Source organism: Microcaecilia unicolor, chromosome 3 (genome assembly GCF_901765095.1).
Source record: "Microcaecilia unicolor chromosome 3, aMicUni1.1, whole genome shotgun sequence".
Taxonomy (NCBI): Eukaryota; Metazoa; Chordata; class Amphibia; order Gymnophiona; family Siphonopidae; genus Microcaecilia; species Microcaecilia unicolor.
In genome coordinates, this window is record NC_044033.1 from 45,390,524 (window position 1) to 45,912,374 (window position 521,851).

General features: G+C 44.2%; 5 protein-coding genes across 9 annotated transcripts in view; 2 read left to right on the plus strand and 3 right to left on the minus strand.

Moving 5' to 3' along the window:
• Positions 1–10,933: 10,933 nt before the first annotated feature.
• POLH (DNA polymerase eta) lies at positions 10,934–92,314 on the minus strand. Of its 3 annotated transcripts, none has more exons than XM_030195860.1 (11): positions 92,155–92,314; positions 82,589–82,734; positions 72,106–72,240; positions 52,050–52,267; positions 50,511–50,680; positions 41,155–41,258; positions 40,694–40,813; positions 40,390–40,513; positions 31,360–31,425; positions 27,679–27,851; positions 10,934–12,027 (listed from the first exon to the last, which is right to left on the minus strand). In XM_030195860.1, the coding sequence occupies exons 1-11, from the start codon at positions 92,281–92,283 to the stop codon at positions 11,037–11,039; spliced, it is 2,376 nt and encodes a 791-aa protein (XP_030051720.1). In that variant the 5' UTR covers positions 92,284–92,314; the 3' UTR covers positions 10,934–11,036. The 3 variants fall into 3 exon arrangements, with proteins under 3 accessions (XP_030051720.1, XP_030051722.1, XP_030051721.1); XM_030195862.1 differs by having other exon boundaries at positions 92,199–92,281; XM_030195861.1 differs by lacking the exon at positions 72,106–72,240.
• Positions 92,315–92,493: 179 nt separating this feature from the next.
• XPO5 (exportin 5) lies at positions 92,494–319,113 on the plus strand. Its single transcript, XM_030195864.1, is given in 34 exon segments — positions 92,494–92,682; positions 93,408–93,529; positions 129,550–129,622; positions 132,522–132,659; positions 133,035–133,143; positions 133,146–133,216; positions 135,277–135,303; positions 146,004–146,189; positions 146,412–146,488; positions 152,892–152,991; positions 153,166–153,249; positions 155,665–155,790; positions 171,466–171,556; positions 184,823–184,951; positions 185,876–185,991; positions 188,736–188,891; positions 191,619–191,660; positions 208,995–209,084; positions 223,144–223,343; positions 230,314–230,413; positions 249,045–249,226; positions 274,884–274,984; positions 276,414–276,510; positions 278,426–278,562; positions 287,327–287,424; positions 289,727–289,773; positions 289,871–289,965; positions 313,866–313,925; positions 314,115–314,197; positions 315,503–315,610; positions 315,829–315,966; positions 316,308–316,472; positions 317,134–317,212; positions 317,215–319,113. Coding segments are annotated over 34 exon segments (3,591 nt in total). The 5' UTR covers positions 92,494–92,577; the 3' UTR covers positions 317,274–319,113.
• A 16,243-nt stretch (positions 319,114–335,356) lies between these two features.
• POLR1C (RNA polymerase I and III subunit C) lies at positions 335,357–379,978 on the minus strand. 2 transcript variants are annotated; one of them, XM_030195866.1, is made up of 9 exons: positions 365,924–365,984; positions 355,918–355,989; positions 355,192–355,299; positions 347,185–347,317; positions 346,566–346,685; positions 345,210–345,362; positions 344,360–344,509; positions 338,010–338,126; positions 335,357–337,688 (listed from the first exon to the last, which is right to left on the minus strand). In XM_030195866.1, exons 1-9 carry the CDS (start codon positions 365,936–365,938, stop codon positions 337,570–337,572), a joined length of 987 nt encoding a protein of 328 aa, XP_030051726.1. In that variant the 5' UTR covers positions 365,939–365,984; the 3' UTR covers positions 335,357–337,569. The 2 variants fall into 2 exon arrangements, with proteins under 2 accessions (XP_030051726.1, XP_030051725.1); XM_030195865.1 differs by lacking the exon at positions 365,924–365,984 and adding an exon at positions 379,890–379,978 and having other exon boundaries at positions 335,358–337,688.
• A 109-nt stretch (positions 379,979–380,087) lies between these two features.
• Positions 380,088–417,205, plus strand: YIPF3 (Yip1 domain family member 3). 2 transcript variants are annotated; one of them, XM_030195868.1, is made up of 10 exons: positions 380,088–380,189; positions 387,060–387,159; positions 397,979–398,194; positions 399,457–399,563; positions 400,100–400,145; positions 406,746–406,838; positions 409,544–409,675; positions 414,277–414,390; positions 415,858–415,981; positions 416,568–417,205. In XM_030195868.1, the coding sequence occupies exons 2-10, from the start codon at positions 387,088–387,090 to the stop codon at positions 416,735–416,737; spliced, it is 1,074 nt and encodes a 357-aa protein (XP_030051728.1). In that variant the 5' UTR covers positions 380,088–380,189; positions 387,060–387,087; the 3' UTR covers positions 416,738–417,205. The 2 variants fall into 2 exon arrangements, with proteins under 2 accessions (XP_030051728.1, XP_030051729.1); XM_030195869.1 differs by having other exon boundaries at positions 380,118–380,140.
• Positions 417,206–445,033: 27,828 nt separating this feature from the next.
• Positions 445,034–521,851, minus strand: part of TJAP1 (tight junction associated protein 1) — a 111,037-nt gene continuing 34,219 nt past the window's right edge. The window contains 11 exon segments of the mRNA XM_030195870.1: positions 445,034–450,076; positions 450,079–450,183; positions 450,186–450,501; positions 450,503–450,670; positions 450,672–451,076; positions 454,648–454,731; positions 455,465–455,572; positions 471,032–471,098; positions 480,061–480,222; positions 492,184–492,212; positions 504,503–504,661. Coding sequence (XP_030051730.1) covers positions 449,841–450,076; positions 450,079–450,183; positions 450,186–450,501; positions 450,503–450,670; positions 450,672–451,076; positions 454,648–454,731; positions 455,465–455,572; positions 471,032–471,098; positions 480,061–480,222; positions 492,184–492,212; positions 504,503–504,631 — 1,809 coding nt within the window. The 5' untranslated portion in view covers positions 504,632–504,661 and the 3' untranslated portion in view covers positions 445,034–449,840.

Genomic DNA, 521,851 nt, shown 5'->3' on the forward strand with positions numbered 1-521,851 from the left:
ACCCCTTCTCTTCTCAATCTACACCTCTTCCCTGGGCTCCCTGATCTCATCTCATGGTTTCCAGTATCATCTCTATGCTGATGACACCCAACTGTATCTCTCCACACCAGACATCACCGCGGAGACCCAGGCACAGGTATCGGCCTGCTTATCCGACATTGCTGCCTGGATGTCCAACCGCCACCTGAAACTGAACATGTCCAAGACCGAGCTTATCGTCTTTCCACCAAAACCCACTTCTCCTCTTCCTCCACTTTCTATCGCAGTTGATAACACCCTCATCCTCCCCGTCTCATCTGCCCGCAACCTCGGAGTCATCTTTGACTCCTCTCTCTCCTTCTCTGCGCATATCCAGCAGATAGCCAAGACCTGTCGCTTCTTCCTCTTTAACATCAGCAAAATTCGCCCTTTCCTCTCTGAACACACCACCCGAACTCTCGTCCACGCTCTCATTACCTCTCGCCTGGACTACTGCAACTTACTCCTCACCGGCCTCCCACTTACCCATCTATCCCCCCTTCAATCTGTTCAGAACTCTGCTGCACGTCTCATATTCCGCCAGAACCGATATACTCATATCACCCCTCTCCTCAGGTCACTTCACTGGCTTCCGATCAGATACCGCATTCAATTCAAGCTTCTCCTCCTTACCTACAAATGCACTCAGTCTGCTGCCCCTCACTATCTTTCTACCCTCATCTCCCCTTACGTTCCCGCCCGTAACCTCCGTTCACAGGATAAATACCTCCTCTCAGTACCCTTCTCCACCACCGCCAACTCCAGGCTCTGCCTCACCCTATGCTTGGAACAACCTTCCTGAACCCTTACGCCAAGCCCCCTCCCTGCCCGTCTTCAAGTCTTTGCTTAAAGCCCACCTCTTCAATGCTGCGTTCGGCACCTAACCCTTACCGTTCAGTGAATCCAGACTGCCCCAATTTGACTGCCCCTATCGGACCGACCGTTCACTTGTCTATTAGATTGTAAGCTCTTTGAGCAGGGATTGTCTCTCTTTGTTAAATTGTACAGCGCTTCGTAACCCTAGTAGCGCTCTAGAAATGTTAAGTAGTAGTAGTATTAAATTCAATGGCTCTAAGTAATATTTTTTAAGAATTGGGACCTCCTCCACCTTATCTCCCAAAAGATTATCTCCTCTGCAATGCTTTGCCTGAAACATGCAGCCAACCGAGTCTGTGCATGGCAATACCTAAGGTGGAGACTCTGGAGGCAATATTGAAAGCATCATTGGTTGCCCATGCCATATGTTTTCAATGCTCCTTCTGCTTGGCTACTAGCTAGCGGAGCTCTGCAGCCTGCTCTGGAGTTAGACTGTCTGCAAATTCCACCATACTGCACACCCAGTACTTCAAGATGAGGCCTTCATGCAGAGCTGGTAGGACTGTATGCATAGGAGCCAATTTTTCAAAATTATTGGGGGAGGGGCTAAGCCCAGTGGAAATAACCCCTCACTGGACACATACAAGGAATTTTCTCAATATTGGGGGTGCTCAAGCACCCACAGAGTCAGCTCCTATGACTGTATGCGAGAAATGAGTATAGAGCTCTGAAAAATCTTCCTTCTAAAAGACTCCAGAATTTGAGCATCCTTTCAGAAGGTGCCGAGGCATGGGTCCCAGAAACTCTGTTTTTGAAGGAAGATTTGACCACAATGGAATGGTGAGGAAGTTGCTGCTTCTTAAATGCGGGAGCCTTCTGGGCTCTTTACATAGTCTGCCTTCTTATGTATGGGCTGCACAGAGAAGGGGGTCTCCCAATTCGTCTTCTACACTGCCTGAAGGATGTTGTACATGGGCACTGTTGCAGTTTCCTTGGAAGGGATATAATAGTCAAGGATCTCCAATATCTCAGTCCTAGGCCATCTCCCTCAAAAGGTGACAAAGGAGAACTCCTCTGAGAGAGACTTCCTCCTTTTCTCAGGTTGAGAGGGGTCTAAGGGTAGACGAAGGGATTTCTCCTCCTAGAGGTTCTTTGGTTCTACTTTAGACACCCAAGAGCGGTCCACGTCAGACTTAGTAAAATACTCCTCACGAGTAGACTCAGCCTACTCCTGGCTCGGGTCACTGGACTCATGGCTAGACTTCAAGAAGGAGCACTGCATGAAGGGCTCTTTCCTGGACTCCGAGGGGGCTTCCTTTCTCTGGTGGAACGGGTTAGCAGGAAGAAGAGCTCCTAATTCCTGATGCTAAGAATTTAATTTTGATGCTTTTGATGGGCAATTTGGAGATACTGTTTCCAATTGCAGTGTATAGCCTGTCTAGACTATTTTGAGAACCCACTGGTCTCAGGTTATAAGGGACCACTTTTCCTGGAAAAGATTCAGGCTTCCTCCTACCAGTAGGTCATCCAGGATAGCTATGTTTACTAAAGTTATGCTGTCTTGGAGCTAAAAGCCTGGCCCTTGCTTTGAATGGGGAACCAACTGGGACGTCTGAGCCACCTTCTGCCAAGGGCAGGAGTGAGAGCTCTGGGTGCTTTGGGATGAGCAAGAGGATGAAGAAAACCTAGGCCTTTGAGAGGCTGCTACCTTTTGCTGGATTTCTCCTAGAGGAAGGCAATGGGCCAAGACAGTAACTTGATGGTATCAATACATTGTTGATGAGGTAAGGTACCTCCTCCACCTTGTCATCAAAAAGATTATCACCCAAGCGTGCCACATTTGCCAGTTTCTCCTGAAGTGCTGGTTCTAGGTCTGAGGCACACAGCCAGGTAAGAGTGCATACCCAAATACTTATTGTGGAGGACTTCTGCTTGGCTACTAGCTGGCGGAGCTCTGCAGCCTTTACAGGTGGTAGAATGTCTGCAACCTCTGCCATATGGCGAACAATGTTCCCCAAGTGCATGCTCATGAGAAGCTCTAAGAATGTATGTAGGAGGCTAGAATAGCATTCTGAAAAATCCTTCCTCCCAAAAGACTCCAGAGTCCAAGTATACTTGAGCCTTGGAACTCTTGGCTCTTTTGAGCATGGATTTGATCACCATAGAATGGTGCAGAAAATTTTGAGCTTCTCAAATCCGGGAGCCTGCTGGACTCTGTACATAGAGTCACCCTTCTTATGAATAGGTTGTACAGACAGGGAGGAGGGTCATAAGTACAGCCATAGTGGGACAGCCCGAAGGTCCATCACGCCCAGCATCCTGTTTCCAACAGTGGCCAATCCAGGTCACAAGTACCTGCCAAGATCCCAAAAAAGTACAATACATTTTATGCTGCTTATCCTAGAAATAAGCAGTAGATTTCCCCCAAGTCCATTTTAATAATGGTCTATCGACTTTTCCTTTAGGAAGCCATCCAAACCTTTTTTTAAACTCTGCTAAGCTAACTGATTTTACTACATTCTCTGGCAATGAATTCCTGTTACACTCCTCCAGAGGTGCAGCCTGCTTGCGCAGGGTATGGGCATTTGAGAATGCGGCGGCCATCTTGGAGATGGGCAGCTTCAGGAAGGAAGCCCATATTTGGGTATAGAGCATCTCCACTGATGGGGGCAGCCATCTTGGAACAGCTGCACATGTTTGAGCCTAATTCCTACACTACTTAAAGCTTTGCCACCAGTCCTGCCATGCTTTGGCTTCTACTACTTAGAGGTCGTGGTCTACGTCTGTGTTCTACAGCCGGCTATCTTTGTTCCTGTGATTCCTGTGTACCAGACCCTGGATTGTTGCCTGACTACGTGCTGTGTTGCTGCCTGCCTAGACCTCGGACTGTTTCTCTGACTATTCACTGCTGATTCCTTTACTCCTGGATGGTGTCTGCTCTCCCTGCCTGTCGGGTCAGTGGCCGTGCAACCCCGCCGGTTCCAGAAGTCCTGGTGGCTGCCTGCACCTGGGGGCTCAACTCCAGGGTACAGCGGTCGCTTCCCAGGTGAAGTTAGGGGTTGTCTGGCTGCCTGACCGAGTGCGGTGTCACTCCATCTTCGCCGTGCTCGGTCGGGGCACAAGGGCTCACATTCCCAGACATAACAATTCCAGAGTTTAATTACACATTGAGTGAAGAAAACTTTCTCTGATTCATGTTAAATGTATTATTTTGTAGCTGCATTGCGTGTCCTCTGGTCCTAGTATTTTTGGAAAGAGTAAATCGATTCATGTCTACCTGTTCCACTCCACTCATTATTTTATAGACCTCTATCATATCTCCCCCTCAGCTGTCTTTTCTTAAGCTGAAGAGCCTGTAGGATAAATCACAGATAATAAATTACCTGTGTCCAGGTTCCCTTAAGCAGAACTATCTGCAAGCAAATAATCCTGAATTAGGTCTAGGGGTGGGAACCTTGGAACCTAGCCAAATACTTCCGTTAGAAAGAACTGTAGCTGAGTCTGTAGGCTGATACATATATATTAGATTTATTATAGTATGTCAGGTAAGAAAATAGAGCTAAGATATACAAAATAGAACTCTGCAAGCTTTGGCTGAATACAAAATCACTGGCTGATAAAAATTACACTCATACGTCACACCACTAATTCTTATGGTTACCAGATAAAATTACACCACTGATAAGTCACACTATGTTACGAGATAGTACAGTTATTAGCAGCTTCTCCTGATCACAAGTATAACGGCACCAGCCTTCTGCTCAGGTAAATACCACTAACTAGCCCCCGACTAGTAGGAAATGAATCACTGTGTTTCTCACCAGGCTGAGACCTCAGGGTCGTCTCTCTTGGGAGCTGGCACGGGACACCTCACAGACTCAAGCTGATATAGCAGCGAGTCTTAGTCAGAGCTGGAAGGGAACTCTGCAGCAGATAAGGAGGTCACAGGTCATGCAGGGCAGGTACAGCTGAACCACGATACTTTCCTCCAGATACACAGTTCATCAGTTGGTGGACCTTATTAGGTCTCACTGGTCTTATTTTCACCTCCACCTTCTTCCAAGGCTTCCGAATAACCCTTTCTTTGTTCCCGCTCTCCCCGTACCTCTTGGTCCGGTGGCTGCAGGAACCAATCTGGATCTTTCTCAGCTCACTGCCTGGCAAGAACAGTCCGTTGTTCTTGACCTTCAAGTTGTTACATTTTGGTATGCATTTTCTGTTTCTCACCCGCCTTGCTGGAGCCAGCCTCTCAGGGAGATAAGGGGGCCTGCTTTGCCCACAGCATGTCCTTGGTGTTGAGCTTCTGCTGTAATTTTCCAAAAGCTGCAAAGCTCTTTCTTGCTGACACAGAGATGTGCGGGTCAGAGTTTACAGTCTCCATTTTGCTATCATAGGATTATACAGGCCAAGGCCCGCAAGGTGAGACACACAGGGAAATACTCCTACAAGCTCTAGCCGCTTTAGCCTTTCATAGAGAAGTCGTCCCATTCCCTTTACCATTTCTGTTGCCCTTCTCTGTACCTTTTTAAAATTCCACTGCTTCATCTGTACAGACTGATGGATTCTGTGCAGCATGGCACTATCGCTGCTTCCTTAGAAGGGGAGTCAGAGTCAAGGATGTCCAACATCTTGGCCCTGGGCTCATCCTCGACATCCAACTAACTTATTACAGGACAGCTCCTCAGAGATAACAAGGGATCTCTCCACAGAGAGGACCTCTAGATCCTGATCAGACTCCTAGGAGCAGTCCGAATCAGATTCAAAGATGTCTTCTTATGGTGAAACTTGAATCTGTGTCCGACTTGGTCTACTGGCAAGGCTCTAGCCAGGAGCAATGAGGGACGGGACAATGATGCATTGATGTCAGTGCATGTCAAATAGGCAGTGCATAGGCCTCCAGGATAGGTTGGGTCTCCCTCGGGACAGATGTGGACGCCCTTGATGCTCTGGCATTGTATTGGGTGAGAAGGGTCTCCTGGAGTAGGACCTGGATCTGCCCTTTGAGGTCAGCCATCAGTAAATGATGGGGCCCAGTTGGGAACAGTCATATTCCTAGCAGTCATCGTGGTTGAATGGACAATCTGTTCCCGGCTCAATGGACACTGACATGTCTGCTCTGGCACCTTGGAGGGGGAGCTGTCCTCTTGGAACAGACACTTTTGGGTAACGGCAATGCCAATTACAGGGTGCTCCTGATGACATACTTTGATGGGGACTGATGCTAGTGCTTCTTGGCCTCCATTCAACAACGGTGTCCCATAATGTTGATGAGGATAATGTTGAATTGGAGCAGGATCGGACCATGCCCAATATCGATGGGTTCTATTGACACTCTACGATGAGGCAACTCTCCTTGATGCTGATGCATTCCTAGTATCTAATGCAGCTCCCGAAGCCGTAGGGATTGATGTCATCGATGCCGAAGTTGATGGACCAGACTTTTAGATGCCAAAACTATTTTTGTGATGCTGTTCAGGACTCTTAATACTTCTTGATGAAAACTGTGATGACAGTTTACAAGATGGATTATGGTCAGGTCCCAAACACTGCAGGCACCAGGAGTGAGTGTCTGTAAGGGACATGGTCCTATTGTATCTGGAACACTTTTTAAAATTACTAGTTTTAGAACTTAAGAATAGCAATACTGGGGCAGACCAATAATCAATCTAGCCCAGTATCCTGCTTCCAGCAGTGGCCAATCCTGGTCTCAAGTATCTGGCAGAATCCAAAATAGTAGCAAGATTCCATGCTACCAATTACAGAGACAGCAGTGGCTTTCCTTGTTTTTAATTTAATAGCAGACTATGGATTTTTGCTCCAAGAAACAGTCCAAGCCTTTTTTAAACACAGATACACTAACCACTGTTACCACATCCTCTTGTAATGAGTTCCAAAGCTTAAATATTTGTTGAGTGAAAATGAGTAGAGGAGTGGCCTAGTGGTTAGAGCACTGGTCTTGCAATCCAGAAGTGGCCGGTTCAAATCCCGCTGCTGCTGCTTGTGATCTTGGGCAAGACACTTAACCCTCCATTGCCTCAGGTACAAACTTAGATTGTGAGCCCTCCTGGGACAGAGAAATATCCAGTATACCTGAATGTAACTCACCTTGAGCTACTACTGAAAAAGGTGTGAGCAAATCTAAAATAAATAAATATCTCCTTCTATTTGGTTTTAAAAGTATTATCATGTAACTTCAATGCGTGCCTCCCTAGTCTTTGCACTTTTTGAAAGGATAAGCAATCTGGGCAAACAAACTGGGCAGCACAATAATAATGGGTGATTTCAATTACCCTGATATTGACTGGGTAAATGTAACATCAGGACACGCTAGGGAGGTAAAATTTCTCGATGAAATCAAGGACAGCTTTATGGAGCAGCTGGTACAGGAACCAACGAGAGAAGGAAAAATTCTAGACCTAGTCCTTAGTGGAGTGCATGATCTGGCGCGGGAGGTAATGGTGCTGGGGCCGCTTGATAACAGTGATCATAATATGATCGGATTTGATATTAGCTTTGAAGTAAGTATACATAGGAAATCAAATACGTTAGCGTTTAACTTTTAAAAAGGAGACTATGATAAAATGAGAAAAACGGTGAAAAGAAAACTTAGAGGAGTGACTGCAAGGGTCAAAAATTTACATCAGGCATGGATGCTGTTCAAAATCACCATCCTGGAAGCCCAGGCCAAATATATTCCGCGTATTAAAAAAGGAGGACAGAAAACCAAACGACAACCGGCGTGGTTAAATAGTGAGGTGAAGGAAGCTATTAGAGCTAAAAGAAAATCCTTCAGAAATGGAAGAAGGAACCGACTGAAAATAATAAGAAACGGCATAAGGAATGTCAAGTCAAATGCAAAGCACTGATAAGGAAAGCTAAGAGGGACTTCGAAAAAAAGATTGCATTGGAGGCAAAAACACATAGTAAAAATTTTTTTTAGGTATATTAAAAGCAGGAAGCCGGCAAAAGAATCAGTTGGACCGCTAGATGACCGAGGAGTAAAAGGGGCGACCAGGGAAGACAAAGCCGTAGTGGAGAGATTAAATGAATTCTTTGCTTCGGTCTTCACCGAGGAAGATTTGGGTGGGATACCGGTGCCGGAAATGGTATTCGAAGCTGACGAGTCGGAGAAATTTAATGAATTCTCTGTGAACTTGGAGGATGTAATGGGGCAGTTCTACAAACTGAAGAGTAGCAAATCTCCTGGACCGGATGGTATTCATCCCAGAGCACCGATAGAACTGAAAAATGAGCTTGCGGAGCTATTGTTAGAAAAATGTAATTTATCCTTAAAATCGAGCGTAGTACCGGAAGATTGGAGGGTGGCTGATGTAACCCCAATTTTTAAAAAAAGGTTCCAGAGGAGATCCAGGAAATTATAGACCGGTGAGTCTGACGTCAGTGCCGGGCAAAATGGTAGAGACTATTATTAAGAACAAAATTACAGAGCATATTCAAAAGCATGGATTAATGAGAAAAAGTCAACATGGATTTAGTGAAGGGAAATCTTGCCTCACCAATCTACTAGGGGTGAACAAACATGTGGATAAAGGGGAGCCGGTTGATATTGTGTATCTGGATTTTCAGAAGGCGTTTGACAAAGTACCTCATGAAAGACTCCAGAGGAAATTGGAGAGTCATGGGATAGGAGGTAGTGTTCTATTGTGGATTAAAAACTGGTTAAAAGATAGAAAACAGAGAGTAGGGTTAAATGGTCAGTATTCTCAATGGAGAAGGGTAGTTAGTGGGGTTCCCCAGGGCTCTGTGCTGGGACCGCTGCTTTTTAACATATTTATAAATGACCTAGAGATGGGAGTAACTAGTGAGGTAATTAAATTTGCTGATGACACAAAGTTATTCAAAGTTGTTAAATCGTGGGAGGATTGTGAAAAATTACAAGCAGACCTTACGAGACTTGGCGTCTAAATGGCAGATGACGTTTAATGTGAGCAAGTGCAAAGTGATGCATGTGGGAAAGAGGAACCCGAATTATAGCTATGTCATGCAAGGTTCCACATTAGGAGTCACGGACCAAGAAAGGGATCTAGGTGTCGTCGTTGATGATACGTTGAAACCTTCTGCTCAGTGTGCTGCTGTGGCTAAGAAAGCAAATAGAATGTTAGGTATTATTAGGAAAGGAATGGAAAACAAAAATGAGGATGTTATAATGTCTTTGTATCGCTCCATGGTGCAACCGCACCTTGAATATTGTGTTCAATTCTGGTCGCCGCATCTCAAAAAAGCTATAGTGGAATTGGAAAAGGTGCAGAGAAGGGCGACGAAAATGATAAAGGGGATGGAACGACTTCCCTATGAGGAAAGGCTAAAGCAGCTAGGGCTCTTCAGCATGGAGAAAAGGCAGCTGAGGGGAGATATGATAGAGGTCTATAAAATAACGTGTGGAGTTGAACGGGTAGTTGTGAAGCATCTGTTCACGCTTTCCAAAAATACTAGGACTAGGGGGCATGCAATGAAGCTACAATGTAGTAAATTTAAAACGAATCAGAGAAAATGTGTCTTCACTCAACGTGTAATTAAACTCTGGAATTCATTCCCAGAGAATGTGGTAAAGGCGGTTAGCTTAGCGGAGTTTAAAAAAGGTTTGGACTGCTTCCCAAAGGAAAAAGTCCATAGACAGTTATTAAATGAACTTGGGGAAAATCCACTATTTCTGGGATAAGCAGTATAAAATGTTTTGGGGATCTTGCCGGGTATCTGTGACCTGGATTGGCCACTGCTGGAAACAGGATGCTGGGCTTGATGGACCTTTGGTCTTTCCCAGTATGGCAATACTTATGTACTTATGATTCACATTTTCCTGTTCTGCATCACTCAGGATGTTGTAGACCTCTATCATATCTCCCCTCAGACATCCCTTTTCTGAGCTGAAGAGCCCTAACCTCTTAAGCCTTGCCTCATATCAGAGGAATGCCATCTCCTTAATCATTTTGGCCACCATTCTTTGAATCTTTTTAAATTCTGCTATATCTTGAGATATGGCGACCAGAATTGTATACAATACTCAAGATTAGGTCACACCACTGAGTGATACAGAGGCATTATAGTATTCTTTTTCTTATTTTCTATACCTTTCCTAATAATTCCTAGCATTATGTTTGTTTTTTTGGCTGCCACCGAATAATGAGTGGAAGATTTCAGCATATTGTCCACGATGACACCTAGATAATTTTCCTGGGCGCTGACTCCTAAGGTGTATCCTAGCATTAGGTAACTATGATTTGGATTATTTTCCCAATGTGCATCACTTTGCATTTGTCCATATTAAATTTCATCAGTCACTGATGAGAGTCCAGAGTGGTATACAATAAGAGATATCACTACAAATGAAGAAAAAAAAATACAGATTTAGCATATGATCAAATTTTTATACATTTCTCAGTCTCAAAGTACACTAAATAGGAAGTCTAGGAACATACCAACCCTGAAGTTGAAGACCTATATGTTTTGAAAGTTGACTTTTGGGACATCAGGACCAAATAGTGTCAAGTGATAGGAGAAGCTTCCCACTCCAAACCCATTTGACTCCAGCTGAAATTGTAGTACACAGGCTTGGAGCACCAAACACGTTTCAGCATCAACATACCAGGTGTTGTCGAAGAGGTGCTGAGAAGAGTACTTGATACATTAATCAACGTACCAGCTGTTGGAACCTCAATGCTTGGCATGCCAAGTTAGAGATTCGGCAAATTTCCACCATAACTACGTACTGAAGGCAACATCAAAGCTGGCCTTGTAGCTAAATGAATGGCCTCCATGGCTCTTTGGAGGTCAAAGACCAAAGTGTCTGAACTGGAGATCAGTATGAGAGCAGCTGAGCATGGGAGACAGAGCTCACTTTCAATGCTATGGGATCTCCTATAACTGCTTGCCCTCAGAGCCATGTGTGGAAAAGATACATTGATTCTCCAGAGCCTCTGTTCAACAATGGATCTTTCTGGCTCTGCATGCAAATGCTCAGAGACCAGAGGGAGTGAGATTTGTCTTAGCTCCAAGGCCAAACCTCTGAATGAAGAACTAGGATTCTAAATACAATTAATGATATATTTTTTCATTTATTGGAACAGAAAAAAATCACCTCCATTAACTGTTGAAAAGAATTAGCAAAAACAATAGATAAAATATATCTAAGTTTATAGACAGATATATATTACTTAATAAAAAGTACAATTCCAGAATTTCAGTTACAGGGGTGTTCTTTTAAAGAAGTAATCCAGAGTCTGGGATAGCTGTCGTTTCGGGCGTTTAGAACTAGAAGCGGCCTGACTTTTAGGCTTGTTCTTGCCCCTTAAATCAGAGGTTACAGAAGATGGCTTGGAGGAGTTTGGGAAAGCATGTGGCCTTGGCGAGTTGCATAAGGAAAAAGACTGCTGTAGTTCTAAGGCAAAGTGAAAGTCCATATGCTCGGGAAGCTCCCACACCACCACTTTCTGCCCACACTTCTCACACTGTACCAGATCCTCTAGGGGGAAGTTATCAGTATCCACTACTGAGTGATCTTCAAATGACTCCACCTCCACATGAGCATCTGAGTCTCTAACAGGAGAGGTGGTCTGTATACCTAAATTGCCTTGTGAAGAAGGGTTACATGGAGGTACAAAGGAGGCTGAGGCAGCAGCAGATTGTTGGATGGACTGTGCACTTCGTAACAAAACAGAACTATTTCCCAAGCTCGGTTTTATAAGTTGCTCCTGGGCCCGACTTTGAAAGAATGATATGGTCTCGTTTGATGTCTTATCCAATGTAATGGAGGGTCCTGCTTTAAGAGAACAAACCGACACAGAGGCAGAAGAAGCAGGGAGGGGTACTTCCAGTGAGTGTTGCAATTTCTCTGATAGGGGAAGCGGTGCTTCTGAGGTTATCAATGCCTCTGAGAAGGGACATAGAGACTCAGAGGTGGGAAACACTGCCTCTGAAACTTCAGCAACTTCTGTTCTCCTGGCTGCGGCTCTCTGGAAGAGAAGCTGAATGTCACTGCTCCCTCCTTTTTTATTGTCTGCCTTGGAGTTTGGGTTGGCCATGTTGGAAGTGGTGACTCCAGAGAAAGATGATGTTGTGGATGTCTTAGCAAAGTCTGTACTGCGACTCAGGAAACTGGCAATGCCTGCCTTAGAGAGGGTGCCCATGTCTGAAAACTTGCTGGCAGAAAGATGAAGCAGTGTGAGTGGAGGAGACCTGAGCGACAGAGAAACAGGAAGAACTTGTTAAGTTCATTATCATAAACAATGCCTGGGATTACAAGTTATCATGAGACATTAACAGTACACAAGAGATAAAGTGGCCCACAAACTGCACTGCAAGGTTCTCTGGCACCAGTGATGGCAGCTTTGAATATTATTCCACAAGGTTCTCCAGATCTAGTGAAGACCTGCTGACTGCACTTGACTGATCCTCCTTGTATCCCAGTTAGCAGAATGAAGAAAGCTATGAAGTTGAAATCATAACAGCTGATGTCCTATTTTGTGTCTGTTGGAAATTCTTCTGTTAATCTTCAAAAATGCTTCATACAGAGCAGTAAGCAAGCCTATCTTTCTAATGTTCTGATTCCCTATACTCCTTCTAGGGTCTTGCGCTCAAAGAATGACAACCTTTTATCAGCTTCCTCCCCACATTGCACATGGCTTGATGCCACATGAAAATTAGTACACTACATAGTTGTTCCACTAGTGAGTGCAGGAGTAGCCTAGGTGCTAGTGCAGCAGACTTTGATCCTGGGGAACTGGGTTCGATTCCCACTGCAGCTCCTTGTGACTCTGGGCAAGTCACTTAACCATCCATTGCCCCAGATACAAATAAGTACCTCTATATACTATGTAAACTACTTTGAATGTATTATCAAGTCCCATTTCCTTTCCCTTGCTATCTTCACATGGAGACATCTTGCACAAAATTCAGGGCAAGATTGGAAGCCTTGTTTTTCTTGTAAGCTTTTGGGGTATGTGTTTTTTTTCTCTATTTTGTTCTTAAACTCTACTTTTCCCCTCTTGTTCTCTGCCTTCTTTCTTAATGACCTTTATGTAGAATCATTGTTGTAAACCACTTTGCTGCACCTTGTGAATGGTGGTGTATAAAGTTTGGTAACAAACAAAACTTCAGTAAATGAGAAACTTCTAGCAATCTTTTGGACCCCAGAAAATGCATTAGTAAAGCAACTGTTCCTGGTGCCTTCAAACATGCAGTTATAACTCCACTCAATAATTTTCACTTGACCCTACTCAACCTGCCAACTATTGTCCCATCTCCATTACACTCCTTTCACTTCCAAGCTATCTGAATGTGCTGCTCCATGCTACTGTCTTGACTTTTCTTTGAACTCAAGCTATTCTTGATCCACTGCAAATCTGGTTTCACTCTCTACATTCTACACAAACGATCTTTGCCAAAGTGGCCAGTGACGTGTTCCAGGCCAGATCCAAGGGCCTTTACTCGACCTTCATCCTTACCTATCTGCTGCTTTTGACAATACTGATCACCACCTACTCCTTTGATAGACAGTCCTCACTTAGAATATGGGTCTCTGTTCTGTCTTGGTTTTTCTTATCTTTACTCATCATACTTACAGAAGGAAAGTTTATCAATGTGGGCTTTTGTTAAGTCAGGTTATTTTACCACATGTCTGGTTGTTTTAATAAAGTGTACCATTTTATACGATGAGATCCTGTGCTAAAATAACCAGACAACAGTAGCCCACATTGATAACTTCTCACCTTTGCGCATGACCTGCTGGATCCTCCTCAAGTGCTACTACTACTACTATTTAGCATTTCTATAGCGCTACAAGGCGTATGCAGCGCTGCACAAACATAGAAGAAAGACAGTCCCTGCTCAAAGAGCTTACAATCTAATAGAGAGCTTACAATCTAATAGTGCTATTCCACTATCAGTTTGTATACACTCAGGATTCTGTCTTGAGATCCTCTCTTCTCTCTCTATACTTGTTCCCTTAGATCTTTTTATTAAGCTGTGGTGGCCTTAGTGCATCCTTATGCAACTTTTTTGTATTTATGGCCATGCGCTAATCTTAACTCAAATGAAAAAAAGTGGAATTTATAAATATATTTGTTCTTCTCTTATAGCATTGGTTTACCCTACATATATCTCTTAGGAATTTGTTCATATAGTTTTCATTCATAAAACTTTTGTTCTATATATTTGGAGGAAAAAAGCCTCAGTCAAGACTGGAAATGCTCTCTATTTCTCAGACCTTTTCCCGTTGTGGGAAAAGGTCTGAGAAATATTGAGAAAGACAGAGGCACGAACTGACATCCCCTGACGAAGCAAGAGGTTCCTGTTGTTTGATCATGAAAAGATAAGCACCTTTTTTACCCGCAAACATTAATGATTGAGCTAAAGGAAGGTATAAACTCTGCATACTCTACACACTGATTGAGAATATATAATATAAATTGAAAATAGTATTGGACAATGGAAGATATAATATAAAATGACAATAGGCTTGGACAAATGAACAGGTGATTGGATTTGGATTGGAGGTTTTTTAAGCCAATGAAACAGACCAGCTCAAATAGAGAAAAGAAAGGACAGTTTTCTCTTGACCGAGGCTTTTTTTCCTCCAAATACATATAACAAAAGTTTTATGAATGAAAACTATATGAACAAAGTCCTAAGAATTATATGCAGGGTAAACCGATCCTATAAGAGATGAGTAAAAATATTTATAAATTCCACTTTTTTTTTCATTTGAGTAGAGTGGAACATACTCTTCAACAACAAACTGTATAGTTCATGCACTAATGTTGCCAATAGCATGTGGCCGTTTTGAAAAATTGCCACATGTGCACTTACCGACACTCTTGATTATTGTTTATAATTTTTAAATTTTATAGATCCCTGATGCAAGCCTGTTAGGCCAAAGCACGAGTTGTATCTGGTCTCCCTCAGTGTTTTAGAAGAACTTTTTAAATAAAGATATTTCTGAACACCATCTGCAAGAGTTTCCATTACTCTACTGTTTCTTGCGTGGCACCTTCCCTTCAGTGGAGCAATTTGCCTTCTGTTTGTGACTTACTGCCATCTGTAACTGAACATGGCCAAAACTGAACTGCTTTATCTTTCCCCCATTCTTTAATTCTGTGGATAATACTCTCATCCTTCCTGTCTCCTCAGCTTATAACTTTGGGGTCAGCTATGTTCCTCTCTGTCTTTCTCTGCGCATATCCAACAGCCATCATCAGAATTTGACCCTTCCTTTCTGACCTGCCTGCGTGTCATACCCTGGTAGTTAGCTCAATGAAAACAGCCATTTCAAACATTCAGGTGCTCATTTTCAAAGCACATAGACTTACAAAGTTACATAGCAACATATGTAACTTCGTAATATGTGCTTTGAAAATGAGCCTCTCAAACTGTTCCTACTAAAACTGCTTTTATAACAAATTTGCTAGTAGATTATGATTTGAAGATTCTTGGATTAGCTGAGACCTGGTTAACTCCAGCAGACATCTCTATATACAAAAGGCACCTCCAACGTTCTAATTGAAGCCTCCGGCTGGAAACTTGAGGTGGCATAGATATCCGGTTTAGCAAGTACACAAAGGAAAAGAAAGTTGTAAAACAAGCAGAGAGCTCCTTGCAAGTCAAGCAATTAACTCTGCCCTGAACTCTGCCCTGGGTGATTAATAAGGTCAGCTGGGGTGCACAGCTCCTTGCAACTAAAACAATTAACTCCTCCCAGAATCTTAGGAGCTTGCCTTTACTCACCCACGCTGCGCTGCCGTCATTGCCATACACTCTAAACCAAACAAACCTAGCAGCTGCTGCTCCACATTGTCGTTTTTAAATTGTTGCTCCATCAGAAACAAGTCTACAGCTGTTTCAACTGGAAGGGAAGGTGGCCCTGGAACTGGGATTTGGGGACTCTGAAACTCTGAGGGACGGAGGGTGGGGGGACCCTGAAACTCAGAAGTACCCTGGGACTGGGAGGGAGGGAGGGGGACCCTGCAACTGGCAGGGAGGAGGGAGTGATGGGCCCCTGGCACACACTCTGATTCTCATTCCCCCTCTCTCACACAGTCAATCTCACACACTCTCAAACATACACACTCCGAGGAAAACCTTGCTAGCGCCCGTTTCATTTGTCAGAAATGGGCCTTTTTTTTAATAGTTGTTCTAATAAATGAACCTTGTCTGTCTAGGTACTAGTTGTTTCAGACTATGAGAGTTGATGGAAGAGGGGAGAAGTTATGTATCCTCTGCTGAACGCTTTTGTTAAGAACTGTGGAATGTGCATGGTTTATATTTCACCACAGAATGTAAATGAAGAAGAACTGAATTTTAAACTATATTATGATGTATATAATTCTGCACCTGCTGTACTTAGTTTACCACTACGGTAGCTTCACGCTTTGATTAGCTCTTTGAGTTCTGAACACATACTAAGGGCCATATTATTGATCTGTTATTTTGTCTGAAAGATGGTTCCATTACCATTCCACATACAGAGATGTGTATTTCTTTTCCATGGATGGATCATTGTCTTACATTGTCCAAGTGGTTATCATCTGTTAGAATAGTAACTGAACCTCCTTTCTCTGCTTTATTATCACAACGGGTTCAGTTTGACTATGAAGCATTTGATAACTAATTGGAAGTATGACAGTAGTGAAAGGAGTATAGACATAGAATGTTTTGTGTAACTTGGGGGTCAGAAAGTTGCTAGTTATACAGAGAACAAAAAGAGTACTACTGTGCACCAACAATGGTCTTTATGAAGGGAACCATAAAAGCTATAAACTGGTCAATGAACTTTGTAGGAATCCTTACACAATACATTTCAGTTAAGAAGAGATTCTTAATGATATCTAAGACTCCTTTTATGGTATATTTGTATAAAGCGAGTTCATGTCTAACATTTTACTATTATCATTTAATATGAGTTGAGTCGCAAACATACAAGACGGATTTGCACAACCAAAAGTCTCAAGAAAACATTGATAGCAATCAACAAGGGTTTGAGAACTGATCCTAACGTATTTACTATTAGTCTACCCAGAGGGTACTGTAAAGATTCATGCGTCATTTATAGCATGCAAGTTGTTGGGACAACTGGACATTTAACTATTACATTTTTCCCCCTTTTGTGTAAGGAAATGGTTTCCACTTTTCACAGTATTTCTAATCTTGTCTTTTGGATCTGTATTCAGATCTTTTCAAAGGTGTACACAGTATTCTTTGTTCTCAAACTGTCTCCACACTTCACTAATGTAATCTGTTTTACTCATGATAACAATCGTTCCACCTTTATCTGCAGGTCCTGTCAGACTTTGCTCAGCAGTGCTATTTTTTACTGATTTAGAGAGTATCTAGCAGTGTGAACAGTATTGCTTCTGCCTATCACTTAGGCTCTAACAGGCACTTTAAAAATCCATGTTAGTGGTAAGAATAGATTGAAGATGTTGACTGAGTTTCTTTCAAACGGTTTTAATAATAAATGTTTTGGACTACTAACAAGTTTGAACACTCTTTGAGCATTGATGAGAGACTTCCTTCCTGGTATTTTAAGATGTGTACCATGTTTTTTAGGATTTTGAATGGGCAAGCGCTGGAATATTTATTTCCGGTAGTAGAGCTGCATTTAGGACATAAATGTCTGTGTTCAAATGATTTTCTGAGTCTTCATTTAAAGTGATAAAATTTAAAAGATATTATACTCCAAAGGAGAACAGTGCAGACCAGAGTGAAAGTACAAATACACCCTTTATTAAAATCAACTGCCTGACGTGACCATGTTTCGCCTCCCAGAGGCTGTGTCAGGGGCTTATCATTCCACTATACAAATGCACAAAAAAATAAATAATAAACATTAAATAATATCATCATAAATTATTAATCCAGTTAAGAGTAATCCAAATAAAAACTAGCCCCAAAACAAGTACAAACATATGTTAACAACATAAGCATAAAAATATTATTCATTCAGTATGTTAAGACACATTCAATTATTAACCTTCAAAAAACATACATACAAAGCATAGGCCCTGTTTACTAAGCCACGTTATAGGCACGTTAACATTTTTAACGCATGCTAACCATGTATGCTCGTTAACTGTGTATGCACCTACAATATCCCTATAGGTGCCTGTATGGTTAGCACATGCGCTAATTGTAGGTGCGTTAAAAATGCTAACGCGCCTTAGTAAACAGGGTCCATACTGTCATACATGTCTCTTAAAAAACAACTTAAAAGGGACAAGTACCTATCAGAGTCCCTAAAGGCAGATACACCTGATAGAAGCTGAAACAAACACTACAGCAGCAAATTGTAATTGCCTAAAAGGAAAACGCACATAAATTCTAAAAAGCCGTCATCTCTAGATAGAATGGTACACAAATTTCACAAAAGTCCCAAGTGCTCATGTTAGACGCATGTCATAATAGTTTCCCTATCAAAAACAGCAAATGCTGAAGCTCTTCAGTAACCTCCTCCTCTCACAGAAAAACAACCACCTTTGCTATTTGCAAGTTTAAATGCAGTGAGGCTTAGGTCAAAAGTCACTTCTCAAAAAGAAAAGAAAAACACCTTTTAAAAGAGCAGAACACTTGAAAAATATTTTTTTAATTGTATCAAAAATACTGTCAAGGCTTCAAAATATCATCAAAACACTGAAAAAAACAAAATAAATAAAATTTGAAAACTCTCAATCCTAATTAAAATTGATCTGTTTGAAATTTAAAACTACTAAAACCTATCACAAAATCTATTAATACAACAAGCCTGCCCAACCTGGAAATCATAATTTTCAATTCAAAACATTGTGAATTTGCTTTAAAATTAGAGAAAATAAAACAGAAATGTCTGCATTTCAGGAAGCCATGTTTTTGCGCTTCAATGAAGCAGATGACATTATCAAAATGAACAAATGTATTAAATCAAAGCAACGTACTGCTGCAGTCTCCAAAATCTAAAACAAAACATCTCAAGTTCATAAATAGAATAAAAAATATATACGCAATTTCATCTAAACTTGCAAATATAGCAAGTGTGGTTATTTAATGTTTTTTTATTATTTATTTTTTATGTGTATTTTTATAGTAGAATGATAAGCCCCTGACGCAGCTTCTGGGAGGCAAAACATGGCCAAGTCAGGCACTTGATTTTAATAAAGCGTGTATTTCAACTTGAACTCTGGTCTGCATTGTTCTCCTGTGGATTATCTGCATGTAGATCACAGTCTCTATTGTTCCATAAAGATATTATACTGTCACTTTTTCTTATCAGGCAACACAATGCTGGAAGAATCTTCTATTATCTATTAGAATGGTGTTTAACTATATGAAATTTAGGAAACTGCTGAAAGTGTTCTTTTTTCAAAAGTTTTTGATCTAATAAATGCAGGTTTTACTGTCAGTTCTTATGTATTCGCTAGAAATGGCTAGCTCTTTTATGATGTAATCTGCACTGACCTGTAGAGGTTTGCAGCGTAAGAGACATATTTTTTTGTATTTGATGGATATTTTTTAAGTTTAGCGCTTAATATCCCGCACATCATATACAACATCTGAGCGGCTTACAAATCTAATGGATTAGAAAGATTAAGAGAAATGAAGATAGTAAAGGGGAGGAGCAAATAATATAAATGGGGGGGGGGGGGGGGAGATAAAGGAACTACAATAAATGATTGAAAAGAAGGGGGTAGTTACAGTGGTAATCAGGTTCATATTGGGGGGGGGGGGGGGGGGGGGGTGCCCCAAGTACAGTGGAATTCACAATTTGTGGAAAAGGCATCATCGAAGAGAAAAGTTTAAAAAAAATTTTTTTTAGAGAAGTTTGTGATCTGAGCTGGAGGGGTAAAGCATTCCATAGGGTAGGGCCAACAACAGAAAAGATAGAGTTGTGGGTTGTATCATATCTGATATGTTGAAAGAGCCCATGACGGAGAATATGGAGTCAGAGGACATGCCAAGGAAAGGGGGGGGGGGGGGGGGGGGGGGGGGGGGGGGGGGAAAGAGACATAATAGTAGATGTTTTGAACACCAGAAGTAAAATCTTGTAGGTTATTCTGTGTTGAATTGGTAACCAGTGGGCAGCTTTTAGTACGGGTGTGACATGATTACATTTTTTTGCTCCAGTGATCAATTTAATGGAAGTGTTTTGGATGAGTTGCATACGAAGTATGTCCTCCTGTCGCAAGCCTTTGTATAGCGAGTTACAGTAATTTATTTGTAGCAATACAAGAGAATGTATTAGAATCTGAAGAGCAGCAGGGTGTAGAATCGATCGGATCACGCACAGCTTATAAAAGCAGCACCAAATCAAATCGGGTCAGGCGCAGCTTATAGAAGCAGCACCAAATCAAAGTCGAAATTTGAAAATGGAAATTTAGAGCATGGTCAATTAAGACACTGAGAAGCTTTGGGGGTGTGTATGTGTGCTTGTGAGCTTGACCAAATATTGCTGCTTAGAGCCTTTGCTCCACTAGACCCTTTATTCATCCTTCTGGACTATTTGTGAAGTATTATTTTGCCCAAAACATTGACAAAACAACAAAAATCAGAATCCATTTCCCAGCAACACCAGGCTGTAAAGCGAGTGAACCTAGAACCACCGGGGCTGAGCAAGTCAGATGCTGGCAAATAAAAAGAAATCTCTCTTGCGTCATTCATGCACGAAATTCTACAAATTAAAAACATTATAAAAGAAAATACAAACTCACATTCCAAACTCAAAAGCGAGATTCTGAATATGAAACATCAAATTTTATCTCTGTCCAACAAATCAGAGATAGCCAAAAATAGGCTAAACACACCCGATGTGCAACTGCAGGCCCTGCCTCGTGTTAACAGATCTCTTCTCCACCTGGAATGCGAGATACAAGATTTAAGCAACCGCTCAAGACACAATAATTTCAGAATCTTAGGCTTACCAGAACAAAGAAGGCTCAATCACTTTCATAGAAAAATGGATTCCACACATTCTTCATCTCCAATTAAACTCCTTTTGAGCTTGAACTAGCACATTGAACTCATTCCTTCATTCTAGCTAACTTGAAATATCCCCGCCCATTAGTGGCAAAGGCACTATGATATCAGCACACTTTGATGATTCTACAAGCTGCCAAATCAAAAGATCCCCTCAAATTTTATCATTGTGGCTGACCTGCACAAGCGTACTGTCCAGTGTCAGAAAGGGTTTATTATGCGGCCTATGCTGAAGAATGCTGGAAACAAGTATGGCCACAATGAAAATTACTTTAAATAATTTGACCAAATCTTTTGAGGACCCAGAATCACTCTGTGAATTCTTGAAGCAACAAGGAGCCAACACGATAGATAATTACCCTGACCAGCATCAAGCTACAGGTTGACACTATCGACCCTGCTTCATTTTCAATGATAATTCTAATATCTGGTTATAGCCAGTATTACACAGATTTACAAGTGGTTCATGATTCCAATTATCAATGCTGCTATTTATTTATTGCATTTGTATCCCACATTTTCCCACCTTATGTCAGGTTCAATGTTGCTTACATATTGCTAAAAAGGCGGTTACAAAATCTAGATTTGTAGAAGTCTAGTACATAATACAGAAGTACAATAAACGCTTAGGTTGATATATTAGCATATATCTTATGTTTACTATGTAACTGTCATTTCATACTCTGGTTATCACATGTTATTACTCCAATTATTAGTCTATTCTCATGATAATTACGATTAAAGAGTCATGAGTTGTGGTCATTTCTGCATGACTTCTGCTTTGTGATAACACATACAAATTTACTTAGTTTCTGTAGTTTACACTGATTTGTTATTTCAATTTTGCATGAGCAGCTCCTTAATAACAAGGCTTTATTTTATGTTAATGACCATTTCTGCATTCTTGCTGACCTCTTCACCGCTCGCTCCCATTACTGTTACATAATCAATGGCTCAAACTTGAAATATTATCTCCCTTCATATTAAAGGTTTAAATAACCCCATCCTATCAAGAAACAAAAATTCTGGTGTTATAAACAAGTACTACTTAGTCTTATTACGGAGCTCAACTTAACTGATGCATGAAGACTTTACCAAGCTAACACTCTTGATTATACTTTCTATTCCATCTCACACCACACTCAAGAATAGATTTTTTTCTTTATTTATAATACTCTCATCCAATCAATCTCCAAATCATCTATACTAGCTACTTCAAGCTCTCAGCATGCTCCCATCCATATTCAAATAAATGTAAAGGGAGATTTAAAACCAAGGCCACAACGGCATTTTAGTCCCAAATTCATTAACAAACTGAACTTCCAAGAAACAATTAAAAAGGATATTACCGACTATTTATACTTTATAAATTAATTAGAGGACACATCATTAGCAGCCAAATGAAATGCAATGAAAGCGTACTATAATTAGCTTCACTTCTTTGTGGCATAAAACCGACAAACCAAACAATTCTCTAGAAGCAGAGATTAGATCATTAGGGGCCTGATGATCAAAACTCTGGCGCTGTTCCAAAAAGCTTCGGAGAAATACTGCCCAATCAGCGTGTCTGAGCAGCTCCCTTATGCTCAATGATAATGGCATGCGAATTTAGGTGCATTGTTAGTACTGAGCATGAGGGACAACTGCGGGAGAATTGTGCCTGGGCATGTGCTCAAGAGCTGTGCGTTAGGAATGGGTGGGGGTGGGGAGAAAGAAGGAAGAGCTGCTGGCAAGTGCAGCTGAACAAGTGAACCTCTGCTTTTCTGTGCTTTTATTAGCTGTGATTTGAAGCCTGGCTGCATGTTTTGTGACTGCATTATCTGCTAAATGGAAAGGCTTAGATTGAGTTTCCAAAAAAGCTGAAGCCAGACAGGCACTAAAGCTCTTATGGTCTGGTGATCTGTTGAGAAGCAGTTTTTTTAATGCAGTGAAAAATCCCAAGATAGGTGAGTCCATGCGCGGGTCCATGGATTTTGCTTATTGTGGCTTCATCCAATGCAGTTCTCTTTCCTAGGACACCCTAACGCCAGCTCCGAGCTGGCATAGGGTTTTCCGTGGCAAGAACATCCTTGTTTGGCACGCTTGCCGCTAAGCATTATGGAGGAATAGGGAATTAACTCATCAACATGCATTTTCATGCTAGTTGTGCTATCCTTTGACATGCTAGTTATTCCCCATGGTGCACCAGCAAACATGAGTGCTAGTCCGCAGCTGTGACAGAACAGTGTATTTTAAGCCTGTAAAACTGCCTTAATTAATTCTTGAAGTATATTTCTCTAGTTTGACCAGCAGGTGGTGCATGTATATGCTTAAAGTTGTTACAGAGAACTGACCTTTCCTTCTTTTAGTTAACACAGAGAAAGGGGGAAGTGCCTGCAGTGATGTAACCAGCTATTTTCAAATGTTGTTCTGAGCTCTGATTGGCCCAGGAGCTCAATTTCTTCTAGATTGTATGGGCTTTTGCTCCTGTCTTAGCCAGGGAGAAAAGAGAGACAGATCTCTTTGCTGAGACCCTGTGATCAGTTATATTTGATAATCTGTGAGCAGCATATTTCCTGATCTTCCCAGGTTCATTTTAGAAAGTAAACAAATGTTTAGTTTTATAATTGATCCATATTTCAGTTACCTGTTATTGTTTGCTGATTGCACATTTTCTACCCACTGTTCAAGCTGTGATAATAAACCTGTTTAGTTTGTTGACTCTGCTATCTGGACTGATGCAGATCCAACACACAAACCACCAGGATTCTTTGAGTGCTTACTGGGAGCATGGCCTCCAGTAACCTAGAAATCATTGGGGATAATTTGAGAGCGGGAGACTCGCCCAGAGGCGGTTGAGACCCAGCAGAGTGCTAGTGTAGAGCACAAGTGGCAGGTGCAGTTGGACCTGAGCTGTGCTGGGCACAGACCCTCTAAGTGGCCAAAGGTAACCTCAGGTGGGTGGCTAGGCATTTCATGACAGGTGCTATTGGTCTGTTACATCCATGTTTGCTTCTGAGCATTGGGGCTTATAACTCTTGTATGCAAAAACAACTATGCACAATGCTTATAACTTAGTAAACTTTGCCACAAATATAATTTAATTTACAGTAAAATAGCTCAGCAGCAATTGGCTAGCTTAGGTGCTAGATATTATTCACAACAAAATTAAGCAGGGCATCTTTTAGCTAGTTATCTAAAAGGGAAAAAATTAAAAGTGAAAGTCATCTCACTTAATCCCAATTAAAATAAACCAATTACTAAGACACAGAAATCATAGAACAAGTTCAACAATTCTAAAAACAACTATACTCTATTGAATCTTCAGCATTTACTCAAGATATAAATAATTTTTTAGAACCACTAGTACATCCTAGAATTTTGACACTCAGACTAAGCAATTAGAAGTTCCTATCTCAATGTCTGAAATTCAAAGTACTACTACTACAATTCGATATGTCAAGTGCGTTTGATATGGTAATCCATAAAATACTACTAAACATTCTAGAATACTTTGGGATTGGTGGAAAGGTACTCAGTTGGATTAAGGGCTTCCTAACCACAAGAACATACCAAGTGACATCCAATTCGAATATCTCACCACCATGGAAATCAGAATGCAGAGTACCCCAAGGCTCACCACTATCGCCAACCCTCTTTAACCTAATGATGACCCCACTAGCCAAATCCCTGTCCAACCAAGGCCTCAACCCATACATCTACGCAGACGATGTTACGATTTACATCCCGTTTAAACACGATCCAACAGAAATCACAAACAAAATCAAACTCAGCCTTCAAATCATGAACTCATGGGCGGATGCATTTCAATTAAAACGCAACGCAGAAAAAACACACTGTCTCATACTCTCATTACAATACAGTACGAACAACCCAACTAGTATAAACACCCCAGACTATGCTCTTCCTGTCTCAGATAGCCTGAAAATACTCGGAGTCACCATTGACTGAAACCTAACACTAGAAAGCGAGACGAAAAATACAGCAAAGAAAATGTTCCACTCAATGTGGAAACTTAAACGAATAAAACCTTTGTTCCCAAGAGAAATATTCCGCAGATTGGTACAATCACTGGTGCTAAGTCACCTAGACTACTGCAACGCAATCTAAGCAGGATGCAAAGAACAAATTAAGAGGAAACTTCAAACTGCCCAAAACACTGCAGCCAGACTCGTATCTGGAAAAACGAAATATGAAAGCGCTAAACCCCTACGTGAAAAACTACACTGGCTCCCAATCAAAGAACGAATTGTATTCAAATTCTGCACCCTGGTCCATAAAATTATCCACGGCGAGACTCCGACCTACATGCCAGACCTAGTAGATCTACCAACCAGAAACTCAAAAAGTTCAGCACGCATATACCTAAACCTCCACTACCCAAGCTGCAAAGGACTAAAATACAAATCAACACACGGAACCAGCTTCTCCTATATAAGAACACAACTATGGAATGCATTGCCAAACGTCTTGAAATCAATGCATGACATAACAATCTTTCGGAAATCATTAAAGACCAATTTATTCAAGAAAACATACCATAACGATCCAACTTAAATAACCGAATCATGCAACACAACGTAACTTCTACCGAACTAGGACACTTAATTTCTCCTTTTAACCACTTAATTCATTCTGTAATGCATGTACTTTAAAATAACTACCACTCTGTATTTCTCATACCGGAATTGGCGCTCGCCATCACGGTACTATGTAAGCCACATTGAGCCTGCAAATAGGTGGGAAAATGTGGGATACAAATGCAACAAATAAATAAATAAATAAATATGATTATCTATGGCATGTGTTTTGGTCCAAAGGCCCTAGAGCCTCAATGTCTGCATCCATTACACAATCTTAAATTTTATCCAGCATCAATCCTGTGGGCTCCCAGGAAATCTAAAGCTAGTGGTCAATCTGCATCTGACCTCTTGGTCATGTCATAAAGAAATTGGAACACTCATACATATGTTATTTGAATGCTGTAATTTTCAACTCATCTGGAAAGCTGTATGGAATAAAATCTGTGACATCCTTAATTTTAATGACACTATTTCTCTTAAATACATCATATATAAATCCATAGCTCTCCTAGACTCTCTCACAGATGACAACAAATACCTCTTTGATTTTTTTTTTACTATTGCCATTAAATTCACTGTTAACCATTGGAAAGACAATTCACAACTCTCATTCCACCTGTGGTGGAACTGGGTTCTTCTTTATAAAAACTATGAAACTGTTTTAGATTCTCATTCCCAAAGGAAAAGCTGCCAATTCCTTAAATGGAAAGCCTTAGATAGATAGATATATCTCATAATGAAGTCGATATTTCAAGGTTTTGTTTCTTATTAAAGGTCAGCTGTCATAATCTCCTCAGTTTTTCTTTTTTTATTATTCTACTTTATCTACATTACTCATGCTTCTGTTGTTGCTACAGTTTAATGTTTTATTTATTTTAGTTACATTTGTACCCCGCACTTTCCCACTCATGGCAGGCTCAATGCGGCAGGCAATGGAGGGTTAAGTGACTTGCCCAGAGTCACAAGGAGCTGCCTGTGCCAGGAATCAAACTCAGTTCCTCAGGACCAAAGTCCACCACCCTAACCACTAGGCCACTCCACTCCATTAAACCTAATGCTTGATTCACTGGGCATTCAATACCTGAATTGTCCTTGTACTTTCTTTTTATATGAACAAATACCTAAAACAATATATTTTTAAAAATGTTTCAGAGAGGGAACCAGTGGAACTTGCACACTGTGAAATTGAAGTGGAGTTGCAAGAATAATAGTAGGTGGGTCTGTGAAGAAGAGGGCCTTGGATTTTTCTGGATTCAATTTTAGCTTATGATCCGTTAACCAGGAAGTGATCGTTGAGGGTTTATCATTGAGAGAATATATGTCCTGTGGGTTGGTGGAGTCTAGGGGTGTCAAAATTTGAATGTCATCAGCGTATATAAAGCCTTTGAGGCCAATAGACTGAATGAGGGGAAGTAGTGGGGCCATAAAGATATTGAACAGGATTGGCGCTGATACGGATCCCTGGAGAACAGGAATAAATTGGAACCAGGCTAGAGCTTGATCTGTGATACCAATGTTTTGAAGATGCTGAAGTAAAGTGACATGATCTACAAGATCAAATGTGGCCAAGAGGTCAAGGGAGAGGAGAAGAACCGAACTTGAGTGATCTAAGTGATAACAGATGAAAGTGGTTATAGCAGGGAAGTTCCTGTGCTGTAGTTTTGTCTGAAACCAGTCTGATTTGGGTGGAGTACATTGGTTTTCTCGATAAAGTCAGTTAATTGAGTAAGGACATTTTTGGTAAGTTTTGCCAGGAAAGGCAGACTGGATATACGGTGACAGAACAGGAGGAAGACTGCCCATGTGAGTCCTTCAGCTTGGGGCGTACAATAGCTGTTTTCCAGTTATTAGGGACAAAAGGCTAGTTGTCACCATCCACCATGGCAAACAATCTGTCAAGTTCAATTCAATTTTTCCATAAAAGGAAGCAAAATAGTTAAATAATTTATTTTTTTTATGAGGTTTGAGGCCTACCCATGTCAGTGCTGTCATCTTCCCATGTGGTGGATTCATCCTTTCAATGGATAAAACATATATACCACTACAACACTTATACATACAATGCTGAAGATGACACAGATCTGCCACCACAAAAGATGCATATGATGTTAGAGAACACATAGGTCCACAGCCACAGATTACACATGTACAACACTACAGAATACACCTCAGACAGATCATACTCAGGCTGATGGTATCCCTTTTACTGCTGGAGGGGTAGTCCTTCTATAATACTGACAATACTTAAGAATTCTGAAAAGCTCCTGCTGATCCACTGCTTGCAGAAGAGATAAAGAATACTCACCACGCAGACTGGTGGGCACCAGCACTATTGCAGTTTTTGATGAGAATGTAGGCATCACTGCTGATCTTCTGGGCCTCATATCGTGGCATTCCACAGCAGCGGGACATGCTGCTGCCTCTCTTATCCCCCTGCATGCGTAGGCTTACTGTCAGCTGTCTTGCCACTCTAAAGTTCTAGAGGAAAGAGAAGAGGAGGTTGGGGAGAAAATATGGTATGACTTGCACATGTGGACAATAGTCACTAAGGAGATAACCTAGACACCCTCTTATAAAACTGAGTGGGAAGGTGTCTATATTGATGCTATTTTATAAAGACACATAGGTACCTATGTGACTTTATAAAATATTTACGCAAATCCAGCAGTAACAGCCCCTAGATTGAAGACACTGATATCAAGCTTGCTCAAGAGCAGGTACAAATGTCAGTGTGCATTTTATGGATATAAATCATGACTCCGCCTATGCTCTGCTGTAACGTCTTTTAAGAAAGTTTGGGGTTGGGAAGGGCTTTTGTGCATGGCTGAATGCCTTACATGCTAGTCCCAGAGCAATATTAAAATAAATGGGGGATATACATCGAGATTTGATCTGGGGAGAGGAACTAGGCAGGGGTGCCCCCTCTCTCCGTTGCTATTCACTTTGGTAATGGAACCCTTTGCACAACGGATATGGGATGATCCTAATTATTAAGGGGGTTGTGACTGGCTCCGATACTCATAAAATCTCACTGTTTGCCAAGAATGTGATTTTATCTTTAATCCAACCTCGTCTATCTGTACAAGTCCTTCTCCAACAGATGAAAGCTTATGGATGGGTGTTGGGCTTTAAGGTGAATATTGATAAAACTAAGCTCTTAATATCTTGCCGAGTCCTTCGGAACTTGAGCAAACGAAAGCTAATTTCCTGTTTAAGTGGGTGTCCACGCATCTTCAATATTTGGGGGTTAAAGTTACTCCTGGACTAGAGTATTTATTTCAGTCTAATTACAGCCCTCTTCTGAAGCAAATTGAAACTGATCTCAAGAAATGGAATAGGGGTACCTGTTCTTGGGTGGGATGAATTTCTATTCTAAACATGAATATACTTCCTATATATTCTTCTTTTCAAGCTGCTTGGTGCATGGCAAAAATTATTTTCTCAATTTATTTGGAGGGGTAGGAGACCCTGGGTATCACAGGCTGTAATGTGTATGCATAAGGAGTTTGGTGGGGGGGGGGGGGGGGGGGGGGGGGGGGGGGGGGGGGGGGAGAGAATGGTGGTGCCTTGACCTTAAGGCTTACCATCTGGCAGCATATTGAAACCACATGTACAGATTGAGCAATCCCATTTGGGGCCTGTGGTGCCACTGGTGGGTGTGCCCAGGAGGTCATGGGCTGACTCGTGATTTAAAGGTGTATCCAATCTGATTCGTGGGCATATTCTCAAACTGTGGAGGTTGGTAACTCGTAATATGATGGGTATTCAATGGAGGTCTTGGCTAACTCTGTTGTCCCTCCTCTTTGGTGAAGATGTGCCTCAGTATGATGCAGCCTTGGCTTCCTGAGCAGTTAAAGGGTTGTTTTTACCCACACAGTTTTATGCCAATGGACATTTGAAATCTTTTGAGGTTTTAGGCACTGAGTTTTCATTGGGTAGGCCTGATTTCTATCTGTATTTGTGCATCAGGCACTGTCTATCCTCTGGGCTATACAAGGCCGCTATGGCTCATAAAAAGCATCTATTAGAAGAGTTATGGTCTCAGCCTGGGGTGACCAGAGGATTGATGTCTGAACTTTACAAAATTATCAGATTGTATGGACATGGGTGGCTGGAGGAGGGGCAGGGGAGAGAGGAGGGTTGCTGGACATGGGTGGCTGCAGGGGGCGCAGGGGAGAGAGGAGGTTCGCTGGACATGGGTGGCTGCAGTGGGCGCAGGGGGAGAGGAGGGTCGCTGGACATGGATGGCTGCAGGGGAGCCGAGGAAAACCTGTTTCATTTGTGTCAGAAACGGGCCTTTTTTACTAGTAGAGGGATAAAACTGGACCCAAATTGCTGGAGAAACTATGGAATTCCTGGCTCATTTTTGCATATGTGGCGGGACTGCCCAGTAGTTTAAAACTTTTAGAGTTATTTTCAGGGAGAAATGGTCAGCATACTTGGCATATCTGTATTTTTTTTTTTACTAAAGAATATGCTTACTGAATTGAAACCCACCTGAAATGGATTCTTCTGTTTGTTGGGTTCTGAAGTATGAGATATATGCTGCTTGTTTTCTTATAATAGCTGACTGGAAGTCCTGTAACCCACTCTCAACACTATGTTGGCGTTAGACTACACTTTGTTTCTCATGGAATAACTAACAGCTCGTAAAAGGAACCAAGTGGATAAACTGGGCCACCTGTAGACTTCTTGTGTTAATGGTTTGTTTTATTTCTCTTAATAAACATTAAGTAAAATAAATAAACAAACAAACAGACGTGATGAGCTAGAATTCAGGCAGAAGGAGGATATTATCCTCCAAAGGCAAACTCACAGAGATGACAGCCTATTATGTGGCCTGAGAAAAAGGGAGGTCTAAGCTCTGAGAGAATCGTGAGGTAACTCCTCTGTGTTCCTTGAAATATGCCAGTACCAGACTCTAACCTTTATTAGAAGTGCAGGCTATGACTACATCCAATCTCCTCTGGGGGATAATCCACAGAGGCTTCAAACTCCAACCTAGGTGTACTAAATAATCTTTAATGTGAAGGAGATCCATAAACATCAAAATGAGATGTCTCCCTATGAAGACTGAGCCTCATAATATTCATGACACATAATGGAGGGGATGGGGGGCAGTTTAAGGTAGAAAAACACTTTACCAAACTTCCTGATGGAAATAATAGTGATATCAGACCCTAAGAGGCATATTTTCAAAGCACTTAGCCTTCAAAAGTTCCATAGAAATCTATGGAACTTTGGAAGGCTAAGTGCTGGATTGTAAGCCTATTGTTACCGGAAATTTGCATTGAATATCTCCAATTTCTTTTGCGGCTTGTACTGTTAGGTTTTATAAGAGTATGGACTAAGATTGTTCCTTTGAGTCATGATGGGCTAAGAAATGCTCATCTGGGCCATTACACTAGGAATGAAGAGAGGAGGCAAAAGATAGAGAAGTAAGTGGTCCTGCTACACATGGCCATGAGCCAGCACTCCAACAACATATTTTTGTTTTCCTAGTGTGTAGAATCAAAATTCAATGCAAATGATAAAGGATCTGTCTGGTTTGTGACATCAAATAGCAGGGTGGCAAAACTTCATGTGCATGTGTTCTTAAAATGCACACAGTGCAGGGGTAAGACGGGTGGTCAGAGAAGCATAAAAGACATGAGTGTGAAAACAATGGGATTGTAGGGTGGCTATTCAGAATCAGTACTGTGGGTCCTTCTGTAAGGAATTCCTCTTTAAGTAAACAGACATCTGGCAAATATCTGCAGGGCACAACTCTCCAAAAACAGGTTATTCACCAGAAGAAAAACTGCCCTGCTCCAGATCTCCTGAGGTGTCAGTGTGTGATAGAGCCCCAGGAATTCCCCGCAAAGGGGCTCCTGATTACAGTGCCATTTGACCTTGAAGAAGCCCTTGATAAGGAGCTTTTCATGGAAGAAGAATACCCATTCTGCACAATCTGAAATTCTGAAAGGTAAAGAAGTCCCATACTTACAGTCTCTCTGTCCTTCATCAGTCTTTCCTGCAGTTCTAGTGCCAGTTGTAACAACCAGTACTGCACCTGTAACACAGAAGCAAATCCATTAAACACCAATGCCATCTGCAGCAGCCAGTATTGTACCTGTAATACAAAAATGGTCCATGCATGTTTAAAAAAAACTTCAAGACTTTTCAAGCGTATCGTCAATAAATGAAAGTCCCCAATATATCACAATCACTCCTTATTTTTCCTGTTCCTTGAGTATTGTTATTGTGAATCACATTGCAATTGGTGGTATATCAAATTATTGAAAAAAATAAATAGAAATAAACCAACCCATGGTATAAATATGTAGTAACAGTTAAACACATATTTCTTTGTGTGGACATCAATGGTCAATGGGGTGATCAAATTTGCAGATGACACAAAATTGTTCAAAATTAAAATAGCAGAGGAATATCAGAATTTACATAAGGGTTTTGTGAGAAGACTAGTATATGGCAGATGAAATGTAACATGGACAAGTCCAAAGTGATGCACATACAAAAAAATAATTCCAACTACAGGTACAAATTACTGGGTTCTGAATTAGGAGTCAGTGCCCCCCCCCCCCCCTCAAAAAAAAAAAAAAAAAAAAAAGATCTTGGAGACACTGTGGAGAACACATTGAAATAGCCAGCTCAGTGTACCATGGCTGCTAAACCGGGGCTCCGCCCGTGCAGCCACAGTCAAGCGGTAATGTTTGGAGAATGTATGAGCCGAAGCCCAAGTTGCCGCCTTGCATATCTCTTCCAAGGAGACGGATCCGGCCTCTGCCATCGAGGCCGCCTGAGCTCTAGTGGAGTGAGCCTTCAGCTGGATAGGCGGCACCTTCCCCGCGGCCACATAAGCCGCTGCAATGGCTTCCTTGACCCATCTTGCCACTGTAGGCTTAGCAGCCTGCAGACCCTTACGAGGACCTGCAAACAGGACAAACAGATGATCCGATTTCCGGAAATCATTGGTCACTTCCAAGTATCTGATGATGACTCGTCTCACATCCAGATATTTAAGAGCAGAGTACTCCTCTGGGTAGTCCTCCCTACGAAAGGAAGGGAGACAGAGCTGCTGATTCACATGGAAGCGAGAAACAATCTTGGGCAGGAAGGAAGGCACTGTGCGAATAGTCACTCCTGCCTCAGTGAACTGCAGAAAAGGCTCTCGACATGAGAGTGCCTGGAGCTCGGAAACTCTTCTGGCTGAAGTGATAGCCACCAAAAAGACTGCTTTCAACGTCAGGTCTTTCAGAGATGCCCTCGACAAGGGTTCAAAAGGCGGCTTCTGCAATGCTCTTAGCACCAGGTTGAGATTCCACGCAGGCACCACTGAGTGCAGAGGAGGGCGCAGGTGATTAATTCCCTTGAGAAAGCGCACCACATCTGGTAGGCGGCCCCTGAAGCAAGCCAGAGCCGCTACCTGGACTTTAAGGGAACTGAGCGACAGGCCTTTCTCCAGACCTTCTTGCAGGAACGCCAACACTGAAGAAATTGGAGCAGTGAAGGGAGAAAGTGAGCCCGCTTCACACCACGCTGCAAAGATACGCCAAACCCTGGCGTAAGCAGTAGAAGTAGAGCGCTTCCTCGCTCTCAGCATAGTGGCGATGACCTTGTCTGAGAAACCCTTCTTTCTCAGACGCTGCCGCTCAATAGCCAGGCCGTAAGACCAAAGGGGGAGGGATCCTCCATCACCACGGGACCCTGATGTAACAGGCCCTGCTCCACTGGCAGCCGCAGAGGATCGTCGACTGAGAGCCTGATCAAGTCCGCATACCAGGGACGTCTGGGCCAATCCGGACCTACCAGGATTACCCTGCGGGGATGCTTTGCCACCCGGTCTAGCACCCTGCCCAACATGGGCCAGGGCGGGAACACATAGAGAAGCTCTTGTGTCGGCCACTGTTGGAGAAGAGGATCTACTCCCAGGGATCGAGGGTCCCGTCCTCTGCTGAAAAAGCGCGGCACTTGGCAATTGGCCAATGACGCCAACAGATCTAGGCTCGGCTGGCCCCAGCGCTTCGTGATGTCCAAGAACGCCTGAGCAGATAGCTGCCACTCTCCAGGCTCCAAGGTATGGCGACTGAGAAAGTCCGCCTTGACATTCATGACTCCGGCAATGTGGGCCGCTGACAGCTGCTCCAGGTTCGCTTCCGCCCACTGGCAGAGATTCATAGCCTCCTTGGCTAGAGGGGCGCTCTTGGTACCTCCCTGGCGGTTGACATAGGCCACAGCCGTGGCATTGTCCGACAGGACCCGTACAGGCTTCAACACCAGTATCGGGATGAACTCCAAAAGCGCCAACCGAATGGCTCTGAGTTCCAGGAGGTTGATAGACCACTTTGCCTCTACAGGAGACCAGAGGCCCTGCGCTGTCCTTCCCAAGCAGTGGGCTCCCCAGCCCGACAAAGAGGCGTCCGTCGTGACGACAATCCACTCCGGGGTCACCAGAGGCATTCCCACAGACAACTTGTCTGTCTGCATCCACCAGCTCAGCGCCTTGCGCACTGCTGGGTCCAAGGGAAGGCGCACAGCATAATCCTCCGACATCGGAGTCCAGCGCTGCAGCAAAGAGTGTTGAAGTGGTCTCATATGAGCCCTGGCCCAGGGCACTACATCCATCGTGGCCGTCATAGAGCCCAACAGCTGCACATAGTCCCAAGCCCGAAGAGGAGAGGCTACTAGGAACTGGTCCACCTGAGCCTGAAGTTTGACAATCCGATTGTCTGGCAGGAACACTCTGCCCATTTGGGTGTCGAATCGAACTCCCAGGTACTCCAGGGACTGAGTCGGGCGCAGCTGGCTCTTCTCCCAGTTGTGATCCATCCCAGGGAGCTCAAAAGAGCAACTACCCGGTCCACAGTTTTGCCGCACTCTGCATAAGAGGGGGCTCGGATCAACCAGTCGTCCAGATAAGGATGGACTTGTACCCCTTCCTTTCGTAGGAAGGCCGCGATGACCACCATTACTTTGGAAAAGGTCCGCGGAGCAGTAGCCAACCCGAACGGGAGGGCTCTGAACTGGAAGTGTCGTCCCAGGACTGCAAAACGCAGAAAGCGTTGATGAGGAGGCCAGATGGGAATATGCAGGTACACTTCCTTGATGTCCAAGGAAGCCAAGAACTCTCCTGCCTTCACTGCCGCTATAACAGAGCGGAGAGTATCCATGCGAAAGTGCCGCACTTTCAAGGCCCGATTGACCCCTTTGAGGTCGAGGATAGGCCGGACAGAACCTCCTTCTTTGGTACCACAAAGTAAATGGAGTAACGCCCCTTGCCAAGCTGACTTTTTGGCACCGGAATGACCGCACCCAGGCGGATCAGATTGTCCAAGGTCTGCTGCACTGCCACAGCTTTGACCGGAGACTTGCAGGGACAGAGTACAAACCCGTCTCTTAAGGGTCGGCAGAACTCTAGCTTGTAGCCGTCTCTGATGACTTCCAGCACCCAAGCGTCTGAAGTTATTGTGGTCCACTCGCCCAGAAACGAGGACAGCCGTCCTCCAATCTGCACTGGGGCGTGGACCAAGGCCCCGTCATTGGGTACGAGACCCTGGGGGAGGACTGGAGGGGGCACCTCCGGGACGGCGGTCTCTGCGAAAGGAATGCTGCTTGGGGGAGAAATTCCTCTTAAAGGAAGAGGGGGCAGAGGAACTCGACCTGCCCGGGCGGTACCGACGGGCTTCCTGAAACCGTCCTCTGGAGGTACCGGGACGAGCACTAGCCCGAGCCCTGACCTCTGGTAACTTCTTGCCCTTAGACGTGCCGAGATCGGTCACGATTTTGTCCAGCTCGACCCCAAAGAGCAGCTTGCCTTTAAAAGGCAATCTAGCCAGGCGGGATTTAGAGGTGTGGTCAGCAGACCAATGTTTCAGCCAAAGCCACCGCCGCGCAGAGATTGTCTGAGCCATGCCTTTAGCTGAGGCTCTCAAGACATCATACAGCAAGTCTGCCAAATAGGCTAAGCCCGATTCCAGGGCCGGCCAATCAGCCCTCAAGGAATGATCCGAGGGGGAAGCCCGCTGCACCATAGTCAGGCATGCCCTGGCCACATAGGAGCCGCAAACTGAGGCCTGCAAACTTAAAGCAGCCGCCTCAAAGGACGACCTTAAGGCCGCCTCCAATCTTCTGTCTTGGGCGTCCTTTAGGGCCGTGCCACCTTCCACCGGCAACGCCGTTTTCTTAGTCACCGCAGTGATTAAAGAATCCACGGTAGGCCACAGATAGGCCTCACGTTCACTTTCAGGCAAAGGATAGAGGTGGGACATAGCCCTAGCCACTTTAAGGCTCGCTTTCGGGACATCCCATTGAGCCGAAATTAAGGTGTGCATGGCATCATGCACGTGGAAGGTTCTAGGCGGGCGCTTCGTCCCCAGCATAATGGCAGAGCCAACAGGGGCTGAGGGAGAGACGTCCTCCGGAGAGGAAATCTTCAAAGTGTCCATGGCCTGTAGCAACAGGTTGGGCAACTCCTCTGAGCTAAAAAGCCGCGCTGCAGAGGGGTCATCCGCTCCATCCGAGCGGGGATCCGTCTCCTCCAAGGAATCCGCAAAGGACCGTTGGGAGACCTCAGATACGCTGCCCTCATCTACATCGGAGGAGACAAAGTCCTCCAAGGCCTGGGAATCAACCCGAGGGCGTTTACCTCTGGGAACCTCAACCTCTTTACCAGACGAGGGAGCAGGGGCAGCGTTTTGCATAAGGAAGGCCTGATGCAGCAGCAAAACAAACTCGGGGGAGAAACCCCCCAGACTGTGCACTTCCGCAGCCTGGGCAACAGCCCTAGATGCACCCTCAACCGGCGCTCGCAAGAGCGGGAGAGAGACATGCTGCGCATCCAAAATGGCGTCCGGCGCGACACTCCGCGAAGGAGCCGCGCGGGAAGAACGGCGCTTAATTTTAGCCGCTTTGGTGCCGTCGCCCAAATTAAGGGCGTTCATGGCATTAATGTCTCCAACCTCAAGGGCGGCCCAAGAAGAAGCCGTCCGAGCCGCGTGGCCGGCCAAGATGGCGGAGGCGAGCAGCGGGAGATGGGCGTTTATGGCGGGAAAAACCGCCACGCCGGAGGAAGGACCGGGACATTCATCGGTCACAAAACTGTCACCCAACAAGGGCGAATCAGGCTTTAAGACCCCCGCATCCCCTCTAGAAGCGCCCAAGCGATCCGGGGAGCGACTCTTTACGCCCTCGCCCTCCGACGCCATATGCCACGTGGAGATAAATCGGGGAACCCCCTGCCCACTATAAAAAGGTAAAAATTACCTGCTTTCCGCTCCGAGCTGTAACGACCTGGTGTCCCAGTGAGTAGCTGCAATGAACGTTTAAATAAACGTCGAAATAAACGCCTTTAAGGACGTTCAAAATTTTTTTTTTTTTTTTTTTAACGGAGCCAGCGGGAGGGGGGAGAAAAGGAGGGACCTGGCACCACCAGGTTTGCACTTGCTCAAAAGAGCCCTCAACCCCAGGCACTCAACAAAACCTAAAAATTAGGCTTGGAGGTCTAGCCAGAGCTGCTGCTGTGTGTGACCACCACCTGCTGAGATAGAGAACATACTGAGGAGTTTCCGGCAGCACATGACCACATATAGGGAGGCAAAAGTTTGCTCTCTATCTCCACCTGCTGGTAGATGGACACAACCACCAGTCTATGGATTGATCAGCTTGATGATATGGAAATTGGTGTTACATTGAGAACACAGAAAGCATAATAAAATTAAACAGTTATGCAAACAAATCTTGGAAGAAATCAGTTCAGTATATAAGGTAAGTAGCGATATGTTACGATACGGTACCTTGCCACAGCCCACTATTAACGTACAACTTTTGGATTCAATATTGACTCTCGTCTCTTCATTTCGTTATCTTGGAATTATTTGGGATTCAGTTTTATCATTTTCTTCACAAATTAAGTCTGACAAAATCCTGTTTCTGTGCCGTTTGACAGCTACGCGTTATTCGACATCTGTTTAATCATGATGATTTTCATGCTCTGATTCACTCTTTGAAAAAGCTCCAAACAATTCAGAACACCGCCATCAGACCTCTTTGCTGCGCTTTTCGCTTCGATCACATAACTCAACTACTTAAAAGTCACCACTGGTTGCCCGTTGAACACAGGATTGTTTACAAAGTTGCTCTACTTACCTTTAAAGCCTACAAAACCTTACTGTCCTAACAGAGTTCTATGATCTCCTAATAACCATCGACCTGTTGTTCCAAAACCAAAATCCGCACACTATGAATCCACCCAACGTGCAGCTTTTTATTTTTTGGCACCTTTTACTTGGAACTTACCATTATCTTTATGTGTAAACTAATCAATTACAATTTTCAAGGCAGATCTTAAAACTTGGCTATTTAAAGAGGTGTTTGGTGTTCCTGAATAACTTTGGGACCATCCTGACACTGACCTTTTGAATTTTTTTTTCTTCTGGTCTATTCTTTGGTAGTGTGTTTCTTTCCTGTAATTTATGGAGTTCCTTTTCTGATGTATTTTAGATTTGTAAACCTCTTTATTCTGATTTCAGTTTAAGCAGTATAGTAAATCTTAATAAACTAAACTATCATTTTCATTGCCCTTCTCTCTATCTTTTCTAATTCTGTTATATCTTTTTTAAGAGGCGGTGACCAGAACTGCACACAGTATTTGAGATGTGGTTGTAAAATGGAGCAATACAAATGCATTATAATATTCTTAATTTTGTTTTCCATTCCTTTCCTAATAATTCCTAACATTCTATTTGCTTTCTTAGTTGCTGCTGCACACTGAGCAGAGGGTTTCAATGTATCAACGATGACACCTAGATATTTTTCTTGGGCAGTGACTCCTAATTTAGAACCTTGCATCACGAGGCTATAGTTTGGGTTCCTCTGTCCCACATACATCACTTTGCATTTGCTCACATTAAATGTCATCTGTCATTTGGATGCCCAATCTCGTAAGGTCCTGTTGCAATTTTTCACAATCGTCTTGCGATTTAACAACTTTGAATAACTTTGTGTCATCAGCAAATTTAATTATCTATTTATTTGCATCTCTACATCATTTATAAATATGATAAAAAGCAGCTGTCCCAACACACAGACCCCTGGGGAACCCCAGTATCTACTCCTCTCCACTGAGAATACTGACCATTTAACTCTACTCTCTGTTTTAATCTTTTAACCAGATTTTAATCCACAATAGGTCATGACCTCTTATCCCATGACTTTCTAATTTCCTCAGGAGTCTTTCACGAGGTACTTTGACAAATGTCTTTTGAAAATCCAGATACATATCAACCACTTCACCTTTATCAACATGTTTATTCACCCATTCAGAGAAATGTAGTAGATTGGTGAGGCAAGATCTCCCTTAACTAAATCCATGTTGGCTTTTGTTTCAATAATCTAAGCTTATGTATATGCTCTTTTATTTTGTTCTTCATAGCAATTTCTACCATTTTGGCATTCACATTTTGCAGGGCTCTCTCTGTGATGCACAGCAGAAGAGAAGTTGCTGACAGCAGATGAATACTTTCTCATTCAGACCTGCCAACCTCCCCCCCCCCCCCCCCCCCCCCCCAGAAGCCACATTTGAAGTGCCTCACCAGGGCTTCCAAGTAAAGTGTGCCCAGTCATTGTCTCAGGAATGCTGGCTACTAGAGAAATCTAGACCAGTGTTGCAACCTAATTGAGACAGCAGTCTCCCGCAGGGTTGACAAGCAGCCAGCTCTCTGAGCTCCCTTGGCGGAGGATGAGCACAGTGTAAACACTCCCCCAACAAAAACCAGAGGCTCCGGTTAATTCAAATAAGAGATCCACACTGTAATCCTACTGTGAGAAGGTCATATAAGTATTCTCAAACCTCTGTGAAAACACTGAAATTTCTGCTCAGCAAAAGATTAGAGAGAACAACAAAGGTAAACAGGAATGGGGGGACAGGAATATCAGATTCCTCTGTGATATCCCTTTCCCTCCACAGAGTAAAATATTCATTTTTTTTTTTTCTAAAATAATTAAGCAAAGCTTAAACAAATAAGTATTCCCTGCTCAACTGAGACTTGGACCTCTTATCAATTCAGGAGCTGAATTCCAACTTGTGTAGAAACTGCACATCTGCTGGAGTCAAAGAAATAATGGACTTATGACTGTCTGGTGCCCTTATAGGGTGGAGCTCACAAGTCTTTAGTCTCTGTCTCCATCTGCTGATCAACGGATATAACCCACAGGATCTGGACTGGTCTGGTAAGGACAGTAAAGCAATGTGACTAACAGTTCAAAGTTCATACATATAGAAAAACATTTCAACAGACCATAATTCACATGTGTCTAAAGACTACAATAATAGTTCACAGTATACACATATCTCAAAATATATCACATTTCTAACGAAAGTCCCCACTTTTCACCTGCTCTATTGTTTTGTGCTTTAGGAGAAAGTTTGAATCCACGGCAAACACCATTACAGCTTCATAACACAAGAGCAAATGCGAAATGGTGGCTTTCTTTGGGACTATGGAGTGAGATGGGTTTGAGATAAGTTTACCTTATGAAGTATTATAGACTTTAGATATGTGTGAAATATGGACTACTTATATTCTTCTGTATACATGCAAACTTTGGACTACTGAAATCATATTTACTTACTTATTATACTGCTGATAAGGATTTTTATTTTAGAGATGACCTATGATTATAGTACATAGACCTTAAAATCGCTATTAAGCAACTCAAAGCTATGCAAGTTCTGAGGTCTCTTTCTCCTTGCCAGTATAATGATGCCACATTTTAGGTGAACTGTTAAACTATTGGTGGTGACTGATTTCACTGACACTTGTTGGCTTGTTTTGGCACATAACATAAAAAAACATAACATTACAGAAATATTCCTCAGTATTAACAACACCTTAACGTTCTCTAACCTGTTGCTGTGTTTTGGATATAGGATGAAGGCTGTGCCCCGATCTGCATCCTCTCTTATTGATTTCATGTTCAGAATCAGAGGGCAACAAGTTTTAGGTGAATCCTATTTTACCTGCTCTCGAGTGGCTAAAGCTGTCTTTCCAGGGAAGTTCTTACTGCAGCCAATGGATTTGATTAATTGTCGGGGTTTCACTGGGTCATAGTCAGTTCCTCTACAGAGATCATAAAGCCACAACCTGAGAGAGAAAAGAGATCAGCACTTGCTGTAAATGAACGAAGTGTACTCACTTGCTGAGGGCTGCTTCCTTTTCACAGGCTGGAAGAATGTGGGAACAGATGAGACACTTTGCACAGTGCAAATAAATATATTCAACTCATGGAGTAAAAAGAAAGGTACCAAGAAACATGCTACTCACCCTGTCTTTTCCCCAAAATGATTTTGCAGCTGAGAGTTGCTGAACTGAGTCAGCTGACCCACATACTCCACACCCAAATTCTGACTGACAGAAGCACCCAGCTTTCCGCCCAGATGCCGGCTGTAGGAGAAAAGGAACAGAAACAATAATAGCCAGAACTGTGGAAAGAACCAGTGCTAGGAAAAGAGAGCTCCCAGGAACAGCTCAGAAACTCATTATGGGACTATTTCAGTATTACTTTAGAGACATACCTGAAGATGTATATGGGTCTATGAGCAATGTATAGCAAGCAAATAGTCTTTGTACTGATATCAGCTATAAATATCTATGTGAATACATGATGTACATCTGTAATTACACTGAATTAACAGAGAACATTGCCCTCAGACATCATTAAGGTAGCATATTCACGTAACAGAAAATAAGGGGGAAAAACATAATTCTTGGAAGGCAGGTCTTACATTTTACTGATAGGAAGCTGGCTGAAAAGTTCTGGCACTGATCCTTGAGGTATCACTGTCTGACGATTTGGTTTGTTTAACCCACAGGCTAATTTTGCCAGCATCTGAAATTGTAAACAGCAACAGAGAACAAAAAGCACAAACATATTAAAAGCTCTTAAGAGCCAAGACCCCTCAGACTATCCCATTCAGCTGGAAACAGAAAATACATACAATAAGACAATTATGTATTTATATTTACTATTCCTTCATTAATTTTGAAAGTCTATTAATATGTAAACCGCTGTGAATTTAGTTGGATTATAGCGGTGTAGAAGATAGAACAGACTAGAATAGAACTTCACCATTGACTGGGTAAATGTCTCATCAAGACATGCTAGAAAAGGTAAGGTTTCTAGATGCCATAAATTACTGTTTCAAGGAGTAATCAATCCAGGAACTGACCAGAAGGGAAAATACTTTAGATCTAGTCCTTATTAGTGCACACAGTCTGGTGAAAAGGGTAATGGTGGTAGAGTCACTGCAATAAAGACAACAAAATAATAAAATCTGTCATGCCTCATTGTCTTCTACCCGCTTGTCTGGATGATGTAGAAGTTCTGTGGAAACATCAGAGTTGCCTGGTGTTGACATCATCTTGGTGTATCTCCTGGCCATGCCAAGCCCCTTTGGAGCATTTGATGCTAAGGAGAGGCAACAAGACTGACTTGTGAGGTAGGGAGTTATATATTTGTTTGTGTTTGTTACAATGGGGAAGAAGACAGTCAAGACTAAGCAAAATCTGGGCTTGTGTAGTTCCACATGTGATTTCATCGTGCCCAGCCAAGGCAGGTTTTTCCTTGTAATGAGCTTTGATTAGATTGGCTGAGAGGACACCCAAACCCCCATCTCAGGGCTTACAATTGGTGTCAAGCTTTCCCAAGGATTCAGCCCCAGATACCTCAAATACTTTGACTACTAGATGCCTACGCAAAGCAGTATTTCAAATGGACTGTAAGAAACTAGTTGTGGTGAACTTGGAACATAAAGATGTTTATCTATGGGATATCTGGACTGGTAGTATCCAAAACCAAAAGTTTACTTCAGGGTACTGTGGGGTAACTATACTCCTTTTGACAAGCCCCAGGAAATATTCAGTCAATGGTGGTCGGTGTTTTAAACAAATGCTGACTGCCACAGACAAAATTAGCCACAGATATTCAATGTCAGGTCATGTCTGGGCACCAGCATCGAATATCCAGGGCTAATTAAACTTTGCTGACTGCTGGATTTTATGTGCATCCTGGCCGATAGTCAGCTGGAAGACGCATAAGGGATGTAGGTCAGTGCCCTCTGTTCCTCCAATTCTCCCCTCCCTCTCCTGTAATCCTGATCCTCCCTCCCATTCCCAAAGTGCAAAGAGTTGATCAAGTGGGCATTGCTCCTGCTCTTTAGACCCCCCTGGACCACCAAGTGTCTACGAGGTATGCCTGGGGTGGGGGGGTGGGGCTAAGGGGTGGGAGAGGTTGGGGTGGGGACTTCGAGGGTGGCAGGGAGGGAGGGATCATGATCAGATGGGAGGAAGGGGCACCAGGAAAGCTGATGCTGCAAGCAGACATTAACTGGGCACTGGTCAATATTCAGACCAGTGCCCAGTTAACTTTGAGGCTAAAGTTAGGACAGCCTTTTTACTATCCTAACTTTAGCTGCTTACATTTAGTGGTTTGAATATGGTCGTTAACTAGTCAAGCTCTGCCCATGAACCACCCCGGCACTAACTAGATAGTGCAGGGGTAATCTGTGGTGATATTCAACAGCACTGTCTGGTTAAGAGTCATTGAATACCACCACTTAAGCAGTCACGAGCAATTTAACTAAGCAGGAGCCTCTTCTGCCAGGCTAAATTGCTTTGAATATTGGGCAAACTGTTTCCAAGTTTGAGAACTTAGTCACTAAAATTTCTATGGCGGAGAAGAGATTCCAAGGTTTAGAACTACAGGCTCTCTCTAATCAACTGGTGTTTCGGATATTAAAGATAGCTTCTCAAACCATAATAAAGATTGAGAGTTACAGCAGGCTTGTCCTTGAGGATTGCAAACAGGCCAGGTTTTCAGAATATCCTTAATGAATATGCATGAGAAAGACTTGCATGCCTATTACATATAACATAGTAAATAGCAGATAAGAACGGTCCATCCAGTCTGCACAACTGTCACACTCATTATCAGTTCATGATTAAACCAACAATGAACATGGTATAAAATATGTATACTTGATCTGATCTCTCTTTGCCATTTTCAGGACACAGACTGTAGAAGTCTACCCAGCACTGTTCTTATCTCCTTTCCAGCCCATCCTGATCTGTTTTATCATATACAGAACTCAGACCGTAATGTCTCACCTTGTCCTTACATTCCAACTACTAGAGTTGCTGTCAAAGCCCTCTCCAGCACATTTTAATTTGTCTTACCATACACAGGACACAGACCTTAAGAAGTCTGACCTCAGTCCCTCTCATCCACTGTATGTAGATCTCTCATGCAAATTTATTATTACATAATAAAGGGCTGTCCTTTCATATATTAGTCTATAACAGTCCAGTTCTACCTATTCACAACATGACTATTAATCCACTTTTTAAGGCACTAACACTGCTCCATGTCAGAAAATCACCACTAATGCTTCATCTCCTTTGTCAGCAACCTTCCGATGACTCACTCTATTGGCGGTGTATTCTTAGCAATAAATCTTTTGGCCTCAACACAGGCCGTATTTCATAAGTACTTCATCAGGACACTGTACTAAAATTAAAAGTATATAACACATTGAGGCGTATTTTCAAAGCACTTAGACTTACAAAGTTACATAGCAACCTATGGAACTTTGTAAGTCTAAGAGCTTTGAAAATGAGCCCCATTGTATATCAACCTATTTACAAACATTTATACAAACTAATCACAGTGCAAAACTATTAATAAGATACCTTGCTTGCCCTCTTCATTCGGTTTTGATCTCAACCGGTGCTCACAACCGGCATCTAACTTATAGACGCCAACACATGCGCAGGACATTTATAGTCACCGCTTACCCTTCAAAATCCCAACAGCAGTGATTTTCTGACATGGAGCAGTGGAAATACCTTAAAAAGTAGACTAATTTTAGTGAATTACAGTAAAATCTTGTTGAACCAACGCAAAGGAGAAGACTACCGGAAGACAAACTATTACATCTAAGTTGGAAAGATTGGTAATATCTTTCTGAAGAGGGATTTTTTTTTTTTTTTTGATATATGGATTATAGGGAATAACGGCTTCACGTCTGGATTGAAAAAGCCGTGATCCTTTAGAAGTTTTTGAAAGGGGCAAAATACTCTAGAGTAGGATGTTAGTGTTTATGTATGGATGAGCTTTAAAAAATTTTTTTTAAGTGTATGAATAATGTAAGGTATTGACTAGTGGACGTTAATATATTTAGAGAATTACTCATGTTGTGAACATGCAAATTTATTAGGGATATCTTGAAAACCTTGTCTGCTTGCAGCCCTTGAGGACTGAACTTAATATAAGACATAACATAACGTAAGTACACAAACACAAGGTTGTACAGTGCGATACTGCACGCAAACACATCCCCCCTCTATCGCCCTACCCTCATGAGAAACAAACAAGTGATCAACTATAAAATCCAACATAATCCAACATTCAATACTTAAATACACCCTATCGGACAAACTCCCTCCCCTTCCCAAAAAAGGGGGTAATTTGATTTTATATATACATACACACACACACCCCATGGGTATCTCAGAGGAAAAAAGTAAGAGTTACCTCAGTCCACAACAAGAGACGAAAGGGTGTACTCTTATTCCTCCAGTCATATCATGAGGAACCTAAGAATAGTATGTACACAAAACAAAACAATCTCATGTTTCTGTTACTAACCCAAGGCGTGTGCAGTACAATGACCTCTCCCCAAAAAGGAGAGAAATGTAGATAGGAATACCCAATAAAACAAAGGAAGAATAATTTACAATATATTAAGAATCAAACTCCTGGCTCTATGAAGTAAGGATTAAATATAAACATTCCAAACTGCAAGAAACAACTTTTTCCCGTTTAGGCAAACATTTTGCTTGCCTCTGTTCCAGCAGCATCAGTTTCTCCAGGCCCAGAAATATGGAGCAGTATCATTGATCCACACGCCTAAAATAATTCACCTACCCAATACCCCTGTCTTTCGGAGAAGGAGAGTATGATAATGATTGGGAACATGAAAAGCCTCATATTTGTTCAAAAGCAGCCCTGTCGGGGAAAATGGAAGAGACTACTCCAAAAGTCTCTCAAGATAACGCAAAATTGCTCTCCAAAATAATTTCATCTTTGAGCAGCCCCAGAAGGCAAGGAAAAAAAAAAAAAAAAAAAAAAAAAAAGAGTTGTTATCCTGAGTACATTTCCTACAAATAGAGGTCTCCATCCCTCCAATCTTAAATGCTTGCTCATTTGTAAAACAGGCCCTATGCAACGTATGAAACTGACATTCCCACAATTCAGCACTAGTCGAAATCTCTGGTATATGCTTAATTAATTTGGTAAAGTCCAAAGAGTCGGTGGGCAAACCTAAATCATGACACCATTTGCTAATAAATTCCTCCCGATTCTGGGCAGCAAAACGTTAACTGCAATTCCTTATGAAGGGAAGAAATTGACACCTCCATCCCAAAATCTATCAAAAAAACTCCTGCAAACGGATACCCAAGGGCAAAGCCAACCTCTCAGAGTCCAACGATCAAATATAATGCTGTAATTAGCAATAAGTGAGAAAGTCCTGTTGTTCAGCTATTCTTTTGACTTGCAAAGCTGCCCAAGAAAGCAACTTTCCTCCATCTCCTAAAACATGTTGTAAAAATAGTACAACTTTGGCGGCCCATCGCCTAAAACAGGGTCCCTTCCCGGGGAAAATTGTAAATTACCCTGAATAGGTAGTTGATTTGATGTCCCTGGGTTCCCCCAAGAAGTATAACTAAATTTCATCAGGCCTCCCTTAAAGGACAGAGCAGGACACTTTGATTGAGATATAGAAGCAATAAACCTAACGGGCTCTGTAAAAAAGAATTACTATGCCACGGATAATAAAATGCTTCTTCATAGGCCCTAGGGGTATACACTTGTTCCCCAAGAATCCAATCCCCCAGATGTTGGAAGTAAACAGACCTGGTTATAGTGACATAGGTTTGGAAGTTCCATGACGCCATATTTCCAAGAACCTAGTAGGTGTTTAAAGGATGTTTTAGGTTTCCTGCCATGCCAACAAAATTTAGACAAGAATATCCGCAGGGAGTTAAAATCTCGCTTCAACAATCTAAGAGGTAAAAATTGTAATGTACACAGCCATTTGAGAAATAAAACCATATTAAAGAGATGAATCTGACCATGCACCAACAGGGGAAGGTGCATCCACATTGCCAAAAAATCCCTAGTGTGATCCATCAAAACAAATTGACATCACAAAGCAAAGAGGTTTTATAAGGCACGTGGAGTCCTAGATAATAAAAGGAGGTGGTCTCCCATTGCAGTAGAAAGGGCCTTCCTACTGTATTCGTACAGATCCTATAGTCGGCAACAACAAAGACTTTCCCAGATTCAGCTTAAGCCAGAAAAATCACCATATTCAGCAAAACTTTCCATTAATGCTGACAAAGGCGTCTGTGACTTCACAATATGCACTAACAGGTAATCTGCGATAGCAGCGAGCTTAAAGTCCTGTTGAGCAACTCTCACCCCTTGATGTCTGGACTGCCCAAAATCTCCCGGATCAAAGGATCTAAGTTTGGAACAAACAATAATGGAGTCAAAGGACAGCCCTTACGCATGCCTCTGTGTATATCAAAAAACTGAGCAAAAATCCCACTCGTCCAAATCACCGCCTTCGGGACATATAAAGAGTTTGTACAGAAGCTAAAAAACAAACAAAAAACCCCACCCTCAATACCATAATAAATAAATATTTAAAAAAAAATTGTTGTTTACTCGAACCAAGTCTTAAATGTCCAGGCAAATGATTCCATAAGTTTGCTCTTACCATAAAAAAAAAAACAACTCGATTTCGTGTATCCGCAAATGACTAAAAGAGATACACAATTGCTTAGCTACCTCAGAACGTAATGCCCGCTTTGGTTGGTAAACAGACAGAGCATTCATAAAATACTGTGGAACTTTAGCATACATCTGCTGATGAATCAAAACCAATACTTTAAATAATACTCGTAATTTTATCAGAAGCCAATGCAGCCTCTTCAAAATTGGCATAATATGATCTGACCTCTTTATAACAATAAGTAATCATGCTATTGCGTTTTGAACAAATTGCAGAGCCTGGATCCTGGCTTTTAACATACCCAGGTATAAAGAATTACAATAATCCAATCTTGTTAATTACCAGACTCTGCACGATTGTTCGAAAATCATGATCCAATATCATTCCCTTCAACTTGCTAAGGGCACGAAGTTGAAAAAAAAAGAAAAGGTTGTAATTACATGGCTTACTAGGATCATTAATTTGTTACTTGGTGCAAGAGCTTATACAGATGAGTTGATAGGTATTGAAGTTAAAACTATATCAAAGTCAACTAGATCTGATCTTACAATTGTGGATAACTTTAGGCCAATAGTTAGTATCCCTTGGATAGCCAAATTTTTGAAATTTGTGGTTAATGATCAATTAACTAATTTTATCTGGTACGGATGGGGAGAGGGATCTTGGGGTGATAGTATCTGAGGATCTGAAGGCGATGAAACAGTGTGACAAGGCGGTGGCCGTAGCTAGAAGGTTACTAGGCTGTACAGAGAGAGGTGTGACCAGCAGAAGAAAAGAGGTGTTGATGCTCCTGTACAAGTCGTTGGTGAGGCCCCACCTGGAGTACTGTGTTCAGTTTTGGAGGCCATATCTTGCTAAGGATGTAAAAAGAATTGAAGCGGTGCAAAGAAAAGCTACGAGGATGGTATGGGATTTGCGTTACAAGACGTATGAGGAGAGACTTGCAGACCTGAACAAGTATACCCTGGAGGAAAGGAGGAACAGGGGTGATATGATACAGACATTCAAATATTTGAAAGGTATTAATCCGCAAACGAACCTTTTCCGGAGATGGGAAGGCAGTAGAACGAGAGGGCATGAAATGAGATTGAAGGGGGGCAGACTCAAGAAGAATGTCAGGAAGTATTTTTTCATGGAGAGGGTGGTGGATGCTTGGAATGCCCTCCCGCGGGAGGTGGTACAGATGAAAATGGTAACGGAATTCAAACATGCGTGGCATAAACATAAAGGAATCCTGTGCAGAAGGAAGGGATCCTCAGGAGCTTAGCCTAGAATGGGTGGCAGAGCTGGTGGTTGGGCGGCGGGGATAGTGCTGGGAAGACTTATACAGTCTATGCCGGGGCTGGTGGTTGGGCGGCAGGGATAGTGCTGGGCAGACTTATACGGTCTGTGCCAGAGCCGGTGGTGGGAGGTGGGGCTGGTGGTTGGGAGGCGGGGATAGTGCTGGCCAGACATATACGGTCTGTGCCCTGAAGAGGACAGGTACAAATAAAAAGTAGCACATATGAATTTATCTTGTTGGGCAGACTGGATGGACCGTGCAGGTCTTTTTCTGCCGTCATCTACTATGTTACTATGTAATTGACAGTTTGCATTTTACTCAGCATGATTTTAGACTGTAGCATAGTAACTCATGAGACACTGCTGCTAACCTTCACACTTGAGGTTAGAAGTTATTTGGGCAAAGGGAAACAGGTTACCCTTCTTCAGTTTGATATTTTGGCAGCCGTTTGATGCTGTTGATCATCTAAAATTACTGTACATACTTAGTGAATTGGGAGCAGCTAGTATGATGCTAAAATGGTTCAAAGAATTTTTAACAAAGCATACATATTGTGTAAAGAAAAATTATGAAACATCTCTGCCCTGGCAATCACTTTGTGGGATGCCCCAGGGCTCACCACTCTCTCCATTACTGTTCAATATTTATTTTAATCCCTGGGTAAAGTACTGCCTGGTTTAGGAGTGTATGTTTTTTATGCTGACAATATATTTTTATTATGTCCTGAGTTGAGTTCTTTTGAGAACACGTTATATAATTTGAAACTAAACATTTCTTTAAATTAATATGTGGACTCATAGGAATTTTTTGAAGTTGAACAAGTTGAAAACCAAAATTCAATGTTTTGCCGATTTCAAATCATTACCAGTTACAGAATTAACTTAGGAGTCAGTGAAATTTTGAAATCTTAAAGAGAAGCAAGGGTATTGGGTGTCCTCTTAGACTCTGAATTAACTTATGAATCTCAGATAAATATTTTTTACCTACATTGTTTTTCAAATTACATCAATTAAGGGCTATTAAGTCATCTTTGCGCAAGCAAAGCTTTAGGGTTATAACCCAATCAATACTTCTTCCACAACTGGATTATTGTAACTTCCTTATATAATACAGTTTCTTTGAAACTGAAAAATACAATTTTTGCAGAATACTGCAGCTAGACTAATTTTTCATGTGGGCAAATTCGAAAGGGCTTCTCCTTTGTTGGAATCTTTACATTGGCTTCTGTTTAATTCTCGAATACTGTTTAAAATTGTGTGTTTGATCTTTAAATCTTTTCATGGCCTAAATTCTGAAACAGTCATTAAGATTTTGAATTTCTCAAATAATCAGTCCACATTGTATCAAAGAAAAGAAAAAATGAAACTTAACTTTCCTACAATGAAAAAAATAGTTAGAAATAAGAGGCAGATAGAATTGTCTTTTTCCCTTTCAAGGGTCCAGGATCTGGAATAATCTTCCAAGGCAGATTAGAGAACTATCTTCTTATTTTCTTTAAAAACATATTTGTTTTCAAAATTGGGTTCTTAATTTATAATGATATAATCGATTGAAGGATTATTATTGTATTTGTACTTCCCTTTACTGCTGAGGCTTCTAGCTGTAATTCACTTAGAATTTTTAAAGGAAGTAAGTGGAATATAAGATTATAGATAGTATAGTATATTGTGCATAACCCATCTGTCTGGACCGGTCCGGGGGTGGGGGGGGGCAAACGCTAAGGAATGGCAAGTTAGATGTAAAAAAAGTAATAAGATGAGCCAAGAGAGACTGTGAAAAGAAGTTTGCTGTAGAGGGAAGAATTTACACTAAAAACCTTTTCAAGCACATCAGCAGCAAAAAGCCCAATATCCTCTAAACTCCCTTACTAGCAGGGAATAGAAACGATATACAAGCCCTTAGTGCCACATTTCAAAAGGCTACAGAAGGAACATAAAAAAAAAAAAGATCTGTGTCACTTTCACACACCAGATCATACTTCAGCACACAGACATTTTCCTACCTTGTTGTGTGCAATCCCAGCTGAACACTGAAAGCTGGTTTCGGCTTCAATAGCTGCTCTCATCTCCTCAACAATGACTGCACCCACAGCAAGGTGCAGGTCTGGGCAACTGGTGTCCTCAAGTGGTAGGGAGGTCAGCCACTGATGTAACCCATGCTGACGCAGCTCCTCTACAAATAAAGCCACCAAGTAATCTTAGCACATATAATAGACACCTCTGTTGTGCAATAGCAATATCAAACTTGGGGATGTTTTATATTAATCTCCCATATGTTTAGCTGAAGTACTTTCCCAAGCTTCAAAACAAAACCGTCACTTTGCAACAGTATCACCACCTTACAAAAAAATCATCATCATTAGGTTAACTTCAGCCTCCACATGCATGGGTTTCCCTTAGAAAATTCTGTGGTGGCCCCATGTACTTTGCAGGTGCCAAGACCGAGGGGAAAAAAAGGGGGATAGAGAATGTACTTCAATTTCAAAATAAAAGCACAGCCCCTTTTCTGGCGGGCATGGGGGTGGTTAGAAAGAGGCAATTTTCCAAAAGAAGCCTTCTCTGTGGGTAAATACCCATTTCTGGAGGAGTAGCCTAGTGGTTAGTGCAATGGACTTTGATCCTGGGGAACTGAATTCAATTCCCACTGCAGCTCCTTGTGACTCTGGGCAAGTCACTTAACCCTCCATTACCCCTGGTACAAAATAAGTATCTGAATATATGTAAACTGCTTTGAATGTAATTGCAAAAACCTCAGAAAGGCAGTATATCAAGTACCATTTCCCTTTCCCTATTTTAAATTCTACATGGAATGTTGCTACTATTGGAGATTCTAGATGGAATGTTGCTACTATTGAGATTCTGTTGCTACTATTTGAGATTCTACATGGAATGTTGCTATTCCACTAGCAACATTCCATGTAGAAGCCTGCCCTTGCAGATCAGCAACGCGGCCGCGCAGGCTTCTGTTTCTGTGAGTCTGACGTCCTGCATGTATGTGCAGGACGTCAGACTCACAGAAAGAGAAGCCTGCACGGCTGCACTGGTGATCTGCAAGGGCAGGCTTCTACATGGAATGTTGCTAGTGGAGGAGTAGCCTGGTGGTTAGTGCAGCGGACTTTGATCCTGGGGAACTGAGTTCAATTCCCACTGCAGCTCCTTGTGACTCTGGGCAAGTCACTTAACCCTCCATTGCCCCTGGTACAAAATAAGTACCTGAATATATGTAAACCACTTTGAATGTAGTTGCAAAAACCTCAGAAAGGTGGTATATCAAGTCCCATTTCCCTTTCTCCAGTGTTCTGAACAGAATACAGTAAGAACACAGGCAATACTTTAAAACAGAAACAGCGCAGAAACAGAGTACATGTGACTTAATATCAAATAGAAGGCAAAATAACAAGAGAGGAGAGGGGATAAAGTAGAGCTGTCCACTCCCCTCCTACATAAAGAATGGTACACCTTTACAGGCAGCAGCAGCAGTGCCCTTGTTTTGCTATGCCCCTTACCCCCAACAGCAGCTTTATTTAGATTCAGACTGGTACCTTTAGAGCTCTGTTCTACACCCTTCCATGCTGAGCAGGGGAAGCCTTGGATGTAGGTGCTCGGTAACAAATCTGCAGAGAATGGACTTGCTTTCTCTTTCCTAAGTCTGTCCTGTATGGCACTTGTCAAATCAACGTAAGCCTCATCAATGCTTGCTCGCTCAATCATAGCAAATCGTGACATCACTTCAATTACTTCTACGCTGGCCTCACGGTACCTGCAGAAACATAAAACAAAGTTACTAGTGATGTAAGTAAGGATCTGCAAAGATGATCCTGTGTGATCTGTGATGCAGCCTCCATGCTCACAGACAGCACCTTGCTCTGAAGGCTATTGTGTCAAGCATGGAACCGCCCCCCCCCCCCCCCCCCCCAAGCAACAGGTCCTTTCTTGTTGGCTTTTTTTCTCCTCTCTATATCCCTCCATTTTTGATCTTCCCTTTGGACAGCATGCTTGGTGAGATGCAGGGCTGGAAAGGGTAGGGATGGATGTTGGATTTAGCTTTTTTAGTAGTAGCTCAAGGTGAGCTACATTTAGATACCGTAGGTCTTTTTTCTGTCCCTGGAGGGCTTACAATCTAAGAGACCCTTTTACTAAAGCTTAGCACGCGCTAACTAAATTATTGTATACTAAATGCTAAGAAGACCATAGAGCACATTAAGCTTTAGTAAAAGAGCCCCTAAGTTTGTACCAGAGACAATGGAGGATTAAGTGACTTGCTCAAGGCAATGAGGAGCATCTGTGAGATTTGAACCTTGTCTTCCCTGGTTTTCAACTTGATGCTGCAACCGAAAGGTTTAAAAAAAAAAACAAAAAAAAAAACAACCAAAGGTTTTGGTGCCAAAAGTCCCCCAAAGTGACACACACTCAAACCACGCAGGTGTGTTGCATCTCTCCTTTTCCTTCTATAAGTCAGATGTGCCTATGCTGCTCACCGAGGACTGTGAAAATGTCAGAAAGAGCTGCAAATTCCCCTCAAGGTAGCAGTGAGAAGCAAAAAGGAAGCATCTATCACTATTGGTAGCAAAGAAAGGTGTATCTGTGCAGCATCTAACCATATATGACAGAAAGATAACTTGTTGAAGTTTTACAGTGATGACCAGAAATTAATGAAAAATACGAAAACATCGCATAGGGCAAAAAAATGTGTGCGCTGAGTGGATTTGACAACGAAGAAATCAACGTATGCTGTGGCCATGAAGCAAGCAAGCTAGAAAATATTGAAGATCTTTCATTCCCGCCACACCACCAGAGCAATTTCCTGTCAATCTATCCCACAGCAGGTCCAGAACTGAATTGAAATTGCCTGCAAACACCAATGGGAGACGTGTATAACCCTGACAAGCCCGTAGCAGATGCCTGTAGAATGTGCTGTCTGTAGGGACAGGACTATATACCCCAATTAACACCAGTTCACGACTTTGTAGGTTTAAATGCACCCCTACAGTGTCCCTCTTCATCCTACAAAATCTGAAAGATAAAAGCAAACAATTTGAAGGTCATTCTCACCTTGATGGGAAGCCAGTGTAATTTGACTAATAGAGGGGAGACACGTTCAAAATGAGAGATTTGTATATAAACTTGGCTCCTGTGTTTTCAGCTGTTTGAAATGTCTTTAACAGGTACTCCTTACAGCCGGCGTATATGACATTGCAATAATCTAATCGGGATAAGATTAATGATTGTACCAATAGTTTGAATGTTTCTGATGAGAAATATGGTCTAATCCTTTTTAGATTTATTTATTTATTTATTTTTGTTACATTTGTACCCTGCGCTTTCCCACTCATGGCAGGCTCAGTGCGGCTTACATGGGGGCAATGGAGGGTTAAGTGATTTGCCAAGAGTCACAAGGAGCTGCCTGTGCCTGAAGTGGGAATCGAAATCAGTTCCTCAGGACCAAAGTCCACCACCCTAACCACTAGGCCACTCCTCCACTCCACAGAGACCTGAAAGATTTTTTGATTACTGATATTTATCTGTAATTACTCCTAGAATTTTCAGAGTATTGTCAATAGGGAATGAAGTATTATCTGTTATGAAGCTGTTGTAGTTGGTCTGGTAATAGATATTGGAGAGATGACCATGAATTTAGTTTTATCTTTATTTAGTTTGAATTCTGAGGCCCAGATTTCCATCAAATTTAAGCTGTTTTGCCTTTTCTAGGATATCTTGTATGTTCTTTTTAAAGGATATATAAAAGGTTGAAAAGTGAGGTGAAGGAAGCTATTAGGGCTAAAAGAAACGCCTTCAGAAAATGAAAGAAGGAACCGTCTGAAAATAACAAGAAACAGCATAAGGAGTGTCAAAGCAAATGCAAGGCGCAGATTAAGAAGGCCAAGAGGGAGTATGAAAAAAAGATAGCATTAGAGGCAAAAGAATCGGTTGGCCCGCTGGATGACCGAGGGGTAAAAGGGGCGATCAAGGAAGACAAAGACGTAGCGGAGAGACTGAATGAATTCTTTGCTTCGGTCTTCACCGAGGAAGATTTGGGTGGGATATCGGTGTCGGAAATGGTATTTCAAGCGGACGAGTCGGAGAAACTTACTGACTTCACGGTAAACCTGGAGGACGTAATGGGGCAGTTCGGCAAACTGAAGAGTAGCAAATCTCCTGGACCAGATGGTATTCATCCTAGAGTACTGATAGAACTGAAAAACGAGCTTGCAGAGCTACTGCTAGTGATATGCAACTTATCCTTAAAATCGAGCATGGTACCGGAAGACTGGAGGGTGGCCAATGTAACGCCCATTTTAAAAAAAGGCTCCAGGGGAGATCCGGGAAATTATAGACCGGTGAGTCTGACGTTGGTGCCGGGGAAAATGGTAGAGGCTATTATTAAAAACAAAATTACAGAGCACATCCGAGGACATGGATTACTGAGACTGAGTCAGCATGGCTTTTGTGTGGGGAAATCTTGCCTGACCAATTTACTTCAATTCTTTGAAGGAGTGAACAAACATGTGGACAAAGGGGAGTCGGTTGATATTGTGTATCTGGATTTTCAAAAGGCGTTTGACAAGGTACCTCATGAAAGGCTACAGAGGAAATTGGAGGGTCATGGGATACGAGGAAATGTCCTATTGTGGATTAAAAACTGGTTGAAGGATAGGAAACAGAGAATGGGGTTAAATGGGCAATATTCACAATGGAGAAGGGTAGTTAGTGGGGTTCCTCAGGGGTCCGTGCTAGGACCGCTGCTTTTTAATATATTTATAAATGATTTAGAGATGGGAGTAACTAGCGAGGTAATTAAATTTGCTGATGACACAAAGTTATTCAAAGTCGTTAAATTGCGACAGGATTGTGAAAAATTACAAGAGGACCTTACGAGACTGGGAGACTGGGTGGCTAAATGGCAGATGATGTTTAATGTGAGCAAGTGCAAGGTGATGCATGTGGGAAAAAAGAACCCGAATTATAGATAAGTCATGCAAGGTTCCACGTTAGGTGTTACGGACCAAGAAAGGGATCTGGGTGTCGTCGTCGATAACACACTGAAACCTTCTGCTCAGTGTGCTGCTGCGGCTAAGAAAGCGAATAGAATGTTGGGTATTATTAGGAAAGGTATGGAAAACAGGTGTGAGGATGTTATAATGCCGTTGTATCGCTCCATGGTGCGACCGCACCTTGAGTATTGTGTTCAATTCTGGTCGCCGCATCTCAAGAAAGATATAGTAGAATTGGAAAAGGTGCAGCGAAGGGCGACTAAAATGATAGCGGGGATGGGACGACTTCCCTATGAAGAAAGACTAAGGAGGCTAGGGCTATACAGCTTGGAGAAGAGACGGCTGAGGGGAGACATGATAAGAGGTATATAAAATAATGAGTGGAGTGGAACAGGTGGATGTGAAGCGTCTGTTCACGCTTTCCAAAAATACTAGGACTAGGGGGCATGCGATGAAACTACAGTGTAGTAAATTTAAAACAAATCAGAGAAACTTTCTTCACCCAACGTGTAATTAAACTCTGGAATTCGTTGCCGGAGAAAGTGGTGAAGGCGGTTAGCTTAGCAGAGTTTAAAAAGGGGTTGGACGGTTTCCTAAAGGACAAGTCCATAAACCACTACTAAACGGACTTGGAAAAATCCAAAATTCCAGGAATAACATGTATAGAATGTTTGTACGTTTGGGAAGCTTGCCAGGTGCCCTTGGCCTGGAATGGCCGCTATCGTGGACAGGATGCTGGGCTCGATGGACCCTTGGTCTTTTCCCAGTATGGCATTACTTATGTACTTATGTTATGTAACATATATTTATGTATTGAATCTTGTTAATTCTAATTTATTACCTAGTGCTGACATCATTACATTAAATAATATGGGTGATAATGGTGAGCCCTAAGAAACAGTGACCAAGGTGAGGATAAGGCTCCCCTCATTTTCACTTTGTATGATCTTAATTTCAGGAATCATTGAAACCATTTATGGACTGTGTCACATATACTAAAGTTGTCTAGCAGATTTAACAAGATATTATGATCTACGTCAAATGCGCTAGATATATCAAACTGCATTAATAACATCTTGGACCCGATGCTAATTTATTTCCAGACATTAGATATTAACGTGGTAAGGACTGCCTCTGTGCTACAGCATGGTCTAAAACCTGATTGGGAATTATGTGATAGAGAGAAATGTGAGAGGTACTCCATAATTTGTAATGCAACTATGCCTTCAATTACTTTTGTCATCAATGGAATGGAGACTACTGGTCTATAGTTTGTTACATCTGTTATGGTGAAAGAATTGTTTTTTTTGTTAGGAGTTAGGGTGATATAGCCTATTTGGGGAAAATGCCATGAAGTAATAGGAAGGAGATATGCTGCCGGGGTGTACTGGTGAATATACTAGGAGCTTCCTTCATGAAATGACTAGGACATGTGTTTAGAATGCAGTGTGAGGTTGAGTATTTTAGGAGGCAATGCTTTACTGTGTCATTAATTGGCAGTTTGAAGGAAGACCAGATTTTTGTTGGTGGCTATTCCTACGTGTGCGCCTGTGTCATAAGAATCTATTTAACAGCACCGTAGAATATCTTATTAACAGAAATATAATAAATGTCATACAAATGATACCATAATAGACAGCACGGAAGAGCATTCTAATAACATAGATGTAACACAATGTCAGTATAATGCCAATGAAACACCTGGATTTAATGCATGCTGTAAGAAATATAAAGTGGAAAGAGTTGAAAAGTTCACAGCAGCAGGAAGTGCTGACAGTGATTAATGCAACCTCCCCTATGTCTTCAGAGAGAAAGAATGTGCTGAAATATGAAGCAAAATGGGCAAGGTGCCTGTCTGTGAGAGAAGAAAATGGAGCAATAATGGGAAACAGATGTAGCATATGTTCTGCTTTAAATTAAGGATTTATGGTATGGTACAGCCTGCACGTGATGTTAGAAGATATAGCAGGGAAAAACAGTATATAAGCAGGATAGAAGAAACATGTAGTAAGCATTCTGACTCCTTTGCCTTAAGCATTCTGATTTCTTTGCTGTACATTGCTTTTTTTAATCATTCTGACTTGTATATTGCTTATACCAAAATGCTTCCTGAAATAGCCTATTGAGCTATTCAGTAAATTCTGAACTAAGAATAAACAACTTTTTATATTAAATAGGAAATTCGTCTGGCCTTTTCTACAAAAGTGGCGACCGCGGCAGGACAGAAGATTTATGCCGCACACGGAAAAGAGAAGGCGAGACGAATGACAAATTAAGTGTTTGTTGTTAATGAAGTTTTTTACAGGATTTTGAGAGCAAGCGTTGTTTAAGCCTGATTTCTGTGCCCCACGGAAGTGGGAGTGATCAACCTACTGAAGTGGACATACGGGCGACGACTCCTGGGCTTGCTAAAAAGAAACGAGAAGACACGTGAGTAAGCTTACATTGTGGACTTATTAGTGGTATATTTGTTTAGCTTTGTAGTTTTCTTTTTTGTATATTTTCTTTGTTTAAGTGCATTAGTATATTTTTGTAGGTTGTGGCTTTATAGGAGAAATTTTAATAGTCAGAATAAAATGGAAGGGAAAGGGGCAGATAAGAAAGAAAAGCCCCCTGTATATACTTTGTATTTAGATTTAGATAGTTCAAAAAAATGCACCCCTTTGCAGCATGTCATAGAATTATTCCCGTTAGAAAAAAAACAGATTGAAGAGACACATGAGAAATGGGTCAAATATGATGCAAAAGATTCTTTTTTGAGCTGGTCTCAGTATGGATCGTTTGATCGTCCAAAATTATTATCTCTCCTGAAATACATACAAGAAAATAAAAATAAGAAAAGTTTAGAGAAGCATCTTACAATTTGGAATTTATTTTCTGTAGCAGCAGATCTTTTTCATGCTGATGTAGATAGAATACAACAAGAGGCAGAAATGTACAAAAGAAATAATCCTCCTCCTTATGATTCTGGCTGCAGTACAAGGAGAGAGACTTTATGCCCTGTAAGGGATAAAGGATGGGAGAAGGAACAAAAGTGTCCCAAACCGTGGGAGGGCTTTTCTGCCCTTGATGATCCCCCCAGTGATTCAGAAAGTGAAAAGGGAGGGGATAATGAGGACAGCGATGTGGGGACTAGGGAACAGAAAAGAGAAGCAAAACGAGTAAGAAAAAAAGAAAAGGGGAAAGGTAGCACAGAGGAAGGCAAATATCCCGATTTGAAAACTCTGGCTACGTCTGAAATGTATGATTTGGCCACACGGTGTCATTGTTTGTCTATGTAGATGATATTCTACTGTCTGCTGAGACTGAAGCAGAATGCCTAGAATGGACTAGAAAATTATTTTTGTTGTTAGGAGACTTAGGATATAAATGTAACAAGGAGAAATGTGTTGTAGCTCAGTCTACTGTCACCTTTTTAGGACAAAATGTTTCAGCAGAACATAAGGTCATTATACCGGAAGTTATATCTATTTTAAATGAGACTCCGGTACCGCAAACAGTTACCCAGTTACGTGCTGTTTTGGGAATGTTAAATTACTGCAGACAATGGATACCAAATTATACACAAAAAGTAATGAGACTTTATAAACATTTGAAACTGCCCGCAGCTACACCAAAGAATACACTAATTGTGTTGGGAGAACAGGATAAGATAGTATTGGCTAAGATTGTGAGGGATTTGTTATCCCCAGGACCTTTAGCAGTAATAGATATCCAATCACCTGTGCATCTGTGGGTAAAAGACATGGGAAACAGTTGGGCAGCTATGATTAATCAAAATAATGAAGTAAATACACCAGTAGCTTTTTTGTCAGGCTCTTTTAATCATGTGGAAAAGGGAATGAAAGAAATACCAAAGTTATTGACAGCTATTGTGGCAGCAGTAGGCAAATGGAGAGCACAAATGCCTTTTGTGCCTATTGTAATACATACCAACCACACGATTAAAACGCTGTTGAGCCCTAGCCAGACGGCATTGACAGCCACTAGATTTGGAAAATATCAAGCAGTACTTTTAGGACAAGATATAAGAATAATACCATTAACTAAAGAACAGAGAAATAAGATAGATCTGCTTTTTCCTGTCGATCTAGAGGGTGAGATCGATACTATAAAAATCCCTACATTTCACTGTCTTACTTTTGAACCCTTATCTGATGGGTTGATATGGTTTACAGATGGAGCTTGTGAAAGGACTGTTGCAGGCTTTGCCTGCGTGCAGGTAGATGAGAATCTAAGAAAGATAATGCAAGTACAATATAAAACCCCTCCTGACCATACTGCACAGCATGCTGAACTTTTGGCCGTTATTACGGCCTTACAACAAACTGATATGACTCAAAATGTCACCATATATACTGATAGTGGTTACGTTGCAAGTTCACTACAGTATCATATATTAAAATGGCAACGTAGGGGGATGATAACCAGTGCAGGTAAAAATTTACAACATTACACATATTGGAAATTGCTGTTTGAAATTTTGGCAAGAAGGGAACGAGAAGGTAGGAAAACGGCAGTTGTGTGGACCCCGGCCCACACTGAAAGGCCAACCTTTGAGGCAGTAGGTAATGCAATGGCTGATGCAGCAGCAACGGAGGTGGTTAAGCAAAGTGAAAAGATTTTGTATAATACTAGACAGACACAGGAAGGGCAACTTACGAATGTAGATAAGATTGAAATGTGGCAGCCGGAGGAACAAGAAAGTGAAAAATGGTTGAAGAAGGGATGTATGCAATTGGGAAGTGAATGGTTTAATGAGGAAGAAGGATTACCTTGCATGCCAATGAGCCAGGCAATTAAGGTATTGACTGGGTGGCATGCAACCATGCATTGGAATAAAGAAACAATGAAACAACAATTTGAGCAAAGATTTTGGACTTTGAAAATTGATAACTTGATTCAACAGGTTGTGCAGAATTGCATGGTATGTAATATTAACATACCTAAAAGAGGTCCTAAAATATCGCCTGGGACACTTCCAATACAAGAAGGTCCAGCTAAAGAATGGTACATTGATTTCACTGATATGATTGTTCCAGTGCAGGGAAAAAGGTATTTGTTAGTTTGGGTGGATGCTTTCTCAAGGTGGATAGAAGCATTTCCATGTAAAAGGGAGACAGCACATGAGGTGGTACAATGCCTGGTAACTCACATTATGCCAAGCCATGGGTGTCCGTCTAGAATAATTTCTGATAACGGGACACATTTCAATAACAGTATTTTGAAAGAAATGGAAACGATTATGGGTTTAACACACAGGAAAGTATCAGTGTATCGCCCCACCTCCAATGGTTTGGTAGAGCGCTACAATGGTATTTTAAAAACAAAATTGAGAGTCTTATTAAAATCTCTCAATAAAGAAATGGTGGGAAAATTATATACATGGCTTGATGTATTGCCATTAGCATTAATGACAATACGGGCCCAACCCAATGGGCGTACTAAATTGTCCCCATTCCAAATTCAGACAGGACGTCATTTCTTCCCGATGCAGACAGCAAGTACTGATAGCACAGCTCAGTACTGGCAAAAGCTACAACCGATGTTGAACCTGACAAGTGATATGATCCGAACAAATGTAGCATCACAGGCAGGGACTACTAATGATGTTTGTGCCTTTAAAGTAGGTGATCTAGTACTACGAAAGAACTTTACACATAAAACGTGGAAGGATCCTGTGTATGTAGGGCCTTTTGCTATCACGGCCCTTACTCAGACCGCTGCCCGTCTGGAAGGTCATACTTCTTGGATACATTTATCAGATATTCGACGAACTAATAATATTGAAATGGACAAAGAATAAACAAACATCATGTCCCTAAACATGATGGTATTGGGATGTTGTTGTTTGTTAATGGACAATGAACACATATGAGAATAAACTTGTTACAGCGCCCAAGATGTTGAATTTGACTGATTGTATCATATGTGCCCACATCCTTGTCCTTGCCAGCTATGATATATGGGACTACAATGATAAAGTTGGGTGGGCACCGTTATCCCAATAATACCTGTGTAAGGGATGATGGAAACCTTCATTGGACAAATGAGACTATTTATAAGCAAGCCTTGCTTACGGACGACATCATTTTGGTGTCTGATTAATAGTATGACAACTGGAAACATCCCCCCGATAAAGTGCAATTACACGCACAATGTTGTAACAGGTAATTGGTCTATAGGAAAAAGTACAGTGATTGTAAATGTCACAGCCACCAAAGAAAAGTGTGGCAATAAAACAAGCTGCAATAAGACTTTAACTCAATGGTATGTAACAACTGATTCAATGAATGTTATGCTTTTAATTTGTGTAATTTTTAATGCCACATCAGCTAATGAAAAGTAAGAATGAATGACAGTGTATTCCCCTTTGATGAAGCTCACTGTCCTATAAATTATATACCTCAAGAGATATAAATTTTGTACCCTAGTACAATTGAATCTGTTTAATGCTGTGTAACATGTGTATTAGCATGTTTGCAAAGATGTGCCAGGATGCTTTTAAAATGACAATGGTAATTGAAATCAAGAATGAACAGAACTTTAATATGTCAGAAGAAAATATTGAAAGACGTATAATAAAGATGATGGAAAGACAGAGCTTGCAGACATAGCATACCACAAATAATGAGGGGGTGGATTAGAAGAGGTGTGTATATGAATGTCCTATTTTCTAATCTCGCAGACAAAAGGAAGCCAGTACCAGACCCAAAAGAATACTTGCACGCACATAAGAAAGTGTGAGACCTGACAGGTCAGATCTCAAGGGAGGATTGTAAGAAATATAAAGTGGAAAGAGTTGAAAAGTTCACAGCAGCAGGAAGTGCTGACAGTGATTAATGCAACCTCCCCTATGTCTTCAGAGAGAAAGAATGTGCTGAAATATGAAGCAAAATGGGCAAGGTGCCTGACTGTCTGTGAGAGAAGAAAATGGAGCAATAATGGGAAACAGATGTAGCATATGTTCTGCTTTAAATTAAGGATTTATGGTATGGTACAGCCTGCATACAGCCTGCACGTGATGTTAGAAGATATAGCAGGGAAAAACAGTATATAAGCAGGATAGAAGAAACATGTAGTAAGCATTCTGACTCCTTTGCCTTAAGCATTCTGATTTCTTTGCTGTACATTGCTTTTTTTAATCATTCTGACTTGTATATTGCTTATACCGAAATGCGTCCTGAAATAGCCCATTGAGCTATTCAGTAAATTCTGAACTAAGAATAAACAACTTTTTATATTAAATAGGAAATTCGTCTGGCCTTTTCTACAATGCTTAATGATAAGCATTCATTAAAACATTTGACGAACGTAGATATGATGCTAATGCTGCTCCTACATTACAGTGAAACATCATATCATGTAGTCAAGGGGCCAAGTACAGATATATAGACGGGGACAAGATGAGTAGTACAAAGTTCATTGGTTTAATTGGCTAAACTCAAGGCAAGTTATATGTATAGTTAAGCAAGTTATGAGGAACTGGTCTAAGTTAGTGTATTTGACAGGTTAAACTGTGAGTGTTTCTATGCTAGCCCTTCTGAAGCATTTACTGTAATGATTCATAAATCAGGTATCATTTCAAAATCCATGACATTTATATTCCAGTACATAGGTCAGACCACCATGAAATCTGATCTTTGCAACATCTTAAAGTTGCCAAGAAACAACGATTCAACTCAATGCAGAGTAGTAAGATTTAATTACTCACATTTTACCAAATCCAAGCTTGAATACGATAGAGTTGGTAGTCCCTGCCCACAGCATTTACAGTCTACATTGGACCTGAGGCAACAGAGCATGAAGTAATTTGCTCAAACTCACAAGAAGTGCCAGCGGGAAAGCTCGGATTTGAACCCTAGCTTCCATGGTTCTCAACCCTCTACTTTAAACATTCTCGTGCAGAGAGAGTGCTACAGTATTTTATATGCTTGAACAAGGTTCAGTAAACTGAAGTACTAAAATTTTGTTTTTTCTACGGCAAAGTTCAGTTTATACTTCAGGATTGACGTTTTGGTGGGTTCTGAGGTTAACATAGGTGGACAGTAGGCATTATGGATGTTGACACTGCATTCAGGTCTCAATAGCCTGCGCAACCGCTGCTGGGAGGGTTTGACTCTAAACTGGGTGGAGTGGAAGGGGGAGCTGTGGCCATGTCCCTGTAATGGGTATATACAGTAGCTAGCCATGAATAAAATATACCAGAGTGGATAGACGCCAATGTTCAGGATACAGTGCTGTTCAATGTGGGACAGAAGACTCCTGTTAGCCTCCTGTTTGAAGTAATGTCAGGGTTCACATTGTAAGCCACAGGATCCAATATGAGAAGAAATGCAGAGGAAAGGGAGTAGCGTGATCAACAGGACACTTCCAAACAAATCCAAGGAGATGAGAGATGGTAAAATATTCTTTAATAGTAGATAAGACTTGACATGGCACCATGTTTCGGCAATCACTGCCTACCTCAGGAGTCTGTATTCGGTAAACACCAGTTGATGGAGTTGAAGAAAGTGAACCAAATAAAGCTGAGAGAAGAGTCAAGTGCAAAAAATGCCAAATAGCAGTATCGCTATTGGGCATTTTTTGCACTCACCTCTTCTCTCAGCTTTTTTTTTTTTTTAATCAATCAACAGTCTTTTTAAAGGCTTTATTTGGTTCACTTTCTTCAACTCCATCAACTGGCATTTACTAAGACTCCTAAGGCAGGCGGTGTTCACCGAATCAGGGTTCACACTGTGCCATGAAATCAACATATCCAAGCCCTGGGAAGGAGAGAAGGTGGTTACAGCTACTGCGGAGACCTCTGCTGTGCCTAGAGAAATACTGAAGGCAAACTTTCAAGCAGAATTCCTCTAAGCAGACTTTCATCCAACTATTGCGGCCAGTGAGGTTGCATGTGTTGCTCAGGCCTGGCAATGTGGGGAAAATTATATGAAGAGGGATAAATTAGAAAAGGGCATAAATGTACCAGCTACCGTTAATAATTATTCAATCTAATCTGTAAAATGATTTGGGAAAAATATATTTAAATAAAACAAACCTAACACTTTGTTAATTTAAATTTTCCTACAACAATATTAGAATATTATATTCAAGAGCACTCAAAAATTGGAGGAGTTGAAACTAAGGATGAACTGGGATCAGAAGGCTTTGGAGGCTTGGACTGAAGAATCCGCCCATAGCGATGATGATGTACTTATCAACCATCCTGAAGTACTCCCAAAAAGATGAGAGCAAAATAAAAGTAAGCAGCAAGAGTCTACTATTAGTTCACCTGTCAATTTTATTCCTGTGTTATGCAGACAAAAAACAACTTTAAAATGAATAAGAAAATGCAAAGTTTCCACCAGCCAATGGTACTACTAACCCAAGGCTTTGGAAAGGGAATGTAAAAATAAGAGAGCACTGGAAGAGAAAATCGTTGCGGCACTAAGCATTCAGCCACAAAGACCATAAAAAGCATGTAAAGATTTTAGATAGGAGCCTTGCCAGTCTTTCTAAGCCATCTGCTTTAATAAATTCATACAAACTCCTTTTTTACCACCACCTATCTTAATCTCTTAACACAATGCTTTCAAAACTGTTCCAGTCAGCTGATGTTTTACTTCATATAAGGAAGAAATGTGCCAATGTAAATAATGGAAGGGTGGGCAACGTAGGAATACAACCCAACTTCCTCTCAGCTAAGTATTGGCCTGTTGTGGTACCTGTAGAGAAATGGCAAAAGACGTATTCCATTTGCAAAGGGAGTTTTCATGATTTCAGCATTGTTTCTATTTTGTTAATTGATACTGAGAGCACAATATTTTCTTTAACAAATTTCATAAGCTCTTAAAATTAAAGAGATGTGTGAATATTGCATGGTATACAAATTTGCATATGTTTATGACAGCATTCTTTAAACGATCACTATTTATGAAAGTCTCAAGTGAATTAGTCTGAAAATGGAATTGGCTGGTGACTACGAGCACAAACAATAATGAGGCAGCTTTCATAATGCTCTGTGACATCACGCTATATTCCGACTTTCCTGAGATTTCAGCTGAACTGATCTGAACAGACTAGGAGTCTAACTGTGGAGTGGGGGCTAGGCAAGACTAGCCCAATCACTAGACAAACTAGATATCCGCCTTCGGCAGCACAGTTTAGAAGGTAATGGTTGCGGTGGTCAATGTGTCTGTTCAGCATCTCCCCATTCTCCTTGCAGAGGTGTTCAGAAGCTTCCCACCACCCCCTCCCTTAGTTCAAGATTTCTGTCAGGAGATTCTGGAATTTTCAAGGAAATGTTACCTCAGAGGTGAAGATGGAGACAGTTTGGAACAGCTTTAACGTTTTGTTCAGAGGAGGTTTATTCAGTGGGCCAGCAGACTTAAAGAAGGCTGACCTTAGTTCACTTGACGCACAATATGCAAATACAGCATCTAAATCTACACTGCTGTCTACAACTCACTGTATGCAGCAATTAAAGGAGTTATGGGTGGGACAAGTAGCTTATGATAATATGCTGGCAAGTAGGGTTTATATTGAAAAGGGAAACAAAGCTAATAAGCTATTTGCTAGGCAATTAAAAGCTAGGCATGCGCAGGCCCATGTAGTGTCAATTAAAGATGATAATGATCAGTTGCAGACTACTTCAAATAAGATCAGGGAGTCTTTTCTTACTTTTTATCAATCACTCTATATGTCTGAGGCTACAGCCTCTTCCTCTGACTTACAGAAATATCTGCATGAGATTGATATATCTAGTCTAAATGATTTGAAGCAGAAGGCTCTTGACAGACATACAGATTGAGGTGGTCCAGGGTAAATCTCCTCGTCTGGATGGCCTGTCCTCTATATTGATTGCTGTGTTTAAATAGGGTTCTAGCTGGAGATCAATTACCACCATCTATGCTTGAAATGGGCATTATTGTTATTCCTAAGCCTGGTAAGGACCCCCAACTTTGTAGCGCCTATAAACCTCCTAAACTTGGATATAAAATTGTTAGTCAGTATTTTGGTATATATTGGAGAAATTATACATGAAGATCAGTGTGGGTTCATCCCTGGTCGCACAACAGGGGACAATGTCAGACAGATATTACAATTGATATGGTAGGCTAAGCACGGGTGCATTTCATTGGTACTTTTGGCTATAGATGCCAAGAAGGCATTTGATTGTGTGGAGGAGTAGCCTAATGGTTAGTGCTGCGGGCTTTGAGCCTGGCAACCTGGGTTCAATTCCCACTGCAGCTCCATGTGACCTTGGGCAAGTCACTTAACCCTCCTTTGCCCCACTTACAAAAACTTATATTGTGAGCCCTCTAGGGACAGAGAAAGTTTCTGCATATAATGTGTACAGCGCTGCGTACATCTAGTAGCGCTATAGTAATGATTAGTAGTAGTAGTGGTGGAGTGGCCGTTTATGGGAGCCTGAAGTTTAGCATGTGGATTGAATCACAATACTTGGGTCCCAGGGCGTGGATGAGGGTAAATGGAGAGTACTCCACCTCCTTCCCTCTTTCCTGGGGCACTCACCAGGAATGCCCCACCATCACTACTGTTTGCTTTAAAACTGGAGCCTCTGGTGTCTAAAATTCAAGGACCATCCGGGGTGTTCATGCAGGAGAGGAACAATTCAGGATCTTGCTATTTGCTGATGATATTTTAATGGCAGTGGTAGATCCTGAACACACACTCCCGCGCAATTAGCAGAATATGGGAAAAGGTCTGGATTTAAAATGAATGCTACAAAGTCAGAAATTTTAAATATAACACTAGACAAAAAGTCCAGGCTCTGCAAAAGGCTTTACCCTTCTGCTGCGCGAAAGATAGCTGAACCTGGTAAATACCAAGCTGTATAAATTAAACTCTGGAAAGCTTTTTAAGACTCTATCCTATGATTTAGATAAACGGCATGGTATGACCCACATTTGCCTGGGAAGGATTCCAGTAACTAAAACGATGCTTCTTCCTTGCTGTTTATATCTGTGTCAAACACTCCCCGTTGGCTATATGGGAAAATGCTTTAGTACAACTACAAAGAAAAATCTTTTCTTATGTGTGGAGAAAGAGGCCTCTGCCAGTCTCCAGGAAAGCTTTAATCAAATGAAGAGAGAAAGGAGGATTGGGAGTACCAGATTTTAAGCAATATTACAGGGTCACACAAATCAGATCTCTGACGGAATGAGGAGAAGCAGTTCCTAAGATCTGGGTCTTGAATGAACAAGTTATTTTAGGATCCACCTCTAGGTATGTAGCCCCTTGGGCTCCTGAGAGATGCAGGCAAAGAGGAGCTCCTTAACCTATATCTTAGACATTCTATTAAATTATGGAGCAGGGTTAAGGTGACCTTAGTTGACATAAAGGGATTATCTAAACTGGCACCTCTCATAACCCTATATAATTATGCTTTGGAGTGGGACCCTCAATTGTGGGAACACAGAGGTATTCAGAGTATTGGTCACATGTACAATAATGATACTCTCTGATCCTTTTAGAACCTGAAGGATAAATACAATATTCTCTGCACTGAGTTTTATTTCTATCTTCAGTTGCAACGTTTGCTTTTCAGTTTCCCCCTTAAGTCATAGTTAGCTGTTAAATTTCCACCTTTTGAAGAACTGATGCAAGGTAGGGCATGACAACGTAAATTGATTTCTAAATTGTATGATCTGCTAGAGGGGCAGGGAAACTCCAAATTGACCTTTGAATGAAATTAGGGATCTGACCTGAGTCAGGTGTTTACTGAGCAGGAGTGGCTTAATTATCACAAGAACTTTTAAATTTCTATCTCAGCTAATCTGATTGAATGTGAAATCTATAGATGGTACCTCCCCTCCCTCTAGACTTGATAAATTCATTCTCAGTATGATTAGCGGAGAGGTTGTGGTAATATTAGTAACCAATTTCACATTTGGTGAGAATAGCCAGTCTGTGTAGGTTCAGTGTGCGAATATGTTTTGTTTACCTCAATGCTTGGCTTACAGACAGATACAGATCCTGTCCTCTTTTTTTTTTTTTTTTTAATTTACTACCCGATTTACTTCCTCATCATGCTTTGGAAGACACTGCTTTGATGCAGTATCTGCAGCCCAGTGGTGTAGCCACAATAAACATCGACTTGTAATTGCCAACGACATCTGTTTAGCAGTTGCTCGAATAAGATCATACAAAGAGTCCGTCAGATAAGCCAAGCCCACCTCTATGCTAAGGAACTCAAAATCCGGCTGAGTACCAGAGTCTGCCAAGGAATCCACTGCCTGCAAAACCCAGTAAAGGCATGCCCTGGCTGTATAAAAACTGCAGATTGCAGCCTACAGAGAAAGTGTAGAGACTTCGAAAAAGAGTTTTAAGGATGACTATTTTCTATCCTGCACATCTCTCTATGCTATCCCACCTTCCACATGTAAGGTGAACTTTTTTGTAACTGTAGCCATTAAAGAATCGACCTTCGGCAATTTGAATTTCTCAAGTTCCTCCTGAGAAATGGGATAGAGTAAGACATGGCCCTGGCATCTGGAATGGTCCATTATCGATTCCTGCAAAGCTTTATGTACTGGGAAGGATTTAGGAGGTTTCTTGGTGCTTGCCACCTTAGGGTTAGAAGAGGGAGCCTGAGAATAGGAAGTAGAAATATTGAGAACTTCCAAGGACTTGGTAATAAAGGTAGACAGTTCTTCTTTATGGAATCATCAGCTTCGCTATTAAAAGAACTCTCCCTCCTCATCCCTACCAGGTACCTGAGCATCCAGTGAAGCAACTTTCATGTCACCTATAAATTGAGGAGGAGATGGTGGAAAAATAGCGTTCACCTCAGAAATAGCTTCTAAACGCTTCCATTTGGAAGAAGGGTCAATCTGCAAAGGATGAGAAACTTGTAGAGACCCAGGCAGCTCTACTTGCTGAGAAAGCAATGCAGCCCCAGACTCCAGAATGCTGATGTGTGCATTTAAGCAAATAGGCTTTGTGAACTAATAAAACAAATTCTAGGGAGAATAGTTCTCGAGTAGCTACAGGGGCTGCTAGCCCAGGCATGACAAAATTCACAATGGCGGAGGAAGAATTCAAAGAAATATCAGAAATCTGAACTGACAATGAAGTAATAGTAATTGCGGGAGCTGAATTGTGCTGCTGTAAGATGGTCGCAGGAGTTTCTGTAAAACCGTGTCCAAGGGAGAGAGCTTAGGAGAAAGCAGCCACGAATCTCCCGCACAGGACGATGACAATTTTCCAATAATAGAAACACTTTTGGTCGAATTTGAGCCTGTACAGCCCATTGCTCTGATGCTGCTCTACACTTCGCATAGTGAGAGCAGCATTTAACAGTCTCTGCTGCCATCGCAAGAAAAATGAAAGCAAAACCATGAGTTGACCTGAAGGAAAAGTAAAATTTAAAGTAACACTCACCCAAAAGCTATTAACGGAGCAGAAATCAGTTCTTTGAAAAGACCTGCCACAACCCCTTTCAAAATTAAACTGCCACAGCAGAATTAACTGCTAAAAGTGCCTTTTACATCTTGTTTGTTTTTTTTGTAGTCCAGTCAGGAAGGAAAAATGAAGGAAATGGCAGGAGGGGGTAGAGATAGGGTGTGGTAGGGACCTTGAACCACCAGATGTGACCCCTAAAGCTGGCACCACTCAGCCAATGCACCCCCTCCCCCCCCAGCTCTACTGAACCAGGGAACCCAGAACAAGGGCTTCAACCAAGATGAGACCAGGAACTCGTGAGAGACTGTCCACTGCCTGCTGGAGACAGAGATTTACTAACTAACCGAGGAACATATCATCCTATATGACTGAGTTCAGTTTCGTGCTATCTCCACAAAACCCACATTTTCTGGATTCATCTCCTGCTGATGACAAGGAAATATAACTTAGAAATTAGCTTTCAAGCAGAATACGTGTCTAGCTAACCACAAGCTTGATCATGCTATCTTTTAATGGGAGAAACTGTGTGCTTTCTGTAAAAACAAGAAATAACAACATCTGCTGTTAAACATAAGAAGTATTAGTGATGACCCAGAAGGTGGTATCAGAAAATTCCACTGAACCAGTCGGTACCAGCATGAGAGTCTAGACATCAATACCTTCTATGTTCCTGAGATAAGGTATTCAGCATCCTGGGATCATATTTATCCTTCTTTTTCACATAAATATCTGTATCACTATGACTTGACAGTTTTTGCCTATAAAAATACTAGCCGTTGAGCCCGTTAAAACGGGCTAGTATGGGGTTTTGGCAAGGCCCCCTCCCCTCTGCCCCTCCCCCCCCCCCAGAGTCGCCGCCACCACCCCTGCACCTGGCCCGGGCCCTCTCTTCGGTATTGAACTTACACTGGCGAAACGCAGGCAGCACGCAGATCAGCTGAGCTCCCGTCGGCCTTCCTTCTCTGCCTGTGTCCCGCCCTCGTGTGACGTAACGTCGGCGAGGGCGGGACACAGGCAGGGAAGAAAGGGCGACGGGAGCTCAGCTGTTCTGCGTTTTGTCGATGTAAATTCAATACCGAAGAGAGTGCTTGGGCCGGGTGGAGGCGGCGACCTCGGGGGGGGGGGGGGGGGGGGAGCAGTAGCGACGTCGGCGGCTTTATGCAGTTTCCCTCTCTGTCCCGCCCCCGTCATCACGTATTAACGCGGGGGCGGGACAGAGACGGAAGTCTCTACTGTGCATTTGCGAGTGAGTACGGTCACTCGCCATTTATATGTTTGATGCGCTTTGATGCCTGTAAAGCAGGAGAACATATGAATAGGCACTCTATGTTATGATCTTCTCCCACTGCTAGCAATTACTATTATACACTGTGGTGAATACAGTAATCTCTTACTGATACCTTTGTTAGATTGTATTCTTTTCTAGTCTGATTGTCAACTGTTTACCAGTAAAGGAACGTATCAAGTTCAAAGTACCGACATTATTTTTTAAGACACTGAGATTGGATTAGCCATGAACTTTACAAGAGGCTTCACTTTATTTGGATCAGGATATATTAAATATTGATATTGCAGACTTACCCTCCTGTTTACTAAACCGCGCAGCAATGGCATTAGGGTGTGACTTAGTAAACAGGGGGGTGTTACTTTGATGCCTAGTGGCATTTTTTTTTTAAATGCATGATCCTAGGTCTATTGCCAAAGCATCTTGGGTTAGAAAAACGAAGCATTTTAGAAATAGACTTAAAAATTTATTCCTACAGGTTTATGTGGCATAGAATTAAGTGAAGTAATTAGTTCTTGTATTTTAATAATTTTGTTGAACATTTTGCGTATGTGAATCCAATCATCATTGTTGGGATGTAAACCACAAAGAAAAATTTGATTAGTGATATAAAAGAACGCTAATAAATAAGAAAATAGGGAAAAAAACATCAAAATAAATTATATAGAGAAAGCTTAAAACAGTTCTACAGGGAACTAGGAAAGAGCTTTAGTATGGTAAAAAAACTACTAACTAAAACTGAAACAGAACTGTGTTGGAGTAATTTATGCAAAGGACCTCATAGATCACAACCGAGAAGCAGAATGGCTACCCAGCATAGGAGAGAATCTGAGCCCTAAACTTGAAATCATTGAGCCAAAAATTGGTCACTCTAACATCCCAACTAGTTTGGCTGTGGTTGACACTTACTTGGTGAGATCAGCTTTCCCATGAGCCTCACGGACCCGTGCAAACTGAAGATCTTTACACAACTTCTTTGCATCATTGGCCCACATGTTCCTGGTAACACCAAAGGCACGGGCCTCATAACTCACTGCTATAATACTGTGAGGGAGACATGAAAGAGGACAAAACAGAAATGAAAACAGGCCATACATCTGATTAGTAAGGATGGATTCCTTCTAGGCATATGCTCCAACAATATGTTCCTGACCAGTGCAACAAAATGAAGGAGATGAACTCAAGGTACGGAGGGTGAATGGCCATCTGCTGAGAAACACTGGGGAGACAAGGTGAATCCGAAGTCAGTTTTGACTAGGGAGAGGAAGGGAAGAAGCTGAATGACATGTGGCAGCTGGTTTCACCAGAGAAGAAAAATTTGTTTTGGTTTTGCATATTCCTGGGGCATCAATATAAAAGGTGGTGTAGCCAGGAATTCTCCCAATATGTTAATGCCAAAGCTAAGAATTATACTAGAGGACCCTCTATATCTGTGGAACCCATTATCCACTGGGGAACCCTCTGTTATCCCCAGAGCATTAAAGAAAACTAGGAAAGGAATGGAAAACAACAATGAGTATTATGTCTTTGTATTGCACCATGGTGTGACTGCACCTTGAATACTGTATGCAGTTCTGGTCAGCACATCTCAAAAAAGATATAGTGGAATTAGAAAATGTACAGAGAAGGGCGACAAAAATGATAAAGGGGATGGGACAACTTCCCTATGAGGAAAGGTTACAGCGGTTGGGCTCTTCAACTTGGAAAAGAGACAGATAAGGGGAGATATGATAAGAGGTCTATAAAATAATGAGGGGTAGACACGAATCGCTTGTTTACTCTTTCCAAAAATACTATGACTAGGGGGCACGTAATGAAGCTAAGTAGTAACAAATTTAAAACAAATCGGAGAAAAAAATTTCTTCACTTAACGAGTAATTAAACTCTGGAATTCATTGCCAGAGTATGTGGTAAAAGCCGTTAGCTTAGCAGGGTATATAAAAAAGGTTTAGATAATTTCCTAAGTCCATAAGCCACTATTAGGATGGACTTGAGAAAATCCACTGCTTAATCCTAGGATAAGAAGCATAAAATATGTTACTTGTGACCTGGATTGGCCACTGTTGACAGAATACTGCGCTTAATGTACCTTCGGTCTGTCTCAGTATGGCAACACTTATGTATGTATAAATAAACAAGAAATGGCAGCCCAGAGTTAAGAACTAGAAGGACTCTGGGTGGGTCCTGGACTGGTCTAGCAGGACTTGAAGAAATGAAATTATCAGGTAAGGATAAATTTCTTCTTTTGTCCCAGGAATGTGCAAAGCCAAAATAGATTTTACTTCTCTGGCGGAAACCAGCTGCCACATGTCATTCAGCTTCTTCCCCTCCCTAGTCAAAACTAACTTCAGATTCACCTGGTCTCCTCATTGTTTCCCAGTTGATGGTCTTTTACCCTTAAGTCGATCTTCCTTCATTTTGTTGTACTGATCATTTCTCCTTCCTTATCCAGCCCAGACTGAAGGGATGTACCAAAGCTTTATCATACTGAGCAGGGGAAACAGTTCTGCCAAAGGCATCATCTCCTCTAGCAAGAAATCCAGAGAGAAGAAAAGACCTGCTCAATTTAGTGAGCTCTTCTCTATAAAAAAGCTTTACAATTGGGGCATCCTCAACCACCTCCAGGGACAGCTCACTCTCCTCCATGTCAACTAACTTCCCCAAGAAACTTGGGGGTCCTCAAGGGGAATCCCCCCACGGACCTGGAGCAGAGCCTTGAAACAAATTGGTTAGGGCTTTTAACATAAATTGCTTTCCTCCCCAGAGGGGTCGGATGGGAAAGACGGAGACTTGCTACCCTTAGCCCCAAGGGACTCTGAGGGAAATTGCACTAGGCCCAATTCTGGAGGTTGGGTAACATGGCTGTCATTCCTGCCAAAATCAGCTCTTCAGAAGGAGCCATAGAAGCCTGCAGCTCGACCTCCACAAACAGTACTGCTGCATCTGGGAGGTCTGCAGGGGCACCCCTTGAAGAAATCTGCTCTCCCCTTCATAAACCAAGCAGTAGGAGTTGGCCACCTGATAGTCCTCATCTTGAGATTATTATCAACCAAGTTGTCTCTTGTATGAACCACTGGCCCTGCAATATCCGTGGGCTGCAGTGAGCCCCCAGACCCTGATGCTGGCAACTGTGGTCACCACAATCCAATTCAGAGGGTCCAAAGGAACCCCTCTCAACAGATGAGCTACACAGGTCCAACAGGTGAGGCTCCTTTGAACCAATGGAAGGGCAGCGTGGCCTCAAAATCCTGAGACCTTGGGGGCCAGCATGACAGCAGGGTCCCTTGAAGGGGCTGCATATACATGTGCACCCAAGGGACTACCTCCAGAGTTGTTGCCATCGTACTGAGGACCTGAAGTAGTCCCACACCCACAGGGTCTACACACACACAGGCTGTACAGCTGCAACTGAAGCTTGTGCACCTGCTCCTTAGTGAAGATCATTATCCTCCGGGCTGTATCCAATGCGACTTCCAAGTATTCTAACTGCTGAGGGAGAACCAAATGGTCTGGTTTGCCACTCATTCCAGATGTACCAGGAGCTGAGTCAACTGGGAGTTGGCTGCTCTGGATGCCTCTTCCAAATCAGCCCTCTTCAGCCAGTCGTCAAGATAGGGGTGTACCCCGATGCCTTGGGAGTGTAGCTGGGCTGCTGTCACCACTACCATCACCTTAAAAAAGGAGCAAGGGGACATCGCCAGATCAGATGGGAAGACACAGAATCGACAATGCTTCCCCGGGACACAGAAGTGCAAATAACACCTATGAACCACCCTGATGGGAATGTGGAGGTAGGCCTCCATCAGATCCAGGAAGGAAAGAAACTTGAATGGCCAAACAGAGGTAATGACTGAATGCAGTGTCTCCATATGAAACCATGATACCCAAAGCACCACACTGATGTCTTTGAGGTCCAAAATGGGTCTGAAGGAGCCCCTTTTCTTTTAGCACCATGAAACAGATGGAGTAGCGGCCTTTGCTCAGCTCCTTGGGAGGCACAGTCTTTAGCCAGAGCAGATGAAGCAGTGTGTTGACAATTTGCAGTTGAGCCACAAGGGGAGATCATGAAGGCAGCATGGATGGGTCACGCCAGATCTAAGGCATAACCTTATCTTACCACCTCCAACACTCACCGGTCAGAGGTGATGCATGCCCACTTGTGATAGAACCGGGACAGTCTGCTGCCCACCTGAACCAACAAGGGGACTGGTGCACCTTGTGTTCCTCTGGTAATGCCTATCACCCCAGAGGAAGCCTGATCACCAGGCTTCCCTGTCCCTTGAAAGAGACCCCCCTTGGACTGTCTCCCTGCCCCTGCTGGGGCTGCTGGAGTGCACTTATTCTGCCAAAAGTGGCTGCCCCTCTTAGGGAAGCACAGTGGCTGAGCTTCCCCCCCCCCCCCCCCCAAAATCCCTGACCAACTTCTCTAGGACAGTGTGCTCAATCGGGCCTTGGAAGACATATCTGCTGACCAGTAGCAGAGCCACAGCCACCTCCTGGCTACAATTACCAAGGAAACTGAATGAGAATACATACGGACCAAGTAGAGTAAAATATCTGTCAAGAAGGTCACCCCGGTCTCTAAATGTGCCACCTCTGGGGAATCAAGGGCCTGCTGAAGCCAAAGCAGTACAGCTTGGGCCATGCAGCCATCACAAATGGCAGACTGTACCCCTCCTGCTGGAGAGGACTGCTTGAAGAGGTGCTCCACCTTCCACTAGTGTATCTCCTTAAGTGCTGAGTCGAGACAGAAATGGAGACAAGCGATTACTGAATATTAAAAAATGATTGATAAAAAAAAGAAAGGCCTGGTACTCCAAATTAATTGGAACAGATGTCTTGGACATAAAACCTCTCTTTCACCTAGTATCTAAACTATCAGACACCTCAACCTTAACACAGCAAAACAATACGAAAACTCCATCAGCATCCAACCTGGCATCCTTCTTTCAAAACAAGACACTTGCAATCAGGTCTACCTTCACAACCTCAATGGAAGACTGTTCCAAAACTGTGGAGTCCAATCCAATGACTATAGCAGGAGACCGGATCCAAACTGGAAAGACTTCACCTTAATGTTTTACAGATACTCTAAATCCTACTGTATGCTTGACAGTTGCCCACCTTATCTGATGTGCTCCCCCAACAACCAAATTCCTGAGCAACTTGTTCCTATGGATCCAAGACCAACTTTCTATCGGTCGATTTGTATCAGCAATGGGTGGAATTATCATCACTCCACTAATCAAAGATATCAAAGGATCCAGTGAACTAACTTCCAACTATAGACTAGTGGCCTCAATTCCACTGTTCACAAAACTGACCGAGGGCCTAGTCAATTTTCAACTAAACCACTACCTTCTCCAACATAACATCCTACACGCCTCTCAATCTGGCTTCAAAACCCATCATAACACAGAAACATTACTCATATCCATTGTAGACAAAGTCAGAGCCATTCTAAACAACAAAGGCCAGGCACCATTACTACAGTTTGACCTGTCCTCAGCCTTCGACCTGGTGGACCATGACATCCTAATCTCGGAACTAAGCAGCATCAGAATTGGAAAGGTCCTGAACTGGTTTAAAGGCTCCCTAAAAGCAAGATCATATAGCGTAAAATGACATGGAACACTACCAGGATCATGGAGAAACCCCTGTGGAGTCCCCCAGGGATCCCCGCTTTCTCCATTATTCAACATTTTTCTGCGCACTCTAGGCCATGAACTCGATCAAAAAGGCTTCACACAGATGATATATCAGTTGTCATCCCATTAACCTTATCCTAGACAACAAAATTGATAGGTGAATGCCTACAGAACATCAGATCATGGACGGAGAGATTCAAACTAAAGCTGAACACAGAAAAAACAAAATTGCTACTAATGGACTATAACCCAGACCCATAATTAAAACAGATCACAATCGGAAATTTGATTTATCATCTGAAGCAAACAACTAAACTGCTGGGTGCACACCTGGATCACTCCTTATGATTCAATTTTCATCAAAACTGATAAGTAGTTCTTTCTACTTGATGAGAAACCCAAGACGAATAAGGGCATTTTTCCATAGGGTACAATTCAAACTGTCAGTACAATCACTATTACTGTCGAAACTAGACTACTGCAATCTCCTACTACTCGGAACCCCAAAAACCCAACTTTAAAAGATAGTATGCGTAATAAGGGCTCCATTGCAATTATGACAAGCAAGGGGGAGAGAATGCATCCCTGTCTTGTACCTCTTAGTATAGGAAATTCGCCCCCCCCCCCCAATACCATTTACCAATAAACTAGCAGTGGGTCGGGCGTACAATGCTTTGATAGCCTGCAAGAACCATCCAGTAAACCCCAAGTAGGACAAAGTGTGAAACATGTATTCTCAGCCCACCCTGTCAAAGGCTTTGTTTTCATCTAAACTGACAATGACAGACGGTATCTCTTTTACACCAGTGAGCCATTGTCAGCAATAACCTTCGCACATGATGCGCTGAATGTCGCTGACGTACAAACCCCACCTGATGAGAACTTATGAATCTGAAAAGACTGTGTCAACCTGTCAGCTAAGATCTTAGCAAGTAATTTGATATCCACATTCAATAGGGATATGGGCCAATATGAAGCTGCCGGGTGGCCTTCCTGGCTTTGGTATTAAAGTTATCAATGCGGAATTGGCATATTGTGGGAACTGTCCCTGTTCAATTACTGCATCATAATATGCCAAAAGAGTCCCCAAAACCTTTGGGGGCAAAGTTTTATAGTACTCTCCTGCAAAACCATCTGGGCCAGGAGCAGAAGACATCTTTAGGCCTTTAATCACCCCTTGTAACTCCGACAATAATAGTGGGGCATTTAAGGAATCAACCTCTTGCATAGTAAGTTTAGGTAGGCCCGAGTCTCGCAAATAATCAGTAAGTCCTTGAGCCCCAGGCTGAGGTCCTGCCTTGTATAGTGAGGTGAAATAGTTAGTAAATGACTGCTCAATATGCGCTAGGTTATTAGTAAGATCACCATTAGAGTCTCGCAAGGAAGTTACCACTCTGGGTCCCCCCCTCCCCCATGTCTTAATTAAATGGGCCATCATCCTCCCTGGATGATTTCCATAGAGATGCAGTTTATATTTATGATACAATAAAGAATGGGATTCTTTCTCATGCAGCATAGAGTTCAAAGCTCTTTGAATTGCCAGTAGACCCTCTAAAGTTGTTTGAGAAGGCCTAGAAGTATGAGCGCACTTGGCTTTGCGCAATCTAGATTTTAAGAGTAATATGCCTCTAGCCAAACGCTTTTTCCGAGCATGTACATATGAGATAATATCGCCCCTCAGTACTACCTTTGAGGTGGACCAAAACAAAGTGAGCTGCTCTATATACTCTTTATAATGAATAATATAACTGTCCCATTTTTCTTGTATATATTTCTGAAAATGGCAATCATCCTATATAATAATTCTCACCTCCAACATTCTGAGGCTACCTGGAACCATGGATCATGTTGGAGTAGATAATAGTGATGTCACACAACCCACACCAGATTGGCCAGTAGAAGGGAGAGGGGTGGAGCCACGATAAAGGGAGCAGCGAATCAGCACAACACGGGGAATGCACAGCAGCAGGAACAGAAGCCTCTCTCACACAGTCACTCTCTCAAACATACACACTCAGAGGAAAACCTTGCTAGCGCCCGTTTCCTTTCAAACAGAAATGGGCCTTTTTTACTAGTTATGTAAATAAGCAGCATACCTCCAGCCAACTCCAATCTGCCCTTCCGTTGGCAACTCAACATCAACCCAAACTGGAGCATATCTGAAATTTCCTCAGGACCTATTGTTGCTGTTAATATCAAGGAAAAGAATGGAGCGTCAACTAAGATATTATCTAAATGAGCCTGTGTTCCATGTGCTCAAGAGCGGTGTGTGTAGTCTCTTTCTCCAGGGTGCAAGGCCCGCCATGTGTCCACAAAGTTTAATGTATGTCTAAAATAGTTAAAAGTATGTGGCCGAGTCCTATTAGGACCAGACGCGCCCAAAATTAGAGCAGTCCACAGTGGGGTCTGATACTAAATTAAAATCTCCCAAAACCATCACTTTAAGTAAGTTAAATTGCAAACAATGCTGACGCACAGCATTAAATAATTGGGGGTCATGTTGGTTAGGACTATATATAACCACCAGCAATATCTCTGCTCCTTGCATCCACAGCTTTAGTATCGGATAATTCCCTGCAGTACCCCAAACTTACTTTACAGAGGAGCCCTTTACTGACCAATACTGCTACCCCTCTTCTTCTCCCTTGAGATGAGGCCACATGTACCTCTCCCACCCATGCCCTTCGCAGTTTAGTATGTTCCGAATCAGAGAGACGAGTCTCTTGTAAACAAGCTATGTCAACATTATGACGTTAAGCAGTTAATATTTTTGAGCATTTTATTGGCGATGTGATTCCTCCCACATTCCAGGTGACTACCCTAACAGGCATGAGGACTTGTATTTAGAAAAAGGAGTCATAGTTGGTATCATATTAGTTGGCGACCCTAGCACCCAGTCCTCCCCAGGTCATCCTCCCCCTGTATACATCAAAGCGGCTTCCAAAATGTATGTTAACTTGGTAATCTCGCTGTCTTTTTGTTGATCTGCCCTAAGAGTCAAACCACACATTACATAATTAAACAGGTTACCCTTAGCCCATCCCCATAAACCGCCCAACATCAAATATGCACTATTTATAACCAAACAATCCTACCAATTACCTTCACACCCCCCAAAGCCCTCCTAACCCAAACCCCCAATCAACCCCCATCCACATTCACCCAGGCAAAGTGCAGGGGGAATGTAGAGGGTCACCGTCAATACTAAGGGCCCCCCTCCTCCCATATTGACAAATATACTTAGGTGTATCCATGTATTTTACAGCTCGCCACTACCTGGCATCTTGTCAAGCAAGTACAGTCAAGTTCAGTGATCTGGCACCAGAATACCTTTTTCTATAAGTGCCGATTTTGAAGCAATCACAGTCTTAAAGGCTAACCACCGGCCATTCAGTAAGACCTTAAGCAGAGATGAGTATAAGAGCATAAACCGGATTCTTTTGTTACTGAGGGCCACACAGGTTGGATGAAACTTCCGATGTTGTTCTTGGACTGCAGGTGAAAATCCTGAATACGCGGTGTCCTTCAAATACTAAAATCTCTCTTTTCGAATGGAAGCCCTGAAGTATTTCCAATTTATGTCTATAATTGAGGATCTTTACCATCACAATTCTAGGCAGGTTCGGTCTTCTGCATTTCTGCCCATGCGGTGTGCACTCTAAATCTCCTGCTCGAGTGTTAAATCCATCTAGAAGGGTTTGGAACCTGTCCAATTTTTGCGAGATCGTTTCCCACCTTGGTTCCATTCAGTAGGTTGAGTCAGCTGCAGGTCCATGAATACCTTGGCAGAAGCACACGGGGCATCCGCCATCTTTGTCTCTACGAATCTGTTTTTCTCTTTCTTTGTCGTTTTCTGCGCCATCGCTGTTGGAGATCTAGCCAAGAACTTGTCCATATAATGGCCAACTGAAGTTCTATCAAATGCGATTAGATGTACACCATAACCTTCGTAAAAAAAATAAAAATAGATTCGGGAGGAGTCCCAGAGCTTCCTCCAAACTCAGCTGCCTAGCTCAGTGCATCACATGACCCCCCCTTTTTTTTCCCCCAAAGAGGAGGAGAACTATGTAGCAGAATTTGAGCATACTGCTAAAAAAGAGAGGCAGGGAAGGGCCAGGGGAGGGACCTGGAACCACCAGGTGTACCTCAAAGTGGCCAAGCCCAGCCAATAGCCCTAGCTCAACTAAACCTGAGGGAACAGGTTAGGAGCAAAGCTCAACCAGAGAGCAGCTGTTATGACTCTGCCCCGGTATCGTGCTCTCATTCATCTCGCCCCCTGGTGGTCAGACCTGGTGGCCGCAATGGACTGTCTGTTGATGGTTTTCCCGGTTCCAGAAGTCATGCCGGTCCGGTCCGGATTTTCTAGCCTGCCAGTTGGTCTCGAGACTTTTTGGAACTAAGCTGTTTCCGTACCTGGTGAACTCCGTGGCTGTTGGCCTTTATTAACCACCTGGAAGTGTTTCTAGTTTGCCTTGCAACAGAGGTCCTCAGAGGTGTGTCTTCTGTAGTTGTTTGTTGCTGTGCTTTTGCTACTTTCAGTTTCAGCCTTTGAACCTAGTGCCTGGACCTGGACTTTGCTTGCCGCCTGCCTTTGAACCTAGTGCCTGGACCTGGACTTTGCTTGCCGCCTGCCTTTGAACCTTTGCCTGGACCTGGACTTTGCTTGCCGCCTGCCTTTGAACCTAGTGCCTGGACCTGGACCTTGACTTTATTTACCTGGCCCCGGTTCTGCTGGGTTTGTGGACTATTTTCCTGTTCTCTGCTGTGGCTTCTGTTCCGGTAGGTGTTCCTCCTGCCACCGCTATCCTTGGCAGTAGCCCAAGGGCTCACTATCCAGTGTTTCGTGTGAAGCGTGACAGCAGCACAGGATATGTCCATCCACCTGCTGAGATAGGGAGAATACTGAGGTTAAGATGGATGCAAGGGTCCACATATAGTAAACCATTGAGGTTCTCTCCATTTCCACTTGCTGGTAGAGGGACATAACCCACTCATCTCTAGATTGATCGGTGGGATGATCTGGAACTACCATTACACATTTTGCCCATCCCACTGCTACAGTGCATGCAAAAAGTACTATACTGTAGCTAGCTCTGCTTACAAACGGGACACAACCCCACTTATTCAGACTTGTGTCTGGGATGATAAGGAAAGGCCTGTTCAGAAGAAGTCCTGCTGAACCAATCAGTTACACCATCAGCTGGAGGCCAGTGTAACTGGCACCACCTGTTACACTGATGACAGAAGAATCCTCACATCTCTGCCTCTATCTGCTGATAGGGGGACTTAACCTGTCAGTCTGGACTGGTCTAGTAGGACAATAAAGAGGGCTTTTTTCATTGCCTACCTAAAGGAGCTCTGCGTGTAGAGAATAATTTGAAACTAGCAAGGAGAAAATTACAATAAACCAGCCATGAGGTAAACATCACTGTAACCCACATAGACAAACAGATGGGGTGGAAGGGCCTGGACAACAACAATTTCTAGATTTGGAGATATATCCTGGAGTTCCAAAAGTTAATGAGCACACAATTTAAGGGGAGGAGGGGAAAAAAGCTGGAGAAGCAAGGAAAGCAAAGGAGTCAGAAGCCAGTAGAAGGAGCTAGAGAAGTACAGGAAAGATAAGAGAAAGCAGGAGGAAGGGGGGGATCACCATAACAGTGTAGGATGGAAGGGACTCATCTTTCTCCTTACAATGCACTGTGGTAGAAGTTTGTTTAAATAAAAAAAAAAGGTGGACTTACCCTCCTCCTTTCCACGTTTTATACTGCACTACAGCACAAGGTTTGTTCTTTAGTGTTGGGTTCAGTCTTTGCTCCACTTGGACATAGAAGCAGTCCATATCCACCAGGGCCACCACTCGTTCCATGCCAGACTGCATATCCCTGCCCTGTGCAACAAATGCAAGCATCGAAGACTCAAAATGAACCTTGTGGCAGACAGGAGCATTATTTTCACAAGGAGGTACTAAGTGCTCCCACGCTAACTGTGCGTTAGCACAGAGTAAGTATAATGCAGTAACTGGATAACATTTCCACACCCATTCCCAACCCATGCCATGCTCCCTTAGATGCAGGTAATCAGAAGCCCTGAGCTGTTCCAAACAGCGCTCTAAAATTAGCGCCAGAACAGCGCGGGGCATTAACGTCCCTATTATCAGAGCTAATAGCATGTAAATTTAGGCACACTTTTAGCTCTTATCATGTGGGTATTTCTGCGGGAGGACTGTACAGGGTGTGCATGTGGCACTCAGGTTGCAATAAAATCCTCTCTGTAGCATGGTCACGTAGCTTGGCTGACCCCTGCATTGCCATGCTCTAGAGAATCCCATCTGTGCGGGACCTGTTAGCCTCCTCATGGCTGCCCAGAAAACAACAGTATTGGTGCTTTCTCCAGTTTACCCTTTCCACATTATCTTGTAGGAGGGCTACAGATAAAATCTTTTGCCTCTCTATATGTGGTCATGTGCTACCAGGAAATCCTCAGTATAGTCGATATCAAAGCTCCATCCGCAGGAATCACCAAACAGAGAATTACACCCACAAAGGGACACTCCGCCACCCAACCACCGCCGAAGCAGGGGGGGGGGGCGGCACCCACACCCGCCGACGAAGGGGGAACTGGCATGTCCTGCTACCGCAACCGCGGGAGGAGCTGGCTTAACCCATCACCGCCAAAGCGAGAGGGAAACAAAGCTGCCCTACTACCACACGAAGCGGGAGGGAGCACTGGCATAATTTAGTTATGAATCCAACCACCGTTGAAACGGGGGGAAAGAAGCAGCAGCTCACTGCAACACAAAGTCGTCCCAACTCCAGGGAAATCCAAGTGGAAGAACTTGAACTCGAAGTCCTCCTGAACAGGAACTGAAGTCTAAACTTGAACCTGAAATATAACTTAACTAGAACAAACAGTACAGATATCTGGGAGGGACTATGGATTGATCTGCTATGATTAATGGAAAGAAAATTATCAGGTATGATACATAATTTTACCTTCCATATCATCAAGCAGATCAATCCATAGACTTGTGGGATGTACCCAAGCAGTACTCACCCAGGGCGGGACATGGAAATCCCAGAACGCAACACTGAAGCTCCAAACTGGTCCTCGGCCCATGCTGTCATGTCCAAGCGATAATGCCTTCAGTCTCGCTGCACCCTACGCCTGGAATAAACTTCCTGAGCCCCTACGTCTTGCCCCATCCTTGGCCACCTTTAAATCTAGACTGAAAGCCCACCTCTTTAACATTGCTTTTGACTCGTAACCACTTGTAACCACTCGCCTCCACCTACCCTCCTCTCCTCCTTCCTGTACACATTAATTGATTTGCTTACTTTATTTTTTGTCTATTAGATTGTAAGCTCTTTGAGCAGGGACTGTCTTTCTTCTATGTTTGTGCAGCGCTGCGTATGCCTTGTAGCGCTATAGAAATGCTAAATAGTAGTAGTAGTAGTAGTAGTAAGGTATGAGCCGACGCCCAAGTCGCCGATCTGCAAATCTCCAAGGAAACGGACCTGGACTCTGCCATCGAAGCCACCTGTGCTCTAGTAGAATGAGCCTTCAGCTGGATAGGCGGCACCTTCCCTGTGGCCCCATAAGCCGCCGCAATCGTTTCCTTGACCCAACGTGCCACGGTAGGTTTAGATGCATGCAGACCCCTACGGGAGCCCACAAACAGCACGAACAGGTGATCCGACTTCCGGAAATTGTTGGTCACTTCCAAATATCTGATGATAACTCGTCTAACATCCAGGCATCTGAGAGCACGATACTCCTCTGGATAATCCTCCCTACGGAAGAAGGGTAGACAAAGCTGCTGATTCACATGGAAGCGAGAAACAATCTTGGGCAGGAAGGAAGGCACTGGGCGAATAGACACTCCTGCCTCCGTGAACCGCAGGAACAGCTCTCTACACGAGAGCGCCTGGAGCTCGGAAACCCTCCTGGCTGAAGTAATTGCCACCAAAAAGACTGCTTTCAACGTCAGGTCCTTCAGAGACAGCCGCGATAATGGCTCAAAGGGCGGCTTCTGCAAGGCCCACAGCACCAGATTGAGATTCCACGTAGGCACTATCGAGTGCAGAGGAGGGGGTAGGTGATTAACACCTGTGAGAAAACGCACATCTGGCTGAGAAGCCAGGGAAGCACCCTTCAGGCGACTCCTGAAGCAAGCTAGAGCCGCTACCTGGACCTTAAGAGAGCTGAGCGACAGGCCTTTCTCCAGACCTTCTTGCAGGAACGCCAACACTGAAGCAGTCTGGACCCACCAGGTCCACCCGGTCTGGGTGTTTCACCACCCGGCCGAGAAATCTGCCCAGCATAGGCCAAGGTGGGAACAAGGTAGAGAAGCTCCTGTACCGGCCACTGCTGGAGAAGAGCATTGACCCTCAGAGATCGAGGGTCCCGTCCTCTGCTGAAGAACCGTAGCACTTGGCAATTGGCTGAGGTCGCCATCAGATCCAAGGTCGGCATGCCCCAGCGCTTCGTGATCTCCAAGAACACCCGAGCAGACAGTTGCCACTCTCCGGGATCCAAGGTATGGCGACTGAGAAAGTCCACCTCGACATTCAGGACTCCCGCAATGTGAGCCGCCAACAGCTGGTCCAGATTCGCCTCTGACCATTGGCATAACCATGGCCTCCCTGGCATCTCCCTGGCTGTGGCATTGTCTGACAGGATTCGAACTGGCCTCAGTATCAGTACCTGAAGAAACGCTTGAAGCACCAACCGAATGGCCCGAAGTTCCAAGAGGTTGATGGAACACTTCGCCTCCGCCGGCGACCATATCCCCTGCGCTGTCCTTCCCAGGCAGGGGGCTCCCCAGTCCGTCAAGCAGGCGTCCGTCGAAACGACAATCCACTCCGGGGACGTGAGAGGCATACCGGCTGCCAACTTGTCTGACATCAGCCACCAACTTAGCTTCCTTCTCACCGCCGAGTCCAGGGGAAGGTGAACTACGTAATCCTCCGAAACCGGAGTCCAGCACCACAGAAGAGAGTGCTGTAGTGGCCTCATATGGGCCCTGGCCACTACCTCCATTGTGGCCGTCATGGAGCCCAACAGTTGCACATAATCCCAAGCCCGAGGAGCTGAGGAGACAAGGAACTGGCCCACCTGGGCCTGAAGCTTGAGGCTCCGGTTGTCCGGCAGGAACACTCTGCCCACTTGGGTGTCGAACCGAACACCCAGATACTCCAGGGACTGACTTTTCTCCCGGTTGATGATCCATTCCAGGGAGCTCAGAAGAGCAATGACCCTGTCCGTCGCTCTCCCACACTCCGCAAAGGAGGGAGCTCGAATCAGCCAGTCGTCCAGGTAGGGATGGACTTGCACTCCTTCCTTGCGGAGATAAGCCGCAATGACCACCATCACTTTGGAGAAGGTCTGCGGAGCCGTAGCCAACCCGAACGGGGGGGCTCTGAACTGGAAGTGCCGGCCCAGCACTGCAAAGCGCAGAAAGCGCTGATGAGGCGGCCAGATGGGAATGTGCTGATAAGCTTCCTTGATGTCCAAGGATGCCAGGAATTCTCCTTCTTGTACCGCAGCAATCACGGAGCGGAGAGTCTCCATAGGGAAATGCCGTATTTGCAAGGCCCGATTGACTCCCTTGAGGTCGAGAATAGGCCGATAAGAGCCTCCTTTCTTTGGCACCACAAAGTAAATGGAGTAACATCCTGTGCCACACTACTCTACGGGCACTGGGACCACCGCCCCAAGGCGGAGCAAGTTGTCCAGAGTCTGCTGAACTGCTGCCACTTTGAGGGGAGACTTGCAGGGAGAGTTCACGAACTCGTCTCTCAGGGGCCGGCAGAACTCCAACTTGTAGCCGTCTCTGATGACTTCTAGAACCCAAGCGTCTGAAGTTATCCTGGTCCACTCGCCCAGAAAAGAGGACAGCCTTCCTCCTATCTGCTCTGGGCCATGGACCAGGGCCCCGTCATTGGGTACGAGACCCTGGGGGAGGACCGGAGGAAGAACCTCCTGAGCAGCGGTCTCTGCGAAAGGAATGCTGCTTCGGGGAGAACCTCTGCTTGAAGGAGGAGGAGGAGCCCGACTTGCCTGGGCAATACCGACGGGCTTCTTGAAAACGGCCCTTAGAGGAACCAGGGCGAGCACTGCTGGCCCTTGCCTTGACCTCCGGCAACCTCTTGCCTTTAGAACTGCTGAGATCCGTCACGATCTTGTCGAGCTCATCCCCGAAGAGCAGCTTGCCATTAAAAGGCAACTTGGCTAAGCGGGATTTGGAGGCATGGTCAGCTGACCAATGCTCAAGCCATAGCCATTGACGGGCAGAGACTGTCTGAGACATACCTTTAGCCGAGGCTCTCAAAACATCATACAGCAAGTCTGCCAAGTAAGCCAAGCCCAACTCCAGGACCGGCCAATCCGTCCTCAAGGAAGGATCTGAGGGGGAGGCCCGCTGCACCACTGCATCAGGCATGCCCTGGCCACAAAGAAGCCGCAAACCGAGGCCTGCAAACTCAAGGCGGCCACTTCAAAGGCTAACTTTAAGGCTGCTTCCAATTTCCTGTCCTGTAAATCCTTAAGGGCAGAGCCACCTTCCACCGGCAAAGCCGTCTTTTTTGTCACAGAAGTGATTAGAAAGTCCACTGCCGGCCAGCGCAAGGCCTCCTGTTCACCCTCTGGCAGAGGGTACAGACGAGTCATGGCCCTGGCTACCTTGAGGCTCGCCTCAGGAAAATCCCATTGAGCCGAAATTAGAGTTTTCATGGCTTCATGGATGTGGAAGGTCCTGGAAGGGCGCTTGGTTCCCAACATAATAGCGGAACCCGCTGAGGCTGAAGAAGGGCCTTCCTCTGGAGAGGAAATACTCAAGATGCTCATAGCCTGAACTAACAGGTTAGGCAATTCCTCTGAGCGAAAAAGCCGCGCTGCAGAGGGTTCATCTCCCCCATCAGGGCGAGGATCAGCCTCCTCCAAAGAATCCCCAAGGGACCTTTGGGAGAACTCAGAAACACTGCCCTCATCTACATCAGAGACAGAGTCCCCCAAGACCTGAAGATCCACCCGAGGGCGCTTGATCAGGGAAACCTCTTCCCCCATATCTGACAGGGGAGCAGGAGCAGCGTTTTGCAGTTGAAAGGCCTGATGCAGCAACAAAATAATCTTGGGAGCGAAACCCCCCCTATTTGTGCACCTCAGCCCTATAGGAACTCTCAACCTCCACTCCCTAGAGCGGGGGAGAGGCGCGCTGCGCATCACTCTGCGAAGGAGCCGTGCCGGAAGCATGGCGCTTAAACTTCGCCATCTTCTTACCGCCACCCAACTCAAAGGCGGCCATACCAGAGGCTGTCCGAGCTGCATGGGCGGCCGACGTCGGAAGGGCGGACATCGAGGGATGGGCGCCTAAGGCGGGAAAGGCCGCCGACGCCCCAGCGGAGGAAAAACCAGCTAAATCAGCAAAGTCCGGAAGGGCGCCCAAAAAGGGCTTCTCTGCCTCCTATCCCTGCGCCTCCCCAGTAGCTGCGCGATCGTGGTCCGGGGAGCTCTTTTTCGCCATGAGCCACGAGGGAAACGTTCGGGGAACCCCCTGCCCGCTAGGAAAAGGTAAAAGTACCTGCTTCTTGCTCCGAGCTGCAACAAATTGTGTCCCAGTGAGCAGCTGCAAGTAAAATTTTTTCTGCTTCAAGATTGTTAACTTTTTTTTTTTTTTTTTTTAACGGAGCCAGCGGGAGGGGGGAGAAAAGGAGGGACCTGGCACCACCAGGTTTGCACTTGCTCACGAAGAGCCCTCAACCCCAGGTACTCAACAAAGCCTAAGTAAATAGGCGTGGAGACCAAGCCAGAGCTGCTGCGTGTGACCACACACCTGTTAGATAGAATACTGAGGATTTCATAGTAGCCCATGACCATATGTAGAGAGGCAAAAGATTGCTGTCTATCTCCACCTGCTGGTAGATGGACACAACCCACCAGTCTATCGATTGATCTGCTTGATGATATGGAAGCAGCTGTTTTCTTTTTTTTCCATATAAATTTTTATTGATGATTCTGTACAACCAGCTTAACTACAAGATGTCATTTTCCAGCCATTGAACATACACATAACATATACATAAACATTTGACATTCAACACTCGCATCAAAGATTTTACATTTTTATAACCTCCCCACTCCCCCTTCCCACCTCCCCATCTTCCATGGCATTCACAACCCCTTCTCAAGTTGTATTACTAAGGATTTTGTTCAAGTGTGTCCATTCATCTGCTGCCGGGTTAAGCCTCCCCATGCTGCGGTCTGTCAATTTTTCCATTGATGTTACCACTCTGAGTTTCATTATCCAATTATGCATGGTTGGACCCATGGATGTTTTCGCCACTGCAAGCCCGATCCGCTTAATTCTACATTGCCATCTCTTCCCTTTTCTATTACCCCAACCCAATAAGCACCATTTAGGATCACAGGGGAACATTACGCCTAAGGCCTTGGTTAGTAAGTTTGTTACTTCCCCCCAGAACCTCTGCAGTATCGCACATTCCCACCACATATGGTAATACGTGCCTGTGGCCTTCTCACATCTCCAGCACTGGTCAGAGGCATCCGGATACATAGCTTTCAACCTGTCCAGAGTATAGTACCATCTACTTAAAATCTTATAAGCATTTTCTTTTATTAGCACACATACCGATGCCTTTTTAACTTCCATACACACTCTCTTCCATTCAGAGATGCTAATTTCCGTTCCTATATCTCGTTCCCATGCCAGCATGTATGGTAGCTTCATGAATTCCTGACCCCTAAAATGTCCATACAATCTGGTGATCCCCTTCCCCCCACAGTCTATCGCCCCCCACAGATCCTCAAATTTTTCCCCTTCCAGTGGATTGTCCTTTGTCCAGTTTTCCTTGATTATATAATGCTTAACCTGAAGATAAGCAAAACGGTCTGTCTCAGGGAGATCATATTCTGTCTGAAGCTCTTCAAAATTCTTAATAGCCCTCTCTCCCATTAATTCTCAAAAGCAAATTAACCCTTTATGAGCCCACGTCTTGAAGACCTTGTTCTCTCCCCCCGCTGGGAACCCAAGTTCTTGGGTGATCCAGGCATATGTTGATCTCTTCTGGGAGTTCCGTAATTTCCTTTTTAGGCCTCCCCAGAGTTCTAACAGATGTGAAACAAAGGGATTTAGTGTCATTCTCTTACAGCTACCCTCCGGGATGGAGGCCCACATTAGCCCATCCAAGTTTCCCTCTTGTACAAAAATCTGCTCTAATCTTGTCACTGGGGATAGGTCCACCTTGCTCCATACCCCAATCTGTTTTAGTTGTGTTGCCCAATAGTACCAAAGCATGTTGGGCATGCCCCTTCCCCCTTGCTCTACCGCCCTCCACATAGTTTTTCGAGATAATCTCGCCTGGCAACCCTCCCACATGAACCCCCCTAATTCTGACTGTATTTTAAGTAACTCCCCTTTAGGAACCTGTATTGGCAGGGTCTGAAATAGAAACAGCAACCTGGGCAAAATGTTCATTTTGATAGCCGCAATCCTCCCCCACCATGATAGCCATTCTTTCTTCCATCTACTCATACCCCCTCTTATAGCTTTAAAGAATGGCACATAATTCAATAGATATAAATTCTCTAACTCCAAAGGAATCCAAATCCCCAAATAATGAAATTTTGTTGTGGCATTCTTAAAAGCAACAGGTACACACAGTGGATCCAAAAAAAGAGTCCTCTCTCATGAGAGAGGACTCTTTTTTGGATCCACTGTGTGTACCTGGTGTTCTTCATTTCTCCTGTGGAGAGATCACCTTCTGTGGTTGTTTCGCTATTCTTAAAAGCAAACCTTTCCCCCATTTGCCGCATCTCCATCTCTGATGCCATCACCCCCATTAATTCTGATTTGCCTACGTTTATTTTAAACCCTGATAATTCCCCAAACCCACCAAGTTCTGTGATAATTACGGGTATTGTCATTAGGGGAGACGCAACATAAAACAAAATGTTGTCGGCGAATAGTGCTACTTTGTGCTCTTTTCCTCCCATCCTAACCCCTTTAATTTCATCTCGAGCTCAAATTCTCTGTGCTAATGGTTCTATTGAAATGGCAAAGAGTAATGGCGATAGTGGGCATCCCTGTCTTGTCCCTCTTTGAATGTTCAGTTGTGTTGACCAGCCCCTATTCACCTTAATCCTTGCCACCGGCGAACTAGAAGAAGCTCTTTTCACTATTTGACTGGATGCTTCGAAAGAGAGACAGGAGAAGGGAGATATGATGTGTAATTTATGTTACACACATTTAAACGTCTCAAGAGGCAAGTTTCAATTGAAAGGAAGTTCTGAAATGGCTGGGGTATAGGATGAGGGTGAAAGGGGACAGACTCAGGAGTAATCTAAGGCAGTGTTTCCCCAGTTGGTTCTCGAGTACCTCCTTGCCAGTCAGGCTTTCAGTATTTCCACAATGAATACGCATGAAAGAAATTTGCATATAATGAAGACAGTGTATGCAAATCAAGCTCAAACATATGCAGTGTGGGATATCCTGAAAGCCTGACTGGCAAGGGGGTACTCCAGGACCAACTTTGGAAACAAAGGAAATATTTGTTTATGGAAAGGGTGGTGAATGCACGGAATGTCCTCTAGGTGGAGGTAGTGGAAACAAAAACTATATCTGAATTCAAGATAGCATTGAAGAAAATCTAAAAAAATATTAAAAAAAAAAAAAGATCATGGGCAAGTACATGGGATCTCTAAGCGGGAGGAAGGGATAGTGGTCGGTATGGATAGGCAGATTTAATGGGCCAAATGGTCTTTATCTGTCATCATTTTCTCTGCTTCTTCATTTATAACTCAAAATCAACCATGAAGTAATTAAAGGAATGGAATGATGAAGGTAGACTAGCTCTCGCAGTCTCCCGACTTGTTTATTACAGAAAATCTGTGAAAGGATCTCAAACATGTACTGCATGCAAAGAGACGTGGAGACTCATTTTCAAACAATATAGACTTACAAAATTATATAATTACTATAGGCCTCATTTTCAAAGCACTTAGACATACAAAGTACCATAATCTATGGTACTTTGTGGCTAAATGCTTTGAAAATGAACCCCTTTGTAACTTTTTAAGTGTATGTGCTTTGAAAATGAGCACCTTCTTCTGAGCTAAAAGGTATTCCACATGGAGACGTTGGAAAAAAATTCCAAAACCAAGTCTAGGAAAACTCTTAACTGGCTACAACAAGAAGCATTTGGATACTGTTATTTCTGCCAAAAAAAAAAAAAAGCGATTAGTCAGCTACTCCAGAATCAACATTAAGCTTTATCCACTTTAACATGCACACCATCATCGCAGCACCTAACCCTGGTAACCGGGCCTTCCGTATACCTTCCGAAAAGTTCTCTGCAGAGGAAAACACTTTGATCCTATAAAGGCTCCAGTACTTGCCCCGCGTACCAATCTCCACGCACATCACCTCACCGCTAGCAGCAGGAAGGATAAAAATGCGCGGTCACACCACTGCGCAAGCGCACGGAGAGAACGTAGCGTTGACTCTACTACGCAGGCGCAGAGAGAGGCAAAGGGTAGGGCACACAGGCGCAGAGAGAAGCTGAAACGGAGTTCGGACTCGTGCGCAGGCGCAATCTAATTTTTTTTTTTTTTTTTTTTTTTACGCCGGAGTGGTTAATGTGTGGAGTCGCTGCCGTGGCTTCAGCTCCTTGTTCTGGTGTTTTGCAAGTGAGTGTTACCTCGAGGGCCGCACAGGATGGCGGAGGAGCAGGTGAGCTCTTTGTGCGAGCAGCTGGTGAAGGCAGTGACTGTAATGATGGACCCCAGCTCTTCTCAGCGCTACCGTTTGGAGGCTCTCAAGGTAAGAACGTGGCCGAGGCAGAGAGCCGGCATGTGGCTTCGGGGCATTAACAGTGGGCCAGGACTTAGAGCCATTGGTACTTGTAAAACTAGAGCGGAATAGACTGAGAGTAGGACCTCCGTTGCGGTGATTTTCAAGGTAACAAGACGAGACCCTTTGTATCCTGTGATGTATCTGGTAGCGTTATACAAATGCTAATAATAAATTGAGGAAGACAAGATCCTTCCTATCAGTATTGGAAGGAGGAGGAGGAGGAGGAGGAGGAGGGGGGGGGGGGGGGGAAGTAGGTAGGGTCAGCGCAGTGCAGGCTTAGAAGGCGGTATTGTGAGGAAGTGCTTTGCTCCGTGATGGCAATAGATAAGGTCACTGTAGTGCAGAAAGTGGGGTGGGAGTTCTGCACACTGATGGAAGGAGGCAGTGGACTAGCAGTGCTGCGTTAGAAGGTTTCGTGGGGGGGGGGGGGGGGGGGTTGGCTGTGATGGAGAGGAGAACCTAGTATTGCTGTCTTGATGGGAAGAGGTGGTTTCCACTTGTGATGTAGGTAGGGTCCCTGCAGTTCTTAGAAGGTAGAGGAGAGGCATCTGCACCCTGTTGGGGAAAGGAAAACCCAGCAACGTTAAGTTATTGAGGGGAGCTCTGCTCTCTGAACCTTGTGGATGGAGAGAGGTAAGGTTGCAGCAGTACTGAATTACTTTCTGTATGTCTATATTTTATGTTTCTTTCAGTTTTGTGAAGAGTTTAAGGAGAAGTGCCCAATCTGTGTTTCTTGTGGGCTGAAATTGGCAGAGAAAACTCAAACTGCTATTGTCAGACACTTTGGGCTTCAGATCCTGGAGCATGTTGTCAAGTGAGTGAAATTGTTTTGTATCTGTTTGCTATGATGGCTTTGCAGTTCTTCAGCAGGGTTGTTCACACTGCCTGCTACCATTTTCTTTTGACAGGACAGTTATTTTAGTAGTTACACCATTAGACTGGGCTTTCTAAGAAGACCCAAGACATGAGTTTGGGTCATTCCTCTGCTGCTCTGTGTGATCTTAAGAATGCTGCTTCCTTTTCAGATCTGGAGGTGAGGCTCATCTGCTTGGTGCTGGCACAAGGAAGGGTAGTTCAAGTGATGTTGGCACAGACTACTACCATCACATTGTTGGACAAGTGGAGGGGGGGGGGGGCAGCCAGGAGTGCATCTGGGTGGAGTTCAACCTAGTGGTGATTTTCAGCATCATATGTTGTGGGAGTAGAGAACATTCAGGCAGACTTTTTCTGGATCCAGGGGAATGGGAGTTCAGTTCCTCAGCCTTCTGGTGGATGGGTGGGGGCCTCCTCTCTTTGATTTGATGGCAATGCAGCGAAATGCAAAGTGCCCATTTTCAGCTACAGGAGAGGAATAGATTCTCATTACCCCATTATCTCTCCCTACATTCCTCCCTGTGAACTCCGCTCAATGGACAAATCTCTCTTGTCATCCCCCTTCTCCTCCACTGCTAACTCCAGGCTGTGCTCCTTTTCTCTCGCGGCACCTTATGCCTGGAATAGACTTCCTGGACCTATACGTCTAGCTCCATGTCTACCTGTTTTCAAATCTATGCTGAAAACCCACCTTTTCACTGCTGCTTTTTTTTAGCTCCCATTACTTCCCTCACCCGTAACTGTCTTGTCTGTCTGTATTATTTAGATTATAAGCTCTTTTGAGCAGGGACGTCTCTTTGTATCAGGTGTTCAGCGCTGCGTGCATCTGGTAGCGCTATACAAATGCTAATAATAATAATTCTACAAGCATCGGCTCATGTGGTGCAGCCCTGGCCAGAGCTGGAGTCCCTGTATATCTTTTCTCCATGGCCTCTGACTGGGAATGTTGAAATATTACGCATTGCTTGTTCTAATCATCCTGGTAGTTTCAGATTGACAATGGGGTTCATTTTCAAAGCACTTAGACTTACAAAGTTCCATAGGTTACAATGGAACTTTGTAAGTCTACGTGCTTTGAAAATACGCCTCCTTGTCAACCTTGGTACATGGGTGTGATCATGGACATAAAGTAGTTGAACAGAGCTTGAAAGGTCTACAGCTTTTCAATGGAGGCATTACAATTGTGACAGTGGTCAGGCATCAGAGTTTGTCATGTCTCTGTATTTTACAGAGTTTCTTGTACATCCTGATTTGTACACAGCATTGGAGATTCCTCTGGTTTGTAGTTTTGGGACAGTGTTATCAGTTCAAGCACTCCCATTTGAGTTGGCTGCAGCACCAAGGAAGTTACTAAAGGTAATGAATGGGTAGTGGTGGATGTTTTTAGGAAGATGGGGTTGCTGGTTCATCCTAATTTGAATGGTTGGTTAATTCAGATAAAGTCAAACAAGGAGCACTAGGTGATCCAGTTTTTTCGGGAGTTGGGGTGGGTGGTCAACTCCTTATCCAAACGCAAGCTGATCCTGTTATAGACCCCAGAGTATTTTGGGGGGGGGGGTGTTGTTTCAACACTCATGTGAGCAAAGTGTTTCTCCCTAAGGAGAGGCGGAAAAAGCTATAGGCACAAGTTGGGTATTGAGATCCATGGCAGCAACACTAGAGTTAGTTCATGGGCCAGGGCTCATGTGTGACCATTGCAAAGATCTCCTACTGGGTACCACAAATGCCCCTCACCTCCCTTCCTCTTGAAGAGGCAAGTGTAGTTTGGCCTGGTGTCTGTGCTCAACCAGTCTCACATGAAGGATGGATGCTTGTGGCTGCTGAGGGGCTTATTGTGGATGTGGTAGTTCAGGGGTGGTTAGCAATTGTAGCATTGTGGTCCATCAGCCATTTGGAGGCGAGAGCTATGTCTGACATTAAGGGCCTTGATTGCTGGCACAAGGAAAGGCAGTGTGTGATTGTCAGATAATGCTACAGCGGTGGTGTATGTAAGTTGTCAAGGCAGAACCAAAAGTGACAAAGAGGCAGAAAAGAGAAAGTTGCTCATGGGCAGAATGACACCTGAAGAATATATCAACAGCGCATGTGGCAGGAATGGACAATGTACAGGTTTATTTCCTAAGCAGAAAATCCTCAAAACCTAGAGAGAAGCCTTTCAAAGGCTATTTGATATTAGAGAAGGCCAGTCATGGACCTGATGGCAATGGCCAAAAAGGTCAAACCACCAAAGTTCTTCAGCTGCAGGAGAGAGGTCTGTTGTTTGGCATAGACACCCTGGTTTAGCTATGGCTCTGAGGCAGGCTGTTGTCCATATTTCCACTATGGCCTTTGATAGACACTTTTTTTTTTAAATTTAAGAGCAGGGCTACACTACTCGCCTACTATCTGCTGAGGAGGGTGAGAAATACTGGCTGACTCGGGGCTGCACAGCAGAGCACATCACCTCTTTAAGGTGAAGTCATTTAGTAGTGCTCAGTCTCCCCATCTGCTGGAAAGAGGGCATGTACCCCCTCTTCAGGAATGGTTGGGAGAGTTTCAAGGAGAGAAAATTAGTAGATAAGACCAATTTCTCTTTTATCAGGTAAGACCAGATCTTACCATCCCCCCCCCCCCCCCCCCATGTGTCTGCTACTTTATTAAAAACAGTGTGGGGCAAGTACAGTAACCTTGTATTAGAGCTGTGTACCAAAGCTGAGCACACAGTTTTATAATGCAAGCATGAAGAATAACTGTTGCTTCCCAATGCACTAACCAGATATGTAAATTTGCTTTCATGCTAGTGTACACAGGAACTATGTACATATGGGTCTATGCTAGTAAGTTACATTTCTATTTTGTGTGTATGGATACAGCGTTGCACGGATATATATATATACGCATATACAGGAAGGCTGCTTTGCACATAAATTCTGTCGGTACTGGGGAAGTTGTAGCTGTGCATAGATTATGCCAAAGGTTCTCAACACACCCAGCCGGTCATGTATGTTTTCAGGATGTCCATAATAGAAAATGACACGGGGATAAAATTTGTCCCCGCCCTGTCCCTACAGGTTCTACCCCCACCCCATCCCATCCCCATGGGTTCTGTTCTCACCTGCAAAAGTCTTGAACACTTATTTTATATTTAAATCTTTTTATTAAAGTAAAAAAAGGAAAAATATGCTGTGCAACTGTTTTGTATAAATTACAAATAGAAAATAACTATGAGCAGCTATAATAATCCACTCTGTTAAAATGTCCAGGATTACAAAAATACAACCTGTTCTCTATGCCCTAGAGTTGAGAAATATGCCCTATGAAGCACAGTTATGATTTTTTAATGTGTGGATTAATAAGAAGTCATCAACAGTCTCAGGGTTCAGTGTAACTCTCCTGTCTTCCACAGTCCCCCCTGCAATAGAAGATGGCTTCGTAGAAGATGTGCTGGTACATAAGTATTGCCATACTAGGACAGACCAAAAAAGTCCATCAAGCCCAGCATCCTGTTTCCAACAGTGGCCAATCCAGGTCACAAATACCTGGCAAGATCCCAAAAAAGTACAAAACATTTTATACTGCTTATCCCAGAAATAGTGGATTTTCCCCAAGCCCAAACCTTTATTAAACTCTGCTAAGCTAACCACCTTTACCACATTCTCCAGCAACAAATTCCAGAGTTTAATTACACGTTGAGTGAAAAAAAACTTTCTCCAATTTTGTTTTAAATTTACTATTTTGTAGCTTCATGGCATGCACCATAGTCCTAGTACTTTTGGAAAGCATAAACAGGTGCTTCACATCTATCCTTTCAACTCCACTCATTATTTTATAGACCTCTATCATATCTCCCCTCAGCCGCCTTTTCTCCAAGCTGAAGAGCCCTAGCCGCTTTAGCCTTTCCTCATAGGGAAGTCTTCCCTTCCCCTTTATCGTTTTGTCGGCTTTCTCTGCATCTTTTTTAATTTCACTTTATCTTTTTTTGAGATGAGGCGACCAGAATTGAACACAATATTCGAGGTGCGGTCGCACCATGGAGCGATACAAATGCATTATAATGTCCTCATTTTTGTTTTCCATTCCTAATAATACCTAACATTCTGTTTGCTTTATGAGCCGCAGCATTACACTGAGCAGAAGGTTTCAACGTTTCATCAATGACAACACCTAGATCCCTTTCTTGGTCTGTGACTCCTAACGTGGAACCTTGCATGAGGTAGCTATAATTCGAGTTCCTCTTTCCCACATGCATCACTTTGCATTTGCTCACATTAAACGTCATCTGCCATTTAGATGCCCAGTCTCGTAAGGTCATCTTGTAATTTTTCACAATCCTCCCGTGATTTAACGACTTTGAATAACTTTGTGTCATCAGCAAATTTAATTACCTCACTAGTTACTCCCATCTCTAGGTCATTTATAAATATGTAAAAAAGCAGCGGTCCCAGCACAGAGCCCTGGGGAACCCCACTAACTACCCTTCTCCATTGAGAATACTGACCGTTTAACCCTACTCTCCGTTTTCTATCTTTTAACCAAGATGTACAGGAACCCTCGTGCAGATTTTGCTAGCTGTGGCCAGCATGTTTGCTTGTTTTTTCCAAAAAATAAAAATAATTGTTGTCTGCATCAAACAAATAACATCAAGTTCATTAACAGGCTTCAAAGTAGAAAGTGACACGGGGACAAAGTTTGTCCCTGTCCTCACAGACTCTGTCCCCATCCCTGTGGTTACTGTGGGTCCCCGTGTCATTCTCTAGCCTACAATGAATATGCATGAAAGACTGAAAAGTTGGTGGCCAAGCAATTCGCCTATATTCAGTTAATGCTCTGCTTCAGAGGCAGACTGTGTTTCACACACACACAGCACTGAAACCACTCTCTTCTTGTGCTTTCAGATTACATCAGGTTGCATTTTTTGACAGATGAACTGATGTTCTCTTGTCCTTGGATCTCTCAGCGGCCTTTAATTTAATGAACCACTCTATACTCTGCCTGTATAATGTACGCATCTCAGGTTCAGCTTTAACATGGTTTCAATCCTATTTGTCAAATAGATCTTTTCAAGGTAGCTGGGCTAGTTTATTTATTTATTTGTTACATTTGTATCCCACATTTTCCCACCTATTTGCAGGCTCAACGTGGCTTATACAGTACCATAAAGGTGTTCGCCAATTCTGGTATAAACAGTTACACAGTGATGTGGTAGAATGAGGTCCATTTTCTGCTTCACTTCTGTTCCACTGTGGTGGTCTGCAAGGGTCTATTCTTGGTCCCGTTCTCTTTCATGTTTACTTTGCACCCTTGACACTCATTTAATCTTTAGATTTTTATTTTCATGATGTAGATGATATCCATCTAATTCTTAGAGTAATTTCTTACTCTGCAGTCTTCATGCTAGGTGTTGCTACATGTCTTGACAAAATTGTTGACAATGCACTGAAACTGAATCCTCTAAAATGTCAGCATATGATCTTTTCAGTGGACTGTGTCCTGCCCTTAGTACCTGCACCCTCTATCCATGGTACTCTGATTCCCTTGCGGGATTCTCTTAACGTTTTGGGAGCTACGTTGGCCAGGCGCTTGTCTTTTTTTCTCTGTATATATGAGATTGTGAGGAAATCCATTGTTCTGTTGAAACAGCTATTTGCCCATTAATTGGAAAGCATTGTGCCTTTTTACTTCATTCTTTGGTGGTGTTGCACATACAGTATTGCAGTTCTATTTTTTTTTTTTTATGTACTATTCCTGGCACAACTTCTAAGCTTCAGTTGTTTCAAAATGTTTGCTCAGCTACTCTATGGAGCAGAGAAATGTGTTTTTCTCCACTGCTATTCAAGAAGCATTGGCTACCAATTTTGTATTCTGTTCAAAATCCTCATACTAGCACATAGTGTCCTTGATTACTGGTCTTCCCCCATTTCTTTTCAACTCCCTGGTCCCATATGTTCCATGGTGATTTCTTTGCTCCTCCAAATGGCACTTAGTAGTTTAAACTTTCGTTGGGTTGCTGCTGTGTATCTGTTCAGAAACTTTTTTGCAAATGTAGAACACACTGAAAACCCTGTTTTTCCTCAAGCCTTTCTTAAGGCATGATACATCGGAGCAGGGGCCTATTTTGTGGCTTGCCTGCAGGTGGCTTTTCCCCTTTGTTACACTCCTGTTTTGCTGTTGGGTGGCTTTCTTCCTACTGTTTTCTTTCTTTTAAGATTAATGTAACCTAGTGGCATATTGAATAGACATTGTAACTTTTTTATCTTCTGTCTTTTCCTTTGTCATTGTATTTTGTTCTTTCTCATCATTTTAATACTTGATAAACTGCTTAGATATTCTTTGGATTTGCAGTATATCAAAGATGATGATGATGAAATAAATTTGCATGCATTACTTCCATTGTATGCAAATCTGTCATGTACATTCATTATGGGTATCCTAAAAATCTAAATGACCAGGAGTTGCAGGACTGAATTGAGAACTGCTGCATTATGCACATATGCTGGAATATTTTGCATATGAACATCAATATTCTGCACAGAAATATTATGTTAGCGGTCCAGCACAAATGTTTGTTTGTTTTTTTTGTTTCAGCACAACTCCCTCTTAGCTCCTTATCCTGTGCCAACTTTTTTGATCCACCCCTTTCAATGAAACCAGAAGTCAGTAAATAGAAGTATCGGGCATGAAATAATAATCACAGAAAAACTCACCAACTTTTCACTTCTCCTCAGACCTGGCCTTGGTCCCAGTCGTACAAAAAAATAAAAAAAATCCCTGCACTCAGCCTTTGCAACTGGTTTTAATAGCTAATGCCTTCATTACCATTCACTGAGGTCAACCAAATTCTGTTTTCAGTTACAGTGCCGAAACCAACTAAAAATCTGTTTCTGCCACATTTTGCTGAAAGGTTATTTTAATTGTTTGCTGTGTTTTTGGTTTCAGTTGAAAAATGACCATATATTTTTCAGTGGAAGTTGAAAATTTGTTCCATTTGTCACCCCCCCCCCCCCCCCAAAAAAAAAAAAAAAAACAACCTTAGGCTGCTCTGTGTGTAGCTTATAATCCTTGGTAGTCTAGGGGTGTAGTTGGGGCAAGAGTGATCCTCAGTTACTCCTGCCCATTTTGGCTGTCATCTCAAAATGGCTGCTGTGACTGGGGCATTGCTCCTGCCTTGACTAAGCCCCTAGACCACCAGGGAATGGGGGCCTACTCATTTTGTTTTCTCCCCGTATTGCGGTTGCAAGCGATGCAGATATGATCTTGCATTGTTTATATGGTAAATAGAGTGCTCCAAATGCTTTTGATACAGTTTTAGCAGAAATTTAAGTGTAAATTTGGGATGATAAGCTCCTTAGGAATTAACTTCTCTGTGGAGTTATGATGTCTGGCGCAGTCTGCCACTGTAAAAGCTCCATGGTTTTTAGTTTTGTTTTTATGTAAAGGGTCATGGATTTGACATACCACCTTTCTATGGTACATCCAAAGTAGTTTACATTTATTATATACAGGTTATTTTGCTTGGAAGTAAAATACAGTCTTTAAATTATTATATTCTGGCTTGGATACTGTGGGTTTAGCAGAGAGATGCAGACTACAAGCTCTGAAAATCCCCAGTGGCCATCGCTGGTTCACATGCACATAACCAAACTTGAGGTTTTGTTTTTAGCTGAATCCACATGGTGATTTTCAGCTGCAATTTTGGTTTCGGCCGAAAGCTGTCAAACAGTTTCAGTTGGCTTCTAGATGTCGGTTGTGATTTTTTGCACAAATAGCTTATGCACAAAACTCATTTTCCCTTGCATCCGTACCGGACCAGTCCAGACCATTGGGAATAGTTATGTCCATCAATCAGTGGATGGAGAATCTGTACTGCTCCTCTGAGGCAGTTTCTTTATGAAACTCATCCCATAAGTTTAGGGCTGTTCAGCTTGGGAAAAAGATGGATGAGGGGAGATATGACTGAACTCTACAAAATTCTGAGTGGTGTAGAATGAGTAGAAATGAATTGATTTTACTCGTTCCAAAAGTGCAGAAACTAAGGGACACTCAAGGAAGTTACATGGAAGAAAAGTCCATAGTTTGCTATTGAGACAGACATGGGAACGCCACTTCTTGTCCTGGGATTGGTAGCATGGAATCTTGCTACTATTTGAGATTGTGTAGTTACCTGCGCTATTCCAACCTATTGTTAGGGCGCTGTTTTAGAACAGCACGGGAAATTGATCATCGGGGCCCTAGTTTCCCAGTTGCAGAAGTTGGTTTATATGCAGCATTTGGAGTTCGTGGAAATGTCTAGAGTACTAAGTAGCAAACAATCGAGCTTTCAGAAAACATGCAACAGAAACTGTTTTGGTTTCACGTGTCAATGATTTTAGGTTTATTTTGGGTAAGGGAAATGTCTTTTACGTAACAGCAGCTTTTGATTCTTTAAACTGTCGTCTGTGCATGAGAAGATTATTTGAGTTGGGGCTGCAGGGGAATGTTCTGAACTGGATTGATTTGTTTCTCTCTCTGGAGATCCCACCCAACATTTCTGAAATGGGGAAAAACTCTGATATTGTATACTTTATTCTCTGAGGGCAAGCAGGCTGTAATTCTCACTTTTGGGTAATGCGATCCGACGTTGCCTGGTCCAGATCTTCTAGCAAGCTTTAACAGCTTTGTGGAGCGCAAGGCACGCTCCACCACACATGTATGAGTTCCTTCCGACCCGCCACAAGAGTGCAGTTATTGCAGTTTGGGGAGGGGGGTCTTACCGCGGTGAGGAGGGGTTGATTTTTGTAGCTGCTCTTCACATCCGGTCCAGGAAGAGGTGGTATGTGTGCGTGTTTGGGGTTTTTTTGTTTGGGAGGGGGTTGTACCTTTTGGTGTGTTTTTGGTTCCCATCTTCGAGTTTTCCCTTCTTCCCTTAGTGTTTTAGTATCTCTCCCCCCCCCCCCCCCCCCCCCCCCCACACACACCTTTTTATATATTTAAATCTGTTTATTAGAATTTTCCATATGCAACTTGGAAGAGTCAACAGCAGAACATAAGAAAGCATAATACATGAGACGTAGTACAGTTCAGAATAATATCGCAAAAGGGCCTTGTTTCTTATAGCTCATCTTCAAGAGACATGGCCTCTGTTAAAGACATATTTGTAGTATATCCTTGCATTGAAATCCTATCAAACCTTTACAATCAGCTGGCAAGAATATTGTAATGTTTTTGCCTGAAATTACTTGCTGACAAATATAAGTACCTACTGTCTTCATGGAATTACTTCTGTCTTTCAGCCGTTTCATTGGTGACTGTGCCAATTAACATATCAAACAGTATTAGAGTACATAAGTTTCAGTGTTCAACAATATGCGATAACACCAATAATATTGATAAACATCAGTCAATTAACATTCCCTCTTACCCCCCCTCCCCCCTTTTATTATCCCGTCCCCCTCCCGAACCCTCCCCTCTATTGAACTTTGTCTCTCTTCCCCCCCTCTCTCCCCCCTTCCCAGACCCCACCATAAGGGCTTAATTATATTGATTATAATGATGAGATCCTACTGTTGTCTCTATTGATTAATGACCCTTCCTACGCCAGCGGATCCCCCAATTGGTTAATAACAAAACTACGAGCTCGGGGTGCAAGTACCTGTATGTAGCTTTTCCAAGTCAAATAGAACTCTTTTTGTCTTTTAAATTTCTGGTAAACATCTCTTAGTTCCATTAACAGTAAGGCATGCAATCGATTACGCCATTGCCAATAGGTAGGAGCTTCGTGTTTGACCCAATTAACTAATATGCATTTTTTCCCGATTAACAGAGCTTTGTAAATTAACAAGTTGTGGTGAACAGCACCGGCCCCCAGCAGGACATCCATCCCCAATAAGATCTTTTCTGGCAGCAGCGATATACAACTATTTGATATACATCTCAGAAATCTAATTATTTTCTCCCAGAAGCTCTTTATCTTTGGACAATCCCACAGAGCGTGATAAAAAGTGCCCACACACACATTTTTTAAGTTTCCTTTGTTTTCTGCGTCATTAAGGCCACATTTAGGCCTTGACTTTGGGACATGTTTTTCCTATTCATTTTTCTCTGGTGCTTTGCCCCCTTTTCTGGCATCATCGCTTCGTCTGATTTGGGTGCGGACGTTTTTCCGCCCATGTCCACTCAAGTTCCGAGTGGCTTCAAGTGCTGTACCCGGTACAATTGGACCATCTCTGGCAAGGATACCCATTCTTAGTGCCTTCAGTGTTTAGGGCCTGAGCATAGTCCTGCTAACTGTGTCCTCTTGTCTTCGGATGAAGAAGCGGACCCAGATTGCCAGAGAGGCTCAGCACGAGAGGATTTTTGGAGCCAGGTCTGATTCCTCAACGTTGGCATTAGCATCAAGGTCAACATCGTTGAGTGCTGCATCGTCTGTACCAATGGCTGCTGCTAGACCCGTACACACTGGCAGCAGTGGCGCATCGAGTGGGTCTCCACCTGTCTTGATGCTGACTGCTGTGCAGGGCCCCCGGGACCATCCAACATCGAACCCGACCCCAAGGGGATGTGAGGATTGACTTTGTCCTCGTTGGTACCGTGGAGCTTCTATGTTGAGCTTTGGGCGAAGGCCAAGAAACATCAGCATCGATTGTCCTTGACGCACTGTGCCGGGAGCTCCAGAATGTTGAAGGATTCGACACCTGAGAAGCATCAACACCGGGAGAACCACTCCCCCCTCCATTCAGGAGGTGCCAATGCGTCAGTCTCCCAGCAGTCCAGACCCAGCTTCCTTCTCAACACTGCCAGTTCTGCAGCCTGTCTCTCAGCTGGCACCCCAGCCTTTTCCGGTGTCGGTCCTCGATGAGTGTATCTGGGCCTTTCTCCCTGAGCTGCTGGATGGCCTCTTGCAGTGGTGTGCGTCGGCTTCTTGCAATGGTGTGCCATCGGCATTGCACCTACCCTGTCTCCTGTTGTGGCTCTGCTTGGCCTTTCAGCCTGCAGTGCGGCCTTCAACACCAGTGTTGTTTGCAGCCCCGGTGTCGACTGCCACCCAAGCTGGCACTCCCTTGACAGTGGAGGAAGCTGAGTCGAGGTGGGAGTTGACTCCTTGACTCTTTTCTCAAGGACATGGTTCCAAGTCGAGGCAGGTTCGGTGTCAGTCCTCCCTTGAGGCGGTTTTGACTGACACTGATAAGGAGTGCTTATTGGAGTCTGAGGAGGATCCACGGTACTTCTCGGAGGATGAGTCCTGTGGCATCCTCTCTGAACCCTCCCCTCCACTTGGAGAAAATCTCCTCAGGGGAGCCTTTCTTTTGCCTCATTTTGTCAAGGAAATGGCTGTGGCCATTCCATTTCCTTTAGAGGTGAAGGACGAGCCCAGGGCCAAGATACTAGAGGTCCTGGACTATGAGTCTCCTCCTACAGAGGCTGTGACTGTCCCTCTCCAGGAAGTTCTTGTTTAGAATTGGTAATCCCCACTCCTGATCCTACCCAAGAAGATCGACACTGTGTACCAGATCTATCTGGTTTTGATAAGCCCCAGTTGCCGCCTCATTCCATGGTGGTGGAATCTGCTCTCAAAAGAGCCAGGAGTTCTAGAGACTGTGCTTCAGCACCCCCAGGCAGAGAAGCCAGAACAGTGGACTCTTTTAGGAGGAAGATGTTCCAGGCCTCTATGCTCGTGTCACACATTCATTCATACCATCTGTTCACAAGTATACACTTGTGGGACTCGGTGTGCAAGATACTGGACTTGGTGGACCTTCTCCCACTGGAGAAGACCGAGTCAGTATGCCAGAAGGTGTGTCATAAGTTCTTGGCTAGGGGCGCATACAACACTTTTGATGTGGCATCCAGGATCTCTGCTCAGAGTATAGCAATTCGCAGACTCTCATGGCTGCGTGTTTCTTACTTGGAACTGCAGTTTAGTAGAGATGGGCTGATGCCCCGTGCTGGGGCGAGAACATTTTTGAAGAGCAGGTTGAGAAGCTTGCTGATCAAATCAAGAAGCATACCGATACCATCTCCTCTCTCCCACCAGGCGCATTCTGATCTGCATCCTCATCTAGGAGGTCTTTTGGCAAGTCGAGGAGGAGTGCCTAGTACTCTGAGGCATAAGTACACTGCCTCCTTTTGACATTCTGCTTAGGCTCGGCCCCAGTGCGCTTGCTCCCATGAACAACGTACGCTTAAGACCCCTTCTGTCCAGTCATAGCAAGGGACAAATTTTTGACTGGTTCCAGCAGAGCATAGCCGCTGTCAGTGTCCGTCCCGGGCAACTTGCTGGCTGGGGGGAGGCTGAAGTTTTTCCACGAAGGTGGCCCCTTATAACCTCTGACCGGTGGGTTCTCCAAATAGTCTGTCTTGGATACGCCCTAAATTGGCGTCGGACACCTCCAAATATACCACTGAGAGCTCATTACTTCAGCTGTCAGCACGAGCAGGTACTTGTAGAGGAACTCTCAGCCCTTCTGAAGGCACATGCTGTCAAGCCCATTTCACCAGGGGTTTCTATTCCAGGTACTCTTCATGCAGAAAAGAGAGGGGGGATGCGACCCATCCTGGACCTAAGGGCCCTGAACAAATTCCTGGTAAAAGAAAAGCACCCTTCTACCCATGATTCAGAAAAATGATTTGGCTATGCTCTCTGGACTTAAAGGATGCATACACACACATCCCAATACTTCCATCCCATTGGAAGTATCTACGATTTCGGCTGGGAACACATCACTACCAGTAACTCGTGTTGCCCTTTGGCCTCACGTTGGCTCCTAAGGTGTTTACCAAATGTCTAGTGGTAGTCGCAGTGTCGCTATGCAGACTGGGAGTCCATGTGTTCCCTTATCTCGATGATTGGCTGGTGAAGAGCACATTGGAAGACAGTGCTCAGGAGTCCATGTAGAGGACTATTTGGGTGCTAGAGCTAATTAATTGGCGCCCTGCTCGATACACAGAAGACTCGAGCCTTTCTCCGGTTGCGAGAGCAGACCCCCCCCCCCCCCCCCCCAGTTGCACTGGCTTCTCAGGTTCCAGCCTCTCAACAGGCCACAGCTCAGCAGATGTTGAGTTTGTTGGGCCACATGGTGTTCACAGTTTATGTAACACCCATGACACGCCTTCACATGAGATCAGCCCAATGGACCCTGGCCTCTCAGTGGTGCCAAGCCACTGGAGGTCTGGAAGATGTCGTCCAGGTGTCCCCAGAGCTTGCTCACTCTCTTTTGCGGTGCACCGTTTGATCCAATTTGACCCTGGGACTTCCATTCCAAATTCTTTAGCCGCAGAAAGTTCTGACGACGGATGCATCTCTCCTGGGTTTGGGAGCTCATGGGAATGGGCTTCACACACAAGGTGCTTAGTCTGCCCAGGAAATTGATCTCCGGATCAATCTCCTGGAGCTTTGAGCGATCTGGAATGCTCTAAAGGATTTCAGAGATCAGCTGTCTTACCAAATTGTACTCGTTCAAAGGGACAATCAGGTTGCCATGTATTACACCAACAAGCAGGGGGGCACCGGATCACACCCCCTGTGTCAGGAGGCCGTCTGGATGTGGCAGGCTCGCCGGCATGGCATGTACCTTCGGGCCACTTATCTGGCGGGCAACATCAACAGCCTGGCCGACAGACTGAGCAGGGTTGATAAAGAACTGGGAATGGCCCCTCTCAGTGCAGCGTGTACTGAAGAAGGTGGATATTCAATATCCTATTCAAGAGGGCAAAACTGCCTTACCATTCTCTGGTGGTCAAATCTGCTGTCAAACTGGCCAGAAGCTCCAGAACTTTTATCTTAGTGCCCCCACCTACTAAGGCTTGGGCTCGGACTCTGGACTCAGTTGGGCGAAGACTTTATCAGGCCTTGATGCTTATTGCCCATGTCCAGACCTACCAGCTCTACACGAGCATCTATGTAAAGTCCCTGGCTCACAGTGTGTTTAGTCTGGTGGACTGTCTTCCTCAGGAGCAGGCCACAGAGCATTGTCGGCCAGAAAGCAGCTGGATTTTAGGATGTATCTGGCCAGAAGCACCTATGATACTTCTGACATTGCTTACAGACTCTCTGCCATGGGTGTGGAAATGTGTAGACTCATGGATACATGTTTCTGACCTAGAGCCAGCAGTTGGAGAGAGGTTAGCGGATGTTCCATGCCGAGGAGACAGTCTTTTGGGGACAAGGTGGACGACACCTTATTAAGAAGCATACCGATGTCATTCGGTCCCTTTCTTGGCAGCCTCTAGATGCAACCTCATGTACTAGGAGGTTCCTGAGCAGGTCAAAATGCAGATTTTACTACTCTCAAAGACGTAGGTATCTGCTGCCGTCCTCATCCTAGCAGTCCTAGCCCCAATGGTCAGCCTAGGACCCAGAAGTCTCAGCTGGCTCCCCCCTTCAAAGCAGGGGAAGAGCTTATGACTGGCTCCAGGAGAGCATAGTTGCAGTCCAAGTAACCCTCCCGGATGACCTTCCAGTGGGAGGGCAGCTGAATTTTTTCCATCAAAGGTGGCCCATTGTAATCTGGTGGGTTCTTCAAATAGTCTCTCAGTTACACTCTGCATTGGCAACAGAGACCACCAAGTTGCCCACCGAGAGCATCATTCATCAGCTCAGCACAAGCGGGTACTTGCAGAGGAAATCTCTGCCCTTATAGGTCAATGCGATTGAACCTGTGCCACCAGGCCCAGAAAGGAAGGGATTCTATTCCAGGTACTTCCTTGTGCCCAGAAAGCTGGGGGATATCGTCCTATCCTAGACCTAAGGGACCTAAACAAATTCCTGGTCAAAGAAACGTTCAGGGTGACTTCCCCTGGGTACCCTGCTCCCCATGATTCAGGACCAAGATTAGTTATGCTTTCTAGACTTAAAGGTTGTCTATATCCATATTTTGATGCTTCCCAGTCACAGGAAGTATCTTAGATTTTGAGTAGGGAAACACCACTACCCATACTGTGTTCCGCCTTTTGGCTTCGTGTCAGCTCCGAGTCTTTACCAAGTACTTTGCAGTAGTTGCAGTGTCATTTTGCAGACTGAGTCTGTGTTTCCCTACCTGGACGATTAGCTAGTCAAGAGCACATCATAGGGTGCAAGCATCTGTGCAAAGAACTATTCAGGTGCCAAAGCTACTTCTGTTTTGTTGTAAACTATCTTAAGTTCCACCTGCAACCTGTACAGAAATTAGAATTCATAGGAGCCCTGCTTGATACAGTACAAGCTTAGGTTTTCCTATCACAAGTGAGAGCGGTTGCCTTTCATGTTTGCAGTAGCAAACGGGTCACAGCTCGGCAGATGTTGAGATTGCTAGGCCACATGGCTTCTACAGTGCACATCACTCCATTGCTCATTTGAGAGGGGCCAATGGACTCTTAGCTTTCCAGCGATCTCATCAGAGTCCCTCCAGATCTTGTTGACTTGCCACACTGGTGGATAATTTGGACAAATTTTGACCTCAGGACTCCCATTCCAAACTCTTATCAAAAGATGTTGACAACGGGTGCATCCAACTTCAAATGGGAAGCTCATGTAGATGGCTTCACACGCAAGGGGCATGGTCTGCTCAGTAGACACTTTTTCACATGAACCTTCTGGAACTAAAGGCCATTTGGAACACTCTCTCTAAAGGTTTTCAGAGATTGGCTGCTGAACCAAAGTGTTCTCATTCAAACTGACAACTGGGTTGCGTTGTACTATATGAATAGGAGCTGTGAGATCCTACCCTTGTGTCAGGAAATAGTGTGGATATGGCACTGGGCCATCCTTCACAGGATGGTTCTGCAGGCCACCTACCTGGCTGGCAAGGAGGACAGCCTGGCTGGCAGACAGACAGACAGGTAATGCAACCTCACAAATGGTCTCTCAATATGGGCACATAGCTCACAAGATCATCTGAAAGTGGGGTACCCCCTTGGTAGATCTTTTTGCCACTCATCATAACACTGTCTGTTTTGTTCCAAGCTAAGGTCAGGCTAGAATCAGATGCTTTTCTCCTCTGTTTGGGGAAGGGGCTTCCGTATGCTTATCCTCCCATACCTCTTGTTCATCTGGAGTTGTCCTCTGAAGAACCTTGAAGTTTGGAGTGTTTTCCAACCCTCATCACATAGAACAAGGGTCCTTTCTGTACTCCATCCTCCAGTCCCTGGCCCGGATACTGAGAGCATAGAATTTCACTTCTTAAATCTGCCAGAGGGTGTCTCCAACATCTTGGTAGCTTCCAGGAAAGATTCCACTAACAGCTGTTAATCTTTCAAATGGAAGAGGTTTGCCCTCTGGTGTGAGCCCTAGATCCTCTTACTTGCCCTACACAAAAACTGCCTGAATACCTCCTGCACCTCTATGAGTCTAGTTTGAACACAAACTCTGTAAGGGTACACCTCAGTGCTTACCATCCTATGTATGGGGGTAAACCCATTTCTACAGTTTTTAGTTGTTCAATTCATGAGAGGGTTGTTGTTTTCAAAATCCCCAGTCAAACCTCCTACCATGTTGTGGGATCGCAACGGTGTTACCCAACTGCTGAAAGCTGCTTTTGAGCCACTGGATTCCTGTCAGCTGAAGGTTGTATTTTTGGTGGCAGTCACTTCAGCTCACAGAATCATTGAGCTTCAGGCCCTAGTAGCTGATCCACCTTACATTAAGTTTTATTACAACAGAGTAGTACTTTGCACCCACCCTAAGTTCCTTCCTAAGGTGGCGTCGGATTTCCATCTTCACCAGTCCAGTGTTCTGCCAACATTTTTCACAAAACCTCAAGTCCATCTTCGCGAAAGCGCATTGCATACCTTGGACAGCAAGTGAGCTTTAGCCTTTTATATGGAATGGACTAAAGCCCCTACAGTCCACCCAGCTTTTTGCTTTTGACCCAAACAGGATGGAGTAGCCATTGGCAATCACACTCTTTCCAACTGGCTAGCAGATTGTATCTCCTTCACTTATGTCCAAGCTGGGCTGACTCTTGAGGGTCTTGTTACAGCTTATAATGTTAGAGCTATGGCTGTGTTGGTAGTCCACTTGAGATCAGCTTCCATTGAGGAGATTTGCAAAGCAGTTATGTGGTCTTCAGTCCACACATTCAAGCAGAACACCCAATGTGACAGCTGATTCGATCATCCTGCAGAATTTGTTTGGGGCCTAGAATCCAATTCCACCGTATTAGGCCCGGGTTGCTCTGTTCCAAGGTTGCACCTTCACAAGCGTTTTTGAGCCCCTATTGTCATACTGTTTTCAGAGAGCTTAGTAGATAGGGATTCCCACATGTGAGAATACATTGGCCCTGCTTGTCTTGGAGCAGGTAAAGTTATACAATTGTAGCAGGTGTTCTCCAAGGGCAGCAACAAAAAGAAAAGAAGAAAGGGGGCAGACCAGTGTAGTTCCAAAGCAGGTGGTTTATGGGAGAACGTCAATAAAATGATTTGCATTCCTGCATTTTAATTAATTCAGCCACAGATGATAAAATGCAAATGTAGGGCAAACATCTCCAACAATACAGCATCCAAAGTGCTGACAAGCAAAGTGACAAAGCAAAAGAGCCGGCCAAATATTCTCACACACCCACCCTCCCTCCCTCTTCTTGGCCTCGTCTTTAGTTATTCCATCAGACTGAGGCACCTGTGCATGTGTGGTGGGACGCTACCCAAACTAAAAGCTATGCATGCTAGGCAGCATCCACACCAGGCTCTGTCGGATGACGCCCACATGTGAGAATACTGGGCCTACTGTCCTCAGTGAGTAACTTTGGTATTTTACCTGCAAGGGCTGATCAGCTGTGTTATCTTTCATACCCTCTAAATAGATTATATGAGCATGTTTGTTATAATTACTATTCAGAATGATGGCTTTGGGCTAGTGTGTGTGGTTTTTTTTTTTTATATAGAATTTTAAAGAAACATTTTAAATCTGATTTTAACTTTTTTTTTTGGCAAGAAAAATGCAAAGGAACTTACATAAAGAATCTCACCTATCACACACTTTTGTCTTCTCACATAGTTACATCTTATTTTTTTTTTTCTTATAGTCCCGATTCAAAGAGCTCCTAGCTCCTAGAGAATAGGTCCATTCTCTTGAGGCTAGAATAGCAGATTCGGAGGACCTGAGGGAGACCGAGAGGTACATAGAGGAGGCCTTCAGGGAGGTTGTAGAGAAGTCCCACCTCCAGGCTGGCAGACCCTGTGCTGCCTTGGAGGAGGGAGGTCTCCTAGAAGGAGAGCATCACCCTGGTGAAGTAGGAAGTACTTCTGTAGCCAGGACCTGCCCACCAGGGGATGCACTATCCTCTCGCACCAAGGATATGTAGAACTTCTGCCCTGGTGGTAAGGATTAGGACAGCTGTTGTAGTTGGTGATTTAATCATTAGGCATGTAGATAGCTGGGTGGTTGATATCTCACCTTGCATCCAAACCAGAGTTTCAGCGTGCTTGTCTGACATTGTTGTCTGGATGTCTCAACGCCACCTGAAATTAAACATGACCAAAACCGAGCTTCTCCTTTTTCCCCCCCAAAGCCACCTCCCCACTCCCCACGTTTTCTATTTCTGTTGATGGCTCTCTCATTCTCCCTGTCTCCTCAGCTCGAAACCTTGGGGTCATCTTTGACTCTTCTCTCTCCTTCTCTACTCATATCCAGCAGATCGCCAAGACCTGTCGTTTCTTTCTTTACAACATCCATAAAATCCGCCCCTTTCTTTCCAAGCACTCTACCAAAACCCTCATCCACACCCTTGTCACCTCTCGTTTAGACTACTGCAATCTGCTTCTTGCTGGCCTCCCACTTAGTCACCTCTCCAATTGGTTGAAAACTCTGCTGCCCGTCTCATCTTCCGCCAGGGTTGCTTTACTCATACTACCCCTCTCCTCAAGTTGCTTCACTGGCTCCCTATCCGTTTTCGCATCCTGTTCAAACTTCTTCTACTAACCTATAAATGTACTCACTCTGCTGCTCCCCAGTATCTCTCCACACTCGTCCTTCCCTACACCCCTTCCGGTGCACTCTGCTCCATGGATAAATTCTTATCTGTTCCCTTCTCCACTACTGCCAACTCCAGACTTCGCGCCTTCTGTCTCGCTGCACCCTACACCTTGAATAAACTTCCTGAGCCCCTACGTCTTGCCCCTCCTTGGCCACCTTTAAATCTAGACTGAAAGCCCACCTCTTTAACATTGCTTTTACTCGTAACCACTCACCTTCACCTACCCTCCTCTCCTCCTTCCTGTACATATTAATTGATTTGATTTGCTTACTTTATTTTTTGTCTGTTAGATTGTAAGCTCTTTGAGCAGGGACTGTCTTTCTTCTATGTTTGTGCAGCGCTGCGTATGCCTTGTAGTGCTATAGAAATGCTAAATAGTAGTAGTAGTTATGCAACTGCATGAGTGATCTTTCAACATAGGTGTTGCCTGAAAGATTTTCTGAGCATGGGACACTTCCTCGGTGGATCTTTTTTTGCCACTCACATGAATCGCAAAGTCCCTCGGTTCTGTTCCAGGCTTCAGGCCCAAGACAGGCTAGCGTTGGATGCCTCCCATTCCTCTCATGGGGAAGACTGCAGAAACTCTAGCAAGACTGCAGAACCATGATCCTCATCGTGCAGTACTGGCCTTGTCGGTTCTAGTTCTCTCTTCTGAAGTTATCCTCTGAAGAACCGTGGAGATTAGAGTGTTTTCCAACTTTCACCACACAGAATGAGGGATCTCTTCTGTATCCCAGCCTTCAGTCTCTGGCCCTCAGAGCCTGGATGTTGAGAGCATAGAATTTGCTTCCTTAGGTCTCTATTCTATCCTCATCCTTCTTGATCTACCTGCTGCTTTTGACATTGTTGATCACAACCTACTCCTTGATACTCTGTCCTCACTTGGATTTCAGGGCTCTGTTCTTTCCTGGTTTTCTTCTTCTCTCTCCCATCGTACTTTTAGTGTATACTCTAATGGATCCTCCTCTACTTCTATCCCACTGTCAGTTGGTGTACCTCAGGGATCTGTCCTTGGACTTCTTCTTTTCTCTATCTATACTTCTTCCATTGGTACTCTGATCTCATCCCATGGTTTTCAGTATCATCTTTATGCTGTTGACTCACAGATCTACCTCTCCACACCAGAAATCTCAGCTGAAATCCAGGCCAAAGTATCAGCCTGCCTGTCTGACATTGCTGCCTGGATGTCTCAGCCATCTGAAACTAAATGTGACCAAGACTGATCTTATTTCCCCCTAAACCAACCTCTCCTCCTCCCCCATTCTCTATTTCTGTGGATAACACTCTCATCCTTCCTGTCTCATCAGCTCGTAACCTTGGGGTCATCTTTGACTCCTCCCTTTCCTTCTCTGCACATATTCAGCAGACTGCTAAAACCTGTCGTTTCTTTCTCTATAATATCACCAAAATTCGCCCTTTCCTTTCTGAGCGCACTACCAGAACCCTCATCCACACTCTTATCACCTCTCGCTTAGACTATTGCAACTTGCTTCTCACAGGTTTCCCACTTAGCCATCTCTCTCCTCTTCAGTCTGTTCAAAATTCTGCTGCATAACTAATATTCTGCCAGTGTCGTTATGCTCATATTAGCCCTCTCCTCAAGTCACTTCACTGGCTTCCTATCCATTTCTGCATACAGTTCAAACTCCTCTTATTGACCTATAAGTGCATTCACTTTGCAGTTCCTCAGTACCTCTCCACTCTCATCTCTCCCTACATTCCTCCCCAAACCTCCGTTCACTGGGCAAATCTCGCTTATCTGCACCCTTCTCCTCCACTGCTGACTCCAGACTCTGTTCCTTTTATCTTGCTGCATCATATGCCTGGAATAGACTTCCTGAGCCGGTACGTCAAGCTCCATCTCTGGCCGTCTTCAAATCTAGGCTAAAAGCCCACCTTTTTGATGCTGCTTTTAACGTCTAACCCTTATTCACTTGTTCAGAACCCTTATTTTATCATGCTCACTTTAATATTCCCTTATCTCTTGTTTGTCCTAATTAGATTGTAAGCTCTGTCGAGCAGGGACTGTCTCTTCATGTTCAGGTGTACAGCGCTGCGTACGTCTAGTAGCACTATAGAAATGAGGAGTTGTAGGTCTGTTAGAGGGTATCTCCCGGGTCTTGCTGGCTTCCAGGAGAGTTTCCAACAAGAGATGTTTTTTGAATGGAGGTGGTTTGCCGTCTGGTGTGAGGGCAAGGCTCTAGATCCTATTTCCTGCCCTACACAGAACCTGCTTGAATACTTCTTACACCTGGTCTGGCCTCAAGATCATGTCCGTAAGGGTTCACCTCAGTGCTATTAGTACTAATCATCAACATGCAGAAGGTAAACCCAAATCTGGACAGCCTCTAGTTGTTCGCTTTATGAGAAGTTTGCTTTTGTGAAAGCCCCCTGTCAGACCTCTCCCTGGGTAATGGGAGCTCATCATCATTCTCACCCAGCTGATGAAGGCTCCTTTCGAGCTACTGGATTCCTGCCATCTGAAGTACTTGACCTGGAAGGTCATTTTTTTTTTTTGGTGACTATTACTTTAGCTTGTAGAGTCAGTGAGCTTCAGACCTTATTAGTGGATACACCTTTCTTCATCATAGAATAGTCTTCCGCACACACCCTAAGTTCCTGCCAAAGGTTGTGTCGGAGTTCCATCTGAACCAGTTGATGTCTTGCCAATGTTCTTTCCCTGATGTCATGCCCATCCTTGCACACTTTGGACTGCAAGTGAGCATCTGCCTATTACATGGAGCGGACTAGGCCCCACAGACTGCCAAGCATTTTGTTTCTTTTGACCCCAACAGGATGAAGGCTGCCATCGGGGAAACGCACAATCTCTAATTGGCTGGCAGATTGCATTTCCTTCACTTATGCCCAGGCTGGGCTGATCCTAGTGGGTTATGACAAGGCTCACAATGTCAAAGCCATGGCTGCTTCAGTAACCCACTTGCAGTCAGCCTCCTTTGAAGAAATTTGCAAGGTGGCAATGTAGTCTTCAGTCCACACATTCACATTTCATTACTGCCTTGAGCAGGATACCTGACATGACAGTCGGTTCAGGCAGACAGTGTTGCAGAATCTGTTTGGGATTGAGAATTCCCCCCCCCCCCCCCCCCCCCCCCCACACACACACAGGCTGCGCTGTCACTAAGTTTATACAGTTTCAGGTTAATCTGAGTACTGTCCTTGCCGTTGCGAGGTGTAATTGACCAATGTTTGTTGTTTTCGGTGAGCCTGGATGCTAGGGATACCCCAATTGTGCAAATTATGGCTCGTCCTCTGAAAAAGCAAAGATACTTACCTGTAGCAAGTATTCTCTGAGGACAGCAGACTTTATATTCTCACAGACTTTACCACCTCCCCTTGGAGTTGTCTTCTCTTCTTTCTTTTTATGCTATAATATTTAACTGCGGTAACCATACTCTCGTGGGCAGGAAGGCACTTGAGCATGCATGATAGAGCGTGCCTTTCACTCCACAAAGTTCTGTTAAAGCTCACTAGAAGCTCCGGGCTATCAACGCAGGATCATGTTATCTAATTATAAGGCCTGCTGTCCTTGAAGAATACCTGCTACTGGTATATTCTCTTTGTGAGTACCTTAGGGTTCAGCATTTTCTTCTGTACAATTTATATCTAAGCCCAGTAGTTTGTTATAGAGACTTGTATGCTATGGTTGCCATCTGTTTGTGATGGTGTATAATCATGGCAAGAATTTGAGAAAGATCAGAGTATTTGCTGTAAGGCAACTAGAAAAGTATTTGCATGAACTTTTTGAAGCCGTTTAAGATGAATGAATTTAAAACTTAATTTGGGAAAGACTCAATTTATGTGGTTCTTCAGATATTGGAGCCCTTTCTTTTGTACTTTTCTGTACATAGAGTGCCTTTAGTAGAGAAATTATTGGTGAAGAATTTTTGGATAGGGTTAAGAACAAGTAGGCATACTGGGTCTAAACTTCATATCAAAAGAAGATTTCTGGGGGGCGGAGCAAGATGGCGGCAGCAACATCATACCGCGAGTGAGCCTTTGGATAGCGCTGCGTTTAAACCTACACCTCTTGGTAGATTTTTCTTCTTTAAAGATTTATCTTACCTGTCTTTCCTCAACGATGCCGCATACCAAGAGGAAGGGGGTTTTGAGAACCGGAGCCCTGCTGGTACGAACTTCGACTCCAACACAGCTTTCTATCCAAGGATTCCTCGCGAGAACCCCTGTTACGATGCCGGGAAGCCCTGCTGAGCTCGATGCCCGAGGAGAGGCTGAGCTTCAGGGGCAGGACGTTTCATTGTCCCCCCCGGTGCGCCCACCACCACCGCAACCGGCTGAGGTCGATGATGGAGGAGTAGCCCCTAACCGTGGTGACGAGAGAGGAGAGCTACTACTGGGTCCCCACTTCGACGCTACAGCTGAGGCCTGTATAATAGCAAAGGCTGAGAGTCAGATGGCACAGAGACCAGGAAAATATTTAGTCTCCTCGCCGGCGGTGACTCTTGAGGCGATATGGGAGACTTTACAGACGGTGATGGAATCAACTAGCAAGATTGAACCGTTAATGGGTAATGTAAAGGAATTAACTGTTGCATTTTCCTCTATGAAAGAAGAGGTAACTGAAAAGATCCAAAATTTGTCAATTGAAACTTCTAAATTGAAGGAAACCTCAGTTAAATTAATACAAGACAATATGCTGATACATAAAAAGTTGGAACATTTTGAAAATTATAATAGGAGGCTAAATTTACGATTTTTGAATTTCCCACGGACTTCTATATATCCTCCATTAGAAATTTTTAAAAGGTATTTTGGTGGAAAATTTAAAATTTACCTTAGAAAATGTGTCTCCAGTGAATAAAATTTATTATCTCCCTACAAAGAAAGCAATACAAGTCTTGGAACAACCGGATTTAAATGTATCAGAACTACTAGAAACGTCGCTGGCTGATATAACTGAGCGGCAAACTCTGCTGGTTTCATTTATATTTCCTCAAGATTTAGAATTTGTCAGGAAGATGGCTTTGAAGAATTTGCAAACCCCATTTTATGGGGGGAAAATCTGGGTATTCCCAGATGTTACTAAACAAACTCAAAGTAGAAGGAAAGACTTCTTAGCACTTCGTGCGGATACTTTGTCTTTAGGAGCCTCATTCCACTTGAACTATCCTTGCAAATGCAATATAAAATATTTAGGGGTAAAATATGTTTTCTTTGAACCCGAACATTTAAAACAATTTATTTCTCAGAAAAAATTATTATAATGCTTCTTGAATCTAAACCGTTATGTTTCGCCTTAAGACTAGGATGTTCGGAGTGTAAATATATTTTTGGGGTTTGTAATAATCTGCTATTGCTTTATTTCAATCTTGAGATATGATGAAGTAAATTTCTTTCTCCTAAGTTAACGGCTTTTAGCCCCTGGAATTTGGTGGTCTAATATAAGTTTTGTAATATTTTCCTGATTTATTTTGTTTAATTATGTGGTAATTTCTTAACTGTATTACCTACTCAAGTAGTAAATGCTTGTAAAAATGTGAAAATGATAAATAAAAAAAAAAAAAAAAAAAAAAAAAAGATTTCTGGACTGCTCTTCATTTGCAAATTTGCCATTATTGCCCAGGTTATGACCATTTTTGGGATAGGAAAGATCTGACTGTCCCTACTCATGATATCTCTTGAATTGATTATTGTAATACTTTTTATTGTGGGCTCCCAAGATACTAAGAGGATTTTACAGCTGGTCCCAAATACAGCTGCCTGCTTATTTATGAATCAAAAAGGTAGATCATGTTACTTCTCTTCTAGCAGAGCTACATTGGTTACCAATTTGAATAGTGTGGTTTTTTTTTAAATGTTTAATTGAGATCTTTTGAAAATAAATATGAGCCTTCTAGACAACTTTGTTCTCAGTTTAGGATTGTTGATGGTCATGTTAAATTCCATGTCATCCCACAGATCAATCCAGAGATTTTTCCAATCCAGCAGGTTGGAAACAGAGAGTATGTTAGAGTTCTGCCGTAGCAGACTCCAGACTAGTATATCTTTATCTCCAGCAGGTGGCTGAACATCTCCTGTGCAGGTCTGGTTGATTTTGAGGAATCTTGCTCCTGGCCTTGTTTTTCTGGGCACAGTTGAGCTGGGGGGGGGGGGGGTTGCCTGTGGCTACTAGGCAGGAGGCATGGCTGCCATTAGGCAGAGAGTGCAGGATCCTACTCGTATATCATGGATCTCCAGAATGTTCAGGTGGACTTCCTCAACAGAAACCCTTTAGATCAAAATGAGTGCATCTATCCAGTGAGGCATTTTGCAGCATTGCAGAGAGATGGGGGCTTTTCTGTCCTTGGTCTGATAGCCACATTGCTCAGGTGTCCTGGTTCGTAAGCCTGAACAAGGAGAGCAGGGTGACTGAGTTGACCAAGATTGTGGTATGTAGGTCACTATCCGCTGTACTTCCTCAGCGCAGTGGGCTCTTGACTCTTGAGGGTGAAATGTGACCACGTCGGGTATCTGTTTTAATAAGCCACTTCTCATTTTTTTTTTCTGATCTGCTTTGTTTGTGGATAGATCTGAGGCAGATCTGTGCCTCTTTTACAGGCTACTTATACATGCTCATTTGGAGCATGATGACTGAAATTTGTGGAACAGATTACAAGTTTATCTTCATCAAATTCAGTGTTATAACAAAATTTTAAAAGTCCTTGAAGACATGACTTTATAAGGTCTATTTTTGTATTGTGTTACAGGGCTTGATATGTCACCATGGTGCCCAGAAATTTTCTTCTGGCGCCTGTGATTTCCATGGCCCTTAAAAATAGACAAAAATCCATCTCTTGGCAGCTATTGCTGCAATTGCTGGAGCAGGAGTCTCTTCCTTGCTGCACTATGTAGTTCTGCATGAGTCCAAGCTCTGTGATGCAGGAGCTATTGCGTTAGTCTCAGGTTCAAGAAAGCACAAAGGCAGACGGTCTGCAAACTCCAAGGTGGAAAGCAAAAAGAGCAGATCGTTTAAAAGTAAAATGTAATTTATTTTTAAACAGTATAGCAATACTTATATAAATACAAACAGCCCGACACAGGCCGTGTTTTGCCCAACTGGGCTGCTTCAGGGGCTATTAAAAAAACATATAAATTGTCTGTTATAGTATCAAGCTACATATATAGATAACATATATAATATATATACACATACATGTATATGCACACACAACAAATATATCATCTATATAATTGTACATACATAAATCTAAAATGATACATACCAAAACATGCTCTATATAAAACACTTGTTGTTTAGGAAATACATATATAGAAAACACCATCTAAAATTATTAATAAAACAAAAAATATTAATAAAACGAAAAACAAAAAGAACAGCTACATCCTATAATTATGGTAGTTCATATGCACATGTAGTAACAGGTATCTGAACTATAAGCAAACATAGGCTAAGGCACCCACCTATACAAGAGTCCTTTGCTACCAAATATGAGGCAAATGAAGAATGTCCTGTCAATAACTACAAGATGAAAAAAAGAATTTAAAAAAATATATTATTGGATAAACATCAAATGGTATCTGCTAGTAAAAAAGAAAAAATGAATAAGAAAAATTGAATTTAAAAACTTTTTCTAGACTCACATATACGGAGGATTGATTTGATCTGAAAAAAACAGCTTATCTTATCTATATATGTAGCTTGATACTATAACAGACAATTTATATGTTTTTTTATAGCCCCTGAAGCAGCCCAGTTGGGCGAAACACGGCCTGTGTCGGGCTGTTTGTATTTATATAAGTATTGCTATACTGTTTAAAAATAAATTACATTTTACTTTTAAACGTTAGTCTCAGGTTGTCAAGTCTTGCGAGACCAGTGCAGTGCAGCAAGAAGCTCATCAACAGTGATTTGGTCCAGTTGTGGCCACAGACATCCAGATGGGGAAAGGGAAGGCTGACTGGCTTGGTTGGGGGGGGAGGGGCTATGAAGACTGCAGTGGAGACACTGACTTTTGGGTTTTGTTGATGGTGGGGTTTTTTTTTCTTTTTTTTTTAAGGTAAATTCTGGTCCCGCTTCCTCCTCCTTCCCCCGCCCTCCATTTTACCATAGTGGCTATTTCCATATCATCATGCTGATCAATCCATAGACTGGTGGGTTGTGTCCATCTACCAGCAGGTGGAGATAGAGAGCAAACTTTTGCCTCCCTATATGTGGTCATGTGCTGCCGGAAACTCCTCAGTATGTTCTCTATCTCAGCAGGTGGTGGTCACACACAGCAGCAGCTCTGGCTAGGCCTCCAAGCCTAATTTTTAGGTTTTGTTGAGTGCCTGGGGTTGAGGGCTCTTTTGAGCAAGTGCAAACCTGGTGGTGCCAGGTCCCTCCTTTTCTCCCCCCTCCCGCTGGCTCCGTTAAAAAAAAAAAAAAAAAAAAAATTTTGAACGTCCTTAAAGGCGTTTATTTCGACGTTTATTTAAACGTTCATTGCAGCTACTCACTGGGACACCAGGTCGTTACAGCTCGGAGTGGAAAGCAGGTAATTTTTACCTTTTTATAGCGGGCAGGGGGTTCCCCGATTTATCTCCACGTGGCATATGGCGTCGGAGGGCGAGGGCGTAAAGAGTCGCTCCCCGGATCGCTTGGGCGCTTCTAGAGGGGATGCGGGGGTCTTAAAGTCTGATTCGCCCTTGTTGGGTGACAGTTTTTTGACCGATGAGTGTCCCGGTCCTTCCTCCGGTGTGGCGGTTTTTCCCGCCATAAACGCCCATCCCCCGCTCCTCGCCTCCGCCATCTTGGCCGGCCATGCGGCTCGGACGGCTTCTTCTTGGGCCACCCTTGAAGTAGGAGACATTAATGCCATGAACGCACTTAATTTGGGCGACGGCACAAAGGCGGCTAAATTAAGCGCCGTTTTTCCCGCGCGGCTCCTTCGCGGAGTGTCGCGCCTGACGCCATCTTGGATGCGCAGCATGTCTCTCCCCCGCTCTTGCGAGCGCTGGTTGAGGGTGCGTCTAGGGCTGTTGCCCAGGCTGCGGAAGTGCACAGTCGGGGGGGGGTTTCTCCCCCGAGTTTATTTTGCTGCTGCATCAGGCCTTCCTTATGCAGAACGCTGCCCCTGCTCCCTCGTCAGGTAAAGAGGTTGAGGCCCCCGGAGGTAAACGCCCTCGGGTTGATTCCCAGGCCTTGGAGGACTTTGTCTCCTCCGATGTAGATGAGGGCAGCGTATCTGAGTTATCCCAACGGTCCTTTGCGGATTCCTTGGAGGAGACGGATCCCCGCTCGGATGGAGCGGATGACCCCTCTGCAGCGCGACTCTTTGGCTCAGAGGATTTGCCCAACCTGTTTGTGCAGGCCATGGGCATTTTGAAGATTTCCTCTCCGGAGGACGTCTCTCCCTCAGCCCCTGTGGCTCTGCCATTATGCTGGGGACGAAACGCCCGCCTAGAACCTTCCACGTGCATGATGCCATGCACACCTTAATTTCGGCTCAATGGGATGTCCCGGAAGCGAGCCTTAAAGTGGCTAGGGCTATGTCCCGCCTCTATCCTTTGCCTGTAAGTGAACGTGAGGCCTTTCTGTGGCCTACCGTGGATTCTTTAATCACTGCGGTGACTAAGAAAACGGCGTTGCCGGTGGAAGGTGGCACGGCCCTAAAGGACGCCCAAGACAGAAGATTGGAGGCGGCCTTAAGGTCGTCCTTTGAGGCGGCTGCTTTAAGTTTGCAGGCCTCAGTTTGCGGCTCCTATGTGGCCAGGGCGTGCCTGACTATGGTGCAGCGGGCTTCCCCCTCGGATCATTCCTTGAGGGCTGATTGGCCGGCCCTGGAATCGGGCTTAGCCTATTTGGCAGACTTGCTGTATGACGTCTTGAGAGCCTCAGCTAAAGGCATGGCCCAGACAATCTCTGCGCGGCGGTGGCTTTGGCTGAAGCATTGGTCTGCTGACCACGCCTCTAAATCCCGCCTGGCTAGATTGCCTTTTAAAGGCAAGCTGCTCTTTGGGGTTGAGCTGGACAAAATCGTGACCGATCTCGGCACGTATAAGGGCAAGAAGTTACCAGAGGTCAGGGCTCGGGCTAGTACTCGCCCTGGTACCTCCAGAGGACGGTTTCAGAAAGCCCGTTGGTACCGCCCGGGCAGGTCGGGCTCCTCTGCCCCCTCTTCCTTCAAGAGGAACTTCTCCCCCAAACAGCATTCCTTTCGCAGAGACCGCCGTCCCGGAGGTGCTCCCTCCGGTTCTCCCCCAGGGTCTCGTACCCAATGACGGGGCCTTGGTCCACGCCCCAGTGCAGATTGGAGGACGGCTGTCCTCGTTTATGGGCGAGTGGACCACAATAACTTCAGACGCTTGGGTGCTGGAAGTCATCAGAGACGGCTACAAGCTAGAGTTCTGCCGACCCTTAAAAGACGGGTTTGTACTCTCTCCCTGCAAGTCTCCGGTCAAAGCTGTGGCAGTGCAGCAGACCTTGGACAATCTGATCCGCCTGGGGGCGGTCGTTCCGGTGCCAGAAATCAGCTTGGCAAGGGACGTTACTCCTTTTTCTTTGTGATGCCAAAGAAAGGAGGTTCTGTACGGCCTATCCTCGACCTCAAAGGGGTCAATTGGGCCTTGAAAGTTCGGTACTTTCGCATGGAGACCCTCCGCTCTTTTATAGCGGCAGTGAAGGCAGGAGAGTTCCTGGCATCCTTGGACATCAAGGAAGCGTACTTGCATATTCCCATCTGGCCTCCTCATCAACGCTTTCTGCGTTTTGCAGTACTGGGCCGACACTTCCAGTTCAGAGCCCTCCCGTTCGGGTTGGCTACTGCTCCGCGGACCTTCTCCAAAGTAATGGTGGTCATCGCGGCCTTCCTGAGGAAGGAAGGAGTTCAAGTCCATCCTTATCTGGACGACTGGTTGATCCAAGCCCCCTCTTATGCAGAGTGCGGCAAAGCTGTGAACCGGGTGGTTGCTCTTTTGAGCTCCCTGGGGTGGATCATCAACTGGGAGAAAAGCCAGCTGCGCCCGACTCAGTCCCTGGAGTTTCTGGGAGTTCGATTCGACACCTAAGTGGGCAGAGTGTCCTGCCAGACAATCGGATTGTCAAGCTTCAGGCTCAGGTGGACTAGTTCCTAGTAGCCTCTCCTGTTCGGGCTTAGGACTACGTGCAGCTGTTGGGCTCTATGACGGCCACGATGGAAGTAGTGCCCTGGGCCAGGGCTCATATGAGACCACTACAACAATCTCTGCTGCTGCGCTGGACTCCGATGTCGGAGGATTATGCTGTGCGCCTTCCCTTGGACCCAGCAGTGCGCAAGGCGCTGAGCTGGTGGACGCAGACAGACAAGTTGTCTGCAGGAATGCCTCTGGTGACCCCGGAGTGGATTGTCGTCTTTGATGGGCTGGGGAGCCCACTGCTTGGGAAGGACAGCGCAGGGGCTCTGGTCTCCTGCAGAGGCAAGTGGTCTATCAACCTCCTGGAACTCAGAGCCATTCGGTTGATGTTGTTGGAGTTCATCCCGGTACTGGCGTTGAAGCCAGTACGGGTCCTGTCGGACAATGCCACGGCTGTGGCCTATGTCAACCGCCAGGGAGGTACCAAGAGCGCCCCTCTAGCCAAGGAGGCCATGAATTTATGCCAGTGGGCGGAAGTGAACCTGGAACAGCTGTCAGCGGCTCTCTTTGCCGGAGTCATGAATGTCAAGGCGGACTTTCTCAGTCGCCATACCTTGGAGCCCGGAGAGTGGCAGCTATTTGCTCAGGCATTCTTGAGCATCACGAAGCGCTGGGGCTAGTCGAGCCTAGACCTGATGGCGTCATCGGCCAATTGCCAAGTGCCGCGCTCTTTCAGCAGAGGACGGGACCCTCGCTCCCTGGGAGTAGATGCTCTTCTCCAACAGTGGCCGGCACAAGAGCTTCTCTATGTGTTCCCGCCCTGGCCCATGTTGGGCAGGGTGATAGACCAGGTGGCAAAGCATCCAGGCCGGATAATCCTGGTGGGTCCAGTCTGGCCCAGACGTCCCTGGTATGCGGACTTGATCAGGCTCTCAGTGGACCATCCTCTGCGGCTGCCAGTGGAGCAGGGCCTGTTGCATAAGGGTCCCGTGGTGATGGAGGATCCCTCCCCCTTGGTCTTTCGGCCTGGCTATTGAGCGGCAGCGTCTGAGGAAGAAGGGCTTCTCAGACAAGGCAATCGCCACTATGCTGAGAGCGAGGAAGTGCTCTACTTTTACTGCTTACGCCAGGGTTTGGCGTACCTTTGCAGCGTGGTGAAGCAGGCTCATTTTCTTCATTCACTGCTCCAATTTCTTCAGTGTTGGCATTCCTGCAGAAGGTCTGGAGAAAGGCCTGTCGCTCAGTTCCCTTAAAGTCCAGGTAGCGGCCCTGGCTTGCTTCAGGGGCCGCCTGAAGGGTGCTTCCCTGGCTTCGCAGCCAGATGTGGTGCGTTTTCTCAAGGGAGTTAAGCACCTGCGCCCTCCTCTGCACTCAGTGGTGCCTGCGTGGAATCTCAACCTGGTGCTAAGAGCATTACAGAAGCCGCCTTTTGAACCCTTGTTGAGGGCATCTCTGAAAAACCTGACGTTGAAAGCAGTCTTTTGGTGGCTATCACTTCAGCCAGAAGAGTTTCCGAGCTCCAGGCACTCTCATGTCGAGAGTTTTTTCTGCAGTTCACTGAGGCAGGAGTGACTATTCGCACAGTGCCTTCTTTCCTGCCCAAGATTGTTTCTCGCTTCCATGTGAATCAGCAGCTCTGTCTCCCTTCCTTTCGTAGGGAGGTCTCCCCAGAGGAATACTCTGCTCTGAAATATCTGGATGTGAAACGAGTCATCATCAGATACTTGGAAGTGACCAATGTTTTCCGGAAATCGGATCATCTGTTTGTCCTGTTTGCAGGTCCTTGTAAGGGTCGGCAGGCTGCTAAGCCTACAGTGGCAAGATGGGTCAAGGAAGCCATTGCAGCGGCTTATGTGGCCGCGGGGCAACTTGGGCATCGGCCCATACATTCTCCAAGCATTACCGCTTGACTGTGGCTGCACGGGCGGAGGCCCGGTTTGGAGCTTCAGTGTTGAGTTCAGGGATTTCAATGTCCCGCCCTGGGTGAGTACTGCTTCGGTACATCCCACCAGTCTATGGATTGATCAGCATGATGATATGGAAGGTAAAATTATGTATCATACCTGATAATTTTTTTTCCATTAATCATAGCTGATCAATCCATAGCCCCTCCCAGATATCTGTGCTGTTTTTATTCTGGTTGCATTTCAGGTTCAAGTTTAGTCTTCAGTTACTTCAGAAAGACTTCATGTTCAAGTTTTTTCACTTGGATTCTTCAAGAGTTGAGACGAGTTTGTGTTACAGTGAGCTGCTGCATTCCTCTTCCCTCCGTTTTACGGGGCTGGATTGAGACTTAAAATTCTGCGGCACTCCCTCCCGCTTTGTGCGGCTGTAGGGCAGCTTTGTACCCCTCCCGCTTCGGCGGTGTTAGGGTCAGTCAGCTCCTCCCGCGGTTGCGGTTGCAGGATAAGCCAGATCCCCCCGCATCGGCGGGTGTGGTGTCCCTCCCCCGCTCCGCGGGGATGAGCGGGACGGATTCCCCTCCCCCACTTGTGTGGGGATGAGCTGGGTTAATTCCCCTCCCCCGTTCGGCGGTGGTGAGCTGGGCAGAGTGTCCCTTCGTGGGTGTAATTCTCTAAGTGCTGAGTCCTGCGGATGGAGCTTTGATACGACATACTGAGGAGTTTCCGGCAGCACATGACCACATATAGGGAGGCAAAAGTTTGCTCTCTATCTCCACCTGCTGGTAGATGGACACAACCCACCAGTCTATGGATTGATCAGCTATGATTACTGGAAAGAAAATTATCAGGTATGATACATAATTTTACCTTTCAAAAGCTGACTCTCAGCTATTTTCAGACCAAAACAGCCTTATTTTCTATTTACTTTTGTAACAAAGATTTCTTGCCCTAAAATAGCTCCTTTCAGTTTGTCCACTGCTCTTCTACTTCCCCCAGATGTTCACATCCCGCTAAGAACTTGAAGTATTCCCCCATTTTGACAGTTTTAAGTCTAGAATCTTCATTTTAGAATAAACCCTCTCCACATGTAATATCGAACCACACCATCCAGTGATCACTGAATGCAAAATGTTAATCACTACAACATCAGAAACCACCTCCTATTTGTAAACACCAAGTCTAGTATGGCCCCATCCTGCGTAGTTTCCATTGCCAGCTGCTAGAACAGTTCTGTCTGTAGAGAATCCAGGATCTCCCTACCTGTAGATGACTCCACAACAAGCATATCCCAGTCAACATCTGACATACTGAAATTTCCTATTAGCTATGAAAGAGGAAGTTCTACTATGTTATGAATATTTTCATCAGTAAAATCTTTGTCCACTTTTTTTCTTCTGCCTGTTTTTATATGTGTTCTTTTGTTTTGTGTGTGTGTGTGTGTGTGGGTGGGGGGGGGGTTAAGGTTTGGTCTTCAGCACTGTACACAGTACACCAAATAAGGTCTAAGTTACTTTATATAGAGAGGCACTATCGTGTTACTTTCATTACTACTGGCTAGCACTCTGTGAACCCTCACCTCTTTTGTGAAGCATGTCTAAAGATGTTATTCCAAAGGACAATAAACAAGAGAGGACATAAAAACAGAACACAATCTCGGGGGGGGGGGGGGGGGGGGGGGGGGGGGGGTGGGGGGGGGGGACAAATACCAGGTAATAATCGCACAGGCTTACACCAAACAGAATTGTCAGGTATTGAATAAAAGTGTAGAATGTGCTCACAAATACCAATGGACCATTACAAACAAGCATGTCAATTGTTAGTCCAAGCTTATGATTTAATTATTGCACATTCAAAAAAAGAACATAACCATGTTCCTATTGTGTTTGGTGTAAATTTGTGGGATTATTATCTGGTATTCCAAATGACAAAGCATTTTAATAGCACCTGGTTAATCAGGACTGAGCTAATTTCAAGAAGCAGTCAGAATAGAATGAGGCCCGAAATACAGTGCAATCCACTTACGTGCAAGGGTCTGGGACCAGAGAAATACATGCAGTTAACCGTTGTGACCCAAAAAAAGAAGCTTGACATCTGATAAACATATGTACAGTACTGTTTATTATAAGTACAGTATACAGTCTCCGTTAACTAACGTTAGGCTTACTTGAAGTAATCAGTCATAGTCCTCTGTACACTCTTGTCTGTGAGTTCCATAGACTACGTGCCAGACGGTAAAACCTGTCATAGTACTGACATCCAGTGGCCTCCAGATAGGCCTGCACTGTGTTGAGACTCTCCAACGCTCTTGCAAAAGTGACAGGAGGTTGTCGCTGCTCATTTCATCATCTGTTTCATCATCAGCCGTTGGCTGCTTGTAGGCACATATCTGGACGTCAGTGCTGTCGTCAGCTGTTTGTAGATCGTAATCAACAGCTACGTAGTGATGAAACTCATCTTCAGTAACACAGGCTGGGATGTCAATAGCCTGTTCATCTGACGCGTTTGCAACAGCTGCATCTGTTTCGTCCCTCTCCACATCCTTAACAAAGCTTGCCCGCTTATAGCAATTCACAATGGTTGCCTGTGTAACATGATTCCAGGCTTCTTTCTGCATATGTAGGGAATTCAACAGTGATAGATTATGAGCCAGTTCAACAGCACGTTTATCCTTGCCAGTCTGGTCATCCATAATGCTCATCAGACAACGTAGCACAAGAGCCCAATAATGTTGTTTGAAATTGACTATTATGCCCTGATCCATAGGTTGGATCAGAGAGGTAGTGTTTGGTGGCAGGAAGACCACCTTGACGTTAGACAGCCTGACATCATCACTGTGTTTAGCACAATTATCACAAAGCAACAAAATCTTGACGCTTTTGTGCCCGCATTCTAGTGTCTAACCTCTTTATCCACTGCTTCCAAATTTCCCCAGTCATCCACGAATTTGCGTTAGCCTCGTATGACACAGGAAGTCGCTTAACATTCTTGATGCAACGGGACTGTTTGCTCTTTCCAGTGACAAGTGGTTCTAACTTCTCACTCCCATCGATATTGCAGCAAAGGAGGATCATCAGTCGGTCCTTCGACATTTACCTCCTGTAGTTTTGGCTTGTTTGAATGCAAGTGTTCCATCAGGAATCGCTCGCCAGTAGAGACCATTTCGTCAGCATTGAAATGTCAGGAGGTGCAAACTCGTTCAAAATGGTAGGAAGAACTGAAACAACCCAATTTTCAGCACCAAAGTCATCAGCATCTTGTTTTTCCACCATGCTGTTTCTTGAATTTTATGTAGTTCCTTTTCTTCCATCTTTCCAACCATCCAACAGTGGCTTTGAATTCAGTTAGTCCAAGACTTTCAGCTAGCTGATTAGCTTTCTCCATAAGCAGTGGACCATTGACAGGAGACTGTCTGCTCCTGACTTGAGAAAACCACCGAAGAAGAGCATCTTCTACCTCCTCAGCTTTTCCCGCCCGTTTTCGTTTCCGTTTTGGATTTGTATTGTTTTGCCAGTCTTCCAGAAGATGGTCTTTCTGCTTCAAGATACGTGAAACTTGACTGGGATTGACACCATATTCTTTAGCAATAGATGCTTGACTTTGTTTTCTAATTTTTTAAAAATTTCTATTCATTCAGCCAGTGTTAAAGTCTTACAGTTGCGCAACGGCGACGACCGCAGTGTACACTCTAACAACATTCTTTTGCTTATTCTGCCTGTGGCAGTTAAAGGGGTGGTAAATTTGAAATCTCGTTGGTTGTCACGCACCAATCGGCTTCCATATTCAGTGCGCGCACTTATGCGGAGTCTTTCCTGCAGAGGAGCGGTCTTAAGTGCAAGATTCGCTGATATGAATGGTTTATCAGTGGTGCGCTAAACTGAAGTTTGTCCCCATAGAAATTGCTGATGCCAAAAATGGGACCGAAGTACTGCATACAGTTAAACAGAGCATGCGCTTATCCGACGTGCACTGTATTTCTTCTTGTCCTATGACCTGGCATCTCCTGGTTCTTTATTTCCACAGGGTTGTAAATACATTGTACTGTGAAGTTCAACAGTTGCTAATACACTTTGCTTTTCTTTTGGCAGATATCGCTGGAATAGCATGCCTCGCATGGAGAAGGTATACTTGAAGAGCAATGTCATCTGGCTGATCTCCAATGTAAGTCTCTAGCTCTCATGTCAGGTTTCTGGATAATTTGATTTTAAATTTAGCCAGATCCACAGCAATGTGGTTATCTATTATTATTTATTATTTATTGCATTTGTATCCCACATTTTCCCACCTATTTGCAGGCTCAATGTGGCTTACAGAGTATGGTTATGATATAATCATCTCGTGATAACAGGTACAATTCTTACTGTTTGAAGATTAGGTGAGGGAAGATAGTCGTAATCATTTCATGGTAACAGATACAATTATTAAAGTTAGAAGATTAGGTAGAGGAAGATAGATGGAAGGTGTTAGGTAGGATATAGGTGAACTGTAATAACTGTGTGGATTGTTGAGGTAGTTTCGTAGGTTATGTGTTTTCTTTGTAGGCCTTTTGGGAGAGATGTGTCTTCAGAGATTTGCGGAAGTTAGTTATTTCTTCAGTAGCTTTCAGATCTGTAGGTAGAACATTCCACAGCTGCGTGCTCAAGTAGGAGAAGGTGTTGGCGTGTATCAGTTTGTATTTTAGTCCTTTACAGCTGGGGAAGTGTAGATTGAGAAATTTGCAGGATGATCTTACAGCGTTTCTAGGAGGCAGGTCCACAAGATTTAGCATGTAGACTGGGGCATCTGCGTGAATGATTTTGTGTACAATCGTGCAGATCTTGAACACCACGCATTCTTTGAGTGGGAGCCAATGAAGTTTCTCTCTTAGGGGTTTTGCACTTTCATATTTAGTTTTTCCAAATATGAGTCTGGCGGTGGTATTCTGGGCTGTTTGGAGTTTTTGATAGTCTGTTCTTTGCAGCCGGCATATAGTGCATTGCAATAGTCCAGGTGACTATTACCATTGACTGTACCAGGGTGCGGAAGATATATCTCAGGAAGAAAGGTTTTACTCTTTTGAGTTTCCACATGGAGTAGAACATCTTCGTTGTATTCTTCACATGAGTATTGAGTGTGAGGTTTCGGTCGATGGTCACTCCAAGGATTTTTAGGTTTTGTGCAACAGGAAGAGAACAGTATGGTGTGGTTATTTTGGAGTAGTTGTTTTTGTTCAGTGTTGTGAGGTTAGTACCAGACATTGTGTTTTCTATGCGTTGAGTTTCAGTTTGAACGCATCCGCCCAGGAGTGCATGGTTTGGAGGCTTTGGTTGATCTCGTTGGTGATTTTGTTTAGATCATGTTTGAATGGGATGTAAATCGTGACGTCGTTAGCATATATATAGGATTGAGGTTTTGATTGGCTAGAAGTTTGGCTAGCGGTATCATCATTAGGTTGAAGAGAGTTGGTGATAGGGGGGATCCATGAGGAACTCCGCATTCAGGTGTCCATGGGAGTGATATGTCTGTATTGGTTGTAACTTGGTATGATCTTGTGGTCATCTTCCCAATGTAGTGTATATCATTCAGTGTAAAAAAATGTAACGAAGGATGCTATATTGGAGAAACAGGCCAGATGCTTAAGACAAGATTCAATTTACATAGACATCACATGAACAATACTGGTGCCAGCCCTGTTGGTCAGCATTTTACAGGACCAGGACACTGTACCAGTGACTTCACAGTGAGAATCCTGAAGGTAACTTTAAAAGCATACAAGAACGTAAGACCTTTGAAGTCAGAATGATTGAATATTTTAACACCCAACAGAAAGGACCTTAACAAGGATCTGGGGTTCCTAGCCCATTATAAACCATAAAGCTGTATTTCTCTCCACCCCTCACCTATCCACACCCATCCTGTTAGAATATCAATGATATGCTTTGATGTCCCCATGCATACCTCCTACCCACCCCCATCCTCCCACCCTGTCAGACTGTCATAGTAATGCTTGAATGTTTTCACTTATATACACTGTCAGCTAGCACATTTGCTTATTTCTGATCTGACGAAGAAGGGCAACCTTCGAAAACTAATCAAGAAATGTATTAAATTATGTCCAATAAAAAAGGTATCATCTTATTTTCTTTTCCATGTTTATTTTGTTTGATTTCTATTGGTATTATTAGGAAAGGAATGGAAAACAAAGATGAGGATGTTATAATGCCTTTTCTATCGCTCCATGGTGTGACCGCACCTTGAATGCTTTGTGCAATTCTGGTCACTTCATCTCAAAAAAGATGTAGTGGAATTAGAAAAGGTACAGAGAAGGGTGACAAAAATGGTAAAGGGTATGGGACGACTTCCCTATGAGGAAAGGCTAAAGCAGCTAGGTCTCTTCAACTTGGAGAAAAGAGACTGATGGGAGATACGATGGAGGTCTATAAATAATGAGTGGAGTGGAATGGGTAGATGTGAATAGCTTGTTTATGCTTTCAAAAATACTAGAACTAGGGGCACTCAATGAAGCTACAAAGTAGTAAATTTACATGTAATTAAACTCTGGAATTCGTTGCCAGAGAATGTAGTAAAAGCAGTTAGCGGGGTTTAAAAAGGTTTGGATAGCTTCCTAAAAGAAAGTCCATAATCCATTGTTAAGATGGACTGGGGAAAATCCACTTCTTATTCTAGGATAAGCAGCATAAAATGTATTGTACTGTTTTGGGATCTTGCCAGGTACTTGTAACCTGGATTGGCCACTGTGGAAACAGGATGCTGGGCTTGATGGACCTTCGGTTTTCCCAGTATGGCAACACTTATCTTCTTATGACCCTTTTCATGGACTTAATTTTTATATTCAGCCTTTTCTTCTTTCTGTGTTGTCTTCAACTGAGAATGGACTTTTCCTCTTTCCTACACATGGATATTCAGACGTCTTCTTCTGTTTCTCCCTTTACAACCTCAGATTCTTAGTTTATTGCACTCTTCTGTTGCTTTGTATGTGCATAGAGATAGAAATGTCTACACATTTTTACATACTTTATATCTATGTACCAGTATAAAACATAATTCTGTTTTCTCTCAGGGAATCCAGCCCATTTTGGAAGAGGAGAGTCACATCAAGGATGTCCTTGCTCGCATTGTAGTGGAGATGATTAAGAGGGAATGGCCACAGCATTGGCCTGACATGATGACAGAGTTGGAGACCCTCTCCAAGCAAGGGGTAAAGAGTGCCTTTGCAGCCTCAGATCACAAGACTCCTCCAGCACCAGCGTTAGCATGTTGGGGACTGCTGAATTTCATAAGAGTGATCTTATTTTATTTAATTAAAACCTGCCCCAATATAGCTGCTGTAATCTTTCCTAACTGGACAGTGCAATGTCATGAAAGTTAGACAGCTCCTTTCTATAACAGGGCAGTATGCTGGCCCCCACAGAGTTCTTTATTCTGCTCTTGTTTAGCAGAGCTCTGGTCCCTGAATAAATAATGGAAGATTTTATATATTTGGTTTACATGTTTCTATGGCCAGAACTGGAAAAGTGGATTGAATTGTTGGGTATGACACCTCATAATTTGCTCTTTGTATTTGGGTTCTCAGGAGACACAGACAGAGCTTGTGATGTTCATCCTGCTGAGGCTAGCAGAAGATGTGGTTACTTTCCAGACACTGCCCACACAGCGCAGGCGAGACATCCAGCAAACTCTGGCACAAATATGGACAAGATCGTCAACTTTATTCTTCTCATTCTTCAGCAGAGTGTGAACAAGTATAGGCGCCTGGTAAGATACATCTACTGGTGTGGTGCTCTGCCTTCTCCCCAGAACATCTTTCAGGCACAGGAGACACATGGAGTAATTATTCTGCTGCAGTGTGCCAGTATCTAACCAGTGACCTCTATAGTATGTTTTTTGTTTGTTTGTTTGTTTGTTTTTAAGTGGGCTTCAGTTAATTTCTTTTTAAATTTTTTTTAAATTTTATTGAGAAATAATTTGTGTAACACTGCAAACAACATATACTCTTTAGAGCGTTACATTGTAAGCACTAGCCATGACAATAACACAATTTCAAACGAGCTAATCAAGCAGCCTGCTTCTGTTAATTTCAGTGTGCAGACAATGGTGTTGACCAACAGTAACATGCAGTCTTTAACTCGCTGGTTGCATAACTGATCCCTGTTGTATCATTCTGGCATCTGTCCTCTCTTCAGCGTGAATTCCATTTACTGCCACAGTCTGTTTCTAATGTGGGCCCACCACACTCTACCAAGTTTTGGTGATTTTTGTGTCCAACAGCATTCAAATCCCTTTCACCCTATATGTGTTTTATGGGATTTGTTTGACATGTGTTCATGACCCTCAGTTTCTGAAGTATGCTGAATTCTACTCCACAAGCCTCTTTTTAGTAGTAATTTATATTTATTGGTAGCCAAATTTAGTCTAATTGGGTGTTGGTCAAGTTACCTCCCTACCACTCTGAATTTACTGAGCCTTTCAGTAACTAATTGAGGGATAAGGATTGTCGTTTGGGGCCAAATTGTTGGGTAGATAAGCTTTTATAAATTGCCCACCTCCTAGAATTTCTTAGTGGTTTAAGTTTGATGTCTTTGAAGGGACATCATATAGAAAGCGGAAAACATTATATGTATTTATACAGAATTAAAACTTAAGGTCTATTACATCTGTCCACTCTGTTTTTATTAATTACAGATGTGGAGAATGACCCCTCTCTTCCATTCGTTTGCACTTCTCACCCCCTCATTGTGCAAAGTTGTTCCTTTTCTTTATCTCATCTTATAGAGACAGGCTTCCCTGACTCAGTTCCCACTGAGGCTTTTGTGTTCCTGTTCTAGTCGTCACTTCCCCTTCTTTACTCCTTATGGGATCAAAAGGTTTGGTCTTTACAATCCCTCATCTCCTTATGAGGTCAGAGTTTTTCTCTGTCCATACCTCTTCCCTACCCCCCACCCCCCCCACCTCTCACACTTTCTTATCATGGAGTCAGAGACTTGTCTATCCCTATGCCTCCCTTTTTTCTTTATGAGGATATGGGCTGTCTGAATATGATGCCCCTTTGGAAACAGAAAGGGGAGGGGGTGGAATTTGATATAGAATACTGAAATGTTAGTACAGCCATGCTTAACTTGGGGATTGTGACCCAGAAGTCTGTTGTAAGTGGCTGAACAGATACAGAAGAGCACAGAAAGAGCAATGAAGCAATAGTATTCTGTGCTTATCTCCAGCTCTTGAGCTGTCTCTGAAGAAAAAGGAGAATTTTAGTTTTGTGATTAATAGGTCTCCAGTGGCACCCTGAAAACAGCTGTTGACTTGTAAATTCTGATTCAGTATACCCACTGTGATGAGTATATATTGCAGTTTTTATTGTGTACAGATAAGGCTTGTAAAAGCATAGAATGAAAAACTATACTGCACCACACAGATGAGGTCACTACACAGTCCTGCACCTCACAGCTGGGGGGCTCGTTACCTGCTAGCAGGTTAGTCCTACTCATGGCACCTACTCATTCCAAGGTGCAAATCCAGCTCCTGTCTGTTGTGTAATTGTGATCATTGATCTCCAGGCCTATTGAGTTGCTTCACCCCTCTCCTGTGTATGAGACATAGCTGAGAGTTTATCATGTGCCAAGTGGTGTTGAGGTCACCTCTACGGCAGAGCTGATCTTTCGCATACCTCTGATTATTTCATAGCAGTCTTCCATTCAAGCTAGTCATTAACTTTTACATTATAAAAGAGACTGTTCACCTTTTTTTCTCCACACAAAATATAAGGTTCCTTAATATCTTGATGATGAACTATAACTATATTTGTATTTCTTTTACAGAAAGCTGACCCTGCTCAAGAGTCCAAGGTGAGAATTGTTGCAGCAGGAAGAAGAGTGAGAAATCCTATCCCAATCTGTTAAGCCATATTTCATCCAAAGTCAGAGCTTGGTGGGCAGGAACCTATTGCTGACTTCTTTTTGGCTTCACTTCTTTGAAGATTCTTGGAAAGCCTAAGACAAAGGCAGAAGTAATTCAGGTCTTGCTAAAGCTTCTGAGCTTTAGGCATCCATTTCTTTGATAAAGTTTTCAAAAGATTTTGGTTTCCAAATAACTTCAGCGGTGAGAGAGGGGCAACCTTTTGAGAACCTCTCCAGTACTAGTGTCCAGCTCTCTGCAGTATTTATGAAGCCTGTACACCCCATCAGTACCTTATTGACCTGAGTCCCTCTTTTTCGCACCAGTTCTCCAAGTGCTTTGAGCCCTACAGAGATCTGTCCATCATTGATGTCCTGAGCCCCACAGAGGTTTTAAGTTGTAAACCACCTAGTGTGCTTTTTTTTTTTTTTTTTTTTTGCCGTTAAGATGGTATAGATGTTAACGCCAGAACTAATCTCTGTAAGCCACATTGAGCCTGCAGATAGGTGGGAAAATGTGGGGTACAAATGCAATAAATAAATAATACATTGTCCTTTGATCAGTTAAGAACAGATGGTTATTCTCCTTTCCAGCTTATGGAGGCAGAGAACAAAGGTTTGTGATCTCCTGCCCTATATAGGGCATAAGAATAGCCAAACTGAGTCAAACCAGAGATCCATCTAGCCCAGTATCCTGTTTCCAACAGTGGTCAATCTAGGTCACAGGTACATGACAGAAACCCAAATAGTAGCAACATTTCATGCTACCAGTCCCAGGGCAAACAGTGGCTTTCCTATGTCTGTCTTGATATAAGACTATGGACTTTTCCTCCAGGAATTTGTCTAAACCTTTTTTAAACCCAGGTACGCTAACTGTTGTTACTACATCCTCCAGCAAAGAGTTCCAGAGCTTAACTATTCGTTGAGTGAAAAAATATTTCCTATTTATTTTAAAAGTATTTCCATGTAACTTCACTGAGTGTCCCCTGGTCTTTGTACTTTTTGGAAGAATAAAAAATCGATTCACTTATTCTATACCACTCAGGATTTTGTAGACTCAATCATATCTCCCCTCAGCCATCTCTTTTCCAACTGAAGAGCCCTAACCTCTTTAGCCTTTCCTCATATGGGAACTACCCCTGTGAAGTCACCAGCACCCCAGTATTATCTGCCTCCAGCAGATTGAGGACAGCCATAATTGTGCAGCTTTTTCTAGAAATTGGTTAGTGATGACTTCTGGGCTTGGTTAGAAAACCGGGCTTGGTTAGAGAACCAGTCGATTATGGACAGGGGTACTCTCTGCCTAGTCCTTTGGAGAATACCTGAACAAATCCAAATTCAAATTGATTCTTGCATAATGCTAATATCCCCTTTCTGGGTTCAGTGCGGTTTACAATCTAGGTGAGACAAAAGCAGATAGTGTGAGGTATGAGAAAATTAGATATCACTGATGTATGAGATCAAAATATAAGAAAGGATAGTCCTTTCCCTATTTTTTTCTCTCTCTCCTCCCCCCCCCCCCCCCCCCCCCCCCCCGAGGTGAGGACTGTGGTAGTTAGCTCTGTGGGGGGTGGGGACAGAAGGACAGGCTGATCAGGCCGTGGGGCCTGCATGCATTTTATTGGTGGCAGTAGTAGAACCAAGAGCACTGCTGTGAGCAGTCCATTTTTCCTTTGTGGTTTGAGCACAGTACCAGAAGGGATGCAGGGAGCTTGATTGTGGCTTTGGCTGTGTGGCTTGTTTATAGAGGTGCAGACCAGGCATTCCTTGTGGTGCTCTTGCTGTAGGGGCCACCAAGGGAGCTTGGGACTATGTAGCTCCTGCTGCAGTAGGGCACACTGAGCATGTGAAAGTTTCAGTGGGAAGTTGGAGGCTGGCTGGGCAGGAATGCAACTGCAGTTGTGTAGCAAAGTACACAAGTGTGGAAGTCCAAAAAAACCAGTAGTGAAAACACAGTAGTAAGAGCACCAAAAACAGTTTATTGGGACCCTACACTTGTTTCGGCTACAAGTTGGAATACTGCAGTTGTGTGCCAGGGAGCCCTTGCTGCCTGCAGCAGCAAAAGAATGTTTGCAATTTTGCAGATTCCTTCTCCACCCCATGCTGGCTCCAGAGGGAGCAGGAGAGGAGGTGTTATTTATTTATTTATTTATTTATTTAACATCTTATCCATGCCTGTCACCCCTTCCTATTTGATCAGTCTTTTTAATAAGCTTTCAGGAACAGGAAGGTTTTAAGTTCCTTCTTAGACTCGCTGAATCCTTGAATCTCTCTCAGCTTTATGGACTTTGGACCTGCTGAATAAAAACTTATATTTCTATACTCTCTTAGCCTAATCATATGAAAAGCTGGTTCATTCAATAATACCTTATTTGCTGTTCTTCAAGATTGCCTTGGTTGGTAGATATGTAACTTAGTCATTAGAACAGTAGATACCTGAACAGTCAAATTTTAGAAAACAAAATTTAAAATCTTTTATCCTACACTCCACCGGAAGCCAGTGAAGTTCTTTCATTACAGGAGAGAGATGTTCGTAGCATACACTACCTGTTAAATCCCTAGCAACGGCATTCTGAGCCACTGCAATGCCCAAATTTGGTTCTTTCTTATCCCAAGTAGCAGGCAGTTACAATAATCAAAATATTGAATCACTTTCCTGAAGTTATCCTGCGATAATACATATTTTTATCTTCTAAGTAACCGCAATTTGAAAAATGCATCCTAGATTATCTTCTGAACCTGTCACTTCTTGGATAAGGAGGACTCTGTCATTACCCCTAAATTCCTGATTTTCATCAGGTATATTGGGGGATAATGACTAGTCAACAACAGAAATCTGAGTTTTTGAAACCATCATCATCAAATGATTAGCCTTCATCCATGACTGAATCACTTGTAAATATAATTTCAAATGATTAAATATATCTGTTATTGAATCATCAGTCGAGACCAGGAACTGAATATTATCTGCATATATAGTGGAGGAGTGGCCTAGTGGTTAGGGTGGTGGACTTTGGTCCTGGGGAACTGAGGAACTGAGTTCGATTCCCACTTCAGGCGCAGGCAGCTCCTTGTGACTCTGGGCAAGTCACTTAACCCTCCATTGCCCCATGTAAGCCGCATTGAGCCTGCCATGAGTGGGAAAGCGCGGGGTACAAATGTAACAAAAATAAATATATTCTAAATTGCAGTTGAATTATTATCTGAATGAACATATAATCCCGAAGTGTAGGTGGGGGGTGCTTGGCTGTCAGTAAGCGATTCTGGGATATAACAGAGTGTTTAGGCTTGTTTATGAGCGTGTATATGGGTGGGGGGGGGGGGATGTTCCAGTTTATTGAATGATTCATGTCGAGTCGTGCACAGTGTGTATCGGGTTCATCCCGTTCAATTGGTTTGTTGTAAGGTGTCTCTCACTGTGTTAAATACAGGAGGAAAAGAGTTTTTTAAATCATCCATTCCTTGTCATCAAGCAGATGAAGCCATTACGTATGGGTTATGTCCATCAACCAGCAGGGGAGATAGAGAGCACTCAAACTTTCTCAGTGCCCTCTTGGCCAGCTAGCTCCACTGCCTCTTCAGTATTCTCTATCTCCCCTAGCAGGGTGGCTGCAGCTTCTCGAGCTCCAGAAAAATCTGCCGGGAGGTGGTTCCTGGCTTGCCAGTTGTTAACCGGGGTGTTGGAGGCTAAAGCAGCTTCACTTTAAAGGCACATAGGTTAGCCCTTTCCCTGCCTTACCCATACCTCCGTGGATGTGGACATATTGCATTGCTTTCCCTGTCCTTACCCACCAACAGTGGATGCAGGCATATAGGTTCGCCCTTTCCCTGCCTTTCCCACTCATCTGAGCCTCCAGAGTCTTCAATACCTCTGCTTTCCTCACAGCGTTTAAAAAAAAAAAAAGTCGCGTCGCGTTTTTAAACGCAGAGAAGCTGGAACAGAGGTTTTTGACCTGATTTTCAGCAGCATCGTAGTTGTACGCTAGATCCTTTGAGGTAAGAGTGTTTTCCAACTCTTCCAGGGTGGGCCCGCGATTGGGGCGATTTTGGCGCGAAACCGCCATTTTGGATTTTACCGCCGTTTTTCGGCGATGGCTGAGGACAATGTTAAGCGCTGTTCCACGTGTCTTTGGCTGCTCACCCAGATGTGGCACGGTTTCTTAGAGGGGTGCTTCGGCTCCGACCTCCCGTGCGAGCACCCTGTCCAGCTTGGAACCTGGGGCTAGTTTTGAAAGCCCTGCAGGCATCTCCTTTTGAGCCACTTCGGCGAGTATCGGAGAAGGATTTGACACTGAAGGCCGTTTTTCTGGTGGCCATTACCTCGGCGAGACGGGTGTCAGAGCTCCAGGCGCTGTCCTGTAGAGACCCATTTCTGCAATTTTCAGAGTCCGGAGTCACGGTTCGGACCGTGCCTTCCTTTATGCCTAAGTGGTTTCAGCGTTTCACCTAAACCAGCCTATTTTCTTGCCCTCTTTTTCAGAGGAAGAGTTTCCAGAATCTTTTGGGCAGCTGCACCTTTTGGATGTGTGCAGGACTCTGCTGCAGTATATGCGAGTTACTAACTCTTTCAGGACTTCTGATCATCTGTTTGTTTTACTGTCAGGTTCTCGCAGAGGGTCTCCAGTGTCTAAGGCCATTATTGCCCGCTGGCTCAAAGAGACTATCTTTTCAGCTTTTCTGCTGGCCGGCCGGGTGCCGCCTGTAGCCTTTAAGGCGCATTCTACTAGAGCGATTTCTTCCTCTTGGGCTGAAACTGGAGCACTCTCTCTTCAAGAGATATGCAGTGCAGCAACATGGGCTTCTAAGCTCTCCTTTGCCAGACATTACAGGCTGGATGTGGCTGCCAGGAGGGATGCGCGTTTTGGAGCACAAGTGCTAGCGCGGGGTGTGGCTTGTTCCCACCCTATCTAGGGATTGCTTTGTTACATCCCATACGTAATGGCTTCATCTGCTTGATGACAAGGAAGGGAAAATTAGGTTCTTACCATGATAATTTTCTTTCCTTTAGTCATAGCAGATGAAGCCATGAGCCCTCCCTGTTGGATTGTCAGTATGCTGTAAATTGGGGTTTTTCAGGTTCTGTTCTAATTTCCTGAAGTTCCTTCCTTGGGAGAAAGTTGGAAAACAATCTTCAGGATTCATGTTCAGTTTAACTTTAGGAGGATGAGTTCATTCCCTCCAGTATGTTTTTTTGGAGGATGTGTTGATTCCCTCCAGGAGGCGCGTGTGTTCCCTTCCAGTTCTATAAATAGGAGGATGAGTTCATTCCCTCCAGTGTGTTGGGAGGATGTGTGATTCCCTCCAGGAGGTGCGTGTGTTCCCCTCCACTTCTACAATAAGGAGGATGAGTTTATTCTCTCCATGAGGATGTGCATTCCCTCCTTTATGAGTTCATGCCCTTGTGATGGGCCATCGTTCGCTGTGAGGAAAGCTCTTGTGATTCCCATTGCGGTTTGCCATACTGCTTTGGAAGCTTCAAATACTGAAGAGGCAGTGGAGCTAGCTGGCCAAGAGGGCACTGAGAAAGTTTGAGTGCTCTCTATCTCCCCTGCTGGTTGATGGACATAACCCATACGTAATGGCTTCATCTGCTATGACTAAAGGAAAGAAAATTATCATGGTAAGAACCTAATTTTCCCATTTTTCTCATTTATGATTTTTTGCGTATGATTCTTTTTTCTCCTCACTGGGACCAATGATATTACCTTACTCCTAATTTGATGTTATGTATTTTCCCTATCTGGAGCTTTATTTGTTTGTTGCATTTGTATCCCACATTTTCCCACCGCTTTGCAGGCTCAATGTGGCTTACAATACATCATGAATAGTGGAAACATATAAGAAAATATACATTTAGCATTACAGAAGGAACATGGGTCATATGATAGTGGTAAAACATATTAGTAGTTTAACAAGCAAATATTATAAGGCTTTGAGGTTCCCTGTTGGTTAATTTGATATTGCGGATTTCTTTAGAGGAATCTTTTTTTGCAACAAGGAGAGACACCCGCAAACTAATTTTTCAAACTTCCTTGAATACGTAGAATATACATTGAATAAGTTTGAAAATCCCTGTTTGATTATAGAGTTTCTCTATTATGCAATATAGTAATTCATTATAGAATGCTTTGGAAAATGTATTTATTGCCTGGCCCTCAGCCTGTGCTTTGGCCTCTGGTGCTGCGTGTAGTTCCGGTGAGACTGCCACCCAAGCTGGTACCCCTTTGAAATTGGTGGTGGAAGGTTCGCCGGAGTCAAGGTGAGAGCCAACTCCTCGACACCCCTCTCAGGCACATGATTTTTCCAAGTCGAGGCAGGCTTGGTCTCAGCCCTCCCAAGAGGAGTTTTTGATTGACACTGATGAGAAACGCTCCTGGGAGTCAGAGGAGGATCCATGGTGCTTTTCGGAGGATGAGTCCTGTGGCATCTCTCTGAACCCTCCTCTCAAATTGAAAGTCTCCGGAGGAGAGCCTTTCATTCCTTTCTTTTGTAAAGGAAATGGCTGAGGCTATTTTCCATTTCTTTTGGAAGTGGAGGCCGAGCCCAGGGCTAAGATGCTTGAGATACAGGACTACACGCGTCCTCCTAGGGAGGCTGTGACTGTCCCTCTCCACGAGGTACTCAAGGGAGTCCCCTCAGTCCCTGTCATGCCCAAGAAGATTGACACCCAAAACGGGATCCACAGAAAACCTGGTTTCGATAAGCCTCAGTTGCTTCACAATTCCGCAGTGGTGCAGTCTGCTCTCAGGAGAGCCAGGAGTTCTAGAGACTATGCCTCAGTGCCCCCAGGCAGAGAGGCTAGGACCTTGAACTCCGTTTGGAGGAAGGCGTTCCAGTCCTCAATGCTTGTATCCTATATACCATCATGAAAGCTCTGTAGGAGCGTCTACTTGCGGGACTCAGTGCACAAGTTGATGGGCTTGGCAGGCTCCCACCGGAACAGGTCAGGCCAGTGCGCCAGTTAGCTAAGTAGCAGAAGGTGTTTCAAAAATTCTTGGCCAGGAACGCCTATGACACTTTTGACGTGGCTTCTAGGATCTCTGCTCAAAGTATAGCAATGCACAGATTTACATGGCTGCTTGTTTCTGATTTGGAACAGTCGGTTCAGCAGAGGTTGTTGGAGAGAACCTTTTTTGGAGAAAAGGTTGAGGAAGTCGCTGACCAAATCAAAAAACATACTTATACCGTCTTTTCTCTCTCCCGCAGGGTGCCTTTTGCATCAGCCTCCTCAGCTAAGAGATCTTTTGGCAAGTCGAAAAAGGGTGCCTACTACTCGCAGAGACATAGATACGTCACTTCCTCTCACCAGCCTGCTCAAGCTGAACCTCAGTTCGCTTGTTCTCGTCAACAGCGTATGCCTAATACCCATGCTGCTCCCCAGCCTAAGCAAGGGACGAGCTTTTGACAGGCTCCAGCAGAGCATATAGCCGCTGTCAAAGTGTCCATACTGGATGACCTGCCAGACTGGAGGAGGCTGAAGTTTTTCCATGAACGGTGGCCCCTTATAACCTCATACCAGTGGGTTCTCCAAATAGTCCATCTCGATATGCACTAAATTGTCTTTGAAAACCTTCAAGTTGCCCACCGAGAGCTCATTACTTCAGCTCTCAGCACAAGCAGGTACTTGCAGAGGAATTATCTGCCCTTCTACTTGCCCATGCGGTCAAATTCGTTCCACGAGGAGAAGGGTTAGGGATTCTATCCAGGTACTTCCTCGTGCAAAAGAAAATGGGGGATGCATCCCATCCCAGGCCTAACGGCCCTGAACAAATTCCTGGTAAAAGAAAAGTTCAGGATGGTTTCCTTGGACACCCTTCGCTCCATGAGTCTGAAAAATGATTAGCTATGCTCCCTGGACTTAAAAGATGCATATACTTGCATCCCGATACTTCCAGCCCATCAGTAGTATCTTCGGTTTCAGCTGGGAACACATCACTACTGGTACTGTGTGTTGCCTTTTGGTCTCGTGTCAGCTCCCAGGATATTTATCAAATGTCTACCAGTAGTCATAGTGTCACTATGCAGACTGGGAGTCCATGTGTTCCCTTACCTTGGCGATTGGCTGGTAAAGAGCACGTTGGAGGACAGTGCTGTGGAGTCCATGCAAAGAACTATTTGGGTGCTAGAACTACTAGGGTTCGTTATAAACTACCCAAGGTCCTATCATCACTCTGCATAACAATAGGAATTCATTGGAGCGCTGCTCGATTATGCAGAAGGTTTCAAGCCTTCCTCCCAGGGACAAGGGTGGACACTCTAATTGCATTGGCCTTTCAGGTTCAAATCTCAGCGGGTCATGGCTTGGCAGATGTTGAGGTTGTTAGGCCACATGGCTTCCACAGTTTGACACCCATGACCCGCCTTCACATGACATCAGCCCAATGGACCCTAGCCTTTCAGTGGTACCAGGCTTTGGGAGACCTGGAAGATGTCATCCAAGTGTCTCCAGACCTTGTTCACTCTCTGCTGTGTGGAGTGTTTGATCCAGTTTGACCCTGGGACTTCCATTCAAAATTCCTCAGCCACAAAAAGTGCTGATGACTGACACATCTCTCCTAGGTTGGGAAGCTAATGTAGATGGGCTTCACAGTCGGGGAGTATGGTCCCTTCAGGAAAAAGGTCTTCAGATCAATCTTGTGGAGCTCCAGGCAATCTGGAATGCTCTAAAGGCTTTCAGACATTGACACAGTTCAGCATAGATGACATAAATAAACTGAGTGCCCTTGACATAGGTTCTAAAATGATGACAGGGTTAGGAACTAGTTGAGTGGAGAGTGACATTGGGAAGTGGTAAATAGAGTTTACGCTGAGGAAAAGGATATTACCAGGGGCGTGCTGCAAGGTTCAGTTCTTGGGGCCATTTCTTAACATTTTTGTAAGCAATATAGCTGAAGGGCTATCTGATAAGGTTTGCCTCTTTGCATATGATATAAAAATCTGCAATAGAGTAGACACCCTTGATATGGTTAACATGATGAGGGACCTATACTAAGTTACTATGACCTACTGAGGCTTTAAGAATGGACCAGTATTGGCAACTAATTTCGAAACTGCTCTCTAGCCTGCTTAAATGGTATTCCATAGCCAAAGCAGCCTCTTCAATCAGTGTGGTAATGATTCCCAGGATTTTGGTTTTATCAAGATTTACTTTAAAACTTGCTACTATACCATATTGCTTTAATTTCTGCATGATTATGGGCAAAGTAATTTGTGGGAGGATAATATGCAAAAGAATATTATCTGCAAACAAGGCCATCTTGTTTTCCTTTGTCCCAACCCAAATCCTCATAATATCGCTATTCATTTGTATATTTTTCTGCTAGGGGCTCTACAGAAAGCAAGAATGAAAGAGGGGGAGTGGGAAAACTTGCCTTCTACACCGTTTTATAACAAAGAAGTCAGAATAACTCCTGTTGGCCTGCAGTTGTGCTGTGGGACCTCATACAGTCTCATCACCCTGTGGCAAAAATTGCCTAACCCAGCCTTCTGAAGACCACTGACCATTTTAGTAGCTGATCTCTGCACTGACATATCTTTTTGAAGATGTGGTCTCCAGAATTATACACTGTACTCCAAATGAGGTTTCACCAGGGAATTCCTGTCCTTATGCATCCAAGCATTCTTCTAACCATCATCCCTCCCTGATGTAGGCTTCCTCTTTAGCATGTTTCTATTTGTTTAGTTTGCTCCAAGACCTTTTCTGTCCTTTTGAAAACATTTATTTTTGTTCTTTTTGGGGGTACCTTTTGCAGTGTTCTCCCAGGTGGGCATGTAGAGCGTCTGGAATAGCTCCACTGTACCTTGAACGTAATGTTGGGGGGGGGGGGGGTGTTGTCTGCATATGCTTTGTTTCAGATACAGCTGAGGTCTTGGAGGCTATATGGTGTACTGTATAGGGGAGAAGTTCAGAAGTCTTTGTTTTCTTTCTCTATCTGGTGGTAGATGGGCATGACCTATGTGTTTTGGACTGTTGTGATAGGACTCTTAGAAAGAGAATTAGCCAGTAGAACCACATTTTTTATTTGTCCCCTAACCACCCACTGTCTCCCTCACTGGTGCCTTGAAATCTCCAACAACTGTCTGCCTATTTGAGGGCCAGACCACCATGGTAACTAACTTTTGTGATGGAAAGTTAAGATATTTCTAACTTCAAGGCTGGTAAAACTTTACCAGACTTCCATAGATTAATAGCTGGATTGAGACAAGTGCCTCTAGCTGGTCATTTGGTGCAGGTTCTGCTATTCTCTCCTCCACAGTTACTATAGCTCTGTCCCAGCCCCCATCATCATTTCTTTTCTTTTCCTCCAATATGAAATTCTTATTCTCAGCATTTAATGACAAATCACATAAAAACATAGACCCAGAATAAAAACCTAATAGACATAACATTGCATCCGCTAAGTGTATGATTTGCTGGAACCACTGTCTGGCAGGTGTCAGCTGAAGAATAGTGGAGTACCTTCTCCTTTGACACACAAGTGAGAAATAGGAAGAGATTGAGTATTAATCTCTGTGCCACATATTATGGGGTAGGGAAGAATGGCACATCCTTGGGTCAAAGAATCATGATGCACCTGGTCACCTGTGCTGTAACCTGTAAAATAAAGGAGGGTGGAAATGGTTTACATTTGCTTTGTTGTCATTTCTCACAGGCCCAGGCTAACTGTCGTGTGGCAGTGGCAGTGTTGAACACCTTGGCTGGTTACATTGACTGGGTAGCTATGATCCATATCACCGCAGATCAGTGTAAGCTGCTGGAGATGTTGTGCCTTCTTCTTAATGAGGTGGAGCTGCAGGTGGAAGCTGCTGAGTGTCTACTGATTGCTGTTAGCAGGAAGGTGAGCATTATCACCAGGCTTTTTTTTTTTTTTTTTTAAATAGCATATTTCATCCTGTGGGCAGCTGCCTGGTTCGTATTTGGCTTATTTCACAAATCACTATATTTATAGCTTCTTTTCATTGAAAGCTAATAGGATTGTCTGTGTCCAGAAGTGTTGTAGGGTTTCATGGAATCTCAGTGAGGTTGTCATAGTGCAGGATTTTTCTTGTATTCAATCCAGGGAAAGCTAGAAGACAGGAAGCCGCTGATGGTCCTGTTTGAAGATGTGGCCATGCATTACATACTCTCTGCAGCACAGTGAGTACTCTTCAACTCTCTCATCCTATGTGGCTTAAGTCTTTATTCTGTCCCACTCCGTGTCCATGAGCTTTTCAACCTCCTGTATCACATTCCTGCTGCTGCTTCTGGCCTCTTTCATGCCCCTATTCAACTTCACATTTTATTTGGCCACCATACTTCTCCAACTCTGCTCCAGCTTTTTTTTGCTCTGCTGTTCTCAACATAATGTCACTTCCCAGCGAGAATCACCTAGTCTATTATGCATAAAACAAAATGGAATGAAATGAGATGAAGTCGCTGATACCTCATGGAATCAGAAAGACAGATTAAGAGGTCCCAAGAGGGTTCCTGCTATTCAGAAGACTTCTTCCAGAATGATTCTTGGGAGGAGTCATGCTACTCGGACCAATCGGAGTAATGCCCTCACCATACGAAGGCATTCCCTGTGTGCGCCAAAAATAGGTAGAGCTTAGGTCAGTCATCTTGGGCCTTCTAAAAAGCAGAGAAGTTCAAGGAAAAAAATGGCTGTATCCATACATAGTCTACAGCTGGACTTGCAGACTTGGCTTAACTGTTACCAGAGTCTTATGGGGCCAGTTGCAAAAAGCAGAACCAGACTTTCATTGGGTGTAGTTGTCCCATCAGCCTGTAATCATGTTTAAAACTTCTAAAAACTGCTCCAGTATCTTCCAATTGAGTTTATCTTGTTGGGCAGACTGGATGCCGACATTTACTATGAGGGGCATAATCAAACGGGGATGACCTTCTCTAAGGACGCCCATCTCTGAGGACGTTCCCGCGAATGGGTGGGGCATCCCGTATTATCGAAACAAGATGGGCGTCCATCTTTCGTTTTGATAATACAGTCGCGGACGCCCAAATCTCAGCATTTAGGTCGACCTTAGAGATGGTCGACCTAAATGTTGAGATGGTTGACCTTAGAGATGGGCGACCTCGATTTTCGCCGATAATGGAAACCGAGGACACCCATCTCAAAAACGACCAAATCCAAGCCATAGCCCTTAGGGATGAAGGGGGGCACCTACATGTGGGTACAGTGGGTTTCGGGTGGGTTTTGGGGGGATCACATTTACCATCACAAGTGTAACGGGGGGGGGGGGGGGGGGGGGGGGAGCTGGGTCCGCCTGCCTGAAGTGCACTGCAGTCACTAAATACTGCTCCAGGGACCTGCTGTCATGGAGCTGGGTATGACATTTGAGGCTGACATAGAGACTTGCAAAAAATGTTTTAAAATTATTTTTTTTTTTTGGGTGGGAGGGTGTTAGTGACCACTGGGTGAGTAAGGGGAGGTCATCCCCGATTCCCTCCGGTGGTCATCTGGTCAGCTCGGTCACCTTTTCGAGGCTTGGTTGTGAAAAAAAAGGGACCAAGGAAAGTCGGCCAAATGCTTGTCGAGGACGCCCATCTTAACTACGCCCCTGTCTCGCCTTCGCTACACTGCCGATACGCCCCCGTGAGCTTTGGTCGTCCCTGCAACGGAAAGTAGTTGAGGACGCCCAAAATCGGCTTTCGATTATGCCGATTTGGGCGTTCCTGAGAGAAGGACGCCCATCTCCCGGTTTGTGTCAAAATATGGGCGCCCTTCTCTTTTGATTATGCCCCTGTATGTTAGCATGGGATTTCTTGATCAGATAGATGAGCACTTGTTATATAGCTCCATCTTAATGCAAGAATAACAGGCCATCAATTATATTCTGAAGAGTGGAGGGGTGGCCTAGTGATTAGAGCACCAGCCTTGACATCCAGAGGTGCCTGTTTCAATATCCCACTGCTGCTCCTTGTGATCTTGGGCAAGTCATTTAACCCTCCACTGCCTGAAGTACAAAATTAGATTGTGAGCACTCCAGGGACAGGGAAATATTCAGTGTATCTGAATGTAACTCACCTTGAGCTACTACTGAAAAAGGTGTAAGAAAAATGTAAATAAATGAGAGGCATTGGAGCATATGCCTATAGAAGCCCCCCCCCCCCCCCCCCCCCGTGGAGGAGAAAAGCATCTCATGCTAGTATGGCATGGGATCAAAACAGATTGGAGGTACTTTCTTGTTGAAAAGAGTAGCAAAAATCTATTGGTGGAGGGGGGTACCCTAGTCTCAAAAAAATCTTTTGAGCTACGCCCTTGTCTGGCGACCACAAGGTTGCATGATTCAAGAGGTTTGTGGCTCATGTAGCATCCCCTAGAAGATGGCCCTCTTCCACATCCTGACTGCTTTGTGACACAGAGATATGAGCCTGTTCTTTCTTGCTTGTTGACGTAATACATTGTAACCTTTTGTCTGAAAGTTTTTAGTGTGTTCCATACTGCTGTGGGGGGGGGGGGGGGGGGTTCTGATTTCCTTACTAAGAGCTCATAAGAAAAATCCAAGCATGCTTATTAGAAGTAGAAAGGCTTGGGAAATACCTGGTACACTCCACATGCAGTGCTTTTGAAACTGCTTCAATCATCTGCAACCACTGTAGCAGCTTGGAGGCTTCCCTGATTACAATCTTCAGAAGTATGTAAGTGCTTCTTCGATAAGAGAGGGCCTTCCTCTGAGGACTAGCAGGCATAATATTCTCACACATGGGTGACGTCATCCATGGAGCCCGGTGTAGACACTGCCATAGTGCACGGTCTCTTTTAAAACTTTGAGACCGTGCCTCCACTGCACTTGCGTGGGTGCCTTCCTGCCCAGCGCTCAAGCATAGGACCAGCAGTCTGTCATTTTCCACGGAGCAGAGAGGTTGGTTTTCTAATCTCAATTCAGTGTGTCACTTTTAACTTTGGTGCCTTCCCTTTTTCAGGATAACTTTCCTTCATATTATTCTTTTTCTGTATATTAATTTTGTTCAATTTGTTTTCATTTTAAAAATTATTTTTCATTTTTCGGCCTTTGGAGCCTTTGAGCCTTTTTTTGCCCAGGAAACATCAACCATTTTCAGGTATGCGACAACTTGAGCTCCCCAGCCCATAGAGCCTTTTAACCTTTCATCAGCCATTTTTTTTCTTCCTTATCAACGAGGGTGCCTAGTGGCTTTAAGAAGTGTACTCGATGCATGCAGTAGGACCATCTTGGGCACAGACCCCTTAACTTGTGTGTTCAGTGCTTTCGTCCAGAGCACCGGGACATACATTGTAGCCTCTTGCTGCACATACAAGTGAGGACCATGAAAGCCTGCAGAGTCCATTGTGAAAAATGTTTTAGTTCTGCATCAACATCAGCATCCACATTGAGTATGGCAGGGGATTTGGCACTTGACACGAAACCCTCATCGGTGTCGACATTGGGGGCACAACATCATGACGGTCCAGTGTTGGACTCAGTACTGCAACCTCATCTTCTTCATCAGTGCTATGTGTATGGAGGGACTTGCAGCATAAAAACCTCGCTGTTGGATCTCCCTTTAGGCACTCTGCCAACACCTCCCCTGCATCGACATCCTCAATGCATGGGAATGGTCCATGCAGCAGTGACTGCTCTCCTTCTCTCCAACTAATTTCTCATCGTGAACCAAGGTCTTTGAGATCTGCTACTCCTGCACAGTCTATAACTCGGGCTGCGTCCACACCACTTTCTCAGTCGGTACAGACACCTACTCTACAAGATGTAATATGGGTTATGCTCAAGGAGGAGCTCTTAGGTCTACTGCATTCACAGTCCATACAGGCTTACAGGGTGCTTGCGCCATCCTCAGCCCAGCTCGTCAATACATTGGAGAGACAGTCGCGGGAAAGGTCCCACCCATCGGCTCAATGTCAGTCGGCAGGTGCTTCACGAACACAACTGACGCATTCATCAACATCAGCAGAGGAACTTTCTCCAATCTTGGAGACTCATCTACCTCAACACAGAACCAATGCTCTAGTTGACACTCTCTTCTATATACTTCTCTAGAGCAGTACTTTTGAAGAATCCAACTCGGACCTGAGCTGAGGAGTCTTGTGGCATCTCATCTGATCTTTTTTGTCATTCAAAAAACAATCAGAAAAGATGATTGTCCAAAACTTTTGCCAATATTTTCACGTCCATGGTAAGCACAGAAAGTGGGCAGTAGGAGGTTCATTCCGTCTAATCCTTATTTGGTTTTGGGATTACAGCTATCCAAGCCTCTAATATGGATAGAGGAAAAGCCTGATCAAATGGCATTTATTTATTTTATTTTATGCACTTGATATACCGCAAGTGATCCCTGAGGCAACTATTCAGTTTACAATTTCTATTACAAGTATGTTGCACTTTTTTGGGGGGTGGGGGTGGGGGTGGGATCTGTGATTACTTTTTCACTGTGTGCCTCAAAGTCATGAGAAGAAGAACTTTGTTTTTCTTGCCAAGTATGATGAGATCCCTTTCCTCCTTTAACTAGAGAGTGTTGTTGAGCCTTCACGTTGTGTTATTGAGTAGTTTCATAAGATCAGTGAAGCGGATCTAAGTGAGTTTGTACTTTGAGTGTTATAATTGACCCATATTTCAGTTACTTGTTATTATTTGCTGATTGCACATTTTTTATACACTCTTCAATTTTTAATACAATAAATAGTTTCAGTTTATTGAATGCTTTCTGGGAACTGTGGGACCACTGGGAGTGTTGCCCCCAGTAACCTGGGGATAATTTGAGAGCAGGAGTCTCGCCCAGAGGTGGTTGTGACCCAATCGGTGGGTGGATGTTGCTAGTGTAGAGCTCAAGCGGCAGGTGCAGGCAAATCTCAGTTGTGCTGGGGATAGACCCTCTTAAGTGCGCGCGGGCTAACCCCAGGTGGGTGGCTAGGCATTTCGTGACAATACCTGTTTAGCTTGCATTTGCATGCTATTTGCAGTTAGAGCCCATGAGCGCATTGTTTCACGTGCTTGGGGCTCTGATCATGGGGTAGTAGCAAGCATGGGCGCTAGCATGGTGCTAATAGCCTCTAGCGTCCACGTTTGCATTGATCATCGGCCCGCAAGTTAGGTTTAATATTTAATATTTTTGGCCACTCTTTCCACCTGCTTTTCCTACTGGAGTTGTGACTTGTACGGGTGGAGACCAACGTGGCTCCTATTGCCCAATTTCGCTTTTAGACATTGACTATAAAATTTTTACCAAGATTCTTGCCCATGATTTACAGCGCTACATGCCTCAATTGGTTCATGATCAGGCAGGCTTCATTCAAGTTGCCAAATATTTGATAATATTTGGAAGGTATTTCAACTCCTCTGGCAGGCGAATCATGGACTTGACTCGGCACTGATCATAGGTATCGATACAGAAATAATGTTTTATAGGGTATTTTGGCCATATTTGTTTGCAACCCTGGAAAAAGTAGACATAGAGGGGAGATGCCAGATAAAGAACAGCATAGCTCATACAGTCTTGCCCACTGAGGTCATTAAGGTTGTAATTGCCACTCCATGCAGGTTATCCCCACTTTTTTTTTTTTTTGTTACATTTGTACCCCGTGCTTTCCCACTCATGGCAGGCTCAGTGCGGCTTACTTTGAACTGCTTGATTTAAAATGTTGAGGAATTTCATTCTAAAATCAACCAAATAGATTTGAGACGGGTGCCAGATAGTTATAAACCTATTTTTTCTCTCCCATTTCTATATAAAGTGGTAGAGAAGCTGGTTTTGATTCAAATGCAAGGATTTGTTGATGACAGGTATCCTAGATCAAATTTCAATTTGGCTTTTTATATATGCACTAGTAAAAAAGCCCCGTTTCTGATGCAAATGAAACGGGGGCTAGCAATGTTTTCTTCTGTGTGCATGTGGGAGTGTGTGTGTCCCTGCCCTCTGGCCTCTCTCCCCTCCCCCCTCTGAGTCCTTCACTGTTACAGAGCCAGCGATTTGATTTCGTGCTCTGCTGTTTTCCTTCACTGACTGTGTTACAGAGAGGGCGGGGCAGACACTCATAGGGAAACCGGATATCTCGCCCCCTTCACACTTCCGGCTGGAGGCTTCATAGAACGTTGGTGTTGCTTTTTATAGAGAGAAATAATACCAAGACATCACTTATGTCTGTCCTTGATCTGATTCACTGTGATTTCAGTTGAGTCACTGATTTTTTTGATGATTAACTTAGATATTACAGCTGCATTTAAATCCTAGGTAGTCAACTTTTGTTTACTGAATCTTGTTTTCATTGTTCTGTATTGTGTTTTTACTTTCTTTTTCTATTGCAGTATACTATGTATTACAGTATAATAGTTCACTTTGTGTTCTGTATAATGTGATTTCACTTCATTGTAAAGCCACATTAAACTCTGGTTGCTGAGATAATGTGAGATATAAATGTCATAAATAAATATCAGCATCATGTTTGTCCGAAGCCTGGGAGGGTCAGGCATTCAGGTTTCTGTGTTCCAGTGATGTTTGTTTGAGTCCCCCCCCCCCCCCCCCCCAATCAGCTTGCTTGCAATCTGAAGTGCCCCTTTTCTTGTTACAGGATTGCAGATGGAGAGGGGCTTGTGGGAAAGCATTATGTGTTTTTGAAGAGACTCTGTCAGGTCCTCTGTGCTTTGGGCAGCCAGCTTTGTGCCTTGGTGGTAAGTTTCCATATCCCAGTCACATTCAGGTTTGAAGAGGAATGGGTTGTGAACAGTTGCTGGAGAAAGATCACTTTCTTAACACTCGGCAGTAGTTACTTTTTAGTGTAGCTACAGCACAGTCCTTTTACCTTTCTACTGCACTAAGGAGGGCTCTTCTCTTCTGTTTGGTAGGGCTTGGATTATGATGTGGACATTCCTGCCAACTTTGGGAAGTATCTTGATTCCTTTCTTGATTTCACAGTACATCCCAGCCAGGTGAGTGACATTGTCTACTTGCACATGGTTGTGTCTAGGGAGGAAAAAGAGGCTTTGTGTAGCTAAACAGAAAAGAAACTGTCACATTCCCGTTTACTGTTGGTTTTCAGAGACATTTTATTGACTTGCATTGTAATGGAGTGGAGGAGTGGCCACTAGGTTAGGGTGGTGGACTCTGGTCCTGGGGAACTGAGTTCGATTCCCACTTCAGGCACAGCTCCTTGTGACTCTGGGCAAGTCACTTAACCCTCTATTGCCCCAGGTACAGATAAGTACCTGTATATGTAAGCCGCATTGAGCCTGCCATGAGTAGGAAAGTGCGGGGTACAAATGTAACTAAAATAAAATATAAACAGTTTTTCAGCTTCCTCCCTCTGATTTCAGATGAGCAAGCATCTCTTCTCTGTAGCTGTAAACCTTTTGTTTTCCTTCTTTCCTTTCTCTTTGAATGATGGGAAAGAAGCCTTAGAAATATGACAACAGAAAAAGACAGATTATCATCTAATTTGCCTATAATGCAAGGATGTACCCAGCTGCCTGCTGTGGAGTTTGAACACCTGTAAGATACCACTCCATATCCAGGACGTTTTTCTTGTCATTTGCACTGTATCATCTGAGGCATATGAGTATGCTGATTCCCCCAACTCTTTTTCACTCCCACTTCTTCTTACTTCTCATATTTAACAGCATGGTTCTGTAATAATCTAAGTAGTACAAATAGTAGTACAAGCATTTCCACTCAGGGTTTAATATTTCCTATTTCTGTTCATTCTACTAGCCCCCCAAGGCTTATCAGTGAGTTTTCCAAATATGCACTTAAGAATGTGCCGTTAGATTGTGCTGCTTCTGTTCGCTTTTTATAGCCAAGGATGTTGTCTTAGAGGGGCATAATCGAACGGGGCGCCCAAGATTTCATGAGGGTGTCCTCGCAGGACAGCCCCGTGAAGGGGCGGGGAAACCCTTATTATCGAAACAAGATGGGCGTCTTTGTTTCGATAATACGATCGGGGACGCCCAAATCTCAACATTTAGGTCAACCTTAGAGATGGTTGACCTAAATGTTGAGATGGTCGACCTTAGAGATGGTCATCCCCGGTTTTCGGCCATAATGGAAACCGAGGACGCCTATCTCAAAAACGACCAAATCCAAGCCATTTGGTCATGGGAGAAGCCAGAATTTGTAGTGTACTGGTCCCCCTGACATACCAGGACACCAAACGGGCACCCTAGGGGGCACAGCAGTGGACTTCACAAATTGCTCTCAGGTGCCCAGCTCCCTTACCTTGGGTGCTGAGCCCCCAAAACCCACTCCCCACAACTGTACACCACTACCATGGCTCGAAGGGGGGGCACCTACATGTGGGTACAGTGGGTTTCGGGTGAGTTTTGAAGGTCTCACATTTACCACCACGTGTAACAGATAAGGGGGGATGGGCCTGGGTCCACCTGCCTGAAGTGCACTGCACCCACTAAAACTGCTCCAGGGACCTGCATACTGCTGTCATGGAGCTGGGTATGACATTTGAGGCTGGCATAGAGACTTGCAAAAAATGTTTTGGTTTTTTTTAATTATATTTTTATTAAAGGTTTTGTCATACAGAGAATACAAAAGTAAACACAAAATCAAACAACCCCCCCCCCCCCCCCCCGGAAAGTAACCCCCCTCCCCCCCCCAAAAAAATTATAAGCATAATCAAAGTCAAAGTTCCATGGCAAAACCTGGAGACAAATTGCAGGGTTACACAAGGTCAAGGAGTGCTATGTGGCTCCTGACAAAAAAGGTCTAAATGAGCCCAGGTCCTCAAAAAATGTTTTAAAATTATTTTTTTTTTGGGTGGGAAGGGGGTTAGTGACCACTGGGGGAGTAAGGGGAGGTCATCCCCGATTCCCTCCGGTGGTCATCTGGTCAGTTCGGGCACCTTTTCACTGCTTGGTCGCAAGACAAAATGGACCAAGTAAAGTCGGCCAAGTGTTTGTCAGGGATGCCCTTCTTTTTTCCATTATTGGCCGAGGGCGCCCATCTCTTAATCACACGTGAACTTTCGTCGTCCCCGTGACAGGAAGCAGTTGAGGACGCCCAAAATCGGCTTTCGATTATGCTGATTTGGGCAACCCTGAGAGAAGGACGCCCATCTCCCAATTTGTGTCAGAAGATGGGCGCCCTTCTCTTTCGAAAATAAGCCTGTTAATGTCCATGTCCCTATCACCATTTACCCTCAGAAGCATTTTTTTTTTTTTTTTGCTTTGTAGGTTTTCCTTTCTTCTTTAGCATACTCACCTGCCTCTGTTAAATTTGATCTCATTTTTTAGGGTAGTAACAAACTGGCCTCATGGCTGATCAAATACTGTGGGAGCTTAATCCCCACAACCTACTCCCTGCATACCTAATTACTCATTTCTTTGATTTCATTCCAGTTTTTGCGATCCTCCACTCAGATCACCTGGGGAGCTCTTTTTAGGCATGAAGTCCTATCCCAGGATCCTTTTTTGAGGGCCACGATTCCAAAGTATCTGCGTGCCTGTGTGACCAACCTGGTGAAGGTAGGCAGTGATTGAGCATACAGGGGTAAATTCAGTAAGGTTGCTAAAAGCTGGGTGCAAAAAAAAAACAAAAAACTGGGCACTAAGCTAGTATTCTATATCAGCAGAGTTGCATGCTAAATCTGTTATGGAATAGTAGTGTACAGTGGGGGAAATAAGTATTTGATCCCTTGCTGATTTTGTAAGTTTGCCCACTGACAAAGACATGAGCAGCCCATAATTGAAGGGTAGGTTATTGGTAACAGTGAGAGATAGCACATCACAAATTAAATCCGGAAAATCACATTGTGGAAAGTATATGAATTTATTTGCATTCTGCAGAGGGAAATAAGTATTTGATCCCCCACCAACCAGTAAGAGATCTGGCCCCTACAGACCAGGTAGATGCTCCAAATCAACTCGTTACCTGCATGACAGACAGCTGTCGGCAATGGTCACCTGTATGAAAGACACCTGTCCACAGACTCAGTGAATCAGTCAGACTCTAACCTCTACAAAATGGCCAAGAGCAAGGAGCTGTCTAAGGATGTCAGGGACAAGATCATACACCTGCACAAGGCTGGAATGGGCTACAAAACCATCAGTAAGACGCTGGGCGAGAAGGAGACAACTGTTGGTGCCATAGTAAGAAAATGGAAGAAGTACAAAATGACTGTCAATCGACAAAGATCTGGGGCTCCACGCAAAATCTCACCTCGTGGGGTATCCTTGATCATGAGGAAGGTTAGAAATCAGCCTACAACTACAAGGGGGGAACTTGTCAATGATCTCAAGGCAGCTGGGACCACTGTCACCACGAAAACCATTGGTAACACATTACAACATAACGGATTGCAATCCTGCAGTGCCCGCAAGGTCCCCCTGCTCCGGAAGGCACATGTGACAGCCCGTCTGAAGTTTGCCAGTGAACACCTGGATGATGCCGAGAGTGATTGGGAGAAGGTGCTGTGGTCAGATGAGACAAAAATTGAGCTCTTTGGCATGAACTCAACTCGCCGTGTTTGGAGGAAGAGAAATGCTGCCTATGACCCAAAGAACACCGTCCCCACTGTCAAGCATGGAGGTGGAAATGTTATGTTTTGGGGGTGTTTCTCTGCTAAGGGCACAGGACTACTTCACCGCATCAATGGGAGAATGGATGGGGCCATGTACCGTACAATTCTGAGTGACAACCTCCTTCCCTCCGCCAGGGCCTTAAAAATGGGTCGTGGCTGGGTCTTCCAGCACGACAATGACCCAAAACATACAGCCAAGGCAACAAAGGAGTGGCTCAGGAAGAAGCACATTAGGGTCATGGAGTGGCCTAGCCAGTCACCAGACCTTAATCCCATTGAAAACTTATGGAGGGAGCTGAAGATGCAAGTTGCCAAGTGACAGCCCAGAACTCTTAATGATTTAGAGATGATCTGCAAAGAGGAGTGGACCAAAATTCCTCCTGACATGTGTGCAAACCTCATCATCAACTACAGAAGACGTCTGACCGCTGTGCTTGCCAACAAGGGTTTTGCCACCAAGTATTAGGTCTTGTTTGCCAGAGGGATTAAATACTTATTTCCCTCTGCAGAATGCAAATAAATTCATATACTTTCCACAATGTGATTTTCCGGATTTAATTTGTGATGTGCTATCTCTCACTGTTACCAATAACCTACCCTTCAATTATGGGCTGCTCATGTCTTTGTCAGTGGGCAAACTTACAAAATCAGCAAGGGATCAAATACTTATTTCCCCCACTGTAAGTCAGCAGTTATGCACCAAAATTTAGGCACAACTTCTTGGCGTAAATGGGTGCGTAAATGCAGCAGTTGGGCACATAATTATGTGTACGCAAGAATATTTGCAAATCCCCAACACACTCATACCCTTCCCATATTAACACCCCTTTTGCATTAGCACATGAGAGGCTTTAGGCACACTGTTTATGGAATAGGGGCATAAGAATGTTACACGTGCAATGGCAAGATAATGCCAGTTATTGGTATTTATCACCAATTATTTGCCAATTTAGTGCCAGTTAATTGATGCATAATTGGCTTTATTCTGTAACTGTTTGCCTAACCTTTGACACCATTTATAGAATTTAAGCAGGAAAAGGCAAAGATTCATGGTACATCAAGAGCAACCAACAGCTCTTATGGCAACAGTATCTTATCCAGAAGCTAGTTACACTGTTTTTCTTGGAAGGAAAGAGCAGCTACTTTCCATAATTTCAGTTCTGTTACTGTCTAGGTCACAAAGGAGTGACGTGGAATTCTGTTGCTTTACACCATTGCAGATGTTCAGGCTTCCTGACTACTGAATACTTTTCCCAGAAACTGAAGGGAATTTTGTCTTGAAACATTGTTGTTGAACTTGAAAATGGTATGATCTCTGCCCAGCTATCTGGTGGTGATCTTTATCTAATTTTATTTTTCTTTATATATATTCCTCACTGATCATCATGAATAGGAATATTTCCTCTTGAGGAATGTTATAGATTAACACCAAGAGGTTATCCCAAATCTAGTGACTTCTAGGTACTGTCTTCCTCTTTCCTAGGTTATTTACAGTATTTTTGCTGGCCTCTCAGGCAGGGAAAGTCAATTGGATACTGCCACTGTTGAAAAATACTTTATAAAAGGAAAAATAAATTGTTCAAACACTTGTGAATGAGTTTTAAATGAGTTCTTAATGTACTTTCTTATCTAGGATTTTGGGACTGTGGTGCTTGACATAGATTGTCCATAAGAGCATCTTTTAAGTACCAGAAGCTAGAGAGGTCCTTACAATCTAAACAGTAACAAACCAGGACTGGATGGTGTACCTGTAGGCTGCTGAAAGATCTCAAAATTGAAACTATAGATCTACTATTAGTAATTTCCAACTGTCATTAAAGCCATCTACAGCAGTGGTTCTCAAAGCTGTCCTGGGGGACATGCAGATCTCTCTCATGCATATTCATTAGGGATATCCTGAAAATCCACTGGCTGGTGGCCCTCCAGAAGAGGTTTGAGAACCATGGTACATTGGAGAGTGGCCACAATAAAGCTAAGTTTTAAAAGGGGTTCCAAGGCTCCTTATATAAATTGCTTTGGTTGTATCACAGAAAGGCAGTATATGAAGAATCTAATAATAATGATGAAGGAAATCACAGACTGTAAGCCTGAAGTCAGTGCTCTGCAAAATAGTACAATCTAGAGGGACAAAACCAAGATGTGTTTAGCTAAGGAGTAAAGCTTATTTCCATAGACCACTTAAAGCTTTTTTTTCAACATATATATTATCCAGTAATTAAATTTGTTGAAGAACTGTTTCTGTAGCTACTAAGCATGCCCAGACTTCAGACTGTAAATCACACTCTCTGCTTAGGTGATAGGGGGGAACCCTGCAATACTCTTTTCTTTCCTTAGAAAGAACCTTATTCATTTTAACACTATAAGATCTTAATGAGGAAAATTCTACTCATTTTGTCTTCTATTCCTGTACTTTGCAGAGTTTCCATCATTATGCTGTGATAACTAAATCAAAAGTGCTAGAAAAATCAAACTGCAATAATAGGATTTGTTTGCCCTCACTTATGTAAATTCTGTTCTCCAAGGACAAGCAAGACAGTGGTATCCTTACATATGGGTGACATCATCCCAACAGATCCCGTTGCGGACGCTGCCCAGTGTTCTATAGCTTTTAGAGGCTTTTGGAAGCGGTCCCACTGCGCATGTGTGAGACCCTCAGTCTTGTTTTTTTTTTTTTCCCACAAAGCTAGGAGGTCGCATCTCAACCTCCTCCTCAGCATTTTTTCACTGCTTGCTGTGCTTTCCCATGCAGGTATTTTTATCTTCCGTTTGTGTTCACTTCTCTTCCTTGTACCAGAGTGTTGTTTTTTATTTTAATTTTTAGCTCAAGTTTTCCTTATTTTTTGTGGCTCCTGAGGCCCTCCTAGATCAGAGCACCAAGCTCAATTTGAGATAAGCCTTTTGATTTAGCTGCTGCTCTTTTTGACATGCCCCAGAAGACTAGGTGGTTTCAAAAAAGGAACCCAGTGCAATCAGGTGATCTCTAGCACTGACCTACACAGTTGGTGTTTGGGGTGTCTTGGGGCCTGACCATGACCCATCTAACTGTGTTTGAAAATGCAGAAAACAACACAGAAAGCACATATGGCCTGCCAGAGGGAATGTTTTGGATCCTCAAAGCCTGGTCCATCGATATCAACTGGAAGCATTGGCCTTGGCGACTGCCAGGGCACCGTCAGACACTTGGAGTGTGCCAGTATCAAGGAGTCAGACACTGCTAGCAGGCCCCAAGACTGATCTACATTGGACCCAACACCAAAGACACGTGTGGATTTGATGTCTTCAGCATAGAGGGACTCCGATGTCGGGCATCGGACAAAAACCAAGAAGCATAGAGACCGGTCTCCTTCAATGCATAGTGCCAGGAGATCTGGGAAATCAACATTGCCGGCACCTGAGATGCAGCAGCAACATGAGGACTGCTCCCTCTTTGTTATTCTGGTGCTGTCACCTCAGCCTCCGTCACCAACAACTCGGCAGGCTGTCTCTACACTGGCACAGGCCCCAGCCTTTCCAATGCCTGTTCTTGATGACCTGTTCTGGGCCATGCTAAGGTAGGAGTTAGCAGGTCTGATATGGCAGAAGTTCTGAGAGAAGAGGGCAAGAGTATAGCAAGGCTTAAACTGTCCTAAAAGAAAGTTATTTTTTCTGTTCTTGCCTGCTGGAGACGTAGCATTGCTACTGACCTGAATAGGTGTTAATTAAGGTGTGAGGAAGTAGAATATTTGCAAAGGTTGCTAAGGGCAACCTGATTACTGGGTTAGCTTCAAAGGGTTTGTTTGAAACAGTCTCCTTTAGAATCCAAACTATATAGAGAGGAAACTTCCCACTTAACTTTCTTTCTGAGAAGGTCTGAGAGAAGAAGATATCTCTGTGGGTAAATGACATTTTATTCTGTGCTTGGTAACTTAAAGATTAGGGTTTAAAAGAGGATTTGTAGGATACTGATAAAATTAGAATTAAAAAAAGAGGAAGCAAACTTTATTAGCTAGTCTCCATATCCTTTTCCTCATAGTGTTTAAACTTGAATTTTCTGTCACAGTATTAACAGAGAATCTCTAGAAGGCACAGTAGGGCCCAGTTCAGTCTTAGAAAAGAAAATAAATAAGAGAGAGAGAAGCAAGCATTATTAACTAGTTTCCATAGTGTACAATCCCTTTTCCCTAAAGGATAGTAGCAAAGCTTAAACTGTCCTAAAAGAAAGTTATTTTCTGTTCTTGCCTGCTGGAAAGGTAGCACTGCTACTGACATGAATTAGGCATTAAGTAAGGTGTGAGGAAGAAGAATATTTGCAAAGGTTGCTAAGGGCAACCTGATTACTGGGCTAGCTTCAAAGGGTTTGTTTAAAACAAGTGTCCTTAGAATCCAAGCTATATAGAGAGTTTAAAAAAAAAGGGGGGGGACAAACTTTATTAGCTAGTCTCCATACCCTTTTCCCCATAGTTTTACAACTTAAAGTTTCTGCCACAGCATTAACAGATAGTCTCCAGAAGGCATAGCAGGGCCCAGCTCAGTCTTCACTCCCAACCACCCCTAGTTCAACTCTTTTATTTAAATTCAATTATTTTAATTAGGACAACAAGAGGGTAGTTTTTATTAGAGTTTTAATTATATTTAATTAGTTTTTAAGAGGCAAGCCCTAAATAAATTACACCAATCTTAAGGCTCTTTATATTCATCTGATATCCCCTAGTAAGTTCTAATTAAACAACTCTATAATACTAAGATGCAGACAGTAGTCCAGCAGCGAGAGGGATTTTATCCAGTCTTGCATTGAGTGTTACATGTATGATTATCTCCCAGTTGGTGAGATGTCATATGTTTGTGCTCGATTCAGATAGCTCCTTACTCTCATCGAATGAGTCCATTCTCTTGAGGCTAGAGTAACGGAGGAGTGGGAGAGGTACATAGAGGAGGCCTATAAGGACATTGTAGAGAAGTCCCACCTCCAATCTGGCAGCCCTTGTGCTGCCTTGGAGGAGGGAGGCCTTCTAAAAGGAGAGCTTCACCCTAGTGCAGCTGGAAGTACCTTTAGACAGGACCAGCACACGAGGGGGTGCAATATACTCTCGCACCGAGGATGTGTCTCCAGGAGCTACTGCCTAGATGGGAAGGGTTAGGACGGCTGTTGTAGTTGGCGATTTGATTATTAGGCATATAGATAGCTGAGTGGCTGGTGGACATGAGGATCGCCTGGTCACTTGCCTGCCTAGTGCGAAGGTGGCGGATCTCACCTGTCACCTACATAGGTTTTTGGTAATTCTCAGGAGGAGCTGGCTGTCTTGGTACATGTGGGTACCAGTGACATAGAAAAATGTGGGAGGGAGGTTCTGAAAGCCAAATTTAGGCTCTTATGTAGAAAGCTCAAATCCAGAACCTCTAGGGTAGCATTTGCCGAAGTGCTACCCGTTCCATGCACAGGGCCCAAGAGATAGACACAGCTCTGGAGTCTCAATGTGTGGATGAGGCGTTGGTGCAGAGAGGAGGGTTTTAGATTTGTATAGAACTGGGTAACGTTCTGGGGAAGGGGGAGCCTATTCCGGAAGGATGGGCTCCACCTTAACCAGGGTGGAACCAGGCTGCTTTCACTGGCATTTAAAAAGGAGATAAAGCAGCTTTTAAACTAGAACCTGGGGGAAGGCCGACAGTCGTTCAAAATTCATGGTTTGGAACAAGGTATCTTTCAAAGATATCACCAAAACAGGGAAGATAGGGTATCCCAATAGCGAGGTTACAAATGAGATCATAGTAGACCAGGTGACCTTTAATAAAAATCAGACAAAAGATTGAAAATTAACACTTTCAACTACTGAGAAAGATGTAAATAGGAACAACAAACCTAGTTTGAAATGTCAATATGTGAATTCCAGAAGCCTAAGACATAAGATGAGAGAGTTAGAATATATTGCAGTAAATGAAAAATTAGATGTAATAGGCATCTCTGAGACCTGGTGGAAGGATGATAACCAGTGGGACACTGTCTTACCAGGGTACAAATTATATCGTAGTGATAAGATGGATCGAATTGGTGCAGGGGGGTATTGCATGTTGAGGAGGGCCTTGAATCAAATAGATTGAAAATTCTGCAGTAAGCAAAACACCTCTTGGAATCCTTATTGATTGAAATTCCATGTGATAGGGAGAAAAGGATAGTGATAGGAGTGTAGTACTGTCCTGGCCAGGATGAAGAGACAGATGTAGAGATGTTATCAGAAATTAGAGAGGCTAACAAATTGGGCAACACCATAATAATGGGTGATTTCAATTACCCCATTATTGACTGAGTAAATGTAACAGCAGGCCATGCTAGGGAGGTAAAATTCCTTGACGAAATCAAGGACTGCTTTATGGAGCAGCTGGTATAGGGGCCGACAAGAGAGAGAAAAATTCTAGACCTAGTCTTTAGTGGAGTGTATGATCTGGTGCTGGAGGTAATGGTGCTGGGGCCGCTTGATAACAGTGGTCATAATGTGATCAGATTTGCTATTGGCTTTGGAGTAAGTACACACAGGAAATCCAATACGTTAGCATTTCATTTTCAAAAAGGAGACTATGATAAAATGAGAAGAATGGTGAAAAAATAACTTAGAGGAGCGACTATGAAGGTCAAAAATTTACATCAGGCGTGGATTCTGTTCAAAAATACTATCCTTAAAGGAGGAAGGAAGACCAAACGACAGCCTACATGGTTAAAAAGTGAGGTGAAGGAAGCTATTAGAGCTAAAAGAAGATCCTTCAGAAAATGGTAGAAGGAACTGGCTGAAAATAATAAGAAGCAACATAAGGAATGTCAAGTCAAATTCAAAGCACTGATAAGGAAGGCAAAGAGGGACTCTGAAAGGAGGCCGTATCTTGCGAAGGATGTTAAAAAAATGGAAGCGATGCAAAGAAAAGCTACGAGGATGGTATGGGATTTCCGTTCCAAGACGTATGAAGAGAGACTTGCTGACCTGAACATGTATACCCTGGAGGAAAGGAGGAACAGGGGTGATATGATACAGACGTTCAAATATTTGAAAGGTATTAATCCGCAAACAAATCTTTTCCGGAGATGGGAAGGCGGTAGAACGAGAGGACATGAAATGAGATTGAAGGGGGGCAGATTCAGGAAAGATGTCAGGAAGTATTTTTTCACGGAGAGGGTGGTGGACGCTTGGAATGCCCTCCCGAGGGAGGTAGTTGAGATGAAAACGGTAACGGAGTTCAAACATGCGTGGGATATGCATAAAGGAATCCTGTGCATAAGGAATGGATCCTCAGAAGTTTAGCTGAAATTGGGTGGCGGAGCAGGTGAGGGAAGAGGGGTTGGTGGTTGGGAGGCTAGGATAGGGGAGGGCAGACTTATACGGTCTGTACCAGAGCCGATGATGGGAGGCGGGACTGGTGGTTGGGAGGCGGGAAATACTGCTGGGCAGACTTATACGGTCTGTGCCCTGAAAAGGACAGGTACAAATTCAAGGTAAGGTATACACATATGAGTTTGTCTTGGGCAGACTGGATGGACCGTGCAGGTCTTTTTCTGCCGTCATCTACTATGTTACTATGTTAAAAGATTGCATTGGAGGCAAAAACACATAGTAACATTTCTTTTAGGTATATTAAAAGCAAGACGCCTGCAAAATAATCAGTTGGACCACTAGATGACCGAGGGGTAAAAGGGGCATTCAGGGAAGACAAAGCCATAGCAGAACGATAAATGAATTCTACTACTACTACTACTACTATTTAGCATTTCTATGGCGCTACAAGGCGCACGCAGCGCTGCACAAACATAGAAGAAAGACAGTCCCTGCTCAAAGAGCTTACAATCTAATAGACAAGAAATAAAGTAAGCAAATCAAATCAATTAATGTGTACAGGAAGGAGGAGAGGAGGGTAGGTGGAGGCGAGTGGTTACAAGTGGTTACGAGTCAAAAGCAATGAAAAGAGGTGGGCTTTGCTTCAGTCTTCCAGAGGAAGCTTTGGGAGAGATACCGGTGCCAGAAATGTTATTCAAAGCTGACTAGTCAGAGAAACTAAATGAAATCTCTATAAACCTGGATGATGTAATGGGGCAATTTGATAAATTGAAGAGTAGCAAATCTCCTGGACTGGATGGTATTCATCCCAGAGTACTGATAAAATTGAAAAATGAGCTTGTGAAACTATTATTAGTAATATATAATTTGTCTTTAAAATCAAGAATGGTACCGGAAGATTGGAGGGTGGCCAATGTAACGCTGATTTTTATAAAAGGTTCCAGAGGAGATCCAGGAAATTACAGACCAGTGAGCCTGACGTCGGTGCCTGGCAAAATGGTAGAGACTATTATAAAGAACAAAATTACACAGCATATTCAAAAGCATGGATTAACGAGACAAAGCCAACATGGATTTAGTGAAGGGAAATCTTGCCTTACCAGTCTATTACATTTCTTTGAAGGAGTGAACAAACGTGGATAAAGGTGAGCCGATCGATATTGTGTATCTGGATTTTCAAAAGGCGTTTGACAAAGTACCTCATGAAGGACTCCGGAGGAAACTGGAAAGTTATGGGTTAGAAGGTAGTGTCCTATTGTGGATTAAAAACTAGTTAAAAGATAGAAAACAGAGAGTTGGATTAAATGGTCAGTATTCTCAATGGAGAAGGGTAGATTGTGGGGTTCACCAGGTGTTTGTGCTGGGACTGTTGATTTTTAATATATTTGTAAATGATCTAGAGCTAGGAGTAACTAGTTAGGTAATTAAATTTGCTGACAACACAAAGTTATTCAAAGTTGTTAAATTGCGAGAGGATTGCGAAAAATTACAAGAGAACTTTATGAGACTGGGAGACTTGGGGTATCTAAATGGCAGATAACGTTTAATGTGAGCAAGTGCAAAGTGATGCATGTGGGAAAGAGGAACCTGAATTATAGCTACGTAATGCAAGATTCCACGTTAGGAGTCACCAACCAGGAAAGAGATCTAGTTGTCGTCGTTGATGATACATTGAAACCCTCTGCTCAGTGTGCGGCGACGGTGGCTAAGAAAGCAAATAGAATGCTAGTTATTATTAGAAAAGGAATGGAAAACAAAAATGAGGATGTTGTAATGCCTTTGAATCGCGCCATGGTGCGACCGCACCTCGAATATTGTGTTCAGTTCTGGTCATCGAATCTCAAAAAAGATATAGTGGAATTAGAAAAGGTACAGAGAAGGGCGACAAAAATGATAAAGGGGATTGGAAGATTTCCCTATGAGGAAAGGCTGAAGTGGCTAGGGCTCTTCAGCTTAGAGAAAAGACAGCTGAGGGGAGATATGACAGAGGTCTATAAAATAATGAGTGGAGTGGAATAAATAGACGTGAATCGCTTGCTTACTCTTTCCAAAAATACTAGGATTAGGGGGCACGCACTGAAGCTACAAAGTAATACATTTAAAACAAATCGGAGGAAAGTTTTCTTCAGTCAATGGTAATTAAACTCTGGAATTTGTTGCCAGAGAATGTAGTAAAAGCAGATAGTGGGATTTAAAAAAAAGGTTTGGCTGGCTTTCTAAAGGAAAACTCCATAGACCATTATTAAAATGGACTTGGGGAAAATTCACTGCTTATCTTAAACAGCATAAAATGTATTGCACTTTTTTGTGATCTTGCTAGGATACTTATGACCTGTATTGGGCACTGTTAGAAACAGGATGCTGGGCTTGATGGACCTTCGGTCTGTTCCAGTATGGCAATACTTATGTACTTATGGCTACAAAGTGATTGGGCATTGAGGGTGCTTGCACTAGCCACAGCATTTAGCAACTCTGACCTTTAGGCCCATGTCTACCTGTGGAGCGGTTTCCTACTTCATTGCCATGAGAAGCATCGGTGTCAGTACCTCTGTGTGCACGGCAACACTCGACATCGGGAGACAAAGTTCCCTCAAAGTCGAAACGAAAGCAGACATCTTGGTGCCTAGCCCCAAGGCCTGAACGTTCTTCCAGTAAGCCGAGACAAGTTCAGCCTCAGAAGTCCCATCAGGACTATTTTAATGAGTCTGACACTGACCGGTAATCAAAGTCTGAGGCAGAGCTAGACTTCCTCTCTGAGGAGAGGTCATATAGTATAACCTCAGACTCCTCTCCACCTGATGACAGAAGAAAGTCTCCACCTGAGCCTCTCTCCTTTACCTGTTTTGCCAAGGAAATGGCGGAGGCCATTCCCTTTAATTTGGAAATGGAGGATGAACCTAGGGCTGAGTTGTTTCAGGTCCTGAGTTTGATTCTGCACCCAGAAATGCTATGACAGTCCCTCTGCACAAGATTCTCCGGGATGCGCAGATGAAGAACTGGGAGACCCTGCTTTTGTGCAAGTGGTATCCAAGAAGCTGGATTCTTTGTTTCGGATCTAGAAGGCTCCCGGAGTCAAGAAGGCCCAGTTACCACACCACTCCCTGGTGGTTGAATCTGTTGTCCAAAAGGGCTAGGAGTTCCATGTCCCATGCATCGATGCCCCCAGCGGAAGAGGCTCAGACCTTGGACTTTTTGGAGGAAGGCTTATCAGGCCTCAATGCTAGTCTCCCGCGTCCGAGACTACCAACTCTACATGAGCATGTACTTGCAGTCCTTGGTTTGTAGTGGTCTAGATTTTGCAGACACTTGCAGGCTCCTGAGCTTCGCCAGCTGACCAAAAAGCAGGAGGAGTGCCAAAAATATTTGGCTAGGGGCACATATAATACATTTGATATTGCATCCAGAGTCTGCTTTGGGTCTGGGGATACGCAGACTCTCATGGCTGCATGTCTCTGACCTTCAACCTGCGGTTCAGAAGAGGCTAGCACACATACCTTGCCGGGGGGGGGGGGGGGGGGGGACACAACCTTCTTGCGAACAAGGTGGAGGAGGTCGTTAACCTCATCAAGGAGTGCATCCTGTCCCTTTCCCGGCAGCCTGTACTACTGTGACATACACTGACGTGACTCAAAGAAGTTTCTATTATTCTCAAAGATGTAGGTTTATTTCTTCAACCTGTTCTCAACAGAAACCCCAGACCCAGCGCCCTTTGGGCCTGCCAGCATCGTTCACAAAAATCATAACCTGCTTCTCGGTCAAAAATGGGGGTGAACTTTAGACTGGCTCCAGGAGAGCATAACCGCCATCAAAATATCCGTTCCGGACAACCTGCCGTTAAGTGTGTGTGTGGGGGGGGGCTGAATTTTTTTTTCCAAGAAAGGTGGCCCCTTGTAACCTCTGACTGGTGGGTTCTCTGAGCAGAATACGCTCTCAGTTGGCAACTAGCACCTCCAAATTCTCCACCACGAACATCTTTTCTCAGTATGTAGCATGAGCAGGTACTTCTAGAGGAACTTTTTGCCTTTCTTTAGGCCTATGCAGGTGAGTTTGTCCCGGTAAGGATTCTATTCCAGGTACTTCCTCGCAATCAAGATGTAAGGATTTCATCTCATCCTTGACCTATGGGCCCAGAACAGATATTTGGTCAAAGAAAAGTTAAGGATGGTTTCCCTGGCCAACCCTCTCCCCATGATTCAGGGAAACGATTGGCTATGCTCTCTGGACTTGAAGGATGCACATACCCACATCCAGATACTCCACAGTCACCGGAAGTGTCTCAGATTCTAGTAGTTGTAGTACTGCATTCTGCCATCTGGCCTCATATACCTACCCAGGGATGCCTTGCAGTACTTGAAGCATCAATATGCAGGCTGGGAGTTAATATGTTTCCCTATCTGAATGATTGGCTGATCAAGAGCACATCACAGGAGAGTGCTAAAGCATCAGTGCAGAGACTAAGGGTTGTAATTAACTACTCAAAGTCCCATCTCCAACATGTCCAGCAATTGGTATACATCGGAGCCCAGCTAGGTACAATACACGCTTGAGCCATCCTTCCTGAAGATTGGGCAGTTGCTTTCACGGCTATCGCTGATCAGGTTCGCAGCAACCAGCAGATAACAACAGCTCTGCAGATGTTACTATTAGGCCACATGGCTTCCATAGTACATGTTACACCCTTGGTACAGGTCAGTCTCTCCATTGGTGGCTAATTTGACCCTGGGACTACCATTTTAAATTCCGCCTCATCAAAAGGTACTGACCACAGATGCATCCAACCTGGGATTGGAAACTCAGGTAGTCCTGCCAGGAGATGTCCTTCCATATCAATCTCCTGGAATTGTGGGCAATGTGTAACATTCTAAAGGTTTTCAGAGATTGACTGAAGAACCATATTGTCTGTTTGAATTAGACTAATCAGGTTGCAATATACTATGTTACTATGTTATGTCAACAAGCAGGGGACTATGGGATCCTACCCCTTGTGTCAGGAAGCGGTCAGGATGTGGCAATGGGCTCTCAAGTACGACATGGTGCTCAGGGCCACATTCCTGGCGGACAGGCTGAGCAGGATCGTGCAGCCACACAAATAGTCTGTCAGTATGGGTGTAGCCCACAAGATCTTTAGAGTTTGAGTCACTCCCTTGACAGACCTCTTTGCCACTCATCTCAACAACAAGGTCCCTCAGTTCTATTCCAGACTCAGATCACATGGTAGGCTATCATCAGATGCCTTCCTCCTATATTGGAAAGAAGGTCTCCTGTATGCGTATCCTCCCATTCATCTCATAGGGAAGACTTTATTGAAACTCGAGCAAGACTAGGGAACCATGATATTGATTGCTGGCCGAGACAGATCTGGTTCCCTCTACTTCTGGAATTGTTTTCCGAAGGTCTGTGGAGGTTGGGCTGACTCTAAAGGGTCACGTCACGGCTCACAATGTCAGAGCCATGGCTACATCAGTAGCCCACTTGAGATCAACCTCCGAGGAGATGTGCAGAATCATTTGTTCAGTGTGCAGTGGTGGCCAAGAAAGTAAACAATTTTAGGAATTATAAGGAAAGGAATAGAGATTAAGGAATATCATAATGCCTCTCTTGCTCCATGGTATGACTGCACCTATGTACATTTCTGTTGCTCTTTCTCAAAAATAATATAACAGAATGAGAAAAGGTACAAAGAAGGGTGACCAAAATGATTGAGGGGATGAGGGAAGGTGAAGAGGTTAAGGCTGTTCATCTTGGAGAAGAGATGGCTGAGATGAGTGGAGCAGAAAAATGCAAATTTATGTACGTTTTGAAGGCGTAAACAATGACAATATGTAGTAATACATTTAAAAGAAACTGGAGAATATATTTTTCACTCCATGCATAGTTAACATCTGGAAAGAGTTCCCAGAGTTTGTGGTAAAAGCAGTTAGCATAGTTGGGTTTAAAAAAAAAAAGGTTTAGACAGGGAAGAGTCAAATTGGCAGTGAGATGCTGAGTCTTTGAGAGCGCTGTCTTTTTAATCTCTTAATTTGTTTCTTTGTATGGCTCTCAAGTGTAACAGAGTCTGGACTTACCTGGTAGTGAGCTCATCTCCTGCAAGCTCTCAGCCACGGATCAACAGTTTTACTCAGCAGCTTCCTGGAATTGGCACTGGTCAGTCCTCTGCTGCAGTCCCTCTCTCTCTCCTCCCCCCCCCCCCCCTATAGTAAAGTTGTGCGGTACCACAGCTTTGTGTGCCGCCATTTTCCCTGGTGGCCCCCACCCCCTCTGAGAGAGGACGTTGATATTGGAGTGGTCAGGGCCGCCAGGGGAAATAGCAGCATGCAGAGCTGTGGTCCCACGCGTCTTTTGCAGGGGTGCCTATGGACAGGAGTGACACCAAACTCCTGTGGCACATCTGGGGAGCAGCCGTGGCACACTGGTGGAAAAATGATGTTTTAAACGTTTTTCATTGGAAAGTACTCCAGTCCAAGTTGTAATTTGTAGGATAGATTTGTATGCATTGTCTCTCTGGTATGCAGATATCTAATGCATATTCATTGCGGATATTCTGAAAATCCAACTGACTAGGTGTGTCTTGAGGAGTGGTTTGAGAACCACTTCCCTAAATAACACATGGTTGTTGCTGCAAAAAGTAGTCCAGGAGTGTGAAAACTTACGCAGTCAAGGGTTTTCTTATTCTTAATTACTTTGGATTATTTCTGTATTCACTGTATACATTCGTGAATTACAGACTGTTATCGATCTCCAGCGTATTTCACCATTGAGATCATGATACAGGTTCCTCATTAGTCAAAACCTCCGCTAACTAATCAGTATTATAACTCTGGTTTTAATTTATCTTAAATGCCAAAATACTGAATAACACCTATCTGGGCTATGCGTGGATTGGAGGGTGTGCTCGACAGAACGCTTCTGTTTCCCAAACGCTTCATCGGGAGCTCCGCCCTCGAACGCCAGAAATTGCCCTTCGGGGAGCTGGTCAGTCCTACTCCAACAGAGTTTCTGAAGTCTTTCCTCCTTGAAGAATTGCTCTCGTCATTTTCCTTCTTGCCTTCATAGTTTGGTAGTAATTCTCAGGGGCAAGTATCAGCAATTGGGTTAAATTCATTATTTGGATTATTTCTATAATTTTTTTTTTGGGGGGGGGGGGTTGAAAGTGTAGGGTCTGCTATGTATATCAGTGAAGCAAATTCCCACTGTAATGCATTTTGAATTGTATTTTTCAGACAACAGAATGTGAAAAATGTACTAGGATGTGAAGAATTTTTTGCAAGGCACTGTATATCCTATGTTACTATATTTAGTTTCGGTTTTCTTTTTTTGTCATCCAGGTGGGCTTTCCTTCTAAAACAGACAATCCCAGCTGTGTGTATTCTCGCTTTGATTTTGACAGTGATGAGGACTTCAATGCCTTCTTCAATTGTAAGTGCTTACACCTTCCAGAGAAAGCTGCAACCTGTCTTGGTATCTTCTTTTAGTGATTTCAACCCCCAAAGGAAGCGACTGCCCTGGTGTCTTTCTGCTGTGGTTTCAGTCCCCAGGGGATGCAGAAGCTGCTCTAGTGGCTCCCTGCATCAATTGAAGCTCCTAGGGAGCTGCACAATGCCACAGTGGTATTACATGCCCCAGGGGATGTATAGGCTGATTTGGTTTCCTCCTTCAGTGATTACAGCCCCTGGGGATATTTGTGACTTCATGTGCAATCGTAACATAATATATGCCAGCAGACAAATTCATAATTGGGCCATCTACTGCCCAGCTCAGGTTTTTCCATCTTAGACAGATGAACATTTAAATTTCCTGTATGCAACTACCACTAGCTTTTCATCACCCTGAGCACTCAAACCTTTACCTTCCAATTTTCTCCATATCTATCATATCTCTCCCAAGCCTGTTAAAAATGATGGCCATTTCAGGGCTTGCCACCTTCATCTTTGATAATGACAAGAACAATACATAATCCAGTATCTGAGCCTTCTTTTGGTTAGTGCAGCAAACTTTGATCCTGGGGAACTGGGTTCGATTCCCACTGTAGCTTGTGACTCTGGGCAAGTCACTGAACCCTCCATTGTCCCAGGTACAAATAAGTACCTGTATATACTATGTAAACTGCTTTGAATGTAGTTGCAAAATCCACAGAAAAGCGGTATATCAAGTCCCATTTCCCTTCCTTTTTCTGTCATAGCCACAAAAAGGCTGTTGGCTGAAATCTGTGGCTTCCTCAAACTCATTGAAATATAAGTTTTAATTGCATTCACTTCATTGAAGGCTGATGGTACTATACTACTGCTGTTTGGATTGTAATTGTTGCTTTAGCACGCTGCTAAATACAGTTGTCTCCTTTTGAGTAATTCAGCTCCCAGGCAACATGCAAATTGCCCTTTAGTTACAGGGGTCTGTGGGAAGATCTCCCACTGTGATGTTGGTTCCCCAATGTTCCCTCTAAGCCAGAGAAGCAGATGTGCAAGTCTTGATGTCTTCTGATTAGCAGTTGGTTTGCGCTGGGTATCCCTGGGTAGAGGGCAGTGAGCAATTTTTGAAAAATTATACAAATTTAAAAAAAATTTCAGAAGATTTTTTTTTTTTTTAATTGAAGTGAAAATATAATTTCACTTAAATAATGTATACTCATATACATATTGAAGCAGTGGGAAAAGGTAACTTAAATAGGAATACCTCTGCTTTATTTTTTAATCAAGTTTATCATTCATTCAGACCAATCCACCCACCAGTCCTTAATAGCCCTTTTTTTCCAGTCTTCTGGATAGTTGAAATAATATCGCTAGCAGGTTTCAATGCATAGTTAAGATATGAAGGCTTTGAAAATTATTCCAGCTTGACTTCTGGTGTAAAATTTGTAGAGCTGATGTGCATCTTGTTGGCTGGTTTATAACCAGCTCAAAACCTCTGGTTCCTCCTTGAACTGTTCAACACAAATACCCCCAAACTGGAAAGGTTTCGAACTATTCAACACAAACTGGAAAGGTTTCCTAGTGAAACAACTTACTGGTGCCAAAACTCTTCCTCATGATTTTTCACAAAAGGTCTCAAAGCATGCAGTCTCCCTTCAAACCTTCCATGATGGTAAAAGTGGTTGACAAAACTTACCTCTCAAACATGGGTAGCAGTTATAGATAGTGTAATTGGAGGATGGCTATGATTAGTTTGATGAGTGAAGACAAAACAGAACAAAATTACAGGTAACTGTGGCATATCCTCCAACCCCCGCCACCGGTGCTCTTTGTACCAAGCTTTTTTTTTTTTTTTTTTTTAATTTAGAGAGAGAACATTTATAATACAGTGTGTGTGGGGGGGGGGGGGGGGGGGTTTCCCCTGAGGCTCACAGACATGCTGGGATGAGAAGAGGAAAGCTGCTGGTTGGAGAGGGATACAGCTGCACTGGGCTCATTCATCCGCTGTCCTTCACGTGGCTGAGCTCCTGATTGCAAGTGCAGCTATGATTGGTTAGAGAGTGTTTATAGTGGAGTCTGTGGTTATATGGTCCCCTCTGATAATCACGTAGTCCCAGAGAAGGCTATAATAGGTGGTAATTCTTTCTCTGATCCTTTTGCTTACCATAAGAAATATACCAATAGGGTTTCTGCCTCCTTACACCCACCCCAAGATACAGTGGACCAGCCACCCCCAATTTATGGGGTGACAGAAAAGACAGAAGCTATGTTTCTTCCAAGTAGAAAGTTTTTATTGCTTACCAATCCAGATAATAACAAAGTAATCAGGCAATGTCATTCCCATTTCCAGATCATTTATAAATGTTAAATAGCACAGGACCTACTACAGATCCCAGGACACTTCACTATTTACCTTCCTTTATTGATAGAAATGGCCATTTAACTCTACCCTTTGTTTTCTGCCATTTAACCAATTCCCAGTCCATAACAGAACATTGCCTCCTATGCCGTGGCTTTTTAATATCTCGTTAGCCTCTTATGGGGATTTTGTCTAAAGCTTTCTGAAAATGTAGATACATTATGTCAACTGGCTCTCCATTATCCAGATGTTTGTTCACTCCTTCATGCCTTCAAAGAAATTAAGCAAATTGGAGAGTGAATTTCTCTTGGCTGAATCCATGTTGACTGTCCCATTACACCAAGTTTGTCTGAGCTCAGTAATTTTATCCTTTATAATACTCTCATTTTGTCTGACACTTATATCAGGCTTACCAGTCTATAATTTCATGGGCCACCCTTGAGCTCTCTCTGAAATATTACATTGGCCACTCTCCAATCTTCGGGTACTAGAGGTGACTTTAATGACCAGTTACAGATCACCAATAGTAGATTATCAATTTCATGTTTGAGTTCTTTCACTACCATGAGATGTATACCATCCGGTCCAGGTTGTCGATTTGGTTGAACCTATATTGCAGGTAGACCTGGAACTGTAGACTTTTGGAGACTGAAGTGCCTGAAGCCTGCAGGAGAGCAGTGAAGGATGGCACACTGATAAGTTGATGGAATTGCTTGTTAAAGGGGGAAAGGAAGATAGTGGTGTGCATTAGGGTTCTCCTTATGTCATTGTCTCTCTTCCATTATTACTGCCCTTCAGTGGACATGAAGACTGCCTAGTGTCAGTTTAGAAGATTACAGGCTCCAATGAAAATATATATTAACCCCAGGAATTATAGCCTTCTGGAGTTGAGGGGCACATACTCTGTCAGGTGTTTTTTTTTAAAATGTAGGATCATTTTCTAATTCTGAATATAATAATTATAAATCGCTCTGGTTGTACCACACTAAGGTGGTATATAATATCCATTACCCTTTACCCCTTTCCTATTCCTAGGATGTTCTTGCTTCCTTCACTTCAGGACTGCATACCAGTTCTTCAGTGTGTTGGAAGATGAAGTTGAGTTATTGGTTCTGCAGGTTTTGGTGATCTGTGTCCAGTTGTCTCCTTTCAGCACAGCTGCTGCTTCTCTGCTGAAGTAGCAGTTGGGAGGGTTCTGCTACTGCTGCTGATCTTGCTGTAATTAAAGAAGGAAGAGAAGGAGGAGCTGTTTCCATGTTCTTGGGAAAACTCTGACTCTGAAGGCTACGTCAGGTTTACCAATGTGCAATTCAGGAAAGAAAGCTGTCAAGATCTGGGAGTTGTAACAAACTGAGGTGAATTTAGTGCTGCAGTTCCTGCCGTTGTTTCAGAGTCCTTTGGGACCAAGGAGCGTGCTGCAATTCATGAGGGAAAGTACTCTTTATATATTTTGTGGCATTGGGACCTGTGGGTACTCTTATCTGAGCTCCTGCGATTGTTCAGGATATCTTACTCAGAATGAGAAAGTCACAGATACTGATTTGGGCTAGTGCCCTTAGTGAATTATGGAGTCCTTTTCCCTCAAAGAACAGTCCACTGGGTGTTTCAACAGTTTTATATCTGAACTTGAAACTGGGTATCTGTTCTGGTCCTTTGGTTTAGTGCCTTTAGTGAGACATGTAATCCTCCTCTTTTGTAAAGTTTAAATAAAGTGAGAGAGCGCAGAGCCATTTCTGCTTTGCCAGGTGGATGATATAGACTGAGGGGGAGGAGCAACAGTCACACAGGAGGCAACCCTCTCACACGTGCCCTCAGTTTGTTTGGTTTTTTTTTTTGTTTTTTTTTCCAGCCTCTTCTGGACTAAGGGAGTGGATCCAACCAGGCGCCATCAGGGAAGATGTCAGCTATGTGTGTGACTGACTGTCCTGCTTGTTCAGAATGAAATATTGGACAGGAAGGGAGGTGTGGAATGGGTACCTATGTAGTCAGGACAGGGAGAGCTGTTAGTTTCCTTCAGAGAAGAGAAATGGTGGAGAACAGTACCTTGAAAATAATAAGAGCATTTGCTTAAATGCTCAGTGCAATGCTGCCTAGGTATATATGAAGGAGGTAGTAACTGAGTTCACTTTGTGGGGGGAAAAAAGCTGAACTTTGGGTATCTACAGCTGTAACTTAAAAATACTGGGCATTTAAAAGTATACAATCAAATAACTAATTAGAAACAAAATTGACTCACTAGAAATTGGTACACTGAGTCACCCGAAAAACTGTCTTCAGGGAATTTTTGGAGTATGGAAATAGCATGGGTAAGCTCCTAGTGTGGCACAAGGAGGCAGACTGGCCATATCCACTCATGATTTAAAAACTTTGATGAAGTGTTATACTGGTTGGAATGCTCAGAAAGTAAAGAACATATTTTGGAATATAGACAGGGGTCCTATTAGTTCATGGCCCAATTTCAAATACAGAATGGCTCTCCCAGATTGTAGCTCTGTGCCAAATTGGGTCCAGCACACCAACCTGTTCCCTAAAATATTTAAAGCTTACTCATCAAATGTTTTAGTATAATAAGTCTTCAGACTGGTCTTGAAGTTTTTATATGAAGTCTCTGGTTACAGATTAATTGGTAAGTTATTCCAGAGACATGGAGTAACAACCCTAAAACAAAATGTCTCTGTTTCCATTGTTACTGTGGTATGGGAGGGTACTATTAGTTTATTCTGCTGCAGTGATTGTAGTAGGCATGTTTTTGTGTTTATGGGATTGGTAGGCTGGCTAAAAAAAGTGGGTAAGTTAGTGTAGAAGATGCTGTCAGGAGGAGTTAAAAATTTTAAAATACAATCTGAAATGTGATGGGCAGCCAATGTTTTTAATAATAGAGTAACAACTTCTTCCAGTATAAAATGCACTATCCACCCAAGGCTTCTGTTCAAGCATCAGGTTCAGTCAGTGACACACACGTGCATGCACACACCAGCATAGGCAAAACAGGTACAGAGCAGTATTCAAAATCCACCAAATGCTCCGTAGATGCCACTTGATGGGTTTCCCTGAACTGGGGGTCTACCCTTCCATGCCTACAACTCCGACAGCTCTACAAAAGACCTGCAGCTTGCCAACAACCGCTCTACAGCTGAGCCAGCCACCCCACTATGTGAAGGAGCATGCAGCTCATCCACTGTGTTCCCACCTATGTGGTTCACTCACCCACTACTCCACTGCATTCATTGAAGGCCTCCCCCCCCCCCCCCCCCCCAAGGTTTCCAGCCTTAAAGGGGAAGTGGCAACCTCCATAAATCTGGGCCTTCAAGGAAAAATTAGCAGACAGATCAAAAAAGCGTAGTGCCAGATGCACTGCATAAGAGACCCTGCACTACTCCTACAAAAGGGGAGGAGCCTATTGTGACAAACCGCCTATTCACCCACTTGGGGCTAACCCTACAGCCACCTGGAGGGTCTGTTCCCAGCACAGCTCAGGTCCGCCTGCACCTGCCGCTTGTGCTCTACACAAGCATCCTCCATCCCACCGATTGGGTCTCATTGGCCTCTGGGCGAGTCTCCCGCTCTCAGGTTATTCCCTGGTGATTTCTAGGTTACTGGGGCCACATTCTCAGGGGTCCCACAGTTCCTAGAATGCACCCACAGACCAAACACTATCCACCAGGATTCTTAGTCAGTCCAGGACAGCAGAGTCAATAAATTAATCAGATTTATTGTCAGAGTAGAGCAGTGAACCATATAAACAGGCAATAACAGATAGTTTTATATTTGATACATATTCAGTTTTATATTTGATACATATTCAGTTATCTAAACATTGATCTACTACCTAAATAGTACTTGGGGAGCTCAGGAACAAGGTATAACTGCTAACAGGTTATGAAGTCTGTTCACAGGGTCTCAGGAAAGAGAACCTTCTCTTCCACTCCTTATCTGCGACTAAAAAACACTATAAACAATAGCTGTATAGTTTACAAGCAGGAAAATTCCCAATTTCACCAGACCTATCATCTCCAGACAAAGGACACACCACCATGCAGGTTGTATGACAACCCTGCAGCATGCTCAAACTGTACCCAATCTATACTTCACCCAACTTCCATCAGCTGCAGGACAGCGCTACTCTGCTTCTGCAACTCCTTCAGAAACTATACCATTAACTATACCCTGAGACCCACCTAGCTTCCTTACAGGAGTTGTGATTAAATGTTTAATCAGACTTCCGGTTGGGCTATGGAGGAGTGAAGAGGGGAAATATCGCTGCTCCGGAGCACCCAAGAAATCGGCATAATATTCAGCATCTAAACCTAACCCAAGAGTATAAGAATATATATAAAACGTCCCTGTATACGAAGAAGGTGGTGAGGAGACGGAAAGAGAGTGAATGGCAACGAAATCGACGCGAAAAGAAAGCCGCGAAAAAGGGCGGGCTGTAGACACCAAAATGGCGGAGAAAATTTCGCCGCCGTCCCCTACACCGAGTTCACTGTGGACCGCGGAAATAATCACGGAAGTAAAAGCGGCGGTAGAGCATGCTATGGACACTAAAATGCAAAAAATCATTGATAAATTAGATAGCATGGAGGAGAGGCACGTGTCCATGATGGCGGACATACAAGCGGCACAGCAACGGCTTGGGACGGTGGAGGATGAATTAAAGAGCATAACTACTGAACACCCAAAGTTGTCCAAACGGGTACAGGACTTAGAAGAAAAAATCGACGATCTGGAGAACCGATCGAGGCGGAACAACTTACGCCTGGTCGGTCTCCCAGAGGCCTTGCCTGACAAAGATCTGCAGAACTTTCTAGAAACTTGGATCCCGCAGGCAGCAGCGCTCCCAGAGCTGGCTGGCGACTTCAAGGTGGAGCGAGCGCATCGGTTGGGGCAGCGGCAAGCAGGGGGAGATCGACCCAGAACAGTAATCTTTAAAGCGCTCAACTATGCCCATAAAATGAAAATAATACAAGCGCTGCGTGGCGGGAAACACTTGCAATTTCAAAACCAAAAAATCCTGTGCTTTCAGGATTACTCAGCTAAGGTGTCGACCGCGAGAAAGGCTTTTGTACCACTCTGTTCAAGACTGTTTGAGATGAATTGTCGTTTTAGCCTCCTTTACCCGGCAAGACTGAGAATTCAAGATGGAGGTAAAGTGGTCCTTTTTGACCGCGTGGAGGAAGCGAAAATCTATGTGAATAAGTTGCAAGACGACAGACAGCAACCCACATAAGCAATATCATAAAGAAAGACAGATATACTTTGTGGAAATCGAGGTGGTTTGATTTTGAAGCGGATGTAAAACCACCTGTTTGGCACCTGTATGGCAGTAGTAATTTTTCAGGACATAGGATGGAGGAACTGAACCTTATGTGCACTGCGGATGGATTGCAGCTGAGGCAGAGAGCAAATATGAAGAAGGATATCAATCACTGAAAGGAGTCTAATGAGTGAACATTGCATGGTCGGGACAATATAGCCGACAAGCTGCAATACTGAAAAACATATAATCACTACTGGGATCAGTAGAACAACTATTTGATGAGTATTATAAACACATTGGACAAGATAATGAATGGCAGGATGGCTGAGGGAGCATTTGAATGAATGGAGGATTGGAATGATGAGTGGAGCGAGGGGGGTAAAGTGATAGGTTTAAGGCCACCTGAAATGTAAAAGGTTGTACCCTGCTGTGGTCTATATAACAAAGAGTCTAGATGAAGATCATAATTCTAATACAGGTAGAGTCCCTATGGACCGGGATGGACCACAGTGGGGTATCTACAGAGGTATATAACATTTGGTATAGAATGAATGACTGAATGCCACTGAAGAGATTATATGCTAGACTAGGAAGTGGCAGAGAGAAGTCTGAAGAGTGGCTGAGAGGAGGCATGCTCGAATGATCTATGAGGGACAATGCTATGTTTGAAGGAATGGAGGGAGGGGACGGATCCGACTAGCGGAAAAGGGATTGGATGACCTGTACATGCAAGGGTGGGTAGCTCTAAGTCCAGAACGGAATGGATTCGGGGAACCGAATGGGAGGACTGGGGGAAAAAGGGAAGGAGGGGGGGGATGGGAGTTTGGGGAGATGGGAGGGGTTTTCGGGGGGAGGGCATTGCGCACAATTTGTAGAAACATTGGATGGGGGTAAAACTAAGAATTTGGAACATTCAAGTCTGGAGGGGGGGCGGAGGCTGGGACGCCCTCTCACAAATAAGAGACGAAAGACACTAGAGGACACTACCCAAAGGGAGAGATTAGGGATAGGTTAATATGTCTAACCTAAAATTTATTACTTGGAATGTTGGAGGGATTCACTCCCCAATAAAGAGGCATAAAATCTTGAAAGTACTTAGAGATAGGGGGACCTCCGTTGCCTTCTTGCAGGAGACGCACCTTTCCGCGATGGAGCATGCTAAGCTTAAAAGATGGTGGGTGGGCAATCTTGTAGAAGCCCCAGCAAAAGGAAGGAAGGGGGGTGTAGTAATTTTATTCAAAAAGGGCCTGCACTTAGAGATAAAGAAGGTCATTGTGGACCCAGAGGGCAGATATGCTTTGGCCTCGGTAATCCTGGAGCGCCAACCTATGCTATTGTGCAATCTTTATGCCCCAAACATCTTTGACCGAACATTTTATACAAAGGTGATTAGGCAGATATTGGACATGGGGGATATACCGATAATATTAGGAGCAGATCTTAACGATGTGGCAGATCCTCAAATGGATAGATCCAACCCTACTGACAGAGAATTAACAAGGATAGTGAGAGGGGTAAACCTATTAGAGTCAGCATTGGGTCTGGTGGATGGATGGCGAACATTAAATCCTTTGGAGAAGGACTTTACACACATGTCAAGGGCACACTCCACACTATCTAGAATAGATTATCTGCTAATATCAAGAGAACTCTTCACGCAGGTCGAAAACACAAAAATAGGGCCCATAATGATATCCGATCATGCTTGGGTGGAGTTAGGCCTTCGGGGAGGGCGTTCTGGGCAAATGGAGAGCGGTTGGAGATTCCCATCGCATCTATATAGAGATAGAAACTTCACTCCATTCTTACTCTCCAAGTGGCAACAATATAAAATAGATAATGAACAGCACAGATCAAATGTAACTCTGTTCTGGGAGACAGCAAAGGTGGTGCTCAGGGGAGAAATCATTTCATATGTGAGTCACCAAAAGAGAGTGAGGAGGCGAGAGCTTTTACGCCTAGAAAAACAAGTGACTGTCCTACGACAGCAATATGGAGTGAGTCACTCATTGCAAATAAAGAAGCAATTATTGGAAACCCAACAAACATTAAACGAGCTAATACATCTAGAGGCCAAGAAATCATGGGCGTACTATAAATATCAACTATATAAGTTCGCGAATAAGGGTAGCGCTCTCCTGGCTAGATTAGCAAAGGGTAGCACGGGTCGGAGTAAGATAGCCACTCTGGTGGATTCAAAAGGGAAGCGGGTGAATGATGATAAAGCAATCAACAAAGTGTTTAGGGAATTCTTTGCTAAACTGTATGAGTCACAGCAATCTCAGTTGGTAGATAGTGACGTTTACCTGAATAGCATAGAGCTTCCTAGAGTAACGAGTGAAGAATTATCACAGCTGAGTGCCCCAATAGACACAGAGGAAGTGGCATGGGTAATTAAGCAAAGTGCTCTGGGAAAGGCGCCAGGTCCTGACGGGCTCCGCAATGAGTTCTATAAATTATTACAGGACGATATTGGTCCGGTCCTGACAGAGGTCTTTCAGGAATCTATTCAGCAACGAGCCCTCCCGAGACATCTGAACACAGCACAGATTATAGTTTTAAGGAAACCAGGTAAACCTGAAGATCAGCCAGAATCTTACCGTCCCATATCCCTACTTAACACTGAGGTCAAACTTTTGGCCAAGATATTGGCAAACAGACTGGCAAGAGTATTACCATCATTAGTAGCTGAGCCACAAGTGGGGTTTACTCGGGGAAGGGTTATAGCCAAAAATATAAGACGGATTCTGGCGGCTTTGGAGACAATTGGAAGGGAAGGACACCCAGCTTTACTCATCAGCTTTGACGCTGAAAAAGCGTTTGACAGAGTGGACTGGGGCTTCATGTTTGGTATATTAAAGGCTTACGGGATAGAAGGCTGGTTTAATGAAGCTGTGCAAACATTGTATAAAGACCCCGAAGCCCGTGTATACGCAAATGGTATAACTTCAGATAGATTTAAGATTAGAAGAGGAACTAGACAGGGATGCCCTCTCTCCCCTCTGCTATTTGTTCTAACTCTGGATCCACTGCTGCGGGAACTGCAGTTTAATCCCGATGTAAAGGGGGTACATATAGGGGACTTTCTTTTTAAAACAGCTGCGTTTGCAGATGACCTATTGGTATTGATAACTGAACCTAGAGATTCCCTCCCCTACCTGATGGAGAGTCTGGCGGAATATGGGGACTTTTCTGGTTTCCGATTAAATCTTTTAAAATCAGAAGCGTTGGCTGGTTCAGATGATTTGCGGAGGTTGTGGGGAGAGGGATTCCCATTGCAGTGGGCAAACGCATCATTTAAATATTTAGGAATCCAGCTGGCAATGGACCCGACGAGGTTATATGACATTAATGTGCAAAGGTTCCTTCGGGAGACAAAGGAGCAACTGATGCACTGGGCAAATTTGCCATTGACTTTATTGGGACGATTGCATTTGTTCAGAATGATGGTCTTCCCTAGATGGCTCTATCTTCTACAAACCCTTCCTCTGTGGCTACTCAAAAAAGATTTAGAAACCCTTAGGAAATTAGTGATGAAATTCTGCTGGGGGGGTAGAAAACCTAAAGTGAGATGGAAATACCTATTAGGGGCACAAAAGATGGGGGGCTTAGGACTCCCAGACATCCGCAAGTATAACCAGGCGTGTCTGTTAAGACATTTGAAAGATTGGTTGATGGATTCAGATACTTATACACATGTGGAGCTTGAGCGAGACCTCTTTAGGCCTTGGCACCTGGTATCTTTGATACACTCTCCAAGGAGAGATTTACCAGAAAAAGTAAGAGGAAGTGTGCTATTAAAGTCAATGAGACATGTGTGGAAAACGGTGCTCATGTATTGGGGGCAGGATAGTAGAGGAAGTGTGTGGTTGCCTCTGAGGGGGAATGTTTCATTCAGGCCCGGAGATGAAAATAGGATTTTCCGATTATTAGAGAGTAGGGGAGTCCATTCGTTGGACGAGCTGGTAAGGGAAGATGGATCCTTGCTCTCGTACGCTGACTTCGTGGAGAAGTGTGGGCAGAAAACGGCCACTTGGCTGGCGTACAGGCAGTTATATCACTATGTACATACCCTCCCACCAGATAGTCTACACCCACGATTTGGGAGACAATTAAGAGAATTATTAGAAGGAGATGCAGCGGGACAAATCTCAGTGTCCTGGTTTTACAATAAATTAGGTAGGCTTGCAAGGGAACGGGACCTGACAGAGGTGGCACATAGATGGAGTATAGAGTCAGGCAGAAACATCTCTACACAGTTAATATCGTCAGCTCTTCAGAGTGGGGTAACCATAGTTCACAATGCAGAATTACAGGAGTGTCACTTCCGCACTATCCATCGGGCCTATTTCTCTCAGAGACAAGCTTTTAGAGCAGGAGTCTTGACCACACAGAACTGTAGGAAGTGTCTTAGGTTGGAGGCAAACTTATTTCATGGGATTTGGCAGTGTAGGTCAATATCATCATTCTGGGCGGCAATTGGTAGATACCTGACAAGGGTGTTGGGGCGCACAATCAGCATAACATTTGAAAGAGCTATATTCAGTATGCCCAGACTCTGGATGGGAACCACGAGGGGAGAGAAATAGTTTCTCAGCAAGGCCTGCATATTGGGGAAAAAATGTATCTTACTCCACTGGACTGAGGATTGCCCACCCTCCTTTTGGCACTGGAGGAATAGACTCCAGGAACTATTGACATGGGAGTCTAGAGGAGCGGGACTGTCGCCGGGAAGGCAGCGGAGGTTTCTAGCAATCTGGGGGGGCATATATAAACACCATATCACCTAAGGCGAGAAGTCAGATCTTGAATAGACTTCCCTGGGACCAGTGAAGGGAATTGGACTATAAGCAATGCGCAGGGAGGGGAAGGGAGGGGGGGAGGGGGGGGATTTTGGGGGAATAAGGAAAGAGTCTTGGCTAGGTAGGTTAAAGGATGGATGAGGCCCTGATCTCAAGACCATACCTGACATTAGTTTAACGAGGTCAATATATATTACGGTTATTTCCCAGTTCAGGGAAGGTTTTAGATGACTGAGGCTCAGGTCATTTTGAAGTTAATAAAGTTAATAAAGTATACCAACCTGAGAAGGAGGGGGAAGGGATGGGGGGCATAGGGGGGAGAAAAGCTTCTAAAACACAAAATAGATGGTTGTTTTGTATTATCTTTAACCTTGGTCTACAAGAGGATACTGCCGCAATATTAAACGGCCAGGTATGTGATCTGCGATTTCGGTGGATCAAGATAGGCAACCAATCAGCAACATACAACAAGAGTTATTAGTTGAATTTAATATAATATTTGGATGTTTATGTACAGACAAAGAGATAAATATTCTGTTTATAAGCACAAAGGTTTGGGGGGGGAGAAAATGTGGGAGGGAGGGAGGGGGGGGGGGGGAGGAAAAAACCTAGATAATAGAAACCAATGATTGTTCCATATAAGTATGTTATATTATTTACACAATTTTACATCGAAATGTACATTCATGTTTAACATGCTGAACCATTAATAAAAACTGTTGAAATATAAATGTTTAATCATATTGTTAGCCATTCAAGTTGTTCTCTTACTTGTTATTTTACTCTTGTTTTTAGGGACAGACACTTCTCTTTCTCTTTGTAGGTGTTTAAAACTTTGCTTTCTCTGTTTTCCAGCCTTCCGTGCCCAGCAGGGAGAGGTTGTAAGGATGGCATGCCGCTTGGACCCAAAGACAGGCTTCCAGATGGCTGCAGAGTGGCTGAGGTTCCAACTCACAACTCCCGTTGATGTTGGACTTATGAACTGTAAGTTGTGCAATTCTGAATAACTTCTTTAAAATGATCTTGAGGTGCAGCACAACTTCCTGCACACTGAAAGAAAATCTGGTAGATGCTGTGGGTTTGCTAACAGTATCTTATTAGTTAGGGTGGAAGGGAGGCCAGACCATCCAGTACCAATGCTTAGCTATATGGACCCCAAGGTCCAGCTTTGTAGTTTAGAGGTCAAGGGGTATAGTGTTTTTAGGAACATAGTGAGTGAAAGGTGGCTGACTGATCAGAATGCAGAGAGATTATAATTGTGTAGCACTTTCAGCAGTAGCAGTCTCCAGACATCTTCTGTTTGTAACCTTTTACTTCAGTAGTCTTATCTAGTTCTAATTAGAAACTCCCACTTCATACCTTCCATGGTTAACAAGACACACGCAACCCTCGACTGTTAGGAGCTTTCCATCTTGGACTAATTGTTAGTACATTAATGCTGTAAAGTCTCCTCCACAGCTGCCTAGTTTTAGCTTCCTATTTTCTCCTTTCTCTGAAAAGACAAGAACCCTAATTGTGTCCAATTTCAGACTGAGAAAGCATTTATGTAGTTTGCCTGCTTTCTTTTGGAAGGGGTGGTGAGGCAAAGGGTAAGGAAGTCATATTGGCAGTGGGGGAAGGAGGATCAATTCGCATTAGTAACTGCAACTTTTAGGTAGCAGTGCCCCCCCCCCCCCCTCCTCCTCCCCGGCATACCCATCCTAAACTACACCTATGGATGCAGGTGTTGATGGTAGAGCAACCCTTGGTGATTTTCTTTCAGCAGTTGTGAGCACCAACTTCACAGTTCTATTTCTGCAGGAACCTGAGCCTACATGGTGAACTCATTTGAAATGTTTTATAGAACGAGGAGGATCATTCTTTCTTGGAACTTGTGTTTTGATGGTTTTCTTTCCCATTTCTCCCCAGCTAAGACGGCAGAAGGACTTTGTTCCATCTTCTCCCCTTCCTTTGTGCAGTGGGATGCGATGACCTTCTTTTCTGAGAGTGTCATTAGCCAGATGTTCCGGACTTTGGGCAAAGAGGTATGTGTTTGGGGAAATGAGACCTCACCACCACCACCACCAATGCCCAGCCTTTCTCTATGTGCGGCCCTTGCTTTTGATTGGGGAAATGGTCATCGTTTTTCTTGCTTTATTCTTACAGAAGAAATTCCGTAGCAGGAGTAGGGGTTGTAATCGGTGTGAAGAAAGTCTGTTTTGTTCCAATCTGTGTCCCAGGCAGGAGCATCCCAAACCAGAATTGGCCATTTCTGGCCACTGCTGCTTCTCCTGTTGAGCAGCAGCGGCCGGTACAAAAACAAGAAAAGCAACTTAAACCTGAAAAAATGCTTTTAAAAAGGAATCGGGGCACCACAGGCAGCCATCAGGCATTGGCTGTCAGCTCTGCAGCCGCTCCTCCTCTCACGTCGCTGCGCTCCTCCGGGGTTCTTCTCCAGGAGCAGTGATGTGAGAGGTGAGAGGATGAGCGAATGCAGAGCTGACAGCCGATGGCTGCCTGCTGTGCCCCGCTTCCTTTTCAAAAGCGTTTTTGCAGGTTTAATTTTGTTTTTTTGTTTTTGTACCGGCCGCTGCTGCTCGACAGGAGAAACAGCAGTGGCCGGAAATGGCAGCTGAGCTGACGTCAGACGGAGGGGGGGAGCGGCGGTGACGACCTTGGGGGGGGGGTGGAGGAGGGAGCAGTGGCTGTGGCGACCTCGGGGGGGGGGTGGAGGGGAGGAGCGGTGGCACCCTGGGTGGAGGGGTGAGCGGCTGCGACCTCGGGGGTGCATGGCGGCGAGGGGGTCAGGGGCAGGGTCTGAGACCTCAGAGGGGGGAGGGGGTCCTGAGACCAGAGAGGAGGGGGGGAGGGGGACCAGAGGGGGAGGGGGTCCTGAGACCACAGAGAGGGAGGGGGGGAGGTATCTGTCATATGCACACTCTCACACACACTCTCTCTCTCTGTCACAGTCAGTGTCTCTCACTCTCATACACTGTCTACCACACACTCTGTCTCACACTGTATCACATTCACTCTCTATGTGTCACACAGTCACTCTCAAACACTCTCTCAATCTCATACACTCTCGCTCTCACAGAGAGTCTGTGTATCGCACACATACTCTCTCACACACACAGTATCTGTGTGAAACACGCTCTCACACTCACTGTGGCTCACATACGCACTCGCACACACTCTTTCTCACACACACACTCTCTCACAGCCACACTCGCACCCACACTCACTCTCTCTCTGTCACACACACACACTCACACATTCAGTCTCTCTCACACACACTTTCTCAAACATACACACTCCGAGGAAAACCTTGCTAGCGCCCGTTTCATTTGTGTCAGAAACGGGCCTTTTTTATTAGTATCCAATAAAACAATATTTTGTTTTATTTCTATTGATTACCTTTAAAAGTGGACTAGCATGGCTACCACACCTCTCTACTCTGTAATCTTGAAAAGAAACAGCATATTAAACTAGTCATTTCCAAAGTTTTTAATATGATGGAACCCCTAAAGTATTTTTTCATACACCGAGGACCCTCTTTATGCAATATAAACGGGTGTAGGCAGAAGTCTATTTTTTTTTTTCCGGGGGGAGCTGGCTCGGGGTCTCTCATTTTTTCTCGGCTTGCCTTCACCTGTGCCTGTGCTGCCTGAGCAAGAAACTCAGCAGCATGCTTCAGCTGCTGAACTGAGGATGTGCAGGAGTGCTTGCGTTGACAGCTGAAGCATGCTATCCACTTCTTTGTTGCTCAGGCAATACGAGAGGCAGCAGACCTCTTGAGCTGGCGGGGTTTGGGCATCCCTGCCAGCCATTCCATGGGTGTCATAATTTTGAAGGGGACTGGTGCCAAAGTGAGGGGGCCCAGGCCCCTGAGGTCCCCTCATGACTACATCACTGAATATAGAATGTTTTATTGCAATTGCTGAACCTCTGAAGAAGTTCACGGAACCCAATTTGGGAATCACTGGATTATATGTAACTTGATATTAGTTTTATTCAGCTGTGGATAAAGCTGTTGCAGGGTTGGTGGGCACCCTAGGCAAACTTTCAGCCTTCCCTCAACCCCCCCCCCCCCCCCTTTTATTAACTTTCAGGCTCCTATCCAGCAGCCTCTCCAAGATTTTGCTAATTAAACTCAACAATCATGATCATCACACAAACATTCTATAAAAATGCAGGTTAAAGTATATACTGATAGTTCTTTGTGTTTATGTGCTTTGACTGCAGCAGCTTTTTGTAGCCCCTGAGAAGCTGCTGCCCAAGGCTTGCCTAATGGTTGGGCCAGCCCAGATTGATACTTCTTTAAATGAGATCTGGCTTCCTTCTAGTAGTTAGAGATGACACCCTCAAAAGACTTGTGTTTACCATAAAAGCAGATAGAGCCAATTCATTGTGGGTTCTTTATTGAGTATGCTGGAAGATGTTCATGTGGAGATGCGACTGAACTTTGATATCAAGTTTTTTTTCTAGGCCTAGTAAGGTTGCATAATTAAAAGCCCTCGGAGAGCTTTTCAGCTCCAAAGTGGTAAAGATTGTGTTTCAGTTGTTTTGTACCAGAGTGGAAAGTAATCATTCCCCTGAAATTTGAGATTGCAACATTTCATGTCTCTTTGAGCTATCTTGCAATGGAGCTGTTGAGGGGGAAGCACCAATATGATTAAAATTTCTTAGTCTTTCAAATAGAAATTTTGACCATTCTGGAAAAGGGGTGCTTCCATTCCACCTATCACAACTGATAATTCTTTCTCTTTCCATCTTTCTTCCTTTATAGGAGATCCCTGTGAATGATGGCATTAAGCTGCTGCAGCAGGTCCTTAACTTTGAAACCAAGGACCCACTCATCCTGTCCTGTGTTCTTACCAATGTTTCTGCACTCTTTCCATTTGTCACCTATAGACCTGAGTATCTGCCCCAGGTACTCTCCAAGGTAAGTGTTTCATTCTCCCTGTGCAATTACTGCTTTTACATTAGTTCCATGAAGAAGCACAGAATGTGTCATGGATTGTATAAGATAGTTCCAAAACAAATTGAAAGCAACATAGAAATATGACAGCAGATAAAGGCCAAATGGTCCCTCCAGTCTGCTTATCCTCTGTAACCCTTAACTCCTCCTTTTCCTAAGGGATCCCACATTCTTGTCCCATGCTTTCTTAAACTCTGACACAGTCCTCATCTGCACAACTTCCGCTGGGAGGCCATTCCACGCTTCCACCACCCTTTCCATAAATGAATATTTTCTTCGATTCCTTCTAAGCCTATTTCCTCTTAACTTCATCGTATGCCCCCTCATTCCAGAAGTTTCCTTCATTTGGACATTAATGCCCCCGAGATATTTAAATATTTGTATCATATCTCCTCTTTTCTTCCTCTCTTCCAACGTATACATGTTGAGGTTCATAAGCCTGTCCTTATGTTTTATGTCCAAGACAGCTTACCAATTTTGTAGGCGCCTTCTGGACCAACTCCATCCTGCTTATATCTTTCCATAGGTGCAGTCTCCAGAATTGCACACAATGCTCTAAAAGGGGCCTCACCAAAGACTTATACAAGGGCACCATCACCTCTTTCTTCCTGCTGGTCATCCCTCTCCTTATGCTCCCAAACATCTTTCTGGCTTTGACCATCACTTTTTCTACCTGTTTGACCGCTTCAAGGTCATCAGGTACAATCACCCCCAAGTCCCGCTCTTCCTTTGTACACAGAAGCACTTCACCCCCTATACTGTACCGTTCCCTCAGATTCTTGCGACCCAAGTGCATGACCCTGCATTTTTTTTAGCATTAAATATTAGTTGCAAAATATCAGACAAATCCTCAAGCTTCACTATGTCCTTCTTCCTGTTATCCACACCCTCTGAGATGTCCACCCTGTTGCACAGTTTGGTATCATCTGCAAAGAGACAAACCTTACCAGACAACCCTTCCGCCATATCACTCACAAAGATGTTAAAAAGAGCTGGCTGTAGGACTGATCCCTGCAGTACTCCACTGATAACATCCTTATCTTCAGAGCAAGCTCCATTTACCACTGCTCCATTTACCTCTGCCCAGAACAGGCACCTCCCAGTGGACCAGGTCCCAGTGTTGGCGTTCTTCCTTCCCTTCAAGCACAAACATGGTCCCAAGTCCAGAATTCCTTTGGGGCCTTGTGAGGTTCCCAATGAGTATTCTGAGGTCTGTTCCTTGACAAAGCAGATAGGAGGTTGGCTATCTGCATTTTTTTGAAGAATAGATCTGGATCTCCACTAAACGTTGTGTTCAGGATGTTGTCAGGAGTGGATACATGCACTCTCCAACACCTTTTGGTGTTCTGTGTTCCCAGGTATTTGATGATGCAGACCATGTTGCAGAACTTGCTAGAATTCGGCACAATGATGTTTGTGTCTCTTCAGGACTGGGGAAAGGGCTGGTACTAAATATATTTTGTGGTGCCACAGAAGGGAAGGTGCATCTATTTTGGACTTAAAGGCCATGAGTGGAGCCTTGTAAGTTCCCCATTTTAGGATGGAGACCCTGAGGTCCATTGTAGCAGCCGTCCTGGTCAAGAGCGTTTCTGACAACTTTGGAGCTCAAGGAGGAGTGTCTTCTTCCCACCCAGTTTGAGAAGTCTTTGCTACATCCCACATGTTCTGGACAGATCTGATTGGATAAAAAGGAAGGGAAAATTTAGTCTTACTTGCTAATTTTCCTTGAGTCCATCCAAACCAGTCTAGAGGCCCACTTTCTTGCCTGTTTGAAGCAAGGCTCCTCTACTCTATTTGCTGTATTCTATGAACTGGAGTCTGGGTTTCTTGGATCCTTGGGTGTTGAAGGTTCTTGATACAGGTTTATGGGATTCCTCTTTGTACATTGGGAAGAGATTTGTTGGGTTAGCTGTGATACAGATATACTGGGGAAGAGATTTGTTAGGTTATCATGTTTCTGGACTAGTCTGATTAGAGGCAAGGATAGAAAATTATTAGGTAAGACTAAATTTTTCCTTGGTGTATTTATTTATATGATGTTCGATGGCTCCATGGCCAGGGATATGTTGAGTCTGTCTTGGATTTGCTCTGTTCATTTAAGAACTTATAGACATACTGCTCTGTGGTGACCTGGAGACATCTGGAGTTGTATATCTGGAGAAAGACTAATTGCCTGCCTGTGCACCCCAGTAATCTAACATCTTTTTTTCATCCCCATTTGGAGCTGTCTTTGAGTGGCTTTTTTCTTTTTTAATCAGAAAGAAACTGGCAGGGTAGTTGGTTCCACCAGCACTAATGTTAGCTAGTATTGTTTGAACTTTCATTAAAAAAAAGAAGAAAAACCTGGCTATTAGAAGAAGGTCCTTTAAATTTGTCCACTAAGGGTCATCTGTGTTAGCATCACTCTCTGGAGATATTGTCCAAGCAGAACGGTTATTGATAATTGTCTTATCATTCCAGTGACAATGAATATGCCACAGTATCTCACCTCAGTAAATCAATACATAGTCCAAGTTAATAAATTTCAATAGTGGGGCTCATTCAAAAATATGCCATATACGTTTTTAGTGTTAGGTGGTATATAGCATACTGTAGCTCACCATTCATTGTGTGTTTTGGGAGCCTTTGGGCATATCTGACTTAACTATGAATACAGGGTACATTAATATGTGATATTATTCTATTCCACAGCTATTTGCCTCTGTCACGTTTGAAGTTATTGAGGAGAGTAAGGTGAGTTTATGCATTCAAACAGTACTGAAGCTTGGGTTGTTCTTTGTAAGCCTACACAATTGTACTCGTTGAGGCATATTTTTAAAGCACTTAGCCTTCTAAAGTTCCATAGAAACCTATGGAACTTTGGAAGGCTTAGTGCTTTGAAAATGAGCCCCTTTGTATATTTATTTAGACATGCTTCTGTTTTGCTTACTCAGATTTTACATTCTCAAAATGAGAAATTGCAAGAATCTGGAGAAGAGGAAATGTACAAACAGCTCCGTGCTGGTGAAACAAATAAAATATTTGTTTATTGCCGGTGGTGGGCAAAGTAACGAAAATGCATAATACTCTGAAGCCAGTGGGTTACAGGATCATGGACAAAATTTTATAACATGGCTTATGGCTTAGCAATAGTACTTGAAAGAGGTGGTGGTTAGTAGGATCCATTTTGATAAAGGGAAAGTGTCCAGCAGGGTGTCAGGGATCATTGCAAGACCCAATCATCTTTAGTATACAGTATTTATAACTGACTTTGGAGAACGAGTTGAAGGGAACGTGTACTTGTTTTCAGATTATTTGAAATTCTGCAACAGAGCAAATAGGGTTTAAAAAAGGTTTGGATGGCTTCCTAAAGGAAAAGTCCATAGACCATTATTAAAATGGACTTGGGGAAAATGCACTGCTTATTTCTAGAATAAGCAGCATAAAATATATTGTACTGTTTTGGGATATTGCCAGATACTTGTGATCTGGATTGGCCACTGTTGGAAACAGGATGCTGGGCTTGATGGACCTTCGGTCTGTCCCAGTATGGGACTTATCAGAGAGGAGGACTTCAAAAATAACTAGAAGAATGATCCAGAGACCAACTACAGCTCTTTTATTCAGAATGGATGTTGAATCCATTTGAAGTATAAAACTCCAAGGGCTAAATACCGTTTCCTTACTAGTCCAGATGAGTTGGTCTTGTCCCTCTGCCAGCAGATATAGACAGAGAAAAACTTTCCAATCTAATTCTCCTTCCCTATACCTTTGTCAGTATTTCTCTTTTTCCAGCAGATGGTGCCAGACCTCTTGACTGGCTGGTTTAGATGACTGGAAGGGAAGGCCAGGGGAGCAGAGAGTGCTGGCTCTACTCCTACTGCTAGGCCTGGGCAGTAGGGTTTCTAGGCAGCTCATTCCCCTTACCCTACATGGGAACTTTCTCTTGAAGTCCATGATCTGAGGACACAGTGAGCCAAAAGGGGGGAACTAGTTGGCAGGATGGGACGGTCAGGAGACTGTCAAAATTATTACAAATAATAATAATAAAATAAACTGCCTTCTTCAGGGCTGTTTATCTACCTCTAGCGCTACCAGCAGCCTCAGATGGGTCATGGTATGAATGTTGTGCACCAGGATCGCAGAGCTGGGGGTGTTGGGGGTGAGGATCCACCATGAATTGCAGTAGGAATGAAGCAGGCAGCAGGGACTCCTCCCAAGTGTGGAATCTGGTTCACCACTGTTATTTCAGGCCAGGAGGCAGCCATAGTGGAAGGCACAGTTTTGATCACAAATGTTGTGAAGGCAGCATTTTAGAATTGGGTCACTTGGTATCTCTATAAGGCGTGGCAGAGGGGCCATGCAGGATCCCTAGCGCTGGCAGGAGTATGTAAGGGAACTACCTCCCAGCACTCAGGGGAATGGTCAGGGTCTAGGGATCTTGAATCTTAGGGTATTCTGCCACCTGCAGAAAAGGTTTTAGACATGGAGCCCCAGAATCCAGCAGGAGGGCAAAGAGCCTGGCATCTTGGGTGTGAATGTACTGTTACTGAAAAGAGGAGAAAGGGTTGGACGAGTCTACTCCTAAGGAGCCCAGGCTCTGGAAGGAGCAAGAGTTTCCAGAGTTGTACCCAGTCAGTAATCTGGAGGAAAGAGAGCTAGTCCCCCACCTCGGAGGATGATTCCACAGTCATATAGGTGTTCTGCAAGAAAGAGTTTGCCCCACTTTATAGCTCAGAGGGCGAGTTCACTGCAGATTTTTTTTTTTTTTTTTGGGGGGGGGGGGGGGGTCAGGCTTAGCTGTCCTCAAGATTAGACTCCATCCTGGCTATGATTTTAAAATCTAGAGCAGTCCCTTTTCTGTAGCCCTTTCAGGAGATTGTATCCACAGAATGGGGCACGTCAGATGTCAGTTCCTCTTGTTGAGGCAAGGTTTGGCAGATGCAGCCTCCAAATTCATGTCTGTAAACTCCCCTTTAGGAGGACATTCTTCTTTATCAAGAAATTTATTCAGGGAGCAGAAGGGCTGGAGGGAGGAAGATTGGATCACACTAGGGAAAGGAGGGGCCCACTCCTCCCAGTGAAGGTTGAGAAAGACACTGTGGTATTCTGCTGGTGCGAGGGTCAGCTCACCCAATTTTATTCAGAATGACCAGCATAACTTCTGACCAGTGGGTTCTGATGTTTGAGAAGCTTGAAAGACAGAGGTATAGTTCCACATGAGAATGTAGGGGATAGACACCAGATCTTATAGATAAGACACCAGTCTCATTAACAGTAATTATAAATTCAGTATGTTTTAAAATCCCTTGAACAGACATTTAATGTTTTAAAAGACATATGATTCATAGTGTAATCCAAAAATCATTTGCTACTTTTGTGCATACACATCTGTATATGAAAGTGAGTTACCAACTGGCTAATTCACCCAGAGCCTCACTCGAAACAAAAGAAAAAAAAAAGTATAGATGCCACTTTAAAAAAAATATATCACTGGACTTGAATGATTCAGTTAAGAACTGGAAACCACAAACCACTTGTTAAACATGTGATGCTTAGTCTCCATGTGCATCTAGGATTGTATACATTATACAGAGCGAGGGAGTAGCCTAATGGTTAGTGCAGAACCTGGGGAACTGGGTTTGATTACCACTGCAGCTCCTTGTAACTAAGGGCAAGTCACTTAACCCTCCATTGCCCCAGAGACAAAAATAAGTACCTGTATTTATTATGTAAACCTCTTTGATTGTAATAGAGGTATATCAAATCCAATCTCCATTGTGTAAATTTCTTTGGTTGTACCACAGAAAGGCAGTATATCTAATGCCTTACTCTTAGGCAATGTACTTGATTTTTTTTTTGTTTTTTTGTTACATTTGTACCCCGCGCTTTCCCACTCATGGCAGGCTCAAAGCGGCTTACATGGGGCAATGGAGGGTTAAGTGACTTGCCCAGAGTCACAAGGAGCTGCCTGTGCCTGAAGTGGGAATCGAACTCAGTTCCTCAGTCCACCACCCTAACCACTAGGCCACTCATGATTTCATCCAATCTTACATGGTCATTCTCAATAACAAGCTCTGTATATAAGTTGAATTGTTGTAATAATTTACCAAGTGTTCATGAGCGTAATAAATAGTTGCACAACACTAGTGGCTTAAAAAACAACAAAAAAAAAAAGTTGAAGACACCACCACCATTTTTAAAGGGACTCTTCCCGCTAAATCTTGATAGCTTACTGTGAGAGGGAGAAGAGGGTGAGTGGTGGATTCAGTAGGCCACTTTTCAGCTAATGCGACCAGTAGTAAATCTGTCAAGCAAGCCACTGTTTCACACTGAGGAGAAAGGTTTGAAAAAGGTTTATATTTTGTACCTACCCCTAGATCTGCCATTAATTCCAGAGTAGACTTTTTAAAAATGTATTAGAAAACGTATTACTGTTCTAAATAGACTGCAAGTAATTCTGATATTTCTGAGAGACTCCAGGTGGGTCCTACCCACTCCCCCAAATCCTCTCATTGTAGCATATGAAAAGATTATATTGACGGAGATCAGTGTGTTCAAAAACAGAATCAGATTAGAGAAGAAAACTATGCTTTATGTAACTCGAGGCATGTTAAACTGGCAGATAAAGGAGGTGTACTTGAAGTCATGGACAAGGATAATGAGGTGTTGCAACAACTGATAAGCAGAAATCCTACAGATGAACTTCAAGAGCAAATCACTTGTGTTATAGCTGAATAGGGAACTATGCTCACTTTGAAGGAAGTGGAATTTTTGAAAGTTAAACACCCAGTGAATCCTACAATCTGTGCTACACAAGATTCATAAGTTGCTCACACTGCCTCTGGAAAAACCAGTTCTCTCTGCAATTGGCTCCCTTTTGGATCCACTGACCATTTTTACAGATAGATTTTTGAATCACTTTGAGGCTCATTTTCAAAGCACTTAGCCTTCCAAAGTTCCATAGGTTTCTGTGGAACTTTGGAAGGCTAAGTGCTTTGAAAATATGCCTCAAAATTTGTCACTCTTTATTTTTTTGTATAATAATACAATATTTATATTCTGCTATTACCTTAAAGTTCTAAGTGATTTACATAGGTAGGAAAGAGCAAGACAATCCCTTGGGAATTACAATTAATAACAATTATATTAAAATCTTAAAGTTTAAGAAATACAGCCATTAAAAAGTGAGTAACCCTAGGTGGGACATTTACTGTTTGTGGTAAGACTAAATTAAGCAGTTAACATGAAAAATATTTATTGAATAGCAAACTTTTTAAAATTTTCCTGAAAGCCAAGAAAGAGTAGGATCATTTAAAACATCCACAGATTTTCTTCCACATCTTAGGAGCTTGATAAGCTAGAAGCATTTCAGAAAAACCTTTTTCTGCCTTTCACAGAGGAAAAAGCAAAATGGGAATTGGTATGCAATCTTTGATTTGTATTAATGTTAACAAACTGGAAATGAGAAAGTATACAGGCTGGGCAGTCTCCATTTAAAACTTTATATAAGACATAAGCATACTTAAACAAAATGTAGCTTATATAGGAAGCCAATGAAGCCTTAACACAAAATCCCGAGATAATATCATTTTTTTTTTTCAATGAGAAAATCAAATGTACCATAGTGTTCTGAGTTTGTAATGTTTTTGCAGCAGGTGTTTAGAAATTCTGATATAGCTAAGATTGCAATCTAATGACAATAATAAACTGTACTATGTCTAAATTGTTCTAAACTAAAGTATTTCCTAAAACATATTAATTTTTCTCATCCAAAAGAAAGAACTTGTAACTTACCTGCCTAACCACTTCCTTCTTTCTTCCCTTACTCAATCTCTGCACATTACTAAATATATTTGATATCCTGGAATATTAATGTCATAACAAAGTTATGTAAGCCACATTGAGCCTGCAAATAGGTGGAAAAATGTGGGATACAAATGCAATAAATAAATAATAATAAAGCGTTGATTTGAACACGAAGAGATACTGTTTGATCAAGTTGTACACCTAGAATCTTAATTACAGGTGAAAACACTTATCATGTGTGGTCAATAAGAATATGATCGATTTAAAGGATCAGGTTTATTATCCAAGTTTTCTCAGCATTCAATTTTAATTTATATTTCATTATCCAGGAGCATATGAGTAATACATTTTCTTTACAGTCCTATTAATATGAGACAGAATGGAATAGATCGGTATCAATACTATGTTGTTATATCTATGGCTACAAAACCCTTGATTCTCTAAGCCCAAAGTATGTATAAATATATCAGTTATCAATATTTTGAAAGAATTTGTATGAGAGTATGATTAAGTCCTTCTTGTGACAGTGGAAATTGAGTACCTGTATACTAGTATATCCCAATCAGAAGCAATTAATATCATAAGATGTACTCTGGGAAGAGGCCCATTTCTAAACATTGGCCACTGTAGCATCAACTGAGAATTTATTTTTATTCGATGGTAACTTACAAACAGATCAAGGGCATGGTCCTGGACATTGCCAGTTTATATGGTGCCAGTGAGAAAACACATCTAGAAGGCAGTTGCTTCCAAGATTCTGTTTTGCTCTGCAATCAGAATATACAGCTAATCACAAAGATATCTGAACCTTCCTTTCAAATCTACCCTTCAAAAACTATATGAATAAACATCACCAAAACTCTACAACTGAACACAAAAGCTGCCACTACTTTTTCCTCTTCAAATGTATCTCTTCAAAAACTCAATGAATAATCACATGAACTATAGTTGCTCTCTTCACATTTCACAATACTATTGTAACTCCACCAAAATGTAAATTGTAAGCCACTTTGAACCAAAATTCGTTTTTGGATAATAGTGGGATACAAGAATTCATATATAAAAATAAATAAATATAGACAATACTGTTATGATTTGTAAGGATAGTTCAACATCGAGTGTTTTCACAGCTTGTTAAATACTAAAGACTGAGTTTAAGATTTCAGATGAGTTATAACACTAAGGAAGTTTCTTTCCTGGATATTATCAAGTATGTCAATGGTAAATTTAGTACCAGAATATGTCAGAAACCAGCATATCAAGAAGTTGTTAAATTTTGAAAGTTGTCAGTCGTGCATTAACAGAGAATCTTCTGATAAGCCAATTTCTTCATTTTTGTAAACTATGTTCGGATGTAATTTTGAAAGAAAATCTATTATGAGAAAGCAATTCAAGGATAAAACGTGCATTATTAATCATCCTGATGTCTTCTGAAAAGTTGTTCCCTTAATTGGTAGTTACTGGAACTATAGAGCTTCAGGTCATCTATAAGCAATAAGTGTGATGTTACCTTGTTACAGTCTTTTACATTTTTCTTTCCCCTTTGGCATCCCTGATTTATGCTCTGGGATTAACAATATTCATAATGCAGATGACATTCAGCTTCTTGTACTGTAGACCCTTCTTCATCAGATTCAATTAATGAATTGAATGGCAAATTAGATACTATTTCTGCATTGCTATATAATCATAAACTGAAATTTGAATTCAGGAGAGACATGGGCAATGATATTTTACAGAAACCAGACTGCACAGCTTTCTTGTCTTCTGCTTATTTATGGCTCCCAGATTCAGCTTGTCTCTATCTTCTGTTGTGCAGTGCTGTTTCTTCAAACTAAGGCTGATTTGTTCAGTGAAGTCGTGTTCTGCTTCATTCCTTAGTTTTAGGTCATCTTGACTACTGTAATGCTCTCTTTCATGGCATTTAGTTGACTGAAATTAAGAGGTTACAATTGGTGCAAAGTACCACCATCAAAATGATCTCAGGGGTGAGCCATTGGGATCATGTTACCTCTCTTTTAATGACTGAACATTAGCTTCTCAACTTGGTTCGGATATAGTTTAAAATTCTGTCTTTAGTCCATAGCATTCTTGCTACTGGTATGCCCCTCTTTTAGTTTGTCTCCTACTCTAGGTCCCTGTTCTTCTCAACACAATCTAGTAATTCCATTCTTTAAACAGATTAACCTTCTATTTGTATTTCCATTTTTGACATTGTCAGACCTCATTGTGGAACGCAATGCCACAATGTCTTAAGGCTGGAGAGTCCCTGTGCTAAATGTAAAATGGACTTAAAAACATATTTTTCTTATATTAATTGACTGTCGCTTATGATGAGAGTTGGCTGGGTTGCGTCTGAAACTGTGGCATGTGTAGTTGTAAGATTCTCTTATCTCTCTATCCTATAGATTTTATGGTGTTGCTTTTCTGTTTTATCATTAGTATTTTATTGTAAACCACATATATGCCTGCTATGTGATATATCAAATTAAATAAACTTGAAACTTGACTAAGACTAAATCTGTAGCCCAAGGAGAAAGAGTTCTCCGTGGATTAAGTACCACACAAAATAATAGTAGTGAGATGGTGTGTCCCTGAAATATTCATCACTGGATCTTGATGTTAGGAATCAGGTGGAATGTGGTTTGCTACATTTTTGTGGTGAAGATGCAATTATTCAGGGTTTATTTTATACATTTCAAGATACTGTATTATCCAGGAATGTGGAATGCTGTCAAAGGCTATCTTGTAATTTCATGCAATACTGAGATTTCACTTTTTCCTAATACTGACCATGGAGACTGTGTTTAGTGACTGTTTTTTTGGTGTCCATCTGCTCCTTTCTTATTGCCCATCACTTCTATTGCTGTGATGACATTGGAATCAATGATTGATTGTATATTAATCTGTTCCACTGAATAGTTATGGATCTAATTTTGGGGAATATTATTGGATCTCTGGAAGAAGTAGTGTTCTTCCTATTATTGACCTTTGTTGTGGTAAGTTGATTTTTGAAGTCTGCCGGGTGTTAGTGGAAAGATGTTTAACTGTGAGCCATCAGTCTGGTGGGGCACCATCTGAGCTGGAACGCCTCCATTTTGGGGCTCTTTATAACCTGCTTTCCAACTCTCTTGTATGCTTCAGCCATTCCATAACTTTGCTTTGACATTTATACACAACATATACCTCCTTGAGTTGAATGTGGCTTACATAACATCAAAGCATAAGCAGACAAAAAATATGTAAAAATAGATCACATCTTATCATAAAACCTTTTCTAAACAAAAAAAAGTTTTCAACATCCTGTGGAAGCTGTAAATATTACTTTGGAACCATGTTTGTGAGGGAAGAGAATTCCACCATTTTGTCACAAGGTAAGGAAAGTTAGAATACATAGATTTATAAACACTTTCTTGCAAGATGGAAAATGAAGAAGTAAGTAGTCCCTGGTATTGCTAACAACATTCCGGGCTGTCAGATCAATTAGACCCCTTATATACCTGGGTAAAAGACCATACAGAATACAATAGGTTAAAATACATAACTTAAATATGAAATGGGTTTCAACTTGAAGTCAGTGGAAACTCAAAGGGGTGGGTGTTTGACCTTTTTATGTGCCTTTAACTTTGGTTGGCCATGTTATAATGTTGGATATTGGAATTACTGGCAGGGTCTTTAATTGTTTTTCAAACTAATAGATTGTATAAAGTTAGGATGACAGATTCTCTGCAAATTGGAAAAATCCCTGTGGGATTTCCCAGGGATCACCTTTGTCTCATATTTTTATGTACATATTTTTATGTACATTGAGGTTTGAATTTATGTACATTGAGGTTTGAATTTGAGAAAAATGGATATATAACCTATATTTATACAGATGACATTTCACTCTTGATTCCTATTAGCTGTTGGCAGAATTGGAGCTGTCGAATGTACAAAAGGGATTGAAATTAAGATTTGATGTTTAAACATAAACTGAAGTTACATTCAGATAAAACAAAGTTCATACGTTTTGGAAATTCATCTAGCTCGATACTTTCAATGATATGTTAATCAGAAAAATTATACACTGTCATCTTGCATTAAAATTTGGGGGATTTACTTAGTAATTTAACACTAGAAATGAAAGTAAACTGTCTAATTATGAAAACATTTTTGCTTTTTAAGAAACTAAGACAGATACGTAAATATTTCCAGGAAGATCAGTGTAAGATATTGGTACAGTTGATTATTTATTGCATTTGCTATACTACCTAAACTGACACACAGAGCTAAGCGGTTTATAATTTAAAAATATTACATATGAGGACGAGAAAAGAACTTCAAAAAAAGATAGGAAAGAGGGGAGAAGTAGACAACAATTAGACAACATTTGAAAAAAAACAAAAAGGACAAGGGAAAAACCAATTAGGGTAAAGAGAAACTAAAAAGGAAGAGAGGAAAAAAAAGGGAAAGGAAAGATATAGTTCAATTAGAAAAGGTACAGAGATGGGCAACGAGAATGATAAAGGGGATGGAACGACTTCCCTATGAGGAAAGGCTAAACTGGCTAGGGTTTTTCAGTTTGGAGAAGAAATGGGTGAGGGGAGATGTGATAGAAGTCTATAAAATAATGAGTGGAATCGAACGGATAATCGCTTGTTTACTCTTTTCAAAAATACTAGGACTAGGGGGCATGCAATGAAGCTACAAAGTAGTAAAAAAATTTTTTTAACGGAGAAAAGCTTTTTCAAGGAGAACTTCAGTAATCCTGCAAAGACAACATTACAATAATCTATTTTTGTAACCAATAAAGATAGGACTAGGAAATGAAACGAATCATGATCCAAAAATTTTCTAACACAACATAGTTATCGCAGTACAAAAAACCTGACCGAAGCAAAGGAGACATGGGGAGCAAAAGAAAGTTGGGAGTTGAGAGTTAGTCCTAGGTAGCGAAATGATTGTACCGGTATGATAGAAGTTCCCAAGAGAGAGAAATTATCAACTGAACTAGAAGAATGTCTGGTAATCCACAAGCAACTTTTTTTTAGGATTGACAACCATTTTGTGTGACAATGACTGATGAGCTACCACATTGAGTGAAGAAATACTAGAAGTAATAGAATCTGCATAGAGCAAGTCGGCTGAGAAAAGGGTAATGGGGGGGGGGGTGGTTGAAGAGGACGTAAAAAATCCTGCAATGTGATAATTTTGTAAACACAAAATTGAGCCAGCGTATCTACAGACGGTCACAATAACGATTCTGAAGATTGAGGCACAGAGGTAAGGGACCTACAAATACTAAAACAATTCTTTGGAAGGATAGGGAGCCTTCATAATGTGTTCATGATAATACAATGACTGATTTAGCTTTTTTCAAATAAAAATTGAATTCTTGGTGAAGATGGCGACATTTCAGAAGATTGGCAGAGGTCCTGTTTTTAAGCCACAGCCCTTCTGCCCTACACGTTTGGTGCTTGAGAAGCCGATGTTCACTTCTATACCAAGGTTTATGGGAGCATGATGAGAGAGAGATAAGATGCCGGGGTGCAACTGTGTCATAAGCTCCAGAGAAAAAAGTATGCAAATTAGTCATTTGAATATCTAAAAGACCCTGTGACCAAATCCGAGGGAGTTTGGAAAAGGGAAGGAGAGGGAGTAGTTGGATCGATATGTTTAAAAGTTCTAGACCAAAAACTAGTCAAAGAAAGAGTAGTGACAGGAGAAGAAAACTGGACTATTGTAATGTTATATTTAAATCATTTTTATTATGGAATTATACAGTAACATTGTTATTAACCAATCTTTTTGCTACATTTAAAACCTTGTACAGATATATCCATATTAACACTTTTCTTCCTAATAGGGTCTTAATTCCTTTTTTACATTATTATCCCCCTTTCCTCCCCAACTACCCCTACCCCTTCCCCTTATTGTAATGTTATATACTTGGGATGCTCAAAACAATTATTTAAAAAGTTACCAACCATCCAGAACATGGCACTTTGCTTAATCTTTTCTTTGAAGAAATTTGACAGTTTATCTTAGTATTATATCAAGTTGCCCTGTTTGCTGGTCAGTGCAAGAATTCTATTTAAGTAGTCGTGTTTTTTGTTTTTTTAATAAGGTTTTATATAGTCTGGTTCCATCTTATTTTTATGATCATTTCAAGTTGGTAATAAGTACCAGGGATTCTGGGATAGGATGTGATTATCTCCTAGAGGTATTAAAAGGCTGGAAATTTTTGAGTATTTTGTTGTTTTTCCAAGCAGCGAGGTTAGGGAAAGATATTTCAACTATAATCAGATCTTCTGATTCTTATACTGAATTCCATCGTAATATTAAAACATTTCTCTTTAGGAAGTATGTTCTGAACTTAGTGTAAGATATATGATCAATATAGTCTAGGAAATATTTTTGGGGAGTTTGAGGGGGGGGGGGTTGTACTTCCTGGTTATAACCTGTTTTACTTCTGAACTGGAAGGTTGGGCTAGAGCAGGTAATAAGTTCTGTTATTATACTTAGATTGTCCATAAATCAGACTGCTGTATTCTGAACGGACTGTTGTTGATGCAAGCCCTCTGATTTACAGTCCACATAAATAATATTACACTGTGAGATAATGTTAATGACTGAATCACCGAACGAATAAGAACCTTTTTCAAATTCTCCTGTATGTAGGATAGCCATTCTGTTTCTGGGTTGTGCTCTACATCGACCTTATACAGGTTTCTCCATAATGTTTCTGTTAAAACTTTAGTTTCATTGTACTAATGCCCTTCCCAAGCTGCCTGTAGAACTGTTTTGGGCTCTCTATTTTGATATTTCTTTTCTATGTGGTTTTTTTTCCCATATCTCTGCAGATTTGGTGTCTCAGCTGCTACTTTCAATATATTATTGGAGCATATGAATTTAAGGTCGTCTTCTGTTAATGCAGCATGTTTTAGTTTGATATTTTGGATGTTTGGTGATCTTCATCGTTTTAGATACCCATCTATCAAAGATCTTGGGTGGTGGGGGGGGGGGGGGGAGAATCCCATGTGGAGAGGGATCCCATAGTAGAATAGAAATGTTCATGTAAAGCTCAGTTGACTGGGACTAAGTTTACCCAGCACTTGGGAAACTGTAAACCAAAAAGACTTGAAGAAAGGTGAAAAGGGTCTGAAGTACAGTTGAAGGAGCTGTATGGTGTATTACTATGCTGGATCAGTGTTTTATTCAATATTGTACAAACTGTGGAAATGAAGATTATAATTACTTCAAAGCAGTTTGTTTTGCAAAAGTCTTAGTAAAGTGTATCTGGCGAAATATGAAAATTCATGCCTATGCCCCCCCCCCCCCCACCCCTCCTCCCGTGGAGGCAAGAGTACATGGGGGAAAACAGTTTTTGTATGCCTTTGGGTCAGGTGATGTTGGACAATTAGAAATGCAGCATTTGTCTGTATCTTTTCATGTTGGTTTGTTCAGTAAAGATGATTTAAACATACCTTTGGGTCAGTATCACTCTCTGATGTACCTGAAAACCTCTCCTAAGCATCTTGCCAGCAAAGGAGATTATGCACTTCACACATTAGCCTATACACTGCTCCCTTCTGACCCTCGCTGTGTCCTGATCTTTTATCTTCCTGGACCACACTGTCCTGGCTCCTCCTCTCTCATGTCATTTTCCCTTTGGACGGGACTGTGAGTTTTAAGGATTCCATCACTGTGAAGGAGTGTATTTAAGGGGGGTGGATAGCTTTCTATAGACTCCTTCACATACTCTCCCCTCAGCTCATCTGTGCCCAGTTGAGTGCCTGCCACAAACACCCAGGGTTCTTAAAACTGTTCCAGGCAAGTTAGAAGCTCACCTCAGGCAGGCAAGACTCCTAAGTGCTATAACATAAGCAGGGCAAACAAGTTATAATAGCCATTGGGCCCTGTTAAACCAATGGCTTCAAACCACCCAGATTCCCAGCATGTGGAATCAGTCACAGTGGTAGGCAGCTGAGTACAGACTCCTCATCTAACATTAGAAGGTGTAGTATCATGGTACTAACTTATGGTCCACATTTGGCTCATTTCATTTTTACCCACCAGGAATCTTTCCAAAAATCAACCAAAGATCAGCACGCACATTCTTGGGACTGCACTTCCCTAGCTGTAAAGGTCTAAAACTAGTACATGCGTCCTGCTTCTCCTACATTGGCACGCAGTTGTGGAATGCATTGCCACTTGATCTGAAAAATATTCATGATCTTATCAACTTTCGGAAATCACTAAAGACTTTCCTTTTTAATAGGACTTACCACACTAATCAATAATAGGTAATCTAACATATCAATACTTGAAAATCTGTTTGTTTTCTGATTTATTGAATTGATTATATCCATTATGTTATACCTGTTCTTTTATTATTAATTGTTAATCCACTCTTGAATGACGCTTGTAACGATGAAATATTGTAAGCCACATTGAGTCTGCAAATAGGTGGGAAAATGTGGGATACAAATGCAACAAATAAATAAACCCTGGTTTGTAAGTCAATGAGGATGGACTTTGGCTGGCAGACTAACAAAGCCCATGCTCCTAGGGTAGCCATAGGTTTCCCAAACTGGCAGGTGTGGTTATTAACAAGGGGAAACGTCCAGCAATAGAAATCAACTGACCTGAATGTTCGACTAACTCCTTCGCTATGGTCCTTGGGTCTCATGAGCTCCTCACTCACCGGGAGGCCTGGGGCAGTTGATTTTAGCTGGTGCCTTTGATGCAAAATGGGGCTTGTATTGCTAAATGGTTCCTGTTGCCACAGGCAGTTGCCTTTAGAGCATGCTTGGCCCAACGAGCCTCACAACCAGGCAGGACTGATCACTCAAGTTCTTATCCCTGGTATCAGGTAGATCCTAGTTACCACTTCTGGTTAGTGGAGTAGCTCACTCTTAATGACCTGGAGCTCCTGATTAGGGTGCTCCTTGACCTACAGTGTTTTCCCTTTGTTATTGTTCAAGACTTCATTGAGCTATTCTTCCACCCTGTGGTTCTGTTCCTTTAAGATGTCTTTTTTTTTTCTCTGGGAAGCTTTTTTGAGCTGGCTAGCTAAGCCCTCCAGCTCCTTGTACTTTACATGCATAAATGTTTCCTCCTGGGTCAGCTGAGCCTGGACCTGTGTCAGCTGCTCCCATAGGAATCATGTGCCGCTGTCTACCTCTTCTGCTTTCCCGTGAAGTTCTTGAATTTGCAGCTGTAGCACGGTATTCATGCTGGCCAACATTTGAACTTGTTCTAGTGCTGTATTATAACTCTACCACGTTCCCATTAGCCGCTCTTGCAGCTCAGTGTACTGTCACAGGGGTGCTGTACCTGCCAGCTCCTATTGCAGCCACTTGATTTCCATCCTGATGCACTCATATCGTTCCTCGGTCACCCAGGTGATCTCTTTGGCTTTCTGCAGTTCCCCAGCTTGCTCCAGCAGAATCTTTCAGGAAGGCCTCGTAGGGGTTAGTTGCTCCTTCTACTATGTCACCTCAGCTGTCTTGGGTTCCATACTAGGTTTTACCTCTGTAAATTCTCCCTCCTTTTCCCTGGATACCAACAGGAGTTTCTGGATCTTAGGTTCCAACTGCAATCCTGCTTATGCAAGATCTCTTTCCAATGGTTTTGTCCTCATGTGCCTTATTTTTACTGCCTGCTGCTGATTGTTTTTCAACAACCTGTTCCTCTTTTCTTGCTCAGCAATGAAATTCGACCATGAATTTTCTACTTTGCTGTATAAGGGTTCTCAGATTGTACTCGTATTCCCCTCTAAACAAGGGTTCTTACACTGCTGGAATCGATCAGCGCCTGGTAGAGGTTCCTATTCAATTCAGCTTGCAGCATATTCCACTTCTCAAGTGCGGGAGCCTCAACAAAACAGCAAGGCTACTACGTTCACATCTGTGACATCTTCGTCTACCTCTTGGCAGTCCCGAGCCATATAGCCTCTCTCCCCACATCTGAAACAGGTGATAAAGAGCAGTTTTCAAGACCAGGTCAGTGGAGGGCACTGTTGGGAAGAGGGCCTCCATTGCTCCAACCCCTTTCTCTGAGATACCGAGCTAGAAAGTGGTTAGGTACTTAGAGTTCTGGGATGCTGCCTTCTTTCTTCTCTTCCCAGGACTCCCAGCTTGCTTCCTATCTTGGTAGGGTTCAGGTTCTGGTTGAACTTGATAAAAGGTTCAACTTCTTCCAAAGTGCTCTCTAGCATCAATTTAGGGTGTCACCTGACCCACTGCTTCATGGATGGGACAGCCAATTGAGGAACTGTTCAAGGAGAATGACTCTTGCTATCTCCAAGCCAGTCTTGCCCTCTGGTTGGAGCCATCTCGAGGCTACCTCCTTGAGCTGGTAAAAGAAGCTCTGAGGACTCTTTCATTTGTAGAGACCCTTTTCTAAATCATTGCTGATAAGCTTCTTGGGCATAACCTGCCATTTCCAGAATGGTGGCCTTTGCTTTTATATAGGTGGCCATCACGTTGGAGTTCACATCTTGAAGCGTAGTTCAAAGTTTGTCAAAAAGTAGTCTGAGTCATCCTCTGGTACCATCTTCGGTAACACTAGAACTGGAGTGTGTATCCTGGGTCCCTGTAGTGCTTGGTTTATTTGTACCAGGGAGGTTTGCTATACCTCCCAAAAAGTTTTTGAATACCTTCTGCTGCCCCTCAACTAGGGCTTTGGAGCAGTCTTTCCATGTATGTTTTCTATAAAACTTTGGCATGCACTGTGCTAGAGGAATCAACCAGAAAATAAAGCCTGCCTGTTCGGCACTTACTGTACTTCTTCCGGTCCCTATGGCAGGCGGTAGTAGGCCAGCTTCCAGTATGGTAGTTCCCACCAGGCCCAGAGCTCAGGAACTAAGGCATGCAACTTCTTTTAGCAGGGTAAGCAAATCCTACCACTGCCACAATATGTGGTAACATGAATAAAGGCAGATCCAGAGTCTGGACAACCACACAGCAGGTTAAATTGAACAGAAAATAATACTTCATTAAATATGGGGAATCCTGTTAGCTTCACAGGCAAGGGAGAAAATAACGTAAACTAGTCCTTAGATATAAGAAAAGTCCTCTTGTGGTCCTGCTCCTGCAGGGCCAAGTCATGTATTAGTATCTCTAGTTAACAACATTCACCAGCTTGCCTGGCTGAAGAATACAGTTCAAGGTCCCAACTTTGGCATTCCTGACTATCGCTGTTGGAGTTCACAGATACATGGTGGAAGCCTATGCAGTTGGGCATGGCTGCTCCCCTCTGGGCCTTTCTAACCTAGCTGTGCCCTGAGCTTTTATCTTCCCGGACATTGCCCTCATGGCTCCTTCTCTCCCATGTCATTTCCTCTTTGGGTGAGACTCTGAGTTTCACCACTGTGAGGGAGTGTTATTAAGGGGGAGAGGGGGTGGTAGCTTCCTATAGACTCCCTCATAATTGCAGATAAAGCAACTTGGATTCTTGGTATTTCTGACTTTACCTATTTATGCTATTTTTTTTTATCTCAGTAAGGATTTCCAGTTTTAAGGATTACAGCTGATCAGAAATTTTGCTTTCAGTGTCTAGGTTTTCAGTGTTCTAGTTCATAATTGTATATGTTTAGTTATTTTTTTTTTATTTGCAATTATGCATGTAATCCTAGTCATTGGGTTTAGTTAAAAGAAAATAATCTCTTAGTTACTGCATTAAATCACAATGTTCAATCACGAGTCAATTTCAAAGAAGTCTACCTACAGCCAGACCTGGTGCAGAACCGTGTGTTAGAAGTTTATCAATATCAGTATGGTTGAAGCTTTGTATTGCTTGGGACAGTTGATATAAACTAAGAGAATGTTGTCTTTTAAAAATATATATTATTTTTTAATGAGAATGTGGTGTTAAAGCAAGCAAAGAACAAGAAAATATTGCTGTGGAATATAGACTGTATCACTGAATTAGAAGGGCGTTTGTTGAACCAAAAATGCTATTATACTTTAGCAGTCAAAATATACAAGAGTAAAAGGAAATCCTTATCCATTGCTTGTCTTGTTTAACCCTCAGTGTATTAAGTGGCCTAATGCAGTGCTTAACCCTGTCCTAGAGACAGACCTAGCCACAGTGAATATGCATGAGATGTATTTGGTTTCCGGTATAAAAATTTATCTCCTGCATATTCATTCTGGTAATCCTAAAAACCTCTTTGGCTAGGCGTGCCTTTAGGAGATGGTTGAGAAGCACTGGCCTAATGGTTGTGATGATATGTATTACTGTTATTGTTGGTGCTATATTGACACTAATTGGTTTTCTGTTCCTGTGCAGGCTCCCAGAACTCGAGCTGTGAAGAATGTTAGGCGACATGCATGTTCTTCTATCATTAAGATGTGCCGTGACTATCCACAGCTAGTCCTGGTATGTGATGTAACTAATGTGTGGCACAGAGGGGGGTAAGAGAACTAAGGCTGTGTTCCCCCACACCTTTCTTGGAGGCACAGTGGTCTAGTCTGGTATTCAGGATTACCACAATGAATATGTATAAGATAACTTTGCATACATTGGATTTCTCCGAGGACAAGCAGGCTGTCAGTATTCTCACATCTGGGGAAGTCTTCCGATAGTGCCCGGTGCAGACGCTGCCTAGTGTATATAGCTACTAGAAATTTCTAGCAGTGTCCTACTATGCATGTGTGGGTGCAAGTTCCTCAGTCTGTTTTTATCCATGGGAGTTGGCAGGTCTTGTCTTCATGGTCTCTCTCAGCACATATTAACAGTTGCTTTTTCAGTGTCTTTCTGTGTGGGATTTTGCTTAATTTTTCTCATTTTCTACAGCTTTTTATTTTTGTACCTTCCCTTTTTATTTTGTTAGGTTCAGCTTTTCAAGTTTTCTTTCTTTTTCATGTGACTCTTTAGGCTTCGTTCAAGCCTGAGCACCAACCTCAATTTGAGCTTTGCTCCTTTTTGTTGTTCAAGATTGAGGCATTCTTAATTTTTCTCATTTTCTTCATCTTTTTATTTTTGTACCTTTCCCCTTTATTTTGTTAGGTTTTTCGGCTTTTCAAGTTTTCTGTCTTTTTCATGTGACTCTTTAGGCCTGATCTTCATTTTTTGATGTGTAGGAAGACCCCCAGTGACTTCAAAAGGGTGTGCCCAATGTAATCGGGTGATTTCTGCCATGGACCCACAGAATTGGTGCATTGGGTGTCTTGGACCTGAGCACCAGCATGATTCTTGTTCTCTCTATTTGCAAATCCAGCTGAGGACACAGAGTCTGTCAGGTCCAGCAGAAGAAAATGTTTGGCTCCTTGAAGCCTAGTCCGTTGACATCAGCACCAGAAGCATCGACTTTGATAGCTGCTTAGACTTCATCTACCACTGGGAGTGCACCAGCATTGAGGAGGTCTTCACCTCCCTCAACATCAAGCGCTGATAGGAGGCCCAGGACCCGTCATCATTGGACCCAACACTGGGGAAGCATAAGGGTTTGACGTCATCCTCGTCGGTGCCAAGGGACCGTGATGCTGAGCGCTAAGGGAAGCCAAAGAAGCGCAAGCATTGGTTCCCTCTCGAAGCACAGTGCTGGGAGCACCAGGGCATCGGCATTGCCATTACCTGAGAAGCACTGGCACCGAGAGGATAGTTCCCCGTCTTGGTGGAGGTACCAGTGTGCCAGTATGGACTTTTCCTCCAAGAACGTGTCCAAACCTTTTTTAAACCCAGATACACAAACCGGTGTTACCACATCCTCTGGCAATGAGTTCCGAAGCTTCTATTCTTTCAGTGGAAAAATATTTCCTCCTATTTGTTTTAAAAGTATTTGTACTGTTTGAAAGAGTGAAAATTTGATTCACTTTTACCCATTCTACACCACTCAGGATTTTGTAGTCCTCAATCATATCCCCCTTCAGCCATCTCTTTTCCAAGCTGAAGAGCCCTAACCTCTTTAGATTTGCCTCATATGGGAGGAGTTCCACCCCCTTTATCATTTTGGTTGCTCTTCTTTGAACCTTTTCTAATTCCGCGTTATCTTTTTAGAGATACAGTAATCAGAATTGAACATAGCACTCAAGGTGAGGTCACACCATGGAGCATTACAGAGGCATTATAATAATCTTGGTCTTATTTTGCATCCGTTTCCTATTAATTCCAAGCATCCTGTTTGCTTTTTTGGCCGCTGCCACCACACACTGGGCAGAAAATTTCAGCTTACTGACTACAATGACACCTAGATCTTTTTCTTGGGTGCTGACTCTTAGGTTGGCCCTAGCATCAGGTAACTATAATTCGGATTATTCTTCCCAATGTGCATCACTTTGCATTTGTCCATATAATTTTCATCTGCCGTTTGATGCTCAATCTTCCAGTTTCCTAAGGTCTTCCTGCAATTTTTCACAATCCGCATGTGTTTTTGACAAGTTGAATAGTTTTGTGTCATCTGCAAATCTAATCATCTCACGCATCGTTCAATTTCCAGATCCCTGCAGCACTCCACTATTCACCCTCCTCCGTTGAGGAAAATGGCAATTTAACCCTACCCTCTGTTTTCTATCCACAACCAATTCCTAATCCACAGAAAGACATTGCCTCCTATCCCATGACTATTAATTTTCTCAGGAGTCTCTCATGAGGAACTTTGTAAAAAGGTTTCTGAAAATCTAGTTACACTACATCAACCAGCTCACCTTTATCGACATGTTTATTCATGCCTTCAAAGACTTCCCTTGGCTGAACCCATGCTCACACTGTCCCATTAAACCATATTTTTCTACGTGTTCTGTAATTTTATCCTTATAATAGTTTCCACTATTTTGCCCAGCACTGAAGTTGGCCTTACCGGTCTGTAATTTCCCAGATCACCCCTGGAACCCTTTTTAAACATTGGCGTTACATTGACCACCCTCCAATCTTCAGGTACTAACAGATCAGCAATTTCATGTTTGAGTTCTTTCAGTACCCTGGGTTGTATACCATCCAGTCCAGGTGATTTATTACTACTACTACTACTACTATTTAGCATTTCTATAGCGCTACAAGGCATACGCAGCGCTGCACAAACATAGAAGAAAGACAGTCCCTGCTCAAAGAGCTTACAATCTAATAGACAAGAAATAAAGTAAGCAAATCAAATCAATTATTGTGTACAGGAAGGAGGAGGGTAGGTGGAGGCAGGTGGTTACAAGTGGTTACGAGTCAAAAGCAATGTTAAAGAGGTGGGCTTTCAGTCTAGATTTAAAGGTGGCCAAGGAAGGGGCAAGTCGTAGGGGCTCAGGAAGTTTATTCCAGGCGTAGGGTGCAGCGAGACAGAAGGCGCGAAGTCTGGAGTTGGCAGTAGTGGAGAAAGGAACAGATAAGAAGGATTTATCCATGGAGCGGAGTGCACGGGAAGGGGTGTAGGGAAGGACGAGTGTGGAGAGATACTGGGGAGCAGCAGAGTGAGTACATTTATAGGTTAGTAGAAGAAGTTTGAACAGAATGCGAAAACGGATAGGGAGCCAGTGAAGCGACTTGAGGAGAGGGGGGTAGTATGAGTAAAGCGACCCTGGCGGAAGACGAGACGGGCAGCAGAGTTTTGAACCGATTGGAGAGGGGAGAGGTGACTAAGTGGGAGGCTAGCAAGAAGCAGATTGCAGTAGTCTAAACGAGAGGTGACAAGGGTGTGGATGAGGGTTTTGGTAGAGTGCTCGGAAAGAAAGGGGCGGATTTTACGGATGTTGTAAAGAAAGAAACGACAGGTCTTGGCGGTCTGCTGGATGTGAGCAGAGAAGGAGAGAGAAGAGTCAAAGATGACCCCAAGGTTTCGAGCCGAGGAGACAGGGAGAATGAGAGAGCCATCAACAGAAATAGAAAACGGGGGGAGTGGGGAGGTGGGTTTGGGGGGAAAAATGAGAAGTTCGGTTTTGGTCATGTTTAATTTCAGGTGGCCTTGAGACATCCAGATAGCAATGTCAGACAAGCACGCTGAAACTTTGGTTTGGATGCAAGGTGAGATATCAGGGGTAGAAAGGTAGATTTGGGAGTCATCAGCATAGAGATGGTAGGAAAAGCCATGGGATGAGATTAATGAACCAAGGGAAGAAGTGTAGATAGAAAAGAGGAGGGGACCAAGAACAGAACCCTGAGGTACGCCGACAGGCAGAGGGATAGAAGTAGAAGAGGATCCACCAGAGTGAACACTAAAGGTGCGGAGGGAGAGGTAGGAAGAGAACCAGGAAAGGACAGAGCCCTGGAATCCAAGTGAGGACAGGATATCAAGGAGTATGCTGTGATCGAAAGCAGCGGAAAGATCAAGAAGAATGAGGATGGAATAGAGACCTCTGGATTTAGCCAGTAATAGGTCATTGGAGACTTTAGTAAGCGCAGTTTCGGTTGAGTGGAGAGGGCGAAAACCAGATTGTAGTGGGTCAAGAATAGCATGTGAGGAGAGAAAATCAAGGCAGCGGTGGTGAACAGCACGCTCAAGTAATTTGGAGAGAAAAGGGAGGAGGGAGATGGGTCGGTAATTAGAGGGACAAGTAGGGTCGAGTGAAGGCTTCTTAAGGAGAGGTGTGACCACAGCATGTTTAAAGGCAGTAGGGACAGTTGCAGTGGAAAGTGAGAGGTTGAGAATGTGACAGATAAAAGGAATAAAAGCAGGTGAGATGGCATTAAGAAGGTGGGTGGGAATGGGATCAGAGGAACAGGTGGTACATTTTGAGGAAGAAAGGAGAAGTGTAGTTTCCTCTATAGTAACTTCAGGAAAGGAGGAAAAAGAATGAGGGGAAGGAGAGAGAGAGGAATGGACTAGTGGAGGGAGAGGTGGCGAGGTAGAGAATTCAAGGTTTATCTTTTGAACCTTGTTGTGAAAGAATTCAGCAAGGGTCTGAGGAGATAATGAAGGGGGAGTTGGGGGAGGGGGCACCTTGAGGAGAGAGTTCAATGTGGTGAAGAGAAGTCGAGGGTTAGAGCCAAGAGAGTTGGCCAGTTGGCTATAATAATCCTGTTTGGCGCGTAAAAGAGCAGATTGGAAGGAGGTCAGCTTGAACTTAAAGTGTAGGAAATCAGCAAGGGCCCGAGATTTCCGCCAGAGGCATTCGGCGGAGCAGGTACAGGAACGTAGGTAGTGGATATTAGAAGTCAGCCAAGGTTGGGGTTTTGTGCGCCTTATAGGGCGGGTCATCAAAGGTGCAAGAGTGTCTAAGGCAGAGGATAGAGTATTGTTATAAGAAGAAACAGCCTCGTTGACAGACGTGGATGGTGCCACAGTAGAGAGGAGGTTTGAAACATGGGAGGATAGAGATGAAGGGTCAATATCGTGAAGATTCCTAGATAAATTAGATATAATAGGACGGGACTGGGAGGGAGGAGATTTAAATGTGAAAGTTATAAGATGGTGATCAGAGAGAGGAAGATCAGAGGCAAGGAAACTAGAGGGTGAACAGTTGGAGGAGAAGATGAGATCAAGACAGTGACCATTTTGATGAGTGGGGGAGGTGGAGCATAGTTGGAGTTTAAAGGAGGATGTTAAAGTGAGTAACTTGGAAATATAAGAGTTGGAAGGATCATTAGCAGGAATATTAAAGTCACCAAGGATGAGAGAGGGGGAGGAAGGATCATGGAAGAAGGCAAGCCAGGCATCAAAGTCACTGAGAAAGGATGAAAGGGACTTATCAGGGGGACGATAAATGACCGCTATTCGAAGAGGCAGAGGAGAGAAAAGGCGGATAGAGTGGACTTCAAAGGGGGGAAAACAGTGAGATTGAGGTGGAAGAAGGGGTTGAAATCTGGAGGAGGGAGAGAGAAGTAGTCCAACACCACCCCCGCGACCAGTAGGGCGAGGAGTATGTGAAAAAAGATAACCACCATGGCAGAGGGCTGCGACTGAAGCAGAGTCAGCAGGGCAGAGCCAGGTTTCTGTTATGGCGAGCAGATGGAGGTGACGCGAGATAAAGAGGTCCTGGATATAGGGGAGTTTGTTACAGATAGAGCGGGCATTCCATAGGGTGCAAGAGAAGGGCAGAGAAGAGGAGGGGAGTAGAGGAATAGAGATGAGGTTAGAGAGGTCACGGTGAGATCTGTAGAGTTGGGATAATAGTTGGTGAGGAGGGCCAGGATTGGGATCGATGTCACCGGCTGAGAGTAAGAGAAGGAGTAAAAGAGAGCGGAGGAGAGTAGGAGAGGTGTGGCCACGCAGGCGTCGAAGGCGAGAGGTATTTAGGTGGAATGGGGAAGGCAAAATGGAGGGAAGAAAGAGACGGAGATTAAAAGCCAAGAGGGTAGGAGAGAAGGTGAGGTGATGAAGTCGATGGATGGGCAGTGAGTTCCTGTAGCGGAGAGAGGTAGGGGGTGAGGGAAAAGATTAGGAAGGGACAGGGCTAGGAAGAGAATGTGAATAGGGGCCATAAATGACTGAGGTACTTTAGCAACTGGGAAGAAGATTAGATGCAAAGAGAAAAATGCTCCAGAGCGGAGGCCCTGGGTGGATCGGAGTGGACCTGGGTGTCACCCCGGAGAAGGCTGTAAGGATATGCAGATGACCTGCAAATCCTCCACAGCACCTGAAAGGCAGCCGGTGGTAGAGCTGGGCACCTCTCAGCTGAGGAAAGGCTTACCAGGGGTTAGGCCGAAGCCAGCATTCCTCCCCCTGAGGGTCGCCTGATCCTAGCTAAAAAGCACCTGGAAACTCTGTGCACTTGGAGCGAGGGTCCTGGGAAGCTCGGGGTGGACCTGGAGTCACCCCGGATACAGTTGTGAGGAAATGCAGAAGGGCTGCAAGTCCTCCACAGCACCTGGTGGGAGTGCTGGGCACCTAGAGCGGAGGCCCTGGGTGGATCGGAGTGGACCTGGGTGTCACCCCGGAGAAGGCTGTAAGGATATGCAGATGAGCTGCAAGTCCTCCACAGCACCTGAAAGGCAGCCGGTGGTAGAGCTGGGCACCTCTCAGCTGAGGAAAGGCTTACCAGGGGTTAGGCCGAAGCCAGCATTCCTCCCCCTGAGGGTCGCCTTTAGTTAGTTTGGCTCAGTACATCTTCTAGGTTCACAGAGATTTCTTTCAGTTCCTCTGCATCATCACCTTTGAAAACCAATTCCAGTACAGGTAGGTCTCTCATATCTTCTTCCATAAAGACCGAAGCAAAGAATTCATTCAGTCTCTCCGCTATTGCCTTGTCCTCCGTGAGTGCCCCTTTTTGCTCCTTCATTGTCTTAACGGTCTCACGGATTCCCTCACAGGCTTTCTGCTTCTGATGTACCTGAAAAAGTTGCTGCTGAGAAGTTTTTGTTCATGAATTTTTATTATTTCCACTCCTTTTTATTCCATTCATTCCATTCTTCTGGTATGGTGGCTATGAAATACTACAGTTTTTCTTTTCATTTATTAAGGTTGTAAATTTTGATGATAAATAATTTTGCTTGTTTATTTAAAGTTATTATTTGACTTTATATACTATTTCATTTATTTTTACAAATATCCATTTTAGATGTTAATCTGCACAATATGATGATTGGAATATAAAACTGCACGTATCTTTCTAGAATTTTTACCACCTGTTCTCTGTGTTGATCTACAGATGGTTTTTTTTTTAACAATATTGAGTCCTTTGAATGTATATTATATTCTTGTGTTTTTAATGTTTTACTACTGTGTCACTTTACAGATGTCTTTTATAATATTGAGTTTTTTGAATATATATATTTAACTTTTTTGTTCTTATACATACTCCTTTGTCACTTTACAGATGTCTTTTACAATATTGAATTTTTTGAATGTATATTTTATCTATGTTACTGAGGCAGGCCAGTGGGCCGAAACACGGTCATATCAAGTCGTCGCTGCTGAGTTACTTTTACTGATTAATAAATTGTTTTGACCAAACAGCATCATTGTTTTATTGTCGCCTTCGCTGTTTCCAGAGTGGTATTTTGTCCGTGAGGGTTTTTTTTGTTCTTCTGTTTTTATTGTTGTTAATAGTTGCTAAGATTACATCTTAGAGGAGCATGCCTGCATCAAAACTTGTTTACCTTATAAAAATGCTAAAAAAAAAAAAAAAAAAAAAAAAACGAGGCTGGGTGCTCAAGTAACAGCAGCTGCATCTTTTCCCTCTGTTTTTTTTTCTGCCGCTGTGGATGCTTATGTGGTGTGTTTTGTCATCTGTGGGATCAGGTTCATTTGTGGCTGCTGGTGGAAGAGCAGAGCCTTTGGCTGCTCCAGATAACTCGGCCAGCATGAGGGCAGAGTTTGCCACAACAGTGTAGCCAGAAGGCAGTGACATCAGCACACCTGTGAGAGCATTGGGAAGCATGCCTAGGGATGCATCCAGAGAGAGGTGACACCTGAAGGAGCAGAGAACATTTCTTTGGATAGCTTAATAAGGTTTGGATGGTCCTGCTAACACCACTTCAGAGAAGGGAGAAGTACCCTCTATATTAGCTTTGCTTAATCTGGAAAAACTAGAAGTTTATACCTTGGAGAAAATTTGAACTTAGTGGTGTCTCTTGGTCAGGCTTTGTCAGAACAGCTGCTACAGATGCAGAAAAGGACTGCCTCCCTGTAACCTAAGGTAGATAGACAGGTGTCAATTTGTTGTGGTGCAAACAGGTATACTCCTCCTCTTCCTCTCCACAGCTCCCCCTCCCCCCATACACACCTCATTCATCACTCTCTGCCTACTTCACACCCCTCATCATGCATCGCTTTAACAAATGCTCCCAAATTTCTCTTGCTTACCTCATCTATCTACCCAGTTTTACATACAACATCTCTGTCCATCTTTGATGCCTTTGGCTTATACCAGTTAGCCAGTGCCACTTTTCTTTCTGCCAGAAAGAGCTTCATGGCCAACTGCATATTAGGGTCATCTCTATATTCTTCAGGCATATAGGAAGAACAACATTTTGAATACCAATGTTACCACTAGCTCAGTTAGCTGCTTGATTTTCCCCCTACACCTTTGACCAAAACTCTTGAAACTTCAGACATGCAAATAGAAGATGAGACAGGGTTCCTCTTCCATCACACCCTCTCCAACATTCATCACTCTTCTCTCACCCCATTCGCATCAACTTGCTGGATGACAAGTGCACCTGAGTTAGAATTTATATTGCTGGCCCACAAGTATCAATAGAGAGGGAACATTTCCATGTGTTCCTATAAAATATCTCCCATTCCTCCTGTCTAAACTCCTCTCCCAGTTCCATACTCCTCACACTCAAGTAAGACCCATTTTTTATAGCTCAGGATCAAGACTGGAGTGGGCTTCGGCAACTCTAGTAGTTGGGAAGTAGGACCGGTGCCAGGCAGACTTGTATGGTGTGTGCTCCAAAATTGGCAGGGAGAAAGAGATTGAGACTCATTTTCAAAGTTACATAGGTTACTGGAATTTCTTGTAGAACATTCCACCCTGAAAAAGCTGCCCAAATGTTTTCAGTGGGGAGTTTCTCACTGCTCCTTTACCCTTCTCCAACCACAACTTCACTACCTCCAGGTCTCCCGATATGTGACTTCAAGACTCCCCCATTACCATCAACCTCTTCTGTTTCTTCCGAGCCATCCTTCCATGTTTCATTTTTTCTGTCTCCCATTCTGTCCAATGCTGATTCATTGATGGGAATTGCCACTGCATGAGTTTGCTAAAAGGGTTGCCCAATAATAATGTGCAAATTTAGCCAACCAATTCCATCCTTAGAACTGCAGCACCCCCCCCCCCCCCCCCCCGCCCCCTCACCTCCCCTAATAAAATCTCTAACAACTTTTTTCTAATGCCCTAGAATTAATGTTCCAGTACTGGGATTGGTAGCAGCATACACTAGTACTCTGGGTAACTAGCACATTTTAGCCACATTCATTCGCCCTACCCAGCTCAACACCCTTCCCCATTTCCTGAAACATCCTTAGCAGTGGCACAAAATTTAACTGGAAGAGTTTTTCCATGCTCTCCGATACTCATACATTCAAATAGTTAATCCACCTTTTATTCCAGCAAAGAGGGCAATCCACTCACTTTTGTAACTCTTCCCCCTCGTACTTCAGGGGCGTAATTTCAGGAGTAGTGAAGTTTACCTTATATTCAGACAAAATCTCTATACTCCTTTAAAACCTCCAGAAGTACTGGTACAGAAATTTCCAAATACATTAGGAGGAGATCATCCACATATAATGCAATTTTTTTGCTCTATCCTTCCCACCTAATTCGTTGGATCCTATCCTCTTGCCTTGCTCATTCTTCTAATCCATTTGTAACTACAGGGAACAATAGAGAGGAAAGTGCATTCCCTCCCCAACTGAAATAGCTTTGAGATATGTCCATTAACACTGCTCAGTCTAATGCTAGAACCCCCTTAATTAACCCATCTCCCAACTTACTCCATCTCAGCGCACTTTCCTTATGTCCCCAGTGAATACGATCAAATGCCTTTTTGGCATATAACATGACTACAGCTGCCCCCTTTTTCCCTACTTCCGACTCTGGATAATACCCAGTGCTGTCAGAATATTTTCAGTTGCCTACTGCCCAGCAACAAGCCCTGCCTTATCTGATGTATTAGAACGAGGATTATCTTCTCCAGCCTGTTTGCCAGTATTTTCGTATTAATCCTCTTCTGGCTTCCTTTTGTCACGGAACCCGGGATGGTGAGCCCTTGGGCTACAGCCAGGCAGCAGCAGACAAGTCCTCTGGGGAGGCGCAGAGCAGAGGCAAACCAGGCACTGAATACAAACAAGATACCAGACATGGCAAATAGCACGTTCAAGACAAGCAACAAGCACCACCAGAAAAGGGAGAAAGACCATTCAGGTGGGTCTCGCGGCTGATCCGGAACCCACTCGTACAGAGTCCAAGCATACGGGCCTCACAGCCGAACTGGAAGCAAATCATACCAGAGGAAAGGGAAGAGAAACAGGATAGTATCTCTTGAGCAAGTATTACTCGAGCAGTGCACACACACTGCACTAAACAGAGCCACAAACAAGGGGTTAAAAGACCCTACACACAGGCACAAAGAAACTGAAGGGGAAAGGACGACCCCACTTAGACTCACATGGTAGAAACCACAAGTAAAAGATAAGAAAACCACACTGGAAGGCAGCACAGGACTGGGCTTAGAACCCTAGCTATAAATGAATAGTCCTACCCAAGTCAAACAGACATCACACAGAGAGGTAGCACAGGGCTGGGCTACTTGTCCCAGCTAAACGGAAGAGCTGGCCACTAGTGCCACACAGAGGGGCAGCTCAAGGCTGAGCTAGTAGTCACATCAAACAGAAGAATCATCCACTCAAACAGAATCAAACAGAGAGGATGCACAGGACTGTGCTAGTAGACACAGCTAAACAGAAGAATGGCCCACTCGTGCCACACACAGAGACCGCTCAAGGCTGCGCTAGTAGTCACAGCTAAACAAAAAAGCAATCCGCTCAAACACAACCAGAAACCTCACAGAGAGAACTCAAACAGAAAGCACACAGGAAAAACGCAAGACAAGGCCACACAAAGGAACACTCACAGCTATGCCATACAGAACAAGGATAAGGGGAAGCCATTCATGAAGGAACACTCTAATCTGTACCATACAGCACTCAGGGAAGAGGGAAGCCACTCGAAATACTCAAGGGTGTGCCACCAGGCACTCAAGGGAAAAAGGGAAGCCACTCATAGGAATACACAAGGCTGTGCCACACAGCACTCAAGGGTAAAGGGAAGCCACTCACAAGAATACACAAGGCTGGCCATACAGGACTCAAAGGTAAAGGGAAGCCACTCATAAGAATACACAAGGCTGGCCATACAGGACTCAAAGGTAAAGGGAAGCCACTCATAAGAATACACAAGGCTGGCTATACAGGACTCAAAGGTAAAGGGAAGCCACTCATAAGAATACACAAGGCTGTGCCACAGAGTCAAATAACAGACACTAGAGTCAAAGGGAAAAGCAAGCAAGCAGGGAAAGCTGCCTTTACATCCACAAATCGGATAAGGAGCAATGCTCACAAGAATCAGGAGACATAGCAGACAGAGTTAAAGCAGGCTGAAGGGAAAGGCTGCTTCTAAAACACAAATCAGCAAGGAGCAGGGCTTACACCGCAAAGGTTTAAAGCAAACAAAGGGAATTTACCAGGACTCAGCCAGCACACAGCTGAGTAAGGAAAGGCAGGCAGAGACAGAGCACACCCAGCTGCAAGGAAGCAAGGTAATCAAGGAAAGCAGCTAGGCTGGCATCAACCGGCTCTCTGAACAGTGAAAGGTAACAAGGGAAACCACACAAGGAAATAGAACAGGCTTATGCTGGAGAGCATAGATAACAATGAAGGAATCTTTTCAGATTCCAACCAGAACCACACACACACAGTAAAAGAGAACAGGGCTTTGCTTGGAAGCAAAGTTAACAGGCTAGTAATCCTTACAGGTTTAAAGCAGAGCAACACACACACACAGAAACAGAAGACAGCTTTGCTTGAGAGGAAACCTAACAGGGAAGTAATCCATACAAATTCAAACCAAAACCACTCACACAGGGCTCAAGGCTGTGCCCAAAGGCACAGCATAACAAGACCAGTTCCCTCAGAATCACATAACAGTACAACAAGAAAAAGGAAAGTAGACCTGTTGCAAAGGCAACGCAGAAAAGCTCCCTGGGTCCTTATAAAGGAGTAGGCTGATGATGTCACAAGTAGGAAATGAAGCCGAAGCAGGGAGACCAAAGCGAGGCTTGGCTTCAGGGACACCAAAGTGAGGCTTGGCTAAGAGGAAGAACAACAACAGGAAAAAAGGCAGACTGGAGAGGTCACAGAGCTAGATACAGAGAAACAGTAGGTCTGGACATAAGGGCACGGCCACAACCATGACACCTTTCTTATGAATTTGCCTGTAGCTGTTCTGGGCGGGTGGGGTAGGAAGGAATTCTGTTCAAATCCTGATTCCTGCCCCTCCCCCAGACCCAGAAGTAGTCTGTCCAGCCTGAACAGTGAGTTTTCCTCGTGCAGCTGCACAAGTTGGAAAACTGTTGCCGCTCTGACTGCTTGCAAGACCAATGTTTCTCTTCTCCATCTTCCACCCGCCCTCAATGACCGAATCTCTCTTACCTCTTCTCAAGATCATGGTGCTGTGCTCAGTACCGTGCACTGGCCCAGCACCATGATCTCTCTTCTCTTCAAGTTACAGTGAATACCGGGGGTGGGCGATTATTGGGGGAATCAAAATTTGGATGTAAGATTTAAATTAAGGGGTTTTCCAACCCTAAAAGTTTGATAATGTCAAGGATTGACTATTATAATGCTTTATATTTGGTATTACAGCTTCTAGAAGTTATGATTTGCAAGTGGGTCAGAATACGGCCCAGATGATAATGGGAACCTCTAGGTTTGCACATGTGATTCCTTCTTATTGGGTGCAGTATAAAGTGTTCGGAATAGCTCACCAAGTATTGTACGCAGTTGCGCCTTGGAGTTTTTCAGAAATATTGGTGGTATATAGACCAGGGTGACAGTTGCGATCTGAGATTGCAATGAAGCTGTTGACTAAAAGGAAGATATGCAGAAAATTCTGCTGCAGATTTTTTTTAGTAGCAGGCCCGCTTTTGTGGAATGTGTTACCAGGAATGTTGAGATTATGCTGTAGTGTTTTACAGTTTAAAAAACTCTTAAACACATTTGTTAAAGTATTTTTGATTGTTGCTCTTGATTACATCTGTTAACTAAGGGAGCAGGAAATGGATAGAATGATGAAAATGCACACTAGTTTGTTGATTTTTTTAAATTTTTTTGTGTGTTTGTGTTTTATTACTTATATGGTTTGTACTCTGCTTCGTTATTAGTCAGAATAGAAATTTTTTAAATTAAATAAACTTTTTATTCTGCTCAATCCAAATGTCTTTAGCAGATAGCAATGTATGCATTCATAATATAAAACCAACAACATACAGTGATACATACATAGGTCCCATCTATATTCTTCACAACACATCACCTCATCACCTCACAAAGCATTTAATACTCTGAATACAAATAAAATAAATTAGAGACAATTCAGTACTTATTGTAAGTACTATGCTGCTGTCCTTGGAAAAGTCTTCAATACCTACCTACCCACCTCCCCTAGGAATTAGCTTCTACCAACTTTTAGCTATACATAAAAAAACTGATGTGGTCTTGGACCTCAGCACCGTCATGGTACTCTCACCCAAGCGTGATATACCATTTTGGAAAGCTCTTGAAACTTTAAGAGCTTTAGAAGAACTCTCAAAATATCTCTTCATTTGTGAGAACTTCTGCTGTCCTTTGAGAAACCCTTGTCCTTTGAGAAACCCTGCTACAAATAAATAGCTTCACTTTCTTTAACTGTCTTTCTTCGTGTAAGCACACTGTAGCAGGAAGTCCCTTTGGAGCAGATCTTGTTCTTTTCCTGTCTCCAGGTAAAAACACTGTAGTGGAAAGCCTTCATTGATGCTGTTCTTTCTAGCAACTTACATTTGCTGTGCTGACTCTTAATGTGTCTTTCTATTTTAGCCAAACTTTGACATGCTGTACAAGCATGTGAAGCAGCTGCTGTGTAATGAACTACTGCTGACTCAGATGGAGAAGTGTGCACTGATGGAGGCCCTTGTGCTCATCAGCAATCAGTTTAAGAACTATGATCGCCAGCGTACTTTCCTGGGGGAACTGATGTCTCCTGTCGCCTCCCTGTGGCTTTCAAATGAAATGAGCAGGTAGCATGTTCATACCAGTGTTTCCCACAGCATCTTTGAAAAGCAGCCAAAATTCAGCTAGTTTGTATTAATACTGTATACCATCTAGTGGTAAAGAAATGTTATTTCCTTATCCTGCTGGACCAGTCTAGACTTGTGGGTTTTGAAATGGAGGCAGAGAAAAAAAACAAGATTCTAATGACATCACTGGTATAATATGATGCAGCCAGGATCCTGTTAGTATTTCTCTGCCTTCAGCAGATGGTGCGGCGGGACATTTGTGGGAACAGGCCTTACTCCCCTGGACACACGCTATGGTCTGTGTCCAGTGGCTGAGGCTGTCCCCCAGGAAACAGAAATAGTGAGGTAGATCAAGCAAGGATTCTAAAAAGCAAATTTATTGAAAAGTCTCTGTTCCACATGTTAAAAGAACGCGACATGGCTGTATATCAGCAGCAATGCCTGCGTCAGGAGTCCTCCAACCTTATAAAAAGATACAAGCATGTAAATATACAGTACAATAAAGATATTAAAAACAACATCATAATCAATTGTCTCAACATAAATCCAGTCAGGTAAAAGTAGAATTGGACTGAAAGTATATATAAAAGTATGTATAGAAAAGAAAAACTATATTTTTTGTGAGAAACAGTGGTGTGGTGGACGATACGTTGTCAATGCAAGCATATAGATAAATAAACATACAGTATGACATTGTTGCCAAAGTACAGCCATGTCGAATTCTTTCAACGTGTGGAACCGAGACATTTTTCAATAAATTTGCTACTTAGAATCCTTGCTTGCTTTGTAGACTCCCAGGAGTCAAATTATGATCTGTCTCCTATTTCAGCCTATAAGGAGTTCGCTACACCTCTGTTGCTCTGAGTTTTTGCTGAGCAAAAGTATTTAGCCTAGGTTCCTATGGGGTATTGCCAGAGAGGGTACCTTCCCACCTCTGCAGAATTTCTTTTTAAATTATTTTACGCTCTTTTAACTTTATTCCCTTGCTAAGGAAATAAAATTAACTTCAATAAAAGCTAAAGCTTGGCATACAGGTCAGGCAGAGCGATTAAATTACAGCAGCGCCTGTCACTGCCTAAACAAGAACTATGGAGTTTCCCAGCCTAGGTTTGACAATATTCAAGGACCCGTTTATTGCTTGCAGGGGATGCATAGACACAAAGGCCTGAAAGGTGTTTGACACCAGCACAGTTGGCAGAGATGCCAATCTGTAGTCCATTGGGGAGAAGTAGCTTTCCCACACATTGGAAGTTCCCACTCCCTCAAGTCCTAGGCTTAATCCTGACCAGGAGGTCAGTTGTTCAAGGCAGACAGGCACTCTGATGCCTCCTGTTAAGTACTATTATGAGTCTGAATCATAGTGCTCCTGAGTGTTTTTAACCACGCCGGCTGTCGGACGGAAGACCAAACGACAGCCAGTGTGCTTAAAAAGTGAGGTGAAGGAAGCTATTAGAGCTAAAAGAAAATCCTTCAGAAAATGGAAGAAGGACTGACTGAAAATAATAAGAAACGACATAAGGAATGTCAAGTCAAATGCAAACCGCTGATAAGGAAGGCTAAGAGGGACTTGGAAAAAAAGATTGCGTTGGAGGCAAAAACACATAGTAAATTTTTTTTTTAGGTATATTAAAAGCAGGAAGCCGGCAAAAGAATCGGTTGGACCGCTAGATGACCGAGGAGTAAAAGGGGCAATCAGGGAAGACAAAGCCATAGCGGAGAGATTAAATGAATTCTTTGCTTCGGTCTTCACCGAGGAAGATTTGGGAGTGATACCGGTGCCGGAAATAGTATTCAAAGCTGACGAGTCGAAGAAACTTAATGAATTCTCTGAAAACCTGGAGGATGTAATGGGGCAGTTCTACAAACTGAAGAGTAGCAAATCTCCTGGACCAGATGATATTCATCCCAGAGTACTGATAGAACTGAAAAATGAGCTTGCAGAGCTATTGTTAGAAATATGTAATTTATCCTTAAAATCGAGTGTGGTACCAGAAGACTGGAGGGTGGCCAATGTAATGCCGATTTTTAAAAAAGGTTCCAGAGGAGATCCGGGAAATTGTAGACCGGTGACTCTGACGTCGGTGCCGGGCAAAATGGTAGCGACTATTATTAAGAACAAAATTACAGCGCATATTCAAAACATGGATTAATGAGACAAAGTCAACATGGATTTAGTGAGGGGAAATCTTGCCTCACCAATCTACTACATTTCTTTGAAGGGGTGAACAAATGTGGATAAAGGTGAACCGGTTGATATTGGGTATCTGGATTTTCAGAAGGTGTTTGACAAAGTACCTCATGAAAGACTCCAGAGGAAATTGGAGAGTCATGGGATAGGAGGTAGTGTTCTATTGTGGATTAAAAACTGGTTAAAAGATAGCAAATAGAGAGTAGGGTTAAATGGTCCATAGACCGTTATTAAATGGACTTGGGGAAAATCCACTATTTCTGGGATAAGCAGTATAAAATGTTTTGTACTTTTTTGGGATCTTTCCAGGTATTTGTGATCTGGATTGGCCACTGTTGAAAACAGGATGCTGGGCTTGATGGACCTTTGGTCTTTCCCAGTATGGCATGTACTTATGTAAGAGCCAGGAGTCTACTTGGAGGAGGAGTGTACTTGGTCCCCCATCATATCCCACCCCATCACACAAGAGACATAAATCTAACTCCCCAGAGGAGCTCTCATTTACCAAATTAATTAGTGAGCTAGCTAAGGCCATCCCATTTTCTTTAATGATGGAGGAGGAACTAGGGTCAGAGACACTGGACATCCTCCAATTCCTCAACACCCCTAAGAAAGTTGTGATAGTGCCAGTTTTTGTTAAATTCTTGATGTATTGTTTTTCTGTTGCACAACCAAAGCAGTTTATAGATCAATACAGATTTTAATTACTACATTGCAGGGAGTGCAGAGAGAAAGAAGAAAAGAAAACAAAAAAGTAGAGTCACAGAACTCTGCAGGCCATACATTCCAAAGTCTTCCTAGATCTGGTCATCTAGTGCAGAGTTAAATGTGACTTGTTTTAAATCTTTGTAAATTGAACTCTGACCTAAGAGAAGTACAGATGAGAATATAGGAGACCTCCCCCTTCCCAGGTACCTCCTGTTAATAAGGTTGACCGTATGTATAGAGTTCAAAAGGCACTGGAATTTGGGAAACTGCAGCTTTCTCGCCAGTTCACAGTGGTCAAATACATCAGTGCCCCTGGGAAGAGAGAGAGACTATACAGTCTTTGGGGAAGAAATTCTTTCAGAATGCTGTGCCCACATACTCCCACTTGGAGTATTGTGTTCAGTATTGGAGGCCTTATCTTGCTAAAGATGTAAAAAGACTGGAAGCGGTGCAAAGAAAAGCTACGAAAATGGTACAGGATTTGCGTTGCAAACCATATGAGGAGAGACTTGCTGACCTGAACATGTATACCTTGGAGGAAAGGAGAAACAGGGGAGATATGATACAGACATTCAAATACTTGAAAGGTATTAATCCGCAAATGAACCTTTTCCGGAGACGGGAAGGCGGTAGAACTAGAGGACATGAATTGAGGTTGAAGGGGCGGCAGACTCAGAACTAATGTCAGGAAGTATTTTTCACAGAGAGGGTGGTGGATATGTGGAATGCCCTCCCGCGGGTGGTGGTGGAGATGAAAACGGTAATGGAATTCAAACATGAATGGGATAAACACAAAGGAATCCTGTTTAGAAAGAATGGTTCCGTGGAATCTTAGCAGAGATTGAGTGTTGACGCCGGTAATTAGGAAACTAAACGGGAGCTGGGCAGACTTCTACGGTCTGTGCCCTGGTCGTGACTGAATAGATAGGGATGAGCTGGAGTGTAAATTTTAAGGGGCTTCGATGTTAGCTTCAGAACTTAGTACAAGAACACTACTGGGCAAACTTCTACAGTCTGTGCCCTGAGAAAGGCAAGGACAAATCAAAATCGGGTATACGTATAAAGTATCACATACCTTGTAAAATGGGTTTATCTTGTTGGGCAGACTGGATGGACCGTACAGGTCTTCATCTGCTGTCATTCTATGTTGCATCCCGCATAGCATCCTACCACGTCTTATGAACATGTAGTTGTGGAACATTGTACACAGTGTAGCCTATTTTTTGCTGATAATCTCCTTTGGGAGAAGGCTGATGATCAATGTGAGTTAGTAACCAAAAGAAAAGGATGTAGAAAATACGTGGTGCATGCACCCTGTGATATTTTCAATATGGCGTTGAGCGCCTCCACAGTGAGGATTGACACCTGCAGAATTGCATGACTGTGTGCCTCAGATCTCAAACTGGAAGTTCAGGAGAAGCTTGTTGATGTGCCATGCCATGGAAAGAGTCTTTTCAGAGATGAGATGCAGGAGGCCATTACCCTCATTAAACAGCACTTGGATACTCATTAAGACCCTCTGAAGGCCCACATCTGAGGAGTGGAGGCATAGCCTAATGGTTAGTGCAGTGGACTGAGAACCTGGGGAACTGGGTTTGATTCCCACTGCAGCTCCTTGTAAATTTCTGTGATTGTACCAGTGTACTGAAGAAGTTATTACACCTTCATGCTGAGAAGCTTCTGTTTCTGTGGCATATGTGAGTGTCTGGAGAGTTTTTGAATTATGGAGTTTCAAAAGAAACGCTTTCTCCCTTTCAATTTTTGGTGATGCACGTTCTTGCTTTCCTTCAGGAAGATTTCAAGTCTCTCTGAGTTCTCTGAAGGTCCAGATAGCTTCCCTTGCTTGTTTCAGAGGGCATATCCAAAACTCATCCTTAGCAGGGCATCCTGATCTAGTGCATTATTAGAGAGGAGTTAATTAACTGAAGTTTTAAGTGAGCGCTGTTTGTCCAAAATGCAACCTCAGTTTGGTTCGTTGATCATTGGAAAACATCTTTTGAGCTTCTGAAGAGGACTACCGTGAAGGATCTTACCTTGAAGATAGTGTTTAACTATCACCTCCACCAGAAAGGTATCTGAGATCTAATCTTTTTCATGTAGAGATCCCTTTCTTTGTTTTACAGAGGCTGGGGTATTTATTTGTACTGTTATCATTTCTCCTAAAAGTAGTCTCTCTGTTTCATTTAAATCAGACTTTAATTCTTCCTTCCAGTAAGAATAATGTGGAGATGATTTTAAGGCCTTAAAGCATTTGGATGTTAGTTGTGATGGGGTATTTGGAGGTAACCAATAATTTTTTTGTAGAGTGGACAAGCTCTTTATTCTATTTATTGGACCAAATCCAGCCTCAAAGGCTACAATAGCAAGCTGATGATTACCTCAGTATGTATTTTGGCAGACAAGGAGCTGCCTTCTGTTTTGAAAGCTCCATTCCATGAGAGTGGTAACAACTTCTTGGCAGAGTTATGGGCTGTCACCCTGGCACTTGCAACATGGTTGTCACTATGTACTTTCGCAAAACATTAGAGATTGAAAGTTTTAGCCAGAGAGGAAGCTTCCTTTGGGGGATCTAATCTTTCAACAAGGGTTTCCACTCCGCTCCTACAATGAAAACTGCTTTGATACATTCTGCAAGTACTGGACTGGTCTGTTGAGAATGCTGAAAAATTGTCTTACCTGCTGATTTTCTTTCCTTTTGGTGGAAACAGACCAGTCCAGTTACCCGCCCTTTTGTACACTCTGGTTTTATCTATATGTTGTATACACTTCAGCTTTTAGGTTTTCTCTATGAAGCCTTACAAACACACTTTCAGTTATTTGATAAAATTTGGGTTTTGTATTCTTAAAAAAAATAAAATAAAGAGGAGGATAAAGAAGGAAGGAGAGTAAATATAATTTGAGGTGCCTTTGCGTTCACTGCATGGTTATCAACATACTGATTCATCTGAACTGCACAGGTCTTTTCTCTCTCTCTCCTTGCTGGTTGATAGGCATAAACGTGCAAGTCCTGAACTGATCTATTGGGACTAACAGAAACAAAATTAGCAGATAAGACCTAATTTCTCCTTCCTTTCCTTGAATCCTCCTAGACCAGTCTACGACAGTGGTGTTCCTAGGGGGGCTGACACCCGGGGCGGATCGCCGATGCGCCCCGCCCCCCTGGGTGCAGCGCCCCCCCACCCCAGCAAAAGGACACCCCCCCCAGGTGCACGCCGCTGGGGGGGTGCCGCGCACCGGTCAGCTTCGTTCGTTTCCATGCTCCCTCTGCCCCGGAACAGGTTACTTCCTGTTCCGGGGCAGAGGGAGCATGGAAACGAAGCTGACCGGCGCGCAGCTGCCCCCCCCCCCCCCCCCCAGCGGCATGCACCTGGGGCGGACCGCCCCTACCCCCCCCCCCCCCCCCTTGGTACGCCACTGGTCTACGACTTAGAGCCTGGAAAACTGAGAGTTTTGGGATATCCTTGTGTTCTTGGCCTGCTGCTGGTTTGTACATTCACATTCTCAAAGGTGTCCCAGAAAGGTATTTTTTTCTCTCAAATATTTTATCTGTTTCTGGCATTAGCATACTGACAGGGTCCTGGCTGCATTATCTGTTATATCAGTGATGTCATTAGAATCTTCAGGGTTTTTTGTTTCTCTGTCTCCTCCTGGGAAGGAGACAAACCCACTAATCTGATCTGTTCTGGCAGGATTCAAGGAAAGGAAATTATCAAATAAGAGTAAATTCCACCTATATGTGTGTCTCTCGAAAGCTGCTATGTTGATTCCCAGGTGGGGCTCAGCAGAAAGCATTCATGATGTCTAGTTACTATAAAATCATTCTGTACTCGCACAAGGCTTTCAGGTCCACTGTACTAAAATACTTTTTTGCTGTAAGGGAGATAAAACCACAATCGCAGGATGCCATTGGAAGATATGCTAACCTTATATTACCGTACCAAGATGTACTTTTGGTAGAGAAACTGTTGAAACTGATTAATGCTTCTCAGTAAGATCTCTTTAACATGATCTAAAACGCCATCAGAGCTAGAAGGGGCTAATGCCTTTCTTTTCTTCGCCCCATGGGTTTACCAGAATGCTGTCTAGTTCTGAAGCTTTCATCTCTTATGTTGGTGTGGATAAAGAGATCAATGACCCAGTGCTGGAGGATCCCAGTGGCTTGAACCGTTCCAGAGTAAGTATTTACTAACTTAGTGCATCAAAATCCACACAGGGTTACCAGCAGAACAGGCTGAACAAATCCTATAATTGCTAGAAATACAATATTGTAGATAGCTCTGTATAGAACAGGGGTGTCCAACCTTGGCCCTCACCAGGTTGGGTTTTCAGGGTTTCCCCAATGAACATACATGAGATCTGTTTGCTTACAATAGAGGCAGTACATGCAAACAGATCTCATGTATATTCATTGGGGAATTCCTGAAAACCCGACTGGATTGCAGTCCTCGAGTACTGAGGTTGAACAACCCTGGTCTAGAGCAAGTGATTCTATATATTTTAAATGGAGGAAAAAATACTTCAGTAGCCAAATGTTGCAAATAAATTATTTGGGGTAAAAGGCTTAGGGTTTTAATGTTTTGTCATTTGTAAAAAAAAACCAAAACCTTCAAAATGCATTTCTTAATTTTATAAAACCTACAACATACAAAAAAATCACTTCTTCTTATGCACCTTAGTGCATATATAAGAGATTTAGTGCATATCAAACATACTTATCTTTCATTCTTGTTTCTTCATTTAAAACACATAAAATCACTAGCTCTAGATAGAGCTGCTATATTATATTTCCAGTAATTATGTTTAATTCTCTTTATTAAATTTTTTACATATTACATTCATATACTCTATAAATGTCAGAAAACGTATATATTATTCACATTCATAAAGATCAAATAAAAAGGAAATTGTAGTCTAATTTTTATTCACAATATTTGGATCCAAGATCAAGGTAAAATATTTATAAGGCAAATGAAATTAGAAACTGTAACATATAGATTTTATCATAGGAGCAGATATTTCCAATAATTAGAATACCTTAGTGCAACTGTGGCTGGGGTAGTATCCTCTCTCTCTAGTTGGCACCTTAGTTTTCCTGTCACATACTCAAGCAACAAATGAATGATTATACATGTGAAGGAAGTTTTCCCTGCTATGATAGTCCCTTGTTTCAAGTATCTCTTGTTGGCAAGAAACCATCTTTGTACTGTGATGTAGCAGCTCTGAGATTGAGAAAGATATTTGACAAGAAAAGTGATTTCCTCAATATCGATGCTAAGCAGAATCTTTAAGGAGGCCGTAAATGACGGGGGGGGGGGGGGGGGGGGGGGGGGGGGAGGGGAGAGGGCTTGTTGCATTACATTACATTGTAAAAAATTCTTATATTCCACTTACACCAGCGGTTCCCAAACTGTGTGCCATCGGGTGCCTCAGCGCATCACTCCTTACTTTCTCCTTCCGCAGATCCAGCATCTGCTACTTCCTGCTTCTTCACCTGCCACTGCAGTGCTTACAGCTTACATTTTCAGGCCATGATCCCTTACCTTGGGTGCTGAGCCCCCCCAAACCCACTCCCCACAACTGTACGCCACTACCATAGCCCTAAGGGATGAAGGGTGGCACCTACATGTGGGTACAGTGGGTTTCTGGTGGGTTTTGAAGGGCTCACATTTACCACCACAAGTTTAACAGGTGGGGAGGGGGATGTGCCTGGGTCCGCCTGGCTGAACTGCACTGCACCCACTAAACCTGCTCCATGGACCTGCATACTGCTGTGATGGAGCTGGGTATGATATTTGAGGCAGGCACAAAATATTTAAAAAGTTTTTTTTTAGTGTAGGATGGATGGTCATCTGGTCAGTTCAGGCACCTTTTTGAGGCTTGGTTGTAAGAAAAAAATGGACCAAGTAAAGTCGCCTAAGTGCTCGTTGGGGACGCCCTTCTTTTTTCCATTATTGGTCGAGGACGCCCATGTGTTAGGCACGCCCCAGTCCCGCCTTCGCTATGGTTCCGACACGCCCCCGTGAATTTTGGTCGTCCCCACGACGGAAAGCAGTTGAGGACGCCCAAAATCAGCTTTCGATTATACTGATTTGGGTGACCCTGGGAGAAGGACGCCCATCTCCCGATTTGTGTCGGAAGATGGGCGCACTTCTCTTTCGAAAATAAGCCTGAAAGCCAACATGGATTTAGTGAAGGGAAATCTTGCCTCACCAGTCTACTACATTTCTTTGAAGGGGTGAACAAACATGGATAAAGGTGATCTGGTTGATATTGTGTATCTAGATTTTCAAAAGGCATTTAACAAAGTACCTCTTGAAAGACTCCAGAGGAAATTGGAGAGTCTTGGGATAGGAGGTAGTATTTTATTGTGGATTAAAAACTGGTTAAAAGATAGAAAACAGAGTAGGATTAAATGGTCAGTATTCTCAATGCAGAAAGGTAGATTGTGGGGTTCCCCAGGGTCTGTGCTGGGACCATTGCTTTTTTAACATAGTTATAAATGATCTAGAGATGGTTGTAACTAGTAAGGTAATTAAATTTGCTGATGACACAAAGTTATTCAAAGTTGTTAAATCGCAAGAGGATTGTGAAAAATTGCAAGAGGACCTTACGAGACTGGGATACTGGGCATCCAAATTGCAGATGTTTAATGTGAGCAAGTGCAAAGTGATGCCTGTGGGAAAGAGGAACCCGAACTATAGCTACGTAATGCAAGGTTCCACTTTAGGAGTCACCGACCAGGAAAGGGATCTAGGCATCATCGTTGATGATATGTTGGAATCCTGTGCTTATTGTGTGGCAGCAGCAGCTAAGAAAGCAAATAGAATGTTAGGTATTATTAGGAAAGGAATTTAAAACAAAAATGAGGATGTTATTAATGCCTTTGTATCGCTCCATGGTGCGACCGCAGCTCAAATATTGTGTGCAGTTCTGGTCACCGCATTTCAAAAAAGATATATGTTGGAGTTAGAAAAGGTACGGAAAAGGGCGACGAAATTGATAAAGGGGATGGAACGACTTCCCTATGAGGAAAGAGTAGGGCTCTTTAGCTTGGAGAAAAAACGGCTGAGGGGAGATATGATAGAGGTCTATAAAATAATGAGTGGAGTGAAACTGGGTAGATGTGAATTGCTTGTTCGCTCTTTCCAAAAATACTAGGACTAGGGAGTACTCACTGAAGCTACAAAGTAGTAAATTTAAAATGAATCAGAGAAAATATTTCTTCACTGAATGCGTATTAAACTCTTGGAATTCGTTGCCATAGAATGTGGTAAAAGCAGTTAGCTTAGTGGGGTTTAAAAAACATTTGGATAGCTTCCTAAAAGAAAAGTCCATAAGCCATTATTAAACTGGACTTGTGGAAAATCCACTGCTTATTTCTAGGATAAGCAGCATAAAATGTACTGTTTTGGGATCTTGCCAGGTAGTTGTGACCTGAATTGGCCACTGTTGGAAACAGGATGCTGGGCTTGATGGACCTTTGGTCTATCCCAGTATGGCAATACTTATGTACTTATAAAGTACTGGACCTACTACTCCTTGAGAAGCAAATCCAATCTAACCTATATTGTGGTGCATATCCATAGATTATCTTATAGATCATCGTGTATAATTTAAACTGAAAACAGGCACACTTCCGGTGGAGCTGCCGGCCAAGATGGCCGCCGCAAGAGAGAGCTCCAGCTAGCTGCGATCGGGGACCCCACCAAAACGAGATAAAATAACTCCCAGAGTCGGCGGTTTTGCTTCCCCTCCCCTCCGGAAGATGCAGTGGCGCGATGGAGACCCGTAAACCCCGATTCGGGGGCAGAAAAGGAAAGAAAGGGCGAGGAACAGATCGACGACGGATGTCCGCCCACGTGGTAATATAGCGCCGAGAAAAGAGCGCTGAAAACCGCAAGCTGAGAAATCTTCTTACCAGGCATAAAAGTGAGTAAAAGAACTCGGCGAAGCTAACGGCGAAACGAAGGGGGAGAGGGGAGGCGTGCCGCGAGACACGGAGGAAACAACAAACGCAGCCCCGAATGGCGATTGCGAAGCAGAATGTACAAAGTTCAGAGAATTTAAAGAACTAAATAAAAAGAATCGTAAATAGCTCTCCAACCCAGTGCAATAGCCAGCAAAATCGGAAGTCTGGGTCTGGGCTAAAATTTGAGCTATCACAGCAGTGAGCCACGAGGCTCCCCAAAGTAGTCGGTTAAAGAAGTGATATCAACAAACTCCACAGACAGATCAAACTGTGGTTATCCCCAAAAACTGTTTGCATGGCGACTAGAAGTACAAAAAAAGAGCTGGAGAAGGACAAAACTAAGAGCGGAGGACCAAAAATGTCGGAGAAAAATCCGCCTCCATCGCCGCCAGTGAGCTCGGTTTGGGCCTCAGAAATAGTAGCAGAGGTGAGGATGGCGGTAGAGGAAACCATGAGCCACAAGTTACAACAAATAATTGATAAGCTTGATGGCATGGACCAAAGGTTTACTACATTTACTAATGAACTCCAGGAGGTCCAGCAGCGGATAGGTGACGTAGAAGATGCCTCACAGGAAGCCTCCAAATCTATTGAACACCTCCAAAAAACGATATTAACTTTAGAAGAGAAAGTGGATGATTTGGAAAACCGTTCGCGTAGAAATAATCTCAGACTGGTAGGCATACCAGATGCAGATCTGAGAGACTTTCTGGAACCCAGGCTCACTAAGCTATTGCCAAATCAGAGCACAGTGGGACAACTGAAGATAGAACGGACGCATCGTCTGGGGCCGAGGAAGGAGGCAAATGCACGCCCACGCGTGGTCATACTGAGACTTCTTAATTATCAACATAAGATGGAGATCCTAGCAGCTCTTCGGAAAGGAGGAACGTTGGAAGTGGAAGGACAAAAGATATTATGCTTTCAAGACTATTCCACTAAAGTGTCCTTTCAACGTAAGCAATTTTCGCCCATTTGCGGGCGACTACACAAAATGCGGATAAAATTCAGCTTACTATATCCGGCTAAACTCAGGATTCAACATAATGGGACAGTGAGAATCTGTGACACGGTAGAAGCCGCTCAGGCACTGGTGGACCGCCTGGAGAGAGACAGTTCGGAAGCATCAAGAGACTCATGAGTAAAAAACCCGAGATTCATCAGTGGGAGTGACATTGCTGAACGACAAGGGGCAGCGAGAGGCAGAAGATCTGTAACTATAACTGTTGTGATTACTAAAGTTGGTCTTGATACTGTTATTTGATGTTATACAAGGGGGGCTGTGAATTTAAGGGGGAGGGAGGTAATATGTAACATAAGCAAAAAAAGTAGGGGTGGGGTCCCTGATCGGTAGCACGGAGGCAGACAGCACATGTGGTGCTGTTCAGACTTGGGGAAGGGGGGAAGACGGGAGGATGGGAGAGGGGAAGGGGGGAGGGAGGGAGGGAGGGAGGGTAGAGGGAAGATTAGGTATTTCAGGGCAGAAAGGGAGAAGGGCAACACAAGGAATACACAAAGAGCTTCAAAAGGAGGGGAATCTAGAGAATTCTTACAATATCAGAAGTGGGAGGGGTATAGGCTGGGAGACCCCTCCTGCACACAGAGAGATAATTGCCAGGTGCTCAAAAAATGCTTGAGGATATGTGATGGTCCTTAAGGTGGTGACATGGAACGTGGGAGGTATCTCATCACCGATTAAACGGCAGAAGATCCTCCAAGCACTTCATAAGCAACAGGTATCGGTAGCAATGCTTCAGGAAACACACTTAACAGCCAAAGAACATGAGAAATTATGTCGATGGTGGGTAGGATCATATTATGATTCACCAGCACTGGGGAAAAAAGCAGGGGTAATAATACTGATCAAGAAAGGGATCCATATCATTACACATAAGATCATAGCAGATAAAGAAGGAAGATATGTGTTGGCACACCTGACAATAGAACGTCAACCCATGGTTTTGTGCAATATCTATGCTCCAAACACTTATAACAAAACATTCTATAAAAAACTTCTACATCACCTAACAGGTCTAGAAGGAGTTCCCCTGCTGTTAGGGGGAGATTTCAATGAAGTAGGAGATCCCAACTTGGACAGGTCACATGGGGATAAAAAGAGGAGAGCGGGAGCAGAATCTAGAGGAATTGGGCTACTGAGTGGGGTCCTTGACCTGGTGGATGTGTGGAGAACCTTACACCCGTTGGAACGAGATTACACCCACCTGTCCCGGGCGCACGACACCATGTCGAGGATCGACTATATTTTTATCTCCCGTTCACTATTTACAAAAATTCGCAAGGCGGAAATAGGACCCATAAAAATATCAGACCATGCAATGGTAATGGTCTTATGGGAACCCACAGAGAGTAAGGCTAGCACATACCAATGGAAGTTCCCTACAAGGTTATATAAAGACAGAAAATTTCGGGAATTTATACTAGCCAAATATAGACAGTTTCAAGACACTAATCAGGAGCATAGGGCGGCCCCCATATTATACTGGGACACAGCAAAGGCAGTATTAAGGGGTGAGATTATTGCGTATACTAGCCACCAGAAAAAGATATGGGAAAAGGAATTGCAAAGGTTAGAAAAAGAAATCACCCGCTTGAGACGCGAGTATGGACGCCATCATGATATTCAGCTGAAAGTTAAGCTTTTAGAAATGCAGCAAACACTGAATGAAAGAATACACGATAAAACACAAAAAAATTATATGTATTATAGGTATCAATTATACAAATATGCAAATAAAAGTGGTAGGATGATGGCCAGGATGGCAAACCCAAGACAAGGAAATTATAAGATAAACGCGTTATATTCTTCAGAAGGGGTGTTAGAAAATAAAGATGATTGTATAAATCGTATCATGCAAAAATATTATCAGAGGCTTTATGCTTCACCTGACCCGCCCTCGATGGATAGTGAGATCTACCTGGCGGGACAGGAGCTCCCGCAGATGGACACACAAAGTCTGGCCATGCTAAATGCTCCCATGTCAACAGAGGAGGTATCATGGGCAATACAGCAAGCGCCACTAGGGAAGGCCCCAGGCCCTGATGGATATAGGGGAGAATTATATAAATTGATGAAGGAGGAAATAGTAGAACCCCTTACCGCAATGTTTAACATGATAGTGCAAGAGCAACGAATGCCCACGTCACTACGAACAGCACAGATTATAGTACTTCCAAAACCAGGAAAAGATGTACAAAAGCCTGAATCATACAGACCTATTTCGCTACTAAATTTTGAAGCAAAATTGTTTGCAAAAGTCCTGGCAAATCGCTTGTCCCGAATATTACCAGATGTTATAGAAGAATCACAGGTAGGGTTTGTACAGGGCAGAACTATTACTAAAAATGTAAGAAAGATATTGGTAACATTAGAGGAGGTATTTATAAAGGACACGCCCTCAATATTAGTAAGTTTCGATGCCGAAAAGGCGTTCGATAGGGTGGTCTGGGATTTTTTATTTGGCACACTAGATGCATATGGCATAAGAGGATTATTCCAGGACGCAATCAAAGCCTTATATTATCTTCCACAGGCCCAGGTATGGGTTAATGGAATATTATCCCCATCATTCTCTGTCCATAGGGGGACCAGGCAAGGATGCCCCCTGTCACCTTTACTGTTTGTGTTAACGCTAGATCCACTGCTTAGAGATATCCAACGCAACCCTGATGTGCAAGGAGTCAGGGTTGGCACAGAAATTTTTAAAATAGCTGCCTTCGCTGATGATTTGCTGGCTCATGTAATTTCTCCAGAGACATCACTGAAGGCGCTATTAGAATGTATGGCAGAGTATGGGGATTTCTCTGGCTTTAAGCTAAACCTGGAGAAATCAGAAGTATTAAGTAGGAAAGAGGATCAAATGGGAGAGTGGCACAGACAGCTGCCATTGAGGAGGGCAGGGGAATCCTTTCGATATTTAGGGGTACGATTAACTATGGATACTACCATTCTGTACAGGATAAATATTGACAAGCTGCTACAAGATACCAAAAGGGTTCTGGAGAGATGGAATTACCTGCCTTTATCATTAATAGGCAGAATAAATCTCTTCAAAATGATCATATTCCCGAGATGGCTCTATATCTTGCAGGTGTTGCCAATACATATATTGAGTAAAGATTTAAGGAAATTAAATAGGATGTGTCGGCAATTTGTGTGGGGGGGAAAGAAGTCTAAGCTACGATTTGAATACTTATACGATGGGTGGGCTCAGGGTGGATTGGATTTCCCCTGTATTAGACGTTACAATCAGGCATGTCTTTTAAGACACATCAGGGATTGGATACTTAACACACATCAACACACGCCAACTAACTGGGAACGTGCATTCTTTGACCCGTGGCACTTGAATTTCCTTCTGCAGGCAAAAACAAAGAGTTTACCAACTACCTGCAGAAGAAGTATACTGTTGCAACCATTGCGACGTGCTTGGCAGTTTTTTATGCATAACTGGGGACAAGACCCTAATGTTAGTGACCAACTTCCAATACAGGGAAATAGGGACTTCCCCCCCGGATTGGAGAAAGGGGTAATGGCTAGATGGTCGGAAATGGGAATCACTCTATTTGAACACTTAATGAATGAAGAGGGGAATCTGCATAGTTTTCAGGACCTGCAGCAGAGACAGGTATTGGCCCAGAGAGATTATTATACATATAGACAATTGCATCATTACTGGCATAGTTTGGATCAGGCAGCCCTGGGCACAAAACTGGGTCAGAGGGTGCGGGAATTCCTGGAAGGGGACGCACATGGACAGGTATCAATATCGAGCCTACATAAAGCCCTGGTCCTACTTGGACCCCCCAGAACATATGAGAAGCTCAAAGACAAATGGAGCAAAGACTTGGGATATGAGCTTAAGGGAATAAATTTTGCAAAACTAATTGGAAGCATACCTGGGCAGATGGGGGGGGCAGAATTACAAGAGAGTCAATTCAGGGTTATTCACCGAGGCTATATAACACAATCTCAGGCTGTAAGGGCGGGATGGAGCTCTGATTCTCAATGCCTTAAATGCCACAGAGAGAAGAACACATTTTTGCATGCATTTTGGTGATGTGATAAAATAAAAACATTCTGGAGAGCGATACAGGAGTACTTAGAACAACTATTGGGACAAAGGTTACACCCCTCTTGGAGAGGAGTACTTTTGAACAAAACTAATGCATATGGGATATCGGATAAAAATTTGGAGGTATTTTTATGTAAAGCATTTGCAGTGGGCAAAAAATGTATATTGAGACATTGGATGCAGGAAGAACCACCATCTGTATGGTTATGGAGGAATAAGCTACATGAGCTAATGTTGTGGGAGGCAAGAGAAGCATATGACAACTTGAGGAGAAGAAAGAAATTTCTTAATGTTTGGAATCATTATTTACAAAACTAGTAAATAAGGCCCGTTTCCGACACAAATGAAACGGGCGCTAGCAAGGTTTTCCTCGGAGTGTGTATGTTTGAGAGAGTGTGTGTGTGAGAGTGACTTTGTGAGAGAGACAGATTGAATGTGTGTGGCTGCAAGTGTGTCTGTTAGAGAGTGTGTGTGTGAGATTGACAGTGTGTTTGAGTGGGTATGTGAGCGAGAGCGAGAGTGTATGAGAGTGATAGAGTGTTTGACAGTGACTGTGTGACACATAGAGAGTGAATGTGATCGAGTGTGAGACATAGCGTGTGTTGTAGACAGTGTTAGAGAGTGAGAGAGACAGTCAGTGTGTGAGAGAGAGAGAGAGTGTGACGGAGATACATCCCCCCCCTCCCTATGTTGGCTGGAAGGACCCCCCTCCGTCTGCGTCTGCCACTGTGTTGTCGCAGGACCCCTCATCTCCTTGTCTGGTCAGTCTCCCCCCCTCCTTTCAGGTCTCCCTACAGCCCTTCTCTCAGGACTGTGGGTCGCCCCTCCCCCCTTCACCTGTGCTGTCAGGACCCCCTCCTCCGCCTCCATCTGTGGTCTGTGTACCTGTTCTGGCCCTCATCCTCCCCTCCTTGTGCCTGAACTGTTGCTTAGCCTGTGGCAACAGTGGAGAGAGCTGTGCAGGACCTCCTGTTCCAACCCCCTTGTCATGTTTGTAGAGAAAGAAAAGAGGGAAAAAGAGGAAAAGTGACATAATGTTTGTAAAAAGGAAGAGGGGCACGGCAGGCAGCGACCAGCTATCAGCTGTGCAAGTGTAAACAAAAGAAAACAAAAAGGAGTTTTGTGCTGCCTGTTCAGTCCCAGCTCGTATTCTCTCGTATTCGCTGCTTGAAAGGACAGGAGGGGAGGGTGCACAGCAGAAGCTGACTTACTTTGCCAGATGCGAAGCAAAAGCTCCTGCCCTTGTTAAACAAAACAAAAAGGAGTTTTGTGCTGCCTGTTCAGTCCCAGCTCGTATTCTCTCGTATTCGCTGCTTGAAAGGACAGGAGGGGAGGGTGCACAGCAGAAGCTGACTTACTTTGCCAGATGCGAAGCAAAAGCTCCTGCCCTCGTTAGTTCTACATTCAGCTGCCAAGGCCACCGGAGAAAACAGAGGGAGGAGAAACGGGTGCAGAACTCCTCCAGCACATGTGCACAGCAAAGCGAGTGACGCTCCTCCCGAGTGAGCCCTTCGCCTCTGACGCTCCTCCCTTCTTCTATTTGACTTCCCTGATAGGTCCCTCATTGGTGTGATGCTCCTCCCTTTTCCTGTTTCAGTTCCCTTTGATAGGTCAGAGCGGTGCAGCTGTGACGCTCCTCCCTTCTCTGATAGGTCAGGGCAGGGCAGAGATGTACTCTGATAGGTCAGGGCGGGGCAGATTCAGATCATGGCGGCGCACAGATGGACTGTGGTTAAAAGTGGTTACAGAGCTTCGAACATACAAACTTTTGAAGCCTCAAAGTGTGGTTCAGAACGTTCATGGTGCTTTTTATGTCCAGTTGGGGCGTGGCGTAGGTCGCAGATGGGGCGTGGCTGAGGGCGGTGGTGAGTAGTCCGAATAGCCAGGAGGACTACAGCAGTTCAGGACTTCACTGCCACAGTTGGAGGGAGCTTCAGAACGTTCAAGGTGGGATTTATTTATATAGAAGATATATCCCACAAAGCCAGAAGTGCTGTACTTAACAGGCAGGGGTCGATATAATGAAGCCAGAAGCCCACGTGTAAGCAATTAAGGACTAGGCAAGGTTTGACGAGAATGTTAGTAGGAATCATGAAGCTCAAACTCAGAGGTTGTTGCTTCTCATTTCTTGGAAGGGGGGGAGGGGGGAGGCAGTAAATGTTTTAAAAAAATGATGGGATAGGCATGTTGTAAGTTATGTTGTTAATCTAGAAATATTGGAAAAGATATAAAATGTAAACATTTCATATGCTTGAACTGGAGTATGTCCATCAATAAAAACCGTTTATATATAAACAAATCAATAATACACAGAGTAAAACAAGAGACATAATTATTGGAGATTAATATAAAAAGTTTATTGGTTATGTAATTGTCTGGTAATAGTACAGGACCACATTCATGAATACTTAAGAAGGAAAGGAAGGGGGGGAAGCTTGGGGGGGAATTGGATGATAGAAGTTTTAGGTTCATTAATATATGACGGAATTATTTGTTATTAGATTTATGCTGATGGATACAGAATTGTCTACCATGTGATCTCATCAATAATAATTGTTGAAATATTAAAAGTTAAATATAGAGTACAGTAAAAAGGGGGAGGGGATAAAAGTTATATATAAAAATTTGATGACTGTACGCAATGCTGTATTCTTGAAATGTTACTTCGTTGAGTTCTGTAAAACTGCATTGATGCCGCCATGTTAAGGTGGATTTGTACTTTTTGACTTGTCATCAATAAAAACCGTTGAAACATAAACTGAAAACAGGCCTCTGCTAGCAACCAATGTAGATCTAACCAAAATAAGAGACACTATCATTTTTATGGGCGGTGAAAATCGGACAAGCAGCAGCGGTATTTGGTACTGTCAGGAACTTTCTTAAAAGGTGTTTCTGACAACCTATATAGACTGTATTACAATAGTCTAGTTGGGACAATAGAAGACTTTGAACCACTAGTCTAAAAATTGGAAGTTCCAGATAACATCATATTCTACATATTTTCTTAGCGTCAAAAAAAACTTATTTACCAACATATTTACCAGCTTATCCATTGTTAAACTACTTGTCAAAAAGATCTGAAGTATATTCAAATTTGATTCAGATTTCAAATCTTGGTTATTCAGTTTCCGTATATTATCATTCCATATATCATCATCCTGTCCTATTAATAAAAACTTTGTTTTGTCCTTATTTAATTTCAAATGATGGGCTTAAATCTACTGTCCAAGAAGGTTTAGACAATTTGCTATCTTCTGAGACATCTTAGCTCTGGATGACAGCACCAGAAGAAAAATTGTAATGTCTGTATATATGAAAACTTTAGGACAAACTCACTGTCAGTTTGGTTGCAAAGATCTCATGAGAACATCAGGTAAAGGTGATACCTGTGGGACCCTGCATAGGGGCTTCTACAGGCATGATCTTGAAACTCATGCCTGTGGAAGCCCCTATGCAGGGTCCTGTGATGTTGAAACTTGAAATTTTACCTCATAGGACCTACTTGGAAGAAAACCTCTAAACCATTTGAAAATGTTTCCACCTTTGTTCATTTGGCTTAAAATTGACCAATAAAGCATATGATCCACTAGATTGAACATGCTTGGTAAGACCTCTAAATATTGGTGATCTTCCTTCTGCTAGTAGAGAACCAAGTACAATTTCCATACTGTATTTGTGGAACCCCGATTGTGAAAAGTGTAAAATATCAAAATTATCTATATAAAAATTTAATTGAATCACTACCAGACCCTCCTTGATCTTTATTAATAAGGTAATAGAGGTCACTGGTCTATATTAGTAACATCTGGTCCTGCCTTGCTGTTTTTAAGAATTGGTGTTGGCATTATAATACCTATATATTATGGAAAAATACTCAGAATAAGTTGTGAATTCAATCTATTAACCTGTTAAAACAGGTGAGGGGCCTTTTTCATAAGATAAGGAGGACAAGTGTCTAATGTGCAAAATGATGTATTATATTTCCTAAAAAATTGCATTAAAGGTCTACCATTTTAATAGGTTTAAATTCATTACATTGTCCATTAGCTGGAATAGAGTCCAGGTCAGTATTATGCTCCTGGTTCAATGTCAGATTATTTATTAGTAATTTCTGATGAATTATCTCTACTTTTTTAGCCTGTATTTCGGCTGTAGGGATATCTCCATTTTCCGAATGTAATAACTCAATAGGATCTTTTAGGTGACTTGCTAACTGGTATAATTTTCTCAATTCCAACTTTGCCTCATTTATCTCTCTAGAGTAGTAGGCTCTACTCTTATCTTTTTGTTGCTTATAATGATTAAACGCGTTTCGAAAGCACCAAACCCCTTCGAGAAAAACTACACTGGCTACCAATCAAAGAACGTATTGCTTTCAAAATCTGTACCCTGGTCCATAAAATTATCTACGGTGAAGCCCCGGGCTACATGACAGACCTCATAGACCTACTTATAAGAAACACAATCAGATCAGCACAAACATACCTAAATCTCCACTACCCAAGTTGCAAAGGACTCAAATACAAATTAACTTATGCATCCAGCTTCTCCTACATCAGCACACATCTGTGGAACGCACTACCAAAAGCTGTGAAAACAACGTACGACCACCTAAACTTCCGGAAATCACTAAAAACCAACTTGTTCAAAAAGGCATACCCCATCGACCAAACCTAAATCCCTAAACCTGCAACATAATGAAACCAAGGCCTGATACAGACACTGCATAACTCTTCCTCTCTACGAATTCCAATGTGTCTATAACACATGAACCTTCTTCGATCACATTAACTCTATGTGTTTGTTTCTATACCGGAGATGGCGAACGCCTCTACAGTATTATGTAAGCCACATTGAGCCTGCAAATAGGTGAGAAAACGTGGTATACAAATGTAACAAAAATAAAATAAATTTCTGTCTTTCAGTTAGATCTATTCAAGTTAGTTTCATCTTTTTTCCATCTCCTTTCTAATTTTTAACGAAGTTGTTTTTGGAAAAATAAATCATTCTCAAACCAAGCATTAGATCTTCTACTAAATCTTGCCCTTTCTTTAGTTGACGCTATTCCATCTAGAATTTTTAGACTAATGGAGTTCCATCTAGTTATAAAGGATAATGCATCATCAGAGAAAGAGGCATATCAACTTCTTAGAACTGAAGGTGATTCACTATGTTCTCAAGACGTTATATACTTGGATCACCAAGAATGTGCTTCTGATATAGGCAGTCATGATGTTCTATATCAACAAGCAAGGAGAAACTGGTTCCCTGACATTTCTTGTAGGCATATCACGTACCAGACGTTTTTTCTGTCAGATTGTCTACTGCAAGCAGTCTATCTGCCAGGGGATCATAGCATACGGGTGGATGCTGTCAGTCACAATTAGACCTACACAAATGATCCCTGCTTCCACAGATAGTGCAGGACCTTTTTCGATAATAGTTTATATCAAGACCTTTGCAACCAAAGAGAAGGCTAAGAGCAGACAGTTTTGTTCTAGAAGACCAGCTGAAAACCATCTGACAGTAGATGTATCTTGATTTCACCTCATGTACACCTTCACTCCAATTTCATTGATAGCCAGTGTTTTTCAGAATTTAAAGCAGGACGTAGCTACCATTATCCTAATAGTCCTGTTTTGGTCATGTCAAATCTGGTTCTTCTGTCTTCACCAGTTGGTACTCTGCTGACATTCCTGTACCTTGTGATTTAGTACAATGGTTCTCTGCTTCAGGCAAACATCCTAGCCCTAGCAATGGCTCCATGGATGTTAAAATGCTCATGACTACCCCTTTTCATTTTTCTAAGGAGGTTCGGGAAGTGCTAGCATCAAAAAGTTCCCAACCAAAAAAATGTTTATGGCTTTAAATGGAAATGTTTCTTGCAATGGAGCAGTACAGGACATCAACCCCCCCCCCCCTTTTTTTTTTCTCTTGTACCATACAGGCACTCCCTCAGTATATCCTAGATCTACCCAATTTAGGGCACATCTCTACCCAGTCATCACAGCCTACCATAATCTCATCGATGATCCCAGTCTTACGCCACCCTTAAGCTGCATGTCTCATGAAATGCCTGACCAATATTTCATCTCCCTTGAAATTACCATGCCTGCTTGGTTCTCAAACAATTCATGCAAAGTCCTTTTGAGCCAATGGACGCTACTTTCTCAAATTAGCCTCCTGGAAAACCTTGTTGCTAGTAGCTATTACTTCTGCAAACGGCATTAGCAAATTGCAAGCTTCAATGAATTTTGTATCTTACACACACTTCTATCAGGATATTGTAGTGCTACAAACTCATTCAGACTTCCTTCTGAAAGTGGTTTTAGCATTTAATATAAGCCAATCTATTGTGTTTCCTTCTTTCTACCATAATCCTCAAGGTACCCAGGAGCAACCAACTCGTACCTTAGATTTGTGCACATTTGCCAAGTTTGTATCTGCAAAGAATGTAGCATCTTCATAAGGCCACTCAGCTGTTTTGTCACATATGTTCCAAATAGAACCCTTTCATAGTGGGTCTCTGCTTACATTTTCTTCTGCTATCGGCAAAAATTACTTCAGCTTGTAGCTGAGTGAAAGCCCATCAACTTAGGAAAACAGTAGTACTACTGGCCAACCTGCAGGCAACGGTGGTGACAGCATCTGTAGAGCAGTAAATTGGTCATCACCTCTCACTGTCATCGAGCACTACTGACTCAGAAAACATATCAACTAGTAGTGAAAGAGGGTAGAGTTCTTTGTATCCTTCCAGTTCAATTCTCGTCTAGTGGCAGGACAGATTGTAGCACATAACAGCCAAAGTTGTTGTCATTTGGTTGTTGTATGTTCTTAATCACACAGCAAATTCAGTATTGAAACCCTAACAAAGAGGAATGGTAAGCTCCATAGTAATGTTGAGATACCTGCCCCCTCCACAAAAATGGGGAAATAAAGAGTGGTCTGTTTAAATGTTTCTGAATAAACAAAAACATTTATTTATGCTATTTGTTCACCAATACTGCACATTGTAATCACCAGCATTTAGTTAGTCCAAAGCATAGCAATGTATGTTTCTTGGAAATATTATTGAAACAGCCTAATACAAGAAATACAACTGGTGTTTATAGTAAAACTTTGTTTCACTCCAAATCACTTTGTTCCTGTAAGCAGCTTCATCCAGCATGCACAGGTTGCAAAAAGTAAAAAAAAAAGGGGGGGTGGTGGACAGATCCAAAACTTGTCTGAGGTTCTCTGTAGACAGCAGGAGTCAGTCACACAAACCCTCCCCATCATCTCTAGTAGCAACTGAGAGAACTAATGGTTAGTACAAAAGCAAGAGATACTGCACATTTTGAGAAAGTGAATGTAGGTTTGTCACCATTGGATGGTGTTCCCAGTGTACAGATGACACATTTTGCTGTCTGGAGAATCCCCATTACAGGTAAGCAACTTTACTGTATTCAACTGCAGAAGAGGCTCATCTTTAAAACAATGCAGATTAAGTAGTTGTTCTTTTTTCCAGTTTTCTTTTGTTTCAGGAGTCAAGCCAAATAAGTTTCCCCTGCTGCAGTCATAATTTGGTGAAAGATGTGGTTTGAAATGTTGCCATCTTTGCTGTGAGAGATATTTCTTCAATGGTAGTGCTATGGTTTCATTTGTACATTAAGGTTTATGAAGACTTTACACAAATTGAGCCCTTATTTTACTCCCTTTTTTTTGGACAAAAATAATAAAAGGCTTTTTAGGGTCAGTTAATTGGATAAATGTGGGGGGGGGGGGGGGGGGTTGTTGTTGTTGTTTTAATTTCCCAAGCCATTAAACAGAACTTTTGGTCAGTTATATAGTTCAAATGAAGAGAAGCTGGAGGATGGCAACCAGAAACTAAACTGCCATCCAATTGAAGTCATCCATAATATAACCAGCTTTGTTCAGTGGCACTGACTGACCTGGTTATCTCTTTAAATATCCAATTGAAAAGCACTTTTCCAAAACTCAGCCCAATTTTTTTGTCAGTTTTGAGCTACGTGATTAATTTTATTCATCAAGGCAAAATTCATTTACTAAGTCCATGAGTTTTGACACAGGAATAAGCTACAGTAAATGAATCTTGCCTTGAATTAAATTAATTGCATATCTCAAAACTGACAAAAAATTGGGCTGAGTGAGTTTTGGCAAAGTGCTCTTCAGTTAGGTACCAGGTAACTTTAACTGGATATTATTAGACTGAATATTGGCCCTTCATTGATTAATTTGTTGAGCCTTCAAAATACATTAGTACAAAATATGATTTTAAAATATTTTATATATTGGTTTTGAAGTCCATTGATTTTTGTCTATTTAGGATGTCATTTTTCAAGTGGGACTGGACTACTTGAACTTGCTTTCACAGCTACTGAGGAATGATGTTTGGGTTGTTTTTAAATTCCCTAACCTGTGCTATTGCCAGCTCGGGGAATGGAACCCAGGACTCGCACATGGCGGTGTGCAGCACTTTCCTATAGGTACTTCGGGCAAGACTGAAAAAGTTAAGCCAGAGCTTTCATTCTCCTGACCACTGATGCCCAAAGAGTTAAATCTTACTGATTTGAACAGCAGGGTTATTATTTCTATACATGTAACGATGTAGCAGACTGAAACCTTAGTACTAGTGATTGGTCTTATGACACATAACACATGAAGTCCCTGAAATATCCTTCTGTCTTTCCTGTCTGAGTTTGCCTGTATTTGATATAGCACTGGACTTTTGTTCACAGATTTCTATTTTGAAGGTTCCCCAACCTTGGAGTATCAGAAAGTAAGATCCCAGATTTCTGGAATGGTGGGACAGGATTCTGGAGCTTTGTGATTCTGGAAAACCTGTGAGCTGGTTTTTAGTGTGACATGCCTATGTTCACAAAATGGATGCCGCTGGTTAGATTCCTTCAGTTGTCTGTGAATTGTAATTAAGCTGTAGATTCAACATAATCTTGTGCACTTAATCATTCAGAAGTGTGTCCAGTTATTCTCCTCTTCAAGGAAGATAGGATTGTGGCACTGGGTGAATTTCTAAGAGCCTTACTGGATGGTTTGTAGCTGCTGCTGTTCTGATCAGACGTAAATTGGTAAAGAATTTAAAGCCATTTTTTTTTTTGTTGACGAGTTCCCCGCCATGCTTGGTGCTCTTATTTATACCCCTCCTCTGCCAGCCATATTGCTTTTGTGGTTATTAGCATGTCAAATTAAAGCTGCCATGCAGTGTATAGTTCTTGCCTGCTTACTGTTCTGGCAATCTATGATTATAAAGCATATTAAAATTCTTTTCAGATGAAAGGTTCTATGTTCATTAGTGATGAACCAGAAACATACAATCGGAAGTCCCACTAGGAGTTTGAGTGGAATCCGAAAGATCAGATTCTGGAAACATTCCAAAACACTAGGGACAAAATTATAGTCCCTACATGGGTTCAGGGGCTATTTTTAAATAAGTTTCATCTGATCTTGTATTGTAACCCAGTAAATATTGTGCAGTAGAGCTCTTGATTAAAAGTCGGTATTTTCAGGTGCCAGTTGTGCCGAGACTGGCAGAATTCACATATATAGCTTATGTCTCAGAATCCTGAGTGAAAGAGAGGTCTCCCTGGTGGTAGTAGGGACCCCCAAGGTGGCATTTCTCTTGGGTTCTTTTTTCTCCTGCTGTGTTTTGAGAAGACTTCGCTCCTTGTCTGTTCTTTCTTTCTCCCCTTTTATTTGATCTTTATGTTTTGTTTTTTTTGCTGTAGATCAGCTTTTGCGTGTACACCATTCTGGGAGTTGTGAAACGGGCTCGCTGGCCTAGTGACCTGGAGGAGGCTAAGGCCGGAGGATTTGTGGTCGGTTGCACGCCCAGCGGCAATCCGATCTACCGTAACCCCTGCACTGAGCAGGTGCTGAAACTTCTCGACAACTTGCTCGCTCTCATAAGGTGGGTCGAGTTGACGTGATACAGTAACTGCAGACTGTACCAGCCTGTGTTCCAGTAATGCCTGATCTGTATGTTGTGCTCCGAGCCTGTTCTCCCATTGAAGGCAGTGGGAGCACAGGCTGGGGGTGCCCCCATCAGTGCTGTTCTTCACTGGTCTCTGTGGGGAATAGGACTGAAGAAGCCCCCAAAGAAACAAGGCTCAATTCTCCAGTGCCTCCCTCTCTCCAGCTCCCATCTTCCCTTTACACTCGTTTCTGTTCACAGTAATGGAAACTTGTGCAGGGACTGTCCATCAGTCTGTCCTACCAGCAGTGCTAACTTTCATTATGTGCAGTGGAAGATGCCACTCCATTTTGTTTGTTCTTCCTAATAAGTTTGTCTGAATTCCTCTGCATGCACTCTAGTATACCTTTAATTTGATCTGCTGCACAAGGTGACTTATAGTGGGTTCAGCTTTTCTATGTGTACAAAACCTTTCTCATTAGGTTTTGTATGCATAATATTCAACTAAGCTTGTATTAGTTTTGTCCTTCAATTGATAGAATGGCCTGTGCCTTTGTCTATGAAAACGATTCCAAAGATCCAGTTCAGAGCCCAAAATATCAATCAAAAGAGAGCTCTTCAAGAAGAATTCTTCATAGTTTCCATTTAGATTTTATAAACACTTAAGTATTTTAAAACATGGACTGTGGAGGACTAGTGTGCATACCGTAAGTATAACCATGGCTCCAATCCAAAAGAAAAAGTTTTTTTTCTATATTTATCTGTATTCCTGCCTTCACCAAAATAAATACAATCAGGTCTCACTGTCCTCCTGCGAAAAGGAGACTCCCATTTCTGGTGAGAAGGGAGAAATGGAATAGGAGATTGTAGGAGTCCTTCTTGGAGAAAAGGCAGAGCCAGGAGGGGTAGGGATGGGTTTCTCCTGGGGAATAGAGAGGCAGTTCTCTGAGTGACAAAAGCTAGTCTTGTTTTGGGTGGGCTTAGAAACCCAGCATAAATGTGGTCTTTCTTAGCCCAGCTTCTGCTGTCTGAGACTGCTAAGCTAGGTTGGCTGCAGAAGGCAGTACACTCATCCTTCCAAGGTCACATACTTAAGAGTTACTGGGCAACTGGAAGATGTCATTTGGCTGGATTTTGGCAAGTTGGCATGGTGCAACTTAACTACTGAAATGAGATAGGAAAAGTACAAATGAGCAACATCCTAGCAAGTGGTAAATAAAGGTCTGTGATCACATGAGGGACATGGAGCTAGTAGGAAGTGTTACTCGGGGAATTCTGCACAACTGCACAATATAGAGTTTGTGCAGAATTCCCCGGGACACAGAATTTTTACAAATTGAAAGGAGGTAAAGCTGTGATTTAGAGGCAGCTGGTGCCATCGTCTCCCTGCATGGTGCAGATCCTCATGGTTCTAAAGTCTTGTGCTGTACTCATAAGACTTTAAAAATAGCACATGATTTCAGGCACTTATGTAGCATACACTTTAATAGAGCTGCATGATGCAAGAAGAATATGATTGCACTAGGAGATGTGCCTTCACCATTGGGAATGAGCTGGAGAGGCTGAGTTAGGGGAAGAGGCAAGCTGGAGAAGAGGGGTCTAAGAAGACATGAGGGGGAAATAAGTGAGGTGGTGAGAGTGGGATAATGGGACTTATTTGTAAGGAAAGATGAGGTGCCTCTGTTGTTTACTACGGCTTTTCTAAGCCTTGCCATTTTCTGCACTGTTTTGTGAGCTACGCTTGTCCACATTCATATGTGTCATTTACTCCAGGATTATATGCTTGTACCATATCCTATACTTACAAGTGTGGTCTCTGAGGCAGGCATTTATCCTGCTGTAATTCGGTCCCATGTCTGGTCCATTTTGATGCCATTAAAGGTTTTCTTCCTGGACAATCACCTGTGTGGGATCTTCTTATATATACACTCCCAAAGCTGATACTACTTTTGTCTTCTCTACCTTTTATTTTGCGTAGGGAAGATGGAGCCATATGGGGTACAGAAACTGAAAGAGAGGGAGTAAGAGGCCATTTAACAAAGTGATGACCTAGGGAATAAGGGTCCAAATGGGGAGGGGGGATGGGAGATGAGCTGATGGAGAGAGGGAATGAGAGAACATGTGGGTGGATCTGATACATGAAGAGAGAGGGAATAAGGTGACGTGTTTGGGGGGAAGATGAGCTGAGAGAGAATGTTGAAGGAGTGATGGAATTGAAGGAGGCGGATTGGGTGCTTGTCAGGAGAGAGTGATCTGATGCCTTATGGTACATCTTTTTGATTTCAGGGATTTTCATGTAACAATCTGCAGTGTCCTAGAGGAGTTGCTGGTAATACTGACATTTTGATCTGTTAATTTGTAGCAACAAAATGAACACCACTGTACCTTGAGCAAATTTCTCATGAAAGAAATTCAAGATACATTCCCTGGTCACATTACTTGCTTTCCTGCAAAATGGAGATTGACTGTGTTCTGTGGATCTTAAGGAAACCTACATTAAGTTAGATCCAAGTCACAGGAAATATCTCAGTGTCTTAATAGAAAACACCATCTTCAGTCAGTACATTGTACATCCATTGGTCTAGAGTCAGAACCACACGTACTCGTGAAATGCCTAGCTGTATTAGATGCACACCTAAATAAATTGGAGGTGTAAATGTTTCTTTATCTGCATAATTGATTAGTCAGTAGCACATTCAGGAAGGGGCATTAATCAATGAATTAAATTATTTGGGTGATTTGTCATAAATAACTCCAATTTCCTCTTGAGTCTAACACCTCAAGTGAAATTCATAGGACCTCTGCTAGACATAAGTCAGACAAGAGCTGTTCTCCCCTCAAAATGGATAACCACATTGATGCCTGTGGTCGAATAGAAGAGTCAGCAAACATCAGTATGGGGACATGCTGAGACTCTTAGGCCTTATAGCCTCAACAGTACATTTAAGAGGTAATTTTATAAAGCTCTTTGGACATTTAAAGCATGTTTTCTCTGAGGACAAAGCAGGCTAAGTGTATTCTCATGTGTGGGTTACGTTATTCGATGAAGCCCAGTGCAGACACTACCTAGTGCATATAGCTTAAGAAAGGTCTGGCAGCACTCCACCTTGTGAGCATGAGTACCTCAGTGTTTTTTTTCCCCATAGAGCTAAGAGGACACGTCTGTTCTTTCAATGTGCTTTTTACTCAAATTTTTTTCAGTGCCTTCCCATGTGGTTTCCTCGTGTTTTTCTTTCTTTTCCCTCAGCATGTCTTTTCAGCGGTGCTCTTGTTATTTAGTTTTTTCCTATAATATGCCTATCTCAGGCTGAGGCTATTCCCTTTTTTATGTAAAACTAAAGAATTTAATTTGGCTGCGCTTCTTTTTTCAATATCTAAGAAGACCTAGTGGCTTCAAAGGGTATTCCTAAGGTAGTCGCGTGATTCTGTTAGAGACCTGCACAGTTGATGCATTGGGTGTCTGGGGCCTGACCACCATGCTAACTCTTGTTCACTCTGTATTAAAATGGAATTGAGGACACAGCGCATTCGTGCCAACACGAGAAACTTATTGGCTTCTCGCAGATCGGTCCATCGCAATCGGCATCAGAAGCATCCACTTTGAAGGCCTAGAATTCTTCAACTGCTGGGAATGTGCCAGTTTTGGGTGCTAATCATAAGCCCCGAGACCAGTTGGCATCGGTCCTGAAGTTGAGGGTATGTACGGGATTGACTGCGCCCTGCTCAGAAATGAGCCTAAGGAGCATCGGTGCTGGTCTTTTTCGAAGCACCAGGGCATCAGCATTGCCATCGCCAGTTCCTGAAAAGTGTCAGCATCAAGGGGATCACTTTCTCTCCTATGTGGAGGTGACAGTGCACCAGTCTCAGGGTAGCCAGATTCCCGCTTGCAGGTTGGCCCAGACAAAAGACTATTACTGTACCAGCTCCCCAGCTTTGTTAATGCCTGCCCCTGATGAATGGTACCAGGCTATGCTCAGGGAGGAGCTGGTGCAGATGTTTCAGCTGCATGTCACTTGGTTGTCAATGGTGCTTGTGCCAATTGCAGCTTAGCCTCAACAACTTCCTGAGGCCCGTGCTCTTCAATGCCAGTGACTCGCCAAGCATCGATGTCTGCGTTGATCCATGCGGAACCACCCTTAGCATCGGGTGAGGAATTTTCCCCACAATCTGCACGTGGGACTGTACATTGTCATCCTTCAGAGCATGGATGCAGTTCTGCGCACACGCCGGTGCGGATTCCCTTTGTCCAGCCAGAATACTCTGGGGGGGTCTTGGACTTGTTCATAGGAGTCAGATGAGGATCCACTTTACTTCTTCAAGGAAGACTCCTGTGGCATCCCATCGGATCCTTGCCCACCTCGCAGGCATAAATTTCCACCCAAGGGTTCACCAGGTGTGTGAAAGAGAGGACTTCTGCCATCCTGTTTTAAGTTGGAAACAGAAGAAGAGCCCAGGGCTGAAATGTAGACTACGAGCCTCCGCCCAAAGAAGGAGCTATAGTTCTGTTATACACCCTTTCCTGAGAGATGCAGTGATGAAGTACCGAGATTCTCCCCACTCAGTGCAGCCAAAGATGATGGATACTCAATACTGTATCCAGAAGGCGCCAGGATTTGGAAGGCCACAACTACTTCACCACTCACTAGTAGCTGTCTCCCTTAAACAGGTTAGAGGTTCCCGGACTCATGCATCAACTTCCGGGTAGAGAGGCTTGGACCCTGGATTTATTTTGGAGAAAACTGTAACAAGCTTTGTTACTTACTGCCCGCATCTGAACCTTCGATACTTATTGCCCGCATCTGAACCTGTCTTTGGTAGTTGGCAGGTTGGCCCAAGGGGGGAGGTTGCTCTTATCAGGGAAAGGTACTTACAAGACTATGGTAGGGTACTTGGCTGAATTGCTGTTTGGAATATGGGGAGAGACGAGTGCTGGTGCTTGGGCACTGGGTTTGGACTTCCACAAAATCTTTACATTTCTCAAGCATCTCTTCTAATAAATACACTTCATTAGACTCAGATATTGCTTTCTTAGTTAAAGCTCGTTTGTGTGCAGACCAGTTAGCGTCCAGGGTGATTCTATCAAAGTTACAAGATTGCTTTTTCCTTTCTGGTTTGATCAGCTTGCCCCAATCTGCTCTCCTCACAAGCCTGACTTCTCCGGTTGGTCAAATGCAGTGCGAGAGGCTCCTTCTCAGGCATGCCCATCCTACTGAAGGTGTCTTCAGTTCACTATCAATTATTCAGTTCTTACTTTGGTTTTTAGTGTCGGCCTTTCAAGCCTTGTCAGTTTTAAAGTCTCAATATCTTGAAATATAATAGGCACTTTACTCACGGTCTGGTGATCGGACGCGGTGCCCAGGGCACAGAGACTCCGCAACCCTGGGAGCTGTGTCTATGTTGGAGGTAGAAACCAGAGGGGAGGCAGCAGCCTCAGGCTGCTGCTACTGCTTTGATCTGAGCCCCTCAGAACCTGTCTCCTTTTGGCTGGAAGGAGGCGGCAGTGAGTCTAGCAGAGTCGGAGAAGGACGCAGACTATACGAGCCCGATTTCCAGGGAGATGTGCATGCTGCCTAGCAAGTCACAAGCCATGCTATTACTCTCCCTGCCCTTCAGTAGCATGGATCTGGAGTCCGAGTGTCTCCCGTGCCCAGCGCCGGCCCCCTTCTCCATTGGCAACCAGCTGCCCAAGATCTTCACTTTCGAGCCAGAATCAGTGGCGACACTGGAGCCACGGCAGTGGCGTAGCAGGACTGTAGGACCGCAGAGTGCTGTATCCTTCGGGAGCTGTCCGTAAGCATCCGCTGAACACCGAGGGCAGTACGACCCGGCGCTGGGTAATCTACCTCTGCCTCATCATTCTGGCGCAGATCTGCACCGAGGAACCTGAGCAGGCGCTGCCAATCTTTCCTGATGGCGCTCAGGGAGGATCCCAGAGTGGGCTGACTCTCAGAGGTCATGTCATGGATCATAATATCAGAGCATGGCTATGACAGTAGCCCACTTGCAATCAGCCTCCATCGAGATTTGCAAAGCTATAATGCGGTCTTCAGTCCACAAATTCACATCTTACTGCTGCCTTCTTAGCCAGGATCAGGTGACCCTCAGGGGGAGGAATGCTGGCTTCGGCCTAACCCCTGGTAAGCCTTTTCTTGGTTGAGAGGTGCCCAGCTCTCCCACCGGTTGCCTTCTCAGGTGCCGTGGAGGACTTGCAGCTCATCTGCATATCCTCGGAGCCTTCGCCAGAGTGACTCCCAGGTCCGTTCCGATCCACTCGGGGCCTCTGCTCAAGGTGCACAGTGCTCCTACCAGGTGCTGTGGAGGACTTGCAGTGTTCTGCATATCCTCACAGCTGCATCCGGGGTGACTCCCAAATCCACCCCGACCTTCCCAGGACCTTCGCCACAGTTACCCAGGGCTTTCGCTCCACCTACCCAGAGCTACCAGGTACTTCTTAGCCAGGATCAGGTGACCCTCAGGGGGAGGAATGCTGGCTTCGGCCTAACCCCTGGTAAGCCTTTTCTTGGTTGAGAGGTGCCCAGCTCTCCCACCGGTTGCCTTCTCAGGTGCCGTGGAGGACTTGCAGCTCATCTGCATATCCTCGGAGCCTTCGCCAGAGTGACTCCCAGGTCCGTTCCGATCCACTCGGGGCCTCTGCTCAAGGTGCCGCGCGCCATTAGGCGCGCGAAAGCTTTCCTTCTAATAAGTTCTGGGAGAAGAGGATATTTCTCTGGTAAGTGAACAAATTTTGCTTGTGCTTTCGGAACTTGAAGATTGGGGTTTAAAGGAGGAACTGTAAGTTAGTGATAGGCTGATATCCTTAATACTTTAGCAAGTTTTAAATTACGGAAAAACTCAAAAAACACTAAGATGGAGTCAGCAGTCCAGCAGCGAGAGGGGTGCTATCCAGTCTTTTGCATTGAGTGTCACATGTATGATTATCTCCCAATTGGTGAGGTGTCATATGTGTGTGCCCGATGCAAAGAGCTCCTAGCTCTCAGAGAACGTGTCCGTTCCCTTGAGGCTAGAGTAGCAGACTTGATGGAGCTGAGGGAGACAGAGAGGTACATAGAGGAGACCTACAGGGATGTTGTAGAGAAGTCCCACCTCCAGTCAGGTAGCCCCTGTGCTACCTTGGAGGAGGGAGGTCTCCTAGAAGGAGAGCATCACCCTGGTGAAGTAGGAAGTACTCCTGTAGCCAGGACCTGCCCACCAGGGGATGTATTATCCTTTCGCACCGAGGATATATCTCCAAATGTTGCCCGGGAGGGAAAGGTTAGGACAGCTGTTGTACTTGGTGATTCGATCATTAGGCATATAGATAGCTGGGTGGCTGGTGGACGTGAGGATCGCCTGGTGACTTGCCTGCCTGGTGCGAAGGTGGCGGACCTCACGTGTCACCTAGATAGGATTCTAGATAGTGCTGGGGAGGAGTCCGCTGTCTTGGTACATGTGGGTACCAATGACATAGGAAAATGTGGGAGAGAGGTTCTGGAAGCAAAATTTAGGCTCTTAGGTAGAAAGCTGAAATCCAGATCCTCCAGGGTAGCATTTTCTGAAATGCTACCTGTGCCACGCGCAGGGCCCAAGAGACAGGCAGAGCTCCAGAGTCTCAATGCGTGGATGAGACGATGGTGCAGGGAGGAGGGCTTTAGATTTGTTAGGAACTGGGCAACATTCTGGGGAAGGGGGAGCCTATTCCGAAAGGATGGGCTCCATCTTAACCAGAGTGGGACCAGGCTGCTGGCATCGGCGTTTAAGAAGGAGATAGAGCAGCTTTTAAACTAGAAATGGGGGGAAGGCCGACAGTCGCTCAAAAGAGCATGGTTCGGGATAAGGTATCTTTCAAAGATATCACCATAACAGGGAAGATAGAGTATCCTGATAGTGAGGTTGCAAAAGAGATTGTAGTAGATCGGGTATCTTTAAATAACAATAAAAATCAGACAAAAGATTGCCAGTTAATACTGTCAAGTACTAAGCATGATGTACTTAGGAACAACAAACATAGTTTGAAATGTCTATATGCGAATGCCAGGAGCCTAAGAAATAAGATGGGGGAGTTAGAATATATTGCACTAAATGAAAAATTAGATATAATAGGCATCTCTGAGACCTGGTGGAAGGAGGATAACCAGTGGGACACTGTCATACCGGGGTACAAATTATATCGTAGTGATAGGGTGAATCGGATTGGTGGAGGGGTAGCATTGTATATTAACGAGAGCCTTGAATCAAATAGATTGAAAATTCTGCAGGAAGCAAAACACTCCTTGGAATCACTGTGGATTGAAATTCCATGTGCAAAGGGGAAAAGGATAGTGATAGGAGTGTACTACCGTCCGCCTGGCCAGGACGAACAGACGGATGCGGAAATGTTAAAGGAAATCAGGGACGCAAACAAACTGGGCAACACAATAATAATGGGGGATTTCAATTACCCGCATATAGACTGGGTTAATGTAACATCTGTACACGTAAGGGACATAAGATTTCTTGATGAAATCAAGGACAGCTTCATGGAACAGCTAGTTCAGGAGCCGACAAGAGAAGGAAAAATACTAGACTTAGTCCTTAGTGGTGCTCATGATCTAGTGCAGGGGGTAACGATACGAGGGCCGCTTGATAACAGTGATCATAATATGATCGGTTTTGATATTGGCATTGAAGGAAGTGAAACTAGGAAATCAAGTACGCTAGCGTTTAACTATAGAAAAGGTGATTACGACAAAATGAGAAAAATGGTGAAAAAAAGACTGAAAGGAGCAGCTCGCAGAGTAAAAAACTTGCATCAGGCGTGGATGCTGTTTAAAAACACCATCCTGGAGGTTCAGGACAAATATATTCCACGTATTAGAAAAAAGGGAAAAAAGACTAAACGTAAGCCGGCGTGGCTAAACAGTAAGATAAAGGAAATCATTAGAGCCAAAAAACAATCCTTCAGAAAGTGGAGAAGAGAACCAACTGAAAGTAACAGGATAGATCATAAGGAATGCCAAGCCAAATGCAAAGCGGAGATAAGGAGGGCAAAAAAGGACTTTGAGAAGAAATTAGCGTTGGAAGCAAAAATACATAGTAAAAACTTTTTTAGATACATTAAAAGCAGGAAACCGGCCAAAGAGTCGGTTGGGCCGCTGGACGAAAATGGTGTTAAAGGGGCGATCAAGGAGGACAAAGCCGTAGCGGAGAAATTAAATGAATTCTTTGCTTCGGTCTTCACCGAGGAGGATTTGGGGGGGACACCGGTGCCGGAAAGAATATTTGAAGCGGGGGAGTCGGAGAAACTAAACAAATTCTCTGTAACCTTGGAGGATGTAATGGGTCAGTTCAGCAAGCTGAAGAGTAGTAAATCACCGGGACCTGATGGTATTCATCCCAGAGTATTAATAGAACTAAAAAATGAACTTGCGGAGCTACTGTTAGAAATATGCAATCTGTCCCTAAAATCGAGTGTAATACCGGAAGACTGGAGGGTAGCCAATGTTACTCCGATTTTTAAGAAAGGTTCCAGAGGAGATCCGGGAAATTATAGACCGGTGAGTCTGACGTCGGTGCCGGGCAAGATGGTGGAGGCTATTATTAAGAATAAAATTGCAGAGCATATACAAAAACATGGACTGATGAGACAAAGTCAGCACGGATTTAGTGAAGGGAAGTCTTGCCTCACCAATCTAATGCATTTTTTTGAGGGGGTAAGCAAACATGTGGACAATGGGGAGCCGGTTGATATTGTATATCTGGATTTTCAGAAGGCGTTTGACAAAGTGCCGCACGAAAGACTCCTGAAGAAATTGCAGAGTCATGGAATCGGAGGTAGGGTATTATTATGGATTAAGAACTGGTTGAAAGATAGGAAGCAGAGAGTAGGATTGCGTGGCCAGTATTCTCAGTGGAGGAGGGTAGTTAGTGGGGTCCCGCAGGGGTCTGTGCTGGGTCCGTTGCTTTTTAATGTATTTATAAATGACCTAGAGATGGGAATAACTAGTGAGGTAATTAAATTCGCCGATGACACAAAATTATTCAGGGTCGTCAAGTCGCAGGAGGAATGTGAACGATTACAGGAGGACCTTGCGAGACTGGGAGAATGGGCGTGCAAGTGGCAGATGAAGTTCAATGTTGACAAGTGCAAAGTGATGCATGTGGGTAAGAGGAACCCGAAATATAGCTACGTCTTGCAAGGTTCCGCGTTAGGAGTTACGGATCAAGAAAGGGATCTGGGTGTCGTCGTCGATGATACGCTGAAACCTTCTGCTCAGTGTGCTGCTGCGGCTAGGAAAGCGAATAGAATGTTGGGTGTTATTAGGAAGGGTATGGAGTCCAGGTGTGCGGATGTTATAATGCCGTTGTATCGCTCCATGGTGCGACCGCACCTGGAGTATTGTGTTCAGTACTGGTCTCCGTATCTCAAAAAAGATATAGTAGAATTGGAAAAGGTACAGCGAAGGGCGACGAAAATGATAGTGGGGATGGGACGACTTTCCTATGAAGAGAGGCTGAGAAGGCTAGGGCTTTTCAGCTTGGAGAAGAGACGGCTGAGGGGAGATATGATAGAAGTGTATAAAATAATGAGTGGAATGGATCGGGTGGATGTGAAGCGACTGTTCACGCTATCCAAAAATACTAGGACTAGAGGGCATGAGTTGAAGCTACAGTGTGGTAAATTTAAAACGAATCGGAGAAAATTTTTCTTCACCCAACGTGTAATTAGACTCTGGAATTCATTGCCGGAGAACGTGGTACGGGCGGTTAGCTTGACGGAGTTTAAAAAGGGGTTAGATAGATTCCTAAAGGACAAGTCCATAGACCGCTATTAAATGGACTTGGAAAAATTCCGCATTTTTAGGTATAACTTGTCTGGAATGTTTTTACGTTTGGGGAGCGTGCCAGGTGCCCTTGACCTGGATTGGCCACTGTCGGTGACAGGATGCTGGGCTAGATGGACCTTTGGTCTTTCCCAGTATGGCACTACTTATGTACTTATGTACTTAAACCCAATGTGACAGCCGTTAAGTCAGACAGTACTACAGGATTTGTTTGAAGTCTAGAATCCAACTCCACTCTCCTAGGCCAAGTTTTTGTCTGTCCCAGGCTGCACCTTCACAACCAGTTTGTGTATAGCTCAAGGTAATTAACTTTCATGTCCCTATTGTGTCCTACCTTTGTTGTTTTTTGTGAGTCTGGTAGCTAGGGAATTCACCATGTAAGCACATTTGGTCTGCTTGTCCAGGCCAAGTATTCTTACATACCATCCCACCTCCCCTTGGAGTTGAGTTCCTTTTATCTCAGTCATTTTACTTAGGTAGGTACGCTTACATGGGCAGTAAGGCACCTGTGCATGCGTGGTGGGGCGCTGCCAGACTTTCTTAAGCTACATGCTCTAGGCAGCATCTGCTCTAGGCTCCATCGGATGACATCACCCACATGTGAGAATACTTGGCTAACTGTCCTCGGAGAACACTTGCTACAGGTAAGTAACTTTGCTTGATGCTAGGAAACAGGCTCTTATCAAATTGCATGCTAGCATACTTGCATAAAAAGTAGGTATACCACAAGATAGTATGTGAATGTAGGCATTCCCAGGGGCATGATATGAGAGAGCATATTTTGTAAAGGCACTGATGGTGCCTTTTTAAAATAGGTGTTATTTTGGAATTCTCACATAGGCACCCTGTTATACTGAGATGTGCCAAAGACATTATAGAATTAATTTTATGAAACCAGGCCAAAGAATCTTATATTACCAGTGGATTTCAATGCACCTTTTGTTAGGGCTGTGCACTAATTCTTAGAACATAAGAGTGGCCATACTGGGTCAGACCAATGGTCCACCTAGCCCAGCATCCCATGTCCGAACAGTGTCCAAGCCAGGCTTCAACTACCTGGCAGAAACCCAGTTATTAGCCATATTCCATGCTACCAGTCCCGAGGCAAGTAACTGCCTCCCCATGTTTGTCTCAGTAGCAAACTATGGACTTTTCCTCCAGGAACTTGTCCAAACCTTTTTTAAACCCAGATACACTAACCGCTGTTACCACATCCTCTGGCAAAGAGTTCCAGAGCTTAACTGTTCGTTGAGTGAAAAAATATGTTCTCCTATTTGTCTTAAAAGTATTTCTGTGTAACTTACTTGAGTGTCCCCCAGTCTTTGTACTTTTGGAGCAAGTAAAAAATCAATTTACTTCTAGTCATTCTGCACCACTCAGGATTTTATAGACCTCAGTCATATCTCCCCTCGTCCATTTCTTTTCCAAGCTGAAGAGCCCTAACGTCTTTAGCCTTTCCTCATATGAGAGGAGTTCCATCCCCTTTATCATTTTGGTCACTCTTCTTTGAACCTTTTCTAATTCCGCTATGTTTTTTGAGATACGGTGACCAGAACTGAATGCAATACTCAAGGTGTGGTCATATGATGGAGCGATACAGAATCAGTATAGTATTTTTGATCTTATTCACCATCCCTTTCCTAATAATTCCTAGTGTCCTGTTTGCTTTTTTGGCTGCTGTCACACACTGAGGAAAAGATTTCAGCGTATTATCTACAACACCTAGATATTTTTCTTGAGGGCTGACACCCAAGGTGGACCCTAGCATCAGATAACTGTGATTCAGATTATTTCCAATGTGCATCACCTTGTATTTGTCCACATTCAATTTTATCTGCCATTTGGTTGCCTAGTCTTCCAGTTTCCTAAGGTCTTCCTGCAATATTTCACAGTCTGCACATGTTTAACAATCTTGAATAGTTTTGTATCATCTGCAAATTTAATCACCTCACTCGTCATTCTGATTTCCATATCATTTATAAATGCGTCGGTGTTCTTAGGTCGGATACCTGTGAGTGGGTTAAAGGTTCATGCCAGGTATGCCAGAAATGCAGGATATAAAGTTTAAGATTGAAATTTAGAAAGAGATGAATTTAATTCTCATAAGAGGGGGGATAATGTTGAAGGAGTGTACAGCTCATTAAATTTGTAAAGTTCTTCTGAAGACACAACAAACAGCGAAACACAGCTTGTGTTGAGAACTGAGAAAAAGAGAGAATGAAAGAGAGGGAGGACTGTACACAATTGATTTTAAGAATGTGCACAAGCACTTTTGCCACATTATTTTGGTACACCGGAGACATCAGATTACCATCAGCAACACGGAGGAAAATAGCTACCACAGTTCCTACAACCTTGAGATAAGTTAATATTAAAAACAATTTGGAGCTCATAGAACCCATAGAGTCAGTTAACAACAGTATAAGGTGGCAGGGAGGGTTGTAGTGCAATGATGTCAGGAGTATAATATTACGAAGTGCCATCAAAGCCTGTGTAATTTATGATAACTGAGCACTACACTTAAATATTGATTATTTTTATATGACACTGTAATAAAAGCATATTAAAAATCTATTAAAGATGCACGGGAGCAAGATGGCGGCATGAATTGAGCATTGTGAAGCTGCTCCTGGACTCATGCTAAATCTGAAACATTACCCTGCTTACCTTGTGTCTAAACGGAGAGGCAGACAGCGTTCTAGCCCCGCAACAAGTGTCTTGCCAAAAGTGGGGCCCATGGACCACTTCACGATCCCAGGAACTTCTGGACGCTGTGATTCTTCGCTGCAGGTGGGAGCAGCGGGAGGTGAACCGCTCCCACAGCTTGAAGCCGACATCTCTTTGAGCCCAGAGATTAGGAATCCGCCGCCAATGCCTGCAACCAAGCAAGGATTGTCTGAACAGGGTTTCCCACGGTCCAAAGAGGCCATGGTACTCCCTATAGCGGGGGCAGACCCAAACAGCGGATTGACGATCACTCCCACGGATTCGGACGTGACATAGCACGGCAGCAGTACTTCTGCTGTAACAACGCTGGAGAAGGAGTTGGAACCTCTTGGAGTTTCCGCGACTTAATTATTATCATTACGTAAGTCTTTTCTACCATCTAAACCAACATTTATAACATTGAAAGCTATTTGGGAAGCCCTATTGGGATTAGAGACATCTTTTTCACAAAAGCTGGTCTCAGTTATACAACTTCAAATTCCTCACGAGAGGGTCTCTATCTTGGAAAAGAAAATTTATGTGATTAAAGAAAAAATTTAAACTAATACCAAAGACATAAAATCCTCCCAACAAATTCAAACAAATATCATTAAGGAAAACAAGTAGCTGCAGAGTAAAATTGAAATACTAGAGAATCAGCAAAGATCAAAAACATTACGATTAATACATTTTCCAAGTCAGGTGTCTGTAGCACCTTTAATAACTTTTAAAAAATATTTATTTGAAATATTAAAAATACCAGAACAAGCTTATCCTCCAATCTCAAAAATTTATTACCTACAGCCTTATAAAAAGGAATTGACTAATCAGCCTGTGATTGAAGGAACTGAAGCTGTTTTTGAGACATTAAACCTTACGTAAATACTTGAGAATAATAGTGTTGGTTTAAAACCAGTAACGCTTATTGTGACTTTTGTACTGCAACCAGATAGAGACTGGATACTTAAACAATTTTTTCAACATAGGGAAGAGCCCTTTTTGAGTTGTAAAATTTTTCCTGACGTGTCTTGAATAACCCAAAAGAGGCGCAAACGTTTTCTTACATTACGCCCGTCTGTTTTACAGCTAGGCGGTTTGTTTTGGCTGAATTTCACATGTAAATGCGTAGTGAAACTGTTCTCAGTGAAATATGTTTTCTTTGATCCTGTACATTTTAAGTTCCTTTTTAGAATCTAAGAAGGCAATAACACCATCCCCAAATCCAGAAGCGTTATTGACATCTACACCATAATCTGATTTAATTTGCTCCTGTGATTCTCCTTTCATGCTCCTAATTGTGTATTATTGATGGAAATTTTTATTTTCCTTGAGTATAGTGCCTTGCTGTTGCTTTGGAATAGTGGACTAACATAGGATTATATACAATTTTTTTTCCTTTTATAGTGTATGACCTGTTAAGACAAAAAAATTGTGTTAATATTCCTTATTTTCTGTAACAAGATGTATTCTTGGAATGGTATTAGTAAAAATCTTTAAAAAAAAAAAGAAAGTATAAAAGAACAAAGGTTTCATTTAAAAGGTAAGTTAAAATTTAATGCCAAGAAGTGTAGAGTGATGCACTATCATTATAGTTGATGGCATGTGAAAGTAATTGTAGACGATTTTATGCACAGACTGACAGCTCCTGAGGATGCCAGTTGAGTGAAACACAAAATTTTGTGTCGGGCTGGACAAGCACTTGGAGAGTGAAATAAAGAATGGTTAACCCCAAACCATTTGAGGAGTTTGGGAATACCTCCGTGGGTATATACTGGGACTATACGACTGGTGGAACTGAATTGATTTGGTTCACCTAGAGGACTAGTGATGTATTGAAAAGAAAAGTTTTTACCACGGACTGACTCCTAAACCCTGGAGAAGGTTTTAATATGTTATAAATGTGGGGAATGTATGAATGAGGGGTTATGGTTTATATGTCTATAACAGTTTGCTGTGCTTTTGTATAGAAAAAAAGATTTTTGTAGAAAAATAAGATGTTGAAATAAATAAACAAAGTTTACGATAATACAATAGTATGGTTAATGCAAGAATTTTCCTGTAAGATTATTGGAGTTAAAATTTAATGCCAAGAAGTGTAGAGTGATGCACTTGGGGTGCAGAAACCCAAAAGAGAGATACCGGATAGGAGGGGAGAGATTAGTAAGCTCAACTCAGAGAGAGACCTTGGGGTGTTGGTGTCTGAGGATCTAAAGGTGAAGAAACAATGCGACGGCCATGGCCAGTGGTGTGCTGGAGCCAGCTCGCAAGAGCCGGTTGTTAACTTTTCTTCCAACTTGCAAGCCGGTTGTTAAAACCCGCGAGCCGGCTCTCCTCCCTCCCTCCGGATCCATCCCACACCGACCTGTCCTTCGAATTCTTTGGGGCAGGCAGTCTTGCCTGCCCGCTGCCAGCGCTAACTCTCCCCCGCTGCTGGTTCGCACTTTAAAAATGGCCACCGAGACTTCCAGAGGCGGCCTCGTGAGACTTCTGCTGAAGTCTTGGAGGCCGCCCTTGTAAATCTCGGCGGCCATTTTGAAGCGCGAACCGGCGGGGGAGAGTCAGCGCTGGCAGTGGGCAGGCAAGACTGCCTGCCCCGAAGAATTCGAAGGACAGGTCGGTGAGGGAGGAGAAGTCGCTGCTGAACAACTCGGGAGGGGTGGCAGGGGAGAGAAGGGAGTCGCTGGGCATGGGTGGATGGAGGGGAGAGAAGGGTCGCTGGGTATGGGTGCATGCAGGGCAGGGGAGAGGAGGGTCACTGCTGGACATGGGTGGATGGGAGGGCAGGGGAAAGGAGGGTCACTGGGTATGGGTGTATGCAGGGCAGGGGAGAGGAGGGTCGCTGGGTATAGGTGCATGCAGGGCAGGGGAGAGGAGGGTCACTGCTGGACATGGGTGGATGGAGGGCAGGGGAAAGGAGGGTCACTGGGTATGGGTGCTTGCAGGGCAGGGGGAGAGAAGGGTCGCTGGACATGGGTGGATGGAGGGCAGGGGAGAGGAAGGGAGAGAGAAGAAATGCTGGACATGGATGGAGGGGAGGGAAGAGTGAGGAAGGAGATGAGGAGAAAAACTGCACATGGATGAAGAAAATAGGCAGAAGCTGAGGACCAGAAATGAAGAAGAAAGGAGGAAAGGAAAGAAATAAATGGAAAGGAAGCCCTGGAAACGGAGTTAAGAGGACAAATAGCAGCAGAATCGGATACTGGGCCAGCTTGATCAGAAAAACAGTCGCCAGACAACAAAGGTAGAAAAAAATCATTTTATTGTTATTATAGTGTTTGGAATATGTTCACTTTGAGAATCAGGTGCTCAACATTAAAAGTTTATATTTATTTACTTATTTATGGCATTTTATCGCACATTAAATATGAATTAGATTGGAACCTGGGATCATTTAATTTTTTTTTTCCTGGAGTAATGCATTCTCCCCCCCCCCCCCCCCCCCCCCAGGGTCTCTCCCCAGCTATAGCCAGCTCTGCAATTTGGGGGGGGGGGGGGGGCACAGTGGGGGACCGGGGAGAGAGCCTGTTGTTAAACATTTACCAGCACACCACTGGCCGTTGCCCAAAAGGATGCTAGGTTGCATTGAGAGGGGCATAACCAGCAGAAGAAAGGAGGTGTTGATGCCCCTCTACAAGTCATTGGTGAGGCCCCACTTGGAGTATTGTGTTCAGTTTTGGAGGCCATATCTTGCTAAAAATGTAAAAAGACTGGAAGCGGTGCAAAGAAAAGCTACAAAAATGGTCTGGGATTTGCGTTGCAAACCGTATGAGGAGTGACTTGCTGACCTTAACATGTATACCTTGGAGGAAAAGAGAAACAGGGGTGACATGATACAGACATTCAAATATTTGAAAGGTATTAATCCACAAATGAACCTTTTCCGAAGACGGGAAGGCGGTAGAACTAGAGGATGTGAATTGAGGTTGAAGGGGGGAAGACTCAGGACTAATGTCGGGAAGTATTTTTTTCACGGAGAGGATATGTGGATATGTGGAATGCCCTCCCGTGGGAGGTGGTGGAGATGAAAACGGTAATAGAATTCAAACATGCGTGGGATAAACACAAAGGAATCCTGTTTAGAAGGCATGGTTCCACGGAATCTTAATGGAGATTGGGTGGCGATGCTGGTAATTGGAGAAACTAAACGGGAGCTGGGCAGACTTCTACGGTCTGTGCCCTGATCGTGACCGAATAGGTAGGGATGGGCTGGAGTGTAAATTTTAAGGGGCTTTGACGTTAGTTTCAGAACTTAGTACAAGAACAGTACTGGGCAGACTTCTACGGTCTGTACCATGAGAATGGCAGGGACAAATCAAACTCAGGTATACATATAAAGTATCAGATACCGTGTAAAATGAGTTTATCTTGTTGGGCAGACTGGATGGACCATACAGGTCTTTTTCTGCCAACATTTACTATATGTTACTATGACCATCTTCTCCGCATGAACCCCCACAGTCCTATCTACCCCTGTCCCTCTCTAAAAATGTTGTTGTACTTTTTCCCCTATTCTTATTTTTTTAGAATGTAAGCTGCTTGGACATCTTTGTTTGGGTGGGATAGGAAGTTTTTTAATAAACTTGTAAACTTGGTTTTCATGGTTTAAAGTAGTTTAAAATAATGCAGCATGAGCTGCCACATAAATAACGTAGTCCATTAATGGGTAATTTCCTAAAAGGCTTGATGGGAGAGCCACGATTGAAAGTTTTGTTTTTTTTAAGAAAAAATATCCCTAATGAATTGTAGTTCACTGGGAAACTTAAAGGGGTCCTTTTACTAAGGTGCACTGAAAAATGGCCTGCGGTGGTGTAGACGCATGTTTTGGGCGCGCGCAGAATCATTTTTCTGTGCACCTGCAAAAAATGGCGCCTCTTATTTTTGCCGAAAATGGACGTGCAACAAAATGAACATTGCTGCACATCCATTTTGAGTCTGAGGCCTTACTGCCAGCCATTAACCTAGCAGTAAAGTTTCACACGGTAACCGGGTGGTAATGACCTACGCGTACCAAATGCCACTTGGTGCATGTAGAAAAATGAAATTACCACAAGAACCATGCAGTAGCCGTGTGGTAACTCCATTTTGGCGCGCATTGTGTACGCGTAGACGCTTACACAGTTTAGTAAAAGGACCCCACAGTAATTTAGGGCATAAAGGCTCTATTTACTTTTCTTTACAGAAAAAAACGAATAATAGACTTCCATTCTGAGAAAACAACATGAGCAGGAACATTAGAAGACGATTTTTCTTGAAGATGTTTGAGGCTTACCCTATTTAACCTGTTAAATACTTGAACAAATTGTTTAAATTTGGTTTGCTAGCTATGTTGTCTTCTTTCCAGCTGTAAAATGAGATAGGTGGCCACATCTTGGACTAATTGTAAATGCTTGAGAATTTTGCAGGATAATCCAACATAAAGGACATTACAGTAGTTCAGACTGTAGAACTCTGTCTGAAAGAAGGTATCCAAGTCTGATTTATTGAACCAAAAATGCAATTTCTTCACGTTCTAAAATTGAGGGAAGGCACTTTAGTTAAGTAACGTACAATTCCAGGCTTAGCTTCATATTTCCACCCTCCAAATTCTTAATAGCTATGTGTATGGGAAACGATTATCACCTAGAGCAGTAGCTCTTGATTCTATCGTTGGGCAAGCCCAACCAGTTGGGTTTTAAGGATATCCATGCACTGCTCATTGTATACAGATCTGCCCCATGCATACTCATTATGAAAATCCTGAAAACTTGACTGACTGGTCATACCCTGAGGACTAGGTTGAGAACCACTGGCCTAGGGCCTCCAAGTATTCCCTAGATCAGGATGTGACAAACAATCGCATTTATAGACCACACTGTCTGCAGCAAACAAAATAAACATATGCAGTAAAAGAAACTGTACAATAAAACAATACAAAGAACTAGAATACGCCTACTGTAAAAGATTTAAAACATGGTCCTATTATACTACTACTACTTATCATTTCTATAGCACTACTAGATGTACGTGCTGTACACTAAACATGTAAGAGACAGTTTGTGCTCGACAGACCCAAAAGCATATCTGAACAAATGTGTTTTTTTAACAGCTTACAAAAAGACAGGCCAGCTCCAAATGTAAAGCATTCAGCAAAGAATTCCAAAGGAATTGTAGGACCGATCTTGTGGAACTCCCTTCCTCAAGAAATTAGGGCCTAAAGAAGCTTGAATGAATTTTAAAAAAGCCTTGAAGACAGTTTTGTTTCAGCAAGCATTTAAAATTTCTACCTGATAGATGCTTGTTTGATTGCTGCTGTTAATATTCTTTTATGCATAGGATTTGTATGAGTCTTGTTTGTATTTTGTTTTATGGTATTCTAATTATGATTGTGGATGTATTTTTGTACTCTGCCCAGAAGTGGAGGAGTGGCCTAGTGGTTAGGGTGGTGGACTTTGGTCCTGAGGAACTGAGTTCGATTCCCACTTCAGGCACAGGCAGCTCCTTGTGACTCTGGGCAAGTCACTTAACCCTCCATTGCCCCAGGTACAAATAAGTACCTGTATACAATATGTAAGCCGCATTGAGCCTGCGATGAGTGGGAAAGCGCAGGGTACCAATGTAACACACACACAAAAAAAAAAAAAGAATAGTAGATGGTACGGATTTAGAAATCTTTTAAATAAATAATGGAGCTACTGTGGAAAATATGACTGTACGCATCCTAGAAAGCTGTGCCTCGCACACAGATGCAACAGACAATATAAAGTAGCTGAGCACAATGAGCTGCTTGTAACATAGGGAATCAGGGCCTCACTAAGGTAGCATGGGGTACCTTTGTTCAATGCTTTAAACAGCAAACAGATGTTGAACTATACCCAGTAAGTAACAGGGAGCCACTGGAGAGAATACTATATGGGTGTCATGGAACTCATGGCTGCATCAACTGAAGGGAATGCAACACATACACTGGCAGACCTACAGTAGATATGTGTTTCAATATCAGGACAGACTGTAATCATAGATTGTATAATCAGGCAAAAGCCTTCAATGGGCATATATTCACTTGTAAAACACAGAAGCTATAGCTTATAAGACACCTTTGGCAAGCAGAGACCAAATTTGAAACTTAAAGACAACAATCAAAACTCCTAAATTACATATGGCACTCTTAATAGCCTGATTCCCACATCTCACTACTAAAGAGTTGAGAGGGGCAGAGACCTACTAATACAGAAAGTTTCCATTTTATAGGCTTTCAAAGCCAAACAATTAGTAGCTATGCAGGAAATTAATGTTTCAGCTTAACTTGATTATCGTCAGTCCACCTCTCACAAATAAGAGGCTGAATGTCACTGACATATATCGGAAATATTATTTCTGATGAATACAGAACCCTAGCTAATTGCTGTAAGTAGTGGTTGATAAGACAGGCAGGAAGAACCTCAAGAAGCCCCACTAACCAAAGAGCACTGTGTAAACGTCACTTGATAACACATGCATTGTTTTTTGGGTTGTTTTTTTTTTTTTAAGCAAAACCACTGTGTAATATCTGCTCTGAAAGACCATATCTAATGAAATGAAAACCTCAAGTTGGGAAATCAGAATCAAACATGAACCTTCTTTGATTACATTAACTCTATGTATTTGTTTCTATGCCGGAGATGGCAAACGCCTCTACGGTATTATGTAAGCCACATTGAGCCTGCAAATAGGTGGGAAAACGTGGGATACAAATGTAATAAATATAAACAGCAGATGTATCCAAAGCAGCTAAGAACACAGAATGATCTTTGTTCTGGCAGCTTCACTATGTGACTTTTGAATGGTTCTCTAGAGTCGAGAGTGGTCCCAGAGGACTGGACAAGGGCAGATGTTGTCCCTCTCCGCAAAGCGAAAGTAAATAGGAGGTTGGGAATTATAGACCATTTAGTCTGACCTCTATGATGAGTTACATTAATAGAAACCCTTCTAAAATAGTGAATGGTGAGATTTCTGGAATCCAATAGATTGCAAGACCCAAGGCAGCATGGTTTTACTAGAAGAAGGTCTTGTCAGATGAATTTGATACATTTCTTTGGCTGGATGACCAGAGAGTTGGATCAAGGGAGAGCACTAAATGTAGTCTACTTAGATTTTAGCAAAGCATTTAACACAATTTTGAATCGGTAACTTATAAATAAACTAAGCTCCCTCAATATAGACTAAAAAGTGACTGGGTTAGAAGTTGGTTGAGTGGAAGGTGAAAATGGGTAGTGGTAAATAGAGTTCACTCTAAAAAAGGGGGTTGCTACCAGTGATGTGCCTCAAGGATCAGTTCTCGGCCCTGTTCTTTATAACATTTTTGAAAGTGGTGTTTTAGAAGGGTGTGTGGTAAGGTTTGTCTCTTTGTGGATGATACCAAAATCTGCCATAGGGTAGATGCTCTTGATAATGTGGATAGTATGAAGAGGGATTTAGTGAAATTGAAGGTTGTGCATTGGTGCCAAAATCTGAGGGAGCGGTACAGTACAGTGAGTGGAGTATATGAAAGAAGAGGGAAACTTGGGGGCGATTGTATCTGACCTACATGTGGCCAAACAGGTAGAAAAGGTGACAACAAAAAGCTAGAAGAATGCTTGAGTGTATAAGGAGAGAAATGGCCAGCAGGGAAAAGGAGGTGATAGAGTATCTGTTTAAATATCTAGTGAGGCCCCATTGAGCCTGCAAATAGGTGGGATAATGTGGGGCCAATCCAGGTCACAAATACCTGGCAATATCCTGAAAAAGTTCAATACATTTTATGCTGCTTATCCCAGAAATAGCAGTGAATTCTCCCCAAGTCCATTTAATAATGGTCTATGGACTTTTCCTTTAGGAAGCCATCCAGCCCTTTTTTTAAACCCACCAAGCTAACTGCATTTACCACATTCTCTGGCAACGAATTCCAGGGTTTAATTACACTTTGAGTGAAGAAATATTTTCTCTGATTCGTATTAAATTTACTGCTTTGTAGCTTCATCGCATGCCCCCTAGTCCTAGTATTTTTGGAAAGAGTAAACAAACGATTCACGTTTACCTGTTCCACTCCACTCGTTATTTTGTAGACCTCTGTCATATTTTATAGACCATGGATTGGCCTCCTGTTGGAGCTGGTGAAGATGAAGAGTGTATCTGAAATCAAGAAAGCATGAGACAAACATAGAATCTGTAAGGGAGAAGAAGAAATAGTAGTAGTCAGCCGGATAGGACATATAGTCTTGATCTGCCATCATTTTCCATTTTTCTATGGCATGGTGCCAAATATCAACTGAGGAAACCAATAGGGTCTCTGTGCTGTATCCATTGTTAAAATCCACATTGAAATCAGTCAGATTGTCAAAAATGAAATCAAGACCATATTTCCTCATCTACTTGTACCAATGTTTATTGACCTTTTGGTGGAATTACATTTATAAAGACTCCTGAAGCAGGCTCACTGCCGAAACACGGTGCTGTGTCAAGTCTTCACCAGTAAACTTTCTACCATCATTTGAAGTCTCCCCATTTGTTCCTGGTCAGCCTGGTCTATTTTCCATTCCCTTCGTCTCTGTGTCTTGGGCCAACCATAGCCCTGCTAACTGTGTTCTCTGTCTTCACATGAAGAAGAGGACCCAAGTTTCCAAGAGGCTTAATGTGAGAAGATTTTTTGAGCCAAGTCCGGTTCCTTGGCATTGAGGTCAGAGGCATCTGCATCGACGTCTAGTATTGCACTGGCATTGGGAGCATTAGTAAGCATGGCTGCTTTGAGATCCTTAGACACTGGGAGCAGCGAGGCATCGAGTGGATCTCCACCTGTCTCAAGGCCTCCTGCTGTGCAGGCTCCCTGAGACCATCCATCGTTGGACCGAACCCCAAGGCAGCGTGAGGATTCAACATTGTCCTCGTCAGTACTGAGGAGCCTGGGTGATGTGCTTCAGGCGAAGGCCAAGAAGTATCGTCATTGGTCACCCTCGACACATGGTGCCGGGAGCTCCGGGGCATTGAAGGATTTGGCACCCAAGAAGCGTCTGCACTGGGAGGACCGCTCTCCCTCCATACAGGAGGTGCCAATGCGACTGTTTCCAAGCAGCCGAGATCCTGCTCCCATATCGACCCCAGCAGTTCTGCAACCTGCGCCTCAACCGGCACCCCAGCTTTTCCTGGTGTCGGCCCTCAGTGTGCACATCCGTTCCTTGCTCCCTGAGTTGATGAATGGCCTTATGCAGCAATGTGCATCAGTATCGGGGGTGCTTGCGTCTGCCATACCTCATGCTGGGGGGCCACACCGAACTGGTCTGCACAGGGCCCCACAATTGCTAAGACCGGCCTTGCATGCTTCATGTGAAGCCTCCCCTCCAGCCATCCACAATGTTGTGGGACATAAGCATATCAGTGGAGTTCTTAGTCAGCTAATAAATACCCTCTCTGAGCTCTTGTGGACTTAAGTACCTTGCTTGTAAGGTTGCATTTTTGGTGGCATACTTTGCTCCCCAGAGTAAATGTTTCACGTCCCAATGACTTATCTACCTTATACCAAATTCCATCACATGTTGGTACTCTGTGTATCCTAAGTTCTTTTCTAATGTTGAACAATTTTTATTAAGTGAAAAAAGAAAAATACAGTTCAACAATCATTGACATATTAGTTCAGTTGTACAGTATTACCAGATCTAAACCACCCCCTCCCTGCAGCTAGCACAAAATCGTATTATAATCAGAATCTTGAGTACGTGGACTCTTATAGCCCTCCAGACTACCATCAAGCAAATCAGAATCCCATTATCCCACCCCCATCCCTATTAAGGTAAAATGAGTTTAATGAACATCTTGAGAACTTCAACATTCAACCAGGATACACATACATGTTCCCCTTGTGCAAGTATACAACTGTCTCCCTGATATACCCTCCCACCCCCTACAAATTAAAAAAAAAAAAGAGAGAGAAACAAATTTCAATAGCAGTCTATTAACCCGTGGACCAAGTTCTTTTCTAAGTTACCCTTCTAAATTAGGCACTTCCATCTCATTGGTCCACAAGCAAATTGTCGCCTACCCGTAGCTGGTTGTAGCCCACAAAGTTTATATAACTTTCTTTACTTTGACGCGTATAGGCTTTTGGATTTCAGGGACTTACTATGTCAAATTAGATAGTAAATTATATCCACTTTTAGGTCCAGGTAGTCCTGACCTTACAGCAGCATGTTGGTGTTAAAACATAAACGGATTTTATGCAGCAAAATCCTGCGTTCCCATATGCTAGTACTGTTGTGGTGGTTGTGCTCTCTGAAAGCAAGTCTTCTAAATTTATTTTGCTTTTCTTTTTTTTTTTTCCCTCTTTTTTTTTTTTTTTTTGTGACGTGTGCATTGTTTGTTGTCAGAGGACACCTGTTCCTAATGAGCAATTTTGCTATAGTGATGGTAGGCTGGTCCTCAGATAGGAAGTGGAGTTAGGGCATCAGCTGTTTACAGGTCCATGTGGGAGTTCATTTGTTGTGAAAACAGTGAGAAACATTTTAGGGGGGTGAATTACTATGGCCTGATGAAGAAAGAACAAAATGAAGATGTCCCCATGTTTCTTCTATGTTGTGAGAAGCAACTTAGGTGAGATGGATGAGATGAGCCTCTGGTGGTGATCTTAATGTCCTCATCTTTTCCTGCTCTGTTGTTTTTGTTGTGGGTTTTTTTCTTTAAACTCTTCTGTGTAAAGAATGTTCTGTACCCTGAGCTCGCCACCTTTTAAAGAAAGAGCTAAGGATCTTTAAGCCAGCTGGGCTAAGTCCAGAGGAGATCTTATTTAGCATTTTGCAGCCACCCCTGGGGATCATGTGGGAGTTCTGTACAGTAGAGATTTAAGAGAATTGTTCTCTAGCAGGTGCTCATATGGTGGAGGAGCAACTGTTTATCTGGTGGTGAAACTGTCGAGTTCAGTTGCACACTTCAGTATGGCTGAAACCTTGAAGTGCAGTGTTGAAGTGCATGGTTTATAGTTATTCCTTCTCCTCATGTGCTACAAGGAAGAAATTTTGCAAGAAACAGATTGAATCTCTCACGTCTACTAATGCTATCCTTGAAAGGCACCATACTCAACCCAATGAACCTCTTCTTAAAAGGGCATCTCCTGTCAGTATGTAGCAAACGTTTTCCTCTCTTCACAGGACTCATAACAATCTGTACCTTCCAGAGATGATGAGTAAGCTGGCTACGCCGTTCTCTCGAGCACTGGATATGCTAGAGGTGGAGAAGAATGCCATCTTGGGTAACAGATTTTCTTCCTGGAACAGTGCCAGACTTGTCATCTGGCTTGAATGACAACTTATGTGTGTTAGAGCCCATGACATAAATGGGGAATCTAAAAGTAAATGAGGGTCAAATGCACCAGAATGTAGTACTGTGCATGCTGAAAAGGAGAGCCTTCCTTTATAAATTAAGGTATTGTCAGCACATCTGAGTTTGTTTTAGATTCAGCAACCCTGATAGATCTTTTAGGAGTGTATTATGTTTCAGAAGGCCCTGCCAGAATGTCCCTGCCAAGAATTCAGTGGACATTGTTCTGCAGCGAACAAAGACTTTACTAAATCATCCATAGGCCTGCTGTATAAGTGAGCCTTGCTGATTTCTAGTTTATATTTGTCAGTTTACTAATCTTAATACATTTGGCCTGCAACAAAATTACCAGGGTTGCCCTGTGCTGAACAGTCTTTGCTACCAATCACGGATTCCTCCAGGAACCACGGGTATACATATAAAGTATCACATACCATGTAAAATGAGTTTATCTTGTTGGGCAGACTGGATGGACCGTACAAGTCTTTATCTGCCATCATTTACTATGTTACATGGATAGATTTGCATGGGCTGTGTGGCAGAAGATAGCAAAACTGAATTCCATTTTTTACTCCGATGTGTGCAACATTAGAAGTAACTTCTAGGGAGGCTCTGTATGCTGATAATGTTGCCCAAGATCTTTGCAGCAGTTGGTTTATAAATCTAAGAAAATAAAATTATTGGATGCTATGCAAATGATGGCCCTTATTTCTAAATAGGTAAGGAGGGAGGTCACGTTTCAAATTTATTAGCATTTGATATACTGCCCATCGCTGGAACATCTGAGCCGTTCATAAAAGTAGTATTAAAGCAATTAAAAACAACAAAATATACATATACATCGTATGAGTACAGTGGATCCCTAATGGTGATGTAGGAGACTGGTATACTGGAGCAAGTTAACCTAGAAAGATCAGTGTACTTTGCAGCAAATTGAATAGATAACCTAATTTGTGGTTTGACAAAGGAACTAATTTCAAAATTATATAACCTTTATGGGATCACACAACTCATACCATGAGACTGCTCCTGTGGCAGAGGAATTTGACTCAGAGTTAAGTGCTGTTCCTCCTGTTGACCACATGTGTGGTAATAATGGTGTGGAGGCAAGCCCAACCCAACGGACAATACTGGCAGCCTTGATTGGTTCATCTTAATGCAAAAAAAAAAAAAAAGTGCAGATTTGGTTGGATCTAAGTCAGAGTTCTTTAATAGATTACTATACTGTACGTCTTTTGTGAGTCCTAGGCTACTAAGCAGGCAAATGTGCATTCTTGACTGTATTATTTTAAGTTTCAGTTAAAAATAAAAGCTTATTTTCTTTTTGTAGAGCATAATGTATGTCCTCTCTCTCCCCTCAGGCCTGCCTCAGCCTCTTTTGGAGCTGTATGACTCTCCTGTGTACAAGACTGTGCTAGAAAGGATGCAAGGCTTCTTCTGCACTCTCTATGACAACTGGTAAGTGATTCAGATGACCTTGTTCTGACCATGGCACATCCCTGCCCTCTGTGCTGTGCGAGATCTACAAATGCCACTATCTTCCCCTCATAGCATGACCATACATCTCCTCATCCACTGAATATCCTTATGCCCGATGCCATGCTGCACCCCATCTGCTGCACAGCCTTAAAACCTTTCATCCACAGTGTTTCCTTATGCTAGACACACGTTATCACCCACCACATTGTGACCTTTAAACAAACAGACAAAAAAAAAAACCTTCCTCCTTGGTCAATCCCTAATCAATCAGGTTCAAAGCTGGCAATAATATCAAATCTACAATCTTAACTGGAAGAACGCATATAAAAATTAACTCTCAGCGTGATTCTACATGAGCAAGAAGTGGTTATGATTTTGAAAATGATAATAGACCAGAAATTTTGAATAATAAAATTAATATTATTATAGATGATTAATATCGAGATTATTGTTTTTCCCAGAGTTCCGGGTATGACTCCTAAAGTTTTCCTCAGAAATATTTCCTCAAATTATTACTTTAGAAGGAGTGAAGCCTGTGAAAACTGGGATTACTTTAATCAGTGGGATTTGAATTAGAGACTTAAGTATATGTATTGTTAAATAACTTCTGGTTTTTAAAAGAGAAAGAATGTAATCAGATGTATTATTTCTAACTAATATTGGACAATAAGTATGTTTTCAATGAAAAGATTTGACTATACACCGTATTGGCCTTGAAGAAGCCAACCAGATGATCAATGTGGAATAATGAATTAGACGAGTAATATCGGGGGATAATCAGGTTAATACGGTTTTTTTTTTCTGTTTACTGTTTAATTGATCTCCTTATCTTGTTTCACTCTCCCTATTTAGTGGTCTAAGGAAGAGAATAGAATTACCTGACTGAAATAATTCCTACATATTACTTTCTCTGTATTTCCAGCAAGTTGTTTTATCGCTTGTAAAAATTTAAATGGTTATAAATAAAAAATTAAATATAAAAAAAATTTAACACTCAGCGCATACAAACTTGGTTTAAAAAAAAGTGTGTTTTCAGCTTCTTTCTAAATTTCATATAAATTGAAATTAGACGAATGTTCAAAGGTAAAGAAATCCAGATACTAATTGCACCATAACCAAAAGACCTTTCATGGGCAGATTTAAATTTCACTCCCTTCATTGATGGAAAAGACCAGTGGCGTAGCGAGCAGGGCTGCCACCTGGGGTGAGGTGGTTCGACCTTCCCCCCCCCCCCCCCCCCGGGTGCAGCATGATGACATACCCCCCTCCCCCTCGGCGCATCGACACCCCCCCCCCCCCCGACCCAGTGCCCACCCTCTTCCGTCCAACCAGCTCCCTACCTTTAAAAAAATATCGGAATCCGAAGCAAGGCGCAGTAAAAGCGGAAAGGTTAGCCTTTAAAATACCTGAATGTGACTCAACTTGAACTGCTACTGAAAAATGTGTGAGCTAAATACAAATAAGCAAATAGATTTTTTTTTTTTTAAAAAGGAAAAATACCCAGTAGTTGTGAATTAAGGTTCATGGTATCAGGTTCTAATTCAGCTGGAATGAATGAATAAATAAATAAAAGGAAGAGAGAATGAACCACAAGGCAAAAATAATTTAAATTATAGAGCTTAACTCCTCAACCTGTGCCCTTTTTAAAAGTTACCATAACATAATAGCCTATCTTTTGATAGTATAGAGATATTACATTAGTGAGAACAGAAGAAATAGCACTTCAGAATCTTCCAGTACTGCAGTGCCTGCAGGACTTGCCTATCTCCTCACAAGCAACAGGAGCAGTGCCTCTGAGGAAGAGGAAGATTGAAATGCCATTTACAGTTGTTAATGCCTTTGGTCTGTCAATTTGCCTTACATTAATCTTCTGATGTCTATTGTCTGATTACAGTTTCCACATCCTGGGGAACGCGGGGCCTTCTTTGCAGCAAGATTTCTATACCGTTACTAACCTGGCTGATCAGCTGCTCAAATCCTCCTTCATCAACCTGAACAACATCCCAGACTATAGGCTGCGCCCCATGCTACATATCCTTGCTGTGATCCAAGGGTAATTGGGATAGCAAAAAGAAAGAAATTATGAGGCGCACAGCTTGGCTTCAGTTTGTAAAGAATTCTGCTCACATAGCAGAGTATTTTAGATTTTTTTGTGTGTGCGATATGGAGAATGATAGGAGATGGATTATTAATTTGGAAATTTGCACTGCATTTTTCTGTGGTTCAATTATTCTGCCTTCTCCTTTAAGAGAAAATTGGCAGTTGAAGAAGACTATGTGCAGTGTTGATTAGATCAATTAAAGGGCTTACATCAGGTGGATTGCTAGAAGTGTTAGAGCAGCTATCCAATCAGGAGAGAGGAGACTGATATGAAAGTGGGCAAGATGATTGAACAGGGGTAAAAAGATCTTAGGGAGTTGATATGATTGTTCCTTAAAGCAATATATAGTAGGAAAAAAGTTATTTAAAGAGCTAGAGGTTTGGGGAAGTGACTTCGGTGGAGGAGTAGCTTAATAGAGGTTAGGGAGATTTAGAAGGAATGTGCTACAAAGTAAAAGTTGCTATTGCATAAAGCCAAGCAAGAGTATTTGAATGGGAAATAAAGAGAGCATATAATAGATCAGTAGAGTTGATTTTGGTTAGGGAATGAATAGGTGGTTGATCAAAAACAGGTGAAGTGGATAAGGGGTTACAGTGTGATTCTGCAGATTTAAAAGATGGTTTAGGAAATATTGAAGGAAGATGTGATGATAGAATAGATGACCATAGACCTTTGTTAGAGGAGAAGCAGGAGCCAGGTGGCCTATTGGAGAGTTGTTTAGTAAAAAGTGGAATAAAAGAAAGGACTGTTTTTGAGTTTGTCGATGAGAAGAAGCAAGTAGTTAATGTGTGTTGGATCCTTGTCCTTCAGCCTTGGTGTAGGTAGTGGAATCAGGCCTGGATAAGAGGAAAGGTCTGTTGCCCAGTCCTTTGAAAAAGGTTTTGGTGAAGCCAGGATCCTGTGCTGAATGGGATGGGGTTTGATTTAGAAATGAATGGGATGCAACTAGAGGAACAGTTGGTTCAGAATTCTGTGGCTAGTGAGTTTGTCGGGTTTTTTTTAAACCATTGTAGCACTAAAACCTTACTGACAGATTTTATAGATCAGTCAGTGATGGGTTCTAGATTTGGTAGCAGTTTTTGATACAGTTCAACTTTCCTTCTTGGAACACCGTTTGAAGGAAATAGTTATTAGGGGTATAGTTCTCCGGTAGTTTTGGTTTATTGTTGGAAAATAAAAAGCAACAGATGGTGTACTGTGATAAGTTTTCTTGCAAATGGTAAATGCATTGTAGAGTTCCACAAGAGTCTGTTCTCTCTCTTGTCCTTTTTAATATTTTTATTTCTTCTTTCCAAAGAGGAGGAGTTGTTCATTTCTTCTCATATATACTGCTTGCAAGCCATCACAGTTGGATTCGTTGGGTTTTAGATATCATCATTTATTTGCTGATTATATATACATTTTTATCCTAATGTATAAATAGTGGGGAAGAGATTTAGTAAAGCTTATGCAGGATTGGAGGTAGTGGTGAATTGGTTCAAGAAGAGAAAGTTGATGAATGTAGTAGTTTTATGGTTGGGGAGAGGTGGGGATAGAGTTTTTGGTTCAGATGGGAGGTGAACAGATTATTGTGGAAAAACGACAATTCTGTGTTAGTCTTTAACATTCATTTTGAACTTAATGTAGCTGGTGGTAAGCTGTTTGTGCAGTTATTTGGCAATTGAAACTCTTTTAAAAGAGATGAATTGCAGATTCTACTGTATGCACTGATTGGACTGTGGTGAATGTATGGTTGGTGGGTTTACCAGATTAATTATGTCGATTACAGATCCTGTGGAATATAGCAGCTTGATTACTTGGGGATATAGGGATGAGGAATCATGATTCCCCATTGTTGAAAAGTCTTCATTGGTTGCAGTGGCATACCAGGGGATCTTTAGCATTTTGTTGGTAGTTTTTAAGGAAAGGAATGGTTTATCCCAACATTATTTAACAGATCAGCTTATTTCTATATCATCCAAGACAGGGGTTCTTAACCGAGTCCTCGGGACACACCAAGCCACTCTGGTTTTCAAGATATCCACAATAAATATGCATAAGATAAATTTGCATGCACTTCTATTGTATGCAAATCTATTGCATGTATATTCATTTTAGGTATCTGGAAAGCCTGTGTGGCTGGGTGTGTCCTAAGAACTGGGTTTGAACTCCTGATCCAATATATAATTAGTACTCCTTATATAAGGTTTTCTTGCTTTTGTCTTCTGATAAGGTGGTGCATTTGCAGTGGTCAGGGATGACGGCTTTCTCAGTTTTGGAGCCCAGCTGATAAAATAAGCTGCCAATTTGTGTTTACTAGGAAACAAACTATCTTAGTTTCCATAAAGGTGTGGTTGTGGAAAGAGGATTTAAGGGGTGTTGGAATGCGAGGGTAGGTGTGCAGGGATTCAGCTTTATCATTATCTTATCAGATATTATGCAATATGAACATAGGGGAGTTTTGGGGGCTTTGACTATGTGATTATACATTAAGAAATCAAGAGTTGGGGTTGGGGGTTTGAATGCTGTGCATGATGTTATGTATGTATTGTGTTACTGTAAATCGCCTTGAGTTTTATTTATTTATTTTTTATAAAGGCAATCAATGCAATTCAATAAATAGATGTAGAAACAGAAGAAGAAACTACTGTGGGTATAGTCCCCAAGCAATGCAGAATTAGTGGGGACAGTATACATAGGAATAAGAACAAGCCTTCCATTTCTAGTGTAATGAAATGCTAGTTTGGCATGCAAACAAAACAAGCAGGAAAGAAAAAACTGCAGAGATAAGATAATGTAGCCTGATATGAATATGACATTTAGAGTTGGTGGGAGCATCCTGACATGACAGTAAATACAGCAAATTACATATTACTCAAAATAAATCTAAAACACATAGTAAATATGGTGCTGTTTGCCTCTATATCAAGCCTGAACTGTATAACCTATCTTCAGAGAAAACGCTGAACTAGGTTCAGCAAGCAAGATGAATTATTCACACAAGTGAGTAGTGATTTTGATTAGTGTGCTCAGAAAAATCTAGAAGGATTTTGAGTATCTGCACAGCCACTACCTCACAAGTCCGTTGTCTGTTTTCATCAGAGCTTTCTAATGGACATTGTTTTTGCTGTTTCTGATAAAGTGATCATCTGCCTTCTCGTTCTGTTTTCCCCTTTCTTCTGAGTTTCCACTGCCCCCTCTCCTTTGAATTAAAAAATGAAGAAGAAAAGGAAGAAAGGAAATGTAAAAACATAGATTACTAGTTGTTTTGCCCTCAAATTTGAGCTCCATCTAGCAAACTGTTTCCATCTGCCTGGATGTTTCTAAAGATGCCCTGTAGATCAGTGGTTGTCAACCCAGTCCTTGGGGCACACCCAACCTGTCGAGTTTTCAGGATAAGCACAATGAATATGCATGAGAAAAGATGCATATTCATTGTGAATGTCCTGAAAATCATAGGATTAGGTTGAGAACCATTGCTTGTAAATAGATGTCCCACCACAGACATTTTTATTGGCTAACTGCTACATGGGATCTGACCACAATGTCTCTAATTGTGGCCACTGCACCAAGATGTTGTTGAGAGTGAAATGCTGTAGAAGCTGCAAGTTAAAGGATCCTCCACCCACAGGTGAAAAAAAAGCAGCCCTTCCTTTCCAGGCCCTCAGGTTGTGTTTCCTCCAAAAAGCACTACACAGGAGAAATTCTTCAAAGGATGAGCACTCACCACCACCACCCCCTGAAAAAAAGCGGTCAGCTTCCAAAACGATGCAGGTATCAATATCACTGCTTCTACACAGAATAAAGTGCTACCACAAAACTTCAGTGCACCAGAACATCCCAGTTTTAGAAGGATTCTGTGCAGTAACTACACAGAGCACAAGACAATTGTGCCCTTGTGCAGCAGGATATTACACAACTGTGCAAAGGGCATAACACTTGTTCACTCTGAATATTTGGTGCTTGTAAACTGCCCAGAAGAAGTTCCAGTGGGCAAAATAGCAAATTTCTAATAAACTTGTGTGGCAGTGCTTGGTGCAGAAGGTTGTTTCAGCTTTAGTAGTTAGTGGATTCTTGTTATACTGCCTTCCATAGCAACTATGTCAAAGCAGTTTGCAATATTTAACACAAAATATAATACAGAAAAATACAAACAGTGAAGGAAAGAGAATTAGGAAGAAATTAGAAAAATGTAAGAAATAATAGAAGACCTGGCTCACTGGCTGACAAATCTGCACAAACCAAAGAGTGTCATGAGGAAGTTTAAGTTGGGAGAAAAAGAGAGTCTCTAGGTCAGTCTTGTATCGATTATAGTTGAAATTTCATGTACTGATTCCAGAAGCAGATGACCCCAATAAGGTACAGAAATCCATGCTGGAGGTTCTGCAAGAACAACTCTCACTAGAAATTTCAGGGGATACCTTCACCAGCCAGAGTTAATTTTATTTACTGATCAATCTTTACATTCCCTCTTGGCAATGCATTTTAATATGATTTACAAATATAAACAAAATTAGAATTCAGTCAGAATTAAATAAACATTAACATGCATTTCCTCCAGGGAACAAATACATTTTCAAACCCTTTCAGAAATCTTTAGCTTGAAGGAAATATCGTCCTAACCATTAGACTGTACTGGGACTCTTTGCCAAGGAGCATCTGGATAAGATAGATCTCACCAGAACAGCTCATGATAAATATCCTATCCTGCTAGATCTACCAGTGGATTATTTCAGGAGTATAGAATGACTGCTCTTTGCTTTCAGACTTATAGTTCTCAGAACATTGGGGCATTTTCCAGTGGTCGGACAAGTAGGAGATCATAGGACAAGTAGTGCCTCATTGCCAGAGGATCTTATTCTTGCATTATTCAGAAACTGGTTAAAGAACTTCTTTTCACAGTCCTTGAGCAGAGAGGGCTAGAGTAAACATTTTCAGTCTCTTGCAATATATTAATATGCCAAAGGACACGGTGCCAGTACCAGTTTACATATTCTCATTTGAAGTTGAGTAGTGTAGCAAAATCTAGTGTCTTGAATACCAGTAGCAAAGCAACTGGACTTCAGATATAAAAGGCAGACAAGCCCAGGATTCAGTGTAGTGGAGTTACTTCATTACTCTGGTTGTAGAATCTTCTTTAAAAAAAAACAAAAAAAAAAACATTTTATAAGAAACATTTTAAAATTCTACCACAGAAGAGATCTAAAGACCCTGGAGACTCAAGGCTCCAAGTTTTAGAATTGCCGCAGTGGTGTGTTAGGTGTTTTGAAAACTGCAGCCTTTTTCCGAATCTCTCCCTCAGGTAGACAATTCACCTTGCCAGTGCAGAAGAATGTGATAAGGTCTACATATGAAGTGTTCATCACTTCACCTTCCTCAGTAGTTGGGACAAGAAGAATTAGTATATCTGAAGGTATTAAGGGGCACAGTTATCAATGTGGGGCTACTGTTAAGATGTGTTATTTTACCACTAACTTGTATTTTAGCAGAGTTCCCATATTAAGCAGTTGATAACTCCCCCACCCCCAAGTCTATATGAAGACATCCATTAGCAGACTGGCAGACATTACCTGCAATGGGAGAGTATTTTCTTGGTATAAAGCCGAACAGGAGGCTTAATACAATCACTCACCCCAAACTTCGTTGTTGGCTACAGCAAAGCCTGTTGTCATATCTCCTTACTCAACCAATCTTTCTCAGCAGGAGGTAGAAAGCAGTAGAGCAGGATCCAGATAAGATCAGCAAGGGCTTCTATTCCATGTAATTCCAAAAAAAAGTTGAAGAATGACTCCAATCAGAGACCTGAACCACCTGAATAGATGTCTGTTTTGAGAGATGTTCAAGATTAATTCATTGAATTTTAACCCTTCCATCCTGGATATGGAAGACTGATTATTTCCCTGGATTTCAAAACTGTATATACAGGGTGTTTCTCTGTTTCAAGTCTTTTCTTTCAGACAGTCTACAGCCTTAAGAGTTTTCACAAAATATTTACAGTAGTAGCTGCTTACCTTTTGATGGATTAAAATCTATTTTTCATTACCTGAGTAGTTAGGTGGTGACAGATTCTTATTCCAAATGGGCCATGCAGTCTCCTCAAATGACAATTCAGCTACAAGAGTGATTAGGTTCATTATAACTGTCAAAAATCAGCCTTAAAATCATTGCACAACTTCAGTATATTGGGGCCCTTATAGATAATCAGATGGGAAAAGGTTCTCTCTGATCAGAGGGCAGCTAGTCTGTTAATGAGTGGAGGAGTGGCCTAGTGGTTAGGGTGGTGGACTCTGGTCCTGGGGAACTGAGTTCGATTCCCACTTCAGGCACAAGCAGCTCCTTGCGACTCTGGGCAAGTCACTTAACCCTCCATTGCCCCAGGTACAAAAAAGTACCTGTATATAATATGTGAGCCTGCCATGAGTGGGAAAGCGCGGGGTACAAATGTAACAAAAAAACAAAAAAAGTTCATCAGCTTATTACTTGGTGTTGCTAGGCTGCTAGGGATCCAGTCCTACCCTAGCTGATATAAAATGTAACCATCTTTCTAACCTTATATGCACCTTTCCTTAAATTAGTCACCATATTTTCTAACTCCTCTTACTCTCTTGCCTATCTATATGTTAACCATCTCTCTGACCTCATATGCAACTTTCTTTAAATTAGTTGCCCAGTGTGCGGCAGCGGTGGCGGCCAAAATAGCAAACAGTATGCTAGGAATTATTAGGAAAGGGATGGTGAATAAGACCGAAAATACTATAATGCCTTTGCTTTATGGTGCAACCATACCTTGAGTATTGCGTTCAGTTCTGGTCGCCGTATCTCAAAAAAGATATAGCAGAATTAGAAAAGCGTGGTCAAAATGATAAGGGGAATGGAACTCCTCTTGTATGAGGAAAGGCTAAAGAGGTTAGGGTTCTTCCGCTTGGAAAAGAGACGGATGAGGGGAGATATGATTGAGGTCTACAAACTCCTGAGTGGTGTAGAACGAGTAGACGTAAATCAATTTTTTACTCATTCCAAAAGTACAAAGACTAGGAGACACTCAAGGAAGTTACATGGAAATACTTTGAAAACAAATATGAGGAAATACTTTTTCACTCAACAAATAGTTAAGCTCTGGAACCCTTTGCCGGAGGATGTGGTAACAGTAGTTAGCGTATCTGGGTTTAAAAAAGGTTTGGACAAATTCCTGGAGGAAAAGTCCATAGTCTAGAATACTGAGCTATATGGACCATTGGTCTGATCCAGTATGGCTAATCTTATGTTCTTAATAATGCGGTTCACAAATATTATTCAGGTGAAGAAAGAATATATTCACTGCGTTGCAAATCAGAGATTTTATAGTTAAGTACAAGTCAATAGCAATACTCTGTTCTCACTTCAGAGAATGTAAGAGCAAATTTGCTATCAAGGAAGGTTGAACCCTACAAATCCCTGATCTTTTTATCCTAACCAGTTTTCTGATTATACCACTTTCCAGGGACCAGGGTGGGCTTTTGTACACTCCTATGACTATGCATGAGAAAAGATTTAAATGCACTTCCTCTCTTGAATCACAAATCTTTTCTCATGCATATTCCTTGTGGTTATCCTGAAAACCCGACTGGCTTGAGTGTGCCCCAAGGACTGGGTTGAGAACCACTGATCTACAGGGCATTTTTAGAAGCATCCAGGTAGTTCAAACAAGCAGACAGCTCAATTTTGAGGGCGAAACAACTAGTTAACTATGTTTTTACATTTCCATACTTCCATTTATTATTTTTTTAGTCAAAGGAGAAGAGGCAGTGGAAACTCAGAAGAGAGGGGAAAACAGAATGAGAAGGCAGTTGATCACTTCATCAGAAAGGGCAAAAACAATGTCCATTAGAAAGCTCTGATGAAAATAGACTGTATGGACTTGGATGTGCAGACTCAGAAAATCCTTTTAGCTTTTTCTAAGCAGACTATTTAAGTTAGTCACTCACTTGTGTGAATGATTCATCTTGCTTGCTGAATCTAGTTTCTGCGTCTTCTCAGGATAGATCATACAGTGTAGGCCTGATATAGAGGCAAACAGCACCATATTTACTATGCATTTTATCTTTATTCAATAATATGTAATTTGCTGTATTTACTGCATTGTCAGGATGCTCCCAACAACACTAAATGTCGTATTCATATCAGGCTACATTATTTTATCTCTGCATTTTTTTTCTCTCATGCTTGTTTTGTTTGCACGCCAAAGTTTAGCATTTCATTACACCAGAAATGGAAGGCTTATGCTTATTCCTGTGTATACTGCCCCCACTAATTTTGCATTGATTATACCTACAATAGCTTCTTCTGTTTCTACATCTATTTATTGAATTGCATTTATTGCCTTTACAAATAAAAGCTCAGGGCAATTAACAATGACACAATACATACATAAAATCATGCATAGCATTAAAACCCCCAATCCCAACTCTTGATTTTGTGATATATGATCACATAGTCAAAAGCCCCCAAACTCCCCTATGTCTATATTGCATAATATCTGATAATATTGATAAAGCTGAATCCCTGCACGCCTATCCTTACACTCCAACACCCCTTAAATGATTACTATCCTAGAAAAGATGTAAATGTAGGAAGGATAGTCTGAATGTATTACTCAGTGTAGAAGGTAAGCAAAATGCACTTTTTAATATAGCAGAACAAAGTGTGGTAGAGTTTTTCCTTAACTGGACTATTTACGTGTGTTTGTGAAGCCGCTGGTACTCTCCTGTCCTCCGGAATACTATGAAACACTCGTCTGCCCAATCCTAGGTCCACTCATCACCTACCTACATCTGGTAAGGAATGGCTTTTATCCACAGGTTGTTTCAAAGCATTGACCATCATAAGCAACCTTATCAAGAGTTTTGCAGCCAGTAGTGCCCAGGAAGAGCTTTGTGAGATCTTAGTCACATGGTGAAAGTGTCTATCTGATCCTGGTGGTTGTGCTATGGTTTAGGGAGGGGGGGAGCAATGTCCATATTGCCAGGACTCTGTGGGGGAGCTTTTTCATGAAGTGTTGGCTCTGGCATCATGCCCCTGTAGTGGAAGTATCAAAAAGACTCCAGAGATTAGGACCTCAGTTGTGATGCCCCTGTTTTTATATTCCTGCAGCAGCAGCAGCAAAGCATAGAAATTCAGCAAGAAATCTGCCAATTCTATTGGCCATATTGCGGCCTACCTCATACCTGCCAAGTCTCCTGCATTCAGCGGGAGATTCCCGCTTCGGCAGGTCATCTCCCACACTCCCACCAAAGCAGGAAAGTCTCCCGCTGAGACACGCCGCTGCCGCCGTACCTCGTTGCATTGTGTTTTTAAGTAACAAGAAACTTGTGCAGAAAGAGGGCTTGGGGATGCTGCAAGGCCTGTGCAGTTTACAGGTCCTGCTCTTACGTTCTGTGCTTTGCTGCTGTAGAAGCATGGAAGTAGGACATCAGAACATCACAGCTTTTGAGGGTCATGATCTGCCAAAAGAGGGGGAGAAGGAAAGGGAGGAGAAAAGTATGGATAGATTCCTGATGGGAAGTGTTGAGCAGGGTATAGGGAAGAAGAAAGCTTCAGGAAAAGGCTTATGTTACAGAAAATGAGGAGACGGGACGAAAGGAGTACTGTTATCAAGGAAAAGAGGAGAGTGACAGTGGGAAGAGAGAGGGTTATTATTTGCCACAACAAAAAAAAGAGGACAAAATAAAATTCAGCCCTGCCCCTGCCATGCCTCTGCACCACACAGTCACCACAATTTGACCCCCCCCCCCCCCAAGAAAGCCAGATTCTACAAACAGTGAAAATACTAGTAAAATAACAAATGTATTTTCTTCTGTATTCTGCTAAATAGAAAACGAAAAGATGTATATTTCTTTAGCATTTCATGAGCATGTCCCCCTTTCTTTCCCCTCCCATCCATGAGCAGCATATCCCTGTCTCCTCTTTTCTCCATCCCTTTCTGTGTATTACCCTCTTTTCCTTCCCCTTACCCATATATGTCCCTCTCCCCAATCTTTTTTTTTTCTAGCCTCCCTCTACCCACCTTTTTTTTTTTTTTTGCAGCTCCCTCTACTCACATGAATACTCGGACATGTCCTCTTTTTCAGGGCACCGCAGGGCGTCCGGCTGGGTTTATCCAGCCTGCCCATTTGTCTGGGCTTGCAGGCAGGCTGGCTGGCTTGCTTGCGGGTGGACAGGCCTCAGGGTGCCTTCCCCTCACGTACCTTATCGTGCCTTTGTGGTCTAGTGGTCGCTTCAGGGCAGAAAAGAACCCCACTCTTTCCTGCCGAGTGCTGACGCTGACCTGCTCACTGCCAGCGCCACTTCAAAATGGCAGCCGAGACTTCAAGCGGTGACCTCGCAAGACTTCTGCGGAAGCCTCGCGAAGCCACAGCTTGAGGTCTCGGCATTTTGAAATGGCGCCGGCAGCAAGAGGTCAGCGGCAGTGCCAGGCAGGAAAGAGTGGGGTTCTTTCCTGCCCTGAAGAGGCCACTAGACCACCAGGGCACATTAAGATATATGAGGGGAGGGCAACCTGAGACCCGCCCATCTTGCATGCAAGCCCAGACAAATTGGCAGGCTGGATAAACCCTCCCGGACACCCCGCGGTACCCTCAAAAACAGGACATGTCCAGGTTTACTTGGACATATTGTAACCTAGAAAGAGAATGCTTATCCCACCCATTAGTCTAATCCCCCTGTTACCCAGAGCTTCACTTCCCTCCCCTCCTAAATCAGATAGTTAAAACTATACCTATGCTGTGCAATCACTAGTACCACCTCCACAGTCTACATGGTCTCGGAGGCCTGATGCTGGTGGCTAGGTGGCTGATGCTGGTGGCTGTCAACAGTGTGCATGGTTTTGGATGCCTTCTGCCAGTAGCAGTGTGGTCTTCTAGTCCCTGAATTTTGAGTATTCCGTTTGTAACCGTGTAAAATTTGCAGAATTTCTTACCTTCTTAATATTTTGTCATGCTTTCCTTTGACAGATTTGGGGTGGTTCTTATTGGCAGGGGCTGTCATCTGCAACTTGTAAAGAATCGTTGTTTGTCTTAGTTCCTGTGCAGTGCTTACTGCAGAGATACTTATTTTACCCTTGAGTGATGTGTTTTGCAGAGACTGTCTCAGAAGTGGCAGATCATTAACCAGAGGAGTATGTTGAGGTAAGAGACATGTCTGGCTACCATGGTGGAATGTGCAGAAGGGGCATCCTGCTGTTCATATACTCAGCTGAAGTGTTTGTGCTATGTTTCATTGCAGTGATGAAGATACAGCAGATGAAAACCCAGAGTCACAGGAAATGCTAGAGGAACAGCTTGTCCGTCTGCTGACCCGGGAAGTCATGGATCTTATCTGTGAGTTTGATGATGGGAATTAAGTCTAATGATGGCAAATGAGATACAGAAGTGGGTACTGAATTGTCTTTTTACACCTCCTTCTGTCCCATGTTTGGCTACATGTGAAGGTAAGGCCTTGGAATTCTCCTCTGCTCTTTCCTGGTGCTGAACTGTCATAAGGTTCAAAGCTCCTGTCCCCAGCCCCTTTTCTCAAAGATGTAATCTCTCCCTGAACCACTTTGGGATCTGAGTAGCATGTGTTTGAAGTGTCCTACTCATGAATGTTAAAATTAAATGCAGATAATTCACATAGCTGGGTCTCTCTAGCAGTTTACAATTATAGCATTACCTAAGGACTTCTGATTCACAATGTGAATTTGTTCCATGCCCCTCTTCCCGTGAAACTTGGCCTGTTATGGTATAAGCTCTGCTCCTATTGTACTTTGAGGATGCAGTCTTCAGGTGAAGATCAGCAGGGTTGATATGCTGCAAGTTTTAAAGGCTAAACTGTCCCAAATGCTCAGACACTTACAGAGCTATGGCAACAAAAGATAAAGTGCTGGCAGGCCCAATCAAATCCGGTGCTCTCCTAAGGAGCCTATCAATATTAGGGTGAAGGCTCAGTGCAGGTTCACAACAATCCTCTTTCAAAGGCTTTGGCAGAGAGATGGATGGCCCATATTGAGAAAAGTTTGCCTATTCAAGATGTTTACATCCCGCTAACATCAATACTGAATCTAAGCGGGTTATATAAGTTCAAAGACATACCTGTAAAATCATGAAAGTCCTAACAGAATTATTCAAGTACTTTTTGAAACGATAAGTTTTCAATCCTTTACGGAACTGCAGATAACCAAATATTTGTCCAAATTCGTACATGTAAAGAATTCCACAATTTACTAGCTTGGAAAATAAAAGATCCATCATGAAATTTCTTATACCGGACTTTTTTAACAGATGGAAATCCCAACTGTAAAGTTGAATAAATACGGGAATTCACTCTGAAAACTGGATAAGCTATGAACTGTGGGAGAAGAGAGGAACAGTTCCCTGTAATATGTTAAATACAATACAAGCCATCTTAAAGAATATCCGTGCAGAAGTTGGTAGCCAATGTAAGCTTCTTAATGGTGTCACATGATCTTAACGAGAGCACTCATAGATCATTTTGGCTGCAGTATTTTGTAATAATTGCAGCCTTTTAATTAATCTTAAACTTAGTCCTACATATAAAACACTACAATAGTCCAACTGAGGTAGTGCAATATCTTGAACTAGCATGCGAAAGTGTTCAGTAAAAAAAAAAAAAAAAGAGATCTTATTGCTCTGTTGTCTTAATTTAAAAAATAACTTACTGAAATAATTTATCTGTGGATTTTTCAAACCATAGCTGTTCTCCTGAAACAATAGTAACACATCAAGGGACCAAAGTAATATCATTACAAAAATAAAACAATTTGGTCTTGGCTACATTTAATTTTAAAAGATGCTGACTAGCCCAAAATTGAATCAGGCCTATACAATCAAAAATAGTAGTCTGTAATCTTAAGAAATCTGATGTAACTAGAATTAGAACAAATATGTTGTCAGCATATGAGCAACCACAGTAACCTGATAGCTCCAAAACTGAGCCCAGTGAGCTCATAAATACATTAAATAAGATCGGAGACAGTGGTGAGCCCTGTGGAACAACAAAGTCTGGTCTCCATGTGAATAAAAAGATATTATTCTTGACACAATAAGTTCTATTTCTTAGAAACCTTCTATCCATTTATAAATAGTACCAGATAATTCAAATTCACTCAGTCTGTACATCAGGATATCATGATCTACCGTATCAAATGCTCCAGAAATATCAAATTGGAGCAAGGCAGAATGAACCCCCAAACTAAGAAATTCTCGAACTTTAGAAACCAAAAATAATAATGATTCTGGACTATGCGTTGACCTGAAACCAAATTGCAAACTGTGTAAACAAAGAAAAGATTCCAAATATGATATAACTTGCATTGCAACTATTAACTCCATGAATTTTGCCATCCACAGGATGCTGGCCACTGGTCGAAAATTAGATATAAAACCTATTTTGGATCCAATTTCTCCTTCTTAGGTAGCCAACTCTGGAATGCTCTCCCAAGACCTATCAGATCAATCAGTGGCCCATCTGTTCAAGCAAGCCTATCCTAATGACCCAAACTAATTCTATGAATCCTACTACCCATCATATATCCAGGAGACAATGACAATGACCTTGGCTATCTTTCCAACCAAAATTCCTGCCTCTTCTACCCTTGCTTACACCTCTCCTACTCCTTCACCCCTGTCCTTCTCTATCTACCTATCACTTTTGTTATTCTGTTATATTTAATTTTTATTCTCTCATCAATATCCTGTAATCCCTATTACTATGTAAGCCGCATTGAACCTGCTTTGAGTGGGAAAGCCGGGGTACAAATGTCTCTTTTGCAACCTCACTATCAGGATAACCTATGTTCCCTGTTTTGGTGGCATCTTTGAAAGATACCTTATCTCGAACCATGTGCTTTTGAGCGACTGTCGGCCTTCCCCTCGTTTCTGGTTTAAAAGCTGTTCTATCTCCTTTTTAAAACCGATGCCAGCAGCCTGGTCCCACCCAGGTTAAGGTGGAGCCCATCCAAATGAAATAGGCTCCTCCTTCCCCAGAATGTTGCCCAGTTCCTAACAAATCTAAAACCATCCTCCCTGCACCATCGTCTCATCCATGCATTGAGACTCTGGAGCTCTGCCTGTCTCTTGAGCCCTGCGCGTGGAACGGGTAGCATTTCAGAAAATGCTACCCTAGAGGATCTAGATATGAGCTTTCTACCTAAGAGCCTAAATTTTTTTTTTTGTTGTTACATTTCTACCCCGCGCTTTCCCCACTCATGGCAGGCTCAATGCGGCTTACATGGGGCAATGGAGGGTTAAGTGACTTGCCCAGAGTCACAAGGAGCTGCCTGTGCCTGAAGTGGGAATCGAACTCAGTTCCCCAGGACCAAAGTCCACCACCCTAACCACTAGGCCACTCCTTCACCCTCTTCCAGAACCTCTCTCCCACATTTTCCTATGTCATTGGTACCCACATGTACCAAGACAGCTGGCTCCTCTCCAGCACTATCTAAAATCCTATCTAGGTGACGCGTGAGGTCCGCCACCTTCGCACCAGGCGGGCAAGTCACCAGGCAATCCTCACGTCCACCAGCCACCCAGCTATCTATATAGAAGTCTGCTTGGCACTGGCCTACTTGTCCATCCATGATCAGGGCACAGACCGTAGAAGTCTGCCCGGCACTGGCCTTGTTCTCAAACTACTGAAACTGAATCTGTCCAGCCATGATCAAGGCACAGACCGTAGAAGTCTGCCCAGCACTGGCTTTGCTTCTCAATTACTGGTGTTGCTATCTAGTCACTGTTAAGCTTATTTGGTTCCATGCCTTCTAAACAGGATTCCTCAATGGAGAAGGGCAGATAGTGGGGTTCCGCAGGGGTCTATGCTGGGACTGCTGCTTTTTTCTTACGTTGAGAGCTTTTTAACATATTTATAAATGATCTAGAGATGGGAGTAACTAGTGAGGTAATTAAATTTGCTGACGACACAAAGTTATTCAAAGTTGTGAAATCACAACAACAACAACAACAATCATTTCTAAAGCGCTACTAGGGTTACGCAGCGCTGTACAATTCAAACATAGAAGGACAGTCCCTTCTCAAAGAGCTTACAATCTAAAAGACAAGAGAACAAACTAAAGACAAGTGAACAATCTAGAGGACGAGTGAACAGTTAATCTGATAGGGTGGATCTGGGCTAGATCTCGAGCGGTTAGGCGCCGAAGGCAGCATTGAAGAGGTGAGTTTTAAGCAGAGATTTGAAGATGGGTAGGGAGGGGGCATGGCGTATGGGTAAAGGAAGATTATTCCAGGCATAGGGTGAGGCAAGGCAGAATGGGCGGAGCCTGGAGTTGGCAGTAGTGGAGAAGGGTACTGAGAGAAGGGCTTTGTCCTGTGAGCGGAGGTTGCGGGCGGGAACATAGGGGGAGATGAGGGTGGAGAGGTATTGAGGAGCCGCAGACTGAGTGCATTTGTAGAGAGGATTGTAAAAAATTACAAGAGGACCTTACGAGACTGGGAAACTGGGCATCCAAATAGTAGATGGCGTTTAATGTGATCAAGTGCAAAGTGATGCTTGTGGGAAACAGGAACCCAAACTATGGCTACATGATGCAAGGTTCTACATTAGGAGTCAACAACCAGGAAAGGGATTTAGATGTCATCATTGATGAAACCCTTTGCTCAATGTGCAGCGGCAGCTAAGAAAGCAAATAGAATGTTAGGTGGTATTAGGAAAAGAATCGAAAACAAAAATGAGGACGTTATAATGCGTTTGTATCGCTCCGTGATGCGACTGCTCCTCAAATACTGTGTGCAATTCTGCTCACCGCATCTCAAAAAAGATACATTGGAATTAGAAAAGGTACAGAGAATGGTGACAAAAATGATAACGGTGATGGGACGACTTCTCTATGAGGAAAGGCTAAATAGAGGTCTATAAAATAATGACTGGAATGGAACACCGGTGGTGGGTGGCAGGGATAGTGCTGGGCAGACTTATACGGTCTGCCAGAGTTGGTGGTTGGGAGGCGGGGCTAGGGCTGGCCAGACTTATACGGTCTGTGGTGGTTGGGAGGCGGGGCTAGGGCTGGCCAGACTTATACGGTCTGTGCACTGAAGAGGACAGTACAAATAAAAAAAAGTAGCACATATGAATTTATCTTCTTGGGCAGACTGGATGGACTGTGCAGGTCTTTTTCTGCCATCATCTACTATGTTACTATGAATCACTTATTTACAGTTTTGAAAAATACTAGGACTAGGGGGCAAGCAATGAAGCTACAAAGTAGTAAATTTAAAACAAATCAGAGAAAATATTTCTTCACTTCAACGTGTAATTAAACTCTGGAATTTGTTACCTGAGGATATGATAAAAGCAGTTAACTTAGGGTTTAAAAAGCTGTGGATAACTTCCTAAAAGAAAAGTCCATAAGCCATTATTAAGATGAACTTGGGGGAAATCCACTGCTTATTTCTAGGATAAGTTATTTATTTATTAGGGTTTATTTACCGTCTTTTTGAAGGAATTCACTCAAGGCAGTGTACAGTAAGAATAGATCAAACATGAGCAATAGGCAATTACAACAGGAAAATTATTCAAATAATACAAAGTATGGCATGGTATACTACTTACAATGTCAACACAATACGTAATAGAACATTTTTAATTGATAGTGAAGGGTAAAGCAAAGATGTAACATATAGATAGGTAAGATCGTAAGAAGAGTTAGAAAGTAAGGTGAGTGAATTAAAGAAAGTTGCGCATGAGGTCAGAGAGTTAAATATTATCTCAGCTAGGGTTGGAGTGGATAAACGTGTCCTGCTGCAGTATGTGCAGCCCGAGTCACTCCTTGTGTGTGTGAGTGAGGCTAGCAAGTTAGTTACTTCTTCCATTAATAGCCTGGTTGAAGAACTAAGCTTTCACCTGATTTCTGAAATAGAGATAGTCTTGTGTTAAGCGGAGCCTTTCAGGCAGTGCATTCCAGAGTGTGGGGGCTACTCCGGAGAAGGCTTGCTTGCAGGTGTCACATCATGTAATGTCTTTTGGAGAGAGTGTGGTTAGTGATAGTCATTGGGAGGACCTTAGTGTCCTTGGCGGTGTGTGGAGGAGCATCCTATTCTTCAGGTACTCAGGGTCATTCCCTTTCAGGGCCTTGAAGATCAGACATAGAGTTTTAAATTTAGCCCTGTATTGTACTGGTAACCAGTGAAGTTTTTGCAAAAATGGTGTGAAGTGGTTACGTCACTTGCAACCTTCTATGAGTCTTGCTGCTTCGTTTTGAATCAACTGGAGCTGGTGCAGGCCCCTTGTAGTCAGACCAATCTATAGTGCATTGCAGTAATCCAGTCTTGATGTTATCATGGCATGCACAACTGGGATAAGATTTACCTTCTTAATGTAAGGAGAGAGGCAGCGTAGCTGTCGCAAATAGTAGAAGCGGCTCTTGAAGGTTGCCTGGATTTGGGGAATCAGAGTAAGTGTTGAAGCTAACTGTATTCCAAGGTTCCTGACTTGTGATTTGAGGGGGAGTTCATACTTCCCAAAAGGGATTTTGATGTCAGATATGTATCCACTTATGTTAGGGACCCAGAGAAATCAGTTTTACTTGGGTTCAGGCATAGTTTGTTGTGTTTAGCCCATTCTTGAGTTGATGTTAGACAGGTAATCAGTTTATTCAAGGCTGTAGGTAAGTCAGGTTCAGTGGGTTTGAGTAGCTACACATCATCCGCATAGATATAGCACTGAGTGTCCATTGACCTAATTAGCTCAGCTAGTGGCTTGAGTATGGTATTGAACATAATAGGAGACAGTATCGATCCTTGTAGTACCCCGCAAGTCAGTTTCCATGGTGGTGATGAGTTGCTGCCAAATATTATGGATTGTTGCCTGTCTGACAGATAGAATCTGAACCAGGCAAGTACTGTTCCATTGATACCTGTTTCTGTCAGTTGTGCTAGCATAATATCGTGATCCACAGTGGTCCGACCACTATATAGCAAACTTCTCCCTCATATGGCGAATGAAAGAACCAACCCACAAACAAGAACGAACCACCTACACCACGAGAGGAAAAATAGATCCTTTAACATTCTGGCAACGGATGGTCTACAAAGACAGACACAAGCCAATTCCTTGAAGAATGGGACAATAGATAGAAGCATATTAGACAACATAGCACCTATTCAAACAGAACCTCACATAGAAGGAACTCAATACCATGGTTTAACGAAGAACTGAAAAAATTAAAAACACAGAAGGTTAGAACGAGCATGGAATAAAAGAAAAGACGACTCCCCATTCACCACCTGGAAGCAACTACAAAGGAAACATAAATACACCATAAGACAAACTAAAAGATCATATTATAAAACTATAATTGGACCAGAATTCAAGGACACACACAAACTCTTCCAACTCATGAACAAATTACTAGATATTACACCGGTAAATTCTAACAACACAGACAAACCAGCAGCAAACAATCTCGTGAAATACTTCATTGAGAAAATCACAAAACTACGTCTCCTGATACCTGTCAATACCATAAACAACACAGAGCTTCTTGACTGTCTAGACCCAAACCTGGTGAATACCCAGCGGACAGAACCTGGACCAACTTTAAGACACTATCAGAGGACATCGTCTCCCAAAAGCTCAAAAGGTTTGCCAGGTCATACTGCAAACTAGACATATGCCCTAACAACCTAACAAAATCTGCCCCTCAACAATTCATAACAGATCTCACGGAACACCTGAATTACATGCTACAAAACGGACTCTTCCCAAAGAATCAAGGAAATATTTTACTCACCCCTATACCCAAAGACGCAAAAAAAAGCACAAGCGACCTAACCAACTATTGCCCAGTAGCATCCATTCCGCTGATAACCAAATTAATGGAAGGATTGGTGACCAATCAACTCACCGACTTCCTAATTAAATTCTCCATACTGCACAACTCCCAATCAGGATTCCAGTCTAACCACAGCACCGAAACCGTGTTAGTTATTCTCATGACTAAGTTTAAACAACTGATCGCAACTGGCTACAACATACTCCTCCTACAATTCATATGTCCAGCGCTTTCGATATGGTTGATCATGGAATATTACTACACATCCTTGAATACTTTGGAATTGGAGGCAACGTCCTCAATTGGTTCAAAGGCTTCCTAACCACACGATCTTACCAAGTGATATCTAACTCTGCCACCTCAGACACATGGACACCTGAATGTGGAGTTCCACAAGGATCCCCCCTCTCACCAACTCTCATCAACCTAATGATGACACCCTTGGCCAAATTACTATCCAATCAAAACCTCAATCCATACATCTATGCAGATGACATAATGATCTACATACCGTTTAAACAAGATTTAATGGAAATTACCAACGACATCAACCAAAGCTTCTGAAATTCGATTACGCTATTTTCTATCATATCTCCACCTTACCTATTATCAGTAATACTTTCTACCTATTATCAGTAATACTTTCTACCTATATCTACCTGCTCAATTTTCGGTCATGCTTCCTTCCATGTAATACTAACTGATATCTCCCAATCTATCATCTACTAATACGACACATTGTAAGCCACATTGAGCCTGCAAAGAGGTGGAAAAATGTGGAATACAAATGCAATAAATAATAAAAGCTGCTGAGAAATCTAGCAGTACTAACATCAAGTAGAATCCCGGACTCAACTATCATACTTACTGACACAAGATGGACACCCATAAAGCATAATGTCTCTCTCTACTGGCGAAAAACACACATAAACACAACCAATAAACATGAGCGAACAACATACACCACGAGAGGTAAAATGGACCCCCACAACATTCTGGCAACAGATCTACCAGAACGAATGGTCAACAAATGCTGACACCATCCAATTCCTCCAAGAATGGGACGACTTATGTACAACAACATTAGACAAAATCGCCCCAATCCAAACCAGAACATCACACAGGAAAAAGTCAAACCCATGGTTCACCGAAGAGCTGAAAAAACTTAAAACACAAGTCAGGAAACTAGAACGGATATGGAACAAAAAGAGAGATGAACAAACACTAAATGCCTGGAAACTACTTTGGAGGAAATACAAATATACCATAAAACAGACTAAAAGACAACATTACAAAACAATAATAGGACCAAACTACAAAGACACACATAAATTCTTCTACCTTGTGAACAAACTGTTAGACACCACACCAGTTACAAACAACAGCAAAGACATACCAGATGTTGACAACCTTGCGAAATACTTCAAGGAGAAAATTATACAACTACGACTTAAAATACCCGCCAGCCCTATTGATTACGCCACACTTCTAGATTGTCTAGACCCAGAAGACGGAACATACCCAGCAGACAGAACTTGGACCGAATTCGAACTACTAAAAGAAGACCTCATCTCTGAAACACTTAAAAGATTTGCCAAATCCCACTGCAAACTAGACATATGCCCAAACAACCTCATGAAATCAGCTCCTCAACAATTCATAATAGACATAATGAACCACATAAACTTCATGCTACAAAACGGACTTTTCCCTAAAGAAAAAGGAAAACTTTTACTCACCCCAATACCCAAAGATACAAAGAAAAGCGCAAGTGAAATAACCAATTACAGACCAGTAGCATCCATGCCACTAATAGCCAAAATAACCGAAGGAATGGTAACTAAACAACTCACAAACTATCTAAACAAACACTCAATACTGCATGATACGCAATCAGGATTCCGGTCGAATCACAGCACAGAAACAGTATTAATTACCCTTATGACTAAATTTAAACAAATGATTGCAACCGGCAACAATATACTCCTCCTACAATTTGATATGTCAAGTGCCTTCGACATGGTTGACCACGAAATCCTATTACACATACTTGAATATTTTGGCATTGGAGGAAATGTCCTAAACTGGTTCAAGGGGTTCCTAACCCAGCGGTCACATCGAACTCAACCACGTCTGCTGCATGGACACCTGAATGTGGAGTACCACAAGGAATCACCCCTCTCACCAACCATTTTCAACCTAATGATGATCCCCTTGGCAAAACTCCTATCAAACCACAACCTCAACCCATATATATACGCCGATGATGTAACAATATACATCCCTTTTAAACAAGACATAAAAGAAATCTTCAATGAAATCAACCAAAGTCTACACCTCATGAACACCTGGGCAGATGCATTTCGTTTGAAACTAAATGCAGAAAAAACTCAATGCCTGAAACTCACTTCCCAGTACAACACGAATAAATTCACCGCTATAAACACACCAAAACTAAACCTTCCAATCTCAGAAACGTTAAAAATCCTTGGAGTCACTATCGACCGCCACCTAACACTCGAAACTCATGCAAATAACACAACCAAAAAGATGTTCTACTGCATGTGGAAACTGAAAAGAATAAGACCATTCTTCCCAAGATCCGTCTTTCGCAGCCTAGTGCAATCCCTCGTACTCAGCCATCTGGACTACTGCAACTCACTATACGCAGGTTGCAAAGAGCAAATACTGAGGAAACTTCAGACAGCCCAAAATACGGCAGCCAGACTCATCTTCGGAAAACCAAAATATGAAAGTGCAAGACCCTTACGAGAGAAGCTACACTGGCTCCCACTCAGGGAGCGCATTACTTTTAAAGTATGCACATTAGTCCACAAAACCATTCACGGTGAAGCCCCAGCCTACATGTCTGATTTAATAGACTTACCACCCAGAAATGCTAAAAGATCATCCCGAATTTTCCTCAACCTCCACTTCCCTAATTGCAAGGGCTTGAAATACAAGGCGCTGCACGCGTCAACCTCTTCTTACATGAGCACGCAGTTCTGGAATACACTGCCGCGCAACCTGAAAACGATCTACGAGCAAGCCAACTTCCGCAAACTATTGAAGACCCATCTCTTTGAGAAAATTTACGGAAAGAACCAAAACACATAAAGCCCACACTCACTGTTCAGCAATGCATCAATACAGCCACTTCTGAATTCTCATCCCCCGTAATCTCACCACACTCATACCTTTACTCACAAAAAATGTATACCAAATGTTTCCCTGTTATTATATATTGCCCCTTTTTGTTTCAGTTATTTCCTTCCAATGTTTCAGTGCTCCTTTCCATTATTATATTCCTTAACGATACTTTGACGTTGTCTCGCATAACTCATCACAATGTAATCCATAACCAAGTTGTAACAAATTGTATTTCCATAATTCATAATGTATTGTAAGCCACACTGAGCCCGCAAAAAGGTGGGAAAATGTGGGATACAAATGCAATAAATAAATAAAAAATAAAATCTAGTAGGGATACGAGGACCGTTTCTGTTCCATAACTGGGTCTGAATCCAGATTGACATGGATCTAGCCAGTTTCTCTCTTCTAGCCAATCATTGAGCTGAACACAGACTGTTCTATGAGTTTCCCTAGAAACGGGATGTTGGATATTGGCCTGTAACTTTCAAGTTTGTCCTGGTCAAAGTTGTTTTTCTTTAGCAGAGGGCGAACCACTGCCTTTTTTAATGCTGTTGGTAGTTGCCCATTAGAAAGAGAAGTGTTCACGAACTGCTCCATGCTAATTGCAATACAGTTAACATGTGGGCAAGATCCAAGATGGCGGCATAGCATTTAATCGCACCAGACGTACCCAGATACCTGATCAAAACACTGCTCCAGATCTCCATAGATAATGGGGAAAAGTTGAGGGAAGGTGCGGGAAAATCCCTCAACCTCCACCGGGACCCAACTTCACCACCAGACGACCTTGGATCAGTTCGGGTTAGCGCCTGGTCCCAGGCAAGCCTTTTCTCCTGCTGTTGGACCAGCGTCGATGGGGTCTTCTTGAGCCCCGTCCAGCATGCGCACCCCCCCCCCCCCCCCCCATCCAGGAAGGAATAGCGTGGAGTCAAGTCCTGCAGCTCAGGCTCCAAAAGCAGGGGACCTAAACATGCAGGGAGGGAACCTGCCCACGCTGGGCGAAACGACTAGGAGCAGCAGGCTGGAAGAACAACTAGCAGCACAAGTATTGCCATCACAGATAGTGAGTACTCTGAAACAGTTTATTAATGCTCCCCTTCCTGTTTTTTCTTCGGGGACCATGGTAAAATCAGCTGTAGTGTCAATGGAGTCACTCTGGAACCTGACATTTAACATCCAGTCTTATTTACAAGTCTTGATAACCAAAAATACTAGTGAAATTAAGGTATTGTCTGAAACAGTCCTTATCCTCTGAAGTGAAACTTTTAGATGAAAAAATTGGAATCTGTGGGACAAGTCTCAATTAAAGACAGAAACTTTACTTTTCGTCGTTTGGAATATTTAGAAAATCAATCTAGGAGGCTTAATTTGAGGCTGACGAATTTTCCTAGATCGTCTTTAATTACACCGATAGAAATGGTTACAAAATATTTGGTTGAAATCTTAGGAATGTCTGGGGATTCATTGCCTCCTATAACTCGGGCGCAGTATTTACAAAGTAATGTAAAATCTTTACCTGGAATTTCTCAAACCCAATTAGGAGATGCTATGAACCTCACATCTTTTTTTGAATCCTCACTAGAGGTAATTACTCGGAGAACTACTGTGGTGGTTGGTGGTCTCCTTTGCTCTGGAGATGGACCGAGATGCAGTATTGAAACTTTCCTTTCATCATTTGGACTCTCTATTCTTGGGATCTAAAATAAGAATTTATCCTGATTTGTCAAGAGAAACACAGAAAAGGCGCAAAGCCTTTTTGGTTTTACGCCCAAGAACTTTGGCATTAGGTGCAAATTTTGTACTAAACTTTTCTTGCATATGTCAAATATTATTTCAGTCTAAACAATTTCAATTCTTTTATCCCAAGCAGTTAGAAGACTTTTTGCTGTCTAAAGAAGAGGTCAATGTTATTGTCTAGTCACAGATAGTACACTGTAGGATAGCTTGGAGTAGGCTACCTGGGTAACATTAATTTAGTAATTAATTTCCTAGATACATTAAGTATTGTTTTTCCTTTCTTGGATCTAATTTACCTAGTGTATAGTGGACGAAAGTGGTGAATTGATTTCAGTTATCGATAACTTTGAATATTTCTTTATGCTGTTTTTCCAATTTCCTGTATTCTCCGAGGACAAGCAGGCTGCTTGTTCTCACTGATGGGTGACGTCCACGGCAGCCCCTCCAATCGGAATCTTCACTAGCAAAGTCCTTTGCTAGCCCTCGCGCGCCCGCGCGCACCGCGCATGCGCGGCCGTCTTCCCGCCCGAAACCGGCTCGAGCCGGCCAGTCTTCTTTTGTCCGCACTCGGTACGGTCGTATTTTTCGCCGTGTCGAGCCCCGGAGAGTCGACCTCGCGCGTCCATATTGTGAACGTGTTTTTTCTTCGGAAAAGTTTTCCTGTACTCGGGAAGTGCTCCGGAACCCCTCCACCGGGTTTCGTTTCAATCCTCCCCGTATTTCCAGCTTTTGGCCCCGATAAGTTTTCTTTCGTCGTCGGGGTAGGCCTCTTTTCGGCCTCGGTCGAGATTTTTCTCCCTCTACAGTTTTTGGTGCTCTTTTTCCGTCATTTCGGACTTTGATTTCGCCGGCGTGATTTTTCCGCCCATGACATCGAAGCCTTCCAGCGGCTTCAAGAAGTGCACCCAGTGCGCCCGGGTTATCTCGCTCACTGATCGACACTCGTCGTGTCTTCAGTGTCTGGGGGCCGAGCACCGCCCTCAGAACTGTAGTCTGTGTTCCCTGCTTCAAAGGCGGACTCAGGTAGCGAGACTAGCCCAGTGGAACGTTTTGTTCTCGAGCTCTTCGTCGGCATCGGCACCGGGATCTTCGAGTGCATCGACGTCGTCAGCGTCCAGACCATCTTCCTCGGCCGCCCTTGCATCGAGTGCATCGAGGCATCGGGCCCCTGCATCGGCGCCGAGACATCGGATAGCTGCATCGACGTCGGTGGTACCGGGACCTCGTCTGCTGATGTCGTCGGACGGTGGTGCATCGTCAGGAGTGCAGGTGAGGGCTGTCCATTCCCCTGCTGGTGGCGGTGAGCCTTCGGGTGGGTCTCCTCCCACCCTGAGGGCTCCTGCGGTACAGCCCCCCCGAGACCGACCTTCTTCGGCCTCGGCCCCGAGGAAGCGACGGATGGATTCTACGTCCTCCTCGTCGGTGCCGGGGAGCTCCGGTGACATGCTTCGGAAGAAGTCGAAGAAGCATCGACACCGGTCTCCTCCCCGCGTCGGCACCGAGAGCTCTGGGTCGCCGAGGGATTCGGCACCCAGCAGGCATCGGCACCGAGAGGACCGCTCACCCTCTGTCCAAGAGGTGTCGATGCGCTCCACTCTGGACAGCCCGGAACAGCCTCCTCGCCCGGAACAGGTCCTGACGTCGACGCCTGCATCGACCTCACAGCCTTTCTCTGCAGCCGCTCTAAACGAGAGCCTCCGGGCCGTTCTCCCAGAGATTCTGGGAGAGCTGTTGCGCCCTACCCCTCCGGTACCGGCGGTGCTTGCGCCTCCGGTACCGTCGAGCGTGGCGCCGGCTGGCCCATCGCCCAGGTTGAGGTCCCCGACGACCGCGGCCACCTCCCAGGAAGGCTCCCCGACTACGTCGGCGGAGGGAGCTTCGCCGATGCGGGCGAGGGAGTCTACCTCTCGACGCCCCCATCGTGGACGTGGCTCCACTGAGTCGAGCAGGGCGAGGTTGCAGACACAGGTTCGTGAACTTGTGTCTGACACCGAGGGTGAGGCCTCGTGGGAGGAAGAGGAAGATCCTAGATATTTCTCTGACGAGGAGTCTGAGGGTCTTCCTTCTGATCCCACTCCCTCTCCTGAAAGACAGCTTTCTCCTCCCGAGAGTCTGTCTTTTGCTTCCTTTGTCCGGGAGATGTCTACGGCCATCCCCTTCCCGGTGGTTGTGGAGGACGAGCCCAGGGCTGAAATGTTTGAGCTCCTGGACTATCCTTCTCCACCTAAGGAAGCGTCCACCGTTCCCTTGCACCATGTCCTAAAAAAGACATTGCTTGCGAACTGGACGAAACCATTAACTAATCCCCACATTCCCAAGAAGATCGAGTCCCAGTACCGGATCCATGGGGACCCAGAGCTGATGCGCACTCAGTTGCCTCACGACTCTGGAGTTGTGGATTTGGCCCTAAAGAAGGCTAAGAGTTCTAGGGAACATGCTTCGGCGCCCCCGGGCAAGGACGCTAGAACCTTAGACTCCTTTGGGAGGAAGGCCTACCATTCCTCTATGCTCGTGTCCAAGATCCAGTCTTACCAGCTCTACACGAGCATACACATGCGGAACAATGTGCGGCAGTTGGCGGGCTTGGTTGATGCTCTTCCCCCTGAGCAAGCCAAGCCTTTTCAGGAGGTGGTCAGGCAGCTGAAGGCGTGCAGAAAATTCTTGGCCAGAGGAGTTTATGACACTTTTGATGTTGCGTCCAGGGCCGCTGCTCAAGGTGTGGTGATGCGCAGGCTCTCATGGCTGCGTGCCGCCGACCTGGAGAATAGAATCCAGCAGCGGATTGCGGACTCACCTTGCCGTGCGGACAACATTTTTGGCGAAAAAGTCGAACAGGTGGTAGAGTCTCTCCACCAGCGGGACACCGCATTCGACAAATTCGCCCGCCGGCAGCCTTCAGCTTCTACCTCTACAGGTAGACGATTTTTCGGGGGAAGGAAGACTGTTCCCTACTCTTCTGGCAAGCGTAGGTACAATCCTCCTTCCCGACAGCCTGCGGCCCAGGCTAAGCCCCAGCGCGCTCGCTCTCGTCAGCAGCGTGCGACTCAGCAAGGCCCCGCGGCTCCCCAGCAAAAGCAAGGGGCGAGCTTTTGACTGGCTCCAGCAGAGCATAGCCGACATCCAAGTGTCCGTGCCGGGCGACCTGCCAGTCGGAGGGAGGTTGAAAGCTTTTCACCAAAGGTGGCCTCTCATAACCTCCGATCAGTGGGTTCTGCAAATAGTCCGGCAGGGATACACCCTCAATTTGGCTTCAAAACCTCCAAATTGTCCACCGGGAGCTCAGTCTTACAGCTTCCAGCACAAGAGGGTACTTGCAGAGGAACTCTCCGCCCTTCTCAGCGCCAATGCGGTCGAGCCCGGGCAAGAAGGGCTGGGATTCTATTCCAGGTACTTCCTTGTGGAAAAGAAAACAGGGGGGATGCGTCCCATCCTAGACCTAAGGGCCCTGAACAAATATCTCGTAAAAGAAAAGTTCAGGATGCTTTCCCTGGGCACCCTTCTCCCCATGATTCAGCAAAACGATTGGCTATGCTCTCTGGACTTGAAGGATGCCTACACACATATCCCGATACTGCCAGCTCACAGACAGTATCTGCGATTTCAGTTGGGCACACGCCACTTCCAGTACTGTGTGCTACCCTTTGGGCTCGCCTCTGCGCCCAAGGTGTTCACAAAGTGTCTAGCTGTGGTAGCAGCGGCACTTCGCAGGCTGGGAGTACACGTGTTCCCATATCTCGACGATTGGCTGGTGAAGAACACGTCCAAGGCAGGAGCCCTGCAGTCCATGCAGATGACTATTCGCCTTCTGGAGCTACTGGGGTTTGTGATAAATTACCCAAAGTCCCATCTTCTTCCAGTGCAGAACCTAGAATTCATAGGAGCCCTGCTGGATTCTCGGACGGCTCGCGCCTATCTCCCAGAGACGAGAGCCAACAACTTGTTGTCCCTCGTCTCCCGGGTGCGGGCGTCCCAGCAGATCACAGCTCGGCAGATGTTGAGATTGCTGGGCCATATGGCCTCCACAGTTCATGTGACTCCCATGGCCCGCCTTCACATGAGATCTGCTCAATGGACCCTAGCCTCCCAGTGGTATCAGGCCGCGGGGGGTCTAGAGGACATGATCCACCTGTCCACGAGTTTTCTCGAATCCCTGTATTGGTGGACGATTTGGACCAATTTGACTCTGGGACGTCCCTTCCAAATTCCTCAGCCACAAAAGGTGCTGACCACGGATGCGTCTCTCCTGGGATGGGGAGCTCATGTCGATGGGCTTCACACCCAAGGAAGCTGGTCCCTCCAAGAACGCGATCTACAGATCAATCTTCTGGAGTTACGAGCGATCTGGAACGCTCTGAAGGCTTTCAGAGATCGGCTGTCCCACCAAATTATTCAAATTCAGACAGACAACCAGGTTGCCATGTACTATGTAAACAAGCAGGGGGGCACCGGATCTCGCCCCCTGTGTCAGGAAGCCGTCAGCATGTGGACCTGGGCTCGCCGGAACGGCATGGTGCTCCAAGCCACATATCTGGCAGGCGTAAACAACAGTCTGGCCGACAGGTTGAGCAGGATTATGCAACCTCACGAGTGGTGCGCCAGATCTTCCAAGCGTGGGGCACCCCCTTGGTGGATCTCTTCGCATCTCGAGCAAACCACAAAGTCCCTCAGTTCTGTTCCAGGCTTCAGGCCACCGGCAGACTGGCATCGGATGCCTTCCTCCTCGATTGGGGGGAGGGCCTGCTGTATGCTTATCCTCCCATTCCTCTGGTGGGGAAGACTTTGTTGAAACTCAAGCAAGACCGAGGCACCATGATCCTGATTGCTCCTTTTTGGCCGCGTCAGATCTGGTTCCCTCTTCTTCTGGAGTTATCCTCCCAAGAACCGTGGAGATTGGAGTGTTTTCCGACCCTCATCACGCAGGACGAAGGGGCTCTTCTGCATCCCAACCTCCGGTCCCTGGCTCTCACGGCCTGGATGTTGAGGGCGTAGACTTTGCCTCTTTGGGTCTGCCAGAGGGTGTCTCCCGCATCTTGCTTGCTTCCAGGAAAGACTCCACTAAGAGAAGTTACTTCTTTCATTGGAGGAGGTTTGCCGTCTGGTGTGACAGCAAGGCCCTAGATCCTCGCTCTTGTCCTACACAGACCCTGCTTGAATACCTTCTGCACTTGTCTGAGTCTGGTCTTAAGACCAACTCCGTAAGGGTTCATCTTAGTGCAATCAGTGCATACCATTACCATGTGGAAGGTAAGCCGATCTCAGGACAGCCTTTAGTTGTTCGCTTTATGAGAGGTTTGATTTTGTCAAAGCCCCCTGTCAAGCCTCCTACAGTGTCATGGGATCTCAATGTCGTTCTCACCCAGCTGATGAAACCTCCTTTTGAGCCACTGAATTCCTGCCATCCGAAGTACTTGACCTGGAAGGTCATTTTCTTGGTGGCAGTTACTTCAGCTCGTAGAGTCAGTGAGCTTCAGGCCCTGGTAGCCCAGGCCCCCTTACACCAAATTTCATCACAACAGAGTAGTCCTCCGCACTCACCCTAAGTTCCTGCCAAAGGTCGTGTCGGAGTTCCATCTGAACCAGTCAATTGTCTTGCCAACATTCTTTCCCCGTCCTCAGTCCTGCCCTGCTGAACGTCAGCTGCACACATTGGACTGCAAGAGAGCATTGGCCTTCTACTTGGAGCGGACACAGCCCCACAGACAGTCCGCCCAATTGTTTGTTTCTTTTGACCCCAATAGGAGGGGAGTGGCTGTAGGGAAACGCACCATATCCAATTGGCTAGCAGATTGCATTTCCTTCACTTACGCCCAGGCGGGGCTGGCTCTTGAGGGTCATGTCACGGCTCATAATGTTAGAGCCATGGCTGCGTCGGTAGCCCACTTGAAGTCAGCCTCCATTGAAGAAATTTGCAAAGCTGCGACGTGGGCTTCTGTCCACACGTTCACATCCCATTACTGCCTGCAGCAGGATACCCGACGCGACAGTCGGTTCGGGCAGTCAGTTCTTCAGAACCTGTTTGGGCTTTAGGATCCAACTCCACCCCCCGAGGGCCCTGTTTGTTCTGTTCCAGGCTACACTCTCAGTTAGTTGGTAAATTTTTTAGGTCAATCTCAGTTATGTCCTCGCCGTTGCGAGGCCCAATTGACCATGGTTGTTGTTTTGAGTGAGCCTGGGGGCTAGGGATACCCCATCAGTGAGAACAAGCAGCCTGCTTGTCCTCGGAGAAAGCGAATGCTACATACCTGTAGAAGGTATTCTCCGAGGACAGCAGGCTGATTGTTCTCACAAACCCGCCCGCCTCCCCTTTGGAGTTGTGTCTTCCCTTAAGAGTATTGTCTTGCTACATACTGGACTGGCCGGCTCGAGCCGGTTTCGGGCGGTAAGACGGCCGCGCATGCGCGCGAGGGCTAGCAAAGGACTTTGCTAGTGAAGATTCCGATTGGAGGGGCTGCCGTGGACGTCACCCATCAGTGAGAACAATCAGCCTGCTGTCCTCGGAGAATACCTTCTACAGGTATGTAGCATTCGCTTTATCTATGAGTTGTATAATATATAATTGGTGTTCGTAATTTTTGTGGCACCTTCTGTAAGGCCCATACTTGCCTGCTGCCCTATCTTTGATGGACAGGGGTCGAGGGAGCAGGTAGTTGGTCAAAGGTCTCTTAGGATTTTGTCAAGGCTCTCCTCTGTCATTGGGTTAAAAGTGTCCCATCTGTCTGTGTCAGGAGGGGGTGAGTTCATGCACCCTTGATTGACTGGTTGGGATCTGGGTGGGATTGCCTGTAAATCCTGGTGGAGATTTTTAATTTTGTTGGCAAAGTATGCAGAAAAATCATAGTAATTCAGTTTAGACTGGGCAGGCTGGGTCTGTTGTGGGGGTTGCAGTAGGATGTTTACTGAACAACTGCTTGGTTGAATTAGCAACCTGTGCAATGCATTGAGAGAAATACTGTATTTTGGTTGCTGTTAAGGCTTGGCGGTACTTTGCCATGTGCTTCCTACAGTTTAGCCTGTCTTCATACAGATGAGAGTTACACCATCTCCTTTCCAGTTTCTGTCCTTCATGTTTAAGGATCTGAAGTTCTGGAGAAAACCAAGGTGAGCGTTTGTGAGTGGGGCTTAAGACCTTAGTGGTGCTGTTTTCTCTAAGGTCTTGGCTAAGTGTGTATTCCAGATGTGAACTTGTTCTGACACTGTTGTCTTTTCATCCACATCCAAGGCCTCTAGGAAATTCTCAGTGGACAGCTTTTTTTTTTGTCTCTGGTCTCCTTCCAAACTCTGGGAGGTGCCATTTGTTTCAGGTGGTCTGTCGAGCAGGGACTGTCTCTTCATGTTCAAGTGTACAGAGCTGCGTACGTCTAGTAGCGCTATAGAAATAAGTAGTAGTAGGTGGTCACTTAGGGAGAATTTAATTAGAAAATGGTCTGACCATGAAAGGGGTGTTATTTCAATACTGTTATCCCAGAATTCTGGGATATCCACCCCTTTGTAGAAAACCAGGTCTAGTATGTGACCCTTTTCATGGGTTGGAGAATTGATCACCTGTGTAAATCCTAGTGCTGTCATCATGTATAGAAAGGCAGCTGTGGTGGTATCTGGGGTTTTGATGTGTAGATTGAAGTCTCCCATGATCACCAACCTAGGGTAATTCAGGGTCACTTGAGTAATCAGGTCTAGGAGTTCTTGCACAGATAATGTGTTGTTACGAGGTGTTCGGTATATCATGAGCAGCCAGATTTTTTTTTATTTTATTTATTTATTGCATTTGTATCCCACATTATCCCACCTATTTGCAGGCGCAATGTGGCTTACAGAGTTATGTAAGACATGTTGGTTTCTCCTTTGATTCTGATTCATGTAGCTGGAGGATGGGTGTTCTGCACAGTTTGATTGTATCCCGAATCAAGACTGCTACCCCGCCAACCCCATCTTCCTGGTCTTGATAGATGTTGGATGTTGAAACCTGTTGGGCATAGTTCAGCCAGTGGTAAACCCCCACTTTCATCTAGCCAGGTTTCACTTATTCCTAGGATTTCAAGATGCTGTTCATTTATGGCATCGTGGATCACCAAGGATTTCTTTGCAGCTGATCTGGTATTCAGCAGTCCTATAGTTCCCAAGAAGGTGCTGGGGGTAGCTTTGGTGTGGCAATGAAGTGATCTTTTAAGTATTGTTATATAGATGTTTGACCTGTTGCACTTTTGCCTTCTCTTTGGTTGGTGGGGATTATGGTTCCCTCTCCCACACACCACTAGGATGCTTGCATGGTCTTTGGGACCAATGCACATTTTTTTGTGTCAGATGCTAGTTAGGCAAAATTTCACTGGGTGGCACTGTAGTCTATCCTGTGGAGTTCAACCTGTAGATCAGCAATCTTACTAGTTGGCAATGCAGGGTTAAGGCTTTAAATAATCTAAAGGAACAGACCTTTTTAAAGTTGTAAATTCAGACTAGGCCTGTGAGATCAAAGGCATCCTGCAATAGAGAAGCAAATGGCTGTACGTAGTACTTCAATGTGAATTTCTTTACAGAGGTTTTGATAGTTGCCTTTAGTTTTAAGGAATCTATCAGATTCAGAATGTCAGAAATAAATTATACAGTTAAAATACATTTTTTAACTCATGGATTGCAGTAGGTTCTGATATCCTTGGTTCTGATATCCTTGGTTGGTCCAATTGATGCAGGTTGCAGTAGGCATTTTCGTTGTTGTCCAGGAGGAGGGTTAGATGTAAATAAAGATCCAGCTCTGATCACAGGGCATGAGGAGAGTTATTTGTAATGTGAAGGGAAGATAAATTTTCCTTTTTTCCAGTCAAAATACATGGAATAAGTTCAAAGTAAAATTGAGGACTGGTGCCTCAACACAGACTGAGCTGAAGTCAGTAAAAGTTTAGGTTGTAAATAGAAAATGTAATTATTTAATCGAAGTTGCAGAGCCTGATGTGAACCCAGCCAGCTATCTCCCAGGATTGATTGATTGATAAGCAGCATAAAATGTATTGTACTGTTTTGGGATCTTGCCAGGTACTTGTAACCTGGATTGGCCACTGTTGGAAACAGGATGCTGGGCTTGGACCTTCAGTCTGTCCCAATATGACAACGCTTATGTTCTTATCCTATACATTTGTGAATTCCATTACCATTTTTATCTCCACCACATCCCATCGGAGGGTATTCGCTCTGCATGGAGCTCCTGCTGGAAGGACAGTGCGTTTCCCATGCCCACCTGCAGGAGCCGATGGGGACTAAGATCCTTCTTTACCAATTTTTTCAACTGCATGATATTTTGACAGATAAGGAGGTAGTGCGGAATCTAATTCACCCGATATCATTTAGATGTTGTGCTCTTTAGAAGAGGCTGTAAAAGAAAGGTACTATCCAACATTTATGAAGCCTTACAGGATGGAAATGGATGAGAAAATTGAACAGGAAAGGGCGTGGGAGAAATGGGTGAGACGGGATCTGGAGGATCATGAATGGGAAGCCTTTTTACCATTATGTTCACGATTGATAGAATATTACCAATTACAGTCAGTTACAGTATGTAATCCCAGAGAATGGAGACAAGGCAGGAAACGGGGTGGGGGGGATGTTGGTGTGGACGTAAGGGATCCTGTGAATATTTCTTGTGGTAACGTGGTGAAATATGTTTTCTTGAACAAGTTGTGGGACCACATCCAAAGATGTTTAGGGATTGATAGAAGGGGAGACCTGGATTGGTGTCTACTCATCCTGGGGAAGGATGCAGACTGACAGCTGATTTAAAGAAATCTAGAACACACTCTGTCTAGCAGCTAAAATGACACCCATCAATAGTGGACTGCTACTCCTTTGACTATGAATATATGGAGGGGAGTCATCCAAGAACTGCACTGATGTGATAGGGTTACCTCGGAGCTTAGAGTCACGGAGGATAAGTGTGAAACTAAATGGGCTCCTGGGAGATGATGAAGTGAGGATTACAGGACATATTGGATGCTGGTGTTTTGATAAGAGATTGCCCTCAGGAGTTGTGGAGGTGGTTGAAGATGTTGGAAGTGTTCTCCCAGTGGGAGGAAGGTAAGCGGGGGTTGGAGGGAAGGAGAGTAGTTGGAAGGCGAGTTAAGAGGAGGGGGTTAGGAGGGGTGATTTTCTCATAAACTAAGAAATTCACTGTCACTTGGCATGTTGCCTATATTTGTTTATAGGTTTATCTAATTTTTTTGAAGGTTATATGATTATTTATTTATTGCATTTGTATCCCATATTTTCCCACCTCTTTGCAGGCTCAATGTGGCTTACAATACCCTGGTTACTGCTGCTTGTTAGTAAACATGTTATTTGGCGTATTGACAATTAAAAAAAATTTAATGTATAGAATTACCTAGCAGCTATGTTTGTTTGACACGCTGCAAGTACAGTTGTAATTTAGAAGTTCTAGCAGAAATGTAGGTGTTCACAGAGCAGCATCTATGTGGCAGACTCTGCAGGTCAACTTCCTGCTAGTATTACTGGATATTTAGATGATTACAAAGCTTTCAGTTAAGCATGGGTTGGGAGGGATGTGGGTGAACTAACTGGGGTCTTGTGTGCTTATCAGCCTATGGTGAGACAATGCATACAGGAAGATTACAGACTGACCTTGGATGAGGAAAAAAATCTTACAAGTGATCATGCAGTACGGCTGGCAGTTGGGCTATATCCTTCATTGTGGACAGAGATAAAAGGAAAGATTTTATAGGCCTTTTGGTCATTTTCTTCCATCATTTGTTATGTTACCTAAGAGTTCTTCCTTCAAGAGATAATACAGATATCTAAACTATAATTCAACCTCTGTTTCAAATAGCCAACATTTTTATTTTTAGATTTAGTTCATGCCATTCAGTAACAATTCAAAATATTTCTCTCCTTTCACTGACTTCCCCAAATCAGTCAAAATTTATTTCTTTGAAAGCCCCTCCTCTTTTGACTGTGCCAGGAATATAGATTTAGGAACACAGAGGGCATTGCTGTGCTGTTTCTCTTTCAAAGTAAATATTGGTGCTGCTGGGATAAACATAGAGCTTCAGGGAGAAAGAATGGCATTGAGATGACTGAATAGGACTAGAAATGTTATGGGCAGTTAATCCAGATCTGACAATCGCAGGCAAAGTTGATAGAACAAGGAAAAAAAAGTCTGGAGGTGCCAAAGTAGATGTGGAAAGGGGCGATTTTGTCCAATACTAGAGAAAATATCAGTAAACATCTTGCAGAAACAGTGAATTGTCTGTGTCTCAAAGTAGTTCCTTTCATAGCCATTCATAGTCAGTGCAGAAACTGTCCTGACATTTGGCATAAACAGCCAAATGGTGCAATTTCAGATTTCATTCTGATGTTTTAATGTTGGAAATTTCTCATATGATGTAAGATAATTGTAGTCAATTTTGTACAAATAAGTTTGAAATTAATTTCATAGATTAGTGCTGTTCCATCACTGGATGTGGAATATTTGTGATTTTCCTCATTGTAACAGAAGTGGCAACCACTGCTGTATTACACATTTGACAAGTTGTATATTTTTGCTTGCAGCGGTGTGCTGTGTTTCTAAGAAGAGTGCCGATCACAGCACTACCAGTGCTGATGGAGAAGGTAAGGACCACACCTAATCTTACAAGGTACATGAACATCCATAGGGTACAGAGGTGGAGAAGATGAGGTTAATTCATTGTAGAGACCTCTGTAAAGCATTCACATACTGGAGTATGTTAGTAAAAGAGAATTTCTGTCTAGTTTTTGTTACTTTGAGAGCTGATTATATCTCTTAATGTGTCTGTGCAGATGAAGAAATGATGTGTGCAGATGTGGCCCCCACCTCCACTGCAGAGATAACTGAATTGGGCAAATGTCTAATGAAACATGAGGTAAGCTGGAGTGTTCAGGCTACCCTCAGGAATCATCTACAGTGGTACTGCATTATTCTTAAGGTCCACAGAGAAAATGGCGTTATCTATAACAGGGGTTCTCTGTAAAACTCAGGATAATGCAAACATACAATCGCATGCTCCTCCACATCAAAAAATAACATAAAAACAAACGTTAATAGAATGACTTTGAAGTGTTTTGAAAGAGAGTGAAGAAAGGAGAGACGGGTGAATGCACAAAGCTAATTTGGATGGACAAAAGCACACTTTAGTGAGACATTTGTAAATAATTTTTTGACTGCACGATGCAGAGAAGTGTTTTCATGCAGAAGATAATGATGTTAATCTGTGCAAAGGACACTGGCACACACAGTACATGTATGGTAATGAGACTATTAGCAATTCAGCCCCAATGCAGAGAAGTACGCAGAAGACTAAGTGAGCACAGTGCTAGAACTTAAATGCCACATCTCAGAGGCATTGAAGGGTTAGTTGAGAAGATTTAATGCCAGTTTTGGGGGGATTTAATTCCAGCTTTTTCTTTTTGCTGTGAGCATGACAGTACCTGAAACTTTTAACACAGAATAGGAGGTGATGGTTCTGCTTATAGGTCTGAGCAGAAAAAATTGGTATCTACACATGTACTGGAATGTTTAGTGCATAAATATAGGGACTGCAAAAACTTTTATATGCAAGAAATTTTTGTAAGGCTGATATTTGTCCACAGAAATACATTCCAGTACTTGTGCAGATAAGGGCTGACACTTTTGTTTTGCTCAGACATGCGCAGAATACTAGCTGTCCTTGGAACAGAACCTTATATGCATTTAATTAGGGCACAAGTTTTGTGTTCTTTGAATTTGCCTATGATTAGCTCCTTTCCCTATTCCCCATGTCCAGCATCTCTCCCCTTCTCTTCCTCTTCCCGGGCTTGCTTATTCCTCCCCTCATTTGCTGCTGCTGTCATTGTGCAGTTCTTAAAAACTGTGAGTGTGGTGTGAAACCCTTGAGCACATGCATGAACTCAGGGGCCTGCTGCATCCCACTTCTTCCAATGCAAGCTTCCTGGGGAGGGGGGGCAGGGTGGGACCCAGTAGACTTTTGAGTTTGTGCATATGCTGAAGGCCCCTATACCATGCTCAGTTTTAAGTGCTCTGTAATGCTGCACTAGTTCCATGCTGTTGTGCCCTGAGATCTTCACCCTAGATGGATGCCTAGTGGTTGATCCAGCAAAGTAGATTGCATCGTGTCTTTCTTTACCTTTACAGTACATAATAGCTTTATTTTCTCCCTCCTTTCCTGTAGGATGTGTGCATGGGCTTGCTTATCACTACATTTGCATCTCTTGCCTGGAAAGACACACTATCTTGTCAAAGAACCACCACGCAGATCTGCTGGCCCCTTCTCAAGCAGGTATGATAGTGCATATACCAAATTATAACACAGGAAAGCAGTATGTGTATTGAGTATAGAGCAGAAGAACTTTGTGGTATGCTACACGTATTCCTGAGTGTGGAGCAGAGAACCCACTGGATTTAGATATATGTGAAGTTGGTGCATTCTGGGAACTGGTGTACGGCCCTTTGCACACTGTAATATTAAAAGTGACGATTCTCTTTTCTCTGTTACAGGTGATTGCAAGGAGTCTCCTGAGTGATGTTGTCACATGGTTTTTCATCAGTGTTCTGAAAGGGTTACAGATGCATGGACAGCATGATGGCTGCATGGCAGCTCTTGTTCATCTTGCATTTCACATCTATGAGACCCTGGTAAGACTTGGCAAGGTGCCAATTGTGCTCCCTCTAACATACAGAAACCTGGCACTAGTGCCTTTAGCTCTTGCTTACCTTCAGGAATTGAGTACTGATTCCTGCAATCCTTGGATGTGTGCAAAACACAGGTACTATGTTCCCTACTACCTTCAAATATGTGCAAGAGCCCAGTGTCGGTACCCTGTGACTTTTACATTACATAATCCCAGTGCTGGCCTCTTGCATCCTGGCAACAGCATGGCACTTATCTGTGTCATTCTAATTTGCCAACAGGATCCCAGTTTTGGTTCCTGCAATCTTGGCTTCTCTTATTGTGCTTAACCTTTCACTTTCCTCAGCGCCCTCGCTATCCAGAGTTGAAGGCAGTGATGGAGCAGATCCCAGACATTCAGAAGGAATCTCTTGAGCAGTTTGACTCCAAGTTACTGAACCCAACACTGCAAAAAATTGCTGATAAAAAGAAGAAAGAACATTTCAAGCGTCTCATCTCAGGCTGCATTGGGGTAAGGAAGCTTCACAACCCAAGGGCATGTGACATGGTGCCCCCTCAACCCTCTGCAGTCGGTCTGTGCACACAGTGAAGGAGCCCCATTCAAGCATGAAGGAGGAATGTTTGTGCCTATCTGCATATAAGGACAAAGAGGGAGACCTGTGGTAATGGGAGGGTGAGATTGAGGAGAGAAAGGTCAGTGTCCAACTGCACACAAGGACAATGACAGAGAATTGTGCTAGTCATGGGAAAGGGCATTGTCAGTGCTTATGTGCTGTCTGTTAGGATGGGGGGCATAGTATCAGAGGTACCTGCATACAAGGACAGGGAGTTTCATTGACCTTGTGCATCTAGATAAGGAGCCCTGTACTTTCATGGATTGGGAGAGTCAGTATCCCTCTATATACAGGGCAATGCAAAGCCTTGATATTTGGATAGGGATGGGGTATTGTCATTTGCAGCTAACATGCATACAGGGTCAGTGAAGTCCTTTACAAGAATCGGAGGGGGGGAGGTGAAGAGAACAGTGCCAATAGCACTGGAAAAAAGTAAATGCAGTTTGTTTGTGTCGCTTTACTGTTATGGTGACATGTGGGCATTCTTCAGCAGATAGTCTCTAGGACAGGAGAATGAATAGAGAAGGGTCTTATGTGTTGCTTTGCTCCAATTTGCAGCGACCCTTGGTGAAAGTTCGTAAGGAGGTACACATCCGAAATCTGCCATCCCTCTTCAAGAAGTCCAAGACATCACTGGAGGTGACCAGTTGGAGGGCAGTGAGGAAGAAGGACTACTGTCTACTCTGTTTGAGCCCTGAGCCTAGTACCACCTGAGTCCTCTCCTTTCATTTGTCTCTTCCTTCCATGCTTTCTTCTCTTGTTTTCTCTCTGTTGCCTCCTCAGATACTGGGCTGAGGGAAGAGCAGCAAACTTCTACACATTCTGGATGGAGGGGAGCTGATTTCTTCTCTTACCCTTTCATTAGTCAGTACTTGCACCTTTTCTCAAGGTCATCTTGGTTCTCTGTCAAAGTTTGTAATGGACGTGTCACAACAATAGAACTGGCTAGCAGCAAAGGGGTTCTCAAGTAAAGTGCATTTTCTCCAGGCCTGGGAAGGTCTGGATTGCTATGATTCAAGATCAGCACAGAAAGAGGAAGAACTGGGAATGGATGAGTATGAATAATAATGGGGAACCAGTAAGTCCTGATCTTCAACATGAAGCACTCACCCTGCATCATCTGCGTGTGAAATGGGAAAGGTTTTGGAGTACCAGGAGATCTCTGCAGGCCTGTCAAATTCCAAAAACATTACAAACTAGGATACTGCGGGTTGTATTACCAGCTGGGACGTGCTATGGCTCTGTAGAACTGGGGACTAGGATGAATGCAATCTAGAATAAGAGCTGATCATGAATAATAACCTTAAAACTCTATTGGAGCAGAAAGGGAGAAATAGGAATGATAAGTGAAGGAGATGGAGAGGCTCAGAGTACAGCTTGGCTTTGTGTGCCTTCCAGTGGCTCACTATTCTAACTGCTTTAACTCTTGTTAACACTACCTGTATGTTCTCTTCCTTTAGGATTTTCCTTTCTCTGTATGTCTTAACCCATGCTTCCCTTCTTTATCTTCCTCCTCTGGATCCCTGGATTGATTGATTGATTAATTGAATTCTTGGACTGATTAATTCCCTGTTTTATGATGCCTGATTTCCATCCTCAATTCTCTCCCTCCAACTGTTTTGTTTTACTTCTCTTCCCCTAAGCCTGGTGTTGATTCTTTTCTCTCCTAATCACTAGCTCAATTCTCCCTTCTCCCTCCCTCCCCGGATCCCTTTTTGTTCCTTCCTCCCTGACCACATGTCCCATTCATCACCAAACTCCATTCTTTTTTTCTACATCCCTTCCCATGACTCTGTTTTTGTCCTTCCTCTTACCCTGATTCTGTTCTTCCTCCACAGCCTTCCTTTCTTTGCTGTTCTTGAACAAACCAGGTGAAGATTTTGTTCCTCATTCTCTTCCTGTTCAAGTCAACCCTCTCTCTTTCAGAATGGGAGGGGAAGTGTATATTTATTATATTGGTGACATTTTTAACATGTTCAGCGATATCATGCTAGAAGGAAAACAAGGATTTTTTAAATGCTCTTTTAAAGACCTTTTTTTTTTGGTAGTAATGTCATATTGACCCTTACAAATTTGTGTGAATACCTTGATGTCAGTAAAAGTAATTTCTGTTTAAATACAAGTAGTAGTGATTTCTTTGGTTGTTGATATCCTAATAAATGAGGCAGCGTGAATAGATCTTTAAGTTACAGAAGAGATTTAAAAAGATTATAAAAAAGCCCACACTCACATACAATTCAAACTTTTAATTTTTGTCACTCATACTGATATCCAGTAAACTACAACTGTATTAGAGAAGATGTCACCTGGAACTAAGGGGTCTTTTTACTAAAGCTGAATGCATGCTAAATGCTAAGAAATCCATAGGGCTCCTACGTTTTGTAATTGTATTCAAAATATGGATCAAGACAATGTGAAGATTTCACTTAATCTCTGTTATCAGCACCAAAGCGGGCTACCAAGAAAAATGCCATAAATCAAAAATGAACTCAATAAAACAATAATAAATACCAATAACAATAAAACCTGAAAATTATACTTATTGTCTTCCAAACCAGAAGTTATTTATTCCTAATTGTACCATTGGATTGCTTTTGTCAACAAGTTAAACAGCTGTCTTACACATGTCATGCTTCTGAAATAGTCTTTTTGGCTGTGGCAATTTGTTACCAGGAAGGTTATGAATAGAAATCAAACAAAATAAAACATGGAAAAGAAAATAAGATGATACTTTTTTATTGGACATAACTTAATACATTTCTTGATTAGCTTTCGAAGGTTGCCCTTCTTCCTCAGATCGGAAATAAGCAAATGTGTTAGTTGATATTATATATACAGTGGTGGAAATAAGTATTTGATCCCTTGCTGATTTTGTAAGTTTGCCCACTGACAAAGACATGAGCAGCCCATAATTGAAGGGTAGGTTATTGGTAACAGTGAGAGATAGCACATCACAAATTAAAGCATTTCAATGACAGTCTAGCAAGGTGGGGGTTGGGTACATCAAAGCATTTCATTTCATTGATAGTCTAACAGGATGGGTGTGGGTAGTTGAGAGGAGAGTGATAAACAGAGAAATACAACTTTATGGTTTATAATGGGCTATCACTCTCCTCTCAACTACCCACACCCATCCTGTTGAACTATCAATGAAATGAAATGCTTTGATGGATATCCTATAAAACTGATGGGACTTGGTGTGCCCTGTGTGCTAACATGATCTATATGATTAGGTGTCCTTGTGACATGCTATATATCGGACAAACCCCCCATCCGTTTAAAGTTTGGGTGATTGGACACAGACATTGTGTTCAATCTCTAAAGATGGAAGAACTGTTAATACAGCATTGCCTCCAATTTCAGCATGTCTTTGCTAATCTCTCCATATGATAATTGACCAGTTGATGATGTCAATTCATAAGGGTGACATCCAGAAGCAGTTGGCAGAGAGACCAATGCTGGATTTATGATCTTGATACTGTGGATCCCAGTGGTTTGAATATAGCAGTTGAATGAAAAGCTTTTTTTTTTTTTTTTCATTGCTTGGAGTTTGCAAATTGCTTGGTTAGTTATATTTGCTACCAAATGGACGTAAACTCCTGAGTATTTGATTCATAAAGGGCCGCCATCTTCTGATCTCATGGGCCAAGAGCTAATGAAACATTCACTGATAGAGCCAGTAGCAAAACAAGTGGCCCTTGTCAGGATATATCTAATTGTGCTACAGACTGGGATATATTCAGCTGGTCTATAGCCATATTTTCAAGGATTAGCAATGTAAAAGACTGAACCCCTATGAATGAAAATGTTTGTCATGGGAATATGCCACCTTATCTGCTGCAGTGTTTGAATTTTTCTAGATTTCTGAGTTTTTCACTTGGATTTCCTCCCCTGATAAGCAGATGCTGGGTGACTGGTATTTTTGTATATATGGAGTTTTTTGACCAGGATTTTTTTCTCCGTAGCGTATTTTGAGTATCAACAGAGTTTTTCTTCCTGGTCTCTATATTTTATTTAATCTTTTGCTTTAATGTTTGTAAAATTTTGTATTCACTGTACAAAGAATTTTGTACTAAAAACCAATGATACAGTTGCCCCTGTAATTTACTAGGGTCTTGGGGTTCTGTTTGATCATTTCCACTGTGGAATATAAGAAATGTGTTTTCCAGTCTCCCAGCATCTACTGTGATTACAAACCTTTTAGGGGACCTTTTACTAAACTGCGGCAAAAAGTGGCCTTTTCATCCTTGTACGGATTTTTCCTGTGCGCTAAGGCCATTTTCACCAAAGTTGAAATGACTGATTTTCTATTTTTTGTATTAGCACATGGCCATTAATAAAAATTACTGTGTGAGCACTTACTGCCACCCATTTTGTAGGCGGTAATGGCTCACACACTTACCCTGCGTAACCAGTTGGTGCACAGTAATGTAGCTGCACTAACTGATTAGTGCAATGTCCCCCTGACATGCCCTCTTCCCCCCCCCCCCCCCCCAAAAAAAAAAAAATTTTTTGTGTGTGTTAGCACGTGCTAAAATGGCACATATTGTAGGATGTCTGAACGAGTCCCACTGTATACCATTTTATGTTGTGTTAGGCGCGCGTTAGTGCCTACAGCAGCTTAGTAAAAGTACCCATTAGTGTTTGGATATATAGGTTTGTTTCCTTCTTACCGAGAAGACTGGTGAAGTCCCATTAGCAATGCCAAATGTAGGGCCCTGTTTACTAAGCCGCACTGTAGGCGCACGAACGTTTTAGCTAACGCTAGAGACACCCATAGGAATAGGGCGTCTCTGTCATTAGCACGTCTACAGCGCGGATTAGTAAACAGGGCCCATAGTCCTAAGTAAGCAAGTGTTCTTCAATTTACATCAAAATTGCATATCTTTTTCTTTTTTAACTATATGCACTATAGTATTCCACAGACAGGGAGCTCTGTAGTCTGGCAGTTCCTCAAGAGAGCATTTAATGATATTCCGGTCTGTGCCAGAGCCGGTGGTGGGAAGCGGGACTGGTGGTTGGGAGGCGGGGATAGTGCTGGGCAGACTTGTACGGTCTGTGCCAGAGCCGGTGGTTGGGAGGCAGGCCTGGTGGTTGGGAGGCGAGGATAGTGCTGGGCAGACTTATACGGTCTGTGCCAGAGCCGGTGGTTGGGAGGCGGGGATAGTGCTGGGCAGACATACGGTCTGTGCCCTGAAGAGCACAGGTACAAATCAAAGTAGGGTATACACAAAAAGTAGCAAATATGAGTTATCTTGTTGGGCAGACTGGATGGACCGTGCAGGTCTTTTTCTGCCATCATCTAATATGTTACTATGTTCCTTAGGAGATGGAAGACTAAATGTAACGTTTCAGAGGAATGAGTCGATTTCTGTGGTGAATGAAAAGTTAAAAATGTTAACTATAAGATGAAGTGAAGCCATCACAAATTTTAAATGCCTCTCAATAGTTTAAGATTCTATCTTGAGTAGTAGCCAGTTCATGTTCATAAGTAATGGAGTTCCTCTATCCCGTCTTCTACCACCTAAGAGTACTTTTGCTGCCAAATTCTGTAAAACTTGCTTTCTACTCAGATCCTTCCCTGATATACCAAGTTACAATAAATTGGGATAGAATCAAAACCTGCACTATGTACTCAAGCAGCAGAACACCTTTTTGGTTGGAGGGATAAACTAATCTCCAGCCCCAGCTCCACCCCCAAGCTCTCTGATTGCTAATGTGTTGATGCAAAATATTGTTGGGGCCATAGCCCACCACATTCCACTACCTGTGCATGACATCGGTTTATAGTAGATCTTTTTAAAACTATTGCATTTATTTGTGCCTCCTTCATAAGTCTTGTCTAAAATTACGCCCAGACATTTTAAGAAACTTGCTGTTAAAATACTAATACCAGAAATCAATAGAAATTGTGTAGGATGAGAACTTAGATAATCGATTTAATTTTAAGTGATTGCTTAACATGTATGATTCTGCTAATGGAAAACAGTTTCCCAATAAGAAGTAGAACTTACCCTAAGACTAATATAATCAAAAGAATATCATCTGCACAGAAGTAGGAACGATCCCTAATTCTGTAAAGTCTCTCCAGATCGGTACAGATGAATGGGTTGTGCACCTCTACCCACAGGTGGAGACTGAGAACCACTGATTCTAAGTAATTAGTGGGCTATGCAGTCCCTCTAGAGTTCGTCTGTTCTCAGTCTCCAGGTAGAGATGGTAAGTCTGTGCAGTCCCAATCTGATTTTTAGGTTTTAGATTTAAGTTTAAAAAAAAAAAAAAGGGGGGGGGGGGGGGGGGAATCTTCATGGTGCCTTTCCTCTCAGTGCTAACCCTTTTGCTGGATGGAGGCAGAGGTTCGCGGGAGTTTTCTGTGCCTTGGGGTCAAGGCCGTGCCTAGGGTCTCTGGTGCCCCCCTGCAAAACACTATACACAAACTTGTGCAAAAACACACTCATAACCTCACCAAACCATAACAGCACTAATTCCAAGGACAGGACGAGCTACAACCTTATGCGTGGAAAGGCAGCACTGTAATTACACCAGGCTCTAAAACACCAGTACACAACCTAGTGAAAAAAAAAAAAAAACACCACCAAAAAGGGCTGAAAATACTACACGCTAGCAGAATACTGCACCTTGATCGCACATGAAAAACACATGACACAACAGATATTAAGGCAAAATACTGAACTGGAAAGTTACCTCAAGAAGTCAGACTCAGCATGCAGCAATACTAGAAAAATTGAAACTTACATGCAAAATATCACAGATGCACATTTCCAAAAGCTGACATATTCCAGTTAATAAATTCTGAATAAAATACTTTTTTCTACCTTTGTTGTCTGATTATTTAGTTTTTCTATTCGCTTTGGTCCCAGTGTCTTCTGTTTTATGCAGTGTCTTCTTTCCATTTGATATTTTTTCTCTCACCATGTCCATCATCCTCCTGTGTCCTTATGCGTCCTGTCTACCAGCTGTAGCCCTGTCCCTATCCTTCAGTGTCCCGATCCAGCTCTTAAATTCAGTAGTTTCCCCTCCATCCATATCCAGCATTTCTCCTCACTCCCCTCCATCCATGTGCATATACTTCTCTCCCCTTCATCCATGTCCAGCACCGTCCCTGTTTCTCTCCTACCCTTCCATCCAGTGTCATCCCTCTTTCTCTCTCCATCCTTCCACCCACTACCCTCTCCCAATCCTTCCGTCCATTGTCTCCCTCTATCTCAACCCTTTTCCATTCAGCATGTCTCTCTCACCCCATCCTTGCAGTGTCTATCCTCTTTCCCTCCCTACCAGCATCTTCCCTCATTCTGCCCCCTCCTTCCAGCATTTTGCAAATCCAATACACTGTAGTTAAGCTTCTACATGCCTGTAGGAAATTTGATCACGTTACCCCTCTTTTGATTTCAGAACATATGCTCCCAATATCTTATAGGATCTCTTTTAAACTTAATATTCTCTGTCATTACATGCAATCTTCGGGCCTGCCCTCTTCTTAGCTAGTCTGTTGGTTCCCTTTCTCCTGCAAGGGCCCTACAGTCTGCTGCCCAAGGACTTCTGACAGTTCCATCCTTCTGTAAGGTTGAGCTCCACTCATCCATTACCAGCAGCAAGCATTTTTTTCACTGCAGTTCTCATTCAAAACCTTCAAAATCAGTTACAACATCCATCAGTCACCACTCCCACCTTCCTTTAATCGCTGTCCATTGTAATGATTCTGTTAGGAATTACCACTAATGGAACCTAAATGCTAAACAAATGAAACAATACATTTTACACTGCAAAACTGATTTACCTGACACCACCAGACCCTTGTGTTTTACGGTAGCTGGTCCAAATCTCTGGAAATCGTGTCAGAGGGGGCAGTACCTGGCAGAGGAAGGCGCTAACATAAGAATAAAAAGAAGCGCGGGGCTGCAGCAGCCTTCAGACATGCGCTGTCAGCTCTGCCGGTCCTCTGCCCCCAGAACAGGAAATTGACGTCGGGGCAGAGAACCGGCAGAGCCGACAGCGCATGTCTGAAGGCTACTGCTGCCCCACGCTTCTTTTTCTTCTTATGCTGGCTGTGGAAGAAGCGGTGCCAGTGGCAGATTTCATCGGGAGTCTAGTGCTAAAAGCGGGTAAGCACGGCGCCCTTGAAGGCAGGCGCCCCCTGCGGTGCTTACCCCACTTACCGTGTTAGCAACCGCCCTGCTTGGGGTGCAAAACCATGTGACTATGCCCCTCCAGGTTTTCCAGTTGTATTAAAATATGATATACCACACATAGGTAACCATCTAGGTGGTTTACAATTAAAATTATAAGCAGTTTGAAAAAGAACTACGAAACCAATAGGACAGAGGAAACACGAAACAAATTAAAAAAGGAAAGAAACATTATAAGAATAGGAATTAAATAACAAACTAAAAAGGAAGGGGAAATAGCAGATTCCAAGCTACTGTGTACCATTCCATATAGTGATATAAAATGTTAAGGATTATTGTATGCATCTGAAAATAGAAATGTTTTTAGTGCTACTTTAAATTGTGAGAAAGAATACTCTAAAACATTGATACAAAGGATACATATTCCAGAGAAAAAAATCCATTAACACTGAAAAATTTACAGCAAATAGTCCTGAGTCTAATTTGCTGGTGAGTTGGTACAATGAGACGGTTGCAATGAGCAGAGAGATCTGGATGGTGCATATGGTGTTAAATAGCGAGAAAGGTAGAGGGGTTGTCTAGAGTGATTAGAACTTTATAAGTAATATGACGTGAGAGTGGAAGCCAGTATTGAGATCAAAGCAATGGTGTAATGTGATCAGTTTTTTCCAAGAGTTACAGGCAGATGATCAAAAGCAAATGCCGGCACTAGAGGCTGTTAGCACCATACTAGCGCCGCCATTTGCTACTGCCCCATGATCAGAGCACTCAGTGGCGTGAAACAACGCACTCGAGGGCTCTTAGCGCAAGTAGCCTGCAAATGCATGCTAATCTGCGCTTAACGCATTCATCCCCAATGATAAGCATCCAGCGCACCAAAGATTGGGTCGCTGGCTGCAAGAAACCCTACGCCAGCTCCGAGCTGGCGTTAGGGTTTGCAGATCATTGGGGAGGAATGGTGAGCCCTGTCCAGCATGCATTTTCATGCTGGCAGGCCCCCATTCCCCCCTACAGCAAACCTGCCAGCGAGGGCAGTTTAGGACGTCCAAAATTTGGACGTTTCTGTGACAATACTCAAGGTGTGGTCACACCATGGGACAATACAGAGGCATTATATAATGTTTGTTTGTTTTATTAAAACTTTATATACCGCCAAGCTTTGCCAGATCTAGGCGGTTAACAATTTAAAATACAATAACATAAAAATTATAAATGAATGCCATTTTTCAATAGGAAAGGCCTAACCCATACATTCAAGTACACTCACAAGTAGACAAAGAGTTTATATTTCTTAAATTGCAGCAATCTCAATAAATCTGACCCCATCATCTGACAAATTAAACGCTTGACAAAATAAAAGTTTTGAGCAAGGTTTTAAATGTTCTCAAACTAGCCTCAGCTCTCAAATCCTTTGGTAGCTCATTGCAGAGAAGAGCATCCAAATAATAAAAAGCTCTTTCTCTTGTTCTTTCCCATTGTTTTCTATTTATACTATGGACTACCATTCTGTAATCCTGAAGAGAACAAAGTGCCCTGCCTGGTGAATATGGTATTGCTCAAATAAGGTGGTTGCAATTTATAAAAAGCCTTCTAAGCCAATACCAGTACTTTAAAACGAATTCTATATAAAATAGGCAACCAATGTAAATGTACAAATAACAGTAACATCAAATTTAATAATCTAACTGCTGCATTTTGTAAGGTTTGTAATCTTTTCAGGGAACACCCTGGCAAGCCTATGTAAATAATAATATTGTAATCAAGTCGAGAAATAAGTTGTGCATCCATTAAAGTGTATCATGCTGAATCATTGAAGTGGAGGAGTAGCCTAATGGTTAGTGCAGTAGGCATTGATCCTGGCAACCTGGGTTCAATTCCCCCTACAGCTCTTTGTGACCCTGGGCAAGTCACTTAACTCTTCATTGCCCCAGCTACAAAAACTTAGGGCCTCTTTTACCAAGGTGCACTAGTGTTTTCAGCACACGCTAAATGTTAGAGACACTCATAGCGCACCTTAGTAAAAGACTCCGCATATAATTATTTATTAGGATTTATTTACTGCCTTTTTGAAGGAATTCACTCAAGGCGGTGTACAGTAAGAATAGATCAAACATGAGCAATAGGCAATTAGAGCAGTAAAAATATTCGAACAATACAAAGTATGGCATGGTATATACTACTTGCAATAACACAATAAGTACTAGAACATTATAATTGGTAGTGAAAGGTAAGGCAAAGTTGTAACATATAGATGAGTAATATGTGCACAGCACTGCATACATCTAGTAGCGCTATAGAAATAAGTACTAATAGAGTGGTTTTCTTAATATCATAAAACCATCTTTCCTCAGCGACCCTCCAGACCGGTCAAGACGCGTGGGTTATGACTGGTCTAGAGGAAAGAAAATTAGCAGGTAAGATCTAATTTCACCTTCACCACTCTGTTAAGCTGATTCTCAAATATCAATTTAGAGTAAGGACCCCTAGTATCTAAAACATGTCACCAGTTTAATTGGGGTGCCAAATAGTATAGGTGTTCCTACTCTTTGTCTTATTTTCTATCCATTTCCTAATACTTCCTAGCATCCTGTTTGCTTTTTTGGCCACTGCCACACACTGGGCAGAAGATTTCAGCATCTTGTCTACGATAACACCTAGATCTTTTTCTTGGGTGCTGACGCTTAAGGCGGATTTCAGCATCTAGTAACTATGATTTGAATTATTCTTCCCAATGTGCATCATTTTGGACATCCAAATGGCAGATGAAATTTAATGTGGATAAATGCAATCTTAAGGTCTTCTTGCAATTTTTCACAATCTGAATGCGTTCTAACAACTCTGAATAGTTTTATGTTGTCTGCAAATGTAATCACCTCATTTGTCATTCCCATTTTCAGATCATTAATAAATATGTTAAATAGCACCAGTACAGTTCTTGGGGGCAGGCAAACCCTGTATTTATCAGTTGCTTAATCCACGTGCAGACAATTGTTTTGTGGGGTTTTTTTAAGATACTGTAATAGAAGTGCCTTGGTATCTGTCAAAGTTGATAGTCAGCAGAGCATTTTCATTGCTTTGTCCCAACATAATGGAACCAGTTGCCAGCTGTAGCAGAGGAGAGGAATAATTATTTGTATTTTAGGAAGCTGATAAAAGCATAGTTATTTTAAAATTATCTTTATTATGCCACTGCCAGACACAACCTTTTTCAAAGCATTCATCTACTCCATCAGAACAACTTATGACATCATTCCTTGTAAACCTACCCTTCCCTTCTTCAGATTTAAAAATGATTTAACAATGCAGTTCAAACTTTCAGCATTAATGTCCTTAAATAGGGGGTTTAAGTGATGTTATGGAAAAATCAAATGTACTACTTACTTCATATGGAGAAATTATCTGTGCAAGATCATTTTTGGATTCTTTGTCCCCAAGTTTGAGAAGTAGACTGCTGAATACTTTGAGGATTTAAAGTGAAAGTTTTTTTCCTGAAAAAATGTATGTGATTAGCATTCTGGCCAGATTGTGCATTTGATTCCTCCATAATATCAAAGTCAGAGGCAGATCCAAAATCCATTGCAACAGAATACAGCATTTCACTATTAAACATGCTGACCAGATAAAGTGGGTGTGTACCCCCCACCCCCAAGTGAAGACATCCATTACTGACCATCCAGATCCTTCTTCCTAACTGAAGTCCTTTAAGATCAGCTGCATTCATAGACAATCACAATCCAAGCATGTCAGATGTGCCCACAATGCCACATATATCCACATTTTATACAATTGTTTGCTGTAGGTATACCCATTTTACTGGCTCAGAGACTACTACGCACAAGCTCTGCTCCTTCCACCAATTCTTTTTTAAAAGGTTCTTCCTCATCCCTCCTATTCAACCTGCTCTATCCACCCATACTGTCTTCTTAAAATGCTTCGTAATGTCACCCAAAAAACATGGTTATTTAAGGATGCATTTGGTAAGACTGCATGGATGGGAAGAGGGTTATTGTTTGTAGTCAAAGAGTTGGGTGGGCTATCTTGTGGTGTAGGATGGGAGAGAGACTTGGGGAGCAAACATTTTGAGGGTAGATTTTGTGTGTTTTTACTACTACTACTAATTTCTATAGTGCTCCTAGATGTACGCAACGCTGTACACTAAAAATGTAAGAGACAGTCACTGCTTGACACAGCTTACAAACTAATCAAGACAGAAACGGGACAAATAAGGAATCAGTGAATTACTACTACTACTTATCATTTACTTATCGTGGGAATGATTAAAACAGACATGGATATTGAATACATGAATAAGCGTTATGAGTTAAAAGTAGCTTCAAAAAGGAGGGCTTTTAGCCTAGAGTTGAATATGGCTAGAGAAGGAGCATGATGTACTGACTCAGGAAGTCTTTTCACAGGCATATGGTGCAGCAAGATAAAAGTAACAGAGTCTGGAGTTGACAGTAGAGGGTACAGATAAGAGAGATTTACCTGATGAATGGAGTTCCCAGGGAGGATTGTAGTGAGAGAGATAAGAGTGGAGAGGTTCTGAGGGGCTGCACCGTTAATGCACTTGTAAGTCAATAAGTGGAGTTTGAACCGTATGTGGAAACAGATAGGGAGCCAACGAAGTGACATGAAGAGAGGGCTAAAGTGAGTGTAGCAACACTGGCGGAATATAAATTATGCAGCAGAACTTTGAACAGAGATAGTTTAGTGGGAGACATGTGAAAAGCAAGTTGCAGTAATCTATGGGTGAGGTGATGAGTGTGTGAATAAGAATTTTAGTAGTTTTCTCACAAAGGAAGAGGTGAATTTTGTTGATATTATGGAGAAAACAATTTTTAGCAGTCAATTGGATTGGTGTAGAGAAAGAGAGGAGTAAAAGATGACCCCAATAAAGAAAGAGAGACTTATAAGGACCTGGACTGACCCTGAGCAGAATGGATACAAAAAAAAACATTTTTTGCACAAAAAGGCTACTACCATCTCCATTACTTTGGTAAAGGTTCTTGAGGCTGTGGCTAAGCCTAATGATAATGCAGGGGGAGAAATCTTTGAAAAGCTTGACAGATAGGAATATATAAATATACTTCTGAAGTCAAGAGGATGTTAAATATTGTCCAGATGCACTACCCAAATGACCAACTTCAGTGTTTACATCTGGCACTTTTATAGTTGTATTAATCTCTGTGTGGTCCAAGATGGGCTCAAATGTTCCCTCCTTTTTCAGAACTATAAAATATAAGGAGTGTCTCCTTTTTGGAGGCTATTAACTCTACCATGTATCCATGTCTGATTAGACTTAGCACCTACTTGTTCTCCAAAACTGGAGCTCACTTCCAATAGTATAAGCAGAGCTAAGTAAATTAGTCTGATCCCAGATAGAATTCCAGACTGGACCTTCTAGAAGTCCAGGACTCTAACTTGCTTACAGAGCTTGGCCCTTGCCATATGGTGCATTCAAATACATCCAGATGAAAAAAGGAATATATTCCCCCAGTGCATGAGCCATAATCTGCACTGAGCCCCAGGCAGACCTGCCTGATACAACTCCTACAGCCCCAGCAGCTGAACGTTGTGGCTCTCACCCCTTTAGCAGAGTCTTCTAATGAGCCCATTACTGAGTCTCCACTTGAAAAGTACTGTCACCTGTGCCTCAGTGGGGTGGAAGAGTAGCCTGAGAAACAGGGGAACTGGGTTAAAGGCCCACTGTAGATCCTTGTGATGCTGGTCAAGCAAGCCACTTAACCATTCACAGAAAGGTGGTATATCAAATCCTGTCCTCCTTTCATACTGTTGCCATCCATTAGCCCTGAGTGTTCCTCTGCTGTGATTGCTCATTGGCAGGGTCACCCCAGCTGCAAAGACCTGGGGGTGGTCCTGCCCAAGCAGATAATCGCATCATTGGTACCAGCCAAGAAGCTGTCCTTAAATGGGAGCCATGGAAAATTTGCTACTGCACCCATATCCTCTGGGAGCTTGTGGTGCAATGACACCTGGTTAAGCAGGTGTCATTGTGATCCATGATTTTTGTTTTGTTTGAATAAGCTTTATGCTGTGAAGACATGGATCCTTTTCAAAGAAGGTCTGTTGTTCTCTGCTGGCAGATCAGCCTCATTGTCACCTAGACCTCAACCCTGGCTCCAACTTAAGGAAGCCTCTACCATAGGTACCTTAGGTCCTTGCAACACCAAACCATTCTGTTCCACTGGAGACAGAGAAAATACTGGCACACCAGCTAATACAGGTTAGATGATCATTTTTTTCTGTCACCACCTGATGATGGGGAGAGGTTGATCCCTACGCATCTGGCCCTGGCAGGGACAATAAGGAGTAGACGGCTTATTATCTGGGTGGTAAGAGCCAATACCCTTAGAATCAGTTGGCTCCCTGGAGCCTTATATTAATTCTACTGTGGTACTTTACTAATAGTCCCTTTTTTTTCTGCTAGGTTTACTTGGGGGGGGGGGGCAAGTAAGAGCTAGTTTAAAAATGTTGTAAAGGTGAAAGGACGATGGTAGGATAAACTGCCAAATGTTCATACTTATTATATAGCAGTGACATCTCCCTTTCAGGAACCATCATTTGAGGGATAGGGAGTTCACCATGTTAGGAGGTAAGAAAGGATGTTTCTATGAAGGATTCCACAAAAAGTATGGCAGATTGGCTCTGAAATTATTAGGAAGAAGTGGTGAGTGGAGGAGTGGCCTAGTGGTTAGAGTGGTGGACTTTGGTCCTGGGGGACCTGAGGAACTGAGTTCAATTCCCACTTCAGGCACAGGCAGCTCCTTGTGACTCTGGGCAAGTCACTTAACCCTCCATTGCCCCATGTAAACCACATTGAGCCTGCCATGAGTGGGAAAGCACAGGGTACAAATGTAACAAAATAAATTACTGCAGGCACCCTCACTTGTGATTTCAATTATGGCCTGTCCTGAGATATTTTGGCTGTGAACTGAACTTCTTCCCTTATATTATAGGGCAAGGGGCAAGGTCAAAAGCACAATTTAAACACGTTGTTTTTACCTTCTTTCAACTAAGTGTTTCCACAACTGCTAAGAAGAACAAGGAAAAGCTGGCCAGAGAAAGTCCATAAGCCACTATTAAGATGGACTTGGGGAAAATCCACTGCTCAGTTCTAGGCAAACCACCAACAAATGAATTGTACTGTTTTGGGATCTTGCCAGGTGCTTGTAACCTGGATTGGCCACTATTGGAAACAGGATGCTAGGCTTGATGGACCTTCGGTCTGTCACAGTAGGACAGCACTTATGTTCATATGAGAGCCAAATTTGGTAGAAAAAATAGTGCTATCTAAAGCAGGCTCCATGGAGATTTTAAGTGCTTCAGAATTGTCTTAATGTCAACCCATGTAAAACTAAAGTGCTCCAGAATATGGAGTTAGAAATCAGGTCTCTAGAAACGTGTTGAAAAATTCTATTTCAGCTAATATTGTAGGTCAACAATAGAAAACTCCAGTTAGGATGAGGGATATGGAGGGTCAGCTAAGTTGCAATGCCTCACATCATTTGCAATTGTCCTAAACTAAGTGATTTTGGTTTAGAATTAAAAAACAAAACAAAACATAACTTTGATGCTATCTGCACCTAAACCCTGCTGAATAGTAAATGCTATTGTTCATTATCTCCTCCAGGATATTTTTAGGGAAGGGGATGGTAATAGGCCAAAAAAAGCTACTGCTAGCAGCCCAGAGAGTGGGTGATGTAAAACTTCCAATGCTTATTATCCAAGGAACATTCAATGTGTTATAGTAATGGACTTTTAACTGCTAAAATCCAGGACAGCCGAGGCAAGCTGTGGACTTTTCTCATAAAGCAGTTGAGGAAATTATCTGTTGTGGGTAAGGACACTGCAGAAACCATACAGTAGTACGATAGATTGTTCATTCTATAACTCAGAGGTGGGGGGAGAGGAAGGGAGGTTTAGCTGGTGGTTAAAGTTGAAAGTGTGATGCATTTTGGTATAATTTTCCAGTAGGACTAGGTCCAGCCTTTAGTTATACTAAATTTATACTTTCTCATGTATTTTCACTATTCATGATGTATTGTAAGCCACATTGAGCCTGCAAAGAGGTGGGAAAATGTGGGATACAAATGCAACAAATAAAATAAAATAAGAAATTAAAGAAATAAAAACATATACAATCTCTTACTGAAGACTAAAAGTTTAAAAAAGGGGGAGGGGGGGCTCGTAAAAAAGTGGAGAAAAAAAATTTAAAATTCTCATGTTACAAACATATACAGTGGGGGAAATAAGTATTTGATCCCTTGCTGATTTTGTAAGTTTGCCCACTGACAAAGACATGAGCAGCCCATAATTGAAGGGTAGGTTATTGGTAACAGTGAGAGATAGCACATCACAAATTAAATCCGGAAAATCACATTGTGGAAAGTATATGAATTTATTTGCATTCTGCAGAGGGAAATAAGTATTTGATCCCCCACCAACCAGTAAGAGATCTGGCCCCTACAGACCAGGTAGATGCTCCAAATCAACTCGTTACCTGCATGACAGACAGCTGTCGGCAATGGTCACCTGTATGAAAGACACCTGTCCACAGACTCAGTGAATCAGTCAGACTCTAACCTCTACAAAATGGCCAAGAGCAAGGAGCTGTCTAAGGATGTCAGGGACAAGATCATACACCTGCACAAGGCTGGAATGGGCTACAAAACCATCAGTAAGACGCTGGGCGAGAAGGAGACAACTGTTGGTGCCATAGTAAGAAAATGGAAGAAGTACAAAATGACTGTCAATCGACAAAGATCTGGGGCTCCACGCAAAATCTCACCTCGTGGGGTATCCTTGATCATGAGGAAGGTTAGAAATCAGCCTACAACTACAAGGGGGGAACTTGTCAATGATCTCAAGGCAGCTGGGACCACTGTCACCACGAAAACCATTGGTAACACATTACGACATAACGGATTGCAATCCTGCAGTGCCCGCAAGGTCCCCCTGCTCCGGAAGGCACATGTGACGGCCCGTCTGAAGTTTGCCAGTGAACACCTGGATGATGCCGAGAGTGATGGGAGAAGGTGCTGTGGTCAGATGAGACAAAAATTGAGCTCTTTGGCATGAACTCAACTCGCCGTGTTTGGAGGAAGAGAAATGCTGCCTATGACCCAAAGAACACCGTCCCCACTGTCAAGCATGGAGGTGGAAATGTTATGTTTTGGGGGTGTTTCTCTGCTAAGGGCACAGGACTACTTCACCGCATCAATGGGAGAATGGATGGGGCCATGTACCGTACAATTCTGAGTGACAACCTCCTTCCCTCCGCCAGGGCCTTAAAAATGGGTCGTGGCTGGGTCTTCCAGCACGACAATGACCCAAACATACAGCCAAGGCAACAAAGGAGGGCTCAGGAAGAAGCACATTAGGGTCATGGAGTGGCCTAGCCAGTCACCAGACCTTAATCCCATTGAAACTTATGGAGGGAGCTGAAGCTGCGAGTTGCCAAGCGACAGCCCAGAACTCTTAATGATTTAGAGATGATCTGCAAAGAGGAGTGGACCAAAATTCCTCCTGACATGTGTGCAAACCTCATCATCAACTACAGAAGACGTCTGACCGCTGTGCTTGCCAACAAGGGTTTTGCCACCAAGTATTAGGTCTTGTTTGCCAGAGGGATTAAATACTTATTTCCCTCTGCAGAATGCAAATAAATTCATATACTTTCCACAATGTGATTTTCCGGATTTAATTTGTGATGTGCTATCTCTCACTGTTACCAATAACCTACCCTTCAATTATGGGCTGCTCATGTCTTTGTCAGTGGGCAAACTTACAAAATCAGCAAGGGATCAAATACTTATTTCCCCCACTGTACATAATAGGGTATACAACAAACCAGAATCCAGGAGCAAACTTAGCCCCACCCCTCTGACAGCACCTGAAGTGACATAACTTTACCCAGGCCACACCCCCTTTTCCAAGATGGCAGCAACTATTGGGGGGGGGGGGGGGGGGTCACACACATCCAAGATGATGAACACCATAGTATCAGTTCCTGTTTTACACTATTCCCCACCCTCTTGGATTAGTGACATCGCAGGAAGCGTTACTTATCACTAGACACTACCTCCTACAACCTCAGAGGAGCATGGGCAGTTGGGCTTCTTTTATTTTCACAGCCCTTAAAGTGTACATGTGGTTTGGTTTTATTTTTTTACTGTGGTCAATCACGAGTGAATGACAGCCTCTGATTTGAGAATGTCACAGCTTGTTCTCTCAGAAACAAAAAGGCATTTCAGAGTAAGGGGTGGGGGGGGGGGGGGACCCACTGTAAAACTCTAAAACTTAGGTACAGACTCTCAACAGTCTTAAAAGGCTCCTGTTTGTTGTTGTTTTACAGATCCTAACATGTCCTCAGGGCAAGCCATCAGTTCAGAAAAAAAAGCAGAGCTAGGACTACAATTGAAGAGGTTTGAAAAGCCAAAGCCCCTCCTCTTTTCCTGAGAGCAAGTGCAGGCGAGGCACTTCCTTCAATGAGCTCTAAGATAGAGAAAGCCCAGCTCCACCGATTGCCCATCCCTCTCCTGACGAAAACATGCAACACATATTTTGTTTTTATTTTCTCACACATTTTCCCCAACATTTTCAGATACAATTTAAAACTGCTACTGAAGCACCCATACACTACAAAATGAAACTCTGCCAAAGGGAGCCTGTTTAGAAGGGTGTTTCTTCCATTTTGTGGCTTATGGATACAAACCTTTAGCATGGAGGTTCACTACAAGACACATGCTTAAGAATCAAAAGTCACCCATCATACAGATTTAAAAGTGTGGCACTCAAAAGTTACAGTCACACGAGACAGCAGAAGCATCAGATCCAGGTTATTCAGTACTTAGTCCAAAAAGAAAACAGATGGAAAGTCAGACTGAAGTTGTTGGACTCTACTCACCCCTGTATACTTCCCCAATGATTTTCCAGTCTGATTTTAGAAAAGGGGCATGGCCTGGGCTAAGTTATTCAAAATACAAAACCACAATAAGGGAATATACGAAATATAACAAGAGAATATCCCCCAAATAAACCAAATAGGGATGCAAACAAATCATGTGAGGAAAAAGGTAACTCTCAGTTATCTAAGCTCTGACGTACCCAATGTCTAAAGCTTGCTAGGACAAGAACTCTGAGCAATTTTATTTATTACTCAAACATTTGATGCCTAGATATATCCTCAAGTTCACCATTTCCATAGATGCGCAATAGTGGAGTTAATTAAACCATCCCAACATCAAGAAAAATGTCCCCAAAAAGGAAAGAAAAGACTCCCAAGTTCAATTGCAAAATCACAACTGTGTTCAATGATTAGTAAGTCCAAATTACTTATCTTAAAATTCAAAAACTGGAAGCCAAAACTCTCCAATTGATGGTTCTACAGAGCTCTGTTTCGTCATCTTCTTCAGGAACCCCGGTAGCAAGAGTTAACGCAATGGAGTTGAACAATTTCAAAATGGCGCTGGAGACAAGAGGGATGCCAACTCAGTTTCCTCCAATTTGGTGTGTGACACCTCGTTCAATTAGAAGCTTGCCTCTCCCAGGAGCTCCGTTTATAGCTGAAATGCCAACAACCCTTGCAGACAGTCTAACTGGTTCTGCACACAAAACTCTGGGCTAAGTTATGACATCACCACAAGGGGCGGGTTTAGGGAGAAGTTATATAATTTCCGGTGACATTAAGGGGGTGGGACAAGGTGAAAGGGGCACAGTGGTCAGAGCTAGGGTATATCCTCAATTCTGATTGGCTGACAACCTGGCAGTGGGCATGGCATATGTCAAAACCAATTATGCAAATTAGGCTTAACAAAAGCTAGTGTACCTTACTACTCACATATATCCAGTCAGCTGAAAGGATAATTAAAAACTGAGGCAGCTACACATAGGTGAAGTGTACAGGAAGAACATGCGTGTTTTGATAGGAAATGCTGAGCTCTAAGAATGCTTGCTTCTTCCCAGCACCATCAGATGACATCACTCAAATGTATGGCTGGTTCATCCTGATGATTTGACATAAACCTTTTTGTGCTTTGAGCTCGGAGAGCTGTCCTGACTTGTGCCAGCAGATGACACCATCCTTCCAAGGTTAATTTATTCAGCTGGTTAACAGAGAAACCAACTTGAACCAACCAGTATGGACCCCTCAGTATGACTGTGTCTGATGATCATATATATATGAAACTGTGGGATAAGGCAGTGGCTAGCGCAAACAAACAAATGGAGGTAGAAATGGCCCCCTCTAGAGCTCTGCTGCAAAGGCACCTGAAGCAGTGTGTGTAATTCTGAAAGACTGGATCTCGTCACTGCTTTCAGTACTTTTATTCATAAAGATAATATTAGTAAATAGCAGTTCCACTTTGTTCATCAGCAGAACATAAAAGAGAGAATAGTATGTCACTGCTTAGTTTCAACGTAAATAGTATCTGTTGACAAATTAATTTTATTATAGTCCAATCACTATGCATAGAGTCTGAGTGGAGTACAGACAGATACACTTAATGCCCTTTTCCAGCAGATGTTCCACCGGTCCTGAAAAAGGGTCTGGCCTACATCCAGTTCTCATGAATCCACGTACTTCCTGGCAAGCTCATGTTACTGTGCAGTACCTCCACAGAGTCCTTCCCCTAGATGAATATCCTGCACTGACTTCCAGCCCCCTTAGTGTTCTTCTCTGAACGTTCTGTCAGATGTCCTGCATTTGGGTTCACGTGGTGTGCACAGCAGCCAGAGCTGGGCCTTCTCTGTAGAACTCACTGAGGGGAGTAATGAAGTTTAATCCAGTTGGACAACCTCTCTCCTTTAAACAACAGCCTTTTCCTTATTCCATCTGGCTAAGGTCCAGCTCCTCCAGAAACCTCTGACATTTGCTCATCAGAACTTTAATGGCTTCACTCATCAGAACATCTGGAGGCAGCACACCTGTAGACTCCACAGAGACTGCAGGAAAAAGACAACATTGTCAGTGTACAACCTGAAAACACAAGGAGGACTGCATACAGGCTGACATAAGTTTTAAGGAAAAATGCGTGTACTGTTGAGCAATTAGAGATAGGTCTAATTCTGAAGAAAGATAACCCTCTGTTTGTCCAGAGATGACTTTAGAGATGGGCTGCTGCAGCATAGCTGAGGGAGAGAATACTGCTTCTTCACACTGAGGAACAGAGGGTTGAGTTTTATGATTGAAGACTCCAAACGTCTTATAGGAGTAGCACAAAGACTTGGTGCCTCCCAGGTGTCCCACCCCAGCACCAGACTTACAGATATAATGATCCCGAACTCGTGCCAGGCGCACTAGGTTCTTAAATTCCTCATGCCGAAAGATCTCTCGAGTACAGGTGTCCAGGCGAGCATTTGCCACTTTTGCCACTCTCCTACCTGCACCAAGAAAATGTTGCTTATGAGAACAGGTGCAAGTGACTTGCTTAAGGTCTCAGAGCTTGGATTATTGCCTGGTTCTGCAAATTTCAGAAGCCTTTGATGTAAATCAACAGCTCCAGGAGAAAGAAAGGTAAAATTATGTATAATCATACCTGATAATTTTCTTTCCATTAATCATAGCTGATCAATCCATAGACTGGTGGGTTGTGTCCATCTACCAGCAGGTGGAGATAGAGAGCAAACTTTTGCCTCCCTATATGTGGTCATGTGCTGCCGGAAACTCCTCAGTATGTCGATATCAAAGCTCCATCCGCAGGACTCAGCACTTAGAGAATTACACCCACGAAGGGACACTCTGCCCAGCTCACCACCGCCGAAACGGGGGAGGGGAATTAACCCAGCTCATCCCCACACAAGTGGGGGAGGGGAATCCGTCCAGCTCATCCCCGCGGAGCGGGGGAGGGACACCACACCCGCCGATGCGGGGGGATCTGGCTTATCCTGCAACCGCAACCACGGGAGGAGCTGACTGACCCTAACACCGCCGAAGCGGGAGGGGTACAAAGCTGCCCTACAGCCGCACGAAGCGGGAGGGAGTGCCGGCAGAATTTTAAGTCTCAATCCAGCCCCGTAAAACGGAGGGGAGAGGAATGCAGCAGCTCACTGTAACACAAACTCGTCTTAACTCTTGAAGAATCCAAGTGAAAAAAACTTGAACACGAAGTCTTTCTGAAGTACTGAAGACTAAACTTGAACCTGAAATGCAACCAGAATAAAAACAGTACAGATATCTGGGAGGGGCTATGGATTGATCAGCTATGATTAATGGAAAGAAAATTATCAGGTATGATTATACATAATTTTACCTTCCATATCATCAAGCTGATCAATCCATAGACTGGTGGGATGTACCGAAGCAGTACTCACCCAGGGCGGGACATTGAAATCCCTGACCTCAACACTGAAGCTCCAAACCGGGCCTCCGCCCGTGCAGCCACAGTCAAACGGTAATGCTTGGAGAATGTATGAGCCGAAGCCCAAGTTGCCGCCTTGCATATCTCTTCCAAGGAGACGGATCTGGCCTCTGCCATCGAGGCCGCCTGAGCTCTTGTGGAGTGAGCCTTCAGCTGGATAGGCGGCACCTTCCCCGCGGCCACATAAGCCGCTGCAATGGCTTCCTTGACCCATCTTGCCACTGTAGGCTTAGCAGCCTGCAGACCCTTACGAGGACCTGCAACAGGACAAACAGATGATCCGATTTCCGGAAATCATTGGTCACTTCCAAGTATCTGATGATGACTCGTCTCACATCCAGATATTTAAGAGCAGAGTACTCCTCTGGGTAGTCCTCCCTACGAAAGGAAGGGAGACAGAGCTGCTGATTCACATGGAAGCGAGAAACAATCTTGGGCAGGAAGGAAGGCACTGTGCGAATAGTCACTCCTGCCTCAGTGAACTGCAGAAAAGGCTCTCGACATGAGAGCGCCTGGAGCTCGGAAACTCTTCTGGCTGAAGTGATAGCCACCAAAAAGACTGCTTTCAACGTCAGGTCTTTCAGAGATGCCCTCGACAAGGGTTCAAAAGGCGGCTTCTGCAATGCTCTTAGTACCAGGTTGAGATTCCACGCAGGCACCACTGAGTGCAGAGGAGGGCGCAGGTGATTAACTCCCTTGAGAAAGCGCACCACATCTGGCTGCGAAGCCAGGGAAGCACCCTTCAGGCGGCCCCTGAAGCAAGCCAGAGCCGCTACCTGGACTTTAAGGGAACTGAGCGACAGGCCTTTCTCCAGACCTTCTTGCAGGAACGCCAGCACTGAAGCAATTGGAGCAGTGAATGGAGAAAGTGAGCCTGCTTCACACCACGCTGCAAAGGTACGCCAAACCCTGGCGTAAGCAGTAGAAGTAGAGCGCTTCCTCGCTCTCAGCATAGTGGTGATGACCTTGTCTGAGAAGCCCTTCTTCCTCAGACGCTGCCGCTCAATAGCCAGGCTGTAAGCCCAAAGGGGGAGGGATCCTCCATCACCACGGGACCCTGATGCAACAGGCCCTGCTCCACTGGCAGACGCAGAGGATTGTCCACTGAGAGCCTGATCAAATCCGCATACCAGGGACGTCTGGGCCAGTCCGGACCCACCAGGATTATTCGGCCCGGATGCTTTACCACCCGATCTAGCACCCTGCCCAACATGGGCCAGGGCGGGAACACAGAGAAGCTCTTGTGTTGGCCACTGTTGGAGGAGAGCATCTACTCCCAGAGATCGAGGGTCCCGTCCTCTGCTGAAAAAGCGCGGCACTTGGCAATTGGCCGATGACGCCATCAGATCTAGGCTCGGCTGGCCCCAGCGCTTCGTGATGTCCAAGAACGCCTGAGCCGATAACTGCCACTCTCCGGGATCCAAGGTATGGCGACTGAGAAAGTCCGCCTTGACATTCATGACTCCGGCAATGTGGGCCGCTGACAGCTGCTCCAGGCTCGCTTCCGCCCACTGGCATAGATTCATGGCTTCCTTGGCTAGAAGGGCACTCTTGGTACCTCCCTGGCGGTTTACATAGGCCACAGCCGTGGCATTGTCCGACAGGACCCGTACTGGCTTCAACGCCAGGACCGGGAGGAACTTCAAAAGCGCCAACCGAATGGCTCTGAGTTCCAGGAGGTTGATAGACCACTTTGCCTCTGCAGGAGACCAGAGCCCCTGCGCTGTCCTTCCCAAGCAGTGGGCTCCCCAGCCCGTCAAAGAGGCGTCCATCGTGACCACAATCCATTCCGGGGTCACAAGAGGCATCCCTGCAGACAACTTGTCTGTCTGCCGCCACCAGCTCAGCGCCTTGCGCACTGCTGGGTCCAAGGGAAGGCGCACAGCATAATCCTCCGACACCGGAGTCCAGCGCTGCAGCAAAGAGTGTTGAAGTGGTCTCATATGAGCCCTGGCCCAGGGCACAACTTCCATCGTGGCCGTCATAGAGCCCAACAGCTGCACATAGTCCCAAGCCCGAAGGGGAGAGGCTACTAGGAACTGGTCCACCTGAGCCTGAAGTTTGACAATCCGATTGTCTGGCAGGAACACTCTGCCCACTTGGGTGTCGAATCGAACTCCCAGGTACTCCAGGGACTGAGTCGGGCGCAGCTGGCTCTTCTCCCAGTTGATGATCCATCCCAGGGAGCTCAAAAGAGCAACTACCCGGTCCACAGCTGTGCCGCACTCTGCATAAGAGGGGGCTCGGATCAACCAGTCGTCCAGATAAGGATGGACTTGTACCCCTTCCTTTCGTAGGAAGGCCGCGATGACCACCATTACTTTGGAAAAGGTCCGCGGAGCAGTAGCCAACCCGAAAGGGAGGGCTCTGAACTGGAAGTGTCGTCCCAGGACTGCAAAACGCAGAAAGCGTTGAGGAGGCCAGATGGGAATATGCAGGTACGCTTCCTTGATGTCCAAGGATGCCAGGAACTCTCCTGCCTTCACTGCCGCTATAACAGAACGGAGAGTCTCCATGCGAAAGTGCCGCACTTTCAAGGCCCGATTGACCCCTTTGAGGTCGAGGATAGGCCGGACAGAACCTCCTTTCTTTGGTACCACAAAGTAAATGGAGTAACGTCCCTTGCCAAGCTGACTTTCTGGCACCGGAACGACCGCGCCCAGGCGGATCAGATTGTCCAAGGTCTGCTGCACTGCCACAGCTTTGACCGGAGACTTGCAGGGAGAGAGTACAAACCCGTCTTTTAAGGGTCGGCAGAACTCTAGTTTGTAGCCGTCTCTGATGACTTCCAGCACCCACGCGTCTGAAGTTATTGTGGTCCACTCGCCCAGAAACGAGGACAGCCGTCCTCCAATCTGCACTGGGGCGTGGACCAAGACCCCGTCATTGGGTACGAGACCCTGGGGGAGGACCGGAGGGAGCACCTCCGGGACGGCGGTCTCTGCGAAAGGAATGCTGCTTGGGGGAGAAATTCCTCTTGAAGGAAGAGGGGGCAGAGGAACCCGACTTGCCCGGGCGGTACCGACGGGCTTCCTGCAACCGTCCTCTGGAGGTACCGGGACGAGTACTAGCCCGAGCCCTGAGCTCTGGTAATTTCTTGCCCTTAGACGTGCCGAGATCGGTCACGATTTTGTCCAGCTCGACCCCAAAGAGCAGCTTGCCTTTAAAAGGCAACCTAGCCAGGCGGGATTTAGAGGCGTGGTCAGCAGACCAATGTTTCAGCCAAAGCCACCGCCGCGCAGAGATTGTCTGAGCCATGCCTTTCGCTGAGGCCCTCAAGACATCATACAGCAAGTCTGCCAAATAGGCTAAGACCGATTCCAGGGCCGGCCAATCAGCCCTCTAGGAATGATCCGAGGGGGAAGCCCGCTGCACCATAGTCAGGCACGCCCTGGCCACATAGGAGCCGCAAACTGAGGCCTGCAAACTTAAAGCAGCCGCCTCAAAGGACGACCTTAAGGCCGCCTCCAATCTTCTGTCTTGGGCGTCCTTTAGGGCCGTGCCACCTTCTACCGGCAACGCCGTTTTCTTAGTCACCGCAGTGATTAAAGAATCCACGGTAGGCCACAGATAGGCCTCACGTTCACTCACAGCCAAAGGATAGAGGCGGGACATAGCCCTAGCCACTTTAAGGCTCGCTTCTGGGACATCCCATTGAGCCGAAATTAAGGTGTGCATGGCATCATGCACGTGGAAGGTTCTAGGCGGGCGCTTCGTCCCCAGCATAATGGCAGAGCCAACAGGGGCTGAGGGAGAGACGTCCTCCGGAGAGGAAATCTTCAAAGTGTCCATGGCCTGTAACAACAGGTTGGGCAAATCCTCTGGGCTAAAAAGCCGCGCTGCAGAGGGGTCATCCGCTCCATCCGAGCGGGGATCCGTCTCCTCCAAGGAATCCGCAAAGGACCGTTGGGAGACCTCAGACACGCTGCCCTCATCTACATCGGAGGAGACAAATTCCTCCAAGGCCTGGGAATCAACCCGAGGGCGTTTACCTCTGGGAACCTCAACCTCTTTACCAGACGAGGGAGCAGGGGCAGCGTTGTGCATGAGGAAGGCCTGATGCAGCAGCAAAACAAACTCGGGGAGAAACCCCCCAGACTGTGCACTTCCGCAGCCTGGGCAACAGCCCTAGACGCACCCTCAACCGGCGCTCGCAATAGCGGGGGAGAGACATGCTGCGCATCCAAAATGGCGTCCGGCGCGAAACTCCGCGAAGGAGCCGCGCGGGAAGAACGGCTCTTAACTTTAGCCGCTTCTGTGCCGTCGCCCAAATTAAGGGCGTTCATGGCATTAATGTCTCCAACCTCAAGGGCGGCCCAAGAAGAAGCCGAGCCGCGTGGCCGGCCAAGATGGCGGAGGCGAGGAGCGGGGGATGGGCGTTTATGGCGGGAAAAACCGCCACGCCGGAGGAAGGACCGGGACATTCATCGGTCACGAAACTGTCACCCAACAAGGGCGAATCAGGCTTTAAGACCCCCGCATCCCCTCTACAAGCGCTCAAGCGACCCGGGGAGCGACCCTTTGCGCCCTCGCCCTCCGACGCCATATGCCACGAGGAGAAGAATCGGGGAACCCCCTGCCCACTATAAAAAGGTAAAAATTACCTGCTGTCCGCTCCGAGTTGTAACGACCTGGTGTCCCAGTGAGTAGCTGGAATAGACGCTTAAATAAACGTCGAAATAAACGCCTTTAAGGACGTTCAAAATTTTTTTTTTTTTAACGGAGCCAGCGGGAGGGGGGAGAAAAGGAGGGACCTGGCACCACCAGGTTTGCACTTGCTCAAAAGAGCCCTCAACCCCAGGCACTCAACAAAACCTAAAAATTAGGCTTGGAGGCCTAGCCAGAGCTGCTGCTGTGTGACCACCACCTGCTGAGATAGAGAACATACTGGGGAGTTTCCGGCAGCACATGACCACATATAGGGAGGCAAAAGTTTGCTCTCTATCTCCACCTGCTGGTAGATGGACACAACCCACCAGTCTATGGATTGATCAGCTTGATGATATGGAATGCAGTAAACAAAGGGCATTTCCCTTCACAATGAACAGCATTACAACAGTGCAACCACTCCTGATGACTTCATATAGGAAGAAGCAAGTTTCAGAAAGAAAAAGGGATACATAAGTGAATGGCGCTAAAATGAAACATGGCACTGTATGTCAGGTGGGTGTGTGGTTGGTATGGGCTGGATAAGCCACTGCAGGGTGCTTCTGTTCTCTCCAAAGAGAAGAGGCCAGAATGTAGTAGGACACATACCATTGAGATTTTGAACTTCAATGACCCCAGGAGAAAAGCACTTTCTCAGCTTCTCTGCCAGTTCCCCCTCTATGGGCTGCAGCAATGAGATCTCAGGAAGCAGGCGATAACTGGCTGTGGCCACTGGGGAGAACTTGGCATGGTCTTTCCCTGCAAATGCACAAAATCAGGAGTTACAAATGTAAAAAATGCATCGCATCCCTCCAGTCCCCTGCTACTCTACACTCATATAATCCCTCTCAAGTCACTTCACTGGCTCCCTATCCATTTCTGCATATAGTTCAAACCTCTCTTACTGACCTACAAGTACATTCATAGTCTTCTGAAGCTCCTCAACACCTCTCCCTGGGAACTCTGTTCCATCAGCTAAGTTATCTCGTCTGTACCCTTTTCCACCACTCCTCACTCCACACTTTTCACCTTGCTACACCACTTGCCTGCAACAAATTTCTGGAGGAGGTGTGTCATGTTCCCTCTCTGGCCTAAGAGCCCACCTTTTCAGGCTGCTTTTAATTTGTAACCCCTTATTATCCTTTCCAAACCAATGTTATTTTTGACCATTGCCTGTAATAAATGAACTCTTAATTTTCTTATTTGTCCTGTTTGTCTATCCTGAATAGACTGTAAGCTCTATGGAAAAGGGACTGTCTCTTATGTTTATCTGTACAGTGATGTGTATGTTCAGTAGCACTATAGAAATAAGCAGTTGTAATATTCAATATCTTCTATTTGCACAAACCTTCACCATTATACACGCTGCACTGACCTCACAGAATGCAAACACACTCCCACTTCCCAAGTCATTTTCAAACAGTGAACACCCCCCCCCCCTAAAATCACATTCACTGACCAATGCCCTTGACACAGTGCATGCAGAGATCCAGCTCTTGCCCCGGACGCAGCTGTGCGATAAGTATGTCCTCATGCACGGGACGGATAGCACTGTCAGGAAACATGTCCGCCTGATTCCCAATTGGAACCCACTGCATGTGCTTTGTATACACTGGATAAGAAAGAACAGACGCATGAGCACAGGAAGAGACAAAGTTTAACACAACTGAAGAGCTAACAGACAGGATCAAAACACAGCCTATGGATAGGCAGAAATACAAAGGAGAACAGAACACACCCTCAGCCCAAGGGCAAGCAATGACATAAGGACAGGACCAAAACACAGACCACCACAACATGGAGAGAAATAGAACATAGAACTCATCCCAAGAAGAGGAAGTGACATGTGTAGAACCAAAAATCCCAAACCTGGCCCAGGAGGAGGCAGTGACGTGGAAGGGAACAGAATGGACACATTAGCCCAGGAAAAGGTAGTGACTTAAGGAGACCAGAGCACAGTTTTCAATTTATGAACAAATGACCTGCTTGAGTTTGGGGGTGAAGATATGAGACTGTGGGGAACAGGAGAAAATCAGGCATCCAGACTCCAATGTAATTTCTGGAACTATAAAAATGAGGTGTGGCATTACTTCTGGAGCAGGGAGAAAATTAGGCTTCATAGTGGTTAACTCTGAGGATATGATTTGGTGATTGGTGAAGAGTTAAGATTAAGGGATTAACACCTTCTTGGTTGAGGTGCAGCTGACTGGAGTTGGAGGCAATCATATTTGGGGGGTTGTTAGCTCAGTGATCGACTCACAATTGACAGCATGGGGATGTTATTTTAGTGGTTGAATGGGGAGTTGTTTGTTTTGAGGGTTTTTTTTTTAACACCCTAATGACTGATGTACAGTTAATTGGGAGACAAGATTTTTTGACTCAGGGACTGCAGTATGTTTGATGGGATAGTCGTGGGGGGGGGGGGGGGGGAGGAGAAGGCAGAGGAAAATATGATTCCGAGTTCATTACCTCAGTGGTTGAGTTACAGTTAGGAGGGAGGTTACCTTGGTACAGTCAAACAGTTGACTGGGGTACAGCTGTTATATCAGAGGCAGAGGGAAGTAGGAGTAAGATTAGATTCTGATATCATTACCTCAGTGGCAGAGTTACAGTTGATTGGGGAAAGTGGGCGTTGTTATCCGAGGGGCTGAGTTACAGTTGATTATGGAAATATGGGCTTGTTACCTCAGAGGCTGAGTTACAATTGATTGGGAAGAGCAGACATTGTTACCTAAGCAGTTGAGATACAATTGACTGGAAGGAGAATTGTTGCCTCAGTCGATGAAATACAACTGATTGGAAAAGGGGTTGTTACCTCGGTGGTTGAGGTACAGTTCATTGGGATCAGATGAATCCTTTGAAGCTCTTGGATTTCGGGTACATTTAATTTTAAGCTGAAACTGCAGTGTATCGATTTCAGTTCCTTCCTCATCACCTGCAGAGACACAAGAAGAATTAGATAATGGGGTAGGAGTTCCTTCCCACTCCCCCAGTACTGCCATAAGTACCCCTGAAAACGCTGTTTTTTTGGTCACTCAGTCTAGCACAGATTAGTGATGGGGAAAGGAAAAGAGAAAAATGTGAACTCTCTAACCCCAATCCCAGCACCGTTCCCCTTCTTGCTTCCAACCATGACTAGAAGTCTCAACTCTCTCACCTGTTCAGCTGCAGCTGCCTTCTCCATCTTCCAGCCCATGTGGGAAGTGCAACACTGCTTCTCTTCCTCAGGCTCATGCAGGCTAATTCAGTGCTAGCACCCTGAGCATTCTGGTGTTTATTCAGGGACCCAGCAGGAATTCATGGAGAATTCAGGAATCTCCATGTGAAACCCACAGAATTTCCAATAATAATAATAATAATAATAAAAGACCTAGCCTCCATTTGCCTTTTCCTATTACAGGCTCCGCAGTTCCCTCCCCAGCACCATGACTTACCTTGATTCTTGTATTCAAAAAGTCGGGGATCAGCTTTGATGGGAATGAGTCCAAGTCGGTGAGCAAGAATTTCATCCTGAATAATGGATGTGTTGTTATACACAAAAACCTTCTCCACAGCCATGGTGGGAACCTACAAACATGAAAAATCAGGAATTATACCTTCATCCTCAACGAGCTGGATATGTTCTTAACTTTCCCACCAACTCAAGCAACACATGCTTTGGGCTCCTCCCCAAGCAGCAGCCCTCAGTAGGCACAGGCCTCCAGATACTCCCTCAGCCAGTACACACCTTGAGATCCTCCCCTAACAGCAATTTCACCAAAACAATGCATGTCTCGGCTCCTCCTCAGCTCCTAGACAAGACCCACCCTGGACAACAGATGCTTTGGCTCCTCTCCTAGGATGCCTCTGAGGTAACAGCTGTACCCCAGTCAACTGTTTGTACATCAGTCACCAACCTAAACCCCTTCTGTCAACTACCAAGGTAACCTCCCTCCTAACTGTAACTTAACCACTGAGGTAATGAACTCGGAATCACATTTTCCTCTGCATTCTCCCCCCCCCCCCCCCCCCCACCCAGACTATCCCATCAAACATACTGCAGTCCCAGAGTAAAAAAAGAATGTTTAGCATGCATTTGCATGTTATTTGTGCTAACAGCCCTGTTTAGCATGCATTTGCATGCTAGTTGCGTTCAGAGCCTGCGTGTTGTTTCACGCACTCAGAGGCTCTGATCATGGGGTGATAGCAAATGCAGGCGCTAGTATGGCGCTAATAGCCTCTAGCGCCTGCGTTTGCTTCTGATCACCAGTCTGAGCTTCATTTGACCTAGTGGGCAAGATCTCAAAAAAAAAAAAAAAAAAAAGCTCAAAGCAGATCAAAATAAAATTTGCCATTAAAATACAGAGAGAAAAGAACGACTGTTTCTAAGTAAATCTTGCATAGTGGGGAAGAAGTGTATCCTTAATCATTGGGTGATGGACATGCCTCCCTCATATTGGTACTGGAGGAATAAACTCCATCAACTTATGCTCTGGGAGGCGAGGGGGGCGCGGCTGACACCAAGACGGCAGGTCCGGTTTCTGAGTATTTGGCAGAAATATATAAATACGATATCCCCAAGAGCACGCAGTCAAGTACTTAATGGGCTACCTTGGGGTAGAGGAGAAGATCAGAACTAATAAACTATGAGAAATGGATCAGGACAAGGAGGGGAGGGGGGATGAGGGGAGGGGGGAAAGGAATGCATAAGGCCAGATAGCGAAGGCCTGAATAGTGGAGCTTTTCATTGATAAGCATTGTTGAAGTTAAAGGTACACTTTAATGAAGGTGTAATACCAGGGTACAACATTGACAGAATAAGCAAACGGCTACTAGAGGAGAGTGGGAGAGGGGGGAAGGGAGGAATTGGGAGGGGTAGACAGAAATATTAACAGTTGTATAAGAATTGATGTCTGTTAGTTAGCAATTATTGCACGAACACGTTGGGATCTGATGTTTGAGTTGTGCAGAGATTGTATGAAAACGTTCATTGTGTTGCAGCATCAATAAAAAAAAATGTTTAAAACTAAAACACAAGCCGGGGGGGGGGGGGGGGGGGGGGGGAGGAGAAAATGTTTTAAAAGAATTTGATGACGGACTGTAATACATGGTTATAAGGCGTTCATGTTTGTTTCTAACCATATGCATATTCAGATTATTGGAAATTTTTCATTTGAACTGTCATCAATAAAAAATGTTGAAACATAAAATACAGAGAGAAAAAAAGAGCACAAAGAATGGTAAAATTATGTATAATCATACCTGATAATTTTCTTTCCATTAATCATAGCTGATCAATCCATAGACTGGTGGGTTGTGTCCATCTACCAGCAGGTGGAGATAGAGAGCAAACTTTTGCCTCCCTATATGTGGTCATGTGCTGCCGGAAACTCCTCAGTATGTCGATATCAAAGCTCCATCCGCAGGACTCAGCACTTAGAGAATTACACCCACGAAGGGACACTCTGCCCAGCTCACCACCGCCGAAACGGGGGAGGGGAATTAACCCAGCTCATCCCCACACAAGTGGGGGAGGGGAATCCGTCCAGCTCATCCCCGCGGAGCGGGGGAGGGACACCACACCCGCCGATGCGGGGGGATCTGGCTTATCCTGCAACCGCAACCGCGGGAGGAGCTGACTGACCCTAACACCGCCGAAGCGGGAGGGGTACAAAGCTGCCCTACAGCCGCACGAAGCGGGAGGGAGTGCCGGCAGAATTTATGTCTCAATCCAGCCCCGTAAAACGGAGGGGAGAGGAATGCAGCAGCTCACTGTAACACAAACTCGTCTCAACTCTTGAAGAATCCAAGTGAAAGAACTTGAACACGAAGTCTTTCTGAAATAACTGAAGACTAAACTTGAACCTGAAATGCAACCAGAATAAAAACAGATATCTGGGAGGGGCTATGGATTGATCAGCTATGATTAATGGAAAGAAAATTATCAGGTATGATTATACATAATTTTACCTTCCATATCATCAAGCTGATCAATCCATAGACTGGTGGGATGTACCGAAGCAGTACTCACCCAGGGCGGGACATTGAAATCCCTGACCTCAACACTGAAGCTCCAAACCGGGCCTCCGCCCGTGCAGCCACAGTCAAACGGTAATGCTTGGAGAATGTATGAGCCGAAGCCCAAGTTGCCGCCTTGCATATCTCTTCCAAGGAGACGGATCCGGCCTCTGCCATCGAGGCCGCCTGAGCTCTCGTGGAGTGAGCCTTCAGCTGGATAGGCGGCACCTTCCCCGCGGCCACATAAGCCGCTGCAATGGCTTCCTTGACCCATCTTGCCACTGTAGGCTTAGCAGCCTGCAGACCCTTACGAGGACCTGCAAACAGGACAAACAGATGATCCGATTTCCGGAAATCATTGGTCACTTCCAAGTATCTGAAGATGACTCGTCTCACATCCAGATATTTAAGAGCAGAGTACTCCTCTGGGTAGTCCTCCCTACGAAAGGAAGGGAGACAGAGCTGCTGATTCACATGGAAGCGAGAAACAATCTTGGGCAGGAAGGAAGGCACTGTGCGAATAGTCACTCCTGCCTCAGTGAACTGCAGAAAAGGCTCTCGACATGAGAGCGCCTGGAGCTCGGAAACTCTTCTGGCTGAAGTGATAGCCACCAAAAAGACTGCTTTCAACGTCAGGTCTTTCAGAGATGCCCTCGACAAGGGTTCAAAAGGCGGCTTCTGCAATGCTCTTAGCACCAGGTTGAGATTCCACGCAGGCACCACTGAGTGCAGAGGAGGGCGCAGGTGATTAACTCCCTTGAGAAAGCGCACCACATCTGGCTGCGAAGCCAGGGAAGCACCCTTCAGGCGGCCCCTGAAGCAAGCCAGAGCCGCTACCTGGACTTTAAGGGAACTGAGCGACAGGCCTTTCTCCAGACCTTCTTGCAGGAACGCCAACACTGAAGAAATTGGAGCAGTGAAGGGAGAAAGTGAGCCTGCTTCACACCATGCTGCAAAGATACGCCAAACCCTGGCGTAAGCAGTAGAAGTAGAGCGTTTCCTCGCTCTCAGCATAGTGGCGATGACCTTGTCTGAGAAGCCCTTCTTCCTCAGACGCTGCCGCTCAATAGCCAGGCCGTAAGACCAAAGGGAGAGGGATCCTCCATCACCACGGGACCCTGATGTAACCGGCCCTGCTCCACTGACAGCCGCAGAGGATCGTCGACTGAGAGCCTGATCAAGTCCGCATACCAGGGACGTCTGGGCCAATCCGGACCCACCAGGATTACCCTGCCGGGATGCTTTGCCACCCGGTCTAGCACCCTGCCCAACATGGGCCAGGGCGGGAACACATAGAGGAGCTCTTGTGTCGGCCACTGTTGGAGAAGAGCATCTACTCCCAGGGATCGAGGGTCCCGTCCTCTGCTGAAAAAGCGCGGCACTTGGCAATTGGCCGATGACGCCATCAGATCTAGGCTCGGCTGGCCCCAGCGCTTCGTGATGTCCAAGAACGCCTGAGCAGATAGTTGCCACTCTCCGGGCTCCAAGGTATGGCGACTGAGAAAGTCCGCCTTGACATTCATGACTCCGGCAATGTGGGCCGCTGAAAGCTGCTCCAGGTTCGCTTCCGCCCACTGGCAAAGACTCATAGCCTCCTTGGCTAGAGGGACGCTCTTGGTACCTCCCTGGCGGTTGATATAGGCCACAGCCGTGGCACTGTCCGACAGGACCCGTACAGGCTACAACACCAGTACCGGGATGAACTCCAATAACACCAACCGAATGGCTCTGAGTTCCAGGAGGTTGATAGACCACTTGCCTCTGCAGGAGACTAGAGCCCCTGCGCTGTCCTTCCCAAGCAGTGGGCTCCCCAGCCCATCAAAGAGGCGTCTGTCGTGACGACAATCCACTCCGGGGTCACCAGAGGCAATCCTGCAGACAACTTGTCTGTCTGCGTCCACCAGCTCAGCGCCTTGCGCACTGCTGGGTCCACGGGAAGGCGCACAGCATAATCCTCCGACATCGGAGTCCAGCGCAGCAGCAGAGATAGCTGTAGTGGTCTCATATGAGCCCTGGCCCAGGGCACTACTTCCATCGTGGCCGTCATAGAGCCCAACAGCTGCACGTAGTCCCAAGCCCGAATAGGAGAGGCTACTAGGAACTAGTCCACCTGAGCCTGAAGCTTGACAATCCGATTGTCTGGCAGGAACACTCTGCCCACTTGGGTGTCGAATCGAACTCCCAGATACTCCAGGGACTGAGTCGGGCGCAGCTGGCTCTTCTTCCAGTTGATGATCCATCCCAGGGAGCTCACAAGAGCAACTACCCGGTCCATAGCTTTGCCGCACTCTGCATAAGAGGGGGCTCGGATCAACCAGTCGTCCAGATAAGGATGGACTTGTACTCCTTCCTTTAGCAGGAAGGCCGCTATGACCCCCATTACTTTGGAAAAGGTCCGCGGAGCAGTAGCCAACCCGAAAGGGAGGGCTCTGAACTGGAAGTGTCGTCTCAGGACTGTAAAACGCAGAAAGCGTTGGAGAGGAGGCCAGATGGGAATATGCAGGTACGCTTCCTTGATGTCCAAGAAAGCCAAGAACTCTCCTGCCTTAACTGCCGCTATAACAGAGCGGAGAGTCTCCATGCGAAAGTGCCTCACTTTCCAGGCCCGATTGACCCCTTTGAGGTCGAGGATAGGCCGGACAGAACCTCCTTTCTTTGGAACCACAAAGTAAATGGAGTAACGTCCCTTGCCAATCTGATTTTTTGGCACCGGAACGACCGCACCCAGGCGGATCAGGTTGTCCGAGGTCTGCTGCACTGCCACAGCTTGACCGGAGACTTGCAGGGAGAGAGTACAAACCCGTCTCTTAAGGGTTGGCAGAACTCTAGCTTGTAGCCGTCTCTGATGACTTCCAGCACCCACGCGTCTGAAGTTATAGAGGTCCACTCGCCCAGAAACGAGGACAGCCGTCCTCCAATCTGCACTGGGACGTGGACCAAGGCCCCGTCATTGGGTACGAGACCCTGGGGGAGGACCGGAGGGAGCACCTCCGGGACGGCGGTCTCTGCGAAAGGAATGCTGCTTGGGGGAGAAATTCCTCTTGAAGGAAGAGGGGGCAGAGGAACCCGACTTGCCCGGGCGGTACCGACAGGCTTCCAGCAACCGTCCTCTGGAGGTACCGGGACGAGTACTAGCCCGAGCCCTGACCTCTGGTAATTTCTTGCCCTTAGACGTGCCGAGATCGGTCACGATTTTGTCCAGCTCGACCCCAAAGAGCAGCTTGCCTTTAAAAGGCAATCTAGCCAGGCGGGATTTAGAGGCGTGGTCAGCAGACCAATGTTTCAGCCAAAGCCACCGCCGCGCAGAGACTGTCTGAGCCATGCCTTTAGCTGAGGCTCTCAAGACATCATACAACAAGTCTGCCAAATAGGCTAAGCCCGATTCCAGGGCCGGCCAATCAGCCCTCAAGGAAAGATCCGAGGGGGAAGCCCGCTGCACCATAGTCAGGCACGCCCTGGCCACATAGGAGCCGCAAACTGAGGCCTGCAAACTTAAAGCAGCTGCCTCAAAGGACGACCTTAAGGCCGCCTCCAATCTTCTGTCTTGGGCGTCCTTTAGGGCCGTGCCACCTTCCACCGGCAACGCCGTTTTCTTAGTCACCGCAGTGATTAAAGAATCCACGGTAGGCCACAGATAGGCCTCACGTTCACTCACAGCCAAAGGATAGAGGCGGGACATAGCCCTAGCCACTTTAAGGCTCGTTTCCGGGACATCCCATTGAGCCGCAATTAAGGAGTGCATGGCATCATGCACGTGGAAGGATCTAGGCGGGCGCTTCGTCCCCAGCATAATGGCAGAGCCAACAGGGGCTGAGGGAGAGACGTCCTCCGGAGAGGAAATCTTCAAAGTGTCCATGGCCTGTAAAAACAGGTTGGGCAAATCCTCTGGGCTAACAAGCCGCGCTGCAGAGGGGTCATCCGCTCCATCCGAGCGGGGATCTATCTCCTCCAAGGAATCCGCAAAGGACCGTTGGGAGACCTCAGACACGCTGCCCTCATCTACATCGGAGGAGACAAAGTCCTCCAAGGCCTGGAAATCAACCCGAGGGCGTTTACCTCTGGGAACCTCAACCTCTTTATCAGAAGAGGGAGCAGGGGCAGCGTTTTGCATGAGGAAAGCCTGATGCAGCAGCAAAACAAACTCGGGGGAGAAACCCCCCAGACTGTGCACTTCCGCAGCCTGGGCAACAGCCCTAGACGCACTCTCAACCGGCGCTCGCAATAGCGAGGGAGAGACATGCTGCGCATCCAAAATGGCGTCCGGCGCGAAACTCCGCGAAGGAGCCGCGCGGGAAGAACGGCGCTTAACTTTAGCCGCTTGTGCCGTCGCCCAAATTAAGGGCGTTCATGGCATTAATGTCTCCAACCTCAAGGGCGGCCCACGAAGAAGCCGTCCGAGCCGCGTGGCCGGCCAAGATGGCGGAGGCGAGGAGCGGGGGATGGGCGTTTATGGCGGGAAAAAAACCGCCACGCCGGAGGAACGACCGGGACATTCATCGGTCCACTAAACTGTCACCCATCAAGGGCGAATCAGGTTGTAAAACCCCCGCATCCCCTCTAGAAGCGCTCCAGCGATCCGGGGAGCGACCCTTTGCGCCCTCGCCCTCCGACGCCATATGCCACGAGGAGAAGAATCGGGGAACCCCCTGCCCGCTATAAAAAGGTAAAATTACCTGCTTGCCGCTCCGAGCTGTAACGAACTGGTGTCCCAGTGAGTAGCTGCAATGAACGTTTAAAGAAACGTCGAATTAAACGCCTTTAAAGACGTTTAAAATTTTTTTTTTTTTTTAAACGGAGCCAGCGGGAGGGGGGAGAAAAGGAGGGACCTGGCACCACCAGGTTTGCACTTGCTCAAAAGAGCCCTCAACCCCAGGCCTCAACAAAACCTAAGGATTAGGCTTGGAGGCCTAGCCAGAGCTGCTGCTGTGTGTGACCACCACCTGCTGAGATAGAGAACATACTGAGGAGTTTCCGGCAGCACATGACCACATATAGGGAGGCAAAAGTTTGCTCTCTATCGCCACCTGCTGGTAGATGGACACAACCCACCAGTCTATGGATTGATCAGCTTGATGATATGGAATATTGAGTTATTAAAAAAAAAAAAAAAGCCTTATTATCCAGTTCTGCCTGTAAGTCCCATGTACGGCAGATAATGGTGCTTTTAAGATAAGAATTGTGCTTGGGAGAGGTTTGTACTATTTGGAAGCCCAACCTTCCCAACTTATTCTTTCGCTGATCAGTTTCTCATTTACAAATTTTATAAATCAGAATATGAAGACCAGTCACCCCTTCCCCACTCCAGCATATTTTATCACCAGTCTCTCCTCCTCTTCACATAACACTGACAGCCCCTCCTCTCCTATCACTGCAGTCTTCCAAAAGCCACTAGTCAGGGGTCACTATCAACCCAGTTTCCTTGACTAGAGAGAGCAGCTGTTTACCTCTGCCAACAGGATGCGCCGAAAAGCATTAGCAATTGCCGCATCGATCCCAATCATATCAAATTCAAGTGTATCCTCTGTCATATGCACCACATCCACCCGGAAATTCTACAGGGAAAGAGAAGTATAACAATGAGGGTTTGCCTGTCACTGCAGTGAGAGAGATGTCTACAGTCTGTGTCCTGCATATGGCAAAAGACAGATCAGGATTTACAGAGGGATGCAATGGAATGGGGGGGGGGGGGGGGGGAAGAGGTGACTCTCTTCTGACTCCGCAATGGAAGACAGAGGGATGGGGAGGGGATGCTCTTCTGACATCACAGTGAGAGACAGAGATACAGGGAGGCCGTCAGGGCTGGCATTAGACATTCAGGAATTCAGGGAAGAAACCAGGGAGGGGGCCCAAAAGCTGGCCTTCAGCCTATGCCTCCTTTAGCTTGAGGCAGATTTGGGGCCCCCTTTGGTATGAAGGCCCAGGGCAACTGCCCCGATTGCGCCTCCTAATGCTGGCTCCGGAGGCAGCGGTAAGGGGACCTTCTTCGGACATGAGAGATAGACACAGGGAGGTGGAGGGGTCTCTCCTGAAACCGCAGTGGAAGACAGAGGGATATAGCAGTGAGGGGTCTATCCTGACACAGCAGAAACACTAAGGGATATGCAAGGAGACTACTAGGGATGAGGAGCGGCCGGATCTGCTCCTCAGGATTCAGTAAGGTCAATGCTTACCTTCTCAAATTTCTCCTGGTCCCATGTATCATCATAACCTGGATAATTCCCAGGGAAATCTGTGGTGTGAACCTGGAAGATGGAAAGCAGTGAGGGGGAGACCCAGACACAGTGCTAGCTTTATGTCACTTACACAGAACATGATGATAAAAACACCATACAGCCTATCTGATCCATTCATCAAAGAGCATAACTTTCAGGAAAAAGTCTAAGGTATTTTCCTTTATTCAGGCTCTCTTTCATCTAACTGTGAGTCTCTATTTAATTTATTTTGATATGTGGAACATATTTGTTGATTTTGGTTTTTGTAAACCACTAAGAATTGCTTGACATTAGTGACATATAAATAGATGCAAATAAGCAAACAAGCTGAAGTGATGACAGCAAATTGCTACTCATTTCTGAGGGGGAAGAGAATAAAATTTCTCTTCCCAAGTTTTGCTGAATTTATTCACATGATGATCTCATATCAACGTTATCAAATAACCTCTACAATTTAAAACACAAGAAGGAAAAAGAAAAATCCATCCTGATCATATGCCACCCAGGATAAGAATCAGTCGACCTTAAAGCCTTAGCACTAGGGCGGAACATGTGTCCAAATTATCTTAGAGAAAGGCCAATTCCTTTTATTTCTGTTCTTCTAAAGGGAATCATCTTGCCATACCCCCCCCCCCCCCCCCCACACACACACACACACAGTAAGAGATGAAGCTGACTGGAACCAGCTCTCTTCTCAGGCGGCTCCCTCCTTGAGGAAATCCTGTCTGCTCCCATCCTAAACCTAACTCCTCTCCCTGGCTACTTCTCTGGTTGTGAGGTCCTATCTTTTCTTTTCTTCTTCTTCTCTTCTTTTTTCATTTTACCCTCTCCTCCCTTTATTTATTTTTAACTTGCCTTTCCTTTGAATTTTTTAAAAACTGCCTAGTTGTGCAAGTGTGTGATGAGCGGTATATTACTTGTACAAAATTCCCTACTACCGCAGGATGCATAGAGTTCTTTACTTGCTGTGCAGAATTCAGTGCAGGCATGAGCAGCAAGTGGCTCTGCTCTTCCCCTCCACAGCTGAGCTTGCAAGAGGAGGAGAAAGTAACCCAAAGTGCACTGGTTCGCTTCCTCCTTGCTGCAGGAGCTCAGCAGGGGAGGGGAAGAGAAATGCTGCTGCCCACGGCTGAAAATGAAAAGGGGCCAGAGTAAAGGAGTGAATAAGCCATGGTAGTGGTGGTGAGGGGGGGAGGGGGGGGGGGTGGGGGGCATGAGCAGCAGCTGAAGGTGTGCCACTGATGTTGTGTGTGATCAAACCTGAGGGTGCGTCATGGGGGATGATGGGAGGAGATATACAGTGATAGCTGCGGAACGGAGGAGAAAGAATGAGAGGCTAGGGTATTGCATGCGGGAGAAGACTTGCGGGCAAACAGAATTACGGGCCTTGTTGGGATTTAGAGGGAGAGAGAACTGTAGTTGGCATGAGAAAAGGAACTTAGGAGGCTGGAGGCTGAGAAAGGAAAAGGCAGGATGGTATTTCAGGCCTGATGATGGGTGGAATTCTACACAACATGCTACAAATAAATTTTCAAAATTCAGTGTACAATATTTTAAAACCTGCAATTTCCCCAGTAGTATATCAAGCGCCGCAAATAAATAAATGCCATTTTCAGGAAACTGCTGAACGTTACCCCCCCCCCCCCCCCAATGCATTTTAGCAGTAAAATAAATTTACAATAACCAAGAAAATTCCCAGTGTATTGTCCCTGGTAGCGGGATACAACAGATTTTGCCACTCAAAGCAGGACAGGTGAGGTACTGGCTCAGGGCACCGAAAGCCTGCCTTACCTGCTTCCCTGCAGCAGTCAACACTCCAGCTAGCATCTCCCATGTGTCCAGCATATATCTCTCTCCCTCCCTTCTGCCCTGGGGTTCAGCAACCCCTATCTCTCATAACTCCCCCCCCCCCCCATCTACCTTAAAGCACATTTTTCTCTCCTCCAGAGGTCGCTAGCAGCGTAGCGTTTCACAAAACACTGCCGGTGCCAGTCTCGAAGCCTTCCCTCTGCCAGTCCTCCTGTGACTCAACTTCCTGTTTCTGCAGGGACTGACCGTGACTGAGGGAAGGCTTCAGGACCCGTGAAAGCAGCGTTTTGTGAAACACTACCGCTGTGTTGTCTGACAAGGAAAAAAATGAAATGGGGAAGAGGTGTTAGGCGCCGGATCGCAGGCAGGTGAGGAGGGGGATAGATGACTTGGGGATGGAGACAGAGAGATAGAGATATTGGACTTCAGAGTGGAGAGGAGGGAGGGAAGAGATATTGGATCTCAGGGTGGAGGGGATGGGAAAGAGATGGAGAGATGTTGGACACGAGTGGAGGAGAAAGAGAGGGAGGGATGTATGGACCCTAGGGTGGAGAGGAGGAAGGAAGAGAAAGCGGAGATGTTGGGCATGGAGGATGATGGGGAGATGATGATAGGGGAACATAGAAAGATAAAAGGAAGATGTTGGACATGGGGTAGGGAGGCGAGTCAAAAGGTACATGGAGGGCAGATGCTGGATCAAAAGAGGGGGGGGGGGTGTACACAATGAGGACAAAGGGATATGGAGGGAAGGAGTTGGACACCAGAGAGGGAAATAGGGAGGGATGTGTACAGTACAGATTGTAGACACATGAAAAATAGGAAGATATAGGGAGATGGAAGGAAGATGACTGATGTGGGGGGGATTCCCAAAATTGAAGCGGGCATAGGGACATTTTGAACAGAGGTAAAAAGGATATAGGGGCACATAGACAGATGGAGGGGAGATGCTGGACCCTGGGGAGCATACAGAGATGGGGAGGGGATATGCTGGACATTTGAAGGGATAGGAGGGGGCATTGAAAGACAGAGAAGATGCTCAAAAGTCATGGATTAGGGAGATGGAGGGCAGATGCTAGATACAGAAGGAGAAAAAAGGGGGGAGATAATGGATACAGGGAGGGAAGAGAGAAAAAAATACTAAACACAGGGAGTGTACAGAGATATAAATGCTGGGCATGGGGCAATAGTGAGGGGGGGGGAACACTGGACAGAGGGAGAGAGAGCAAGAGAGGGAAGACACTAGATGGAGAAGAGAGTGAGGGGGAGATGATGAACACAGAGAAGGAAAGTACTTGAAGGCAGAGGAAGAAGAGATGGGAATGGTGGCTAGGATGAGGGAAAGAGATGAAAAACTGTAGGTAGATGCAGTAAAAAGAGGGCGATTGAGAGGTGTATAGTAAGGAAGAGGAGTGAAATCTTTGTGGAGCAAGAAAAAAATTAAATAGAAGCTGAGTAGTAGAGATTAATGTCCAAGATGGATTAGGAGAGAAAGTGAAAAAGACACAAAGGGAAAGAATAAGTATCAGACTGGAGACCCTGGAAGGAGTCTTAATAGAAGACAGAGGAAAATAGAAACCTCAGACTAAGGCCAACATGATTAGAAAAATAAAATGGCCAGACAACAAAGGTTGAAAGAAATGAATTTCAATTTAATGATTTGATTATGTAGATGTTTGGAATTTACATCTGCCAATTTTATATTTTGTCCAGTATAGGGGAGTTGCAGCTCCTATTTCTCTGGTGTTGTACTGCATGTACAGTGTGGCTTCTTGGGAGTTCAATTTAATTTGTATGTATATACTTCTACTTTTAATTTGTGGTCATTTATTCTGTACTCCCTAAGGATCTATGTTCTTGTTTGACTGAGACCAGGTATTCTGTTAACATAGAGATTCTATGTACTGATGTTCTAGAGCAGTGGTTCTCAGCCCAGTCCTCAGGGAATACCCAGCACTAAGGTTTTCAGGATATCCACAGTGAACATGCATGAGACAGATCTGCATGCAAGTCATTCTTACCTTATTCTGCCTTTTATGCATAGTCACTGTGTATATCTTGAGAGAGCAATTGGGTGAAGGCTGACGGGGGGAGGGTTAGAGAGATTCAATGAAGGCTAACGGGGGGGGGGGGGGGGGGGGTTGAGAGAGAGATTGGGTGAAGGCTGACGGGGGGGGGGGGGTTGAGAGAGAGATTGGGGTGAAGGCTGACGGGGGGGGGGGGTTGAGAGAGAGATTGGGTGAAGGCTGACGGGGGGGGGGGTTGAGAGAGAGATTGGGTGAAGGTTGACGGGGGGGTTGAGAGAGAGATTGGGTGAAGGCTGACTGGGGGGTTGAGAGATTGAGTGAAGGCTGACGGGGGGTTGAAAGAGAGATTGGGTGAAGGCTGACGGGGGGTTGAAAGAGAGATTGGGTGAAGGCTGATGGGGGGGTTTGAGAGAGAGATTAGGTGAAGGTTCATGGGGGTGAGAAAGTGGGAGAAGGTTCATGGGGGTGAGAAAGTGGGAGAAGGTTCATGGGGTGAGAAAGAGGGAGAAGGTTCATGGGGTGAGAAAGAGGGAGAAGGTTCATGGGGGGTTGAGAGAGATTGGGTGAAGGCTGATGGGGAAGGAGAGAGAGATTGGGTGAAGGCTGATGGGAGGGGGGGATTTGAGAGCAAGAGATTGAGTGAAGGCGAGAGTGAGTGAAGGATCCCCAGGATCAAAGTCCACTGCACTAACCACTAGGCTACTCCTCCACTCAAGCAATCAAAGGTTGAATTACGTCCTCTCCCATAATCTTATAGAATTCAACGCGGAATCCGTAGGACCCCGGTGACTTAAGCAACAGACTTTGATTTAAAGCCCAAACCACCTCATCCTGAGAAATAGGGCCCCCCAAAGCCTCCTGCTCTTCCCGTGATAAAAAAGGAAGAGTCAAACCCTCCAAATACTGTTGCCCCGCAATCCCTCATTGATACGTGTGGCATAAAGACTACGCAGGTGAGTATGAAACAGTCTGCTATCTCCCGATCAGTATGAAGACGACAACCCCACAGATCCTGTATAGTAATAATTCAGCAAGGGCCTGCAGTACAGAATACTAGACGTACCAATAATTGGCCCCCCTTATCCTCAAGTCGGTAGAGACAATATTTATAGTAAGCTATAGATTTGGTCGCTCATTGCTGTAGGAGCTTATTTAGTGAGACCTGAAGTTCCAGCAAGCATTGTTTATCTGCCACATTAGCAGACTCACCATAGCGACGACACATAAGTTGAACCTGCCCCTCCAACCTGACTATCTCCTAATCTCTCGCTCTCCCCCGGTGACTAACACAACTGATAATCTCACCACGCAGTACTGTATTCGCGGCTTCCCAGAACATGAATGATTGGTCCACATGGGCTGCATTATATTGTTTATAATCTTTCCATCTCTGTAACAAAAAATCCTGAAATTGTGGCTCCTTCATTAACCAAAGCGGAAATCTCCACAGAAAAGGACTCCCCTGCTGAGACCCAAGCTGCCACTGCATCCATACCATGGCATGGTCTGATATCTCACACGGTCCTCTCTCTACCTGCTGCACCCAAGTTAGAAGAACATCCGATATTAAAAGATAATCAATTTGTGACTGAGATGAGTGTGCTCGAGAGAGATGTGTATAATCTCGGTCAAATGGATGTAAAACATGCCATAAATCAATAAAATTCAACATTTGACTCAAGTGAGGTAAACCCCGGTGAGAAGCCATGTGCTTCCCCCAGGGATTATGAGATCTGTCCAACTGTGGGTCTCAAACAGTCCTGAAATCATCCCCTATCACCAGTGGCATTTGTGCATAAGAAAGCAAATGGTCTAACAGAGATTTATAGAAAGCCTTATTAAACTGATTAGGGGCATAGATATTACCTAAAACAAGACACTGCCTATGAACAGTGATCTGACATAAGATCACCCGGCCCTCCATATCCTTATAAAGTGGCTGCAGATGGTCCAGGACCCCCCCCCCCCCACCTCCGGTGGAAGAGAATAGCAACTCCCCTTTTATTGATTGCAGGTGATGTAATACAGTCTTCCTAAGATCTTTCAAGTGTGTTTCTTGTAGTAATGCGATATCTACTTAATGTCTCTGCAAGGCTTACAGTATTTTAGAACGCAAAACGGGAGAGGATATACCCCCTACATTCTAAGTAACTATATTAACCATCAGGTAATTCCAGTTCTCAGAAAAAGGCGATAGTAAAAAGAAATGGCTAGCAGGTTGTCCCAGCCTCCAGCCCACTATCAAAATGTTCTCAGCTAAGGAGAAAAAGTCAAAGTAAGGGACCAAAGATGTTTCTCTACCTCATCCCTAAGTAAGGGTATCCTAGGCCATTCCTATCCAGCCCACCCATCCCCTTCCCATGTCCTTATTCTTCCCCATCCCATCATAAACCCCAACATAACAGCCCCCCAAAAAAGTGAGACTGATCACGATCCAACACCCATCCACCCCAACACATTCATACCCACAACTTAAGCCTTTAAAATCCAATGTTTATTAACCACTTTCTTCCAACAAGCATCCGGGTGCCCTACAGACAAGATATATCAGATGTTCAAAGGCTCAGCCAGAAAAAAAGAGAAAACGAAAACTCAGAAAAAAGGAAAGAGAAGGGGCTGTCACAGTAGACATGCTGAAACAACCCAAGTATCCAATCTTCCATCCAAACCTTGCCACCATACCCAATTTATGATGAACAGTAACCATGACGTTCACACCTCCCTGTCCAGTATACCAAAATGTCCAATTAGGTCTCTTGATGCTTCTTCCCCATCAAACAGTCCAGTTAACAAGTTTGCTCCACTATGAAGCAGACAACCCAGCACAATAGACCAATTATTTCAAACTCAAACTTTCAGACACTCACATTATAAAAAAATTTTAAAAAAGGAGGAGGAAACTGGAGGGGGACCTCAGAAACATCCCGAAGGGATCCCAACTTCCAATCTCTGCCCCCCGCCTCCAAACATGACAAATGTTATACAATGATAGGCGCACTCACTGCCTTATCATAGGGTTTCAAAGCATAAAATAAAAAGTTTTTTTTTAATTAACTATATCTGTGCACAGGCAATGACTAGTCATTCTTTTTGCTTACTTCTATATCTCAGTAAGCAGACCAGAGGGTCTCAGTTCACTGCCGATATGCTGGCACGCTCGCAAACAGGATCAGGTAAAGACAAAAAGAAAAACAAAAAAGGGAAAATTATGTTTTTCTCCTTTCCTCTGCCTCCCTCTCTCCATGAAGTCCATGCAAGGGTCCCTGAATAAAAAGGGAGTAATCAGAAAGGCCAGAGCTTCAAACCAGCCAAATGTAGATGAAGGTCCTCAGGAAGCCCTCTGCTCAGCAATCCCTACCACTTCACTGTTAAGCCAGTTCAAAAAGGCTCAGTTGACACATCAAAGAATAGGGTCTTGGCTTGATGAATGACCCTCAGTATAGCGGGATAAAGAAGCACAAACCGTATAATTTTTCCATGCTGAGTTGAACAGATCGATGTAAAGGCTCGTCTCTTTGCCACTACACTGGCCGAATAATCCTGTAAGCATAACACTTTAGTCCCCTCAAAAGATAAGGTTTTATCCGTACGGATTGCATGCAGGATCTTCTCCTTGTGGGCAAAGTTGAGCAGACACAGGATCACTGGACGAGGACTGCCAAATCCCAATTCTGTGGGATCGCTTTATACATAAGAGGATCTGATGTACCCGACCATTGTAGTTCCTTCATGAGCCAAGTTTCCAGCATGCCAGTCAGATTTTATACCAGAAGGTCTCCGAGAGGTTGATCAAGTGCATATTATTTCACTGGGACGTATTTTCAAGGTCCTCTATTTTTTTTTCTTCCAAACCCTCTAGCTTAGCTTGGCAACGTGCCTGAGTGTCCGTCACTCCCTGCACTCTATATCCTCAAGGTAACGTGTGCGCTGTGGAAATACAGTAAAATTCTCTGCCAACCTCATCCAGCTTTACCTCTACTCACTCTAGTTTGGCCTGAATCAGCTGCAATTTTTTTACCAGCCTCACTTCTAATGCCACGGTGACCTCTGTGGTAATCTCTGTGGCCCACGCCGAGGAGGAGTGGCTAGCCGGTGCCGCCATCTTAAGCTCCTGAGGCCGCCAGCGATCCTTCTCTTTTTGAGCAGGTTTACTTGCCATACAGCGGTGGAAAGTAGCAAATATCTATGCACCTCACCAACAAAGCCTGATCTCCACCAGAGTTCAAAATTCAGAAGAAAATAATTGTTGAAAAGGCAGAGGTGCCGAGGTGAAGGCAGGAGACAGACCAATCAACGTCTCTCCTGCAGCATGGTGTCAAGTGATCTCTTTTTATACTTTAATAAAAAGATTTAAATGTAAAATCTGAAGACAGCGCCTTCAGGAACGGGGACAGAGACAGGGCCCATAGGGATGGAGCGGGGACAGGGACAAACCTTGTCCGAGTCATTCTCTACTATAGAGTAATTAGCTGACCCAAATGCACCTACATGAGGAAGAGATGAAAAACACTGAACTCATACAGAGATGTGTTCAGGAATCTAAGACCACAAACTACAGCAAATACCTGGACAACCTTCCTCCAGAGCCAGAGAAAAACAAGTGAAGCTTCAACAAAGGAACAAAAAAAAGAATTTTCCGGCACACTTAGATACGTTGCCTGTACATATTACATCTTATGAACTCCAGAAGGAAACTCTTTTTGGCATGATACAAGTATTACAATAAATTAGCAGTAAATTTGAAAGACTGGGATCATATTCCACATACCTTGGCTTAGGGGTGAGGTTCATTTCTGCATAGTATGCAGAAAGCCAACCCATTTGGAGACGCTACATCGAGAATAACTAGACACAAAATAGTTACACCCAACAAGCAGGATCTGGGAATTGTCCTCATTATTCTCACTTTTAGTAAACGTTGTACTTTTGTTTCAGTCATCTCACAAACTGGTCTTCCAGCAAAAATTACTAGCATTTTGCCACACTGGTTTGCCAGCCTGGCTGAATTAACACTGCAAAGGTGAATGTTCCAGGCACACATAGGACATGCTACAAGTGCCCAGAGGATACAGTGAAACGGTCTGCCACAGGACTTTGTGCTGGCCCCCATTCTGTTCAACCTGTACATGCATGATCTCCCGGACACAAAAAGTCTGAAATTCACATAGGCTGATGAGATCTGTTGTGGTATAGAGAACACCAACAAAAAGAAGAAGGGGGTAGATCAATGTTGTTCCAAAGAAGTGGTTTATTCGATGCAGAACTGCATTTCGGTGCCATGTGCACCTGCCTCAGGAGTCAATTACACAGTCTCAGCCAAAGTTGTTAAATGTAGAATATGGCAAAGAATACAACCACTAATACAGCATCAAAAATGCTGGTATACAATAACCCCAAAGAGCATGAAAGTGCAAACCGCTACGGTAAAATTGCATGTCATACAAAACATACACAGAGAACACCTTCACCAAACTGGAATGTTCCCTCAATAAGAACACAGCAAAGGTAGCTGACTGCTGCCATCACTGTCGCATTAAATAGAGTATCAAGACAAACTGCAGTGTGCTCTTCCTTCACAATGCTAGCATTAAAAAGGACATGGCAGTCTTCCTTAATGGACATCAACTAAAGCATGAACTCATCTCAGTCTCCCTGTAATAGTATAGTCACCCTAGACTGCACACTAACATACTGTGAACATCTTGTGGATAAATTAAAAAAAAAAAAAAAAAACAACAACAACGCAATAATCTGTAGTCTAAACTAGCTGCCTCCTCTTGGGGTGCCAGTGCAGCCACTTTACATACGTCAGACCTGGCTCTTTGTGTTACTCTATCTGGCAATCATTTTCACACACCGAACTCATTGGTGAAGGCGGTTAGCTTGGCAGAGTTTAAAAGGGGGTTAGACGGTTTCCTAAAGGACAAGTCCATAAACCGCTGCTAAATGGACTTGGGAAAAATCCACAATTCCGGGAATAACATGTACAGAATGTTTGTACATTTGGGAAGCTTGCCAGGTGCCCTTGGCCTGGATTGGCTACTGTTGTGGACAGGATGCTGGGCTCGATGGACCCTTGGTCTTTTCCCAGTGTGGCATTACTTATGTACTTATGACATTCAACTGTATACCTTGATGCAACTCATCACTAGTACTCTTCACCCAACACCATTAGGATGGCTTCCAGTTCTATCCATCACTGAACCTCCTGAGCTTCATCAAAGGGCTGCAAAGATTAGGTTTCTTTAGATCTATGATCATCTTGAGAAAGGCCTGTTTCGTGATGTCTCACTTGCCAGCACATTGTCTTACTTCATGGCATCCACTATGCAGCAACAAGGAATGCTATGATACAAGGTGAGAGAAATGGAAGTCAATGCCTGTGGATAATCCTACTATTTGACAGCAAGGATTCAGTCTATCCCATTGCTAATGGTCCCTCCTCAATCTCTTCCACACAAGACAGAGTCACTGCAGAGCCTGCCTCAAGAGAAGGGGAATGGCGAATAGTAGCCTGTATGATTATGGAGAAATACAGATAATGTCTCATGTTGTTGACTCCTGTCTGCTGACCCAGCTGAATGCTGGTTAATGAGCACTTCATAAAGCTGACAAGGCTGCCCTTGACTGGCTGAGTACACATAGCACCGTTTGCACATAACAACAGTAGACAATTGTATGTTTTTTTTATTCTTACTCATCCTTAGTACACATTGAACATTTCTTTTACTTACTCAATTTTAGAAACGTACAGTATATACTTTTCCTTGTGGCAGCAAAATGAGGTTAATGTGAGGAATGTATGTATGTTAGCACATGGCACACACAAAATATTAAATGTTAAATAGGCTATTGGCTATTTATTTTCTTACATTTGTACCCCACGCTTTCCCACTCATGGCAGGCTCAATGTGGCTTACATATTGTATACAGGTACTTATTTGTACCTGGGGCAATGGAGGGTTAAGTGACTTGCCCAGAGTCACAAGGAGCTGCCTGTGCCTGAAGTGGGAATTGAACTCAGTTCCCCAGGACCAAAGTCCACCACCCTAACCACTAGGCCACTTGTGCTCTAATACAGAGAAGTACACAACAGATAAGGCCAAAATAATGTGAGAAATGTAATACTATGTCTGAGGAGGTGTAGATGGGTTAACCTGCCCTCTGCATCAGGGCAGAAAAGCTAACAGCCCCCCCCCCCCTTCAAACCAATAGTCCTGTAGTCTAGCATTCCCCCTCCCAGCCCCAACCCCGCTGTTAACATTTCCTTGGTGCCTACTAGCACCCCTCCTTATGACTCCCAGAGCTCCCCCTCTAGTGTACCTTCAAGAAGCAGAGACGATGCCCATACACTCTTGCCGCCACACCACCATCTTGGAAAATGGCTGTACTGAAAAAGGCAGGGACAAATCAAACTTGGGTATAAATATAAAGTATCACATACCATGTAAAATGAGTTTCCATATCATCAAGCTGATCAATCCATAGACTGGTGGGTTGTGTCCATCTACCAGCAGGTGGAGATAGAGAGCAAACTTTTGCCTCCCTATATGTGGTCATGTGCTGCCGGAAACTCCTCAGTATGTTCTCTATCTCAGCAGGTGGTGGTCACACACAGCAGCAGCTCTGGCTAGGCCTCCAAGCCTAATCCTTAGGTTTTGTTGAGGCCTGGGGTTGAGGGCTCTTTTGAGCAAGTGCAAACCTGGTGGTGCCAGGTCCCTCCTTTTCTCCCCCCTCCCGCTGGCTCCGTTTAAAAAAAAAAAAAAAAAAAAAATTTTAAACGTCTTTAAAGGCGTTTAATTCGACGTTTCTTTAAACGTTCATTGCAGCTACTCACTGGGACACCAGTTCGTTACAGCTCGGAGCGGCAAGCAGGTAATTTTACCTTTTTATAGCGGGCAGGGGGTTCCCCGATTCTTCTCCTCGTGGCTTATGGCGTCGGAGGGCGAGGGCGCAAAGGGTCGCTCCCCGGATCGCTGGAGCGCTTCTAGAGGGGATGCGGGGGTTTTACAACCTGATTCGCCCTTGATGGGTGACAGTTTAGTGACCGATGAATGTCCCGGTCGTTCCTCCGGCGTGGCGGTTTTTTCCCGCCATAAACGCCCATCCCCCGCTCCTCGCCTCTGCCATCTTGGCCGGCCACGCGGCTCGGACGGCTTCTTCGTGGGCCGCCCTTGAGGTTGGAGACATTAATGCCATGAACGCCCTTAATTTGGGCGACGGCACAAGCGGCTAAAGTTAAGCGCCGTTCTTCCCGCGCGGCTCCTTCGCGGAGTTTCGCGCCAGACGCCATTTTGGATGCGCAGCATGTCTCTCCCCCGCTATTGCGAGCGCCGGTTGAGAGTGCGTCTAGGGCTGTTGCCCAGGCTGCGGAAGTGCACAGTCTGGGGGGTTTCTCCCCCGAGTTTGTTTTGCTGCTGCATCAGGCTTTCCTCATGCAAAACGCTGCCCCTGCTCCCTCTTCTGATAAAGAGGTTGAGGTTCCCAGAGGTAAACGCCCTCGGGTTGATTTCCAGGCCTTGGAGGACTTTGTCTCCTCCGATGTAGATGAGGGCAGCGTGTCTGAGGTCTCCCAACGGTCCTTTGCGGATTCCTTGGAGGAGATAGATCCCCGCTCGGATGGAACGGATGACCCCTCTGCAGCGCGGCTTTTTAGCCCAGAGGATTTGCCCAACCTGTTTTTACAGGCCATGGACACTTTGAAGATTTCCTCTCCGGAGGATGTCTCTCCCTCAGCCCCTGTTGGCTCTGCCATTATGCTGGGGACGAAGCGCCCGCCTAGATCCTTCCACGTGCATGATGCCATGCACACCTTAATTGCGGCTCAATGGGATGTCCCGGAAACGAGCCTTAAAGTGGCTATGGCTATGTCCCGCCTCTATCCTTTGGCTGTGAGTGAACGTGAGGCCTATCTGTGGCCTACCGTGGATTCTTTAATCACTGCGGTGACTAAGAAAACGGCGTTGCCGGTGGAAGGTGGCACGGCCCTAAAGGACGCCCAAGACAGAAGATTGGAGGCGGCCTTAAGGTCGTCCTTTGAGGCAGCTGCTTTAAGTTTGCAGGCCTCAGTTTGCGGCTCCTATGTGGCCAGGGCGTGCCTGACTATGATGCAGCGGGCTTCCCCCTCGGATCTTTCCTTGAGGGCTGATTGGCCGGCCCTGGAATCGGGCTTAGCCTATTTGGCAGACTTGCTGTATGATGTCTTGAGAGCCTCAGCTAAAGGCATGGCTCAGACAGTCTCTGCGCGGCGGTGGCTTTGGCTGAAACATTGGTCTGCTGACCACGCCTCTAAATCCCGCCTGGCTAGATTGCCTTTTAAAGGCAAGCTGCTCTTGGGGTCGAGCTGGACAAAATCGTGACCGATCTCGGCACGTCTAAGGGCAAGAAATTACCAGAGGTCAGGGCTCGGGCTAGTACTCGTCCCGGTACCTCCAGAGGACGGTTGCTGGAAGCCCGTCGGTACCGCCCGGGCAAGTCGGGTTCCTCTGCCCCCTCTTCCTTCAAGAGGAATTTCTCCCCCAAGCAGCATTCCTTTCGCAGAGACCGCCGTCCCGGAGGTGCTCCCTCCGGTCCTCCCCCAGGGTCTCGTACCCAATGACGGGGCCTTGGTCCACGCCCCAGTGCAGATTGGAGGACGGCTGTCCTCGTTTCTGGGCGAGTGGACCACTATAACTTCAGACGCGTGGGTGCTGGAAGTCATCAGAGACGGCTACAAGCTAGAGTTCTGCCAACCCTTAAGAGACGGGTTTGTACTCTCTCCCTGCAAGTCTCCGGTCAAGCTGTGGCAGTGCAGCAGACCTTGGACAACCTGATCCGCCTGGGTGCGGTCGTTCCGGTGCCAAAAAATCAGATTGGCAAGGGACGTTACTCCATTTACTTTGTGGTTCCAAAGAAAGGAGATTCTGTCCGGCCTATCCTCGACCTCAAAGGGGTCAATCGGGCCTGGAAAGTGAGGCACTTTCGCATGGAGACTCTCCGCTCTGTTATAGCGGCAGTGAAGGCAGGAGAGTTCTTGGCTTCCTTGGACATCAAGGAAGCGTACCTGCATATTCCCATCTGGCCTCCTCTCCAACGCTTTCTGCGTTTTACAGTCCTGAGACGACACTTCCAGTTCAGAGCCCTCCCTTTCGGGTTGGCTACTGCTCCGCGGACCTTTTCCAAAGTAATGGGGGTCATAGCGGCCTTCCTGCGAAAGGAAGGAGTACAAGTCCATCCTTATCTGGACGACTGGTTGATCCGAGCCCCCTCTTATGCAGAGTGCGGCAAGGCTATGGACCGGGTAGTTGCTCTTGTGAGCTCCCTGGGATGGATCATCAACTGGAAGAAGAGCCAGCTGCGCCCGACTCAGTCCCTGGAGTATCTGGGAGTTCGATTCGACACCCAAGTGGGCAGAGTGTTCCTGCCAGACAATCGGATTGTCAAGCTTCAGGCTCAGGTGGACTAGTTCCTAGTAGCCTCTCCTATTCGGGCTTGGGACTACGTGCAGCTGTTGGGCTCTATGACGGCCACGATGGAAGTAGTGCCCTGGGCCAGGGCTCATATGAGACCACTACAGCTATCTCTGCTGCTGCGCTGGACTCCGATGTTGGAGGATTATGCTGTGCGCCTTCCCGTGGACCCAGCAGTGCGCAAGGCGCTGAGCTGGTGGACGCAGACAGACAAGTTGTCTGCAGGATTGCCTCTGGTGACCCCGGAGTGGATTGTCGTCACGACAGACGCCTCTTTGATGGGCTGGGGAGCCCACTGCTTGGGAAGGACAGCGCAGGGGCTCTAGTCTCCTGCAGAGGCAAGTGGTCTATCAACCTCCTGGAACTCAGAGCCATTCGGTTGGTGTTATTGGAGTTCATCCCGGTACTGGTGTTGTAGCCTGTACGGGTCCTGTCGGACAATGCCACGGCTGTGGCCTATATCAACCGCCAGGGAGGTACCAAGAGCGCCCCTCTAGCCAAGGAGGCTATGAGTCTTTGCCAGTGGGCGGAAGCGAACCTGGAGCAGCTTTCAGCGGCCCACATTGCCGGAGTCATGAATGTCAAGGCGGACTTTCTCAGTCGCCATACCTTGGAGCCCGGAGAGTGGCAACTATCTGCTCAGGCGTTCTTGGACATCACGAAGCGCTGGGGCCAGCCGAGCCTAGATCTGATGGCGTCTTCGGCCAATTGCCAAGTGCCGCGCTTTTTCAGCAGAGGACGGGACCCTCGATCCCTGGGAGTAGATGCTCTTCTCCAACAGTGGCCGACACAAGAGCTCCTCTATGTGTTCCCGCCCTGGCCCATGTTGGGCAGGGTGCTAGACCGGGTGGCAAAGCATCCCGGCAGGGTAATCCTGGTGGGTCCGGATTGGCCCAGACGTCCCTGGTATGCGGACTTGATCAGGCTCTCAGTCGACGATCCTCTGCGGCTGTCAGTGGAGCAGGGCCTGTTACATCAGGGTCCCGTGGTGATGGAGGATCCCTCTCCCTTTGGTCTTACGGCCTGGCTATTGAGCGGCAGCGTCTGAGGAAGAAGGGCTTCTCAGACAAGGTCATCGCCACTATGCTGAGAGCGAGGAAACGCTCTACTTCTACTGCTTACGCCAGGGTTTGGCGTATCTTTGCAGCATGGTGTGAAGCAGGCTCACTTTCTCCCTTCACTGCTCCAATTTCTTCAGTGTTGGCGTTCCTGCAAGAAGGTCTGGAGAAAGGCCTGTCGCTCAGTTCCCTTAAAGTCCAGGTAGCGGCTCTGGCTTGCTTCAGGGGCCGCCTGAAGGGTGCTTCCCTGGCTTCGCAGCCAGATGTGGTGCGCTTTCTCAAGGGAGTTAATCACCTGCGCCCTCCTCTGCACTCAGTGGTGCCTGCGTGGAATCTCAACCTGGTGCTAAGAGCATTGCAGAAGCCGCCTTTTGAACCCTTGTCGAGGGCATCTCTGAAAGACCTGACGTTGAAAGCAGTCTTTTTGGTGGCTATCACTTCAGCCAGAAGAGTTTCCGAGCTCCAGGCGCTCTCATGTCGAGAGCCTTTTCTGCAGTTCACTGAGGCAGGAGTGACTATTCGCACAGTGCCTTCCTTCCTGCCCAAGATTTTTTCTCGCTTCCATGTGAATCAGCAGCTCTGTCTCCCTTCCTTTCGTAGGGAGGACTACCCAGAGGAGTACTCTGCTCTTAAATATCTGGATGTGAGACGAGTCATCTTCAGATACTTGGAAGTGACCAATGATTTCCGGAAATCGGATCATCTGTTTGTCCTGTTTGCAGGTCCTCGTAAGGGTCTGCAGGCTGCTAAGCCTACAGTGGCAAGATGGGTCAAGGAAGCCATTGCAGCGGCTTATGTGGCCGCGGGGAAGGTGCCGCCTATCCAGCTGAAGGCTCACTCCACGAGAGCTCAGGCGGCCTCGATGGCAGAGGCCGGATCCGTCTCCTTGGAAGAGATATGCAAGGCGGCAACTTGGGCTTCGGCTCATACATTCTCCAAGCATTACCGTTTGACTGTGGCTGCACGGGCGGAGGCCCGGTTTGGAGCTTCAGTGTTGAGGTCAGGGATTTCTATGTCCCGCCCTGGGTGAGTACTGCTTCGGTACATCCCACCAGTCTATGGATTGATCAGCTTGATGATATGGAAGGTAAAATTATGTATAATCATACCTGATAATTTTCTTTCCATTAATCATAGCTGATCAATCCATAGCCCCTCCCAGATATCTGTTCTGTTTTATTCTGGTTGCATTTCAGGTTCAAGTTTAGTCTTCAGTTATTTCAGAAAGACTTCGTGTTCAAGTTCTTTCACTTGGATTCTTCAAGAGTTGAGACGAGTTTGTGTTACAGTGAGCTGCTGCATTCCTCTCCCCTCCGTTTTACGGGGCTGGATTGAGACATAAATTCTGCCGGCACTCCCTCCCGCTTCGTGCGGCTGTAGGGCAGCTTTGTACCCCTCCCGCTTCGGCGGTGTTAGGGTCAGTCAGCTCCTCCCGCGGTTGCGGTTGCAGGATAAGCCAGATCCCCCCGCATCGGCGGGTGTGGTGTCCCTCCCCCGCTCCGCGGGGATGAGCTGGACGGATTCCCCTCCCCCACTTGTGTGGGGATGAGCTGGGTTAATTCCCCTCCCCCGTTTCGGCGGTGGTGAGCTGGGCAGAGTGTCCCTTCGTGGGTGTAATTCTCTAAGTGCTGAGTCCTGCGGATGGAGCTTTGATATCGACATACTGAGGAGTTTCCGGCAGCACATGACCACATATAGGGAGGCAAAAGTTTGCTCTCTATCTCCACCTGCTGGTAGATGGACACAACCCACCAGTCTATGGATTGATCAGCTATGATTAATGGAAAGAAAATTATCAGGTATGATTATACATAATTTTACCTTATCTTGCTGGGCAGACTGGTTGGAATGTTCAGGTCTTTATCTGCCATCATTTACAATGTTACTTGACCCCATGCAGTGCATCCAGAGACGCATCATATGGTGTCAGTCTACTAAGTACAACAACAAAAAAAAACCCTTAGACTGTGACATCACTAGGGGCAGAATCATAGGAGCCAACTTTTCAAAATTATTGGGGGTGCTAAGCCAAATGGAAATAACCCCTCCCTGGACCCATACAAGGCATTTTCTCAATACTGGGGGTGCTCAAGCACCTAAAGCACCCACAGAGTTGCCTCCTATGGGCAGAATGATAAATAGTAGTAGAAAGTACTGCATATAATAAAATACAAATGGTTTGGTTGTGTACATCAAACCCATGACCCTTTAACCCAAATAAGATACAGCAGCAGGAGGAAGTGGAGATTGTTCCTGCCTCTTTGAGGTACATTAAGGAAAGGTCTGGGTGGGGGTCATGGGAGACCAATGAATTTTTATTTAGTGGCAGGGTCAGGAGGTCGGGTTGGGGGGGGGGGGCACTCGACTACCCTACCGTGGTTCTGCTAAACACCAGGGATTTGTAGTACTGATGGTGGGGGATGGTGACATTTCCACAATAAGCTGAGGATTTACGTCACAAATTTGCACAGTCGTTAATTATTGCAGGCTGTGGAATATTTTGGAGATACTTTTGCGTAAGCAGCTGGGGGGCTTTCTGCTCTACCTTAAGGTAAAATTATGTATAATCATACCTGATAATTTTCTTTCCATTAATCATAGCTGATCAATCCATAGACTGGTGGGTTGTGTCCATCTACCAGCAGGTGGAGATAGAGAGCAAACTTTTGCCTCCCTATATGTGGTCATGTGCTGCCGGAAACTCCTCAGTATGTCGATATCAAAGCTCCATCCGCAGGACTCAGCACTTAGAGAATTACACCCACGAAGGGACACTCTGCCCAGCTCACCACCGCCGAAACGGGGGAGGGGAATTAACCCAGCTCATCCCCACACAAGTGGGGGAGGGGAATCCGTCCAGCTCATCCCCGCGGAGCGGGGGAGGGACACCACACCCGCCGATGCGGGGGGATCTGGCTTATCCTGCAACCGCAACCGCGGGAGGAGCTGACTGACCCTAACACCGCCGAAGCGGGAGGGGTACAAAGCTGCCCTACAGCCGCACGAAGCGGGAGGGAGTGCCGGCAGAATTTTAAGTCTCAATCCAGCCCCGTAAAACGGAGGGGAGAGGAATGCAGCAGCTCACTGTAACACAAACTCGTCTTAACTCTTGAAGAATCCAAGTGAAAAAACTTGAACACGAAGTCTTTCTGAAGTAACTGAAGACTAAACTTGAACCTGAAATGCAACCAGAATAAAAACAGTACAGATATCTGGGAGGGGCTATGGATTGATCAGCTATGATTAATGGAAAGAAAATTATCAGGTATGATTATACATAATTTTACCTTCCATATCATCAAGCTGATCAATCCATAGACTGGTGGGATGTACCGAAGCAGTACTCACCCAGGGCGGGACATAGAAATCCCTGACCTCAACACTGAAGCTCCAAACCGGGCCTCCGCCCGTGCAGCCACAGTCAAACGGTAATGCTTGGAGAATGTATGAGCCGAAGCCCAAGTTGCCGCCTTGCATATCTCTTCCAAGGAGACGGATCCGGCCTCTGCCATCGAGGTCGCCTGAGCTCTCGTGGAGTGAGCCTTCAGCTGGATAGGCGGCACCTTCCCTGCGGCCACATAAGCCGCTGCAATGGCCTCCTTGACCCATCTTGCCACTGTAGGCTTAGCAGCCTGCAGACCCTTACGAGGACCTGCAAACAGGACAAACAGATGATCCGATTTCCGGAAATCATTGGTCACTTCCAAGTATCTGATGATGACTCGTCTCACATCCAGATATTTAAGAGCAGAGTACTCCTCTGGGTAGTCCTCCCTACGAAAGGAAGGGAGACATAGCTGCTGATTCACATGGAAGCGAGAAACAATCTTGGGCAGGAAGGAAGGCACTGTGCGAATAGTCACTCCTGCCTCAGTGAACTGTAGAAAAGGCTCTCGACATGAGAGCGCCTGGAGCTCGGAAACTCTTCTGGCTGAAGTGATAGCCACCAAAAAGACTGCTTTCAACGTCAGGTCTTTCAGAGATGCCCTTGACAAGGGTTCAAACGGCGGCTTCTGCAATGCTCTTAGCACCAGGTTGAGATTCCACGCAGGCACCACTGAGTGCAGAGGAGGGCGCAGGTGATTAACCCCCTTGAGAAAGCGCACCACATCTGGCTGCGAAGCCAGGGAAGCACCCTTCAGGCGGCCCCTGAAGCAAGCCAGAGCCGCTACCTGGACCTTAAGGGAACTGAGCGACAGGCCTTTGTCCAGACCTTCTTGCAGGAACGCCAACACTGAAGAAATTGGAGCAGTGAAAGGAGAAAGAGAGCCTGCTTCACACCACGCTGCAAAGATACGCCAAACCCTGGCGTAAGCAGTAGAAGTAGAGCGTTTCCTCGCTCTCAGCATAGTGGCGATGACCTTGTCTGAGAAGCCCTTCTTCCTCAGACGCTGCCGCTCAATAGCCAGGCCGTAAGACCAAAGGGGGAGGGATCCTCCATCACCACGGGACCCTGATGTAACAGGCCCTGCTCCACTGGCAACCGCAGAGGATCGTCGACTGAGAGCCTGATCAAGTCCGCATACCAGGGACGTCTGGGCCAATCCGGACCCACCAGGATTATCCTGCCAGGATGCTTTGCCACCCGGTCTAGTACCCTGCCCAACATGGGCCAGGGCGGGAACACATAGAGAAGCTCTTGTGTCGGCCATTGTTGGAGAAGAGCATCTACTCCCAGGGATCGAGGGTCCCGTCCTCTGCTGAAGAAGCGCGGCACTTGGCAATTGGCCGAAGACGCCATCAGATCTAGGCTCGGCTGGCCCCAGCGCTTCGTGATGTCCAAGAACGCCTGAGCAGATAGCTGCCACTCTCCGGGCTCCAAGGTATGGCGACTGAGAAAGTCCGCCTTGACATTCATGACTCCGGCAATGTGGGCCGCTGACAGCTGTTCCAGGTTCGCTTCCGCCCACTGGCATAGACTCATAGCTTCCTTGGCTAGAGGGGCGCTCTTGGTACCTCCCTGGCGGTTGACATAGGCCACAGCCGTGGCATTGTCCGACAGGACCCGTACAGGCTTCAACACCAGTACCGGGATGAACTCCAAAAGCGCCAACCGAATGGCTCTGAGTTCCAGGAGGTTGATAGACCACTTTGCCTCTGCAGGAGACCAGAGCCCCTGCGCTGTCCTTCCCAAGCAGTGGGCTCCCCAGCCCGATAACGAGGCGTCCGTCGTGACGACAATCCACTCTGGGGACACCAGAGGCATTCCCGCAGACAACTTGTCTGTCTGCATCCACCAGCTCAGCGCCTTGCGCACTGCCGGATCCAAGGGAAGACGCACCGCATAATCCTCCGACATCGGAGTCCAGCGCTGCAGCAGAGAGTGTTGTAGTGGTCTCATATGAGCCCTGGCCCAGGGCACTACTTCCATCGTGGCCGTCATAGAGCCCAACAGCTGCACATAGTCCCAAGCCCGAAGAGGAGAGGCTACTAGGAACTGGTCCACCTGAGCCTGAAGCTTGACAATCCGATTGTCTGGCAGGAACACTCTGCCCACTTGGGTGTCGAATCGAACTCCCAGATACTCCAGGGACTGAGTCGGGCGCAGCTGGCTCTTCTCCCAGTTGATGATCCATCCCAGGGAGCTCAAAAGAGCAACTACCCGGTCCACAGCTTTGCCGCACTCTGCATAAGAGGGGGCTCGGATCAACCAGTCGTCCAGATAAGGATGGACTTGTACTCCTTCCTTTCGCAGGAAGGCCGCTATGACCACCATTACCTTGGAAAAGGTCCGCGGAGCAGTAGCCAACCCGAACGGGAGGGCTCTGAACTGGAAGTGTCGGCCCAGGACTGCAAAACGCAGAAAGCGTTGATGAGGAGGCCAGATGGGAATATGCAGGTACGCTTCCTTGATGTCCAAGGATGCCAGGTACTCCCCTGCCTTCACTGCCGCTATAACAGAGCGGAGAGTCTCCATGCGAAAGTGCCGCACTTTCAAGGCCCGATTGACCCCTTTGAGGTCGAGGATAGGCCGGACAGAACCTCCTTTCTTTGGTACCACAAAGTAAATGGAGTAACGCCCCTTGCCAAGCTGACTTTCTGGCACCGGAACGACCGCACCCAGGCGGATCAGATTGTCCAAAGTCTGCTGCACTGCCACAGCTTTGACCGGAGACTTGCAGGGAGAGAGTACAAACCCGTCTCTTAAGGGTCGGCAGAACTCTAGCTTGTAGCCGTCTCTGATGACTTCCAGCACCCAAGCGTCTGAAGTTATTGTGGTCCACTCGCCCAGAAACGAGGACAGCCGTCCTCCAATCTGCACTGGGGCGTGGACCAATACCCCGTCATTGGGTACGAGACCCTGGGGGAGGACCGGAGGGAGCACCTCCGGGACGGCGGTCTCTGCGAAAGGAATGCTGCTTGGGGGAGAAATTCCTCTTAAAGGAAGAGGGGGCAGAAGCACCCGACCTGCCCGGGCGGTACCGACGGGCTTCCTGAAACCGTCCTCTGGAGGTACCGGGACGAGCACTAGCCCGAGCCCTGACCTCCGGTAACTTCTTGCCCTTAGACGTGCCGAGATCAGTCACGATTTTGTCCAGCTCGACCCCAAAGAGCAGCTTGCCTTTAAAAGGCAATCTAGCCAGGCGGGATTTTGAGGCGTGGTCAGCAGACCAATGTTTCAGCCAAAGCCACCGCCGCGCAGAGACAGTCTGAGCCATGCCTTTAGCTGAGGCTCTCAAGACATCATACAGCAAGTCTGCCAAATAGGCTAAGCCCGATTCCAGGGCTGGCCAATCATTCCTCAAGAAATGATCCGAGGGGGAAGCCCGCTGCACCATAGTCAGGCACGCCCTGGCCACATAGGAGCCGCAAACTGAGGCCTGCAAACTTAAAGCAGCCGCCTCAAAGGACGACCTTAAGGCCGCCTCCAATCTCCTGTCTTGGGCGTCCTTTAGGGCCGTGCCACCTTCCACCGGCAATGCCGTTTTCTTAGTCACCGCAGTGATTAAAGAATCCACGGTAGGCCACAGAAAGGCCTCACGTTCACTCACAGCCAAAGGATAGAGGCGGGACATAGCCCTAGCCACTTTAAGGCTCGCTTCTGGGACATCCCATTGAGACGAAATTAAGGTGTGCATGGCATCATGCACGTGGAAGGTTCTAGGCGGGCGCTTAGTCCCCAGCATAATGGCAGAGCCAACAGGGGCTGAGGGAGAGACGTCCTCCGGAGAGGATATCTTCAAAGTGTCCATGGCCTGTAACAACAGGTTGGGCAAATCCTCCGGGCGAAAAAGCCGCGCTGCAGAGGGGTCATCCGCTCCATCCGAGCGGGGATCCGTCTCCTCCAAGGAATCCGCAAAGGACCGTTGGGAGACCTCAGACACGCTGCCCTCATCTACATCGGAGGAGACAAATTCCTCCAAGGCCTGGGAATCAACCCGAGGGCGTTTACCTCTGGGAACCTCAACCTCTTTACCAGAGGAGGGAGCAGGGGCAGCGTTGTGCATGAGGAAGGCCCGATGCAGCAGCAAAACAAACTCGGGGGAGAAACCCCCCCAGACTGTGCACCTCCGCAGCCTGGGCAACAGCCCTAGGCGCGCTCTCAACCGGCGCTCGCAACAGCGGGGGAGAGACATGCTGCGCATCCAAAATGGCGTCCGGCGCGAAACTCCGCGAAGGAGCCGCGCGGGAAGAACGGCTCTTAACTTTAGCCGCTTCTGTGCCGTCGCCCAAATTAAGGGCGTTCATGGCATTAATGTCTCCAACCTCAAGGGCGGCCCAAGAAGAAGCCGTCCGAGCCGCGTGGCCGGCCAAGATGGCGGAGGCGAGGAGCGGGGGATGGGCGTTTATGGCGGGAAAAACCGCCACGCCGGAGGAAGGACCGGGACATGCATCGGTCGCGAAACTGTCACCCACCAAGGGCGAATCCGGCTTGAAGACCCCCGCATCCCCTCTAGAAGCGCTCAAGCGACCCGGGGAGCGACCCTTTGCGCCCTCGCCCTCCGACGCCATGTGCCACGAGGAGAAGAATCGGGGAACCCCCGCCCGCTATAAAAAGGTAAAATTACCTGCTGTCCGCTCCGAGTTGTAACGACCTGGTGTCTCAGTGAGTAGCTGCAATAGACGCTTAAATAAACGTCGAAATAAACGCCTTTAAGGCCGTTCAAAATTTTTTTTTTTTTTTTTTTTTTAACGGAGCCAGCGGGAGGGGGGAGAAAAGGAGGGACCTGGCACCACCAGGTTTGCACTTGCTCAAAAGAGCCCTCAACCCCAGGCACTCAACAAAACCTAAAAATTAGGCTTGGAGGCCTAGCCAGAGCTGCTGCTGTGTGTGACCACCACCTGCTGAGATAGAGAACATACTGAGGAGTTTCCGGCAGCACATGACCACATATAGGGAGGCAAAAGTTTGCTCTCTATCTCCACCTGCTGGTAGATGGACACAACCCACCAGTCTATGGATTGATCAGCTTGATGATATGGAAGTGTTTTTTCCCCTCTTACTCGTCGTTAAAGATTTTCTATCTGCCAGTGCCACACATGTGAAACTGCCAGTACAAAATTCTTTGAACATAAACGTGCTTCTTCTCATCCTCCCCGCGGCCCTCAGAATACTGCCTTTCTTCCGTGCTCCTGCGGCAGATACTCACATTACGGACCCCAAACTCCCCCAAAATGACCCGGTTTCGCATCTCCTCCACGATGCTACTGCCCTGTGCCGCCATCTTTCCTGATCAGTCTCGCGATGTTAGTTAGTCTCTCTCAGGCGTCAGGCGCACTTCTCTCGTCGTGTCGTGAACAGCGTGTTACGTCATGGACTCGAGCGCTGAGGTCAAAGAATGTGGGCGGAGATCCCACGTCACCTGAGTGGTGTTTACTTCCGGGTCTGGGGTCTGTAAGGGTAAGGGACAAGTACGGGTCGGGAGAGAGAGAGAGAGAGAACACCCCGGGTAAGTGGAAACAGGGGATGAGAGGTGGGAGATCCTCCTGAGGGAAGGGAGAAGCCGAGGTTTAGTGTAGTGCAGAGAGGGTGAGGGCAGGAATAACCTAGAGCTAAGTGTACGTGGACAGAAGGGAGAGATCCCGGGGTAAATACACTGATGGGGAGAAAGAATCTGAAATAAGTGTAGTGGGAGATCCCAGGATAATTATACTGAGGGGAGGGGAAACCCAGGAGTAACTATGTTATGTTAAGTGTACTTGGAACAGGGGCGGGGGCGTTACACTAAGGAAAAGGCAACAGAAGAAGAGAGAGCCTGGGGGTAACTGCACTGGGGAGATGAAGGAGAACTAGGGGTGAAGCAAAGAGTAAGTGTACTGGGGATGGAATGAGAAAGGCAGAAGAGGCAGGGGTTAATATAATGTGGGTAGGGAAAGATCCCGGGATTACTGCACTGGGAGAGGAGGAAGACGAAAGATGGAACCTGGGGGCAGGGGGGTGAAGAAGGAAAGAGAGCCCAGGATCAACTAAAGCAGATGGGGTGTGGGGGGGAGAGCCTGAGGCTAACTACACCGGGGAAGGGGTGAGGATACGGATGGATGAAGATCTTTTAAGCAGCTGTACGCTAGGGGAAGTATGGGAAGAAAGTTAAGGACTCAAGGTATAAGTGAACAAATCAAGCATAAACTATTCTTGAAGAATTCTTTAACAAAAAGATATTGACCAATTTAAATTGGAATTGCAATGTTTTAAAATAAAGAAGTACAAGTGGGATGAGAAGGATTACAAGAAGGCAACAGTTTACAGTTTGGTTAAATCCTGATTATGCATAGTGGGAGGAAGAAGAAAGTGGGTTTCTTTGATTTTTCTGACTGTAGGAGCAATTCCTGTTCTAGGTCAGAGGACCTTTTTTTAGAGAATAGAGGAAACAAAAGAAAAGGGACAGAGGAAAGACAACTGTAATTCCTGACCTGCAACACAATTACAGAAAGGGAAAAGTTAGTTGATATTAATTTATCCAACTATGTACTACTACCTGTTGATGAAATAGCAGTATTACAAAAAGGGTTATCTTTCATCCCAGCAAATTATCTGCAGCAGTTTTCTACAAGGATTGATATTGAGGGTTTCTTTCAGTCTTTACATTTGAGAGAATTTTTTTTCAACCCCTGAGGTAATGCCTTCTGTTCAGTCGGTTGTGAGAATGAAATCCAAATGGGTGCCTCCTGTTCCTGTTAGTGCATCTCTAAGTGTCTACAAACAATTAGGCTTATAAGATTGTGAAACACTGTTTGCTAAGATTTTTTATTCTTATAACTGTACTATCAATGAGCACTGAGCAATGATGTCTTTGAAGCAGAACCCCGATATTGTAATTAGAAGAGCTGACAAGGTGAAATGTTGAGGCAATTAATGAATCAATCTGATTATCAATAATGGGATGTTGATCCCACTATTGCACTACAGCTCATGATAGTGGAGCTGACCCTTAAGGGACTTGAGAGGGGTTCTAATCTAAATAAAAGTGGCAGTTCCTGAATGTTCAGAATCCTAAAATTCTCCTGATCTACTTGCTTGTCCATAAAATTCTGGACAAGCCACCAGGTAGGCTGATAGTGTCTAGTCCGAGGGCCTTCATTAGAACCCTTATCAGTATTTGTCGACTATTTCTTGAGGCTTCTGGCAAAGTTGAGTTTTTCTTATGTCAGGGACTCTACACGTTTTCTTAATAAATTAGTTGTTGTCGCAGGTTACTTCAGAAACAGCTATCTAGTTAAGTCACTGTATATGGTGATTCCTCAAAATGCGGTTTGGGAAATCATCCAATATGTTTTAGATACACATTCTAATAACAGAGGAATTTCTTCAGCCTTTTTGGTTAAAATGGCAGCGATTGGAATGAAGAATAACTTTTTCGATATCAGGTGGATTTTTCAGGAAAAACTAAATTTTTTATGGTTGGGATCCCCTAGAGATGTCCAGGGAAGGGAAAATGCTTCCATTGCCAGCATTGAGTTTAAATTTGATTTTGTTAAAAGGGTTTTAGGAGTAGAGGTGGACAGTCAATTGACTATGGTTAATTAGGTAAATAAAGTGGTAAAGCATTCTTTCTTGTTATTGAAAAAGTTACGATCTGTACAGAAGTTCTTTGATTAATAGTGCAGTCATTGTTGCTCTCAAAGATGGATTATTGCAACATTGTTTATATAGGCTGCACAATATCATTAATGAAAATGTTGCAAAGAGAACAAAATTTGATATTTAAGGTTATTTTCTCCTTGAAAAGGGAGGAACTGTTACACCCTATTTTTATAAATTGCATTGGTTACTAGTTATTGCAAGATCTCATTTTAAGTTATGTACACTAGTCTTTTGGTCTTTGCAGGGAAATCTGCCATTCAGTTTGGTGGGTTTCTTTCCTTTATTGGGTCGACAGTTGTTAAGAGGGCAGGTTTCCTTACAGTTTCCATCAGTTAAGCTGATTAAGTACTCTAGAAAGCTTTCTGCTTCAGTTTCTTATCAGGCTGCATCTTTGTGGAATTCTCTCCAAGTGACTATTTGCTCAATTTCTAATTATTTCATGTTTCGTAAGCAACTTAAAGCAGTATTATTTGAGCAAAGTGTAGGCTAATTATAGTTTTAACCTGTTATATTGTATATGTCCCAGCTAAGTGTGTTGGTTCTCTTGTTATCCACACGGAACTATAGAGGATGCTGTGGAATATAAGACTGATGTGGCCATGGGAGCCCCAATTGCTCCCTTGATTGCCAATATCTTCATGAATAACTTTGATATTCAATCACGTGACTGCTAATCATTTAAGTGTAATACACAAATTATTTTATTGATATGTATACTTTCAAATATAACTAGTATCAGATGTTCATGTATCTATTATACAAATTCATTCATTCATCCATCCATTCACTCCACATATTCCTTAACTAATACTCTTTGATTCACATGATACCAAGTTTAGAACTGGATACTTTCTGAATAGAACCCAATAATGAGCTCACTATATTTACACATGAATATTGACTTTAGTTGGAACTCAAGTTCTTTGGAGACTCCAGAGTTTCTAAAATCTCATGAAATGTCTTTAGATATTATAACCAGTATCCCGTGTGCAAAAACATCCTCAGAGAGATTCTTCAGGAAAATTCCTTCCAGAAAACTCTTTCAAACAATTCTTCAGATCTCTCCCCGCCGACCTCCGGTGGGCTGTAACAAACTCTGATTGCAGATACCACAGTCCTTCCTTGGATAGCTGTAATCCTTACAAATTAATGATCTCCACTGCTGTTCTGAATGGTAGACCTTAACTGTAGCCAGCACCTACATATTAACGTACATCTAATTTGATGTTTCATAAGCAACTTAAAGCAGTGTTATTTGAGCAAAGTGTAGGTTAATTATAGTTTTAACCTGTTATATTGTAGAAGATAAATGAGTGAAAGTGGACCCATTCAATCAGGCTGTTAATATTTTTGTCTTGTGAGCTGGGCCTAAGGAACAGTAAGATATTTTTTATAGTTGGCTGAATGACAAGCACCCTTCCATTGAGGTTGTGATGACTGCTGATTGTGACAAGATCTCTTTTCTTGACGTGCAAGTCCTCAAGGAAGGTAATTGTTTTCATACCATGGTTTTTAAAAAGCCTACGGATAGAAACACTTTCTTGAAGTTCACGAGTTGTTATCCACCAGTTTTGAAAAGGAGTCTTCCTTTTTCTCAATTTTTAAAGTATCGGAGAATCTGCTCTGATTTACAGCAAGCTAAGGATTTACGATGCCGCCTGCTTTTTAGAGGATATCTTGAATCGACAGTAAGGCTGCTTAGAAGAGGGCAAAGTACATCAATTATGTTCTATTCTTAGAGAAATCACAGAAAGTTGAAGATATGCCCCGGGTGTTGAGAGAGTTGTGAAGCTCCTTGTGACTCTGGGCAAGTCACTTAACCCTCCATTGCCTGCCGCATTGAGCCTGCCATGAGTGGGAAAGCGAGGGGTACAAATGTAACAAAAAAAAAAAATTTAAGGAAACATTGTGGAGTTGTGACTCTGGAGAATCCTTTTCAGAATAAGTGTTTAAGACTAGTATCCCGAATTTGAAGGCAATCCTTTGCCCATCTGATTTGAAGTCTTTGAAATTGACTGGGCAAGGAAGCCATAGAAAGTGTATGAGATGCAAAACTTGTGAAGTAACGCTAGAACTGTTTGAGGTATTTGAGTATTTGGAGACTCACAAAAAAATTTTAATTATGATGTAATACTAGTATGACTCATTTTGTTATCTATGTGATAATCTGCCCTCTGTATGAACTTTATGTGGGGCAGAAATCAATTTCATGTACGCATAGGAGCACGCAAAAGTTGTATTAACTGTAACTGCTTTGAAGAACCAATGGACATTCATTTGCACATTTGAAATGTTGCGTGGTGGATCATATCCCCACCTTTGACCATGGTGAGGATCACAAATTCTTATTACTGAGACGAGAGCAAGAATGGATCATTAGGTTGCGATCTGAGGAGCCAGCGGATCTCAGCGCAAGACTTGAATGGCAGCATTCTTATTGAAGATTGGGTAAATTGCGTAACGGTACGTCAATTGAAGTTTCTATTATGATTTGGCAATGATTTTAGCCCCATAGCCAATTGCTTTAATGGCTTTAATTGGTTTCAGTCTTCAGCTAATAGTTTGAAGGAGTAATAATTTTTCTAGTGACGTCACCTGCCGTTTTTCAAAGGAGGGTACAACAGCTGGCAGCCATGTTTGGGAAACCTGGCAATATGAACAGTGATGTCTATTTGACTGGTAAGATCTGGTGAACTTTAGTACTTTTTCTGAGTGTTTCACATAGCTATTATCTGGTGAATGTGATTATGCTTTATACCTAGAGGTCTGGTTTGCCCTGTAGCAGCTTGTTTAAGTGAAGCATTGGTTGGACCTTATTTATTTATTACATTTATATCCCGCTTTCATCCAAGGCGGGTTACAATATTCACATACATAGTTTAACATAATTGTCACACATATAGTTTGGACTCTTTCACATTGACCCCTTAGTGTGGTGAAGTCACAGCTTCCTGTAGCGTTAAAAAAGTGTATAAATCTGTGGCCAATAAGATGGTGGACCACCATGAGGCATATTTTCAAAGCACTTTGGAAGGCTAAGTTCCATAGGTTTCTATGGAACTTTGGGAGGCTAAGTGCTTTGAAAATGAGCCTGTGTGTAACTCTTAAGATGCCTGCTTTTTTTCTGTGAAGCAGGGTTTGCCCAACTCTGTACAACAGCAAGGTAAGGTCAGAAAGTATTATTCCAGTATAATCTTATCTTAATATTCTACTTGCAAGCTCAAAAGCAGGGAGGGGTGAAGAAGGATTTTAAGCCCTAGGACTATTTTGTGTTGAGATTTATGGTTGGAGGTCGTGAGACTGGTTTTGCTGGAGAAAGTAAATCAAATGTTGTGTTTAGATAAGGGGGCCATGAGCAGAGACAGCAGACTGAGAATTGTCACATACATCTGGTTAGAAAAAAAATGTATAAAAGGAATAGTTTATCACTACATAACCAGGAATCTTGCTAGCTCTTCGTAGCGCTTTTGCTCCAGGCTGGTAAATCCTCCACAGGAATTGTAATTGGCAAAGCAGCAATTAGATGTCTATTTTCCTATTTGTAATAAATAAGCTTCTATGATAAATTTATGATTTTTTAATGGTGTATCTCTTCCTGTGTTCTTTAATCCAAATAATTTTATCCAGAGAATAAATATCTGAAAGTTTAGCCTTGCATCTTACAGCCTGTCTGATATGGAGTCGTAAGTATAAGGCTAAACACAGCCAAGGGGTTTTTCTTCAAGCAAGGAGAACTTCTCTAAGGCTGACTGTAGTCCCCTCCCAAAGGGCAGCCAGAAAGATAAATTCAATTTTCTGTAACACCGGGATAAAAGAATTGTATTATAATCATTTATTTACTCTAATAAATTTTAGCATTATTATAAAAGAGAAAAAAATATACTCTGGAGTGTTTTTCTTTGCCAGAAGGGCTTTCATACTCTTCTGAAGTGTTTACCCCCCCCCCCCCTCCCAGAGGCAAGAGGGGGGCTTTACAGAAGAAATAAGTTCTGCTTAATCTTTAAGACTGATTTTTTTTTTCACTGCATGGTTTTGAGTACCTGTGTTGTGTTTTTTTTTTTTTTTTTGCAAAAGCGTTTTTAGTGTTCTCTGGCACAGGATTACACTCTTAGAAATTGTCTTTACTGGTGCTCTTAGGGAGGGTTTTTAAGCCTATGAGGTGGCTCTTGAAGGTTTGTAAGAGCATTTAAGTTCCAAATCGAGTTCTGAGGCTTTGCCTCATTTTTCATAAATTTTCTTTTTGTTGAAGAATTCTTCAATAATGTTTTATTCTTGATTGGTTTACTTATCCTTTGAGTTTTATTTTGTGTTTTGATATTGATTGAGAGCTTGGTTTCCTGTTACTTTTGAAGAATGTTAAGGAGCCCAGGATCAACTAAAGCAGTGGGGAGGAGAGAGCTTGAGGAAGGTAGGGGGATAGAGACTGAGGACAAGTATACCAGGGAGGATAGAATAAAAATAGGGGAGGGGACAAATGTGAAGATGATATGCAAAGTTGGGAGACATTCCATGAGATAACTGGAGGTTAGTATAAGTGAGATCATAAAGAAATGCATTTTCTGGTCAGAGGCTACTGTTATTACTATCATTTATCATTTCTGTAGTGCCACTAGACTTATTATATGGAGAATGAGAAGGAAGTGCCTGCATCAGGGCTTGTGAGACAGGTCTAAGCATATTCTGCTCATCTTGTTCAGCTCTTTGATCTTTTGTGTGGTTTCCCTTTTCCCCTTTACAGCAGCCAGCCCATTGGCAAGTGGAGCAGCATGGCCAGCCCAGCAGGAGGCAGCAGGAGCCTGACAAGCACAGAGTGGGCAGGCTTTGAGGAGAACCTACAGGTAAGGGTGAGAGCAGCATGTTTCTCATGGCCCTGTATACCTGCAGGAAGGGGTGGAAGCTGCCGGAAGCATTTCAATTAGGTCCTTTTTGCACAGATCAATACAGAAATTAACCTCACTTGCATGTTTGGTATTTTATTTATTTATTTGTTACATTTGCACCCCACATTTTCCCACCTATTTGCAGGCTCAATGTGGCTTACAAAATACCGCAAAGGCGTTTGCCAGTCGGTTGATAACAAATACAAGGTTATGTTGTGGTCGAATGAGGTAGTTGTGTGTCAGGCATCATGATGGTCGGAGGAAGTGAAGATTTTGTATTGTCCAGTACGATCATGAATTCAGTTTCTCAGATATACTGCTAATGTTGTTCTTAATACTTTCATTGTGTGCAAAGAGAGTCTTCTTCTGGAATTCAGATGGAGTAATGAGCATCAAATTTATTCGGAAAGCCTTTAATCAGGCCAATGGTGCCCAGTATAGTTTTACTTACTTTAGATTTATATTACACCTTTCTTTAACATACTCGGGGGGGGGGGGGGGGGCAATGGCACTCTCTGTTTATCTTTCTGCTGCATTTTCTTGGTCTCTGATTGCAGTTCCTGGTACATAAGGTTCTCTTTCTCCATTGCACTGATACCTCTATTAGTAGCGCTGTTCTTATGTTTCTCTGCTTTAATATTATATTACATTTTCTTGGTTCAGACTATTCATTATTTGGTATGGGAATGTCCCGGATGAGCAGGTACCATGATGTTCCAGTTCTTGTGCAGAAAGTATAAAACTTTATTTTTTTAAACATTTCCTTCCCAGATGTGGGTAAAAATATGCATAACTTGAATCTGCATGAAAAAAGGGCAACATTAAGTCGAGGAAGTGAAAATACACTCAGATTTCATTTTCAAATCTTGATCTGTACTTTGCAACATATACTTGCACCTGTTTCTGTGCAACACACAAAGTGTGTGGATACAGATGTAGCCAGATTATGCATGCTGGCTACGTTTTCTTAGTAACATAAAGCACAGCTTTCAAAAGTCTTTGACATGGACAAATAACTGTTTACCTAGGTAAACTGACTGCATGAAACTCTTCTACCCCTTACTGAATACAAATTTGCTCGAGATTAACAAAGGAAGAAAGGGGGTTTGAGGGGTGTGCTGGGGCTGCTGTTAAAGAATAACATGCATAGATTACATTTTTAGATTTATACACATTATTTTTAAATTAAAAATACCCACAGAAAAGCATGTACAAATAACCTACAGTTACTTACTTTCTCCCCTGGGGCATTATCAGAGGGAAAAATATTCTGGCACTTCCCCTGAAAATTGGAGCAAAGCATGTTGTCTTCCAGGTTTGTAAGGTATGCACAAGAATTGTGTGCTTTCTGCCCACCTTATTACATGTAGTCAACCCTGTCATAATATATGCAAAACTATCCCATGCTTCCTGGTGTTGTTCCAAATCATACCACTCTGCCTTCCTTGAAGACAAAGTAGCCTAGAGGCAGAACAGATCAGTAACCCAAATCCCCCTCAGGCTTTCTGAACAGGGCTGGAAAGTTCATTTTATACTGATGTCTGATTTCTGCAGGTATCTGCATCCCCAGATAACAAAAACCTAATAGTATCAGTTCAAAATCCCTTAAAATACCGCAGTAAGGTATGTTTAGACACAATAGGCAGAATCTGTGATTTGCTGTCATTAATTTTGTAACTAGATATTCAACTGTATTGATCAACAATTTCATCAGCTGCAGAGGCGTCGGAAAGGAACACTAAGATGTCATCCATAGAATGTACTATTTTGTGAGTTTCCTCACCAAAATTGAACCCAATGGTACCACATTGAATACTTAACTGAATCTGACAATATCCCATTAACCAGTACCCTCACCCTTGGCCCCGCGTAGAAGGCTTATATTCAGAGATCCATTAAGCTAGAATATTGCAATACTGCAAATGTATATAACCAAAGAAGCCTGTTGCAAGCCTTTTCCACGCTAAGGGCTAGCACCGGGTCCAGCATTCCCCAATGCTTAGCCAAGTGGATGATATTCAGCTTTTTACATTTTTATCCCTCTAGTCTGGAATTCCCTACCCAAGTACCTGTGCCTTGAGACTCCTTTGCCAAGGTTCAAGACAGCTCTCAAGGCTTATTACTTTGAGCAGGTATTTGTTTGCTGATTGCAATGGCTTTTGGGTCCATTGAAGTGCATTCCACTCTTCCACCTTCCTCTCTCCTTCTCTCCACTTATTACTCTGAGCCAAACTAGATTGTAAGGCTTGGGACTTTTGAACCTGAGTTTCCAAAGCATTAATCTTCACAGAGTGATCAAAACTTCTTCACGTTTGCCAACTCTTTGTGTTTATTGATTTAAGTAGGGAGGATGTCCCAGCACATACCCTGTAGAGAGAATCCAGTGCAGTCCAAATGGTCTCCAAAGTCACTTCTGCCTGCTTTTCCAGGGGAGGGAACTGATGGTACTGGGGGAAAACCCCTCCTGAATCACTCCTATGTAACTCCCCAACACCAGATCTTGAATCCAGCGTGCATCATGCCCTTGAGTCCTCTTCCCGACGCTGCTACCGTCAGCAGCAAGAACCCCGAAGTCACCAAGTCTTGTGGTAGTTGAGGAAGTGCTGGACCTCACTCCCGAGGCCCAGGCTCTCCCTTGCACTGTGGCCAGCCAGAACGCCCTGAGAGGTTGATAAGAAACCCAGGCTGATGGCTGTTGGGCAGCTACAGGATTCTTCCTCTTCCATTTAAGCATCTCGAAAGTACGAAAACGGCGCAATATTGCCGAAGAAACAAACAATGCGGGAGCAGAGAATTGTATCCCACTGCATCGCCATCTTGGATCTCTGGCAGTCATAATGTTATACAATAGCCTTATCCTTCTCTAATATTGAAATTTGATCAGAAGTGCCCCCCCCCCCCCCCCCCCCCCCAAAAAAAAAAATATTAAAATACAACAAGGTGGCTTTTAGGCAAAAGATATTGCAAATCTTGGTCCAAACTTGCTGCCAAAAAGTTTGTACATGGGGACAGTAAAATAGCATGTGGTCCAATGTGCCAGTTGTAGCAGCACAAGACCAACAGTTGTTAAAGGTAGTTGCTTTCAATTTTTGTAGTTGAACAGGTGTCCATACTGCCCTGTGTACCACAAAATGAAGAGTGAGTCAGTGAGGCAGAAGCAGAACAGTGTACTTAATTAAGCCAGTTAGATTCCCGGCAGGCATCAGCCACTTTGGCGTGTACCTCTCATTTCCAGATGTGCTTAAGAGCCTTAGGCTGAAACTGATGAGAGCTGTGTTGTATGTGTTTGTTTAAAAAACCAAAACAAAAAGACACATGAATTTGAGATGTATTCATGGTATTCTCAAGGGATGCAAACTTGAGATGACTAGTCATGAGAAAATGTCTTAATTGCATTCATTTATAACATTGTGTGAAATCCAGATGAAATGTTTTCTGCAGATCAACTAAAGTAGATAATGTCAATCCAGATAAGACATGGTCTAGTGTCTGTGTGCTCTTATTATTCTTTTAATTCAGTTGTACACCACTTTCATAGCTTGAATTGCAGTACATTAAAATTGGCAATAAACATAAGCATAAACCTTAAGAAACCTTCTGCAGTTAACTGGGTGGTGCCTCATGACAAAAACCCACATTGTTCCATGTGTAATAAATCTGGGAACACCACTGCAGCCTGAGTTGTAACACCTTTGCCAGAATTTTAACATTGGTGTTTATCATAGAAATTGGCCTGTAAAAAATACTTGACATGGGATCTTTACCCTTCTAATGCATCAGGGTGATAAAGGCATTGGTCAGAGTATGAGGATTAGAGGCCATTATTTTCAAATCAAAAAAGAGCTTGCATGGGAAAGGTGAAAAATGCGCCAAATATATTTTATACAAGTCTAAAAGAAACTCGTCTGGCCCTGGACTCTTCCGCAGTGCCAATGCAGAAATAGCCTGCAGAGCTGTTTGTGTGAACGATGCTACCAGCATTGTCTAGGCTTGCGCCAAGATATGAGGCAGAGCATATCTATCCAAGAAATGAGTAATACACTATGTCTGATGAGGTTGTGGAACTGGAGAAAACAAGAGCTAGAAGTCTTTTGAAGATCTCAGCCACCTCTGTTACAAGGTACTTCACTCCACCACCCATCTTTTATCCCAGCAACTATCCCCTCTGCCTTCTTTCTTTGAAGAGTGCGCATTAGTAGGATCCCAGACATGTTTCCATGCCTGTAATATTTTTCTGCCCATACTGGAACATCTCAGTCTGTTCTGTTTGTAACAGTGCTGTCTTGTCCTACTCTAGCACCAGCTATCTAAGTCCCATTGTTACTATTCCACTTGTATTTTGCTCTAGTTGTTGGATAATTCTCATCAACTCTCTTCTTCTTCTCCCTTGGTCAGTTTTTCTTTTTAATGCTTTTATTTATAAAATGTTTCCAACTTTGAACAAGAAAACATTTGGGAGGGCAATAGCAGCGATAAACTGTTTGCCTTCAGTATGATGCCAAAGTTCAGTTTTCAGTATTTCACCTCCTCATGTAAAGTGCTTACCCCCCAATCCCCAAAGTAATCAGATTTCCAACAAATACAAAACCTGGGGTGCCCCTCCAGTGATTAGTCAGACACCTCCAGCACCACACTGTTCCAGTCAGATTCTGACCAAAACTGGTGGTTTTGGTTCCAAGTGAAATCAAATCTGCAGCCAAAATCTGAGGTTTGGTTTTGGCCAAAACTGTCCCTGCCCCCTACCTCCGCTGCTGCAAGCCAGCCTCCTGTACTAGGTCTATTTTAATTCCAAATGTATAAGAGCAAGAAAACTCACAAATGACAGACACACAGCAATTATAAAAGTAATACAGGCATTTATTAGCAAATTAAATATACATCACCAGGCCCGGCTTCATTCTAGGCCAACCTTAAGCTGGGAGTCCTTTTCAGCAGTTTCCTAGAAGATTTTGTTTGGGAACAAACCTCACGCACAACCATGGACGACTCCTCTGAATAGAGGTCTCTCAGGTATTTTTATAGTCCATTTCTAAACAGCACATTACTCATAGGGCTCTTGGATCCTCATGTGATGCTCATTCTTTGCCATTTCCAGTCCCCAACTGTCATTAACCCCAATAGAAGCTGCATTCTGTTTTTCTCTGTCTTTTGTAAAGATGCTGACCTCCAGAGTCTCTGTAAGAGTTGGGCTGTGCTATAACATTTCTGCTTTTAGATAGAGGTCACCTACAGGTCAGAATCCACACTGATCCTTCAGACTCCTCACACCTCCCTCCACCCCTTCCCTCCCCTGGACCGCCAACCACTCCACCCTCCTCCTCCTCCCACCCTCACCCCCAATGGGCCCCCTGGACCTAAGACCCTGGTGGTCTAGTAGTGTCTTTGGAGCAGGAGCATCCGAGTTGCTCCTACTCCCGTTGGATGCCCTATAACAGTGGCGGCTGCTACCTACAGCATCCCACTCTCCACCCCCACGTCCTGGTGAGGATAGGATATCCCCTCCCCCCGGGCCTATCTGACCTTCCTGGTGATCTAGTAGGGCAGTGGGGGCAGGAGCAAAACCCTCTCGCTCCTGCCCCTAGTGGCAGCTTCTTCAAAATGGCTTTGGGAGGGGAGATAGAAGGGGGCTGATGGCTGGAGGGGGGGCTGCTGCAGCCACATTTCAGAGGGGGGCATTTATTTATTTTTGCCATATTTGTGAGTGTTTTTTTTTTAATTCCTATCGTTACCGGCTAGTTTAGCCCCAGTATTCAGTGCTAGGCCATGTCCAGATACTGGCACTGAATATCAGGGGCTAAATGAGGGTGGGCTGGCTGCCTGAGCTTATGTGGGCCCGGCTAATATTCAGCTTGGGCCCACATAAAATGTTATGCGGGCCCCGGCTGAATATCGAGCTAGGACCCACAGAAAAGAAAAGTCTTTTTTTTTATTTCTCAGCCTGCCCACTCCCCTCCCCTCGATGTGTGGCTGTGGCAACCCCCCCCCCCCACCACCAACAGGCCCTCCCCAAACAGCATCCCACTCTCCACCTCCTGGTGAGGATAGGATCTCCACCCCCTCCCCCTCGTGACCTACCTGACCTCCCTGGTGATCTAGTAGGGCATTGGGGGCAGGAGCAAAACCCTCTCGCTCCTGCCCCTGGTGGTAGCTTCTTTTTTTTAATTATTATTATTATTATTTATTCAGACAAATTCTTTACAAGTTAAACACTTGAACAGGAAAAACAAACAATTAAAAATAAAAACCTCTTTAGACCACACTTGGAGGGCATGTTCAAAGAAAAAACTCAGGAGAGAAGCTTAGAGGAATAAATTTAAAAATGCTTAACACGCTATACCCCCGCCCAATACCATATCATAATCTCAACTTATTGGATATTACCTATGGTCTCCCTCTTTAAATCTATAAAGGCTCACAATTGTTCTGGAAGAAGAAATACATATTTTAGCCCTATATATTTAACTACACATTTACATGGATTGTTAAGATAGAAAGATGCCCTCATTGCCAAAGTTTCCATTCTCGGGGCTAAGAAAGCCTTTCTCCTTTCTTGCGTTTGTTTTGTAACATCGGGGAATATCCAAATTTTCTTGCCATAGAACAAAGTTTGTAATTTCAAAAAGAATAGACGGTTTACCACCTGTAGATCTTGCTCAAATACAAATGAAACCAATAGAGTTACCCTTTCAGAATCTTCAGATAAAGATGCTTCTAATAGTTCAGATACATTCAATAAATCTTTCTTATTTTCTTGAGGGATCATTTCAAAAGACTCCTCCAGGACTTTTTTATTTGGTATATAAAATATCTGATTTATCAGGGGAATAGTTTCCGGGGTATAATTCAAGATTTCAAGCAAGTATTTCTTAAATGCTTCCAAAGGGGTAACAGCTGGAGACTTTAGAAAGTTAAAAAAACGGAGATTTAATCTACGATTATAATTCTCAATTTTCAATTTTTTGGTGTAATAACATTTTATCTTTTATCATTGTAGCTGAAAAATCTTGTAACTTCTTAACATCTTCTTTAATTGTAACTGTTTGAGTATTAAATTCTGTTTTAATGCCTTCTAGAGAGTTAGATAAAGTATCAACAGTACTCATTAAGGCAGAAACTTCTGCCGAAGATTTGGCCACTGTAGTATCCAGTTGTTGGAGAGCTTCCCATATGCTCTCCAAAGTTACCGTCTCTGACTTTGGTGTTGGAGCAACATGCTCAGTTGAGACACCAACAGGCCTCAAACCTCCGTCGGGTCCCGCCTTCTCCGTACCTCGAACCAGAGGCCTACCTTCAGCGTTTTCCGATTCGGGGGACCTCTGCTGGGATAAGCGTCCTTCGGGGAGAGGCGGTGGGTTGAGAACCGGGGGAGAAAGAGTGACGTCCAGCCCCAAGTCTCCAGGATCTCCTCCACCTAGAGCAACAGCAGGGCTCCTCCCTGTGTTATGGACAGGGGTTCTCGTAGCGAACCATTCAATTGATTGCTGTTGTGGAGAGGAGGTTCTAGCCATCGAGGAACCAGCCTTAATCGTCCCCTTATGTTGAGTATGAGGCATCAGAGATGAGGGAAAAACTGTAAGTACAAAGTAACCAGCGAGAGAGCTCAGCCACGATCAGCAGCATGCCGCTATCTTGACACGCCTCCGTAATTCCCCATGGCGGCAGCTTCTTCAAAATGGCTTTTGCAAGCGGGAAGTGAGAGGGGAGATAGAAGGGGGCTGCTGCCTGGGGAGGAGGGCTGCTGCAGCCACATTTTGGGGGGGGGGGGAAATGTATTTATTTATGCGGGTCCTGGCCCGATATTCATTTGGGGCCCATCTAAAATAAGTGGGTGAATTTAGGACATATAAATTAGCAGAGAAAAAAAAGACCTCAGAATGCTGTGACATATCCCCCGTCATACAGTTTTAAGGGTACACAGCACACCATCAGAGGTCTAAAAAAACGCTCCACTAAATGATTTTGAAAATGTATACAATTTTAATGGAGAAAATCCAATAAAATGGCTTAAGCCCTTAGAGAAGGAACAGTTCAAATACACTTGAAGAAGCTTAACAGTATAAAAAATAAATACACTTAGCCAAGTCTTTACTGGGCCAATCATCAGTTCTACCTAGAACTTGTAGCACTTCAGCATAAAGCTTTATCAAACACTCAAACATCTCTCAACAGGGTTCCCTGTTTTGCCTCTGTGGCTGCATCTGGGGAATATCCACTGTTCCTTAGGCACAACACTTTTCAAAATAACCACATATATTTGAGCTGTTCCTTCTCTACCGGCTTAAGACATTTTATTGGATTTTCTCCCATGTAGTTAAAATTTTCAAAATCATTTAGTGGAGGTTTTTATTTGGTGCGCTCTGTACCCTTAAAGTTGTAAGACATAGGGATATGTCACAGCATTTTGTTTCTACACTAATTTTTATGTTGTTGTGGTGTGTTGCCTTTTGGGGAGTATTATCCATGACTGGCTATCCTGTGAGAATAGAACAGTTTCTTTTGTGATTTTCGTGGTCTGAATTCTTGCTCCTGGTCGAGTTGGTTTGGTAATTGAAATCATCCGTTATTTTTGTGTTACCCAGTTTGTTAGCCTCCCTAATTCTGATATAATTTCTACCTCTGTTCATCCTGGCCAGGTGAGTGGTAGTACACTCCTATCGCTATCTTTTGCCCTTTACACATGGAATTTCTATCCATAGTAATTCCAAGATCTGTTTAGTGTCCTGCAGAATTTTTAGTCTATTAGATTCAGGTTCATAGTGCTATATACAAAGCCTGTGTTTTTCCCTACATCCGTACCTCAAAAAGGTAGCGGAATTAGAAAAGGTTAAAAGAAGAGCGACCAAAATGATAAATGAGATGGAACTCCTCCCATTCGAGGAAAGGCTAAAGAGGTTAGGGCTCTTCAGCTTGGAAAAGAGACATCTGAGGAGGATATGATTGAGGTCTACAAAATCCTGAGTAGTGTAGAATGGGTAAAAGTGAATCGATTTTTCACGCTTTCAAAAAGTACAAAGACCAGGGGACACTCGGAAAGTAGATGGAAATACTTGTAAAACAAATAGGAGGAAATATTTTTTCACTCAAAGAATAGTTACATTCTGGAATTCGTTGCTGGAGGATGTGGTAACAGCGGTTAGTGTATCTGGTTTTAAAAAAGGTTTGGACAACTTCCTGGAGGAAAAGTCTTTAGTCTCTTGCCCCGGGATTGGTACCATGGAATGTTACTACTAATTGGGTTTTTTGAAGATTCGGCGTCTTTTGCCTGGTATCACTTAGAATTTTGGTGTGGCCTTAGCACTTTCTTTGTACACAATATTTTGATCCTGGAGGCAGGCGCACCACTGAAACACTTTTTGTATTGTGTAAGGTTAGGTGACCCAAATGGGGTACAGCACTGGATATCCATTGATAAGTGTAATTTTTGTACTTTTAATGCACCTGTATATGTAGGTTTGAAAGTATGTTTGGAAATTTTGTGGTTTTGAATGGTTTTTGATATGATTATTTTATTTTATATAAATGCCACTCAGCTTAAAATAAAATAATCGTATCAAAAACCATTCAAAACCACAAAATTTCCAAACATACTTTCAAACCTACATATACAGGTGCATTAAAAGTACAAAAATTACACTTATCAATGGATATCCAGCGCTGTACCCCATTTGGGTCACCTAACCTTACACAATACAAAAAGTGTTTCAGTGGTACGCCTGCCTCCAGGATCAATTTTGTGGTTTTGAATGGTTTTTGATGCGATTATTTTATTTTAAGCTGAGTGGCATTTATATATAAAGAAACATTTTGTTTAGGATGTGGAGGTATGACAAATTATTAAAGATTGTAAAGGTTCTCGAGCTTGAAACAGCTGTGCACTGTAAGACCAAGCTTGTCTTCATCACTGTTCTGATGTAATTTCCTCCTTATTTAATTTTACTTTTAGGATTTGTTTCCTTGATAATTTGATATTATTTGTTTTTGGACATACTACTTCTACCTAGAATTGTCTCCTTTGTTGTATTGATATGCTAATTGGGTTTCTGCCAGGTTCTTGTGACCTGGATTGGCCACTGTTGGAAGCAGGATACTGGTCTAGATGGATTATTGGTCTGACCCAGTGTGGCATTGATTACCTCCCTTTCTCCAGGACTCAGAGATGCCTATTTTATTTATATATATTAAAAGTATATATAAAATAGGCATCTCTGAGACCTGGTGAAAGGGAGATAACCAGTGCCACACTGGGTCAGACCAATAGTCCATCTAGCCCAGTATCCTGCTTCCAGGATACTGGGCTACCAAGCCATAAGAATGTCTGATGTCATCTTTGGATATCCTGCAATTCCTGCGGCACCAAGTAATTTTGATGTGCATAAACAATAGTCCTTGTTCAAAGTTAACTGCATCCCTCCAAATTGAGCCAGATGTGTCACTGAATAGACAGTTCCTCGGAATCACAGCCAGGAGTCCTTCTTAGCCAGATTGAACTCAAAATTGTGCGGGAAAATATGGGGTATAAATGTCATAAATGCAAGCAAGGCACTAGTCTTTCAGCCCAGAGCAGTCAGGTGACATCACAAGCCAGCAACACAGGCTTAATAAGATAAGGTCTATGAGACACTGGTTATATTGTGGCAGGGGGCTTTACCCCTGCAATGTATCTAGAGCAGGGAGGAGTAAGTGAGGTGGTTGTATAGGGTGTCATGTCTCTGGCGCAGGGTGGCGGGCCTGCGGTGAGTGGGGTGAGCATGTAGGATCTCATGATTGTCTTATACAGGGAGGAGGGTCTGCAGTGATTGACATGGAGAACATGGATGACACATCCGGCTCTAGCTTTGAGGATATGGGGGAGATGCATCAACGGATGAAAGAAGAGGAAGAAGATGTGGATGAGGAGGCTGATGCCACTGCAGCTGCTGCAGATGAGGAAGATGGAGAGTTCCTAGGGATGAAGGGCTTCAAAGGGCAGCTTGGTCGACAGGTTGCAGATGAGGTGAGTCCAAGACTAAGAGAGAAGAGACTTAGGATCTCTTAATCAGGCCTTTCCCTTTACTAACAACTCTTTCCCCCTTTTCTACCAACTTTTTCCCCCTTTGGTGCCTCTTTTCTGTCTGTATACCTTTTCCTGTGCCCTTTCTGCACCTTTCTGCTTGGTACAGCACCCCCCCCCCCCCCCCCCCCCCCCCAGCAAGAGCATCTTTCCCTCTTACACCCTGCCTTTGATGCACCTTTCATGTCTATAGTTTCCCTGCCCTCTCCTCCCACCCACGGGCACTTTTTCTCTCCAGGCTCCTTTTCTGTCTGTACCTCTCCCCCACCTCCCTTCCCATTAAGTGCAACTTTCCTGTCTATCCCTCCCCCTTTTTCTGTATCACCACCTCCCCTTCTTCTTTGGTGCCCCTTTCCTGTCAGTACCTCCCCTCCCCCCTTGGTACACTTTTCCTGTTGGTACCTCATTCCCTGCTCCATCTTCAGCATCAGTCCCCTATATGTACCTTCCCTATGTCAGTGTCACTTTTTTTCTGTATAATCTCTCCTAACTACCTGCACCTCCCTCCTTTTACCTTTCCTCTCTGTAAGCTGCCTCCTCTTGGTGCATGTTTCCTCGCTATGACTTCTTTCTACCTGTGACTTCCTTTGCTGTACTCCTTTCTTCCGTTGCCTCATTTTTGTCTTTACCTCTCTTTTACTTAATGTGCCTCTTTCCAGTATTTTTTTCTGTCTTCAGCAGTTACCACCCTTTTTATGAAGAAGTGTTTTCTGAGGAGTTTTCCTCTCTGAGTTCTAGAGCCTTCATTCCAGTGGAAAATGCTTATACTGAGAGGGAGGGGAAGAGAAGGGGATTTGATATACTACTTTTCTGTGGTTGCAATCAAAGTGGTTTACATATTATATATAGGTACTTATCTTGTACCTGAGGCAATGGAGGATTAAGTGACTGACTTGCCCAGAGTCACAAGGAGCTGCAGTGGGAATTGCGCACGTTCTCAGCCCACTACATTAACTATTAGGCTACTTCTTAAGATTTGATTGTCTTGATTATACTTCCCTTCCTCTCTCTCCTCTTCCAGGGTGTGTGTCTATATACACACACAGATTATATATATATATAATATAATGTGTGTGTGCGCTGCTCGAGATGTGTGGAACCTAGCCCGACCTGTGACCTCCGCTCCAAGGTGCATGTTGGGGCCTTATACCCTGCTGCGTGCATGGTGCCAGCAGAGTCTTACACTTCTTCTCTTCTCTCATCAGATGTGGCAGGCTGGCAAGAGGCAGGCTTCCAGGGCTTTCAGTCTTTACGCCAACATTGACATACTCAGACCCTACTTTGATGTGGAGCCTATCCAGGTCCGGAACAGGTATGAGCACTCTGAGGACAGATGCTTGTTACTTTTGGATTCAGTAAGGCTCTGAGAGCACACATTCTCTTTGTTGTCATTTGTGCAGTGTGAGTCTCACCACCAAATCATGTATTCTCCTGTTCCTCTCATCTTCACCCTGGTCTCTGTACTCCCCCCTCCTCCCATATGTCTGCCTCCCCTCCTTTTTCCTCTTGCTTTTACCCACACCCCTTATCTCTTCTTCTCCTCCTGCTCCTTGCACTTGCCCTCACTCTCACCCCCATGCTCTTTCCCTCTCTCCTCCTGTTTCTCTTGCTTTTGCCCTCACCCCTTAGCTTTGCTTCCACTCCTGTTCCTCTTGCCGTCATCCTCACCCTATGTCTCTGCTTTTCCTCCTGTTCCTCTTGCTTTCACCCTCAACCCATGTCTTTTTCTTCCCCTCTTGTTCCTCTCTTCGTGCTGCTCTTGCTATCACCTTCACCCTGTGTCCCTGCTCTCCCCCTTCCTGTTCTTCTTGTGCTCATTGCTGTATCTCTCTGTTGTTTTATCTGCAGGTTGCTGGAATCGATGATTCCTGTTCGTATGATTAACTTTCCTCAGGTGAGTCCTTATTTGCTTTATTTGGTTCTAGCCCTTGGGTCTGATCCAGGGAACAGGCTCAGTCCCCTAACCTCTCATTCTTTAGAACCATTACAGTTTGTCCCACTGTCTTCATCCCATTCTCCGACATGCAAAGGAGCAGGACCACATGCCCTCCCTGAATTCTCAGTGCTTGAAGTATGGACTGATTTTGAGGCATGATGCTGGTCTAGTGCTGTCTTTATGGTCCTCATCCTCCTCCCTGTCCCAGGAGTCCAGGTGTCTTATGTTTTGCACTACTGACCTACACATTTACATCTTTGTCTGCGCTAGACTAGTAGTATGGCTGGCTTGTGCTTTTGGCCCTGTTTTTTCCACCCTAACATAGAAATGTAGAAACCAATAGCAGATATAGATCATATGGCCTATCCAGGCTGCCTATACATATCATCTACTAATCTCTCCTATGTCTTCCTCTCCCTAGAGATTCTCTGTGCTTGTTCAGTGCTTTCTTAAATTCAGATAAAGTCCTCGTTTCCACCACCACCACTGGGAGGCCATTACAGCCTTTTCCATAAAGAAATGTTTCCTTAGGGAAGAAATTACATCGTCAGACAAGGTGGCAGCTTAGCCTATCTGCTCCTTATGCCCCTGGTCCCAGTCCGCAAACTGTCTCCCACATTGATGTGCTAAGCTTGATCTTTAGTGCTGTGGCAGTTATCAGAAAACCACAGTTACCTGCTGGGATGCAGGACTGGCTCAGCACATGGATCAGGAGAGCATTGGCTTAGGGCACCAAGCCTGAATGGCTCTGAAAGCCTGCTTCACCTGCTCCCCTGGCATATGTCATCTTTCCTAGCCCCTCCCTCTCTCTCCCCTCCTCCTGATCTAGGAGCTCCCCCCATGTACCTTCAATGTGTTGCCCCCTTGTGGGCACAGGCAGCATTACATGAATCGGTGCTCAGACGGGGACAGTGCATTGAAGTACAAGGGGGGGGGGGGAGTTGAGAGAAATAGTTTAGCCAACCAGGACATGAAGCGGGGAGGGGAGGTTATAGCAGACTGAGGTAAAGGGGAGGCTTAAGAGAAAAAGAGGGGTAATACCCAATCCAGGCATGAAGAAGGGGTTAGCTGATCGGGCTACGGGGGGCTAATACCTGACCCAAGCACAGAGAGGAGGGTGTTAACCAACCAGGGCACGGGGGCGAGCTAAAGAGAGAGAGAGGGAAGAGATACCTGGCCTGGGTATGAAGGGGGGGTTAAGAGAGAGAGGGGGGGAGATACCTGACCCAGACACAGAGGAAGTAAAGCAAAGGAGAGGGGAGAGATACTCAACTTGGGCATGGTGGGGAGGGAAGAGATAGGAATGGATGTTGGAGCTGGGGGCACAGTTGAGGGAGAGATGTTAGACTTAGACCTCGAGCTGGAGGAGAGGAAGAGGGAGGAATGAGGAGATGCTAGATAATGAAAGGGAGGAAGGAGAGATGGAGTGATGTTGGACCCAAAGGGGAGAGATGTTAAACCTGGACTCAAAGGTGGAAGAGAAGGAGAGATGCTGGAAAATGGGAGGGAGGATGAAGAGATGGATCATAGGTTGGAAGGGAGAGAGAGATGCTGGAAAATGGGAAGGAGGATAGGGAAATGTAATTATTTCACAGACTTAATATACCGCTAGGGTATAAGTATAGGCATAAAGCGGTTTACATTTAAAAGAAAAAAAGATAGGTGGGAGGAAGTGACGTCGTCGAAGGGAATGGTTGCACAGGAGAAGAGCTCCGGGCAGTTCCCTTACACTCTAGCTTCTCATCCTGACCCATTGTTGATTTTTGGTGATGGACAAACCACGGACCTTCCTGTTGGTGTGAGTGCCTGGGGTAGGTCAGTGGATTTATCCGGGTTTGTATTTTTGGGGGCAACAGAGCAGAGTAGCACAAGGCCTGATTCTGTGGACAAGATGGCGGTGCCGACATCAGCCTCCACGCCACCTCAATCACAATTGCCCGAGCTGTTTCTACTGGGGACGCCACACGCTTCATCGCTTACCCAGTGAGCCTCTTCAGGAGATCCGAACCAGGCTTCAGGAAATTAAAACAGACATTAAAGCTGTCCGAGTGGAATTCCTATTTCTGGGTGCGGAGCTGCGCCAAGATATTTCAGAGCTGGGGCTCCAGGTGGAGGAATCAGAGCAGCACCTGGAGGAGCACACGGATGCGTTTACAACAGTAGAGGCGCAATTACAGGACCTCCAGACTTCTAATAACACTTTGCTGGACAAGATGGAGGATGTAGAAAACAGGAGCCAACGCCATAACGTGTGCTTCTGTGGTGTGCCCGAAACTTCTACTACATTAACTATAAGCAGGTGGTGCAAGCTATAGTAGGAACACTACTAAGGAGAGATGGTGTCACTACTAAATTTGACAGAACCCACAGAGTGCTGGGGGTGCCCAGAAATAAAATCATTGAAACAGGCAACAATATCCTTCGGTTTATTAAGACCAAGGAGCAAAGTTTGCAAGCAGCTAGGAAAGTGGATAATTTTCAGTGGGATTCATACCACATTGAGGTTTACTAGGATCTCGTCAACACTACTTTATAGCACCATATGGAACTGCGACTAATAATCCTACAGCTGAGGGAAGCAGGGATTCGATATAAATGTCACCACCCTTTTGCGCTGATCTTTTATAAGGATGGTAAATTACATCAAGTGGTTACGGTGACGGAGGCTGAGCAGATCTTCCCAGGTACAGATATTCTGCCTGTGGAACAACCCACCACTAGTCGCAAATCCATGCTTGGACTCTCGGGTAAGCCTAGGTAGCAAAGAGTCTCCAAGGGCTAAGGCCGTTTGAAATGACAGGTTTCTGTAAAACACTTGCCTGAAGGGCCTACCACATGATCCTGATCGTGGAGACAACCTTCTGGCTTTGGACTTTCTATCTTCCTTGGATACAGGCTAGTATTGGGCTGATAGCTGTGCTCTATTGTTATCATCCTGATGGCGAGGGACCATTCCACTGGTTGTTGTTTTCCTAAAATCTGGTTAATGTTTATCTGTTTGGCTTGGTTAAGCTGATGGGTTGTTGCTGGATGGGTTATATGTGGGGATATTATTAAGCTTGTCTGAGAATTGCCTAGTGATGTATGCTTATGCCTCCACTTGGTGGCCTCTCCCCTAGTGGTGGAGGGACTGCTAAATAGATGTGTTTTGTGGGGCGGGAGAGGGTGGTGAAGTGGTTTTGGGATTTTCAGTTGGGGGAGGGGATTTTCAGAGATATAGAGGGACTGTGCGACAGAGGGGCTCTCCTGGTAGGGGCTCTGTGAGTGTGCAGATTATTGTTTATTGTGGGGCTGGATGTCATCACTCTGTTAAGTTACAATGTTAAAGTCCCATTTCCCTTTCCCTAAATTCACCATGTAAGAGATGGCTACTATTTAAGGAGCTAGAGTGGACTGATTCGTGATAGCCTTTGTCCAAGAAACCATTTGTTACCCGCTCATGAAAAATATTGTAAACATCGTAAATATACTCGATCTATTTGGCCTCTTAACACTCTACAAAAAAAGACAAGAGGTGTCTTGATTGGGATTTTTTAATAAATATCAATGAAATATACATAAGGTAATTCGAGATAAGGAGGGTCGTTACCTACTGTTAATTCTGCAATTAGGTTCCACTACATACATCCTCCTTAATATTTATGCCCCCAATTTTATTTATTTATTTATTACATTTATATCCCACATTTTTCCACCTCTTTGCAGACTCAATGTGGCTTACAGAGTTATTGTTGTTATATAGAGAATAACAAACTCGAGTATTAACAACTGGATGTAAGAAGCAAAACAGTTTTGATAATAGGTACAGGTGTCATAAGGTAACGTGTTCAAGATTTAAACAAGTAGATATAAGCAAAACATTTCTGAATAGTAGGTAATCGTTGATAATGGGTGGATAGAGATGTCATGGAATGTACCGTGATCAAGTTCAAAAAAACAGAAATAGACAAACACATTCTTGATAATGAGGGTCTGGGAGTTTTTGTGTGGGGGCTGAGTCATCTGCTATTGTGACATGCTTAGGAGAGTCTTCTCCTTGGGGGGGACTTCAATCTAACTTTGGATGCCAATTTAGTTAATTCCTTGGGGGGGGGGGGGGGGGGTTCCTATGTCTGGGCAGACAGATGTGCCTTAAATAATTTTCTGGCTTGATAGGGATTGGTAAATCTTTGGAGGTCATGTTTTCCTGGTGACCGCATTTATACCTATTACTCCTCAGTCTATAAATCTTATTCTCACATTGATTATTGGTTTGGGGATCTTACCATTCAGCGTTGGATGCAAACGCTTTGTCTGCCCGCGCACCTAGTCGGACCATTCCCCCCCTGCTGCGTGCTCTCTCAATACAGATAGATTGGGGGGGGATTGGTACTGATGACTAAATTATGTGATTTTACAGGACCCAGCTAAAGGAAGTCAAAAAGGATCTTTTAGAATATCTTCTGCATAATAATACCACCGATGTGACGCCAGTAGCGTTGTGGGAGGGACACAAGGCCGTTATGAGGGGTAAAATTATTGCTTTACAGACTTATTTAATGAAAACCTGGGGAGGCGGCGCAGACCTTGAGGTCTGATATAAATGCTGTAGACCAACAGGCTAAAGCACAGGGGCCTGCATTTACGGGGGGGGGGGGGGGGGGGTGAACTTCATGTCTAAAAGATTTAGAGCTTTGCAAGCTGCATATTGTGGCAACAAAATTGCAGTTGGTCAAGCAGCAAAACTTTGAACTTTGGTTCTGGAGGCACCCCAGCCAGTCACGTTTTCAGGATATCCACAATGAATATTTATGAGAGGGATTTGCATGCAGTGGAGGCAGTGCATGCAAATCTCTCTCATGAATATTCATTGTGGATATCCTGAAAACCTGACTGTCTGGGGTGTCCTCCTGGACCAGGTTTGGGAACTGCTGGACTAAGGATGTAGTAGCCCGTTTACTGGGGGCACTCTGTTATTATTTGGTAGACCCTTCTGGGAGGAGCCTAAGCACTGGGACTGAGGATGCAAAAGGTCAGTTCTCTGCTACTACAGCAGCAAATCGATGCAGGGTAAACAAAACAGCACTGTAGATGAAACACCATGGCATGGGAGGAGAGGAGGTCCAGATGTCCAGATGTCCAAAGGTCTGGGTTCACAGTGGGACTTGGCAGAAGAAGGGATGATCTCTCAAGGTGAGAGTCTTGCTCTGTTGCCCCAGATTGAGAGTGAGTTTGAGGAGACTAGCAAGATCAGCTAGGGGTGCAGGTTGGTGGGGCCCCAACAGAAAGTTCAGCATCCTTAGGTCAGAGTACAGCCAGCCACTTCTCTGAGGAACCAGCGATAGAGCCAGTAGGGCCATAGGCCACACAGGATGATGGAGGCCCAGCTACCTTTCTTTGCAAGCTTGGCATGGGGTTGAGGGTCATGTTCCTGCCTGCCCTAAGTAAGATCTGTGAGGAGGGCTAGCTGGATTCCTGCTATCTATCCTGGGAAGTAATCTCTTGAAAGGGAATATTTTGAAAATAAAATAATTACAGGAGAATAGGACGATCCATCCAGGGGCGTAGCCAGACTTGCGTGGGAGGGGGGTTCACAGCTCGCGGGGAGGGGGCACATTTTAGCCCCCCCCCCCTGCCGCCGCCATTGTCGCCCCCCCCCCGTCTCTGCCAACCCCCCTCCCGCCGCGAACCCTCCCCCGCCGCCGCCTACCTTCCGTTTTGCTGGTGGGGGACCCCACTCCCCGCCAGCCGACGTCCTCTCCCGTAGAACGCAGCGGCACTGGCAGAGAAAAGTCTTCCTTGCATGCTGACATCCTGCACGTTGTACGTGCAGGACGTCAGACTCAGAGAACAGAACTGTACGTGCCAGACAGTGCCGCTGCGTTCTAAGGGAGAGGACGTCGGCTGGCGGGGAGTGGGGTCCCCCGCCAGCAAAACGGAAGGTAGGCGGCAGCGGGTTCGCCGGGAGGGGGGTCCCCACTGAAATCTACGTAGCTACGCCACTGGATCCATCCACCTGGCAGGGCAAATAGAACAAACTGAAGCATATAGGCACAGTGATGGATAATGGCTGGCACATGCTCATTTCTAGGCTATTCTGAATTTTAGGAAAGCTAGTCCATCCATGGCAACCATCAGATGACATCATTAGTGTATGGTTTACTTATCCTGCTTGTCTATGGAGAGCACACAAAAATACTTAATTATAAGATATATACATCATCATCTTCTGAGCCGCTCTAGTCTCTCTCTTTATGTCTCACAATTTGTTGTTTTCTCTCTTTTTTTTTTTTTCTTGCTCTCCTTTTCTATCCCACTTTCATCTTCCTGCACTCTGACTTGGTGACTCTTGTTCCTGCACCCATGTATCCTTACTCTCACTGCCCCTCTTCTCACTCTTATCCCCCCCCCTATGTGCTGAAATCCCTTCTCTTGTCGCTTTTCATTCTCCTTATTCTTTCCCTCTGCATTTGTCTTGCTCTTCCCCCCCCCCCCCCACCCTCTTTTTGTTTTGTGTTGTGCATCCCCCCATATGCATTCTTTCCCTGCCTCATTTCTCTCCTGTTTTGGCTGTTTCAGAAGGTAGCCGGAGAACTATATGGGCCACTCATGCTGGTCTTCACCCTGGTAGCCATCTTGCTGCATGGCATGAAGACATCTGGTACAGTCATTGTAAGTACTTGCCTTTTCTACTCGGCACATGGGGGAGGAGGACAGGATCACTCAGAAGGAGAGGGGCAGTAGTATAAAGAATCCCTGGGATGAGTGACTGGAGCATGAAGTGAGGAACCAGTGCAAGAGCTCTGGTATGCTGGAATGGAGGGGAACTCGTGTGAATGATATGGGGCCCTGGAACAGATGGAAGTAGGAGGTGCTGAATTAAAATGGATAAAGGTGAGCCAGTAGTGTATCTTGATTTTCAGAAAGCTTTTGACAAAGTTCTCATGAGAGTCCTGAGGAAGCCATGGGATAGGAGGCAGTGTCCTACTGTGAACTAGTTAAAAGATAGAACAGAGAGTAGGACTAGTCCATTATTCATCTTTCTCCATTGAGAAATGGAGTAGTCAAGGGATCTTTACTGGGGCTGGTGATTTTTAACATATTTTTATAAATGATCTGAAACTGGGGAACAATGAGTGAAGGGATCAAATTTGCCAATGACACAAAATTATTCAAAGTCGTTAAATCACACGTGTGTAGTGAGAAATTGTAGGAGGACTTTGAGAAAATGGGTATCCAAATGGCAGATGAAATTTAATGTGTACAAGCACAAAGCAATGCACATAAGGAAGAATAACCCAAATTGCAGCTATAAGATTCAAAGTTCAACATTAGGAAGTTAATCCTTAAAGGAGACAATTAATTTAGGTGGCAAGAAGGTGAGTAAATAGAGTATGCACATAAATGACCTGCTATGGAGAAAAGTATGCTCCATGATTTGATGACACGTACTTTGCTGATGGACATAAACATAGGCGGAGTTTGGGTGTAACACACAAGTACGATAGAATTTTATAATTTGTGTGCATATATTCATTTGTGCTAACTAGGGCTGCACGTTAATAGCAGTTAATGCTACAATTAACACGTTATATTAATTGTGATTAAAAAATGTAATCACGATTAATAATTTACCTCCCTGCCCGAGCATGGTCCAGCATCTCTTCCTTCCCCTTCCCACCTGGTTTACCTATTTCAATTTGCAGTAAGTCTTCGGCCCTGTAGCAGCAGCAGCAGCCGTACTGAGGAGCTGCCTGACCTGGCCTTCCCTCTGAACCGTCCCATTCCCTGCTGACGCAACTTCCTGTTTAGGACAGGTTGGGTCAGAGGGAAAGCTCGTTGCAGGCCATAGGCAGCTCATCAGTACGGTTACCGCTGCTGCAGGGCAGCAGACTTACTGTAAATTGGAAAAGGTAAACCAGATGGAAATGGGAGGGAAAAGAGCTGCAGGCGGTCTGGGAGATGCCGGTGGGGAGGGAGGTAATTGAAAGAGAACCTGGGAGGGAGAGAGAACCTTGGGTGGCCAAGGGGGGGAGAGAGAGAAACGGTGGTAGGACTAAAAGGGGAGATACTGGACTGTGCACAGTGGGGAAGAGGGAAATAGGAAGAGCTGCAAATTGATGGAGGGAAATGGAGAGAGATAATTTGACCTGGGGTGGAGAGGGTGGGTGGGTGGAAGGAAGAAAAAGAGAGAGGTGTTGGACTTCTGGGGAAAAAGGAGAGAAGCTGAATTGAGGAAGAGAAGGATGGAGGGAGAAGGAGAGAGAGATAATGGACCTGGGTGGGAGAGGGTGGAGAGAAGGAAGAAAAAGAGAGAAGTGTTAGACTTGGGGGGGGGGGGGGGCGGTTGGGAGAGAGGGAAGAGAGAGAGAGATAACGGACCCGGGGGTAGATGGTAGGAAGGGAGAGAAAGTTGGACCTGGAAGCGAGAGAAAGGAAGATGGGCCTTTAGTCAGTGGCATAGCCACAGGGAAGCGGAGACCTGGGCCCTCTCCAAAGCTACAGTACCTGTTCAATGGCTGGTGGGGTGGTTCAAGCCCTGCCAGCTGAAGAAATCCATTGCCTGAGTTACCACCTTCCTCTACGTATTGCCTCCGGAGCGAGGAACTCAGCAGGGTGCCTCCACTCACCCAACACTTGCACTCCCTAAACATGCTCGGTTTGTGCATGTACTGAGCATTTTTGGAGAGTGTTGGCATCGGCAGCTGGAGGCACCCACACTGACTTTCTCGCTCCTGAGGCAGCACAAGGATGAAGGGGGTTGCTTTGCAAATAGATTTCTTCAACTGGCGAAGCTTCGGCATCCCCACCAGCAAAGGTATGATATCTAATGTGGGCAGAGAAAGGAAATGTGTGTATATATATATATGTGTGTGTGTGTCCCTGTGGACTGCTGGCTATGTACCACCTTTAACCGCACAATTAAAATTTTCATCGAAATGCAGCCCTAGTGCTAACATCTGCTTTTTGGGATCCTGTCAGGTACTTGTGACCTGAATGAGCCACTGTTGGAAACAGGATACTGGCTTGATGGATCTTTAGCAATTCTTTTGTTCTTAGGGTGTGAGAGAGATGAGGTCCTGAGATGGGTGGGAGTGTGAGAGAACCTGAAATGGGGGATGGATAGTAGCATGAGAAAAGGAGATGGTACAAGAGAGCCTTGGGATGGGTGAGAGCATAAGGAAGCGAGGAGATATGATGTAAGAGAGTTGGGCCCAGTATGAATGGAATCCTTGTTGGGGGAGGTAATGTGAGAGCAGGACCTTAGGATAGGGGGAACTTGAGGAGGGGAAAGCAGTGCAAAAGAATTGGTCTGGCACTGATTATCCACTTCCATTTCTTTCTCCATCTCGCACAATCTCCTGCTGCACTTACAGAGAGAAGGCACTCTCATGGGCACTGCCATCGGTACATGTTTTGGGTACTGGCTGGGCGTCTCCTCCTTCATGTATTTCGTAGCTTACCTTTGTAACGCCCAGATGACCATGCTTCAGACACTCTCGCTTCTGGTGAGTATTGGGTCAGTCTGCAAAAACAACCAACTGCCTCCAGAGTACATGGCTAGCAGTAACCTAGCCAGGCAGGACACTAGAGCACCAGTGAGCTGAAGAAGCCTGCACAGTGCAGAGCTAGTAACAAATGAGAGAAATGGAATTTTATCATCTCATTTCCTAATGCACAGCCACCTCAGGTAATAGGCTTCGTGTGTGTGTGTGTGTGTTTTTATTAAAGAAATAAGCAAATAACAAAATCATAAGCATTATAACAACAACAAACCAATGCTTCCCCTCACCCCCCCCCCCCCCCCCCCCCACCCAAAATAAAATGGCTCTTTGGGGCTTTTTTTCAAAGCACTTAGACTTACAAAGTTCCATAGGTTACTATCAGGCTCATTTTCGAAAGAGATGGATGTCCAAAAAGTGACATAAATCAGCACTTGAATGTCCATCTCACAGAGACGTCCAAATCGGTATAATCAAAACCTGATTTTGGACTTCTTTGTCAGAAGTCCATTGCAAGGATGCCCAAATCTCAAGGGGACGTATCGGAGGCGTGTTAGAGGCGGGACTTGGGCGTTCCTAAGACTTGGACGTCTTTGAGCCATAATGGAACAAAGCAAAGTCGTCCAGCACTAAAACTTGGACGTTTTCACCCAGACCTGTGTTTATCATGAATAAGGCACAAAAAGGTGCCCGAAATGATCAGATGACCTCCTGTTACTTCCCCAGTGGTCACTAACCCCCTCCCACCCCCAAAAAACATGATTAAAAATATTACTTGCCAACCTCTGATGTCATACTCAGGTCCATGACAGCGCATGCAGATCCCTGGAGTAGTTTAGTAGTAGGTGCAGTGCAGTTCAGACAGGTGGACCCAGGCTCATACCCCCCCCCCCCCCCCCCACACACCTGTTACATTTGTGGAGGAAACAGCGAGCCCTCCAAAACCCACCAGAAACCCTCTGTATCCACATATAGGTGCCCCTCTTCACCCGTAAGGGTTATGGTAGTGGTGTACAGTTAGGGGTAGTGGGGTTTGGGGGGTTTTGAGGGGCTCAACACACAAGGTAAGGGAGCTGTGTACCTGGGAGCATTTCTTTAAGTCCACAGTGCCCCCTAGGGTGCCCGGTTGCTGTCCTGGCATGTCAGGGGGACCAGTGTACTACAAATTCTGGCTCCTCCCACGTCCAAATGGCTTGAATTTGAACGTTTTAGACTTCGACATTTTTTGTTTCGAAAATGGCTGAAAATCAAAGATGGACGTCCATCTTTTTTCGAAAATGACCTTTTCCCCGCCTCCGAATTTGGATGTTTTACAAAGACATCCAAATTCCAACTTAGACGTTTCTTTCGAAAATGCCCCTCTATGTAACTTTGTAAGTCTAAGTGCTTTGAAAATACGCCTCCTAGTAAACTTGGGAGCCAGTTACTGGGGTAAAATGGCAGGTCTAGTACCCTCACCAAATTTTATAAAACACAGCTAAGCATCCTCATCTCAATGCAGTCAATTTAGACATTAATTTATGTAGAATATTGAGGCATGGGCAGCAAGGCTTGCTGTCTCCAGGACTGGGCCAAAGCCAATTTTGCAGTGGTAAACAGATGAATCGCCAATGTGTGTTGTTTCACAGTGATCTCTGAAGTCTTAAAATGGAGCAACACAAGGGAGGCTTCTCGGATCCGCACCAAAAAGTAGTAACAACAAACAGCGGTTCCAGTAAAACAACAACCTTTATTAGAAAACGACCTGACATGACCTACTTTTCGCCCTACACAAGGGCTGCCTCAGGAGTACAATAAAACACTTGATAGATTCCACTATCAAGGTTAAATGTATGCTGGATATCACTTGTGTGTCGTAGGTTCAAAATGTACATAGCCAGAAATGTCAGCTCCACCGCAATGAATCAAAAAGCAGCATAACAAATATATGGTGCAAAGCTCAAACAGGCTCTTCCAGTGTCAGGTGATTTTCTAATGTTGTTTTACTAGATCTGCTGTTCGTTGTTAAAACGGAGCAAGCAACGTTCTGCCCTTGGAGGGTAGGGCTTACAGAGCTACTGTTGCAGTAAATCCAGAATAGAAGTCCAATAAGGTTGAACCTTAGGGCAAGTCCACCAGGCACGATAAAAGGTGCCCTTGCTACCACAGTTTTCTCGAGCGTTAGTCAGAGATCCAAGGATACATCTTAAGCAGCCGCTTAGGGGTGTAATACCAGCGAAAGAAACATTTAAAACCATTCTCTATTAAATTACTATGTTTATGTTTGCTTGGTAGTCTGCCATTTCTGAAAACACGTCGTGGCAGCTAAAAATAAAAACATTACAAATTAAAAATTAGATGTGAAAGGAATGCCAATTGTAAAAGGAAAGGAAAAGACCATGTAACGGAGAACAATCATACAGATTAATAGGAAGCTAAAGGGAGTTGTTAGTTGGGAGAGGTGTTTTAAATATTTGTCTATCTAAGGTATAGGTATTATTCAGTTTCCCATCTGGCAGTATATTTCTGGAGTGGGGTACTTATAGAGTGCCATATAGAGACAAGATATACTCCCCCCCCCCCCCCCCCCACATGGCCTGTTCCAGTAAAGTTGATTCTAAAGTGAGATCCCCCCCCCCCCAGGGCCCTTCAATAAATCCCTAACCTGTCGATATTGAAACATTTCCCATGCCTCCAGGTTATAGTTGTCCTATAGGTCCAAGAACGATACAAACTCACCCTCCCAAAATTGTCCCAAAGTCTGCAGACCTTTAGATGCCCAGCATTGAAAAGTCAGCCCCCAGTAGAAACAAAGAAATATAGTAAATCACAGTCTGAAGATGATACAGCCTATCTGAAAAGTCTTTGTACAAATGGTGTTCCAGATGAATTAAGGATAACCAATTCCTTGCGGCACCTGCTTCATTAATGAGAGGAGATATATTCATGGTAGCCATAGGACTGCCCACAAAGGGGTAGCATCAATCCAATCCTACTCCCATCCAACCCACTCTCTGCGACCTTTTACGGCTAATATAGGCAAAGACCTTTCTATGAAGCTGTTGAAAAAAAGCTCTATGGTAGTGGAAGGGGAAGAGCCAAGAACAAAAAAAGAAGTTGCAGTAGCAATATCATTTTGAGTGCCTGGATCCGGCCCATCCAGGAAAAGCGTAAGACCATCAGTCTAACTCATCAAAGGTAATAGACTTTCAATTGCATTGTCATTTTATTAATCTGCCTTGGTGCCAAGAACCAGAGGGACAGAAAATGAACACTTCAGTGAAATTTAATTTAGTTAAGTTTAAAATGATAATACCTAATATTACATTAAACTTACATTTATTCTTACTGGACTTTAAAATACTATCTATCCTAAAATCCATAGATCTCTTTAACCCAAGAAAACCGTACAAGTAGATGGCCTCTAATGCCCTCTGCCTATGATTCGATTGACAATTACTCCCATTCTGACATCCAGTTACCTCCACCTCTGGGCGGAGCCACATTTTTAACTTCTTACAAAAAAGTTTGTAGCGTCACATATTTTAGTGCCCTGAGTAGTTTCCACTATTCCAGCAGGGCCCTCCCCACAAGTGGTAACCAGTTTAAAAAGACCCACTGGGTAAATTGCTAACATAACTTTCTTCTCAGATTATAATGGCTGGATGGACAAATAAATCTCTAAACATTTATATAAATATCTCAGAACCTTTCCCCAAACAATTTTATAGACGGTCATCAACAACTTGAATCTTATTCTAGAAAACACTGGCAACCAATGCAGTTTATTCATCCATAGAGTAGTAGTATCCTGTCTTGTAGCACTTAAAAGGTAATTTTATAATCTAAGTGTCTACATTTACAGGGTTCTTGCAGGCTAGAATACTAGCCCATATGTCTGCACAAAGTGTTAGTGGGGCACCTAAGCACTATTCTGCAAATACCAACTTAACTTACATAGTGTTTATTCCCAAGGGGGTGGCATACACAGAAGTGGGACTCCCAGAATACTGTAAGTCATATGTGTCCCTGCCACATTTAGCTGCCTGCACTTAAGCCAGCTCTGAGGCTGGTGTAAGTTTGGGCTCATAAATGTTAGGTGTGCCGATGGAATCTAGTAGTCTAGGTTTTTTTTTTGTTTTTTTAATAGAATAGGCTCCTACTGCACATCTTTGAGGAACCTAAATGGAGTTGCCCAGCTGTAGAATTGCTTCCCTAGTACAATTTTTGCCACTGCATTCTGAATTCTGATTTGTATTGTTCACGAGATTTATTATGTTCTAGGGCTGGAGCAGTGTTGTCTTTTTATAAAGAGGGTTGTAGCTGTTTGGATATGGTAGGGCAGGTTTGCTATATCCTTAAGTTGTTCTATTCTTTACTTCAGAGTGCCTGGTAGTGGAGGGTTTTTTTTTTTTTTCTTGCTGTTAATGAAATGATACCAAAATCTGTATAATTCTCTTTTGTATCGAGTAGCAAGAGGATGCATCCTAATTCTGCTTTGCATCTGTTAATGGGTGGTTTTATGTGGCTCTTTCTCATTGCGGAATTTGGGGTTGATTAGAGATCTGAGACCTCACTCCCATATAAGATGGGTTGAATGATTTTCTCACAACCTCTTATTCTCTCAGGGCTATGGACTCTTTGGACACTGCATTGTGCTCTTTATAACCTACAATATACATTTCCACTCCCTGTTCTATGTTTTCTGGCTGATCATTGGAGGGCTCTCCACACTACGCATGGTAAGGAAACATTTTTCAGTGTACAGACATTGTATTTCGCCTGAAAATATATGCCCACACCCTATCACTTTTCACTCCACTTCACACAAAAGACTGCATTTAATCCACCCATCTTATAACTGTAGATAACATGCCACTTCTCCTCTTCTTTCTCCACCTTACATATACACAGCAGGACACACTGTCGGGCAGATGATCAAAAGCAAACGCCAGCGCTAGAGGCTGTTAGCGCCATACTAGCGCCGGCGTTTGCTACCGCCCCATGATCAGAGCCCTCGAGCGCATTAGCGCAAATAGCATGCAAATGCATGCTAAACAGGGCTCTTAGCGCAAGTAGCTTGCAAATGCATGCTAATTAGCGCTTAACGCATTCATCCCCAATGATCAGCATCCAGCGCGCCAAAAATTAGGTTGCTGGCCGCGACAAACCCTACGCCAGCTCTGAGCTGGCGTTAGGGTTTGCAGATCATTGGGGAGGAATAGTGAGCCCCGTCCAGCATGCATTTGCTTGCTGGCAGGCCCCCATTCCCCCCTACAGCAAACCTGCCAGTGAGGGCAGTTGAGGACATCCAAAATTGGATGTTTCTATGACGGGGCAGTTGAGGATGTCCAAATTTTGGACGTTTCTGCAATGGGCAGTTAAGGACGTCCAAAATTGGATGTTTCTATGAGAAAGACGTCTTTTCATTGGTCTCCAGCCCAAGTGCGGGAGGATTGTGCTGAGTGCATGCTCAGGCACAATTCTCCCGCACTTCTACTTCATAATCAGAAATAATTGTGCTGCTTAAATTTGCATGCATTATCTCTGATCATAGGTCTAATAGCGCCCCGTGCTGTTCCAGCGCTATTTTAGAGCGCTGTTTGGAACAGCGCAGGGCTTTTGATCATCTGCTTGTGTATGCACACCCTTTCTCCCCCACCATATAGATGCACAGAGCAGGTCACTTCTCTCATCCCGTAATCCAATGCTTCTCAAACTGTGGGTCACAAATCCCATGTATGGGATCACAACCTGGGTGGCATTTCCATTGGTGCATTATTATTCTGTAAGTCTGCGGAGTCACATGAGCCATGGGGGTCACATCCACAGAAAGATTGGTAAACAGTACCCTAATCAAACACCATCTGTCTTCTTTTGCCTATGTGCATACATCATGCCCCACAGCTGACCCTACTAAGGGGAATGGGGATGAGGATATACCGCTTTTCTGTGGTTACAATCAAAGAGATTTATATACTATATATACAGGTACTTATTTTGTACTTGGGACAATGGAGGGTTAAGTGACTTGTCCAGAGTCACAAGGAGCTGCAATAGGAATTGAACCCAGCTCCCCTGGTTCTCAGGCCACTGCACTAACCATTAAGCAACTCCTTCCCTCCCCTCTATTTTACTTCTGTTTCTTTCATTCCCATTCCTCCTTCCTCCAGGTCTCCAGTAATCTCTCTTATTGCCTCACTTCTTAGATTGCAGTGCTGGTGTCGCGGACAGTGGGACATACACAGCGTCTCATTCTATGTGGCTCCATGACTGTCCTGCACATGCTTTTCCTCCTTTACCTGCACTTCGCTTACCACAAAGTGGTGGAAGGTAAGAGAAGGAAAGGGGAAAACAGCTATAGAGGGAGAAGAGGTTTGCAGGTTGAGGGTGGGGATATCACTTCTGATGTATAGGGGAAGGAGGGAGGCCAGCCCTGATGCATGAGGGAAAAGGAGGGGAGTTTGTCTCCTCTTAACAGCGGAAGTCTGTGCTCTGATTTGTTAGAGGTTCAGATTTGCTCTGATGCCACCCACATGTCTGCCATCAGCAAACATAATTATTATGCTTTATTATGATGTCCTTGTATGTAATGTTATTTTTAATCATTGTGTATGTTTCTTTTGTAACCCAGCCAGAACTGTGGATGGAATGGGATATAAATCTGCTAAATAATTCTGTGTGTGCCTCGCATTAGACATGACACAGACATATTTAGACAGTAAGAAGTTCTACCAAGAATATTTTTGTTATTTGATTATTGTGATTTGTTTTAGCTGTCTTGATGAAGAGAGTCATGTGTTTGAGAAAATGGAGGCTTTCTCTAATCCTGCCTCTGTTCTCCTATCTTTCCTTCTCTGCTATCACTTTCTTTCACTCTGTCTTTCCCAACCCATCTCATCCTTCTCCCTCGCTGTAGGTATCCTGGACACATTAGAGGGACCAGCTGTTCCCCCGATGCAGAGAGTTCCTCGGGACCTGCCTCTTGTTTCCGCTTCTGTTCTGAAAGAAACTTTGACAATGCTGGACCTACAGACCCACGGTTTCCATGGCATGGACCAAGGGCAGACTCCACAGCCAGCCCTATGACTGATGGAAAAGAGTGCGCATACATTTCTTAGGCCAGTACGTGGTGTATCATTTTTGCATGGTATGAAAGAGGGGCAGTGGACAGAAAAAAGTAGCTAAAGGGATACCTGGCCCTTCTGCTTGGAGTTCAACCCTAAGTGTGAGCCGTGCTTGGGGAATGCACCTTTTAAAGCAGTGCTGAGAGACTGCAGAGAGGTGCATCCTTGGGACATTTTTTTTTTTTTGCCACCTCTCTGGACACATGGCCTTGTGGTACCTGTTACTTTCTGGACACATCTTCAGTATGTTGCTGTCTGGGAATACTTCCTGGTGCCATTTTGGTGGGACAAACACCCCTGTGGGAAAGGGGAGGGGGATTTTATTATGGATAGTGCTCATTCTGTAATATTTATGCCTCCCTGACTGGACTTTGCTGATGTTGTCTTATCTTTGACACATTTTTCCTTATTAAATATAAATCTTAAGCTATTTGTTTCTATTTCTGGATTGAGAGAAGGCAGGTCAGAGATAATGAGGATGGTGGGTGTCAGTGGTGTGCTGGAGCCGGCCCCCAAGAGCTGCTTGTTAAATTTTGCAAGATCTTGCGAGCTGGTTGTTCTCCAGGACAAGCCGGCTCCAGTGAACGAGGTAAGCATGGCAGGAGGGCGCCACCACAGGCCATGCTTACCTCCCCTCCCGCTCCCATCCATGTCCAGCGAGTCTCCGTCGCCCCCGTCCTCCCCTCCCGCTCCCATCCATCTTTTTTTTTTATTACCTCCGTTGAAGCGCCGCGTTATTTAAAGCCCTGCTGCCCGTCTATTACCTTCCCTGTTCGCTTCGTGATGAGTTCGTTCCCTTAGTCCCGCCTTCTGACGTCATTCTGACGTCAGTTCCTTTTTCCGCGAAGGCGGGACTGAGGGAACGAACTCATCACGAAGCGAACAGGGAAGGCTAGAGACTGGCAGCAGGGCTTTAAATAACGCGGCGCTTCAGTGGAGGTAATAGAAAAGGATGGATGGGAGCGGGAGGGGAGGATGGGGGCGACGGAGAGTCGCTGGACATGGATGGGAGCGGGAGGGGAGGATGGGGGCAATGGATGGAGAAAATAGGCAGAAGCTGGATCCACTATACAGTCAAGTCTGCGGAGGACCAGAAATGAAAAAGAAAGGAGGAAAGAAAAGAAATAAATGGAAAGGAAGCCCTGGAAACGGAGTCAAGGGAACAGATAGAGAGCAGCAGAATCAGATACTGGGCCAGCATGATCAGAGAAACAAAGTCAGCAGACAACAAAGGTAGAAAAAAATAATTTTATTTTCATTATAGTGTTTGGAATATGTCCACTTTGAGAATCAGGTGCTGAACGTTAAAAGTTTATATTTATGTACTTATTTATGGCATTTTATCCCAGGGGGGCGCAGAGGTGGGGGGGGGGGGGGAGGCGCAGTGGTGGACGGGGGGGGGGGGGGGTGCAGTGGTGGACTGGGGAGAGAGCCTGTTGTTAAAAATTTACCAGCACACCACTGTGGGTGTCACTATCAGCTGTGGGTAGAGGGGTATTGCACTGATATATATCTGCATATACTCAGCACCAGTACTTAACAGCGTACTCTCCTCTGTATACTCTCGAATAAACTTGATGCTGGTGGAAGGGGCTGACAGCGATATACAAACTGTTCTCTGTTTATTCATCGAGGAAAGTGAGTACAGGTGCTAGGTAGACACACTCCACATACACACAGTGCTTCCCATCAGAGCAGATACAGCATGGGTTGCAGCAATACACATTCCAACATATGTATTGTGCTGTTATGAAATGCCTGCCAGCCACCTGGGGGTTAACCTTGTGGCCACCTGAAGGGTCTGCCCTCAGCAGTGCTCAGACCCACCTGCACATGGGCATGTGCTCTATACAAGCACCTTCCACCCCACTGACTGGGTCCCACTTGCCTTGAGCAAGTCTCCCACTCTCAAGTTATTCCCCAGTGATTTCTAGGTTACTGGGGCCACACTCTCAGGGGTCCCACAGTTCCTGGAAAGCACCAGAGACCCAACACACAAATCACCAGGATTCTTAGTCAGTCCAGGACAACAGAACCAATAAACTAACAAGGTTTATTGCCACAGAATTAGAACAATGAACCATATAAAACAGATGGAAAAGTATCAGGCAATAACAGGTAACTGAATAAGGATCAATAATAATAAAACTATATAAACATTTTGCCACTACCAGGGTAGCGCCTGGGGAGTTTCAGGAAATTAACTGCTCACAAGCCTTGAACAGGGTCTTGGGACAGAGATATCTCTGTGCTCTCATACTGAGACTAATGATTTCCTCAAAGCGCAGGTGGGGAAAAAACGGTCACTTCTATAACAGCTTTACAAAAGAGTCGTCATCTGCTGGCCAAACAAGGGAAATGCACTGGGGAACAAATATGCCATATATTCACATAATAAGTCACAGACATAAGGCCCCTATTTTGTCACAAGTGCTAACCCATAGAGCAAATACAGCACTAGCAGTAACAGTACATGTAATAGGTATACACACTCTCACAGAGCAGATGCAGCAGTGGTACAGGTGTTAGGTATACACTCCCCTCCCCCCCCCCCCCCCCCCCCCCCCCACCACATATGCATATTGCTCCATCACAGAGCAGGTGCAGCACAGGCACCTGCACACACATACACACCCCTTCCCCCATCACAGGTATCAGCTGTACAAGTGCTATATGTGTGCACACTCATGACCAGGATTGACCCTTTGGTGGGTCCTGGGCAAACAGGCACTTTTGGTGGATTTATATTATGATGAAGGGCCCAAACTTCCACAAACAAGAGTGAGCAGTAGCAGAAGCTTGGGCTTAGCTTTGGGGGAGTGATGAGAGTTTCCCAGAACCTCTCTGATGTTCTTGGGAGGCACCGCTGCCTATTTAAGACCTGCAGTGCACAGCCGCAGGGGTAGTCACCCTCCTTGTGCATACCAAGGAATATCAAGTAAGGGTTTTTGCATCAAATGTGGTTTGTTTTTTGAATGTGACAATCTAACTATGAGTACCAATATAGGCAAAAGGCAAATTAAAAGTAAGAATCCGGCAGCTTCCTCTCCATTAATGTCTGCCCTTATTTGGTCAGGGAGGAATGGGGGTTGGATTCCCTCACTGAAAGTATCTGGGAATGGTCCCTCCTCCCCGTCCCTCCTTTAGTTCTTTGCCTACTTGTTCTACTGGGGGTTTTACCCATTTTAGAAAGAGGAAGCTTATTTATTTGTTACATTTGTATCCCACATTTTCCCACCTATTTTTTAGGCTCAATGTGGCTTACATAGTACCGGAGAGGCGTTTGGAGACTCTGGTGTAAACAAATACAAAGTGATGATGTGGTAGGTAAAGTTCATGTGGCACAGCCACACTAGGGAATCGTACAACAGAAGAGTTGTGTTATGTCCATTACGTACTTTAGTTTTGTTGTGTTGCAGAGATCAGGCGTTTATGGTGGATTGGTAGGGTATGCCTTTTTTAACAGGTTAACATAATAACATAGTAGATGACGGCAGAAAAAGACCTGCACGGTCCATCCAGTCTGCCCAACAAGACAAACTCATATGTGCTACTTTTTGTGTATATCTTACCTTGATTTGTAACTGTCATTTTCAGGGCACAGACCGTATAAGTCTGCCCAGCACTATCCCCGCCTCCCACCACGGCTCTGGCACAGACCGTATAAGTCTGGCCAGCACTATCCCCGCCTCCCAACCACCAGCTCTGGCACAGACCGTATAAGTCTGGCCAGCACTATCCCCGCCTCCCAACCACCAGCCCCGCCTCCCACCACCGGCTCTGCCACCCAATCTCGGCTAAGCTCCTGAGGATCCATTTCTTCTGAACAGGATTCCTTTATGTTTATCCCACGCATTAGTTTTTAGTTTTTTCCTGGTCTTAACCTAAAAATTAGGTTTGCCTGGTCTTGTTGCTTTTCTTAAACCAGTTTCCTTACTTAGGGCCAGATGCATCAACCAAATGTAAAAAATTCAAAAACGTTAAACTCCCTAATGAATTTGAAAAAACGAAGCATGCACCAAAATAACAAGTCGCACATGTTCGGTGCGGTATTGAAAAGTACAATGTATCAAAGATTCGTAATCCCCGTCGGTAATCGGCCCCTAAATTATGCGCAGAGCAGCCAAGCGTTATGCTGGCTGCTCTGCGCATGCCACAAACATCAGAACAACAACAAAAAAAAACCCCACAAACATGTGGCTCCCCGCTCCCCCCTGCATCACAACGTAAGTAGAGGAGGGCGGGCACAGGAAGAAGGAGATAGACATCGGTGGAGGCAGAAGCAATCGACGATCCGTTGTTTCATCCTGTGCAGCGCCTTCACACACAGGTGAGGGGCGCTGCATGGCCGGTAAAGCGGGGGGGGTCCGTTGGAGAGGGGAACGGTGGCAATGAACTCGGCGGAGGATGGCGGGAGGCAGAGCAGTGTTGGGAAAAGAAGATCGAGACAGGAAGGGAGGGGGGGCCTGGTGCTGCAAAAGTTTAGATTTTTATTTTCAGTTTTTAATTTAGTAAAGGGTGGAAGCGAGGAACAGCGGCGATCTCGGGTGGGGGGGGCAAGGCCATCCATACAGGACGCTTCTGACGAGCGCCTTTGCCCCCTCCCGATCCTTTTTTGAGGTATGTTTAGTTTTGTAGTGATGCAGGGGGAGCGAGGAGCCATGTGTTTGTATCTCACTTTTTCTTTTTAAACGTGCCACCTTGGATTTTTATGGTGCAGGGGGCAGCGGGGAGATGACAGCTCAAGCCTTAACTACAGGTCTGAGCTCACGTAAAATTTCTGACGGTAAATGATTTCGTTGCAATCGTTATGGTTAGTGCATTCCGAATTGTCCACATTTAAATGGTAGTTTCTCGTTTGCATTCCGTTTTCGTTAGCTGCTAGCGTCTTCGGGAAATGGCCTTTGATGCATGCTAAGGTTGAAAATTTCTTCGTTAAGGTTTAGTGCATCTGGGCCTTAGTGTTAATAAGGTAATAAAAAGAGGCATTGCCCTTAATAGTGGCGACTCATACGAAACACTGCAAGGAACTTTAGAACAATTATGTACTTTTACTAAAAATAGAAGAACTGGATTTCAAGTTTGGAGCCACAGGTTGCCTCACTAAAGATCTCCAGTGTTTCTTGGATTAGGGATATCTGTATTGGAATCTATTTTATTAAGAAACAGAACAAAGTACATGGAATAACGTTTACAATAACATATAGAATTACATTAAAACTATTATGTTTCATCCCAGTAGCAAAACGTACCACAGATTTTTACATTTTACAAACTGCTATCCTTGCCCATAAAGCAAGGCAGAAGCGCCTTACTTTTTATATAGACCCCCACCTAAAACTCATGTCCCCAAAACCCACTAATCCCTTTCAACCCCTCCCTCCCCACCCCACCTACCAAACCTTAAATCATCTCAAGCTTAGAGGGAGGTATACCCAAGCTCAAGGATATGTCCATGGCATCAGAACAACATGAAAACATCACAAATGCAATGTTTAAAAAAAACCAAACTAATTTTTGGGTTGTGATTGAATATAATTATTCCAGATGGTTAAAAAATGCTTCCTCGTTTACAAGTAAGGTTTGCTTCCTTAGCTTCCCATATCATGAAGATGTGTAATTGATTCCTCCATTGTCAATAAAAAGGTCTATCAGATTTTCCCCACCAAGGTGAACTTCTGTACAAATAGTTTATGACCTTACCTAAAAAGCGGCTTGAATCTGTGATTCCAACATATGATTTAAGTAACCAACAACCTACCCCACCCCCAAACCCAAAAGGCTTAAAAGAGCATGCCCTCAGCTTTGACATATTAATCCATTAATTTGGCTTTAAACACTTTTAATTGTAACAGATATGCTCTCTGTTATAGCCAGAATTGTTGTTCTGGGAAACAGCATCATGTGCCAACAGGGGGATCTGTGCAGCGGCGTAGCGAGGCCAGCTGACATACCTATGGCAAGGGATAAAAATAGCACTCTGGAATGTAAGTAGTTGTAATTAGGTACTTAGGTAATCAGGTGTAACAGCAAAATCCAAGTTCACTATAGTCCAAAATAAAAAAAAATAATAGAAAAGCTGATTTATTAGAAATGTTGGCAGCAGTAAGCAGTGCAACTCAAAGCCAGTGCACTTATGCAGTTACCCAAAATGATGGTAAAGTATTGAATTTATATGTACCTATTGAAGGTAAGGCAGAGAGCGCATACTTAGCCTAGTCCAAAATTATTAAGACACCTAACACCCTAGGCACTATGAAAAAAAAAAAAAGACAAGTTTAACTTGACAGATGGACAAAGCTCTCCCACTCACAAACTCCAAAGATGGAAGCAGTCAGGCAACACAGCTGGGATAGCAGATGATCTCTCTCCCAAGATGGTCAGTCAACAATAGGTGGTCCCAATTGGTCAGCAGGTAGGCTCTCCCCAGACAGGTAAGAGCATGCACACAGGTGATGCCACAGATTAATGAACTGCCCATGATAAAATCCAGCAGCTATTAGGCGTAGGGAAAGGTTTTGTATAACCTTGCCTCTGGTTTAGTGCTACGTTGACTAGGACAACAAAGTCTGGTGTTTTCCAGAGTTGTGTTTTTGAGGGACCAAACTGATTTCTTCTGACCATAAAGTCCCCAGCTCTGTAAATAGGGTTGATATTGAAGTTATTTTGCCTTGTTCCGGCCTTGATGTGTCAGTAATGTGCCTGAGGCCTGCCTCCTGAACAAACCTACATGAGAGCTGGCATCGATCGAAGTCTGTTGCATTCAGGTTCATAGTATAAAACAGTGCCATTCTTGTAGGGCCACTTTTGTCCCCACAGATCCCTTTAAGTAATTTCATAAAATGAAGTAACCCTAAGGAGAATATATGCTTGCTGTTCTCAGAGAACACTGGCTACAGGTAAGTAACTTTGCTTTCTCTGAGGACAAGCAGGCATGATATTCTCACATGCGGGACTCACTATTTATTAGGCTCACAACATAATAATGAAACCTGGCAATTAAGTAGAAAGTGAGCCTAGCAGAAAAATAGGGCCAAAAGGGCGAAGTTGACTTTTAAGAAGTAAAAAGATTTTGTAGGCATGCTTGTCTAAATTGGCTGTCCTGCCTAGAATGCTGCTGCAGACAATAGTGAGCAGTGAAGATGCCTCCTTGCAAATTTCTTCAATGGAGGCAGAGCACAAATGGGCTACTGAAGCCGCCATCGTGAACAGTGACATGGCCATGAAGGGTTAGCCCAGCCTTAGCATACATGTAAGAGAACAGTCAGCCAGCCAAGTAGAGAGAGTACGTTTGATGATGGGAATCCCTAATCTGTTAGGGTCAAAGAATACAAAAAGCTGGGAGCACTTCTGTTGAGGTTTTGTACACTCCAGATAATAGTCTAGAGCACGCTTGAAGTCTAAGGTATGCAGTGCTGCTTCAACAGGATGATAGTGTGGCTTAGGGAAGAAGAAAGGAAGCACAATGGACTGATTGAGGTGGAATTCTGATATCTACTACTACTACTACTTAACATTTCTAGAGCGCTACAAGGGTTACGCAGCGCTGTACAAATTAACGAATAAGGACGGTCCCTGCTCAGAAGAACTTACAATCTAAAAGACGAAATGTCAAATTGGGGTAGATGAGATTTCCTGAGAAGAGATGAAGTGATTAGGTGCCGAAGGCGACATTGAAGAGGTGGGCTTTGAGCAATGATTTGAAGATGGGTAGGGAGGGGGCCCGGCGTATGGGCTCAGGGAGTTTGTTCCATGCATGGGGTGAGGCGAGGCAGAAAGGGCGAAGCCTAGAGTTGGCGGTGGTGAAGGGTACTGAAAGGAGGGATTTGTCTTGAGAGCGGAGGTTACGGGTAGGGACGTAAGGGGAGATGAGGGTAGAGAGGTAAGGAGGGGCTGCAGATCGAGTACATTTGTAGGTGAGTAGGAGAAGCTTGAACTGTATTCGGTATCTGATCGGAAGCCAGTGAAGTGACTTGAGGAGAGGGGTGATATGAGTATATCGGTTAAGGCGGAAGATAAGACGTGCGGCAGAGTTCTGAATGGACTGGAGGGGGGATAGATGGCTAAGTGGGAGGCCGGTGAGGAGTAGGTTGCAGTAGTCAAGGCGAGAGGTAATGAGAGAGTGGATGAGAGTTCGGGTGGTGTGCTCGGAGAGGAAGGGGCAAATTTTGCTAATGTTATAGAGGAAGAAGCGACAGGTCTTGGCTATCTGCTGGATATGCGCAGAGAAGGAGAGGGAGGAGTCGAAAACACCGAGGTTGCGGGCAGATGAGACGGGGACGATGAGGGTGTTATCAACTGAGATAGAGAGTGAAGGGAGAGGAGAAGTGGGTTTGGGTGGGAAAACAATAAGTTCAGTCTTGGCCATGTTCAGTTTCAGGTGGCGGTTGGACATCCAGGCAGCAATGTCGGATAAGCAGGCTGATACCTTGGCCTGGGTTTCCGCAGTGATTTCTGGTGTGGAGAGATAAAGCTGGGTGTCAGCATAAAGATGATAGTGGAAACCATGAGAAGAGATCAGGGAGCCTAAGGAAGAGGTGTAGATTGAGAAAAGAAGGGGCCCAAGGACAGAGCCTTGAGGAACTCCAACAGAGAGCGGGATAGGGGAGGAGGACGAACCATGAGAGTGTACTCTGAAGGTACGATGGGAGAGATAGGAGGAGAACCAGGAGAGGACAGAGCCCTGGAACCCAAAGGAGGACAGTGTGTCAACAAGTAGGTTGTGATTGACAGTGTCGAAAGCGGCGGATAGGTCGAGGAGGATGAGGATGGAGTAGTGACCTTTGGATTTGGCGAGGAACAGGTCATTGCAGACCTTAGATAGTGCCGTTTCTGTCGAGTGTAGGGGGCGAAAGCCGGATTGGAGCGGATCGAGGATGGCATGAGTGGAGAGAAAATCAAGGCAGCGGCTGTGAATGGCGCGTTCAAGTATCTTGGAGAGGAAGGGTAGGAGGGAAATGGGGCGGTAGTTGGAGGGACAGGTAGGGTCAAGTGATGGTTTTTTGAGGAGTGGTGTGACCACAGCATGCTTGAAGGTGTCCGGGACAGTTGCAGTGGAGAGAGAGAGGTTGAGGATATGACAGATGGTGGGGGTGATAGTAGGAGTGATGGTGATAAGTAAGTTGGTGGGCATGGGGTCTGAGGAACAGGTGGTGGATTTCGAGATGGAGAGGAGATGGGCGGTTTCCTCTTCGGTGATAGCAGGAAAAGAGGAGAAGGAGGCCTGGGTAGGTTGGTTGAGAGAGTGGGTTATAGGCTGAAGAGGAGGAGAAGGTTTGGTGGTGAATTCGAGGTTGATCTTCTGGACCTTGTCACGGAAGTAGTCGGCCAGAGATTGAGGAGAGAGTGAGGGGGGGATGGGAGCGGAGGGCACTTTGAGGAGGGAATTGAGGGTGGCGAAGAGACGACGTGGGTTAGAGCTGAGGGAGTTAGTTAGTTGGGTGTAATAGTCCTGTTTAGCGAGGAATAGGGAGGATTGGAAGGAGGATAGCATGAATTTGAAGTGAATGAAGTCAGTATGGGCGCGAGATTTCCTCCAGAGGCGTTCAGCCGAACGGGCGCAGGAGCGAAGGTAACAGGTGCAAGGGGTCAGCCAGGGCTGGGGATTGGTACGCCTTATGGGACGGGAGATGGACGGTGCAAGGGTGTCTAGAGCAGAGGAGAGAGTGGCATTGTAAGAGGAGACAGCTATATCAACAGATTTGGAGGACATGATGGAAGGGAGGAGATCAGAGATACTAGAGGATAAGGTGGGGGGGGGGGGTCAACAGCCTGGAGATTTCTGGACCTAGTAGTTAGTGTTGGGCGAGATTGAGGGGGAGGGTGCTGAAGTGTGAATGTGATTAGGTGGTGGTCAGAGATAGGAAGAGCTGAAACGCAGAAATTGGACGGTGAGCAAGTAGAAGAGAGGACGAGATCAAGACAGTGGCCAGATTTGTGAGTAGGGGTTGTGGGGCTCAGTTGGAGGTTGAAGGAGGAGGAAAGAGTGAAGAGCTGAGAAACATAAGAGTCGGATGAGTTATCAGTGTGAATGTTGAAGTCACCAAGAATGAGGGATGGGGATGAGGGCTCAAGAAAAACGGAGAGCCAGGCATCGAAGTCGGTAAGGAAGGAAGGGAGGGATTTATCAGGGGGGCGGTAGATGACTGCAACTCTGAGTGGAATAGACGGATGGAGTGAACTTCAAAGGATGAGAAGCAGTGAGACTGAGGTAGGTGGAGAGGTTGAAAACTGCAGGAGGGCGAAAGTAGTAGCCCGACGCCGCCACCGCGGCCAGTTGGGCGGGGCGAATGGGAGAAAAGATAACCACCGTGGCATAGGGCTGCGATTGAGGCAGAGTCGTCAGGGGTGAGCCAGGTTTCAGTTAGGGCGAGCAGTTGAAGGGAATGGGAGATGAAGAGATCGTGAGTGAAAGGAAGTTTGTTGCAGATCGAGTGGGCGTACCACAGGGCACACGAGAAGGGGAGGGAGGAGGGGGGGAGGAGGGGAATAGAGATGAGATTGGAGAAATCGTGGGGACTTTAGGATGGAATTTTGGGTGGGTTTGGAAAACAACCCTGTCATGGTAGAATCTGGTGTAAGGAGGGTCTGCCACATGGGCTTGAAGCTCGCTTACTCTTCTAGCAAAAGTAAGTGCTATTAAGAACAATACTTTACATGTGCGGAACTTCAGGGAACAGAAATGGAGTGATTCAAATGAAGGTTTTATGAGAGCTGCAAGGATGACATTGAAATCCCACACCACTGGAGGTGGTTTGATATGAAATAAACCATCAATGAATTGAACTAGTAAGGGATGAACAGAAATTAGCTTGTAGAACTCTAGAATGAAAAGCACTATTGGCATTCAAGTATACTCTGACTGAGTTAGTTTTGAAGCCAGAATCAGAAAGATGAGGTACTCATAAGTACATAAGTATTGTCATACTGGGACAGACCAAAGGTCCATAAAGCCCAGCATCCTGTTTCTAACAGTGGGCAGTCCAGGTTACAAGTACCTGGCAAGATCCCAAAACAGTACAATACATTTTATGCTGCTTATCCTAGTTATAAGCAGTGGATTTTCCCCGTCCATTTTAATAATGGCTTATGGACTTTTCTTTTAGGAAGCTACCCAAACCTTTTTTAAACCCCGCTAAGCTAACTGCTTTTACTACATGCTCTGGCAACGAATTCCAGAGTATAATTACACATTGAGTGAAGAAATATTTTCTCCATTTTAAATTTACTACCTTGTAGCTTCATTGTGTGCCCCCTAGTCCTAGTATTTTGGAAAGAGTAAACAAGCAATTCACATCTACCCATTCCACTCCATTCATTATTTTATAGACTATCATATCTTCCCTCAGCTGTCTTTTCTCCAAGCTTGAAGAGCCCTAGCCACTATAGCCTTTCCTCATGGGGAAGTCATTCCATCCCTTTTATCATTTTCGTCACCCTTCTCTGCACCTTTCTAATTCCACTATATCTTTTTTGAGAGGCAGTGACCAGAATTGCACACAATATTTGAGGTGCGGTCGCACCATGGAGCGATACAAGGCATTATAACGTCCTCAGTTTAGTTTTCCATTCCTTTCCTAATACCTAACATTCTATTTCTTTCTTAGCCACCGCCGCACACTGAGCAGAGAGTTTCAACATATCATCAGTGATGACGCCTAGATCCCTTTCCTGGTCGGTGACTCCTAATGTGGAACCTTGCATCATGTAGCTATAGTTTGGGTTCCTCTTTCCCATGTGCATCACTTTGCACTTGCTCACATTAAACATCATCTGCCCTTTGGATGCCCAGCCTCCCAGTCTTGTAAGGTCCTCTTGTAATTTGTCACAATCCTCTTGCGATTTAATAACTTTGTGTTGTCAACAAATTTAATTACCTCACTAGTTACTCCCATCTGTAGATCATTTATAAATATGTTAAAAAGCAGTGGTCCCAGCACAGACTCCTGGGGGACACCACTATCAACCCTTCTCTAGTGAGACTACTGACCATAAAGGTAGGAAGAGAGCACGCAGAGGGAAAATCTTCTCCACTTGAAACGGTAACATTTCTGTGTAGTAGGTTTCCTAGAGACTAAAACATTCCAGAAGGAGACTCTAGAATACTAAGGAATGTTAAGTCTATGTCATCAAAAACCAAGCCATTAGGGTCAGAGAGTAGTAGTCTGGATGGGGGAGGGATCCCTCATTCTGTTATTAGGATTAGAAAATGGTCTAACCTCAATGGTTCCTTGGATGATAACTCTACGAGAAGAGAGAATCAAATTTGATGTGGCCAGTAGGGAGCAGTTAGGCTCTTGGTCTCAGTGTAGTTTGAGAAGAATTTTCCTATGAGAGGCAGCAAGGGAAAGGTGTATATAAAATTAATTCCTCAGTAGAGCAAGAAGGCAGCTGGGGCTACATAGTTGAGAGCACAGAGTTTGGAACAGAAGTGGAGAAGCTTGTTTTTTTGAGGAGAAGCAAAAGTGTTTCGCTGGGGTCCCACTGTTGGAATATTTAATGAGCTACAGGCATGCTGAAGGACTCTGCTCAATTTGTCTGCCACATCATTTTGTTTTCTGACTAGGTAAACAGCTCTTAAAGAGATGTTTTAAGAAACTGCCCACATCCATATCTGGATTGCTTGTCAACAAAACAAAGGTGATAAGAAACTGTTTCAACTTGTTTGTTCATTGCAACCTGGTTGTCTGTGTGAATGAATATTATCTATTGAGAATGCAGTCTTGGAAAGTTTTGAGAGTGTTCCAGACTGCTTGCAGTTCCAGGAGATTGATATAATATTGGTGAGATTCCAGAATATATGATGAATTTGATTTTATTTACAGATCATAACAGATTAAGGACTACAAGGTACTATCTAGAGTTATTGTATCCTAGCTAAATGCTGGAATTAAAATCACCAATATTTAACTTCTCAATACCAAAAATCATCTTGTATTGCTTCTCACAACCTTTGATGCCTGTCACTGACATCTACAAACACAGATTACAAGAGGAGGAATCATGATTGGGTCCCAGCCACCAGTTGTGGGGGTCTGTAATGAACATGATCCTGTTGCACTGGGTACACTTCTCTGATTCTGCTGTGCCTACTTTTCCTGACATGTCCCAGGAGAAAGCTCCCAGTGGTTTTTAAGGTTATAGAAAGTATTATGGTTTAAAACTTCAAGTGAAACAAAGGAATTTAAACCAACAAGCAGATAGAGAAGAGTCCTGTGCAACCCAAACTGACAAATTTGTTTCCAGTTTGTAGATTATTCGCCAATCTAGGTATTGGCTATTGGTTGAATGCATGTGAACTCCAGTTTTACTTTCCTGCACCAACTAAAGCTGAAGATGGATTTTGAATGATTTAACTTTATATTAAAACAGTATAAGCTTAATGACTAATTGTCTCTCTTTGTGCAGAAAACACAGATCTTATGGCTGTCCTGCTTTGATCAAATGAGTCTGCCTTTAACTTTTCAGTGTGAAGATGTCTCACTTCCTCCTCAAACTCACTTAAAAGTCTAGGAGTGGTTTAAGACTCGTCATTGTCATAAAAAAACAACAACAAACAAACAGGCTGCTGCTATTAAAACTGGGGGGGGGGGGGGAGTTCAAGGTAAGATTGGTGATGACACTTAAAAGTTTTTGTTATGCTGCATTTGGACTACTGCAATGCTCTCTTCTGTGTTTCTGTTTATTAAACAAACGTGATATACTGCCATTTCTTTAAAAAAAAAAGTCACAACAGTTTACAATATTTTAAAAACAAGGCCAAATGACAAAGAAAAGACTTCAGACCTCTTTGAAGACACTGCAAGCAACCCAAAATTCTGCTGCTTCCGAGAAAAACAAGTTATTTAGCTTTAGAAAGTCTTCGCTGTGGACAGCAGGATACAAGTCTTCACAACATGGGTGATGTCACCAGTGGAGCCTGTGCAGGAAGCTTCTTCAGGTTAGAAAGTGCTAGAAGCTTTCAAGTCACTTTACCATGCACAAATACCACTTGCACATTCCAATTGCAGCGACTTGCTTAGTTTATTTATTTATTGCATTCGTATCCCACCTCTTTGCAGGCTCAATGTGGCTAGGACTTGGGGTAGTTTATGTTAAACACTACTCTCTCTCTCACACACACACATCTATATCTATATTGAGAGAGAGAATAAATGAAATTAAGAACGTATGACCAAAAACTATCTAAAACTAACAAAAAATACTAGCTGTGTGATTCTATAGCAGGCTGAATATTATGTGCAGGTGATCAACACCTGATCTAAGGAAACACACAAAAGAAGGAAAAGGTTCCTATTGCAAAACTGGCTGTTATTCAGTTAGGTGAACTATTTTTCTTAAAATATGCATTGTAATACATAATTAAATGGAAGTCAGTCAAATACCTTAAAAAAAAAAAAAAGTGACAGCTTAGTGATATCTAGCTCTCTGGTTAGAGCAGAGACTCCCAATCTGTATTTTAAAAAGTTTACTTTCTGGAGTGATCTGTGCTGTTATCCACTATTGAAATAAAGCATACAGGCTAATAATCCTTTTTGTTCTTCCTTCTGTTTTCCATTTGTTCTTTCTCCCCACAATGTCATGGACTTAATGAGTTTATTACCATGATGATTTTTTTTCCTTTTTTAATGAGATGTAAGGATACAGCAAAATATGTTTACAAATTAGCAAATGATTATTCCTTGGTTGTATTTTAAAAATTCAATAAACATTAAAATAAAGAAAAGAAATTCAGAGAATAGCAAGACCACTCATAGAAGCTGAGTCTTCAAGGTTAAGATATATTAGAAATTCTCAGGAAAAAGGGGACCCCTGCTCCCAGGGGTCCTGAAGAACATACTGAGGGAAGAGAGAATTCTCCAAGGAAACTGAATCTATTAGAGATTTCCATTAATAATTGAACCAACATACATCACATAATTATAATGGTGCTGGTGAAAACTTTTTCCTCTTTTAAAAATACCTCTGTACACTGATTGCTGGACTGCTCCTGCAGTTCCTGAGAGTGGTGCCAGCCTAATAAGAGGTACAACTAACGCAGAGCACACAGTGATGGGGCTTGCATCGCACACTGACCTCAAATTTTACCTCGGGTTCTATGGCCACTTGAAAACTCCAGTATGGTCCTTGGTCTATTTGCCATGACGCTCCACAGTTGTTCTATAAACAAACTACCAGAAACCCAACCTTCCTTGAGAAGGCAAATACTAAGAACTCCTTGAGAGCCCCTATTAAATAGATGCTTACCTGCAACTTTTTATTTTACTCTGCAAAAGAGCCTTATCCCTGGCTCAGAGAAAAAGAAGAAACATCAGTGAGGTAGAAAAAGGGGGAGGAGTTACTCAGTCCTTGAGTAAACTCCCAATTCAACAAAAGAGGCAGCTATTTACCCTTTGCAACTAAAATGTCATTTTAGTTTGTTTTATGTTATTTGATACACCACCCTTAAATTACTCTCCACAGCAGTTTATACATCAAATCAGAGAAAAGAGAAATAGAGAAGTAAATCCAGAGCAGCATCACCCTGAGCCTGCCACCTGACAGGTGCGAAGATGGAAGGGTCAGAAGCTAAGGCATCATTAAAGCGGAGATACTTACCTGTAAGCAGGTATTCTCCGAGGACAGCAGACTTCATATTCTCTCAAGTAGGCGACGCCGATCTGCGTCTCCCAGTCCGGCATTTTGCCATAGCTAAAAGAGAGCTTTGTGAAGCATGAGCCATGCTCCACCACGCATGTGCAAGTGACTTCCTGCCAGTCACGAGAACGCAGTCTCCTCAGTTTAATATTATAGCAAAAAATAAAATAAAAAGAACAAAGGAGACAACTCCAAGTGGAGGTGGGAAGAACTGTGAGAATATGAAGCCTGCTGTCCTCAGAGAATACCTGCTACAGGTAAGTATCTCTGCTTCTCTGAGGTCAAGCAGGCTTCTATCTCACAGTGGGGAATCCCTAGCATCCAGGCTCACCAAAAACAACAAACACTGGCCAATTGGGTCACACAACAATGAGGACATAACATAGATTAACCTGAAACTATATACAATCTGAATGAAAATGCAGCCTGGAACAGAAGAAAATGGAGGGTGACGTTGGATTCTAGATCCCAAACAGATTCTGCAACGTTGTCTGCCCAAACAGACTGTTGCAGGTATCCTACTCAAGACAGTAGTGAGATGTGAAGGTGTGGACCAAAGACCACGTCGAAGCATTGCAAATTTCCTCAACAGAAGCTGACCTTAAGTGGGCTACCGATGCAGTCATGGCTCTGACATTATGAGCCATGACATGACCCTTCAGGGCTAGCCCAGCCTGGGCATAAGAGAAGGAACTGCAATCTGCTAGCCAAATTGAAATGGTGCATTTCCCAATGGAGACTCCCATGCTGATGGGATCAAAAGAAACAAAAGCTGGGCTGACTGTCTGTGAGGCCTTGTCCGCTCCAAGTAGTAGGCTAATGTTCTCTTGCAATCCAAGGTGTCCAAGCTGCTTTTGCCAGGATGGGCATGAGGTTGGGGAAAGAATGTTGGCAAGACAATCGACTGGTTCAGATGAAACTCAGACACCACTTTCGGCAGGAACTTAGGGTGAGTGGGAGGACTACTCTGTTGTGATGAAACTTAATATAAGGTGCATCCATTACTAAGGCCTAAAGCTCACTGATTCTATGAGCTGAAGAAACAGACAACAAGAAAACAACCTTTCAGATCAAGTACGTCAATTGCATGAATTCAGTGGCTCGAAAGGAGCTTTCATTAGCTGGGTGAGACTGATGTTGAGGACCGATGTTGAGATCCTATGACACTGGCGGAGGTTTGACAAGGGGCTTTCACAAAGCAAACCTCTCATGAAGCAAACAACTAGAGGCTGTCCAGAGATGGGTTTACCTTCTACTCATTGATAAGCACTAATTGCACTAAGGTCTTAAGACCAGACTCAAATAGGGTGTAGAAGGTATTTCAAGCAGGGTCTGTGAAGGGCAAGTAAGGGGATCTACGGCCTTGCTCTCACCTTTTAAAAAAAGTAACACATCTTAGTGGAATCTTTCCTGGAAATCAGAAAGACCCGGGAGACACCCTCCGAAAGATCCAAGGAAGCAAATTCTAGGTTCTCAACATTCAAGCTGTGAAGCCAGGAGACTGGAGATTGGGATGTAGAAGAGACGACTCGTTCTGTGTGATGAGGATCGGAAAACAAGGCGGTCTCCGCTTACAATGCCACTCTCTCCTCTGCTCTGGACACCCTCACACCATCCACCTCCCGTCCCACAAAGCGTACTAATCCCCAACCCTGGCTGACCCCTTGCATCCTTACCTTCGCTCCTGCGCCCTATCTGCTGACACCTCTGGAGGAATCTTAAACCCATTCAGACTTCCTTTACTAGCAAAAGTTCATGCTATCCGTCCGTGTCCTTCCACCTCCTCCCTATTCCTTGCCAAACAAAGACCTATTACACCAAATTGACCAATTCTCTTCAGCTCCAAACCCCGATCGTGCTCTGCTTCTCTATCTACCCTTAACTTCCCTCCTCCAACAGTGCCCTCCGCTCCCACCCCCCCTCGCTCTCATCCTCTCCAAAATACTTGACGCGTGCTGTCATAGCACCTGCCTTTGATTTTCTCTCCTTCTCATACCCATCCTCGATCCACTTCAATCCGGTTTCGCCCTCTTCACTCGACAGAACAGCACTCTCTAAAGTCTGTAATGACCTGTTCCTGGCCAAATCCAGAGGCCACTACTCCATCCTCATCCTCCTTGATCTATCCGCCGCTTTTGACACTGTCAATCATGACTACTTCTTGCCACACTGTCCTCATTTGGGTTCCAGGGCTCTGTCCTCTCCTGGTTCCCTCCTCTCTCTCCCACCGCACCTTCAGAGTTCACTCTCATGGATCTTCCTCCACCCTATCCCCCTATCTGTTGGTGTTCCCCAGGGATTTGTCCTTGGACCCCTTCTCTTCTCAATCTACACCTCTTCCTTGGGCTCCCTGATCTCATCTCATGGTTTCCAGTATCATCTCTATGCTGATGACACCCAGCTACATCTCTCCACACCAGACATCACCGCAGACACCCAGGCAAAGGTATCAGCCTGCTTATCCGACATTGCCGCCTGGATGTCCAACCGCCACCTGAAACTGAACATGTCCAAGACCGAGCTCATCGTCTTTCCACCAAAACCCATGTCTCCTCTTCCTCCACTTTCTATCTCAGTTGATAACACCCTCATCCTCCCCGTCTCATCTGCCCGCAACCTCGGAGTCATCTTTGACTCCTCCCTCTCCTTCTCTGCGCATATCCAGCAGATAGCCAAGACCTGCCGCTTCTTCCTCTTTAACATCAGCAAAATTCGCTCTTTCCTCTCTGAACACACACCCGAACTCTCGTCCACGCTCTCATTACCTCTCGCCTTGACTACTGCAACTTACTCCTCACTGGCCTCCCACTTAGCCATCTATCCCCCCCTTCAATCTGTTCAGAACTCTGCTGCACGTCTCATATTCTGCCAGAACCGATATACTCAAATCACCCCTCTCCTCAGGTCACTTCACTGGCTTCCAATCAGATACCGCATTCAGTTCAAGCTTCTCCTTCTTACCTACAAATGCACTCAGTCTGCTGCCCCTCACTACCTTTCTACCCTCATCTCCCCTTACGTTCCCGCCCGTAACCTCCGTTCACAGGACAAATCCCTCCTCTCTGTACCCTTCTCCACCACCGCCAACTCCAGGCTCTGCTCATTCTGCCTCGCCTCACCCTATGCTTGGAACACCTTCCTGAGCCCCTTACGCCAAGCCCCCTCCCTGCCATCTTCAAGTCTTTGCTTAAAACCCACCTCTTCAATGCTGCGGTCGGCCACCTAACTCTTACCATTCAGTAAATCCAGACTGCCCCAATTTGACCGCCCCTATCGGTCTGACCGTTCACCTTGTCTCTTAGATTGTAAGCTCTTTGAGCAGGGACCGTCCCTCTATGTTTAAATTGTACAGCGCTGCGTAACCCTAGTAGCGCTTTAGAAATGTTAAGTAGTATAATTAGTGGAATCTTTCCTGGAAATCAGAAAGAGTTCTCAACATTCAAGCTGTGAAAGCCAGAGACTGGAGTTGGGATGTAGAAGAGGACTCCTCGTTCTGTGTGATGAAGATCGGAAAACATTCCAATTTTCAAGGTTCTTCAGAGGATAATTCCAGAAGAAGAGGGAACCACATCTACCGTGGCCAGTAGTTTCAACAAAGTTTTTCCCCTCTAGAGGTATTGGAGGATCACATAAAGATCTGTCCTCCCAACTGAGGAGGAAGGCATCCAACGCTAGTCTGTCATGGGCCCTGAAACGGGACCTAGTGGATTGATCCGAGTGGCAAAAAGATCCACCGAGGGGGTGCCCCACATGTGGAAGATCTTGCGGGCGATGCCCATATTGAAAGACCACTCGTCAGATTGTATTATCCTGCTCAGTCTGTTGGCTAGGGTATTGTTGTCACCCACCAGATAAGTGGTTCGAAGGCTTACCAAAAGACCTCCCAGTTGAGGAAGCTGATGCAGAAGGCACCCGGTGGGAGAGAGAAGAGATGGTATCAGTGTGTTTTCTGATTTGGTCCTCAACCTTCTCTCCAAAAAGGTTATTCCCAGCTAGTGGCATCCACCAACCTCTGCTGAGCAGAATGTTCCAAGTCAGACACATGCAGCCATGAGAGTCTACGCATTGCTATAAGATTTGAGCAGAGATCCTGGAAGCCACATCAAAAGTTTCATAAGTGTTCCCGGCCAAGAACTTGTGACATGCCCTATGCTGCTTGACCAACTGGCGAAAAGGCTCAGCATGCTCCGGAGGGAGTGTGTCAACCAAGTCTGACAGCTGCCACACCAAGTTTCGCAAGTAGACGCTCGTAAAGACTAGCAGGATTGTACACGAGCGATGAGAATAGAAGCTGGTACACCTTCCCTCCAAAAAGAATCCAAAGTTCTAGCTTCTCTGCCTGGGGGGCACCAAGGCATAGTTCCTAGAACTCCTGGCTCTTTTGAGAGTGGATTCCATCACCATGGAATTGTGAGGCAACTGAGGCCTATCAAAACCAGGTGTACCATGTATCTGGTACTGGGTGTCAAACTTCTTGGACACCTCAGGGACCAACAGAGGGGACACAGTTTCCTGGCGAGGACTTCATGGAGTACCCTCATGGAGAGGTTGCAGTCACAGCCTCCTTAGGAAGAGATGTATAGACCAGGACCTCAAGCATCTGGCCCTGGTCTCATCCTCCACTTCCAAAGAAAATGGAATGGCCTCAGCCATTTCCTTACAAAAGATGGAAATGAAAGGCTCTCCAGTGGAGAACTTCTCCTTTCAGGTGGAAAGGAGGATTCAGAGGGAATCCCATAAGACTCATCTGAGGAAAAAGTATCTGGGATCCTTCTATGAATCCCATGAGTACTCCTCTTCAGTGTTGGATAGTATCTCTCTATGGGATTGCCGAGGCCAAACCTGCCTTGGTGCCGAGGAACCATGCTCCCGAGAGCATAGTTGAGAAGTCGGTTCCCACTTAAACTCCAGTGAAACTTCCTCCACCGACGGGTGAGGAAGTGCTGGCTTGGGTGGCAGTTGACACCAGGCTGCAAGTGGCGTCAGAGGCCGCACCACAGGCTGAGAGCCAGCCGGGGCCTGAACGGGAGGTAGGGTAGGCACAAGCACCCCAATGCTGATGCACACCGTTGCATAAGGCCATACCGCAACTCAGGGAGCAAGGCCTGGATATGCTCATCGAGGCCCACACAAGAAAAGCTGGGTGCAGGTTGCAGAACCACTGGGGTCGATGCGGGAGTGGGATCTTGCTGCTGGGGAAACAGGCGCATCAGCACCTCCTGTATGGAGGGGAGCGGGTCCTCCCTGCGCCAATGCTTCTCGCGCCTCGGAGTTCCCCGCATGTGTCAAGGGTAACTGATGGCGTGTTTCTTAGCCTTCACCTGAAGCGTGTCACTAAGGCTCCTCTATGCCAAGGAAGTCATTGAATCCTCATGTTACCTCAGGGTTGAGTCTAATGAAGAACAGTCCTGGGGGGGGTGGGGTTCTGCACAGCAGGAGGCCTCAAGACAGATGGAGACCCACTCAATGCTCACTGCTCCCAGTGCCTAAGGTCCCAAAGCAGCCATGCTTACAGACACTCCCCGATGTTTGGTACAATGCTCAACATCGATCAGACGCCTCCAATCTTGATGCCGATGTCGAGGAACCGGACTTGGCTCCAAAAATCCTCTTGTTGAAACTCTCGGGAAACCTGGGTCCGTCTTCTTCCATGTGAAGACAGAGAACACAGCAGGGCTATGGTTGGGCCCTAGACCACCTAGAATGGTGTCCTTTTCCGGAGAAAGTCCAATTGCACTGGGTTCAGTGATTGAAGCCACTGGGAATCTTCATGGACATGGACAGAAAAACTTCATTGGCTAAATTAATGACTCGATGGTCCCTGAAAAAAGGGGCAAGGCATGTAAAAATAAAAGGGAAAACTTGGCTGAAATCCAGGCCTAAATGCAGCACGACGACAGAAAAATATAATTAAAAAAAACCGGGCAAAACAATTCTAAGAAATAAGGAAGAGAGAAAAAGGTTTCAATAATAGAAACTGAATTAGAAAGGCAGTTAAAAACTAGCCAGAAGGTACTTGAACAGGCTTGGTGGAGCATGGCTCGTGCTTCACAAGCTCTCTTTTAGCTATGGCAAAATTCCGTACAAGGGTGACATGGATCAGCATCACTTGTGAGAAAATAGAAACCTGCTTGTCCTCGGAGAAAAAGGGATTCATGTGTGGGTGTGTTGGGGGGGGGGGGAGGGGCATTCCAAGAATAGGCTGCGCATGCTAAAGATTCTAGTACCAATTCTCAACAGGAGAGAAGCTGCTGTAATGAAAGAAACATTTTCCCAATAGAACCCTCACACCAATGGGCCACAATTGGTGCACTTCACCAGGGCTTCTGTCTGAAAAGCATCCACACATTATCTCAGGCATGCTGGCCACAGGGAAATTGAATCCAGTGTTGCAGCCTAATCGGGATAGATTTCTCATTCCATGGGTTTAAGCAGCAGTTGCCTGTCTGTGGCTCCCATGGTGGCAGCTGAATACAGAGCAACTCTCCTCCAGCTACCCTACTTAAGAAGAGATAGACATATGTCTCATGGTAGCATTGGCATTGTTTCATTTTCACAGTTCTGTGAAAAATTCTGTAGCTTTCAATCAGGAGCAAATTAGATCAAAGACTACAAAAGGTAAGTAGGTGGTGGTGGGGATAAATCTCAAACTCCTGCGAGATATTCCCGTCACTCCATGGGGTAAAACCTTAATTTTTGAAAAAAAATAACTAGAGAGCTGCATGATCTATCTAGCTCCATCTGCTTTAGACAGAGAAACATTGAAGACCCATGGCTAGCTGCACCGAGCTCACGAGTCTTTAGTCTCTGTCTCCATCTAATGGTCAACAGGCATAACCCCAGGTTCTGGACTGGTCTAATAGGGACATCAAGAATGCCAGATTCCTCAGTCAGTACATTTTTCAAGAAGACAACCTTAATATATATCCCAGTTCTCATACTAACACTAACTAGGGCTAGATTTACTAAAGTGCACTACTATCACATAAGTGCAAGCTAATGCTGTTAATTTGATATTAGTAAATGAATCCCATTGCATAAAACTGAACATGTGGTAAGTAATACAAATTTATTTACACTTAATGTATGCTAATGTGGTATCACACTTTAGTAAATCTAGCACACAGTAACACGACAGATAAACTGATTTTACATGTACTGTTTTTTTTATATACATGTAAAAAAATTGAATACACATCCCTACAATTATTAACCTATAAATTAGCACAGTAAAAGCAAGGTAAAGTTGATTTCTACATGCAAAAGTTTTTTTTTATATACATTAAAATTTGAAACTATAAGCTGTATATTTTTTTCTAACATTTGCAGTTTAAGTCCAAAAACAAACGTTTTGGGTTTTTTTTTTTTCTGCATACACCCCTAAACCAACTGGTCTATCTAGTCTACCCGGCCATTTTAAATCTATATAGGCAAAGGATATATTCCCCACTATCGGCTATAGTGGTTTGGTGGCTTACAGACTATTACTCCAAGTCAGTCTTCTGTTGTCTTCCCATCTTGGGTAGAGAGCACAAAGTTCTCATACTTAATTAAACATAGAGGATCTAGCCCCTTCCACTATCACGTCTTAGCTACCAAGCTTGGTATTAGTCTAAACAGCTATCAAAATTAACGAGCTTGAGCATCAACTGGCCACCTATATTCCGTGATCTTTCTGACCAGCATCTAGCATCTCAGTAGGTTTCTAGGGGATTTGAAGCCTACTTATTTCCACCTCACTACCCGATAGCCTGCAATGTCACTAGCTTGTGATTACCTTTTCCATGCCTTTTCTCCTTAACGCTTCCTTTGTCTCTGCCTAGGGGGACTGAAGAATGAATTGCTTGCAAGACTGCCACTTCTTAAAGGTTGTTCTCATCGCTTTCTCTCTGTTTCTCACAAGCATGCATGCTTTCTGCATGGTCTCAACGATATATGTTCTCTCTCTTTCAGATGTTTTGTTCCTTCTTTATGTATAGAATTGTTCCTATCTCTGTTCTCTTGCTGTGAAATGACACTTCCCTACGTATTCTCGTTCCATTTTGTGACTGAGGTAGTGTCTTCTCCCTGTAGCACCCATCTTCAAGCTAAATCACTTCAGACAAGCAGAGAGCAAGTAAAGAGGCTTAGGCTAAGTCAGGAGATTTCATTATTTTATAACCTAGTATCTATTTGGCTCAGTAAAATGTCTCTTGTCCAGGGGAATAAATCAGCCAAAGTCAAGTTATTTTTAAAATAGTTTATTTTTCTGTTTTAAAATATACATCAGTTCTGAAAAAGTATTGGAAAATAAAACTAGTTAAAAGACTTAACAGTCATGTTAGAAAGTGTAATAGAAGGTGCTGTAATGACTGCCTGAAGGCAACATACCCAATCCCTCACCTTCTCAACATGAAAATGGATCCTTGCTATTCCAAGAACTCCCTTGGATCATGCTACTGTACAAACTTGAGGGACCTTACTTCTAGACATCTGGGTAGAAGTATGTAAGAAGGGGTGAGGGCAATAATGGCCACATAATGTAAAAGCTTGTGTCTCAGTGGGGTAGGATATGGGCTTCTTCAGTCACAAATAATCATACATCATTATGATATAGCTCTTAACCCTGTTTTGCAGTCCATATCCCGATATCTCCCTACTCATACTTTTTTGCCATTTCAGTTTTCATATGAGCAATCAAACTCAGCAACATGCTCCAGTCCTTGCTTACAGCTTTAGGATAAAAATGCGAAGTCCCCTTTACCTAACAATACCAGTCTCTCCACTCTCTGTCCATGGCAACTTTGCATTCAAAGTATTTATTCAGAAAATGCACATGTTAGGATTCTGTTCAGAAAAAAAAAAAGGAAGAGGAATCTGACTTATCTTCCTGCCCCCAGGAACTGTGTGGGTAGGAGGTTCAAATCTTATTACCAATATCACCATAAATACTGCTTTCTCCACCTCCAGGCACTGAATGAGTAGTAGGCTCATATCTTACTACCCCTCCCAGATCTTTGGGAAATAGCAGCAGCAGCATGAGAAGAAAAAACAAAAACCAAAAAAACCCAAAAACAAACCTTATCTGTATGGCTTTAGCCAGAATGATTTAATTTTTTTTCTCATTCTTTCTGCATCACACTTGTGCCCAAAGTGCAGAGAAATATAAATTATTTTACATGCAATGTCACCTTCTGGATACAAAGAAGTCAGAAAAGTGAAGATACTTACCTATAGCAGGTATTCTCAGAGAACAGTAGGCATTATATTCTAACAAGTGGGTAATGTGGTCTGCATTGGCCAAGTCTGGAGCTTGTAACAAGCTTTTCAGAACTTTTTGCGTGTGAGTCACGATCAACTGTGCATGTGTGAATGCCTTCCCACCCGCTGCGACAGCGCAAGACCAACAGAACAAAATTATAGCATACTGGAAAGAGGTGACAGCTCCAAGGGGAGGTGGGAGGGTATGTGAGAATATAAGGCATGCTGTCCTCAGAGAATACCTGCTACAGGTAAGTAACTTTTTCCGAGGACAAGCAGGCTTACCGAAAACAAACACTGGACAATTGAACCTCGCAATGACAAGGTGAAAACACAGATTAAACCTGAAACTATATACAAGCTATGGAAGAGTGCAGCCCTGGAACAGAACAAAATGGGCCTAGGAGGGTGAAGTTGGATTCTAGACCCCAAACAAAACATGCAGTACTGTGTCCAAACCAACTGTCGCGTCGGGTATCCTGCTCAAGGCAGTAAAGAAGATGTGAATGTGTGGACTGAAGACCACATTGCAAACCTTGCAAATTTCTTCAATGGAGGCTGACCTCAAGTGGGCTACCAATGGCAGTCATGTCTCTGACACTGTGAGCCTTGACATTCCTCTCAAGAGTCAGCCCATGTTGGGCTAAGTGAAAGAAATGCAATCTGCCAGCAAATTAGAGTTGTGTGTTTCCCTGAAGGTGACCCCCATCCTGTTGAGATTAAAAGAAACAAAAAGTTGGGTAGACTGTGTCTTGGGGCTTAGTCCGCTCCAAGTAAAAGGCCAATGCTCGCTTGCAGGCTAGTGCTTGCAGTCCAAGGTGTGCAGTGTGCTCTCACCAGGATTGGCATCAGGTTGGGAAAAGAATGCTAGCAAGACAATAGACTGGTTCAGATGGACTCCGACACTACCTTGGGCAGGAAGTTAGGGTGCATGCGGGAAGACTACTCCATTGTGCCATTAGGGCCTGAATATCACTGGCCCTGCAAGCTGAAGTAACAGCAAACACAAAATATGACCTTCCAGGTTAAGTACTTCAGATGACTAGAATCAAGTGGATCAAAGGGAGCTTTCATCAGCAGGGTGACAACTATGTTGAGGTCCCATAATACAGACAGAAGTCTGACAGGGAGCTTTCTCAACAACAAACCTCTCATGAAGCAAACAACTAGAGGCTGTCCAGAGAGTTGGCTTACCCTCTACACGATAAGCACTAATTGCACTAAGGTGGACCCTTATGGAGTTGGTCTTAAGACCAGAGTTGGCAAGGTGTAGAACGTATTCAAACAGGGTCTGTGTAGGGCAGGAAATGGGATCTAGGGCCTTGCGCTCACACTGACAGCAAACCTCCTCTATTTGAAAGAGTAACATCTCTTAGTGGAATCTTTCCTGGAAGCCAGCAAGACTGTGAAGACACCCTCTGGATGATGCAAGGAAGCAAATTCTAAGCTCTCAATATCCAGGCCGTGAGGGCCACGAGACCGGAGGTTAGGATGCAGAAGAGATCCCTCGTTCTGCACGAAGAGGGTTGGAAAAACACTCCAATCTCCACGTTTCTTCAGAGGATAATTCTAGAAGAAGAGGGAACCAGATCTGCTGGGGCCAATAAGGAGCGATCAGGAATCATAGTCTGGCAGTCTTGCTCGAGTTTCAGCGGTCTTCCTCACAAGAGGTATGAGAGGATACGCATACAGAAGACCGTTACCCAATGAAGGAGGAAGGCATCAGATGCTAGTCTGTCCTGGGCCTGTAGCCTGGAACAGAACTGAGAGGCTTTGTGACTGGACTGAGTGACAAAGAGACCACTGAGGGGGTGCCCCACACTCGGAAGACCTCACGGGCAACGCCCATGTTGACAGACCATTCATGCTCTTGCACGACTCTGCTCAGTCTGTTGGCCAGGCTGTTGAATTTGCCCATCAGATAAGTGGCCCTGAGAAGCATTCCATGGCGGACTGCCCAATGCTACATTTGGACGGCCTCCTGACACAGAGGGCATGATCCGGTGCCTCCCCCCCCCCCCCCCCGCGCTTGTTGATATTTCATTGCAACCTGTTGTCTGTTTGAATGAGTACAGTTTGGTTGATCAGCTGACCTCTGAAAGCCTTTAGAGCATTCCAGATTGCCAGCAGCTCCAGAAAGCTGATGTGGAGGTCTGTCGTCTAAGCTGACCAAGCACTTTGAGTGTGAAGTCCGTCTATATAAGCTCCCCACCCAGATGGGATACATCCATTGTCAGGACCTTCCGGGGTTGAGGAATTTGGAATTGGAGTCCCAGAGTCAAATTGGATTGAACTGTCCTCCAAAGCAGAGTGTGAAATAATTCTGGGGACACTCAGACATCCTCCAGGTTCCCCATGGCCTGACATCACTGGGAAGCTAAGGTCCACTGGGCAGTTCTCATATGATGATGTGCCATGGGAGTCACAAGAACAGTGGAAGCCATGTGGCCCAGCAACCACAACATCTGCCAAGCTGAGACCTGCTGACTGGCTCGAAAGTGAGCAGCATGGACATAAGTGTGCCTGCCTGCATCACAGGGAGAAATGCTCGAGCCCGTTGTGTATATAGTAGGGCTCCAATGAACTCCAATTGCTGGACAGGGAGTAGTTGGGACTTGGGCTAGTTTAAAACGAACCCTAGTAGCTCTAACACCCAAATACTCCTCTGCATGGATTCCTGAGTAGAGACTGCACAGGAATGGGGTTCACGGAAATCTCGCGGGGACGGAAGCAGTTCTGCAGGGATCTCGCGGGAACGGAAGTGGGGACAAACAATTCCTGGGGGGTGCCCGTGGGGTCAGAAACAACTCCTGTGTGGAAGTGTACACTGCACTTGAGCCAGCCTCTTACCTACCAAGTTCTTTGATCGCTGTCTCCTCCTCCTCGCTTTAACAGCACAGATGTGAAAAGTCTCCATTAAGGAGATGGTAGAAACATAAATGGTGATGGAATTCAAAAGGCGTGGGATGAACACAAAGGATCTCTAATTAGAAAACGGAAGTTATTAAAAAAAAAACCCTAAACTTAAATGGCTCCATGTGTGTGGATATGTCAAGTGACGCTTAGATGACAACTCCGGCTGTGATGAACTAGGGCCGATACCGGGCAGACTTGTATGGTCTGCGTCTCATATATGGCAATCTTGTTTAGGATGGGCTAGGAAGAGCTTACACAGCAACTTTAGTCGCTGGAACATGAGAACAGTGCTGGACAGACTTTTACAGTCTGTGTCCCACAAATGAGAAGACAAATAGGCTGAAGTGGGCTTCGACAGCAACTCCAGCAGTTGGAACATAAGGATAGGGCTGAGCAGACTTCTATGGTCTATGTCCTAGAAACGCCAAAGAAAGACCATATTCAAGTATAATCCTCTCTGCTCCCGGGTTGATATACAGACCTCAGCTCTGACACAGGCACAAGCATCAGATGTCACCTGACCTACTGGCACATGCATGTGGTGACTTCTCAGCACACAGTACCAGTAAATCAGAGACAAGTCTTACAAGTCCACACCAGAAAGTTCCAAGTTCCAACTTCTGTCCTTCCTTGCCTGAAGTGCTGCAGCTCAAACCCAGAGAGAGACAGCCAGCCAACTGGAATTTTAAAAAAATGTATCATTAAATTCATGCGGGACTGAGTGGGGACCGGTTAAATTCTTGCAGGGACAGGTTAAATTTTTGCGGGGATGGGTAAGATTCCAGTGAGGATGTGTGGGGATGGGTAAGATTCCAGTAGGGACGGGTAAGATTTCTGTCCCCGTGCAACTCTCTACTCTCTGAGCACAGTCCTTCGACATGTTCTTCACCAGCCAATTGTCCAGATAGGGGAACACATGGACTCCCAGTCTGCACAGATTATCTCCCTTACACGTAGTGTCTGCCAACCTCTGCTGGACCGCTGGGTCTAAGTCAGAGATATGCAGCCTTGAGAGTCTGTGCATTGCTATACTCTGAACAAAGATCCTGAATGCCACATCAAAAGTGTCAAGTGCCAAGAACTTGCAACACGCATGCTACTGCTTGACCAGCTGGGCCATTCAGTCTGCTCCTGTGGAAAATCAGACATACTCCGCACCAAGGACCACAAGTACAGGCTAGTGTAGAGCTGGTACAATTGAATACGGGATATGAGCATGGAGACCATATACATCTTTTGCCCAAAAGAATCCAGGGTTCTAGCTTCTCTGCCAGGGGGCACAAAGCATAGTCCCTACAACTCCTGGCTCTTTTGAGTGTGGATTCCACCACCAGGGAGTGACGAGGCAACTCGGGCCTATCAAACCCAGGGGAAGACTGAATCCAGTACACAGTGTCAATTCTTTTTAGGGAGGACAGGGACCAACAAAGGGGAGTCAGTTCTTCACTTGACAGTCCCACTTTACGAGATCTTATGGGACAATCACAGCTACTCTAGGAGGATAGTCTAGGACCTCGATCGTCTTAGCCCTGGGTTCGTTCTCCACTTTCAAAGTAAATGGAATGGCAGCTGTCATTTCCTTGACAAAAGATGGTAAGGAAAGGCTGTCAGGTGAAGACGTACTCCTTTCTGTGGAGGGGAGGGATCAGATGGGATGCCACAGGACTCCTCCTCCGAGAGGTACCATGGGTCCTCATCTGACTCCCATGAGTGCTCCTCATCGGTGTCAGCCAGGAACTCCTCATGGGAAGGCTGAGACTAAGCCCGCCTCGACAAGGAGGAACTATGTCCCCGAGAGGGGTGTTGAGATGTTGGTTCCAGCCTCAACTCCCATGAAGCTTCCTCCAACGTTGAGGGGGTGCCGACATGGGCAGCAATCGACACCGAAGCCACATATGGCACCGGCATCACAGACCTCACCGCAGGCTGAGGTCATGCGGGGCAGCAACCAGAGGCATGGTTGGTGCAAGTACCCCAGATGCTGATGCAAGTACCCCAGATGCTGATGCACTCTGTTGTATAAACCCCACCAAAAGCTCAGGGAGCAAGTACTGGAAGCGCTCATCGATGGCTGTCATCGGGAAAGGCTGGGGCATCGGTGTAGAGACAGGTTGCTGAACTTGTGGGGGTTGAAGCGGGAGCCTGGTCCTGGTTGCCTGGAGATCCATGCATTGGCACCTCCTATACGGAGGGGAGCAGTCCTCCCGGCGCTTCTCATGTACTGGGAAATCCCTCAGTGCCCCAGAGCTCCTAGCACTGTGCGTCAAGGGCGACCAATGCTGATGCTTCTTTCAATGCTGGGCATGATGCTCTTCAGTGCTGATGAGGACTACGTTAAATCCTCGGGGTCAGGTCGGATGCTGATCGGTCCTGGGGGGGCCATGCACAGTGGCCGGCGTCGAGGCAGGTGGAGACCCACTTGATACATGGTCACTCCCAGTGCCTTGCAGCCATACAGACCAATGCACCCGATGCAACCCCAGATGCTAATGCTGACACCGAAGCAGCCGAAGCCGATATAGGCATCGAGGCTTTGGACCTGGCTCCAAAAATGTTCTCTCCCCCTCTGGCTAACTGGGATCTTTTTTTCATATGAAGTCACAGAACACAGTTAGAAGGGGTATGTTCAGGCCCGAAAGACTGGAGACACCAAAAATGGGTGTCTTTGCTAGAGATGGTCCTATTGCACTGGCTACAGTGCTTAAAGCCACTGGAAACCTTCAATGACATGGAAGGAAAACAGCCGTGGCTAAAATCAAAAGACTCGATGGTGCCGAAAAAGGGTCAAAGCACCAAAGAAAAATAAGGAAAAATCCTGACTGGGGCTCAGGCCTAAGTGTGGCCTATGGAGCATGGTAAAAGAAAGGAAACTTAAAAAGGGGAAAAATAATCTATAACGAAAGGGAAAGAAAAAAGAAATACACCCTGAATAAAAACAGAGTAAGAGAAGGAACCAGGAAGGCACCAAAAATGAAGCTCTGTAAAACCGAACCAGCAGCTGTGAGGAGTGGAGAAAAGAACGTCTCTCCTCATCGCGTAAAAAACCCAGAAATGTTGGTCTCATGTTTTCGCGGCAGGCAGGAAGGCATTCATGCATGTGTTGGAGCATGACTCACGCTCAAAGAGCTCTGAAAAGCTTGTTAGAAGCTCTGGATCAGGCAACGCGAACCACTTTACCCACATGTGAGAATTATAGGCCTGCTTGTCCTCAGAGAATCAGTGTTACAACACAAACAGATAAGTTTGTATCACAGTTATAACACTGAAACCTACTCTCCCATCAAACTATTAGAAAAGAGCACCACTGAACATTTTAAAAATTATATGTACTGAAAATGCAAACAGAATTTGGAAAACAAACAATGCTACCGGTTGATAATGGAAAAGTGCAACTGACTGGCAGAGCGTCCATTTCCAACTCTCAAGGAGTCTTAAAATAGAGGAGAAAACCCAGAACAGTAGCACATCAATTCCTTCTAAATGAGTGAGAGAAGATAACCTGGAACTAATCAATGCAAAACACTTCCTATACTGTATGAAAACCAGCACCTTTTACACTGTACAATATCATCTGCAGAACCTATTAGGGGACTCAGGGGAAAGCCTCCCTCATATCACTCAATGGCTGGTTGCACTAATTGCTTGCATGTATCTAATGATACCAGGTACAGGAATATACCCAATTGTGCTGGTGCACTACAATGATGTCTACTGAGACTGGACCCTAGGCCCTTAAGCATCTCCATCACTGAGAAGGCACAGGAGCCTAGGCTTCAGCTTCTCATGCTCACTTTATCTAGTTCTAGTACATCACACAGTAGAGGCATGGCAGCCTGATACCTTAAACTATGCAACAACATTAGGAGTTGCTTGCCACCTGCCGTCTCTTGACAAACACAGTAAGAATGTGATGCTCACTGTTGCTTTCCCTGGCCTTTTCCACATCCTTGCTAGTGCTCTCCTCGTCTTATCTCACCTTGGACTCCCCTGACGATGACCCCCCACAACACGTCTGGGGTCACAGTCATATCCACTAAGAAACCAAGGCAGATTTCTATTTTGAGGTACATAAATCCCAGAAACATATCAAATCTTAGGATGTCAGGTACAGAAAGACCAAGAAAAGAATCATAAGACAATACCTAAATGAAAGTGGCCTGATTATAAACTATTAGCAGTTGGAGAGGCAAAGACATGGTCAGAAAGCTAGCAGACCTCTGGAGATGCAGACACTACTGGGGTATCTTCTACCTGACCTGGGATTTGCTCCTTCATTTTAAACAAATCCAGGGCCAAGAGAGTAAGCCAGCAGCCCTACAGTAAGACAGACTACACAAAAATATGCAGGAAATGAATACACTTGCACAGCAGAAAAAATTCTAGCAGCTCTCCCTGGCCAGCACCACTGAATACTGTGGGCCGAGGTTTGTGTTTTCTCATTAGACACCATCTCTCTGTTTCCAGATATGGCAGCAGAGCCTTAGCAGCTGTCAGGCGTGCACCAGTCTGGGAATGGACATGCTTCAGTTTCTTGGCTGCCTTTGGCCACAACAAAAAAAAAAAACAATGCACACTGCAGTACAAGAATCACTGCCATTAGCACATGAACACAAGTTAAATACTGGGCAAATAAACCCCAAGAAACACACACCCCAGAACGCCCACACAACATATATTAATGTTTCTGTTACCAGCACACAGCAGAAAGGCTGCAGACATCTTTTACAGGGGATGTACACATGCTGTGAGAAAGTTGGTGATGGGCTGCAGATACAGTGCCCTCCAACCTCTGGAGAGTTCTGCTTGAACTGAAGCCTGATGCAGACAATAAACCCCCTAGTGTCAGCACAGCTGACTAGGATCTGTGCACTGGGGCCAGGCTCCAAGGCTGTCAGCTGGGAGACAGGGCATGTGTGTGTATTTGTGTTTTCAGCCCTGGCTGCCGGGACTCTCAGCCAGGCTGTGTGCATGCAGAGGTCCTGACTCTCTTTCAGGGCAGGGGGAGAAATCTGGGTGGGCAGGGAAGAGTATGTACTGAAACCCGGCTGCCAGAACATTAAACCAAGTTGTGTGCGCACACACACATGTTGAGGTATTGCTACCAGTTCACTCAAACAAGGCTCTGGGAAACTAGGCTAATAGGACCCTTACCCAAGCACTGTGTGTGTGTGGTTTGAGGACTGTTTGCTAGGACTCATGTGTGCTGGTTTAACACTGTGCAAGAGTGCTCTCGCCTTGGAAGTGGAAGAATGATGATGATTCCACTTTCAGGTCTAGAGCAGCACATTTCCTTGCTCTTGTGCCCGGGTCAGGCTGTCTTTCCGGTGGAGGTGGTGTACTCCCATTCTCTTGGGGCTGCGATGCGGTCGGCTTCCACGAGGCTGCTCACTAAATCCTGTCTCCTCCTGGGCACAGATGAGTAGCTTCTCTTTCTCATGCAGCCCATCATCAAGATATTCTTTGTGACACTCTTGGATGCCACCTTCTTCCCCAGAGGTAAGCAACAGGGCTGGGTCTCATCATGAGAGAAGTCTGCTCCGTATTCATTGGGAAAGTGGCTCTTGCGTAGCTGCAGCTCTGTACTGTCTGCGGTCAGCACTAGAGTCCGTTTTGTACAAACTTTTCACTGTCAGAGTAGGTGGTGATGACAGTGGCCAGATCCTGCAACGATCTGCTCAAACAGCGCTGCAGCTCCTGAGCTGTCTCATGGCTGAAAGATGTACGATTGGCTAGTACTCCATCTGAGATAGGTGGTGCTCTGTCCACAAACATCCTCTGCCAGTTGGCCAACAGATCCTCCTCAGAGCTGGCTGAGCTGGTGAAGGTGCTGGGGCCTTGTGGGGGGCTGCTGTGTGATGAGTGGAGTTCACTTTTAGATCCATGGACCGGGCTAGGCCTAGGAGAGCAGCTGGAGGAAGCAGGGCTGCCAGGTAGGGGTGTGCTGCCGGTCACCTGCCTCATCCTCACCTTGAACCAGGCTCAAGGAAATAGCCTGCCGAGTGGCATAAGTGCAGTTGGGCAGTGGGCTGTTCTTTGGTATCCTCACTTTATCATCAGAGAACTCTATGACCTTGCGCCCAGGGTACATTGTGTGAGGTGGGGGGTGGCAAAGGGTATGGGTTCAGCTTCTCAAATGTTGGGGGCTCATCAGGGACACTGTCCAAGCTCTTCTGCTGCTTTAAACTCCTGTTATGATGCTTCTGCTGTCTCTCTTCACCTGCCCCTATGCTGCTATCTTCCCCCTTAGATTCTGGTGGCACAGTGGCATCAGGTGCACCACTGCTCATGTCTACATGAACAAAAACATCCTCAGGTACAGGACCACTGTTGCTGCTAGACTTGGCCGAGTTCAGGACTAGTGATTCAGGCTTCTCCAGAACCTTGGCAATGACTGAGGTGGGCACGATGTGGGAGAATGCAAGGCCAGTGGCTGGGTCTTGACCCGAGCTGGACTGATCTACAGATCCTTGCAGGTGCTTGCTGACCATCTCCTGAAGCTCATATGGAAGCTACCAAAAAAGAGAAACCAAGAGTTAATTCTGTGAAGGTTGACAGAATTACCAGGTTGGTGTGTTTTCAAAGTATAAATATCCAGATATCACAGTACCACAAGCCACTGACACAGAAACACTCACCCTCCTTCCGACCCCCCCCCCCCCCAATTAGTGGGTCACAGTTCCCAGCTTCCCCTCTCATCCTAGAACAATTAAGGTGGTTTATGCTGATTCAGAAGGCGGGCGATGAAGTAACCCCATCATTCCCCCACACCTAATAAATAGCTTCAATGCCGGGAGCCATGCAGGAGAGATGAGTGCCTAGTGCAAGAAAGCACACACAAAATGAAGAAGAAAACTGTTCATCAGAAGTGTCACTAGCTTATATTTTAACCCCCCCCCAAAAAAAACAAACAGTGGTACAACTCTCAACATAAATGTCATATGTGAATCTCAGTGGCACAGCAGCACATGAAGGTGAAAGGGCACACAGGGAACAGCTGTATAAGTCACAGAATGAAGGGGAGAAAAGGCAGGATACAAGAGGCCAGCAGCGCTCGAGTCAACGTATGGAGAGGGATTTAGATTTGATGGGAACTGGGCAACATTCTAATGGAGAATCTATTCTGAAAAAATAGGCTCCACTTTAATTGAGGTAGAACCAGGCCATTGAAGCTAACATTAAAAAGAAGATAGAGCAGCTTTTAAACTAGAACCTTGAGGAAAGCCAACATGAGCGCATGGTTTTGAGTGAGGTACTGTTGAAGGATACTATCAAAACAGGGGAGTTTGTGGCAAACCTCCCTAGAAGGATGCCCTGAAGCACAAGCAAGCCGGGTGCCTTTAAAGAAAAGAACAGTAAATACCACAAATGATCCCTGTCAACTGCTAAGTAGCTTGTAGTAGATACAAAAAAAAACATACTTTGAAATGTCTGTATACAAATGCTAGAAGCCTAAAAAATAAGATGGAAGGAGTTAGAATACATAGGACTAAATGAAGAGGTAGATACAACAGGCATCTGAGACCCGATGGGGCACTAAACAGGGTACAATGTATATCACAATGACGACGTGAATAAAACAGAAGGGGAAGGCACTATATGTTAAAGATGGAATTGAATTAAACAGAATAAACATTCATCAAGAAACAGCAACATGGAATTCTTATGGATTGAAATTCTATGTGTGAAGGAAAAAGAGAATACTGGTAGGGCTACACTAACATTCACTAGTCCAGAACAAACAGGCAGATGATGAATGTTAAACAGAAATTATGGAAGCTAATATTCTTGGCAAACACTCTAATAAAACAGGCAAGTTTACAAAAGAACATACTGAGTCAGACCAATGGTCCATCTAGCCCAGTATCCAGTTTCCAACAGTGGCCAATCCAGGTCACAAGTACCTGGCAGAAATCCCGATAGTAGCAACATCCCACGCCACTAATCCCAGAGCAAGCAGTGGCTCCGCCATGTCTATCTTTAAACAACAGACTATGGACTTTTCCTCCAGGAACTTGTTCAAACCTTTTTTAAATCCAGATACACTAACTGCTGTTACCACATCCTCTAGCAGCAAGTAAAAGAGCTTAACTATTCTTTCACTGAAAAAATATTTCCTCCTATTTGTTTTAAAAGTATTTCCATTATTTCCATAAAATTTCATTGAGTGTCCCCTGGTCTTTGTACTTTTTGAATGACTGAAAATTTTACTTTTATCCACTCACACCACTCAGGATTTTGTAGACCTCCATCATATCCTCCCCCCCCCCCCCCCCCCAATTCTTTTCCAAGCTGAAGAGCCCTAACCTCTTCAGCCTTTCCTCAAATGAGAGGCGTTCTGTTCCCCTTTATCATTTGGGTCGCTCTTCTTTGAACCTTTTCTAATTCCATATATCTTTTTTGAGATATGGCGACCAGAATTCAACACAATATTCAGAAGAGGTCATACCATGGAGGGAATTAGCCTCACTTGACTGCAGTGATGTACAGCTTTTGTAGCTTGGTACTGTTGACAGGCCTTTTTATGGCTCACTCAGATATCAATTGCTCCTTATCCTTTCACAGGGCAAGATTAAAATGCTATATTGCTTTGTTACAGAAATATTGACTGGCTGTGTACTGGTTTGAGGTGACATCCTCAAACCAGTGGTTCCGGTCTGCATCCGTTGAGAGAAGGGCATACACACACACTCTGGTCTGGAGAGACAGAATCAAGGAAAGAAAAAGCAGGTAAGAATTTCTCCTTCTTGCAATGCTTTCACAGCTTCCTCTCTCAAGTACATCCTGGTCATTCCTCCTTGGATGGTAAAAGCCAGGCCAAAAGGGAATAGCCACTTGATGCTCTCACTCCCGGGGCTGAGATCCTACGCAGCACGGTAGAAGAATGATCTTCAAAAGACTGCCAGGTTATATATCTCATAGCTTTATCCTAGAAGCCACACCAAAATTGTAAGAACAGGCCATGAAATCCCTGAATACATTTGTTCTAGCAAGACATGATCGGCTCAATCTACTTTAATGTGAAGATCCTCATCTTGGGTTGGTCACCAGTGTTTAGGATACACTTTAGAAAATATTGCTGCCACTGCAAAGCAATCTCCAAATTCAGATGCTGGGACTCTAAGGAATTTCAAATTGTTGCACTTAGGATGTTTTCAAAGTTTGAGTTTGTCCAATGTCTCCAATTGCCTTCTATGTGTCAGTTAACTGTTTCTTTTTTTTTTTTTTCAGTTACATCAGTGCACTCTTCAGAGCATGTTTCCATCTCTAACATGCTTCCCAAGCTCAGCAACGTCCCAACAAAGGTCTGCAGTCATGGCAGCATTCCTGCTGTGCACAGCTGTATGTTATACTACATGTTCCTGAACAATCTCCAGAGTTCACCAGGTGAAATTTGCTCCACACTCTCAAGCTCAGGCAGAGCCTCTTATCCATCTCACTCATTACCCCTTCACTGTGAGTTCTCCCGGCACCATGTTAGATCTATCATGCCTCAGCCCATGGTACTGGCCAGGCTGCAACAGTATGGAGATTTCATGAAGCTGACAGTAGGAAATCCCTTAATGTTACCAGGGATGAAAGACCTTCTACTTCAGGGCTGAATTTAATGCATCTTTCATCCTCGGGAATGGTACGGGATCTCCTACTTTCAGTCGCATGAGATCCCCATACCACAGCTGTGGGCCAAGACGTGACAGATCAAGCACGTGGCCCCACTTGAGCTTGAAAGCAAGGAACCAATTCCTGCACACCAACCACCTTCTTTTTGGGTTCATGTTCTTACATACTTCAGGGTACTGAATATCAACAGCCAAGCTGTTAAATTTTTAAGATGCGGAGGGGGCAGACGGAGCTAAAGCTCAAGCAGCTATCCAAGATGATTACAGTGCTTCTTCTCCAATTCAAGTGCTTTAGCCACACTCCCCCTATCAGATATTTATAAAGAGGTGAAAGCAGGGTAGACTTAGCACCAACCCTACTTACGCTTCGGCCCCTTGCTCCGTATTTTGTGAAAAGAAATTTAAGTTTATAAAATAAGCGAGCATGGTGGTCTGGAAAAAAATAAACTGGCTTGCTACTTACATCAGCAAACTTGTGGTTCCTGAAGTGGGATTTGTTGCACTTAAGGAGCTGTACAGCCAGATTACAGTCTCGACGATATCGCTCCTGCAAAAGGTATGGCAATCAGTATGTTGGTCTATACAGAGACCAATCAGCCAAAAGACAACATGGAGCATAGTACACAGACCCAATACATTTCCTTTTTTGGAGTGGGGTCCAGGTAGCAGTGATGGGCTGACAGGTTAGAAAGGTCATGCTAGGGAAGTGGCCAACAGTGACAGTGTTGAAGAGTAGGAAGATTGTAACCCTTGTGTCCACTGACATAAATGAGGTTGTTATGTAGGTTTTCTGGGCAGCCCTCATAGGAGGCATGGCAAGGGGGGAGTTGATAAAGTATTATTCCAGGGAACTGGGTTCGAAAAGTGTGCAGATGTCTAGGTACCAATGACAGACTGATAGGTTGAGATAGTTACACCAAGGGATTGGGTAGGAGAGATGATGGCAGTGGGTAGGAAGATTATCTTTGGTGTTCAGTTGACAGTAAAACTGGTAAAGTGAGAAGGTTAGGTAGGTGTCTTGGGAAGAAGGATAAAAGGGGCTGGGAAGGTTGTATGGCAGGGAGTCACAACAGCATAACTAATGGATGAAGATGCTGAGTAGAGAAGATTATGCACAAATTCTGTAATAGTCAGAAGGCAGTGGGGCAGAAGAAGAGAAATTAGGGTGAGGGCTAGGAAAGTTAAGTGGAGGCAGGGGATTAGATGGCAAGGATAGGCTAGTGGGTTGAGAAGTTATGTTAGGTACTTCAGTAAAATAACTGTTCATAAAGGACACGTACGTTCAGCTCTTCCAGTTTGTCAATGGTGGTCTTGGCGTCCAGCAGTTTGTTTGTGAGCTCCACTATCTCCCAGTCCAGAGTTTTCTTGTCCATCTCAGCCTTTTTAATCTAAAGCATAAAACAGACAGCTGTCACACCCTGCACTGCCTCCCTTCTACCCCATATAGGCTGTCACACTCTACATTGTCTTCCCCATTATGGTGAAAACGAGATTATATACATTCTGATCCCTTTTTGACCCTGGAGGTTTGGCACCATCACCCTCCTTCCCCCCATTAAAAGCTTTGCATTAATTCAAACCAGGGTTTGGAAAGCATGTTTCTCAGTTTTAAACGTTCTGCAATGTCACTGCAGCCAGAATGTTTCAGAACATGAGTGCAGAGGAAGCAGTGTGTGTTCCAGCTCTACACACTTTAGTGAAGACACCCTATTCTGTACCTCCCCATGCACTGGCCACCAGCATCAACTACAATGAAATTTGTCTAACTATACAGATCCTTGTTATTTTACCTGTTGGTTGTTTGCAGATTAAATCTTTTTTCTTTTTCACTGTTTTAATAAGCTTTTCAGTTTCCCAGGTGTATCGTTGATTTATCAAATGATACACAGTAGTGAGTTGCTGGGGATCCCATAAGTTTGTGGTTTGGCCTGGGAACTGGGCATTTTTAGTACCACAGTGTCCCTAGAATACACCAAGGGCTAGCGTGTGAGGCAGCGTACTTGCCAAGAGTCAAGCAGGAACCCACTGGCAGGTAGCAGGATGCTAATGTAGGGTGCATATGTGCAGGTGGGGCCCTGAAAAATGCTTGCTGAAATGTTCTCCCAGTATCCCCAACCCCAAAACATAAAACATGCACAGTATCATACCCTGCACCATCCTACCATACAGAAGACAATCACTACTGTTCCTGAATCAGAGGTGAAAGCCACAGCTTCTGATATACAAAAGAGACTGAACTGGTAGAGAGGTGACATTATAGAAGCACAGATAGACAGCAAAGCAAGGCTAAGTAGCTCTAAGTCCAGAGGGATGGGCAATAGCAGAAGCCACACTGCTGGAATGTGAGAATATGAAGTACCCGAAGGCTTGTTATATCTTAAGCTGCAGAGGTATTATTTGCTTTGCCTGGAGAAGGTAAGTAAGGTTGCAGAGGGAAAGGGTTTGCGGGGTTGAATGAATAGTATGTTTGCACTAAAATCTATAAAAGAATGTTGCTGGATTGAAGCCAACACTTGCTCAGAAAGGCATCTTAATGGGTATTGAATTACAAATAAGACCAAACATACTTTAAGTGTCTGTATATGAATGCCAGAAGTTTGTGTTTTGAAAAGCAATTTTGGGGAAAAAAAATCTGGAAATGATGGCTTTCCTGATGAAAATGGGTAGGACCTGCATATGAAAAGAAGTTATGAAAGGGAAAGTAGTCACTGGAGATCACTGGTGTGCCCTCTGATAGGAGCAGCATTTCCTATGGAGGTTGCCTCGGGTCAGAAGAAGCAAAACACACATACACAATAATACAAGGGAAAGCACAAGCCAAACCAAAACAATGCAACTGCATAGATCCTGAGAAGAGTACCCACAGCAAATGCCAGCATGAGAGAGACAGAGAGAGAGAGGAGAACAGCCATAAATTTTACAACAGTTAATCAGAGCAAAAAAACATTCATTCATATGAGCTGAACTCAACCCAATGGGTGCAATTTCTAACAGTCATGACAGGAAAGGGTCTTTGGTTTCCAGCATAAATAGGTCACATGACCTGTCTCAGGCCAGCACTGGGGATTCTTCTAGAACTTTCTAGCAAAACCTGACAATATGGAGGGTAGTGTGAATCACTGTGCTTCTCTCTTTAATAATAGAGAAGTACAATGCGCCTCACAGATGGCACTAACTAGCTATGGCTTGTTATCAACAATAAAAAAAAAAAAACAGGGACAGCAGACAAAAACAAACCATCAATGGGCTAAACATGTAATGTCTCCAAATGAATTAATTCTGCACATATCATGACAGGCATGAACCTCAACATTTACAGTGCATTGGAAATTAACTAAACTGCTCATATTAGTGCCCACCTCAACATCGTTTAGAGAGACCTTATTTCTGAAGGTGTAATATGCACAGGCAACATACCAAGATGTAGCTGGAAATTCTTTTTTTATTAGGCTGGTGGCAATCAATACAACTGGGATAATTTCTGTTTTCTTTTTGTCATATTTTCTTGACCTCTAAGAGGGGCATTTCTATAAATAAGGTGCTAATATTTAAGTAGCAAAATGATTAGAATACCTACAAGTATGTGTTTAATAGCTGAAAACCCAATCACATCCTATTTTATAGGTAGGTGGTATATATTGGCAGAGATCTATAAATTACATGTGTATCTCAGCATTTACTAGGTGCTCCTGCCTAATGACATATACACCACACACACGTACACCTGATTGTGCTAGTATTCTATAAGGAAAAAATATGTACCTATTTTCCTTTATAGAACAGGCTCCTATTATAGAACTACTGCCCTCACACTGCATTTCTAGATATTGAGGATATTCTTTTTCTCCACAGTAGTACAGAATCACTTGGTACCAACACTTCCATTAATAGTATTGCTCTTGTGTTTTTCTCCTATACCACAGTGTTCGGTTTCCTTATTTATTTGTTACATTTGTATCCCACATTTTCCCACCTATTTGCAGGCTCAATGTGGCTTACATAGTACCGTAAAGGCGATCGCCAAGTCCGGTATGGAAACAAATACAATTTGATGTTAGGTCTGGTAGGTTGGTATATTCAGGTACTTAGGGATCGAGAAGAAACATCTCTCTTTTTAAACCTTAAGCCATGAAACACAAAGATTTTCCTGGAAAACAGGGGTTATGCTCAAAGGTCGGATAGTCTAAATTTAGCATCCTAATGGCAGAGACGTTGGTCTGGCAATCAAGGCCATTGTGACCTTGACATGTCCTCCAAGGTTAAACCTGCCATGGAACATTGAGAAACAAAGTGCAACCCAAAGGTCAGACCTGGTGGGATCACATGACACAAAAAGCAGGGTGAACTTTTAAGTGCTATAGCTCCAGACAGAAGGCAATAACTCTTGCAGTACAACAGAAAAATGCAACTTGAACCTATATACACAGACAGAAGAAAGTTATAATGATTTAAGATAGTAGCTCATTACCATGTAAGGTAGAACTTGAGAACATCCTGCTCTGATGGAACTTAAATAAGAAGATTTAGGCTGGAACTTGCTGACTTTTGTGCTGATGTAAACAGTACCAAAAAAACATTGCAGGTCAGATACTTAAGGTCACAAGAATTCAGAGGTTCACAGGGAGCTTTCATTATCCACATAAGTACACTGTCGTCCCATGACACAGTAAGTGGCTTTGGAGAGCCTTTATGTGAAACTTGGTTCAATCAACTTGACACTGAAGGAAAAACAAGACCATGACTCAAAGAAGGCATATAAACTTTTTTTTTTTTTTTTTTTTGGGGGGGAGGGGGGATATCTATGGATATATTCTCACATCTGATAGCATAATTTCTCCATCTGAAACCATATGACTATCTGGTAAATCCTTCATACAACTTGACACACTCCTAATGATTCAGGCTACTACAGGTATTTACTGTGCTCAAATGTCTATAATGTAAATGGCTGAGGGCAAGTGTGAGGTTGAATGAGTCTTCCTTCAGAGTAGGAATCATATTTGTCTTGGCCAAAAGGGTGCTATTGATAATCACTGGATCATCTGTCTTATCCAAGTTGTTAACAAGGGTTTGGCTACCCCTGTACATATAGCAGATCTGCTCCCTAATGAAGGCATCTGCTGATAGACTGCACACAGATTTCCCTTGATATCTTTCTAAGAATGTCAGAATGGTTTTGAAAAAAAAAAAAAAACGAGGTCCATATCTTACAGACCTATGAAAACTGTTTGTACTACATATAAAATGGCAGAAAAGTTATGTCAGATTAGCATCAAAAAATGCCCATCTAATCGACCAATCATGAAGCAATACTGTAGAACCTATCAATCTTTATATTAGCTCACCTTTCACTGGTATCTGCTTGTCCCTAGAGGCCTTACAATCTACTAATTTACTAAGGTGTGGTAAATTTCATGTTTTACAACACAAATTAATTTGAGGTTAATTAATGTAAAGCCTAGTGGCAGCATCACAAGACTCCTGCTACAGAGTAAGTGATGCATTTTAGAAAATGGGGAAGCCGGAGCGGAAGTGGCTGGGGATGGATGCCCCAGTTGGTCCAAAGGACAATATTTTATAACAAATTTTGAGACGTGGTAGGCGGACAGCGAATGTCCCTCACCACTAAGTAACTATGGAATTTGGCCTCAGGTGGGGGGATGCACAGTTCTTTTATTTTTAACATATCTTTTAAGGTTCAATGTTCATGGGAAGGATTTTTTTCAGAATATTAAACTGCATTATTGGCAACGTATGTGTATGGTATTGCCAATTAATATGTTAATTGGGCAATTACGCATTCTATTACTATAACACATGTTAATAAGTAGGTCTTTAAGTTGGTACCTGAAGTAATAAAGGACAATATAAAATTATTGTGTTAAAATAGCAGAGGATTATGAGGATTTGCAGAAGAATCTTGTGAGACTAGGAGACTGGGCATCCAAATGTCAGATAAAAATTTTATGTTGACAAGTGCGAAACGATGCACATAGGGAAAAAAATAATCCCAGCTACAGGTACAAAATGCTGGGCTCCTAGTTAGGAGTCACCATCCAAGAAAGATCTTGGAGTCACTGTGAAAAAATACAACAAAAGTTTTCAGGCTAGTATGCCATGGCCTATCAAAAAAAGCAAACAATGTTAAGCACTGTCTGAAAAGGGATGGAGAACAACACAGTTATGCTTCTATATATGTTCTGGTATGTCTACACCTCGAGTAGTGTGTGCAGTCCTGGTCACCCCATCTCAAAAAGCATTTGGGTTCTGAGGGGGATAACAAAATAATAAAGGGGATGGAACACTTCCCCTTATGAAGACAGGGCTAACAAGGTAGTGTTTTTTCAGCTAGTTTATATGAACAGCTGAAAATGAAGTGGACAAAACCATGAGGCTGCATGGGACACATCCCAGAATACTGAGGAAACTCAGGAGAAATCAAGGCCGGACCTCTTAAAGATTATTACTAGATCCCTGGAGATGGGAGAGGTTCCGCGGGATTGGAGACAAGAGGATGTGGTCCCTCTTCACAGGAACAGGGACAAGGAAGAAGTGGGAAACTACAGACTAGTAAGCCTCACTTTGTGGTTGGAAAAATGATGAAGATGCTGGTGCTGAAGGAAAGGATAATAAACTTCCTAGAATCCAACAGTTTGCAAGATCTAAGGCAACATAGTTTTACCAAAGGAAATTCCTGCCAAATGAATCTGATTTCCTTGACTAGGCGACCAGAGAACTGCATAAAGGACATGGACTACAGGTAGTCTACTTGAATTTTAGCAAAGCCTTTGATACGGTTCCTCACAGGAGGCTCCTAAATAAGCTGAGCGGATTGACATTACAACCCAAGGTGCTGAACTGGATGGAACTGACTGTCAGATGGACCAAGAGATAGTGGTGAATGGAGTTTGCTCAGAGGAAAGGAAGGTGAATAGTGGAGTGCTTCAGGGATTGGTACTGGGACCAATTCTATTTAATACATTTGTGAGCAACACTGCCAGAGGGTTAGAAGGAAGATTTGTCTTTTTGCGGCTGACACAAAGATATCCAGAGTGGACACCACAGAGGAGTAGAAAACACGAGAAGAGATCTACAAAAATTAGAAGAATGGTCTAAGGTCTGGCAGTTTAATGCAAAGAAGTGCAAATGATGCACTTTGGGATGCAGAAATCCAAAGGATATGGGAGGCTGGAGGCAAAAGCTGATAAACACAGTTCAGAGAGAGACCTTAGGGCGATAGTATCTGAGGATCTCAATGTGGTGAAAACAATGGTAAAGGTGGAGGCCACAGCCAGAAGGATGCTATGCTACACAGAGAAGTCATAACCAGCAGAAGAAATGTGGCGTGATTCCCCTGTATAAGTCGTTGCTGAGGCCCACTTGGAGTACAATGTTCAGTTTTGGATGCCATATCTAGTAAGGACTAAAGGTTTTAAACTGGTTCAGAGGAAAGCACCAAAAATGGTAGGGGATTTGTAACAAAGACATATGAGAAGAGACCTGATGAACTGAATATGTATACCCTAAAAATGTGATTTTTCAACTGTTGCGCTGCGACACCAGATTAGATTCACAGTTCAGCTTTATTTCATATAATGGCCAATCCATGAAAATCTTAGCGGTTTACAAATAAAATTAAAGAACATTGTGGGGGGGGGGGGGGGGGTGGAAGGAAAACACAAGAGGATGCTAGGTTACAATTCTTCTTAATAATGGCTTTGGGGAAGGGAACAAAATATTCTAAACAGATACTACAGAGAAGCACAGTACACAAAGTAGCACAGTCTCAGGGCTCTACTAAAAAGCAATTCAATATCAGTACAAAACCTAAAAAGACACCATTCAAGTGAAGCAAAAAGCCTTATTAAAGAAATGTTTTTTTTAGTGCCGGCCGTCTTCAAGTTATTAAAAGAAGTTCTAAACGAAAACTGAGAGGTACAGAGTTCCGAAGTGAGGAGGCAACTTCAGAAAAAACATGCGGTACTTACCTGTAGCAGGTGTTCTCCGAGGACAGCAGGCTTTATATTCTCACAAGTGGGACCACGACTTGCATTGACCGGTCCGGAATTTACAAAAGTCTAATGAGAGCTTTGTGGAGTGAAAGACATGCTCCACTGCGCATGTGCCTTCCCACCTGCTCATGAAAGAGGTCCACTCAGTTTTATACTACAGCAAACAAATTAAAGTAAAATAACAAAGGAGACAACTTCAAGGGGAGGTGGGAGGGATTGTGTAGAATATAATGCCTGCTGTCCTTGGAGAACACCTGCTACAGGTAAGTACCGCATGTTTTTCCGAAGTTGCTCCTGCCACTTCAGAACTCTGTAACCTCTCAGTTTTCGTTTCGTACCTTCACTTTCACTGAGGACAAGCAGGCTTATTAATTCTCACAAGTGGGGAATCCCTAGCATCTAGGCTCACCAAAAACAATAAACACTGATCAACTGGGTCTCGCAACGGCGAGAACGTAACACAGATTAACCTGAAACTATATTCAATCTGAATGAGAGTGCAGCCTGGAACAGAATAAAACGGGCCTAAGAGGGTAGAACTGGATTCTAGACCCCAAATAAATTCTGCAACACTGTCTGCCCGAACCAACTGTTGTGTTGGGTATCCTGTTCAAGGCAGTAGTGTGATGTGAATGTGTGGACTGAAGACCACACTGCAGCCTTGCAAGTTTCTTCAATGGAGACTGACCTCAAGTGGGCTACTGACGCAGCCATGGCTCTGACATTATAAGCCGTGACATGACCCTCTAGGGCCAGCCCAGCCTGGGGTAAAAGTGAAGTAAATGCAATCTGCCAGCCAATTAGAAATGGTGTGTTTCCCGATGGCAACCCCCATCCTAGTTGGGATCAAAAGAAATAAAAAGCTGGACGGACTGTCTGTGGGGCCTTGTCTGCTCCATGTAGTAGGCCAATGCTCTCTTGAGGTCAGGGAAAGAATGTTGGCAAGACAATTGACTGGTTCAGATGGAACTCAACACCACTTTTGGCAGGAACTTAGGGTGCGTGCGAAGGACTACTCCGTTGTGATGAAATTTAGTATATGGTGTATCCACTACTACGGCCTGAAGCTCACTGACCCTACGAGCTGAAGTAACAGCCACCAAGAAACGACCTTCCAGGTCAAGTGCTTCAGATGGCAGGAATCAGTGGCTCGAAAGCTGGTGAGAACGGTGAGATCCCATGACACTGGTGGAGGTTTGACAAGGGGCTTTGACAAAAACAAACCTCTCATGAAGCGAACAACTAGAGGTTGTCCATAGACTGGCTTACCTTCTACATGCTGATGAGCACTAATTGCACTAAGGTGAACCCTTACGGAGTTGACCTTAAACCTGACAGGCGTAGAAGGTATTCAAGAAGGTTCTGTATAGGGCAAGCAAGAAGATCTAGGGCCTTGCTCTCACATCAGGTGGCAAATCTCCATTTGAAAGAATAGCACCTCTTAGTGAAATCTTTCCTGGAAGCCAGCAAGACCCGGGAGACACCCTCTGAAGACCCAAGGAAGCAAATTTTAAGCTCTCAACATCCAAGCTGTAAGAGCCAGAGACTGGAGGTTGGTATGTAGAAGAGACCCCTCGTTCTGCATCAGGAGGGTCGGAACACACTCCGATCTCCATGGCTCTTCGGAGGATAACTCCAGAAGTAGAGAACCAAATCTGCTGCAGCCAGTACAGAGTATCAGAATCAGGGATCCGTGGTCTTCTTGAGTTTCAACAAAGTCTTTCCCACTAGAGTTACTGGAGGATACGCATACAGAAGACCTAGAAACATGATGGCAGATAAGGGCAAAATGGCCCATCCAGTCTGCCCTTCCTCAGTGCCTACTAACGCCTCCTTTTTCTAAGGGATCCATGTACCTGTCTCACGCTTTCTTAAATTCTGACATAGTCTTTGTCTCCATGACCTCCACTGGGAGGCCATTCCACACATCATCACCCTTTCTAGAAAAGGAGTATCTTCTTAAATTTGAAAAAGGCTCACCTCCTGTACATTAATGCCACTGAGGTATTTAAACATCTCTATCATATCGCCGTTCTCCAGCCTCTCTTCCAGCATATACATGTTAAGGATCATGAGCCTATCTCTACATGTTTTATGTCCAAGACCACTTACCAATTTGGTAGCCACCCTCTAGACCGACTCCATCCTGTTATATCTTTCTACAGGTGCGATCTCCAGAATTGCATGCAGTACTCTAAATGGGGCCTCACCAGAGACTTATACAAGAGCATTATCACCTCTTTTTTTCCTGCTGGTCATCCCTCTCCTTATGCACCCAAGCATCCTTCTGGCTTTGACTGTCGCCTTTTTCTACCTGTTTAGCCACCTTAAGGTCATCAGACACAATCACCCCCCAGTCCCGCTCTTCTATCGTACACAGAAGCACTTCACCCCCTATATTGTACTGTGTCCTTGGATTCTTGTAATCCATGTGCATGACTCTGCATTTCTTTTTTTTTCTTTATTTGTACCCCGCGCTTTCCCACTCATGGCAGGCTCAATGTGGCTTAGGTACTTATTTGTACCTGGGGCAATGGAGGGTTAAGTGACTTGCCCAGAGTGTGCCTGCAGTGAGAATCGAACCCAGTTCCCCAGGACCAAAGTCCACCACTCTAACCACTAGGCCACTCCCTTCTTAGCATTAAATCTTAGTTGCCAATTATCGGACCATTCTTCAAGCTTCGCTAGATCCTTCTTCATGCCATCCACACCCTCCAGGGTGTCCACCTTATTAAAGAGTTTAGTATCATCCGCAAAAAGACAAACCTTACCAGACAGCCCTCCGCAATATCGCTCACAAAAATGTTAAAAAGAGCCAGCACGAGGACCGACCCCTGCAGTACACCACTGATAACATCCCTTTCCTCAGAGCAAGCTCCATTTACCACTACCCTCTGTCTCCTTCCAGTTAACCAGATTTTAACCTAGTCAGTCACTTCAGGTCCCATACCGAGGGCATTCAATTTATTAATCAGTCGCCTGTGCAGAACCATGTCAAAGGCTTTGCTAAAATCCAAGTACACCACATCTAGAGCCCCTCCCACATTCAACTGCTTGGTCACCAAAGCAAAGAAGCCTATCAGATTTGTCCGACACGACCTGCCTCTAGTGAAGCTATGCTGCCTTGGGTCCTGCAGGCCATTCGATTCGAGAAACCTCATGATCCTCCGCTTTAGAACTGTTTCCAATAGTTTATTCACCACCTGACCCCAATTGAGAAGGAATGCATCTGACGCTAGTCTGTCATGGGCATGAAGCCTGGAATAGAACTGAGGGTCCTTGTAGTCGAGCTGAGTGGCAAAAAAATCCATTGAGGGGGTGCCCCACGTGTGGAAGATCTTGTGGGCTATGGCCATATTGAGAGACCACTCGTGAGGTTGCAATATCCTACTCAGTCTGTCGGCCAGGGTTTTGTTTTTGCCCACCAGATAAGTGGCTCGAAGGAACATGCCATGTTGGCGAGCCCAATGCCACATCCGGATGGCCTCCTAGCACAGAGCGCGTGATCCGGTGCCCCCCTGCTTGTTGGTGTAATACATTGCAACCTGTCTGTTTGGATGAGAACAATTTGGTGAGATAGCCAATCTCTGAAAGCCTTTAGAGCGTTCCAGATCACCCAGAGCTCCAGGAGATTGATCTGAAGATTTGTTTCCTTGGAGGACCAAGCTCCTCAAGTGGGAAACCCATCTACATGTGCTCCCCATCCCAGGAGAGATGTATCCATCATCAGCACTTTTTGTGGCTGAGGAATTTGGAATGGAAGTCCCAGCATCAAATTGGATCAAATGGTCCACCACAGAAGGGAGCGTAAAAGCTCTGGGGATGCTTGGATGACATCTTCTAGATTCCCCATGGCTTGATACCACTGAGATGATCTCACGTGAAGACATGTTATGGGTGTAACATACAGTACACTGTGGAAACCAAGTGGCCTACCAATCTCAAAATCTGCTGAGCTGCTGAGAGGGACGAACCTTGGACGCTAGTGCGACAAGATTGCCTGCTCTCATCTCTGGGAGGTAGGTTCAAACCATCTGAGTATTGAGCAGGGCTCCTATAAACTCTAATCGCTGGACAGGGTGGAGATGGGACTTGAGGTAGTTTAAAACGAACCCTAGTAGCTCAAGCACCCAAATAGTCATCCACATGGACTCCCGAGCACCCTCCCCAAGGTGCTCATCAGTCAATTGTTGAGATACGGGCAGTGGCGTTCCTAGGGGGGCTGACACCCGGGGCGGATCGCCGATGTGCCCCCCCCCCCCCCCCGGTGCAGTGCGACCTCCCCCGGCGAAAGAACCCTCCCCCCCGGGTGCACGCCGCTGGGGGGGGGGGGTGCCGCGCGCCGGTCAGCTTTGTTCATTTCCATGCTCCCTCTGCCCCAGAACGAAGCTGACCGGCACGCGGCACCCCCCCAGCAGCGTGCACCCAGGGTAGACCGCCCCCACTGCCCCCCCCCCCCCCCCCGGTTGGCCACTGGATATGGGAACACATGGCCTCCCAAGTCTGTGTAGCAATGCTGCAACTACTACTAGACATTTGGTGAAAACTCTTGGAGCGGACGTCTTTCAAAGAATTGGTCCAATGTATTGGATGAAGTATCGTTGTTGCTAAAGGATTTACAGGCATATTTGGAATGCGACTGCATGGGTGCCATTGTTTCAATGGTGAAGGAGATGTGGCTGATATACAATGGTTTGTAATACTCTGATTTGTAACTCTGATGGTGATCAGGTTCATTGCGCTGTTTTGGGGAGGGCGGGGGGGGGGGGAAGACTAATCAAGAATGTGGGTGGGTGCTTCTGTGTAGCCAATCGCTCTTTAAACATTTGATTGAAGTCGCATCAGCAATGAACTGTTACATTTCGAGTTAAATGTTATGTAAATGTTTGATTCATGCAAGATCAGCAAAAGATGAACTGTGGCATTCAATGTTATGTACACCAAGTTGGTCTGATGTTGCACATTATGCTACATTTATGAGAAGATTAATGTTTGTGATTTGTGTATGAGAGGTGAGGATGTGAAAGAGGTGGATGTGATTAGTAAGCAGTAGTGTGAGTGGATGGGTATAGATTAGTAGTCTAATAGAATTTTAATTCATTTTGTTTATTGAAACTTAATAAAGGAATTTGATACTTGAATAGTTGTTAGTACTATGGCTGGCACAATTGCCCTCAATGTCAATGCACTCTGCTGCTGCAGCAAGCCCGCCAGCTCATCCCAGGGCATGGCCGAGAACCTGTCGTTAAGGGCAACCATCGGTAAAAGATGGGCAGTTGCTGGTGAGGGAACAGCCTGCGAACCTGTCTGTGCTGAATGGGAAGCCTCAGCCCTGCTGGAAGACAGATGCAGCATTGGCAACTCGAGAGAGAAAGGGAGTGCTCTGCTTAACACCAATGCCCTGGTGCTCCCAGTACTGTGCTTCGAGGGGGACCAATGCTTGCTCATCTTAGGCTTGACTCCATGTCGAGCAACAAAGAGGACTACACCAAATTCTCATGTCGCCTCGGTGTTGGGTCTGATGCAGACTGGTGCTGAGATCCTAACAGCGCCCAATATCAAGGCGGGGGAGACCTCCTTGATGCCAGTGCTACCTCAGCCATCAGGCCCAGACTTGGTGCCAAAATGTTTTCCGTGCTAATCTCTCTGGCTTTCTGGATCCTCTTTTGCATGTGCAAGCACAGGACACTGGATCAGTCCCAGATATTACCCAATTACACTGGGAATACTGCTTAAAGCCACTGGGATCTTTCTGAGACATGGAAGGAAAAACAGCCAACGCCAAATCATACTGTAGAGGGTGAAAAAAGGCCACTCACCCCCTGAAAATGCTTGATGCATCTCAGCCAGAGCTCGAGCCTAAAAATAGCCCAGCCCATGCAGTTACAGAAACTTAACAAAGGGCAAAAATGACTAGGGACACTAAGGGTAGCAAAATAAATAAAATAATGAAAAGGGACAAAAACTGTGGAGGGAAGGCACCAAGGCAAAAGTGAAACGAAAAGTGTAGGAGAGATCAAAACTGCAACTTTTCTTCTCCATGGAAAAACGAAGACTACTGGTTCCGTGCTTGCACGTCAGGCAGGAAGGCACCTGCGCACGAATGGAGCGATGATGTTAAAGGCCTCTTAAAGAGACAGAGTGCTGGGCAGTGTAAGCACTGGGCTCCGTCAGATGACATCACCCAGTTGTGAGATATAGTCTCTGCTTGTTCACAAAGAACCTCAGCATTCCTGGTAACACATTCCACTATAGTGGACCAGCTACTGAAAAAAAAAACTATAGCATGGGTTTCTGCCTATTGTCACCATCCCATCAGTAGATAGCTTCATGGCAGTCTCAGATCTCAACTGTCTCCCTAGTCGATATACCACCAACATTTGTGAAAAATACCAAGGTGCAACTGCGTGCAATACATTATTGATAAAACTTTATACTGCACCCAACAAGCTTTTGGAAGTCAATTATGATCTCAATACCATCAAAACTAAAATGATCCCGGAAAAATTCATAAAAAGGGCAGATGTACACACTGACAGTTCTTTATATCTGTGTGGTTTCAACTGCAACTGTCTTTGTGTCCCCATCTGCCACTCTAGGCAAGTGCCTAGTCTGCCTCATGGTTAAGCGTGCCCTAGGTAGGTCTCTTCATGAAGGCATTATAATACTAAACAAGGGCATTAGAGGGAGGGAAGGCCACCTGCACAGAACAAGAGTTACAACCCTATCACCTTACTGGACAGACTGGATGGGCTATGGTGGTCTTTACCTGCTGTTATCTACTATGTTTGCATTTCAGGCAATGGAGGGTGAAGTGACTTGCCCAAGGTCACGAGTGTCAGTGAGAGATGAACTAAAATTACCTGTTAATTTTCTTTCCTTGAGTTCTACTCACCAGCCCAGACAGGTGGATTATGCCCCTTTGCCAACTGATCAGTCTAGCTTTGACACAGTATACTGACAAACAAGAAATTCCTAAACTTCCCGAAGAATGAGATGCCAGGAAATCACTGGTCCTTCTTCCCTTAGAGACGGGTTTGCCATCTTTAACAGATTTGCTTTTCTCCTAAAGTAAATCTAGAAGAGAACTAAAAGGGAAGTGTGATCTTCCATCTAAGTTCTCCAGAGAACACTGAGGTCTTTTCAAATGGGTTCAGACTGCTCTAATAAGATGAAAGAAGTGGGATTTGAACTCTGGCTTCCTTGGCTCTTGAGTAAGCTGGTGGATCCCTTATTAACAATGGTTTTAATACGAACCAACAGGTGAAAGATAACGTTTTTCAAAACCTAAGATATACGTTCTCCAGAGAACACTGAGGTCTTTTCAAATGGGTTCAGACTGCTCTAATAAGATGAAAGAAGTGGGATTTGAACTCTGGCTTCCTTGGCTCTTGAGTAAGCTGTGGATCCCTTATTAACAATGGTTTTAATACGAACCAACAGGTGAAAGATAACGTTTTTCAAAACCTAAGATATACGTTCTCCAGAGAACACTGAGGTCTTTTCAAATGGGTTCAGACTGCTCTAATAAGATGAAAGAAGTGGGATTTGAACTCTGGCTTCCTTGGCTCTTGAGTAAGCTGTGGATCCCTTATTAACAATGGTTTTAATACGAACCAACAGGTGAAAGATAACGCTTTTCAAAACCTAAGATATACCGGGATAGAAAACAATTGATTGGACTGCAAGTCTAATCAACTTATTTCTAATTGTGTTACTAGATTTATGCAGCATTAAATACAGTTCCACATAGCAGAAACTACAAGTGACAGGATGGTGTGAGACACTTTAAAAGGAAAAAAAAAAACACCACTACCTGCAAACCGACAAAAATATAATCTAAGATTAATGGGGGGGGGGGGGGGGGGGGGGAGGGGGAGGGGGAACGACCACATGCCTAGACGGAAAGGCAAAGAAGTAACTCTCAAGCCTAAAATGTCTCAATAGCAGCCTGGTCAGATATCAAATGGTTATTTATTTTTCTTACGTTTGTACCCCGCGCTTTCCCACTCATAGCAGGTTCAATGCGGCTTACATATTATATACAGGTACTTATTTGTACCTGGGGCAATGGAGGGTTAAGTGACTTGCCCAGAGTCACAAGGAGCTGCCGCCTGTGCCTGTAGTGGGAATCGAACCCAGTTCCCCAGGACCAAAAGTCCACCACTCTAACCACTAGACCACTCCTCCTACTTATCAAAGATGAAGTACACTGAAGGGCAGAATTCAACCTCCGAGTATGTTCAAAAGTTTTATATAAAGAAAAGCAAGTGAGCTCACTGTCATGCCGGCATAAGACAGTCATGTGACCCATCTGTGCAGATTTCTGCTCCAACTTAAATCAGGGGAAAAAAAACCCCCATCCATGTTGGGAATTCTAGATAAAGAGAAGTAACAGGACAGGGAATTCTGGATAAAGAGAAGTCGCAGGACAGTGAAAGGTCACTATAGGGGGGAGTCTCAAGGATATGCAAAGCATGTGGAGGGAGGAGTGGTTGAGTGTTCCTGTGGGACACAGAGCAGACACAGGTTTGTTGCAGAGGGAGTGGGAGTATACCCATGGGACAGACAGCAAGTTCTACCAAGTTACTGAGGGTTGTGTTATTTACCAGCATTCACCTTAATGTAGAAAAGCCAACAAGAATGGATAATGAAGAGAGGAACACTCAGAACAAGTGATGAAAGAACAGACAGCAGGCAAAGGAGGAATGGAGCAGGAAAGGAACAGGCAACATAGGATAGAGGAGAGAGCAGGGGGCAATGGGCAAGAGGTTCGCTGAAACAAGCAGTAGCTGAGTTGGAGAAGACCAGGGGCAGACAGTTTGCTTTGCTTACTGTGGTGTGTAGTTTCTCCTCCAAGTCCTGGTTGGTTCTCTGGGATGCTGTGTAGCTGTTCTGTAACCTAAGGCAGGGGAAAAAAAAAAAAAGATGAAGTGGAATAAGAAAGCCAGGCTCCTGCAAACTCTACAGTGTACATTGTACCTATCAGATATTTATTGCCATAATTCTTTTTAAAATATTTATTAACTTTTGTATTATAAAATAGCAGAGTTAACATTTGTTTCAACCATAACAAAGAAATCTGCAATTACTTAGAACAACAAATGAAGTCCCAATCTCTAAGCGCTAATATTTTTTCTACTCTATCCCTCCAGAACACCTCCTTTTCCACCCTCCCAGCTAACCAGCACATTAGTGCCATGATTCTTATATGGATATTTACACCATAGACATTATGATATGGTGAATCCTCTTTTGGAGGTCACTAAATCACACAGCACAGGGAAGCACATTTTGGTTTCTGTCTCCTCCCCAGCTGAAGAAGAGGTAAACCCTCAGCACCATTCACCTCACTGACAGGCACCACTACAGGATCTGCATGAACCTCGCTATTCTCTTTTTAAGCTTATATAGTCCTTGGAGTGGAGGAGTAGCCTAATAGTTAGTGCAACAGGCTACTCAAACTGGGTTCGATTCCCACTGCAGCTCCTAGTGACTCTAGGCAAGTCGTTTAAATCCTCCATCGCCCCAGGTACAAAACAGAGCGTCAGCCCACTAGGGACAGAGAAAGTGCCTGTTTATAATAAAAGTAACCTGCTTTGGTTGTACTACAGAAAGGCGGTAGATCAAATCCATGATCCTTACCTTACCCTTAATACTTCATGACCCTCGCTTCATTCTACCAACAAAAGGGCCCAAAGCACTTTATAATATATGAGATAAAATAATTACAGCATATAAATCCATATGATATTTTACTTTTTATTTTGCAAAATACACATTGATGATAAAAAATGAAACAAATCCAACCCCAACCAAAAGCTGGCCAATGCTCATAGCATACCATGTTCCTTTAGTAAGCGAGATGATTAAAAAAAACTTTTACTTTAATCATCACAAGGCAAGAGAAAAACAATCATAACTCAGCCTTATCAGTACAGCCATGTTGTTCTGTCCCATATGAATCCCCCAAACACCCCACACTTTCAAGATAAAGTCAACAAGCTGCCATAAGCATAAAATAGAGAAGGAGAAGGAAAAAAAAACTCCACGACTGGAGCAAACCAAAAGTCCAAGAAAAAAATGGAGCCAGTCAATGAAAATAGAAACAAGATGATTCTTTATTATACTCAGTGGCTAAAAACAAGAAAAATTTGACACAGCTATGTTTCAGCACAATATGTGCCTGCCTCAGAGATAGAAAATTCTAAAAGCAGAAAATAAAATATAATGATCACACATAATAAGATATCGCAATCATAAGGACATAAAAAACTAAAAACACATTTTAAACAAACGTAGTAAAACACCAAAGATATAAACATAAAAAGCAGAGATCAAAATATCTGGGCTTATTTTTTCATGTAAACCGACTTTGAAAGTAATAGTACTATGTTTAAAAGAAATAGGCCAACGTATACGATCAAATTTCTGCTATATGTAATATGGAGACTCATTTTAGTTAAGAAAGATAATGGGATATATACACATGTAAAAGCTCTATAGCAAAACAGTAATCTGTTCAATGGAAGTAGCATACCTTGTTGAAAAATTTCAGACGTTGAAAAATGAAGAGAAAAGCTGGTTCCATATCTAACAATTCCTTGTCATCAACTTGCACAAAACTCAGTGACTGAAAATGCACTGAAAAACAGAGACCGTCAGAGATAAAAAAAACACTCAAAATAATGCTGAGTAAATTAGCAACTGTATGGCAGTAGGATGAACAATACAGAACTTAGTAGTGTGGTTTAGATAAATGCTCCTTGAGAACAAAATTACAGAGCATATACATAAGCATGGATTGAGACAAAGCCAACATGGATTTAGTGAAGGGAAATCTTGCCTCACCAATCTATTACATTTCTTTGAAGGGGTTAACAAACGTGGATAAAGGCGAGCCACTTGATACTGTGTATCTGGATTTTCAAAAGGCATTTGACAATGTACCTCATGAAAGACTCCAGAAGAAATTGGAGAGTCATGGGATAGGAGGTAGTGTTCTATTGTGGATTTAAAACTGGTTAAAAGATAGAAAACAGAGAGTAGGGTTAAATGGTCAGTATTCTCAATGGAGAAGGGTAGATAGTGGGGTTCCTCAGGGGTCTGTGCTGGGACCCCTGCTTTTTAACATATTTATAAATGATCTAGAGATGGGAGTAACTAGTGATGCCCCATGTAAGCCGCATTGAGCCTGCCATGAGTGGGAAAGCGCGGGGTACAAATGTAACAAAACAAAAAAAATTTGCTGATGACACAAAGTTATTCAAAGTTGTTAAATCACGAGAGGATTGTGAAAAATTACAAGAGGACCTTACGAGACTGGGAGACTGGGCATCTAAATGGCAGATGACATTTAATGTGAGCAAGTGCAAAGTGATGCATGTTGGAAACAGGAACCCGAACTATAGCTACGTAATGCAAGGTTCCAAGTTAGGGGTCACCGACCAAGAAAGGGATCTCGGCATCGTTGTTGATGATACATTGAAATCCTCTGCTCAGTGTGTTGCAGCGGCTAAGAAAGCAAATAGAATGTTAGGTATTATTAGGAAAGGAATGGAAAGCAAAAATGAGGACTTTATAATGCTTTTATATTGCTCCATGGTGCGACCACACCTCGATTATTGTGTGCAATTCTGGTCACCACATCTCAAAAAAGATATAGTGGAATTAGAAAAGGTGCAGAGAAGGGCGACAAAAACAATAAAGGGGATGGGATGACTTCACTATGAGGAAAGGCTAAAGTAGCTAGGGCTCTTCTGCTTGAAGAAGCGACGGCGGAGGGGAGATATGATCGAGGTCTATAAAATAATGAGTGGAATGGAACGGGTAGACGTGAATCGACTATTTACTCTATCTAAAAATACTAGGTCTATGGGGCAAGCAAAGAAGCTACAAGTAGGAAATTTAAAACAAATCGGAGAAAATATTTCAATACCCAACGTGTAATTAAACTCTGGAATTCATTGCCAGAGAATGTCATAAAAACAGTTGGCTTAGTGGGGTTTAAAAAAGGTTTGGACAGCTTCCTAAAAGAAAAGTCCATAAGCCATTATTAGGATGGACTTGGGGAAAATCCACTGCTTGTTTCTAGGATAAGCAGCATAAAATGTATTGTACTGTTTGGGGACTTTGCCAGGTACTTGTGACCTGGATGGGCCACAGTCGGAAACTGGGCTTGACGGACCTTCGGTCTGTCCTAGTATGGCAATACTTATGTACTTATGTAATCATGAAAGTTTGCTCAAAGAGAAAAAGATCAAAATGAAACCAAGTATGGTTTGCACTCTGAGGCATTCATATCTTTCAAATGATATTAAAAAGAGTATTCTTAAACACTGGCATATACTCAAACAATATGAGTGTTTAAGGCCAACTTTCGCTTTTTCCAGAAGCAGACATTTTAAGAAAATCAATTTGGTTACATAGCATCTGGTGACTCAGACTGTGTGCCACTGGAGGGGCAATTGTATACAGCTGTGTGGTAAAAGAAAAAAACGGAACACTTAATTTACCTTGAGAGCTGTCTAAGCTAAGCTACGCATTTTCAGACTTGGTTTGATTGTAAACTGATGTTACCTGTGTCTTGCTCTTAATATCTACCTAATTAACTGCTGACTTTACCTCCTTCTATTCTATCCTATTAAAAACAAACAAACAAAAAAATAGACCTGTCTTTTCACTTGCAGAGGGTCTGACCTCTAAAAGTTTCTAATCTGTCTTTATCCTGTTGCCTATAACTTAATACCAGCATAAAAATATGTAATCACAATGCAAGAACAATTTTGCCTTAAAAGGTGCTTTTATTGAACTGTGTTTTGAAATTCTGTGCCAGTGATTTCATATTTTTATGTATGAATTGTCTTAAAGGTGCTTTCATTAGAACTGTATTTTGAACCTTTTGGGCCAAATGACTTAATCCAATCAATCTGGTTACATAGGATCTGGTGACTCTGGTGAATCTGGTGTCTGTCTTAAAGGTGCATTTATTAGAATTGTGTTTTGAATCTTCAGTGCCAGAGACTTAATCCACTCAATTTGGTTACATAGCATCTGGTGACTCGGACTGTGTGCCTCGGGGGGGGGGGGGGGGGGGGGGGGGAATTGTATACAGCTGTATGGTAAAAGAAAAAACAGAACCCTTAGTTTACCTTGAGAGCTTTCTGAGCTAAGCATTTTCAGACTTGATTGTAAACTGATGTTACCTGTGTCCTGCTCTTAATATCTCTCTGATAAACTCCTTCTATTCTATCCTATTAAAAACAAAAACAACAAAAAATATAGACCTATCTTTTCACTTGCAGAGGGTCTGACTCTATAATCCCATCCACCCCTAGGTGAGCTCCTAGGACAATCAAGGGACAAGTATCTTCATTACACCATAATTGGTCAATTCTACTCCTTATCGCATATCTTTTCATACTTGTGAATCACATCAACAAGACCTTCATTCAGTTCAATACATGTTCTGTTTTAATTCTAAGTCAAACTATCTGGAACCTAAGAGCTTGTTCTATTTGTCTCCAAATATCAGCTTTGAAAGATGAGATCAATAAACTCAAGACGGAATTTATTTATTTATTGCATTTGTATCCCACATTTTCCCACCTCTTAGCAGGCTCAATGTGGCTTACAATACATAATGATCAGTGTAAATATAATAGAAAATAGACATTTAGTGTTATAGAAGGATCTTGGGCAATATGATAAAAGGAATAAAACGTAATCGTAATTAGCTACAATTAAAGAAGCATTCAGGATTACTCAATTCCCAGCCAATTTACCACCACCACTGCCACAGAGAATGAAACGCCCCCCCCCCCCCCCTCGGGTACTCCGTTCTGTGGATAAATCTCTCGTCTGTCCTCTTCTCCTCTACTGCTAATTCCAGACTCCATTTCTTTTACCTCGCTGTACCTCACGCCTGGAATAGACTTCCTGAGCTTGTACGTCTAGCCCCGTCTTTGGCCGTTTTCAAATCCAGGCTAAAGGCCCACCTCTTTGACGCTGCTTTTGACTCCTAACCACTACTCACTTGCCCTGTACCCTTTTATCCCCACCTCTTTAATTCCCTTATTTCTTAGTTGTTCTGTTTGTCTGTCCTATTTAGATTGTGAGCTCTTTGAGCAGGGACTGTCTTTTCATGTATGGTGTACAGCACTGCATATGCCTTGTAGCGCTATAGAAGTGATAAGCAGTAGTAGTAGTAGTAATAGTAAGAGATGGGTCACAGTAGGTAATTTACTCAGCATCATTTGAGTGCTTTTATCTCTGACAGTCTATATTTTCAAATGCATTTTCACTCACTGAGTTTTGTGCAAGTTGATGACAAGGAATTATTTAATATAGAACCAGGGTTTCGCTTCATTTTTCAACATCTTTTATTTTCAACAAGGTATGCTACTTCCATTGAACAGATTACTGTTTTGCTGTAGAGCACTTATATGTGTACATATACCATTATTTTTCTTTGTTAACTATTTAAGAGTCTCCATATTACATACAGTAAAAATTTGATTGCATACATTGTGCTATTTCTCTTTAAACGTAATACTATTACTTTCAAAGTCGGTTTACATGAAAGAATAAGCATGGATATTTTGATCTCTGCTTTTTATGTTTATATCTTTGGTGTTTTAATATGCTTGATTTTTAGCTTTTTCTGTCCTTTTAATTTATTTTCTGTTTTTAGAATTTTCTACCCCTAAAGCAGGCACATATTGTGCCGAAACACAGCTGTGTCAGGTTTTTCTTGTTTTCAGTCACTGAGTATAATAAAGAATCATCTGGTTCCTATTTTTATTGACTGGCTCCACTTTTTTCTTGGCCTAAGAATAAAATGGAACTAGAGGTATACTGCCAATGAGTAATTACACTAATTACAAAACAAATCAAAGCCATTCTGAATAGTGGGACTCACAATTTAAGTATCAAGTCAATTTTCCTGAGCCTAGGTTACGTGGAGGCGTGTTTTCAACGCACTTAGACTTACAAAGTTCCATAGTAACTGACCTGGCTGCCATATGCGGGACACAGACTGTAGATGTTTTCTTGGCACTAGCCATACTTCCCAACTACTGGAGTTGCTGAAAAAGCACCACACCTGCCAATCTTAACACAATTTCGTTTTGATAATATTTTCTTTCTAAAGGATCCTCTGTGTTTAAGTAAAGTTTTTTTTGAATTCAGTCACTGTCTTTGTATCCACTATCTCTATATAGGGATCTTCTGTGCTTATCCCATGCAGTTTTGAATTCCGGTACACTTTACACCTCCACTATCTCCCCCAGAAGGGCATTCCAGGCATCTACAACCCACTCCATGAAACAAAAGTATTACCTGATGTTACTCCTAAGTCTACCACCCTGCCACCTCAATTCATGTCCTCTAGGTTTTACTGCTTCCTCATCTCTGGAAGAAACTTATGTTTATTAATAGCTTTTAAAGTATTAAAAAATCTGCATCATATTGCCCCTTATCCCTTCTTTTCTCTAAGGCAGTGATTTCAAAATCTATCCTGTGGGAACCCCAGCCAGTCAGATAAGAACATAAGAATGGACACACTGGGTGAGACCAATGGACCATCTAGCCAAGTATCCCGCTTCCAAAAGTTACTAACCCAAGTCACAAGTACTTGGCAGAAATCCAACTAGTAGCAACATTCAATGCTACTAATCCACCTCAATAACAGACTATGGACATTTCCTCTAGGAACTTGTCCAAACCTTTTTAAAACCCAGATATGCTAACCACATCCTCTGGCAATGAGTTCCAAAGCTTAACTATTCTTTGAGTAAAAAAATATTTCCTCCTATTTGTTTTAAAAGTATTTCCATGTCATTTCATTGTGTCCCCTTGTCTTTGTACTTTTTGAGAGAAAAATCGATTCACATTTACCCGTTCTACTCCACTCAGGATTTTGCAGATCTCAAATCATATTCCCCCCTCAGCCATCTTTTTTCCAAGCTGAAGAAGCCTAACCTCTTTAGCCTTTCCTCATATGAGAAGAGTTCCATCCCCTTTATCATTTTGGTTGCTCTTCTTTGAACCTTTTCTAATTCCACTATATCTTTTTTTGAGATATAGCGACCAGAACTGAACGCAATACTCAAGGTGAGGTCGCACCATGGAGCAATACAGAGGCATTATAATATTCTTGGTCTTATTTTGCAACCCTTTCCAAATAATTCCTAACATCCTGTTTGCTTATTTGGCCACCGCCACCACAAACTGGGCTGAAGATTTCAGCGTATGTCTATGACACCTAGATCTTTTCTTGAGTGCTGATTTCTAAGGTGGACCCCAGCATCAGGTAACTATGGTTTAGATTATTCTTCCTAATGTGTATCACTTTGCATTTGTCCACATTAAATTTCATCTGCCACCTGGATGCCCAGTCTTCCACTTTCCTAAGGTCTTTCTGTAATTTTTCACAATCTGCATGTGTTTTGACAACTTTGAATAGTTGAGTGTCATCTGCAAATTTAATCACCTGATTTTCGGTATATCCACTATGAATATTCATGAGATTGCTTTGCATACTAAGGAGGCAGTGAATGCAAATCAATCTTATGTATAGTCATTGTGGATATCCTGAAAACCTGAGAGGCTGTTTCCCCTTGCACAAGTTTGGGCACCCCTGCTCTGAGGGATATGCATTCAGGTCTTTTAAGTCTTTTCTCATGTCTTTTGGTGCAAACCCCATGGACAACGCCACTGCTGTCCTGGAATTGATAGCATGAAATCTTGCTACTATTTGGGATTCTGCCAGGTACTTGTGATATGGACTGGCCACTGTTGGAAGCAGGATACTGGGCTAGATGGACCATCGGTCTGCCCCAGGATAGCTATTCTAATGTTCTTATCTAACAAACTTGCATTTCAAAAGCTAGCATAGTAACATAGTAAATGACAGCAGATAAAGACCTGCATGGTCCATCCAGTCTGCCCAAGAAGATAAACTCATTAGATAAGGTATGAGGTGATACAACATATGTATACCTGATCTTGATTTGTCCCTGCCATTTTCAGGGCACAGACCCTAGAAGTCTGTCCAGCACGGTCCTTGTTCTAAAACTTCTGAAGTTATCATAGAAGCCCTGGAAAAGCTTCATTCCGACCCATCCAAATCTATGCAGCCACGATCAGGGCAGACCGCAGAAGACCGCCCATTACAGGCTTTGCCTCCCAATTACCTGTGTTGCCACCTAGTCTTCTCTACGCTTCTTTGGATTGATTCCTTCTAAACAGGATTCCTATGTGTTTATGCCACGCATTTTTGAATTCCGTTATGGTTTTCATCAATATCACCTGCCGCAGGAGGGCATTCCAAGTATCCACCATCCTCTTGGTGAAAAAAATACTATGATCTAAGGAACTCTTTTTTCATGCACAGAAATACAGTATTTCATCATCTATACTGAACTGCTTCCTTGGATTTTTAGAGCCCACATGCATGTATCCGTAATTGTTAGCATTAAATCTTACTAAATATAATTATATTAGGGTGTGGGACAACAAACAATCGCTAGATATAAATAAACAGTGTTTCCCACGTGTTGAAAATGCATGTAAACTGAAATGGTGACTAAATATTTATGCCGAAGGAAAAAATGGCCTCACAGAGCTCCTGGATCAATACAATCTAAGAGAGCTGAAACAGATCTTTACACGATCCTCTGTTCTCATTGGCCATACAAAATAACCTTCGAAAGTACTAGAGTCACTGAACTGCTGCAGTGGCAACGATTACTTAACAACTTTCAAATAAAACATGCTATATCTTCAGTAGCAATGTTATAGGATTTATGAGCAATTCTTATTTATTTACTTATTTATTTATGGTAGACAGAGACCAACTGTACCTCCTGAATTTATCCTTGAATTTCTCCAGCTCCTCCCGATTCCGGCTGAGCTCCATTTCCAGGAAGTGCTGGCCTGAATCCAGTTCTTTTTCCAAAGATTCCACTTTGTTGACAGTGTATGACAGCCTCTGCCGTAGCTCCTCATTCTGATGCTGCAGAAGCCTGTAAAGACCACAGAAGCAAGAGGAATGACACTTGGGTAGCCATTTTATAGTTATTCCAGCCTCCACTGTCCCTCAACAGGGCCAATATCCCATTGCTAAACTAGCTAGTACTGCACTCTACATAGCACATGCTCATAGACCGAGAACAATCACTGCCATGGGACTTACACAGCTCAATGTTTTTAAACAAATTACTGCCCTGTGCATATTGATGTTACATGGCTGAAAGTAGAATACTGCATGTCCTATCTTCTGTTTCACAGCAGCAGAATATCAAATTGCAAACACTGTGTATCACATATATTACACTGAAATAAACGCAATGATAAGTAAAAAGCAACAGAAAAGGTAAACAATTTATATCCAAACTTATTATGTCCAAAGTAGATTCCCGCAAAAATAAATCATGTTAAGTCCTCCTATCAGACCACGATACACCCAAAACAGTCTCTCTTTTCCCTGCAGTCTCATTTATTTATTTGCTGCATTTGTATCCCACATTTTCTCACCTATTTGCAGGCTCAATGTGGCTTACATTATGCCGTAATGCCATTAACAGAATGAAAATACAGAGTATTATTGCAAATAAAGTACAAAAAATATAAAATAAGTTAGAAATGATTAGCTGTTCAATACATTTCAGGTATTTGAGAACAAGGATAATACATAACATTCAATAGTGTCAATGAGATTAAAGTAAAGAAATGAGAGAAGTTCAATGTTAACTTGTTCTGGAAAAGTTGTGATGTCAGTTCATTTAAGAGGGTCAGAATGATAAGTCTCTTTGAACAGGTTAGTCTTTAATAGTTTCCGGAAGGTTGTCAAATCGTGAGTTGTTTTTATGGCCAATGGTAATGCATTCCATAGTTGCGTGCAGATGTAGGAAAAGTTTGATGCATATTGACTTATATTTATGTCCTTTGCAGTTGGGATAATGGAGATTCAAGAATGTACGTGATGATTTTTTTGCGTTCCTTGCTGGTAGGTCTATAAGGTCTAACATATATCGGGGCCTCTCCATGGATAATTCTATGAACCAGGGTACAGGTTTTGAATGTAATTCTATCTTTTAGTGGGAGCCAGTGTAAGCCATAAGGTCTTCTTCCAATTTTTCAAAATCCTCTTGTCATTTAAGAACTTTGAATAAGTGTTATCAGCAAATTTGATCACCTGACTCATTATTAATGTTTTAAGTAGTATTCTCATTTCCAGATCCTTTATAAATGTTAAAAAGAACATAACTTAACAGCTCCTGTTGTAGACTGCTACCACTCACACAGCTCTAAGCTGTTAACACTAAAAGAAACTAGAACAAATATCTAGGAATTACAAAAGATAAAACAACAATAAAAGTAATTTACAATTCCTCTGTTAACACATTTTCGAAAATGAAACATTTTCATAGAATTTCTAAGATCTATTTAGCCTTTGGTGCTCTTGTAAGTAGTGTACTGAACAGTCATGGTATGCCATTTGTATGTGTTTCTTATTATTATGCATGATTGTATTGTAGTTTATCAATAATTCATAATAAAAATAAATATGTTTTAAAGAAAAGAATATCTAAAATCTTTGTAGCCACAGGAGTAAAGAAGATGGTTAGAAATCTCCTTCCCTATTTTGGCTGCCTGAAATGAAAACACAAATGGATTATTATATGCTGAGGTCTAAATGAGTTAACAAAACAAACCCAGCACAAATCTATCCTTCTCCACTGAGAATATTGACCCTACTCTGTTTTTTGTTGTTGATTTTTTTTTTTAACCAGGATACTACCTCATTTTCCATAACATTTTAATTTCCTTAGGAGTTGTTCATGAGGTACTTTGTCTAAAGCGTTCTGAAAATCCAGATACACAATATCAAACAGTTCACCTTTATCCACCCCTTCAAAGAAATGTAACAGATTGAGGCAAGATTTCCCTCAGCTAAATCCATGTTGGCTTTATCCTATTAATCCATACCTATTTATATGCTCAGTAATTTTGTTCTTTATTATAGTTTAAAAAAAAAAAGCCACAGACAGAATCCCCCTTATAGTGACATACAATTCAGAGCTCGAAAAATTAAGAAAAATCATAAAAGATCTTCAGCCTGTACTCCAGGAGGATGAATTACTGAAAGAGATATTCCCATCCCCATCAGTACTTGCTTTCCGACAGCCACCCAACTTAAAACACAAGCTAATCAGAAGTAAACTCCCAACACAGACTCAAAAAGAAGAGAATGGCACACATCCTTGCAATATATCCAGCTGTAAGCTATGCCAAAACATTTCACATGACCCCACAGTAATTCACAAAGGAAAAATATTCAACATAAAAGAATCGTTTACATGCTCATCTTCCAGTGTGGTATACATCATTCAGTGTAAAAAATGTAACGAAGGATGCTATATTGGAGAAACAAGCCAGATGCTAAAGACAAGATTTAATTTACATAGACATCACATGAAGAATGCCAGTACCAGCCAGGATTCCACCCCTGTGGGGCAGCACTTTACAAAACCAGAATACTGTACCAGTGATTTCATAGTAAGAATCCTGAAAGGTAACTTTAAAACAATACAGGTACGTAAGACCTTTGAAGTCAGAATGAGTGAATATTTTGACACCCAACAGACAGGAATTACAGATCTGGGTTTTCTAGCCCATTATAAACCATAAAGTTGTATTGCTCTGTTTGTCACCCTCCTCTCACCTATCCACCCCCATCCTGTTAGACTGTCACTGAAATACTTTGATGTTTCACTTATATATACTGTCATCTACCACATTTGCTTATTTCCGATCTGACGAAGAAGGGCAACCTTCGAAAGCTAATCAAAAAAATGTATTAAGTTATGTCCAAAAAAAAGGTATCATCTTATTTTCTTTTCCATGTTTTATTTTGTTTTATTTCTATTGATTACCTAGAAATATTATATAAACCACCTCGACTCTGCATGAAAGATGGTATATCAAATTAATAAGCAATAAACGATTACATCTTTCAGGTTTACAGATACTTGTTTCAGTTCCTCTGACTTATTACCATTAAATACCACTTTTTAAACTTATCTTTGGGTAGCAGTTCAAACATTATATTTACTCAGAGTCTGCAATTCAACTAGCTAATAAAGTAAGCTAAACTCTCCTTTCTGCAATTTTACAGTGTTGTAGCTACAGAGGAAAAGACTTCAGAGCTCCGCCTTCACTTTCGATTTTTATCACTGTGAAGGTTTCACTATCCAGAATTCACACCCTGAACATTCCAAAAATCCATAAAAATATACATACCCCTCCTAGTAGACCGTTAGTGGCGTCCACAGAATCGATCCTTGAACCTCTTTCCCAATATGTAGACTGGTTTCTCTAGCCGCTGGTGCAAGAAAGTTCCACATATCTGAGGGACAGCACTCATCTATTAAATATTTTGGAAACCATTAAATTTGGTGAACAACCATTTTTGATGGTCACGTTAGGCGTTACAGTGTTGTATACTTCGCTTCCACAGAAGGACTGTTTGGATTCTAAACACGTTTCTAGGATAAGCAGACAGCATCCTCATCAGATCCCCACGTGGTTCCTAATAAAATTAGCAACAATTGCCTTGACTAAAAATTTCTTTTTGTTCAACGATCAGTTTTTTCAGCAAAAAAAGGGAATTGCGATGGGGGCCACATGTGCTCCGTCTACAGCTTGCTTGTATATGATTCAATTTGAAAAAATGTGGTTGTCGACTAATCCTTGGTCACAGTGTGTATTCAAATGGTATCGTTACATAGATGATATTTTTTTGCTATGAACTGGTGATGTAACTCAATCGCAGCAATTTGTAGATTGGCTGAACACAAGAGATGTACATTTAAATTTCACAATGCAACAATCATCAATACAGATTAACTTTCTGGATGTCTTAATAATACAATAACATAAAATGTTTTGTACAGACGTTTACATCAAGCCTACAGATAGAAATACATTGCTACATTTTACCAGTAACCATCCAATTGCTACCAAAACAAGTCTGCCTTTTTCACAACTGTTACGTTTCGTAGGATACGTAGTCATTTCTGTACTTTCAAAAAAACAAGCCAGAGAATTAAATAAAAAATTTGAAGATCGAGGATACCCGGAACATGTTATAAAAACAGCATACACTCAACTTCTCCAACCAAAATCTCACTCTAATGTAGATTCGCAAATACAGACATGTGTATTGAAATACACACAGGGTATGGGCGATATAATAGCGGTGCTTAAAAAACACTCAAGGATCATGCAAGCTCATCCTGTTTTTCACGACCATCAGTTAAGGATTGCATATGCACGGGGCCAAAATTTAAGAGAATCATTACAATACACAACACCAAAACGAGAGGAGGCAGGGCCCTTAGGACATGACCAGTGCAGTAATTGCAAATTTTGTCCATTGATGTATTCCATTAATTGTTTTATTAATCCACTGGCCAACAAAAAATACATGTTAAGATATAACACGGATTGCAATAGCACATCTGTGGTTTATGTTCTGATCTGCCCCTGTAAAAAATTGTACATAGGAAACTAAAAGAACATTAAAGCAAAGACTGAGTGACCATAAACATAATATAAAATATCAAAAATTGGAAGCCCCGTTGGTTGTACATAGTATTGAAACAACACATACCTTTTGGGACTATAAATGTTTTATAATTGACCAAATTCCAGCAGACATATGAGGAGGAAATAGGGATTGTAGACTTGTGCAGCGTGAACAACGTTGGATTAATAGGCTTGACACATTAATACCTAAGGGTCTAAATAGCTGAATAGAGTGGAAAGCCTTTTTATGAAGAGAGAAAGATTAGGAGAGAGTCCCTTTAAATTTTCTAAAGCGACCTGATTGGAGCATGTTAAGGGCGTCCATTTAAAAATAGGGCGTCATCTTGGCAACAGTATTACTTTGAGAAGCCTGACGGGGTATAATATAAGGTAAACGTGGAACAACTAATGATACTCAATTGACTTGCATAGCTCTCCTTCCCTTTGAGTAAGATCATTTTGTTGTAAATGTTTTATAGGGTACAGCTCCTGAAGAAGCAACGGTGAAACAGGAGTTCGCGCTGTAGAGCGTGCCCAATAGCCAATGCTACTGAATAAGATAAGTACCCCGGATTAAGTATTTTGAACTTGACAGAAGAGTATTTACAACATAATCAATGAAATAATATATACATAACAGAAAATATAAAAAAAATAATAAATTCAGAGGTTTTTTTGACTTATGAAGAAGCCCCCCTGAAATTCGCACTATACAAACGAATGTTGAGGGTGTGAATTCTGGGTAGTGAAACCTTCACAGCGATAAAACTGGAAGTGAAGGCGGAGGTCTGAAGTCTTTTCCTCTGTAGCTACAACGCTGTAGAATTGCAGAAAGGAGAGTTTAGCTTGCTTTATTAGCTAGTTGAATTGCATTCTTTAGCAATCTCCAAGTGATTATCGAATTAAGATTTACTCAGAGTCTGCAATTATAGCTTCCAAAACTAATGATGGCCAACATTTCACCAGGCCACCCCAAGGAAAAACAGTGATTTGTTTAAGGTATTATCTTGCATCGAAGAGTAGTAAGATCTGATTGGCAGACACCTGGATCAAACGACTTCTGATTTTTTTTTTTTTTAAAGAACATCTTATTTATAGCACTGTCATGTCTGTTATTTTAGCACATGATATTACTATTACTATTTTTTTTTTGTTTGAGGCTCTTTGATCTGGTTGCCTTGTTTTCTGTGGATTTATTGTGCAGATTATGCATGCAGTGTCTTGTTTATAATATGAATTAGATATACATTTAGGGCCCTGTTTACTAAGCCACGCTATAGGTGCACTAGTGCTCACTAACGCTAGAGACACCCAAAGGAACATATGGGTGTCCTCCAGCGTTTAGCAAGCGCTAAAAACGCTAACACAACTTAGTAAACAGGGCCCTTAGTTTTACTGTAATTGACTTGTCTAATTTTTGTATTAATTTTTATTATGTATGTTATTCTGTACATCATCAAGAACTTTGGCAAGGCAGGTTTAAGTATTTTTAAAGGTAATCAATAGAAGTAAAATAAAGGCTCGGGTATACCCGCCAAACAAAAGCTGCGACATCTGAGGACAAGGAAATGGTTTTGATAACATGTTTTATTCCAAAAACAAGGCATCATCTTATTTTCATTTCTCTGTTTACTTTTAAAGGGAATCAATAGAAGTAAAATAAGACTAACACAGCTACCACATCACTCTACACAAGTAATTTTAAGAAATACATATATACCAGGAATAAAATCCGGACCTTTCCCCAAGAAATTTGGGCTCAAAACCAGTGGTCCCTCCACATGGCCTTGATCTGTGGCAGTAGCAGGCAAAACAGCAGTGGTTCTCACCAAACCTGCACCAGGCCTCCCTTGCATCACTCCTGCCCTGTTGGATCTAGTACAGTGCATACCTTCCCCAACACTGCTGCTGCCAGAACTACTTTCCCATGGGTCTAGAAGCCTGTCAAACCATTATCCTACAAGCGCAACACTGCCTGCTAATGCTGACACTTGAACTATGGCTGCACTCAGCATGCCCTGCCATGTACTCTCTCACACACACATACTGCTCAAGGGGACCTTGACCAGAGTTCCAATGACCAGCTCACAAAAACAGCCTCCTGATTCCCACTGCCACTCCTCATGATCTTGGGCAAATCACTTACCCTTCCGCAGGTACAAACCTAGATTATAAGCCCTCCAAAGAAAGGAAACTACTTACTGTACCTAAATGTGACATGCCTTGACCTACTGGAGAAAGGAGTGAGCTAAATCCAAAAATCTAAATCTTAATCTTAGTTGCTAAAACTAAATTGATTCTCTTCCTATCTCTCTCTCTTTTTTTTTTTTTTGTTAAGCTTTACTCAGCAGTGCTGCAACAGAATCCAAGGCTCTAGTCCCCTTCCAGAAATAGGGGAGGAGAACAGAAGTTAACACAGCTTGAGACTCCCCAAGGTTTTGCATCCCCAGGCTCTTACGACCAGCTCCAGTTGATTCCAGCCCTCTCCCCCACCCTCCAATCACCCAATATGCGAACTCTAACTCCCAAATCGTCAGTGCCTTAGACCAAATCTAGATTACACAGGCCTACACAACTTTCATCTGCTGGAGACAGAGAAATACGAGGAATACTGGTTGCTATGGACAGCACAGGATGCTGTACAAGTGTCTCTTACCTTCATCTGCTGATGGGTATGCATAAACCCACCTATCTGGACTGATCTGCCTTTATGAACAGATTTACCCAAGGCAGTGTACAGCAGGTCCAGTTTAACATAAAACTTACAATTTTGTTCACAATAATAGTAAAAATGACCAAATATAAAGACAATAAATGAAGTAAACTTGGAAATGATATCAGTACAATACAAACAATGCCACAATAGACAGCATGAAAGAATATTCAAATTACACATAATACAATGTCAACATCCTAATAAGCAACGCAATAGAACATTCAAATAGCATAGATATGATGCTAATGCTTTCCTGTGTAGCTGAGGGGCCAAGTACCGATATAAGATGGGGCACAAGATGGGTAGTACAGAGTCAATTGGGATAAATAGATGGGTGCTAAACTCAAGGCAAACTTTTTGTACAGGTAAACAAGAAATGAGGAACTGTTCTAAGCTACAGGGTGTTCAGTACTACTACTACTTATTTCTATAGCACTACTGGACAGTCCCTGCTCAACAGAGCTTACGATCTAATCAAGACAGACAAACAGGACAAACAAGGGATAAGGGAACTTCTTACAGACATGGGTACTGAACAGGTGAATAGGATTTAAAACAGCCTCATAAAGCGGACTTTTAGCCTATATTTGAATATGGCCAGACACGCAGCTTGACGTACTGACTCAGGAAGTCTACTCCAGGCATACGGTGCAGAAAAATAAAGGAATGGAGTCTGGAGTTGGCAGTACTTGAGAAGGGTACAGATAAGAGAAATTTACCCGATCAGCAGAGTTCCTGGGGAGGAGTGTAAGGAGAGATAAGAGTGCAGAGGTAGTGAGGAGCTGCAGAGTGAATGTACTTGTAAGTCAATAAGAGGCGTTTGAACTGTATGCGGAAACGGATATAGCAAGCTAGTCCTAGTGTGCAGTGAGCGTTTATACTTTATGACTAAGACTACTGACCATTTTAAGCAGTGCATTTTACCTAGCGAAAAAGGTGCCAGTACTCAAATGCCAGGCCACCCTTCAGGGGTGGGGTGATCACTGAGGGACCCTCCCCACAATAGCCAGGCCCCCCTGCAACCAGTCACAGAATATATGACAAGGCAGAATTGGTGTGTAGAGCCTGAGGTTTTTCATTACAACTTGGGGACCAGGGGTCAATTTTAGCAGACAATGGAAAAGGTGCCGGTGCTCAGTACCCCTAAGTACCCCCTCAAAAAAAGCCCTGATTTTAAGTAGCCATCCTCTGAATCAACTCAATCCTGTTTATGTTTTTAAAGGTACAGTCTCCAGAACTGTACAAAGAGGGGCATAATTGAACGAAAACGTCTATCTCCATGGGCGTTTATCTCCGAGAACAGGTCCGTGAAGGGGCGGACCGAACCGTATTTTCGAAAAAAATAGACGTCCATGTTTTATTCGACAATTTGTGAGCTGGGCGTTTTTGTTTTTCAGTGATAATGGAAAATTAAAGCGCCCAGCTCAAAAACGAATAAATGCAAGGCATTTGTTCGTGGGAGGGGCCAGGAGTCGTAGTGCACTGGTCCCCCTCACATGCCAGGACACCAACCGGGCACCCTAGGGGGCACTTTGACAAAAACAAAAAAAAAGGTAAAAGAGCTCCCAGGTGCATAGCACCTTTCCCTTGTGTGTTGAGCCCCCCAAATCCCCCTCAAAACCCACTGCCCACAAGTCTACACCATTACTATAGCCCTAAGGGGTGAAGGGGGGCACCTACATGTGGGTACAGTGGGTTTGGGGGGGGTTGGACGACTAAGCTTTAAGCAGCACAATTGTAACAGGTAGGGGGGGATGGGCCTGGGTCCACTGCACCCCCTAACAACTGCTCCAGGGACCTGCATACTGCTGCCAGGGAGGTGGGTATGACATTTGAGGGTGAAAATAAAAAGTTGTGAAACATCATTTTTTGTGGTGGAAGGGGGTTAGTGACCACTGGGGGAGTCAGGGGAGGTCATCCCCGATTCCCTCTGGTGGTAATCTGGTCATTTAGGGCATTTTTTGGGGCCTTATTCGTGAAAAAACAGGGTCCAGGAAAAGTGCCCTAAATTCTAGCTACAAACGCATACTTTTTTTCCATTATCGGCGAAAGGCGCCCATCTCTGTTCGGGTGATAACCACGCCCCAGTCCCGCCTTCACCACGCCTCCGACACGCCCCCGTCAACTTTGTACGCTTCCGCGATGGAGTGCAGTTGAAAACGTCCAAGTTCGGCTTTCGATTATACCGCGTTATTTGTTTTTGGGAGATAAACGCCTATCTCCCGATTTAGGTCGCAATATAGGCGTTTTTGTCTTTTGATTATAAGCTGGAAAGTATTCTAAAATGAGGTCTCAGAGACATAGAAGTACTATCCACCTTTTTCCTGCTGGTCATTCCTCTCCTTATGCATGCAAGCCACCTCATGGCTCTTACTGTCACCTTTTCTACTTTTTGAGCACCTTAAGATAATCAGATTCCATCATTCTCATGTCCCGCTCTTTTTTCATGCAGGTGGGAGCAGAGATCTGTAAAGAGATTATATTTCTTCCCTCTTTCTACAAGTGATACCTCTCTTAAGGCACCTAACCATTCTATGAGCTTCTCAAATATACTGGCACACTAATTTCCTTGACGTCAGCAGCATGGAATCTTACAGGCTCGTCTAGCTAAAACAACAGAGTACAGTGAAGGAAGACAATGAGCCATCACTCTACAGCTGGAGGCTAGGAATATATTCTATACAGTGTGGCCAGGAATAACCACACAGTCTGTCACTCATTTTATTACTACAAAGACACAATCATAGGAATTATACAAAATGTTTACAATTATTACTAGAAGCATAAAGAGAGTGTGTTATACCTGTAGTGACAGAAATAAGGACCTTTTGACCTGTGAAGTATGCTTACATTTATACATTATTTACATATACTGCCTTATCAGAATTTGGTCAAAGTGGTTTACATTTATAACATAGTAACATAGTAGATGACGGCAGAAAAAGACCTGCACGGTCCATCCAGTCTGCCCAACAAGACAAACATATGTGTAAACCTTACCTTGATTTGTACCTGCCTTATTCAGGGCACAGACCGTACAAGTCTGCCCAGCAGTACTTCCCGCCTCCCAACCACCAGTCCCGCCTCCCATCACCGGCTCTGGCACAGACCGTATAAGTCTGCCCTCCACTATCCTCGCCTCCCAACCACCAACCTCTCTTCCCCCACCTGCTCTGCCACCCAATTTCAGCTAAGCTTCTGAGGATCCATTCCTACTGCACAGGATTCCTTTATGCATATCCCACGCATGTTTGAATTCCGTTACCGTTTTCATCTCCACCACCTCCCGCGGGAGGGCATTCCAAGCATCCACCACCCTCTTACCTAGATAAAATGCACTGCTTAAAACGGTCAGTAGTCTTAGTCATAAAGTACATACACTCACTGCACACTAGGACTAGCTTGCTATATCCGTTTCCGCATACAGTTCAAACGCCTCTTATTGACTTACAAAATCATCATAAAAGAATGCAATTAAAATTGATAGGAAAGTTGACACAAATTTAGATAAAGAAGAAAGGGAAAGTGTAAAACATGGAGAAAGGGAGTAAGGGGGTAAGGGATTGCTCACAACTCCTTCAGACACAGCAGAACCAAAGAGAGAGAGAAAAAAAAAAAAGAAATCAGGAACTTGGCTTTGTCAATAACATGCATCCTGTGTGCCCCACTCACAATACCTCCACGGCTCCGATACTTGAAAACATATTACATTACATATTTGTTTGAACCTAAGAAATTATAGAGTTTGTGGAAACAGATGAAGAATCCTCTGCAGCAACTTCCTTCAGTTACCACTGTACCGGCTGCAATAACCGATTAACCTTCCTCCCTCAGAAAATGTGAAGTGTAAGATTAACCATTTTGAGTTTTTCTTATTTTCTTTAAGATTGTTTTCCTGATCTTGGATCTTCCAATTGTGGACAATTATGTAAATATATATTGTTGAGAGAAAATGTTTTCCTTTTTATATTAATTTCTGTATTTCCTTACATTTATGTGATAAATGTGAATGTAATTAAGTAAAATTATTTAAAAAAAAAAAAAAAGAAAACATATTACTTTGAACTAGCTTATGGATCACCATCAGTTAACATGAGCAAGGTTTTAAAGCTACTTTTGTTTATTTTATGCATTATGTATGTTCCACTTGTAAACCGCCTAGTATGAAGGACAGAGCGGTTTATAAACTACTAGACTTTGAGCCCGTAAAAACGGGCTATTATAGGAAGGGGGGGGGTTGAAAGGCCCGCCCCCACCGCCCCTCCCCCCCGAGTTCGCGCCCCCCCCACCGAGCCGTCACCACCCACCTTCCACCCGGCCGGGCCCTCGCTCCGTTATTGAAACAGCGAGGGTCCGGGAAGGCAGCACTGAGCTCTGCTGAGCTGCCGACGTCGGCCTTCGTTCTTCTTCTCTGCTGTTCCGCCCCCCGTCATCACGTATTGACGTGGGGGCAGGGCAGAGGTCTCTACTGCGCATTTGCGGCGAGTACGGTCACTCGCCGTTTATATGTTTGATGAAATAAAGAGCATGCAATTCAGGCACCCACTTTTTAGCTAACAGCATACTATCAGAGAGAAGCCCAGTAACACTATCCCTGAACAGGCTGCTGTAGGTGTTGGGTAACTGGTACTGATATGTCACAGCAGAAGAGGAGAAATCAAAAACCAGAGCCACTTACTGTACTTGCTCCGAATCCATCCAAGCTTCCTGTGAAGAAAAGGAAGACAGCTGTCATTTGCATATGTCTACCATACTGTCATCTACTATGTTATGTTACTATGTTACTGAATGGCAGAGAAAGAAGGAATACCCTGCCCCTTCCTCCAATCTTCATCATACTGTCTAAGTGCTGTGGCAGTCACCCCCTCACTGTGACTAAAAATGTAAAACACAGAAAAAGCAACAGGACTCAGTTGTGTAGACTCTCTTATCCCCCCCTCCACCCCATCTTCCTATATAATAATTCTCACCTCCAATGTTCTGTGCCTGGGACCGTGGCTCCCTAGGCTGGAGGTGGTCTGCTAGGCAGACACGCACTGACGTCATGACAGCTGATTCCAAGGCAAGAGGAGGAGTAGGGAAACACGCACAGCGTGTTTCCCTACTCCTCCCCCTGCCTCGGAATCAGCTGTCACCCCCCACGCTACAGCCCCCTCAACCCCCCCCTCTGCGAACCCGTCACCCCCCCCCCGGACCGCCGAAAACCGCCCCCGCCGCCGTTGTGTACTACCTGTGCTGATGGGGGACCCAAACCCCCGACAGCCGAAGTGTTGTTGTGCCCTTCGCATTCCTTCCTCATCTTCTCTGGAAGTTTCTCTTCGTGCGTCTGACATCAGACGCACGCAGAGGAACTTCCAGAGAAGATCAGGAAGCACAACAACACTTCGGCTGTCGGGGGTTTGGGTCCCCCGTCAGCACAGGTAGTACACAACGGTGGCGGGGTGGCGGTTTTCGGCAGTCCGGGGGGGGGGGGGGGGAGCAGGAATTGCCTGCCTAGGGCCCGTTTCCTTGCCTACAGAAACGGGCCTTTTTTACTAGTTAAAAAATATAATACTATACATAAGCAAAAAGAACTGCTCTAGAAGTAAAACCTTTTTTTTTTTTAAAGTCAATTATTATTTATTATTGCATTTGTATCCCACATTTTCCCACCTCTTTGCAGGCTCAATGTGGCTTACAATACGTCACGAATGGTGGACATATATTAGAAAATAGACATTTAGTGTAACAGAAGGATCTTGGGCAGCATGATGAAGAAAAAACATGATAATAGTATAACAAGCAAGTATTATAAGACAATTCAGAATAAATGTGGAGTAGTTGTGTATATTCACAGTGGTTTGCCTTGTTAAAAAGAAGGAACTCAATTTTAATGCGAAATACAGAGCACAGAGATCTCTCTCCATCATAGATAGCTTCACCTCCCCCAAACCCTCCTTTAAAGAGGAGGGATACCTCCATTGCACTCAGAAGAAACAAGGTGCACCACAGAAGAGAGATCAGATGAGGATAGTAAGCTTCCAGTCCCCATGGACACCAGTACACTCACATTTTCGGGATGTTCCTATTGATTATGCATACACAGAGCTTCAGACTTATTCAAATCTCTCATATTCATTAGGGATATTTTTGAGATTCTGCAAGGTACTTTTCTGAATTCCACCAGACCCAGATTGGCCATTAGAAACAGGACGCTGCAGTAGACAGACCTTTGGTCTGACCCAAAACAGCAATCCTCATGTTATCCTGAAAATCTGAGTGGACTGGTTTTATGATTTTTATAAACCACATTGACTGTTTTCTTCATATATAGCAGTATATAAATTTATTAGATATACACATACTCCCATCTGCCCCCTCTTCTGCAGTGTACTGATTCCTCCTCTAACTTGCACTGTTCTATATAGAACAGTGAGGTTTCATCCATACCATTCTCCAGTCTTTACATGCTGTATAAATCTGTTGCTCCTGTTTTTACATGTAGCTGTGGCTTAATTTCCTACTAGGTTCTATGGATTGCTCAGAGGGGCATTTTGGGAAATGCTCCTATGAGCTACTACCAAATTCTGAACCTTTTAGGAAATGTACATGTGCCTCACTGTATATAAAGCTCTCCCTGTCAGGTCCTAAATGGAGAATCTAGATCTTACCTGCACATTTTCTTTCCTTTAGGCCCTCCAGATCAGTCCAGATGCTTCGGTTAAGCATGTCTACCAGAAGATGGGAGTCATATTTTTGAGAACAGTACAAGTACCCTTTGCAGTTCCCAGTCAGCCAGTAATTCCATAACAAAGCTAGGATGTAGAGACCTCACCTGGCTGCTCCCTTATCTCCACCAGAAAGGGCATCAAAAAGGAAATCCCAAATCCTCATCAGTGTTCTGTCCTCTGACAACCTTGAACTAGTTTATAGTGTGACCTTAAAATGTGTTTAATGCTTTTACTGTTATTCTTATTTCTAAGGATTTTTACTGTTGCAGTCCTCACGACAAAGATATATGAGCAATGCATTGTGCGTAATGTAGTCTCAAATGTAACACAGCCACACCTGCCTGTCTGTATAAGGACCGTTACTATTGGTCTATCCTGCTGCAAAGACCTCTCCTCTTTCTCAGCCAAGCTTGGCTCCTTTGTCTACCTGCTATCATGTCCTAGTCATTCTTACTATCTCTGTCCTGAGAGGTCATCCAGGTATGATCTTACCCTCCAATTGAGGGCTGCCCTCTTGGACCATCCCTGCTACCTGATGGCAGGCTCTGTCCCTATTGGTCCCTTTACCTCCTCTTCCCTAGGCCTGTGTGAGCCCCTTCTTGGCCTCCCTCTCTGTCTCTATGAGGCATTCTCCATCTTGCTTCAGACATCCTGCTAAGCTCCCTGGAATGGACTTAGTTTTTACCTTGTAATATATCTTTCTAATAAGATATTACACTTTCCAGCCACCCAGCTCTAAGCTACTTCTACCTGTTCAACTATTTTCCCACTTCTGCAATAAAGCTGCCTTTCTCCAGATTTGTACCTCCAACCACTGATACAGCTCTCAGAATTACGGAGTCTCTGTGCCCTGGGGCAACACTTCTGAACATCTGGCTGTGAGTAAATTATCTATATTTATTCAATGAAGGAAATTTCAGAAAACAAAGACTTCAGGTGTGTGCTGGTGTGCCAAGGTTATACTTCAAGATATTGAGACGTTACAGTTAACAAGTCTTAAGAGGCTTGACAGTCAGCCACAAAAATCAAACTTACAAAAGGTAAAGAACAGCAGTCCATGCTGCAAGGAAACTGACACATCTTTGACAGGCAAATAGTTCCATGTGTACCATACAGAATCGTCTAAGGGTGGGTTCTGGACCTGTCTAGAGGGTGTACAGGAAAGAAAATTAGCAGGTAAGATCTAATTTCTCAGCTCTCCAAACCAGCCAAGATACCTGGGAAGAACCAAAGCAGTAAGGACTAAAGGTGTGAATCACAGGCTGGAAGTCAACACACCCAAGCTAAACACAGCATCATATGTCAACCGTACATCAAAACGCTAATGCTTCACAAAGGAGTGTACAGATGACCACATGGTCACCCTACATATCTCCTATGGTGGAATGAGACTACTACCCCTGCCCACGAGGCCACAATACCTCTTGCAGAATGCGCCTTAAGGGCACTCGGCACCAGATGCCCCTGGAGGAGGTACACCAAAGCTATGACCTCCTGAAGTTTGCCTTAGAAGCTGCCAATCCTTTGTTGTAACCACTGAAAAACAAACTGGTTAGAATACCAAAATTCTTCCACTCTCCCCAAATACTCTGTCGACATCCAGCGATGCAACTGACAAGGTTCCCTATTGACCTTTGCATCCCCTAGGATTGGAAGCGCAATAAACTAACATGCAACCTTGAGAAAAAAAGGAAGGAACCATCTGCAACCACGTCTTCTGCTCTGAAAAGACCAGAAAGGGCACCCTCCATGACAAGGCTTGCAAACTCTAAGATTCTCCTAAATGGCTACTAAAAAAAACATTTTCAAGGTGACATCATTCAATGTACTGACCTTCAATGCCTCGGAAGTGGAAAGCACGAATGCAGACAAGACCAGAGTCAAACCCCACAAGAGAACAATCAGTCGACGAGGGCAGCAAATTAGCTTGAGTCCCCTCACAAGCTGTACAATATGAAGGTGTGAAGCCAAGGCCATACGATGAACCAGTCCCTGAAAAACACACCAAAGCTGCAACCTGGACCTTCAAGGATGCTTGAGCCAATACAGTGCTGCGTACGTCTAGTAGCGCTATAGAAATGATCAGTAGTAGTAGCAGCAGTAATCTAAGCCATCCTGTAAGAAGTCTAGAATCTCTGCAGTGGCGGTTCTCAAGGGAAAACAGGGTTTCTCCTGGCACCATGCCTCAAATATACACCACACTCCGACATAGGCCAAGGAAGTATGCTGCCTATGTGACTGCAACATAATAGCAATCACTTTATTCCACAACCCCATCCTCTCAAGAGCCACACCGTGAGAACGGAGAAGGGTACGGACTCTTTTACTGATCCCTGCACTAGAAGATTGTTCATCCCATGTCAGACAAATGAAATCTCAATGCTACTTTCTCCAAGGAGAGCCCAGTGCCACAAAAAAATATCAGCCCAACATGCACTTCTATTCACTGAATAACTCACCAATGGCCACAGAGGAAACACCTACAGCCAGACCTGACACAGCCAAGATTGAATCACCTCATTGAAGTCTTCTGACTTCTTCCTCCTGTGACTGAAAATTGGGCCCTCGACACCATCCAATACATCAGAGGATGATCCCAGGTGAGAACAATGGTATGGCAGGCCTTTTGTCCCAGCTCCACTCTCCAGGATCCACTGTATTCCAGCTCAAGAAGTCGGCCTGCACACTGTCTACATCTGCCATGTGTGCCGCAGACAGATAAGCCTGCAACCAGGACAGCAGATCTGCCACTTCCAATACTACCTACCTGCTCTTCGCACCTCCTTGCCCATTCTCATAAGCCACCGCTGTTGCACTGTTGGAGAGAACCTATACTGGCTTGCCTTCAAGAATTCCAAAGCAAGGTGAACCACCTGGGTCTCCAGCCTGCTGATTGGTCATTGAGCCTCTAGCATCTACCACTGTGCTAATTTCCTGAGACAATGGGCTCCCTAGCCTGTGACACTGGCATCTGTGGTAACAATGACTCAATCTAGTGACTCCTGATTCATCCTGTGCTGTAAATTGCTTTTGTATAGCCACACATCAAGGTCCTAAGACCAGTGCGCAAGTAGGACCTGCTGAAGAAGACGCATATGCATCCTCACCCACTGCACCACCTCCAGAGTGACCGCCATGGATCCCAGGACTTGTAGGTAGTCCCCGGCTTGAAGAGCCCTCCAAGACAGGAGGTTGTGAATCTGATCCTGTAGTTTGCAAATTCCAGCCTCTGGTAGAAAAACCTTTCCTTGAACCATGCTGAAATGTACTCCTAGATACTCCAGTAGTTTGCAAATTCCAGCCTCTGGTAGAAAAACTTTCCATGAATCATGCTGAAATGCACGTCCACATATTTCAGCACCTGTGATGGAACTATGTGACTCTTGACCGGGTTCACTCTACCCAGATATTCCAGAAACTCCACTACCATGGCTGTCACTCGTTCACTCTCTTTGAATGACTTGGCTTATATCTGCCAATTGTCCAGATAGGGATGCACTTGGATCCTCAGAAGCGCACAAAACTGAAAATGCTGTCCCAAGACTGCAAAACAAAGGAATGTCCGATGTCCCCTGCAGATAGGGATGTGAAGATTAGCTTCTCCGTAGGTCCAGGGAAGTGAGAAACTCACTGTGCCAAACAGCGACAATGACCAATCTCAAAAACGTCAAACAGAAGTCGGAAACCTTTAGAGCTCTGTTCACTCTTTGGAGGTCTAATTAGTTGAAAAGTGCCTCTCTCTTGGGAACCACAAAAAAAGTAGCTTCCAGAACCACATTCCTCCCATGGGACTGGAACCACTGCCTGGAGATGAAGCAGCTTCCTTGAGGTGTCTCCAACAGCCCCTGCCTTTCAGCGAGAGCGACAGAGAGACTATTTGAACTCCAGGGCATAACCGTTGAAAATAGACACAGAACAATTGGAGGTTAACTGGATCTAGAGAATGACACAGGGACCCGCAGAAAGGTAAAATTATGTATAATCATACCTGATAATTTTCTTTCCATTAATCATAGCTGATCAATCCATAGACTGGTGGGTTGTGTCCATCTACCAGCAGGTGGAGATAGAGAGCAAACTTTTGCCTCCCTATATGTGGTCATGTGCTGCCGGAAACTCCTCAGTATGTCGATATCAAAGCTCCATCCGCAGGACTCAGCACTTAGAGAATTACACCCACGAAGGGACACTCTGCCCAGCTCACCACCGCCGAAACGGGGGAGGGGAATTAACCCAGCTCATCCCCACACAAGTGGGGGAGGGGAATCCGTCCAGCTCATCCCCGCGGAGCGGGGGAGGGACACCACACCCGCCGATGCGGGGGGATCTGGCTTATCCTGCAACCGCAACCGCGGGAGGAGCTGACTGACCCTAACACCGCCGAAGCGGGCGGGGTACAAAGCTGCCCTACAGCCGCACGAAGCGGGAGGGAGTGCCGGCAGAATTTATGTCTCAATCCAGCCCCGTAAAACGGGGGGGAGAGGAATGCAGCAGCTCACTGTAACACAAACTCGTCTCAACTCTTGAAGAATCCAAGTGAAAAAACTTGAACACGAAGTCTTTCTGAAGTAACTGAAGACTAAACTTGAACCTGAAATGCAACCAGAATAAAAACAGTACAGATATCTGGGAGGGGCTATGGATTGATCAGCTATGATTAATGGAAAGAAAATTATCAGGTATGATTATACATAATTTTACCTTCCATATCATCAAGCTGATCAATCCATAGACTGGTGGGATGTACCGAAGCAGTACTCACCCAGGGCGGGACATTGAAATCCCTGACCTCAACACTGAAGCTCCAAACCGGGCCTCCGCCCGTGCAGCCACCGCCAAACGGTAAGCTTGGAGAATGTATGAGCCGAAGCCCAAGTTGCCGCCTTGCATATCTCTTCCAAGGAGACGGATCCGGCCTCTGCCATCGAGGCCGCCTGAGCTCTCGTGGAGAGAGCCTTCAGCTGGATAGGCGGCACCTTCCTTGCGGCCACATAAGCCGCTGCAATGGCTTCCTTGACCCATCTTGCCACTGTAGGCTTAGCAGCCTGCAGACCCTTACAAGGACCTGCAAACAGGACAAACAGATGATCCGATTTCCGGAAATCATTGGTCACTTCCAAGTATCTGATGATGACTCGCCTCACATCCAGATATTTAAGAGCAGAGTACTCCTCTGGGTAGTCCTCCCTACGAAAGGAAGGGAGACAGAGCTGCTGAATCACATGGAAGCGAGAAACAATCTTGGGCAGAAAGGAAGGCACTGTGCGAATAGTCACTCCTGCCTCAGTGAACTGCAGAAAAAGCTCTCGACATGAGAGCGCCTGGAGCTCGGAAACTCTTCTGGCTGAAGTGATAGCCACCAAAAAGACTGCTTTCCACGTCAGGTCTTTCAGAGATGCCCTTGACAAGGGTTCAAAAGGCGGCTTCTGCAATGCTCTTAGCACCAGGTTGAGATTCCACGCAGGCACCACTGAGTGCAGAGGAGGGCGCAGGTGATTAACTCCCTTGAGAAAGCGCACCACATCTGGCTGCGAAGCCAGGGAAGCACCCTTCAGGCGGCCCCTGAAGAAAGCCAGAGCCGCTACCTGGACTTTAAGGGAACTGAGCGACAGGCCTTTCTCCAGACCTTCTTGCAGGAACGCCAACACTGAAGAAATTGGAGCAGTGAAGGGAGAAAGTGAGCCTGCTTCACACCACGCTGCAAAGATACGCCAAACCCTGGCGTAAGCAGTAGAAATAGAGCGCTTCCTCGCTCTTAGCATAGTGGCGATGACCTTGTCTGAAGCCCTTCTTCCTCAGTCGCTGCCGCTCAATAGCCAGGCCTTAAGCCCAAAGGGGGAGGGATCCTCCATCACCACGGGACCCTGATGTAACAGGCCCTGCTCCACTGACAGCCGCAGAGGATCGTTCGACTGAGAGCCTGATCAAGTCCGCATACCAGGGACGTCTGGGCCAATCCGGACCCACCAGGATTACCCTGCCGGGGCTTTGCCACCCGGTCTAGCACCCTGCCCAACCTGGGCCAGGGCGGGAACACATAGAGGAGCTCTTGTGTCGGCCACTGCTGGAGAAGAGCATCTACTCCCAGGGATCGAGGGTCCCGTCCTCTGCTGAAAAAGCGCGGCACTTGGCAATTGGCCGATGACGCCATCAGATCTAGGCTCGGCTGGCCCCAGCGCTTCGTGATGTCCAAGAACGCCTGAGCAGATAGTTGCCACTCTCCGGGCTCCAAGGTATGGCGACTGAGAAAGACCGCCTTGACATTCATGGCTCCGGCAATGTGGGCCGCTGAAAGCTGCTCCAGGTTCGCTTCCGCCCACTGTCAAAGATTCATAGCCTCCTTGGCTAGAGGGGCGCTCTTGGTACCTCCCTGGCGGTTGACATAGGCCACAGCCGTGGCATTGTCTGACAGGACCCGTACAGGCTTCAACACCAGTACCGGGATGAACTCCAAAAGCGCCAACCGAATGGCTCTGAGTTCCAGGAGGTTGATAGACCACTTTGCCTCTGCAGGAGACCAGAGCCCCTGCGCTGTCCTTCCCAAGCAGTGGGCTCCCCAGCCCGACAAAGAGGCGTCCGTCGTGACGACAATCCACTCTGGGATCACCAGAGGCATTCCCGCAGACAACTTGTCTGTCTGCATCCACCAGCTCAGCGCCTTGCGCACTGCTGGGTCCAAGGGAAGGCGCACGGCATAATCCTCCGACATCGGAGTCCAGCGCCGCAGCAAAGATTGCTGAAGTGGTCTCATATGAGCCCTGGCCCAGGGCACTACTTCCATCGTGGCCGTCATAGAGCCCAACAGCTGCACATAGTCCCAAGCCCGAGAAGGAGAGGCTACTAGGAATTGGTCCACTTGAGCCTGAAGTTTGACAATCCGATTGTCTGGCAGGAACACTCTGCCCACTTGGGTGTCGAATCGAACTCCCAGGTACTCCAGGGACTGAGTCGGGCGCAGCTGGCTCTTCTCCCAGTTGATGATCCATCCCAGGGAGCTCAAAAGAGCAACTACCCGGTCCACAGCTTTGCCGCACTCTGCATAAGAGGGGGCTCGGATCAACCAGTCGTCCAGATAAGGATGGACTTGTACCCCTTCCTTTCGTAGGAAGGCCGCAATGACCACCATTACTTTGGAAAAGGTCCGCGGAGCAGTAGCCAACCCGAATGGGAGGGCTCTGAACTGGAAGTGTCGGCCCAGGACTGCAAAACGCAGAAAGCGTTGATGAGGAGGCCAGATGGGAATATGCAGATACGCTTCCTTGATGTCCAAGGAGGCCAAGAACTCTCCTGCCTTCACTGCCGCTATAACAGAGCGGAGAGTCTCCATGCGAAAGTGCCGCACTTTCAAGGCCCGATTGACCCCTTTGAGGTCGAGGATAGGCCGGACAGAACCTCCTTTCTTTGGTACCACAAAGTAAATGGAGTAACGTCCCTTGCCAAGCTGACTTTCTGGCACCGGAACGACCGCGCCCAGGCGGATCAGATTGTCCAAGGTCTGCTGCACTGCCACAGCTTGACCGGAGACTTGCAGGGAGAGAGTACGAACCCGTCTCTTAAGGGTCGGCAGAACTCTAGCTTGTAGCCGTCTCTGATGACTTCCAGCACCCACGCGTCTGAAGTTATTGTGGTCCACTCGCCCCGAAACGAGGACAGCCGTCCTCCAATCTGCACTGGGGCGTGGACCAAGGCCCCGTCATTGGGTACGAGACCCTGGGGGAGGACCGGAGGGAGCCCCTCCGGGACGGCGGTCTCTGCGAAAGGAATGCTGCTTGGGGGAGAAATTCCTCTTGAAGGAAGAGGGGGCAGAGGAACCCGACTTGCCCGGGCGGTACCGACGGGCTTCCTGCAACCGTCCTCTGGAGGTACCGGGACGAGTACTAGCCCGAGCCCTGACCTCTGGTAATTTCTTGCCCTTGGACGTGCCGAGATCGGTCACGATTTTGTCCAGCTCGACCCCAAAGAGCCGCTTGCCTTTAAAAGGCAATCTAGCCAGGCGGGATTTAGAGGCGTGGTCAGCAGACCAATGTTTCAGCCAAAGCCACCGCCACGCAGAGACTGTCTGAGCCATGCCTTTAGCTGAGGCTCTCAAGACATCATACAGCAAGTCTGCCAAATAGGCTAAGCCCGATTCCAGGGCCGGCCAATCAGCCCTCAAGGAATGATCCGAGGGGGAAGCCCGCTGCACCATAGTCAGGCACGCCCTGGCCACATAGGAGCCGCAAACAGAGGCCTGCAAACTTAAAGCAGCTGCCTCAAAGGACGACCTTAAGGCCGCCTCCAATCTTCTGTCTTGGGCGTCCTTTAGGGCCGTGCCACCTTCCACCGGCAAAGCCGTTTTCTTAGTCACCGCAGTGATTAAAGAATCCACGGTAGGCCACAGATAGGCCTCACGTTCACTCACAGCCAAAGGATAGAGGCAGGACATAGCCCTAGCCACTTTAAGGCTCGCTTCCGGGACATCCCATTGAGCCGAAATTAAGGTGTGCATGGCATCATGCACGTGGAAGGTTCTAGGCGGGCGCTTCGTCCCCAGCATAATGGCAGAGCCAACAGGGGCTGAGGGAGAGACGTCCTCCGGAGAGGAAATCTTCAAAGTGTCCATGGCCTGTAACAACAGGTTGGGCAAATCCTCTGGGCTAAAAAGCCGCGCTGCAGAGGGGTCATCCGCTCCATCCGAGCGGGGATCTATCTCCTCCAAGGAATCCGCAAGGACCGTTGGGAGACCTCAGACACGCTGCCCTCATCTACATCGGAGGAGACAAAGTCCTCCAAGGCCTGGGAATCAACCCGAGGGCGTTACCTCTGGGAACCTCAACCTCTTTACCAGACGAGGGAGCAGGGGCAGCGTTTTGCATGAGGAAAGCCTGATGCAGCAGCAAAACAAACTCGGGGGAGAAACCCCCCAGACTGTGCACTTCCGCAGCCTGGGCAACAGCCCTAGACGCACCCTCAACCGGCGCTCACACGAGCGGGGGAGAGACATGCTGCGCATCCAAAATGGCGTCCGGCGCGACACTCCGCGAAGGAGCCGCGCGGGAAAAAACGGCGCTTAACTTTAGCCGCTTTGTGCCGTCGCCCAAATTAAGGGCGTTCATGGCATTGTCTCCAACCTCAAGGGCGGCCCACGAAGAAGCCGTCCGAGCCGCGTGGCCGGCCAAGATGGCGGAGGCGAGGAGCGGGGGATGGGCGTTTATGGCGGGAAAAACCGCCACGCCGGAGGAAGGACCGGGACATTCATCGGTCACTAAGCTGTCACCCATCAAGGGCGAATCAGGCTGTAAAACCCCCCGCATCCCCTTTAGAAGCGCTCCAGCGATCCGGGGAGCGACCCTTTGCGCCCTCGCCCTCCGACGCCATATGCCACGAGGAGAAGAATCGGGGAACCCCCTGCCCGCTATAAAAAGGTAAAATTACCTGCTTGCCGCTCCGAGCTGTAACGAACTGGTGTCCCAGTGAGTAGCTGCAATGAACGTTTAAATAAACGTCGAAATAAACGCCTTTAAGGACGTTTAAAATTTTTTTTTTTTTTTTTTTTTTAACGGAGCCAGCGGGAGGGGGGAGAAAAGGAGGGACCTGGCACCACCAGGTTTGCACTTGCTCAAAAGAGCCCTCAACCCCAGGCCTCAACAAAACCTAAGGATTAGGCTTGGAGGCCTAGCCAGAGCTGCTGCTGTGTGTGACCACCACCTGCTGAGATAGAGAACATACTGGGGAGTTTCCGGCAGCACATGACCACATATAGGGAGGCAAAAGTTTGCTCTCTATCTCCACCTGCTGGTAGATGGACACAACCCACCAGTCTATGGATTGATCAGCTTGATGATATGGAATAAAACTTTTTTGCTGCATTTACCACGGGTGTGGGAGCAAAACCTTTTACCATCCTGCGGGAGCAGTAGGGAAAAAAAAAAAAAATCTTGCTCCCACAGAAACCCCCCCTCCAAAAAAAACCCAACCCTACAATTACCGTTAGTCCGGCATCTCCTTCCCTTCCTTACCTCCCCTTCCCTGCCCCTTACGTCTTCCTTGCAGATCCCCCACAGGTCTGCTCCAGGGCCTTCCCTCCTTTGCCGACTCCCACCTTCTGAATTAACTTCCTGTTAGGAAGCGCTTGAAGACCCTGTGCAGCAGAAATAGAGAGGGTGGATCCCTTACTGCTTCCCCCAGAGAAGTCCAACTATCTTTTTACCATTGCTTGAGGATAGGATCTAGGAGGAAGGGAAGTTCCACTGCAAACCTCATATAAGGGTGTGTGACATTTATAAAAAAAATAAAAAAAAATGTTACCTGGCATTGTTCAGGGGCAACAGCCACCTCATCCTGGCCATCTGTCAGTGTTGGTGGCTCATAGCGAAGCTCTCGATGCTGGGGAGGAGCCTTTCTGTATGGTTTCTTAGCTGGAGCAGCACTTGCCATGCTCACCACTCTTGCATGGAAATTCCTTGCCTACAAAGAAAGAGAGAGATTATCACAAGAATGGCAGTAATGCAGATACACTGAAGATGAGGCAAATTCAGGCTCCATCCCATTCTCCTTACCCTTATCCAAGCTTCCAGCTACATTCTGCACAGTGGCTGAGTGAAGATCATAGCTGCAACTAGCAACTATGTGATGGGCACTGGTTGTAAATTAGACACTGAACATCCCCCACCCAATGTTACATCACAGGCACAAAAAGTACACATATATACTCTTCATAAAACGAGAGAGGCAGCTAACATACCTCCCCGAACAGTACTGATCATGCTCTTTAGAGGTTAGGGTAAGGGCTAATGCATACTGCCTTTCTGTGGTACAACCAAAGTGGTTTATATATATATACTTTCTCTGTTCCTAGTGGGCTCACAATCTATGTTTTGTGCCTGGGACAATGGACTGTTGGGTAACTTGTTCAGGCTTACGACAGCCACAGTGGGAATTGGACTCAGTTCCTCAGCCCACTGCACTAGCTATTAGGCTACTCCTCCATACTGAAGTGTATGCAACTAATGGCTAGATTTTAATGAATGGAACAGAGATGACCAAGAAAATGGGTAGCAAGATCACAGGACTTGCACCAATGGATAAAAGCTTCATTAATTGACCTGACACGGCCATGTTTTGGCACGTACATGCAGCAGGTGTCCTTAAAATTCTGCACAGTGCCAATTATTCTTGTAAAAATTTTTTTAAAAAGGTCCTCAAGTCTTTATCAGTCAAGCATTTTCTACTTCCCTTGAGAATGTCTCATTCTGCTATTGCACAAACTTCTAGACTTTCCTCCTGAGTGTGCAATACTTGAGTACTGCATATACTTCCATGCTCTCCTGCTCTTCTGGTTTTATCAGGTCAATTGTTCCAGGCCATTCTACCACAGACCACTACTCAGTTTTGAGAAAAGTTCCTCGTGAGAGAATCCTGATAAAATTAAAAAGTGATAGGATAGGAAGCAATGTTCTGCTGTTGATTAGGAACTGGATAATGGATAGAAAACAGAGGGTCCAAATCCCATCTTTTTTTATGTGGGGAAAAACAAAAACAAAAAACACAAATTACAGAAGTTCAAGCATGTAACTTTTCCAGACTGCTTATGGGCCCATGACATTAAGAGGCTCATGCTCAAAGCACATAGACTTACAATGTTACGTTGGTTACGTAACTTTGTAAGTCTATGTGCTTTGAAAATGAACACCTAAGTTCCACAGGTTACTATGAGGCATATTTTCAAAGCACTTTGGGAGGCTAAGTTCCATAGGTTTCTATGGAACTTTGGGAGGCTAAGTGCTTTGAAAATGAGCTTGTATGTAACTTTGTAAGTCTAAGTGCTTTGAAAATACGCCTCTATGTAACTTTGTAAGTCTATGTGCTTTGAAAATGAACACCTAAGTGTGTGTGTGGGGGGGGGGGGGGGGGGGGGGCTGCTGAGCTCTTATGATGATGGCAGCCTGAAACTTGTGCTCCCACCAACTCTGTTAAAAAGGCATTTACAACTTTCTTTCGTCATTTAGTTTCCACTGTGACTGTTCCTGATGCCTTCAAACATGCTGTAGTCACACTACTCATTAAAAAACCTTCTTTGGACCCTACCTGTCCTTCCAACTATCGCCCCATCGCCCTCCTCCCTTTCCTATCCAAGATACTTGAATGTGCTGTTCACCGCCGTCGCCTTGACTTTCTTTCTTCTCAAGCTATTCTTGATCCACTTCAATCTGGCTTTCGCCCTCTTCATTCAACTAAAACAGCGCTTGCTAAAGTCTCCAATGACCTGTTCCTGGCCAGATCCAGTCTCTATTCTATTCTCATCCTTCTCGATCCATCTGCTTCTTTTGACACTGTTGATCACAGCCTACTCCTTGATACACTTTCCTCACTTGGATTTCAGGGCTCTGTTCTTTCCTGGTTTTCTTCTTATCTCTCCCATCGTACTTTTAGTGTATACTCTGGTGGATCCTCCTCCACTTCTATTCCACTGTCAGTTGTTGTACCTCAGGAATCTGTCCTGGGACCTCTTCTTTTCTCCATCTATACTTCTTCCCTTGGTACTCTGATCTCATTCCATGGTTTTCAGTACCATCTTTATGCTGATGACTCCCAGATCTACCTCTCCACACCAGAAATCTCAGCAGGAATCCAGGCCAAAGTATCAGCCTGCCTGTCTGACATTCCTGCCTGGATGTCTCACCGCCATCTGAAACTAAACATGATCAAGACTGAGCTTCTTATCTTTCCCCCTAAACCAACTTCTCCTCTTCCCCAGTTCTCTATTTCTGTGGATAACACTCTCATCCTCCCTGTCTCATCAGCTCGTAACCTTGGGGTCATCTTCGACTCCTCTCTCTCCTCTGCACAGTCAGCAGACTGCTAAAACCTGTCGTTTCTTTCTCTATATCACCAAAATTCACCCTTTCCTTTCTGAGCACACTACCAGAACCCTCAACCACATTCTTATTACCTCTTGCTTAGACTATTGCAACTTGCTTCTCACAGGTCTCCCACTTAGCCATCTCTCTCCTCTTCAATCTGTTCAAAATTCTGCCGCATGACTTATATTTTGCCAGTGTTGCTATGCTCATATTAGCTCTCTCCTCAAGTCACTTCACTAGCTCCCTATCCGTTTCCGCATACAGTTCAAACTCCTCCTATTGACTTATAAGTGCATTCACTCTGCAGTTCCTCAGTACCTCTCCACTCTCTCCCTACACTCCTCCCCAGGAACTCCGTTCACTGGGTAAATCTCTCTTATCTGCACCCTTCTCCTCCACTGCTAACTCCAGACTCCATTCCTTTTATCTTGCTGCACCATATGCCTAGAATAAACTTCCTGAGCTGGTCCGTCAAGCGCCATTCTCTGGCCGTCTTCAAATCTAGGCTAAAAGCCCACCTTTTTGATGCTGCTTTTAACTCCTAACCCTTACTCACTTGTTCAGTACCTTTATTTATCATCCCCACCGCAATAATTCCCTTATCTCTTATTTGTCCCGTTTGTCTGTCCTAATTAGATTGTAAGCTCTGTCGAGCAGGGACTGTTCTCTTCATGTTCAAGTGTACAGCGCTGCATACATATAGTAGCGCTATAGAAATGATAAGTAGTAGTAGTAAGATTCTGTCTCACCTATCTAAAGATTCGCCAGATATTATCTTCTTCCAAGAGACCCATCTCAACAGCTATGAATCTGCAAAATTACAGAAGAGATGGTCTCATCCCACTATATTCTCCCCTATCCACTTTAGTTAGGAAACGCTCTGATCTACTCAATAACATCCCACAATGCTGATGCTGAAGGTAAGTGGGTTAAAGTAAAGTACATACCGCCACAACAACAACTACCAAAACAATGGAATCATCACGAACAACATCAAGATAAAAGGAAAAAATGGGTATAACAAACCTCCACCATCAGCAAATAGACATCTAAGAAAAATCAACATAATCTCAAACCTTACTGATCCCTTCCAATCAATCCAATTAGGATATACAAATGCCAGATCTGCTGTTAATAAAACAATAATAACAGATTGGATTACTGATGACAACCTAGATCTAGTAATCATCAATGAAACTTGGATTCATGTTCATAATGACCCCATATTACTGGATCTTTGCCCACCAGGCTACAAAATTACTCACTGGTCACGAAAGGGAAAGAGAGGAGGAGGCATTACACTAATTTACAAACCTTATCTTACAGTAACAACTAAAACCGAATCCATAACACCACAACTCGAAATTGCCTCCATTAGTATAAACCATTCCACCTTGCTTGACTATTTAAACATTATTTTGTTTTACAGACCACCAGGATATTGGCAAGAATGCCAACCACAATTCATGGACTTCATTTCAAATGCCCGTGTATCTAACTCTAATCTTCTAGGGGGATATAAATTTGCACCTAGAAGACCATAATGCAAAGAATACTCGAGAATGCAAGAACTTTCTCCAACTATGGGAATTTAATTGGATTAATACCCAAGCAATGCATACTAAAGGACATAAGCTTGACCTCATCACACACAAATTCTCTTTAGATCAAAACTTTATACTAACAGACATAAAATGGTTTGAGGTACCATGGTCAGACCACTTTAAACTAAACTTATCCAAACAATGGCGGAGAGAAAAAATCTGGTCCAGAAACAAGAACGCAAAACTTACACCACAAGAGGCCAATTGATCCGGTATTATTCTGGCAACAGTTCTACATGAACGAATGGTCAGTACAAATAGATTCCAATCAATACCTCCTAAATTGGGACAATAGATGCAGGAACATACTTGACACAATAGCACCATCACAAACAAGAACATCGCGAAGACATAGTTCACTACCTTGATTTAATGATGACCTGAAAAAACTAAAAACCCAAGTAAGAAGACTTGAACGAGCATGGAGCAAAAAGAAAGATGAATGCACATTTAAAGCATGGAAACAAATGTTAAGAAAATACAAATACACAATCAGACAAAATAAAAGGTCATATTACAAATCCAAAATTGGGCCAGAATACAAGGATATACATAAGCTATTCCAATTTGTACATAATCTTCTAGACACCACACCGGTTACCACAACCAATACAGATACCCCATCAGCAAATGAATTAGCCACTCACTTCCACGAGAAAATTATCAAGCTACGATCCACCCTACCACTTAACTCAACTGATTATGAAAAATTCATTAACTGTTTGGATCCTGCCATTGATGAATATCCAGCTGACCGAATCTGGACAAACTTTGATTTACTGAAGGAAGAAACAATCACCCAAGTGATCAACAAATTTACCAAGTCCCATTGCAAATTAGACACATGCCCTAGTTACTTAATAAAAATGGCCCCTCAATGTTTCATAACAGACCTCACCTCCTACTTAAATTACATGCTTCAACATGGATTTTTTCCTATGGACAAATACAATATACTACTCACACCTATCCCCAAAGACCTGAAGAAAAAATTAAATGATATAACTAACTACTGCCCAGTTGCTTCCATCCCTCTTGTAGTCTGACAGGGTTTATCTGTCTGTGATGATAACCCCCTCCGATGTCAGAAGAGCACTACGGCTCTCAATGTGAAGCCTTATATATATATATGTAGGCTGGAGGTTGAGGAATTCTGAGGCTTTTCCCTTGTTGTATTTTCAAAATTAGAACAGATACACTCCACAGAATCTTTAGTGGGATAGATTCAAGTACTTTTTTCTGTACCACAGCTATTATGAGAGCTTTTTACCTTGTCCCAGAAATGCCACATCCAGAGGCGTATTTTCAAAGTTTCTAAATGCTCTGAAAATGAGCCGCGCCATAGTCAACCAATCTGGTTTCAGTGTACTCTACTTGGTGATGTCCAGACATACAACCGTTGTTTTGGTTGGATGAAAAATATTTTCCAGGGCATATACTCTTAAGAAGCTGAAGTGGACTTGTCTCAAATTAGCTTTTATTTAAATCATGTTACTTTGCCTTGCTTGGGCCCTATCCAATCTGCCACATTAAGTGCGTCAATTCAGAAAGTCAAATAACTGCATTTACACAAAGCTCCAAGCCCAAATAACTTTACAGCTGAATTTTAAAAATTCTAGGGCAATTGGAGTCTAATTATGACTAAGCCTTGCAACCAGGCTATATTCCCAATAGATACCAATACTGCATTGTTAATTGATTTCCAAACTAGGCAAGGATCCAGCATTACCCAAGTCTCACTGACCTACATCTCTCTTAAATCTCGATATTACGATTATGACAAAGGTATTGACATAGATTGCCTTTATATATTCCACAACTTATTGGGGAAGAACAGGAAAGTTTTGTTCAGGGCAGAGAATTGTAAACGTGCACAAGCTACTTTTGGCATTAGTGCATAGTCAGCAAACTGACTATCCTGTCCTGGTGGTAGGATTTGAAGCTAAGAAAGCATTTGATAAAATATGGGGGGAAGGGGGATGGGGTCTTTGATATGCTCCAAACATTTGTGAGGTTTATATATTGCTTGGGGGTTTTCCTAATCGACTTTGTATTTTGAATTATACTGTATGGTGCAATATACAATTTGGCCTCATGTGTTTAATAAAACCTCATTAAAAAAAAAAAAAAAGAGCATGTGATAAAGTAGGCTGGAAGCCTTTGTTTGGGACATGGCTTCATTAGGGCTGTTCAAATAATATATACTAACCCTATGGCAGAAGTACCTTGAGTGAATTTCTTCAAAAAGGTGGTAAATAAATCCTAATAAATAAATAAATAGCCAATGGAATGTAGTCTGCAATCTTCTCCATCACTCGGGAAACAAGGCAAGGATATCACCTACTGCTAAAGTGAAAATACTTACCTGTAGCAGGTATTCTTAGAGGACAGCAGGCCATTCATTCTCAAATGTGGGTGATGTCATCCTCGTTGCCTGGTGTCTAGTGCTTTTAAAGCGTATATGACTTTACGAGCACGTGGTAGCATCCCCACCACTCACACTGAGTGCTTACCTGAACGCTGCGAGAGCATGGGACCAGAAGTACAGTACAAAAGCATTGAAAACAACTCCAAGGGGAGGAGGGAGAGTATGTGAGAATACCTACTATAAGTAGGTATCTTCTGTTTCTCGGAGGACAAACAGGCCATATTCTCACATGTGGAAATCCCTAGCCACCAGGCTCACCAAAAACAAGAAAGGTCAAGTGGAACGCACAACGGCGAGTGTAAAACAATAATTAACCTGAAACTATATACATACTGTGAGAGTGCAGACTGGAACAGAAGAAAACAGGCTTAGGAGGGTGGAGTTGGATTCTAGACCCCAAACAAATTCTGCAGACCTGTCTGTCCAAATCAACTATCGCATCAAATATCCTGCTCAAGGCAGTAGTGTGATGTGAATATGTGAACTGAAGACCATGTTGCAGCTTTGTAAATTTCTTCTATGGAGGCTGACCGCAAGTGGACTACTGACGTTGTCTTGGATCTGGCACTATGAGACTTGACATGACTGGCAAGGGTCAGCCCAGCCTGGGCTTAAGTGAAAGAAATGCAATCTGCCAGCCAATTAGAGACTGTGCATTTCCCGATGGCAACCCCCAATCATGTTGGGATCAAAATAAACAAAAAGCTGGGTGGACTGACTTTAGGGCCTAGTCTGCTCCAAGTATAAGGCCAATGCTCGCTTGCAGTCCAAGGTGTGCATCTCGCTTTCACCAGGATGAGCATGAAGTCGCTTCACTGGCTCCCGATCCGCTACCATATACAGTTCAAGCTTCTCCTATTGACCTTCAAGTGCACTCAATCTGCAGCCCCCCATTACCTCTCTACCCTCCTCTCCCCGTATGTTCCCACCCGTAACCTCCGCTCTCAGGACAAATCACTCCTTTCTGTACCCTTCTCCACCACCGCTAACTCCAGACTCCGCCCCTTCTGCCTCGCATCACCTTATGCCTGGAACAGACTTCCTGAGCCCATACGCCATGCGCCCTCCCTGCCCATTTTCAAGTCCTTACTCAAGGCCCATCTCTTCTCCCTTGCTTTTGGCGCCTAACCACCTTCCCATTCCTGATACCTTCACTGACTACATAGTTTTTACCTTTAGATTGTAAGCTCTCTTGAGCAGGGACTGTCCTTCCTCATGTTTAAACCTGCACAGCGCTGCGTAACCCTGGCAGCGCTATAGAAATGCTAAGTAGTAGTAGTAGTAGAAAGAATGCTGGAAGAACGATTGACTGGTTTAGATGGAATTCCAATACAGCCTTGGGGTGCATGTGGTGAACTACTCTGTTATGATGAAATTTAGTGTAAGGTGGATCTGCGACCAGGCCTGAAGCTCACTGACTCTGTGAACTAAAGTAAAAGTCACCAAAAATAACACCTTCCAGGTCAAGTTCTTCAGATGACTGGAATCTAGCGGCTCAACGGGAGCTTCCATCAGCTGTGTGAGGATGACACTGAGGTCCCATGACAGAGGTAGAGGTTGACTGGGGGCTTTGTCAAAAGCAAACCTCTCATGAAGCAAACAACTAGGCTGTCCAGAGATGGGCTTACCTTCTACACGGTGATGGTAAGCACTAATTGCACTAAGGCAAACCCTTACAGACTTGGTCTTAAGACCAGACTTGGAAAAGTGTAGAAGATATTCAAGCAGGGTCTCTGCAGGGTGAGAAACAGGATCTAAGGCCCTGCCCTCACATCAGATGGCAAACCTCCTCCATTTGAAAGAGTAACACCTATCATTGGAATTTTCCTGGAAGCCAGCAAGACTTTGGAGACTCCCTCTGGAAGATGCAAGGAAGCAAATTCTAAGTTCTCAACATCCAAGCTGTAAGAGCCAGGAATTGGAGGTTGGGATGCAGAAGCGATCCCTCGTTCTGCCTGATTAGAGTCTGAAAACACTCCAATCTCCAAAGTTCTTGGAGGATATTTCCAGAAGAAGAGGGAACCAGATCTACCTGGACCATGGTCTTGCTTGAGTTTCAGAAAAGCCTTCCCCCACAAGAGGTATGGGAGGATACACATACAGACAACCATTCCCCCAAGGGAGGAGGAAGGCATCCAACGCTAGTCTGTTGGTGCCCTGACCCTGGAACAGTACTGAGGGACTTTGTGATTGAATGGAGTGGCAAAGAGATCCACCAAGGTGCCCCACACTCAGAAAATCTCATGGGTAAACACTTGTGTTGAGTGACCACTAGTGCAGTTGCATGACCCTGCTCAGTCTTTCAGCCAGGGTGTTGGATTTGCCTGCCAGGTATGTGGCCCTGAGAACTATCCTATTCTAGACAGCCCAGTGCCACCTCCCTATGGCCTCCTGACACAGAGGGTATATGATCTGGTACTCCCCTGCTTGTTGGTGTAATACATTACAACCTGATTGTGCAGCTTATCTCTGAAAGCCTTTAGAGTGTTCCAGATTACCCACAGCTCCAGGAGGTTGATCTGAAGATCTGCTTCCTGAGCTGATCAAGCACCCTGGGAGCGGACCCCATCCAGATGAGCCCCCCACCCCAGGCAGGATGCATTCATTGCCAGCACCTTCTGGGGCTGAGCAATTTGGAATGGAAGTCCCACGGCCAAATTGGATCAAATCGTCCAGCAGTGGAGGGACTGAACCAACTCTGGAGTCACTTGGATGACATCTCCTAGGTTCCCAGAGGCCTGGCATCACTAGGCAGTTCTCATGTGAAGATGTGCCATGGATGTGACATGCATTGTGGAGGCCACCTGGTCCTGGAGGCACCCCAGCCACAATGAATATTCATGAGAGAGATTTGCATCCCAGTGGAGGCAGTACATGCTGATCTCTCTCATGAATATTCATTGTGGATATCCTGAAAACCTGACTGGCTGGGGTGCCTCCAGGACCAGGTTTGGGAGCCACTGATCTAGTCTGATCACACTACTAGAATGTAACGTTTATTGTGGAGGGGAGGACAGCTGTGGAGGAGTGGCCTAGTGGTTAGGGTGGTGGACTTTGGTCCTGGGGAACTGAGGAACTGAGTTCGATTCCCACTTCAGGCACAGGCAGCTCCTTGTGACTCTGGGCAAGTCACTTAACCCTCCATTGCCCCATGTAAGCCGCATTGAGCCTGTCATGAGTGGGAAAGCGCGGGGTACAAATGTAACAAAAAAAAAAAACCTCAACATCTGCCGACCTGTGACCCGCTGGCTGGCTCAAACCTGAGTGGCAAGGGCGACTAGAGTGTCCACCCTTGGCCTAGGGAGCAAGGCTTGTGACTGCTGTGCGTCTACCAGGGCTCTAATGAACTCCAATTGCTGAACTGGGAGCAGATGGGACTTTTGGGATAATTTAATACAAACCCTAGTAGCTCTAGCACCCAAATAGTTCTTTGCATGGATTCCTGAGCACCATCCTTCAACGTGCTCTTCCCCAAGCAATCTTCCAAGTAGGGAACCATACGGACTCCCAGTCTGCATAGCGACGCTGCGACTACCGCTAGACACTTGGTGAAAAACCTAGGAGCTGACGCAAGGCCAAACAGCAACACACGGTACTGGAAGGGACAAGTTCCCACCTGAAATCCGAGATACTTCCTGTGGCCTGGAAGTATCGGGATGTGAGTGTAGGCATCCTTTAAGCCCAGAGAGAATAGCCAATCTTGAGCAAGAATCACTGGGAGAAGGGTGCCCAGGGAAAACATCCTGAACTTTTCTTTAACCAGGAATTTGTTCAGGGCCCTTAGGTCTAGGATGGGACCCCCCCCCCCCATCTTCTTTGGCACAAGGAAGTACCTGGAATAGAATCCCTTCCTGTCTTCCTCTGGTGGAATGGACTCGACCACGTGGGCCTTTAGAAGGGTGGAGAGTTCCTCTGCAAGTACTTTCCTGTGCTGAGAGCTGAAAGAACCTGCGCTTGGAGGAAAATTTGATGGTCTTTTGATGCCAATGAAAAGCATAACTGAGACAGATAATTTGAAGAACCCACTGGTTGGTAGTTACAAGGGGCCACCTTTCTTGGAAAAAAACTCAGCTTCCCTCCCACCAGTAGGTTGATCGGCATGGTCACTGGTACGGCGGCTATGCTCTACTGAAGCCAGTCGAAAGCTCATTCCCTGCTTTGACTGGGGAGCCGGCAGGGCCTTAGGCACACGTTAATGGCAAGAACAAACACACTGGGCCTGTGCCTGCTGAGGCTAGGAGGAGCATATGGTAAAATTATGTATCATACCTGATAATTTCCTTTCCCTTAATCACCTTTGAGAGTAGTAGGGAGCTCTCTTCATACTGCTTAAAAACCTCCTGATGAGGAATATGCAGAAGGTGTCCATCGGGAGAAAGTATCGATGGTATCAGTATGCTTCTTTATGAGGTCGTGACCTCCTCCACCTTCTCTGCAAAAAGGTCACCTCCCCCCCCCCCCCCCCCCCCCCCCACGGCATCCGCCATCTCTGCTTGGACCACGAAGTCCAAGTAAGAGACATGCATCATGAAGAAGTCTGTGCATCACTATACTCGAAATCCAAACCCGCTTTGACACGGTTGATCACAGCTTACTCCTTGATTGCGTTGTCTTCAACTTGGATTCCAGGGTTCTGTTCTTTCCTGGTTCTTCGTCCTACCCTCTCGCTGTCGCACACTTAGTGTACACTCTGTTGGATCCTCTTCATGTCTGTCTATCCTATTACCAATCCGGTGTACCTCATGGTTCTGTTCTCACGGTCCTCTCCTGTTCTCCATCTTACACTTCTTCCTTGGCTCTCATGATATCATCCCATGGCTTTCGAATACCATCTCTACGCTGATGACTCCCAGATCTAACCTCTCTACCCCCAAAATCTCAACCAGCATCCAGACCAATGTACCAGCCTGCCTATCTGATATCTCTGCCTGGATGCTCAATGTCATCTGAAACTTAACATGGCCAAAACCGAGCTTCTCATCTTTTCCCCCTAAACCCACCTCTCCTCTCCCCCTTTCTCTATTTCTGTGGATGGCACTCTCATTCTCCCTGTCTCATAAGCTCGTAACCTTGGGGTCATCTTCGACTCCTCTCTCTCCTTCTCTGCTCACATTCAGCAGATTGCCAAAACCTGTCGTTTCTTTCTCTATAACATCAGCAAAATCTGTCTTTCCTCTCTGAGCACTACCAGAACCCTTATCCTCACCTCTCGGCTAGATTATTGCAACCTGCTTCTCACCGGCCCTCCCACTTAGCCATCTCTCTCCTCTTCAATCAGTCCAAAACTCTGCTGCGCGACTCATTTCCGCCAAAATCGCTATGCTCACATTAGCCCTCTCCTCAAGGTCACTTCCACTGGCTACCTATCCGTTTCCGCATTCAATTCAAACTTCTCTTACTGACCTATAAGTGTATTCACTCTACTGCTCCCCAGTACCTCTCCACTCTTGTCTCTCCCTGCATCCCCCCTCGGGTACTCCATTCTGTGGATAAATCTCTCTTGTCTGTCCCCTTCTCCTCTACTGCTAATTCCAGACTCCGTTCCTTTTATCTCGCTGCACCTTACGCCTGGAATAGACTTCCCGTTTTCAAATCCAGGCTAAAAGCCCACCTCTTTAACGCTGCTTTTGACTCCTAACCACTACTCACTTGCTCTGTACCCTTTTATCCCCACCTCTTTAATTCCCTTACCTCTTAGTTGTTCTGTTTGTCTGTCCTATTTAGATTGTGAGCTCTTTGAGCAGGGACTGTCTTTTCATGAATGGTGTACAGCGCTGTGTATGCCTTGTAGCGCTATATTAGTGATAAGTAGTAGTAGTACTCTGGGCAGAGATCCTGGATGCCACATCAAAAGTATCATAAGCGCCCCAGCCAAAAACTTACAAAACACTTTCTGCTGCTTGGCCAACTCGCGAAGAGATTCAGCCAAATTAGACATACTGTGCACCAAGTTCCAGAAGTAAAGGCTTGTGTAGAGCTGGTAAGATTATATGCGGAAGATGAGCAAAGAGACCTGATATAGCTTCTGTCCAAGAGTCCAGGGTTCAAACTTCCCTGCCTGAGGGTGTTGAAGTAAAGTCCCTAGAACTCCTGGCTCTTTTGAGCGCAGATACCACCAAGGAATGATAAAGCAACTGTGGCCTATCAAACCCAGGGGAACTTTTAATGGTGCAATTTTATTGGGGAGGACAGGGACCAACAGAGGGGATTCCCAGCTCTTCAACTGAACATCTCACAGGATCTTGTGAAGCGGAACCATCAAAGCCTCTCTAGGAGGAGAGTTGTAGTCCAAGGACTCGAACATCTAAGCTCTGGGCTCGTCCTCCGTCTCCAACCGAATTGGAATGGCAGCCGCCATTTTCCTCACAAAAGCAGGAAAGGAAAGGCTCTCAGGTGGAGACTTACTTCTTTCCTCTGGAGGGGAGGGTCAGATGGGATACCATAGGACTCCTCCTCTGAAAAGTACTTAGGGTCCTCATCAGACATCCATGAAGCTCCTAATAGCTGTCAGCAAAGAACTCCTCAAGGGAGGGCTAAGACCAAGCCTGTCTCGAGATAGAGGAACAATGTCCCTGCCTGGAAGGGCGTTGAGGTGTAAGCTACAACCTCAACTTCAGCAAAGTTTCCTCCATCGATGTCAAGGAGTACAGGTAGCTGTTGACACTGGTACCACATACGGCATCGGTGTCCGAGATCTCACCACAGGCTGAGGGCCCTGCGGGGCAGCAGAAGCAGAATGGCTTCCCGGGGGCCTTGCACAGTGGCCAACATTGAAGCAGGTGGAGACCTATTCGATGCATGTACACTCCCAGTATCAGACCTCGGTCTCACAGCCACGGGGACTAATGCTGTGCAAGTGCCAACGCCAAAGTCGATGCAGACGATTCAGACTGAGCTCCAAAAATTGTGTCTTTGAGCCTCTCTGGACAGCCAGGTTATTTTCTGCATATACAGGCAAAGAATACAGTTGGCAGGGGAATGTTCTGCCCCTTGACACTAAAGACATCAAGAATGGGTGTCTTTGCCAGAGATAGTCCTATTGCACTATGAACAGTGCTTGAAGCCTTCAATGACATGGAATGAAAAACAGCCATGGCCAAATCAAACAGCTCAATGGTGAATGAAGAGAGTCTACAGAGCATGCAAAAAAACCAAGGAAGCTTAAAAGGGAGGAAAAACTTAAAGGAAGGGAGAGAAAAATTCCAAAGGAAAAGAAGCCAAAACCAGGAAAAAATCCCACAGGGAAAGCACCAAAAGCTAAAAAAAAACCAAAATCAAACTCACACACCAGACACTGTGAGGAGCGCAGGACAGCACATTTTCCCCTCAAGGTGCTTGAAGAGATGCTGGTCCTGCGCTCTCATGGCAGGCAGGAAGGCACTTGCGCGGTGGGGATGCTACTGCGTGCTCTTAAATTCATATACATTTTTAAAGTACTCCACACCAGGCAATGTGGATGATATCATCCACATGTGAGAATATGGCCTTCTTGTCCTTGGAAAATATTGTTTCTTCTTTTCTTGGAGCCCCTTTTGCATTTGCTTCAAGCAGAGGAGGATATGGAGGGGGCCACACTAAGAGGTTAGACATCAAAATACTAGCCTTTACCATGATATACTCATGACATTTGAAGAACACACAGATCTCCTTACCAAAGGTGCTGGAATAGTTTAAACAATTTGGAGCTGTCTCATGCCTGAAACTTAATCCGACTAAAGCGTGCACAGTTATCAACATGGGCTACTGTTAAGAAACGTTATTTTACCACCAACTTGTGCTCTTTTAGCACAGGTCTCATTTTATGCAATAAAACCTAGATACCAATACCTGGGGTTAACAGTAAAATAACACAGATTAGTAGCCCATGTTGATAGACATGGGGGAAGCCACTGCTTGCCCTAGGACTGGTAGCATGGAATGTTGTTACTATTTGGGTTTCTGCCAGGTACTTGTAACCTAGATTGATCACTGTTGAAAGCAGGATATTGGGCTAGATGGACCATTAGTCTGCCCCAGAATGGGTATTCTTATGTTCTTATGGTAACGCACCCTCTAAATCTGAAGCCTTGCCCACACACACGCTAAATTGTGGAAAGAACAAGTGAGCCCCTTTCTGAACTGGATATCAGGGTCTATGAAATACTTGGGTCTTTAAACCTGGTGTCTTATTTGCCACTACCATAAATACTGCCGTAAGACTAAATTAAGATTGTATGTAATAAATTGAATGAAGGGTGTATTAGCCATGTGGGCAGTATCATCATATTGTAAAAGCGGATATGAGAATACCATACCACCTAGACAATTTCTGTCTTTGTGGCATCGAGAAGAGGATGTACATTTATACTGTATAATTCAGTTAGGTTCACTGGTATAACCTAACTGATTTGCAAAGCCAGTATTTGATCATGAAGGAGAGTAACCTGCACAAAGCAGTAGCGTAGGCAGTGGAGGCCTCAGAGGCTCAAGTCCCCCGCTCTGGGGTCAGGCACCTCCAAAACTGTGGCAGCCAATACATGGCTGGAGGGGGTGCTCAAGCCCCACCCGCCAAAGAGATTTGCTGCTGGAACCTTGTCCGTGCTGCCTGAGCAGCAGCAGTAAGTCAGCATGGTGCTCTAGCTGCTGATGCTGGTACTTCCATGCATGCTTAATTCATGTACTTGAAGTGCTAGCTTCAGAAACTGGAGCAGCCTGCCTGCTTCCCTGTTTCTCAGACAGCAAAGGAAGGGCTCCGGCGGTGTAACTTCTGCTAGTGGGGCTTGAGCATCCCCACTAGCAAAGGAATGATCTGGGGGGGGGGGGGGGGAGGGTGGGTAGGAACATGGGTACGGAAGCAGCAGGGGGGACAGAGAGGAAACACTTGGCCCCCTAGTCCCTACACCCCTTCCACAGAGTAGTAGGTACAGTTCTCCCACCTTACTGGGCAGATTGCATAGACCATGCAGGTCACTATGTTCTGTCATATACTATGTTACTATGATAATAAACTCAGTGCCCTTGGTATGACTAGTTTAAGTGGAAGAAGACAGAGGGTGTTGGTAAATGCAGTTCACTCTGAGGAAAAAGAATGTTACCAGTGATGTGCCACAGGGATGTCATTGGCCCTGCTCTTTTTAACATCTTTGAAACTGATATTATGGAAGGTTTTCCTCTTTGCAGCTGATATCAAACCCTGTAATAGGGCAGACGTCCCTGCATGAGGAGGGAACTAGCAAAGCTTAAAGAATGATCAGAAACTAGCAGTTAAGATTTAAGACTAAAAAAAATACATGGTCATGCATTTGAGCTGCATAAACCCGAGGGAGCAGTACAATATAGGGGGTGAAGTACTTCTGTGCAAAAAAAAAAAAAAGTGTGTGATTTACTACTAATAACAATTTTATAGCACTACTAGACTACGCAGCTCTGTACATACTATTGCAGGTAGTTTCTCTGATCCTAGAGGGCTCGCAATCTAAGTTTTTGTACCTGGGGCAACGGAGGGTTAAGTGACTTGGAGCTGGAGTGGAATTGGACCCAGGTTGCCAGGATCAAGGCCCACAGCACTAATCATTAGGCTACCCATTAGGCCCGCAGAACTAATCATTAGGAAATGGCCAAAGCCAGAAGGATGCTCAGGTGCGTAGGGAGAGGAACAGCCAGAAGGAACAGGGAGGGATAGTGCCTCTGTATAAGTCTCTGGTGAATCCCTATTTAGAGTACTGTACAATTCTACAGAACTCACCTTCAAAAAAAGATATAAACATAATGGAGTCAGTCCAGAGGGCAGCTATATCAGTGGTCTTCATCATAAAGCATATTGGGACAAACTTAAAGACCTCAATATGTATGCTCTGAAGAAAGGCGGCAGAAAGGAGACATGATAGAGAAGCTTAAATACCTCCATGGCATAAATGCACAGGAGGCAAGTCTCTTTAAATTAAAAAGGAAGTTCTGGAATGAAGGGGCATTGGATGAAGATGAAAGTGGATAGACTTAAGAGTAATGTAAGGAAATACTTCTTTGAGGAAAAGGGTAGTGAATGCCGTGAAATGGCCTCCTGGTGGAGGTGGTACAAACCAAGACTAACTGAATTCAAGAAAAGAATGGGACAAATATGTGGGAACTCTAAGAGATAGTAGATGGTATGGATGGGCCTTTTGTCTTTATGTGCCATCATTTTTTTGTTTCTACTACGTGCAAGAAAGAAACCCAGTGCAGGAATTTTCAAGCTGTCTTGGAGTTCGTCTGGTCTACTCTCCCTCCTAGAGCTCAGAGCAACCTTTCAAATCAGAAATTTTCTGGAACGATGTAGTAGCTTTGAGATATCTGCAGGATATCTACCCCACAATTTTGGATGTGTGAAGTGGAAGGGTAGGGTGAATATAGTTTTACTGAAAGGAACCAAAAAAAAAAAACAGTGCAAACAAGTCACTACCCATTTCATGTGTTATTTACATTTGTAATTAAGTTGGTTGGCTAATGGACAGGGCATGTAAAACCAACTACTCTATACCAATACCAAAGCTGAAAGACTCCACCAAGCCTCCTTCAGATAGCAATATTTACCAACCCAATTCTAACCTCCCTTTCCTTACCAAGATTGTTGAGAAAGTTATCCACTTATAGCTTCAGGATTTTATTACAAAAGCAAACACACTACATCCTAATCAAAGCGGATTTTGATGGCACCATAGCACGGAAACTGCCCTGCTAGGTGTCATACTAACACATTCATCGTCATTTAGATCAACACAGTTCAGTGGTTTTACTTTCACTCGAT

Coding starts and splice junctions, on each gene's coding strand:
- POLH (XM_030195860.1), bottom strand. CDS start 92,283: ATGTGCGTGGAGATTGGTACGCGGGGCAAGTACTGGAGCCTTTATAGG. Junction 52,268..72,105: donor GGGAAAGCTGATCTCACCAA/GTAAGTGTCAAC, acceptor ATGTTTCTGCAG/GTACCGTGAGGCCAGCGTAG. Junction 40,814..41,154: donor CAGCTTCCTATCAGTAAAAT/GTAAGACCTGCC, acceptor TTTCTCCTACAG/CCGGCATCTGGGCGGAAAGC.
- POLR1C (XM_030195865.1), bottom strand. CDS start 379,964: ATGGCGGCACAGGGCAGTAGCATCGTGGAGGAGATGCGAAACCGGGTC. Junction 338,127..344,359: donor TGAAGTTCAAAATCTCAATG/GTATGTGTCCTA, acceptor TTCTTGGTGCAG/GTAGGAGAGTGGCAAAAGTG. Junction 337,689..338,009: donor AGTTCGGGATCATTATATCT/GTAAGTCTGGTG, acceptor TTTTTCCTGCAG/TCTCTGTGGAGTCTACAGGT.
- YIPF3 (XM_030195868.1), top strand. CDS start 387,088: ATGGCCAGCCCAGCAGGAGGCAGCAGGAGCCTGACAAGCACAGAGTGG. Junction 409,676..414,276: donor TTCAGACACTCTCGCTTCTG/GTGAGTATTGGG, acceptor TTATTCTCTCAG/GGCTATGGACTCTTTGGACA. Junction 415,982..416,567: donor TTACCACAAAGTGGTGGAAG/GTAAGAGAAGGA, acceptor CCCTCGCTGTAG/GTATCCTGGACACATTAGAG.